This window comes from Lycorma delicatula, chromosome 3, assembly GCF_047948215.1.
Source record: "Lycorma delicatula isolate Av1 chromosome 3, ASM4794821v1, whole genome shotgun sequence".
NCBI classification, from domain to species: Eukaryota; Metazoa; Arthropoda; class Insecta; order Hemiptera; family Fulgoridae; genus Lycorma; species Lycorma delicatula.
In genome coordinates, this window is record NC_134457.1 from 215,653,836 (window position 1) to 216,166,549 (window position 512,714).

Sequence of the window (512,714 nt, forward strand, 5' to 3'; positions counted from 1 at the left end):
TTTCTATTACTTAATTCTTAAAAATATGCCTGGCTGTAACTTTTACTTAATAAATGGTCGTGACCAAACCGGCCTTTGGGGGTGGTCAATTTGAAAATATTAATTACTATGGGAGTTGATAAAACACATAATTATAAACAATTGTACGTTCCAAACGTATTTTCTTCAGTTTTTACGGATTAATTTCAATTAAATAAAAAAATTAAATAAACTGAATAAAATAAGAGCGAGCAACATTGATGTTTTTAGGGTACGTATTAAGCGAGTTATTGATCTTAAAACTTATCAGCAAAGATATAATACGATAAAAACATGTATAAGTTTAATTACCTTTTTGCTTTTTACCTTAAATACAATTATAAAATTTTTAAGTAAATAAATAAATAATTTTTTTTTGTCTTCAGTCATTTGACTGGTTTGATGCAGCTCTCCAAGATTCCCTATCTAGTGCTAGTCGTTTCATTTCAGTATACCCTCTACACCCTACATCCCTAACAATTTGTTTTACATACTCCAAACGTGGCCTGCCTACACAATTTTTCCCTTCTACCTGTCCTTCCAATATTAAAGCGACTATTCCAGGATGCCTTAGTATGTGGCCTATAAGTCTGTCTCTTCTTTTAACTATATTTTTCCAAATGCTTCTTTCTTCATCTATTTGCCGCAATACCTCCTCATTTGTCACTTTATCCACCCATCTGATTTTTAACATTCTCCTATAGCACCGCATTTCAAAAGCTTCTAACCTTTTCTTCTCAGATACTCCGATCGTCCAAGTTTCACTTCCATATAAAGCGACACTCCAAACATACACTTTCAAAAATCTTTTCCTGACATTTAAATTAATTTTTGATGTAAACAACTTATATTTCTTACTGAAGGCTCGTTTAGCTTGTGCTATTCGGCATTTTATATCGCTCCTGCTTCGTCCATCTTTAGTAATTCTACTTCCCAAATAACAAAATTCTTCTACCTCCATAATCTTTTCTCCTCCTATTTTCACATTCAGTGGTCCATCTTTGTTATTTCTACTACATTTCATTACTTTTGTTTTGTTCTTGTTTATTTTCATGCGATAGTTCTTGCGTAGGACATCATCTATGCCGTTCATTGTTTCTTCTAAATCCTTTTTATTCTCGGCTAGAATCACTATATCATCAGCAAATCGTAGCATGTTTATCTTTTCACCTTGTACTGTTTCTCCGAATCTAAATTGTTCTTTAACATCATTAACTGCTAGTTCCATGTAAAGATTAAAAAGTAACGGAGATAGAGAACATCCTTGTCGGACTCCCTTTCTTATTATGGCTTCTTTCTTATGTTCTTCAATTGCTACTGTTGCTGTTTGGTTCCTGTACATGTTAGCAATTGTTCTTCTATCTCTGTATTTGAACCCTAATTTTTTTTAAATGCTGAACATTTTATTCCAGTCTACGTTATCGAATGCCTTTTCTAGGTCTATAAACGCCAAGTATGTTGGTTTGTTTTTCTTTAATCTTCCTTCTACTATTAATCTGAGGCCTAAAATTGCTTCCCTTGTCCCTATACTTTTCCTGAAACCAAATTGGTCTTCTCCTAACACTTCCTCCACTCTCCTCTCAATTCTTCTGTATAGAATTCTAGTTAAGATTTTTGATGCATGACTAGTTAAACTAATTGTTCTGTATTCTTCACATTTATCTACCCGTGCTTTCTTTGGTATCATAACTATAACACTTTTTTTGAAGTCTGATGGAAATTCCCCTTTTTCATAAATATTACACACCAGTTTGTATAATCTATCAATCGCCTCCTCCCCTGCACTGCGCAGTAATTCTACAGGTATTCCGTCTATTCCAGGAGCCTTTCTGCCATTTAAATCTTTTAATGCTCTCTTAAATTCAGATCTCAGTATTGTTTCTCCCATTTCATCCTCCTCAACTTCCTCTTCTTCCTCTATAAAACCATTTTCTAATTCATTTCCTCCGTATAACTCTTCAATATATTCCACCCATCTATCGACTTTACCTTTCGTATTATGTATAGGTGTACCATCTTTGTTTAACACATTATTACATTTTAATTTATGTACCCCAAAATTTTCCTTAACTTTCCTGTATGCTCCGTCTATTTTACCAATGTTCATTTCTCTTTCCACTTCTGAACACTTTTCTTTAATCCACTCTTCTTTCGCCAGTTTGCACTTCCTGTTTATAGCATTTCTTAATTGCCGGTAGTAAATAAATAATATATATGTTATATTACTTTTGCCATAAGTTACCAGTTGGGTTGGTTTGTGTTTTATTTTTTTGTTTTTCTACCTTTTAATAGCTCATTGTTTAAGAAAATATCGGTCAGTATAAGAATATTTTAAAATAGAGGCCTTGAAAAAACAAAGACGATAGTTAAGAATTCATAATTTAAGCACATCCCGTTGATTAAAATTACGAATAATATTTAATAAACATTAAAAATAAATAATTAAATACATCACCATCAATAAAGTGATCCACTCAGCATTACAATTTATCGCTTAATATAAATTATTTATTAATAATGTCTACCGAAAACAAAATATAATGAAAAGTCTGAATTCACTTGCAGATAAATTATATAGCTAATAATGATCGTAATGCTTTACAGTGTTAGTACAGTCAGGTGAAATAAAAATCCAGGAAGCATTTTAAAACGCATCCGGCACTATAAGCATACTAAATAAAAAAACTTTTGCATGTAAAAAATATGTTTAAAGAAGTTTATTCTACGTGCGTACATTAACAAATCAACGATATTAATAAAACTTTCTAAAACAACAGTTAATACAAAGGAAGATAATACAATACTTTATAGCTTTCTTTTAATAATTCATATTTAGCAAGAGACGAGCTGGCCGACTATGACGCCCCCCCCCGCGCAATAAAATTAAATATAAATTTAAATCTTTTTTAATGTGTTAGCGATAAGATTTAAGATAATTACTTACAATTAGGGAATCAATTCCGACATTGAAATGAATTTGAAATATAACTTTTGAAATTTTTTGTCGGAAACGCCTAACACCCGAGTTACATCCTTCGTAAGTTATACCGTATCCTCGCCAAAAATTTCGATTCAATACCGCACAAGTGTAAAATACATTAATTTCAGCTAAATAATTAGGTTATGTTTCTTAACCACGTTAACAATTAAATTAAGATTCACTTAAGATTAAACTAAGTTAGGTTAAGTTAAATGCAGCGTGCATTATCTACAGAGTTAATAACTTGGTGTAAGTAGAATTAATACGGAATCGTTCGGTAACTAACAATTTCGTGTTCAGTACAATATCAAGGTAATCTCTCTTTTTCTGTTTAGCCTCCGGAACTGTCGTAAGGTATTACTTCATAAAATGAACGTAAATGAAGTGTACTCTTGTACAGTCTCACGTCGATCGTTCTTGAAATGTGGGGTTAATTGAAACCCAACCACCAAAGTACACCGGTATCCACGATTCAGTATTCAAATCCGCGTAAAAGCAACTGCCTTTACTAGGATTTGAACGCTGGAACTCTCGACTTCGAAATCAGCTGATTTGCGAAGACGCTTTCACCTCTAGACCAACCCGGTAGATTTATCAACATATTTTTTTTCCCTTTGGCCTCCGGGAATTACCGTCAGATATTGCTTTAGAAGATGATGATATGTATGAGTGTAAGCGAAGTGTAGTCTTGCACAGTCTCAGACCGACAATTTCTTAGACGTATGGTTAACTGAAACCCAACCACCATTCTTTCTTTTTCCTGTTTAGCCTCCGGTAACTACCGTTTAGATAATTCTTCAGAGGATGAATGAGGATGATATAATGAGTGCAAATGAAGTGTAGTCTTGTACAGTCTCAGTTCGACCATTCCTGAAATGTGTGGTTAATTGAAACCCAACCACCAAAGAACACCGGTATCCACGATGTAGTGTTCAAATTCGTGTAAAAATAATTAACTTTACTAGGACTTGAACGCTGGAACTCTCGACTTCCAAATCAGCTGATTTGGGAAGAGAAATCCAACCTCCAAGCCAAATATAACCGAACGCTCGATTTCCTCGTTAACCTCGACTAATTAACCTTAAATACTAATCTGGCTGAGACTGTTAATTGATTGTTAGTCTAAATCCATAACTATATACCATTACTAATTATTTAGTTATGAAGAATTATCTAAACGGTAGTTACCGGAGGCTAAACAGGAAAAAGAAAGAAGGACAAGTTTAGAAAACCACCGGGTTGGTCTAGTGGTGAACGCGTCTTCCCAAATCAGCTGATTTGGAAGTCGAGAGTTCCAACGTTCAAGTCCTAGTAAAGCCAGATATTTTTACACGGATTTGAATACTAGATCGTGGATACCGGTTTTCTTTCGTGGTTGGGTTTCAATTAACCACACATCTCAGGAATGGTCGAACTGTGACTGTACAAGACTACACTTCAATTAGACTCATACATATCATGTTCTGAAGTATTATCTGAAAGGTAATTACCGGAGGCTAAACAGAAAAAGAAAAAGTAAGTATACGAAAAGATTTTAAACAAATTAAAATTTAAGTATTATTCTCAAAGGTTATCTCGAGTACATCGAGAGATGAATTTTTTTTCATCGAGGAGCAGATCTTCTGTCTAGCTCAGCAGCGAGGAAAGTGGCTTCAGATCGAATAGCCTACTAAATCGTCATAATTCTGTTTATGGTCAATGAAAATAATTGCGTAATTATGAACGACTTATGTATCTAGAGTTGATGTTTGGTGTGGAATAACAAAAAAAAAGAAGAAATATTGCGATTTGTCTTTGCAAGGAAGTATAATAAGCACTTTATATCTTGAAATGCTATCCTAGATATAGTAAGAACCCCCGTATTTGTCACCAGTCTGCATGTTCGGCTGCAAGGTACAGATGCCCACTATCGGGTGGGCATCTGTTACTACTCATTCTATTTTCAAATTACAGACTACCTCAATAAAACGTTTTCTGATTGCAAAGGACCAAGGAACAACTGAATAGCCACAATTCAATTCATTAATTAAGTTTACGATTGATGTCCTGCGATTTTTCGTTTTATGGAATCGTCAAAGATATGGTATTTTCTTCAGATGAATGACCTGAATTGCTTCAAGCTCGATTGAAAGGTCAGTTGATTTTGTAAATCGGGTATAACTTTACCGGAAAAACTTCGTTACTCAGTAGTTAAATGCTGCCTCGAATGCAAAAGGAGTAAGGGAAATGCTTCAAATCCTTTGTTTGAATAGAATTAGATATTTAATAACATTTTTTATGTTTTCTTAATGGTGATTGTGGACAGTGGCTTTCAGTCAGCGCGCACGCGCGCGCACAGAGAGAGAGAGAGAGAGAGTAAAATGTATATATATAACAATAATATTCTTATTTATAACTCATAAAACGATATTTCAAACCACTGCTGAAAGCTTACATTTTATTTCCTAAAGCTTAATTTTTATTTCCTAAAATGCAATAAATGATTTTAATCTATTTTTTGTTGCTGAAAACGAATATGAACTCAAAATCTTTTTATAAACCATCATTTATGAAAAATTTTTAAATTGTAATTAAAAGATTTTTCATTTTTCAACGTATACTTAGCATTTGAAGCTCCTATATTGTATTTTGTTACCTCATTTTTTATTGTTTAACTTTAACATAATTTGTAGGCAATAAATAAAAAATACTAGACAGGGAATTAAATCATATCACAATCACATATTATGACATGATATCTAATACTGCATCAAAAATCTTAACTAGAATTCTATACAGAAGAATTGAGAGGAGAATGGAAGAAGTGTTAGGAGAAGACCAATTTGGTTTCAGGAAAAGTATAGGGACGAGGGAAGCAATTTTAGGCATCAGATTAATAGTAGAAGGAAGATTAAAGAAAAAACAAACCAACATACTTGGCGTTTATAGACCTAGAAAAGGCATTCGATAACGTAGACTGCAATAAAATGTTCAACATTTTAAAAAAATTAGGGTTCAAATACAGAGATAGAAGAACAATTGCTAACATGTACAGGAACCAAACAGCTACAGTAATAATTGAAGAACATAAGAAAGAAGCCGTAACAAGAAAGGGAGTCCGACAAGGATGTTTCCTATCCCTATTACTTTTCAAACTTTACTAACTAGCAGTTATTGATGTCAAAGAACAATTTAGATCCGGAGGATCCGCTGAATGTGAAAATAGGAGGAGAAAAGATTATGGAGGTAGAAGAATTTTGTTATTTGGGAAGTACAATTACTAAAGATGGACTAAGCAGGAGCGATATAAAATGCCGAATAGCACAAGCGAAACGAGCCTTCAGTAAGAAATATAATTTGTTTACATAAAAAATTAATTTAAATGTCAGGAAAAGATTTTTGAAAGTGTATGTTTGGAGTGTCGCTTTATATGGAAGTGAATCTTGGACGATCGGAGTATCTGAGAAGAAAAGATTAGAAGCTTTTGAAATGTGGTGCTATAGGAGAATGTTAAAAATCAGATGAGTGGATAAAGTAACAAATGAAGAGGTATTGCGGCAAATAGATGAAGAAAGAAGCATTTGGAAAAATATAGTTTAAAGAAGAGACAGACTTATAGGCCAGATACTAAGGCATCCTGGAATAGTCGCTTTAATATTGGAAGGACTGGTAGAAGGAAAAAATTGTGTAGGCAGGCCACGTTTGGAATATGTAAAACAAATTGTTAGGGATGTAGGATGTAGAGGGTATACTGAAATGAAACGACTAGCACTAGATAGGGAATCTTGGAGAGCTGCATCAAACCAGTCAAATGACTGAAGACAAAAAAAAAAAATCTAATACTGAAGGGTGAGCCTTCATGGACAAGATTAATCATGTCTTTACAGGTGAAAACATGTAGCGGAAAACACAGCTGTATTGTTTGTATTAAGCACTGGATTTAGGAAAAAATTAATTCTGTTCAGTCTTACTGCTGTCTTAAATTTGTTAACAGTGCAGTGTCATAATGCCACGAAATTTTGTAAATGATGTGGATGCTTTTTGTTATGTATGTGGTGAGTTTACCCTAAAATCAAATAGAAAAAAGCATTACAGCTTTAATTAAAAAATCATATAATTTGTACTTTCAGTGTAAAATTGGTGATCAGGATAAGACGTGGGCTCCTCATATACTATGAACTAATTGTTCTGTATAGTTAAGAGGATGGCTGAAAAGTACACGGAAGGCTTTGCCACGTGCTGTACCTATGGTTTGGCGTGAACCTAAGGATCATGTAACGGATTGTTAATTTTTTTGTTTAACAAGTGTGTCTGGAATTTCTAAAAAATGTAAATATCCTACATTGTAATTTGCAATCAGGCAGATCACTGTACCTCACAGTGAAATTATTCCAGTTCCTGAGCCACCTGTGAATGTATGTTTCGAAAGCAGCGATGAAGAATAAGGCAGTACTAAAGAAGACAACAATGATTTTGATCTTGAATTATCTTCCAATAAGCCACATCTTATATCACAAGGTAAATTGGGATTTAAATTTATCAAAAAATCAAGCTGAACTGTTAGGATCGAGAATGCAAGGTTAGAATTTACTTCTAAAAAATACAAAAATTTCGGGCTTTCGAAGCCGGCAAAAAAAATTTCTCAGTAATTTATTAATGAAAATAATTTGGTTTATTGCACAAATAGTGATGAGCTTATGGTGCACTTACAAGTTCACAAACATGAGGACTGGCGCCTTTTCATAGATTCGTCGAAGTTTAGTTTAAAAGTGATTCTACTACACAACGGTAAAAAATATCCTTCTATACCAATCGGTTATGGTATTAATTTGAAAGAGACAAGATATGAAGAAAGACGTTTTTGAAAAAATAAATTATAATAAACATAGCTGGAACATATGTGGTGATTTTAAAGTTATAGGTATTTTGTTAGGCATGCAGTTAGGCTATACTAAGTACATATGTTTTCTTAGCGAATGGGACAGCCGAGCTGGGGATAAACATTATGTTAGCGAAGAGTGGAAGAAATGATACAACTTAACTCCAAACAGAAAAAATACAATTCATAAGCCCTTAGTTGAACCCAAAAAAATATTTTTACCCTCTCACCATACCAAGCTAGGACTACTGAAAAATTTTGTAAAAGCAATGAAGAAGGAACGTCCCGGATTTCTGTACATCAGGCAGAAATTTCCGAATGTAAGCGAAGGAAAAATTAAAGAAGGAATATTTGTTGGTACTCAAATAAGAGAGTTGGTCAAAGATGATGTATTTAACTCGATGTTAAATAATATAGAAAATGTAGCTTGAGCTTCAACTTAAGTGTAACTTGAGCTTTTTGGCGTAACGTTTAAGTGTAACTTTAGCTTTTTGGCGTAACGTTTAAGTGTAACTTTAGCTTTTTGGCGTAACGTTTAAGTGTAACTTTAGTTTTTGGCGTTTTTCATTTTTTTAAATGAATATATAAAATTTTATTTCATTAAAAACTTCTGATATTTTTTTATATTCTTTGTTTTTTTTTATTATAGAATTATAATCATGGTAAAAATTTTTTTACAATGAATTATTAATAAATCGATATAGTTAAATTAAAAAAAAAAAATTAAACAAAAGGAGATGAAGTCTGATTCGAATCGATGTGCCTTCCCCTTGTAAGATCCAAATATTTCATTAATTAAAATTTTATTTGCCTATAATTCTGAAACCAATGAAAATAAGTACCACTTACGATATCATTGAAAAGCTCTCAATGAGGGCTTATTACTGCAGTTAAGAAAAAGTCCAAAATCCATATCTTTTTGGATTTGAGCTTTTTGGACACTTTTGGTTCAGTCAATTGCAATTAAAATGGGAGGTGGAGAACTAGATGTTACAACAGTCCTAAATCTAAAATTTAAACATCCTACGGCTAATCGTCATACGTACATAATACGTACGTACAGACATCACGCCGAAACTAGTAAAAATAGATTCAGGGATGGTCAAAATGGATATTTCCGTTGTAATCTGGAGACCAAAATTATTCGCGATCACAATACTTCTTCCTTTACTTTGTATAAGGAAGTAAAAATACGTAAGTTTTTAAATGTTTTATTTCAATTATTAAAAAAAAAATCAATAATAAAAATTTTAACGCGACATCTGCATGTTTTTAAAGAATCTTTGCTTTATTATTTGCCAGCTAAGAAATAAATGTAGCATTAAACTGAAGTAACAGTATCTGGCAATTAATTCAACCTTGGCGATTACAAAATAATATCAGGTAACCTGCCTAAAATACATGTTGACTACAAAACATTTATCGCTAGAATTAAGAAAAACAGTGTTACACGAGCCCTGTTTCCTTATCACAGGAAAAAAAATCGAAACTAATATTACAGAAATTTTTATTCTGTAAATAAATTAATAAACTATTGCGTCGATCTTGTGATTTTTTTAAGCAAGTAGTTTTAGCATGTTTCTGGAAAATTATCTGGAGTTACTGAGCAAGTCTATTTAACATATCTCAAAGCATTATCGGATCGTAACAGACAAATAAGTAATTTGAAATTCTTACGCAACATATGCTTTAATTGTAAATTATCATACACGAATTCAAAGTTGTAAAGCTGAAACCTTTACATCTAAACATTTTCACAAGAGATTTAACATCTTCTTGGAAGATCAAGTTGTAACTTTTTTCGTTAGGATGTATTTGGTGAAATGAAAGAAATTTTTATTAAATTTAAAACATATTTATAATAAGAAAAGTATTATTTAAAAAGAAGAAGCGCTGGTTTCGATTATAATTACGAGGAAGTAATTGATTTCTTGAAGTAGATTCTGCTGTTAGAGTATTCTACTGTGAGTAGTCTATCTATAAGTAGCGCTTCATGTGGCAAAAATAAAAACACGTCCTACGAAAGAAAAACAACATAGTGGCCCGTAAGCTAGACACGATATTGGTCCTCGAGTTACGACTGAAGGTATCCATCGACTTTGGAATTCCCAATTCCCATCGCTGTCTGGAAAACGTTTCTAGCGATCTACTACTATATGATTAGATTTATGCCGACTGAACTATCTATTATTAGCGCCCACAATGCCGGGTAATTCTACGGTTTTCTAAAATGTGGCTGTCTATTTGGCATATAGACGAACTTTTTAAACGTATTTTCATTAACTTTAAAAAGAATAAATGGTGTTAACTCGACGAATATGAAGGAGGGCTCAAAGTTTATATTCTTCTAGGCCGGTTAATTGCGGCAATCGTAACAAACAGGGACGAACTGAGCTCACATGAGCCATTCAAGGACTGACACCGGATAATACCGTACAATACATGTTAAAGGGACATCGTGAATAAAACGCCGTAGCAACCTTAGTCACGAATATTATAAAGACTAAGGAACCAGTCGCTGTTGAGTGAAACGGAGCATCCTGGAGGTAGGGTCTTACAGGGACAGCTCTGCTCACGAGAGGGTGGTTCGCTGAGGTGGACTACTCTTAATAACTGACCGGGGACCCCCTGAGTTCGTTGGTAATAAAAAAAAGACCGAGACCCGGTTGGATCCCTCCCTAGGGAGGGGGTATGGTTAGAGGCAGGCATATAAAAGAGCGTGTGGGGTCCGTTAGGTGTGGATTAATGAAAAGACCGAGACCCGGCCGGCGGTGTTGGTTCCCGGATACGCTTCGGCTTCTGCGCCGTCGGTTTGAGGCTGGCAAAAGGAAAGACCGAGACTCGGTCCCCGGCGAGGGGGCTGGGAACGGAATAGCCGGGCCTGGTTTCTTCCGTCGCAGATTAGAGGCAGGCTATTAAAAGATCCGGAAAGGATACGTCCCCGAGTCGAGAATACTTAATTGGATGTCCGGCTCGGGGATGAAGAGGAAAGAAAATATAAAATACCCAGTCCGTGCCTGCTGGGCGAACGACTCCCGCGGGGAACGGCATAGCAAGGTCCCGCGGGGTCTCAGTAGGCAAAGGCAACCTCTGAGGGTGTGCAATGCATTAGCTGGTCCACCTTCCTAGTTATGGAAAAAAAAAATCGTAACAACATACCGACGACTTATCCGTCAATCAAGAGAAGATATCGTTAATTTCATTACCGTGAAGTTCAATCACAAACAGGGAGTTAACAATCTTTTTTAACACAATTATCAGCAAAATATACTCGTAAATTATAATAAAAATATACAAAATCAACAGTTTTAACGACATTTATTAAATTTAACAAAAAAAATCAAATGGTAATAATATACGTGCCATAGTTTTTTTAAATAGATAATAATAAAAACAATTTAAATAAAAGAATGAAACACTCAGAAAAAACAGAAACGAATGGAATAATCACGTTATAGGTGAATAGTAATAGGTCAATAACATCATTACTCTACTAAATTTGTATAAGTAACAAAAAAGATAAACGACTAAAAAAAAGGTAAAGGAAAACTAAAATTAACATCCATCTAAACATATTTATTTACGTATTTAAACATTACTTTTTTTTTAATTACGCAATACCAACATAAACTATGTTGGTATTGAAAATAGCATATATTTAACAACAAACATCACAATAAATAAACTAAATAGTAAATACTTATTTAATGTTAAAAAGATAAATAACAAAGGTAAAAAAAAAAAAAAATGGAAAACAAAACAAGGTAAATGACGTATTCTACTGCTTATTATTAGTCATGTGAAAGAGAAAATTAAAAATACGAGTGTATTATGTAGAATAATGTAGTACGGTTTATGAGGAAATTTACGCTAGTAATATAACGGAACCAATGAAATAAATTAGTTAATATGTTAGTTTATTTACTAAAATAAATAACGAATTTTAATTACTACTCTAACTCGATGCAAGAGCTACATTTTTTTTAAATGTACTTATTTGTACGATCTTCACACTTAACACGTAACACTTTCACTACTCAACAGCGGTCGTATAATAATTATTTCTCTAAAATTGTTTATTTTAAATTTTCCTTAAATTTTATGTTAAATATGAGAAACCCATTGACACCACTATGAAGTAATCGAAACCCAATATTTTCTAAAGGAGTGATCCCGGAATTGTTTCTACGTACATTTACAATATCATTTTTCAAAAAAAAACCTAATTAACTTAACGTCAATTCACAAGTTTTCGTTACGTAAAATTTCACGTAAAGAAATGATAAAACAACATTTTCCGCCAGCTGGCCTCCGTGGCGCGAGTGGTAGCGTCTCAGCCATTCATCCGGAAGTCCCGGGTTTCAATCCCGGTCAGGCATGGCATTTTTCATTCATGCTACAAATCATTCATTTCTCATCCTCTGAAGCAATACTTAACGATGGTCCCGGAGGTTAAAAAAAAAACAAAAAAAAATTTCCGTCCAATTAATCGCAAGATACTGCAAAGAAAAAAAATTTGAGATCATAAAAACGTGTAAATCGATAATATCGGAGTATCTGAGAAGAAAAGATTAGAAGCTTTTGAAATGCGGTGCTATAGGAGAATGTTAAAAATCAGATGGGTGGATAAAGTGACAAATGAAGAGGTGTTGCGGCAAATAGATGAAGAAAGAAGCATTTGTAAAAATATAGTTAAAAGAAGAGACAGACTTATAGGCCACATACTAACGCATCCTGGAATAGTCGCTTTAATATTGGAAGGACAGGTATTGTGTAGGCAGGCCACGTTTGGAATATGTAAAAAAAAATGTTAGGGATGTAGGATGTAGAGGGTATACCGAAATGAAACGACTACCACTAGATAGGGAATCTTGGAGAGCTGCATCAAACCAGTCAATGACTGAAGACAAAAAAAAATTATAGTATCGTAATTATATAAATTATTTATGCGTCGAATCCAAGACTAAAGAGTACTTCACCATTATAACTTTCAATAAAAATTAATTATTTGACTTTCGTTTAAATTATTCTTATTTTAAAGGTACTTTTTTAAATCGTATCGTACATAAGTTAAGGATAAATATTATCTTTAGAACCCTTTAAGATGAACCCATTTATGATTCTATAACTTAAGAATCACACACAACCGATATAAAATGAAATGACACTCAGTATTTCAAAAATACACCCATCTTATAGGTAAAAATTTTTACCACCAGTTTTCCTTTGAATTAGATTATATCAAAATATTAATTGAAAACAACCAACAATGCATATAATTTTAAAATATTTTTCTCTATGTGAAAATTAATTTTCTACAATATTCTGGTTTATTTTTGATTTTAATATAAAGATATCTCAGAGAAAAAAGTAAAGCTTATACGTTTTTCGATTCGTTTCGTCTAATTTTAAAAATAAATGACGTATTTTAAAATGTTCTAAATAAAAAAGCTATTTTTATTTATTCTTGTTTATTTTGTGCTAAATGAAAATCTTGAATAAAATTAATTCCCAAATAATTTACAAAAAAAGTGAAAATAAATTAAAGTATCTCGTGCCAAACGAAAGAATTTTCTACCGTGATATATTCTGTAATATATAAAGGGTGTAGCAGAGGAAATGCATGTTTTTTAAACCGCTAATACCCAACTGCGAGTGGGGATATTGACCTTCGGTGACCTCTGGCGGACAGCTCAGACTACACAGTTTCAGTCGTTGTGAAGCGTTGGAGAGTAGAATACTTTTTGTTTGCTGCCTAGCAGTTTTATTTAGAAACGACTCTGTGGTCACTTTGTTTAAATGTCTTTTCCGTCGAAATTGTAATGTCTAACGTCGAGGTGCAATTCCAGATCGAAACACCACACTCCGACCGGTTGAAGTGTTTCGAAGTACTGGATCTATGATAAAAAAAAACCATCTGGCCTTCCCTGTTAAGTCCGACTCCGGAAAACGTAGACAGAGTGAGAAAGGGCAGTTCTTACTAGTCCGAAACGATCTACTAGGCGACAGGCTATAGCGTTGGATATGTCACTTCGTTCGCTTCATCGCACCTTACGGTGATCTCAAATTTCACCCGTACAAAATAATGATCGTCCGGCAGCTAACTGAAAGGGATTTGTGGAACACAAAGAATTTAATGACATAATGAACGCCGATCTTACGGAAGATGCAATCGCCCTGGATTGCTATGCTAATGTTCAGAACTGGGCGTCGGAGAACCCATGTGAACTACACCAAAAACCTCTCCACAACTCAAAAGTAACATTGTGGTGCCGGTTTTTCCAAGATAGGGATCGTTGATCCTTACGTTTTTGAAGAGGGAGAAACCGCAGTTACAGTGACATCACCGCGCTACATCGACATGTTAAAACAACTTCCTGCATCCAGAACTGGATAGGCGTCCGGTGAACATGAAGAAATGTGCTTCCAATAGGATGGTGCCACAGCTTACTCGGCGAGAGCATCGATTGAACTGTTCTACAAATGTTGCCTGGACATGTCATTTCACGATTCGGCGATGTGTCTTGGCCTCCACGCCCTTTCGATCTATCGATTTGTGAGTTCTTTTTATGGGGCTATCTGAAATCAAGTGTGTACGTGAACAAGCCACACGCAATCGAAGACCAGAAAATTTCCATTCGTTAAGAAACTGAAGCTGTGTCGCATGAAATGTAGGAGAAAGCCGTGCAAAGCTTTCAGAAGTGGCTCTGAAGTTTCGTCCGACAAGAAGAACGTTCGTTATCTTACTGAAAATATTTTCCGAACCTAATTAGGTCTGCTGATTTCAAAATTGCATTAAAAAATATTATTATTTTATGTAAATATACTTTTTATATAATTAAAACAACCGAGTTATTTAGTAGTGAAAAACATGAAATTCCTCTGCTCTACCCTTTATATACGAGGTGTGTGAGAAAAGTAATGAGACTGACTTTTTACTTATCAAAGTTTTTTTTTCAAACAAAAATAATAATATCCCCTTCAAAGTAGTTCCCTTGGGCAGCTATACACCGGCGGAGTCGTTCTTCCCACTCCTGGTAGCAGCGTTGGAAGGATTTCAACTGGTAGGGCTTTTAACTGGTCGGTCACAGTCTTTTGAATGTTCTCCAAAGTACCAAAATGACGTCCTTTTACGTGTTTTAATTTCGGGAAAAGGAAAAAGTCACAAGGATTCAAATCAGGTGATTAGGGGGTTGAGGAACCGTAGGAATGCGTTTTGAGGTCAAAAATTCCCTGATGGAAATGGTCGTGTGACACGGGGCATTGTCATGATGAAGCATCCACTTCTCTGCAATGTCTGGTCTCACGCGAATCACTCTTCCTGAGCCTTTCAAGGACACCTTTGTAAAACACTTGGTTGACAGTTTGTTCTGGAGGAACAAATCCTTTATGCACGATAAAAGAATTAAATCGGCACGGTTTTGATCTTTGATTTGCACATTCGATATTTTTTCGGTCGAGGAGAAGACCGAGTGTGCCGCTCTTTGCTTTGTCGCTTTGTTTCAGGATCGTACTCAGATATCCAGGATTCATCCATCACCTGTGATCACACGATTGAAGAATTCTTGGTCATTTTCAATCCTCTCAAGAAGATCAACGCACACGTATCTTCGATTGTCCTTGTGTTCCGTTGTGAGGTTTTTCAGCACCAATTTCGCACAAACCTTTCGAATGTTCAAATCGTCTGTCAAAATTTTATGTGCGGAAAAGAGTTTAAATTTAACTGTTCACTCATCATCCTTATTGTTAAACGAAGGTCCGATCTCATAAGAATCCTCACACGCTCAACGCTTTCGTCAGACATTGAAGGTGAAGGTCTCCCTGAGCGAGGTTGATCTTCTATGTGTTCTCGGTCTTACAAAAATGATTTGTGCCGGCGGAAAACTTGTGTTCTTGGTAAGCAATGTTCCCCGTTGTCCTGTTTCAACTTTTCAAAGGTCACACTCGCGGATTCCCCAAGTTTAACACAAAACTTGATTGCACTATGTCGCTCTAAATTCCGATGCTCCATTTTCGTAACACAACTTCACTGACAGCGCTGTCAAAAATAATGTGTTGGCTGAACGGATTTGAAACTCGTACTGAGCATATGGAAGGGATGAACAAACCGGTCTAGCACAGACCGGTAGACACAGCGTTGCCAGATCGCTCACAGTGTTACCAATCTCATTACTTTTCTCACACACCTCGTATAAACTGTATATGTTGTGTACATTTATACAATTAGAATTACACCCGAAGCACAACATCTATTCGATGAGTTTTAAGCTTAATATTTCGTTTTATAATAACACGTCATGAGACTATAAAGAAACACAACTTTGCCGGATTCTTGACGGGTGACTATTATATTTACAAAGAATTTATTTATAGATGAAACACCGTTTGAGTAATTTGATCTCTACACCGTTAAGTAACAATTTTACTTTCCCGTCTAGCGCTACATTTAGAAGGGAAAGTATTGTAATCAGTCCAATTTGGGCATATGTAGGTTTCAATGGATCTTGACGTTTTGACAACTAAGGAACCCAGAAAACCGGATGAAAATTTTCCGGATGTTTGTATGTATGTACGAGTGTGCGTTCGGTCTTGCACTCCTTATATCACCAGAACTACTGGACCGATTTTGACCAAACTTCGTCAGATTACTTCTACATATGGGGGCATTGACGCCATTAAATTTTCAACTTAAAAGTCACGGAGGTGAGACTGTACAGCAAGGCCACCCTTAATACTCGAAATTTCTCCTAATTTAGATTTTATTTTTCTTAGGCGCATTTTCCAACAATTAAAAAACAATATTTGCAAAAAAAAGAATTTGCGCAAAATCGCACCTCATCCCAAAAAATGATCTAAATAAACTAGCGACTAAGTGCGTATACTGCCTTAATAGTACCCTCTCTAACCACAAGGAGGGCTAGTGTAGCACTGACGTACAGCTGCTGTAGTCGTCTTTCTTTCTTTTTTTTTGTTTAGCTTCCGGAACCACCGTAAGGTATTACTTCAGAGGATGATATTATGTATGAATGTAAATGAAGTGTAGTCTTGTACAGTCTCAGTTTCAGGTCGACCATTCCTAAAATGTAGTCATCTGCTATGTTGTGACGTCACAGTGAGCGGTAGAATTAAATAAATTAATAGCATTTAAAGTGTAAAAAAGTAGTTAAAGGGGCCGCTAGTACCGCCACTCCCGCGCGAATGAAATACGGTATGCGCGCGCGCTTTAGAATCATTGAAGTACAAAAAAAATTATATTTAAATAAAATGATAAATATTTTAAATTAAGTTGTGTGTGTAAGCCGTGCATCAGAGAAAAGCCGCGTGACGGGGAAGTCCTACACATGAGTTGTTAGCTTTATTTTAAATTATAAATAATATGCTCATAACTTCTCTTATGTACATTAAAATTTATTAACACAAAAATATGCAATCAAGTCAACGCAGTGCGTCTCCATATTTCTACGAGTAATAGTTCTAAAGATATCACATCTTTTTTATAAAAAGGTGGAAATGAATTATATTTACTGATTTCGCAGATCCGATCAAGGCGGTATTATAACAAATAATATTCTAAAATTTGAAAAAAAAAATTCTGGCCTTAAATTTCGCGAGTTATATAATTAAGGCATTCAGAATCACATTTAAAAATAGGATTTTTTTCGGATTCACCTGAAAGAACAATTTAAAAGAAACATCTTTTAAATAAAACCTTTAAAAATGTCGGAAGACAATCGAAAAAACATAAAAGCCGAAAGCGCTGAACTTTTATGTACATTTCATGAAAATCAGACCAACCATTTCAGAGATATTTATCTTCAAACCTGACCGCACAGAATATTTAATCCACCAACTGACACCCCCGTTTATTATTGTTCTAAAAAAAATAATTAATACAATACATGTAACAGTAATAATAATAATAGTTTAACCTATTTCTAGTGCATTGTAGTAAAATATATACTACAATTAATTACAGTAGCGGGATATTTTTTCCATTAACCCGTTTTAATTATGGGATGTAAAATAAATTAATGATAAAAATCAATTCTACATTTTCAACATGTTATTTTATTACAAGTGCATTATTATTATTACTGCTATCTTATTTGATAATCTAATATTTTCAACCGGATTTAATTTATGAAAGAATTGTTTTAAAAATTAGTTAGTATCCTATATAAATTGAACTGTAAAATAATAAAAACAAAACAATAAGATATTTAAACGTGAATTAACAGAGCATAAAATTAATTTTTTTAAATCCTTTATTTATATTGTTGTAATAATTTGTGTTATAGCCAGAATATTTTCTTTCTTTTTACAGATTTATAAAAATGTATAGGTAATAATCTTTAATAAAAACACGTGTTATGAAAAACAGTTTTTTTTTAAGTGAAAAGATGTTGCACGCGCGCCTATGTATTAATTAATTAGTTAATATTGATTCGTGGTTCTGTATCGTGTCATAAAATACTGTAACAAAACATAATTCTATCGTGTCATAAAATAAGTATTAGAAATAAAAAGTTTAAAATGTATTTCCAACGATTAAAATTATTTTAACTGTTTATTTATTAAAGATCGTAATCGTTCGGCTGACATGGAATTCTTTTACTTACACAATTTTGTTAACCCTTTTCCTATTCTTCATTCTAATTTAATTAATAAACGGTCTTATGGGGATATTGGAAAATTTATTTTACTACGACTGCAATCGTATACCTGACGTGAAATGTATATTATTCCCCAAAAAATTATATTATTTTTTGGGAATGAATGTTTACTTATCCCAGGTCGTCTGATACTACAGCACAGTAAAAGATACGAAACAAAATAAAATATCAACTGATGTAAATGTCACTCAAAGAAGAACATGAAAAAGGAAATCGATAAAAAGGATGTACGAATAAATCAACACGCACATGTAATTTAAATTTAAATAGAATTTCCACTATAAAATGACGCGCCGATTATAGTGCATAATTTAAAAACTACACGCGACAAAATAATGTAAGATAATTTTAACAGATTTAAAAAAAAAAAATGAAATATTGCATGTTTTCATTTATTATTAGTTTTTTTTTTATTTTTATTTTTGTACAACAATAAATGAATAATTAAAGTTTACATGTTAAAAGCATCCGGTTTGTTATGTTCTCTTCCGGAAATCCTGTATTTGCTTTTTCCTCATTAAAATCTATTTGTTTAAGTTAACGTGTACAGATGATAACAGCGAAGAACAGAATGCATTCTACCACTACGTTAACAGAATAGTATTTTTATTTATTTATTTTTTCATTATAACTTTCACAACAACTATTAATTTCGTTCCGAATTGTTTTTTCCCGATTTAAGCTTTCACCTTCTTTTATCTAAGCTCATAATCGTAACAGTTCATTCACTGATGCAACGTTATATATATATATATATATATATCTGAATATGTCTGGAAGTGGTAGAAATAAATTTATAATTTTATTTAAGTCTAATTAAAGGCTAATTTTACTAATAGCATAATTACAGCTATTTATGAAATATGCCAAGGCTAACCGGATTCAAATCCGGAATCTTCAGGATGAAAGAAAAAGACTCAATGGATCCGCCACGGAGTTCAGCATAATAAGATAATTCCTGGTAACAAATACTAATACAGCCCGACTACTTTAATCAGAGACTGTTTAAACCGAATCTTTCAATAATAATAAGATATTTTAAACGTTTCTCGGTTTACGGTTTGGCTAATGATAGAATGAAAATTACAAGTTAATGCTGAAAAATTTTGAAGAAAGACCGTTTTAAATAATCATATTATAAACCGAATTGCAGTTTGTTCTTTTCTACAATTTTTAAGATTCAATTAAACAACATAGTATATACACTAATTAAAATACGGATTTTATCTTCACATTCATCGAATTTCCTACCGTTTAGTTGGCGAAAGTAGGCGTTTAAAAAATATATTACCCCTATCTCCAACTATCGTATCGAAAAGTTTCTTTTTTACAGTAATAAAGTTTTACAACACTAATTTCTAAACGTAATCGTCGTAATGTTAGAAACATATAAAATAAGAAAATGGTTCAACAGTATTGCTTCAAATGGAATGTTAATAAACAATAGAAGATTTAGAAAAAAACAGAATTTAAAAAAAACATTGGGTCCGATTACACTGGTAGACTAAAAAACTTTTTTTAACGTTTTTTAAGTGTGATACCATTCTTGCTTTTTTGCGTACATTACAGATCTTTAAACACAATATTTCTACCATCCGTGGTTTTAAATAAACACTTTTAAAAAAAATTAAGGGAAAATACAGTTAAAATCTGTAAAATTTATAATTTTGCTTGGCCATACATGTGTTAGACTGATTTCACTGATACTTTTCTTTTATAAATAGCCTTAAGTACATGCCGAATTAATGTCCAACAGTAATCGGCTATCATATTAGTATTCCATTTCCCTTTACACAGACTTCTCATCACGGAAAAGTCTTGGTGAAAACGTTCACCGTGTTCGTCAATTACGTCTCCGAGATTGTCTGGGAAAAAATCCTGATGTGAGTGGAGGAAATGTATTTTCAAAGACGTATTACATCCCATAGCTCTGTATGAAGTAAGAAGTCGATTAACAATATCGTGGTAATAGTCGGATTTTTGTTTGCCGAGAGAATTTTTGCAAACGTTTTTAAATGAAGCGCCAGTCTTCAGGTTTATGAACTTGTCCAAGTGCAACATACGGTAACTCACCAGGTTGGTCTAGTGGTGAACGCGTCTTCCCAAATCAGCTGATCCCGAAGTCGAGAGTTTCAGCGTTTAAGTCCTAGTAAAGTCAGTTATTTTTACATGGATTTTAATACTAGATCGTGGATGCCGGTGTTCTTTTCTGGTTGGGTTTCAATTAACCACACATCTCAGGAATGGTCGAACTGAGATTGTACAAGACTACACTTCATTTACACTCATACATATCATTCTCTGAAGTACTATCTGAACGGTAATTACCGGAGGCTAAACAGCAAAAAAGGCGTTAACAAGTGCAACATAAGCTCATCAATATTTGTGCAATAAACCAAATTATTTTCATCAATAAAGTACTAAGAAATTTCTTTTTGTCGGCTTCGAAAGACCGAAAGTTTTGTATTTTTTTGAAATAAATAACAGTTCAGCTTGATTTTTTGATAAATTTAAATACCTAACCAAGTCATTTAATTCCCTTGTGATGTAAGATGTGCTTATTGGAATATAATTCAAAATCACAATCAGTATTTTCTTCTTCAGTACTGCCTGATTCTTCATCGCTGCTTTCGAAACATACATTCACAGTTGACTCAGGAACTGCAATAATTTCACTGTGAGGTACAGATATGATTCCAGATTGCAATGAAGGATATTTTACACTATGTTTAGATTTTTTAGAAATTCCACAACCACTTGTTAAACAAAAGTAACAATCTGTTTCATGATCCTTTGGTTCACCCCAAACCATAAGTACACCAAATGTCAAAACCTTCCGTTTACCTTTCAACCACCCTCTTAAATTCACAGAACAATTAGTGCATACTATATGAGGAGCCCGCGTCTTATCCTGATCACTAATTTTACACTGAAAATACAAACGATATGCTTTTTTTAATTAAAGGTGTAATTTTTTTTTCTATTTGATTTTACGGTAAACACACCACATACATAACAAAAGGCATCACATCATTTACACAATTTCAAGGTATTATGACACTGCACTGTTAACAAAATTAAGACGGCAATAAAACAAAATTAATTCATTCCTAAATCCAGTGCTTAATATACAAAACACAACTGTGTTTTCAGCTACATGTTTTGACCTGCACAGACAAGATTAATTTTGTCAATGAAGGTTCACTCAGTATTAGATATGATGTTATAATAAGAGTTACTTTTTACGCCACATTCAGAGAACGGATGAAGGAAGATTAACTAAAATAAAACATAGATTTTTTTTCTAAACAGGAAAAGTGATCGAGATAAAGATAGGGGAGAACAAACTAGCGAAGGACTAAAAGAAATAGTGATGAAACAAGAGATAGTATTTGACAGAAACAACTTCAGAACGAAAATTTCGAATTTAAAGATTTCCAGGAAGAAAAAACCAAAAATATGTAAAGGAATAAATCGTCAGAGAAAAAGGAAAACGCTTTCTCCGAACGAGTGAAAGAACACGAGAAAAATTAAAATTAACAAAAAGAGAAATAAATAATTGTGTTTTCGTGGCCAATAGTTGGACGGCGACGAAAAAAAAATAAAATGAAAAACTCATTTTAAAACTTGAATTGGAATAGTTTTCAGTTTTTTATACCATTAGTATAAGAGAAATATAATTTTACCGACCGATTAGTATGATAATCTGAAAGTTTCCAGAAATTTACTATAGCTTTGTCGTTGATCAGCGCATGAAGTGTAGGTTATCTCTCCTTATTCCTGAAAGTATGTACCTGTTCACTTGTTCCAAACGTTGATCACCAGATCATTTAAAATGTAATAACACAGTGGTAGCCGGGACACAATATCGATAGAATCACCCGTTCTGTCTATCTATTATCGATAGTCAAAGTTCAAACCGTCTAAAGTTGGCACGGGTAGTCAAGCGTTAATCCTCTGCTCTATCGGATCCACTCCACCAGCTTTCTACCTTAACAGAAGGCCGAAAGATGTTTATTTACATTTATAAAAGATAAAAATCACATATATATTTATCAGAATTTCCTTTCTCAACACAGTGAAATTACAGTATAAACCGACAAAAGAAATAAAATAGAATAAAAAACTCCATACATGGAAAATAATAATGTTAAACGTGCCATTACAACGTAATTAAAAATATCTGAAAAACAAAAAACCCAATAATGCAATTACAGATAAAATATTACAGATAAAACAGTTACAAATAACGGTTTAGATAAAAAAAAAAAAAAAAAAATATCTAACAGGAAAAACCGCTGAACCATCTGCAAGAAAAAGACCTTCAAATTTTTTAATTTAATCATTGAAAATAACAAAATCGTTATTATTTTTATAATAATAATAAAACTTAAAAATTTTTTTTGATAGTAAAAATTAGTGTCACACAATTTAAAGGAAAAAATCTGCTCATCTTTCTGTTATTCTAGGAACATGAAAACATTTCGGAATTTTAGTATCGGTTGAGATACGATTCCCGAAGTTTATTTTGGATCCATTCACGCCTACTTACTGAATTATTATAAAAAAATTCCATACAACTGTAACATACTGTAAGTCAGTCCCAACAATTGATTTATGTAAAACACCGATACCTATCAAATACGAAATAACAAGCACGTACGTAGAACAAATCCAACTGACTAGTTAGTTATATTTAGTACACGGTCGACAAGAGATATAAATGTCATATTTGTATAAAATACAGTCAGATCTTTAAAAGGATTTTCTCGAGCGATAAAACAATCAATTCAATAACTGTATGATATGGGATTTCTTTAACAAATGTTTGGTACTAAATTACATTCCGTTATATTAAGAATTATATTGCTGGAATTATTACTGAAAATACTGGCTCATGAACGACACTCACGACACAAGGACACTCTAGAACGTTCACATACATCCTTTATACTGATTTCGCGAGAAATGTTTCAACATCATAACAAAAACTTCAAAACATTTTCAATAAATTCCTTAATTTAAACCGTTTGACAAACGAGATGTTTCGGGAACAACTATATTATATTTTAGATTAAATTTAATCTCATCGTGATCCCCGACGGGGAAGATTACTACCGTTTGGCGATCGCGGTCCCCACAACACCCTCTCCTTTTTTAGCCCAGATGAGCGTTACCCAACCTTTCAGTATTTGTGACCCGATTTTCAATGATAATTTTCATCGCCCCTCCCTCTCATACAATAATAATGCATTTTGACTTGGCAACACCGATCGCTGCCAAATCAGAATCGATACCTCTCTATTGCTCACTCACTCTCTCTCACTCTTACTTTCACCAAATCGGACATTCTTCTGCATTTTGGAACGTCTGTGCAAACGTGTATAAAAAATGCTGCACCTCGTTTAATTCCAGCTAGTCTCAGTCGAGTCGATCCTTCTATCACTATCGAATATATCGTGAATAAGTATGTTGTAATTTGCGAGTTAATTGCAGTTTACGGTATTAAATATTCACGGCAGTAGATTTATACAGAATCGTAGATAAATTTTTATATGGTCGTAAGCGAACATTAGACGATAAAGAAGCATCAACAAGTGCACAGGCGGTCGTGGTTCCGAAAATAATGTTAAGAAAATAATCTCAAGGATACTTAAATTTTGGGTTTACCAGTACTGAAGTAAACGAAGAAGAAAGGGCTCTGTGTGTCATTTGCTCAAACGTCTGGGCAGCAGACCGCATGAAACGATTTTAATTTAAACGACATTTGGAAACGCTTAATAATGAGTACGTAAAAAAACCCCGCGACTTCTTCGAATTAAAATCAAAATCAAATGACAAGCAAACATCATTTTCTAAAAAAACGTTTTCTGTGCTTGAAAAAGCTTTACTTGCCTCTTACAATGTTTCATATAAAATAGCCAGATGTAAAGAGCCTCAAACCACTGCTGAAGAGCTTATTTTGCCAGCTGCAATGGAGATTGTAGAAACTATGTTTGGAGATAATTTTGCCAAACAATTGCAGTCCTTACCTCTATAAAATGATTCTGTAGCCCGTCAAATCTATGATATACCTGAAGATGTACAGCATCAGCTTTTCGGGAAGTTGCGTGTCAAATTTTTTTCAATTCAATTTGATGAGGCAACAAATAACAATAAAGATGCTCGTTTCATTGCCTATGTTCGATTTTGTGATGGTATGTCAGCACTAGAACTACTTTTCTGCAAACCAATAGAAATCGAACCAACAGCACTCGCATTATTTGTTATCTTAAATGATTTTATACACGAGGCAAACATAGAGTGGAAAAATTGCGTCGGAACATGCACCGATGGTGCTCGTTTAATGTGTGGAAGATTCCAAAGTATACACGATTTGTGAAACAAAAATCTCGACAGTGTGTCTAGACACATTGCATGATCCACAGAGAAGCTCTGGCTTTCAAAGAAATGAATTCTGGTCTGAATGTTGCGCTAACTACGGTTGTAACCGTAGTAACCTATATAAAAAGAGACCCTTAAAATCAAGAATCTTTTCTGCACTTTGTAAAGATTTGTGCAGTACATTCTGTGTTACTATTTTATTGCGAAGCATGATGGTTATCACGTGGTAAATTTTTGCAACATGTTTATGAATTAAAAGATGAAATTTCCATTTTTATAGAAGAGGAAAACCAACCGGAAGCCGAGAAGTTTCGAGATGGTTTATATGTGATGTTCCAACCACGACCACCTACCATAAATTACAATGGATTTCGAGCAACTTGAAATTGATTAAAAACTAAAACTCAAGCATTTAGCTGCAGTCATTAACAGAAAGGATAAAAAAGTATTCTGGACCAAAACTTGACCTCGTGTTACTCAAAGATGCTGCGGTGATTCTGTGTTTTTATACTACTTTTTGAAAGAATCAAAGCCTTTAAAAAAGTTTTTAAAAGAGGTCGCATCACAGAGCAGAATCAGATAGTAAAAGAAAATATGTATAAAGTGGATTTACAAGAATATAAATCGCGGTGCGACTCAAGGAATAAAGTAGTCAAACACCATGCGAAACTGTAACATATAGTTTAAAACGAACAATCTTATCGGTTAATGAATTTAATATCGATATACGATTATAGATGATAACTAAACATCTGACACCCGACTTAATACACATGTTATTCTGGTAAATTTTCATCAAACTGAGAAAAAGAAAATATGAACGTACAAAGTGAATTTTTATTCAATTTTTTGTCTATCAAGAGCTTAATCAAGAACTTCAAAAAAAACAATCTTTAACTACTAAGATATTGTCTTGTGAGGTTATTAAATCTACAATTCATAACTTAGGACGTAAACTACCGAAGAATTTGTCGGAATTTTTTCAATCTTTACTGGAAAAATCTAGAAAAAATATCTAGTATTTTTAATTTTATAAGAGAATTAGCAACTATGAAAATAAAAATTATTTTTCTATCGTACTTCTATGCAATCATAACTTCCACCCTAACCTTTGAAAGATGCAACACCGTCACCCAGAGTTTTAATAAATATTATACGCGATTTTAACCTGATGAAGTAATTAAGCATAACAATAAGTAATCTATATAAATATTATCTACATACAAAGAAGCCTCCTCCTTTTTTTAATTTATCTATCATACAAATAATTTATGTCTATTTCTTATCGAAGTAGACGTTTCAGAACACGTTTATACATGTAAAACAATTATTGACTTATCAAAGCATCTTTAATGAGGTTATGTATATTTTGTGTAATTTTTATCATTAATATTAAAAGACAGCTGATAATTGGTTACAGCTGCTTTTGAATACCGTATATTGTATACGTTTAATAAACAAATATATTATAGATAAATAAACATATTTACGTTCCGACTGTACATCGACCCAGTTATATTAACGTTCACTTCTTTTACCCGTATGCTTTCTTTTTTTTATATAATTAAACAAGCACACATTTACGAATATATTTTTTTATAATTTAAACGAGACAAACAAATAAACTATAAAAACGATCTTGTACGAGAAAAAAATATTCTAAACCATCTGGTAGAAGCAGCCGTTAAGATATAATAATACCACAATGAGTTGCCCGCCGGCCTCTGTGGCGCGAGTGGTAGCGTCTCGGCCTTTCACCCAGAGGTCCCGGGTTCGAATCCCGGTCAGGCATTGCATTTTCACACACGCTACAAATCATTCATCTCATCCTCTGAAGTAATGCTTAACTGTGGACTCGGAGGTTAAAAAAAAAAAAAATAATGAGTTGCCCGCCTCCGTGGTGCGAGTAGTAGTCTTGGTCATTCATCAGAAGGTTCCGGGTTCGAATCCCTGTTCAGGCACGGCATTTTTACACGCTACAAAACATTTCATCTCCCGGAGGCTAGAAATGTAAAAAATTACAACAATGAGTTAAGCTAGAAGTACTTGACTCGATCGTTACAATGAAACCCGTTAAAAAAAGTGCAACGCCGTTCACTGTAAAGTAAATACTTATATATAAATAACAACCAATTTTTAATCGGCGAAGGAAAACCTTTAAAAAAAAATGGTTCAGAATGGGTATAAATATAATTGGCATTAGTAGAAGTTACGAGAAACGATTTCGCTAGGATTAACCCGCTTACCTTTCTGATCTGTGATAAAAAAGAACATCTTACTCAAAACGGGTAGAATATTATTCACAAGCCAGTACATAGATATGTTGATCGATGTATTTACCTCCAAAAACGTTTTTCTTGATGATAAGCAGTATTATTCTTAACTGTTTCTATAAATTGAGAGTCTAAAATTTTAAGCGTGAACTCTCCATCCCCATTCAACCAAAAACTGGAAATGAAGATAACAATTGTATTTGTACGGGTAAATTTCACCCGTACAAAATAATACATATGAGAACAAATGTACGATTATTTACCGAGAATTATCCGCAATTGAGTAGCGCATATAATGCATTTTTTCTTCGCAGAAAAGTCAAACACGTTGATAAAATAATTGCCAGTTACTTTACTTACTCCGAAAATAATGATGTTTAGTCATCCGTGTGATGTAGATTTGTTCACTAAAGCGCAACAAATAGAGATTTTTTTAAATAGCAAAAAATAGAGATGTAGGAAAATAATCAAATTCAACATGTCTTAATAAATCAAGCGCTGAAGTGCTTAACGTTAATTGGGAGCACATACAGTATTATATTTGATGTTTATCGTAGAATTTGTTAAATCTATGATCTGGTGGAATACATAATAAATATGGAGCGCTGGCTGTAATTATAATCGTTGTAATTAATCATTTATTTTTTTTTTGTCTTGAGAGCTGCATCAAACCAGTCAAATGACTGGATGCAGCTCTCCAAGATTCCCTATCTAGTGTTTGTCGTTTCATTTCAATATACCCCCTACATCCTACATCCCTAACAATTTGTTTTACATATTCCAAACGTGGCCTGCCTACTCAATTTTTTCCCTTCTACCTGTCCTTCCAATATTAAAGCGACTATTCCAGGATGCCTTAGTATGTGGCATGTTTAACTATATTTTTCCAAATGCTTCTTTCTTCATGTATTTGCCGCAATACCTCTTCATTTGTCACTTTATCCACCCATCTGATTTTAAACGTTCTCCTATAGCACCGCATTTAAAAAGCTTCTAATCTTTTCTTCTCAGATACTCCGATTGTCCAAGCTTCACTTCCATATAAAGTGGCACACCAAACATAATTTTCAAAAAATTTTTCCCGCACGTTTAAATTAATTTTTGATGTAAACAAATTATATTTCTGACCGAAATCTCGTTTCACTTGTGCTATTCGGCATTTTATATCACTCCTGCTTCGTCCACTTTTAGTAATTCTATTTCCCAAATAACAAAATTCTACCTCCATAATCTTTTCTCCTCCTATTTTCACATTCAGTGGTCCATCTTTGTTATTTCTACTACATTTCATTACTTTTGTTTTGTTCTTGTTTATTTTCATGCGATAGTTCTTGCGTAGGACTTCATCTATGCCGTTCATTGTTTCTTCTAAATTCTTTTTACTCTCGGCTAGAATTATTATATCATCAGCAAATCGTAGCATCTTTATCTCTTTTCACCTTGTACTGTTACTCCGAATCTAAATTGTTCTTTAACATCATTAACTGCTAGTTCCATGTAAAGATTAAAAAGTAACGGGGACAGGGAACATCCTTGTCGGATTCCCTTTCTTATTACGGCTTCTTTCTTATGTTCTTCAATTATTACTGTTGCTGTTTGGTTCCTGTGCATGTTAGCAATTGTTCTTCTATCTCTGTATTAATTAATTATTAAACTACAATTAGCCTATGCGGCTTAAAATTAGAAAGGAAGACGAAGTTACAGAGAAGAAAGAAGTTTAGGTTTTTGGGAAACGGCTGGAGCCGTACCTGACAGTCAGATAAGTTATTACAGTAAGGATAGATAAAACAGTTATAGATGTTTTAGACAGATAGTTCTCATCCCGAAGGGCATGCGCAATGCATGCCTGGAGCTGGTAGGATAGGGGCGGAAAGGGTAGCTCCCGAAAGAGGGAGTCGACATTCTTTAATGAAGATAGGGGGATCCCGATGGGAGGACCTAGGGCTGAGGTTATAATGGTGGGCAGTCTGCTGCCATGACACTCCAAGCCGACGGAGTTTTGCTTAACGGCGAGGACCAGTTGCCTTGGATGTTTAAGAATGGTCGAAAAAAAGGTACTCCTCATCGGCCTAAAAAACAACCTAAGCGGTTACAGTTTGGATAAAAGGAAATAAATCAGAGATCGTTCATTCAAATAATTATTATTTATATAAATTGATTCAAGAAATAACTACTTTCAACTACAGTTAAATAGAAACCCGCTCCAGTGCGACTGGACCGCGCGGGGGCGGTCAATCGATCAGTTTTAATTCGACTGGATACTTACAGACGACACCTACATTTTGAACACGGATAAAGAATTTTTGTTTTGGGAAGCCTGAGCCTGCTTTTAGATGGCTCTTTCCTACCACGATTAAAATAAATTTGTTACAGCACATATTTAAGCCGATCGACCCAAAATCGTCGATCATTAATAGGTCGCTTATATCCTGGTTAAAATAACTCCGACCGCCCGATTAATTGTTGGCAAGACGTAAGCCACTTAACGGAAGGTGTCGTGACTCGTACGACGGAGGGTTTCTTTGTTTCGTTTCACAGCCCCTTACCGGCTGATCGACGTGTCTCACCGTTCGTCCGTTACCCTTGATCCCTTTTCTCCGTTATATTCTATCGGTTTTGAACAGACCGTTTACGCATGGTTTTTTTATGCGTAATTTTAAATTATATACTTATATTTCAAAGAGAAATAAAAAGAGATTTACTGTCGACTTAGACAAGAAAGTTGAAAATGAATTTGCGTTTCATTTGCCTTCTATTGTTAAAAGAATCTCGATAAGTTGTTCTGTTAGATTAAAAAAAAGAAAAAGAAATAATTAAAATCTAATTTCATTAAATTCACGTACTACTAATTTTATTCGATACTATGAATAAAGGCGAGTAATAAATTAAGGTAAGGTAATTAAGGTTAAATTAAGAGTTCAGAAAGAGTTTAATATGAATAATCCAGCAGAATTTATTAACAACTGTATCAAACTGTACCGATAAGATTATAGAAAGAGGTAGGTGAATTACCAAATTCTTAAATAAATATACAGTATATCCTACAAGTGCCGAATTTAACAGTATCGAAAGTATCACCTATATAGGTTCAACAATAAACGACAGAAAAAGTAACGATAAAAATTTCACACAACGTAAAAAAAATTATTTTTTAAACTTTCTTTAAATTTATATTTTTTTAAAGTCGGCAATAGTTTAAAATAATAAAATCAGCTTATCGATCGGGTTTAAAATTCAAATAATAACCGTTATTATTTAAATTTAAATTCGATTTTGTTATGAAGTTTATTTATTTTTAGTTTTGGTCAAAATCCGTTTTACGTCCACAACGCTTCCGTTAGATATTAGATAGGGGCTATACTGAAATAAGAAAATAAATAAATAAAATTATAAATGTAATCTAACCAAACTTAACCTACGCCGCTAACCTTTACTAGCGAGCGAAGCGAGCGTAGGTTAAGTTTGGCTGGATTATACATATAATTTTATTTATTTATTTTCTTATTTCCACATAACGTTTCAGTGGCGCGAGATTTAACGTAAGATTTAACTACAGAAGCGTTGGAGCATATAACGGATTTTTACCTCAATTTTATTTTGTTTCATATGTGGAGAAACATGCAGGAAAAAGCAGTTTCTCAAGAACATAAAGGCAAATTTGATAATAAGAAATGTAACGGAGAAAAACGACGTGGACTTCTACTGAATGCGATTTAAGAAAATAATCTGCAATGCGAGAATAAATATTACTTTCTTATTGTAAGTTTTCCAATAATTTTCTTGAATTTTCATCGGTAAATATCCTTAATTAATTTACGTTGCGCTACAAAAGTCCAATTAAAGCAACAAAAGCTATAATTAAAGATACCCTCAAATCACTAGGTAGTCGACGTAACATTTTCTTTTAAAAGTCTTCCTTTTAAATTATTAAAAAAAAGATTATTCGGAAAATACCTGAAAAAATTAACTTACATAAGTACTAACAGATCTGCAGGTATCCCGTATAAAACGCAACCCGTTTATATCAGTATGTATATTTAAATAAAAAAGACATTTGTAAGTTATTAAATAAAATATTTTATTTCCAGCCTTTTCAATATCTTAAATTTTAGAGTAAATGCTGGAAGTGGCCGCCATCTTCATGAATACACACTTCCGCCCTTTGCACTGTTTTTTTTGCAACTTTTTTCATTTTTTGTACATTGATATTTAAAACAGCCGGTTCGATATTGACCTTCAGTTGTTTAAGTTTCGTGGTTTATTTCTTTGAGGTAACCTCGAAATAAAAAATCTGGCGCAGTCAAATCTGGACATTCTGACGGGCCACGACCACTAACCACGACCACTAACGTGATTATCAAAGAATTCGTTAACGAAATCAAAAGTTGAATGCGTGTAGTGTGATGCTGCACCGTCATGTTTGAACCGGCATCGCGGCAGTATCGAACTCTTCAACGAGTGCAATAAATTGCAATAAAATATTCTGATGTACTTCTGCAGTAATAGTGTACTCGAAGAAAAGAGGACCGATCATTTTTTTTATTTTAATTTGGTATCGCACACCACACGCCCATCTGCAGGTGTAATTGTTTTTCAGGATACGCGTGGGGATTTTCAGCACACCAAATCCTACTATTACGGCTGTTTACGCAACCGTCTAGATGAAACCACGCCTCATCTGCGAAAAAAAGTCGAGTCCGTAACATGAATACCCTCACGGACGAATCAACAAAACCGATGACAATATTCTAGCCGTTTCTCTTTGTTTGGATAATAAAAAGTCGATGAACTGTATGAATTCGATACGGTCGTAAGTTTAATTTTTCCCCCTCGATGAACAGACGATTTTGGTAAATTAATTTCAGCTGACAAGCGTGTAATTGATTTTTTTTTTGGCGAGGTCTTTGATTTCAGCGATTGTATTTGGATTCAACACTGTCGGCGACCTTTTGTATTCCTTATTATTAACACTCTCTAAATTTAGCCACTAACCGCAAAACTGCTGCCTTGTTAGGTGCCGGTTTATCACGGTACTTGCGGCAAAAAGATCGTAGATTGAACCGCTGATCGCGTGCTAAAGAATGTAAAAACGTTCCTCTTGTGAAAAACCATCTTCTATCGAACAATGTACTGAGCGTTATGCCTTTTTTGAAGTCTATTAAAAAGAAATAAAGAAGAAGCCATTTCATAATACTCGCAACTATTTGGACACGTGTGACCCGTTATGAAGCAGAAATAAGATTTAAAGTTTAATTGAAGAAACTAGTTTTAAACCTTATTTAAATTTCTATTAGATGGAATATATAGAAAGGAAATAGATTTTTTTGGAAGATCGCAGCCACCACCAGTAGAAAACTTTATTATGGTTTAAAAAATATAACGTTTAAAAAGTAATTCTAATGAGGTAAGCAGTTAAAAAAATGTTAAGTGAACATCGGTGCATACTTTTAGTCGAACGTTCTGCCTTAAAATAAATAATATAGGTAATGATTTATAATAATACTGACTAAACTACATCAATATGGAAGCTGGAACTGAAAAAAATGAACGATTTGATCCAAAACAAAAAATAAACGGTTAAATATTTATTTCAACTACGTCAATCTTATTGCTTAACATTAGTAAAATAAGAAAGAAACACATTGCGTACCGTATCTCTACGACTTATAGAAACGGGATAATTATAACTTCATAAAAAGTATAATAAACAGAAAAGTACTAGTGTGTAACTTGAGATTTGGGTGATCCAATTCAATTTAAAATAATGCGTATAACTTAAACAACGTGGTTACAGATTTAACGAGTCATAGGTCAAGAAAGCAATTAATGTCTTTAGAAACAAAGCTCTAAATGCAAATGTTTTTTAGAACTTACCTTCTTTCTTTCTTTCTTTCCTGTTTAGTCTTCGGTAACTACCGTTCAGATAATACTTCATGGGATGAATGAGAATGATACGTATGAGTGTAAATGAAGTGTAGTCTTGTACATTCTCAGTTCGACTATTCCTGAGATGTGTGGTTAATAGAAACCCAACCACCAAAGAACACCGGTATCCACGATCTAGTATTCAAATCCGTGTAAAAAAGACTGGTTTACTAGGACTTGAACGCTGGAACTCTCGACTTCGGTGGGTTTTTTAGAACTTACCTGAAACAGATTTAAATAACCCATCTGCAGATTTTTAAAAGGAAAAGTTAAACGTTACAATGAACGAGTAAAATTGTAACACCTATGAAATTTCACAGTCCGTTTCCATGATATTTATCTTCAAATTCGATTTAATACAATATTTTATCCGGTAATCGAATATATAGACTAAAGACTAGTTCCTGCCGCATGAGAACATACCATTATTGCATTGTATTAGGACAAGTCTATAGACAGATACACCAGATCAGACTTCACGAATGTCAAACACAAAGTAACCCAGACAAGTCCTCGCATCCTTAAAATTGATCCAAGGGATGTGAAGCAAGAAATTACAGAAAAGGATAGCGAAGGAAGAAATATCAAGGATAAAGAAACGGGCGGGTGTTGATAAAGGGACGATCTATCCAAACAGAGTCCATGAATACAGAATATCCATCCGAAGGAGTAAATCAGGTCCCTTGCATGTAATTTGTAACCATTCTACTTTCAATCCTCCTCGACAAGTTGGGATATTTTGAACTGCTTTTCTTCTAGATACTAAATACGCATCGAAGATTAGGTTTTAGATTAGGATTAGGTTTTTTAAGTAAAATTCTTACCCGTCTCCAGAATTTTGTGGCGTAAGGATGTATCCAACTGAACTACACCCTTTATACACTATAGTTAACATACGAACATAAGTCCAATTACCAAATCACTAGGCTGCGTATAACGAATGAAGCGTGGATCTCCAAACTTAATGAAAATTCTTGTAGATTTCACCTTTAGTTTCAGTTTATTTGTCTACAAATTGTTCTTATCTTTTTAATAATGGGCAGTTACTTAATGAAAATTTTCTATTTACTTTTACATCCTATCAACAATTTTTTTACTGGCAAGGGTCAAGATATTTTTACCGAATTTTGGATACATTTCCTATCCAAAATAAAAGTCATTCGCTTAATAGTAACAAGAAATATATTTGTAAAAATAAATATATAAAAGTAGTGTTCAATATGGAAAAGACCCTTAAAAACCCATCAGAACAGCATTTTATATTGAAAACTGCAAGTATTAGATAGCTGAAAACGTACGCATTCGTCTACATAAATTATCGAGTACCTTTTCTTTTAATTAAACAATAATAAACTGTATAAATAACTTTTGGAGAAATTATAAATAACTTTACTGAAATTCACCGAGCCATAAAATAAATAACATTTTTATAAAGTTTTAATACATCATTCTAAAACGTAGGTTTCATTTATTATAGTATTCAGCATTGCACCTGATCTGCTGCTCTGTTTCTAAAAGTGAAAGTGGAAGAACTATTACAAGAAGCGAGAATAACAATTTTACTAAGTTGCAGATCTGCAGCGCTAGTTATTAAGTGTAGTAGAAACTACCTGATGCGGTCGATAACAAACTAGCGTCTAGCATTACCTGGTCCAGGATTCCATTACCGGAAAAAGGTCTGACATTTTTCACTCGCCCTTTCATCTATATCTCATGTTTCTTGTTCAAGTATTTCTGTAGCATGTCTGACACCGTAAAGAAATTGTCTAAACTTTATTATAAAACTAAAACAAGCTGTTTCTTAACTCTTTAGTGAATTCCTAAGGTGAAATAATTTAATGACAATCGCGCACTGTTAGATGCGGTTCTATTAACTGCACGTCAAAGGTACAATAGAAAAATATACGAGACGTCAGCAGTGACGATTTATCGGGTGTACATTTGCGATAAAACATTGTACGCGTATTTGTCAAATACTCAATACGACGTGAATAATGCGGTCGGAATCCTTATATATTAGAAATAAAGATTAAATGTAATGACTGCAATACATTCATATATCATTCCACGAGTAACTATAAATAATCGTCTTTGTTGGAACAATTTCAAGTTAAAATTAAAATTGTAAGATGAGCGGTCGATTGATTCGTACGATGTTCCGGAAATTTCCAGATAACTAATTCAACTTTTTTTGTTCGGGATCTTTATCAACGTCCCTTCTTTATGAAATGAAATTATTTGCAGCTTTTTATATTAATAGATGCCAGGTCAGGATGTGGTATTAATTAGATTTCAACAACAGATTTAGCGGTCGGGGGAAAAAAATACATATAACTGACCGTTAAAATATAATTGGTTCAAGCGAGCCTCGATGACCATTAATTAAATCAAGGGATATAAAAGTATTTTATGAAAAAAATTAATTTCTTTACCAACATTGATATTAAAATATGAATATTTGCGCACATTTTATGGGCGCAAATAGCATATGGTCCGTGCACCATCCGCTTTTTGATTGCCCAATCTTTGGAACCATCCGACAAAACTTAGACCTGGGGTTCGGATATGAAATTTCTATTAAACCAGAACCAGAAGGTGTAAAACGTCTGTTGCAGTTCCTCTCCTACAGTGGAATGAAGAATACCATTTAGTAATTTTTGTCAGATTTATGTATTTTATTTTGCATTTATTGTTGTTACTTTCTATGTTTATTCTTTATTGTTCTGTGTTTCTTTGTTGTTTTATATAACACTACATGATAGTGTTACTTTAGTCGCTAATAACTGTAATTGTTAATGCGACTGTAAATAATATTAAAAAAATAAATAAATGAATAAAAAAAACCAATAATTTTAAAATAAAATTATGAAAAAATTATTTTTTTTGTTCTAAACAAAAAAAGGAAAACTGTCATAAAATTGACTGATATGTTCACATTAAAAGAAAAGATTTAATTTTAGTAAATTACAATTCAACTCGAAATACCGAGTAAATTTTTCTACATTATTAGTTATCATGAATAACGTATATAATAGTAAAACAAGTTTAAAAGTAATACATAAAATAAAAAACAAAAAAAAAATAGTTGAATTAAAATTGCAACAGCAATCTATTTTATATTCGAACAAGTAGAAAAAAATGACAACAGAAGTTATTTACTATTGCAAAAGGAATAAAATATTTCATTTAAGGTAAAAATCGCAAGGCAAACAACAATGCATATTTAAGGATAACTATTAAAAGAAGATACAGCTTTCTTTTTGATACACAGGAAGTTAAACAAAAACAGAATAAAGGAAAATAATCATATATAAATATTTATCGTTACAGATTTCACTATTCTCTATTATAAGATACCTCTGTTATATATACCTTTTCTGGTAAAATATTTTACTTTTTTTAACACGTTTTGATAAGAATACTAATGTACCTAAGGAAAAGTTTTGTTTTATTTCTTATTTATGGAAAAATACGTAAATATGCATTTCATTCGATTTAAGTATGTCGCATATAATTCATTTCGATCGTACAACAATTTTATTTTTTCGAAATTCCCTTCACTTATTCTTCAACTTTATATTGAAACTTCAATAACATTAAAATAAGATTATTAAAAAACGGCATTAAAAATGAATAAATGATTTTACATTCTTCGCATCAAATTAAAAACAACTACCTACAATATTTATAATTGTTAATGTGTCGTCGGTTTCAAAACGTAGAAAAAAATTGAATAAATGAAAAATTACATTTTTTACTATATAATCTTTAAAAGATTTTTTCAAGTTTCAGTTTTGTATAACATTTGGACGGGCCAACTAAAACACTGCCCGTATAAAAAATCTAACTTCCAAGAAACGTAAAAGTTAGAAACGTAGAAGGCGATAAAGTTAGTATCTTAAAAAGGAATGTAGAAAAGCGACAAGAGTGAAATCGAACGATTTTTCATTTTATTAAAAACAGCTAAAAAATGACCCTACATAGAAGTACGTCATTGTAATTTTCCATTTTGAATTTACTTTTTTCAAATGAGTGATGTCCACCTCGGCTTTAAAATCGCATAACTCATCTCAGTAAAAATTCAAATCGTTTTTTATTAACGACTCGTTTTAAAAACACTAATTTTATTAAATAACGGGTAACAGTATAGAAGTATGTATCCACCTCTAATCTTTTAAAACTTAATGTAGCAGGCATTCTTTTCATACCGAGTAATACATTTAACCGATATTAAGCGCAACTTGCATCTTAGTAAAAATAAAAGTATTAAAATATAATATAATAAAATTGTTAAAAATTAACCTAAAATTTTACATTATTATTTATTTAGCATAAACCTAATTATATTACAGCATAATTAATATATTTTCTACTACATTACACGTCTATTAATTATACGTAGATTTTTAACCGCTGTAAGGTGACAACAATTCCATATTAATTAAATTATAATGTCGTGTCGCACTTAGTAAAAGATAAAACAAACAGGAGTTTAAATTTAAAGACATTAAAACTTTTTCTTATCTTTTGGGAAAAGGGTATGTTTACTCTTGGGCTCGGGCGAAAAAACTCCAGAAAAATATTTAAGTTCAAATAATATAATTTGAAAAAAAAACTTAATCAACGGATCACTGAGGTCAAGTTGAACTTATATTTTTCTTGGTTTTAAGCCGTGAAATAACAAGTTTAATTGTAAATCGGCTAAAACATTTAGTCAGCTTTTGTTGCTTGCTATTAATAAAATTAAAAAAAAAAATTACTATAGTATAAAAAAAAAAAATATTAATCAAGCGTGGATAATATTTTAAAGGGTTCATTAATTAGTTTGTGTGACATTTTCTCCTAAATATTTAAACGGTTCAACTAGTTCGACGTTGTGTCCGTTTACGATTACGCGGTTCAATACCAGGGGGGATTTACGAAGCGCCTTTACTGCACAATATTTTCAACGGTATAATTTCCGTAAATATTTTCAACAGTATCTTAATTTGTAGTACTTCAACATGATAATAATTTCTATCCGTTTATATTTTAAAAACATACATTATAATTTCTACGAATAAAACCTTCATATTGTTTTATCGATAAAGATACTAACCCGTCAACTTACGTATATTCGTAGAAATACTTACTTTGGCGGGCTAGTATACTTAGAAAAACCGGCAAAGTATTGTATTTGACGCCGGTTAAATCTCACAGTACTTTGTATTGCACATTTTTTTTCTGCATTTTAGGTCTGTAACATCTATAATTTAAAAACACTTGTACATTTCTTGATAACACTCTATGTATGAAATATAAACTTTCGAAAAAATTAAAAATATCTTTAAACCTACGGGAAATACAGCAAAAGAATAAAAAAACATATGTCAATTTTAAGAGGTGGGGGTTGATTTTAGAATTTTTTTAATATCTATATACGCACTGTAGGGAACAAATTTGCTTTAGTAAAGCTTTTTCTAAATTAACTCTGAAGAAAATCGAAATTAGTTTTCTCACGATTTCCTCCCTCTTAACGATTTTGGAAAAATATTACGATCAATGCACCATAATTAAAAAATATTTGACCCAAATTTAAAAGAAATCGGGTCAATTCTGATATATAAGGCCAAAAGAAGTTCGACATGCATACGTATGCACACACATACGTAGTATATTTTTTGGTTAGATGAACTGTTGGACCCTAAAACGTACAGATTTGCAAAAAACCTGAAACCCCATTTTTAACAAGATCACCACATTTCCCCCTTTAATACAGCTATTCTAGCGATATTCGTCGTACCCACCGGGTTGGTCTAGTGGGTAACGCGTCTTCCCAAATCAGCTGATTTGGAAGTCAAGAGTTCCAGCGTTCAAGTCCTAGTAAAGCCGTTGTTTTTACACGGATTTGGATACTAGATCGTGGATACTGGTGTTCTTTGGTGGTTGGGTTTCAAGAAACCACACATCTCAGGAACGGTCGAACTGAGAATGTACAAGACTACACTTCATTTACATTCATACATATCATCCTCATTCATCCTCTGAAGAATTATCTAAACGGTAGTTACCGGAGGCTAAACAGGAAAAAAGAGAGAGAGAGAGAGAGCTATATTCGTCGTGAAAGTATTATATACGTCTACGAGGTAAATTCTATATCATTGTTATATAATAGGTATACATTAAAGCAAAATAGTTAAAAAAATTAAGTGGAAAAAAACTTTCAGAAACGTTAAAGCGAGGCTTTTAGTCATTTAAATTACTCACTCAAACTCAAATACCACATTATCTCCTGTCACTTGTAATCAAAGTAACGATAAGTTATCTCGGATATTAGTCAGTAGTTAATAACAACGAAACAAAATGTCGTAATATAGATAAATATGGAACGACGTATATAAATGTTTGGTTAAAGCTATAAAACCGATCTCTTTTTCTTATGAAAGAGCGGGCATCAACAGCTATCGTCATTAGCCCGGTGGTTTCCGTATGAAAATACAAGTAAATTAAATGAAGAGAAGAAAAATAAATTAAATACTGTGGAAGTAAAATGCACCGGTCGCAAAACTAAATATTAACATAGTATATCGAACTACGGTTTATTGAACGAATTTCAACTAATCTAGGTAGCTTCTTAGGGGCTTCAAACAAACATGTATTTAATTAAATCCCCGCAAACAATTTTTCAGGTATGACAAGTATTACTTCTCAAATGTGGAATGTTGTTCGATTATACAGGGTGTCCCATATAAAACGCAACCCATCAATCACTCATCCATGAAATTTCAAAAGTCAAGCTTACTCCCCTACTCGTTACTGAAATGGACTCGTCCAACATCTGAACATCGCGGCGACGCAGTAGAATACTACCGATAGTAACAACAATGCAATCATAACGTTCAGTGTATTGCTAGAGACAAGATGGTGTTTTCGCTAGATGAACGTGTTTTCATTGTCGAGTCGTACTTCAGTACAAAATCAGTGGTTGCAGTGCAAGATTTAGTTGGGTTGTTTCGCCTAAGTACCCAGATACACCAGCCTAACAAAACATCAGTATTAAGATTAGTTGCAAAATTTAGAGAGACTGGTTCTGTTAATAACAAGGAACAAAAGATCTGCGCGTCCGTGTTGAATACAGATACTGTCGGTGAAATCTAAGATCGATTACTCGCCTCGCCAAATAAATCGATCAGACGTTTGTCTGCTGAAATTAATTTGTCTAAATCGACTGTTCATCGGGCGACCAAACGATTACAATTACGACCTTATCGCATTCAAACGATTCATCGACTTCTTGAGCCCGATAAAGAAAAACGGCTACAATATTGTCATCGGTTCCGTCGATTTCTGCGCGAGGGAATTAACCTTATAGATTCGTTATTTTTTACAGATGAAGCACGGTTTCATTTGGATGGCTACTTAAATTCATTTGGTTTCATTTGGATGGTAAGCAGCCAAAACAGTAGAATTTGGTGCGCTGAAAATCCCTACGTTTATCACGAAAAACAATTACGCCCGCAGAAGTCGGGCGTGTGGTGCGCGATATCGCGGAAGAAAATAATCGGTCCTATTTTTTTCGAGTACACCATTAATGCAGTACGATATCAGGATATTTTATTTCAGTTCATCGCACTCTTGGAAGAGGAAGACAGACACTGCTGGCTACAACATGACGGTGCGACATCGCACTACACAGGTTCAACTTCTGATTTCGTCGAGGAATTCTTTGTTAATCGTGTTATCGGTCGAGGCTTGTGGCCAGCAAGATCTCCAGATTTGACTGCGGCGGATTTTTTTCTATGGGATTACCTTAATGAAAAAGACTACAGCAACAAACCACGAACACTTGAACAATTTAAAGTCAATATTGAACAAGCTGTATTAAATATCCAGCCACAAACTTTGAAAAAAGTTGCAAGAAACGCTGTAAAAAGAATTGAAGCTTGTATTCAAAAAGATGGCGGCCACTTCCAACATTTACTCTAAATGTAAGGTAATGGATGGTAATATTAAAAATTCCATTTACATTTACACATGCCTTTTTATTATTTCAATACCTACCAATATAAGGTTGGGTTGCGTTTTATATGGGACCCCTTGTACTTCTTTTATTTTGTAGAAAACGTTTTTTGGTAGACTGATTTCGGTAGAACCAAGTTTCATTCAGATAAAGTTTAAAACGGAAGAACTAAAAATTATATGGTATACAAAGATAATTTAGAATATATGTCATACTTTTTGTCACGATCGTTGCTTAGGATTGAATTGTTAAATTACTGATGTTATTCTTCTTCAAAATATTTTCGTGCGAAAATTATAGAATATTTATAAATTTAAAAAAATAATACATATATCGCGAAAGCATTTCATACTCAAGGTAGAATCTTCGCATCGTTTAATCGAATTTTTTCTTTTATTATTGTTAAGACACGGCTTTTATTTATTTCATAAATATAGCCTTTTTATAGGATTTCTCGCTTTAAAAGAGTAAATAAAAATAAAACGTTTAAAAAATAATAAAATAAAACCAAAAAATTTAATTCTTTAAAATTTTAAGAATCGAATTTTAATTTTTAATCGGTAAAATTAAAATAATGTTAGAGAAAGTATTTTATATTTACATAATTCCTTTTTGCAAAGAGGTAAATAAATTCCACGATAAACAAAAACTTTTTAACAAATTTCATTTGAAGAATATTACAACATACTGTAGTTTTATTATCGAAAACGTTTTATACCAGTATTATTTGTAGTTAAGATATAGATAAAAATTATAAAAGAAAAGAAAAAATACTGATAATTAAGAAGAAAAAAGTAAAAATAGAACGGTGAAATTGCAGCCTATTAATGATAAAGGAAGTCTACCGCCTTGATTTAGTAAACAAAATATAAATAATAAAATCAGAGTAGTCACGCAGTATATATTTAGAGGTGACGAACAGTTGAATGAGCGAATGAATAAATATTGAAATTATAATCAGTACCCGTAACGTCAAGTTATACACACCGAATAATTCATTTCATAATTAATTGACACTGTAGGCGTTCATTATTAAAAAAAAAAACGTATTACCAGAAAATAATAAAAAAAGAAATACACGATTGATTACAAAGTAAACTAAGGAAGAGAATCAATTTTAATTAATATATATTATTATTAATTATTTAAATTAATTACGTTCTAACGCTCCTACGGTCATCAAATTTTACCTATTGTTAAATAATTCCCCCCAAAATTACTGAAGATAAAATTAATTTTAATCTACTTTAATTGAAAAAGCTTTGCTTATGAACATAACATGTCCTTCCACAAAAGTTCCTATTTAATTGAAATAGTACGCACTGTAATGTTCGGCTATACAGTTTCCATATTAAATTCTTACAGCTGGAACATATTATAAAGCACATGAAACGACATAAGAGGCGTCGAACAAGATTGCTTTCTCTAAGTGAACTGATGTTCATTATATAATCGGTCGTTTTAGTAAATAGAATAAAGACATCAATAATAATGATAATGACAAAATATTCTGCTCGGTAAATAAAGCCACGAAAAACCGATTTACTCTTTATTTTCTTTACCGAGATCGCCACGATTCTTGGGAATGATACGACCATTTCCGGTAGTGATTTCTCTTTTTCTAGTCGCCTACTACTATCGTGTTTATTGAACGTACAAAAACTATACTAGCTGTAGATAGATTTTATATTGCTCTATGGCCGCCAAAACTTTAATCTACAACGGTTAACGCATTCGTAAATACAGGTAATTCAGTGAAACGGGAAAATTTATATTAAATAAATTAACATTTAAATAAGAAAAAAAATACCGTTTATGAATACATACACAAATTTTATCTTTTTTAATATCTAATTTTGCAGGTGAATGGGGAGTCTCTGTGTAGACATTCCTGCAGTCTCGTAACGATTGAATTTCAGCAACTGTCGTTCGGATCTTTTTAGTTCTCTCGTCCTAGCAGTTCGACTACACTTTGCTCCCAAGGTGACCCCGCAACAACATTAATTGTAATGTAAATCCCACACCGATAAATCAGGCGACTTGACAGACCACGGAACCCCACCGTTTCTCGAAATTAGAAAGTTGCCAAACGATTGGCGTACATCAGCCATCGATACTCGTGATGCTGATCTATCTTGTTGAAACCAAGGGTTGTCAATAATTCGTACAAATGTTTGCGGCTTTTGCGGAACAAAGTTTTTTTAGCAAGGGGACATATCGATCTGATGTGACTAGTCGTGACCCTCGATTTCATAACCCCTCATAACCCTCGATTTCATAAAAATAAGGGCTATGTACCGTGACGCACCTTAGCGCACAATAAATGTGTAGCGGACACTAGTATAGCTGTGTAGGAATTTATTTTGCTCCAAAACAAACTTTTATTTAACAAATGTGTTATGTTGGAAATAAGCTTCGTCCGACCACCACAGTTTGTTAACGATCATTAATCCTCGATTATCTTTATAATCATTCGTTCCCAGAATTGATGGCGCATGTGATCCTTGAACAATGCGACACTAGCGCGGATGGTAAAATAAAAAACTATTTATAACACTTTGTAAAGATACTGCATAGGTCTATGACTACGAATTGAACGGTGTGGGCTTTTCACCACGACAGCTTCAAAAGTCTCAATATCATCTGGAGAACGAAGTCTGTACACCGGCTGGAGGTTTCTTCTTCATTACTGAACCTGTTTACTCGAAATTACAAGATTAAATTGTTGAAATGAAGTTCACGTGTTTACATGTACTAACGGTACACGATCGTGAATAAAAAAATTAGATCCCTACATTAAACTGGCGGAGAAATTTTCTACGCGCAGCTTTCTCAGTCATTATTTTTATAAAAAAAAAGTTGATGCCAGAAACACGTTGCGCACCACTCCAAGTATAATTAAACGGCAAGATGACGTGACCTGGCTTCTATAAGTTATTCAGTACTGAGACTCGCCAACACGAATTTTAAAATTTACCGTTTTCCTGAATCGTTCTGTATATGGATGTACCTTAATGATTATGTACGATATATACATTCGAGGGCCACGGAGAAGAAAGAGAATTCCCGGAAAGATTCGAAGGAGAGAGAGACGAGCCTCTCGGATATTGCACTAAGGATGCATCAATTTTACAGGCTCTCAGTAACGGATCTAATATTAATTTATTTTGGATCCGATCTAAGCACGGCTAATATTACCTAAACTACACCAAAAAAAAAAAAAATGTAATAGAAGCAAAATTACTAATAAATAATTTTGTATTAACCGTGATAAAATTCCTACAACGAAACTGATTTTCCTCAAAGTGCCACTAAAAACATCTACAAGGGAATAATCCTGCCCGTAAATAAATTTTTTTATGCGTGTGGATATATGTGAGTGAATTGTTATTCAGATCGGACGAACGTTTTCCGAGATTTCGGTGAACATCGGTGCCAACTATACCTAATTTTTTTTTTGTATAAAATAATTTCTACCAAATATAAACATTAATGGTTAATGTGAATAAGATTGTGATTTTTATGAAGTTCAGCATTTTAGGAACAAAAGAAATTCTTCTACAAATATTCACCGATAAATTTAAATATTCTTTAATTAAAAAATAAATAAATAATAATAAGACTCTAAAATAATAAAATAGATCACAAATTTCAAGGTAGCTAATAAAAAAATATATTTAGTCCTATTTGCAGCCGCAAATTCATGAGGTTATTTACTAAGCGTGACTTATGACACACGTTTAGATTGTAATGAGTCACTCGTATAACCTTGATAAAACCTTTCGTTTTCTTCAACATTATTTTGTTACTAAGCTATAATAAATTTTCATGAAGAAAGAAAATATATTTAATCTTTCCAAACAGCTTTCATTTATTTCTCATATATGGAATTAAGGGTGCATTTGGCTTGTACTTATGAATCTTATACTTGTAAATTTTACTACTTATTTTATAATGTTACTTCTATAAGAAAATTGATATAAACTACGGATAGTTACCCTAATCCCCTGCTGACTTGAAGATACATATAAAAGACTAAAGAAAGGGACACTTTAATCTGTTGGTTTACAGACTTTCTCATGGCTGTGACGCAAGTAAAATTCCTAAGGTACAACCGGCACGAATCAAAGTTTCTTTTTCTGAGAGTAATGATTTTCTCTATCTAACCAGGATAGGTATTACGTTTTACTGAATACAGTAAAGGTATTACTTCTAGGCTGAATATCACATATCACCTACATTACGGTGGACGTTTCATGTTGATATATAACATATATTTAGCAAGACTACTTTTGGAAAGTCTGGAAAAATATCTTCTTATTATTCTTAAGGATGAGTACGTCATTTTTGGATATACCTAATGACTAATGTCACCGAATGATATATGATTAGTGTCTTTCGGTTGGCATCCAAAAATAGCAGTCATTAAAAATAACAAGGACCCGGCGGCAGGCTTTATAGAGATTATGAGTTGGTCTTGTAAAAAAAAACAACATATTTTAGCAAGACCGGTATAACGGCCTGAGTAACGGATTCCTGCCAATTAAGAAAAAAGTAGTAGAAAATATAATAATGGGAGGAATCCAGAAAGGAGCTAAAAGAAACCCTTAGGTAACAGGTCCATTTAACAGTCGTATTTTGTAATATTTCACACTGACACACTAAACAGATATTGTTCCATGATAAGAGTTGTCGGACCAAGGTTTGGAATTTCATGGGAAAATGTGAGGGCGGTCGATAATTCTCACGTTTCGAGTTCGGTCCGGTCCGGTCCGGCAGGTAAAGAGGATAGGAGTCTAAATACTCCGGGGAAGACCAGTTAAAAATCGGTTCTGCGAATCAGTCTAAGCGAGACGTTATAATGTCAGTTTGCGAGATGAGAGTGCTACGATACAGGAAAGTTATGCGAATTTGACGCGTTTAAGGTGACGTCACAAGTAATTTCAGTGTGGACAGTACAGGAAAACAAGAAGTGATTCGGTGAGTTACTGTGAGGCTATAAGTGAAAGAGATAATGTACTAAATTTAATCCATAAATTATTAGAGTAGTTTTATTTGTGAACAGCAAAGGTATTTGCAGTTAAAGAACTTTATACTTGTCTTATCTATTGTACTTTTGTTGTTAATACAAGATTAGTGGTTAAAAATGTTAAGGCTACCGGTCATGGTCATACTGTCTTTCGTGAATGGGACTGAATCTGGATTTCATTATTTATTTACCTGTGAATATGTCCTATTTTAAATTCTATTTTTATGTAATTGCTATTTATAATAATAATAATAATCATTATTATTATTGATTTTTCTTGTTTTACGTATGTTCTTTAACTAATAAATTGTAATATGTAAACATTTCTGATTGTCAATTTCTCAATATCCTGACCGACACGCGACAATACCCTACTATGAACGTCCATCATGTTGACACGAATTGACTTTTAAAAATTTGTACATAAATAAAGTATACTTGGGGTTCCGATTACAAAATTATTTTACATTATATAATTTTCAGATAAATTCAAATTTTTTGATAATTTATTAAAAATAAAAACTGAAACTTTTAAAAATCTTCTTTTCTCATGTCTGATTTAATACAATATTTGTAAAAATAAACACATGCAAAATAAACTGTAACAGAAATAGTCGTGAGGAAAGGGGCACGACAATAAACAGTGTGCGTTACAGTGAGATGCTTACCCAGCCTGCAATTCGAAGCAACTGTTGTCGAAAGGTATTGTGTTGTTGCACGACAATTCCCGTCCACATACTGCTGCCCACACTGCTGAAACGCTCCAGAAACTCAACTTTGAAGTACCGGCTCTCCTCCGTATACTCCTGATCTTGTCCCTTCTAACTAACACTTGTTTGGTTCATTCAAAGATGCATTAAGGGGCCGTCGATTTACCTTGGACGAAACAGTGAATGAAGCGGTGCATTCCTTGCTCGCAGCTCAACCGAAAACCTTCTTTTATGAGGGCATCAGGAAGCTTGTGCAACGATGGACCAAGTGCGTTGAAATGCAAGGGGACTATGTTGCAAAATGATGTACATGTAAGTTTCCTATTTGTATTGCAATAAAATTTATAACTACATTACGGATAATAATTGACTTACCCTCGTATTTTTATAGTAAATTAAATTGTGTATTCTATTATGTCCATCAGTTGACGCTTGTGTTTATATGCGCAGGCGTGATCTTCTGAAGAAAAAACAGTACTTAAAACTCACATCACTTTTCGTTGCAAGAAATATCAGTGAAACGACATTACAAAGCTATTAAAAATAAATTTACTTTAAATTTCTAATATCAATATTTGTATTATATAGTTATACTTGTGATCCCAGTAAACTGCATGATATTTTCGGATTATCGCCCTGAATATGATAATCAGCCATCAAAAACGCTAAATGATAGTATTTTAAAAAACCTACTTCAATAATTATTTTTAAAAATTTCATATTTGTGTTTTTAAGACATCAAAAACAGATTTTATATAAAGCGCTGAATCTAATTAATGTTATCCGAATTTAAAATTTAAAGGTGAAACCTTATACATAAGTGTTACAAAATGGATAGTAGCAAGACAAAATAAATAATGGTAAAAGAAATATGATTGTAGGGGACAATAAAAACTGTAAAAGACTGGGCTAAATAATCCAGTTTTAGAACATATTCCAATTTTCAACATTGAAATGAAATATTAGTTGCTGATAAAAAACTATTTCCATCCAATAAGGTTAATAAATTCCTGTTTACAAGTGGAATCATTTCTAAAAAAGTAGATTGAAATGATATGATGGAATTTTTATATGAAAATATCAAAACAAATGTTTATATATTGGAATCTATAGTAAAAATTAAACAATGAAGAAGAAATATCATCAACGTGTTCGAACTGTGTATTAGGGTTTTAAGATCTATGATAGATCTCTAAAGATCACAGACCAATTACGTGGAGTTTCAATGAGGATCATCATAAAAAACGGAGGAGGTGTCTGGTTCATGACTCAATATATAATTTTAAAGCTGATATGCCAACCTAAATGAAATATAGAGTAAGTAAATTCACATACATTACAGCGAAGAGGGTTCACCAGGAAAGTACAAGCTTTTGTTAAGTAGGCAAATACATTATAATGACCCTCACTCAATTATTCAAAAATATTTGATTACAGATATAGAAACTTCCATCTACTAAAAAATATGAAATCCCCTTTCCTATCAACCAACTACAAAAAACTGAAGGTGAGAACAAGATTGCGTAAGCTTCTTACGGAATGCAGCCGGTTAAAGGAGATTCGAGGAATTATATCGAATTCAGGGCAGCCCAGGCTTGGAAGATAAGATTCAAGTTGTGGAGTTTAACTGGATAAACCTCCAGTTGTAGAGTTTGCAACATAAGATGGTGTTCAGCCCAGAGGATACAATGAAGGTGTTGCTCAAGGGCAGACTAACTTTTACACGACGACCTCGTGTTTCAACAGCAACTCATCGAATTAGGTAAGTCCCGCTGCAGAAGCATCTAGGTGTTATCCTTGATGAAAATCTTCGATTCAAGGAGCATTTTCAATACGCTGCCAAAAAGGTTTGTTCTGCTTTCTTCAATGTTCGGAGAGCAGTTCACCCCGATTGAGGGCTAATTTCAAAACTATGTGTGTTCTATAAAAGGGTCTATACGAAGCTGTAATGCTGTACGCTGCACCTCCTTGGGCTCATCGAGTGAGACACCAGTCACACACTGGTGCCTCTTTCGAGAGGACTGTCTCTCGAGTGACGGTCCTTGTTATTTCTGGTATTAAACCCGTTTATATCCTTATGACTGAGCGCCAATTACGCTATGATGTCAAGAAGGTAGGTCAACTTACTTCTGGGCGCATAAAAGAAATAGACGACCAGGATTTCCATTTATGGCAGGTCAGACGAACTGAATACGTCCGATGGTCGTAACACTGGTATTTTTCGAGATGTGAGAAGTGTGCAGGTAATCAGGTGGACTTCCCCCAATCGGCATATTAAACAGTTTCTTTCTGGACACGGTGCTTTTTGAGATAGGTCGGTCAGATTTACGAAAACCGAAAGGGAACGGAACATAACTGCTGGCTTCCTTACATTCTTAGCCCTGCGGGGGATAACCCAGGGATCTGATGCAGTTATAGATGTATAGACAGAATAGCAACCCGGGTGGCTAGAGGCTTACTTTGCCAAGATAGGCGTTTTGGCATCGAGTCCCGGTTAGCTGAGATATTCGCTGTTGCGGTGAGAATGGATGTGTGTGTGGGGGGGGGGGGAACTGTGTGATGTAGCGTACCAGAACAGAGAGAAATACGGCATATTTTCATTAGAGTCTTATTAAATTTGTGAATCTATATCTTGACTTTTAAGTAAATCAAGATGACATTGAGTACACTGAGTTGTAGACAAAATTGTCATTGAGGCGATGAATATTTGTTTTGTTGATCTGAGTGCATAGTGTAATTGAAGTTAGGAATAGGAAGATATTTTGTGTGAAATCCACAGAAAAAGGCGCGGGGATCGCACTTCCGCGAATCGGTTAATTTGATAGTTGAGAGTTGTAAATTATGGTAGGTGGTCGTGGTTGGATAAGGCCATAAGAAGGCGATTGCAATTATGTAAAAACACTTAAGGAAACTACACGCATCGGTAGCATCCTGACAGAGGCTAAACCGATGACTGTGCTGTGTTATGAAGTTTAGAGGATCCAAAAGACGAGGTTCCGGTAAAGCCCATCAGGACTTTGAACGGAAGGGGTAGTGTGGTGACCGGGATTGTCACAAGGCATGTCTTTTCCTAAGGTGGGGGGGGGAGGGTTCGGAATGTAAGCTTATTAATATTAGTATTGACGACTTCGGATTTTAATGTGTAATCTTTTACACTAAAAAATGAACCGCAACAAACAAATATGAAGCCCGTATTCGTTAACAGGGTTAAAGCCACAAGAGAAAAAAAATTATTTCGTTCAATTTAATAATTTACCTGATTTTTGTAGAAAATAAATTTTTTAATTATAGAAAATATTCAACAAATTTGCAGTTTTTCGTCCTAAAGAAAGAGAGTATTCAATAAGAATTAAAAATTCTTATTCGTGGAAAAGCAAAAGCCGGTGCAAAATTAAATATATATTTTTTTAATTAAAATTAAATATTTCAATTAATCATCTATTAAATAAGTCTATTTAATATTATTACGAACGATTTAAATGACAGGATTGCAATTACGTGCAGAGACGTAAGAAGGTTAGACTATGAAATTTAAACGTAAAATTTATTATGATTTATTAATAAATTTTACGTTAATTTACGATCCTTCGATAATTGCGCCTGAACGAGAGATTAGAAGGATTAAAAACAAGAATGTAATCGTAAAAAAATAAACATTTCAATACGACAAAAATAATATAAAACAAGGAGAAAAAAAATATTTTAATTTACAATAACTAAAACTAAACGGTTTAAATTAAACGAGCATAGCTATTTAATATCACCGTACAATAAAATTACAAATAAACATTTTCCATAAATGGTATTGCAAGCATTAAAGCAAAATTAATGAATGTACTAAATAAAAAAATTGATTATTATAATAAATATTCAGCTACCTTAAAGAGACATTCATTAATTAATACTTATTGCACTAAAAACAAAGTCATTAAAATCAATTATGTTTCTCATTAATTTTGTTTGCTCTTACAAAAACAGGTTACTTAAACAACAAACATTTATCTTATTTATATAATTTTAATACATCGTAATTTTTTTTTTTCTATTAAAATCAGAGGCATTAAGAAAAACAAGCAGAATATGTCTCACTTTTTTTTGAGGTTACTCCCTCCCGATTTCTTTCTCCTCCTGTTGTCAATATCAATCTATAGTCAGCAGCTTCTTTTACTGCGACATTCCGGAAAAAATATGCACACTAAGATAGAATACTATATTATAAATTATTTCGATAATATATTTGACGACTGACAATTGTAACCGAACGTAGCGGGGAAGAAATTACGCTAACAACTGTAGGTAAGTAACTCGAGTACAGTCAGTACAGTAAAGAGTGTATCGACGTAGAAGAAAAGGAAAGTCCTGTAGTTTCTTTCACTAATTCCTTTTTAATTTCATCTGGACTTTAAATTAATCTTCATTAAGGTGAAATGCACGCCCGAGTGAGATTTTAAAACGGGCACTTATTTGAGAATATCTTTTCCTTAATATATTTGCATATCCATTTATAAAAACCTGGCATTGCTGAGCTTTCCCAGCATTTATGTAGAGGTTAAAAGTTAATCTTTATTCTACGATCGATTTAAAATTATTATTAGTCTTTGAGACATACCTATTTATTGAATAATAATCGTAACTAATAATTCTAGAATGAATTAACATACGTAAATGGTAATAAAAAATATAAAAAATTATTTCCCTCTTCGGATCAAAGATGGACGTTGTAACTCTTCCATCATCTACACCACATTTTATATGCATTTATAATTAAAAAATTATAACCCTGAATATTTACTTTATCTATTTCATTGATCGGGGAAGTTATGCGGGAAGTTTGTTGAAGTTGTTCCCATCCCTATTATAGTAATCTTAAAAAGTTTCCTCAGCGCAGTTTTCAGCAAAATATACGTGTATATCGGCAACAGTGATGGGTTGAAGGGAAATTACTTCATTTACTGGCCGAAATTTCATAACGGTATGTTCACGTTTACCGTACGCGTTAAATATACGCCAATAACGCACATAAATGTCATCGATACAGACAGAATCTTTCCGTAGTTATTTTTGCTTTTTTGGACTTGAAATCCCAAAACGTCGAAAATTGCAAAAGAGAAAACTGGGAGATGATAACTGTTTGGCCTTACAGCACTGTAATACGAGGTGTGTGAGAAAAGTAATGACACTGACTTTTAATTTATCAAAGTTTTTATTTCTTCAAACAACAATATTATCCCCTTCAAAGTAGTTCCCTTGGGCATCTATACACCGGCGGAGTCGTTGTTCTTATTCCTGGTAGCAGCGCTGGAAGGTTTCAACTGGTAGGGCTTTTAACTGGTCGGTCGCAGTCTTCTGAATGTTCTCCAGAGTTCCAAAATGACGTCCTTTTAAGACATGTTTCAATTTCAGGAAAATGAAAAAGTCACGAGGAGTCAAATCAGGGGAATAGGGGGGTTGAGGAACCGTAGGAATGCGTTTTGAGGTCAAAAATTCCCTATGGTAATGATCGCGTGACTCGGGGCATTGTCATGATGAAGCATCAACTTGTCTGCAATGTCTGGTCTCACGTGAAACACTCTTTTCCTGAGACTTTCAAGGACACCTTTGTTTTACAAAGGTTGACAGTTGGTTGACAGTTTGCCCTGGAGGAACAAATTCTTTATGCACGATACCCCTACTGTCAAAAAAGCAAATCAGCACGGTTTTCGTCTTTGATTTGAACATTCGACATTTTTTCGGTCGAGGAGATGACGGAGTGTGCCACTCTTCGCTTTGCCGCTTTGTTTCAGTATCGCACTCAAATACCATTCTTATATTATTGATCATTGTCAATTGTCTCAAGAAGATCAACGCATACGTTTCTTCGATTGTCCTCATGTTCCGTTGTGAGGTTTTTCAGCACCAATTTCGCATGTCCAAATCGTCTGTCATAATTTTATGTACGGTGAAAGTGCTTAAATTTAACTGTTCACTCGTCATCCTTATTGTTAAACGACGGTCTGGTTTCACAAGAACCCTCGCACGTTCAACGTTTTCGTCAGATTTTGAAGTTGAGTGTCTCCCTGAGCGAGGTTGATCTTTAACGTGTTCTCGGCCTTCCAAAAATGATTTGTGCCGGCGGAAAACTTGTGCTTTTGATAAGCAATGTTCCCCGTTGTCCTGTTTCAACTTTTCAAAGGTCACACTCGCGGATTCCCCAAGTTTAACACAAAACTTACACTATGTCGCTGTAAATTCCGATGCTCCATTTTCGTAACACACAACAAAAACACAACTTCACTGATGGCGCTGTAAAAAATAATGTGTTGGCTAAACGGAGTTGAAACTCGTACTGAGCATGTATGTGAAAGGAATGAACAAACCGGTCTAGCACAGACCGGAAGACACAGCGTTGCCAGATCGCTCGCAGTGTTACGAATCTCATTACGTTTTTCACACACCTCGTATTCTACATTATAGTAATCGGGTCCATCAATGTTAAAACACAAGCGACTGGAAAAAACTTCACGACTTATACTGTATAGTGATATACAGCAAAAATAGACCATACAACACATGTACTTGCTTCGGCAGTACATATACTAAAATTGGAACGATATAGAAATCATATAACACAAAATCTGCATTATTCGTTGTTCTTTTGAGTTCAGATATTACTATCTCAATCAAAATTCAAAAGAAAAATTTCATTATGAAAACAACGTCAATTTTTATTTGCTTAAATTCTTCTATTCTGAAATCTTTTATTAAGATTCCTAACAATATTTATCACAAAAAACTATTCCCGCAGATGAGATGAGGAAACAACCGTCGTTACCGCTGAAAGAAAACCATCCATTCTATAAATTTCAATAGTAGAAACCGTATTAGTTGTAACATACAAAACGTGATTTATAGTCGGCAACTTAAACAACAACTGCATAAAATTAACGCTCCAAATTTAAGCTTACTAGTGATTCAATGGAATTAGTTTGATATACTGAAGCCAAAAATCATCCTAAAAATTCAACAAAAAAAATTGTAAAAAAATCGTACAGTACGTCCCAGCGATTCTCGTTTAAAATGGGAAACCTTAGAATCAAGATATCACTTTTTTAGAAGTTAGGAATCTTATAAAACACAAAGAAGTCACAAAAATTTGAGACTTTTGTAACGGTTGTAACAAAAATTTGGTAGGGAATCATTTTTTGACAGATTGAAATATGTAATGTATACTTTTGTTTTCATACTGTCCTCGATAATAGAAATACATTAAAACACCAGTAATCCAAATTAAATCAGTAGTAAAATCTAGAAATCAGTAATCTGATTTATAGTTATAACTATTTTAAGTAATGAATTTGTTTTTATGTTTTAATTTTCAACTTAGCTAAATTATATAGGCAAATATAACTTGACGGTACGGTAATTTTAACATAAGTAACTTTTGAAATTCATTATACTGTAAATGATATTTCCTAGACCACCAAATCTTGAAAAAATGTAAAACGATAATTTAAAATCGTATAAGTTACGGCCGTAATTTTTATAAATTGATTCACACGAAAAGTCTGATTAACGTACGACTGATATAACTTGCTAAAAACTGTCGGAATAAGAGATTTGGTTGTAAACAAATAACGATATAACTGAATTCACGGCGACAATAATAACCATTATATCGAAAATTATATCGACAGAAAAATTTGGCTTTCTACTGTTAAGTGAACTACATTAAGATCATTATTTACACCAAAAACAGGAAATATAACGGTTTAAAACGATACTAGTGATTTCTTGTACGAAAGGACAGCAGTAATTAAGGACATCCGCTTTTCAGTCGAAGAATGACTGTTCTTTAAAACGTCATACGTAAACGGATTTTCTTTAACGTCAGATACGTAGTACGATCAATAATTAAAAGGTTTATTAATATATTTAATCTTTTACAAGTTATGTATTATGCAATTTTAATTTAACACGATCAGATAATAAAGAAATACAGAAACGTGTAAAATTTTGATATTGAGATAAATATTAATGTATTAAAACTGAAAACGCGTCGATGCAATATTTCATTACAGTTACGTTAATAATTTGTTAACGATCAATAGACGCAACGTACTTATATTGGAACAGAAAATCCGTAGCTGATTACATAACAGCTCTCGACATAAACGAATAGCTAATGCCTCGACTAGAATAATATTTTGAAAACTCTCGGATAAAATGGAGCTTCATCTCACCAGAACACAGAAATTCGAAATTATCTCAACGACCACCTTCCAGAAGATCGGATTGGCCGTGCAACTGACGAAAACATGGCGTTGACATATCCACCAATAATTTCAGGCTTAACGCCTCGACTAATTTTTGTAAAAGATGAGGATTTTATAAAAGCAAACGTTTTTGCCCCTCCTTTACGTACTGACGTAGATGATTAAAACAAGGTATCGCAAACCCTGTTGCTAATGATGAGCGAGATTTCTTTCACGTGTCTTAGTTGAACCGGACTACCGCGTTGAATACGACTCGCGTTGCACACACTGAACAGATGCAAACTAAGAAATTCCCATAAAACTATGTAAATAATAATCTCCATTTTTGAAAAATAAACTTTTTGCAAACCATCATAAGTGTTTATTTCATTTGTAATCGTCCTGTATTAATAAGTCTATTTAATAAGAAATAGCGACCGCTAACTAATCTGTAAGAATGCCAACGTGAAACGTTTCGTTAACTGTATACGAATATATTTACTTTTCAAAACTAACATGATTATTTAATTTTTAAAGCTTATAAGAAATATTGAATATTTCTTTCTACCGTGAGAACCGATAGACCTTGTTTGTTTAGGTTTTTCGTTCACAGAAATAAATCGAGAATATTTTCAGGTTCTATTTTGTAAAAATTGTTTACGTATATAGAATCTACGTTAAGACTTTCCGAAATTAATTTATAACTTTGTGTTACGCATGTGCGTGCGCGTGAGTATGCAAACGTTTGAATGTGTTTAGATATTAATGAAAATCAAAATAAACTAAACATTAATGACAAAAAAATAATAGTAATAAGGTTTTACGTTTTACGGGTTTTTAATAAGTTTCAAAATAAATATTTTAGGAGATAAATAATTTATTTTAACAATGTATATTAATTAAAAAAGCGTACGCAATATTAGTTCAAATTAATGTGTAATTATATCCAAATCGGAATGACCTTGTGTCTTCGTTTAAGTCTCCATACAAAGATGTTTGTTGAACATTCAAAAACCGCTTCACCGATCTGTCCGATTCTATTACAAAGATTTAAATTGAAATTTCTTAATTTGCGCAGCTGTTACAATATCAAGAATTCCGTAATAATTAACGTGTAGAAAATTTCAAAATTAACAGGAGATGCTATTTTAGTCATTTGTTCGGTAGGAATTTTTTGAGACGCTAAATCCATTGAGCTCCGTCAGCGACAACTAATTGTTGTTAAGGCTTTAGCGTGAAAAATTAATAGTTAGATATTTGATAAATTGAAATCCGTTGTCCTTATTTCAATCAAGTTACAGAATAAAACTCACTTTCATTTAATATAACCGGGTTTTTCATGTTCATTAGGATTTAGGGACTTCGAATTACCGAAGTTTATTCTAAATCATAAGTGACAATATAATTTTGGTTGGGTATTATACTCGTAAATATTAAGAATATTATCATTAGAGACCGGATTATATGCATTTGCATATAAGCCCATTCTCACCGGTTATTGAATATTTTCCTTAAAATCTAGTGATGATGCTTATTTTCGCTACATTACAATATTTATCGGTAGGGTACCTTGTTAATAAATTAAATCTTACGTTGTAGCCGGCCAAACTCATTACCTGCACGGCTCTTAGAGCGCCGCGGAACAGTACCTCTGATTGTTTATGTTTACAAAAGTAACAAAATGTTAAATAATTGTTAATTATCGAATTTATCGATACGTTATTCAACTACTTACTAATTGTATGCTGATTTTGAAATAAAAAACTAAAAATTACTATTTTTTTATTATTTAAAGTTGCATATTTTGACACTTTTCAATCATATTTTAATCATTTTTCATGCATATTTGCATGAATATTTCATGTTTTTAATGTTGCATGTAATCCGGTCTCTAATTATCATTATTAAATAGGCTAAAAGATTATTTTTTTACTAATTAATTAACCTTTATAAAGGTACAATATTTTAAAACATTCTATTATTAACAACACTAACACATTAGTGAGATAAATATAAAATACATATAGCCTACTACGTAAAACTTTCCGTCTAATTAACTCTATTCAGTAAACAACAACTTAAGAAAAAGAATAATAAATAAATTCGTGGACAACAATAAACTAATTTAAACCTGGCAACAATGATTAGAACGTATAGGTGACCGAATGAATATAGCTTGCGCGTATAATAAACATCATGTCAGTTTTCATTGTGTGTCCGTTCGCACGAGTAAATGTAAGCGTGGAATACTGTTGCAATACTCTTCCTTCTGTTCTATGATGTAACAAATAATATAAAAATAGAATAGCTCTGTGTATATTGATATATATATATATATATATATATAAATAATATAAAACTAAAATGTGAGAGAATACAGATGTGTAATAAGTGCACGTGGAGCCTATATTATAATCACTGTTAATATTTCGACATTATCAAAAAAAAAAAAAAAATGGTCATAAGATAGATTTATCAAAAAATAACAATTTAAGTAGGGCAAACTAAATATACATTATTATAAAAACATAATAAAAGCTTTAAAAAATACATACAAAGGCTACCATTATAATATACGTATATAAACAATAATTAATAGCATGCCATTTACCGAAAGCTTAATTAATGTTATTCAAACTGCACCATTTTAATTAGGTGTTATTTTTATGATAATGTACTGCACGATAATAATAATAATAATTTTTACTTCAAAAATAATTCGATAATAAAAGATTAAAGATTAAACTTTAGAGTTGAATATTAATTGTTGATTGTTAAAGCCATCAGGTAATCTAAAATTTAACCCAACCTACATAGTAAATATACTCAGCCCATTTAGCGAAAACGTTAGTTCGTTCCTTTAACTAACATTTTATGATGACATTAACACGGCTTAATTCTAAGATAACTTCAAAGCGTTCTAATTTATTTTTGTTTATGTTAAAAAGGTCACATTATATCGCTTGACAAAGCGACACTAGTCACATAATATCGTCGTCCATGAATGTGAAACTTAATATCTAGAAACAAAAAATATAGTCTTATTTTTCCCCCGATCGCTTTTTTTATGTCAAACTATAAAATTAAATTTTATTACTAAATTTTTCCTTTAAAAGAGCAGACAAAATACTCGTCTTTATTAATGCGTGACTTTTGACTATGAGAACCAAACGCTTTTTAAATAAGTCCTGTTAAATAATGAAAAAAATAACTAACGTTTTCTCATTATACTAGTCAAATTTCACTTTTCCTGAATAACGGTTTATCAATTATTGACCGGTTAAAAAAACAACTATATTTAAAAAATATAAATAATTTAGTATATTAATTTGATGAGCTGAATGAAAAAATAATTACACTAACATAAAATTAATTGTTATGGTGATGATATGGTTATTCAAAAAACAGAAGAATTAAAAAAATAACTGCTGCGGACAGGAAAACGTTCTGTTACTATAACGTAATACTAAAATTCACGATAGCCTAAGTGAGGAGCTGATTACTGTCAGCCGGAGGATGAAGTACGGGAAGAGTCCTGAGCCTGGTCTTCCGGTTGAAGTGGTCAAGATTGTGGTTGACGCGCCTCCATATAAGGTGTTGGAAGCGTTAAATCACATCCTCATCAACGAGCTGATACCAGAGCACTGGAAGGAGTTTAGGCTGGTGTTGATCAGGAAGGAAGGACATCCTATTGATGACCCTTCAGCCTTTAGGATTCTATAATCGATCAACAACTTTATGAAGTTGTGAAAAGATACTTTATGAATTGCTTGAATACATCGGAAAGATGCGGTGGTTAAGCTCAAACTAATTCGAGTTTCGAGCAGGCTTCTCGACGGTCACTGCGTCCCGAGCAATGTCCGCGATCCTCGTCTAAACGGCTTATTTATTCGAGCGTCAACAATTCGATAATGCTGTATGGGGTTCTTGCTTGGAAAAGGGTCCTGAACAATGAACTAGCTAGGTTGACCTTGGAAGCGGGTTCAGAGAAAGATGTATCTACAGGAATGTATCGTCTGAGATGGCGTTCGTTATTTTCAGTACGCCATCGACGGACCTGTTGGCCACATTCAGAGACGATTGCTACAGCGGGATGAATAAGACTTGTCCTATGACATTCTTCTATGCCGGTTGCAGATCAGGTGAAAGACAACAGAGAAGGATAAATGGAAGTTTAAATTAATTAATCGTGACGCGTCGTTGGTCGGTAGGGGTTATGGGGAAGTCGATTATTTCTTAATTCAGTTCTTCTCGGGGCATGGTTGTTTCAGGTCGTACCTGTTTCAGCGTAGGCGCAGTGAAGATAATTTGTGCCGTACTGCGGCGCCCTTGATGATGTCGAGTACGTTATCTTTGTGTGAGACAGATAGACAGATTCACCCACCGGGTTGGTCTAGTGGTGAACGCGTCTTCTCAAATCAGCTGATTTGGAAGTCGAGTGTTTCAGCGTTCAAGTCCTAGTAAAGCGAGTTATTTTTACACGAATTTGAATACTAGATCGTGGATACCGGTGTTCTTTGGTGGTTGGGTTTCAATTAACCACACATCTCAGAAATAGTCGAACTGAGAATGTACAAGACTACACTTCATTTACACTCATACATATCATCCTCATTTATCCTCTGAAGTATTATCTAATCGGTAGTTACCGGAGGGTAAACAGGAAAAAGAAAGGTAGAGAAAGAAAGATAGACAGATTCAAGGGTACGTTGTTTGGGGGTGACTCCTCCTCTTGACTCCATCAATATTGTTAGTGTCATGCTAGATTGCGCCGAAACGTGGAACAATGTCTATACGACGGTGAAGAATATCATCGCGAGAAATGAGACGTAAGAGTAGGATAGGGGGAAAGCCTGTGGGAGTAGGAGGCGCCCGTCCGTTGATGCCCGTAGGACTCCACTACCTTCCTGCTGCCCGTTTCAGTCCGGCGATCGTGCTTCTCCCGTCATGACGATGAGCACTGTCGCGAGGAGGAGAGAAGAGTGGGATGGATGAACAGGCTATGATGGGTGGGTGCGTCGGCCGCGACCGGTCGTGGATGGATGGGCATAGTTACGTCGATCCCCGTGGGAAATTGCTGTCTCCTGTTGATCCTGCAATTCGCATCGGAGATTGAATTTTGCTTTTTGGCGTGTCTGGTCTTCACGTGTTGCCGAGGAGGAGGGGTTTTAGTCGGTGAAAGCTGACGCTGCCATTCTGAGCGGGCAGTCGACGTTTGGCAGAGTTTTCTCCTCCGACGACGACAAAAAAAGACTTGGTTTGAGATGTAAACCTTTAAAATTTATATAACTACTCTCAAGGTAAAAAATATTCTACATGAGGCTTAAATGAGGAGCGGTGCTGTTTTCAGTTTTTTTCCTTCGAGAGTGCCTCTATAAGCAGTAACTGCTACTTGGAACAAGTAAAGTGTATAAGTTTTAAATCACAATGGCAAGTGAAGCCAGTTCTTTTTACACGGAATGAATACTAGATCGTGAGTACCGGTGTTCTTTGATGGTCGGGTTTCAATTAACCACACATCTCCGGAATGGTCGACCTGAGACTGTACAAAACTACACTTCATTTACATTCATACATATCCTCATTCATGCTATGAAATAATATCTTACGGTAGTTCCGGAAGCTAAAAAGAAAAACACAATTACAAATATAAAACACGACCAGCATAAATAAAAAATAAATCAACAATAAAAAATAATAAATAAAAATTTATATATATATATATATATATTTTCCCTGCCCCCCCATAACCTAGGTCGGCGCAAGCGTGCCCCTAACTACAGGACCGCAGGGCTCGCTTCGTTCGCCATTCCCGTTTAGCCAGGAACCCCCGCAGTTTTTTTACCCTCATGGTTGTGAGAATAACACTGATAAAAAATAATAGGCTGCATAGATACCAGAAAAAAAATTAAATTATAAAAACAACGTACGGTAGTTAAAATACACAGACCTTTGACAATGGAAACTTCGGAAGTTATTTCTGTTGCCACGATCACAGAAATCAATCTAATTTTTAATTAATCGTTTTCTTCTTTAATGAATATCTTTAATCGACAACTCTTCCCCCAAGTAGGGCTAGGGCCTCGGTCTGTGGTTTAAAATGTTCCCTAGGATAACACGAATGTATTCTGCAAATCTGAAAGCAATCGGTCGGTTAATTTTCGCGCGATGCGAGAACATACGAACAGACAGACAGACAAACAAACAAATTTTCGGTTATATATACAAGTTTTTTTTTATAAGAATATACTTTCAGAACAATGGAAACAGAACCAGTGTAACACTCCCTAGATTAAACGATTGGCTTTCTCATGTAATAACTTAAAAAAACCCTAAAGTAATCACTTTTTCCTTTATTACGAGTATTTCAAAAAAGTTACGTTGCGTTATTTTTTTTGTAACCTGTTCTAAGTTAATAATGATAACTTAAAATAGTTTTTTTCACTTAATTTTTTTTCTTTATTCAGCATAATTTTTTTAATTAAATGAAGAAAATATCAGGCATCACGTAATACACATAAATAAATATGTGTATCTTGTTATGATTAACCTATTTTATCTGACGAGAGTATAAATATGAAGTTACTCTAAATTTAATTTAACCATTCTCACCTGAAAAAACATTATATTTAAACTACAAACTAGTGGTGCAGAGGTAGCAAAAAATATCACAATAAATTTTCTTATTAAGCCTAGTTTTTATAATGAACCTGTTAGTGAGTAAAAAAAAAATCATTAAATCGTTAATATTAAAGCGCATCTAAATTAAACTAAGCAAAGACAATGAGCGTCGGCTCTTTATTATCTGTGACACTAAATATTTAATTAAATGCCTTTCTGATAATGTAAAGAGAACCATCTTAACAAAATAATTACGATTATACATGTTCAGGAACCGGCATAATTTTGTTTTAATTATTGTTCGTATGGATTTTTGTATACCTTCGCTTGTATCAAATACGGATTTAAGTACAGCAAGCGATTTTTTTAAATAATTTGTGTGACGTGTATGTGTAGCAATTTACGCTTGAGCAACACTGACAATACGAGAACTAGAAAGGGGAAAGAGTAGAAGGCTTTTAAAATGTACTAATACAGGAGAATTATTGAAAATTATTGGCACTGATAAAATATAAAACGAGCAAGTCTTAAGAACGGGGGAGAGACGTTTGTGGCAGAATCATGTAAAGAGAAGAAAAAGATTAATAGGGTACAAATTAAGGCTGCTAGATTTAGTTAATTTGTTAATAAAGAGAGATTTAATGAAAGTAAATACTGTATATGTAAACAAACACTGGAGTAGGTAAAATAAATAACTGAGGACGTACGATGTAGTATTTATATTTAGAGATTTAAAGATTAGCACAAAATAGGAAAATGTAAATAAAGCACAAAACCAGTCAAATGATCGATAACAAAAATTGTCTTTTTTGTAACGTGTTGAATTACATATTTATTAGCAATGAATAATTACTTTACAGCGGTTATACATAGGATACGGAATAAAGATGGTTTACGTACAAAATTAGTACTTAACAAAACTAGATTAGAGTGGTAGTACTAAATTTTTAAACAGTTTTATACGCTCAAAGAGGGTTTACAAAACTTTTACTGGAACGTAAACTGAATTGGCCATTTAGACTATTAATCAATTATCCTCAGTAGACACTTCGGAAAAAGTACTTAAAAAAAATAAGTAGATGGATACATGAAAAAAGGATTTTTTTGGCAAGTATTTTCAGCAGGATTTTTTTTAATTACCATTAGTACTTATACCATAGTACTTTTTATTTTATTTGTGAATTAATAGTTTTTTTTTTTTATCTAATTATTTATCTATCTTTGTACATTCGTTTTGTACTGATGATGATATTTTAACTATAAAAATAACCATTTAAAAAAAAAGAAATTGTAGTTATTTTAATAAATTTTAGTGTAGCTCTTTACTGGAATGTGATAATTACAAATATATTAAAGACTGTAAAAAGTCTCGTCGAATGTTTTTCCTCTAGGTAAATTTATGCTCTTGGTTTAAACACGGAACAGTTTGTCAAACTTATGCACGACAAAGATTCATTTCCTTAAGTAAAACTTGGTTAAACGATTAAAATATACGGAATTAAGGATTTAAGTTGGAAATAAGTTACAAGGTTAAGTAAGAATTAACCCAGAATAAAAAGAAATGAAAAAATCCACCTAAATAACTAGAAATATAAAGTCAGGTGTATAGAAATCAAAGTCATTTTCTTAAACAAAGCTGAATTGAATTTAATGATTTTCTTCTGTTAGTAGGTTTGCTGAACCTAGATACCGAAAATATATTGTCCGCCAACCAAACTGTTCTTTTGGTAAGAATTTAACAATTTAACACGTATAAAGTAATGTACACGATAAATTAAGAAAAATAATATCATTAAAATTTAATAGAAAAAAAAATTATTTTCTTTACAAAATTGCAAACAGGGTTTTTTTTATTAAGGGTTTCGTTATTCGAATTAAAACTACATATGGAATGACATTTTTATGAAAATCATGTTGGTTCCTGGAAACAATGAATTAAATAATTTTTTTTATAAATTAAATTACGTCAATAGAGAAAAGGTTTGGAATAATTTTCTTTACAATATTCAACTACAATCTCATTTCAGAAAAACAAGGACGCGGACCGCAAAAATAACGATTATATATTTCTTTATACATTTTAAATAAAAGCGTATTGATTTTTTACATTTATTTTTAAACCTTTTAGTCATCGTTTCTATAAATGAATAAAGTATTTCTTTTTTATTAATTATAAAATATCGGGCATCATCAGGTATGATCATTAGCCCGGGAAAAATTGGTAGCGTATGAAAAGTCCCATGTCCGACCGGATAATAAAGTTATTCAATTAAAAAAATTTTCCAAGAAAACGATAAGAAAAAATTAATAATGGAAGTTTAGATGAAAAACAAGCGAAACTAAAAAAAAAAACAGAGTTAAAAGAACACACGGACACGTGAATGGAGTAACCGACACAGGAGTAGATCGAAACAAAGACGATATTCATCAGAAACATTAGTTCAAATTCAAAGCATCAACTTAACTACGCATTAGAACGTTATCGTTTACATCACTAAACAAGACTTGCCGAAATATCAGGAGGACAGAGTAGATTGGAATATGACCGTTTGTATCATTCAGAAGTAAGATTAGCAGAAATATCAGAAAAACAAGAAGCTAGATTGAAAAGCGATCGTTTACATAATTTGCAAGTTAGAGTGAATATTCTATTCCATTAATATGTTAAATGAATAGTCTATTCAATTAAGGAATAGAGAAATCAATTTAAAGCTGTCTGCAGAAGAACCTCTCAACAAAAGAAACAACTTATCGACCTCAGATTGTAGATATACAAATATACGACTTAAACGGGTTATGTACAGCATAACACCTCTAAACATCTTTGGTACCAACAAGAATAACCGTGGAACTTTTTCGTTGACAGAGACTTGAATGCTCACCGTCGAGGAATCAATCAAATCAACAGATCCGCAGTAACACTGAAGCATGTTAGCAGGCAATAAAACTTTCTCGCTTTTTCTTTTCCTCTTTCCGCCTACTTCGAGTATGTAAGTTTGAAATGGTATATCTATGAAACAACTATATTCCTGACAAAATTTGAACCGCAGTGTTTTATCATCCACAATAAATGTGTATGCCAATTTCGAGTTTGCTAGCTTATCGGGAAGTAGGTTAAAAATTTATCGAGGTCAAGTTTTTATCCCGCCACCGAAAAAACGACAGATACGAAGAGCGAGTTAAATAAAAACATATAATACAAATAAAATTTGCGCAGTTCTGCGCAATTAGACAGACTTTTTTCGTTAATTTAATTTGGTTTTAATATTTCTTTAAATTCGGTTTACCATCGCTAACAATAGATACCGCAGATAAAGAAACGTCAAAGTTTCAACTTGCAGCATCATAACGAACCGCGCTTTCAACCTGCTCCGCTCAAATTTTTTCGACCTAAAATTGATCGTAACTCAACATCTACTCGACCATCTTCATCAAATTTACACGCGTACAAAACTCACAAACACTTCTACAGAATCTCAGTGAAATCGATCTAGTAGTTTTTGAGAATTTCGAGCGACAAAATTTTATATATAGGCCTTTACATATATATAAGGAAAACTCAATTTAAGTGAATGGTATTTTCGTACTTCTTATATTATTTCCCCACTCACACATTGCGACCGAAAGTAATAAGTAGTTTTCTTTGAAAAGTTGGTAAAAATCTGATTTTTCAGTTTAAAGGTTGGTTCGGTCCCTTTTAAACATAAATTAGTTAGTGCTTTCTTTATGATATAGTATTCCTACTTTTTTCTTCTGGAGATTTAAAAAAATTATTGAATATGTAAAAACAACGTTTTTTATTTAAAAACAAAATTGTAATTTTTACAATGGAATTATTAAAATTGAAGGGTTAGTATAATCTTATTTGGAATACCAAGTGATTCTATAGCTAAAAGGACAAATTTTAATATAAAATTAACAAGTTTTCTAAAATTTCAATCGTTATAGTATTTTTCATGAAAAATTGTCGTTTAATTGTTATCTATTTGGAACAATTGGTTGGGAAGATTAAGTTTTATATCGTATTAAACCTTTTTTTTATAATCGTTATTATTTAGTCTAAATTTATTTTAAGAAAACCCCTCTTTGAATTACAACAAATTACACGTAAAATTTAAACGGATTACGAATAAAAGGCAAACGATAAAACACGATTCGTTTTTTATTAATTTGTCGTGTTTTCTTGAAATACTTTGAAATTTTGCATGCGCATGAGTGTACAAGAAAATTGCTGAGCTTTTTCGATAAATTTGAACAAACTCTTTCGTAACCGAAAAAAAAACTTTACAGACCTATAAGTATTTTTTTGTTAAAATTTATCAGTAAATACGTTTATAAATTATTTCAATTTCTTGTGATAGTCTCTGTATACATTTTGTAGGAAAATGGGGATTAGGCTTTCGTAAGTTATATTCAACGCTACGACTCGATGAATGTAATGGTCTTAAACAATTTTCTTGTAGTTTATTTTCTCTTGGTTTATTAATTCTGTGTAGGTTTTTATTGATTTTTTTTATTAAACGGCAAATTATAAAGAAAATTAATATATTTTTAATACAAAAATAAAGAAAAGACAATTTTTCTTCTTTTTGTCTTCAGTCATTTACTGGTTTGATGCAGCTCTCCAAGATTCCCTATCTAGTGCTAGTTGTTTCATTTCAGTATGCCCCCTTACATCCTACATCCTTAACAATTTGTTTTACATATTCCAAACGTTGCCTTCCTACACAATTTTTTCCTTCTACCTGTCCCTCCAATATTAAAGCGACTATTCCAGGATGCCTTAATATCTGGTCAATAAGTTGGTCTCTTCTTTTAATTATATTTTTCCAAATGCTTCTTTCTTCATCGATTCGCCGCAATACCTCTTTCATTTGTCACTTTATCCACCCATCTGATTTTTAACATTCTCCTATAGCACCGCATTTCAAAAGCTTCTAACCTTTTCTTCTCAGATACTCCGATCGTCCAAGCTTCACTTCCATATAAAGCGACATTCCAAACATATACTTTCAAAAATTTTTCCTGACATTTAAATTAATTTTTGATCTAAACAAATTATATTTCTGACTGAAGGCTCGTTTCGCCTGTGCTATTCGGAATTTTATATCGCTCCTGCTTCGCCCATGTTTAGTAATTCTACTTCCCAAATAACAAAATTCTTCTACCTCCATAATCTTTTCTCTTCCAATTTTTACATTCAGTGGTCCATCTTCGTTATTTCTACTGCATTTTATTACTTTCGTTTTCTTCTTGTTTATTTTCATGCGGTAGTTCTTGCGTAGGACTCCATCGATGCCGTTCATTGTTTCTTCTAAATCTTTTTTACTCTCGGCTATAATTACTATTTCATCAGCAAATCGTAGCATCTTTATCTTTTTACCTTATACTGTTACTCCGGATCTACATTGTTCTTTAACATCATTAACTGCTAGTTCTACGTAAAGATTGAAAAGTAACAGGGATAGGGAACATCCTTGGCAGACTCCCTTTCTTATTACGGCTTATTTCTTACGTTCTTCAATTATTACTGTTGCTGTTTTGTTCCTGTAAATGTTAACAATTGTTCTTCTATCTCTGTATTTGAACCCTAATTTTTTTAAAAATGCTGGACACTTTATTCGTCTATCGAACGCCTTTTCCAAGTCTATAAATGCCAAGTATGTTGGTTTGTTTTTCTTAAATCTTCCTTCTACTATTAATCTGAGCGCTAAAATTGCTTCCCTTATCCCTGTACCTTTCCTGAAACCAAACTGGTCTTCTAAGACTTCTTCCACTCTCTTCTCAATTTTTCTGTACAGAATTCTAGATATTTTTGATGTACGATTAGTTAAGCTAATCTTCACATTTCTCTGCTCCTGCTTTCTTTGCTCATGAATATAACGAAAAGCTGATAAAAAACTTAAAATATTAAAATGTAAGTTATACACTTTAACGTACGTAATATCATTTCGAATTGTCGAATCTGCGTTATGATACTATAATGTATTATCTCTAATGCGTTTTTTTCTAAAGAAAAAAGACAAAGTAATTAAAGTATTATATTGCTTTACAACGCGCGCGGCGCGCACAAACACACACACGCACTCGCATACAGATGGTATCTACATTTATAATTCTACAATATATAATTTATTTTATACGCCTACGGCAGACCGCGCCCGAATGAAATAAAGAAAACACACAGTTCCCATTTATTGAATACTAGGAGACCGGGAAATGCTTCGCTAATACTATATTTGTATGTATATATCTGATAAACTAAATGAACATAATTGAAATTTTTATAAAACATTAAAAAACTGAACATTATGGAATTTCACAAAATTTAACCTTTCACTTTATAAAAGTCAGAATGTAAATAAATCCAACTGTCAAAACAACACTACCTATCGGATTTAATTCAAACTACTTTTTAAACACAGTAGTAGGTTCAAAATACCCCTAATTTTCTTTCTACTGGTCAGATCGAGGATTTCAATAGCTTTGAACCTTCTCCGGACAACGCGGACCATTTTGCAAAAACCCGCGCTTAAATCGGTCCAACAGTTTTTTAGTCTATAGCGGACATACATACAAAAATTGCCTTTTATATATATAAAAGAAGAAAGTCTGTTTGTATATTTGTTTGTTTGTTTCGTAAACATCTCAACCCAGTGCCAGATAGCGGGTCCATTTTTTGCAAAAATATTTCATTTCACGTAACTAACATGTATTCTGAATATGAGCCAAATCGGACCATAAATAAAATTTTTCGAAATATCCAAACTAATTCAGAAATCTTCGCGGGCGTGCACACAACAACTCACCAATGTTTCATCGCAATCGGATGAATGTTGTAGGAGCGCATACCGACAAACATTCATTATACAAGTATATAAGATTTTAAATCCATGGCGTAGGCAGACATTTAAATTATATTCTAATCCTAAGCTGAAAATAACATATATTACAATGGTACTTACAAATATTAGATTATAACTTTTTAATGTACAATAAAAAAGTTAAAATATAAACACCGACATAAGATTTTTTAAACAAAATTAAAAAAAAAAAGGTTACATAAAATAATTTTAATTTTCACATCCATTAAAATTAAATATGTAGGCTTAATGTAAAACCGTGCAAGCGCAACTAGTATAAAAAGAAAAATAGTTTTTTTTAAATTGTATTATAAGTGTATGTATAAAAAATACAGAATTTAATCATCGTCTTACATGTTTATTAAGTGGAAATTACTGTAAAATTATCGCATTGCTTTTAATGTTATGCAATAGTAATAATAATACAATCTGGTTAAACGAATTTTTAGGCTAAGCTTTACGAACTTACAGGAGGTAAAAAACTGTATAAAGTAAACGAAAATTGATATAGCTTGCATAAAGAAGTGAGATATAGTTAGTAAATAGGCTAGGATGAAAAGATTAGCATTGAAGAGAAAGGAAAAGAAAAGCATCAAATCAGTCGCACAATTGATGATTAAAAAAAGATTTTTCGGTTTGAAGTTTTTAATAAAATTAAAAAAAAGATAATTTTGGAAAAGATAGAGAGCGAAGTAAATAAATTTCAGTTATTTACTTTTAATAAAAGTTGTTAGCAATAAAAGTAGCAGTATGTAGTAGCCACCGTTAAAAATTCAAACATTCTCTACAACCGAAAAATGAGGGTTCGAAACAAATTCTTTATAAGATATATCTATCATGTCTGAAATTTGTTTAAATTTGAAATAACTGTATATACTTTCTTTAAATATGTAACGCCCTAATCAGGTGACAGAAGTGGCGTCAATGTAGCCTTTAATCCGTAAGTTTTGGGTTGAAATCCCCGCTATTTTTTCAAAAATAGGTACAAAAATTCTTTTACGATCAAGAAAATGTAATTGGGAGGCATTAGTCAGTAGTCTCTGAAGAAAAATTCAGAAATATTAAAAATATTAAGGAAAAAAATGGAGCGAATATAAATAAGAGTACAATTTAAAAATTATTTAATTTTTTTTTAATAAAATTAGTGAAAATTCTCAAATTTCTTTAATCCAGACCAACTTCCAACTTTTATTTCAAATACCGTTAATAATTCAGTGTACAAAGGCGCAATATCTTTTATTAATTTTAAGTCACGATACATATAAATAGCAATGAAAACACGACAAACAAGCGTTACGTCAAGAGAAGGTAATTAAAAGTAAATGAATAGAACTACAATTAATAAAATAAATTAAATAAATTTAACAAATAATTTGTAAACAAATTTCTGAATCAAGGTTTTACATGCGCATTAATATACTAAAATAGAAATTATAAAAGAAATATAGCAATAAACATAATGTAAGCAAAAATAAGTAAAATACAATTGGAAACCCAGAAAGAATTAAAAATGACGCGGAAAGAATATCTGTTCTATTTTCTTTCCTTTTCTCTTTTCGTTTACTTTCCCTTTCTTCATTTATTTATCGGAAACCTACATATAAAAAATTGTCATATAATAATATCGTTAAATTATTTAATATTTAAAAAATAAAATAATAATAAAAAGAAAAAAATCAAAAATAATTTACTAGAGTAATAAATTAGTACAAATTAATCGGAAAACGTAATCATCAGATATAATTAAAAAAAGGGACAATACAATAAAGGATAATTAATCTAATATCGCTTCTTGTTTTATTGTTAGAGGAGGATTACAGGCGTTAATAAGAAGAATTAAATGAAATTTTCACAACATGTCCTGAATTCATCCTGAAGGTCGAAACACTTATCACAGTTTATAAGTCATATCTACACAACTGACTATTTGTATAGCGATTTTACGTTCCACTTGACAGATTACAAAAGAGAAAATTACACAAAGACGTATACCGATGTAAAATGTATTTAACTTTTTTTTTTTAAAAAAAACTTCAATGTTAATTTTATAGCCATTATTATTTGTTTAATAATTTAAAAAATCAATCATAATTATAAATATAATCGTGTAATAACACAATTATATAAAAAGATTTATTCTTCCGTTTATTTTTTTCTAGGCACACGTTTTATTTAAGGAAAATATTTATTAAAAAACAAGGTATGACATTAAGGAATTGATGCGGAATATTAACATAACCTTCATATTTACAGTATATACTGTAAAAACCAGTCTAACCAGTGGTTCCCAAACTTTTCCGTGTCGCGGCGCACTTTTTCAATTAAAATTTTTCCATGACGCCCTACCCTAAGTAAAAGTATGACTACAAGTAAGTAAGAGATAAAAATAAATAAAACTCGTGTATCTTCATTATTATTTTTTTACTTAATTATCATTAAATTAATAATTATAAATGTCTTGGTTCAATTAATTATGAAGCTTTTACAATATTTCCGGCGCCCCTGTGAAGAGGCCGCGTCTCCCCGGGTCGCCGCGGCGCGCAGTTTAGGAATCGCTGATAAACTTTTTTACACTCTCCAGTCGGCAACTGTTTGAAAAAAAAATCAAAACATCAAAACGTTATTGTAATTATAAAAATAATTTGCTCACGTTTTACATTTAATTAAGTAATAGGTAACACCGGTGACAAACCTTGTTTTATTGCAGGCTTGATTACAAAACAAGCAATTAAAAAAAAGATTCAATTAATGTAATTATAATCGCGTATAATCGTTTAATTTTACGATCAATGTTTTCTCAAATTATATAATTTTATTTCATTACAGCAATATATTTTCAAATTTATAAATACCAAAAAAAATAAGCATATCATCAGACAACGGATGAAAAGTAACAGTAAAGTTACGACTATAAAGACTCCATTGTAGGAAAATATGTTTCCCGAACTTAAGAAAGCTAAATACGAAATTAAGTTAATACTTACGATGCAACAACAGAAATATATGTAAAAGAGTTACTAATTGTGAAAAATTACCATTCAAAAAGTTAACAAATGTTTTCAAAGATAACAATATTATCAAAATACCGATTCATAAAACCGAACATAACGCAGAAATTTACTCATTCATATCAGATAACTTATTAACATCTCACGATTTAGAATTTTTAATTTAATACAAACGTATCTCTTTGTGGAAGTTTTATCGTATAAGAACTTTGAAGGTTACATACTCATTTAAATTATGTAAACGGGGAGGATATGTTTTTGAAAGATCGAATGTACATCTACTTCTAACTTAATTGAAATTAAGTTTTATCTTAACCAACCTTAGGTAAGGGGGGTTCAATATGTCGTGTTGGGCAATCTCTAAGGTAACGCGTTGATTTAGATGTATTAACGGAACTGTTCGTTTTCGATCGCGAATGCTTAAAACCACAACAATTATTTGTATTTTCAGCTATTCTACAAACACTGTTAGAGGTATTCCTTTTGTAGCGTTTATTCTAATTGCTTTATGTTAATTTATTTACTTCTATCCAACTAAGTGTGTGTGTGCGCGCGCGCGCGTGTGTGTGTGTGTGTGTGTGTGTGTGTGTGTAAGTTATATGTTAATCCATTTATGTATTGTTTTCTTTCAATAATGAAGGCAAAATTTCATTACTTTTCTATTTAAAAATTACTTTTTAGCTAGCTACCTTGTACCCATATAAAGATAAACAAATTCGGTATCATTGTATTTTAAATATAATATTTATAACTATTATACGTTAAAAATATCAATTCTTCCAGTTTAAAAGTAAAATGATTGTTCTCTTCTATTTGCTGTTTACCTTAATTTTATAATCTGCAAACTTCAGTATTTATATAACTAATGCATGCATTTATATAATTAATAAAATATTCAACTCTTTCGTGTTTTACCCAGTTTTTGTTAAAATATAAGCGAAATAGACGTTTGGGATTATCAAACGGTTAATAGTAGATTACCTTTAGCGAAATAGTCGATTACCTTTATTCGACTGGATCAAACACCATAAGGAAGCACAAAATTTACCCCTCGATTTGTACCCCAAGAATTTTAGTACGGTTTAATTTCACAGAGGGAGCAGAAAGCAGGGCTAAATGTTTCGAGAGCTGAAACTCGCTAACCGTTTTCTGACCTACATTTGTATAAACGTTTTGCTTACTTTTGGGTATAGAATAATCTCTCGAGATATTGCCGTGTAATTTGGAATCACCTGTATATTGATACTCCTAAAAACACTACCGATACGAAAAAACCGTTTGTAAGACGCAAAATAAGAATAAATGTGCGTTTTGATAAAAATAAGAAAAGGAATTCATAGAATACGGACCATTCCGAAGTCGAGTGTGAGTTAAGGATCTCTCTGGTAAATGCGAGAATATGTTTTATTTTAATCTTGTTTGAAAACTAATTTTTCTTAATTTTCAAATGAAAATACTAAAAAACATCAAAAAAATTTAAAAATCCAACAATAGGCAATGTTGAAGACCAAAAAAAAATAGTAAAAACATCTACAAAATCTGTAAATAGATATGATTTTTCCTTACACAAAAATCCTTCATTTGTGTTTGAAACGTTGTGATTTGGGGTTTTTTTTTTTCAAAAGGTAAGTTAAATTTTTACAAGATCATCAGAGGAAATTCTTCTATAAAATAAGAAATAAATCGTTGAAATCTTTCCGTTTAGCGAAAACTAAAAGTTTGATAATGCTACGGTAAAAATTTATAAGGATCGAAATGACAGCCTTCTCTCTTTTTTTAAAATTGGTAAAAAACGGTAATGAAAATCCGATTTATTGTTTGTTAGCATTACTTGGCATGACTTGTTTTTTCTTGAGAATGGCCGGGTCATTTTTGATTCATATTAACTGTCCACAACCGTTTTGTATACGTGGTATAAAACAAATTTCAAACAATTTTTATGTACCTATTGAAGAAAAAAAACGGGTTTCATCGAAATAACTCTTTTTTCTTTTTCCTGTTCAGCCTCCGGTAATTACCTATCAGATAATACTTCAGAGGATGAATGAGGATGATATGTATGAGTGTAGATGAAGAGTAGTGTTGTACGGTCTCAGTTCGACAATTCCTGAGACGTGTGATTAATTGAAACCCAACCACCAAAGAACACCGGTATCCACCATCTAGTATTTAAATCCGTGTAAAAATAACTGATTTAACTAGGACTTGAACGCTGGAACACTCTACTTCCAATCCAGCTGATTTCGGAAGGCGCGTTTACCACTATACCAACCCAGCGGGTTCATCGCAATAACTAGTTTTAAATAATTCAACCGCTTCTTATTGATGAAATGTCTATGGAAAACAACATAAATCTACAGAAAAAGCAATATAAATTTCTTGAACGACCACCATTTATGTATTAAAGTTATAAAAACATTTCCTAAAGTTCAACAAATATAACGGCAAAGGAAACATTCTGATTAGACCGGCGTTTTCAGTAATTTAGAACACCGGTACACACACAAAGATGACCCTTCTACCTAATATTAATCGTACAGATAATTCTTAGTGATAATACTGACATAATTACAGCATCACGGAAGCTTGAAAATTGGAGAATTCACTAAATCTTACCTATAACAAAAAAAAATTATTATTTCACCCTTCAGTTTTATTAATATATTAATAAAAAAGTAATTAAACAATATACAATAATAATAATAATAATAAAATAGGTATAAAAATGTGACCCAACATGTATTGACGGTAAAAATTATCTCAGATAATTTCCATACAAAATAAAGAATAAAGATTAGCATTAATAATATGCATTACCAATAAATGAAGTGAGAAAAATAAAGTATTCAAACTACGCTCAAGCGAGGATCTTATCCTAACAGTTAATACATTTCATCTGGATACTTCCACACCCCTCACGATTCTGGAAATGAGCGAAGGCTTTCCTTAAGAAAGGTTGAGTCTTCCTTAAGGGCACCTAGTCTACCTTGTTTCTCGGTAATATTATTTTTTCTAACTTTAAGACCCATTATCTCAGGAAACAATAGGAATGCATCAGGGAAATTTTGCACAGTTGTTTTAAGGTCTGTTTTTTAGCTACTGAGTTTTTTTTGTACTTTTACTACAAAGTTTTTCACTTACGATTTTCCTATTCTTTGAAGCTAATTTTTTGCACAAAAAAGTTATGTATCTTAGAAAATACAAATCATCAACTCTTAAATAAACCTCAGTAGCTGTGTCTTGCGCACGCAAATACGCTGTAAAAAATTAATTTTCCTACTTTAAGCGGTTCAGAAGATAACGGATCTTTTATTTAAAAAACATGCAATTTTAGAAAAACGATTAAAAACATTATTTATTGCAGATTAATGCAACCCAGTACCATATTCTGCATCGTCTGGGTTTTCTTCCTCACCATCGTTATATTCTGGTCGAGTACTTTTTCTGTTTTTCTTAGTTTCATGTTAATAAACCGGTTTTGTTTCCTTATCAGCACTTTTTATTGAATTACAGTCCATCATGTTCCACGGACAAAATCCATGTGAAGGGTTTTCATCCGTCGAGATTTTATGAAAATAAATAGCCCGTATTGGACGCTTCATGTCTTTTATACTATGCGTATTTTTCTTATAGCAACACCATAGTAGGCCTGAATTTTATTGATAATTTTATCTGTCAGTTGAACCTTTCCTGAAATTTTTTTACTATTTTCTAACGGAACATTTTTCAAGTCTTCGAGGAGATTTTGCAATCGTGAGCCCATCCGCTTCTGATTATGACCAAAATTTCAAATTTAACCAAAATTGACAAAATTTCCCTATACAAACGTTAAATTTCCTTATCAAAATAACTAAACAGGAAAAAACAATAATCTTTACAAAAGATTTCAAACTTCGGATTTTTCAGTGAGTAGTGCTTAACAGAAAAATGAATTTGAAATAACATTTGAAATAAGCAAAAATTTAAAAAAAACATCTAATTTTTAAAACAAATACAAGGCAATTTTCTGGATTCGGGGATCGTAGACAGCTACGACCCTTGTTCGTGAAGTGTGAGCGAGGTGTAGTCCTGTACAGATTCAGGTCGATCATATCCGAGACGTGTGGTTATTTAAAACCCAAACTCATTCATCCTCTGAAGTAATAACTGAACCGTAATTCCTGGAGGCTAAACAGGAAAAGAAAGAACCACCAAAGAACACCAGAATCCACTACAAAGTATTCAAATCCAAATAAAAGCAACTACCTTTATTAGGATTCGAACTCGAAGTTTTACCACTAGACCGACCCGGCGAGTTGCATAATTTATTGCCACGTATATTTAAGCCGGTCTATGTAACATTTGTTTTTTTTTTTGGGGAGGGGGGAGCAGTAAACGCTTTCGCATTATCATCGCCCGGGACAAAGCTGTAACAAAACATTGCCCCTTCTCAGATATCAAAAATGTTAATAAAATAAGATTGAAAGTAAGATGGAAACTATGATGTTAACAAGATTAAAAAACTAAAATAATAAAAGAAATGTAACCATTAGGATAAAATATAGAACACGAATAACAAAATGAAATTAAAATTTACGGTTGATTAACATTAAATTTTATGAAGTATACCGATACTTATTAGTAACAATACCCGGTTCTAGTACATTCTTATCATCACTTAGGATGCGGAGAATGTCCCTCGGTAATTAAAATTTACCACATAACATATGTCATTCCCAAGGATGTGACGCACAGTCAAGCGGCAGTCTCATAGTATGCACAGTAATGCTTCTGCCGACATCAGGTATCCGCGAGTATTTCTGGTACGTCCTAATCGCAATCGGCAGAGGACCATTTCTTCTCGGCGAATTTTTCTGCATGAAGAGTCCCATACTAAGACCGTATCTTTGGTGTGTCGGAATTTATTATCCACTGCAGCAATCTAGTCACCTTGTCACGTTCTTCGAAGAGTATATTTAATAGAATTAATAAAATCGGTAGCAGTAGCACGAGCGGTGAAAGACGGTTGGCTACATGCATGTTTAGCAGCGGGATCCGCACGTTCGTTACCCAGGATTCCCACACGGCTAGAGATCCATCAGAAACTCACTTGTGTGTCGCGACGATTCAACTCTGCGATTACATTATGAATTTCGGTGACGATAGGATGTCTAGACTTAATGATATTCAAAGCCACATTGATGGCGTACAGTTCAGCTTCCTAGACACCTGTAATACCAGGTAGATCAAACACATAGGTTCTTTCATTTATAACAAAAGGGCATCCAACGTTATCATTCTGCTTTGCTTATGGGATCGTCCACGGAGGATATGAACAGCGATAGGTCGGGATAAAAGAAGTATCAAAATTTAAAAGCTACATTGACCTCCGGGTACGAACACCCATTGGTGATGATTTACGCGGATGGTTTTCATATCGTTGTAAATGAAAGGTTGAGAGAACTGCTTTAAGAACCGAGTGATTTGGTTATCCTTTATGACAGAGAGAGTAAGATGCTAGCAGCTGGTCCCGTCTATCCCAAAGTGATGGCTCATCGCAATCAAGTATGTTTGCGTCAGGGCTTCATCTAAACGCAGCTGGTGTACAGCATCCAGCATCTTAAGCACGGTATGACGATCCAAATACATTTGTATCGTCCTTTTAAGAATCTCCTTTTTTCATCTAAGGTAAATCGAAGAAAAAATTGTCTGACAGTATTCTATTTTTATTGTTCGTTACAAATGAACTGTTTAATAATATAAAAATTTCAAGCAAGACTGAGATAGATTCGAATATAGGACTTTTGTAGATTTTTTCCGTGGAAATAATTTCGCTAATGGTAGATTTAGGCATTTTTAGATTTACCAAAGCGTTAAATTAAAAAAAAATCTAGTGATTAGAGAACGAAAATTCCGATTTAATGCTACTTTCAGCCAGCCCACTCTATTGAATCTAACGAAAATTAATATTCATTTTAAAAAAAGCCGTGTTTTTAAAACCAAAATTATTTCTTAGTTTTTAAACTTTTCAAATTTACTTATTATCATACAAAAAAATGAAGAGAAAAAAATAATCAAGGATGAAAAAACGCAATTTTTAAAAAGATAAAAATATAAACAAGTATACCATACCAGGTAAACTAGGGAAAGTTTGTGATGAAGTAGTATTCCGCTGCCATCTTCACTGTTCCAAATTAAACAAATTTTGTAAAAGATTAATAAAATTAAATTATGCCCACCGAAAATGCACGCACAACATTCAGCCGCATAGTGCCAAACAGGATGGGTACAATACATATTTATATATATATATATATATATATTCATATATATATATAAAACAGCAAGTAAAAAAAAAAAAAAAAATTTTCTTTACATAAATATATGTAAAATCAAGGGACAGGATACGCTAATCTAAAAAGAAAACTTTTCTTAAAGATAAAATTAATAAATTTATGTAGATGCGAGTTGGGAAAATACAGTACAGTTATTTTCTATTTCTTCGACGTTTTCGATTATTTTATGAAAGAGGATGTCAGCGTAACATTACCGCGAATATAAACATGGTTACAATATTACACAAAGGTATACATGATACGAAAAAAGCCTATATAATGGAGCAGTGGAAGTAACGTGTAGCGACTATAAATTTACATTTTTTTTGGTTTTTATTTATACCCGAGTGGGGAAGTATGCCAGGCATTACGTTACACCAAAATAAGGGAGATCGATACAGTCTATAATGTTACAAAGAGGAATGAGCCCTAATTTTTTTTTTAATGAGTTGTTAAAAGTGAAAGAATCTACAAAACTTCATATAATTACATTTTACATAATTTATATATATATATAAATATACTTATATTCATACATTGTCAACAAACATAAAAAAAATATAATTTACATCGGTTTTGATACGCAATATTATAAACTTATATTTTAAATAATAATAATAAAACAATAAAACCATAAAAACCCAAAATCATAGCAATACATAAAATCTGAAACAAATATCGATACTGTCTTCTGATTAAAAGTGAGATAAGGCATTTTGATGAACGAATAAAAATTACAGATAATTCCACCTGAATTCAAATAATTTTTATTTTACCGGGAAGACGAATAAACAAAATTACAGGTACTGATTTCAAACAAATTTCCACCACTGGTTTTCTTAAAACAAGATCCAAAACTTTCCAAATTTGATTGTTCACGTAACTTGAACGTATCTTGTCGAATCAACAATACACGACAAAAATTATCTCCGAACGTTGTGGGTGTAAACTTTGATGATTCGGAAACGGTGTCGAATGATTTATGAAAAGGTCAACATGAACGAGAAGAAAAACAGAAAGTAATGGAATAGAAGCCGTTGAAAGACGGTAATAAGATACTAAAACTTAGGTACGTCGATAAAAAAAATCATTAAAAGATTGGAATATACGAAAGAGAAAAATGAGATTAGAGGATGTTATGTTGATACATTAAAATTAAAAAGTTAGAGTAGAACAGAAAAGGATGCGAACTAATACATCAAATCAGTCAAACGGCTGATGATTAAAAATGCTAAAACCATTAGTTTTAGAATATACTTTATCGATCGATAAAGTGATAAGTTTCGAATTTATAAATAATAAATTTTAGGTTTCTTTTAAATATCTTTAAAAAAAAAAGGTGAAGTCATATGCAAACATAAGTTTAAAAATAATACAACTGTAATATCAGAACAAAGAATTAAACGTAAATCATTATAACAAAACAACTGGATGTGTTTTCAATAACAAAAATTATATTTCTTGATTATAATACAGTAGTAACAATTACCCGGAAATGACATTTAAAAACTTGTAATGTAAAATGCGAATTGCTGTACAAACAAAATAAATATTTTCAGTAGCTGCATATTAAAATATATTTCCACAGTGAAAAGAAATATATTTATATAATAACTAACTACTTATTATATATATATATATATATATATATATATATATATATATATATATATATATATATAATATTATATTCATAAACAACACTTGACAATATTAAAATAAATATTATTTCAAACATCAAGGTTATACTTACACTGAAAGCAAATGTAACGTAAAAGAAAACAGGGAAAAAAGGTGTCGAGTGTTTGCATAATTTTATTGAAAAATCCGGTCGATCAAAAATAATTCAATATAATTTAAAAGAGACATATGGTATAAAAGGAAAAGATAAAAAACAGGAAGAAGAATGTTGTAATGGTAAATCAGTCAGTTAAATGTTTATAAGCTTGTCCTTGGCGTAATGCCATAAAAAAGACGACTTCTATTTTTTTAATATAGTATTTTTATTTGTTACGTTCTATAACTATTATATCGGTTACTATGTCTTTTTATTAACTCATTTAGAACAAAAGCAAAAGTTTTAATAAGAAAATGTTTTTTTTTTTTTTTTTTAAAACCGCGAAGTTATAAAAGCGTTTATATAAATAGAAGATAAAATTCTGCACGTCATTTCTGTTCCTCTCGTAAGTACTGTACACAGTAAAATAAAAACCGTGCGACAGCGCATATGAAAAAATAGCTGTGTAAATATTTCCTCGTAGTAAAATTCATTCCCAATAGAATAATAAGGTTATTGTCGGAACGGAACGCAAGGATAAAGGGGGATAACATCCCCTATTCATAGCTGAGCTCGGACATCTGTCTCTTGCGCCCGGTCATTCTTATTATCGGGCGGGTAACGATGGTGGCTAGAATAGTGGAATAACATAATATGCTTGCTTATTACACATTACATTACGCGGCAAAGGCAACTGACAAACCGGCCGTTAAGTGAACTAAACTTGTTTATATAAATCTGACGTCATATATACAATATAGTCTTGGGATAAATAGACCGGTATAAAATGTTATTTTTACCCAGGCGTTTCTAATTTAATTTTATATTACACAATATTTACAATTTCAAAAACAACACGTATTAATTATATATAATGATTGCTTATGTTCTTGATATAATATTTATTATTCGATATATTTGATCGAAACTTAACATTAAATCCTTTTAAAATCACTCTATTATATAAAAGTACCCTACTTTTACTTCCTTGTGCGATGTAAAGGAAGTATTGTGATCGCGAAAAATTTGGGTTTTCAAGTTTCAACGGAATATTCATTTTGACCATCCCTGAATCTATTTTGACTAATTTCTTCGTGACGTCTTATGTACGAATCTTGCTTAAGTCATAAACGATTAGCCGTAGTGTGTTGAAATTTTGGATTTAGGACTCTTGTAACATCTAGTGCACCTCCCCTCTTTTGATTACAATCGACTGGACCAAAAATATCCAAAAAAGCCCAAAATTCAAACAATTTGGATTTTGGACTTTTTCTTAGCTGCAGTAATAATCCGTCATTGAGAGATTTTTAACGATATATCGTAAGTGGTACTTATTTTCATTGGTTCCACAGTTATAGCCGAATGAAATTTTAATTGATGAAATATTTGGATCTTATAATGGGAAGGCATCGAACATCGGTTCGAAACAGACTTCATCTCCTTTCTTTGTTTTTAATGTTTTTTTTGTTTTTTTAATTTATATATATATATTGATTTATTAATAATTATTAACCTCTGACTGTAAAAAAATCTTTTTACGATAAATAATAATCCAATATTTTGAGAAAAAAAAAAACATGAAAAAATATCAGAAGTTATTAATGAAATAAAATTTTATGTATTTTTAAAAAAGTGTATATGTAATTTAATAGCCGTACAAGGAAAGTCATGTGGTATCCATATCAGATTTTTATACAGAGTGTTTCTAATATGCGTTACGTATTATAGAGTAATACGTAATAAAAAATAAGTAATTATATACAATAATTAATTATTTTTTATATTAAAACGTATTATATATACGTATCTAACTAAAACTTATTATATTGTATAAACTAATTTATTGTACATCATTTTTATTTTTAACGTTAATTATCCGAGGTTAACGAGCGAAGCGAGGGTACGAAAGTACGAAGGGCTCCCTTCGTACCCTCATACGAAGGGAGCGAAGCGAGGGTTTGATTAGAATATGTTGATTCCGTGTAACGGCGAATCATACGTACATCATCAACTTAATCTAACCGAACGTAAACTACGTTCGCTTCGCTCGCTAACCTCGTCTAATTAACATTAAATATATCAATTATATACTACTTATTAATAACAAAAAGGGTCTTATTACTAACAAAAGAAAATAATAACTTATAAAATAAGTTATAATGCGGGTGAGAAACGAAAAATCCCAAAAATTCTAAATAAACGTAAACGGTGCACGAGCTTCTGATTTGTCTTTATAAACGGATATAATAATCTACTGCCCGTTCTTGTTCGCCGAGCAAGGTGTATACTACTCTATAACACATCAAAGCAATACGTACAAAAATATTTAACAACGATTTTTCCAGGGCCTTCAAAACATCGAGAAACACAAATGTCGGGTGTTCTCATTATTTGTCAAGTCGGGTTCCCATTCACTTTCTGTTATATAATTTAAACAGGCGAGAGAGTCAATATTAAAAAAAAATATAGCCGTCCTTTTAGTAAATAACTAATGAAAGGAGACACAAGAGTTTGAACTGTAAAATTATGTAAACAAGAGTTACAAAAAAACAACATAATATTTGCCAAATTAAAGCCTTTTCTAATTCACGTTATATTATTAACGACTCGTTTACACAGGAAGAATGGCACCTTTCATATCAGTTAAAAAAAAAAAACAAACAAAAAACACGGTTTTCAGTTTTGGAATATGCAAATTACGAGTTATTCAATTTCGACGGAACAAGTCTGTAAAGTATGCAGTAAACATTCATTATAATATAAGGGAGATATAATCTTTACCTTCATACTAATTCGGTTCGTTTCAGTGATTTCGGCTATATTGGGCCTTTAAAAAAACCATTCCAGTCATTAAATCGAAATGATTTTTTTTTTTTTAAACAGAATAGTTTTATAAAGTAATTTTTTTTTTTATAAATGTTAACCTAACGTTTTATAAGTGATAAGTGTTAACATAACGGTTTTAACGCAGTAATAATAATCGTTTGGCGCAATAAATAATTTGCCTTTAGAAACGTTAAAAATCTATCTATAAAAATATTATGCGACCTTACTACTGAGTTCTAAGATTGTTTTATTAAAAAACGAACGGGTTAGCTCGTAAGTAACCCAAAAATAATCGATTATTTTTGCCATATTTATAACCATTACCATTTCATTATTATTACTGCTATGAAGATCTTCAATAGGGTTATATTTTATAATAGATTTACATAAGCACTTGATCCGATCCAAGCAGTAATGAATACTAATTACTGTTCTAATAACGCCTATTTTTATTTATTTTTAATATTACGAGTCATCAAAAAACAAACAAAACTATTAAAAAAACCGCTAACGCTATTATTCAATGATGTATTTATAACGTTATTTTTTACGAGAAATTAATAAAGAGGGCTTCTGGATTGGGAATAAACTGTCATCATATAATTTTCAAAAAATACGTCAAGCTTCCACGACGATGTAATTTGAAATAAATATTGCGTATAAGTAAAATTTGTAATGTTTTGTGTGTGTGTCGCCTACACGAGATGTATAATTCATATATGAAACAATATGTCCTGACAGACTCATAATCAACGCCCGGCAAAGACTGAAGATAAATTGATGAAAATTAGTATACATGTTCTTTTTACGCTGTAAGTGAACACTAAAAAAGAAGTTTTTGAAATTTTAAATTTTATTATTTTTTTAATTTCTCCATAAAAAGTGAAGATACCGACTTTTTTTGTTGTGTCTAATATTCATAGCAATATCTAAAAATCAATTTTTAGATATTTTGAAATTCTGAATTTAAAGGAGTGAAGAATGACAAAATAAATATCGAACAATAATTGTTAATTTTCACCACTTCCGGTTATATTAAACCAGACATTCACTCGAGTTGGGCTTGCAAATATTCTTCAAATAAATATCTGAAAAACCATTTTTGGATGTTTGTAATTTTAATATTTTAAGGGGCAAAAAAAACATAAATTGTTTTTTACATTTTTGCCGTTTAAGCTACCGGTATTGAATCGATCTGATATATAGTAATACTGTGATAGTAATTTATAGAAATGCTATAAATTTTGTTTTATTTTGTATCTCAAACAGATGCTGAATAATTAGAAAAAATAAAAATTATTCAAACATTCCGGCAAACAGCTTTATATGATAAAAGCTAGGAATTTGATAAAAGTTTATGTGAGAAATGCTAGGGCAGTTTTACGGGCAATTTTATGTACCATCACCCTCTCTTTTTCTGTTTAGCTTCTGGAACCACCGTAAGGTATTACTTCAGAAGATGATATGTATGAATGTGAATGAAGTGTAATCTTGTACAGTCTCAGGTCGACCAATCCTGAGTTGTGTGATTAATTGAAACCCAGCTACCAAAGAACACCGATATCCACGATCTAGTATTAAAATCCGTATAAAAGTAACCGCTTTTACAAGGATTTGAACCTTAAAAACTCTCGACTTCGTAATCAACTGATTTGCGATGACGTATACACCACTCGACAACTCGGTGGGTTACTTTTATGTAGCTTTTTTTTTTCTCTCAGCTCCCCTGGGCCGGACCGACTTGTTGGTATTACGCCGCCCAGGGAAGTGTCTTTAAACTCAACCGGCTATATACCGGCATGGCAGGTCGGCCTACCGGTTAGCTCTTTTTGAGAGTTCTTTATTAATATTGCCCTTTTGGACACCACGCCAGACCCAGTTCGCCGCAACGCGGCGCCGGGTCCCTTCAGTATTCAGTGTGCTGTTACCTGACTGTTACCCGTGGAGTCCTTGGTGGCTCATCAGTGCCAACACCCCGCAGCATGCTGGACCTCACCAGCAAGGCTGTCCACCCAGTCTTATTCTAGCCAACACCTTGTCTTCTCTCATCGGAGTATTTCTGTACAACGACTTGTCTAACAAAACTAGCAAACTTATTCCAGTTTGACTCGCTTCTTAGCATGTAGTCTATTGTTGTCTCTGGAGTTATACCTGTGAGTGCCTTACTATGTCTAAGTGTGTCCCACCTATTGCACTCAAAAAAGCTGTACTCAGCATCATCTATCTCGTTGCAGTAGTTGCAAATTGGCTCTTCTCTCTTGCCTATTTTGTGCACGTAGTTATTGAAGGAACCATGTCCTGTAAAAAACTGCGATAGGTGATGATCAACCTCACCAAATCTTCTCGACAACCATGGCTTGATGTTAGGGATGAGGGTTCTCGTCCATCGACCCACAGCTTCCTGCGACCATCTTTCCTGCCAGATATTATAAACGGCATCCCTGACCTTTTGTTCTGGCTTGCCTTGTGCCCTCTCCACCCTCTTTTTTGCGATTAGGTCAATAGGAGGTGTACCCGATAACATGCACAGGGCGGCATAGGACACTGTCCTGTATGCGGACACAACACCTAGGAGCACACACCTGTGCGTCCTCACCAGTCTCTCTTTGTTGCGCCTGATGGCGATAGAGCGCCACCAGGTCGGAACGGCATACATAAGCGAAGACACGACGGTGGTCGCCAGTAAACGGCGCTTTGAGGCCCGAGGGGCATTCTGCGATGACATAATGATGTTTAGACTTTTTATCATATTTTCTGCCTTGTTGCATACATTGACTATGTGGTCGGTGTATCTACCGTTTTTCTGGAGGATAACTCCTAAGTACTTGATGTTATTCGCTTCTTCTATAGCATGACCGTTGATGGAAATATTGAACGGTTCTAGCACTCTTCTACCCGAAAAGGCAATACACCGGCATTTTTCCGTAGACAGTTGCAGACCCCTGGACCTCAACCACTCCTGTATAGTGTCGATGGCCGCATACACCCTCTCCCGCATCTCCAAGACCGTCCTTCCCTCTACGAGGACTGCAAGGTCATCTGCATAAGCCAGGAACTGGACGCCGACAGGAAACTCCTTCTCAAGGAGTTCATCTATAATCACCAGCCACAACAACGGCCCCAGAACAAAGTCCTGCGGAACTCCACCGTGCATTTGAAAATGTACTGTTTCTTCCTGTGCTTCTACCAGACATCCTCTGTTGGACAAGTAACATTCAATTTGCCTACGCAGGTACGGGCTGAGGCCCCTAGCCGCAATTGCGTCATTAATGTGACCCCAACCAATAGCCCCGAACGCGTTTTTTATGTCTAGGGACAGCATCAGTGCAATTCTCCTGTTTCGCCAAGTGCCTCTCTTCACCTCGTCGGCCCATCCCGAAATTCGGCAGATAGCCTGCACGGTGGATCGCCCCCGCATAAACCCGAACTGGTTAGGACTGATCCCGGCTCCCTCTTCTAGTTCTTTGATGATGCGGCCAGCCAGCATCTTTTCTACTAGCTTCCCCATCATGTGAAGGAGGCTCAGGGGTCTATAGGTTATATCTTCCTCCGAAGAGGTGCCTTTAGGTAGGAATACCACTCTGGCCTCCTTCCAGCAGTCGGGGAAGTCTCCGTTCTCCATGCCGTGGCTGGCAATCTCGAGCATCTCCCAGGGAGCCTTCTGAACCAGCCCCTTGATCACTGCCGCGGGAATCTTGTCCGGGCCAGGGCTCTTTTTGGTTGCCAAACCCCTTGCCGCAAGTTGTAGCTCTTCCATGGTGAATCTTCTATTGTCGCAAGGTGTGGATCTCACGATATCAGGCACTGTATGCGGGAACAACCTGGCTACCTCCCTTGCAACACTGGTCTTATTGAGGATAGGCATACGTCTCCCGAACTTTTTGGTCACAATACGATATGCCTGGCTCCAGGGATTGCTGTCAAGCTCTTCGCAGAGCCTGATCCAGCAATCCTTTTTACGTCTCTTAATAGCCTTATTGAGCGTTCTTCTTGCCTCGAGGTATCTATTGGCTATTTCCTGGTACCCTTCTCTGTTATTTCTAAGAATACTTTGTTTACTTCTCCTAAGGGACTGGAGCTCCTGTCTCATTGCTTCAATTTCAGCAGTCCACCAATATACGGAGCGCCTCCTTGTATTGTTAGCTGCCATTCTGTCCATTTCCTGCTTTATTATATTAGATAAAGCCTCAGGTGATTGTTGATGTCTATCAGACAGTCTACTTGCAGTCCTGTTGACGATTTGCTCTATTTGTACTGATGAGAATCTCGGTGGGGGGGGGGGGGAGTGCACTTCACGCCTGAAATCTACGTCTTTCAGATCCAAGATAGAGGCGCGGTGATCGCTCGATATATCTTCTGAGAGAACCATCCACTGGTACTGATTCCTCCTCCACCTACGTACGTGGGCGTGTCGTCATTAATGCAGATGTAGCCGGCAGTTTCCAGGAGATCGGCAAGGATCTGTCCCCTCCTGCTGGTGTGTCGACTGCCAGCCGCCACCATTTTGCTGTTAAAATAACCCAACATTACGATCCTCTTGGTTGAATTGGTAATCACACCTTGTAAAGTGTCGATGAAGTTAGTAAAGTCCGCGATCGCAATGTTGGGCGAAATGTACACACCCACGAATAGAGTTGTTTCGGTCTCAACAGACACCACGCCACTACCTCTAAACTTGAAATTCCATTGTATACTATGACTTACGTCCATAATGGCAACATCTCCCGACATATCAACAGTCCATCCAAGTTTGGCAGCTTCATATTTACTGGGTTCGGTGACCACAAGGAGGTCTACGTTCTTGTCTGCAACAACACGACTAATTAAGTCGTGAGCGAGAATACTCCTATTGGCATTCGCTAACATAGTCCTAATCATGCAATTTTTTCTTACATTGCCATGCTCCAGTCCTGTGTTCACCGCTCTTACAATCGAGGCATTGCTTAGGTTCAAGACAATCCCCTATCTTGTGACCTCTGCTACCGCAGTTAAAGCACAAATCGAGCCTATCTGGGCCCTTACATTCGTGCCTTCTGTGGCCCGTGCCCCAACAACGGTAGCACCTGTCTTCATCTTCCCGGATGTATGCCCGGCAACTACTCCATCCGATTCTTATTCTTCCCTCGACCAGTTTGCATGCCGCTCTCTAAGAGGTCATGGCCGTAATATTTTGTGTCTCGCCAAAACCTTTCCTCATGGATGTTATCTTGACTTCCTCGCTAGAACCCACGCGATTTATAATGGCGGCCATAACCTCTTGCTCTGTTGTGTCATGCTCGACATCTCGGATGTGCACAACAGTTCTCCTTCCAGCTCTGTGGTTTTTATATCAACGTGAAGGTCGGCAGCCTTGTCCCTCAGGATAGATGTAAATTGTTCCGCTTTCTCTGCACCCTGTATCCTAACGTGGAGCTCCTCGTTACGGCCCTTTCGCAATGAGATGACGTTATTTGCCTCCTCGCTGGTGACAGCATCCTTCATGGACCGGAGGAGCTCCGCGTACGTTTTTCCTTCTGCCTTAACAATCACTGTTCGGCTTTGCTCCGCCGGTGGAGTAGCCTTCTTTATCGGGATTTGATTATTACCGCTGTGCCTGGTCCCACCATCCCCTTGGAGAGTTAACACATATACAGGTGTTTCCCTTGCTCTGAACATATAGGATATGATCTTCTTGGCAAAATTTCCCATACTGCCCGAAGGCAGTATGTACGCTGAATTTGGTGACTGTATAGCTATCTTTTTGAACGCCTTCAAAAAGATAGCTATACAGTCACCAAATTCAGCGTACTTTTATGTAGCCTGCTGTAAGGTAAGCTCACCTAACAGCCTATCGTTTTGGCTCCAGAAGGAAAAAACTACTAATGTAGTTTATAGGAAGTACTAAATTAAGATAGTAAAACCTTCTACTCGAAACGCAAACACTCGTACAATGATAACGCTTATTCATTTGCATACAATTATTTAAAATCAAAAGATTACGATTAAAAAATAACGCACGAAATTAAAATTAGCAGAATTACTAAAATACATGCACCAATAACATAAAAAATATTTTAAATACAACAAAAACACGGAACAAGGTTTTCCAATAAAACGACCTTACACAATGAAATGATCTTAATACATAACTTTTTTTTATATCATAATAAACAAAATACTTAAGTCTTATTTATTTAAAAACGCAATTTAAAATTATTCCAGTTAAAGTAATGACAAAAATCAATCGGTAAATTGCATAAGTTTTCAATTGATGTTATTTTTTTAGATAAAATAATTAGTAGTTATAAACAAAATAAAATAATTTAAATACTTCATATATATAATCAGCTTAATATATTTGTTTTTAAAAACCAAATATTTTATAAATTGCTCGACGAACGAAATGTTTAAATGAAACAAATTTCCTAAAATAATTTTATCATAAAAAAATTGTTTATTATATAACGAATTATTTACATTTCCACGATAAACGCATAAAATTAAAACTAAAAAATTCATGGAATAATCCTAAGAAAAATTATCTGTTATACAGCTGTTTCAAAAATGTTGGGCTGGCTAAACTTTTTTGGATTCTACTTTCTAAACTAAAAAAAAAATATATCCTTATTATGAAAAATGGCAATTTCTCCTTCGTTCTCCCCCATCTCCTATTTTGTTATTTTTATACAAAAATTTACATCTCACGTAAGAATAAAGGATTCATATTAATATTTGGTAAGCGTCCTGGTAATAAAATTTTAAAATTAGAAAAAAGTCAGGATTTAAATATCTTCGCAAATGAAATGGCAGCCATGTTTATTTGTCACTGTTATATTTTCATAAATATTAAATTTATCAAAATGTATATGTTACCGGCTAAAATATCAAACCATTTATTTTGAAAAAAAATGACAGTCTATTTTTTTAAATCGGTAAACAAATAGCCGAGTTATGGCAGAAAATTGATGTAATTTCTGATGGTTACATCATATACATAATTTAAAAAAACAAGCTATTAGATAAATATAAGACTTATATTTATTTAAAGAGTAATAAAGGTGTTCTTACTCTATTCTAATATTTCAGATAAGACTGTTGAATTAATAATTGTATAAATATCTGATGTTAATAAAAACTAATATTTCAGTAATTAACTGTCTACTTTATTAAAGAATTGGAGGATCGTATCTCACTTTCAAATGAAATTAGTTTAAATGAAGTGCAGCAAAAATGTGTATACGTAATTTAATAAGCGTACTAGGAAGTAATGTGGTGTACACATCAAATTGTTTAATTTTATCTTCGTATAAAATACTGTTATATCCTCATAAAATTCTTCGCGTGTAAATTAATAGATATTCATCCAGAAAAAGTCGGAAAGTGTACAAACTTTTAGACTTAGTTTGGATAAAAATATGAAAAATAACGCATACAACGACTTATAGATACTATTACCGAGAAGTTCTTTGGAGTGGTGAGGAGTACATACAATCCAATCTTACGTTTTACAATTAGATTTATTAAACTCAAGTTAAAATATTTTAAACATCAGAAAGACATCAATCTATATATAATAATACTAAAAAAAAAAAAAAAAAATATATATATAAAACAGATACACTAATAATAATTCTTTCCAGTAATGATGGCAGAAAATGAAAAAAAAAAAAAAAAAAAAAAAAACATTTCAAATCTACGTAGTAAATATAGTTTTCGTTAAAAAAAATCTTCCTAAACTTATAACGGGACTTCAACAAAAAATATAATCAAAATTTGGAAATGCGGTGAAGAATAAGGCTCGAATGTACAAAAATAAATACATAATAATAATAATAATAAAAGTCCGTTCTGGTACAGGCCCGACTCAAAATCGCATCCCAAATGCCTCGGCCTCCCTGCCTCTTCGCAATTTCCACATGGCCTCCCGAACTTTAACCACTAAATCGATTGGGAGAGCCTTTCCCAACACGGTGGTAGCCTCTTAGGAGGTTGTTTTAAAAATATCAGTGCATACAATTAAGGCTCTGCACTGGGCATTCCTTACATTTTAAATAAATGCTCGATTTCTTCCCAAACTATACGTCTAAATGGACGACGCGTAAGAGGTCATACTTTCCAAGACACCTCTGTACACCATGTACAAATGACGGCCCGACAGCCCGTAATCCTTCCGAGCAATCCTCCTTAGCTTGTACATCACAGAGACGGCGTCCGCCGCTACTTGCCTAATGTGGTTGCTAAACATCAACTTCTCATCAAACCTAGGTACTGAACTCTAACTCGGCTGATTACATAGCCTTTATACTTAATACGAGGGTTTCGACTGTATGATAATTTGTCTGTACCCTTTAGAAGCATAAACTTCGTCTTGGGTACAGAAATTTTAAATTTTGAATGTCCATCCAGCCCTCTGCGGTTGAAAATGCCGCCTGCACTCGATCTTCTGGCTGCGGTCGTGCGCTACCACGAACTAACAGGAGACAGTAATCGGCGAAAGCCTGGCCTGTGACCCCTTCCCGGAATGTCAGTTCCAAAAATCCGTCGATTACAGGTTCCACAGCAAGAGACCGAGAACGGAGCCCTGCGGGCTTCCCTTGGTGACGGACTTTTCCACAAATAGATGCGCATCCTTAAACAGAGCCGTGCGATCAGACAAGTAGTCACGTACTACGGCCTGCAGGGCTACGGGAACATTACGGCGTTCAACTCATAGAGGACAGAACTCAAACACAAGAAAGAAAATGCTGCAGTGCGAACGATATACGATAAGTATATGTCGGTTTTTTTATTTTATTAAAAAGACAATGATAATTCGGTGTCTTAGTCTTATAAGCAACAATCCAGAGAATCAGTTTTGGAGGTATGTTCAAACGTGTACGTTACAATACTCTATACGCTATTCCACGGCTGTCCGATAACCTGAAAAACCTATGGTGTACATATGTAAAAATTTGCGGTATAAGAAAAAAATTAGTTATTAGGGAGAATTAACTGTTGGGAGTATTAATATTAAATAAAATATTTAGATGAATACACACACAATATCTGTAAATAAAGTTATTATCAATTTCATAGGTGGACTGTACCACCTTCGAAATAGTTCCCTTGGGAAGCCGTGCAACCCTTTAAACGGTTTTCAACTCTTCATTGCAGTGCTGGAATTTAGAAACCGGAATATCCTTCAGACGGTCGGTTAAATTTTTTATGTTTTCTACTGTGCCAACATGGTGTTTTTTTTAAAGTCGGGAACAGGAAAAGGTCACAAGAACACAAATCAGGTGAATAACGTGGTTAAAAAAACTACAGGAAAGTTTTTCTTTCCCAAAAACTCATTAATTGAGAGTGCAGTGTGACAAGGTGCCTTTTTATGATGCAGCACCCAGTTGTCTTTGATGGCTGGTCTCACACGGGCAATTCTATTTCGCAGTTTTTCAAGAATTTCTCGGTAAAGATATTGATTTACAGTCTGTCCTGTAGGCAAAAACTCCTTATGGATAATGCCATTACTATCGAAGAAAAGAATTATCATGGTTTTGATTATTGATTTGCTCATTTCTGATTTTTTGGGACGTGGTAAATTTGAAGTGTGCCACTCCTTGCTCTGGCGTTTTGTTTCCCAGTCGTACTCAAATATCCAAGATTCATCAACAGTAATAACATTTTTTAGAAAATCAGGATTAGTTTCAATTCGCTCTAGAAGATCGCGGCACACTTCCACCCAATTGTTTTTCTGTTCAACAGTGGGTTTTTTGGGGGCATATTTTGTACAAAGTTTTTTCTCCGGTCGTACCGTATCAAGTCTCTGATTAGCTCAAACTTGTCTTCACTTTTTGACGTCAATTAGAGAGTGGATCGTCCGCAACTGATTCCCGGCCATCTTAAAATGCTTTAAACCACCTAAAAACTTGGGCTCGTGACAGAGCGTCATCTCCGTACGGCCTTTTCAATTTTGAAAAGGTTTCAGTAGAATTCTCACCGAGTTTAACGCAAAACTTGATTGCACAAAGTTGCTCGTAATTAGCATCACTCATTTTTGTAACGCACAACAAAAACTCGTTTCACGAAAAGTCTGTTTACCTCTCACGTGCAACAATTGACTAAAAATATTAATACCTAATATAAATTAGCCGTTCATATAACCATATGTTTACTAGTAACTTTACAGTGTTGCCACCTTGGCTGCCAAAAAAGCTAGTCTCATTACTTTATTTACAGATCTCGAAATTGTTTATTTTACAAGAAAGTCATACAAAATGTCTCTTTTCTTTGGTACCAGTAATATAACGACACTGCATACGTTAACAGAAAAGAGATTGGATATGAATTAAATAAGTACACCCAAGGTATTTTTTCATAATTATGAAGCGAATCATTAACATTAAAACTGGTCAAAAAGATATACAACACTACTATTCAAATTTTATTTTAAAAAATTTAAGGTCAAAGCAATTAATTATTTAATAATGATTATGCTATTTTGAATTTAGAACCTTATAGTAGTAAATCAGTATACTCCATTTAAAAATTCAATATATATATATATACAAAAGGTTAAAAATGTAAGATTAATAATACATTTATTATATGTTTATAATAGATTATAATTATAAAAATACACATACATATACTTTATTAAATAAAAATACATAATTAACTGGCCATGAATAAATCGTATTTATAAATAGAAAAAGGTATCATATCATAATGAATGGTTATCTGAACGATAAGATGGAGAGAAACCAGTTTGGCGAAGATATATATAGATGTATATGTACGTACACATAAACACACACTACTAAATAAGTAACAGTCAATGTGAGGTTACAGTTCAATATAATTTACGGCAGATGACCTAGTTATTTTATTTAAACTCAGCAATGACCCTGTCACATTTTATAACGTACCCTACTTTTTATATTATCCTAGCAAATATAATAATCTCCAACATAAGAGTGTATATGCGGTGTACGTGAATATATATATATATGTAAATATTTCAGACTAGCAATAATAGTAAGATGACATTTTTTAATAAGAAGTTTGTTTTGCTTTAAACATAGTGTATATTAAATCAAGAAGGGCGTATTCTCAGTTGAAAGTAGAAAACTAAAGAATTCAACAAGTTACGATAGAATTTAAAATCAGGATTAACCGAAAAATAAAAATTTTCAAACGTGAAAAAAATTTGCAAACACTTCTACTTAAAATTGACTGTGTAATAACCGTATTTTAAAATTTCAATAGAGTGCATATTAAATAGAGAACATATATTTTTAAATACTACTAAGTACAGCAATTTTTATAAATTAAACTTCAAATTTAAATATAGTGATGAACTTTACATATGATGATATCATCGAGCAAAAACAAAAAAAAAAGAAAAGTTTTCTTGTTTTCATTCCCGACACGCTACACGATTGAAAAATTATTCGACATGAAGGGACTAAAAAAGTTACATGTGTAGATAAAAGTAGATTTAAAATTGGGCATACCGATAGAGGTTTGAATCCAGAAATTCTCAAAAAATTAAACTAAAAATATGTCATAATTCAAATCTCAATCGAATGAAAAATATCTCGCTTTGTAGATGTAATTTCAAACCCGACCAAAACAATGATTCGTTCAGCAGCATTGTTTAATCGCTGAACTAAAGAACAACGTTCGAATTAATCCTGTAAGAAATTCAATTTTTGAGCAGGTCTTATTAAAAGAGTTGGATTTATTCGAGAAACATCTTAGTATATCTAAAACCGCTAGTCCTATAAGGAGTAGAACCGTTACGCCAAATATCTCACAACAGTAAAGCTAATGTAAGGAGGGTTTATATGGGGTTTAACATTTTATTTCATATTAAGTAAATATTTACGTCGTATGTGAGATCCAAGCGGTAATAAAATTTGACATATAACATTACAAACTCGCACACGACAGCACACAGGGGGTGGCCCTAACGATATGAGTAGCATATATTTTCTACGGGTGTAAGCTTACACAAGCTTATTTTTTTTTAGTGAACGGTAAATAAAAACGAAACTTTACAGCGCTATACCCGAGATACGTAATATGAAATATTATTTCCCTAAAATAGACTTGATCAAGCCCCCAAATTTTCAAATGAATTTAAAAATTCTAAATATTAAAATATTAAAGAAACTCCACTCCATTTTATTTGTAATCAGATCGTTAAAACTAACCTTTCTAAGCGGGAGACTAACAGTTCGAGGCCGAGCCAGACCAGTCATATTTTATACTTAGTTTTTCAAAAAGAAATTTACGGAAGCATACAGGAAAGCTTGATATTTTTCACCCATGATTTAAATAATTACAACAAATAAAAGAGAAATTAGGAAAAGTACAGATCATGTATGTATATATATATATTTTTTTTTGTTTAACGTATATATAGTTTAATAGTTATATATTTTGTTTAATTTTGTATGTATATATATATTTATATATTATATTATATATAAAATTAAACAAAATTATAAGGAATTTTGTTAATCAAGAACACTATAAACATTAGCGTAACTCTTGATGAGAATTTATCAATTTAGTGCTCTTATAGAAAAAATAATGATTAAATGAAAAACGTTGAATAAACAGTTATAGAATGGTAGGACATTACTGTCGCGGCTAAACGGTGGGTTGTTTCTGAAGCACAGATTACACACACAATTTAAAATATCCTACAACTGGTGGCTGTTTCTAATGCACAGCTTTCACAAGCAGCTTAAGTTAAAATATTTATCATTTTACTTAAATATAATTTTTTTTCAATTATTTAATTCAATGATTCTAACTAAAGCACACGCACACACTGTATTTAATTTGCGTGGGTGTGGCGGTACTAACGGCGACGGTAGACACGAACTAAACTAATGAAATTTCACTTCTTACATAGAACAAATTTACTTACACGATCGGCAGACTGGTGTACCCGCAAGGCTTAACTCACCAGGTACCGAGTCAACCGGGCGATCGAGACCCAACCAGACGGAGTTACTATTTCACACTTTAGATATTATTTATTTAATCCAATCGCTCACCTGTGACGTCACAATATAGCAAACGCCTACAACAGCTGTACATCATTGCTGTCAACCTTTAAAATATTAACTAAATTTAATAAAATAAATAATTAATATTTAAAGTGTAAAAAATAATTCGGTCGGCAACCCTGTGGAATTTTTAATTTCCCGGTCCAAGAGGACTAGGAAAAAGGGAATTTCCCACATGGGAAAAGGGAAATTCCAAGATGGCGGACTGCGACACTAGCAATCTTTGTCACAGGGGGTACTGTTGACGCAGTATGCTCACTTATCGACTAGTTTAGAGCATTTTTTTGGGGTGGGGTGCGAGTTTGCAAATATTGTTATTCTTTAATTGTTAAAAAATGTGCCTAAGAAAAATATGACCTTAACTACGCGAAATCTCGAGATACTGAGGGTGATTTTGCTCTACTCACCGACTAAACTTTAGTCAAAATCGGTCCAACAGTTCTGAAGATATAAAGGCATTTAGAGGCCAACATCGAACACACACGCGCGCGCATACGAATATTAACATCCGAAAAATTTCAATCCGGTTTTTGGGTTTTTTAGGTGTCAAAACGACAAATCCGGTTAAAACCGCATAAGCACAAATTGGACCGATTACAATACTTTCCCTTCTAGAGCTATAGCGCTATCTAGACGGAAAAGTAGAAGTACCTAAGATTTTTTTTTGGCGGGTGGGGGTAATTTATGAAGAAGTTTTATTACAAAATTATCATTATATGTTTAATAAACTTACAAAAGTGTAATAAATTAAAAAAATTCGGTATTTTTTAATTTTATTGTTGCCTCGCCACCAAAATCACCTTCTAAGATTTTTTTAATTTTATACGTTTATGTAAAACGGAAGAAACTAAAAAAAAATTCTACCGAAAAATGTACACTCAATAAGGCTACCTAAGGCTCCTTTTATGTAGTGGTGAGGGGGTGAATTATGAAGAAATTTTATTATGTTATTATTAAAAATATATTATTTAAACTTTAATAATGTTAATAGTTTTTTAAATAAACCAAAAAAATTAAAAAAAATCGATATTTTTAAACTTTGATCGACTCCCCCACCCGCAATATTGTCATAAAAGTATTTTTTGGGGGTCATTTTTAGGAAGACAAAAAAAGATATCATTTTTGAATTATTGGTTAAGGAAGGGAATTTTGGGGTAATTTTTTTTTTTTTTAAACCGGTAAGATATGCATACACGCATGTTCTGAGCTTAATAAAGTGGGGTTGTGTTTGTAAAAGTTTTAGAAAATTGACCCCAAAGAAACTATTTACCCCCCCCCCCCCCCAACGCCACGCCCATGGAAATATTCAAACCAAACTTTTACCAACAAATTACCGCATCTACATGAGACTGTAAAAGTTTTATGAAAATTGGTTTACCCAGTCAAAAGTTATTAAGCTTATAAAAACCAATATACGTACGAACATATGCTTCTCTATTTTTTTATTTTTTTGGGGATACTTGAAATCATGAAACGTCGGGAACAATTAATTGCAGCCTAGCTCTGGAGCTATCGTGTCCGGACGGTAAAAGTAATTGTTAATGAATAAATTTAGGCTACTTAGTAAACATTTAAGTTTTTATAAATGTAATTATTTTTCTTTTATTTATTTTCATATTATCAGTGAACTATTCGGTACTTCTCAGTACACTACAAAAAATATTAATCTCTTCGATATTTTCAAGATATTAATCAATTTTTTTTAAATTTATGACTATACGTAAAAAACTACTCTGCTGTAAAAAGAATTATTAGTTAAAAAAAAGTGTTACGGCTAAGAAGTGTTAATAAGATGTTACGCATAATGAAAGACATTGATTTTTCATATTTTTGTAAATCCGAAGGTGTGATATTGATGAACAGTAACAGTAATACGTAGCGAAAGTTGCCAAATGCGAGGGGTTCGAAGGCCCCCCGAGCATCTAGTTTATAATTAATTGTTTATAATAAATAATAACTACTTTTTTCTTTACGTAAGTAACCATCAGTACTGGAAGAGATGATAAACGACTTTTTATAATAATTACAGTTATTACGTGGTATTTGATGAAATAATTAAATAAAATAATTTCCTAAGTAACAGTAGGAAGAGATTTTAACGCTGACAGCTCTATAATATTCTCAGCCAACGTAATATACTTGATTTCTAATTAATAACCTATTCAAAGATGGTCCAGGAATTCAGCAAACTTTGGTACATTCATTAAAGGAATAAGTTCCGCAACCGCTCGTGGACTCTCGATTCGACAGAATTATAAAAGGTATTCTGACTTCTGGAATATCATACGAAGTCAAGTCGAAAAAAATTATTTTAATCAGATTATAATGTAAAACGAATGATATTTTAGAACAGTATTTAGATTTTGTCCTAGAATCAATCATACCGGGTCTAGATCAGTGTTGTTGACAAAGCACATTTTTTTTACATCGATACTAATAGTAAAGAGTAACTGGGACCACCCTGACAAACGAATGATTTTCAGTGCCTAGAACATCTTAAGAAGTAGCTGTATGGAAATTTAGTGTATCTTTAATAAGTTAAAATGCCAACAATATAAGCCGTATTTAATATACTTTTATCGTAGATCCCCGAAATGTGGACACCACATGACTTCCTTGTACGCCTATTAAATTACATATACACATTTTTTGCTGCACTTCATTTAAACTTATTTCATTTGAAAGTGAGGTATTATCCTCTAATTCTTTAATAAAGTGGACGGTTACACAACTGCTGAAATATTACTTTTTATTAACATCAAATAGTTATACAATTATTAATTCAACAATCTTACATGAAATATTAGAATAGATTCATAATCTTCGTGAGTTGGTGATTAATAAAAGTTTCATATTTTTGGTGTGTCGAATATATTAAAGTTAATAATTAAATTATTCCGCTTAGTGAACTCCTGTATACCGGTTACAAATGTTAATTTCGAACTTACCGTGTAAGATATTCACTTTTTATTATCGGATTATTTGATGACTAATCAAAAATGAAAAAGAAAGAATCACACAGTAAAGAAAGGTAACACCGGAAAGAGAAAGATAACGTGAAGAAATATATCTCAAAAAAACAACAAGATGATGAATATGGAGATGAAGAAAATGTAAAGAACAAGGGAAGAATAAAAAAATTAAGAGAAGATGATAAATATAGAAGAAGAAAATGTTAAAAGCAAAGAATGAATAAAAAGATTAAGAGAAGATGATAAATATAAAGAGGAAGAAAATTTTAAAACCGAAGAACGCGTACACAGATTAAGACAGATAGAAGAACTATATCACACAAAAGAGCGATTAAATGATTGGCAACAAAAAACGAGATGATAATCAACTTAGGGAGAATATTTTCCGACAACATCAGAGGAGTAATGAACTAAAAGATAAGAATTTTTTGTAATTTATTAAAGATCGGGTATGTATGCATCAATGTGTTTGTTGTTCTTGAGAGGTCTATTTTTCAGTCGCTCTATAGTTAACTTTAATGTAGATAAAATTAAACAGAAATTCTAAAATAATTACATAAAATTAAGCGCAAATTAAACTAGAAAATCCAAAAATAATGCGATTCTAAATTATAATTTTTAATTAATATTAAATAATGAGATGTTTCACCAAATCTATTATTTACACTCATATGTAAAAATGCCTATTAAATTACATATACACATTTTTAAAAGTAAAATTTTATTTCTCTAATAAGTTCTGATTCTTTTTCATGGGTTTTTTATTGTTATTATTAATATTATTTATTAATATTAATAAATCAATATTTTTAAATTAAAAAAAAAAGTAAAAAAAGGGAGATTAAGTCCGATGCACATCCATGTGCCATCCCCTAAGATCCAAATATTTCATTAATTAAAATTTTATTTGGCTATAACTCTGGAACAAAAGTAACACTTATGATATATCGTTAAAAAGATCTTAATGAGGGCTTATGATAGCAATTAAGAAAAAGTCCAAAGCCAAATTTTTTGGGATGTTTTGCTTTTTTGGATACTTTTGCTTCAGTCGATTGCAATCAAAAGGGAAGGTACACAACTAGATGTCCTCAATCCAAATCACAGTCCTCAATCCAAAATTTCAACATCCTACGGCTAATAGATTTTTGAGTTATCAGAGATACGTATATAATACGTACGTACAGATGTCACGCCGAAACTAGTCAAAATAGATTTAGGAATGGTCAGAATGAATATTTCCGTTGAATTCTGAAGACCAAAATTTTCGCGATCATAATACTTCCTTTACATCGTACAAGGAAATAAAAAAAAAGTAGGGTGCTAACACAACAATCAAATTCATTAAAAAAAAAAAAAACTGACACATCGTAACAAACATAAACCGACTATTTTTCCGGTATAATCAAATAAACATCACAGTAATAATAAATTTAAAAAGTAGATGCTAAATTACGATTTATTTTTTCTTAAATTAAGTATTTTATATAAAGAAGACTTTCATAGGATAAATTTACGTAATAAGAGAGTGGCAAGTATTGCTAAATTAAAATACAATGTAGATAAGTTGTCACTTAAGTCTGTAATGTGTTGTGTTATATTGATGTATGATAACAATAGATAGCAAATAGTTATTCATATTTGATATGAATTATAAATACGAAAAACATGTTTTCAACGTCAGGTCATTCATCGAATCAATACTTCTTGAATAGTTACATCAAAAATTCACGGCTCGTAGTCGATACAATTTTATACGTATAATATCTATGTATTTATTATTATTATTACTTTTTATTTCATTGGATGCTAACATTTTTTGACCGGTCCGCCCCACCGAACACGTCACTCCACACCCACTATAAGTAGGTACAATACAATACAATATCTCTACTTTTTAATAAGATCCTCATCATATCACTACACTTCTTTTAAATTGACAGATTTAAAGAGCACGATTTTGACCTATGGATTGCTGTTACGATAGGTCAACGTTTGATATTCCAGCGCTCAAGTTTATTTTTTGCAGTACAAATAATTTACAGATAAGTAAACTAAACTGTATTTAATTCGAGTGATGATTAATTAAAAAAATTAATTTATGAAAAAAATAGGATCACCGAATTTTCTAATTTTTCGTCCTGTATATATTCCTACGTGTTCATTAGGTTCTATTTAGTTTTAGTATCAGAAAAACAGTTAAATTTTTGAAGTATCATATGAATAAGGTGGAATAATTCGGTTCAATTCTCAAAAAATTCATATAAGAAGATCTACCGTTTTTATATTAAAAAAAATTGTAGAAAGACTACTTAGTTCCTACTTCAATACACACACACACACACACACACACACACACACACACACACACACATACACACACACACACACACACACACACTCACTCCACTCACTCCACTCACTCCACTTACTCCACTCACTCACTCACTCAAAATTTATATAAGAGAAAAAAACAAAATATAGCCTAAAGCCAAATATAATATTAAAACTTACATAATAATAGTAAAATAATAAGTAAAACATGCAAATTAAAAATAATAAACGATGTAAAGTAAAATAATAACATAAATTAAATAAAATTCTAAATAAAAATTACAGAATAAATAGACTACAGTATAGAAATTCGATCAGAAAATCAATAAAAAAATAACTCGGAAGTCGATGATATTTAACAATATCTAAAAAGATCTACGTAAATAAATTTTGCAATATAAATGCATTCATATTTTTTTTTTTTTTTAAATAACAAATAATTTAAAAAAATATTAACTAGAAAACTAATGAGAGCGGTAAAGGAGTATAAGGAAAAAAGTAAACTAAAAATAAATAAAACAAATATTAAACACATAATAAATAGAAATAAAATAAAATTAAAGAAAAGTAAACATATTTAAAGGAAGTCCTCAAAGTAAAAAGGATAAATAATCCAGAAGAAAATTTTACATATAAAATTTAAAGTAATTGCAAGATCTACTTCATCGATTTCATTTAATCAGTAATACTAACATTATGATTACCAATTCGATTCTGACTCGGCTCTCGAGAAGTACATGCACTCTTAGGTGTGGCAGCGAATAGCTGTCTAGACGAAATAAATTTTATTATGGATGTCATATATATTTTTGGTAGTTGACGGGGTGCGCCTACTCATTTTAGCTGAGCGGTTGCGACACGTAAGCCGATGGTGTATGGCACCACGCTTCGTCCGCTCACGCTGTTAGGAAAGCTCTAGAAGCTACGTTAGGATACTGGTCGCTAAACTGTTCGAGGCTCAACCCACCGGGTTGGTCTAGTGGTGAACGCGTCTTCCCAAATCAGCTGATTTGGAAGTCGAGAGTTCCAGCGTTCAAGTCCTAGTAAAGCCAGCTATTTTTACACGGATTTGAATAGCAGATCGTGGATACCAGTGTTCTTTGGTGGTTGGGTTTCAATTAACCACACATCTCAGGTATGGTCGAACTGAGAATGTACAAGACTACACTTCATTCACACTCATACATATCATCCTCATTCATCCTCTGAATTATTATCTAAACTCTGAAGTATTACCGGAGGCTAAACAGGAAAAATAAAAAACTGTTCGAGGCTCAGCTGCCGTTTGCGGCACAGACATTCGGTCTTATGCTTTAGGGCGACCGAATGGGGTTGTGGCGGGTGAAAATCCAAGCAAACCAAACCATGCACTCTATATCCGTACGAATGTTTGTTCCGTACAACAGATAATAATTTACCGGATAAAGTCGGCTTTTCTGAAAAAGAGATATACCAAAGGGATATTACAAGTTGATGAGAAAACGCACTTTTTTTTTTATTAAAAACAAATTTTTGATTTGCTAATTGATTTTAGTACAACTATATTGGTTCCTTACAGTGTAGAATAGAACAGCACTCTCTTAGAATAGAATAGTACTCTCTTGTTGACGGTGAAGAAGCTTTATATTGCGACGCCACCGTATTAAAAGCACGACGTTGCGAGCCCAATTTCTCATCTCATTACGGAATATATTAAATGAGGAACGGAATCTGAATGTATAGCAAATAATGTTTACCTATTGCATCGACCCACCGACAACCTCAAGCTTTAAGCGATGTGATAACCACCAACATAATTCTCCATGCTCGGCTGGATAACCAACATGCCGGCCGGTCCCAAATGGAGCCTTGACCTTACACCCTATGATTTTTACTGCACGGAGGGTAAAACAATAGATTTGTCGGACCAAACTTTACGCTTTCGATCGACTGGAGGATCATACATATCATGCTTTGACTAATTCACGACCGCACTATGCTGAAATCAGTCCGAGATATTCTCAAATATTTATAAAGGTTTGTGGAGAGTACTAGTGCCGATATTGACTTATAGTAAAGCAGGTTATTCTCACATAGTAAACAGATTTCACTAAAATACATTATAAATAAAAAATGTTTCGTCATTTCAAATAAAAAGTTATAACCTGTCTAAATAACTTCCAGGAAGTTAGAATTCATTAATATATCACGCGGAGGTTGTTTTCCTGTTGGTTTATCAAATGACAATATCGATGTTATAGGAAATAAAATTAAAAAAAACAACCTCCTCAAAGTAAAAATTAGAGTTTCATATTTTTTTAACAATTTTTCTCTAAGTGATATTTTACAAGAATTGAAATGATTTTTGCGTATTTATCAGAGGCACATTTATATTATATATATATATAATATATATATATATATATATATATATATATATATATATATATATATATATATGAGGGTATGTCAATTATTATCCGCAATGTAGTTATAAATTTTATTGGAATACAAATAGGAAACTTACATGTACATCATTTTTCAACATAGTCCCCTTGCATCTCAACGCACTTGGTCCATCGTTGCACAAGCTTTCTGAGGCCCTCATAAAAGAAAGTTTTCGGTGAGCTGCGAGCCAGGTATGCACCTCTCTTTCAGTGTTTTGTCCGAGGTAAATCGACGGCCCCGTAATGCCTCTTTGAGTGGACCAAACAAGTGGTAGTCAGAAGGGGCAAGATCAGGACTATACGGAGGATGAGCCGGTACTTCAAAGTTGGGATTCTGGAGCGTTTCAGCAGTGCGGACAGCAATATGTGGACGGGCATTTTTGTGCAACAACACAACACCTTTCGACAGCAGTCCTCGGAGTTTGCTTCGAATTGCAGGCTTCAGCTATCTCACTGTAACGCGCACTGTTTATTGTCGTGCCTCATTCCTCATAATGTTCCAGTACTGGGCCTTGTGAAACCCCAAAAACCGTAAGCATCAGTTTTCCTGCGGATGGTTGGGTCTTCAGCATTTTTTTGCAGGGCGAATTTGGATGTTTCCATTCCGTACTCTGCCGTTTACTCTCAGGTTCGTAATGATGGATCCGTGTTTCGTCACCAGTGTTGATTCTGTCTAAGAAGATGTCCCGTTCGTTACCATAGCGATCGAAATGTTTTTAGCAGATGTCCAAGCGCGTTTGTTTATGTAACTGTGTGAGTTGTTTTGGGATCCATCTTGCACAGACTTTATGAAACCCAAGTCTGTTGGGGATGATTTCCTAGGCAGAACCGTGACTAATTTGCAGACGATGTACCGCTTTATCGATAGTTACTCGTCCGTCTCAAGAAAACCATGTCACGTGCACGCTCAATGTTTTCCTTATTTGTGGTGCTAAACGGTCGTCCGGCTCCTTCGTCGTGCGTAACATTTGTGCGACCGTTTTTGAATTTTTCAATCCGTTTGTAGACACTCCGTTGCGCCCAAAACTGTTCCCGTACTGTACCGAAAGTCATCGATGAATTTCGGCCCCTGATACACCTTCCGACCGCAAAAAACGGATCGCTGAACGTTTTTCTTCTTTGGTGCAAACAGAAAGCAGAGCAGGCATGGTTAACGGCAGGGCAGCAATAATGGAACTAACCTAGCAGCATCAAACAAACCTTCACAGACATAACAGCAATTAAACCACGCGTGCGTCATCTACGCAACATGACTACCAACATAAAAAAAATATAACTAAATTGCGGATAATAATTGACTTATCCTAGTATATATATATATATATATATATATATATATATATATATATATATATATATATATATATATATATATATATATAATTATTATATATATATATATTAATAAAATAAATTAATATATTAAATTATATTAATAAATTATATATTAATAATATAAATTATTATTATATATATTAATTATTAATTAATTACATTATCAAAAACTTAAAATAGGTATTGTAATTTAAGTAATTTTTAACTACGAGTTACGATACTTAGAATTACAATTAAATAATATTGTAAATTTTTTATAGTTGCGTATTAGGAAAAAAACGTACAAGAAATAAATACATTTAATCGGGGTAAAAGAATAAATAACAATTCAACTTTTTCGCTAAGTAAAGGGGTTAATTTTAATCCTTTTTGAGAATTCCGTGGAAGTTCAGCATCATGGTTGACGGCCAGATTATTTTTATTACAGTTTTTAATTTTGTTTCCCGTTTTTCCATAGCAAATTACGTAATTTTATTACTTTTTTATTCATAAATTTTTAACAGTAAGCTGTATAGGTGAGTCCTTACGTATACACACCCGTCGTGCAGTAACATGCACAACGATGCAAGTAATGAACAACGCTATAAGTAATCCCTGGTAGGAATCTGTTCAAAACCTGTACTCACTATGACGCTGAACGATTGTGGCATTGATTAATTATTATACAACGAGAACATATTTTTTAATTAATTTTAATTAATTATCGCGTAAACTTGTCAGTCACGTATCCTTTTTAATAACTATTTTTAAGAAATGATATGAGAGAGTGCTGGAATTTAAATCTAGACGTGAATGATGGGAAAGAATTCAATCAATTGCGCAAGATGGCGTTAGAGAATGTACTTATTAGCTATGTTGAATGTAAAAAAAACGTAGAACCTTACGGAAATCGCTTCGCAGTAGTTAAGGGAATAAAGACTTAAATATACACTTACAAGAACAAAATTATAAGCGTAGAAAATCTCACAAGTTACAGGAGCGTATCCGAATAATGAGAAATTACATTACGTATTTCGAATAAAATAATTAGTAACCAAGTTAAATAATAATAATAATAATAATCACAAATATTTTTCTTAGTAATTTACAAAATTTTAATGGAAGAAACACCGAACAGATTGTAATCGCTAAGCAAACTAAAGAGGCGTATCGAAGCAGATCAAAATTAAATAAAAAAAGGGAAGAAAAAAGTTTCAACACAGAAAGCCTAAAAACATAAAATATACCTTCACGTAATTTTGCTAAACCTTAAGGGTGAAAAACGAAAACAAATATTTTACAATTCGCACTGGAATTATTTCTTTACTAGCACAGAAAAAAACTAATTTAGAAAGCACACAATATGCAAACAAACCGTAGCGTTGAAATATTTAAACAAGATGATTATATAAAGAAACAAGATATTTACAGTGATACGATGAAATAATCTCCGCTTTTTATGTGTGCGGTTACGGATTTGAATCTTGGTCAGGCGTGAAACAAGCCTGACAATGACGACAATGCTTCACACTGAAAAAAAAACTCCACATCACATTATTAAGCAGAAGTAGTATCAAATTTACGTAATCATAAGAAAAATAAATAATATTAAATTCCTGACATTCTCGTTAAAACAAATATAAGTTCGTATCGGTAAAACGACAAGTTTTCTAAAATTGCGAATAATGTAAAATAAATTTTATATACTATAGGGATATTCTACACTACTATAGGATGATTATAAGATTATATTCTACCTCTTAAATTTAGTAAATGAACAAATCTGATTGAAAAAAATTAAATTTCAAATTCAGTAAAATGTAGTCAAATTATTACTGCGTAAAACTAATATAAAATCCGTGTGGTATTATAGAAATTAGTAATGGATCCCCTCTAATTTACCAGAATGAGAGTTTATCAGCAAGATTGCATATCCTACGCATTACAGACAAAATACGATATTTCGGTGTCCCCGACCTGTCAAGATAAACTAAACGTCCAAATCCCTTAGTTCTAAATTTGTTAACATCAATGATACATCATATGTATGAAGACTAAACGCCATAAAATTTTAGACGAGTGTTTGTAAAGAAAATTTAATACTAAAACTTTCCATTTCGTAAAAATGTTTTAATATTTAAATTTTTCTTTAAATATTAATTTATGTATGTACGATATCGTACGGGTAAGTTATAATATGATCTTCGAAAATGTTAATGTATTTCCTGTAAACGTGTTTGTTTACTTGAAAATTCAGTTTCTTGTAAAAATTGCCATATAAATATAAAACGTAGCTTTTCATCTAAAGAGAGAAAGCTTTGTTACTAACCCATCTTACGTCATACGTAACATAATTTTTGTTTATAGTTATTTAATTATATTAACGGACAAATAAAAATGTAGTAAAATAAAATTACAATAAAAAGAAAAAAAACAATCACACCCGCGCTCGCGTACATGTACAGCTATTTAATTTGATAACTTTTTTAAATTCTTCTCTTGTTTTGAAAAAATATGATAAATCCACGAATGACAATTTTTAGTTTTTTATTGTAATTATATACTTTTAATTAATTTTTTAAAATAAATAAACCAATTAATAGGCTGTTACACGAATCTAATTTATTAAGTCATTCAAATTAATAAAAAAAAGAAAAAGTAAATCTATTAAAACAGAAAGATTTTTTTTTTTAAAGTGGATACATATTTATTGTTATATATTTAATTTTTTACCAACTTTTTGTTTGTACAAAGAAAAGTACGTATTACTTTCGGTCGCACGGTGGAATTGTGGGAGGGGGATGAAAATGAATTTTCTTTACGTTCAGAGGTAAGAGAACGAAAATGCCATTCGCTTAAAATGTAGTTTCCTTATACGCATAAACGTTTGCGGGTCGAAATTCTCCAAAACTAGGGACTTAAATTTAGACATGCTGTAGTAGTTATCTTAAGTCGTGCATGAGAAAATTTGATGAAGATCGGTCGACTTATTCTTCATTTACGCTCCATTAATTTCGACAACAGACAATATAACCTCAATTTGAAATCACGTTAACTTTGATCTCCGGGACGACTGTTAGGTATTACCTCAGAAGATGAGATGAACGACAACTTTTACAGCGGGTGAAAATGCTATGCCTGACCGGAATTCGAACCTGGGACCTCCGGATGAAAGGCCGACACGCTACCACTCGCGCCACGGAGGATGGTGAAGTCATGTTAACTGTGCAGCGGTGTACTTTTCAAACGCACTTAAGCAGCGAGTCAAAGCGGTTGATGTTTGCCTGTAGGGTCTACTCGTTAATCGAATTCTGAAGATCTTTGCGATTTTGACTCCGAAACGGTGAACTCGTCGATGTTCTTGCGCTGAAGTGCGCAAAAGGTTTTTTTAAAATATAACATAAAAAGAAAGTTAAGCTCAAAAATGTATAAAACTGAATTAAACATAAATAATTAAAATAAAATAAAAATCCATTCTAAAACCCACACCGAAAAGAAAACATAAATTTATGCGTGTAACAGGACGGTTGAATAAAATATGTTATTCTTTCAACATAAGATTATGAAGTACACAGAACTGAGACCGGTATATTATCATATAAATAAGTCGCTTCAAATTTTATCATTTAAATATTACAAAACTCTGAACACAAATATAAAAATTATAGCTCAAACTTTTAAACACGTGTACTAAACAAATACCATAATATTTTTTATTCGATCGCGATCGATTAAGTAATTATATCTAATCAAGAAAACTTGTTTGTAATAGTTTAAAAATAAATTAAAAAATCCTTTATTCATAATAATAAACATGTTTTATTACATAACTGGCTTTTTTATTTTTCCTGTTTTTCATGCAAATACGTTTACGGATAGTAGTGTTTTTAGCACAGGTTAAAAATATAACACAAATTTTCGTATAAGTCGTTAATACTAAAAACAAAATTATGAAAATAAATATTCAAGCAATAAAAAAGCTATAGCTTAAAAAAACTGGAATACATTAGTTACCTTGTTTCACGAAAAATCTACAATGTTACATTTTGTTTTATATTCATTAATAACAAATAAAAGAAAAATCATGTTTATTGATCGCTGTAAATATCTCTTAAAACATTTAAAATATGCCTGTATTAATACTTAAAGAAAAAATTAATAAATAAAATGAAAAACGATCAAAAATATTTATATAATACATATTTCATCAAAATTGTATGCATAATTTTTAATATTTTTGAAGTTGTGAATTATTAAGTCGTAAAACAAATAACTTTTAACCTTTTATAATATAAAAATAAAATAAAAAATTATATAATAAATCTTTCTAAAATAAACATAAATAAATCATTCTTTTTTCATAAATACCATTTCGTTAATTTATAAACTTACATTTCAATGTAAATTTAAAACCAAAACTGACTATACGTTATATCTACATCAATCCAGTTGTTATAGCTTTCCGATGAAATTGAAGGTTTGAAACTCCGCTTTATTATAAAATTAAGCGTTCTAGGATAAATCTATAGCAGTACTTTAGTAATAGCAAATAATTTTTTCAGATGCTTCATATCTGATTCCTCGCCGCTGTAATAAAGGTCATTTTTAATAATTTAATTGTATAAGGTTTCTTGCTCGACTGATAAAACAGAATACGCCGCTTTTATAATTAGTAAAAATAATCTTCCGATGAAACAGCAATTATTTGAAGAAAAACTCTGATGTAGACATCACATGACTACCTTGTACGCCTATTAAATTACATATACTCATATTTTGCTGGATTTCACTTATACTTATTTCATTTGAAAGTGAGATACGATCCTCCAGTTCTTTAATAAAGCGGACAGTTACACAATTGCATTGTAGTGGTCACCAAATCGCATCACATTTTTTTTGTGGTGTCCGTATCAGCAGTTTATATTAGTTTATATATTAATTTTGTTTCACGTTGCTCAAGTAGTTACGTGGTGTAAATCATGGATAAATTGGTTCGAATCCGACTTCACATACATATACTTTTTTTAACTTTTTTTTAAAATTTAAATATATTGATTTACTAATAATTATTAACCTCTGTAAAAATTTTTGAATTAAAATGAAAATTACATAAAATTTCATTTCACTAACTTCTGATTTTTTCATATTTTTTTCTTTGTATTATTATTGAATTATTATTTATCGTAAATTTTATTACAATTTAAAAAAAAATCAATAAATAAATCAATATATTTAAATTTAAAAAAAAGTTAAAAAAAAAATATACATATATGAAGTTGGATTCGAACCGATGTGCCTTCCCGTTGTAAGATCCAAATATTTCATTAATTAAAATTAATTTGGTTATAACTCTGGAACCGATGAACAAGTACCACTTAAGTATATCGGTGAAAAGGTCTCAATTAGGGCTTATTAATGCGGTTAAGAAGAATACCAAAATCCAAATGTTTTGGATTTTGGGCTTTTTGGGACACTATTGGTCCAGTCGACTGCAATCAAAATGGGAGGTGCAGAACTAGATGTTACAAAAGTCCTAAATACAAAATTTCAACATTCTACAGTTAATCGTTTTTGAGTTATGCGAGATACATACGTACGGACTTTATGTACGTACAAACGTCATACCGAACCTCGTAAAAATGGATTCAAGGAAGGTCAAAATGGATATTTCCGTTGAAATCTGAAAACCGTAATTTTTTGCCATCACTATACTTCCTTTATTACTTCGTATAAGGAAGTAGAATATAATAATTGAGAAATTATCGGTTCAAAAATGGACAAATGTGGCAAGAACGATTAGAAAAGATTAGCGCTATTTCCATCTTTAATAAGATTAGATTTTTAGAATTTTGTTTACCTGTTTTACACGAAAGAAAAATTGTATTATTTTAAATACCGATCAAAAAAAGTGTTGTTGTAAATGAAAATTCGGTAAGAAATGAAATTAGATAGTTTAAAAATAAAAACGATCGGATAATAAAAGAAGAACATCCGTTAGTTAACCCGTTAGTTAATTATGAAACCTCAAGCTAATCGATAAAAATACAAACCCGCAACTATAGTGCATTATACTCAATTAATCGTAATGCGTTTGCTAAAATGCGCTTAAAATTAAGAAAATCGGAAATTTTAATTTTAAGCGAACTAATTCTGCAAAAATGAAACAACAAATAGAATAATAACAATTTAAAGTTTTGCCCTGAGGTAGATAATCCCCACGTCCGGAACACAACATCTATGTTCCACGTCCAGGGCGGCAACAGCTGTACCTTTGTACATCACATATAGCTGGCTAACGGGGTTCCGAGTAAATTCCTCGGTTATGCCTTGTTAAGTTTGACCTGGTTCCAACTTCAGGTCACTAAACGGACTGGATTTTTTGGCTACCTGCAGGAAATGGAATAACAAACGATTTTGGAAATGGATTCATACCACTCTTAGAGCTGGCGATGTGGCGGCCAGGGTCAATGTTATGGCAGGTGTAACGGAGACCCTTCCGTTGTCCACATGCCCCCTGCGATGGCAAGCATGTAGCAATGGTGCCCATGTATGTCGTTGCATGGGAGCTCTGAAAGCTTCGGTGAGTAGGAGCCTGGAGTCAGTGCAGAGACTGCGCATCCGCTCTCTGCCAGGACATATGCCGGTTCCACCGGAGTACCGGATCGGACCTCCAAGGTTAGTAGCCCTGGAGTGGGGGTGTACCCCGGCGGCTAGCCTTGCTACAGAAGGGATCCACTGTTCATGAATATTGAACAATCAAACGTGACAGAGGGTGCACGTAAACACCCTCGTTTAGAAACCTCCGATTCGCCGCAAGCGAAGAGGAAAAAAAGTAAAGAATCTGATAGGATAAAGAAAGATGCTGATAGAATCAGTAAAGAATTAAAGAAAAGTCTATTTGGCTATAGCGCACCAAAGCCAAGATTTTTAATTATTACAAGGGAGAATGGAAACTTTCAAAAAGTTAGTCCATTCCTTATCGCAAGAGAAGTTACAAATTGAGCTGGTGGTCCTGTCAAGGAAATTCGTAAAACTTTTAATGGATTGCATGTCGAAACCATCAACGACATGCAAAGCCAGAAAGTTTTGGCGTTGAAGAAGATCGGTGAATTTGCGGTTTCTGTCCAACCGCATAGCACACTGAACTCATCCAGAGGAGTTGTTGTTTGTCGCGATCTTCTTAATTGTACAGAAGAAGAAATTGTACAAGAAATGTCGAGTCAGGGAGTAACTCAATGTCGCAGACTTACTATGAGAAGAAATGGTGAGATTCTTCCTTCGGCCTCGCATGTTTTGACATTTAATAGGCTGAATCTTCCTGAAAAGGTACGAGCTGGCATCCATCGGCTTGATGTACGAGCTTTCATCCCGCAGCCGATGAGATGTTTTAAGTGTCAACGATTCGGACACACAGCAGCAAGATGTGAAGCGCAGGAAATATGTATATGTGGAGAGAAAACACATGAGGGTTACCCATGTAAAGACCCTCCAACCTGCGTTAACTGTAAAGGGCATCACAATTGTCGTTCAAGAAACTGCCCTACATATAAATTAGAAACAGCAATTCAGGAAGTTAAAACGCTTCAGAAGGTAAGCTATCCTGAAGCAAAGAAGATTGTTAATAAGCGTACACCACGACCATCAACTTCTTATACAGAAGCAGCGGCTGCCCCTTCCACATCTAAAATTAATGTGGAGCAGTTGCTTAACACGATGGCACCAAGTCTTGAGACGATGATTGAAAGAATCATCGATTCAAAGATTGAGTCGACTCATCAGAGAAAACAAAGTAAAGATGAGAAGGCTCATCCCCGGACTGACGCCGTTGACATGAGAGACACACCAGCGCCGTTTAAAAAACCAGCTAAATATGCGATTGTAAAGTCACCAACTTGTGTAAGAATTAAAAATCTTGATTTATCTGACAAAGAGAAACAGATCGCTCCGTCGTGTAGTCACAAATCTAAAGAAATTGTGACAAGAAAACCTGAATCTGCGGAAACGGAGGTGCAAGTTATTATAGAAAAAGCACCAGGCGCAGATGAAATAAAACCTGTACCAATAGAGCCTCCCAAAGCGCAAAGACCAGCTTCGGTGAGAGCATCTATTTCAGCCGGACCCAGTACTGCAGTAGAGATAGAGTCCGGCTCATCCGCCGCGGAGACATCATCGCACATTAATTTAGATTCTTTAGCAAAGATGCTAACAGCGCCGGCGAAAGTTTCATCAACTGACGTCAGCCGAAGAACGTCACTGGCATCCGAAATAGAGGAAGACGATGCCATGTCTGAGGCCTCAGATACGCTGTCATCAGAGGTTGAGGCCGTCAGAAGAATGGAGAAACGTAAAAAAGGATGGCCGAAAGGAAAGCCTAGAAAGTAATTTTATTGGATCAGAAGTTATAAGAAAAGTAAAATTTTGATCATTTCTTGACACATGAAAATGTGAAATTTTGAACCCTTTTTTCTATTTTTTTTTTGAAGTGGGATGGGGCTAATGACCAAAGTAGTCGATGCCCCTAAAAACCTCAAAAAAAACAAAAAACAATTTAAACATACAGGTGATTCCGAGAAACGGGACATTTTAAAATTTGTATCAGTAACCCTGAAGGAGCGTCAGTACCTTGCATCTTAATGAAGCCATCTCGCACTGTATTTCCATTTAGTTATCGTGGATAATTAGGTTTTTTCGTATTCCTGCCGGGCCGGAAGGTTTTAGAACCGAAAGGACTTCAGAGGATGGATCGAAGAGAAATCTCGCCGGTAGAACGAAGCACACGCGCGGCTTGTCTCCCGAGGTCAGCTCCAGTGAATACTCAACCGCTCTAAAGGATCGAAACGCAATAATTATTGCGTTTAGTGTTAATTATGCCGTGCATAAATAACACTACATAATTACCCGCCCGATAAAAGAAAGACATACCGGCAAGGGGCTTTTGTCCAAGTTCTGCAATTAGTAGCGAGATACTTAAACCCACCGGGTTGGTCTAGTGGTTAACGCGTCTTCCCAAATCAGCTGATTTGGAAGTCGAGAGTTACAGCGTTCAAGTCCTAGTAAAGCCAGTTATTTTTACACGGATTTGAATACTAGATCGTGGATACCGGTGTTCTTTGGTGGTTGGGTTTCAATTAACCACACATCTCAGGAACGGTCGAACTGAAAATGTACAAGACTACACTTCATTTACACTCATACATATCATCCTCATTCATCCTCTGAATAATTATCTAAAGGGTAGTTACCGGAGGCTAAACAGGAAAAAGAAACAAAAAAAGTAGCGAGATACTTAAATCTCCCGCTATCCTTGCGTTCCGTTCCGTTCGGATAATTAGAGTCGTGTACAACTTGCTTCTGCCATCAAAGAATTTGATAAAAATAATGAGAGTGCGGATGCTGCGCGTACAGAATTTCACAGTCAGTTTAATTTAAGACGCCACGATCGTGTACAATTAATCAGCGCGTACAATTAATGCATAGATATGCAATTTTGAAGAAACAGGTTTACCTATGAAAATGAAACCTTCCTGGCGGTGTACACCAGACAATATCGAGACTATTTGAGTTGCTGTCGTAACAGTTCGATTCGTCGTCATGCGCTGTTTTTCGGTTGCATTGTTCAAGTATCTGAAGAATACTACTGCAGGACTTATTTTACCATTTGTACAAGTTGTAAATCGTTCGGAAATATAATACGCTAACAATTCAATGAACGAACGGTAGTAAAGATAAACGAAGACAATGACTTTGTTAACAAACTGCGGATGTCGGACGAAGCCCGCTTCCATCAAAACTGATTTTTTAATCAGTTAAAACGAAATCAGTAAAAACGAAATTTTCGTTTTTGGACTAAACAGAATATAGCTACACCAGCACTATATGATAACACGGTTACCATGTTGCGTGCTGTATCATCGAATGGCATAACAGGCCCTTATTTTTTGAAATCGAGGATGGCCTCACGATTACAGTCACATCAGATTGACTCGTCGCTATGGTGAAACCCTTTTGCGCAGAAACTATAAACTTTTCCATAAATGACTGACAACGCTTGTTTCAACTACATAGATCATTATCATGCACAGAAAAAATATCGATGGCTGATGAACACCGATCGTTTGACAACCGTATAATTTTGAGAAATATTTACATTCCAAGGCCTCTTAGATCTCTGGTTTGTCGTTGTGGGATTTCTTCTTGTGAAGTCATCTTAAAAGTAATGTGTATAGTAGTCGACCGGCGAAGTTTTTCTTCAGAATATTTAATTATAAAAATTTCCCATTTCCCTTAATTATTCTGTATAAATGGCTAAGATTTTTATAAAAAACATGCTTATTTATAGAATTCTGCTAGGATAATTTTTGTGTTTAGAAGTTTTTATTGAGCATATTTTATCAGAAAGTATAAAAATTACGTTTTTTTTTCGGAAAAATAAATCAGAAAACCATTCTATTTCTTAAAACACATTGAATTGTGGCTTTTTAAATTTTGTCGTAGATTTTTTTAAAAACTGGTTTTTGAATTGCTAATGGCTGTAGCCTTTCTGTTGCTAGTTACACAAATTAAACGACCTTCGTAAGACATATGCATCTACAACTCATATGAATCAATCCTCATCAGTTTGGCCAAGGTTCACTTTTTATTCAAACTTGTTCTACTCGTTAATCAAATAAGTTATTTTTTGATTTATTATCGCTACAAAAATATTAATTTCGTTACATAAGAGATCAGATCTTTATTTTATTTCCTTTTAACGGTATTATCTTCTGAACATATAAAAACAGTTCACTTCGCGAAAAATTATACTTTCTTTTAATCAAGGCTTCTTCTTTTCATTACTTATATTTTAAATATTTTCCTTTAACCGCATTTTTTCCACGGAAAACTTAATACTGTATTTTGATAATGAAAAATCTCAAATTGTTCGTGGACTAGAAGAAGCGAATCACCCTGCGTAACCGCTTTAAAAATAAGAAAAGTTTTCGATTGAGAAAAAATATTTTCAAAAATACTGTAAAAATTTAATCCTCCAAATGTATGACTGACTTTTCCAAACTTATTTTACTGAATTGTATAACATAAATGACACAAGGTAAGAGACATAAAACCTAAAAATAATTAAAAATTAAACAAAACAAAATTGAAAACCACAATAAACATGAATGTAGATATAGAAAAAAAGGATCCGTGTCCCTTTATCCTTCAGATTATCATCCTACAAACGCTTTTTCATTATGCATCTTAATGAAATAAATTACAACAGTTTTCTTGAGCCCGGTGTAATTTTTCTTGTGAAGTATCTTTTTTATTGCTAGTTAATTTAACGATGCTATAAAATGTATAAATCGCTGACAAATATAGTCTTCAAAAAAAAAAAAGAGAAAATTGTAAGATTTTAATTACAAATGTTCTTAAATAAACTTATTTGCTAAACTAATTTTTCAATTTTACTTTCCCGTCTAGCGCTATAGCATTAGAAGAGAAAGTATTGTAATCGGTCCAATTTGGGCATATGCGGTTTTCAACGGATCTTTACATTTTGAAACCTAAGGAAACCCAAAAACCTAAAAACCGGATGGAAATTTTCCGGATGTTCGTATGTATGTCCGGTGTCACCTGTAAATCTCCTTATATCTTCAGTATTACTCGTCCGATTTTGACCAGACTTGGTCAGATTACTTCTATGTATATGGGAAATTGATAACATTAAATTTTCAACTTAAACGGTCAAGGGAGTGAGGCTGTAGAGCAAGGTAACACTCAGTATATCAAGATTTCGCTTAATTAAGGTCTTATTTTTCTTAGGCATATCTGTTAAAAATTAAAAAATAATATTTACAAAAAAACATTTTTACCAAATCGTAACTCCAACACAAAAAATTCTCTAAATAGTCTAATGGCTAAGCGGCTTAGCTGTACATCAATAGCACCCCATCTCAACACAGGTAGCGCTAGTGTAGCACTGACTTATAGCTGTTGTAGTCAGCTATATTGTGACGTCACAGGTTAGAGGTAGAATTAAATAAATGAATAGCATTTAAATCGTAAAAAAAGTATTTAAAGTGGCCGCTAGTACCGCCACATCCGCGCGAATGAAATAAACAAAAAATATTATATTTAAATAAAATGATAAATATTTTAAACTAAGTTGGGTGTGTATGCGTGAATGTGTAAGCCCAGCATCATAAAAAAAAATCAGCGTGATGAGAAAGTCCTACAGCTGTGTTGTTCTTGTCAAAAATTTATTTAATTAAAGTAGTAGCTTTAACAAAATCTTCCGACTTTATTTTCACCTTGAAAACGTAATTTTGTTAAAAGAATTTAATTTCGTTATTATTTTATCTTGTAATATATTACTTTAGATTTCTAAAAGTTTATTTAAAAATGTAAATAACTATATAAACATTTTGTTGAACAATTATTTTATAATATTCTAGAGGTTCACATCGATCATGATACAACAAAATTGTTACACGTCATTTGAAAAGATCATTTATCTTATTTGCTTTAATAAAAGCACACAACATAAATTATTACGATACTACAACTACTGTACTCCGAATAAAAAATTTGACCCAAATATTACAATACGATACGGTAAAATGAGTTTGTATTCATACGAATCGGTACTAATATAAAAAATATAGCTGTCAGTCTAATCATTTTTGACAGGTTCTGTGTTCAAAATTAAAACAATTTATATCGTGGTATTTAATTTAAAAAACTGCTGTTACAGTCGAGCTGTACCTTTACCGATGAATTTAATAACTCGCTTTGTAATAACGGTACAACATCACAGGTGTGTTTTTTTATTCCTCCATAATTTGTATGTTAACTTATTCGATTTTTATTTTATACGATAACCTATCTTCAAAAACCGAAGTAAAACGAGAAAAAATATCCTTTCTTGACCGCTTTTCACTTATTATGACTTTACCCCCGAGTTAAATGTGCAAAATAAATTACGTAAATGTAATCCGTCAAATTTAAAAATGCGATAACACACTGATGCAAAGCAGTTTTACCTGGGGTGTCTGATGTACTGTTGGTACTGTTATTAGTACAATACAAGGGATAGTGTACCGCAAAAGAATACTGTAGATAGCAAGAAACCAGTCTGTCACCGTCTGGAAATTCGTCCTCACCCTGCGCGTCATCTAAGCTTTCTGAACTTTAACGATTTTCCCTAAAGTAACTTACTGTCTGTACTAACAAAAGACGGATTACGCGCCATCCTCCGACTGTACGGAGTGGAAATTGAACAACTGCAATAATTCAAATATTTGGGCTCACCGGTCCAGGAGAAGAAAGTAGAAACTACGGCGGAAATCCACAGTCGAATCGGTGAAGCGACCGCAGCATTTGCTTCCCTGAAGTGGTGCTACTGGAAACAAAGCGACACCTCGCTGAAGACCAAAGTTCGTCTTTTCCGAACCCCGATCCTGCCGATTTTATCGCACGGAGCAGAAACGCGGACACTACTTAAGACAGACTTGAGTAAACTTGAAGTGTTTGAAATGCGATGCCTATGTCAGATCATCGGAGTCTCACTACGCGATCGCATCCGAAATTAGGATACCCGCCGTCGCTACGAACAAGAGCCAAAAATCGAGTTATAGATTCAAAAACGAAGACTGCAATGGTTTGGCCACGTCTGCAGAACGAGTGGAAACCGGCCAGAGCAGTTGGTAAGGTACCAACTGCTCTGGCACGAACGACGTTGTAAAGTCCAACAAACAGCTTCAACGAAAACGTGGATCAAGCAGATCGATGATGATATAAAAAACCGTAGGACCTTAATGAAACCAGGACAACGGCCCTGGATTGCCATGCATGGAGGCGTCTTTTAGTGAAATCAGACAACCGTTGGCACCCGCATCAACGTACAGACTTAGGAGTCGATCCAATTTAAACGCCAGCTAGGGATCAAAAGAAAAAAGAATAAGAACTGTCTGACGATTAATCTTTTCTCATTTTCCTCACTTAATTTAAGCGAGTTTTGACTAATTTTTTTTTGTTGCAATTATCAGCCAATTTAAAATATTACCTATTTCAATCGCATTAATTTGACAATTAAAAAAATAAAAAAAACAAATTTGTGTTTGGTTTTGATACACTTAATAAAAAAATTAACATAACGAATAAAAAACAATAAATTTGTGTGAAACAACAAAATTGGTGTGAAAAAAAGTTTTTCTTCGTTAATTAATTGTTAAAAATCGATATTGTTATTATTGTTGAAATCTATATATTTTTGCACGTTTCATAAAAAAATTACGTAATTTAAAAAAGTACTTTACTTTCTTTTTCTTTAGTTTTTTGAGGAAAGATTTAAGCAGAGAATTTTCTGTAAGTTAAAAAAGGATAACCAATTAAAAAAAGACCACCTTTGATTATTTATTATTAGTTATTACTTTGATTAGTTATTAGAAAAAGACATTAATATTGAAGTTGAGCTAATGACAGAAGGCTCCGAAAGTTTGAATTATAATTTTTGCACCGGTAAATCGGTATAAAAAAAAATACGAAATGTATTCCAAATTAAAGCCTTTTCCGTCTCCCATTATTACATTAAGAACTGGTTTAAAGCCGGTAGAAAGTATCTTTTTCACATTTTGAAAACCGCAGTAAAACACAGCTTTTTCGTTTTTGTATAAGGACTTTTTGAAAAAAATCCAAAAAGTAAAGTACGTTGTTAATATAAGTTGGCCTTTTATTTTTATGATAATGAAATTTCAGGTCTTTTTAGTAATTGTTTTGGCGATAACTGATAATTAAAACAATGATACCCTGACATCAGGCGTCATTGCATCGAAATATCTTTATTAACAGTTCACAGAAATAAAAAAAACCCCAACTAATTTAACATGATGACATCTTTTGAATTTATATCATAAAAAGGTTAAAAATGACTGAAAACGGAAATTCAATTCTTTTGTTTACATACTACTCAAATAACCATTATCACAATCATAAATTTCATTACGGTAAACGTAAACGTTTTTCACAAATATTAATGACTTATTTTACAGCCTTAGGTAAGAGTTCGATTAAAAAAAAAAAAAAAGTTTTTTTCAAAATTAAGCCGCGTGTTTCTAAAGAGTTCAAACAACTGAAACCACTTTATAATAGCATAAGATGAAACAGATCAGCCATTTATTCGGTGCGTATTTTTATTATCTTTTTTAATACCTTCCATTAAAAGGTTATAAAAGTTCAAATCGTGGTGGTTTCTTTCATTAGCCTGACAACAGTATGACGTAACGAGGTCGAACCAGGATGATTATTTGTCGATTTTGTAGTTTAAATTGGAAAATAAATTTACACGGTATATAAATAAAAATATATGCTTGTGTGCATGGGTGTACGTGTGATATAAACACACATATGAGGTTTTTTCACGTAAAATATAAATCAGATTTAACGAAACATGAGGAAATATAAAAATTGAATTATCTGCTACTGAATCTCGCACAAAAAAAAACTTAGTGAAAAACCTGACTGTATAAACCTAATTTAAGCAAATCTTAATAAAAAGTTAAAAAAAAAGTCTGGCTCTTTTTATTAACAATTCAAGGTCAACAATCCAAATTCATCCCGATTTCTGACGTCTGTAAACTCAGCTGTTAACCAACCGATGAGGAATATACTCGTAAATAGCTTTTATCTATTAAAAATATCAATGGGGCATAATAAAATTTTAGTTAAACTCTTCAGCGTAAATATTCTATTAAACGCTTCATTTAATTTTTTTTTTTAATCGTAAACCTTATGTACCCTTTACCTAGCTTCTCATTTACCGTTTAGGATGTGTCAAAATGGACAACACAAGGCCGAATTTTGATAATGTAAATTTGAATATTTTTCACAGCTCAAAATACAATAATATTCAGACGGAACGTTTCTTTAATTTCACAATAAATGTTGAAAGTGATTTGCTTAAACCTTCTTATAAGATTTTATCCGATTCATGACATTTGCAACTACTTAACATAACTAATTGTTCGCTAATGCTTTAAATCTCGCTTTCAATGTTCAGTTTCAGTTTATCATAAATAAATGTAAAAGGGCTGTCCTAAAACAAATACGTTTTTAAATATTCACAAACCGAAAATTCTGCGGCGTGAAACCTGAATATCTTGGTGGTTAAAATCTTTTGAGATCAATAAATAATTATTGCGTATTGCGTCGTGGCTATCGTTCGATTAACGGAGCGATAAATAATGCCATTTCGATTTTCCTTTAACAGTGCAATAAACTGTTGGTTAAATCCACAATAAATTTCACCGTTTACAAGTTTATTAAAGAATAAAGACTTCATTAAATACAGGAATTACACTGATACGGTTTGCATAAAATTTTTACTTTTCGGTCACCCTCAAAGAAGTAGCTCCAGTAACATAAAGGGATGAATTTCAAAGAGATTTTCTGATGGACGAGTTTATCAGAAAAAAATTACTAATTTTATACCATATGTGATGTTGACTTATTTGGAACTGCAACCGGAAAAAATCTCATTTGAAATTCGTCAAAACGGATATTGAAACTGGTACATGCTTTAATTTTTAAAGGGTCATCTTCAATGACTCGGGTTACATTAGAATAACGAAACATTTACCCTCGCATAAGTTATAAACCCTCAATCTAAGCACCGCGTCCTTTTTGAAAAGCATTTTTATTCGTCGTTTCATTCAACTCAGCAGTTTCTGTTGTTTCAGCAAAACGATTCTTTCTCAACCGAATTACACGTTTTGAACAATAATTATCAAAATTTTTATTATAACAAATCCAGAAAAACTCGTTGATTACAGCTACGTAAATACTCAGGTAGACGCAAAATTCTGCGTCAACCGTTAATTGAAAAACACCAATTTCAAAAAATGTATTACCTCTGTAAAATATTAAAATACTGAAGAAAGTTTACACAGGTCGACAACCGTATTGATAAGAGGTAGTAAACCTAGCTGTCTCACTTTTTTGACTTCTTTTGGGAACAGTTTTTTTCACAGGATAACGATTTTTGTATATATATATAATTTTTTTTTAAACTATAAATTAGATTTAAACAAAAGACAGACAAACTACAAAATACAACGAAAAGGGTGTTTACGGATGAAGAAAAGAAAGCAAGATCTGAACGGATGAAGAAATACTGGGCAGCTCGAAAGAGTAAAATAACACGCTTTTCTCAGAAAAGATCCAACTAAAATTGACTTAAGTGGTCCCATGTTGGCCGTAAAAGCATAATAATAATAATAATAATAATAATAATAATAATATAAATTTTTTATATGGTAAAATTTTTTAAATTTTTTATGGTAAAAAAACACTAAAAAATAGAAAAAACATTTTTCAAGAAAATCAGAATTCAAAAATAACTGTACTTACAAGTAAAAATTTTCATAATTTTTCTTTAGTGAATTTCAATGATTAAAAACATTTCGGTAGCTGTTTTTAATTGTGCGCCGGAATCTAAAAAACGTAATTAAAAGTTCGATTAAAAAAATAATCTTCTTTTAGATTACAATCAGGTTATTTTTCAGTTCGGTTAAATTTACTGCAAATAATGTTTATTTAACAATTAGAAATAGAAACCAAAATTTAAAAATACAATAAACTTAGAGATAAAATCAATATTTAAAAACGCAATAATGAGCAAAATAATATTTTACATTTCCTTAATTTTTTATTTCTTTGTACGAAGTAAAGGAAGTATTGTGATCGCGAAAATTTTGGTTTTCAGATTTCAACGAAAATATCCATTTTGACTAGTTTCGGCGTGACGTCTGTACCTATGTCGCATAACTGAAAAGCGATTAGCTGTAGCATGTTGAAATTTTGGATGACTGTTGTAACATCTAGTTGTGCACCTCCCCTTTTGATTGCAAATCGAATAAACCAAAAGTGTCCAAAAAAAGTGCAAAAATCCAAAACATTTGGATTTTGGACTTTTTCTTAATTGCAGTAATAAGCCCTCATCGAGAGCTTTTCAACGATATATCCTAAAGGGTACTTATTTTCATTGGTTTCAACGTTATAACCAAATGAAATTTTAATTAATGAAATATTTATATCTTACAAGGGGAAGACACATCGGTTCGAATCAGTTTTCATCTTTTTTTAACGATTAATTTTTTAATTTAAATATATTGATTTATTACCTCTGATTGTAAAAAAAATTACGGAAAAAACCATCCAATTCTTTTTTAGATTTCGATTTTCTTGAAGCGAGAATGATATTAATAGTGAAGAGCTACCAATAACTTACTAACTCGTACCTAGGCGCCCATTACATAAAAAAAATCTGATGTGACTACATAAAAACTACATAAAATTTTATTTCATTAATAACTTTTAAAATTTTCCATATTTTTTTATAACGTTATTATTGAATTATTATTTATTATGTAGTTTTCATTTTAAAAAAAATGTGTATGTGTAAATTAATAGGAGTACAAGGAATATGCGGGGTCCACATCATTTTTTTATGTAATAGGTGCCTGTACGAGCTAGTATGTTAGTTGCTGGTAGCTGTTTACCTTAATATCATTTTCGCTTCAAGAAAATCGAAATCTAAAAATGAATTGGATGGTTTTTTCCTTCATAATGGTTTTTTAAACGGTTCTTTGTTTGTTTGTAAATGTTTATTTTACTGGTTTTTTCATGATTTTAAGTTTACTGTTTATAGTTGTGTCTACACATAAATTAACAAAAGGTAAATTATATTTAGTTATGATGAAAATGAAGCATTACCAAATAAGAGAAGTCTAAAATCGTCTCTTTTTATGTTTGGATTCAATATCCTACTAATTAGGAAATATGAACCCTTTTAATGATTTAAAAAAAAACCTTTTATTAGTTACTGAATAATTGGTAATGACTGTTCGGTTTCAGTCTATCAGCTTGATAGGTAAAGATTAATTAAAATACGATCTTTTATTTTTGTAGTCCAGCCTTTTACATTTAGATGTAATGAAAAAGTCTTCGTTTAATTTTTTGAAAGGACGAAAGAAAACTTAGACGAATAAAGAATAATTTAAAAATAAAGTATTAAAGTTTAATTATTATTTTAAGAATGACCGGCAAACAACTGAGAGAAGGTAATAAATACTTCGAAAAATTGCTTAATTTAATTTTTCGCGGTTAGCTAAATATGAAAATACGAGCTTTTTAAAAGTTTTTTTGAATTTGATCATTAATTTCCAATAATAACCATCATTTGTAACAAAATTAAAAGATTGCATTGAGAATAACAATATCGTGTAAAGAATGGAAAAATGAATTTTTAGAAAATTACTTCTTTCCTTCCCCGGTCCTTTAGGAAGGATGTGGTGCCCGCTCACTCACTCTCTCTCTCTCTCTCTCTCTCTATATATATATATATATATATATATCTCTGTGTGTGTGTGTGTGTGTGTGTGTGTGTGAGAGAGAGAGATCCAAAAGTCGCGCACATCAAAGTAAGACATTAAGTAGTAATATTTAAAGATTTATTTATTTGCATAACATAAGCTCAAGATGGCTCGCCAAAAAATTTGCGTAAGAAATGCACGGTTTCATTAGATGCGTGACATATGGCACTGTCCTGCTGGAACCGACAGTCACGTTATTATCTTCAAGAAGCGCAGTAAACTGTGTAATGATGTCTCTGTACACAACACTATTCACTGTAATTTGAAAGAAACTGGGATTCGCTATTGTAATACCAATATATACACACACACACACACACACACACATATATATATATATATATGCGATAGGCACACCACAATCTCTTTTTCTGAGAGTATAAGGGGATTTCATGTAACGCATGTGGATTTTCAGCCGACCAAATTCTAGCGTGTTTTTGACTGTTCAGGTAGCCACTAAGGTGAAATCACGCCTCATCAGCGAAGAAAATACGGTCAAGCTCTACAATTCCACGGTTGACAAAAAATGACCAAACCCATTTACAGCACACTAACTATACTACACGCTTTTATTTTTCCGGCTTCTTCAATTTCTGAACACTGCGATCGAAATTCGTCTACAACACGTGCATACGAACTGTAAAAATAATGTTCAACAATGAAAACTCGTTGCCTTGGGAAAACGACATGTTTACCGAGCGATAAACAAAGCACTACTGCAAGCATTGTGTGATCAATACATATCACAATGGTGGCTAGGTTCGTTGTTGTTAATACCCATAGTGCGATACGGTAGCCGATAGAACCTTTTCAACTATACTAATATTTAAGATATTTTAGTTTTGATATGCGCAACTTTTGGATCTCTGTGTATATATATTTCTGTGAGTGAGCATTTCTACACAAAAAAAATGTAGTTTTAAAATCTGAAAAATTTTAGTACCCTACACATGTATTATTTTTTTCTTTTTTTTTGGTGATGTTAGAAGAAAGGAGAGAGAAATCTTTACATCTTTTTCTATACATTCAGTAGTCTTCAAAAAGTCGCCCGACAAACTTCACCTAATTGTACGCTTCTATTAATTAATGATGTTCGAAATTTCCGGGAAAAGTTTTAACCAAAATGCACCTTTCTTGAAAAAGAGGGTCACGAGTTAAGGTGAAAGTGCCCTGCCCGAAACTACACAGTAATAACATCAATAACTAAATCTAATAACATCAATGTCCAATATATACGTATGATCCCATTCTAGAAATATTACGAATAAAAGACCTAACCCAACACACATATATATATATATATATATATATATATATAATTATTATACGTATATATCCACCCCGCGCGTGTATATTAGTATATACTAATATACACTGTATATTAGTAAATATTATATACCCACCCCGCGCGCACGGGCACACACACACATAGTCCTACTTTTTTTTAAACTCAAGACGACCTCAAGTTATCAAAATTAAAAAAATATTTTCTCTTTCTATAGTACAGATGAATAGCAATGTTTCGGCAGAAAAACAGGCGGTGAGTGAAATTCGCTGTTATAATTTTAGATTTCTTGCTGTAACATTTAATTTCGATAGCAGAAATAATAAAATGAAAAAAATTTATGAAAAATTAAACGAAGGTTTTAATATTTTTATCAATACCATAAAAGAAATTGTTTTACTATTTTATTTATACTTAAAAATTCTTAGTTTCATAAAATAATATAAAAGAACGACATATAAAATGTCACGGTTAAAAAAAATAATAAAAGACTACAATATACAGTGACAATTTGTAAAATGGATTTACGACCAAGTACTATTAAATTTAACATTTGACCTCGTTATAAAAAAAAAAAACTGCTTATAACATTATTACTTCGTACAATTACTTTAATAGTCGTTACTTACTGACAATGAAACGTTACACACAAGAGTACATTTACCTCACTTTCTATTATTTAGTTTTACTACATGATTATAATAGAAAAGATAAATATATAATTCTAGATAATAATAACTAAAAAAACTGCAGTGTCAACTCGTGGGCGATCAGAAACTAAGTCTATTATTTTATTTTTTTTAATTCAATTCTACATTTTACTATCGATATACAATATAATTTTATTACTAGATTTAAATATTTTATAGTTTTAGCTAATATGTAAAATAAATGTGATTTTTTCCTGTGGTTCGGGTGGTAAATATCGAAATACCGTTAAAAAAAGTATATCCATAACAAGAACATTAAATTTAAAAAGAAGGTTAAACATTGTAACATATACTTGTTGGTATAAAGGAATAACGTTTTTTTTATTACTAAATATAATCTCGTTTTATCCAATAAACGCCCACATAAAATATATAAAAATACTATATATCAAGTTTACTTGACCTGTTTAGAAGTGAGAGTAACAGTAGTAATACTACAGCAGTAATGGTAGAAATAGTTAATAATAATAATAATAATAATATTAGAATGTTTAACATAAAGTGGGATTTTATATCATTACGGAATATAACATAAAACATAAACAATCTACAAGCAAAACAAACATTTACCATTATTTAATGAAGAACAACAAAATAAGTGCTTTTTTCAAACAAGTTTCTTTAAACTACCATAAAGTATCATTATTATATATTTAATTAACACGCATAAAAAAATTACCTATTTGCATACAGATTCTACAACTTAAAAGTGGACTGATATTTCAATAGTGTGTAAATTTGAGCTTTTGTTTAAAACAGTTCGATTGGTAATACTGTATCTGTAGCGGGGGAGAAACCGCATCGCACCCCTTCTTTCATAATAACAATCGGTCGTTGGATAAAATCGTACCAATCGATATAATTTTGGATAATACGATTAATCACATAAAATATGATGTTATTTATCGTAGAAAATAAAAACAAGACAAACCCTTACATTTATTATCAATGAAACGTTCAAGAAAATTCTAGCTAAAATTCTAGGCATAGCGAATGCAGTTTCTAAGATTTTTTACTGTAGCTTCCACTGTTGATGACAATATGAACACACACACACACACACACACACACACACACACACACACACACAGTCTCAGTTTGTCTGGGTATTAGACTTGTAAGCCGATTGGATTTTAATGAAGCTTAGGCAGGTCGGTTTGGTCTTGGCACCGATTTAAAATCTTATGCTATATTAAGACTTATAAAATTATTCTTGGGTTTGCCTTCATCAAATTTCACTTGAAATTTTTCTGTAATATTTTTAGATACGTTTGACGTTTTTCTGTTATTGACATTCTATAGTATTATATGGAACCAATAACGGCTAAAATCGTAATTATGCCTTCATATCTATCGAAAACATGATTAAAATATCTATTATAGAAAGAAACCAGGTAGAAAATCAACATCGATTTTTGATGGGATGATTCTCTAGAATGATTATATCTCCAAGGATTTATTATTTTAATCTTTTTTAAATTTAAGAAAAGCGTTCGACATCGTACGAGCTTTATTAAAATTAAAAAAGGTGCTACGATTTGCACAACTTCTGACTTTGTGGGGAAATCTCCCCCAACAAAACATATTTTTAAATTAAACGTTTATTAATAACAACGGTTCATTTGGAGGTGTCACGGTACCAATATTTTTTTTTTTTTTTTAAGGTGGTACCAGTAAGCATTAATATCAGTCCGCTTTCTACTTCTTTTAAAGTATTCATCAAATAAAACTTTCAGAGTCCGTAAATAATTTTTTACACCAGTAACCGACAAAAAAAATGCAAGCAGTAATACTAGTTCGTATATCAGAAATCTGTATCGTATGTCTGAAATGTACAAGGAGCTGGACTTTTTTTAAATAAATGAAAAAAATAGGATCAAAAAGAAAAAACAAATTTATTATTCGTACATTTCTATCTAGATCGACGCCTTCTACCACCGCATCACTCCATCCCCCTAGACGGATTAAAAAAAAAAAATAAATAAAATCAATCCCTCATACATTTGAGGTGTGTGAGAAAAGTAATGAGATTGGTAACACTGCGAGCGATCTGGCAACGCTGTGTCTACCGGTCTGTGCTAGACCGGTTTGTTTATCCCTTCCACATGCTCAGTACGAGTTTAAAATCAGTTCAGCCATTGCATTACTTTTGACAGCGCCATCAGTGAAGTTGTGTTTTGTTGTGTGTTACGAAAATGGAGCATCGGAATTTAGAGCGACGTTGTGCAATCAAGTTTTGCGTTAAACTGTTAAACTTGGGGAATCCGCGAGTGTGACCTTTGAAAACTTGTTGAAACAGGCCTACGGGGAACATTTCTTATCAAGAGCACAAGTTTTCCGCCGGTACAAATCATTTTTGGAAGGCCGAGAACACGTTGAAGATCAACCTCGCTTAGGGAGACCTTCAACTTCAAAATCTGACGGAAACGATGAGCGCGTGAGGGTTGTTGTGAGTTCAGACCGCCGTTTAACAATAAGGATGATAAGTGAACAGTTAAATTTAAATAATTTCACCGTACATCAAATTTTGACAGACGATTTGGACAGGCGAAAGGTTTGTGCGAAATTGGTGCCGAAAAACCTCACAACGGAACAGGACAATCGAAGAAACGTGTGCGTTGATCTTCTTGAGAGGATTGACAATGACCAAGAATTCTTCAATTGTGTGATCATAGGTGATGAATCCTGGAATATTTGAGTACGATCCTGAAACAAAGCGAAGAGTGGTACTCTCCGTCATCTCCTCGACCGAAAAAATGTCGAATGAGCAAATCAAAGATCAAAACCGTCCTGATTTGTTTTTTGACAGTAGGGGTATCGTGCATAAAGAATTTGTTCTTCCAGGACAAACTGTCAACCAAGTGTTTTACAAAGGTTTCGTTGAAAGGCTCAGGAAAAGAGTGATTCGCGTGAGACCAGACATTGCAGACAAGTGGATGCTTCATCATGACAATGCCCCGTTTCACACGGCCGGAAAATACATACACCTTGGCGGGTCATTTTTAAATAATAGCAGTATTTTTCCTTTGTTAGATTTTATACTGCTTAAGAAAAAAGTCCTTTATATTGCACCTTCAGGACTGTAAGGAAGAAGAAAAGAGAACCGGTACAATATTACTTCTTTTGACCGAATTACCGTTCTCTTTTGATATTATTTATCACTCCAACGGTTCGACCGCAATTGGTTTTTTACCAAATTATATTTGAAAAGAATAAAGTGTCAATGTGTTTACAGTAATTACATTGAAATTTAGATGAGCTGTAGTAAATTATCTGAAGTCGTGCGGTTGAAAATTTTATGAACATTGGTCAAGTCGTTCTGGAGTTACCCCCATTTGCTTCAACAAGTTTGAAACTTTTGTGGCCGGAAAATCTCCAAAACTACCGGGCCAATTTTATTGAAACTTCGATATTCTGTAGAAGTGTATGTAAAGTTATGCGTGTGAAAATGGTTGAATCGTTCTTAACTTATGCTCAATTTAAGGTCGTCAATAGACAACGTAACCTCAATTTGAGTTTACGTTGACTTTGTTGTATTTATATATAATTTATGCACTTGTGCAACGAGTTACAGGGGTGATCGAGTTTAAACTTGATGCTTGCGGGTTGGGTGTACTCGTATGTTTAATTATTTCATCAAATTACGGTCATAATAATTAGATTTTTTATAAATAGAAAATATATTTTATTATTAAATAAAAAATTTAAACCTCTTAAAAAATTTATTTTATAAAAAAATTATACCTCTTTTAGTTTTCTAATTTAATTTATGTTTTGTAAATTTCTTGCGCAAAAAATTATATAAAATAATATAATATAAAAAACAAAACTAAAGTCAGTCTTCTTGCGCGGAATCGAGCAAGAATTTTTTTAATTATGTAAACTACTTAAAAGGCTTTTTGAATATAATTCAGGTATACATGTATAATGCGTTGTTTCATAAGGAAGCGAAACAGTGTGTTGCGTGTTAATTTTTTATTTGAATTTATTTTTTATTTTAGATGTCACAGTTTACTAAGGACGTGTTGAATATAAAAACACCTAAAATAGTGCAGGCTGTATTTATAATTGATTTATTCCAGAAAAATTATTTTAATTATTCACCAGTCCCTGAGTTTATCAAAGTAAAGACATTTCAGTCGGAGATCTGAGTATCACCTGCATTATTGTAGGTGTATCGTGCCGATAAGCAATAGCAAGCACGGCTCACAGAAGGCAATGGGAGCCTAGTCTAGCGTGGAATTCTTGTAATTCTAAAAATTGTTATACAATTACGGGAGCGATTATATACTGTATACAGTCGTACCATTACAACTTTACCAGTTATGGTACCTCAAAAATTGATATTTACAATTCAGAAATTCCATGTCGATTTCGATATATAAAATTTGAAGAATGTGTTGCAATTTAAATAACTCTTAATAAATGGTAGGCTTCACAGATTATTACGTATAAAATGCGCGCGGGGGAATAAAAAATAAAATTGTTCATTATTACGTTTATTAATTTATTCTCTATATAAATTAATAACCAAAATATGATTTAATAAAACAACTGACTGGAATAATAGTAATATTGACAAAAGTTTTCCCTACTATAAAATTTAATAGCAGGTTCGAAAGATAAAAAACAATAAAAATGAGAAGAAAGAATAACACAAAATTTCTAGGAGTATTAACAATATTTACAACTACTTTTTCACTATATTTGAACAAATGTATTTAATTATTTAATGTAAATTATCAAGATTAATAGATGCATAGGTAAACAAAAAAAAATAAATAAATATAAAAACACGCACAGAATAAGGTCATTCGAAAGATAGGCTGCAGTAGAAAAAAAAATTGAAGTACTGCTTCTTCTCTTAACCGTCTACGGTCACGCACTAGTCACGCCTCCATCAGATGACAAATAATTGTAAAACATATACACACAAAAGTACGTATAGTCATACATAAATACAACAGATAATTTCGAGGTCGACACCGATTCAACACCTTTACTCGGTTCGACCTACTTCAAGATGCCAGCCTGCTTGAACGATGTTCTTCTGGCAATAAAATAAACAGACTCTAGGCCAAAGTGTGAAATCTTAATTTTAAAGGAGGCGCCGCCTTCAGATTAGGTGTTCCAAATAATAATTGGGTATACGCTAACGTAGTAATACGTTAAATAAAACCCCAGAATAACAAAGTAATGTACTTCGAATGTAAAATATTTCAAAATATATTTATTTTTAATTTTTATATAAAATATATAAACACATTTAAGTACTGACAATCTCTATGGCGGAGTCGTAGCCGAAACGCCTCCGATATTCATCTATAAAGTTCTGGGTGCGTCTCGAAGTGGCGCTAACGTACGATTCAGGATGTTAATAGTTGGAGACCGGCTCGAGCCGGTATATTTAAACGCTACCAGCTCCTGGATACTCTTACCCGGACACGATTCTTTCGTCGAATTCTTATTAAAATTGCGTCGTAGCGTGGCGATCCTTGTATGTAACAAGCTAAAGGTGTACTCGTTACACGAAAGAAGGGACACCGACTGCCGACGCGATCCAAATCGAGAAATCGATAGGAGATCTCGGGAATAGCTTACTAATCAAATTTCTGGGTTCAAATTCCGGTAAGGACTGACATTTGTTTCACACGCCACCAAAATTCATCCATCATCATGGCTACCTCCAAACGGGTTTCAGAAACCTTAACTAAACCTATAAATGAAAAACCTTTAATAATCTTAACTAAACGATTAATTACGTAGTTACGATTTTCCACGACAGTTTAAATAATTTACGTTACGCGCTTAAACAGTAAAGGAATAACCGTGGAAACTTTAAGAAATTACAAAAAAAAAAATTGGGTACCCATTTTTAAACACATTCCAACATATGTAAGGAATAATATTTTATTCCTTTATTTCACTCTTCAACTGCTTCTTTTAAATACTTCTTGTTTAAATCATTTAATTAAATGAATTCTAATATTTTTTACTTGCTTTTTTTCAATTCATAATGTTTTTTTTTTCATGTCTGTCCTCAAATCTTGCTTCCCTAATTTAACATACATTCTGGATATTGCCGATTGATGAAATTTTGCACAGTAACTAGGTCGGGTGACAACACAATATTCCACCATTACCTTTGCAAACCTCTCCCATACGGGGGTAAATTAAGGGTGCGGGTGCAAAAAATTGTAAAACGGTATTATATATTATTCATATATATATATATATGAATAATATATGATTTTTGGCGGGCAGTATGTTGATACACAGCTCCTGAAAATTCAAACGGTTGCAAATTAACAGGAAGAAAACCTTGCACTAATGATGCATTATCAGAGATGGATGGAATGAGATATCTTTTATAAAAACTCATAAAAACGTCTGTCGAAAATTGTGATGATTAAGTAAATGAAATAAAACTTCACTATTTCGTTACTTTGTAAAGCAAATGTTTGATTGAAAATTTGTTTGATATTTTATAAATATATTAGAAATCTCAATATATAATGTTATCTTTTGAAATCCAAATTAACCTACTAATTAAACTCGTGCAATGTATGATAATCTGATTAAAGTACGAGCAAATTTTTAAAAATTTTGTAATATTATTTACTTCTTCTTCTTCCATCACGGTATAGGCGATTCAACTGTTCCGGTTTCAAAGGGTTATCAGCGCTTTCTTGGTCGTCCTACACTTCTTTTGCCCTTCTGTAGATAGTGTATTATTTCCTTGGGGAACCTTCCGTCTACCATCCTAATTAACATGATCCTTCCACCTCTCCCTGTTCTCTACTATTGTAATATTACAATAGTAATAATATTTTTAAATTAATTTTATATCGGGAAATTTCCGAATTTATTTGTAGTAAACTAATACAACCCAGGAAGTAAAGGTAATAATTTATATATTTATTTATTTTTTTGTCTTCAGTCATTTGATTGGTTTGATGCAGCTCTCCATTACCTATCTAGTGCACGTCATTTCATTTCGGTATACCCCCTATATCCGACATCCCTAACAATTTGTTTCACATACTCCAAACGTTGCCTGCCTGCACAATTTTTTCCTACCCGTCCCTCCAATACCAAAACGACTATTCCAGGATGCCTTAATATGTGGCCTATAAGTCTGTCTCATCTTTTAACTATATTTTTCCAAATGCTTCTTTCTTCATCGATTTGCCGCAACACTTCTTCATTTGTCACTTTATCCATACATCTGATTTTTAACGTTCTCCAATAGCACCGCATTTCAAAAGCTTCTAATCTTTTCTACTCAGGTACTCCGATCGTCCAAGTTTCACTTCCATATAAAGCTACGGTCAAAACATATACTTTTAAAAATATTTTCCTTAATTTTTGATGTAAACAAATTATATTTCTGACTGAAGGCTCGTTTCGCCTGTGCTATTCGGAATTTTATATCGCTCCTGTTTCGTCCATCTTTAATAATTCTACTTCCCAAATAACAAAATTCTTCTACCTCCGTAATCTTTTCCTATTTTTACATTCAGTGGTCCATCTTCGTTATTTCTACTACATTTATTTCATTAAGAAACATTTTATTTCTGAAATATAATTGAATGCGACTTAATATTCTAGGTATAATTTTCAAATCTAGAACTTTAAATTACTCAGTAAAACCGCTGGACGATACGTTAAGATGTTTGCTACAAAGAAGCGGAAGGTTCAGCGAATTTACTTCGCTGAACATGTAAATATAAGAAAAAGATCTTTACGTGAAACATCTAATTCACGGATGAACAATTTAGATTCGGTTAAGAATTAATATGTAAAACATGTAAAGCTTTATCGTTACGTTTATATCTAGCAGAAGTTAGATGACGCTGAGCGCAGGCGGAAATAAGTGGTGTTACAACCGATGAGTTAAGAAGCAATCGTTGTTCCTACTTGAACCATTTCATCAGGATAACCTATCCAAAAATTTTAGTAGGTCGGGAAGTTAGATGCAGTTCAGAGATTAGCGTAACAAGATTTTTAATTTGTGAAAATAAATGTGTAATTTATTATATAAACGGCTAAGAGTTTTAGAAAAATATTCTTATTTTTAGAATTCCACCGGACCGATTTTAATGATTTTTATGTTGTTCGAAATCTTTTCTAAAGTATACTATATAAATTCTTAAAGTACCGTTTTTCTCAGAAAATCGGAAAAACCAAATTAAAATACCGATAAAAATATCAAATCGAGATCTTTTTAATCGATTCCCCAATCCAGAAAATTGAGACTACAGTGTCAAAACTTAAAAAAGGTTTTGAGTAGATAATGACCGAAGTTTATCTGTTCCAACTTATAAAATTAAATTTTCCATTTACTTTGTTCCGTAACAGTCGATCTTTGTAACCTTAACTTTCTAACAAAGTCTGCGGTAATAAAATACAAATTATCAGTCGTTTTTCCTTTACTTGTGTTACAGAAATACGTTTCGCTACAGACAAACTGCTTAAGAAATCAGTTCTTTTCGGTCCTTTAATTTACGTTTAATCGCATTTCCGCATATTATACTTTATTTACATTATTTTCTAAACTTAAAAAGTTTTTTTTTTAGAATTATCATACTAAAAACATAGTTCCTTTTTAGTCAAGGCTTTTTTTCCGAACTTCTTTTTAAGATGAAGTTTAAGACTTTTTTATAACTTTTTATAATGCTAAGAAAAATTAAAAAACCAAAAAATGACCTTAAGATATCTTTATATAAAAATCATTAAAAAAACAAGTACTCCTCTTCCTGAGAAGATAGACAAATCCGTTGTATTTTTTCGTTAACAGGCTTTAGTACAAAATTTAATAATCCATTACAGTACAATTAACAAAAAAAAAAAGAAAGAAAAACCTATCATATTCACCTGATTTGAACAAATTTACTTATGGTAATTAAAGAAAAACCCAAAACCTGTTTCTGGATTCACTTTCCCCGTAACACTAAACTTTTAGTTCTTGATGTGATGTTAGAGAAGTTCCTTAGCAATTTGTAAAATGATAATTAAATTTTGAGATGACAACGTAATGGAATATTCAATCACGATTTGAGAAATACAGGTTTTCATTTTAGAGAAAAATATTTAATCGGCTTTGTAACAACGACTGACAAATAGATAATTTAGTATGATAAAATTTGATTATGAAATATACAATTCCCCGTACAAGGAATTAATCATTTTTCATACGGTATAATAGGTTATTTTTGAGTTTTATTTAGTTACATATTTATTAAATAAATAAATAACAAGATAGAGAATTTCAGTCAAACAATTATAGAAAATCTTCATAAATAAATGAAAAATTGATAGAAAGAAATAATTTTAAAGATTTGAAGGCCGGATCAGATGAACAATAGTTTTGAAATCGTCAGTATAATTGTATACTGCAGCCTCGATAGAATGCCCGGTCAGATCCAGCGCATAAGACATGTTACAGACATTTCTTATATCTTAACGAGCGGTTTGATTCATATATTGTCCCGTTCAACAGACACACCTGGGGCTGAGATCACAATAGGCCTTCATAGATCGTATCTCTGACATCGAGGGCAATGAACCTTTTTGTCGGTTCTTCAATTTTGAATTTCTTTCTTTTTTAAGAAGTTGGAAGAATTTCATTTCAAATTAATAATTTACGTATTGTTGGAGTCCGATTCGATGAAAATAAAAATTAATACTGTAACTGTACACTTCAATTGTTATTAGGTTAAATATTACTAGTATTTAATCAAACGTAAGAATTATTATTACATCGCTGATAATATTTGTAAGTAAAAATGAAAATATTTCACGCTAGTTCAGGCGATGCACAGATTTATTATGAGCGGCATTCCAGAACAGTAGGTTATATTCAACGCGATGGATAGCCTACCTTTACTTCTCTCTTTTTTTTGTCGTGTCTTGTTTTCCCGTCCCCCCAGAGCCAGATCCGCGACTAAGCATAAACTCACTTCCAAAAAAGGAACTCCCTACCGGGACTCCGGTCTTGATATCTTGCCTCTAGTGGGGAACACCTAGAGGGATCCCCCATCGGGGACTACGGTCTTATTTTTCCCCCGATGACATCTCAAGGGAGTCCCCACCCGATCATCGTAGGTGGAAGCCCGAATTCTTCCATCCCTCCCCAGTGTGGCCGTCCCTCAAAGATACCGTGGCGTTCCTATGAAGACACAATTCCAGATGCAGAAGAAGCCGTCTTACATCCCCGACCTCCAGCGCGATTGACCATGTGATTTGCAGTACGAGCATCTAGGTTCCTGCTTGCAATCCCTACGTAAATGGCCGGCTTTACCGCACGTAAAACAGCGGCCACTCCTATCTACTCCGGAAAAAACTTGGCTCTGTGGTCCGAATCCCAACACCGGAAGCAAAGTTCATCGGAGACACGCCGCATCACTCGACAGGCCACCCACCCAATGCGGACGCGCCTATCAGATAATAGTTTGTCCGCCAGGATGGCAGCACTGCCAACGTGACCACTTGTGAGGAGCCGTAAGCCGGCCGCATTGACAAGACGTCAGTAGTGACCGACTCACCTGTTGTTTTACAAAGCTCTCGAATAAACTCGTCCTGAGACGAGTGTCCACGTCCTTTACCAGGACGTGGACCCCTACCGCGTCTACCAGCTAGGGCCGTAGTAGCATCCTCCACCTCTTCAGCATTTCTTTCTCGATTGATCGGCCGCACTACTATCCGCCCGAACCCGGAGATGAAGATCCTCCCCGTGGCCGTGCCGGACAGAGAGAACCCCAGTTTTCACCGGTGAAACCGCTTCCTTCACCGAACCGAGAAGATCTGCGAAGGTCCGCCCCTACGCCTTAACCACTACTGTAGTAGTCGGCGGATCCGCGGGTCGCTTCTTGCCTGCAGGCATCAGTGGTGGCGACTCCCGTATCAGATGTTCGAGAAATTGCTTCCCCGTCCTCTTGCCCGCATACTCCAAAGACCGTCGCAAAATCTGCTCGATCCGCCCTCACGGATCACAAAAGCACGCTTGTCGATCCTGTACATCCTCCAACACCCACGGGATGGACCGACAGACAGCAGAGGTAACCCCACGGTCCTACGGTGATGGGTCAACGACCAGAGCGTAATCGGTCCGACCGAGCGCAACTATGCTGCTGCTATCCTTCTCGGAAAGATCCCGAGTAGTTGACTGCAAAAGGAGAATCTTTTTTTTTTCCCCTACTTCCCCGGGCCGGGTATCCGTTCAAGTATGCGCAGCCCGGGAAAGTGTCCTTTAAACTCAAAGGCGGTCTCCCCACCCGCCGGCTGTACGTCCGGCACGGCAGGTCAGCCCCCCGGTTGGATCTTTTGTTTTAATGTGCCTGCCTCAAGCCCCCCCCGACAGAGAACCAAACCCGACAAAGCCGTCCCTAGCCTCCGCCGAGGGAACCGGGTCTCGGTCTTTTAATTACCCAGTTGATATGATCCCCAAACGAAGGAATGATCTTCTCCTCAAAGCCGCTTGCCTTAACGAAAATATTAAACTACTAAGTTACCACGGGGCCTCAATGGCCTCTTAAAAGGGCTACATCATCTTTAGCCTTTAGCACTATCTTGGCAAACTCCTCCATTTTGTTCCAATTGTCAGCGGATCGCAGGAGAAAAAGAAGCAGATTCTCCGGATTTAATTCTTGCAGCCCTGCACGTCGTCTATGTATAGTCCATCTATTACAGTGGAACAGAGTATGTTCGGCAGTATCCGAATCCTGGCAGAACATGCAAATAGGTGCTGGTCTTCTACCGAATCGATGTAAATAATATTCGAAGCTACCGTGCCCGGAAAGTATTTGAGTAAGATAATAACCAACCTCCCAAGCCACATGTCTAAGTCAAGCCACATGTCATGTCGTCTATCAAGCCACATGCCCAAGTCGGGTATCAATCTCCTGGTTCAGGTAGCTTTAGTGGAAAGATTCCATCTGTCCTGCCATATGCGCCTGATGTTGGCTTGGGCTTCTTGTTTTGGCATGCCACGATATCTAAGTGATCGCTCTTTAACTAAGAGGTCGATAGGGGGAACCGATGATAATACACAAGCCGCATCGTAAGAGATGGTGCGGTATGCAGAAGTGATGTTTATAAGAGCTTGCCTATGCAGAGTTCTAAGTCTTACGACATTTCCTGCAACACAAAGTGCTTTTTCCCATATAGATGCAGCATACAATAATACAGAGGTTAAAGTTGAGGCAGTGACCCGCCGCCTAGATGCACGTGGAGCTTCATGTCCAGCCAACAATCTTGTTAAAGCCTTTGCGGTATTCTCGACCTCTTTACATATCTGTGCGAGCAAAAGGAGAATCTGGCCAGGTTTCACTTCACCAGTCCATAATCCCGATGTACCGTCGTATGTTGAGAATGCTCAATCCCAGCCGCCATGTCAACACCCCAGGCGGATCCAACTCCCGCGTCCAATCCGTCAGTCTCCTCCACAAGAGTGGAGGACTGGAAGATGTCTTCATTTCTGTCATTATTTATCATGTCATGTTTTATTTCTGTCTTTAATAAAAGCATTATTATCCAAGTATTTTTTATTATACAATCATTGTGTAATTTCCATTTTTTTTAAATGCAATTTTAAGAGTAAATTTTGTTTTTAAAAATTTTTCGCATCTCCAAAAAAATTTGGTTTTTGTTTACAAATTACTTTTCTGACAAAGGTTCTGTACTATTTTTACTTTTTTTATTCAACTTTATTAACTTTTACTTTTTTTATTCAACCTATCTTAAACCTTTTATTCAGAATTAAATTTTCTACAAGTTTTGTTTAATATTTTTTGTGTTTATTACCGATTTAACAATGTTACTGTACGAAAAACATAAAAAAACAGGGGTTTTTACCCTAATTTGCTGTTTTTTCCATTATTTTCACGAATGGAATAAGTTATGAAAGTCACGGGAAAACTTCATGGTACATTCTGTATGTTTGAAAAATAATGACACAAGAAAATAAATCAAAAACATTTTTATGAAATTTAAAAGAATCGTTATTTTTAAACTTTGATCGGTCCTTTTTTTAAGCTAAAAAAAACATCCGTAAAAGTTTCTACAAACGTAATAACCACAAAATTGCCCCTTCTTTAATTAGAAACAAGCATTTAACCGTAAAACATACACTTACTTATCGATTTGATCAGATTTTAATAATGTTTCTTATCTACATTACTAATTGGTATGATATTTCGAATGTTTTCAGATTATATCTGAAAATTTACAGTTTATATTAGCTTTTCAGTAATATTAGGTGTCCAGTCGATCTCTTGCCTGTCGATCTCTTCTTGATCGTTTAGTAAGTGTGTTATGATATCAATTGCCAAACTAGAATGTTTTATTAATTAGAATCCAACAACATAATGGTGACTGGGACAGTATTTTTTTTGCGGCCAAGTAAAAGGAACGTTGATAGGCTGTTGTCTATTCAGCGGCGATTTGCCATAAAAATCACTGCGACATACAGGACTTTTTCCCGTAATACTGCTGAAGTGATTTCAGGCATCCCTCCTCTTCTGCTGAGGGCTAAAGTGCTGTACAGAGTGTATAACGACATGCATAAAGTTGAGGGTAGACAAATCCTTTTGAGAGATTGGCAGGAAGTCTGGAATGCTTTTCCTACGGGAGAATGGACAAGACGCATTATACATACGAGGTGTGTGAGAAAAGTAATGAGATTGGTAACACTGCGAGCTATCTGACAACGCTGAGTCTACCGGTCTGTGCTAGACCGGTTTGTTCATCCCTTCCACATGCTCAGTACGAGTTTCAACTCCGTTCAGCCAACGCATTATTTTTGACAGCGCCATCAGTGAAGTCGTGTTTTGTTGTATGTTACGAAAATGGAGCATCGGAATTTAGAGCAACGTTGTGCAATCAAGTTTTGTGTTAAACTCGGGGAATCCGCGAGTGCGACCTTTGAAAAGTTGAAACAGGCCAATAAGGAACATTGCTTATGGAGAGCACAAGTTTTCCGCTGGCACAAATCAACCTCGTTCTGGGAGACCTTCAACTTCAAAAGCTGACGAAAACGTTGAGCGTGTGATGGTTCGTGTGAGATTAGACCGTTGTTTAACAATAAGGATGATGAGTGAACAGTTAAATTTAAACGCTTTCATCGTACATCAAATTTTGACACACGATTTGGACATTCGAAAGGTTTGTGCGAAATTGATGCCGAAAAACCTCACAACTGAACAGAAGGACGATCGAAGAAACGTTGAAAGTTCTGCGTTGAAGTTCTTGAGAGGATTGACAATGACCAAGAATTCTTCAATCGTGTGATCACATGAATTCTGGATATTTGAGTAACAAAGGAAACAAAGCGGCAAAGCGAAGAGTGTCATACTCCGTGATCTCCTCGACCGAAAAAAATGTTGAATGAGGAAATCAAAGATCAAAACCACGCTGATTTGTTTTTTTGACAGTAGGGGTATCGTGCGTAAAGAATTTGTTCCTCCAGGACAAACTGTCAACCAAGTGTTTTAAAAAGGTGTCCTTGAAAGGCTCAGGAAATGAGTGATTCGCGTGAGACCAGACATTGCAGACAAGTGGATGCTTCATCATGATAATGCCCCGAGTCAAACCCCCATTTCCATCACGGAATTTTTGACCTCATACGCATTCCTACGGTTTTTTCAACCCCCCCTATTCTCCTAATTTGAGTCCTTGTGACTTTTTCCTTTTCCCGAAATTGAAACATGTCTTAATCACCGTGTCTTCCATCACCGTGTTCAGGAATAACGACATCATCCGGCTGCCCTCCTCCAGCACCACCTTCCCGCGCACCGTGGCACTCCGCCACCATTCGCGCTGTGGTGTCGACTGTATCTTCTCGATCGGATACAGGTCGAATTTTAGGAGGTGCGATCTACTGATCGTCTCCGAAGACCAAGAGTAGGACTGTCCGGCCTTCTGCATATAAATATTCGACGATACGGATCCAGTTCGTCTTTTGGAGCTGGCAGCAGCGAACAACGTGTCGATGTCTAACTGCCGCTCCGTAGTGCTTCCGTATGCTACACCTGCAGGAGGATCTTTGGAAGCCGCACGTATGGAGGATGTGGAGGTGCTCCCACTCTGGGTTGTCGGTGGCATGCCGACAGACGAGCACGAAGGAGTCGTCCCTGGGCCTGAATTTCCTGATGCGGGACAGCTGGTCTCGTATTCCCGAAAGAATTCGTTCACAAGCAGCATCTCCTTGTACGGGTATGATTTCGGACACGAGAAATGGTCGAGGTACTCCGCCGGTAAGTCGCTCAATAACATTGTCCCAGGGGGTACAGGTCAGAGCGACTGACAGGCTATTAGAATCTGATGAATTATCCTGCCTATCTCGTAGGGAATGCCCTTCATCCGGGCAACGTACACGTTGCGGATTACGGGCAGCTGGCTCACTAATATGCTGGGGAGCAGGGAGATGATGATAGTCATCAACGTCAGACAGTCTGAGTCGTTTTGAGACGCCGTCGCCATCGCTGTCTTCTTCTGACGTTTGGTAGTCCGAGCCGGACCACCGGTCGTCGGACGGTCGTCTTCCGTAGTTCTCTTCAAAGGCTGCGTCGAGTTCGGCGTCTCGCCAGAGATTCGTACACGTTTCTTGTTGCGGCGCGTCGTCATCGCTGTCTCGTCCTCGCCCTGCGCCGTCCGTTCGGCGGTGATAGTCAGCGATTCCTCCGTCTGTTGTACTATACGTTTTAGCATCTCCATCGGCGGCTTGAGCGGCACCAACGACGCCACTTCCACCTCGCTGTTGCAGTTGTAGCCGCCCTCATCTAGCACGGTGCATCCTAGCTCGTTGTCGGGCAGCTGAGTTTCACGGGTCTCGTCCTCCTTCGAGCTCGACAGAATATGGGTCCGCTCGGCGGCGGTAGTGATACAGTCGTCTTCGTCGCGGAACGTGGTACCTTGGTCGCCTATCTGCGGTTGTCGCGCCTTTCTGTTCTTATTCCTGGCGCGCAACAGGTCGTCTACAGAGTGCATATTTTGCAAATGAGTTTCAGTTAAAACGAGTCGTCTGTCAGATAGCCTCACGCCTAAATGTAACTGCTTCATGTATGGTCTGTAACGCGGCAGACACGTATATATACACTGATCGAGAGAGAGAAGAGCAATACGGGAGAGCGTAAAGAGGGAAGGGGCCGTGTAGGCAACCGTGTATTAGAAACTGCAACGGTGGTATAGAAACGATGGCCATGTGTGTGGTATAGCGAGCGTATCACGGCCGCAATACTCCGTATACTATACCGCACAGCTCACCCCCCCCCCCCACCCCTGTGTGCAAAGCCGCGAACTGGTCACTTGTTCGGATCTGGATTCCGTTCCGGAACCAGATCCAGCCTCACACCGAACGCCGAACAGCAGGTCTGAATGTATCGGAGGCTCCGGAGCAAACGGGCAACTTGAGATTTTGCCGAGGAGACTGACGGGTTAACAGTCGGGCGTAGAAACATTCGGAGCCGCGCACGCCACGCTGCTAGAAGTTTTTAAACGTTTAAGTTGTTTTTATAAATTCGTAATTTATTAAGTTATGCGTTATTAAACCGTCAGCTCCGTAACTGTAGATACGTTTAAGTTGTTTTTATGAATTCGTAATTTATTAAGTTATGCGTTATTAAACCGTCAGCTCCGTAACTGTAGATACGATTATTGAAATGCAATGGAAATAATCCATTGCATTGACAGTGAGGCTGTGAAGTGTGAGGCTGGATCTGGTTCCGGAACGGAATCCAGATCCGAACAAGTGACCAGTTCGCGGCTTTGCAGCCGGGGTGGGGGAGGGGGGCTGAGCTGTGCGGTAAATAAGGCGGCGTTTCCCGAACGCAAATCTGTTGTCTGTATGAATTTCCCCGGACATAATTACTTAGGACCTGGCAACCCAATCGATAACGAGCCTCCGGTGGACATCGATGATCAGATCGCGCTCGAGCACGACCGCAGATACGAATCGGCCACAGAACATCATCATATACGTGCAGCTGATAGATCTGCGATCGGGGATTTTGCTGGCGATTTCGCTAGGACTGGGAATTGGCATAGCTCTCAAGCGAACTACTTTGAAGAAGATAATATTGCTGTTTGAAATAAATATAATCTCATTACTTTTCTTACACACCTTGTAACATTGATCTGTGGGCACAGCGTGGCTGTGGGTATGTGGGATTCTACCTCTCCCAGCTGTTAACCGAGCATTGGGATTTTGAAGGGGTATCTATGCCGGTTTGGTAAACGCGCTATCTCTGCTTGTAGATACTGCTAATCACAGGACACACCGGAAAACACTATATACCGCTGTTGTAGGTGTGACGGTGTTCGACAGGAGCTGGGTTTGACCTGGCTTACTCCAGAGAGGACTATGGGTTATATGCTTTCCAGTAGGCAGGCCTGGGGAAATGTGAAGAAGCTAACTGCTAGAATGTTGAAGAAAAAATCCCGTGACGGTTGTGACCTCGATCGTGTGTAACCGTGCGTGTGTTTAGTTAGGGAGGGCAGCTTCGATCTTGAGAGGACGATTCGCCGAGGTGGGCCGTTCTTGTTGAGGGATTGGAGACCCCTTGTGGTAGTTTTTGTATAATGACAACTGAAACTGGATGGCCTCATATAGGAACACTGCTAAAAAACTGCACAGGAAGTGGAGTACTCTAATGGGTTGCGAATAGTAATGGCTTATTAATATAACATAAAATAAAGATCCGACCTGCCATGCCGGACATACTGCCGTTAGGTGGGAAGGGTAGGTAGAAAGGACACTCCTACATTGTTCTATGCTTAATTGCGGGTCCAGCGTAAGGGAGTAAGGGAAAAACATAATAACCACAAAAACGCCCCTTTTTTAATTAGAAACATGCTTTTAACCGTAAAACATACACTTGCCTATCGATTTGATCAGATTTTAATAACGTTCCTTATCTACATTACTAACTGGTATGATATTCCGAAAGTTTTCAGATTAATATCTGAAAATTTTCAGCTTATATTAGCTTTTCAGCAACATTAGTTTTTTTGTTTCCGAGGTTTGTCGGCAGCAGCATCTCTTCTTGATCGTTTAATATGTGTTCTGACATCAACTGACAACTAGAAGTAGTTTTATTAATTAGAATCCAAGAACAGAATGGTAACTGGAGACAGTATTTGAGTAGCTGTTAGTACCTTCCCTGATCGGACTTCGTTAAATTGTTAAACTTCGGTACGGAAAACATAACGTTAACCGTATTCGCTATTCCGTAAAATATTGGAAGAAATTACTGTTACAAAATGTAAAACCTGTTTTTTCCCAAAGCAAATAGTTTTGATTAATCGGATAAAGCTGGTCACGAATACAAAATTAATACGAAACAATTTAGTAATGCAAGAGTATTTCTGGAATGTATTACGAAAATATAAGGCACTAGAGTATTATAAATTCAATTCTAATGACTTTAAGAAAGCTATTCTTGTACCGAATAAAAAATTTCAAATAAACCGTTTTAAAATTTAAAAAAACGAAGTAAACATCCGTGTTCAGTTTGAATTTTAAAATGTAGGATTCCATATCTACATAAATAAAAATAATTTTTACATTTTCCGTTAATTAAAAAATTATTTTAATTATGAGAACTATTTAAAAACATTCAGCTGGTTCAGAGTTTATTAAAATAGTAAAAAAGTAATCGTTTGCTTGCAATTTTTTTTAGGCTAATTTAGAAAATACATACACAGGAAAAAAACAAAATAAAAAGCTGAAATAAACAAACAGCAGAAGGTCAAGTAAATCAGAGCGATAATTTTAATTTCTGTCAATGTTCGGGTTGAAGGTCAATCTTTTTTTTTTGTTAAAAAAACTTCATAAATTTAGAATAACCTTGTTTTAAGAAAAAGATGTATGTGTATTCCAGAACAACAAATTATTTTTAGCAAACTTACATTTGTTTATACTCATCTGTCAAAAGAAGTTGCGAATTTTATAAGCCCCTGACAGTGGAATTTGCATTAAAAATAAACTTTTATTTTTCGGTGTTTTCTAAAACGTCCGTTTCGCATCGCAAATAAATATTTATTTCGTATAATAAATGACAACTTATTTGTTTATCGTAAAATAATTAGAAACCAAGATAAAGTAAAATTTAAAAAATATTTTAATTAATTTTTGATGAGATTCTACACGATTTATCTCTCATGAACAAAAATTATTTTTTTTATTGTAAAACACCGTTATTAAAAAAAGAAAATTATACATATATTTTTTATATTTACTTATGGAGGTTCTTCTCGACAGAAAGTTTAAAACAAAACTTATTTATTTTTAACTATTGGCTTTCATTCTGTTGGCTTTACCGCATAACCAGCACCTGAAGAACAAGAAATACCGATCAGAGTAGCTTTCTCTGAGAGTAATAGTATTTCCATATAGGCGGTCCCTGAAGTGAAGTGTGAATGTTTCGCATACAGAACTGAATATCAGCTGAATTTATGTGGGTTTAGTATACCGAAATGGAACTGTAAATGTCCTAAGTAACTTTTCCATTTCTCGCTTTCCTTAATAACCTTGGTAAAGGATGCTTATTATTAAAAAAAAAGAAGTTATTTCACGATATAATGCGACCATATCATATATTGAAAACAGGTCTATGTTGATCTACTGGCAAAAATAAAAGTTTTAGCCATAAAATTTGTGTAAAATGATACTCCACGGTAACAACTCGACCGAAAATTAAGATTTAAAAAAATATCTGTTCATAATTTAGACGATGCATAAGGTATTAAGATGTATTAGAAAACCAGCGACATTTTTTAAATTAAAAAAAAAAAAATCTGTACGAGTTATTAATAAATTAGCATATTTAAATTTAAAAAAAAAGTTTAAAAGAACGAAAGTCTGATACGAACTATGTGCTTTTTCCCTTGTAACAACCAAATATTTCATTAATTAAACTTTTATATGGCTATAACCCTAGAACCAACGAAAATAAGTATCACGTATGATATATCGTTGAAAAGCCCTCGATAAGGGCTTATTACTGTACTTAAGAAAAAGTCCAAAATCCAAACTTTTTGTATTTCGGAATTTTTTGGACACTTTTGGTTCAGTCGATTGCGATCAAAAGAAGAAGAGTACAAGTAGATGTTACAACAGTCCTAAATCAACAATTACAACATCCTAGGCTAATCGTTTTTGAGTTATGCGAGATACATACGTACGTACAGACGTCACGCCGAAATTAGTCAAAATTGGTTCAGGGATGGTCAAAATGGACATTTCCGTTGAAATCTGAAAACCGAAATTTTTCCCGGTCACAATATTTCCTTTACTTCGTACAACGAAGTAAAAAATAATTAATTTTTTCGTGGACAAAAATGTGCCTGGTTGCTGTGTCAGCGGGGTAAATACAATACGTTTTTCTCTTTTCTTGTCCAACGTTTTTTTATTAATCGTTCTATAATTAGTAACCGAAAAAACTGGCCTTTAACCCATCCCTTACAATAAAATAACTGTAATATAGTTTTTGTTTAAAATCTGTATGACATGACGGTTTACAGTAAGTCTTTTCTGCCACGTAAACTGACAGAAAAGCCGAGGTCGTAAGCAAAGCTAGGTTAAAATCACACATATCAGAAAACGTATTTGTTGACTAAAAATATACTAAGATTTCGGAAGAAATTAAATTCCATCTCGCTACTAAAAAAGTATACACATTGATATTACAAGAATTATTTTTGAAACAATCTTGCTTTAAATAACATTCTATTTATAAACACGGTAGTAATTATTATTATTTTTTTTTTTTCAAGGAAAGCGCTAAAATTTTGACAAGATTATCTAGGCAGTGATACCATGTATAAACCGATAGAGGTTTACATGCTCGTACCATTTATATTATTGGAATCGGGACGAGTGAAATGAACTAGGACGTTTTATGAAGAGCACGAAAAGAAGAAGAGTAGGGATGAGACTGAAGGAGGGGGAAAAAATCTCGTGATGCCCTCATCTGAAAAATCTGGCAGAGGATTGTAAACAAACCTATTTATTCCCTTCTTGTTCCGGCAACCGATGTTAGCTGTCCTGAACCACTACTTTAGAATTAACTTAAAACAGCTTGCATTATAATTTAGGCTATATTTAACATCTTTTGCAAATAAAATGTTATAAAACATTTGTTACAGCTTATGTCATTACTACGTTACACACTCGCTAACCCGAAATAAAACGTAAGGTTATATTTGTGCGGAATGCGAATGTCAAATTCTACAACAGGAATAAAAGTCAATTGTACGTCTACATAAACAAAATATGACTTTTAATTTAAATACTTAAAAAAAAAGGAATATTAAAAAAATACAAAACCTAGCAGTATATTATAAATAAAACACTATCATTGCATGGTGCGTATTAATAATAAACTTTCATAAATACTTTTAAACTTCTCATTAAAAATATAAACTTGACAATCTATAACTTTTATATTTTTCATTCCCGTCAGAAAAATGGCCTTTTAAAACAGAACGAAATATGGTATCACTAAGATTAACTCGAAGATAAAATTTCACCCGCTAGATTAAAGAAACTAGCAGATACAGAAAAGGCGCCTCCTTTTATAACTGACGTCGTCACAAAATAAGGGAGAAGATTCTCAGTTTGATTTTTAAAAAGCTTTTTAAGTAACACCTACCTCTCTTTTTTTTCCGGATCAAACTCTGCAATTTTTTCACACCTTTTATTATTCAGTCTCAAGATCGTTCCTGACGATAGCATGATAATCAAACGTAGTTAGAAAAGTCATAATCGGTCAAGAATGACGCTACAGGATATTTACATACGACTTATGATCCATTTGATGTTTATCAAATGTAACTGCCGGTAATTCATGTAAACTAAACAAGTAAAAAATACAGACACACTGTATTTATTGCTTAAATTCTGTTTTAAACGTTTTAACATTAATATTTTAATTTTTTTCACAACAATGAAAAATTCTTCTAAGCCGTGAAAATAATGTTGGTGTTATGTCCCTGAAAATAAAACCAGGGTTACAAATAATGAGGCAAATTTTAAAATTTATTATAGAACCGTTAAAGCCGTTTGAGACTACGCTTGCTCTCTCACTTTTTACTATTTTATAAGACCATCATTATGTGATGGCTGAAAAAGTTTAATTTTATTATTAATTGTTTTTTTTTTTTTTTTTTTTTTTTTTTTACTGCATTTCAAATAAAAAGGTCTTTACACGTTTTTTTGTTAAAAAAAAAAAAATTAATGTACGTACAACCAGGTTTCGAATTTTGGCAAGTTAGGTGGAATGAATCTTCTACTAATCGTTACACGCATGGTATATTCCGGTACGCGACAGGTTTGCGAGCGATTAGGTGGGTTTCCCCCAACCGGTATATTACACAATTTCTGTCGGGACATGGAGCCTTTAAAGAAAGACCGGCAAGGTTTGGTTTGGTTGATTCGCCTTTGCCCGGATTGTAGGGTCGATGATACTGTGGACCATGTCCTCTATGTTTGTCCCCGGCACCAGGCTGAACGTACCAGAGTTGGTAGGGAACTTGAGAGAGTTAACTCCTTTTTGGATCTGATTCGATCGGAAGACCGCAGAGAGTGGTCTATTGCGGCTGACTTCCTCCGTTTCCTCGTACTGCGTAGGTCATCCGAGCGGGTTTAAGTAGAGTAGTATCCCGGGTGGCTAGGGTTCCGCCTGCACAGTTGATTGGCTGGAGACAGACGTATTGGCAGCGAGCCTCGGTTAGTTGAGTTGGAAATCACGTTTAATCGAGTAAAGTAACAGTATTGTTGTCGGCGGGGTGGTATCTTGCCTAGGGTGGTGTGATTGAATGTGATATCACACGGGACTGTGCGATGGAGCTGAGTGGGAGCAAGAGGTCTGTCCTCGACTCCCTGGTAAACCAGACCGGATTCCGTAAATTGCAATTAAGTTTTACAGGTTTTCAGTCGATCGTTTGTGATCGATTAAGGGAACTAGGTCTAAATTGTCACTTCTAGCTTGATTTAAAGTCGCTTCTAGCTTGTTTAAGTATTGGACTATGCGTGGGGTTCGTGCTTCCGCGAACTCGGTTAGCTAGTTCAGAGGGCAACGATGTACAACAGAGATGTCCGAAAGAAGCCTACAGCGAAGGCAAAGGTTGAGTTAAAATTCAATGATGTAAATGTCTACCGAGGCATTTACATCGGTGGCATATCGACTGAGACCTGGCTGATGACTGTGAGATGTAATCGGTTAGATCCCGTTAAAGCCCATCAGAGCTATACTTGGGGGGGGGGGGGAGGGTGGCGACCGGAATCATCACAAGGTGGGTGCCTTCCCCTACGGGGGTTGGGATGTACGTTTAACCCTTACTCTTCACCAAATTAACCGATTTCTATGATTAATTTTTTTTTCTCGCGGTGATCCGGTCGGAAGATTTTTCTAGCTAAATTAAACGTAAAGTATTTTAAACGCAAAGATATAGCTTGTATAGATGATTACAATATAATATTTTGTTTACTGAGCATTTTCTGCTAAGTATTTTATCGTTATACTAATCCGTTATGATATTCAAATTATTTTCGCGAAAAATTTATTAAAATTAATTTGAAAAATTAAAAGGAAAATAATTCTTAACAACGAACTTTCATCAAAATTTCACGTCTTTAATCTTTTGCCTTCCTTTTGCGGCTTTTTTATATGAACAGCGTTTTTTGTAGGCCTATTTATAAGTTAAAAGAAAATTAAACCAATAAAAATAAAATAATCAGTTAACACGATTAATTTTAAAAAAGTGAAAATAAATTAAAATAGATCTTAATTATTTTAGTATTTTTATTTTAGAAATCGAAACAACTTACTAATCTTTAACTGGATGCCAATTTCAATTACTGAAAAAATTATTTTTTTAGGATTTTTCAAGTCGCATTTAAATTTTTTTAAATATTCTTTCACCGAATACATTTCTTTAATATTAATGAGTTTTGGTTTTTCGTTAACTTTTTTATTAGATTATCTAATAACGATAATCTAATAACGACACGCAGTGCAACGAACAATGATTGCAGAAATATTTGTGGGAAAAAAATCAGCTAAATGACCTGTTTTCATTTTTTAGAAACGAGAAAAATTATAATTTATTAATCTATATGATAAAATATAGATGTTTTTCATTAAAAAAAAAAAATAAAGAAATAAAAAGTCATCCGGCTTAATTATTTCATACGTCATAAAATAATATAAGCTTAGGCTACCGTTTTCTTTATTCAAACCAATTAATAAAAAGATCACGTTGGCATTATGATAACTTTGAAAATACACGTGAGAACTTTACATACATATTCTGTTTATATAACGATTAATTGTTAAAAACGTTTATTTTAAATGGAAAACATGATATTTTCCATATCTTTTTGGCAGTTAAAGACACGTGTACATCAAGGCTACATAAACATCGAGTTTTCACGGACAAAATTCCTTTCTTGATAATGAATATTAAAAATTACGCTATACTATTATTAACTAAAAGATGTAAACCTTTTGTCTAAATAGTTTTTTGTTTTTTTGTAATTTTGCAGGACCACGTAGTTACTGCTAACAAACGTGATTTATTTAGCGATTACAAAAATGACAATAAAATATGAAACGCTATCTCTGTTTTAACCGTTTTCTATCGTTCATTCAATAATTAAATTATTTAGGTAAATTTACGCTTCAGACCGTTATGCAATTTTAATAAAAACATTGGCAAAAAAGAATCATTCGTATCGGCTGAGGTTAAGAGATTTTAGGCAAACATCAGTTAATAAACACGGACGTTCAGATTTTTGTACAAAGTTACGGTAAACAAGCAACATTAAATAACACAAAATTTCTCTTACTATATAAATTAACTACAATAATACATTCCAACAGTATTTCAAAACCATCAAATTTTTTAATAATAAAATAAATAACTGTACATTATATGTTTTTACTGTACGTCAATAAAAATGAAAATGGGATTTAATGAGTTTATTATCTATGTTCATAATTAAATTATACGAAAGAAGATTGTGTACAAATTAAATGGTATTATTAACTCAAAATCAATTAAATACGTACGTAATGTAGGTTGACACACGGAAACATAAACAGGCAAATATCATGCAATTATCACTACGTCACACGCAATAAAAAATAAACTTATTCTTCAGTTATTTAACTTTTTATTTCACTTTTTTTGTTATTATTATGAAATTTATTTAATATCACTTTTTTAATAGTTTGATACAATTCCCTACGAAAAGCAAATTTTAAAAGTTTTAAATTATTCTTATCGACCTATGTTTTCCAAAATAAACCTACATAAGGGAAGATAACAAAATCAAAATCAAACACAACAATATAAAGTCAAAAACCAAAATCATGCGCGAGATAAGTTGCCAATACCCAACAGCGAAAAAAGCAAGCTTAATATTGCTTATAGCATATTAACATTATTACCGATATACTAGAAGAACAATAACGCATTTGACTGATGTCTTTGTGTCCTTGTAACTTCATCATTTTTCATAAAATAACACAGCATCAAGCGATTTAACTCGCATCAGTAACACCGTGTGTACGACAAAAACAAAATGACGGTGACGAATTTTTCTTTCATTCAAAAAACAATAATTTCTAAAAATTATCGAGTGGAATATTGAATATAAAACTTCTTAGATGAAAATGAAAAAAAAATTATATACACAGTATATATAAATATCGTACATGCAATTGAAAAGTAATTGCACGTTTATGCGTCGGCTGTAGCTTTAAGTAATTTAAATGTTTAAATCATAAAGGACAAAACGGTGTACTACGTTCGGTAAGTTAAAACAAAATTGATAGATCGATCAATCACTAATCTCCAAAAAAAAGAAGTAATAATAATTTTTAACATTCATAAAGTGTAAGTACAATAGTTTGTATATTGACGCGACTATATAGCAACGCTACGTTTACTCGAGAAGCTCATTACTGCAGAGGTTCTATATCTTTAAAATTAAATAAATAAAACCCGTTAAATTAATATTATATTTTCTTCATAATTAACTAATCCAAAAAAAAATTTCAAAAAACGTTGTACAAGTATATCGAATAAATATTTGTTATAAGTTACGTATATTGAAATACACATCCTTTCATCCGGAGATTCCGGGTTCGAATCCCGGTCAGGCATGGCGTTTTCCATATTCTAAAAAATTCCATATCACATTCCACACACAAACTTCAAGCTATTGTAGCGATATCACCAATGTCATCAAGCCAAAAAAAAACTACATTTTTCATTAATATATTAAAAGCCACTGAATATGTAAACATTCAGTTGCTTAGCGACGTTGTAACAATTTTTTTCCGCACGCAAGATCGCTGATAAGATAATTTTTATAAATAATATATTTTTTATACACTTCTTTTTCTCACTACAGTTATTTTTTATTAAAACTATCAATCGTCGAGTAAAATTATCCGTCAATCTATTATCTATTTAACTTTTCTGGGGCCGAGTTCATTTCTTTAACGTTCACAATTTATAGTTTTCGGAATCATCCACAGATTAATCCCCAAAAGGTTCCTAGTAGAAAAATTTAAAAAAAGTGATCAATACCAAAATCTTGTGACTTTTATCCGAATTTTATGTGTTCTTCAAAAAGTGAAAACGGACATCTATTCTTTATGAACGAAAAAATGAATAGTCAACCGTTTAAAAAAGTTACTAATTATTCATAAACGATAATAATCATAAAAGATTCTTCTAGATGAATGTTTAAAAGACAAGAAAATCGAAAACCGCTGGATCAGAGAACACCGAAAAGATACAAATGAAACTTTGAAGATTGAAATCAAATATCAAAATTATTAATAGTCGCTAAGCGGTTCAAGAGAAAAAAATAATTGTCCAAACTAACAACCGATTGGTATAAGAGAGAATGCAGGAAATTAGCTAGGAAAAAATACTAGACCTACAGAAACGAAAAAGTTAATAATCATCGCCTTACATAATAATTACGAGAATAATTATAGAACTTTTACGGGAAAAAAAATCGGTTGGTATGATCCGCAGGAAAAACCGACGACAGTATCAAAATATGAAAGTTTCATCAGCATATTCGGAAAGTGGCAGCGTTGAGTTAAAATATTTTGGGTTGGTTAATCGTACCGGTGTTCTTTGGTGGTTGGGTTTCAATTAACCACACATCTCAGGAACGGTCGAACTGAGAATGTACAAGACTATACTTCATTTACACTCATACATATCATCCTCATTCATCCTCTGAAGAATTATCTAAACGATAGTTACCGGAGGCTAATCAGGAAAAGAAAGAAAGGGTTGGTTAATCGTAGAAAATTATTTTATTTTTATATCTCAAAAACTATAAATATTTTATAAAAAAAAAAAAAATAATAATAATTATTATTATTATTTCTATATAGAAATATTAATATTTGTATATTATTCATTCGTTTCCTTGCTACTACTGTAGTTCAAATCTCAATTCCATACGTAATAATAATAATATTATTATTTTTAAAAACAACAATAATTAAAAATTATAATATTTTCGATCAATTTCTTTCGAAAATCTTTACGTTACATATATTTTTGTTATCTGATTTACCACCATTTTGTCCAAATCCGCAAACCATACTGCCCCGCAACAAAGAAACGGAAATTTTTTTATCGAAAATGTATTAGTATGAAGAATACCGTAAGATACTTAATTCCACCAACCGATCTGAACAACCGTAGGGATTTCTGTCAAATTTAACTCTTATTTCGTTTTCTGGTCACTGTTATTGTTTACTTTTTATAGATTTTTGCTCTTATCTGTATTTATTTTAATATTATTTTTTTAATTTTAAAATGTATATATACTGTATAACAAATAAATTAATATTTAATGGAATTATACTGAGATATTATAAACTGCACGATTCATACAAATTTAAATAATAATTAATAAATAAATTAAAATGTATTTTATATAATAAATAAGAAATTATGAGATAAGCAGGAATCGTAGGAAACGGATAAGTAAACTACTTACGATACGAATGAGAAAGGGGACTTACTTTAATATTTTCCTGGAAGGATCCTCGAGAATTATGAGAAAGGCTTGATCAGAGCAGTACAAAAATATTAATTTAAAAAAAGAAATGGTTTTAATGGATATTACAAAATGTAATTTAACAATAATAAATAAACTGATACAAAATAAAACAATCTTTTTGCTTGCTTTTGTATTCAGAATAATATATAAAGAAAAATATTATCATGTATCAAAATTTCGGTAATCTCATTTTTTTTTTTCATTTGTTCGGCGTTTTCTAATGTCCTGAATTCAAAACGGAACTAGGACGCAATCAAAATTTGCCTACATCCTCTTATATGTATGGATTTATATCCATACATATCATATTTATATATATATAAAACAAATGGATAAGAGTTTCTAAATTGTTAATATCTTTTGAACGGGTAAATATATAATCATGAATTTTATATGATAACTCATGTATATGGGACATTAATGCTACTATGCTTATTAAAAACATCGGCTAGAGTATAACCCCTTTAACTTAAGGTGAGTTAAATACAACAAAAAACGTTTCGACATCATTTTAGTAACGTAATTTTTCAAACTATTAATTAAAAATGTTATATAAATATATATATATTAACTGTTATCGGTATAATTATATATCATTTAATATTCGTTAAACGAGTATGCAAAAAAATTAAATATATCTAATTAGTAACAACATTTAATGTAAATATTTAAATGTGGAAATAAAACTGTAATAAGCCTTCTTGTTGGCCGAAGAATTTTGCCGTGTTTAACGAAAATAATTCTGTCTTGTTTAATTTAAATAATATTTTAATTGTATACAAATAAAAGGTTTTTTCTTTTTTTTAAATTAATGATATATATATATGTAGGTTCATATGATTTATATTTATTAACGCAAAACCATAATTTTAAATTCTGAAGATTTATTCAGAATTTTTTGAAAAAATGCCAAAAAACAATAAATACGATATTTTGACCGAATTATACAAAGGCAATAATAAATATTTAATATCGGTGACAACCTTAACGCTATATTAAATCGTTTCAAAGTAAAACAGTAAAGTTTGATGTAGTTTTAAAACAAAACAATTTGATCGTTATAAAAGAATTTATTGTTTAATAACACGGCCAAAATTTATCGTTGTTTAAACAACAGAATTACACTAATCACTAGATCAGCATCGGCAAGTTTAATCGAAAAGCTCATCGCAAAGATTTTTATCCATTTTTGAGATTAAATAAATACAACCATTACGATCTATTTTTCTTTCAGAATAACTATTCTCTATTAAATAAAAAGAATCAGAAACTTACAGAAATACAACTCGCTGACGAATAAATAATAAATAAAAATTATTATACGTGCATTGAAAAGTAGATAAAAACTCAGAAAATTATAAATTAATTTACTTGTTATTAATAAAAATGACTAGAATGTTCATTTCCAAGAATATGAATTCTTTTGATAGCCGAAAATACAATGTTATGATTAAATAACAAATACGAATAAAAATTAAAATAAAAAAAAACAATGATACGATAGGTCACTAAGAAAGATAATGAAAAAAATGCAAATAAAATTTAATGCAAAACAATTCACTGTAAGTATAACAAAAAAAATGTATGATAATTATGTCATTTATTTAATTAAAAATATATTACGCATACAATGTATACGTAACAGCAAAAGATAAGGAATAAATAAATAAAGAAGTACTAAATGAAGCAGGAGTAAAATATATATATATATATATATATATATATATATATATATATATAATGCAAACATAGTACATCTGGAACAACATAAGGGTCAATGACCGTTCTACATCTAGTTATGTAAGAGATTATACGTGCTCCGTGCTTTGGCCACAAAACGTGAAACGTGTTTAGTTACTCTTTGTGAATTGTGAACGTCCAAAACTTAACGTTAGTGTATAGCCCAGTATACTGTACTACGAAATGTAAACTTACTATAAAAACTCGAAGACCTACATTTCAACGTTATTTTATTACTGTTATTATATTCTAATATATTACAGATTTAAGTAATACAGTATATTTAACGCTATAGTGTATTTTAAAAAAGGAAATCGACTTATTCTTCATTTATTTTTAAAAAAATATTTCATTCTAGATTGTAGTTTAGTAATAAAGACTAGTTCGTTACCGATAGAAAAAGAAACCACACAGTAGCATGTTAAAATTAATGTAATAACCTGATTACTAAAAATCTTCACATTACAGCCTCTACACTAATTTACTAGCAGACATGAATAAACTTTTGTTAATTGTATAATGTATGGTTATTCACCTTTGACTTCTTTCATACATATATGATAAACATTATTTTCATACTAAAAAAATCTGATGAGGACACCACATAACTTCCTTGTGCGCCTACAAAATTACATACTCACATTTTTTTTTAAATGAAAGGTACATAAAATATTTCATTAATAACTTCTGATATTTTTCTTTTTTTTTACTGTTATTATTGAATTATTTATCGTAAATTTTCTATTACAGAGGTTAATAAGTATTGATAAATACTATATATACTATACTATATTTAAATTTTAAAAAAAGTTAAAAAAAAAGAGATGAAGTCGAATTCTAATATGCCTTCCCCGTGTAAATCCAAATATTTCATTAATTAAAATTTCATTTGGCTATAACTCTGGAACCGATGAAAATAAGTGCCACTTATGATAGATATATCGTTGAAAAGCTCTTAATGAGGGCTTATTAGTGCAGTTAAGGAAAAGTGCAAAATAAAATTTTGTTTTTTTGGATTATGAGCTTTTTTGGACATTTTTGGACCAGTCGATTGCAATCAAAAGAGAAGGTGCACAACTACATGTTACAACAGTCCTAAATCCAAAATTTCAACATTCTACGGCTAATAATTTTGTCTTAGACGTCACGTCGAAACTACTCAAAATGGACTCATGGATGGTCAAAATTGATATTTCCGTTGAAATATGTAAACCGAAATTTTTCGCATTTACAATACTTCCTTTACTTCGTACAACGAAGTAATAATACATTTCAACAGCTCACATTTTTTAACATTAAAATACAACAAAATTCGCATAAATTAAGATACGGTAACTAACATCAACTAGTATTTCTATTACAGATTTCATTATTTTTCAGTAAACTGCACAATTATTCACAAATTTAAGCGGTTGTCAATGCCATAAAAGAATTGAGACTTAACTAAAAAATATTTAACGTTCTTCAAGTTATAATGATGTGCTATATTCTAAAAATTTCAATGGCAGAAAGGCTCCTGCGATAGACTGAATACCTGAAGAATTACTGTGCAGTACAGGAGAGGAAGCGATTGATAGATTGCACAAACTGGTGTGTAATATTTACGAAAAGGGGAAAGTTCCGTTAGATTTCAAAAAGTGTGTTATAGTCATTATACCAAAAAAAGCAGGAAGAGATAAATGTGAAGAATACAGAATAATTAGCTTAACTAGTCACGTATCAAAAACCTTAACTAGAATTTGGATTCAGGACCAATTTGGATTCAGGAAAAGTATAGGAACAAGGGAAGCAATTTTAGAGCTCGGATTAATAGTAGAAAGAAGAAGCCAACATTCTTGGTATTTATAGACCTGGAAAAGGCGTTTGGTAACGTAGACTGGAATAAAATTTCAGCATTTTAAAAAAATTAAGGTTCAAATATAGAGATAGAAGAACAATTGCTAACATTTATAGGAATGAAACAGCAACAGTAATAATCGAAGAACATAAGAAAGAAGCCGTAATAAAAAAGGGAGTCCGACAAGGATGTTCCCTATCCCCGTTTCTTTTTAATCTTTACATAGTATTAGCAGTAAATGATGTTTAAGAACAATTTAGATCCGGAGTAATAGTACAAGGTGAAAAGATAAAGATGCTACGATTTGCTGATGATATAGTAATTGTAGCCGAGAGTAAAAAAGATTTAGAGGAAACAATAAACGGCATGGATGAAGTCGTACGCAAGAACTATCGCATGAAAATAAACAAGATCAAAACGAAAGTAATGTAATGTAGTAGAAATAACGAAGATGGGCCACTGAATGTAAAAATAGGAACAGAAAAGATTATGGAGATAGAAGAATTTTGATATTTGGGAAGTAGAATTACTTGAGATGGACGAAGCAGGAGCGATATAAAATGCCGAATAGCACAAGCGAAACGAGCCTTCAGTAAGAAATATAATTTGTTTACATCAAAAATTAATTTAAATGTCAGGAAAACATTTTTGAAAGTATATGTTTGGAGCGTAGCTTTATATGGAAGTGAAACTTGGACGATCGGAGTACCTGAGAAGAAAAGATTAGAAGCTTTTGAAATGCGGTGCTACAGAAGTACAAGTAATTAATAGTAATAATAACAAAAATTCGAATATCGAGTATAGTACAAGACTTCAAAATTCTATGAAAAAGATTTACAAAAATACTTCTAAAAGCTCTAAAACGTAACAAATTATACTCTTACAACTCCTTTTTAAAGTCGACCTTTTGAAATTTTCTTCAAATTTATGTTAATCTTAAATTTGGTTCCTACAAGAAAAAAAATCAAAACTGATGAATTTTAGTAAACGAATTAAAAGTCAAAATTGATCATTTGAATAGATTATTATTATTTACGAGTAATTTACAGAAATTTTTTGAAGTCAGTTTTATTTATTTTTCTCAGTTTTCTTATTTAAAATTACGAACTACTTTTTCAATCTAAATATGAACAGGCCTACAAAAAAGCAATTCACAAGAAATGCAAAAGAAGATACGACCTTAGGTTCGAAAAAGTACAAGAAAATGAGAGCTGAGAAACGACGTTAAGTAGCTACTACTGACCGTAAGCTTAAAGTTCTCTGGGTTTGAAAATATGAATTATTTTTTTTTAATCTAAAGTTCCAACCGATTTTCTTGAACTTGCACGTTCGAATATTTTGAATATCAAATAAAATCAGCGATAACAAATTACAGTTGTAACAATAATTAGTAGCAACAATGACGGAAAATGTTTTTGTCAAATCATAGGAGATTTATAATTAAAATGTAAATATTATAATTTATGCTTTCGTACACAAAATCGTCAGTTAAAGATATCTGGAATACCTGTAATGAAACGACTTCATCTACAAAATAAAAAAATACTCATGAGAATCGGTCTGTTTCGTCGTTGCAGTGAATAAATAAATAACATATTTTATCCGATTCAGTTTATCGGTTCGTAAGTGGTAAATATTACATTGATAACGTTAGGAAAAGCTATTTAGATACAAATATCAAAGCATTTTAAATATAAATAGCATACGTTAGTATGCTATTTTAAAGATAAGGAAAAGGGTTTTCTCCTCAATTTGTTTGGACGAATCGTGAAGAAACGTAGTAAAACGTCATGAAACGAGCGTCACAAAATGTTGCTACTTAAATCACAAATCGCGTCATTTAACTTAAAAAATAGATAACTAGATTTTAATATAGTTCATATTAATACTTGAAAATAATAAGTATATGACGTAATAGTAAAATAAATACGTAAAGCCGCAAAAAATAATATATATGCACATTGTTATTTGAACACGTTACACGAAATTAAAAAAAAATCCACATAAAATATATATATTTAACTAATCCAGGATAATATTGTTTCTATAATAGAAAATGACTAAATTTCAATTTAAACAGATTGGAGGAAAGATTGTTTAAAGGAAAGCTAATGTGTCAAAAAATTTCAATCGATCGATATGATTACTTCTTTAAAAATAATAATTTAAGTTTTAACCGGTTTATTTATTTGTTTTTATTATGCAAAGGTTGCAGATTCGTAACAATCTTGAATGTACGGGTCGATTTGAGAACCTACTCTTTTATTTTTACATTTCTCAAAAATTAAAAGTCAATAATGTGTTTATAATCCTTCTTTCTTAAATATAACGTAGATCATATACCTTTATAAAAATGTGCATGTATGTTTACACATAATGAAAATGAAATATCTTAGTTTTAAATTTTAATGGAAACTTAATTTTCAATAAAATTTTATTTATCGGTTAATTTATAAAAAATAAATTAAAGCTTAGTGATAACAATATTCGCTGCGTTTTACTTATCTACTATCTCAGCTGATAAAAGACTGCAGAACACGGAAACGGGAAAAAATGATAAAAAATAACAACGAAAAGATATCTCAAAATAAAAATTAGGAATAACGGGGTTCATTAAGTTTACGTATATCAAATCAAAAAATCAATTAAATACCGCTTAGCTAATTTATATCTAGCATTCTTAAGTTGTTTTTATATGCGATAAAAAAGGTATTATATTTTAACAATTCTTTGTTAGTTACTTAGCATCGATATTTATCCTTCAGTACTTCAAATACGGTATCTTTTGGGAAGATATTTCTTACCAAGATTACAACGATGAATTTATTACAAAACTGATAATTTAACAGACTTAAAAATTTAGTAGGCAAAATTTAATAGAAAAAAACTGGGAGGTTCTCGATTTGACTTCAACGGTTTTTTTCTTTTAAGCACGTTCGATACCTCTTATTCTTACAAGTCTACTCTTCACCAAACGGATAGATTTCGTAGACGATCTAGAAATAATATTTTGTTAAACAGCCTAGTCAATCGATACAAATAATAAAAATAATAATAATTACATTTTACTTCTTACTAAGAGAGAACATCATAAAAATAAACTCTCGACAGCTTTCGGCTATTGTTTAAAATATTATGAAAAAAAACGGACACCATTTACTTTGGTATAACACTTTTGACTAATTTTAAACATTCTATACTAACGATGCTAATGTAAATAAGAGAAAACTGTCCACAGTTTGGTTATTTATTATAGTTTATTGCTAAGAAGCGGGTTTTAATTACTGTTATTAGATTTGTTTATTCGAAGATATTTTTCATTATTTTATTGTCAGCACCTCTTCATATAGGATTATGACATCGCAGCGATATATACCCTCATATTTTTCTTATAATCAAAACATTTCTGTGCAGAATTAAAAAGAAAATATATATTTGAATAAATATACTTAAAGGATATATGCAAAAAAGAAAATATACATTTCCTCAAACTCCAAAGAACCTTACTCGCATTCAGTAACAGTTACTCATTGTTTCTCTGCATTCATTTTTTACTTTTTTCAAGACGCAGATATTAACCTATTGTATTTCTTTCCAAGGTATTTTTTCGTACAAGAAGCGTTTTATAGTTTATCGTAACTATTATTACTTTATTTAAAATTAAAACTGAAAAATATATAAAAAATTAATTTTAGAGGTAAAATAATAAAATCAATTAAATTATTAAATTTTAGTAAAGTAAAACAAAGAGAACTTTTAATTATTCTTTTAATTTGAGTTTCTAAAGTCAATACCAAATTAAGGGATAATCGTTGTCAGCAGTTGTTTTTTATTTAGCGCCAGGTTTTAAAAGTAGAAATTGTGATTTATTTCTTTAATTTTTTTTGCATCATAACTTTACTAGAGCTATGAAAGTCAAATAATGAGGTATAGGTTTTTTGCATTTCTCGACATTTCGTGGCTCAGGGGTTCCTAAAAACAAAAAAAAAAATGTGGGGTAATGGTCGTACGTACGTATATATGTTGGCGTATAAACTCATAAGGCTCTGTTTAGTCGGTTAGTTGGTTTGAAATTTAATAACTTTTGACTGGAAAACCGGATTTTGATGAAATTTGATACAAAGACTCGTGGGTACAGGGTCAATTTGGTGGTAAATATTTGCGGTCAATATCTTCACGGGATAGGAGTAGATAGATAGTTTCTTTGGGGGTCGATTTTCTAAAAACTTTGCAAACGAAACCCTACTTTACATTAAGGTCAGTACAATACGTGAGCTGAAAGTTTGCCCCTCGCTAACTACTGTGCCTAGTTTATTAGTCATTGTATTATACTAGTCTGTTGTGTTTGCATTTTACGTATAAATGTGTCACATTATTAGTACATCTGGTTAGATAGAACAACAAACCCCGCTCGCCCGACTCGCCAAAGCCAGCCGACATGCGACAGTTCGGTTGACAATGACAGGAGTAAAACCATCAGCTCACTTAGTGTACATGCGTACATGTTTGTCTTACCATTTAAAAAAAAATTCACCCAAATTCTCCCCTTTCCCAAAATCGAAAAAGCTATCTTTTTATTTATTGCATATTCGTTAACCGATTTTTTTCTTTTTTTTCTAGGCGTAGTAAGTAGTAGCACAAACGACAAAAAAAAGTAATGGAACTAGGGGAGCCGATCATGTTTAAAAATATCGAATTTTGATTTTATTTTTATTTTTTTGGTTTATTTATACTTTTAATAACAGTATTACTATAAAATTTCACCATAATTCACAAAAAAGAAATCGTAGGTAACATTTTATCGATTGAACATTTTTCAGTGGAATTTTTTTAATTTCTCCCATTTAGAATAGTATACGTAGACAAATCAAAAAGATTTCTTCAAAAGTGATTTTGGGGGTGGGTGAGGAGAAAAAAGTAAAAAAATATATATATTTTAAATACATTTTTTTAATTTTTTCACGCGTCATTATGTTTTTCATTACATAATAATAAAGAACCGATGCCAGGAATATATAACGGCTTTACTACCAGCTTTTTTCTGGTCAAGATTTTTTAAACGGTTTTACACTTTTTACCTAATAATTTACGATTACATTTATTAAGTATTATAATTTTGTTTCAATTATTATATAAGAGTTATACATTTTTTGTACACCTTAATAGTTTTAAAATTAACTTTCTGTCTGTATATAAATAAAGAAATTTAGTACATACAACTCTAATTTTCCGGCTTTATACCGACAGATTTTACATTTCAGATGTATATAGAAGCCCGAACCTTGCTTTAGATGGTTCTTTAATTTACGCAACAAAAGCAATTTTTTACACCGCATAACTTGTTACAAAATCGTTAATCAGTCGATGTCGCTTCCGTTCTTTACGCGCTCCAATTCTACGTAAAATTACTTTAATCTCTCAACGGACTACGGGTGAGATGAGGGTCTACTACTAGAAGAGTCCTTGGACTTTCCGGTAAACGGGGTTTACTTGTCTCGTACTGCGGTTCCTCTAAAAATATAGATCCTTTTTTACCATCATCACTTTCCATTACTCTAGAACATACGGTTCGCGGCCCGATCTACGCTTATAAGTTTCTGGAACCTTTATTACTAACCGGTCCATTTTTGGCGTAATCTAATCGGGCGGGCGTTCCATCAGTTCCAGATGTTCAATCCTCTACGGTTGTTCTATTTCCTAACCTGTAGATGCGTAATAAACCTAACATCTGAAATGTCCATTCCGAAAAATAAAAACACGTACATATATACTTACAAATATATATAATATATCCCGATAAATAGTCCAAGAGATTATTTCAATTACAAAATTTGAAAGTAGAAAGCGCTTACCGCCTGAAAAAAATAAGATAATAAAAGGGAAACGTTCGGTTTCCTATAATCATTCTGAGTTTAATTATAATAATTCAAAAAAGAAGTAACGGTAAACGTTAACATTATAATGAGAGAGCAGATAATCCAAGATTTATGAATTCAGAGAGAAAAAGGAGAAATTCATTACAAGGAAATTAGATATGGAAAATCCATCGAGAATCAGTAACAAATAATATACAAGAAGATTTCTAAAACGCTACTTCTTTACATAACCGACGTCTAAAATACTGGTTTACAGCAGAAACATTCTACGAAATCAGACGTATAAATTTTAATATTATTTAATAGTCCTGCAAATAGACACCTACTAATAAAACTAGTTTATATCTATTATTTACAGCATCCATTTACATAAAACAACCAAACGACTACACACGCATTAGTGCCGAATGAATATCATTAGTTCTACATCATACGCTATATAGACGCATACATTGTTCAAGTGCAGAAAAAAGTCCATTTCGTCTCGTAGCCTAAGTCAATATTTCACGCAATCGTAAAATACACATAACGCTACAAATAACTAACCTTATTCCTAAAATAATTCGCGCAATATAAAAGCTACAGTAGTCGCGTTTTACCATCGTCGATGGGTTTGAAGTTTAATAACTCGCTATACTCTTATTTCATTCCCCAATCACTTTTACGTTTACTTGTGCAAGCTTATTTCACTACGTAAATAATATGTCATAAAAAAATTAAGAAAACAAAATAAAAATATACTGTTTTTATTACTTATTAACCGTTGATTTATAGTGTTGTGAAATACATAAAAACAATTTTTTTTAAAATACGCCCTTTAACTAACTGAAAACTAATTTTTTTCATTGTCCTAATTAAACTTGAGTATTTTTAAACCAATCATTTTAAATTATCGGTTGTTATTTTGCAATTAATAACAAGTTCATTCGATAACGATATCATTTTTTTTTTTAATTGTACGTTCGTTTTCATTAACTAAATACGGTTTTTGCATATAAAATCGCGATAAAAGATTTTAAAAAGTTGAAAATTATTTTTAAATAATTACTGCGGAGAGGAAAACAAACATACCGCTTCAATTTCATTTTTATAATATACTACTGTCGTCTGAAATAGCAACCGTTTGACAAACTCGTATAATCTAACGGTCGATAACTATTTTTCAGAAAATATCCAAACCGTAAGAGGCCGGTGACAAAAAAGTTATGTATTAAACACACATATATTTATAACTGTTTGTTCGCGTTTAGGATGAATGTAAATAGACGTAGATGTAATAGATGTAAAAAAAGAAAGAATATAATAAATGTAACGAACGTCAAAAAGGGGTTAAATAAAGAGTACGTAACTTGTACTTTTCTTAAGTTTTTCTTCATTAAAACCAATTTTAGTAATGAAATGAAATTCTCCATATTTATATAACAAATAATAAATTTGAAATATAAATAACTGACAAAATTTAAAAAATTTTCTACTAGCCGTATGTTACTAAAACTGGGCTCAACGTAAACGGAAGAAGTGCAGGATAGCTTTAAATTTCATCCGGTGAAAGTTTTTTTTACATAATTTACGTTAACAATAGTAATAAACATCAAGGGATTACTTGATGTTGACTACCTTCTCCGAGGAGAAAAAAATAAATATTTTTTTCTCCTCGGTTAAAAATATTTAACCGTCCTCCTGAAGGTAGAATTATAACAAAAACTAAAATTTTACCGAATTTTCATAATTTTTAAAAACTAATTCTTCGACCCAAACAATATTATTTTACCTTACAATATTTTATTAAAAAATAAGCAAATATTCAAACCGATTGTTAAAGCGATCAAAATAATACAAATTTAACTTTGTGTAAGGTTCTGCGATCTAGAAAAACTTTTAATAAGATGTAAATAAAAGACCTGAATCGCAAGACTCTCACTATATAAAAGAAAAAAAAAGTTATTAAAAAAATTTAATTCATCACTTACAAATTTTCAAACTGATTATGTCGGTAAACCATTTATATAGGTTCTGATTATGTAGGTATTCTTATTACATAGGTTAGCATATTAGCAAATATAAGCACTGAGAGAGAGAGAGAGAGAGAGAGAAATTGTGTTTTGATTTTATTTATCTTGGTGTCAGAACTTTAGTCCTTCAGGCAGCCACAAAATATTTAAATAAAAGATACAAATCTTAAGATTATTCAGTATGAACCAAAAATAATTAATAAAATAAAGAATAACAATAAAAAACTGAACAGATTTAAAAAAAATTACAATTTTTTAATAGAGACGATTAAAAGAAAATTTCAAAGGAATCTTAATGTGATCAAATCAGTTGGCAAACTACTCCAAAGAATTAAACAAATAGTTAGCATGCCAGGAACGCGGTCTTGATTCTAGACAGGAGATAAAGAAATTAGCAAAGTTTTTCTAATACCTTAAAAAATACATTTTTAAGAAAAATCTTAAAAAGTTTTTTCTAAAAACTCGCTATGAGGAATGTAAGAGTATAACATCTCAAAATTCATAAAACTACAAATTTTATTTTCAAAAATTATTTTTGTTCGTTGGTATTTTTACACACAAAAGAAGTTGATTTAAGTAATATTTACAACAATCTCAAAACTCCACGTTTATTAATAAATCACTCCTTAATTTCATTTTTTTAATTTTAATCCGATAGATTCAATCCGAAAAACACATAAGCAAGCACATCGAACAATTTTAAGTAAAACCGATCGTGGAATATAACGAAAAAAGCAAGATATAAAATGTACATGTTTATACATAGATAATTTTACGAACTATATTTTGGTATTATAAAATGTACTGGAATAAAATGTTCAGCATTTTAGAAAAATTAGGGTTCAAATACAGAGATAGAAGAACAATTCCTAACATTTACAGGAAGCAAACAGCAACAGTAATAATTGAAGAACATAAGAAAGAAGCCGTAAGAAGAAAAGGAGTCCGACAAGGATGTTCCCTATACCATTACTTTTTAATATTTACATAGAAATAGCAGTTAATGATGTTAAAGAACAATTTAAATCCGAAGTAACAGTACAAAGTGAAAAGATAAAGATGCTACGATTTGGTGATGATATAGTAATTCTAGCCGAGAGTAAAAAGGATTTAGAAGAAACAGTGAACGGCTTCGATGGAGTCCTACGCAAGAATTACCGCATAAAAATAAACAAGAACAAAACGAAAGTAACAAAATGTAATAGAAATAACGAAGATGGACCACTGAATGTGAAAATAGGAACAGTGAAATGATTATGGAGGTAAAAGAATTTTGTATTTTGGGAGGTAGAATTACTAAACATGAACGAAGCAGGAGCGATATAAAATGCCGAATAGCACAGGCGAAACGAGCTTTCAGTCAGAAATATAATTTATTTACATCAAAAATTAATTTAAATGTCAGGAAAGGATTTTTGAATGTATATGTTTCGAGTGTCGCTTTATATGGAAGTGAAACTTGGACGATCGGAGTACCTGAGAAGAAAAGATCAGAAGCTTTTGAAATGCGGTGCTACAGGAGAATGTTAAAAATCAAATGGGTGGATAAAGTGACAAGTGAAGAGGTGTTGCGGCAAATAGATGAAGAAAGAAGCATTTGGAAAAATGTAGCTAAAAGATGAGACAGACTTATAGGCCACATATTAAGGCATCCTGGAATAGTCGCTTTAATATTGGAGGGACAGGTAGAAGGAAAAAATTGTGCAGGCAGACAACGTTTGGAATATGTAAAACAAATTGTTAGGGATGTAGGATGTAGGGGGTATACCGAAATGAAACGACTAGCATTAGATAGGGAATCTTGGAGAGCATCAAACCGGTCAAATGACTGAAGACAAAAAAAAAAATGTTGGTATTTCTCTTTGGAGAACTGGAAAAATGTTAGGAGTACCGATTGGATGGTTTTTTTATAATGTTAACCCTTAAAATTTGATATGAACCTCAAGAGCTCCATTCAAATTAGGCTCGTGATACAATCTTCTGATGTTTTAATAAAAAAGATTCAAAGGTGTATAAATGAATTTTTTGTACGTTAATGTTATTCCATCACGTAATAGTTTTACGGCTTAATGATTTTCAATTCAATCGGATATTTTCCCCGAACAACTCCGGAGATTAGATACGATTAGAGCCTGAGCCTTTTCTTATAGCTCTTAAATAAAGGTGAAGAAGTTTGTTTCAACATATATTTGAGACTAAGCGATCGGGTATGAATGCTTATTTCGCTTCGTATTCACCCTGCGAGAAGAACAATACTTTCTCACTATCAACTCCATCCTCGTTTTCTTAATCCTTCATTCCCTGACCGTTTAAGTTTTGACTAGACGCTCGATGGATCACGGTTAATGATGTAAAGATGTGTGTAATTTCTTTGTCCTACGGTTCGAGTTATTTTCTATTAATCTACCGCATTCAAATCGAAAGAAAATATATCGGTATTTGAATCTGTATTCTTCAATACTACAAAACAGCTAATCAACAATCCTGGTAGCGCTACATTTCAACCTAATTTTCTTATATGCATATATATTTATACAAGGAAAAAGAAGACTTATATACAATTTATACAGGAATCGTGTTGCAGTGATGAATATATATGAGGTTAAACGGATATTCAGAAGTGAATGAAACAAGGATATAGTGAGATACCGATCCTTTACCCATTTATATGCTGAAAAAGTAATAAAAAATTGAAGGATAAATTTGATAGCGGAATAACTATCGAAAGAGCAAGAATAATAAAAAGGATAAAGAACTGTTGTAGTCCATCGAACTTACTTAAAAAAAAAAAAAAATACTAAAATATCTCTTTCTATTATACGAAAGTTTCTGCTCTTGAATTCGGGTTAAGGTTGGAATTTTTCGAACGATAACACGTCAGGCATCCTGTGGGTGATTAAGTCATAAAAAAAAAAATTAGCGGTAAATTTACACAGGAGAATTTATTTCATAAGTAATAAATGTTTCCCCTAATCAGTTAAAAATATGAGATTTATTATTTTATAATCTGTAACTTTACACTATGTCTATAGCTATAAACTCATAAACACCCGCGGAAAAAGTAGTAAAAATTACAGTTCTTTTATGTGACAGTACTGCCTACATTACTCAGACGCTTCTTGTTGCGACATAATGAAGGTATCACAGGCTGAGTATCATTAGTATCTCACTAACGATGCTTGGTAATGGTGATGTGTAACAGAACGTTTGGCAAAACGAAGAAGGCATCGAAATCACTTAGCGCCAAACTTTTCTACTAAGCCTAGCGTAGAATGTTCGTTATTCTTGAAAATAGCTATCTAGTTTTTGAATGTCTCATGATTCATGTCAAGTAATTTATAAACACTGAAACAATGACAAATAACAAGCTGTAACAGCGCTTCATAATAGTTGAAAACATAGTCAAGCAAACAAAAAAGACATTTTTTAAGAAGAGTTACACAGGACATCATATATATATATATATATATATATATATATATATATATATATCTGTATGTATGTGTGTATACTTATAGAATAAAAACACCTGCTTGATAAACTTTTCAAATTTAAATATATAAATAGCCATTTAAATTAGATTACCGTAAATTAATTTTAATAATTAGAATTCAAAGGTAGAAAAATAGTGTATAAATTCTTTAATTATGTATACGTTTAAAGGAAACCGGGTCCAATTGGTTCCTTCCCGTCCTGCATCGCTGTCGAGTACAAGAACCACGACGCAAAAGCAAACTTGTCTGATAGTTGTTCGACGTAGGTATTATTTACAGTAAAAAAATAAATTTGTGTCTAAAAATAGTACACACAAAAAACAAATATTTTATCCGAAAGTAAAAGATACAAGAATAGAATGCAAATAATATAAACAGGAATCCTGTGTGCCCTGTGTCAAAGGCAGTGTCAGATGACAAAACTATCCACCGAAAGGAGCGTTCAAGGGCTGGTCTGCTTACAACTTATGTTTTCCCGTTTTAAATTACAATAACATGTTTGACCTCTAATAAGAGAAAAAAATTTGTTTATTAACTGGTTTTATAAGATCCGGAACAATATTTTCAGGCGCCTGGTATCACTTCCGTTATGAGCGTTTCTCTCAAAACCGATATATAATTATACGAGTAAATAATGTTGTATCTTGTATTTTTAAAAACATATTTGACAGGATGCATAAAAAAAACTAAACTAAAAATCTAAAACGATCACGACTTAACATGTCGTTAACTACTGAGGACTTCGTAGAAAAAGAAATAAATTAATAAATTAAAAAAAAATTAAATATATATATATATATATATATATATATTCACGTCGGTTACGAATTATTTATTTTTCTGATTAATTTTATTACTTCCTTCTGCGAAACGGAAATATCCATTTTGACCATCCCTGAATCCATTCCTAAATCCATTTTTTAGTTTCGGCGTGACGTCTGTACGTACGTACGTATATATCTCGCGTAACTCAAAAATGATTAGCCGTAGGATGTTGACATTTTGTATTTAGGACAGTTATAACACCTAGTCGTGCACCTCCCCTTTTGATTGCAATCGACTGGTCGAAAGGTGCAAAAAATTGAAAAATCCAAAAAGTTAGATTTTGGACTTTTTCTTAACTGCAGTAATAAGCCCTCATCGAGAGCTTTTCAATGATAAATCATAAGCGGTACGTATTTTTATTGGTTCCAGAGTTGTAATCAAATAAAAGTTTAATTAATGAAATATTTGTTATCTTATACAAGGAAAGGCCTCATCTCCTTTTTTTTAGGTTTTTTTTTTTAATTTAAATTATTGATTTATTAAAAACTATTAACCTCTAATGGTAAAAAAATCTTTTGAATAAATCATATTTCAATAATAACAATAAAAATAAAATATGAAAAAATATTAATGAAATAAAATTTTATGTACTTTTCATTAAAAAAAAAAAAAGCTGTGTATATGTAATTTAATAGGCGTACAAGGAAGTCATGTGGTGTCCACATTAGATTTTTTTTTTTTAATAAAACAAATCATTCAGAAACGGCGTGAGAGAGTACAGTAATCGAATATTCATGTAATCGATTAAACATGCATGTTAAATGCCAAAAATTACGAGTGAATCTTTATTTAATGTTTAAAAATCATTCAAAAAAATAGTATAACAATTTCCAAGATAAACAGAGTAGCATTCTACACTATACTTACAAGAAAAATTGAGGAGTGAAGTGCTTTCGTGTAACTTTTATTGAACCGATTATATTGTTTCATATCAGCACGTTAAACATAATTAAAGTGATACTAAGCCTAAGCAACAAAAGCGTTAGCTCAATTTTCTCCGCCGTTTAATGTGTAACGAACAACCTTTCTATCGCTAAAAGGCAACTTACGCTACTTGCATCTATTAGAAATAACTTGTTAGTCACCGTAAAACAGTAAATTAATATACTCTTTCAGTGTGAAAAAATATATTATAAAAACATTTTGTAGTCAATAGAGATTAACTGAAGAGAACGAATACACAGTAAAATACGAATAATAATTATTATAAATAAATATATACATGAAAATTAAATAATTGATGGTTTATCGTTACTTAAACACTAATCAAAGGCTTATCTAAAAGATACACAGAAACTGGAATATGTTTTGATGACAGCGCACGAGACGTACGAAAATCTAATATCGGTTCATACACGCTGCTATGGCAACCTAATATAATACATCTGTCATCAGTCAATTCGTATAATCAGTACCGTAAATTCTTTACCAAGTAGGTAGAACATACATAGTTTAGACATAAAGGATGTCAAATCGAAACATACAAGAAATTGTTAATTAAATTAACAATAAGCCGTACCGTATTTTATTCTGTTTGAAGTTGTATTATACAGGAAATAAACAAGAGAATCTTTTTTTTAAAAAAAAGAAAAGAAATTATAAATATAGAATAAATTAATATAAACTGGTCGAAAAAACAAAGTAAACCCAAATGTTTTGTACGTCAACAAAAATTATCCCAACGAACTACGAGGGTTATTTTTTTTCAAGGTCCGATCGGTCGCGAAATAAAAACCCGCACAAAAATCGATCCGATTTGACCCGAGACACGGGTCCATTTTGAAACTGAAGAAACAAAAGAACAATCCAGACAGTGGATGCATTCTCATTTTCCCAGTAAACCAAAGAAGTTCAAGCGAACCTTCTCCAACAGAAAGCGTATGGCTACTGTGTTCTGGGACCGGAATGGAGTTCTCTTGCTGGAATTCATGGAACGTGGCACGACCATCACTGCAGCCACATACTGCGTGACTCTTCAACGTCTACGAAGGGCGATTCAGAATAAGCGGAGAGCAATGTTGTCATCAGGCATTGTCTTTCTCCATGACAATGCTCGGCCGCACACTGCAGCTGTAACAAAAACCTCCTGCAGCGTTTTCGTTTGATCACCCACCATACAACTGATTTTCACCTCTTTGCTCACATAAAACGCTGGCTAGGAGGACAACATTTTGACACAGAATCGAGCTGCAGACCGGCGTAGAAACACGGCTGAAAACACAGGCGGCTCCGTTCTATGACGAGGGTCTTGGAAAGTTGGTACCACGCTACGACAAATTTCTAAATCGGAGTGGCGACTATGCAGAGAAATAGCGTAACTATGTAAGTACTTGTTACAAATAATTTTGTTTTTATTTTCACTGTGGTTTTAATTTCGTGACCGATCGGACCTTGAAAAAAATAAACCTCCTATATGTAACTAGAGTCGTTTAATTAAACGATATATATACATACGAGTATACCCTTGTAAACTGAATACAAACTATGTCGTTTAATATGAATTTATTCTGTTAAAAAAAAAAAAAAAATAGAGTAATATTTTTCCGAGGCATAAGTTTACCTTAAACGAGAGATTAAACATATTATTATTTCTTTGTTTACTTTACCTTTTTTTTGGAGTCGAGCAGAGGGAGAACTCCGTAAAATAAAATAAACTAACTGAAAAAATTTAAGAAAATCTGCACAACAGTACATTTTTTTAACTAGTAACATTCTGACGATAGAATAAAAAAAAAGATAACATTTCAACTCTAATCCCAAAACAAATGTATGAAAATAGTTTTAAAAAAAGGCGTAGAAAACATTATGAGAAGTAGCATTATGAAAGGCCGAGACGCTATCACTCGGCCTTTCATCCGGAGGTCCCGGGTTCGAATCCAGGTCAGGCATGACATTTTCACACGCTACTTGTCATTTACCTCATCCTCTGAAGCAATACCTAACTGTAGGTCCCGAAGGTAAAAAAAAGGGTTTCTAAGACATAAAAAGAAAAACACTTGGTCAAACGAAAGAAAGAAAGAATGCTGGAGAAAGAAAAGAAAAAGAAACAAAAAGATATTTCTTTAAATCCAAAGGCGGTCTAAATCGACGATAACTTAAAAATATCTGATGTGGTCAACACATAACTTCGTTGTACGCCTATTAAATTACATTTAAATATCTTTTTAAAATGAAAAGTACATAAAATTTTACTTCATTAAAAATTTCTGATATTTTTTCATATTTTTTTTCTTTATTATTGAATTATTATTTAACGTAAAACGTTTTTACAGAGGTTAATAATTATTAATAAATCAATATATTTAAATTTAAAAAAAAAAGAGATGAAGTTTTATTCGAACCGATATGCCTTCCTCTAAGACCCAAATATTTCATTAAGTAATACCCGCTGTAAGCGAGTAAACTCTGGAACCGCTGAAAATAAGTACCACTTAATATAACATTATTTTGAATTACTTTGTATAAACGGTAATGCCAATTATGTGGCGATGGCTTGACTATGATTACGGAACTTTCACTTCATTGCCCCCAAATATCACAAAGTTTACTGCATGAAATTGTATCAGGAAAGCCTGGTTATCACAAGTTTTGAGCCAAAAATCTAAGGCGGCAGATTTCTACAGAGAAGGAATTGAAAAGCTTGCGCATCGTTATAAGTGCCTCAGTTTAAATGGCGACTATGTAGAAAAATAGTTTTAAGATTGTCCCTTTCAAATGTATACAATAAAATTTCTGTTTTATTTGGTCGGTTTTTATTTCAAAACGTAAGTTACTTTCTGGACAGCTCTCGTATTGAGAATGAACATAAATTAACGGATACCAGATTTACCCATTACTTTCTCAAGTAATCCCGGTTTGGGATATTCTTTATTGCAGAAAACGGTATAACCGTTTTTCCAAATACAGATCTAGTAACAATTTTTATTAATTATCTGTCTATATATTATTATTTTTATAATAATATAATAAATAATATTTATAATTTATTATATTAAGTCTACTACGTGTAATATTATCACAAAAAGATACCAGAGGAAATAAAATCATGAAGTTATGAAATCACTACGCGATGTAATTACTAAATGAGTTAAGTCATTCGAAAAGAAATAGGCGTAAATGGATTATTTAGATCGTTTCAGCAGTTATAGAGATTAAAATAACACATTATCTTTAACGTATAATACTGAATGTAAATATAAATATACTGTACGTATAAATAAGTATAACGTTTTTAATACTTCAACAAATCTTGCAATGTTTTAGAATTTTTAAACGAGTAAAAAAATGAATAGAATCGTACACATTTTGTAAGGTATACATAACGTATTAAAATAATTTAGTATATAGTTACCTAACTATTAAGTATTCATTTGGTTCCTGTAGATAGCGGAAGACTCCGAACGCTATTAAATATTAAAAACTTACTTTGAATATTAATTAAATTAAAACAGTTACACCGTACGACTGCATATTCTACACTAACGAAACGCCGAGTATCATCAGTAACGCGAACGGTTTGTACGTGTCTGTACAGGTCCGTGAGAAAGATGGAGCAACTAGAGGGCGTTGCTCACGCACATCGGTACTAACGCGACAGACATCAGCGATGAACTACACATAATAAAAACGGCTAAATAATTATTATTTAAACGCGTCCTAGATGCTAGATGCAGGCTCTTAACCGCTAATTCAAATTAGACAGCCTAAATATCTCGCAGTATTTTTTAATAAGCGCTCAGTCGATTTAATCAAAGCATTAAGCTGCATACAGAAAATAAATTCATAAAATTTACATTCTTATTATTAAGAAACAGCTTGAATAAACTATTTCAATTTAAGTGTATATATATATATATATATATATGTATATATATATATATATATATATATATATATATATATCAACCGCATTTCTTTAAGTGCTATTTATAACGAGCATTAACAATTAGGTGACGTTACCGTTCAAAGAAGGCCATGCCGACCTTCGTGGCGCGAGTGGTAGCGTCTCGGCCTTTCATCCGAAGGTCCCGGCTTCGAATCCCGGTCGGTAACGACATTTTTCATACGCTACATTTCTATATCCCACGCACAAGTTTTACGCTTATCTGGCGATATCATCAAGAAAAAAAGACAATTTTTCCAAAATTTATCCTAATGAATAATCAGATTTTTTGTATTCTCAAAAAGTATGTTAATACTTAAAAATTCTTGGCCGATACAATAATTCCTGAATCATTATCATGAGATAACATACAACTTTAATCGCAATAATTCTTAATCGAGTTTGAAAGACGTACTGAATCTAACTACTGTTTAACTTGTATAAATAAAAAATATTTTCTCTCTGCAGTTAATGTCAAACATTTTTACTTTTGTGGCTACTGTAAAGTGTTATTAAGCGAAAATATTGTAATGTCTCATTAAATAGATACCCGGTTTTTTCATCTGTACGCGTTTTGAAATCAACTCGGCTAAAAAATCTAAAAAAATATTACGGAGAATTTGTTTGTGTGTGTATGCGTTGGTGTCAATTATATCAGTATTTCAGCAATTAGTATTTCAGCACGTTTTATTTCGGTACAATACCGTATTTATTCGAGTACCCCCCGCACTTTTTTTTCTTGGAATTGGAAAGAAAAAATAAGGGTGCGGGACTTACATAGCCTTTAGCCAGGATAATTTATGTAAAGTAAACGGTTTTTTACAAGTACCTAAATTCAATCACATAAATATAGTTACATTAGGCTTTCGTTTATCAATACCGGATGCCGCTTATACAGAATACATCCTTAATTATTAACACCCTGTTCATATTATCGATTGGAGCGAAGTTACGGTATTTTTATAAAACTGATTCATTCAGTATAGGCTCCATCCGGTTCTAATGACACTACAGTTACAATATCAGTTACCCATCGTCGTCTTGTCTATTCGCCATAGTAATGACTATGGCGAATATACAAACAGTACAATGGTACTGTTTGTATATGTGGACGGTTATGTGCATTTTATCTGTTTAGTTTATCTTGTAAAGTTTAATACGGTGATTTATTTTAATTACGGCATTAAAACGAGTACAAAAGAACGGCGTCGACGTTCTTTTACAGTAAATGAAAAACTGCGCGAATAGAAGAAGCTGAAAAAATTTGAAATCGGACGGCAGGAAGAAAATTTGACGTAGATGAAAGCTGCATTCTAGACTGGCGTAAGAAGAAACAACTTCTGGTGAAAGGCACTGGTAATAAAAGGGGTTTTCGTGGGTTAAAACCAAAATACACAGACATAGAAAAAAAATTGTACGACTTTGTTATGGAAAAAAGGAAATGCGGTTATGCTGTCACGACAGAAATGTGTCGATCATATGCTCGTGAAATCGCTAAATTGTTGAATAAAGTTGATTTTAAGACAAGCCGTGGATGGATAACACGATTTTTTGCACGAAATGATTTGTCAATAAGACGAAAGACGACCGTTTCTCAACGACTTCCAGACGCTTATGAACAAAAAATATTACATTTTCACAAATACACAATAAATTTTAGAAAAGATAAAGCCTATTTTCCTTCTCAAATAGGAAACGCTGATCAAACCCCCGTTTGAAATGCCATTTGACAAAACCGTAAACAAAAAAGGTGAAAAAAGTGTTACGATTCGCACTGGTGGTAATGAAAAACAAAGGTGTAGTGTTATGCTTTGCATTACTTCTGATAGATCAAAAATACCTCCGTACATTGTTTTTAAAAGAAAAACTCTTCCTACCTTTGAGGTAAATGTAGTTATTATCAGAGCACAGGAATCAGGTTGGATGGACGAAACCTTAATTTTAGATCGGATCAGGTGTGTATGGCAAAAGCGATGAGGAGATTTACTTAATAAAAATAATACCGGTATGCTAGTAATGGATAGTTATCGGGAGCATACGACTGATAAAGTGAAAGACATTTTAAAAAAGGGCATGATAGACCAACTAATAATTCCAGGCGGATTGACATCTTTATTGCAACCGCTAGATGTCTGCATTAATAAACCGTTCAAAAATCTGCATTAAAACAACTGTACAGTAAATGGATGGCCGATGAAAATTTCTTTCTCACGCCTACAGGAAGAATTAAACGCCCAGATTTTAACCGGATTTGTGTTTGGATAAAAGATGTTTGGGAAGGTATTTCTACGGAATTAGTAAGGAAAAGTTTAAAAAAATGACATTGATTAATTAAAAATAAAATCCAATATTAAAAAGCGTATTGAAATGATCCTTTTCAATATGATACTTTCTTTTCGTTTTACTGGCCTACTGATTCTGAACTAAACTAGTACCTACGGTGATTAATTATTAATGTATTATTAATATTGTAATTTAAATGAACGAATTAAATGCTTTACTCTGAATATTTACGTATTTTTTTATCATATCTGTTGAACTTTAAAATACCGGTTTATACTGGATTTTTTTTTAGATTTTCGGTTCGGAAAATCGAGGTGCGGAGCTTATTCGGGGGCGGGGGGTACTCGAATAAATACGGTAACCTGTATATATAGAATTTAATGGTATTAGATTTTTACAAAAATCTGACAGGAAGCGATGTTTTCAATCCGTGTAGGAATTCAATGCAGCTTTTAAATGAATTTATAATGTCCAATATTAGTTATAGTATAACACCGTGTTTATTTGGTACATAAACAATTGTTCTCAGAAACTGCCAAAGGTCTTTTTTCTTTCTCTAAAATATTGTTTATTTACTTTCCATAAAAAGGTTTATAATTACAGATATTATTAACATGTTATACGGTCCAAACCCTTACTTATATTTTTATTCATTGCGATGGAAATACTAACTAACGTATATAATCTGTGGTATTCTAGGTAAAATTGCGGAAATATACAAACATTTTTATTTCTGTTTACGCACATTCTCTTCTGAAATATAATACTATGCCTCTACGAAAATTTAGTCTTTACTATAAGTAACTAAATTTAAATCTTTTGTAATTTAGTAAATTGAAAATTTCACATTATCAATGATAAAGGAACCGTATATTAGTTCCGAAAGATCTTCACAACCTACACGAATGCACTTCTTTTCAATTCTACTTATTTTACATGTTTTTTTCACGCTTTGTTATGCTGCACAATGAATTTCCTGTATATTTATTCAGGGACCTGAAGAACTTACAAAGGGAATTTATAATTCTTATACCGGTTGTTTTATCAAAATATTTTCAGATAAAGACGATAATCCGAACTACTATCGACTTGACTTTCGGTTAACTTGAAATACTCCAAACCGGTAAAGAAATTTCTAATAATTTTGAAGATAGAATAATAAAATAAAAGCATAAATCAGTCTTTTTGGAATTTAAACGTTTTAATTTAATTATTAAAATCCATTATTTCGGTGATTCAATTCAACTGTCCCAGGTCACCGATCCGTTGTTGGATTCTAATTAAAAACACATCCAGATTGGGAAATATATACAGTTCTAGGCGTCTTCATAATATGGACAAGGCACACAGCTCCATACAAGCCCCGAATAAAGACTAGATATCAGGTAACTTACGGAATATAAAACCGAATCAAAAGAGAACGTAATCCGTTTCCACAAATATTACTCCTATTTATTTTACCGTAATCACTCCTCTCTCGTACGTGAAATGAAAATAAAATTAAAATAAGCAAGGTATACGTTTTCTATAAATAATCCAGTGAATATACGAAACGACTAACAATTCAAATACTGTAACTACAAAAAAAAACTGGAGCGATCAAATTAACTTCTGCACTAGCGTGATCCAGTCAAGAAGGCTACCCCGATTACCAGGTTACTACTACATAAATTCAAAAACCTTTAAAAGCTATATCTACGTATTTAAAGTGCAATAAGCGTTACGGTTTTACCTTACACAAAGTCAATCATTAATTATTTCCCGAAAACGATGCATCCGTTTCTCAAGAACAACACGTCAAAATTACCAAGGAATATAAGGAGTGAAGTAGTTTCTTGTTTTCTTTTCCATTCAGCCGAATATACTGTTTCATATCGGTATAACCAACCCCTCGAGACGCAAATAACATTCAGCCAAGAAATGAAACTTTACTATATTCTTCGTAGGGGTTTTCTGTGTAATTTAACATCATTCTCCTAGACAGAGAAATTCTGATTAATTTTTTTAATGTACACATGAAAGTCCGGGATAGTAGAGTGAAGCCACAAATTGACGTATCCTTTTCTGCTCAGTAGAAATGAATTTTATATGTTGAGTGTGTGTGTGTGTGTATGTGTGTGTGTACACGCGCGCGCGTATGTATTATAAATTAAGAAAAAACATAATTAAAAACAGAAGGAGAATTAATCACACGGTTTTAATCCATCTAAATATTTTTCAGTTACTAATTTCTTAATAGAAAATATAATATTCTAGTGCCTCGGGATTTTTTTAGGTAAATTCAATACATGAAAGCTCTGTCGAATGATATCTTGTCCAAACTATTCGTGTTACTCGTACATTTTAAACAATACAAAAAAAAACACACAAAGAATAATATAATAAAGTAGTAATTCGATGTAAATAGTAGGCCAAGCAACTCGTAAGCCAAGTCATTGTTCTTTTAACTAGTAAAAAACAAGCTTAACCACATAACCACAATAATAGTAATAATAATAAAAATAATAACATTCTAACCGACAATTCATTTTAGAAGATAGAACTCGGTTCTATACAGCTACAGTAACAACCTATCTACCTACTGTACAATTAAAAATCATCCGTCAAACCTAACGGACTTAGTTCGTGAACAGTTCCACGATATAATCGATTGTCTTAAAGGTGCCCAGTCATTAAAAAGTAATATTATTAGTATTATTAAAATATAATCACGCCACACCCTAGATCGAGAAAGATGAACATAAACTAACAACAATAACAACAAAGGCAACAATAATAATACAAAATGTGTTTCTCCTTTATAAGAAAACTATTTGAAAGATAATAAATTAATTTTAGCATCGATATTGCAGAAATTTCGCGGCATTTTTACAGAGACTGAAATTTATTTCTCCCCCTAGTGAAAAATTTGAAAATTATTTTTAAGCACTGCACCTTTCTTATCGATTCGTTTAATAATTTCTCGACTGATGAAAAGCAATCTTTAAAAACATTACAAGATGGTTAAGATGTAAATAGTTTAATTTCTTTTTTAGATCTCACAAAACCTCTTCGTATCCTGAAGAGAACGTGTGCTCCCTTGGGTTTCTACATCACTTATTGTATCGACATAAATATTTTTAAAAAATTTTAAAACTTGATCGTTCGGATTATTTTTATTTGGGAGAAGGAGAAGGAATATTTGATTCTGTTTCTGGAGGAGAAGTTAGGGGAAGGATTGAAGACAAGTTATTCCATTTACTTACTTTTTTACACTATGACTAATAATAATCTTAGAATTTATTCAAGTTCAACGAAATTGTTCGCAGGTCGAGGTAATAGTTATGTACCTCAAAAGAGTCATCTAACAGTCCGATTTTTTTTAAACCTTACTTATAATTCTCAAATTTTGTTATTTTTCATGTATCTCTAGATAGTGGAAACGGATTAACCGGTTAAACAAAAAACTACTATATCTAGCTGTTCTATTTTTATAGAAATTTAATAACATCGATGCTATATATAGAAAAATATCACCGTACCAATCATTTTATGATTATAAATTCACCAGTTTCAGAGATATCAAACAAAAGAGACGCCAACATAAACATTATGAATGAAAAAAGAACTGAATGTCATAGAGGATAAACTTTGTTCGTTTTTTTTTGTTTATTCTTCTGATATGAGTTTAAAAACCATCTAATCGACTCACATTTCGAACAATAATACTTCAATCATTGTCGGATGGTTTTTTTATTTGCATTTTACGACCGATTAAACGGCTGATTTTAATAATTTTAGAAGTATCAGCAGAAGATACATTCTCGGATAGACATATAAGCAGACTGCCACCACAGAAATAATCGGTTAAAAAGAAATTCAAATTGAAAATCAGTGAAAAAGGGATTAAGAATAAAGAAAAAAGTAGAGGTAAAAAAAGACGAAAAGACTACGAGAAAAATATCAAGATTCGACTAAAATTACTCAGAGGATAACTTGAAGGTCATGTTCAAATACCCACCCTGGCCAGAATACCTTCAGAAATAGCGGCATTTTTACTCGTGACAGAATAACTCAAAAACTGATCGGGTATTTTGCGTTTCAATATTTAAATAAACAATATTCTGCTACAAAATTCATTTTACTAAATAACTGAGGTCACCTAAGAATAAGCTCAGGCTTGCTTAAAAAGAAACCGTCGTCCAATTTCAAAATTATGTGATTTAACAAAGTATTCAACTGACCTATAATTCGTTGAGGCAGATCTCCATCGTAGTGTATTCGAGCACTAACGTTTATCTTATATCAAAATCCATTTGCCATATCCGGGTCGATTGTCTTATTTCATAACGATCTCATATTTTTTTTGCTTGTTCCATTTCATCGCAAAACAGGCTTAATTAGATGCTGCAGTACTTACTGCTCAAACCCGTTGACAATATTCCTCCTGAATTCGTTTCAGTGAACGCATTAGAAGTACTTAACATTCGCGATGCTAAATTTACTACTAAACTTATAAGTCCTAAGTACTTGTGAATAGGTGTTACGTATTTAAGGTATATATTGAGTATCGTACCTAATAAGCGATCTGACAGAAGCTTACTCAAGAAAATGTCTTAAGAATTCTCGACAGTAACGAGCATCCCGCTTCAAGCTAATTAACGAAAGTAAGGAGTGAAGTGGTGGTCTCTTTACTTTGTAACCGAGCCGAATATACTATTACGTATCACCAGGCTAACAACTCCGAATTACTAGTGAACGAAACTTACTGGCGACGCTTTTCTCGGTTCATCATAGGAATTGGGCACCTAGCGAGCATAATTTCTCTACAACAAAGTAATGGTGGTTAATTTGCTTGTGCTTAAGATGCTCTAAATCTGCCAAAGCGATAAGAACGGGAGATAAACCGTAAAAAAAATGCATTCTTTTCCACGGGAAATAATGCTAAATTTACAATTTCCATGCCGTGGAGAATACCATAGAAGTTTATTTTTATTTAAATATCTACCAGAAAAAAGGAAAATAGTTACGACCGGGTGCTCAATCTTTTTATTAAGAAAAACTTTTTTCTTATTTTATAATTTAAATATTTTACTTAGTTTTAATAAAAACCGAATAGAAAAAGATATGCAAGTCAATTCTGTCAACAAACAGAAAAAATCTTATTCAAGGTTTCTACCTCTCTTTTAGAAATAATTTGCGGTACTTTATCGCAATTTATCTCATCTAAACTTAGGATAAATAGTCCTGATTCACGGCTATAAACCAAATCTCAACCTTTCAACAAAAAGTAATACAAATAAGGTGGACAAATTCAAATATGAATAACAAAAACTCTATATTTTAGATTAGAACTCGAATCTTTTGTTTAAACATCATAACATTGAACAGCGGCGATACAAAAAAAAAACGGAATTTTTATTTCTTTAATTATATAATGTTTGGCACACGTAATTAAAATTGTTTAAAAATAAATTTGTAATAAAATTTTCCCTTCATATAATTTTCGTAAGTAAGATATTATTTTATTTAAAATTAGTTAAAATGAAATAATTGCATCGTTGATATTTATTTTAAATAGTACTATTACCTTCATTAAAAGACGTAAAAACATATCCGAAATACAAGAAGATTAAACCACAGGCATCTGTCTTAATGACGTCTCTTGTCTGTTAAGTTAAAATTTAATGTCAAGGTTTCTAATTAATACATAACAAAAAATAAAAAATAAAAAAAAGGAAAATAAATAAAGTTATTTATAAATTTTATACCTCAACAGTCCATTAATCATCTTTACATAAGATATAACCAATATAGGAAATTAAAAATATTAGGGATTTAAATAGGAATTTACAAGTGTCTAACAAAAAAAAAAAACAACTAAATAAAAATAACGTAATAAGTCCATTTCTTAAAAAAAATAACTAAGTATTTTACAGCTATAAAAAATGTATTTTTTTCAAATCATGAGTATTTATATACACACACTACAGTATTTTATCACAGTATTTTATCACACACAATCAATATTGATTAATTGGAATAAAAACAAAATCTGTAGCCAATTTTAGGCTACAGTCCGACAAATACGAATTTGCCTTTGAGATTCCCAAGTAAAAGTGCACGATAGGAATAATCAAGAAAGTTACGGTAAACTTATGAGAAATCACACTGAGCTTTATTAAACCACCCGTACGTTTTGATATTCCGTACTCTTAGTAATAAAATCTCGTTGTTGTCGAGTTATATTTCAAACATGTGATTTATAGTCCAGAAAGGATGAAATTACACTCGGGCAGCAGATGACGTAATAGGGAAAATAATAATGGGATAACGCTTCGATTATTTATGATCATCAGTGGGGAATCCGTTCAAAGAAAAGTTTCAGTAAACTAGCCCCGAATCTTTCACTGTGTAGATCCTGACCACCTTCCTTCACATCCTTTTAATTTCCTTCTTTATTTAAATCTCTTAATATTCTATAACGTTTTCTCTTTTGTTTTTTGTTCCCGCTATCTTTCCTTCTACTAATACTTATCTTTTTTTTGTGATTTTGAAACGACTGAAATATTATTCAACGGGTAATCCAACTGTGAATATATTTTACCATCCTAATAAAATATTCCTAACGCTCAGAACAATCCACGATTTCCTATTCCCTAAAATATAGTAACATCCACACGATCTTAAATCTGGTTGATTCCTACAGATTTTTTAACGCTACGCTATTCTGTCGATTCATGCTATTTAAGAGATAATTTTCCATCAAGATAATGTCTATATCTTCAACCGCACATTCAACAGGAGGCCGTCCGTTCTTAGTACATTAAATTTTTTTTCAAACAACTTGACTCAGCGAACTGAATTCCACAAGTGTACAAAATCTTGACGAAGAATAGATAGATAGACTGCCACTAAAACCGATCGGTATCTCCTCAAATCACTTTTTTTTCTATTCCCTAATCCCTCCACCAGAATGCACACACGAAACTGCAGCGATAGGATACGATATCCTTTCATCTTCAACGTTTGTATTCAGAATCGCTCGTGCAAATGAGACGAGTATCGTTTGATTTTTTTTAATGAAAATAAATACAGTCAAAGCAGGAAAGACCAAAAATAACGACAAAACAAATTAATTTTCTTCTTCCTGGAAGAGTAATAAAATATAAAAATCAGCTGAAAAAAAATTGATATCTGCCCGATTTATATTTATTTAGAGTATAAATATTATAAACATATACTTTCAAAAACTAAGCTGCATAAAATAAATGTTAGAATACATTAAAATAAACATAACAGACATTCGTTTAAAATTCTACACACTGCAAACATGTTAACATCATTTTTTTTTTTTCAAGAAAAATAAAAAAACATGTAAGCACAATCTAAATTCTATGAGCAAAGAATGAATAAAAAAATGCAAATGACCAATAAATAAGAATTACTTGCAATTTAAATACAGTAAAAAAGGTAAAATCAATTCCATATTTATTATTTATGAAAGTAAGCCAGACTATTGTCACAAACAAAAGATAATTAATTTTTAGCGAACAAAGTTCGCTAAAAAAATAAAAATAAAAAATAATATAAATATGTTTTCTTAATACGCAGGTAAATCAAATACAGCCTTCAAAACGAAATAAAAAAATAAGAAAAATAAACAAAATTTACAAATATAGGTGTAAATTAACATAAACAAAAAAATTGACGTATTATGTATTTATTTTGTAATGTATTACATACGTATAACCTTGAAAAAACAAAAACAGCTCTTTTAATCTTCTCTTTATTTAATTTTCTTATCTGGGACTATTCTAATAGTAAAACAACCAGCAAATTTGTTGGCTTCACTTAATATATTTTAACATACTAAAAGACTAATTGCGTTGGCCTGAAGGCCGATGCAAGAAAAAGGTATACATAAAATGTTAAAACAATTTAAAAATAAATATACTAATAAAATTTAGTAAAAGTTTTTACTCTCAAAAATTTAATTAATTAATACATTTCGTTAACAAAAAGATAAATAACAAAAAAAATAATAATCATAATGAAAAGTACAATAAATTCAACCCTATTTTACAAACCAATTTCTTAACTTTTTACTTCCTTGTACGAAGTAAAGGAAGTAATGTATTGTTATCGCGAAAAATTCGCTTTCCAGATCTCAACGGAAATATCCATTTTGACCATCCCTAAATCCATTTTGACTAGTTTCGGCGTGACGTCTGTACGTACGTATGTACGTTATCTCACATAACTCTAAAACGATTAGCCGTAGGATGTTGGATTTAGTTGTGTTGTAACATCTAGTTGTGCACCTCCCCTTTTGATTGCAATCGACTGGACCAAAAGTGTCCAAAAAAGCCCAAAATCCAAACAAATTTGGATTTTGTACTTTTTCTTAACTGCAATAATAAGCCCTCATTGGCAGGTTTTCAACAATACATCATAATTGGTACTTACTTTCATTGGTTCCAGAGTTATTGCCAAATAAAATGTTAATTAATGAAATATTTGGATCGTACAAGGGAAAGGCACATCGGTTCGAATCCAACTTCATTTCCTTTTTTTAATTTAAATATTGATTTATTAATAATTATTAACCTCTGATTGTAAAATGTTTTTTTTACGATAAATAATAATAAAAAAAATGAAAAAATTCAGAAGTTATTAGGGAAATAAAATTTAATGTACTTTTAAAAACGTGTACATGTAATTTATTATACATTATTATATATGTGTATACGAGTACGTAACAAATTTGGTGAAACGTCTGATTATTTAATACTAATTGAAAATTATAATTTAGAATCGTATCATTTTTGGATTTTCTAGTTTAATTTTATTTAATTATTCTGGAATTTCTGTTTAATATTACCTACGTTAAAGTTAACTACACAGTGACTTAAAATAGACCTTCACGAGAACAACATATCAACAACAAGATCTTTAATAAATTGCCAAAAAAATTCTCTTCTTTTGTTCATTACTCCTCTGATATCGTCGAACAATATTCTCCCTAAGTCGGAGTTGATCATCATTTCGTTTATTTGTTTTTTGTTGCCGATCATTTAATCGCTTTTTGTTTTGATATAATTTTTCAGATCTTAATTTGTGTGCACGTTCTCTAGTTTTCAAATTTTCCCTCTGTTTATATTTATCCTCTCTTAATCTTTTTATTCTTTATTTGGTTTTTAACATTTTCTTCCTCTTATTTATCATCCTTTAATTTTTTATTCTTCCCTTGTTCTTAACAGTTACTTCCTCTTCATATTCATCTCTTGTCGTTTTTTTGAGATGTATTTCTTTCTTTTTCCTGTATGATTGTTTATTTTTCATTTTTTATTATTCACAAAATAATCCAATAATAAAGATTGAATATCTTACAGTGTAAGGTCGAAATTAACATTTGTAACCGGTATACAGGAGTTCACTAAACAGAATAGTTTATTATTAACCTTTACTTATAAGACGCACCAAAAACCTGCAAATTTTGTTAATCTGCAACTCACGAAGATACGAATAATACTGATGTAATAATACGAGTAATAAAGAGACTTTCACTCTATCCCAATATTTCATGTAAGATTGTTGGAATAATAATCGTATCAATATTTGATATTAATAAAAACTAATATTTCAGCAATTGTGTAACTGCCCCCTTCATCAAAGAATTGGAGGATCGTATCCCACATTCAAATGAAATAAGTTTAAATGAAGTGCAGCAAAAAATTGTATATGTAATTTAATAGGCGTACAAGGAAGTCATGTAGTATCAACATCAGATTTTTTTTAAATTTATTAATATATCTTATTTAATGTATTTACTCAAATTCATAATGAATAGTAAACTTTAGGGCAAATGAGCGGTAAAAAAATCATATGTCATCGCCCAAATAAATTGAATAAGGCCGAACGCAAATAATGCGGACATGTCTTGCTAATACTCCGAAACGATCAGAGAGTCGTCCTTAACGATCAGAGAGTAGACCGAGATATTACTCGTCAATATTAATAAAAATCTAATCGCATAGATGCAACCCACCGGGTTGGTCTAGTGGTGAACGCGTCTTCCCAAATCAGCTGATTTGGAAGTCGAGAGTTCCTGCGTTCAAGTTCTAGTAAAGCCAGCTATTTTTACACGGACTTGAATACTAGATCGTGGATACCGGTGTTCTTTGGTTGGGTTTTCAATTAACCACACATCTCAGGTATGGTCGAACTGAGAATGTACAAGACTACACTTCATTCACACTCATACATATCATCCTCATTCATCCTCTGAAGTATTATCTAAACGGTAGTTACCGGAGGCTAAACAGGGAAAAAAATCGCATAGAGGCGCAGTAATTCTACCTAGGATGTCTGAGTAATGCTAACGTAATAGTAGAGTAGATGGCAGGCATAATGTACCACGCCAGGAAATTGTAAGTAGCAAAAATCCAGTTGTCGGCCCAACAATCCATCCACACCCTGCAACGATTGAATTTTCTAATCTACGTTGCGTAATAATTAAACGAGTAACTTGATTTTCCAATCGTTCTATAAAAATTTAATATTCCCTTTAATAAAATCAGAACAATACATTTAAAAGTTCACGTTTTGTAAAATGTTAATCAAGATCTTCAAATTAAATTACTATACCTGACCGTATTATTAGCAGCCGGCTTACATCTAATTAGTTTGTTCCTCGGTTCGATTACCAGTAAACGTGTCCGGCATTTTTTATAATTTGTCGTCACACAAAAATATTTGTTGTACGTATCATAATCGTGTAACGGTTAAATTAATTACTAGAGAAACTACAAAAATTCTTTTATTCCGAAAATCAAAAATTAAATACGACGCTAAACGCTTGTCAAATCACTTAAACAAGTAACATGACGTATGCCGGTAAATAAATGCATTTTCTAAATCAAAAATGTCCGGTAACCAATAGCATGAAACTTTTACCGCTTTATACAAAACGTGAGCTGAAATTCTATCCTCTCGCCGACTGCTGTGTCTAGTGTACTATATTCATTACCGTTTAAATCGGCAGTTTTCCTCAACGGCTGGCGGTAGCGATCTACTTGCCTTGTCAACCGCACTATGACCCGACTCCTACTCCGCGCGACCGTATACAAGTTACTACGAAAACAGTGCCGTGCTTTCGCTGTGCAGTGTACGTGTACGCTACGAACTCAACAGTAATTACACAGTACGCAAAACATCGCTTACAGTTCTAACACCCCCGTCCGAGAGAATATATATATATATATATATATATATATGTATGAACTAAGATCTATGGCGGAGACTGTATGCTGCGCGCGCAACCCGCCTACATTAACGGTAATGAGTATAGTCATTGCATTATACTAGTCTATTGTGTTTGAGTTTTTATATACAAATATATCATGTTATTAAGTAATCGGACGATGTCATCCGGTTAGATAGTATAACAAACCCCACTCGCCATTCCTGACACAGCCAGTAGACAGTTCGATTGACAAAGATAGGGGCAAACCATCAGCTCAGTGTAACCGTATAAAAATGTCATGCTATCTAATATCATTATTAAGTTTTATTTTCCGGTTATTAATAACATTATCAGAGAGAAAATGTCACTGTTAACCGTAAAATTATTTCGTCAATTCTGTTAGTCCTCTGCTTTTTTAGTGAGGTCTTCGGAGCCAAAGGTACAAAAAATGTTAGCTTAATTTTTTTTTTTTTTTTTTAAGAATAATTTAACTTAAATTTATAAAACTGGGTGTGGTAAATTATGTAACTGGGGATTAGTTATTAATTAAAAAAAAAAGGAAATCAGTTGACTGTTTAATTAATTCAGTACAAAAGATGAAGCAGGATTAGTTGTTTCTAAAAGTTTAATTTAAATGCGCAATTTTTTGTTTTTAAATACAAAATATAGACAAATTTATTAATTAAAAAAAAAAATCTGATTTGGACAACATATAACTTCCTTGTACGCCTATTAAATTACATATACACATTTGTTTACAAACAGAGGTTAATAAATATATTAATTTATTTATTAAATAAATCAATATATTTAAATTTAAAAAAAAAATTAATTTGTTTGCTATCAGACATCAATAATTATTAATAAATCAATATACTCAAATTAAAAAAGAAAAGTTAATGTAGTTTGATTCGAACCGATGTGCCTTTCCTTGTACGATCGAAATATTTCATCGATTAAGATTTCATTTGGCTATAACTTTGCAACCAATGAAAATAAGTACCACTTACGCTGTATCGTTGAAAACCTCTCAATGAGGGCTTATTACTGCAGTTAAGAAAAAGTACAAAATCTAAATTTTATTTTGATTTTGGGCTTTTTTGGACACTTTTGGTTCAGTCGATTGCCGTCAAAAGAGGAGATGCACAGTTAGATGTTACTACAGCCCCAAATCTAAAATTTCAATATTCTATGGCTAATCTTTTTTGAGTTATGCGAGATCCATACGTACGTACATATCTAAAATGAAACTAGTCAAATTGAATTCAGGGATGGTGAAAATGGATATTTCCGTTGAAATCTGAAAACCGAAATTTTTCCCCATCACAACACTTCCTTTACTTCTTACAAGGAAGTAAAAATAAAAATAAAATAAAAAATTGATCGTTAATATAAACGAGTCATCCGCATCGATTTTTATAATAATCTATTTTAATTTTTTCTATGTCTTTTCTCCGAAAAATAATTGTACATTTTTGAAATTATAACAATTTACTTTATAACTGAATAATAAACTAAACAAATAATGTGGCAAAAAATCTACACGTGAATAAATAAATTAATAAGACAGTTCTTCGTGGAAGAAGTAGTACAATAAATCCCATGAGATCTGCCTGTTTTAAGAGGCAACTGAAAGGACAAGAGCAGTATATGGAAGGTGGTTTATAGATGTGGAATTTCTGTTTATAGATGTGTAATTACTACTTTGGTGATCGACGGCGATTAGGTACTTCTATCACGCATTCATTAATATATTATAAATTGATATAATATAATAATGATAAATTATGAAGAAAATGACTTTTTTCCTCATGGTTTCTTATATATTTATACATATATATATATATTTTAATTTTGTTATTTTTTGTGTTTAGTCTACGGGAATGACTATCACGTATTACTTCAGAGGATGATATGTATGAGTGTAAGTGAAGTGTAAAAAAGTTTTGTTAAAAAATTAAACTTAAAATCAAAAAATTGCAAAAAAAATAAGTCTTGTACAGTCTCAAGTCGACCATTTCTGACATATGTGGTTAATTGAAATCCAACCACCAAACAACACCGGTATCCCCGATCTAGTATTCAAATCCGTATAAAGGTAACTTTATCTAGTAAATCCCTTTACTAGGATTTGAACGTTAGAACTCTCGACTTCGAAATCAGCTGATTTGTGAAGACGCGTTCATCACTAGACCATGAGTTGTTTCTAATATATTATTTATTAATTTTTTCACCCATACAGAATGTATAAAACACACACACATACTTATATACAAGTACTTACAATACATAAATACATATAAATACGCCTACTTATGTATTATGTATACATATATATATACGTATAAAAAATTAAAGAGATTAATTTGTTGTTTTAAAAAATATCTCTCTTTAATGATATTTAAGATTTAATAATCTTTTTAGACAACAATGCTAATAATAATAGTAACAAAAAATAATATACTAAATTCATCTACATCTGTAATACTCATATTAGAAATCACCGATTACATTGTTTCACCTTAGAAATATAAAAAATTTATGTATATAATACTCATTTATCTTTTAATCCCTTATGACTTGAAACAAAGACCAGTCATTCATTATCACTGACCTATATATATATATATATATATATATATACACACACACTCGTTTTCAATAGTACATCAAGAAAGAACGAGTTATATACGAGTATTAATACTAAAACATAGCCCGAATGAATCTTTTCTTTAACTTTTTCTTTATTCGTAATAACAATTTAACTTTCCCGGTAGTATAGTTATACTGTTTGCTATATGTTTAACCATATATATATTAAGGAAAACTATGTTTATCAGGTTAACTTTGCTAAATTTGCAAATTTTTTAGTAGATCTTGACTTTCATGATCTTCTCTAACCAAAAGCATAATTTTAGCATTGAAATAAGCTAAAATGCACGCGTGTAAATCGGCCTACTTTTTACTTAATATATCTACACCAAATGAAATTCAGCACGATGATTTCTATACGCGGAACATTACAGTCATTTAATTTTAGTTATACTTGACTGTGGGGATGGAGGAGATACGATCACCAAGGGTCCCGTATCTCGAAGTTCTACTCGAAGTAGAATAATTTTTTTACGTAATCCTACACCTGTTAAGAGGTTTCATATACTTTTATTAACAGTACAAAAATACAATATGTACTAATCCTCTCAATTTGTAACAAATAAGCAGTATAATAATAAATAATAAATAAGCAGTATAATAATATACCGGTAGATAGTAGCTGATAAAATTAACAAAGTTAAAAGGCTTATTAATAATTTTCCTCCTAAATAGGAACCGTTAGGATTGTTTGCCCTACTTAGGACTGGAACTCATTTCCGCTTTTTTTGAGAATTTGTTTTCCGTGCCCCGATATACTGTCGTATTTACACGAACGCAAGTTAAACACAATTCTAATAAAATTGTAACTTCAATAAAATTCAATAATTTTAACTTTTTACCTATCCTACAACTACTAAGCTTCTTTAAATCGAGTAAATCCCCAAGGCCCAATAACACAGTTAGGATCCAACCTATGAACACCATTTCCTTATGAATAGGACATTAACCGCGACAGAGAAAACGGAAAGGCGACTATGGCGCTCTCCAGGCTTACAAAAAATATAGAAGTCGCTGGCCACAGTCGCGGTTCTATTGCTCGTTATGCGAGTCTGTTCTGGGAAAATACGCTAGACTTCGAGAGATACAAGAAAGCGCTCAATGGGGTCAAGCGGAGTATGGCGCTGTGGATTGCCTCCGCTTTTGAGGGAGGCGGTTTTCGTGATTGCCGGGACTTCGGCTTTGGACCTCCAAACAAGAGAGTCTGTGGAGAGGTGGTAGGGCAAAAGAAAGGAGCAGACCAACTTCTTCTTGGGCAGAGGCAAGAGAGGTGGGATAATGCCGCTACTGGTCGTTGGACACATCTCACCGAGTGTGAGAAGATTGATCTGTCGTAGGCGTGGGGAGATCAACATCGGCTCACCCAGCTCCTGATGGGCCTCGGAGCCTTCAACGCTTACCTAGCGAAGAAAAGAAGAGAAAATTCAGGGTACAACTACTATGATTTGGACGATTCGGTAAGTCACACCTTCTTTGAGCGCGCCAGGTGAGTTGATGAGAGACAACGATGTATTAACATCACACCGGTGGGCTTTGCGCTGCCAACTTGACGGGCAAACTATTAGAGAGTAAAACCTACTGTAATGCGGTAACAGCCACGAGCAGAGAAATTATGGCAGAAGAAGAGCGTCTGCAATAATAGCTGCCATGATGGTCGGGGATGAGACTGCCTAGGCGGGGAGGTAGTTGGGGTTCCCAGGGACCGTCGCTACTGTTAATACGGCGAGGACTATCTGAACCGGCCATTGGAGTCCCTGATTTATGCCGAAAGGCGGGTATCGGGGCATATCGTACTAGGGGAAAGGGTTTTAGTCGACGAGAGCCCGCAACACTCCCATTCTGTGCGGGCAGGCGGCAGCTGGAAGAGCTTTCCCCTCCGACGACGAAGAAAAAGAACATTAATCATAAAGTAATAAACATACCACGTTATTGTATTTTAAATTACACAAAATGCGTTTTTATAAAAAAAATATTCTCCTTTAATTCTGCAGTAATGAAATAATCGGGTTCCCAAAATTTTTCCCAATTACAGCAGCTTCACTTATTTTATGCCATAATAGCAGAGAAAGAAATAAAGTATTGTAATAAAATTAAAATTAGTTTACAAAATCCGAAATGGTTAATAACAAATTATATTCAATTGAAGCATAAAAATGATAAAAAGAATTACACTTGTTTCAGAAAAGATAACACATTCAGAAAAAAATTAAGAGAAATTGAGAAAGAAAGAAAGTAGTAACTGTAATTAGAAAAAAATAAAAAATAAAAATAATAATATACAAATAAAAGTCGTAAAATTCAAATTAAAGTAAAATAAAATAGTAACATAATAAACAACGAATAAGTAAACATGTTCTGGGTAAGAGTGAGGACATAAACATAGGCAAAGTCTTCGTTTGCTTATTATCGGGGTGGAAGATAGGAATGATGGGCTGTATGTCAAGGAATTGGACTCGAAAACTATTTTCATAATAGATATTTGTTTCAGCTTGTAAATAATAGTAACAATATATTATATTTTTAACTATTTCAATTTATCAACTAATTTAGAAAAAAAATTAATTAGCGTTATCAAACTGTAAGGTATTTCAGTTCCTCTCACAGCAGTAGCACCACCACCGCCCCTAAATAAAGGAGTTCAATAAAATTTTGTAATTTTTTTTGTGTATTTAGAAAGTTGTTATGAAAAACTTTTTGTCGAAAATGAAAAGGTTCAGAACGTAATAATTTTCAAGTATTATCACATAGACAAGAGATAAATTCAATCGTTTTTTGAAGCGATTAAATTTTTGTTCAAATACATCAAAATAACGTTTATGATATCGTGCGATATTTTGTTTTAATTAAAGGTGTAAAGACATAAATAAATGCGTTAACGTTATACTAAATAAATCTGGCGATTAAAAAAGAAATTGCGATGCGAATAATAATTTAAAAAGTACAAAAATATTTTTAAAAATCCCTTTCGGCACGCCGAAAGACCGAGGTAGATTTCACCGGTGCTACGTAGAGGATAAAAAAGATTTCTACCTTAAAATTAAGAAAAACTTCAAATTTACTCAATTCGACAATGGTTACAGGTGAAAAAATGTTTCACAAGTACAATCTTCTTACAATTCCAGTAACATTTTGGTTATCCCTTGCCGTAAGAGTTGGTCATACCAAAGATTGTTTCAGACAAGTTTTAGGTAATGTTTAAAGAGTTCTTTAAACATTTAAGTGGTCGTTAGTTAACGACCACTTTAAACCGATTCAATATTGTGCCTATTAAGAGAGGTATGATTTTTTTGTCTTCGAAACCGAATTTTTTCCACCTTCTGGGCCAACGGTTGGTGATATCAAAAAACTTTACTTAGATAAGTTTTAGTCCCTTATATGAAGAATAATAGGAACTTTAAACGAATTCGATATTTTACTTAATAAGAAAATTATAGCAAATTGCCATATTCCAAATTGCCCCAATTTCTATCCCCGATGGTCCGATTTTGCCCATTAACGAACTCGACCGAGATTTTGGGTCGTTATATTTCATGTATCAATTTGAAAGTAAAATATATATACATAAAGTTTTGAACTGCCAGTGGTTTTGGAGTCTGGGAAGGGGGTGTGAAACGCGAAGATGTCGAAATTTTCCGGAAGTCGAATAATGGTACCCATTACAATAGGTTTATGAAATCTACTTATAACACCTACGGGTATACGGTATAACAACGTTTAGATTTGTAGCATTTAACTCCAGCTGTCTTATACTCCAGTCACTCTTTACAAGCACAACAAAGAGTAACAAATAAATAAAAATAAACTACAGATGCTTTTTTTCTACAAATATAACTAAAAACTCACCAAGATTCTCTAATTTTCTTCTAAAACCAAGATATACCACTCAAACATTCATATAATTATACAGCGATTAAATAACTATATAAAAGAGAAATGGCTTCACAAGCTACAAAAGCTCAGGTTAATAAAATAAGTAATCGGTTTATATAATATTTATATAAACAACGAAACGGCTTCATCCAACAGTTTTTTGGAATTATGCAGAATGTATCGTGAAATAACAGAAATTTTTTAGAAACATCTACTGATGAACTTATGAAACACAGTCCTTAATAAACACTAGGCCGAAAACGCTTTGTTCTCAAATAACGGTAACCGAAAGATAATCGGTAAAATAATAAGCTAATAACCTTACGTTTGTTACTGAATTTTAATGTAAAGGTACAAATCATGATTTAAATTTTTCAATCGCGTGTTAATTTTATGGCAAAACGTTACTTTAGCATTTATTTACAAACGATTTATCTCTATCATCTTCAGAATTTGCTGAACACCCGGTTCTAGTGCTGACGGCGAATAAAATTTAGCTCGTTTAACTTAGCCATCGGCTTAGAAACTGGTTTTTCTAATAGTAAAATACGGCTACGATAGCTAGAAATAAATCTGAACTTCTATATCTGCAGAAGATACATCTAGAAACTCTTCATTATACTTTGCCGATAAATTTCTGCCGACGGATTCAAAGAAACCATCATAATTGAAGCTGAATTCGATTTATCGACTGCAACATCTGTGTAAAAATTGGAGTAAATAGTTGGACTTATTTCAATCGCTATAAATAAATAAATTTGATATAAATTTAATTTTCTTTATCGTTTAGTAGGGGTATTTTTATTTACTTTTTGGGAACTTTTACTCAACGTTAAATATTAACACGATGAGTTGCGGTGTTCTACAAGGCTCACTGTAGGCCCAACATTGTGGAACATCGCTTATGAAGAAGTCTTGTCCGTCGTGTTTCCTGAAAGGGTAATCGTCACTGGATTTGCTGAAGAGTTGGTTCTGTTCGAGATGACCAAGTCGGAGCAGGACCGAACAAGTCATGAACATTGGGAACGAAGCGTTAAATAGAATCGTCTTGCGCTTGCAGGATATCGGACGGCAGCTTTCCCGACTACAGATGGAAGCTAATCCCGATCGCGTTTAGAGCTGGTGCACGATCGTCCACCCATTTCTTGCAGTGAAATACCTAGACGTATGTATAGACAAAGACCCCACATTCCTACGCTACGGGTACGAGGTGTCTCCGAAGGCCGAAAAAACAGAAGCTGTCATCGGTCGGATAATGACCGACATCGGGGTCCCCGCACGTCAAAGCGAAGGTTTTTGTCACAGGAGGTGCTTCCGGACATTTTTTTTGCGGAGCAACAGCCTGATTTTGTGGCGCTGGAAAAGGGGAGAGGCCGGGTAATTCTAAACCGGGTGCACAAGACCGTATCCCTTCGAGCAAGCTGTGGCTACAGGGCCATCTCGGGCGATGCCGCCGGTGTAGTGGCGGGACTTACACCCCAGGGATTCACGCATTAATAATCCCCAACGTGGCGGCGCTCCACTTTGTTGGAATGCGATTTCGGGTTGTAACTCTTCAAACAGAGGATAAACAAACCCCTTCTAACAAGTTCAGATAAAAATTTCCGTTAACTACCGTTTCCGCAAAGAAAAAAAGGACCGACCACACGATTGTGAAGCAGTACGCACGAAACATTAATTTTATTAATGTTATCTCTAATACTTTATGTTAATGGCTATCTCTAATACTTTAAAGTGTAACATGTGGTTCTCTGATCCCCATATTCGAACGTTCTGAGCGTTCACTTTTCAAGACAGGTGACAACAAGTCACCTTGTTGACAACAAATCCGTTTTCAACTCTTTCAATCATTTCCACAGAAAATTCTTTTCCGGCAAAGAGATCTTGTGGTGATGTAATGTGCTGCAATATTTGACGTATTTTAAGAACGCAATTTTATTTGTTTCTTCAAAACATTGTGATCACGGAAGATTTAACTCGCGCGCTACACTCCCAGTCAACTTCCCAGGGTTGCCAGCTAAACACTGACAAACGATCAACAATTTTCATCTGATGTTCTAGATCTGCCTCATTCTCTCTCTATTTCTATTTAGCCTCCAGAACCACCGTAAGGTATTACTTCAGAGGATGAAATGTATAGAGGTACCGTAAAGTCGTGCAACCCAAATTTTTTTGCTTTATAGGGATGACAGATAAATTTGTAAAAGATATTTTAATTGTGGTAATTTTTTGTATGACAAAGTAATGTAAGATAGCACTGCTATATCACGCCTCCGGCCAACAGTGGGCGTGGCACCAAGCAGTTTGTTTAGATCGAGCAGCAATGTCTTTTACGCAAGAACAACACGTCTTTGTTGTTATGAGTTATTGGAAATCGAAATCGTACGCGAAGTCTTAAGAAGATTTTTTAAATGGTTTTCCAGATGCGAATGAGCCAAACAAATACACTATAGGTCATTTATTTATTTAATTGTTTTCGGTATACAAGTAATGTGCATGACCGTAAGCGTACCGGCCGTCCAAGCGTTTTAATTGACGACAGTCTGCAGAATAAATCACTTCTTCGTTCTCCAAAAAAACTCTCTTCGAAAACGTTTTAACCAGATTGGGCTATCTTACGGAAGTTTTCATAAGGCTACTAAAGTTCTAAAATTACATCCGTACCGGATTAACCTTAGTCATCAGCTCAAAGAACCAGAAAAGGAGAAACGAATGGAGTATCGTCGTGATTTAGAAGTTTCATTCGAAATGACATATCTGTTCTAGATAAGGGTTTTTTTTAAGCGATGATGCTTGGTTTCATTTTGGCGGATATGTTAACAGTCAAAATTACAGAATATAGTCTTCAGAGAACCGTGTTCCATGAACAGCCATTACATTAGCGAAAATTGGTGTGTGGTGTGGTGTATCTCGTTGGAGAATTGTCGGGCCTATCTTTTTTTCGGTGACCATCACAGGTAAACGGTATCAAGAAATAATCATGCAGTTCATTGCTTTGATACGTGCTGATGTACATGATTGCCGGCTACAACAAGACGGAGCAACTGCACACACGGCGAACAGTAGTATGCAATTTCTTCGTGATTTTTTCGATAACCGGATATTTCACGTGGTCTACGGCCTCCTCGTTCACCGGACCTGTCCCCCCGGATTTTTATTTGTGGGCCTTTTTGAAAGATAATGTATACTCAAAGAACTCGCATGCACTGGATGTACTTAAACAAAATATTGAGGATTGTATATCAAATATCATTGTCGCTACACTGAAAAAAATCGCATAAAATGTAAGAAAACGCGTTGATGCATGCACTGGAAAATCATGGTGGACATTTCCAGCACTTATTATAAACCTTATTATAAAGTAACACTTTAGTAAATGTTAATATTATTTTGTAAATTAATACAAAGGCTTTCTAAAAAAAACAATTTGTTGTCATTTGGGTTGCGCGACTTTACGATCACCATTATGAATGTAAATGAAATGTAATCTTGTACAGTCTCAGGTCGACCAATTCTGAGACGTGGGGATAACTGAAACCCAACCACCAAAGAACACCGGTATCCACGATCTGGTATTCAAAACCGTATAAGTAACTACCTGCACCCTTCTTATAATCATCAGTGCCCGTTTCTTTAAATTTATCTACGCACCGTGCTTTCAGCCGTAGATTCATCGCGACTGATTATGCGGTTACGTATGCAATCACAGCGCTATCTAGTATTTGCTGAAGGAAACTTTACGAGTTACCTATTAAAGAGAGCCCGACCGTTCATTAATAAGATTATTACTTTTTTTCTAATAAGACATAAAAGTTGTTCAGATAATTCTCGGATAACCGGTATTTCAACTACCTAACGTGCGCTAAGTCTTGTGAAAATATTTACCCACCTTTTGAGACATGAGACCCGTAAGGTACTACCTTTCCGCCTCCTTGACCAATTGTATCCAAAATTAGACGGCTTCAATGTTCCATATACAGAAATCAATAAATTTCATCAAAATCAGCCCCTGCAGTCAGGAGATATCAAGAAAAAAAACCGGCCGAAGTACATACATTCAAATGTACGTACATCCTTCCGGAATTTTCCTATACTAAAAAAGTGTTTTTTGGTTAGATAAGATTATGAAAAGTCAAGATCTGCAAAAGCTCCGATAAACAAAATTTGACCTGATTAGCATAATTTCCCTCAATGTACGTAGTTATATCGTACAGCCATACAGTATTACTATGTATCCGGGAAAGTAAAAATGTTGTTGATGCCAAGATATACAGCAATTATTAAACTAGTCTTCTGACATTTTTTACTTTTTTCTACTTTATTTAAGAAGACAGATACCCCGAATAAACAATGTAATTCGTACTTAATTCTTTATGAACAGCTTTCAAGATAATCGACAGCAGAAGACTGAACTGTTGGTCAATTAATAACGCAAACGTGCAAGGGAAAAGCACATTCACGTAATATTTTAATTCAATCATCTAAGGTCAATATTACGATTACATCACGATTTGTGTCGGTGTTAAAAGGCAAACATGGTCGAGGCATACAAGTTGGTTATCGCGGCGGAAACACACAAGTGTATTGTTTCAACGTGATATTTATTTCATTAAAATCGTGTTCGAAACTTACGAATGATTTATTAGCGTAAATCGCTATTTATTTTATTATTTAAATTTTCTAATTTAATAAGAAAAAATCTTTTATTATATTTATATAAAAAGTTACTTAACAGGATGCAAAACATGCGACTCGATTCGAACAGTGTTCTGTAAAGTCAGCTGATTATTATTAATATCAGTTAGCTGATTATATTATATTAATATATTATTAATATTAATATTCCCAAAGAAGTTTGGGAAGTGATGTATATTTTTAAACCGGATACCACGAGGAAGGTTCATTAGTTTTAACCGCCGAATTAAGTGTAGGCTATCGTAAAAGTTTTATCCGAGCGACTAAACATTTTACTTATTTCTCTAAATTAAATATAATATTTTCAATAGAATTATTTTATTAATATAATTAAATTTTGTTACGTTATAGGTTACTTACTTTCTCCTGTTTAGTCTCCGAGAATCACCGTTCTGGTATTACTTCAGAGGATAAATGAGAATGATATGTGTGAGTGTAAATTAAGTGTAGTCTTGTACAGTCTCAGTTCGACCATTCCTGAGATGTATGGATAATTGAAACCCAACCACCAAAAAACACCGGTATCCACGATCTAGAATTGAAATCCGTATAAAAATAACTGACTCTACTAGGACTTGAACGCTGGAACTCTCGACTTCCAAATCAGCTGATTTGGGAAGATACGTTTACCACTAGACCAATCCGGAGGGTTATTATGTTATAGCTTTTTTCTTTTTCCTGTTTAGCCTCCGGGAATTACCGTGCAGATATTACTTCAGAGGATAAATTAGGATGATATGTATGAGTGTGAATGAAGTGTAGTCTTGTACAGTCTCAGGTCGACCATTCCTGAGATGTGTGTGGTTAATTGAAACCCAACTACCAAAGAACACCGGTTCCACGACCTAAAATTCAAATCTGTATAAAAATAACTGACTCTACTAGGACTTGAACGCCGGAACTCTCGACTTCCAACTCAGCTGATTTTGAAAGATGCGTTCACCAGTAGACCAAACCGGTGGGTTATTATGGTATAGCTAACTTACGTAAACTATACAACTGAACCTTGATGCATAGATGCCTTAAGAACACCTTGCGCTTTTTACAATAATCTTATGAATTGTCGTAACACGTACTATTGCGATTTCCTCTAGCAACAATTGAATTCTTCAACACCATAAACACTGTCCACTATCTCAATCGAATGTGTAGAGTACGGGAAGACGGGATAAGACAGACCGATTAAGTAATATAAGATGGATTTCTTGCTAAATAATCCAACTGATATCGATGAAAAAATGAGAATATTCATCAGTGAAAGCATCGACTTTTTTGGTACATTTAGTATCAGGTTGATGTCAGCTTTCAATTATTAATATATATAGCGATAACATAGGCAATATTATTGAATTTAGCCTATATAATATTAAAAAGCACAAATAATAAAACATAACAAGGTAACATTTTTTAATATAACAAATTACTTATACTTATTTAAATGAAGTTACCTGTTCATCGCTTGATCCCACGCTAGGTAACTGAAACAGAAAAAAAAGGTTATAAATTTTATTTAAAAAATAATAAATCTAATCGTAAAACATACATCAGATTACAAAGGAAAAGGTTAAATTCGGATTAATTATTATTTTAAATTTTACATCAACGAAATTATTTGTTAAGTGTTGTTGAATTGCTCCGATCCGATTTTTCAACATCTCATTAAACGGTTTAAGTCCTTAACGAATGTCTAACTTCTTTCTTACTTATCTGACTGCAAATCACGCTAAGAATTTTACACACGTTATGTCAAAAACTACAATAGTATAGTAAAACATGTTTCTCGCATAAATATATAAATGGTGTTTCACATTTATGTAAATTATAACGGTTAGAACACAGCACGTATATCTTAAAAAAAAAAAAACTAAACTAAGAAGGATTAAAATTCACTGTATCAATTAAATTAAAGAGTGCATTGTAATCGGTATAATGACCTGTACGGGCTCAATAAATATTAAGCTCTAAAATTAGTAATAAAACAAAGAAATTAAATAAAACTATTGTTTACACATCTAACAAAGATACTAAAAATACAGTATAAAATAAACGAAAAGTAAAAGTAAACAAAATAATAAAAAACCGTCTCGCAAGAGTTTGGCAAGATTTTTAAACCTGTAATACAAGGTCTGTAAATAAAGTAATGAGACTAGTTTTTTTTGGCAGCCAAAGTGGCAACACTGTAAAGTTACTAATAGTTATATGAACAGCTGATTTATATTAGGTATTAATATTTTTAGTCTACTGTTACCACGTGAGACGTAAACAAACTTTTCATGTAACGAGTTTTTGTTCTGCGTTACAAAAATGAGTGATATTAATTATGAGCAACGTTTTGCAATCAAGTCGTGTGTTAAAACTCGGTGAGAATGCTACTGAAACTTTTTCAAAATTGAAAAGGGCGTAGTATAGAGATGATGCTTTGTCACGAGCCCAAGTTTTTATGCGGTTTAAAGTATTTTCAGACGGTCGGGAATCAGTTGCGGACGATCCATGTTCTGAAAGACCGTTAACATCAAAACGTGACGATAATGCTGAGCGATCAAAGACTTGATACGGTACGACTGGCGATTAACTATCATCAGAATTATTGCAGAACTAAATTTGAACCGGACCACAGTCCATGAAATTTTGACAAACAAATTGGACTTGAAAAAAGTTTGTGCAAAATTGGTTCCTAAAAACCTCATTGTTGAACAAAAAAACAACAGGGTGGAAGTGTGCCGCGATCTTCTAGGGCGAATTGAAACCGATCCTGATTTTCTAAAATATGTTTTTACAGGTGATGAATCTTGGATATTTGAGTACGATCTAGAAACAAAATGCCAGAGAAAGGAGCACTTCAAACTCACCACGTCCTAAAAAAGCAAAAATGAGCAAATCAAAACCACGCTAATTTGTTTCTTCGATAGTAATGGCACTGTCCATAAGAAATTTTTGCCTGCAGGACAGACAGTAAATCAATATGTTTACCGAGAAATTCTTGAAAGACTGTGAATAAGAATTGCCCGCATGAGACCAGCCATCAAAGACAACTGGATGCTGCATCATGACAATGCACCTTGTCATGCTGCACTCTCAATTAATGAGTTTTTGGCAAAGAAAAACATTTCTGTAGTTCCTCAACCACCTTATTCACCAGACTTGTGTCCCTACGACTTTTTCCTGTCCCCGACTTTAAAAACATCCCAAACGACACCATTTTAGAACAGTAGAAAACATTTTTTAAAAATGTAACCGACTATCTGAAGGATATTCTGGTTTCTGAGTTCCAACACTGCTATGAAGCGTGCGAAAACCGTTTGAAGCGTGCGTGGCTTTCCAAGAGAACTGTTTCGAAAATGATAGAGTCCATGTATAGCATCGTAAATAAATGTGCTTTTTTGAACCTGTCTCATTACTTTATTTACTGACCTCGTAGTTCAATAAACATGAACAATACATATATAAATAATAATTAAACATAAATTATGCCATAAAAAGGAGCATTACGAATTCCTTATTCTTATAATCATAAATTTTCAAAGATCAGTAATTTTTCCTTTCGACTTTCATCAGATTACTCTTACGTAACAAAAAAATCTGTTATATAAAAGACATTATTTTAAATAAAAACCGCACTGCACCGATCAGTAAATATATTTTGCAAAAATTATAGAAACTATAAGTTACGTCATTGCTACTGATGGCGCTCCGGCTATGAGAGGGCGTCACAAAGACTTCATGGCGTACTTAAAAAAATAAAGTTCCAGACGTGTTTGCTGTACACTGCGCCATTTACCGCCAACATTTAGTTGCGAGAAACCTGAGTGAACGGCTGCATACATCACCGCAATATGTTATCAGAGCATTTAATAAAATCAGAAGCAACTCGCTAAATAACAGATTATTTAGTCAGCTTTGCGTTGCAATGATGAAGATTTCAACGTTGTTTCACACAGAAGTGTCTGACTCGATTTTACAATCTGTTTGACTCTGTAATAAAGTTCCTGGAAAACAAAGAGAATTGTGAGACAACTCATTACATAAAAGAATTATATTCCGTATTTGTCAGACCTACATAAATTTTTTAACGGTGTTAATCTCAATCTTCAAGGCGACGACTTGAATTTGATTAAAACAAAAAATGTCGTTGCCGCTTTGGTAGCCAAACTGCTATTACACAAGATAAATATTGGTAGACGTCAATTTAATAACTTCCCTAATTTATCAGCGGTATCATTCAACAACGACGACTTGCTTGTTTACTGCCAACACTTGGAGAACTTCCACGGTAATTTCAAAGAATAATTCCAGGACATTTTAAATACGGACATACCAGACTGGATGTCTGATCCTTTTCAAACGTCAACACAGCAGGATCATCCCGGTTAAAAGAACGACTTACAGAAATGGCAACAAACGAAGAAATAAGAGTAAAAATAAAATTTAAGAACGGTTAGTAAGAATTTTTGCTGCAAAAGCCAATCGCGCAACTGAACCTTAGATTACGGTCGATTGTTTAACGATTTCTGATAGCATTTCCATCGTCGAATTGTCTGAACGTGGATTTAGCGGTGTAGCAACGTTGCTATCCAAAAAATCGGTTGCATGTTACCGAACGCGGCGATTTACTGCTGTTTTTAAATAAATTCGAGCCTGATATTAACAAACTCGTTAAAGCACATAGATTCATCCTTCACATTAACCTAATGTAATTTTTCAACTGAAAGCTTTGTTTCAATTATTGGATTGTTTTACTGACTACGCTATCACTATTGTTCTTATATAACTATACAGATACAATTGTAATTTTTGTTGAAAGCAATTTTAATAAAAAGAACTGCCAAATATGATTAAATACGGGTTTTAATTGCTCTCATTTAAAATGTAAGTTTCAACTTAGAAATAGGATATGCCGCGTTTAAAAACAATAATTGCAATTGTTTTTATGAGGGCATCTTAAAAACAACAATTGCAGTTTAAAACTTTTGGGGGGCTAGAAAATGTTTGATTTTCAATGTGGGCGGTGGACGAAAAAGTTTGAGAATCAATGAATTAAACCGATGACCTTATAAACCGTACGATAAAGACAACTAGGAAAAAAATCACACGCATAAAACAGGCCTAAATAATCTTGAATTATTTTAACATTGAATGAGTCGCATATAAAACATATTTTTTGTTATAAGAAAATAAATGACTTTTTTTATGCGCGACACTTTAAACAAATATACATTATTTAAATATGCGCAATATTATTTATGAAAATATAATGTAAAGTAGATTCAACAGATTTCTGTACGGTTAAATGCTGAGGCTCCGGTTAGAGAGGTTTCAGTAACAGAATTTCAGATTATTGCAGACGCTTTTCTGCATTTCAGTTACACTTAAATAACACTGATATCAAGTAGAAGCAGAAATAATGAAATTAATTCTTGTATGCAAATAAATATTGTTTTCACTTATTTTATAACTAAAAAAAAAAAAAAACACACACACGGTTTTTTAAAACAGTTATGCTAAAAAAACCACCAATCTATATACAGGGTGTCCAATATAAAACGCAACCCATCAAATCCATGAAATTTCAAAAGTCAAGCTTACTCCCTTACACGTTTCTGAAATGGACTCGTCCAATATCTGAACATCGCGGCGACGCAGTAGAACACTACCGATAGTAACAACAATGCAATCATAACGTTCAGTGTATTGCTAGAGACAAAATGGTGTTTTCGCTAGATGAACGTGTTTTCATTGTCGAGTCGTACTTCAGTACGAAATCAGTGGTCGCAGTGCAAGATTTGTTTCGCCATAAGTACCCAGATAAACCAACTCCTAACAAAACATCAGTATTAAGGTTAGTCGCAAAATTTAGAGAGACCGGTTCTGTTAATAACAAGGAACACAAACGATCTGGGTCAGTGTTGAATACAGATACAGTCTCTGAAATCAAAGACCGATTACTCGACTCGCCAAATAAATCGATCAGACGTTTGTCTGCTGAAATTAATTTGTCTAAATCAACTGTTCATCGGGCGACCAAACGATTACAATTACGACCTTATCGCATTCAACGGTTCATCGACTTCTTAAGCCCGACAAAGAAAAACGGCTACAATATTGTCAACGGTTCCGTCGATTTCTGCGTGAGGGAATTAATGTTATGGATTCGTTATTTTTCACAGATGAAACACGGTTTCATTTGGATGGCTACGTAAACAGCCAAAACAGTAGAATTTGGAACGCTGAAAATCCCCACGTTTATCACGAAAAACAATTACACCCGCAGAAGTCGGGCGTGTGGTGCGCGATATCGGGGAAGAAAATAATCGGTCCTATTTTTTTCGAGTACACCGTTAATGCAGAGCGATATCAGGATATTTTATTTCAGTTCATCGCACTCTTGGAAGAGGAAGAAAGACACTGCTGGCTACAACATGACGGTGCGACATCGCAATACGCGGGTTCAACTTCTGATTTCGTCGAGGAATTCTTTGGTAATCGTGTTATCGGTCGAGGCTTGTGGCCACCAAGATCTCCAGATTTGACTACGGCGGATTTTTTTCTACGGGGTTACCTCAAAGAAAAAGCCTACAGCAACAAACCACGAACACTTGAACGATTGAAAGTCAACAAGCTGTATTAAATATCCAGCCACAAACTTTGAAAAAAGTTGCAAAAAACGCTGTAAAAAGAATTGAAGCTTGTATTCAAGAAGATGGCGGCCACTTCCAACATTTACTCTAAATGTAAGGTAATGGATGGTAATAATAAAAGTTACATTTACATTTACACATGCCTTTTTATTATTTCAATACCTACCAATATAAGGTTGGGTTGCGTTTTATATGGGACACCTGTATATAAAAATGAATGTTTGTCTGTCTATATGTATCTTACGCCTTCCTAAACCGTTCATCCGATTGCGATGAAACTTTGGTAAGTAGTTGTGGGCGCGCCTGCGAAGGTTTCTGAATTAGTTTGGACCCGCTAGATGGCGCTGGGGTTGAAATATTTGGAAAAATTGTATTTTGATCCGATTTGGTTCATGTTCAGAATATACATTAGTTATGTGAAAAGACAATTTTTTTGCAAAAAACTATAACCGCTAGATGACGCCGGTGTCGAAATATTTACGAAACAAACACATATACAAACAGACTTTCTTCTTCTATATATATAAAAGGTAATGCTCGTATGTATGTCTGCTATAAACTAAAAACTGCTGGACCGATTTACATACCGGAAAAAGGGAAACATCAGAAAAGGGAAAAGTGAAGTAGGGAAAAAGGGAAATAGGTAAAGGGGAAGAGGGAAATAGAGGAAAAGTTAAGAAGGAAAAAGGGAAATAGGGGCAAAGGGGAAAAAGAGATAAAGTGAAAGGTAAAATTTAGTGATGTTCCGTAATGTTCATTTTTCAATGTTTTATCAAATTTTCAGTTGTGTTCAATTAATCTATACATATATATACATACAAATCTAGTATTAACGAAGCATTGCCGAGTCTGCTAGTACTAAAAAAAAATTTAATTGTTATAATCAGTTAAATATTATTTACAGATTCAACAATAAATTACGAAGAAATAAAACGATAAGTTATAACAATTTAATTAGGTAAGTCAGCCTCCGTGGCGCGAGCGGTAGCGCGTCTCGCCCTATCATCCAGAGGTTCCGGGTTCGAATCCCGGTCAGGCATAGCATTTTCACACACGCCACAAATCATTCATCTCATCCTCTGAAGCCATACCTAACAGTGATCCCGGAAATTAAAAAAATAAAAAAAATTACGTAACGCTTACCGGTAAAATTTTAATAAGCATATAAATGTTATATACATACTGCTTTATTAATATGCCAACCTAACAGTTACAAAGGTGGCTATTAGTGACATCTGTGTATTATCTTTCAAACTAAAAGAACTATCATATAGTGACTGCAGTATGCGCTAAACGCAGTACAAGCTACATCAAAAAGTTTTTGATGTAGCTGAAATAACAAACTGAAATGTTTGTCATGATTTTTCTGAATTTTTTTTACTTTTAAACCTCTTGAAACCAAATTAAATAAACTACGGTAAAAATTTCAAATTTTATTTTTTAATAAACAACAATGAAATAACTACACAATTATTATTAATAAATTTTACCATACTAATTATCAACCCCGTTATTTTATTAAATACAAAATATTCATTTTAAATAAAATAAAATTTAACAGTTACTTTTTTTTTATTTATAAAGATACTTTAATCTAATTAGTTCTTATATGCACAAAAGTAAGGCTTTTTGTTACTAGTCACAGATTGTTTTCGATAAAAGATTTACACTTTATGTTAACTCAATTATTTTGTGTGAAAAATAAAAATGTTATCGGTAGTTAAAAGATTTTAGATAGATTTTTAAATATTATTAAATACATACTTCAGAAAATTTGGCTAATAAATAAGAATAATTTTGAAAATTTTATTAATGAAAGTGTAACTTATTTTTTATAATAAAACTTTCATCTAAGAGAGCTTGGTTTATCAAAACATGACATTGCAATTTCTTTCAGAGCTGTTATCATGTCATGATAGCTCTGTGTTACAATTCGGGTCATGTTTTCACATTTCAGCTCTGTGTAACAGGAGAAAAAAGCATACTTGTGTCATAAAGAAAGTTTCTGCCATAGTTTTGAGACGTGAGGTATTTTTCAACCTTCTGTCACATCTCCTATCATCACAAATCTAGCATCTTAAATCTGACATCACCATTAATATGATGTACTTTAGGTCAGCCGATCGGATTTTGATTTTATTTAAAAATCAAATGTTATGTTTCATTTGCACACACTGAAAACATGACATATAATATTTCTAAGTCAGATGTTTCTTGTAATATAGAAAGATCCTTTTCTCAAAACTGGGCTTTATTCTAAACAACAAACAGAGATTTTTAAAAAAATTAGCTAATGGTGGTTCTGTTCAACAGGATGTCAAATTATCTACGAATGATAACATGTGATTAGTACGTGTGCAACATTCATTTACACAAAAAACGGACAGCTACTTGTGAGGTACTTGGAAAAATCTTTTAATGTTTTAGCAAATATTTCTTTATTTTTTTCAACTATAAAAACAAAATAAACATTTTTCTATTTTTGTAGCTCCTTTAAAGAACCATTACATTAAAATTATTAAAACATTAAAAAATAATTTTTTATGTTTTATGTTTTGATAACACCATCAAGTGCATTTTCAACAAAATTAAAACTAAACAATAATATATTTAAAAAATAGTTATAAAATGATAAATTTTTTTAATTAACTTTTTACTACATCATTTAATCGGAGAATTTTTAAACATTTTATTTTGATAGATTATTCAAGGTAACTATTAAAGATGACTGTGCCTGTAATACAGTTTATTTTAGAATAAATAAGTTATATTGATATGTATAAATGCGTAACAATAATGGTTGTAAGCAACCTGGCAAGAATGAAAAATCACTCCCAAAAATGGTATAGACATTCCAAGGATAACAATCAACCAATGTCAGGTTTTCAAGCCAAACATAAGAGAAATGGTTTTCCATTGTCTTCTTCACTGAGCCAAATATGTTATTTCAAATATGGTATTGCATATTGGTTTGTCAAGTCCATCTGTATACAGTCATACAAGTTATACCCTCAATCTTTTTAACATAGGGAATGGCTCTTAATGAAGAATTATTTACACAGAAAAATATAAGAATATTATGTATGCATGATCTCTTGTACCTCAATTCTTTTTTATGCATCACAGCCATAAGAAAAACTAGGACAGAAAAAATTAGAAATTAATAATCCTTGTACTGTGAACAATGGATTTTATTTACACTGCTTCAACTCATTAGAAAAATCTCTCTCACAAAATTTATGTTGTAGTCTTAAACATTTACAAAAGAAAATGAGCAAGTTAACTCCCTATTGTTGCTCTACCATATTATCATGGTTTTCTGCTCGATTTCTAGAAGATTTTCTGGTTTTGTTTATTTTTTATCAGGAAAAGGGATTTTCATCAGGTAACAGCTTAAGAGGAGAGTGGAAGAAGTGTTAGGAGAAGACCAATTTGGTTTCAGGAAAGGTATAGGGACAAGGTAAGCAATTTTAGGCTTCAGATTAATAGTAGAAGGAAGATTAAATAAAAACAAACCAACATACTTGGCATTTATAGACCTAGAAAAGGCATTCGATAACGTAGACTGGAATAAAATGTTCAGCATTTAAAAAAAATTAGGGTTCAAATACAGAGATAGAAGAACAATTGCTAACATTTACAGGAACCAAACAGCAACAGTAATAATTGAAGAACATAAGAAAGAAGCTGCAATAAGAAAGGGAGTCCGAAAAGGTTGTTCCCTATCCCCATTACTTTTTAATCTTTACATGGAACTAGCAGTTAATGATATTAAAGAACAATTTAGATTCGGAGTAACAGTACAAGGTGGGAATGATAAAGATGCTACGATTTTCTGATGATATAGTAAGTTTAGCCGAGAATAAAAAAGATTTAGAAGAAACAATGAATGGCATGGATGAACTCCTATGCAAGAACTACCGCATGAAAATAAACAAGAACAAAACGAAAGTAATGAAATGTAATAGAAATAACAAAGATAGACCACTGAATGTGAAAATAGGAGGAGAAAAGATTATGGAGGTAGAAGAATTTTGTTATTTGGGAAGTAGAATTACTAAAGATGGACGAAGCAGGAGCGATATAAAATACCGAATAGCACAGCCAAAACGAGCCTTCAGTCAGAAATACAATTTTTTTACATCAAAAATTAATTTAAATGTCAAGAAAAGATTTTTGAAAGTATATGTTTGGAGTGTCGCTTTATATGGAAGTGAAACTTGAACGATCAGAATATCTGAGAAGAAAAGATTAGAAGCTTTTGAAATGTGGTGCTATAGGAAAATGTTAAAAATCAGATGGGTGGATAAAGTGACAATTGAAGAGGTGTTGGGGCAAATTGATGAAGAAAGAAGCATTAAGAAAAATATAGTTAAAAGAAGAGACAGACTTATAGGCCACATATTAAGGCATCCTCAAATAGTCGCTTTAATACTGAAGGGACAGGTAGAAGGGAAAAATTGTGTAAGCAGGCAATGCTTGCAATATGTAAAACAAATTGTTAGGGATGTAGGATGTATAGGGTATACCGAAATGAAACGACTACCACTAGATAGGGAATCTTGGAGAGCTGCATCAAACCAGTCAAATGACTGAAGACAAAAAAAAACAGCTTCATCCACTCATTATTTAAATATACACATTTTTTGATAAAGTAATATATATTGTTTTTTACTTAACAATTAAAAACTGAAAAATTATTTTTATATGCAAGCAACACACAGATATCAAAGAGGCAAATAACATTAAAAAAGAATTATGACATTATTTTTACAGGAATGCAATTCGAGCTTTTTTCTTCATTTATTTAAAGCATATTCATTGCACTGATAAACAAAAAAAAGTTTTTTAATGTTTCTCTCAGTTTGATTCCATTTCTTGAATCGCTTTTTTGCACAGACTACATATCTGTAAATGCAGTATTTCTATCACCCTTAGTTTTAAATAAATTACACTTCAAAAAAAATTAAGGGAAAATATAGGTAAAATTTGTAAAATTTATAATTTTGCAAGGCCATACCTGTGTTAGAATGATTTCGCTGATTCTTTTCTTTCCTCAGGCACATCCTGAATTAATGTCCAACAATAATCGGCTAGCATGTTAGTATTCCATTTCCTTTTACAGCGGCTTTCCATCACCGAAATGTAGTGGTGGAAACATTCATTGTGTTCGTCACTTACGTCTCCGAGGTTGTCCGGGAAAAACTCCAGATATGAGTGGAGGTAATGTATTTTTAAAGATATATTACATCCCATAGCTCTGTATGAAGTAAGAAGTTAACAATATCGTGGTAATTGTCAGATTTCTGTTTGCCGAGAAAACTTTTTCAAACGTCTTTAAATGAAGCCCAAGCTGCACTTTCTACATTAACTACATTAGTTAATACATCATCTTTGACCAACTCTCTTATTTGAGGATCAACAAATATTCCTTATTTAATTTTTCCTTCGCTTACATTTGTCTTTACAAATGTCTTTCAACCCAGTCTTGATCCAGATCAGCTTGTTTTTTGATAAATTTAAATTCCTACCAAATCATTTAATTTACCTTGTGATATAAGATGTGGCTTACTGGAAGATAATTCAAAATCAAAATCATTGTTGTCTTCTTCAGTAATGCCTGATTCTTCATCGCTGGTTTCAAAACATATATTCACAGGTAGCTCAGAAACTGGAATAATTTCACTATGAGATACACGCCTGATTGCAGATTGCAATGAAGGATATTTTACAGTATGTTTAGATTTTTTAGAAATTCCACACACACTTATTTAAACAAAAGCAACAATTGGTTGCATGATCCTTTGGTTCACACCAAACCATAGGAACACCAAATGGCAAAGCCTTCTGTGTACTTTTCAGTCATCCTCTTAAATACACAGAACAATTAGTGCATACAATATGAGGAGCCCAATTACCCTGATCACCAATTTTACATTGAAAGTACAAGTGATATGCTTTTTTTAATTAAAGGTGTAATGTTTATCTATTTGATTTTATGGTAAACTCAACACATACATAACAAAATGCATCCACATCATTTACACAATTTTGAGGCATTATGACACTGCAATGCTAACAAACTTAAGACAAGAGTAAGACTGTACAAAATTAATTCATTTCTAAATCCAGTGCTTAATACAAACAACACAGCTGTGTTTTTAGCTACATGTTTTGAACTGCACAGACATGATTAATCTTGTCCATGAAGGCTCACTGTTCAGAATTAGATATGGACTATGATATGATTTAGGCCTTTATCTAGAATTTTTTATCAATAGCTTACAAATTATGTTAACAAAGTTAAACAATAAAAAATGAGCTAACAAAATACAATATACTCATAATTTTTATAAAGATTATTACTTAAAATCATAACTATGCATTGAAAAATGAAAAAATCCTTTAATTAAAATTATTTCAAATGGTGGGTGATAGAAATATTCTGAGTTCATATTTGTTTTCAGCATCAAAACCAGATTAAAAGTATGTATTGCATGTTAGGAAACAAAAATTACGTTGATCAGTGTTATTAATATAAAAATTATTTTTATTACCGAGAAAAGAAGTTCAGTATATGACACAACAATAGTTTATTTCAAAAATTTTACTTTTTATTATTTTTATTACCGAGAAAAGAAGTTCAGTATATGACACAACAATAGTTTATTTCAAAAATTTTACTTTTTAAAACAAATTCAAGTATTTGATCATTTAGTTTAAAACATTTGAATGTTTGATGCAAAACTTGATTTCCTAAAAAATATAGCTTTTAATTTTTTTCTGATATCATATAAGTATAAAGTTAAAGCAGATGTCTACAAAAATATTAATCAAACCAATAAAAAATGTATATGTATTTTTTATTTACTGTCATTTAAACTCTTATTTTTAAGATAAAAATAATACTGTCTTACATGATTACAAAAAAATTTATTCAAGGCACTTAACTCCACGGTTTTCACGTGCAGAATTTTATTATTTAACTTTTTATATATTTATAGATTATATGCAGAATTACTGTTTGGCAAAGTTCCTAACCATTCAAAAAAATTAAAATCTGAATCAGGTTTTTCTTTTAAGCCTTCGAAACCACTGTTAGGTATTGCTTCAGAGGATGAGATGGAATGGCAATTTTGTAGCAAGTAAAAATGCCATGCCTGACTGGGATTCAAGCCCAGGACCTGTGTATGAAAGGCTGAGATGCTACCACTCGTACCACGGAGGCCGGTAAATTAATTAGTCTGAAAAATAATTATTTAAGAATATTACTTCAAAAAATAAATAACCCGAAAATCGCCTGCAACTTAGTGAACAAATATAATGTGTCAAAAAATAATACACAATACACATTTTATCAAGAGAACATTTTAAAGTGATATATAATTTTGTTAAACCACTCCAACATAAGGTAACAAAAGGGGTATAAAGAATAATTTGGGGTTGAAGAGTACATGAGAAAGAGTAAAAAAATGAGTTTGCGATGGTATCGACACATAAAGAGGCTGAAAGGAGACAGACTACCGATCAGAATAGATGAACTGAGAATAAATGGAAAAGGCCCAGAAGATGATTCAGATTAAGATGGAGGAATAAAATTAAGGGCAATGTGAAAAAGAGAGGATGTAATTAGCAGTAGGTGGAAGAGGAAGATAGACAAAGACGGTGAGGTTTAGTGAACACCCAGACCTGACAGGTAGCTGGAACAGAATTAGGTTATGTATTATGTTTTTGTATATGTATTATGTACTTCCACCTATATGCTGACATACTTACAATAATAATTTTTTTTTTATAATGAGAATGGGAAATACATTTATACAGGCTATGTAACATTTTCCTTTTCTGAATAGAGATGATCTCATAATGCACGCATTAGAGTTATAACATCACACAGTTTGTAGCAATCTTTCTAACAACTATGATAGATATAAACCATATGTGAGGTATGTATGACACTAGACAGTGTTACTTTCTCTTAGACTAATGATGTTCATATTATTTACAGTTACTGTGTGATCACAATGAAGGTAAACACAAAAAGGCAATAAAAAAACAGCTGCTCCTCATTTCTTTAGTAAGTCTGATATGAACTGGGTATTATTGAGAATAGCTGAGCAATTTTCAAAGTAAACTCGTGTCTCAGGAGGATACCTAAAATGATTATTGATATACATTATGACACTTAACAAATATTTACCTGGTAAACAGCACGATCAAAAATTACTATGTTTGAACATCTCCAAAGAATATTTAAAGCAAATAATCAACACTTTCTTCAGTGGAGTTTCTGGTTCCGATGTTGTAAATGATAATTATCTTAAAAAGGTTAGGGACTCCTCTTAAGGTGTATAATTGAATAATGTAATTAAATTAAATTGAATAATATAATCTATGTTGTGTTTGTTCATTTAATATACTGTTTTTTTTTTAAGTGATTATAAAGTTTATGTTGGTCTATTTTTGAAAGTTGACATGCTGAAGTTAGTATTTAGATTTGTGTGTATCATTTCTATAAGGTAGTTTCCAAAAAGTAATTTTTCCAAAAGTAGCAGAATTTATTTTTTCTAACCACCTCATAGAAATGGAACACATGTACAAACAAGTTTCACACGTAGCATAAAAAATTCAACATCTCAACAGATTTAAAAAACAAAATTTAAAAATATATAAAAGTTAATAAATACAGCATATTAAATTAAAAAACAGAAAAAGACTGGATATATTTTTGACTTCTTACTAAAGATGTTTCCTAACCTTTCTAGGACAGATGCAAGTATCAACAGAAGCTCCTTGGAAGAAACTATGACTAATTAATTATTACCCAAACCAACTTTGGAAGAACAAGTTACATTATTCTGAAAGTGAGTATTTTAAAACCTTTAATAATCTGAAAGTTTATACATCATTGAATTATGCTGCTTTTTTAAAATTAAAACCTAAGAAAAAATTAACTGAACCCAAACACAGTTTTTCCTTCTAGTATGCAAGTTCATTTAAAAGTAACATTTTTTTTCACCTCTTTGAGATATGAATTTTCAAATATTTGTATTGAATTCCTGAACACAGTTGAAATTACAGATAAAAATTATTCTTTTCACAATTTTTTTTTTCATGGAAAATTCTACTTTAAATAAGGCATTTTATCCATTCACAGATTTAAAGTGTAATAAACAATCTAATTAAATTTTATTTTTAAAGAATTTTGTCATTATGTCATTTTTTTATAGTAAGAACCATATAAATCATACAATACTCTAACATTAGCGTATAAATAAAATGCTGACTTTAAGAAACCTTATAACCCTTTTAAATATTCTATAATGATGTAAAAAGTCTTGAACTAAATGCTGTATCTAGTAAATAAAATTAAGGTCCACCAATAAAGAGCAAAAATACCAAAAAACTTTTGTGCATTCCTATATACAATATTTTTCCTATAAAAAGTTAAATTTTTAATTTATACACAAAATATTAACATAAATATATATTAATAATAATAATTAATTATATATATATATATATATATATATATAACTATTATGCAGCATATGGTTAAAAAAAATAGTAATTTATTTTAAAAATAACAATATTCAATTGTATGAAGCCAGACAACAGAATTATTTTCATATTACACAGGATAATACTTCAATTTAAATGAAAGAATTTTATTATGGTATCTGTTTTTAATAAAATGAGTATTTAAAAAAGGAACAAACAATTTATTTAAAATATATTAAAAGAATTCGTTTTACATTATTCTACTGATTAGTTTTTAAATAATAGCAACTAATTAGAAGAAACTGAATTTTTTTTCATTCTTCATTTAACACACATTCAAATATTTTGTATTTCAATTATGAAATAGAAAATTATGACAGATTGTAACTAACAAAAAAAGTTATTTATAAAAAATAAGCAAGATTTTTTTTATTACTGATACCCGCATCGCAATTTTCTAATGTTAATATTGACAGTATATTAAAATTCTACGGAAAAAATAAAACTATGTATTTACATCACACAGAAAAAGAAATGATTAATTCAATGAAAAAATTTTCCACTGGTAAAAAATAAAAATGTAAATTCAAATATAAAGATGCTATACTTGCATACAAATATTGCTTTCAGCACTGTCTAGTTCAATTTAATTGAACTAGAATCATTGTCTGATTTTTACACTATATAAAGTACATCTTACATTGAAATGTGAATAAGAAATCGTGTTTTGTAAATCCTACACAGGGAACATGCAAAAGAATTAAATAATATTAAAATAAAAAAATAAAAAATGAATTATCAACATATTTGGAAGGTTTAAAAAAATAGAAAATGGAGAAACTACTCATTTTCCAGCTTAAAATTACTTGTTTCAGTAAAACATTCAGAATTTGTAATAAGAACTTTATGCTAATTCAAAAACTAATTTATAATTTTCCTGTAACAGTATTAATTGAATTCTTTTAATTGACAATGTAATAAAAATACTTCATAAATTGGAGAATATATGTTTTTTAACCCACCTAGTCTAGTGGTAAACTTGTTATGCAAATCAGTTGTTTAACACCTGATATTCAATGTCGAGGATTTTCAGATTCAAATCCTAGTAAAGGTTTGTTGCTTTTACATGAATTTGAATATAAGACAATGGATACCCCAGTGTATTTTGATGGTTGGGTTTAATTGACCACACATCTCAGGAATAATCATCTAAGTCTGCACAAGGCTACACTTGATTTACATGTCACACATCATCCTTATCTCATTGAGCTGGGAGGGGGTATTGTTCACTAGTTTAACGGATTACAATATCCATATTAGGAAATAAATAAGAACTTACATTAACTAAAATGCTGAGAAACTGCAAGGAAATATATCAAACAAAAGCAAATGTATCCAAAAACTGTAATGAACTTGTTACCATACTGTTTCCTAATCCTGTCTGATTACACAGACAAATTCTATAGAGCAAATCAAAAGTTTAATTTAAATTTAAAACTATCTAAATTACGAGAGAGAGAGAGATGAAGTTGAATTCTTAAAGGAATAAACAATTTTTCAATTAAAAACAACTTTAACCTTTCTCTAAAAACCTTTATATTGTCACCAGTAATAATATGTCATTTTCTTCAGGTGGTTTGGCCTTTTATAAGATGGTTTATATTCAATCAAACAATGTAGTTCTCTATTTTTACAAAAAACCTGATTTTTTTTCAATTTCTTGTCATTATTATGATTATCTAAATTTTTCTTAAAATCTTTCTACCTACAACTAATATTGCTTCATAAATAATTAGAAGATTGATGTTAATTATAGGATTTTAAAAAAGTTTTAAAAGATAAACACTGTTTGGTACACCAAGAACAGTATTGAGTATTCTATAAATATGACATACTATCAATCTATGGTACTAACTACTGTCATTAATTTATCATCACCAAACCTTGAAATTAATCTCAGAGCAAAGATATTTGAGCTTATTGTTTAGTAAATTCATTCTACATGGTCATTTCATGAGAGGTTATAATCAATCATTATGCTTAAGAAATTCACTAGTGATAAATGCTGTATATTGTTATAAACTCCAATATTAGGATTATTTTCTTGTTTATTACATATACTACTTATAAAATACTAACTAACTTATTTATTTACAATACTAAATTACAAAGTAATATTTTATATATGTATTGTTCATATTCATGTGTTTTCTTCGTGTTATTGATAATTGTAAACATCCTGTCATTTCCTTATTTCTTATTTTTTAGTAATGAACCAGCTAAGTTAAATTATTAATGATTTAACTTGCCTTTAAAATGAGTACTGAGCAACATTTCTAGCTAAACAGTATGTTTAACATATATTTTGTATTAACTAAAGTATGAAACTATTGTGATTTTAAATAATGATTAATTAAGACAATGTAAATTTAAAGATAAATAAAGGAAGTGTAAATTATCCATAATTTATTTATCTGGCATTTTCTTAGTGTATAATATTACCACAACCTACATATTACATTGCGGCTGGAATTGCATATACATATATTTACTTATTTTATCAAACATTTTTTCTACCGTATTGAATTATTTTATTTAAAAAAAAAAAAAATTATAAGATCAAAACCACCTGCTATAGTACATTAAAAAGTGAGACATTTACCAACTGAAGCGTTTTGAAGTAAATACATCACCAAATAAATCATCAGCAATTAGGATTATAAATTACACATAATAAATGGTCTGAGATAGAGGTTTTAATATGAATGAGGAAGCAACATTTGCGGATATTTTTTACGTGTAATTTATAATTTTAATTGCTAATGATGAAGTATTGACTTTAAAAGCACTACAGTTTGTAAGAGTCTCTCACTTTTTAATGTACTGTATTTGGTAATTTTGATTTTACAATTTTATTATTGCTTAAATTTTGTAAATATATTTGTATCCCTGTTATAGCTTCACTCACTTTTTTATTTTATTTTATGTTTTTTAGTCAAGTAACTGGGGGCAGGTGCAACCAGTCGAATTGCACATACACTAATAGTGGCTGTGTCTGTTGAGCCAACAGATCATAGACTGTCACATCCCTTAAAAAATCAAAATAAAAAAAAAACTGAAAATGGTTTTTAGATATTTAACTGAAGAGTATTTGCAAGTCCAATTCTAATGAATATCTTGTTCAGTACAGTAGAAATGGGGAAAATTTTCAATCATTTTCTTTTACCTTTCTTTGACCCTTTCAAGGTTGAATTTTGAACAATCAAGAATTTGATTTTAGATGTTTATGAAGATTACACACACCAAAACACCAGAAATCAATGTGATATGTTCATTTCTTCTGAGAAATTGAAAAAAAATAGTAAATCTAATTGTTACTCCATTTAACCAGTTATGAATTTCAAAAAAACCTTTCTTACTGCTCACTTACACCGTAAGAAGAACATGTATACACATTTTCATCAATTTAGCTTCAATAGTTTTTGCTGGGTTTTCTTCATAAATTTTGTTTTATAGATACGGATATAGATATAGAGGTATATTATTACTAAACAGGTCATAGAATTGAGTCAGCAGTACTCCAACTAGTACTTACTAATACTATGACAAATTTGAATCAATAAATTCTTAAAAAAATAAATTCTTGCCTTATTACTCGTATTATTTCTGAATTACAAGATACGATCTACTTCAATTATTATGTTATCAATTACCTATTTTTAATATCTTTTGTTAAAGTTCAAAATTGTCATTATCAAAACCTTTACTAAAATATTAAAATAACTGGAATTGCTTTTTCTCTTGAACCAGTTACATTTATCTCCTTTTCTACATAAGTTAGTATAACTTATTTAGAAACAAATGGTGAGTGAAGGTTACAAATTTCTACCGCATGTAACAATCCCCCTCAACAGATTTTAATGCAATGAATTGTAATATGTATTTTCAATATTAATTCTGTAACTGAAAAAAAAACTGATCAGAATTCGAATTGAAATCTAATTTTTGTTATTTCAATTAATATAAGGTTAGAGTTCCTATTTCAAAATTAATAAAACCATAATTAAAATAAAAATTTATATATTCCTTCTTAAACAAAGAACATTTTCAAATAAAATAATAAATCAGTTTTTTTACTAATGTATTTATAATTAGTTTTTAATGAAATTAGCAGGATTTTGTACAAGTAGAAGAGACAAATTCTATGAATTACAAAATTATGTAAATCATTATACTCATATAAGAATTTAACTGGTGTGTATCTATAAATAAAAAAATTACTTTATACTATAAAAGTTCCATTAAATAGATATTTTTAAAAGGTTTTCCTTTTAAAAATACAGAAATTTCCATGTCAAAGTGTTACAATAATGAATAATATAATATAGATCATACGATATAATGAATAAGTAATAAATCATATAAAACATATATTTTACATATAATGCATAAATTTTTTTAAAACATAACCATAACTATTAAAAAACATACCATATCTTTTAAAAATCCTCATTTTATTTTTAAGAAATATTAAGTACATGACTTAAAAACATGGGATTTGAATCGGTTCTCTCATTTAACGATAATGATAAATATTTAACTTACATAAAGTAAAAAATTAATTAATAAAATTCATAGAACTGATCTATTTATAATCAACAGTAAACAACATGGTAAGAAGAACAAATCATTTAGTAGGGCAAGTGACAAGTAAGTGTCCATGAATTTCATCCATTAACCGATTTCAAAAGTAGTGCATTGGACTTTTCAGAGATTATTGTGGATGACTATAAACTCATCATTAGTGAATCACAAACACTGTGGGTTAGGTGAAATGTAAAGAAGAAGAGGAAACATTTAAAAAAAGAGGTAAAGGATGAAGTGGATAGCAAATGAAATTTCAGGTCCAACACCAAAAAGTATTGAACTAATAGGTACCTACCCTTCAAAAACAATTTGTAAACTTTTTAAGCTTACAATAATCAACGTCATCGATTTTATCTACCTTGAGGCAGATTTCTTACTCTCATATCCATATCCATTCTCTTATATTTCTGGTTAAACTTGTAAGTTCTTGACAGTACCCATTTTTTTTTTCACCACCTATAATCTATACTCTTTTCCGGTTTCTCTTTTTTTTTATTCTTCTAGAGATCCTTCCAGCAGCAATTTAATCAATTCTTTTTCTTAGATATAAATCCATTTTTGTATGCATTCTCTCATGTTATAAATCCTAACCTAATCTGAAAAACCTTCTGTTCTTGTTCACTCTTCTCATTTCCTCGTTTTTCATACTGTCTGTTCATCTACTTTCTTCAACCTCCTACACACTCAGATTTCAAACATCATCTTTTTCCATTTCTCTCTCTCTTCTTAGTTATCCACACAAAAGTAAACTCTAAATTAACACTTCACAAGATACTTCCTCAACTTTAACTCTATCTTACTACAATATTAATTGTTATTAAACAAATCCTTCTTACTCTCTTTCAAAAATAATAACAAACATTTTCTTGTTCGTGAACCTATACTTTTTCTAATTTATGTACAGATGTACAATATTCATGTCAGCAATTAATATTATCAATAAGAAATTGGAATGCATCATAAATTTGTGGCACATCCTAGAACCCAGAATGAACTTTCCTTTGATATCATTCAGGATAACTCTTTAAACATTAAAAATACTGATTTAGAATAATAACTGAAAATAATCAAGCAATTTTTACAGCATTACAGAATATTAACAATATGTCATGGACTTTAATGACAAAGTATGTGAGACGCTAGTTCATTTATCATGATTTGTGAGTCTGCTGATGCTAATAATCATACTTTGAGGTTTAATTAAATATTAATAAAAAAGATGTCTGAATGCATTATAAGGTAGGTAAATGCACACTGCAATAAAATTTAGCATTTTTTTTTTGTCTTCAGTCAGTTGACTGGTTTGATGCAGCTATGATTCCCTATCAAGTGCTAGTCATTTCATTTCAGTATACCCTCTACATCCTACATCCCTAACAATTTGTGTTACATATTTCAAATGTTGCCTGCCTACACAATTTTTTCCTTCTACCTGTCCCTCCAATATTAAAGCGACTATTCCAGGATGCCTTAATATGTGGCCTATAAGTGTGTCTCTTCTTTTAGCTATATTTTTCCAAATGCTTCTTTCTTTATCTATTTGCCACAACACCTCTTCATTAGTCACTTTATCCACCCATCTGATTTTTAACATTCTCCTATAGCACCGCATTTCAAAAGCTTCTAATCTTTTCTTCTCAGATACTCCGATCGTACAAGTTTCACTTCCATATAAAGCAACCCTCCAAACATATACTTTCAAAAATCTTTTCCTGACATTTAAACTAATTTTTTATGTAAACAAATTATATTTCTGACTGAAGGCTCGTTTCGCCTGTGCTATTCGGCATTTTATATCGCTCCTGCTTCATCCATCTTTAGTAATTCTACTTCCCAAATAACAAAATTCTTCTACCTCCATAATCTTTCTCCTCCTATTTTCACATTCAGTGGTCCATCTTTGGTATTTCTACTACATTTCATTACTTTGGTTTTGTTCTTGTTTATTTTCATGCGATAGTTCTTGCGTAGGACTTCATCCATGCCGTTCATTGTTACTTCTAAATCCTTTTTACTCTCACCTAGAATTACTATATCATCAGCAAATCGTAGCATCTTTATCTTTTCACCTTATACTGTTACTCCGAATCTAAATTGTTCTTTAACATCATTAACTGCTAGTTCCATGTAAAGATTAAAAAGTAACGAGGACAGGGAACATCCTTGTCGAACTCCCTTTCTTATTACAGCTTCTTTCTTATGTTCTTAAATTATTATTGTTGCTGTTTGGTTCCTGTAAATGTTAGCAATTGTTCTTCTATCTCTGTATTTGAACCCTAATTTTTTTTAAATGCTGAACATTTTATTCCAGTCTACGTTATCGAATGCCTTTTGTAGGTCTATAAATGCCAAGTATGTTGGTTTTTCTTTAATCTTCCTTCTACTATTAATGTGGGGCCTAAAATTGCTTCCCTTGTTCCTATACTTTTCCTGAAACCAAATTGGTCTTCTCCTAACACTTCTTCCACTCTCCTCTGAATTCTTCTGTATAAAATTTATCATAGTGGGGTGAAATTAATCTTAAATCCATTGTAACTGGTCTTTTTTTCTGGGTAGTCAAAAAAATTATTTTTAGAAAAAATACAACTGACATGAACCTGTATTTAATTAAAAACAGAAGTGAAGAAATACGTCATAAAATTATTAAAAAAATTTTTGGAAGAAGCAGTAAACACAAAATATAATTGAAAATGTAGTAAAATATCTACAAACTTAAATTGAATAAACCCAAAATAAGAGTAAAATTAAATCATTCCATTCAAAAAATAAAAAATTAATCTTAAAACAAATGTAAGAGTAAGGGCAAACTTAATACTGATATGGTACAACTAATCTGGCCTGACCTCAAATTGTCAACCTTTCAGACAGAAAATGTTGCTATAATTCTATGCACCTCTCCAACATACATGGTGATGATGAAAATGACATTTATAGTAGCTGTTTTAAGAAAACTTCAAAAACAAATTAAATGATTGGCTGGTGACTTAACATAATATTTTTTAAGCTCAGTAAGTAAAAAATATTAACTATATTACATGAGCAGGTACATAATCTAGAATTCCCAGGGACATGTAAATAACATCCATATTGACGACGATTAGATCTAATCATTAAAAATATGAAAATTAAAGTAAATAATAAGATAAGATCTATTCAGTTTTACTGGTTCGGCATAAAATAATTTTTTTTTTTATATTATTTTTTATGAGAATACACCATTAGAGTAATATAGATTAATTTCTATAAAAGCAGTTGTACAATTTTCATAGAAGGTGAAAAAATACAGTTATAAATCCTTGAACAACATAAAATAAAAACCATTAAAAAGATATATTTCAACTATGTATGGTCATTCTAGGATCGATCATAATACATTTGTAAAAATAATAAAAAGTATTTAGAAGTGATAAATGTTACATTTTTATATATAAAATAAAATTTTAAATATTTACTTCATGCAGTTGTATTGTTTGAAAGAAAAAAAAACATCAAAATATAATGGAAACATGTAAATCAAACATCTTTTAATCAATAAAATTTTAAATAAACAAAAAATATAATAGCGTTGAGATAATTATGCTTAGTAAATATATAAATGAAATCTTAAAAGTACTTTAAAAAATTTCCGCTACTGACTTGATGCAGTGTGTAAAATGTATTGTTTTCTTAAAAAAGCGTTACATTAATCTGTTACTTTATACTACCCAATACAATACTTAATATAGTTGTGGTGTATATAAAGTATCCAAAGTAAGAATGGCACTACTTTCTCTGAAAGTAGTGATTTTAATTATATAGTCAATACCTATTATGAATAAAGTAAAAGTGTCACTTCCAAGTATGAATATCAACTGCATTCATGTTCAACTTCACATTCTGATAAATGCAATAGTTTGTTTGGCTCACTGATAAAAGCAGCCAGAAAATAATCTGTAATATTAGTTCCCTAATTAGTTTGGCATGTTGTTAATCATTGGAACAGTCATTTTCATGAAGAAGTTTAATGTCAGGTCATCCAACGAGAAGTAATTGTAGGTTTTAATAAAAGCATAACTTTTACCATTACAAAAAAAATCCAGGACACCAAATAGAAGTATACAAAATGAGGTTAATGAATAGTTAAATACATAGGTAATTAAGCAAGTAGGATACATCTTCAAAAATTTGTAGTGTTTTGTTATTCAGATAGTAAAACTACAAAGGATAGATGCAATAAGAAAAATATCAAGGACCTGCACATGTCAAATGATTTTTTATGCAGAAAAAATATAAATCATTTGGTTATCAAATACAGGTAGGAGTTAAAAATAAACTCTTAGATAAATTAGTAAGGTTTAAGCACATTATCAGATTAATGGTATGATTATTCACATTAATGTAGTAAGCAATTAACATTTTTGTTTTTGTAGCCCTGAAAACATTAATAATAGTAATAGCTGTGGTAATGCGATATGAGAATAATTTTATAATAGATTTTTTGGGTAATCAAATTAAACACTATTTTATATCCTAGACAACTGCTGTGATTAATAATAAGTCTGCTGAGCACTTTTGATTCAGTAAATCCATCTCATAAAAGTGACAAATAAAATATAATGTTGATTTATTGATTATTGCTGACCGGCCAAATTTCAAATGAACTATATGTTTCATACATTTGAAAAATTTATGTACAAAATAAGCGTCAGGAATAAATTTTTGCTAAACACAGGAAAATGACAATGCTGATACCGCTTAACAGATCGATAATGAAATGATATCAGTACGTGACAAAGTTAATTTAACCGCTACATGCATCAATGCAGTGTTGCCAGCCGACAAATAGAGTAGAATATGTACGTTATATAAGGGATGAGTCCTTTTAAAATTCTGATTATTTGTTAACATATCCACTAGCTGTTTATAAATTCCAATCGAGCTGATTACATCTATATCATGTGGTATCTGCCAGTTCCTTTTTCCATAAATGGTCGTATGTAACTAGAATGAAATGAGTGACAGCTTATTGGCATTCCATTTTATTATGTGACATAGTTTTTTATATAAATTATTACATAATTAAAATGCTGGGTTAAATTATTATACTTCGACTTTATTTTCAATTTCTACTGATTCCTATCCGCATTAATTGTATTACAACTTTGTCACAATAATTATTCAATTACTTTTCTTTTATAAAAGTAAAATCTTTAATTTTTTATTCAAGTAACCTAAGCAAGCGCAACTAGTTTTCCTTATTTCTTAACTTTACAGCTCCCCTTATTTTTTAACAGCTTCTCTATTATACAAATTTCAGAATTTCTAATGAAAAAAAATATTCAGGCATAACAATGATTTTAAAAATTTTGTATAATTTTTGTTTTAATCGTTGCAAACCATAAATTTAATATAAAATTACTTTTATTTATTTTATCAAATATATAAATTTAAATTCAGTCTGATCTTATAAAGCCAGGGCTTAAATATATAATTCATAAAACCCTATCTAATATATGCATTACAATAAAGATAACAATGTCATGTGATAACAAGCAAATAAATGTATTATTTTTCAAGGTATAAAAATTATTTTTGCTGCAAAAAGATATCATTGTCTATTTTAAACCTGTTGGTGATTAAAAATCATTTAAATGACAGATTGAAAAGTTATTATTTAGGTTTTTCATCAACATATTTTACTTATACTTTTTTGTTTTTAACATATTTTTATGGATTTTATTTATTTGGAGTCATCAGTCGGTCGATTAGTTTGCAATTCTCCATTCCTAGGTTTTTCTGCAAACTTTTAATTTGAAGATCCTTCATCCTCAATCAACTGTTTTATATATTAGAATATTTTTTTTCCTTTTTGGTTTCTATCTTTTACGCATCCCTCGATCAGCAAAAGAGCAAAACCTGAATATCTTTTAACGTTTGGCCAACCGAACTAGTTCAAATCTTTATAAGATTATGCAGAAAATTTCTCTCTTTTTTTAAAACCATTTTTGAAACATTTCAGTAAATTATTGCAACAATCAACATTTAGGAAAAAGAATAATTTTAAAATGTACAAGTATTAATGATGAACTGCAAAACAAATTTAGAAAGTGCAATATAAAAAGAGTTTAATTAGAGTACAATTACAGTTAGAAAATAAGGATAAAAATATAAATAAGAAAAATACAAAGAAAGATGAGAGGAATATACCTAATGTCAAAATTAAAAAAAAAAAGTAGATGAAGCAGGGAATCAAAACAATGTTGAGTGGTGAACTAAAAGAATAACTGCAAGTAGATTTTACAAAGGATACAAAGGATGTATCCTTTTTTTTGTAATGAATTTTCAGCATTTATATTGTTCTGAATTGTGCAAAAAGTGTAAAAAATTGGATATGAGAGGCAGAGATAAAGATGTTGATGAGTCATTTGAAGAAAAGGAAATATATTGTAACAAGACTGGTATAGCGGGACTGAGTAAGGTATTCCTGCCAATTATTATGAAAGTAATAATTAGTATAATAACTGCAGGAATCCAGAAAGGGACAAAAAAGAGAACCCTTTTTGTAAAGTATAGGTCCGTTAACAGTCATCCTTTGTTATACTGCTCGCTAACACACAATGAACACCTCTTGTGCAGTGAGAAGAGATCAGGTTTGGAATTTATGGGGACAAAAGCCTCGGTCAACTGTTCTCACGCTTCGACTTGGGTCCAGTCCAGTAGGTAAAGAGGCTAGAAGTATAAATAACCCAGTAAGACCAGCAAGGAGAGTTCTATTAGAACCAGAACCAGTCTGCAAGGTGTTACGACATCAGTCCCACAAGGGCAGTTCTGCCGGGAGTTCAGCAAGGAGAGGCTGCAAGTTGTATGGAATTGTGTGGGTTCGGCAGAGTTCTGCAAACCAGTCTAGTGAGACGTATGATGACGGTTCAGTGAGGAGAATCACAGGTGTGAATCTGCAAGACAATAGTGCAAGATGTCAGTTCAGTAAAGAGAGTCTTGAATCCAGGTTCAATACGAGTAAGATGGTGCCACAAGTAATTCCAGTAAACCAGAAATACTATCGGTGAGTTACAGTAAACTATAAGTGTATAAATGAAAGAAATAATGCAATAGACTTCATTCATAAACTGTTAGGGTGGATAGCAAAGGTATTTGCAAGCGAACACGATATGGTAATTTCCTAATATAAGACTAGTGGTTGAAAAGGGTTAAGACTAGCGGTTTCTTTAGTTAATGGGTCTGAATAGTAGTCTTCTGTTTATCCTGGAATAAATTCCGAACAATTATTTATTTTGAACTCCGTCTTATGTGTAATCTGTATTATTATTTACTATTGACATTACTATCACTATTTGAAATGTAATATTTTAATTTTGATTTTTTGTTGATTATGTTATGTTTTTCTCTGTTTTTGTCATGCTTACTGTTTTGATGATGTTATGTTTTATGTCATGTAATTATCATTTAGTACTATTATTGTGGTTGTAATTACTATATTAATATTTGTGTTCATTAATTGTTTTATTATTATCACTTATTATTACTATTATCACTATTGTATTTATCACCATTGATATTATTATTAATTTGCCTGGTTGTTATTTGAACATTTAAACCAATTAACTGTAATTATATAAACATTCTAAGTTGTCAACAACCTCTCATTATCCTGATCGAGCCGTGAACACGTGACAATATTATTGATAAAAGAAGAGATAATTGAAGAACGACAAAGTCAAAATATAACCAGATGGTTAAAAACATTTGAAATATTACAAGGTGTCAAACGTAAAAAATTAAACTATAAAGGAATGATAAATGCCATTTAGTCAAAGAAAAGTTTAATAACCAATATCACCTACTAAAAACTAGGATATGAGGTCAGGAGCAGCTTCCACTTTTACTGTTAATTGTAAACTAAATTATTAAGATCTTAGCAACTGACCCATTAAAGAAAAAATGTAAATAATTAAATGCAGAATCAGTTTACAAAACGGAAGGATACTATGGCACAACAAAGTTATTTTAAAAATGAGTAAAACATAATTTTAAGAATTAGAGTATAGTATTATACTGTACGTTCAATCAGACATAGCTTGTAATTAAACATACCTTGAATATTGAAAAAATTAGGAGTACAATTGAAAAAGTTAGCTTCAACTGTTGAGACACCTTGACAATAGAACGTAAGAGATTGTACAGGTTGTGTTGAAGATGTTCCTAGATCTCAAACATGAAGGAACAGTAGAATAAATATTTATGAATTTTCTACAGTCTGTCGTGCACTTCATCTTTTTTTATTTTTCCTGCTAGTTAATGTACAAGTGTTTACACGGACTCTACCGATCAAAGGATAAATCTTTTGAAATGAAACAACCTAAATCTAAAACAACCACTTAAAATTCAGGCAGATCTATTCAGTACCGGACCTATAAATCAGGTTTACATGAACATCTCTTAGGCTGGTGCTGCATATTCAACTACCGCAAAGCTTACTTCAAGTCTGTTGATCAAAGCAGTTCTGACTGCGCTCACCATATTGGTCCAGTTAGTATACAAACGATGTTATCACTCTTTATAATTTTTTTCTTTTAGTTCTAAGCGATACGACCTATCGGGTTGGTCTAGTGGTGAACGCGTCTTCCCAAATCAGCTGATTTGGAAGTCGAGAGTTCCAGCGTTCAAGTCCGACTAAAGTCAGTTATTTTTATACGGATTTGAATACTAGATCATATATACCGGTGTTCTTCGGTGGCTGGGTTTCAATTAACTATATACCTCAGGAATGGTCGAACTGAGACTGTACAAAACTATACACTTCATTTACATTCATACATATTATCCTCTGAAGTAATACCTTACGGTGCTTCCGGAGGCTGAACAGGAAAAAAAAAAGAAAAAATTCTAAGCGATACACCTTGAAAGATAGAGTATAGTTCAGGAAACTCCCTGTTATTTTGGAGGGTGTAATAATCAAAGCGCACTCTATTTAACATGTTAAATTGCATATTTAACAGATATCAAATAAAACAAGTTATAACAAGAATTATAACCGTTAACAAATGGGTGATTTGTAATACTACCTCATAGAGAAAGGAAAGGCATATCTTCAAGAACGATTATTTAAAAAGATCAATTTTTAATGAAATTATTTTCATAAAAATAATTTGAATCAGACGCTTCAATTTTAAGCTCCACGCAAGTTCTAGAAATAAAGTGTAACATTTCAAGCTGTTTTGTAAACACAGTATTTATTATTATATAAATACGTAATAACCTCTTAACCGGAATTCTTCAATTCACAAGAGCAAATCAAACATAAAAAATACAATACTGTATATCCATATCTGGAATTCAGTAAAACCTAAAATAACTTAAGGTCAATCATTTAATATTATTTATAAATACACAATAAATATTGTTATTGTTTATTGTTAGTGTACGAAGCTTAGGAGATAACACGCAAACTGTAAACAGTTAAAAAAAAATCTAATTTACAATTATATTAATAAAAAGATAAGGCTTTGATAAAGAAAAAAAACTTTATAAATTAATTTTCCACATATTATTTTCCGTTTTGTTTCGTTATATAAACATGAAAACCTCGATATATCTTTATATATATATTTCTTGTGTGCGTGTGTATGTCACTGAATTCCTCCTAAACGGCTGGACTGATTTTGATGAAATTATTTGTGTGTTCAAGGGGATTCGAGAATGGTTTAGATTCACAATTTGGTCCACTGGAAAATTTTTTTTTTTAATTAATTTTTTACTTATAAGTAGTTGTTGATTTTGGAATGTTTAACATTGGATCCGGCAGACTGCGCTACCATCGCAGTATCGAATATTCAATAATATTCTATTTTAATTTTAGTTTGTCCCGACAGTTGGTGCTGCGATCAAATTGAGAAAAATATTTCGTAATTTTGTGTTATTATTGTGTTACAAAAAATCGCGAGAAAACAGTTTTTTTAATAAATCAGATGGAAATGTAAACAAAGGAAAACCAATCAGATCAATGCAAGATGGCCGCTGTCAAACACAAAACATAAAACCTTAAAAAGAGTCTTTTTAAGGTTTTATGAAACGTTCAATTGTTGTCATTTAATCTGTATGTATCCTCAGATCTAGCAATAGCGAAGCATTGCCGAGTCTGCTAGAATTGCGCGCTTATTGAGAATATTATATTATATTATTATTTATTGAAATAACGTTTTAAAGTTTAATTTAAAAATGTACATTGTGCAAATTTGTAAGGTGCAGTATTGAAGTAAGTATTTTACATGAATTTTAGTGATGTATACACGTGCATTCAATAACAATCAACTTAACCTACAAATTTAAATTGTCAGTTCTCATTTGATTCTATGCAACTTATGAAGTATTGAACGGCTCTTTGAAAATAAAAATTTAAGTTTGTAAAATAAATTATAACATTTATAAAATTAAAATATAAGTTGCTTATAATATAGTTTAAAGTATATTTAAAAAATTGAATTTATAATGTTTTAGCTGATTAATTTTATAAAAACTTTTCTAAAATTATTTTTAATTTACAATTATCTAAAATTTGGTAAAATAGATGTTAAAATAAAGAATGAGAAAAATGATAAAAATTTCTACTGAAATTTTAACTACGTTGCTTTTTTACAGCGCTTTAATTTTTTTATTGATTAATTATTTAAGCTGTTACATGGTTGTGAAACATCACAATTATTAAAATAAAAAAAAAAATATGTTAGAATATTTTTTAGAATGATGTTAAGTGAAAATTAGTAGTAATGGGATGAAAATTTATTAATTACACTAATTACTAATTTTACGACGTTTCAATTTTTTAATTCAATTTTCATCGGACATCTCAATATTTAGTGAAAATAAATATTAACCATACTACACATAATTATTCAATAAACCCATTACAATAATACAACAATCACAAACTGATAATATCATACTAATAGTCAATTTAATGAAATTTAGAACACATTCTCTTAACTTAATTAAGTTACTTATATTTATGTGTGTGCATTTATTACAGAATAATGCCGCGTCAGGACAACGTCTGTCGGGTCCGCTAGTATACGTATAATTATGAAGAAAAGTTAAATAGAATGTATAAATAAATATATATCTGAAACTTCTTTTTAATTCAGAACTATTTCCTAATAATTATTCATATGTAGTAAAATCAGTTATAAACAAAACGACTTAAAAAAATAAGAAAATTGATTAAAAAATAACACTTTTTAATTCTTCTTCCAGTTTGGTATAATAAATTTACACTAATACGATCAATTAACTACAACTTATATCCAAAAATTAGCGCGGCCTTCAAAAAATTAATGTTTAAATAATAATAATAATACAATTTTAATTTGTAACTATTTATTTCGTTTTTAAGTAGTCTTTTAAATAATAAATAGATGGCTTCCAAAAAAAACTGTTATCCGATTGTAAAAAAAAAAGACGTTCACAAGAAACGCAGTCGAAAAAAAAGCAAATTTCATACATGCAGAGAAGCAACACAAAGAGCCTGACTGAATGTGAGCTAAGCAATGTTAGAACCAAGGAAAACCGAGTGAAATACGGAAATGTATATTACTTTTTTCCAAATAACTTTTTTTTTTAATTTTAATGCGAAACTAATTCGAATATCATAATGACATTTTTGTATACGCTATAACGCTAAAAAAATGTAATAAGTAATCACGACGACAATAACAAATTAAAGTATTAAATTGATTATATAAATATTTTTATTACATTTAGGCTAACTGGAAAAACGGACTTGACCACTAAAAGAACTTGCCTAAAAACAAAAAAAAAAGAATCATTGAAATGGTTCTTTTGTAATATATAGTTTTGTTTCTTAAAAAAAAGATTCAAACATTTCAAATTGAAAATCTGCTATTTGTAAAATCGTGCTGTCAAACGTCAGCTATTTATGTTAACCAATGAATTATGAAAAAATAAATATCCGGTAGTAATAGTTTCTGTAATTATATTAAAAATATTGTTAGTAACAAATGTTCAGCAAAGTATATAATTTCAGTGAAGGTTAAAAAAATATACATATATTTTTTTAAATTACGTAAAATTTAAGTTTCACGTCAAACAAGCTACCGCTTTCAAAGACATACTTAGTAAGTAAAAACCGGTTTAATTAGATAAAAACTTGTAAGTGTAACCGTACTAGACAGGTATATATAGTCACGAGCAATTACAGATTGGCATAAAAAAAATAAGACCGAAAAAGTTTCACGGAATACTTTTAATATAAAAAGTACAATATTTCACAGTATAATGACCACAATTTAATGTAAATTATTAGTTAACACCAATTTAAGTGAGTAATTTTTAATTTATATTTAAATTTATGTAGACTTAAATCAAATATTAATGTATAAATATCTAACGAATAGATGTGTAATGTTAAAAAAATATATTAATTCGTAATTTATATAAAAAAGTAATTCCTGAAATCCATTTAACGGCTTTTATAAATTAATCACTACTTTTAATAGCCATCTTATTTATTTTTACCATTTAATTTAATTTATTTTATTATTTTTACCATTTAATGAATAATATAATTAAAAATGATTTCCTCATTTTTTTTTTTTTACCGGAGTTGACATTCACGGTTCATTATAACCTAAGGGAAACGTTAAAAAGAAATTATTACACCATAACGTGCCTCAACATTTGAATATTGAACAAACCACAGATAATCGGGTGAAAAAAAAGTAAAAGTAACATTAAAATAAATAATAAATACTGTTTGTGAGGTGAAAGTAAAACCCTGATAGAGCAGAAAACAATTGTTCAAACCAGTGTTTCCCAAACTTTTCCGAGTCGCGGCGTCCTTTTTCAATTGCGCAAACAGACAAAGAATTTTATTTAGATGCAGTATATTCACGCGTTCTAGCAAATTTATTACCACATACTTCTTTTAATATCGCCTGATCCAAAACTGATGTTTTCTTTCGACCGAATGCTGGAGAATGCCAAGATCGTTTTACAGCGTTAACGACTGAATTTTTACAGTACAGACTTCGAATATTATAATTATTTAGTTTCCAAACCTATTTAGTGAATCTTTTTTCAGCGTTTATTTTGTTATTTCCGTCATCTTGGTTTTTCGTTGCGTAAGGTTATTTTACGTTACTTTATATTCGTCGCATGAATTTCTTTGTTCAAATATTATCGATGTAATTTACTTTTAAAAAAATTAATAGATAATTTATTAGGATCATAACATTATTGTACATTATACATATCGCGTCAGGAACGATAGGAATGTTGATGGATAGAACAAAACAACTGCAACAAATTTTGCCTCGCAGTTCAAACAGTGGAAAAACCTTGATCGAAGCGGTAAACAGAAAGATGAAAAACGAAAAATAGTTATAGTTTATTTGAATAAATAAATCAATTATTTTTAGTTGACTTTTTAGGTAACTATGCGAAGACGATAAACAAAATCAGTATACAATAAAACAAGGAATTTTAAGATTTTATAATGGTCTCAGTACTACAGTTTCCTATAGTCGTTTCCAAGAAAATTGTTAAAACTGAAGTCGAAATATACATTGTAGTTTAGAAGTCGGACAAATTACTAGAACTCCAAGGTCGATTGACCTTTCTTTCTTTTTCCTGTTTAACCTCCGGTAATAATACTTCCAGATAATACTTTCAGAGGATGATATGTATGAGTGTAAATGAAGTGTAGTCTTGTACAGTCTCAGTTCGACCACTCCTGAGATGTGTGGTTAATTGAAACCCAACCGCCAAAGAACACCGGTATCCACGATCTAGTAGGATAAGGTCGTTTCACCTAATTTCACTGAATGTTTTAGCGGTGGGGTAATATGAAAACATTAATATACGAACTAAGTTTGATAATAATAAAATCGTGAAGGCAACTTACAATGTCGCTGAAGTAAACCGTTATATAAGAGGCAAACAAAGAATTTTAAATCGAGCGCAGCGTTTTTACTTCCTTGTACGAAGTATATATAAATCGCGAAAAATTTCGGTTTTCAGATTTCAATGGTAATATCCATTTTGATCATTCCTGTATCCATTTCGACTAGTTTCAGCGTGACGTCTGTACGTACGTTTGTATCTCGCATAAACTCAGAAACGATTAGCCGTAGAATGTTGAAATTTTGGATTTAGGACTGTTGTAACAACTAGTTGTGCACCTTCCCTTTTGATTGCAATCGACTTGACCAAAAAAGCCCAAAATCCAAAAAAAAATTGAATTTTGCACTGTATCTTAACTGCAGTAATAAGCCCTCATTGAGAGCTTTTCAACGATATATCATAAGTAAGTGGTACTTATTTTCATTGGTTCCAGAGTTATAGGCACGTAAAACTTGCCTATTAGGCAAGTGAAATATTTGTATCTTACAAGGGGAAGGCACATGGTTCGAATCCGACTTCATTTTCTTTTTTTTTTAATTTTTTTCCATTTAAATATATTGATTTATTAATAATAAATTTAAATATTTATTAAAAACTATTAAAAAAAAATTAACAATATGAAAAAAATCAGAAATTATTAGTGTAATATCTTTTTATGTACTTTTCATTAAAAAAAAAATTGTGTATATGTAATTTAACAAGCGTACAAGGAAGTCACATGGTTTCCACATCAGATTTTAATCAGTGACAGACGGCACTTAACAATTTATACATACCAATCTTATGTTGGTAATATATATATTTTTTTAATTTTCTTTTAAACGAATAGTCTTTCTTTGCTGGCTAATGAGCTTAATAACCGTATGTAGCTAAAGAGCTACAGCTAAACTGTATAATATATAATAAGGTAAAATATCGTACAACCTTGACGTTTGAATGTTTGTATAGATCTTGATGTTTCATGAGACCATCTAAACAAAAAAAAAATACCATTTTTTCGTCCATAAATTCCTGAAGGATGTATGTATATATGTATGTACGCGTATCTGTATATATGTTGGTCCGTTTTTCGCTCGATATGTCTAGATTAGAAGTACCGATTTAGATGTAATTTGAAGCGATATTTTTTTTTATGAACGGGGCATTGATGTTATTTAATTTGAGTTATAAAAGAGGTAGTTGATACTTTATGTGTTCCGTATCTCAGAATTTTATTCAAAGAGCGAGTAAATTTTTAAAAGTAATATAATGTTGCTCAGATAAAAAAATTTTTGTTCGTATTTGGTCTTACGCAAATCACCATAAAACGATGGGGGTAAACAATCCTTTTTTTTTTTTTGTTGTTTCTGGACTCAAACTTAAATTGAATTAACTAATATAACGGAATAAAAACTAAATACTAAAAAGAAAATTAACTTAAACGTGACGTATAACTTAAATGCTAGCACGACACTTTCTAGTGCTAAAAAATAAAATTTCAGTTATATAAACGATATAGAAAAAATTAAAGATCGAAAATAAAAATTCATCATTAAGATCAAAAACTCTAACTAAAATTTACACACATTTTAAATTCAGCTAAATTAAAAGGCATCGATTACAAAAATAAATAAATAAATGTGAAACACCAATTGCTCGTACATTAGTTTTTGATTTTACTTTAATAAATCACTTTGTTTATGAATTAGGGCATTTCGTTCAGGGGTGGAGAATAGTAACCAAATTTGTGTTTTTCCTCGTCAATTATCGCCTCGCTTAATGATATCTTCAGAATGAACCAACTTATATTTATTAAAGTATTTTTACGATGACTTCTGAATATGAATCATTGACGCTATTTAATTTTGATTACGTCTGTTCGAGAGGGTGGGGAAATCCAGTCACCGGAATAATTATTTTTACATAATTCTTTACTTACATACTTTAAATATATTTGGTTTGGTTTAAAATTATAACGTTTCTCTGCACGTTTTGGTCAATTTTCTTGTTTTAAATTAATTAAATTTATGAAACTTTTATTTATTTATTTTAATTTGATTTTATTTACTAACAATTAAATTCTTTACAAATGATATAAAATTTCATTTGTTTTTTTTGGCAATTTTTTTTTCAGCTTTACCAATTTTTTCCGAAAATTACTTTAGGGTACAGTTGTTTTTTTTAGGGACTAATTTTAAAAAACCTTTCCAAATTAAAAACATTAACTGTCCCGTAATTAATGCCCGTAGATTCTCAATAGAATTTCATTTTATCGTCGGAACAGAAATTAGGTCGAAACTTTTCAACAGCCGAAACTTAAAAGAAAAGCGTTTCCACATCTACGTTTTCAGGAATTTTTTTAAAATTTTTTTCAGACGAACATACCCGTAAATTATTTCCTTTTCGCAATGCGATGATCGTAGCGTATTTGATCTCTGTGAGAATAAAACAAAAGCACTGTACTCTACCTGTTAGAGGATTAGGTAATATTTTTTTACAGCCGCTTGATGTAACTGAACAAGCAGATTCGCCGGCACATATGTTGGCGCAGGGACTGAAAACCTATATACCGGCATTTTTCATACACTGGCCTCTGTTAGAAGCAAACTAAAAACATTATGATTTTCTGTCTTTTGTGGTATGAAAACTTCCTGTTGGCTTTTGTAATTGAGTATCATTCTAAATTATATATCGGTGTTGTGATCAAGGCCTATTTCCTGTTGTGTATAGCAACCAATAACATTAGAATCATTCATGAATCATACATCACTAATGCGCTATTTATGAACTGTTAACACAACACTCAATTCTAAGAATTTCATTTACTTATTTTTTATCTAGTCTAATCATTGCGCTGTGAAGAATCATATATCATACATCGCTTGTAATTGTAATTATGTTCTAGAAGTATTATAAAAATATTTATTGCGGTGTTTATTTTACATAATGAAGTGATAAATTCAGTCATATAAATTTTTTCATAAATTCAGTCATATAAATGTTTAATATTTCAATACAGTTATTTTCTTTTAAAATGCCCAAATTAGGAGGAAAAAATACATTAGTTCACAGTCAGGCGAGGAAAATTGTATTCAATGTTTACAATTTCTTTTTACAAAACAATACCGGAACCGGAATAGTGAGGATAACTGAAGTGCTGAATACGGTTGTTCAAGCGACAAAAGTATCAAAACGAACGGTTAATTCCAAAGAATTATAACAAAATCAAATGAAACTGAGAAGCCATACGTGTTCGTTTCACTAACAAAACTATGTAATAAATAAATAGATTTTAATAATAAATAGATTAATAAATAGATTTTATGTAACCGAAAAATGCGTTCCTACTGTAAAGAGAATTATGCAAAAAGCCCGCCGAAGTGAAATTAATTTCAAAGGGAGAGAAAGATCTTTAAGGAGAATATTATGAAAGTACAATAAGATTTAGATGGAAAAAACAGAAGACAACCGGAAAACACTGATAGAACGGCATGACATTAAAACGCAAAGAATGAAATTTCTACGAGAAATTTCCGTGTTCACGAAGAAGGAAGACCGATTATATACACAAATGAAACCTACATTCACAATAGTCATGCGACACCAAAATCGTGGATAGACACAACAAACTTTCATGAGAGACTGAAAACACCAGTATCCAAGGGCTCGCTACTAATAATTGTTCGTGCCGACTGTAATAAAGGATTCATTAAGAACGCTTTACTTATGTATCAGTCAAATAAGAAAAGAGATTACCACAAAAAGGATTCCGAGAAGTACACGAAATGGTTACGAAAGGACCGAGGTGACTTGCCACCTCGGTCGGTCATTGTACTAGATAACGCATCGTATCACAATGTTCTGCTACAAAAGCAGCCAAATTCTAATTCTTTAAGAAGCGATATGATAAAATGTTTAACCGTACAACGAATTAACTGTTCTCCTGCTATGACGAAGACTGAATTATATGATATAATAAAATATACAAAGAAAATCAAAAGAAATTTCTAATAGACGACATTTTCAAAAATTACGGTCACACAGTTCTACAGTTGCCACCTTATCACCCTGACTTAAATGCCACTGAAATGATTTGGAGTTAAGTGAAAGCGCAAGTAGCTAAAATAAATACGACTTTTTAACATGAGGACGTTCTTAAGTTAGTTGAAAAGAAATTTCAAATTATGTGTCTGAAGCTGAGCGGAGCAATGTCTGCGAGCATGTTGTCAGCGTTGAAAAAAAATCTGTAGATGAACATTTACATGATGTGCACACCGACAATTTTGTGATAAATGTGAATTCAGAATCGGACACCAGCTCTTTAAAATCTACCGATGACAGCGACTTCGGAATTTGTGAGCTACAGCAATAAAGCGAGTAGAAAAAATAATTATTTAAAGTACTTTACAATAATAATATTAATCGGGACACTAAACTAGTCTTAATTAAATAGCATCGTATGTAGTTTTGGTTATAAATATCATCTACTCGTATATTAAACTGACAATGTTTTTTTTCAGTCGGCCTAGTACCGTGCCAAACGTTTTCAAAATGGCTAGTAGTTTTTTGTGCCAATTTACGTGCCGATAGTTATACGATATTATTTGGTAAAGTATAATAATTACTTTTCTTTACCTTCGTTTCTACCATGAGACATTCGGGGAGGAAAACAGCTTTTTTTCAGTAACTTTCTATACGACACACAGTGTTGTTTTTTTATATATTACAAACCGATACATAATTGATTTGATAGGTATTATTGCTCGTTATTTCTGATCGTCTAGATAACTGAACAGCGACTGGTACAATTCATTTCCAACAGCTGGACGCTTTCACTTTTTTTTTTTTTTTTTTTTTTTTTTTTTTTTTTTTTTTTTTTTTTTATATATATGAATAACATGACTTATACACATTATGGAATATTTTTCCAGTCAAATAATTTTTCCGCTGTTTTAAACGCTTATAATGAAAATCTCAGAAAAATTATTCAATGTAGACGACTGCACATAACGGTGAACTGTATTAATACATGAATTTTCTTCTACTTTAGTACAAACATTTATGTAAAACAAAGCGAGCAGAGCATAAAAGAGACTGACACGTCTTATTTTTAACGAAACGGATAGTTTAAATCTGAATAAAAATTTCATTTAGGTACATAAAAATTCCCGATACAGTGAAACCTCTACAAAACGGAACCTCCAAAAAATGGAAATCTCCTCAAAACGTACGGTTTCTCAAGTCCCGATATATTTTTATAGAAATTAATCTCTTCAAGACGGAAACCTCCGTAATACGGAAACTGAAAGGAAACATAGATTTTACTTTTAATTTTACATATTAATCTTGTCCCATAAAACGGAAAGGAAATTAAATAAAAAAGACTATTCCCACGATTTGCAAATTATAAATTCAGTAGATTATTATTATAATACAGTACTGTAACTGTTGTTTATCTAATTATACGTCGTCAAATTCTTGGCTCAAACTCCAAACAAGGAGAGGGCACAGAAAACAAAATTAACAGTTTCGGAAAAGCAATGGGTACAGTCGCACAGCTCGAAGAATTTGTGCTTCGTATAAACAGCGATGATTTGCTGTTACCGCAAAATATGAATATGTTAACCGCAAGAAATGTTACTGGAAAACGAAAGTTCCAAGAGTAAATTATTGAAACAGAACACTGTACTTGACTATTTTAGAAAATTATTTTATTTTAGAATTAGGGTTAGATCATGTTATATGTCTTCTAGTTAAATGTAACTTTTAAATGAATAATTACTAAGTTGTAAAATAAAAATCACTTGTAGTATAACTGAACAATTTTTGAAAATTGGTGGTTAACGTTCTCTGTAAGCAGTATAATTTCCGGATTATTCCAAACGTTTATCCTTGTCTAACTTCATTTTACATTTGTAAAATTCATAGGACAGCACCTCACGATAAATTAGCTCGATTTTTAAAAACTCTGCAAGACGGAAACCTCTTCACAACGGATCCTTACTCGGTCCCGTCAGATTCCGTTTTAGAGAGGTTTTACTGTATATATATATATATATATATATATATAAGCAATCTGGCAACGCTGTGTCTACCGGTCTGTGCTAGACCGGTTTGTTCATCCCTTCCACATGCTCAGTACGAGTTTCAACTCCGTTCAGCCAACACATTATTTTTGACAGCGCCATCAGTGAATTTGTGTTTTTGTTATGCGTTACGAAAATGGAGCATCGGAATTTAGAGCGACGTTGTGCAATCAAGTTTTGCGTTAATCTGAGGGAATCCGCGAGTGTGACCTTTGAAAAGTTGAAACAGGCCTTTAGGGTACATTACTTATCAAGAGCACAATTTTTCCGCTTGCTCAAATCATTTTTGGAAGGCCGAGAACACGTTGAAGATCAACCTCGCTCAGGCAGACCTTCAACTTCAAAATCTGACGAAAACGTTGAGCGTGTGAGGTTTCTTGTGAGATCAGACCGTCGTTTAACAATAAGGATGATGAGTGAATAATTAAATTTAAACGCTTTCACCGTACATCAAATTTTGACATGCGAAAGGTTTGAGCGAAATTGGTGCCGGAAAACTTCACAACGGAACAGAAGGACAATCGAAGAAACGTGTGCCTTGATCTTCTTCAGAGGATTGACAATGACCAAGAATTCTTCGATGGTGTAATCGCAGGTGATGAATCCTGGATAGTTGAGTACGATCCTGAAACAAAGCGAAGAGTGGTACACTCCGTCATCTTCTCGACCGAAAAAATATCGAATGAGCAAATCAAAGATCAAAACCATGCTGATTTGCTATTCTGAAAGTAGGGTTATCGGTGCATTAAGAATTTGTTCCTGCAGGACAAACTGTCAACAAGTGTTTAACAAAGGTGTCCCTGAAAGGCTCAGGAAAAGAGTGATTCGCGTGAGACCAGATATTGCAGACAAGTGGATGCTTCATCATGACAATGCCCCGTGTCACCCGGCCATTTCCATCACAGAATTTTTGACCTCAAAACGCATCCCTACGATTCCCCCTCTTCTATTCACCTGATTTGAGTCCTTGTGACTTTTTCCTTTTCCCGAAATTGAAACATTCCTTAAAATGACGTCATTTTGGAACTCTCGAGAACATTCAAAAGACTGTGACCCACCAGTTAAGGCCTTTTAGCGATGCTACCAGGAGTCGGAACAAAGACTTCGCCGGTGTATAGCTGCCCAAGCGAACTACTTTGAAGGGGATGATATTGCTGTTTGAAAAAATAAAAACTTTGGTAAGTAAAAAGTCAGTCTCATTACTTTTCTCACACACTCGTGTGTGTGTATATATATATATATATATATATATATATATATATATATATATATATATATATATATATATATACACGAAATAAAACATACACGAAATACAATTATATATATATAATTTTATTTTAAGATTTATTTTCTTCATGGGACCGACTGATTCATATTATCGCTTCAGAAGTCTCTGGTATAATATGCGATTTCATTGAAACAAGGCCTGTTTCAATTCGTCCCTTCTTTGCAAAATTAGCGTACATATAGATTAGTCGCATCCCAAGATCGCCGGGCCAGAATGTATCGTTAAATAAAATGACATCCGAGAGTCAATATCAAGAAACCTATACGAGTAAAAGTATAACTAGTCCAGCTTGGGTTCGAACCGGCTCTAGCCCGGAAAGGTACACGCTAACATCTGCATCCGCCTGAATTCTTCAATTAAATATCTAAAATAAAAGGATTTTATCTATTCAAATACAATGATTATTTACTATTTTATTCGATAAATATTATTAAAAAAACTAATTACCTTTTACTTTTTCGGTTCGTGTATTTAAATTTTTCATTATTACAAATAATTACGAGATATTTTATCAACCTCGTAACAATATTTTCTCCGTTTATAAACAATAGTAAAAAAAAAACGCAATATAAATTGTTATATTGACAGTAGAAGCAATGAACTATTCAACCGTTTCTGCTACAGTGAAAATAATGCGAAAACAAATAACAAATGGTGACAAGCTTTACGCGCAATCATATAAATTACGAAATTTCATAATGTTGAGTTGACAAAAATAACCTAGAAGAATTTTATTTCCAAATGAAGTCAAACCAAATACACGCAGGAAATAAATTAAAAAAAATAGGTAGGTATCATGAATTATTACAATATTTACTCGATAGTACGTCCTTCTGAAAATATGTAATATAAATCTTAGAAAATTAGTTGTTCATCTCAAGTATTCTATTAAACTTAAAACTCAGTCTGGGTACAGGTAATCGCAATACGATTAACATTAGAACAATATAAACGTTTTTCTTATTAAATAGAATACAGTTAACCTTTATTATTGAAACTTATAATCGATTCAAAAAAATTGAAATTTTATTCACTTAAAAAAGATACAAAAAGGTTATAAAAAGGTCAAGCCATTTCGGGAACCGATTAGACTTCTAAATGTAACAAAAAGTATTCGATAAAAGAGATGTTTCATTTATTTATATTGGCTGTCTGTACGTTATTTTTTTTTTTTTTTTGTAAAAAGAAAAGAAGATTTCACATTTAGATAGAATACTGAATTCGAAATTGATATTCATATATTTTATATGACCTTTAAACATAAACAAACAATTTAAAATGAAATACTTTTTTAACCACATAACGGTGGTCTTTTAAAATCTTTGATATTAAAAAGTTCTCAAAGTTAGTTATTCTGCAAAACTTAAAGAGAGAAACCGATAATATTTAATAGTTAAATAAATTATATTTTTCTTATTACAACTGGTTAAATAATTAAAAATAAGTTCTGAAAATGGATTCTGAATGGCGTTAACTTACTGCTAGGAAAAAATCGGTTAGAAAATAAATAATACTAAGACAAAGATAGTGAACTGCGGGAAAGGAATAACATGATAAATACTAAGAAAGATGAACATAATGCACCAGAAGTTACAACATTTTTCTACTTAGGCAGTAAAATTACAAAGGATGGCCTAATTAAGATAGAAATCAAAACAAGTCACCGCAACCAAGAAGAAGAAGAAGAAGAGGTTTCACGCAAAAAAGAAGTCTATTAATAATCTAATTCAGATCTAAAGATTAGAAAGATTTAAGAATTAAAGGGAAAACACATTTTCGACAATTCTTTGCAACGACAAAAGTATCGTTGTCTTTTCACAATTTTTCAGTTAGGGTGAGTTAGAATAGTCTAGAAAAAGCATCATATTGTAAATCTGAAAACGAATAAAAGAGTTATGGAGATACGTACAACTACAAGAATACTACTTTACAAAAGTTTTAAATTTCTGCCGCAAACTTGAATTCGAGTTTAGTTTTTTAAATTGCGATAATGATAATATGATAAATGTTTTTACAGTAAAATTTGACGTGAAATCGAAAGCGGTTTTTTGTTCTCTCGTAACAGTTTCTATTTTTTTAAATATTAGGTATCGAAATGTTGAATGTTTTTAACTGACGGAATAAATGAAACGAGGAAAAGCACAGTATACGAATTTTTTAATTATATTTCGCCTTCAAAGTAATAACATACAATAGCTAATTAAACGAGACAAACAATACTTCAAAAAAAAATCAACAATTTTTTCAATACCTTAGCAATAATGTGCACTATGTGATAGATATTTTACAATATTATTATAAAACTATTGTTGCGTTCCCGGTAAAGCCGCGAAAGTTACACGACTATGGTTGTCGAGGGCTTCGCTTTTGACAGGTTAAAGATTAGGAGGAAAAAAATACAAAAAAAAAAAAAAATTACAAAAATATATTTGATTACTAATAAAAAATTATTAAAAAAAAAAAAGCTTTTATTTAACTAATATTAATAAAAAAAGGAAACCCTCTAAAAAGTAAAAAATAAGAATTAAATCAAATTGAGAATTTTAAACAAAAAAATAAATTATATAAATATCTAATAAATAACCAATAAATAAATGTAATAATTATTAAATTTTAAAATTAAAATTAATGAAGATATTTAGTTAAATAAAAGCGTAACGCAGTTTTTATAACAATGTTTTCGACTAAGTATTTATAGACATTGCTGTATTTTAAAATATATTTTTTTGTTTAATGAAGTTGTTTAGTATATGAATATTCTTTACTTATCTGTAATAAAATAACTCAAGTTTTAATTCTTTGATGGTTCAAATTTGCACCGAGATGATCTTTAAGGGTTAATAAGATTTTAAAATAAAAATAAAATTTAGAAATCTTGCATTTTGACGGCAATCTGAAAAATTATTAATTATTATCATTATTATAATTGTAATCATCTAATCGGTAAAAGAATGTGACTTGTTCAAAAACACGCAAAAAAAGGGTTTTTTATGTCTACAAAATCAAACATCATCAATAAGTATCAACTACCTAAGCGTCATTAAATGATGTGAAAATCTATCTACATTTTGAGAAAAAAATTTGAGAAACAAGACCCATAAAATCCATATATTCCTGCCCCCTTGATCAATCGTTCCCAAAATTAAAGTCTTTAATGTGTAATGTACAGAAATCATGCAAAATTTAACCACATCTGTCCATCCGGTCTGAAGATGTCAAGTAAAAGCAAACAGAAAACATCAATGAATGCATCCTTTAAGAATCTTCAAATGGTAAAATTGTTTTTTTTTTTTTTTTGGTTAGAGATGGTAATTAATGAAAATTCAAGCACTGTAAATTTTCAAACGTCAAGATTTTAGCATACTTTCCCTTATACAGTGTTACTATATAGCTAAATACAGTATAATTATGTAGCCAAGAAAATAGAAATAAATCAGGTGTTAAGTATTAAATAGTTGCTTTTCAGTCTCGTAAATTTGTTTATTTTACACTTACCTTCGCTCCACGGTTATTGAGTCATGAAAAATAAATTTCATAAATTAATTATATGTTTTGAGGAAATGTATAGCAACAAGTCAAATTTCTGGTCGGTGCTTAAATTAAAAAAACAGCTTATTTTTAATTTAATCAGTACTTTATTTACAAATAGTACCTGCTTTAAGCGAAACTAAAAAAATTGCTTCGTTAATAACGCACGGTATGGTGATCGAATAGTACGGTCATTACAAGAGATATGCGATTTATTTAACGATAATTTCCCAACCGAAAACGAATATCACACTTTATAAAGGACGTTCAAGAACGTAAAACGGTTTGAAGAAACCCGTAGAGTGACTATTGTACCTGATTTGGGAGACCAAGATCTGCCACCGAAGAGGAAATCATTATTATAATTGTAATCGTAATTATGAATTCATTAAATAAAAATTCATAATTAATTAAAATGATATTTTTACCAGAAAGACTGCGTTCAATTTGGCTTAGATTACACGCAGAATTCGAAGATCAACTTCAACTATGTGAGAACACGTACAAAGAAAGCGAATGGCTGCATTTTCCCAGATTATTACTTGTAGCTAATGGCTGCATTTTCCCAGATTATTACTTGTAGCTAGACATTCTCAACTGGAGTGGTTCCAGCAGACCTTTCCGACTCCTCGCGTCGTTATTGAAAAATAAAATGAAGATTGATTGTTGTAAAAATAAATGTTATGTTGTTTTAAATAAATTATAAAAACTGCGACACGCTTTTATTTAACTAAATATTTTCATTACTTTAATTTTAAAATTTAATAATTATTTCATTTATTTATTTTTTATTCATTAGATATTTATATAATTTATGTTTAATTTTTCAGTGCATTTTTATATCTGTTAATATATTATATATTTTTTTTAAATTCTCAATTTGATTTCATTCTTATTTTTTACTTTTTAGAGGGTTTTTCTAATTTTTTTTCTTTTTTTATTAATGTTAATATTAATATTAATTAAATAAAAGCTTTTTTAAAAAAATAATTTTTTTATATATAATCAAATATATTTTTGTAATTTTTTTTAAGACTAAAAAAAAAGTAAAAATGTTTATTTTTACACATCGAAGTTACATACGTGTACCAAATTTCAATCATTTTCATACGATAGTTCATGAGAAATGAAAATTTTCAAGTAAATCCATGAATTTAGCGTAGGAGTAGCGCGCGGTGGTGGGTCATATCAAATTCCGACTCCGTAGTACTGTATTGTCATCGAAGTTACATACGTGTATCAAATTTCATTGATTTTAATACGATAGATCAAAAGATATAGCAGTCGCAGAATTTTATTATTCCTAAAGCGAGTTAAATAAAAGCTTTAAAAAAATAAATAAAAAAATTATTTTTAATCAATGTAAAATTACAGTAATTACCATTATTGTATGTTAAAATATCAATTTTTTTATTAATAAGTTGTGTATTTAACGTAAATTAGACGAGGTTAGCGAGCTTAGGTTACGTTGATAAACATTCGATTCGTCAGTACATGTATCAACATAATTTTTTTTCGTCGCAGAAAGGGAAAGCTCTACCAGCCTCTACGGTAGTGACGTTAAAAATAAAAATTATATACAATAAGTTTTACATTAAATTTTGGCTGTGAAATTCCGAAAACGTACCAAAATCTGTAACTAGATGCGCATTTCAGTTAAACAATTTATCATTAAAGAATATTAGTAAAATTAAACGTATATTGTGAAACAAGACAGAGCTCAAAATCAATTTAAAAAAACTAAAATCAGACGTCCAAACCAATTTTAATCATTGACCCTTTTAAATGCTCGTCTAAAAGTAGTCATTACATTTTCATTTTGATTTTTATTCCGTAAACGCCGAAAGAAATACTAGTTTTGTACTACTTCCTAATCATTTGTTAATAGTAATTATTTCTTCATCATAATTTTTTAATTTAAATATTTGTGATAATGATAGTTTACAACCGAATTCATATTTAGGTTAGATCTTGTTTTTCTTTTGTAATTTTAAGCGATTCCTTGAGTCACAATTTATATTTACTCTTACAAATAAATTATTTGTAAGAGTAAATAATTACTTACTCTTATTATCGAAGTTTATTTATCGATATAAATTTATAAAAGGTTATTGACCGTAATTAAAATTTTCTTTCAGTAACTCAATACCACAGACATTTCTATGTGCAATATCTTGATTATATTAACAAATTAAGTGTAGCATAAAATTAAATAACAATTTAATAAACCAGATCAAGGCTACACGTTTCATGATTTCTAAACAGAAAAATTAAAAAAATATCTACCACTTCGAATTTAGGGAAGAAAAAAAAAGACAATATTTTTAGGTTAAAACATAATTTTATTAAATTTAAAATACACGGTAGGGACAAAAACACACAAAATAACGCAACAAAATAACTTTCAACCTCAACAATAAAATATATTTATTTCTTTTATTTACACAATTTACACAATAAGATACAATAAATAATGTTATTTATACTGTATATAAATAAAAAATAAACATTAAACAATTAATTTGTAGTTGTTTTCATTCAGTCGATCAAAAAATATCTCTATAAAGAAGAGTTAATTGACATAACGCCTACAAATTAGAAATTCGAATACTATTATATGCTCGTACTGTATATAACTCTGAGAAGTATAGTCATATGGGCATACATAAAATACACACGCGCGCTCGCGCACGCGCACACACGTACACACACACACACACACAAAGAGGCACACTGTTCTTTAACTAAGTTAATATAGAATTTTAATTATAAATATTATCTGTATCGAGTTTCACTATAAGTCTTCTTTTGGTTTCATAAGGTTGTGTATTACAGAATTTTTCTTCCTTTTAAGTAGCCACTTATTAAATAAGCGATAAATATGTAAAATTAAATATCATTAAATCCCTAAAATTTGACACGTTTTTTTTTTTACTACGACCTGTAATTATACACAAAAGGATTCAATTTTTTTTTAAATATTTTGATCGTTAAACGTTTACGCCGTTATAAGTACATAAATTTACACAAGTTCTAATCGATCAATAATTATCGTTAAGTATTCAATTAGGAAACTATGAACAATATTTTATTTATAAATACCGAATACGATTTTAAGAATTAAATTATTCTTATCATTTATAATGTATCAAAGCAAGCATAATTACGATGAAAACAGCTACAAAAGTAAGTAAGAAAAAACAGATTTCGATTATTATTTTTTAAACAAACAGTCCCGCGCTCGATTCCCGGTTCAGGTATGTATTTCATGTATTTACGGTAGACGTAAAAGAATTAAACATAAAATTGGAAATATTATATTGATTAATTTTCACCTTCGGTGAAGTCGCACTCGATAAATAAATAAATAATAAATCAGAACTCGCTAATAAATAAACAAATTAACAGGATGGCTACTACATACTTATAATTAGATACATCATAACGATCTATCCTACATTTGATAAAATCTTTGTCTAAAATTGTAAATCCCAATCGAAATGCGGGTGACAAGCAGAGATTTTACGGCACACAAAATGTATACGCTTTATTTTTAAAACTGTGTATACATATATATATGAGCAAGTAGTACGGTATCTAGATATTCCAAATAATACCTAATAAAATAAAAACTTTGGAATAACCACAACTACAAATACAGCAGTTTTTTCAACTTTTTCAAATCATTTAATAAATTGTTACTCGCTCAGAAGAAGCTTTATATTATATGAGAATCACACGATCTATTAAGGGTAAAACCTTCTCCCTATAGATCGCTCAATAATTAGCCATCATGCATATTAATTTTTGTAAATAAATGGGTAAAGATCTACTACTTTCCAGCAACCACAATCTCAGTTTGATTCAGAGGTTCTTCAACACTCTTTTTTACTCGTAGGGAAGATCAGAATTTCTGTGACGACAACGATGAATTGAATGACTAGGTAACGATATTTAGATTTATGTTTGTTTAACATTACCTGTTATATATACATAAAATATTTTAGGACACGCACCGAAGAAAAATAAACGAGTAATTAATTACTTACCAAAAAAAAAAGATAACAAAACTACTACTAGGTTAACAACATTCGGGTTTTATTTCATGAGTTTTTATTTTATTTTCTGTAGGACAGCAGTCTTTGGTCGCTATAACAGTATTTTTATTATTTTTTTATTTCAAAATATATAACAAGTGGTGAAACGTTTACGGTCGATTTTTTTATTTGTTTCTGGTTATCATAATTTATTGACCACTCAACAGATGTCGAAGGAAGGCACTCGGTTCTTGTGTTTTTCTAGCGCTGCCGATTTGATGGAGGCAACTTTGGCAACAACTTACTTTTCAAATAACAGAAACTAGCGCGCTCTTTTATCCTTCGTCACATACAATAAAAGATTTTAATTAAATTCTTACTTTACATCAAAGATACTGAAACATTCAAACGTAATAACGTTAGCTAAGTTCAAATAACCCCAGTCCCTCCGACAACTATGTCGCACATTCCTAAAAAAAATAACTCTGGATCGCTAAATCGGATCGATAAATTTAATATTATACTCTAATTTATTAAGTACTAACAAAACGACTGGAAATTGTATGCGGCAGATCATGCAGCGTTGGATTTCTTCCGAGAATACATCGGTTTGAAGAATCTTTAGGACACTCTTCCGTGAAATTAATCTGTACAATATCAAGGAAATATCCAGTCCGTGAATTTATTTTTAAACTATACAAAATAAAGGCGACAAGCGACGATAACGCCTTTTTTTCTTCATTAATTGTGGTCATTTAAATATTAGTTGCGACAGAAGATTTATGTACGTATAGAAACGAACCGATTTAGATATACAAACACTTTTTTCTTCATATTTCTAATTGTAAGTCTAAGCTACGTACGATTATTTCAAGTTTACGATAAAATCTTTGGATTTGAAAACCACCACTGATATGTAAGGACGGCGAAAATAATCGCGATACAAAATCCACCGACAAGCGACGAAGGAGGTGGAACGTCATCTTTACTTTTAAGACGCCAACTACCACGACCCCAACCGTAATCGTCATCATCTTCCGACGTCGAATAATCTTCAGCCGTTTCTTCTTCGCTTTTAAAAAATTCTAATATTTCAACGTCGCAACGAAATTTAACACGATTAACAACTGTACCGTTCTCTGACGGAATACCGGCGGAATCTCTTCTCCAAAATAATTTTCCGGAATCTCGTCTATCGAGGATCCAATTCGGTGCTTTTTTTTCCATAACTTGTACTTTTTTTATCGTTTAACAATTCTCGATATAAATATATAGTAGTTTCTTTTATTCATCCCTGAAAAAAAAACAAAAAAAGAAACATTAATACTGAAATATTGCAATAAAAAAAATTACATTAAAGTATTTCTACGGGCAATTAAATATACAAAATCACTCATTTCTAATAAAACACTACATCAAATTAATTTTTAACGCTTTTTCCCTCTTATATCTTTAGGTTTCAATCATTCTTTCCACCTTTCTTAGGGAAAGAAAATTTTCAGAAAATGTAAATTATAAGACTAAGTTTCGTAAAAAAATATGTAAATTCGTTGATCATTGATCGGTGCTCCAACCCTGGGTAACGATTTCTAATTTCCTGGGGGAGTATGGTAGAAAGAGGTACCTGCTATCCGAAAGAGCTTTGCTCTGTTTTTTAGTCGGGTTGTTTGTATCGTACTCCAGTTCCTCAAATATCGTTCATTATAAACATCGACTTTTAATCTTTCATTACTTCTTTTTAATTGAGATTCTACAGGTGAAGACGTGACTCTGTCAGGTCCTGCTGAACCAGACCTGAAGAGTCGAACCCACCGGGTTGGTCTAGTGGTTAACGCGTCTTCCCAAATCAGCTGATTTGGAAGTCGAGAGTTACAGCGTTCAAGTCCTAGTAAAGCCAGATATTTTTACATGGATTTGAATACTAGATCGTGGATACCGGTGTTCTTTGGTGGTTGGGTTTCAATTAACCACACATCTCAGGAACGGTCGAACTGAGAATGTACAAGACTAACACTTCATTTACACTCATACATATCATCCTCATTCATCCTCTGAAGAATTATCTAAACGGTAGTTACCGGAGGCTAAAAAGGAAAAAGAAAGAAAGAAAAGACCTGAAGAGTCGATGGATCTTTATATTTGGACCGACTCAGAGGCTCTTCATGTCCGGTGGTCACGTAATAAACTTAAATAGCCGATTGAGAACATAATAAAAAATGTCGGTCGAGTTAAGTAACAGTCTGCAACATATTTAGGGTACATTACCGCGTATGTTTTGCAGCAATCGATGTTTACAATATTATTAAACTTCTCAATATTAATTATAAATGGTAATTTTCAAACAATAACGTTCTCAAAAACGTTTTACCACGTTGATAACATGTTAAACATGTTTATTGTATGAAATACCTAGGGGAAAAAAGATGAAATATCAGGCAAAAAAAAAAAATGACGGAAAAAAATTTCTCCATTTTAAATTACTTTAATTTTCAAAAAAAAAAAGTTAAGATCTACATTGCTATATTTAAAAAAAAGCAATGGACCGAATATTTAAAGGCGGTTGTTTACACAGAAAACTAAACTATGCCTTGCAACGAACGCCATACTGCTATTTTTTATTTGGATTGCCGGCCAGATAGATTATTGTTACATTTTCTATCATCACTCCATTTTACGCAGAAAATGCGTATAACGAAGCTTAAGCTACGCGTTGGACAGACATTCTTCATCCCATCTTGGATTTTATGGATTTAGATTATCGATTCCTGGCAAGTCTGCTAAGTATCTTAGGACGTACATACTAAGTACAATATGGATGTAATCAGTTCAAAAGCGCTGCACTAGAATCATAAAAGTGTGTAAGTTAAACCGTTCACATTTTAATAAATAACCACTTAAAAAAAAATCAGCGGCTAAAAAGTCCGGGTTTTCGAAATACTTTCGGTATCATCACCGATCTAAAAAAATAATCCTTTTGTTTCAATTTGCTTCAACTATGTTTATGTAACACTACGTTTGGTTTTTATATTTCTTTAAGTGTTTTCATATAGCAGCAGAAAAACCGTTAACTCAACTATTGATGGCATGAAGAGAACTTATTAAAAATATAGAAAATATGAAAACGACAAGAAATATAAAAAGAACATGATTACACCAATTTTTCAACGAATAAAAGATAGTATTTAATTGTTCACCATAAAAAGAGTTGAGGTAACGCCTACAATATTCTTTGTAATCTTTTACAATGATTTAATGAAATTATAAGAATTAATTTTTTTTCTCGTTACCATAGAAATTGAATATAACAGTTTAATACCGTATAATTGTGTAGTAAATAGCATGAAAAAGCAAATATATTAGTTATATTATAAAACTGTGATTAATTTATTTTTATTGTTTAATGAACACTAAAAATGTTAAACGGTAGAAAAGTAGCAAACGATAAATCCATCGTCACGGTATGAAAGACAATGTTTGACGTCATTTTTATTGAAGCCACCGCAGGTCATTCCACAGCGTAGTACTAAACAGCAGTATCTTGTTTCTTCAAAGCTAATTGAATATGTATAACCTTGAATGTTAGTATGAAAACAGAAGATAGTTAATTATAATATTCGCATTATATTTTTGCCGATGATTTTGAAACTTAATAACTAGTTTTCTTTAAAAATCGAGAGTGACTAATAAAATAAAGACCCCCCTCTCGGATTTTATATAGAAATTATATGTTTCTCTATACTCAATCACTTTTTTCCATAACGCCTGCGATTTCATTTTATTATTAAAATCTATTTTCGATAAAATGAAGAAAATAATCATTTTTTTCCGTTTTTGACCTATTCGAATTTACCCCTGAATCATATAACCAATTTAATTTAAATATACGGTTAATTAACTGCGAAATAAGTAATTTTTCTCATTATCCTCAATTACTTTTGGAATGACGAATACAGGTTTCGATCATTTTTCAATTATTATTAATAAAAAATATAATTTTTACACGCGTCTTTAACTAAGTTTACGATAACAAAACAATAATAACCAAATTTACATAACGAAAGCAATTTGAAAAATAAAATAGTTTTTAAATAATTGAAAACATAGAAAAACGCTGGCAAAGTATTGAATTTCATGCAATACATTTTTCCAGCTACGCCGGTCAAGTTATGGTTACCAAAATAATATTTAAGCATCAAAATTCCCACATTTTGAATAACAAAATTTTGATTTTAGGTGTTTCCTAACTCTGGGGAAAATTTAGAAAAAATTTATTTTAGGAGTGATCCCTAAAAAAAAAACTAATTTAAAAGAGAACAGTTTAAAATATTGAAAAAATAAAGTTTAGCTTTTATGAAACTAATGACAAAAATTCTTCTCATTTTGGGTCCGGAATATAACGTAGGTGCTAAAGCTTGGCCGTTTAAGTGACATATTTTTTTAAAGGTCGGGAATAAATTTTAAGAAAAATTTGTCTAAAAGTATTCATATAAGGTTAAGCGTAACAAGTTTGCTTAAGTAAAGTTTACTCTAAGTCTAACACACCCTTCATCTTTCAAAAAAGAAAAATCTCAAAAAACTTTGTTGCATTTTAGGTCCGGAGTCTGCAATTTAAAAAAAAAAATTGTAGACATTTTAGTTAGCCCAATACATGAGGTATAAACTTCTGAAAAAGTTTTGAAAAAATATTTAAACTAAATGGAGATAAAGCAAAAGATCAAAAACATGTTTAATTTTAAGAGGTGGGACTAATTTTCTGAAAGAAAAATTTAATTATTCGTAAATGTATAGTAGGTTACAAATTGTCTTTAATTCATTTTTTTGCTAAAATGTCCCTGAAGAAAATCGAAACTGGCTTTTCCGCGATATCCCCCAACCCTTAACGAATCTTCAAAAAATATGATTAATGGCTTCATATAAAGAAACATTTGGGTCAAATTTGAAGAAAATCGATTCGGTCATTCCTGAGATACAAAGTCAAAAGCAATTCGACAAACATACGCACGGTCATACATAAATATACTCAAACATACATGCATATGTCTGTTTTGTTTAGATGAAATAGTTGGACCCTAAAACGTACAGTTTGCAAAAAATCCGATAACCCATCTTTGATATGATCACCGAACTCTCCCCCTTCAATATAGCTATTATAGCTCTATTCGCCGAGTAAAAATATAACCTCAAAAATAAGAATTTGAGAAAACCAACAAACCCGTACCTCAAAATTAAAAACGTTTTTGCATCTTTTCAATGTTTAATTACTTACTGGATATTATTAAGGCAAGAAAGATTTTAATCGCAGAGGAATAAATTGTTATTATTACTTTATTAGTTTTAATAAATTAAAAAATTATCGTTTCAGAGGATAAGATTTATATTGTTTTATTGACTGTAAAAAATTCTGGAGTTATTCTTGGAAAAAAAATTAAAAAGTAACTTCGTAAAAGCGAAACGAGTACTGTATTAAATTTAACACAAGGTCTAAGAGAAACTAGTTAAATTTAAGCGGACTGAGAAAATTCGATAATTTCGAAAGTGAACTCTTAAACCTTTAAAAAACATAGAATTCATCAATTTGAATTTTTTTATAAATTTCTCTTTCGTAGGTACCTTTTTAAAAAATATATTACGTAGTTTTCATACCTACAAAAATTAATATACAGTGTTCCCGGATAAATAACAATTGTTTGTTATAGCCTACTTTTAATACATTAAATAACAGCTATTAAAAAGTGCTTTTTTTCTTTAAATTTCTATCTTAATAAGAAAAAAAATTTAGTTAAAAAAGTAGAAAAAACAATTTTACTTCAACGATTTCCTTTTTTACTATTTATTCTTTATACGAAGATCATATATTCAATAATCATAAAAACGTTGTCTCAGACTTTTTATAGAAAAAAACCTGGTTTTTTTTAACTACTTTTTGTATGTGAAACTAAATTGAAATTTTTGTTAGAAATTTATATTTTTAAGAAAGAAAAATGGATAAAAACCTTAAAATAATAATGTTAAATAGACCTACTTTTCAAAAAATAAAATGTGAATAAAAAAAACCGATTAGGTCAAATGTTTATTTCTTTCTCGTAGAATACGATCCGTTAAACAAAAATATAGATGACGATTAAAAAAATAAAAACTGGCTTGACCTCCAATGACCTTGAAAACGACCAAGACTTAACCGCTCCTCATTATCCTTCACAAAAAAAAAATTAAATTAAAAAACCTACGTCTTGTGATGATTATTTTTCGTTATTAATTTGAAATTTAAATAATAATAAATATTTTTTTTTTAAATATCCGGTATATATTAAAATGAAAATCAATCTGCTTTCCAAACGCTTCGAAAATTTATACTTTGTAATTCATTTTAATATGTATGCAATAATGTATATGATGGAAAAATTTCTTGACTTCGCTTTAACAAAAAATATCAAACATTTTCACCTTCAATATGCAAAAAAATTTTTATGCTGAGTAATTTTGTTTATCAAACTATTATTATAAAAAAATACGCGGGAAAATTACACAAAAATAATTATTTCGTTAAAAACTGAGAGTCTACTCCACGATAAACAACACAACACAATACTACCTTGAATTTGTATTTAATTACTGTTTAAAATAATAAACATAATTTTAAAATGCATTTGTGTAGTAAGTAGGATAGAATAACAATGTGAACATAGTTTTTGTTTCCTGACATGCGATACATGATTTTAATCTGTTTTTTGATGTTGAAAATGAATATGAACTCAGAATTTTTCTATCACCCACCATTATAATTACCATTTTAATTAAAAGATTTTTTCATTTTTCAACATACAGTTACGATTTTAAAGTCTATATTGCATTTTGTTAGTTCATTTTTGATTGTCTACCTTTGTTAACATAATTTGTAAGCTATAAATAAACAATACTAGACAAAGAATTAAACCATATCATAGTCACATAATATGAAATATGTATATATATATATATATATATATGGTTTGGCGTGAACCAAAGGATCATTTAACCGATTGTTACTTTTGTTTAACAAATGTGTCTGGAATTTCTAAAAATTCTAAACCTATGCAAAATATCCTTCACTGCAACATGCAATCAGGCATGTACCTCACAGTGAAATTATTTCAGTTCCTGAGCCACCTGTGAATGTATGTTTCGAAAGCAGCGATGAAGAATAAGGCAGTACTGAAGAAGACAACAATGATTTTGATTTTGAATTATCTTCCGATAAGCCACATCTTATATCACGATGTGAATTAAATAACTCGGTTAGGGATTTAAATTTATCAAAAAATGAAGCTGAACTGTTAGGATCAAGACTGCAAGGTTGAAATTTACTTTAAAAAATACAAAACTTTCGGGCTTTCGAAGCCAAGAAAAAGAACTTTCTCGGTACTTTAGTGATGAAAATAATTTGGTTTATTGCCCAAATATTGATGAACTTATGTTGCACTTAGGACAAGTTCATAAACCTCAGGACTGGCGCCTTTTCATAGATTCGTCCAAGTGTAGTTTAAAAGTGGTTCTACTACACAACGGTAACAAATATCGTTCGATACCGATCGCTTATGGTATTAATGTAAAGAGACATACGACTTGATGAAAGACGTTCTTGAAAAAATAAATTATAAAAAACAAACATATGTGGTGATTTGAAAGTTATAGCTATTTTGTTAACCACGCAGTTAGGTTATACTAAGTACATGTGTTTTCTTTGCGAATGGGACAGTCGAGCTACGGATAAACATTAAGTTATCAAAGATTGGAAGAAACGAAACAACTCAAAATGGGAAAAATATTATTCATAAGCCCATAGTTGAACTAAAAAAAAATTTTTGCCCCCTCTCCATATCAAGCTAGGACTAATGAAAAATTTTGTAAAAGAAATGAAAAAAGATAGTCCCGGATTTTTGTACATCAGGCAGTAATTTACGAATGTAAATGAAGGAAAAATTAAAAAAAAGGAATATTTGTTGGTCCTCAAATAAGAGAATTGGTCAAAGATGATGTATTTAACTCGATGTTAAATAATGTAGAAAGTGTAGCTTCATTTAAAGACTTTTGCAAAGGTTTTCTCAGCAAACAAAAATTCGACAATTACCACGATATTGTTAATCAACTTCTTACTTCATACAGAGCTATGGAATGTAATATGTCTTTAAAAATACATTTCCTCCACTCACATCTGGAGTTTTTCCCGGACAACCTCGGAGACGTAAGTGTCGAACACGGTGAACGTTTCCACCAAGTCATTTCGGTGATGGAAAGCCACTATAAAGGGAAATGGAATACTAACATGCTAGCCGATTATTGTTGGACATTAATTCAGGATGTGCGTGAGGAAAGAAAAGCATCAACGAAATCATTCTATCACAGGTATCGCCATGCAAAATTATAAATTTTACAGATTTTAACTATATTTTCACTTAATTGTTTTTGAAGTGTAATTCATTCATTAATACTAAGGGTGATAGAAAAACTGTATTTACAGATCTGTAATGTACGTAAAAAAGCATTTCAAGAAATGGTTATCACACTTAGAGAAACATTAACAATTTTTTTTTTGTCTATCAGTGTAATTAGTTGAAAGAGAAGTAAGTAATCGTAAAAACATTACTTAAAGAGAAACACGATTTGCATGAAATAACATCTAATGGATTTTGACTGAAGATATAACCTTCAATATAATTTTAAAATTCCGCTCGTGAATCTATAAACAGTGAAGATGAAAAGAATAATAACTCGTTGAACTGCTACAGTATAATTGAATGAACACAATGATACCCAGCAGTAACTTAAAATAAAGAAAAGACAGACAAAAAATACTACTAGTATAATGAAATATGTAAAAAAAAATATAATGTTTATATATATATAAATTGGAAAGAAAAAGAAAATTACATAAACTGATATTCAGACAGGTCAAGCCAATAAATTAACAAATCGTTTTAACAATACTGGTGGTTAAATAGGTCACATGCCGTACGCCCGTATGTTATCTGCGGTCATTATTTGATCACTACCGAGCAATACTTTTTATTTTTAACTACCGCCAAACTTTATTAATGTGATATTTTGTTTGACATCCAATAATTTGGTTAAATTGGTAATAAACCATGTAAAAATTATAAACAAAACTTGTAGAGAATTTAATTCTGAACAAAATGGTATAAGATAAGTTGAATAAAAGAAAGAAAAGTTACAAAAATTCGAATTTTATTATAAACATTACATTAGACCGAAGTATTTATACGTACCGGTTTATAATAAACTTTGAAAAATGATCCCGCCATTTTTCCACACCTTTCTTGGCACGCTTTTGTATTACTTTTGCCGCTGTTATTAGTTGTTCTTCAGGGCTGTCCTTAACTTGTTAAACCACATCCATAATACCGACAAATAATTCCTCACGAGAAGTATTTTTTTTTTATACTTTTCATCCGTCCCCAGACGTAAAAATCTAAAACTGTTAGATCGGCCGATCTTGGTGGCCAGGAATGGAGACCTACACTGGAATGTTTGGACCGATCAATTTGTCAGGAAAATGATGATTAAGCGAGTGAAAACGGCAAAAGAGAAGTAGAGAGGGGCGCAATCATTCTGGAGGTATACATTATGTCTCAACGATAGAGGAACATCTATAAGCAGCTGTGGTAATTTTTCTTGAAGTTAGTGCAAGTAGACCTCAGCATTTAAGCGGCCAGCTCGAACACCCCCCCCCCCCCCGGGGGGGGAGAAGATCCCGCCAACGTAGCGTGTCCGGTCGCTACACCACCCCCTCCGTTCCTTGCCAGTAGTGGCTTTAACGGAGATTTAAGCGGTCAGGTAAAATAAACGGTCCAAACAGCTGATTGTGAGGAAGGCTGCACCGTACATTGACGCTAAATCGGTGTTGAAAATTGCCTTCCGCCGTTTCATGAGGATTTATTTCCGCCCATGTATGCTCATCGATAAATAAAACATACTTGTAGAGTTGTCGATTTGTCTTCCACCGGTTGCAGAACTCCAAGCGAAGCGGACCGTCTCGTGACTATTGATAACTGGTCGTTTACGATAAGGATAAGACTTGTTTTAAGTATCCTCCAAACTATCAAACGCGAAACTCCGACTAAAATTCACAGAAAAACTTGCTAACGACAGCACCGTTCACAGTACCCGATATATTTAATGTACCTTACAGACTGATTTAAACAATAATTCAGTATTGTGCATTCTTACTCACCTGTTGTTTTACTGCCAACTTTGAAATAATAATCGTTCAAATAATTTATTTTATTTCTGTCACTAATAAAAAAATGATTATCTAAGTAATTTTATTTTACAATTGTGTAATATCCACTTTTTAAAATTTTTTAACAGTAAATTTTTTTACACGTTTTTCAGATCAACGAAAAGAATTTTTTTTACATTAAATAAGTAGTTTTATGACAAACTTGGTAACGTACTGTTTCTAAAAAAAATTCGAATTTAATTTTTCTTTGTTTTATTCGACATATCTTACACCATTTTGTGTAGAATAAAATTCTCTATAAGTTTTGTTTAAAAGTTTTATGTTTATTAACCATTTAACCAAGTTATTGTACGTCAAAACAAAATACAGGCTTAATGATTAGCAGTAGTGAAATTAGCAGTATTTTTTGTAAATGACTTATTTGAAATATCTAAGTGTAACCTTTATACAATTTATTTTAGCTAAAAGGAAGTAAAAAAAATGATCTTTTGAATCGGTAAATGTAATCATCATTTCTCTACGTTATTTTTAGATTTTCAATTAACATTATTTATCGTCATTATTATTAGTAACAATTGTGTTTGAACTTAAATAACCTACTCGTATTTATCATCAAGTAATGAAATACTTATCAGTGAACTTCTCTTTAGTCATAGTAATTAAAAAATACTAACGTCTACTTACCGTAAAAATTTAATTACGACAGAATTTACGTATATCTTTTTTTAAATTTTAACTTCACACCTATCAGATTACAATAGATTAAAGTATATTATTATACGCTTACATGCTTCTGTTTTATCGTTATAATCATTTACATAATATTACATGAATAATATATTTTTGTACAACATTTATATGATATATATAATAATTATGATGTATGCACCACATGATTTCCTTGTACGCCTATTAAATTACATTTACACATTTTTTTAAATGAGTACATAAAATTTTATTTCATTTTTTCATATTTTTTTATTATTGTTATTATTGAATTATTATTATCATACAAAATTATTTACAATCAGTGGTTAATAATTATTAATAAATAAATAGATTTAAATTAAAAGAGAAAAGGAAATGAAGTTGGATTCGAACCGATGTGCCTTTCCCTTGTACGATTCAAATATGTCATTAATAAAAATTTCATTAGGCTATAACTCTGGAACCAATGAAAGTAAATACCACTTATGATATATCGTTGAAAAGCTCTCGATGAGGGCTTATTACTGCAGTTAAGAAAAATTACAAAATTCAGATTTTTTTTTTTTGATTTTAGGCTTTTTTTGGACACTTTTGGTTCAGTCGATTGCAATAAAAAGGGGTGGTGCACAACTAGATGTTACAACAATCCTAAATCCAAAATTTCAACATCCTACGACTAATCGTTTTTGAGTTAAGCGAGATACGTATATACAGACGTCACGCCAAAAGTAGTCAAATTGGATTCACGGATGGTCAAAATGGATATTTCGATAAATATATCGTTTAAAAGTAAAAATCTGTATTTGTTTTTGACAACAATTACCTGAAATACAGTATTTTACAATATTATTTATTTGTTAACTTATAACGTTAACAATTTTATATTTATTTGTACTATTTGTAGAGTATTTATAATATAGACTGCTGTGAGATAGAACATATTCAAATACTTAAAAATATTTTCTCTGTTAAATAATTTATTACTTACAGAAAGACGTACTAAAAAATATGAAACCTTACTTATCCGCTTCCGATTTCATTATTGTAGATATACGCCTTGATAATTTTATTTAACAAGTCTGATTGCGAGAAAAGCATTGGTATAAAAGTATATGACGATCAGTAAATCCTCAAAATAATCTACATGCACCTAAACGCCCCCGTTAAATTTTGGGAAATTAAAATTACGCCGTATTCAACAAAATTTATTTTTTTAAAAAAGGGTTTTATTTAAAAATCAAACTAAAAAATTGAGTCTGGAAGACATTGCGAGATAGAATAATTTTACTAAAAAATTAATTTACTTGTGTAAACTTATTGTACAATCTATTTTATTTATTTAAATACGTATTTAAATAATTCACGTCAGTTACCTTGGCTTAACGCGGATCATGACTTACAACTTAAGTACAGTGAAACAATAAGCTAAATTAAATGACAGAATGACAGTGACGGATCGGAACAATTTTGTAGACATTCTATTTAAGCAACAGCAATCATTCAGTTAACAGAAAAGAAGCACAATGTACTAACCGCTCATCAGCTTGTGTGGTGCTCATGACTCGATCGACTAGAATACTAATTATAGCAGATGAATCCTACGAAGGTTAAATCAATCGTTATTTATTATTTAATTCATTTAACTGTCTATCGGTAGATAAGCTACAATTATAAAATAAAAATGTCCAAATGAAATCAAATTTATTAAATGACAAGTTATTATTTATTTCTGTCTAATAATAAATTAGCATCCCCCGTCACGGCTTCGCCCTCGCTATATGCGTCTGGACTTTTAATATTAACAGTTACCGCTATTTATAACTTATATATATTTATCGAGGGTTGAAGAACTCGAATTCGATCCGAGCGTATACGTTGCTCATCAAGTCTTAGAGAACGTTCGGCATCAATTCAGGATGTTCACGATAATAAATTTTAGGTACCCTACAAGTTCTTCCTATCTGTGACCTCGACGACCTAGGCGTTATGAAAATATTAATACCAGATCGAAAGTCCAATTTAAGCTAGTTACGTGTACGGCTCAGGATATAAAAATCTACAGAGAGTGCTACTTTAGTCGCGTGAGGATGAGTTCTCGCGGTCGCCACCAAATTAAACAACGACATTAAATTTAGTAAAACGTATATCTTTCTGAAGAAATCGAAATTCTATATTCCTCAAACCGTTATTTTTTTTTTTAGATATTTAAGTAATCGGAATTCCCTTTATTTTTATCGTCTAATTTTACGTATATTACAATAATTCAAATTGACCTTTTATAGACGATGACATTAAATTCAATAAATCGCATAATAAGTGTCTGAGGAAGTCGATATTGACGTAGACGATATCTATTGATATAAATAATGACTAAATTAAGTGAAAGAAGTCTCAAAATAGCAGTGAGATAACAGAATTTGAAATATACGACTATACATTTTTAATGCTGGCCGCAAGTTTTGGGCGATTATCATCTACCTCTGGTTGTCGGCTCTCTACGAGTAAAAAAACCTTTCTTGTACTACCATAATTTTAAAAATAATGGGCGTAATGGATTTCCAGTTTTTATGAGAAGGCCTCAAAACGTTCTCTTTGGAAATATTTTCATAATCGGACTGTTAATGTTCTTTCTTACTAAAAACCCCTTAATCTCTACCGATCCAAACGGGTGTTTTGTGCGTTTTAGATAAACTTTCAGTAGATCTACGGAAAGATGTAATGACTTTCATTAAATATCCTATAGAATGGAAGTGTGTGTTGCTAATAGGCTTGATTATCACCAGCAAAAAGTAGGGCATAGCGTGCTAGTATGAAACAGCGTGTTTGGGAACAATGAAAGCGGGAACGGGAAATCACTTTATTCTTCTCTCCGAGTAAGCTTACCACAGGTTGTTTATTATTCTTCAAAATGGCTACATAATTTTTTTTTTAGCGATTCAAATCGCTCAAAATGGTTTAAGTCAGATAGCCCTAAACCATTAAACTAAAACATTAAACATTAATTAAATATAAAAAACTACTCTACAAAAAAGTGTGAAATATTAAGTTTCATTAATAACGATATAAATTTAAAGGTTTAGACAGATTCAGGTTTAAATTCCTAGTCTACACTGAACTTGTCGCTTCCTATTATAAATGAAGGTAATTAGATGCATCCTGATTCTTTCTTGATTGCACTAGGACTCTGGCTTATAGACAGTCAATACTTCCTGAACGCCAACCTTGTATGAATTAGAAGGTAGATGTACAAAGCGTTTAAAAAAGTAAACAAAAAGTAAAAGTAAAATATAAAGAGAAGAAATTTATTTAATAAATAATGACCGTTCTACTAATGAACTATAATAATCTACAATAAAATAATATAATCAAGGTTATTTATTAATATACTACGTACAGATTAACAGCCGATGAGAATCAACACTTCAATCAAGGACAAGGATTTTAAATTACGTCAAGTTTTTTGTTTAAAAGATCGACTACAGAGATTCTAATATTTGTTAATGAATTATTATAGACGTACAACAAGGCTTACTCACGGATTTAGAAACGTGCAACTCATCCGATAAAAAAAATAATACCGAAATTTAAAGTATTGAAAACTTTTCAACGCAACATTTTGTATTTTAATATGATTTTTATCAAATGAGTTTTATTTTCCATTAAAAACCTTAATTTAATTTTAACAATTTATTTACAAACGGATGGTAAAAGGTAATTGAAATAAAAATAAAAAAAAAACTGTCAAAAATTGTTTACAAAAAATTTACTTTACTACTATCTAAAACGAGGTGGTATTTTGATTGTTATACAATCAACAAAATAATAAATGAAAAGTTGGTAACAAAAACAATTATTAACTAATAAACTACAAAACGAGTATTTCTAACAGCATACGGAATGAAAGAGGCGATTCACAAATGTAACCAACTTTCAAGACTTTCTTCTTTAGTTTTAAGTTTATAATAAACACAGTTTCGAATACGATTCGTTAGCGAGTATCGGCGGACGAAAGATTTCGCCCTGATTTTTGCACATTTGGTAAAATTAAGCAATGACTGCAATTATTGAGACCCAAATTAATGATTAATAAATTTGCTGGATTTACGTGAAAAAAAGATGAGAAAAACTGAAGAAAAAAATAGGCTCAAGAACTATATTTTTAAGAGTTTTCAAGATTTGTACCCCCAAAAATAACTTTCTTAAATCGATAATAAACAAATAAAAGTAAATAAAAAAATAGTAGAAAATATGATTCTGAGTAACGCGGTATAAAGTCTACGGAAACTAAATAAAAATTTACCCAGGTGATACTCAGAATCAGATTTCCAAAATGTGTCCGCAGGCAGATAAAGCTCCCAAGCTCCAAAACTCAGTAATGTATTAATCGTGATAACATTTACTGTGACGAATCAAATCCTCATGAAATAATACAAAATAACAGAAAATTATCATCCTGGTTTAAATAGCCGAGCAAATATTTGGAAAATAGTGAACACTATGGGTCCGTACTTTCTAACAACACTGCGCAACAACATGATGCGGTTTCGTGTCATACGGCTTCTCGTCACGTATTTTTCATTGTGAAAATCACAAAACCCCAAAAAGTTGGAAGATTAATATCAATAATTGAATTAAAATTTCAAACGATTAAAAAATTTCGTAATCGAAGAGAATGACAAACGCTGTGGAAACTTTACGAATTTTAAACATAACTGAATTTGGAATAACTAAACGTAAAACAAAAATGTATCAGAATGAAAAATTACAAATTATTATTGATATTTTAAAACCTACTATCGCCAAAAATAATCAGTGAAATAACCTGAAATCGGTTGAGCATAAAAAAACATCGTATTATTTAACAACACATTTTATCCAACTGTTAAAGTATAAAAAAACGATATAAAGACGTATTTTTTCTGAAAATACAGAGTAATTCACGAAGTATGTAAAACTTTCACGACGTGTTCTATTGTTAAAAATAAAGAAGAAAGTTCATCCAAACATAAATTCGAAAAGGCTACTTTATCGAGCGTCGACTGGCGAAAGATAAAAATAAGCCAAATTCTTACGTTTGAATTAACGAATACTTTTTTAAAGTATTTTAATTTTTCAAAGTCTATTTATTGTACGAAAAAAAGCTGTTATAACACTTCTGTTTTGTTTTGTTTTTACCGATATAAGTTACCGACCTCCGTGGCTGAGCAGATAGCGTCTCGGCATTTCGTGCGGAGGTCCCGGGACCGAATCCCGGTCAGACACGGCATCTTTTCATACGCTACCGATATCTACCGGGCTAATGACCGTAGCTACTGATGCCCGCTCTTTTTGGGTTTGCCGAATTTTTGATTTGCGGATATTTTAAAGTGTATAAAGGATATCCGAAAAGAGTCGGATTCCAGAAAGTGAAAAAATTGTTAAAATCTGTGAATATGTAGCGTGCTACATAATCCTAGACGTGGAGGATTTTCTTTAATAAATCTTGCAGTTTACATTTTAACCGGTATCAGTATTGTATTGCTTCCATACTTAGTAGATATACCACGATTTTTAGAAAAAAAGTGAGCTGGGCGGGTACCCCTACTGCAGGGTCTAAAGATGTAGATTATTCTTTTCTACTTTTATCTCCTTTAACTTATCCTTAATCCTTTCTTTCCTAATATGTTTTGAAGGCTCTTGTAATTAAACGCCGATTACCTCCGCGCTAAGAATGTGGAGAAATGTAGAGCCAATGTATATCCCTGGAATTTTTACGAGTATTTCTTATATAAGCCCAAACAGAGGTACATACCAGTAATCTAATTATTCCTAATATTTACGTACATACGAATATTTGGTGAGTCGGAGCATCGGATTAACAGAAATTTTAGATTACAGCCTAGATTACGCTTCGAATGGATCGGTAAATAATAAAATATAGAACTGGTTCACCGAATATAAAATTATCAGAGAATACAATTCGTTACGATTTAACAACCGAAATACAACAAAACTATTATTTTAAAACTATATTTTAAAACTTACCTTCTTATAAAGACACTTGCTGTTCCTACGTACATAACTAATACTAATAACCATTAAAACAAGAGTAGTAAAGATAACATTTCTTTTATAAACAGTAAAGGTTGATAACATTAAATAAAACAACTTCAAAGTATCTATTGAATTACAAATTTGTACAGTACAATGTATTGTTATTTTAATGAAATAATGCATAACTCAGCTCTATGAGTGAATATTACGATAACTGTTACAATACTGCGGTACGGTTCCCGTTTTAACAAGGGAGGATGACTCGTGACCCATGAACTTTTGATCTTTGTTTTTTGTGCATAACTTATTGAATATAGATAAATATATATATATATACGTAACACACAAAGTATAAACAACGTCATAATGTTAGCTTCCGTAAACAATAATCGGGGTATATTATACAGTTAACAAAGAAATTAACAACAATGGAGCGTTCTATTATCACTTAGGTGCAGGTGCATTTAAACTAATAGCCGCAGTTTTAATAATGAAAATTAAAAGAAAAAATTTCTTAATAAAATAATATTTTAAAAATTACGCATTAAAATAAGAGTAAAATTAATTTTTACAGGTTTTAATATGTGAAATTTTGTTCGATAAGTAAAACAAATTAAATACAATGAGCTAAATTAATTTAAGGATACCGACCTTGAATTCAGATAATCAGATGTTTATGCGATTAAGATACTGAGAGAAAATGTTTATATAGTAATTGGAAGTTATATAATCAATAAAACTTTAATTTCGTATACACGGGGATCCTCAGTTATTTTTTTTAAATATATTTTGATTTAAATTTTGAAGATTCATTTTTAGAAACAATTTCAGAGGAGGAAGATGTGTTAAAAAGTTGATGGTGTTAAAAAGTTGATTTTTCAACTTTCTCTAGATACTATGAAGATTGTTGCTAAGTTATTTTTTTGTCTTCAGTCATCTGACTGGTTTTATGCAGCTCATCAAGATTCCCTGTCAAGTTGCAATATTTTTAAATAAAGTTTTTTCGATATTTAGTTACCCATAATCAGCTTTTCCTTCCAACGATTCAATATCTAGATCCGACACCGCATTGCTTATTTTTTAAACTATATACACTAAGATGAAGCCATGTGGAACTAGTTTTGTAATCAATAGTACCAGAGATAAAGCAACGAATTAGAGTATAAAGTTATAATTTTTTAGATATGGGTTTTCCATTTAGTCAATTTATGGATCGCATTAAAAACAACTTTACTTTGTATTTTGTTTCCTTTTCTTCCAGTACTCTTTCATTCTTTGATTTAACTTCATCTCCCTCTTTTTTGAAAAATTTTCTTTTTTTTCTTTGTTTTTAATTACAAAATTCTAGAACATTTTTATATTATTTCTGAATATATTTAAGTCTAAAATTTCTTATTCTTTAATTTAGATATTTTTCGATTTCTTAAGATAGTTAAAGATTCTTTTTTTAATCTGTTGTGTTACATATTTTTTAAGTGCCGTTAATCCTCTTTTTCTTATAGTATTTATTTTTACAATAAATTTTTAAATTTCTGATAAATGGAATTAAGATATTTTGATTATTTTTACATTTAGGTCCTATAAAAGTTTTCTTAAAATTCTCCTTTCATTTTTAATTATTTTCCCAACCTTGTACTTTCATCAATTTTTTTTTTTTTTTATAAGCATATAATCAATCTGGTTAAACGGTTGTAGTGTAGTGCTTGAGTTTTACGTTAAAATAATTTTTTGTTACATATATTTTTTTGTTATTCGATAATAGATTAGTTTCATTTCATGTTTAGACCTTTCAGGGTGTTATATTGTATTTTTTATCCGAGATATTTATGAAAATCTATCCGTTTATATAAATATATACTTTTTTTACAAAGAAAGTTTACCAAACATGTTTCGCGATTATATCGATAAAAAATATTTTTAAGGTGACAAAAATATTTTTTTTTATCAGTAAGGATTTCTCTATCGCTGTTTTATTATGTAGGTCAAATATTACTTTTTTCGGTACAATTAAATATTTTTAAAGTGCAATGACAATTGTTATTTTAATAAATAATAAATAAAAATCTGGCAAAAGAAACAAACAGAAATAAATACGCTTAAATTCATATCTATATTAGTAATTCTTTTAACAGAGATTTTTATATTTAAGATGTAATTTAATTAATTAACGTTGAAACAATTGCTTTTGAGATAATCTAATATTCTACTATTAACACATTAAAATAATAAATTTAAATTTTAGGGAAACAACCGCATTGAAAGTCAAACAAAACGCGTCAAATAGCAGTAAACTTCTACATTAACCTCAGTTAAGTAATGAATTTAAAATTAATATTATTCACTAATACAAATTTTTCATTAATTTTGTTGCAGATATATTAACTTCAAACCCTTATTTCAAACAAGTGAACGAGAAAATACATTTGTCGAGCCCGTACGCAACGTAATTCATTATCACTAAAAATATCAGTTTCAAATAACTAGCATGGAATTCAATCATATATTCATTCACAACGATCCAACGATCGGATATTATATTATCGGTTTACAAACGATCGCAATTCTTAATTTCATCATAATGAACATTATATATTTTACGCGAAAAAAACTTTCTTTAGAATAAATTTTTGACGGTGTTAAGAGGATTACATTATAATTCCATTCAAATAATGCAGCGTTTGATGTAATAGGATAATTCATAATGATGGTGGTTAGATAAATATTTAAAAAAATAATTTCTAATTGAATAGACAATGAATTAACGGCTACAAGTAGAACAAAATTGATATTTTATCACACATAAACGTTTGTATAACCGTAATGGACCTATATAAGATAGAGGTTTCGAAATTCTATTCCCAAAAGAATTATAAACATGTCCAATTCGGTAATAAACATGTTCATTCGCTTAGCCGATAATAAAATTTAAATCCGCTAAGCGTTAAATTTAGATATAATAAATTTAAAAAAAGCAGATTATCTACAAACAACATTTGGTATTGTGCAATCACTGCGAAAATGCAATTAACCGATTACTTTTTCCACATATTTTAATATAAGATCAAGGAGAAAAAACGCCGGCTTATTATACAGACATTTAAAAGTAAATATTCTTATATTATAAAAAATAATTAAACGAAAAATTGCTCAAAAAATATAAATTAATTTAAATATCTTTTGTCTTTCGGCACACGAGTGTGACGTTGGCAAGAGAGAAGAGTATTTCGACGAGAGGCAAGGTCATAATGTTAAATCATTTCATACAGTTTACATGTGATAACCATCATTCTATTAATAATTAATAGGTTACATTATAAAGTGATTTTATTCAATAAACTAATAAAAGTTTAAAATTACATAAATTAACAAAATTTAGATACTGAAAAAAAGTATTTTTAGTCTTCAAGCCTTTAAAAATTAATTAATCCTCTTTTTGGTAGCGACACTGATTCACCAAAACCAATAATTCAATCATTTTTCCGCCATTTATATTTTCTGAGGTGCCATTTTTAGTATAATTCAGAGTTATACTAATCGTTACATAAAAATAATGATTTTTTTACAAAGCGATATACCGTATTACCCCTAGATTATTTCTTCATTATTTTTGTCGGCTGAAATTTTTATTAATAGCAAGAAACAAACGATCACGGTCTGCAATCTAAGGAAAGGATGAGTGATAACGCATATCTATTACAGTTGCGTTCTGTTCCCGTTGCTCATATAAAACATAATCTGAAATTTCGTTTTGTTTTTCAACTTTCTGCGATGAAACGGTTTTAGAAATAAACAGAGTAGAAAAAGTATTCACGGAAACAAAATTAGACATTTATTTTTTGTTTTTGTAAAACAGAATTACTGCAAAATTTTAAATTACAAACGTCATACTAGATTTCATTTTATATATTTATCGATATTACGATACCAATTTTTATAACGTTATAAAAACGAATAATTACGTTACAAATGTGAAGTAACGAAAGTAAAATTAAGAAGTGGGAGCACATTACAATCAAAAATTGTTTGACGGTCGACTGATTTACGTGAAATTAAATTGTGAACTCGCATGTTTTTATATTCAAGTGAAGGTTGAATCGGAATGAACATAATTAAAATTTGCACGCTAAATTTTACACTTTTAAACTATTTGTTACAAAATAAGAAAATAAATAATTTCTACCCAAAAAACCTAACCAAAGCTTCGGTTGTTAAAGGGTTTCAAAATAAAAAAATTCTAACTTATACTATGTGAACACATTAAATCTCTTACCGCTGCTTATTACCCGTACACTCTCAATGAAAGGAGATGAAGGGGTAAAATGACCCGTTCTAGTTGTTAAGGGACGGAACGAAATATAAATTCGTTCCACTACATGACCTAATAATAAAATTTCAGTCTAATATAATAATAATAATACATAAATTATCTGACAACGGTAAAAATCTAGACTGTATCGTCATTGTTATGTACAGTAACTGTCATTAAAAAAATTACTGAAAAACAGGACTGAAATTCATGCAACAAACGCACACAAATGCGTATATTTTGCCTCCAAATCATCAGATACATTAAAATTGTTTAGTTTATCTTACAACAATAAACAATTTTGCATTTTGGTCTAGTTTTAGGAAATGTTTCGTATTTAAATCGCTTGATAAACGATCGTCTTGAAATTAAGAAACGTAGATCGACGTACTTGGCATATCTGATTTCTAGGTCCACCAAACTTTTACTTTTTCTGAAACTCAAAGATTATAAATAAATCTTTCTCTCTCAAAACTAATCTGGGTATAAGGTTATTAAATTCGTCGTTGTTCAAAACCATTTGTCGTATATAAAATGGAATATTTTTCAACTGAAATCGTAGTACGCGACGCAACAATTATTACAATTATTATTATTGTTTCTCGTAATTTTAATACATTTTATTCTCATTTACTCAGCCTATCAAAATGAACATTCTGCCATTTTTAATTTTTTTAAATACTAATTCTACTGAAATAACTAGTACAAGGAGAATTAATGATTAGAATACTTTTGATCGAAAAGCGGCCGAATTATGTGAATACAATGAGAAAAGATTACATTAGGTAGTGAACAAACACATTTAAAAAAAAATTATGTAGATATATTACATTGAATAAAGCCGAGTTACGTCTAAAAGTAAACGAGTCATTTTCTTATGCAATTGAAGAAAAAAATCAGTAATGAAATTAAACTGAATAGTTAAATTTAAAAAAATAATAATAATAAAGACTAGAGTAAAATTACAGCATCCGAAAATCTTTCGAATTATTAAACTTCAAACTCTTCGTCGAAGATATAATATGTAACTGGTACAAATTAATTAAATATATTAATATAATTAAAGGTCATTACATATATAGATATGTAATCACATTTCATAATACACGGATTTTCAAACATTTATTTACTATTTATTATTATATACTAGCAGACCCGGCAATGCTTCGCTATTGCTCTCTCTCTCTCTCTCTCTCTCTCTCTCTCTATATATATATATATATATATATATATATATAAATATATGGAGAGAGAATGGAAGAGAGAGAGAGAGAGTTTAAATGAACACAATTGAAAATTTGATAAAAAGATTAAAAAACTGAACTTCACAAATTTTATCTTTTACTTATTCTCCTTATCCTTTTCCCTTTCCAACTTCTCCCTTTCACCCTTCTCCCTCGCCCCTCTCGCAGTTTCCTTTTTACCCTTTCCCGTTTTCCCCTTTTCTCTTTCCACCTTTTCCCCGTTTTCCATTTTCCCCTTTTTCCCTTTTGCCCGCGCGTAAATTGGTCCATTAGTTTTTCGGTCTTTAGCGGACACACATACGAACATGCCTTATATATATATATATATATATATAGAGAGAGAGAGAGAGAGAGAGAGAATAAAAAAGTCTGTTTGTATATTTGTTTGTTTGTTTCGTAAATATCTCGACACCGGCCCCACCTAGCGGGTATGGGTTTTGCAAAAATATTTCTTTTTACGTAACTAATATTCATATTCTGAATATGAGGCAAATCGGGCCATAAATACAATTTTTCGAAATAGCTCGATGCCAGCGCCACCTAGCGGGTTCAAACTAATTCAGAAACCTTCCCTGGATGTGTCCAATCATTCCCCAAAGTTTCATCACTATCGGATGAACGGTTTAAGAAGACATAATAGACATACAGACAGACATGTAGATTTACATCTTTTCACCGAAAAACCATAGGAGAAAGGCTACGGACGATACGGTTCGTCTTCTTTTTCACATGCCGCCTTTGCGACAAAGAGTAACCTCTTCATTCGATGTACATTCAAATTCTTGCACCTCTCCATCCTTTAATCTTTCCCTAAATTACAAAAATAATAAGGCATACTTTGTTTCTCATTCAAAATGAGTTAGATGAGATAGTTCTCTCCTTTTATATGTCTCAAAACTTCGATTTTCATAACATGCTCTATGTTATTCTTAAAATAACTTCTTAAAATAATTACTATTTTAAAAATAAAACAAATATTTATTTTTACTATGAAGAATGCTACTGATCATAAATAAATTTAATCGCACTAAGATTATAACTCGAAAAAAGTCACAGATTAAAGATTAAATCGAAATCGGTGCAGAAGTTACAAAATTTTGAATCTGTTAACCAAATTATTGTGTAAAAAAAATATTAAAAAACAAACTGTTAACCTATAATTACAGCAATAAGAGTTTGGGTATTTGCTAATACAAAATAAACTGCGATTCGTACGTAATTTCAATTGCTAAACGTCAAAGCGATTTCGTTAATTTTATTTTTGGAAACATTTACTCGTATGAACTCATAGATACACGAACTACTGAATAAATTAATTATCAGTTGGAATAACAAGGTCAAGGTCAAGAACAAAACAATCGAGGAAAATAATTTTTAATTTGCAATATAGGAGGAATAGAGCTAGTAATTTGATGAACAACATTTATCAAATAATATGAGTATGTTATACGCAAAAAAAATGTATTAAGAGAGTGCATTGTCCTCTATTTTAAAGCTTCCAAGCGGTAGCCGCTGCGTGATGAGACATAATTATCTGTCAAAAAAAGTACGACACAAAAATACATTAAAATATTCGAATGAGAATATGAATATACTGGACTATGCAAAGGAAGAACGAAATAAAAGCGAAATGAATAAAAGAAAAAAGAGATGATTGAAGATGAAGATAAAAAAAAACGTTTGCTTGAACTCGATAAAATATTATAAAACCTACATCTAGTCGAATTTATATTGTTCACTTACGAAAAATCAACAGTGTTCTCTCGTAATTTGATATTATTAATACAGTGCAGGTAAAAAAGATTGTGATTTACAGGGGATTTAAAAGAACCGTTTTAAACAGGTTTTCATTTTTTTTTTTTATTAAAAAATTCCGAGATTTAATATTACGTAACACGTTTACTTTAAAAAAATAAAAAAAGTCAAACGACATAATTTTGAAGAATATTTTTATTTAAAACTCCCATTTAAATGAATAGAATCATACACTTATACATATTCTATACATATAAGCGCAGCTGCAATCTGACAGTTGGGTATTTTTCAGTCAAAATAAAAACAAAAACATGAAAAATTGCCATTAATTAAATCCTCACTGCCAAACGACACCGACACATTCGATTCTTAAAAGTAATATTTTAGTCGAATTTAGAATTGTGTTCCTATGACATTATATAACAGCTACAAATGCACGGCCTATATTAAGCGTTCAAGGGGCTGAAGGATAAAATTTCAAAGCTTAATTTTAAATAATATGTATTTAGATAACAATTTATATTTTACGTTAGTATTTTTCTTGGAAAAAATAGATCGAAGTGTATTTATAAAACAAATGTACAAAGATTATTATTTTAAAATAAAATAGTGAAGTGAATAAGACAGAAATATACGAGGGTAAATCAATTATTAATCGCAATTTAGTTATATTTTTGTTTATGTTGGTAGTACTGTTGTGTTGCGTAGATGACGCACGCGTGGTTAATTGTTGTTATGTCTGTGTAGGTTTGATGCTGATAGGTTAGTTCCATTAATGCACCGGGTTGGTCTAGTGGTGAACGCGTCTTCCGCAATTCCGGATTTGGAAGCCGAGAGTTCCAGCGTTCAAGTCCTAGTAAAGCCAGTTATTTTTACATGGATTTGAATGATAGATCGTGGATAGCGGTGTTCCTTGGTGGTTGGGTTTCAATTAACCACACATCTCAGGATTGGTCGAACTGAGAATGTACAAGACTACACTTCATTTACACTCATTCATATCATCCTCTGAAGTATTATCTAAACAGTAGTTACCGGAGGCTAAACAGGAAAAAAAAAAGTTAGTTCCATTACCGCTGCCCTGCCGTTAACCACGGCTGCTCCGCTTTCTGTTTGCACCAAAGAAGAGCAACGTTCAGTGATCTTTTTATTGTGGTCGGAAGGTGCATCAGAGGCCGAAATTCATCGAAGACTTTCGGTACAGTACGGGAACAGTGTGTTGCCGCAACGGAGTGTCTACGAACGGATTGAAAAATTAAAAAACGATCGCACAAGTGTTAAGCACGACGAAGGAGCCGGACGACCGTTTACCGCCACAAATGAGGAAAAAATTGAGTGTGCAAGTGACATGGTATTCTTAGACAGATGAGTAACTAACGATGATGTGGTAGATCGTCTGCAAATCAGTCACGGTTCAGCCTACAAAATCATTCACAAAAGTCTTGAGTTTCATAAAGTCTGTGCAAGATGGGTTCCAAAACACGTCACACAGTCTCATAAACGAACGCGCTTGGACATCTGCCATAAACATTTGGATCGCTATGGTAACGAACAGGACATCTTCTTAGACAGAATCGTCACCGGGGACGAAACACGGACCTATCATTACGTGCCGGAGAGTAAACGACAGAGTATGGAATGGAAACATCCAAATTCGCCCTGCAAAAAAAGTTCTGAAACTGATGCAAAAAAAAACTGATGCTTACGGTTTTTTGGGACTCACAAGTCCCGGTACTGGAACATTATGAGGAAAGGGGTACGACAATAAACAGTGCGCTTTACAGTGAGATGCTTACTGCCACGCTGTAGCCTGCAATTCGAAGCAAACGCCGAGGACTGCTGTCAAAAGGTGTTGTGTTGTTGCACGACAATGCCCGTCCGCATACTGCTGCCCACACTGCTGAAACGCTCCAGAAACTCAACTTTGAAGAACCGGCTTATCCACCATATAGTCCTGATCTTGCCCCTTCTGAATACCGCTTGTTTGGTCCACTCAAAGGACGGCATTAAGGGGCCGTCGATTTACCTTGGGCGAAACAGTGAAAGAAGCGGTGCATTCCTTGCTCGCAGCTCAACCGAAAACCTTCTTTTATGAGGGTATCAGGAAGCTAGTGCAACGATGGATCAAGTGCGTTGAAATGCAAGGGGACTATGTTGAAAAATGATGTACATGTGAGTATCCTATTTGTATTGCAATAAAATGTATAACTACATTGCGAATATTAATTGACTTACCCTCGTATTTAGGTAAATATTCTGCAAGAGTAAACGGTTAAACGTAAAATATTTGAAAGATAATCGATCTTAATAGGTGGATAGCTTAACCTAAAGGAGGAAAGAAAGTAAGGAAAATTAAAGAGATTAGAATACTGCGGAATATCACGAAAATTTTGTAGTCAGAAGAATATCAAAGACGAAACTTTAATGTAAAGATCAGGTACAAAAATGTATAAATAACAGCGGCTTGAAAGCTTAGAAGCGTCAACTAAAAATCACGAAAGTAGTCTAGGATCTTCGCATATCCTTCCTTTCGCAGGTTCTATTATCAATTCGGAAAGCTCTACTATTATCAACTCATGAGTGGTTACGATACCTCATTTGTGTCTTGCTTACATAAACATTTCTATTATTAGTTTCCCATGTAAATAATTCAATATGCTCGATTCAATTAATCAAAAGCGCAGCTTACATTAAAGACACATAAACAAAGCAACATAATTTCTGTCTTTTTCTTTTTCCTGTTTAGCCTCCGGTAATTACCATTCAGAATATTACTTTAGAGGATGATATGTACGAGTGTAAATGAGAAGTAGTCTTGTACAGTCTCAGGTCGACCATTCCTGAGATGTGTGGTTAATTGAAACCCAACTACCAAAGAACACCGGTATCCACGATCTACTATTCAAATCCGTATAAAAGTAATTACCGTAACAAGGATTTGAATGTTAGAACTGAAGTTGTTTTTGGTTCTGTACTGAACAAACTGTTGCTCTGAAGAAATTACAAAACACCCATAATTATTATAAATTGAACAGGCTTTAATTTTTATTTATCATTATTATTCTCACAAGCGAATTTAATAAATACAGCGGGGTCCAAGGAGCCCTCTGCTAGACGTGAAGGGCGAGTGAAGCACGCCACGACCGGCTAAATATCCCCTGACCAGGACGGGTAACGCAAATAATCATATAGCGCGGGCGAAGCCGCCATGGGAATGCTATTATATATATATATATATATATATATATATATATATATATGTTACAAAAATATAAAGGTTCTTTTGTGAAACGTTTTACATGTTAAGGGTACAAATCAATAAAAAATGTGTAATTGATAAAACTAAAACTGAAATGATTTTTTCTTTGGAATTTTATTTTTCGTTTTGTGGGATGGTGAATGGCTGGCTGTTTTAGACTACGATCAACGTACCTTTTCTTATTTAAGGGTGAATTTAGCAAATTATGAAAATTAAAGACAATAAATAACATTTTAAATAACCTTAATTACATTTTTTTTAAGGAATCTTTAGCCACGAGAATTTTTTTGTGATTGCTGGGTACGTATCACGATTTTATAACACAAAAAATAAGTGAAATAAAAATTTGAAAAAATTTTCATAGGAAACGTTTTTTATCATTTTGTTTAAGTTCAAAACAGTACTCTTCTGAACAGTAGGTACGAGTATGCACCATGCCTTGTAATTTAACTTCTGTTTTAAGTTTTGAAAAAAAATAATTTAGTAATTACATATTTCTTTGATTAAGACTGTAATAATAATAATAATATAATTTTGTATTATTGTTTCGCTGTTAGAGTTTGTTCAACCTCATATCATGTCTATTTAACTCATGTCGTTGGTAAATGAGGTGTAGTCTTTTACAGTCTCAGTTCGACCATTCCAGAGATGTGTGGTTAAGTGAAACCCAACCACCAAAGAACACCGGTATCCACGATCTACTATTCAAATCCGTGTAAAAATAACTAACTTTACTAAGAATTGAACGCTGGAACTCTCGACTTTCAAAACAGCGGATTTGGGAAGACGTGTTCACCACTAGACCAACCCGGTGGGTATAATTTCTGTCTAAACTGACACAATCTACGGCCGAGTACAATTTTACGGTATATTGATTTAACGACCTTTTGTTGTGACATAATCTATTCATTTTTTTTTTTTAATTCAATTAATTTTTATTTTTAGTTGAAACGTTTAAATTCTTACAATAGAATCTGTTAACGAACAAATAAAGTTAATTAAAATTTTTTCCCGTTAAACATATTACATCGGTTATAACATATTAGACCTGATATCACGTAGCATATTAATATTGGTATAGAATGTTTAATGCTACAACAACAATAATAATGAATGAGATTTTACTACAGAATATTTATTATACAGAATCCGGCAGAAATAACTCGCCGACTTCCCACAGCTGCTGGTGAAGTGCTAATAGTGCAGGACGTGGTGTTCCATTTTGTACCAGATGTGTTGCCATTTCAGTTACAACTATGAAGTGGAGTGGTGAGTATCGCGCTTACGTTATTGGAATGCATCTTAAAAATGGTTATTCTGTTATCAACACGCAGCAATTATTTCGTTCACACATTCGGCTAGGTCGATACACCGCAGTACACGATAAAAATATTAATTGAGTTATGAGCATCCAATTTTAGAACTACCAGATCAGCTTCGAAAGAGAAACCACCAGGTTGGCCACAAAGCATTCTAACACCTGAAAAATACTGAAGCGGTGAAACAAGCGGTTAAACGATCTCCAAGTCGCTCAGGTCTTCAGCACGCTAATGCGTTAAAAATCTCTGATCGGACTGTACAGAGAATTTTACCCACCGACTTACAGTTTCATCCTTACAAAATGACGGTCGTGCAGCAGCTAAACGAACGTAACTGGATTAGCCGTATCGCTTCTTGCCGAACTATTCTGGAAAATATTCCGGTGAGCTCGATTGTGCTGTCAAGTGACGAAGTCCGCTTTCATTTATCGGGTTGTGCTAACAAATAAAACTTTCGATACCGGACAGCAACTTCATGAGCGCCTCTGAATTTTAAGCGTGTTACAGTACAGTGCGCGGTTGCTAAATGTGGAATAATAGGGTCGTACATTTTTGAGGAATATAGGCGATCGGTTACAGGAACTTCCGAACGTTATGTAAAAATGTTACGCGATTTCTTGCTACCAAAACTTAATGAACTCGGAAATTTACGGGTTCAAAAGAATGGGGCCACTGTTCGTACAGCGAGACGATCGATTAAATTTCTCACAGAAAAATCTTCCGGACGTCTTAGTCGGGAGACATCCCATGGCCTGCACGGTCATCCGATCTTGCAGCAGGGGATTTCTTTTCTCTGGAGACATTTAAAGGCTGAAATCTTTAAACATAAGCCAAGAACCCTCGATCATTTAAAAGCTATTATCTATTAACAAATCACTGCAATACCGTTGGAGAAATGACAAGAAAAATAACGCGGAATTTCTGGGAGAGATTAAAGAACTGTATAGATAGTAAAGGTCGGCATATGAACGACATAATTTCAAAAATGGATAAAAAGTATGTGAAAATAAATTGCAAACACTGTTCCTGCAGAATATATTTAATTCTGTTATAATTTTGTTGTAATGTTCATTTTATTTACATTTCAAATCGGGGAGTTATTTCTGCCGGACCCTGTACTAATTATTTTTGTTTATGTTTAAATTAGTAATTACGATTAGCGATTTGATTTTAAAGCCTAATTTCATTATTAAATTTAAATACATATTAAATGCAGCTTTCAGCCAGCTACGGCTTATATCGCATAAACGCAGTTCAGTTACCCGGCCAAAGTCACGGGTACTCTCTCGTTTCTTATCTATAGGAATGTAAATAAATAATATAAGATAAAGAAGAAAATAGAGTGCATATTAATGTTATTGCATGAAAGTGAATTCGAATATCTTAGCGAAAAAATATCAATGAAGATACTAACATATGCTAAAATATCACTAACAGGAAAAGTAATTTTGCTTCACCAACCCGATAAGGACTACAGGACAAAGAAAAATCTAATCGAACAACAATCGATACGGAAAAATCCGCACACAATGAATAAACAAAAAATTGTAGTAATTAATGATTTTCTAACATGTTTCATTGTCGTAATAAAAACACTTTAAGAAAGGATGAAATAGAATAAAAAATGGCATAAGAATGAAGTAAATTCATTAAGAAATTAGCTGTATTTTTATTATTACGTATTTTATAATAAAGTTGACCTTTAGTAATCAAAGAATAATTTTGCCTATTCTTACAAAGAAAAAATACTTAAAATACAAAATTTTATAATCTGATAAAACCGATCATAACTACAAAAAACGTCAATTAAAAAAAAAATATAGATATATAAATGATAAAAATAATTTAATATCCATAAAAATGACATCTATATAATATAAAACGACAATTTATACAATAATATTAAACCGTTTAATAAAATTTGATGACGTATTAATTTATTTATTTTTAGATGATAAAGTTTTTTATCGACCAACATTATTTCTAAAACTTTTAGTTACATAAATATTTTTATTACTATACAGGTAATTAAATAAACAAAATAATTCTAATTAATATACACAAAACGAGAATACACCTCCTTTCTTTTTATAATTTATGCGTGGTGGGAAATTCTAAGAATCAGATTGTTAAAGGATGAGCGAGTGTACCAATAATGCAGTTTATTAGTCGATAAGTTAAACATAACTTGATGACTAACTCTAAAAAAGAATTGCTTCGGATAGTTTTGCCATGGCGAAAGACAAGCGAGAGGAATCATAGAGGATAACGCTGTTGTGACTTCAGTATTAAACAGTTTGTTAATAGGACTGTAATACAGAGTCATTCGCGGGAACCGGATGTTTTTGAGGCGGGTTGTACTCGGGCGTTCGTGGTGGGAGGGGCACGTGGCTGGTGTCTGACGTTTCCTTCGTTCATAGCATTTACATTTTAGTCGTTGAGATGGAGCCGTGGACGCTAGACTAATGCCTGTACGCGTATGACAGTTTTGTGTGAAATGACGAATCCGTAACTGCTGTTCAGCGAGATTTCCGCCGTCAGTTTAATATCCATCGTAATGTAAGCGTCCCTTCTCGTAACACAATATTGCGACGGGTAAACAACCTTCGAGCAAGCGGTTCAATATTGAAGAAACCGGGTCCCCGACGAACTGCTAGCACTTTGGAGAACATCGAACGAGTAAGGGAAGCCATTGCCAGAAGCCCACGCCGCTCTATTCAGAGACATTCAGCAGCGCTTCAAATGAGCACAAGTACGGTAAGACGAATTCTGCATACAGACCTGCATTTCCATCCTTACAAGATAGCCGTCGTGCACTGTTAAACGAGCAAGATTTCACGCAGCGATTACAACTTTGTCGACAAATGTTTACCGTTTTTGAAGAAAATGAAAATTTGTTATCGTTAATGAGTGAGGAAGCCCGTTTTCATCTGAATGGCTTCGTCAACAAACAGAATTGCCGGTATCGGGCAGAAAGAAACCCACATCGGGTTCACGAGAGACCACTTCATAGCCCAAAGGTCGGTGTTATTGGACCGTATTTTTTTGAAGAAAATGACGCTGCCGTAACTGTAACAGCTGATCGTTACATTGCGATGTTGAATACGTTTTTCATCCCCGAGTTACGAAACCGGGGAATCGATTTTCAAAATGTGTTATTCCAGCAGGATGGAGTACAGCGCACATAGCGAGGGCAACGATGGCTTTTCTCCGTAACTTCTTACCGAGACGGATCGTTTCCAGACTCGGCGACATTCCTTGGCCCCCTCGTTCCCCCGACTTGAGTAGTTGTGATTTTTTTCTGTGGGGGTTTCTGAAATCGCGTGTATACGGCGATAAACCGCGTACATTGGAGGACCTAAAGATCGCAATTCGTCATCACGTCACCCAGATTGATGTAGACATGCTGCAAAGAATTGAGGCCAGTTACCGTGAAAGGCTACAACAATGTATTGCCCAAAATGGACATCACTTGCCGGACATAATTTTTCGTTCACGAGTAAATAACTAATGCTTTGATTTAACAAGTGTTTCAGTACCGATAAATCATTTTTAAAGTAAATATTCAATTTTTTATGATTATTTTAAAAACATCCGGTTTCCGTGAATGACCCTTTATAAACTATTAAGGCTGTATATGCATAGTATATAGATAGATATATAATGTAAGGCTATAAAATACATTTATATATACATATATACTGATGTATTTCGATGTAATCTAGTAAGAAGATGAAAGATGAATCACTGTTTTATTACTATTTTTTTTTATCTTGGTGTAAGTTTTTATCGCTATTCTCATAATTACTATTTTTCTATAAACTATAAGTTTGTTTATTATTGACATTTCTCGTTAATTTTTCATATTTTTTTTTTTTAACACCTTGTTTCTTACAATTTTGGTTAACTCTACCAAAAAAAGCTACCGATACGGAAAAAAGTTTCGTACGAAATTTAAAGGAGAAAACGCGCGTTTCAATAATACAATCAAAACGATGCAAAGAAAACATTAAGAAATGCAAACTAAAAATTTACACGAAACAATCGGAGTGGCTTCTTCAACAAAATAAAGAAATAAATAATTATCAAAATCCGTTTTATGAAATAAACTTTTGAAGAAATAAACAAAATTATCCGTGAGGGTCAAATTAAGAAGAACGTTCTCCTTTTTTTTTTGTAGCCTGTTAAGAAAAAAATCTGTTAAGCTGTGCTGATCAGCAAAAAATTTAATAGCGTAATTATCTGTACTTAGAAGCTTATACCTTCTTATACAGTCTTACACTCTAATTTAAACAGTCTTTTAAAATTCAGTCGCGGAAACCAGAAATTTTCGCAAGAGGAATTAGTTTTTAGTTTAAGTTCCTGGCACTAGGGTGCGAAATAAATAATCGAGTATAAAAAGTCGGTAAGGTTACGTTAGTAAAAACGGTAGGTTAAAAGTGATTATGCGCGTTCTAGTAAACTTTGAAAAACTAAACTAATCTATCAAAGACTACATTAACATACACCGTTGCTAACGGTTCAAACGGGTAGCACAGCAATGTGAAAATATTAGTTGTCAGTTTTAAAACATGCGGTTAAAATAACGTTCTTAGAACATCAATGTTGTTCAGATATTAAATAAAAAAACTAAACGAATCGATTACGGCAACCGGTTAACGTTTATTAAAAATGCGAATACGACATTATATAACGTTTATCAGGAAGCGTGAATCATTTTCAACTGACATACGCACTAACCGAATTTGGTGGTAAGCGTTCAAAAAACACCTTTATGAAAAAAATTGGTATTTGGCGAAACAATTTACGGAAAAAGAGTATCGGGCCATTTTTTAAAACAATATTTAAATAAAAATGTTTATTTAGACAACATAATTAAATTTGTTGCTCTTTAAGGACCTGAAGAGTGTTATTGTCATCGAAAAATGAATAAGCCGAAAACATCCATTATTATTAACGTAATATTTTACCATCGTGTAATTTGACGGTTGGGTTTCAATAAACCGCACATCTCAGGAACGGTCTAACTGAGATTTTACAAGACTATACTTCATTTACAATCATACATACCATCCTCAGAAGTATTATGTAATTTTTTAACATCTGTAACATGTAAAGAATTATCATCTTTAGATATTTGGTATTCTGATCTAAACCCAACGGGTTGGTCTAGTGGTGAACGCGTCTTCCCAAATCAGCTGATTTGCAAGTCGAGAATTCCAGCGCTCAAGTATTAGTAACGTCAGTTATTTTTATACGGATTTGAATACTAGATCGTGGATCATGGTGTTCTATGGTGGTTGCGTTTCAATTAACCGCACATCTCAGGAATGGTCAAACTGAAACTGTACAAGACTACACTTCATTTACACTCTTACATACCATCCTCAGAAGGATTATTTGAACGGTAATTACCGGAGGCTAAAAAGGAAAAATTCTGATCTCACATCAATTTAATTAGTAACAATCATCGAACCGTTGAAATTAAAAGAAACTCAAACATAATTACTAGCGTATAAGATTTTTTACAGGCAGATGGTGAAATTTTACGTTATTAATTCTGCTTAAAATATTTGTTTAAAAATTAAATTATATCTGTTAAATTAAACAAACGTTTTATTGTTTTGTGCTGATTTATTTAATATGTTTCGGGCTGCGTGTCTTTCTGAACAACGTATTAGATAAATGAAAAATTATGCTTTTAACAAACATCATTTAAAAAACAAATATACAAATGAACGTTTTATTATTTACAAATCACGAGAATTGTGAAAACGTTAAAATAAATACGCACAGTCCTTGAAAGTTTAACCGATATACGTTAGATAAACAATACGAATTCCGAAGGAATGTTGAATCGTTTAACTTTGAAACGTACATAAGAAAACCCGACAACCTCTTAATATTTCATACAAATATTGTAACAATGTGCACACAAATAATCATTAAAACTAAAAGTTGTAAAATTAAACGCATCTTTCGTGACGAGATAAACGAAGTTTGTTTATAAAATGGTCTGGTCGTTGAGAATACTACGATAAATAATAAGTTTCTAAACAAAACACGCGCTTTCACGTACTTAAATAAAGGATCGACTTAAGTTTTCCGAAGCGCTCATTCAAGAGCGAATGGGTTGCCGTATATCCATCTAAGCCTCCATACTATTTAAGAGGAACGAACGGTTTAATATGTTGTATTTACTAAATAAATCACGTAAATTTAATTTTCAAAACTTTAGATATATATGAAATAGAAAAAAGAATAGGAAATGTAGAAAAAAGAAAAAAAAATATTTATCACCGAAATAAAAATGGGACCAACGTTACAAAAAGCAAAAAAAATTGAAACTGAAAAAATACATTTTATAATCGAGTTTATTTTCAGATACACATCTTTAAACTATAAAGATTGCTGAATTTTTCCAGAAGTTATGCGGAAGTTAAAAGTTTAGTCGTGAGCCATAAGTACTGTCCTGAAGTATCATAAAATGCACAAAAAATTTCCAACAGCTGGCTACTTGAAAAAAAAAATACAAAAAAAATTAAGCCCTGCTTTTCTTTGCACTGTACTGGAAAATAAATTTTTAACCTAATCGGTGCAAAATTGTTAATCAAAAATGCAGTGATTCGGTTAAAAATATCGCGATCTATCCGAGAAGGACGGTAGCCTAATCATGAATTTTAAACTTAACCTTAAAACCTTCCAGAGGGTACGACTGTTGTTTCTTGTTGCGGACTGTACGCGGATGGGTGATACTTTTTCAACATCTTTCACCGGTTTCTTTACTTTTTCTTCCGTCACGTCTGCTTCTGGATAAGAGGTCCGAGACCTGATAAGTCCGTGCTAACAATGCCCATACCTGTATAACCATCACGTCCTTCGTGTAGTCTAATGGGAGGAACTGTGGCTCTCTAACGACCGATCGGGGGACTTTATTTCTGTCCGGCGACTGCAAAGTAATCACAAAAGCTAACTACCTATCTGGTAAAGCCGGATTTCTGAACCCCTTAGTATATAAAATAAACACAACTTAATTAAAGAGTATGCTATAACATCTTTAAAAAAATTCAAATTTTTCACTTGCGCCGACAGGAATATTCAACAATTCCAATTTATGAAAGTAATTTTTTAGGGTTACACTAAAGGGGAATTACAATGTTGAAAATTACCCGTGTAATACTTCAGGGTAGTATTTTGTTAGTTTGATGGCATCGTGGCGTCTATGTAAAAAAAAAGCGTAGTCCGAGTCTAATAGTTCGCGAAATAATTTTAATATTATGATGTTTACGCAAACGTAGGGCAGAGCGTAATCCACCGTAAAAGTTAATTCACGATTTTACATGATTAAGAAAGATATGAAGAAAAGAGAAAATCTCCTGGAAAGCAACGCAATAATAAAAGTAACACGTGTACTCCATAGATTTGCCGTAGTAGTCCGAAGATATCACTAACCCTTTATACTTTGAAGCTTGGAGATTCATTGTACACGATGATATAGAAGAGAATACAATGATCGTGCGACAAAATTATAAAGTAAGAAATCAATCCGAATGGTCACTCCAACCGTGTGTCGAATTTTCAAATGATATTCAAAGCAAGAAAGACATTTTTTAAAACGTTCTCACAATAAGCCAATTTTTCTGGTCAATAGTAATGAATCCGCATAAATTCCAAATGTCAGAGTAATAATTAAAGCCCGAATAAATTATTCACCAAGTAAGCTCGAGGTTTATGTTTGTGGATAGCATGAAGCATCTTTGTGTAAGAAAAATGCCAAGCCCGATCGAGCTGAAACCCAGAACCTTCCGGATCGAAGATACTGTCACTCTCTTATATTTACATCATATAAGATTACAATCTAAATGCGCCTTAGTTATCTGCTTTCCCCTAAATGAGTACGGTGAATTTGTGTTCAACAAGGATGGAACAAAGGTGCTTTTATACGAATTTGGATACTAGATCGTGGATATCGGTGTTCTTTGGCGGTCGGGTTTCAATTAACCACACATCTCAGGAATGATCGACCTGAGACTATATAAGGCTACACACTTCATTTACATTCATACACATCATCCTCATTCATCCTCTGAAATAACACCTTATGTGGTTCCGGAGACTAAACAGAAAAACAAGAGAAGGATACAACAACACCATACGTTAATTCAGGCGTTAGAAGTACGCTCAATGAACAGTTTCTTATTCGACACATCGGTGGCCTATTTCCTGGACACCAAGATTCCAGGTCTCTTTTCGGGATTTTGTCTACGATACAAAAAACATAATCTGTTGAAATTTCGTGGTTAGACTGCTCGGTAAAGAATATCGGAAGCTTTTCTTGCGATCACGCCGGTTACATGAATAGGATACAGTTTTGATGTTATACTGAAAAAAGTGCAGACACCTGATAACATAAGTAAAAAATACACTTTTTCTGGAGAATTTTTATAAAAAAATAAAATTTCATCGAATAAAGAGCACCAAATACTGTGATTTTTTAGTCGAAAACTTTATATTTTTAATTATTTAAACAACAGTAAATGCGAATACATATTTTTTTTACTGTGAAAGTGTACACTAAGAAAAGATATTTTGAAATTCCGAGTTTAAAAGGTTAAAATTGATTTTTCAATTTTTTTTGAAACCCGGCTAAATATCGACTTAAGGTAAAAAATTGTACACAACGATTACAAATTTTCTCCGTTCCCGATTATACCGAACGAAATACTCACAAAATTGGGGCTACCAAATACTCTTCAGTTAATATCTAAAGACCATTTTCGGGTTTTTTGAATTTCCATTTTTTAAGGGGTGCGACGGTGTACGGCGCGGCGATCAACCAACACTGCCACTGTTCCTGTTACTGCATGTGCGACGCGACTGGCTGCACCTGCCTCCGGTTACTTGAAATTATATATAAAATAAAGGTAATTAAAAAAATGTTTAAAAAGATATTTGGTAATGCTAAGAACCGGACAAAATACATTTTTATCCGTATGAAGTACAATTAATCACTTACAATATTTCTAAGATGGAGGTAGACCGTTTTAAAATCCACACTCTTAGATCGTTCAAAGTTTCGGGTCCTGTACTGACAAATTGTTTCTCTGAAGAATTTACACTATCTTTTATAAATCGATTAAATTTTTGTCTGTCATTATTTTTCTCACAAGCGTGACTTTAATTAACACAGCGGGGTCCAAGGGGCAGAGCCATCTGGCTAGACGGGAAGGGCGAGCGAAGCGAGCCATGACCAGCTAAATATCCAAGTGACAGGAAATGCAAGTAACCATATAGCGTGGGCGACACCGTGACAAGGTTGCTAGTATTTTATATTATATATATATATATATATATATATATATATTTAATTTTTTTTGTTTTTAATATTCTCATATAGTACCTTTTTTTCCCTGTTTAGCCTCCGGAACCACCGCCAGGATTACTTCAGAGGATGAATGAGCATGACACGTACAGTGTTAATGAAGTGTAGTCTTGTACAGTCTCAGTTCAATCATTCCTGAGATGTGTGGTTGATTGAAACCCAACCACCAAGAACACCGGATACGATTTAGTATTCAAATCCGTATGAAAGTAACTGTCTTTATTAGGATGTGATCGTTAGAATTCTCGACTTCGAAATCAGCTGATTTGCGAAGACGCGTTCACCAGCAGACCAGCGGTGATCCGGTGGATCTCATAAAGCACCTAATAGTAGTTGAACACACTCACACTAGTCTTTCAGATTTTCGTTTTAGCAAATGTAATGTATGTAGCATGAAAAATGAAAAAAGGAACACCGAATACAAAATAACGGTAAATAAAAATTATTAAAACCAGTAATTATCACGACTATGCATCCGTAACGATAAAACGTGAGATCATGCAAATACGAGTGTATTATGCAAGGCCAATATATTGCGCACAACCATGACTAACAAATTACTAATACGCAAGCTGAAGTCAAAACAAACATAACGAATCTATCAGTTTCTTATATCTTTATTCAGATTTTTATTCCTTTATTAACAAAAACCGTCGGCCAAAAATCGTCCAAATTTGTCAAGGACGATAAGAAAGGATTAGTTTTATTCTGCAGTTAAGGAGACGTATTCTTAGAATTTATTTTATTGGATTTTTGCGTAAAATCTATTTAAGAGTTAAAAAAGTAGTCCAAAAAGGTTAATTTTTCTTAAGATTTCTTCGTTTTTATAAAGAAAAATTTTAATCGGGAAATAATATTCCAAAGGTAAACAGACAACTTAACTGAGGAAATTAAAATAAGATAAGCCATCCATTTTTATCGTTGTGAAGTAAATTTCAAAATCATCGAGCAGAGGTATAATTCCAGTATTATGAATGAGTGAATAAACCGCCGATGAATCTCTCCTACTAACAAATTCCGACCCTTAATTAAATTTATTACAGTAATTTAATTTTTAAAACGAATGAAATAAAGGCGGATTAATAAAGGATATTTTAACTGTAAAATCTTAAGTACAGCGGAGTTGTTCTAGCAAGGCGCTTTTCTTCTACTTACAGCTGTATCCCCTCCGCAAGCGCTTTTCTAAAACCGCTCGGCTATAATAATTAATACGAGTTTATTGAAAATCATAGAAAGTTCCGGATAAAAACCAAAAAATATCTCTAAATTTTAATTTTTGACGTATTGAATAGAAATAAATTTCAAATGGAAATTATTATTGAAGCTGCTTCCTAACAGCTGTATCAAAACAGAATATGCCCTGCATTTTGGTGGGCTACACGTGCTGATATGCAACGTATATTCAACTCTGATAAGGAAACGGCAGATTACTTCGATCCGTATATCCTGAATTAAGCCTGGCACCGGGTGCTTTTATTCTTAAAAACCGCTCGATAATTTCTGAAACGATTTGTATTCATGTCAAATCGCCTACGGCGGTAGTCCACCTCTGCAGTGAAGCGCCTCGGGAAGCGAATTGATGAAAACGCCAGGTTTGCGATCAAGGGCGAAAAAACGGCTGCCGCCGTCAATCAGATAACGATCGACATCGAAGCGGAAGGTCTTGTCCTAGGTGGTGCTTTCACAACTTTTGTACGGAACAGTCCGTCACGCTAGAAAGAGAGAGGAGGCCCTATCGCTCTTTCCCCCTGGAAAGGGGGGAAGGTGCATACGACTGTCTCCTTTCGGCTACGCAGCGGATACAGGACGGTTTCGGGCCGGAGTAGTAGCCGATCTCGCACACCTGGATCTTCTGGTTCGGAAAAGGGAGGAGATGTACAGGAAAGCGATTAAGGCTCCTCTACAGGTGGTAGGAGAGTCAGCAAGGATCGGTCGACAAGAGCAGATAGACCCGCAGACTGATCCAGAACCTCCAGAAACGGGGTACCGAGGTACCGGTTACGATTGTTTTAAAGCGTACGTTGAGACCCTTTGCGGAATGCGACGGGTGGGACATGGCAAAACACACGGTATTCAGATTACGATCGGTTCCTGCAACACAGAGAAGCATGTTGGAGGGAATTCGGCGCGTTTTCTCTCGATAACGCGGGAACTATGCTGCGGACCAAACAGGCATAGCACACGGAATAGGCGATCGGCTGAGATAATTTTTACGAAAACGGCGAATGAAGTGCAGATTCCCTCCTGATCCTGAAGTGCAGGGATCCCTCCTGATCCTGAAGTGAAGTCCTTCCTGATTCTTCCTTCCTTGAGGCTGGGTTGTTTATATTAAAACAGGTACAGCTCCAAGGTGGAGGTAACAAAAAAAGTCTACAACCAGAAGATAGTTATGGTATATATCATTAAAAAGTAGTCTTTATTTTACCATTTTCACAGCCGACCATCATTATAAATAGAAAAAACTGAATAGTCATCTTATTTCTGCGGTAATGATTTAAATACAGTCACCGTTTACAAAATAAATAATAAAATAAAGTCTATAGGTTGAGATGTAATACCTTAAAAATACCTACTCGATCTCTCATTAGATTCCCGTAATGTACTGGCTTAAGTTCCTGTATAAAATTTAATGATTTTAGATAGAACCATTTTTGAGATTCACGCTCAATGTTTTACCTAAATACACAAAAATGAAATATACTACTGTACCGACGTCGATATTATTTTATTTAAAACGAGATTCAAATTTACCAAGATATTTTTAGTTTTTAGTCACTTCTGCTATAAATACATTAACCTGATACCTGATAACCTAATTTTTCTTTTACAAGTGCGAATACCCGGACGGGTTATTGCATATCGGTGAAAAATCGTGCGGGTTAAAACTGTATATGTAACTTATGACCAAAAAAAAAATAGATTAACCGCAGATAAGTTAATTTTTACATACAGAAAAGATGTAACAAAATTGACGTTAAAAGACATAAATAATATTTTTTTAGATACGAGGAGATAGCCAACAGAAATCGAAATAATAGGTTAAAAAAAAAAAGATTTAAAACAAACAAGTCGAACCAAGATGACAGAAAACCCCATTAATTACGACTCATATTTAAAACGAAAACGGTAATTGTACCAAGTAACATCTGGTACCCTCCCCCTATCAGTAGTGCCATATAAACGAAGAACAAAGATGTAAAACAACACGTAGCCTAAGTAAAGATTAAATCAGGAACGCGTACCGACTGGTAATACTACATTAATCTACTAGTATCTAGGCATCAAGCCAAGAAATAGCCTTCGTCTACCGGATACTCCTTACGTCCGATGGGGATAACTTATAATAGGCTAAACGTAGCGGTATTTTACAATAATGCGTTAGTACAATTAAGATATTTCAACATTTAAGCTCAGTCACCCAAATTAAAAATTAATTTTCAAAAGGTAAATAAAGACCGCCTGTAGTAACTTCACTGGAGCGTATTGCAAAATATAGCTGTAATGATATTAATAAAACATTTTGAATTTTTTATTAATTTCAGACATATCTGACTGATATTTCTCATACGTCTAAGGACTCTTACACGTAAAAGTTTAGTTTAATTAATCTTTCTAACGTTTTACTGTTTCTATCTACCGATTTCAAACATTTAAAATTATTTTTTGCTTAAATAAGATGTTATCAGAAACAAAATAGTTTTAAGGAGTAATCATAGTCGTAAGGAATACCGACTTAAGAATCATTTTTATATTCAAACTATTTTCAAAAAGCTGAGAAATTTCAAAAATAATACGCATTACTGCATTTCAGATCGCCTTAGCTCATATGAGTGTCAGTTATTTAACCTTATTTCTCTACGTTTCTTGTTGTCCTTTGTTTCCATGTGGAGCTTTACACAGCGTTTCTCCCAAAAATAAGTAAACATTTTTTAAAAACCACTCATATTAAATAAACTAAACAATAGAAAATATGTAAAAAAAATGTAAAACAACACTATTAAATTAAACGCACTAAAAGTATTTCAGAATGGATTTGACACAAACTTTGATTGTGATATGTAAGATTATGTGAAAATCATAGCTTCAAATTTTTAATTTAAAGCTATGGCAGCTTTAAAAGTTCATATATCTTAAAATATTACTGTATATACCTGACTGAGCAAGATGGAGAAATTGTGTTTTTTGAATTTGATTCTTGCCGATAATCTAGATATGCACGTAGCGATTTGTTTTGGATTCGGTATATCCTGCTCGCACACGGGCTACGTCTGATGAATCATCATACATAAATATTGAATGTAACGGTTATATGAAATTTGAATTTTTGCCTCACCCGTAGAAAAATTAGTTCGTTCAATTTAATCAACTGAAATGACAATATCACAAACACGAATAATTATTTCACTAAGAAAATATGCATGTAAACGAGGTTGCATAAGTTCAAGGAGCATTTTTATCACTTAGCAACTTTCTTTCTTTTTCCTGTTTAGCCTCCGGTAATTACCTTTCAGATAATACTTCAAAGGATGAATATATATGAGTGTAAATAAAGTCTAGTCTTGTACAGTCTCAGTTCGACCGTTGCTGAGATATGTGGTTAATTGAAACACAACCACCAAAGAACACCGGTATCCACGATCTAATATTCAAATCCGTGTAAAAATAACTGACTTTACTAGGACTTGAACGCTGGAACTCTCGACTTCCAAATCAGCTGATTTGGGAAGAGGCGTTCACCTCTAGATTAACCCCGTGAGTTTATCACTTAGCAACTAAGAAGCTTCTTACGACTTGAAAATATTGCTAAAATGTGTTATCAGGAGCAAACCTGTATGAAAAAAAAACAAAAAAAGAAAAACAATCTCGTAAAAAAATGAGGGATTAAAGAAATTAATTAAAACTAAACCAAAAATTAAATAATTAGCCCAAAATATTTTCACTCCGGGAATTTTAAAGACATTTTATAAAATACTTGAAGCAAGGTTGAAGTGCTAATTTTTATGAATTTTAATTTTATACATTTTAACTACTTTATCATATTTAATAGTTTTAGATGTCTTCACCTTACAATAAATGACCGTTTCATCGACGATTTTTTTTTTTTTGTATTTTGATGAGATGTTCGTCTGGTAATTCCGTTGTACCTTTTCCAACATAGCTAAACAGAAAAGTGCATAATCGACTAAAAAAACTTTAAAACTATTTTTTTTCTCTTCTCGGATCAATAGAGAATAATAGATAATTTGACATCATTCAGTATTTACTTTTCTTCCTTTCTTTCTTTAGTTTTATTTATAAACGATAGATTTTTTTATAATGCACAATACCACTTAGACGTAGCTTATTTGACATAAAATTACTATTAACCCGGTTTAATTAAAGAGTTAATTATTCTAAAATCGATTCATCGAAAATCCAGCTTTCAACCGCAGTTCAATTACCCGACCAAGGTCAGGGTTACTTTCGCGTCTAACCCGCAGGAATGTAAGTGAAATTATAGTGCGTATAAGAGGTAATGAAATATGTGAAATTGAATTCGAATAACTTAGCGATTACCAATAAGTGGCAAATATTAAAACGGTAACATGTTACTAGACGTGGAATTAAACTACTCTACAATTATGAAAAAATACCTGATTCAATTATCGTCTTAGATTCACTAACAGAAAATTTAGTTTTTCCTCACGAATCCAAATTCAAAGCAGAATCTAACGGAACCGATTAACAATCGATACGGAAAAATCTATATATACTCGTAATGAAAAGTACCAAACAAAAGATCGTGGCAATCAATGATTTCCGTACGCGTTTCATAGATATAATAAAAAAACCGTTTAAGAAAGGACGTAATAAGAATAAAAAATGTCATAACAGTGGAAAAAGGTACATTAAGAAATTAAGTTACCATTTTAACAAAATGTATTTTATAAAATAAGACTTTTTCATTTTGCTTAGTCTAACAACGAAGAAATACATAAATAAAAACGTGTATTACTTGTTAAAACCGATAATGATTTCAAGAAAACGAATTAAAATAAAATAACAAAGATAAATGGTAAAAATAAATTAATATTTATAGAAACGAAATTAATGAGTATAATAATGTCAAACTATTTAATAGTTTGATAAACATTTGGGATTAACTGCGTGAATTATTTATTTTTTAACGGTACATTTTTTATCAAAATGTTTAAAAAATCGACCGGCATTATTTATAAAGTTTTTAGTAATATAATAAACATTAAAAAGGTTAAATAAATGATTAAAATATTTTTTTCTAATTAACATACGCAAAACAAGACTACACATAATTTTTTTTATAATTACTAGGAAAAAAACGGGACATTTTCACCCGCCGCGAAAATGTTGTTATTACGTGGTTTATATTTCATTACGCACGATTTTGTTAAATTTTTTTGCCAATTTAACCAAATAACGTTCCTGAATTTAGAGTACTAACAAAAAAATTTTTACCACGAAAGCTTCAAAAGCCTGAAATTTTTTTTTTAGCTCTTTCTTTTGAATTGTGATTTTTTAATACAACGCTAAATTTTAAATTAGATTCCGAGTAAACGTTTTCTACATCGGTTTGATGAATATCAAAATATGGTCAGTTGTTATACATAAGAATTAAATGTAATTTCAAGAAACGCCGAAACTGCATTTAGCTAATATTATCCGGACTATTACCGGCCTCATATTAACTGCACAAAATTATTCACAACACTTTTGTACTGAAACGTGTATTTATTTAAATTAGAAAATCAACGGAATTAAAAAACTATCTAAGTTTTTTTTTTTGTAGTCAGAGTATACCTCAATGGATATTTTATTCTTCTTTTCTAATCTTCTTAGGTCAAACAATTAAAAAAAAAAGAAAAAAGAAAAGTAGACCGTAACATTCAAAACGTAAGCTTCTAAAAAATTATAATTATAAATGCGTAGAAATGTAATACAACAAACCGGCTTTACGAGTGAAGCCGAGTAGCTGATGGTGATCCAACATCATTATGTTTCGAATTATTTATTACAATATTTTAGTTCGTTCAGGAAAAATACGCTTAAACGTACAATAATGAAATATTTAAGTAAATAAATATAATTAAAAAACAAAAACAAACGATAAAAACAAATTAATTATATATATATATATACACACAATGGATAATTAAGTAAAATGTTTAAACACTATTTATTAATATTTTTTCGTTGTGAAGTAGTTTTTGTAACCAGGCTATTTTATTAATTGGCAATTATTGCCGATTATAAAAAAACACTAGCACCTAAATAAGAATAATTATTTTAACATATATATTATTCTAAGCAGAACCTTCCTTACGAAGTTCAACGTGACTTAACTGTTTAAGGAGAACGATATCTTTAGTAATATCAAAAAAATACCGTATTTAAATTTAAGAAAGCTTTTTTATGCTACAAATTAAATAATAAAAACTTTCCGTATAACATTTCGTGTATAGAATTAAAAAAACCGATTATGTCGATATAAACAGTTAATTTTAATTTAAAATGTATTCAAATTAGTTTAAATAAGTTTTCCAGAATAAAAAAAATTTTGTATAACAATAGTAGGACAGATTTCAGTAGAACAACTACTTATACAAGGTTTCTTTACAAAGAAAGCGAACTTAAAATTAGTACCCGAATGAGATGATAGCGTGGTGCTATCCGATTTTTCGTGTGTGTAGCGAAGTTCTTTTTATTTATTTTATATCTTCATAAGTGATTTTAAAATACTTAGTCCACGTTTTATGGTGGTTTTAATGAAGTTGTATTCGGAGTTTACAACGATTTTCCTGTGAAAAAATTAAGGATTAATTTAATAATATAAACTTTTAAAAGAGTTTGCAAACGTTTCTCTTTGCTATTTTTAATCTCGATTACTGAATTTTTCTGAATTAGGCAGACGCGTATTTAGAATGCGAAGTGTTTCGCGTTTCATAAAATCAACAGATACGATTAAAATCTCGCATAATTTTCGACCGCATTCTACTTGTGCATCATTTAGACGCTTCTGCGTCATTTAGAAAAACCGCCGGCAGTAAGATCAGTTGATACCGGCATAATTCAGTGAATATGGCGTAACAAAGACGTTGTAAAAAGGTCATATTATTGGATTTCGCTTGGTTTACCTTTGAAAATGATTAAGTTTTAAAACTAATCATCGTCAACCGCCAAACATTGTGGAGAAATATCAGAGGTGAATAGAGTTATAATTTTTCCTAAAACTTCAGAAGCGTATTTCGTGTAACTGGAAATTACATCAAAAAATTAACAAATAAGTATTAATTGCGATAAAATTTATCCCACAATCCCTGGCCAAAAACAAAAAAATCGTGATTAGTGGGAAGCATTTGGATTAATTAAATGTAACAGAAACCCTTTGAAAGATAACACATGGTTCTGCGGTTAGGAAAGACAAAGTAAATCGTGAGAACCGTTAAAAAATCAGTGACAAAAAATAGTCGATTAATTAATCCCTCCAAAATGAATACGGTATTTTTTTTTTAACTAGAAAAGAGTTCATCAGCGGTTCGTTATGCGAGGTCAAACATTTAAAAAAATTAACCATTCATTCTATGTGCCTTATATGAAGGTTATTACGGTTTGTTAGAACCGATGAAAAAGAAAAAAAACCTAGGCGTGAGTCAACGATTTACGGATGAACCACGACAACACATCATTGGCACGAGATATACGATTATTATTTTCGGTTTGCTAACTCTCGAGATTTTGTTTCCCAGAACGTTTTCTTGTTTAAAGAATAAGAAAACAGGGTAAAGAAAAATTTACTACGGGACGTACGCAATATTCCAAAAAACCTTCCAGGAATTCCACTAAAAATTTGCTGAAATTGGTGGTCCATTCGCAATGCCTTCTATCTACTTCGGAGCGGAGCGGTAACGTCTCAAAATTTCATCCGGAAGGTCATCCTTTTGAATCCCGGTCAAGCACGGCTTTACAAAATTTTCATTCCGTATTTGCATGTATAAGATTACAACTTATATGGTGAATTATCAATCGAAAAGAAAAGAAAAGAATGAAAATTGCTTTAAAGGACATAGGTCCCAAAACGTGAATATAAAAATCAGACGATGATTGCAGGAAGCGGTATAATTTTAATTTAACAAATCTTTGGAGAGAAACTGTTACATTTTCACTACATTTATCCATGACACCGATACACTGTCTATCATGCGGATGCAGAATTAATGAAAGATTAGTTAGTTACTGATAATGAGAAAAAATAAATTTCTAAATATTTTTATAAAATTAATCATTATAACTATAATGGGAAACATTTATTAAAATTTTGAAACTATTACGTGTAATTGAAAAAAAATCCTTAACAAATTTTTGTCGATAGTAATCGACCGTAAAAATAACTTTATAAATATAAATGACTTCAAAATAGAAGAAATGAAAATTTAATTAAAAAAAAAAAATAGTTCCATTTTAAAATCTCATTCCTATATTTACTGTTAATACTGTATTACTGTAAATAACCAGAAATACTGTTATAATGGGTCGTATAAAGCTTTGCAACATCGGCTAATTGTACAATTAACAGACGTATATTTTTTTTATTTAAATGTTTCACTAATGTACATTAATTAATTAACTTCCTTTTTACGTAACAGTCAAGAGTTTAAAACGCGAGCTTTTAGCCGTATTAATACCATAATAAACATATCACAATCAAAATTCCTCTTTTACGTCTATGTATTTTATTATTATTATTATATCTTTATTACGATTCTATTATATTAATTTCTAAAATATTCAGGGCAACGAAATCTATACAAGTAGACCTAAATCCTTACCTATAAGCTTGAAGCTTAAAAATTACTATTCATAATAACAGCCTAAATTGTCTTATATATTCCCTAATTTACAAAAGAAATAACGATATTCTCCTAATGATATTTCTGAAGAAAAAACAAAAGAAAAGTTATATTTTTTTTATTACTTTTATCTTTTTTAAGCGGCAGTTTTTGTTTTGACAAGCTGAATAGGGAAAAAAGTTATGAAGAGGTTGGTATGGTATTTAAAAACATAAAATTTGTTTGAAGTATCTATTACCTGTTGTTATAGAGGGGACAAATCACTGAATCTTCATTCCGTACAGAATACCAAGCGTATTAACGTCGAAATTTAGAAGGCGTTAACACATAAATGCGCAGTAGTTCTATCTGGAATGTTGGCACTGCTAATAGCACAGAGGAGGGGATAATGTACCGCGAAAGGACGTCGTAGGTAGCAAGAAGCCAGTCGCGGTCCAACGCAACCCGTCGTTACCCTGAACTTGATATAAATATTATTTGAGAAGGAATACGAGTACTTCTCAACGAATTTTTGGCCGGAACCGACTTAAGTCTGTAAACAAATAATACGAATGAAAGTTTAATAATAATCTTCAACCGGTCTCCACTTTTTCAAACCTTTTCTCAGAGTCGGAATGGACGTCTAGCGATTAAAGCGATGATACTACTCGTAGTTTACTTATTAAATTACAGTACATATACTCTCAACCAAAGATTAATTTTGCTGGAAAACAGCAAAATCAACCGGTTTAGAAAGGCTTAATATCAAGATTAATTCTAAAATTAAATAAAATATTATACGTTGAATAGACGGTCAGTAGTTTCAAGCCCATACGATTAGAGGGCCTAATAAAAACAAAACTTCTTTTTGATCAAACAGCGACCGACTATATCTTAACCTAACACGTATGACAGTGAAAGAAAGAAATTTATTATGTTTATAGGTTGTAAAAATTAACGCTAAAAAAATTATGAAATTTTTTACAATTAAAACGATTCGTAGTATCGTAAAAGAATGAAATAAAAATATTTGTTGTTTTCGAATTCTAAAAATTAACAGCTAAAAATAATAATAAAAATTTATTTTGATTAACCATTAAAAAAACAATTTACATGAAAATGGGACTATATTTAAAAAAATTAAATATTTTAATTATTTGTTTTTTATTATCAGATTATCGTTAACAACGATTTTTATCAATGAATAATACAAACAATAAAGATAAGAAAAACTATTATTATAATAATTATATTAGATAATATGTACGGGTAATTAAAATAAATAATATAAATTAGATTTAAAAAAGAACACTACATTTCTTATCGATGAAATGTTCACAAACAAATATTTTTTTTTAATTTCTATTTTTACAAAAGCAGTTATTTTGTTTTAACTTCTTTGTCCGGCTGTAATTTTAACTGGAAAAGTTTTTCAAACTATTTAAAAATATTTGCATTTTTTGTCGTTAGTATTGCTTACGACAATATACTCGTATATTAATAATAATAATTTACGGTTATTAATATTATTATAAGCATTCTCCTCCTACAATTTTTTTAAAGAAAATTAATTTGAAAACTTAAGGGAACTTAAAAAATAAAAATTTTAAAGAACATATAAAAAATAACTACTTTTACATTCTTTACATATTTACTTTTATAACATTTTATCAAGTTCTAGTCGATTAAGTTTGTTCACTTTTATCTCAATTAGTAAATCATAATAAAAAAATAATAAACATAATTCAAACAGAAATACTGAATCCCTATTAAAATTTTCACTACGGAGACAATCTCTTTGGATAAACTTCGAACTTTTAAAATAAAAAAACATTATTTATATAGCAAAAAATAACTAATTTTAATTATTTGTTACTGAAATAACCATTACAATTCTATTGTTTATAATCTCTTAATTTAAGGAAAAAAATTAATTAAAAATCAAAAGAAAAAGTATAAAAAAAGTAATAAAAAGGTTAATTAAAAAAAGAGAGAAAAAATAAAGAAAAGATAATGAAATGTTTAAAAGAATACGTGTAAACTGACAGACAAGATTAATTACGAGCAATAATAATGTAAAAAGTGTACATTATATGAAAACTATTCATTTACATTTAGTATTTAATTGACTGTTTATTAATTTTTTTCTAAATTTTTTAATAAATAACTGCAGATAATGAACATCAAACAATATAATTAACCTACCAATAAGTTACATGAATGAATTATTATAATAAATTAAAGCTGAATTATAATATGGCAATTAAAAGGAGAAAATAATTACGTTGAACACACACATACACGCAGAAGAATCTATTCATCAAATAACTTCATTATCATTAATTAAATAAATGAGTCGAATATGATATGCATAGTCACTATTCCAATAGAAAAAATATTAAATTTTAGTACATATTTTTAAAAATATCACAAATTACAGCAATTTAAAAAAAAATCCTTTCAAAATAGAAATAATCAAATCGATAAAAATCATAACCCTTTAATAAATACTTATTAATAATAATCAAAAAATTCGTTCCTTTTTATTTCTATTTTTTCCCTTGGCACACAACGAGATGTCGTTATCATCAGCCAGACACACAATTACTGTTATTAAATAATTAACTAAAATTTAACTTAAAACGGATCTAAAACGCCTATGAGGTATATGCTAAATACGAAATAAAAGGAAGATAACGAATATTGACAATATCAAAACGCGCATAAATGGCATAAAAACCGGATTCGTGTCCTTTTTGTATATCGATAAAGCCTAAAGCAGTAATTTACCAGAGAAGGCCGCCAAGGTGGGTAATATAACATTAACAGTAAGAATTGGAGATAGGCAATTGTACGTTTAGAAATAAGAAAAGGAGATCAGCTCTGATGTCTACCGGAGCAGTAGACCCCTTACGTTCCTGATGTCGATTAAGAGAAGTGGATTGGAGAACATAAAAGCACGTAATTTATTTTCGTCTATTCCAAAGAGAGGGATCAACGACGTAAATCACTATAAGCTATAGGATAAAGTTCAATATCGTACATGTTTGGTGCACGGTTAATAGATAGATATTCATCCGTACTGAGCGGTAACATAATTTTGAAACGTGCTGTATTATAAGGAAACGAATTGGAAAAATTTCAGATCACATTGAAACATTGTACTCTATTTCAGTAATATACTTCCTTTCAGGTTATCTCTAAAGTAAAAGACCGTTTCATAGTAAAAAACTTTATTCTGAAAACTTTATAAATATTTTTTATTTCTCTTAAACTACCGTACCTTATGCTACTTCTCTATATAATCACCACATAAAGACATTTATCGTAGCGATACACCAGATTCAAATACTCTCGTCGTATTCCTCTGCCGCCGGTCCATCTAGCCACTGATTAACAACATTTTTAAGTTCATCGTCACCCCCCGAATCGCTTACCGCTCAAAAATTCTTTCAATTTCCCAAACAAATGGTAAACAGAAGGAGCTAAGTCCGGACTTTATGGTGGGCAACCCAACGTGTAGAAACCTTTCTGAAGCCTAAATGGTCATGAACAACACGACCGACAACAGCTCTTGAAACATCAGGAAAAAGAAGGGCCAGGTCGGAAATTTTTGAGCGACGATCTTTTCTGATTTCATCATCGACGCGTTTCAGTAAGTCCTCGGTGATTATCGAGGGCTTTCCCGAACGTTCTTCATCGTGCACATTAATTCTGTTATTTCTAAACCTTTCACACCATTTTCGGATGTTTGTTGCATTCATTATATTATCAACGTACACAAAACCGCCTATGAATTTCAGCCGGCTTAAAATTTTGATGGTTTAAAAAACGTATTACTCCATGTATTTTACTGTCGGCGGCAATATCGATTTTCGTATTCATTTTATACCGTAATCAAAGATACCACAACGGGACAACTTACAGACAACAATGCAGTATATACATTACTAGCGTGGCATGGCCGTGAACTATGCCAACCTTAAGGAGAGAAATTTCCCAGCGGTCTTTACTTTACATATCCCTTGTATAAAACCACTAATACGTAAAAAAAACTCCATGTCAATTGGAAAGATAATAAAATTATTAACCTAATAATCATATATTAAAACAACTTTGAATCTATTATCAACGTCAATCAATTGACTTTAATTAAGATAATTTATCTATTATTTTGCGTTCAATGCTTCATTCATTCAAGCTAAAGTAAATTCATATTCTAGTTAGCCAATGAAATATGAGTCTGCCGAGAATCAACAACTGAGAGGTAAAATCGTTAGTCTGTAGCTGAGCTGACCAAAGATGTAACAATGTATTACAGTACAACACTTATAAAAGGAGGAGGATTTGTGTGTATATAATCAAAATTATGTTACTTCTCAAGTAGTATAAATGAAATCAGGTCATCAAATATGATAAATCCTAGTCTCAAACTGTTCGCCATCATGTTCAACACATACAAACCAACGATTAACAGTAGCACAAACAGCAAAGGCATAATGCAGTGGTGAACCATTTTGTTGGAAATACCCTCCACATCGGATTTGTAGAGTAATTCATCAATGGGGTACTGCTGCAATATCGTTAAGTAAACGTTTGAAATCAGTGTTGGGGTACCAAAAAGGTAGGACACAATTTCGGCAACGGTGATCGCAGCGCACCAATCATTCACATTTAGGGAGTCAGGTTCATGCTCCCGGAATCACTCGAGGATTTTCAGTGACCCAAAAAACTGTTCCATCGGTTTCAAGTCCGCTCGTGCGAAAAGTGATTTCATCGGTGATTGCCGTTATACATTCCAAATGTCTTCCTGGATACTCTTAACATGTTTTTGCGCCTTTGTTAAAGCTTAGATGACTTGCATGTGGTACAGTCGCATCTCAAGGTCGTGTTTCAAGATACGCCACCCTTTTCTGGGGAATCCCCGTTTCAAAACTGCACAGTCAGAATGACTTCGAAGGACTCTGCACTAGGACTTGTTACAAAACAGCACCAGTTTTCACAAAGTTGGTGATTAACTGATGATAAAAGTTCGATAACCATTAACAACCACACACAACAGAAGCTAATTTATGACAAAAGTTCGATATCGTATAAGTTTGGTGTACGCTTCATAAATAAATATCTCATTTGAGAAGTAACATAATTTTGACTCATCTTTATATTTTGTTTGTTTTTCCGGGGAAATTTGGTAAATGTAGCAAAATGGATAAACCTTTTTTTTTTAAAATAGAGGAGGTCCCTACAGTGGCTCTGAATAATCACCAAAATAATCTAAAAAAAAAATTATATTAATAAACTCCGATCTAGGGAGTAGATCGAAATATTTCTATACTGAATACGTGCCTTAGATTGCTCGATATTTGACGCATTCTCTCAACGGCTCTTTCGTTTCGCAATTTTTCATATTGACGCTCTTAAACAGTCACTCATTACTGGATGTGAATCTTTTTTTTTTCAGTAATTTCATTGCAAATACATTCATTAATGAATCGATGAAAAAAGGTGTGATATTGTTCTTGAGGTTTATGTTTAACACCTTTTTTATTGTAATGAATAATACATTGATAAATATAAATCAAATATTCAACGAATTAATTCTTAATCATAAATATGAATCGGTGACATCAAAATCAAGACGATGCCTTAATTTAATCCGTAAAGTGGCAATGTCACCTTGTATAGGATTATAATTACGAATAAACGTTCCAATCTTCGTTATTGAGGGGCTTATTAAACTTGTTTGTTTAATTAATGGCTTCATTAATGTAAATTAAATAATTAAATGATATTATAAAAATTATGATAACGTTAATAAAAAGCTAAGTATGAAATTGTAAAATAAATATGCAAATAATAAACTTAATCATGAGAGAGTGGTGATAAACAGTTTATGCTCAGGTCTTAGACCTCTGCCCGCCATGACGAATCATAATTGGATGAGATTGAAAGAATTTGTTTGCGGTAGTGATCATTAGTGATAGTACAGTATAGTTGCGGTAGTACATCATCAGAACCGATGTAGCTCTGATCTTTGGAATGTTTTGATTGTGGCCTTAATTCTTGATAAGGATTACGTTTATTGTTACTATCAGTATTATTATTGTTTGTACCTTTAATGCTATTTTGATAATCAGGATTCTGTTTTTCTTGCGAGTAAGGTAATGCATTTAAATTTATATTAATGGTAAGATTTGTTGGCATCCGTAGGTTTTTTTGTAAAGTAAAATCGTTGTTTTTTAGGGGTTATAAAAGAGTCTTCCCTTTTCAGATAATGTATATGTTTAGGCTTCGATTGAGGAAATTCTCATGGGATAACTTACGTCATCTATTTTGATAAATAGTGTTACCTCGCTGCGACAGATGATTATCATTGATATTTGAATGATCTTGTTTATTCTTAGAATATTGTTTATTATTTAAAATAGTTTGATCGATACTCAAGGTAGTGAACAAAATGTCTTTCGAAGTTCGACCTTTGTTGTTTAATCTCGATTTATTGATGCCCAGAATAGCATGAAACATGTTCTTTTAACTTTCCTTCGATTGTTTTTCTTCATTATATTGCCGACACGTGATACGATTCAATGAAATTCCTCTGCGACTCATTTTTAGATAAACAATAAGAATTAATTACAGAATTATTACTTTAGAATCAATAAATCTGTTTATATGGATGAGTGTATTTTGTTTCTGAGCGCAAATCTTATATCGATTTTTTGAATAACATTGATTAGTAGAATGGCCTTTACGCAGACAATTTGAGCAAGAAATTAAATTATTTTCCAAAAAGGCTTTACGACCATCAATGGACAAATTTAAAACCTCCTTACACTGGTATAAATAATGATTTGAGTTACAGAACGAACATTCATTTAAAAGGCGCTTGAGGATCAAATATCATGTTAACGTTCCCTTTCAGACTGCATATTTCTTTTGACAACTTAGTTCATGAACTGCAGCAATTAAATAATCTTTGTTCAAGTTCATGTATGATATCAGACTCCTGATAGAGACTCTTGACGCCGAATCCTACCCATCCTTTCTCTTTAATCTTTAAATAATTTTGAACGTTTTGTTTAAAAAAAAAAAAACGCTTTTTTCTTACGAGCAGTCTCTTTTGTAGGTTGCCCATATTTCCGCTTCGATGAAGTTTTTTGAACAAAAATAGATGACTAAAAAAAATTTGCCTTGAAAATCCCTGAAAAAATTTGCGATTGTGAGGGTTTTAATGGAAAAAATAAAACCCTCAATAAAATTCTTGAAACTTATTTTTTTAAGTCGGCTACATAGTTTTAGAATTAGCTAAAACCCTTCAAATAAATTTCGTAATCCGTATCTCGAGCAAATGGATATACACATTAACCTAAAAAAATGCAAGAGTTTATCACAGACTACATTTTAATGAAATTTTCTGTTGGTTTTTACTGATTTTCTGTAAATTAATTTAATTTTAAAACAGAAAGTATTACAAAATTAAAAGAAATAAAATTAAAAATTAAAATGAATTCAGCGGCATTATATTTTTTTATTAATAAATTTTAAACGGTATCGATTCCTACGGCCGTTAGCCGATGATAAATTCGTTTATTACATATGTTTCATTAATTGAAACTTTTATCCTTGCCTTCAGATCTAGGTTTAGAGAATTATCAGGTTGTAAAAGGTGCAATTTACCGTTATACCTAATTTCATTAACAATATTGTTTAAAAGAACAGGAACGTAAAACGAAAAAATTATACTTCATTGTTATTAATTGTTTACTTGGTTAACAATTATTTATTACTTCATTGATTATTCCTTACAAAACAGCTTAAAAAGCAAATACATCGACGTGACTGACAATTTACTATGAAAAAATTTTACGTTAGCCGACTTGGAAATTAAAAATAGTGGCGGTTCCGTACATTACTGATATTTGAAATTTTTAACAAAATTGAATTTTCTTTAACGAAAACCTATAGAATCTCACTAATTAGTTCTTGTAACTCATAGTATAACGCTTAAATGTAAGTCAAAAACGTTGCGAGATGCAATAAAAAACAACCCAACTTTGAAAATGTCAGTTTGTAGATAAATCGACCTAAAAAAATATAAAATAATAATATCCGATAATCCAGAGAAAAAAATTAAACTAGAAATAAATAAATAAAAGGAAAGATCTAATTTTTTTTACTTTTTTTTTTTTTTGATGAGATCTTTCCTTTTATTTATTTATTTCTAGTTTAATTTTTTCTCAGGATTATACCGGGTATTATTATTTTATATTTTTTTCCTATTCTTTAGCTGCCAGGATTTTAAACTGTCCAGGCGGTAAAATAAACAAAATCAAATCTCTCTCTATTATCTCTTTTTGTACGACACAAACCACAACCGATAACAAAAACAAAATATTATAGGCTACTGTTTATTCCCTACAACCGATCAGATCAGGAAGCTGCTGCTGTCTTTCCGGTTTGATAAAAAAAGCAAGCGATATCCATTACACGGGACGGACATTCACTGCGTCCCTATTCGACCGCATCGTATTTTCCGGTGGAAACTTAAACATTGTTATTTTTTTCCGTTAGGACAGTACCTCTCCTATATAAAGAAAACTATTATTCATCGGATGATAATAATAAATCGAATACAAAAAATATTAGTAATAATATTGTATCGTAGTGTTTAATTTATTTTTTTAAAAATCGACACCGATAAAATTATTTTTAAAATACATTTTAAATCCTTGTTAAATAATGAACGAATGATTTCCCTTTTAAAATATTTATTTAGAACCACTTTAATAGCTCTTCAACAGATTCAAACAAAAATCAAATAATAAGGCCCCAAAAACCCAAGTTACATCAAGTTTAATTACTTTAAGTAAAGCATTCCTTTGTAAAATAGATACATAAACGCCGACACGAATATATAAATAAAAACCTCTATAACCTAGTATTTTAGCATTTTTGAGATGAATATTTTCGTTTTAAGATGAGAACAAACGAAACTTTATAGTAAAAATTTAACGAAATAGACAAAACATTTTTTCTTTTTCTTCTCCCCCGAGCCGGATCCTGCAGCGACATATTACACAGCCAAGAGGAGTGTACTTTACTCTAACGGGCCACCACGTCTCGGCCCGCCGGTCTGACCTCACTTTGCGCCCGCCTCAAACCTCCAGAGTAGGCTCCAATAGGCCCGGCTATGCCGCCTCTGGGTCCCCGCTTCGGGAGCCTGGACTCGGTCTTTATGCCGATGCCTCTAACGGGAACACCCCCCAGTGGGGCATCCCCGCCGAGACTCGATGTTTTCCGCTCGGGGGTGCGACAGTCCCCGAGCCTCATCGCTACCGCCCACTCGTGCAAGCACGTGCGAACGGCAGCTCCGCAGAGGGCTGCGGAGATAAAATTTTTTAAGCACGATTTACAACAAACGGAAAACTGAGATACCATTAAATATTGAAATACAAAAATCCGGAAGAGGGTATAAATTTTTTAACCGACAGTAATTCTTCCTTAGTTACAAAACAATCGGCAAGATAAATAAAAAAGAAGACGTAAAATACTACGAGACGCTATAAAAATATTTTTCCTGAACCTAAGGCAAATCAATATCCGGTCATGAATTCATATAAACGTGATTAGGTATATTAAAAATTATGAAGATTCATAACCCAGTAGACTGGATAATTAATTAACTGGGTATAATGACCTATTTAACTAGCGAGTAAAAAATATTATCGTTTAGCATTAACCTGAATGTTTGAAGAAATAATTAATCCAGGTAAAATTATTACCACCGGGTTGATCGAATGGTGAACGCATCTTTCCAAATCAGCTGATTTGGAAGTCGAGAGTTCCACCGTTCAAGTCCTAGTAAGAGCAGTTATTTTATACGGATTTGAATACTAGATCGTGGATACCGGTGTTGTTCGGTGATTGGGTTTCACTTAACCACCCATCTCAGGAATGGTCGAACTGATACTGTACAAGACTACGCTTCATTTACACTCATACATATCATCCTCTGAAGTATTATCTGAACGGTAATTACAGGAGGCTAAACAGGAAAAAAAGGTAAAATTATTAAGTGTAACCAATAAGAATATTTAATCCTTACTGTACGTTAAAAAAATATTGAACTAAATTTTACTTTGAAAACACTACGTTACACTAAACACATAATTACTTTCATAAATCTTGTTAAAACCGTACCGATAAATATGTAAAAAAATTGTTATGAATACTATAAACTGTTAAAAGAATTTATAATGAAAAATATTATTCAGGAGTTTACGGCTTCTATAGTTAACCGTAACATATCTGTACTACACTATTAAAATATCAATCAAAGTTAAGAAATCAATAAATAAAAAAGTAAATTTATCAGTTTTTTTTCACGAAATCTGGTGAATATTGATTACATAAAAAAATTGCATGTATGAACATGCAGTCAGCCCACCGGGCTGATCTAGCGGTTAACTCGTCGCTAATCGGTTATTTAACGGGTGACTTTCGAAGTCGTAAGTACAAATCCTAGTAAAGGTTAGTAAAGGCTTATCTGTTTTCTTAAGTATTTCAAATATTTTATAAGTAGCTTTACCTAAAATAAATAACGAAGAGATTGAGTAATAAACAATATTTATTTGCGCCCAGCAGGCTTCTGTAAAGCTGTTAGACTAGGTCAATAAGCTTCGGTCATTAACACAAGGTTAACAACATATAATGATTTATTGAAGGTAGAGTAAACCTGGAATATATTAAGTTAATCTGATGCAAAGATAGATAGTTTGAATGTTTGATTAATAAATAACGATAATAAACTTAAATGATTATCGATAAATAAACAAGAATATAATTATTTAAAATGTCATGTGTCAATAAGTTCTTCATACACAAGTAGAAGTGTTAACAAGATTAAAATATTTAAAAAAATGAGATGGGAGAAAGATAAGAAAAGTATTACAATACTTTATTTAAAGTTTCACCTTTTGCAAAAACAAAATTTTCCACTTTTAAAAAATTATCTTTTACTGACTCATACAACTCACTCGAAATTGAAATGCGATTATTTCCAATATAACAAGGCAAAACAGTACATTTAATTCCCGGAAATTATTTTTTGATTAGATTTTTTTTTTTAATCAGGAATAAAATAACTGCAAACTATCTGTAATGTCCTGATTTTTTTTTGTTCTATAATAAATGTAAATTTTTCACGGACTACATCGTTCAATCCATTCCGATTCGTTTGGTTTTGCAAGCGATAATTTTTATAAATTTTGCTCAAAATTAGATAAAAAATGAACGAAGAGAACAAAATTTCAAGTAGAATACACCGGAGTATTTGAAGAGGAACAAATTAATTTCTTATACTAAAGAAGATCGGGCCAACTCAGAGGCTAAAGCTGTGCATGAGACTAAATTCGGTGATTATTCGATTGTACATCTGTAAATGAAATCTGACCGACGGTTCTGATTTCACAGACGGCTGTTAGTTGCTAATGCGTAGATGGATCAACCGACTGAGGTTTTGATTCGCAGGCGTAGTGTCCTTATCGTTTTTGTAAAACATGAAGGTTGTACGTATGAACCCCGTTCGAGTTCTAATCTACCCGGTTCGCCTCGTATCTGTTTACACCTAAATTATAAAGGTTCTTTCTTTCTTTTTCCTGTTTAGCCTCCGGTAATTACCGTTCGGATAATACTTCAGAGGATGAAAGAGGATGATACGTATGATTGTAAATGAAGTGTACTCTTGTACAGCTTCAGTTCGACCGCTCCTGAGATGTGTAGTTAACTGAAACCCAACCACCAAAGAACACCGGTATCCACGATCTATTTAAATTCGTGTAAAAATAACAGACTTTAAAAATGACAGGTTGATATTTTTTATTATTCCACACACAACAGGTACGGACGTAGACAGATATACTAGGTTTAACCGCTTGCCTGTATCGTTTAAATACGTAGAATAAGGTTTTACCTTAAAAATATTATGTAAATAAAAGCTATAGAAAAAACCGCAAATAAAAACTAAAATATAAATCCTATAAATTCACCACGGGGCTACCTGAGTAATGCTAGTTAAGTCTATAACAATTAGGATGTGTGGAATTGTCGAAGTGAGGGACTCAGATATATCGTGCTTTAACTACAACATAATAGTGGACGATATCCTCTGTCTTGGGCCCCTCATACGCTTCACCTGCAACAGGTGAAACTATTAACGCGTTTCCATAAATTGTACAATTTAATTTTTTTTTTTTTTTAAATGTTTTTAAAAAAATCAAAATTTTTATGCCCTGGACAATGTTTTTTTTTAATATTATTGTAAAAGAAATAACCAGTAACAAACAGGGTAAGAAATAAGAAAATAATCATTTTACTTTGTAAAAAAAAATCTATAAATCGTACAATCCTTCTTTTTAAAAGTGTTAAAGAAAGGATAATACGATCCTTCTTTCCTTCTACTTGGTTTTATAACCAAATAGTTTTAGCCGACCTAACAGGAGACAAAAGTCACTTCTGTAAATGGCATTGCCTTTTGCAAGAATAACAAGCCCTTCAGGCCAAATTTACTAAAAAGGAAAACGAGGAAATAAGTGATTTCCTACCCACCGGTTTCTTCCTTGAAATGAATATATAGGCCACGAGTTTTGTATACGTTAAGTTAAACTGCTCCCCTACATAATATTTTTAATCATGACCCACCTTTCAGCAAAAAAATAAAATTCGCAATTAAAAAACTTTGATTTTTTATGAAATGTATACGTTCAAAAATAATCGGGAAAAACACCAGAAGATAGGGTAAATTATAAAATTATAAATAAACTTCAAAACAAAACTTTTTGGATAAGCACCTACAATTCATACATAGAATTCACACTAATTAAAGGAAAAGTAATTAAATCGGAAATTATTTTTAAAAAATTAATATATATATATATAAAACAATCTGAGAAAGAGTTAACTAATACTGGAAACACAACATAACGTGCAATGTGTAATTGTTTACAATGACGTAATTATTAGACCAGATCAAACATTCATACAAGTGTATATGTAATGTAATATGCAAGTGCATAATACCTTTTTTTATATTCAATAACGAAATATAATAAAAAAATATTACGTTGTAAACTAATTGCAAAAAGGTAAACAAGTTATCTCAGCCTTTTTTTCACATTTTCATAAAATATACTGAACTTCACGATTATCATAACAGGATGTTACGAACTTTAAATGTTTCTTTTTTTAATTTAAATGATAATGAACTCAGAAGGAAAAAAGAATTAAAAATTTCAATTAATTATAACTACATGCCCAATTTAATAAAAAAAGATTTCTTTTTTACTGTAAATCATATTATTAAAACAATAAATTACATTTTTCGTTATCAAATTAAGAAAAAATAATACTCCGAAGAAAACAGGTAAAATCTTAAGGTAAAACCTTCCTTAAATCTGTCAATAATAAACGGAATAAGCAGAACGACCCATCTAAAATCGACTATTCTTTTTCTTTCAAATAGATCGTTTTAAAATTAGATTTACACTAGAGATTCTATAACGTTTATAGAAACAATGTTTTTTTATTATTTAGTAAACTTAATTAAAAATATTTCAAAAATTAGAAAATACTTTTTCAGCCCTTTAAATTTCAACGAACTAAGCATCAAATTAGCAAAAAAACCGCAACTCTTACTACCTTACTAATCCTTAGTTTGGCACAAATTTCAAAATTAATTTAAATAAGAACCGATAGATTTTCATTTAAAATGCGAAGAGCTACAAAAATTCAGCGAAAACAAGCTGCTCAAAAGAAACTCTAAAAAAAATGATCAACCTCTTTATAAAAATTAAAAAATGAACAGCACAGAAACGGCATAATTTTTTTTTTTTAAAACTGGTATTAACATTTTTTTTTAATTTTAGGACCGTCAAATTATTTTGAATATCAGAATGCCATCAGGTTATATATAATTACACTATAACAATACAATATTAAGAAATAATGAAGAAAAAAGCAGACTACTTTGTATTTAAAAATTTTCCATTCGTTTGAAAAACTTACTACGTGATCGTAAGAGAAAGTTCCTCACAAAAAATACTAAATCAATTTATTGAAAAGTAAAGCTTAAATAAATGAAAAGAATATATATTGTCGATTTGAAAACATCATCTTTTATGAAGTTGTTAAAAAAAAATCACCCACAGGAAGCAAGAGCCTCAAATTTTTAAATCAAAATTGTTGTTTTTTCTGTCAAAGATCGTTCGAAAAATAGTTTATACATTCTAGAAGTTCAATTACATTTGTAAAACTTGTTTTTGTTCTTTTAGATTAAAAACAAATTATATAAATTATGTGAATACTGCTGGAAAAAAAAATTAATAATTAACAAAACATTTTTTTTTTTCATGTTAATCATAAATATAAATCATATAACTATGAATTAAAACAACTTTTTTTTATTTATACACGAAAATTAAAGCAACTACAGTTAAAATGGTAAAAAAATAAAATTAAATACACCCTTTCACAATAAAGGGCGGAAATACCTAACGATTAGATTGATACCCGTGATAAAATATGAATCCCGTAACTAGATTATATAGGACAAAATTTTAATAATAATAAAAAAAAAATACATATGCAAACGCGAATAAAAAATATTATTAAATAATATTTACCAAAAACTGAATGTAAGAATGTTGAGCTGCCACAAAAGGTCACTCGTAAAATGATGTGTACAATTAAACATCTAATTAACAAACATTGTTCACTTAAAAAAGATACTATTTTATTATATTGTGAATCGGACGAACGATCTTAATATTTCGTAAAACGGTGTTAAAATCAAAACTAAAAGGCACTTTTATTTAGAATAACAATAAAAACATGAATAGTGTAAAATTACATTAACACGCTGACTAAAAAGTACACCGCATAACTATAACTAGAAAGCAAGTCTGACAGACTCAGACTGACAGTATACCAGAAGTCTCAAACAACATTCCAACTCGGTATCAAGTATTTACTCCCTACGCCGTTCCCCTCTCCAATAAATTCTCTCGCTCGCTCGCTCACACCCGTATACGTCCGGTTCATCCGTCTTTTTTTAACAAACCCGTATTAATATGCTCCTTCTTAACCCCTCCACTTGTTAAATAATATCCCCTCTCCGACGATTTAAACTACATGCAAATTGTGCCGCAATTATTCTATTATCAAAGACTGCTATTATATTACGATAACAAAAATGAAATATCAACTAATTAATTTCTGCAGTATTCAATATTATCATTTTAACGAATACAATTTGTAAAGCAAATGCGGTATGAAAGGAAAAAACTATCGACCGGCTGCAGTTCATCAAATCATTTAAACAAAAATCTTATATAAAGTACTCGAATATAAAAAAATTCTAAGTCTAAGACAAGAAAAGATGTTTCAGGAATCTGATTTTAAAAAACCGTTTAGCTAATAGAAACATTTTTCGTGTTTATATTTGTCAATATTTTTTTTTTTATTTTACTTGTATGAAGTAAGAAAAATATCAAAAGTAAAAGATTGTAACTAAATAAGGTTTGCCTTTACATATAAAAATAAACCTGCTCAACCATAGATTTTGAATTAGAATGAAATTTTTTTTAAATATTTCTTTTTAGTGTAGTGTTTTACGGCAGAAAAAACCGATCAAGCAAAAAAAGTGTATTTTAAAATGTCGGCTATTCTTCTTAGATATGGGATGCGATATGAGGCGATGGAGAGGAAGCTATTAAACGCCAAGCCAGCAATACGCCACCTCACGCGCTACTACTGACACGTCACTCATATTCAATCTGTCTGTCAGCGGCAAAGCGTTAGATACTTCAGTTTTAATATTTTACTCTTTATGCTTAATAATTACATAAAAAAGAGCTTCAAATGTTACATCTTATTAGTAAGTTCATAATACTACGTAAATACTAGCTCTGTTATGCGTTATTTCATATAATGTAGTTTAAAAAATAGAAATACAAAAAGCATCACGAGGTATGATGGAAGTACTTCTTAAACAGTTATCGATTAGTGGTCTTCGGTGTTCCCGGAAATAGTGCTGTAGATATTTTTCTTATAATGAAATTGTTTTCTGCGCCGGTTAAACCTTCTACAATTAATCAAGTTCGAAAAATTCCGGTAAATCTAGTTTAATCAAGGTTATTTTTAATTTTATTTCAGAAGCGAGGTCCACTGTTCACGAAACTACTAGCAAGACAAATAAACAGAGAATAAACTGTTAAAGAAAGATATTTCATTATTTTTTGGGTTTTAACGGGCGAAAAGAAGGGGAAATTATTACAGCATTAAAATTAAAAAGCACAGAATACATTATAAGTTTATTAAAATAACTATCGAATTTTGCAAAGAATTTCAAATTAGGTACAAATAAAAATTATCTAAGAATTTAATTAAAGATGAGACACATAGCAAAAGAAAGAAGTTCGTGGCGGTAAAAATAAGAAACGCTTCTTTAAATTATGCCGTAAGATCCAAACCGGAAAGGCAAAGCACCTCAACCAAGCTCTGGTTGAGAGAGTTCATTTCAATATCACACGTAACTTTATTCTGGTGACTGGCAAGGGTTGTTCTTAAGCAAATCTGCTCTGTTTACTGAGTAGCTTTGTATTGTCTGGAAGAAAAGCAATACAATTTAAATATATATTATATTTGAGCCGGTCGTGGAAAAATTAGTAACGTGCTACCAAAACAAAATTAGGGCAATTAATTAGAAATTACGGTACGTACAATAATAAGTGAAGAAGTACAGTATACAATGCATTATTTTTAAAAGAAAAATAATTTGTTGATTTGCACAACCTTCCTTATTTTCTTACGGCTATCATAAAAGTTAAGTATTTCAGGTGCAAAATCAACCATACATAACTGAATCTGAAAGTAATGATGTTCATTATATAACTTCTAGACGGCAGAGAGGTTTCACTTTTATGGCAGAAATATATTCAAATTCGTGGCAACTTCACTTTTCACTTTCTCTAGTAAACTCCGCACGAACTACTTATTATTTTAGGAGTGATTGACGTCCTCATATTTTTTTTATTAAAAAAAGTAGTAAAATTGAATAAATATTGTATTTCTAACAACCGTATTGAAATTCACAATCAAATAACGAGTGTCACCAATCACCAACATATTTCATATCGGTGGCCGATCATGTCAGAATTATTTGAATTAATAGTACGATTCATTCTACGTATAGATATTAATTTCCCTATTCAGTGCTTCGTATTATTATTACGTTTATATATGCAACTTTGGTGTTTAAAGCACTTGAATTTTCGTACAATAAAAAAAGACTGTCTCGTTAAAACTTAAAAAAAAAAAATTCTTTCTAAGTTACAAGTGTACAGTGTTCTGTACTGAATTACAGATAAACAACAAACACTCCACTGCAGCATTATGAATTGAGGCTAAAATAATAAAAAAAAAGATTGTTGCTTATCCGATATACACTTTTTAACATAAAAAAACTTTTGATAAAAATAATGAAAAAAACGAAAAAGTTTTTCTAAAGAACTGGCAAAATATAATTTTCTTCGAATCATATTATATGTATATATATCGGATTAACCGGGTAAAAAATTTAAGTTCTTAAATTTGGTTAAAATTGAATTCATCACTAATAGTTTCATCGTACTTCGTCTGTAGAGCTAAATTTATTCAGATAACTCCATTACTTGGCAAGCAAAAAAGCTTAGACGTAGAACCTACCGTATAATAAAGTCAATATATCGATGGATATCAACTTACGCGTATATAAACAAACTAAATCAAATTCTATAGTACAGAATTTTGTTTTCCACGGATGAAAATTAAAATATAGACATTTCATTTATAGATAACCGGTTTTAAAAGTACAAATTTAACAGAAAATTTTACCGTGCTATAATTTTTTAGCCTAGCGAGTCATAATTTTTTGCAGCAAGCGTTATTTATCTACGGAATATAATTACTAAATTAATACCTGTTCATTGCAAAGAACAGAAGCGTTTTATTTTCATGTTATCAGGTAAAAACTTTCATACACAGGTTTCAACAAAATTGAAGGATTTTTCACATTATCTCGATATGGAATGCACTACCACACAAAATAAAAACTAAAGTGAAAAAATTAATCGCCCATGATTTAGTGAACATTTAAATACTTATAATAATAATTTTTACTACTTATTAGGTAACTACTAAATTTATTTGATACACATGCTCAGGACAGGTTCAGCAAAAAATATTTTTGGATGAAAATAAAATTTCGAACAAATTTTCTTCGAAGTTCTTTTCATTTTGAATCGTTAATAATATCTAAGGTATATATTTAAAAATCTCCATTTTCATATTAATGGGCGAACAACCAAATAATGAAGATTTAAAAAAAATCTTTAACCTCTTTTCTTTTTATAATTTCAAACAAGGGTTCTGTTTACGTTCGGCGGGGATTTCTTCGGGAATTTTTCTTCTCTACACTTTTACTAGAATATATGAGTATATATTCTCCAAAAAATAAAATGTGAAACTTTTTTCATATAAAATATATATATATATATATATATATAAAATTTGATAATATAAAATTTATTTTAATTTGAAAAATTTTCCTTTCCAATACTTAATATTAACTGATACCTGGAAGAACATCGGATAATTCAGGTTAAGACCCGAACAGAAAAAATTTCTATTGTCGTTTTTAAATGTAATCCTAGCTTCTTACGAATTATTTAACTAAGGCGTTCCTCCTAATCGGGGCCAAGAAATTGGAGTACGGTACGTTATTCACAATAGAACTCAAGAGTTTTTGAAAAGATTCATATCTATTCATTAAGTGGAAAAGAATAAATTAAAACTGCTTATCTTATAAATTTAAATTTACGCTTAAATTAAAAATCCCAGGTGAGTTTGAGGGTTAAATTGTTACATCTAAAAAAAACAATCGAAAGGAATATTAAATTATTATAATATTGTCTTTGTTGGTTTAGAAATTCGATTTCTACGTAGTTAAATTTTAAGAGGGCTGACCGGTTGTCCACGAAAATCTACACTCTACATTTCTTCAATTTACGTTTTGTGTAAAATATCGACTTCCCTGGTGGATCGATAGCGTTTCGTCTATCGTTCAAAAGTTTTGCGTTCGAGTCCCGGCCAGACAATGTATTTTTAACGCGCTAATATTTTCCATTCAAAATTAACTGCGGTGAGTTTATTTGACGTCAGAAAGGTCATAAAAATCTAGCTAAATTCCCCCTGCCTAAACCGAGAATAAATAAAAATCCAAAAATTTTAAACTCGTTTGAAGCGAGAAAGAAATGCGGGTGTTGGAAATCAGTTTTACAAACATACCGATACATGACACCCAAAATTGTGCAGACGAGAACATAAATAATCTGCTGTTACAAGTGATACGTAGACTGTAAAAGTTTACAAAAACACTTTAAGGAAAGGTCGCCTATTCAAATGAGATTTTTTTTGTAAAATGTAAAAATTTTATTTTAAATACAATAAATAATCTAAATACCGAAAATAATTGTTCCCTTAATCAATATAATATTCCTGAAATTTAACAAAAAAAAAAATGTACAGAGAAAATATTTAGTACGTATATATAATAAGTTATACATGTTCATAAATACGGAGAGATTTTCTGTATTTCAATTGTAGAAGGAAAAAAAACTTGCATAACTTAAACCGTAATAAAAATAAGTACGATATAATTATTATATTAAAATTTCAATTTGCATTTTTTGATAACAAAAAAGGTTTTCCTACGTCAATAAGAAATTACAGAAAAACATCTACACCGGTATAGGTAATATAGATACCAAATCGGTCAAATTTGAATAAAAGAGAAAAACATTATTAAATAAATTAACATACTAATCATTAAAATACTTTACCTTGTCGGATGGGTTTTATTAGAAACAGGTATAACATGATTTTGACGTAATTAAAGTATCGAGTAAAACAAAGTTTTGCATAATTTATACGTTAATGGGATGATTTCAGTTTAATTTCAATATGATTTTGTTCTCTTTATTTTATTTTTCGATGTATGTAAGAATGTTCTGAAATTAGTAGTAAAAACGTTAGAGTTTTTGAAAATTCGTCAAAACGAGTAGAATTACTAATAAGCCAAACAAAAATCAAATGGAAAGCTTTGGGGGGGGGGGAGCAATAGGTATAGAAAGTTAGCGTTAAGATATTAGTAATACATAGAACTTACATTTACGAAATTCTTAAGCTACTAATCTTGGTTCCCTGAATCACCTGTAAATAATCAGTAAAGAACAAAAAACACATATAGAACATAAAGAAGGTAGGAAAAAATGAATAAAAGTCGTTTAAATTCATCAAAATATATGAGCTCCTGGTCTTGTAAGTGGTAAATTGTAACGTTCCGATGTAGTATTCTGTACCGTTGCTTTCAAAAACCGACTGTATATTTTAAACAAAATACTACAGTAAGACTTGTTTATATACGAATTACGCAATGCTTATAGTAAACTGAAAAAATTATATTCGCGTAAGCAAAGACTTTTTTATTCCTACGGGAAAAGTCACATATTTTGAAAGAAAACCATCAAACATATTTTCTACGGTTTATTCCCGGTAAAAACCGCTCAAAGTTATGAATGTATAGCGATTCTTTAAAGAACTACGTAAAACTTATTTTCAATCTTACTTTTATTATTGGATTTTGAAATAGTTGCTCAAAATAATATATTTTATCAATCTACAAATCCGCTCCCAATTTCATCCTCATTAGTCGTGGTATCGTCAAGTAGGCGACTTACGGATTCCATATAAACATAAAATTCCATATTGGAAAATTAGTTTGAGTTTTAAATTATTTTTTTGGGTAGAAACTATTCCCAGCCGATCCTGGCAGCCTTTTTTTTTGTAAATTAATTAATATATACTCTTAATAGCCGACACCTTATCTCAACTTGTACAGTAGAATTAGTAGACGCAGATTGCAGTTTTCCTTCTAATCGTCTCAAAATAACATTACCTTAGAGAATTTTATTTCAAATTCCTGCCCAAGAATTACGGATGAATGAATTCCATCCGTAATTAGCCATAAATTTTCTTTAAATAAAAAAAAAATCGAACAAAACAATAATTCTTTTTTTTTTATTCGGAAAGACCAAAAATGAATGTACAAATAAAGGAAAATATCTAAATCAACATTTGCACGACCAATTCCAGAAATATAATTAAAATTCCTAGTTTGTACAACTGAACTACGTTAAAAAATTATTTAAAGGAATACTAAATACAACGACCAAACATTTTAATTATATCTTTAGTCTTAATTATATGAGGAATTTAAACTTTTAAAAAATTAGAAAAAAAACATTCACCAGAAATGATGCGATTATTTAAGTTATTTCTGAAAAAAATAAAAATAATTAACTAACTTATTATTAGTTCTATTAACCACAAATTCTAAAAAACTCTATTATTCAAAATAAATAATTATTTACGTATGCTACATTACATCGTCTTAATAGAATTACTGCAGCTCTACTTCTTTTATATTTTTCTTCAATTCCTTTTTTTAATTCGGCAAAACTATTAATTAATACATCTCCTGCGTCTTCGAATTCACCATCTCGTTGATTATCAAATTTGTTTGCCCACACCCCACATTGACAATCAACAATTTTTTAGCGCCCCCAAAATTGTTAAACTTACAATCTGTTAAAAACAATAATTGTAATTGTAATTATTAGAAGAAAAGTTAATGGTACATATCTCCCGATCTAAGCGAAGTATTGCTATACGAATAAATATGGAAATTAAACGGCTTTGATCTAGCTTTAATGACAAATTGTGAGGTCTTTAATGTAGCGTTGCAGTTTTTGGGATTCGTTCATTTTGTGCCGAGGTACTGAAATCTTTAATGATTGAGACTGTAACATTATCTCGGGTTAAGGTGAGAACGGGTGATACATGTTGCAGTCTCGATCTTTAAAGATTTCAATACTTCGGCACAAAATGAAAAAAAGCCAAAAACTGTAACGCTACATTAAAGACCTCACAATTTGTCATTAAAACCAGATCAAAATCATTAATTTCCATATTTATTTGTATCAATACGTCGCTTAGATTTAGAGATATGTAGCATTAAAGACAAAAGAAGCCTTTTCTCGTTAAAGTGGAATATTTCGGTTCAGAAAAACCGTAGAGTCATACAAAAAAAGGAATGATTTTAATGCAGTTTACTGAAAAGATTTCGTTTCCCCCATGCGCTCGATCGAATAAGAAAAACTTTCAAATTTTTAAAACTTTGCTTCTCACTGATTTTTTTCTAATTTGATGATTTTTGAAATCTGAAGTATACTGTATAAGATGTAGAATATTCAAACTTTAATTTCTTTTTTATCCGTCTCTCTAAGCCTCTTGGTTGTCAAGTTAAAGTAGTTGGAACACAATAATTTTTTTACCATAAAATATATGTGTCCCTTTAATCGTTTGTACTAGTGTAGTAGGTATTCAATTTTAGTTTGAAATATCAAGAAAACATAATTTTTGCCATTTTTTAATCAGCCATTGCCTTCCTACACCGCCTGAACGTCCCCGACTTTCTGTGGGCCTCCAGCGCCCACAAAGGGGCGTTATCGCCCACTTTAAGAACGAATGCATCATCTTATACGTTAATTTTTATCTTTTTCACATCAAACACTCAGCGGCTAATTTACGACTCGACTTCAAACCAAGTGTACGACTCGCCGACTGATGCTTAGAAAAATCTGATAAAAAAGTATTCTGATCGTTTTGTGATCAGAATACTTGTACTGAAACTACGAAAAAGTAAAATATTATTTTTAAAAGTCTGTACAATTGAATTGAACAAACAGCCTATATTTATTAGCGATGGCATACCGAGTAGGAGTTAGCTCTCACAATTACTTAAAAAAATACTTTTTTTTATTACAATATGCGTAATATTATATTTTACATCAAAATAATTACTCAAGATTTGTCCCTCTGCCTAAACGCATTCGTGGTAGCGTTTAACCACTGTATTCCCTACTTTTTTCATATTTATCATTTAAATTTGAAGAAAGTACCATGTCTCTGATCGTTTTCCGGAACGAAAAATCAAAAGACGTCAAACCGCTACAACGTGGTGGCCATTCAGTTTTATCTCGGCATCTAACCGTTCACGAAAAACTTGATTTTGTCGATCTCAAACTTAAAGAGCATAGCGAGGAGGTAATTACATCTATCACACAGAGAGTTATCTTGTTATCTTGTTATCACACAGAGAGACGGCCGATGTCAATCGTAGAGTTCTTTAATAGTTCAGGAATAACATCTCCTAACATTCCAATATACGAACCGCTTGTTATACTTCTGTCGAAGAAAAACTATCTTCCTTTTTTGTGGTTTTCACTACACATGAACTCGAAGAACATTAAGTTATCGCTTCATTATTTCGCGAGATTTTTCATCAAACAAAAAAAGGAGTACAACTAAGACGCTATACTAGGCTATTCAGTACGAAGCATTATTCAACAATCACCTTGAAAAATGAGGATCTACCTCAACGTGAATAATACATTGCTCGCAAAATTCCTCTGTTCTGTCAAAATCATCTTTAAGAAAATCCACGCATCTAACTCAACCGATAATACTTAAACTTCAACAACTCCTTTACAATCTTTTGTAAACTTGTTCTGGTATTTGCAGCCTAACGCAAGCTTTTTCGTTGACCTTTGTAGGCTCTTTACTAATATTTCTCCCACTCGTTTGTTTTTTAAAAAGCGTTAAGCTTTTAAGAGGGAATACGGACTGAACATTTTTTAACGTACAGAAAATGTTATACGCTTAATCGGGATCTTCCGAATAAAAGGCTGAAACGCTACCACTCCGCCACGGATCGACTTTTAACAAAAAAAAAAAAGCAAAGACTTTTGAATAAAAATTTGAGTAAGTGATTTTCGAATAATCGATTAGGTAGCTCGGTGAACTACAAGTATTTACAAATGTTAGCTTTATTTATGCACAGCTTGTCTATCCGTCTAACCCACCGGGTTGGTCTAGTGGTGAACGCGTCTTCCAAAATCAGCTGATTTGGATGTGGAGAGTTCCAGCGTTCAACTCCTAGTAAATTCAGTTACTTTTATACGGATTTGAATACTAGATCGTGGATACCTGTGTTCTTTGGTGGTTGGGTTTCAAGTAACCACACATCTCAGGATTGGTCGAAATCCAATCAGGTAATACTTCCTCTAGTATTACCTGAAAGGTAATTACCCGAGGCTAAACAGTAAAAAGAAAAGAAAAGCCTGTCGTCTACCCGTATATTATTACGGTTTGAGTTTCTTCTAACACAAAAGTATCGCATTCCCCTTGATTGTGAATATAAGACGGCATTCCTCTGCAGATTCAAACTACTGCATCCAAAGTGTTTTGAAAATTTGATCAAAATGTTATCTAAATTTTAGTACGTCTGCTATTGGTTTTCATTTTTGGTGGAAGTGCTTTATATTTCCTCCTCAATTAATAGCATTTTATACATATTTTTTACTACTTTAATAGTTAATTTTTCTTAGTAACGGATATTGTTTATTAAGTTTTTACTTCAAAATTAGATAATAACATTTTTAAATACGGCATTATTTCATTATTGTTTTGTTGGGCGATACAGTTTTAATACTGCTCAATACACGAATCATTTCAAAGTTCCTGCTCATAAATTAAGCTAATTAAAAAAATTCCGCTGCATACGGGTCTGTATCTAAATAACAATTTCCACTAAAGTTTTATAACGTGCCCCAAATTCCCACCCCCGATCAAAATATTCAAACTCGAGAAACTCTACTTACAACGTTGATAAGTGTCTGTTTATTACAAAAAAAAAATGTTAAAAAAAGCTTATCTCTTCAACAGTAATTGAAGAGATTATTATTGCTACTTTTTTTCAAATAAAAGTCATCTTATTATTTATTAATTTCATTGTTTTGTCTTTCTTTTATCTAATAAAATTCACACCAGCAATTGTTTACTGCAGCTTAATTATGTACATTTTATAAATACGACGTATGTTTTATCGTATATAGAATGAAGTATTCTTCTATGCATATATATTTTCTTCGATTGTTTTGATTCCATTAATATCTATTATTATCTGATGTGGAAAATCGCCTGTTTATCCAGCCTTGTGCTAAAGTTATAAATATTTATGCGATGATAAATAAAGAAATAAAATAAACTTCCGTAACTCATTAATAATAATAAAACCTTGTCGATGGGATAGACGCGTATAAAGCAGCTCAACCAAATTTTCTATTTTTTTTTTTTATTTAGCATGTTATTTCATGTTATTATCCTTTATTGGCTATTAATTAATTGATTAAAAAAATGATGTACCTCACGATGATATTTTGCGTTCTAAAATCATTTACACTTTAATAACATTAAGTATTACACACACACGCGCACCCCCCCCCCCCCCCCACACACACACACATATAATAATGATAATATCTTGTTTAGTTTTGTGTGTCAATGTTCCCTTCAAACTTATTTTATATAATATTTACTGAATGTTGAAGATTATTTACGACCAAATTTATCCAGAATTATGTCATGACTGGAAAACCATTCGCGCTTTCACCGAGAGCATGTATTATTTTATAGAACTATAAATTATCATCTTTATTTATATACAGAGTATCTTTACAGTCTCACGAATATAATAAAATGTTTATTTTGGTAACTCAGCAAGTAGAATTTGGTGAACAAGCGAGATGTCAGCAATTTAATAAAAACGTTTATTTCTTTATATTACAATATTAACGGGCAGGCGAACGTAATGAAATAATTTTTCGTAGCGAGTGCAATCTATGAACTTTAAATATAAAATTAAAGTTAAATTTTTAAAATCGGTTTTACGTCCATCTTCGCATTTTATATAAAAAAATAACCCATTATTTTGATTGTGCCCTTAACCGCATCAGTTCTTTATGTCAATTTGTATGTAATTTAATTAATACGGTTTTTAATTAACGTATTTTATTCATTTAATTGAAATCTTAGTCGCCTGTTATAATTTTACTAAAAATATTTACTATTATTATTATTATTACTTCTGTTATAATATTATATTATTATTTTACTAAAAATGTTTAATATTTTGTTAACATTTAATCGCTCAGGATTATACCCGGACTTTTTTTGGCATTTATTTTTTTAATAAAAACGAAATATAAAATTTTCTCTTTAATTTCGTAAGTTGTGTTATCCTATTTCTGATCAAACTGTTGACCAGTTTGGGCATTTCAAGCGATAAAAATTTAAGTAAATTCTAAAATACTTTCGTGGAATTTCTTTTGAAATTTCATAAAGATTCCTCCCCTTATTTGCAACAAGTTTTTTTATGAAATAATTTTCACATCAAATATTTTTCTTCAAATTTAAATTAACGATTCTCTCCGGGTAACTGATAAAATCTCGTGGAAAAATAATCGAATAATTCCGACTGTAATAATTAAATTATTTTTAAAAACTCTTTTGACCAAGGAGATTTTTTTCTACGAACTAATGTCTACCTAAAAGACATTCCTTATGCGTAGAAGTTAATATATTTACCGAGGGAATAAATAAAATTACAAGAGCAATAAACGATTTTAAATGTTAAGAATTTAATACGTATCAAACTGAATTTAAAAAAAGATTCACACACCAACGTTCGATTGCTTCCGACATGCAATCTGCGCAACGGGACTACACGTACTTTAAATTACACGTACATTATAAGAGCTTATAATGATTTTCGTACATCGAATATTTTTACCTTGAAAACAAACCGTTTAAAATACATTATTTAGATATGGAGTTTTTAAAAGTAAATCGGTGTAATTTCCTTTTAAATATTTATTCAGCATATATTTGATATTAAGAGATACACACTTCCGTAACAGAAAGGTCAGATGAAGATCAATGAACCGAGATGTAATTAAATTTTAATTTGGTCTAATAAATTATTTTAACATCTACTACTGAACACGTAACCGAAGACTGCATTACTTAGAAAATAAATAAATTGTTAAACGATAAATCGCATTCAGCATGACAAATTAAACGATTCGCTTAAATATCGGTTTATCCTATCGTGTGAATAATTTTTGATAGTTTCGATATCGCTTAAGCCACCGAGTTAGTCTAGAGGTGAAAGCGTCTTCCCAAATAACCTGATTTGGAAGTCGAGAGTTCCAGCGTTCAAGTCCTAGTAAACTCAGTTATTTTTACACAGATTTGAATACTAGATCGTGGATACGGGTGTTCTTTGGTGGTGGTTGGGTTTTAATTAACCGCACATCTCAGGAATGGTCGAACTGACACTGTACAAGACTACACTTCATTTACATTCATACATAGCCTCATTCATACTCTGAAGTATTATCTGAACGGTAATTACCGGAGGCTAAACTGGAAAAGAAAGAAAGAAAAAGTTTCGATATGACTTGTATTCCATTTGGAAAATAACTTTCAAGACCGGAAAGAACTAAATGAAACCTTTATTAAAGGTCCAACGGAAAAAATAATTCACCGTTTGGGTTGTTTCTCTTTTGATTATTAACAAAAATATTTAATAGTTTTTAGTTTAGCGAATATTAAAATAAGTACAAATTAAGCGGAAAACTGTCAGCGATAACTTTATCCTATTTATTATTTCGTAGGGTAATTATATTTATCCTTTTTTGAAGGTAATATAAAATATAAAAAAATTATCAAAGCGAGAAACGAAAATTCGATAACTCGAGTTAGGTCTATATAGCATTACGACAAAAAAGGAAAAACTCAATTTTTTTTTAAACGAGAAGAAAATTCTTACTAAAACAGTCATCTCATTGTAGATTCCTACCACAGCAAGCTCCTTCGCTTCGGTGACGAACACTGAAAGCTTTATTTCAATATCTTCTTTGTTAATTTTAACACAAAGGTATTCGATATAAACGTTTTTTAATTATCTCGACCGATAATTTTCTTCCACGGCGCGTATTATCTCGGAAGTCCATACCGACAAAGTTCAGTTTGTTTAATTGAATGCTAAACACTAATTCATAATTCAACTGATGCTAAAAAAACTAATTCATAATACATAACTTGACACAGTATAAGTAACCTATGATAATACTGAAAATGTAGCGGTCGATCTTTTTCTTGATTAATTTGATTACAAGATTAGCAGGTTGAAAAATGTTTTGGCCGATCGCAACAATTTCCCTATAATATTTAGAGCTAATCGATAGAAGACGTAGGAGGTTTGAGATCTAAACCTGTTATCCCTATTTTTCGGATTATTCGATGGTGACTTAGTTTCACAAACACCGGCTGTTCAGCATTTACGCGCAGGACTTAAAATGCGAAATTCAAAGGCACATCGCAACGGTATCGATGAGGAAACATGGACTGTTGATTCGATAATGTAGAATGTTGAGCGAGGAATATAAGCTGCCCAAGGCAACAAAGTTAGTCATAAGCTGCTCCCCTTAAACAAACAAAAATAAATAAACACACATAAAAAAAACAACTGACATTTGAAAATGGTTGCCAACAACAAATTCATATCTACGAAATCATTTATTTAAAATTAAACGTAACAGCATTTTTCTAAATACTAAGAAAATTATTTTAATTTTTTTTAATTTCAATCCATCAGTTTTTATGTAAAAATAGGTTTTACATAGAAATAATTATGTATTTATTACATAAATACTCCTTTAATTGTTATATCGTGTTGACCAATTACTGTTACAGAGAGTTTCAGAAGTCGTGCGCATCAAAATAACAGTATAGTTGAAAACGTTCCACCGGCTACCGCAAGACAGTACCTTGGGTATTTTTTCTTATTCTGTTTAGCCTCCAGAAAAGTACCGTAAGGTATTACTTCAGATTGCCATGGATATTAATAACAACAAACCAAGACGCCGTTGTGATGTGAATTGATCATAAGACGCATTCAGTAGTGCTTTGTTTATCGATCGGTAAACGTGTAATTTTCCCAAGAACAACGAGTTTTCATTACTGAATATTATTTTTCCAGTCGTTCTTATGCACGTGTCGTAGATGAATTTCGTGGGAAATATCCAGATGTAGCAGCGCCTAACAATTCGACCGTAACCGGAATAATCGCCCGTTTCAAAGAATGCCGATCAGTTGCAGACGAGAGAACCGGGAGACCGGCGTTTTGGCTGATGCTAAACCTGCTGAAATTAAGAACGTGATGCAACATTCACCTTCAAAAAGCTTGAGGAGACTGTCAGCGGATCCTCAGATTTTATTTGGAGCGCTCAGAGATCGATGAAGCGGTTACATTTTCGTGCATATCGTGTTCGAAGTATTCAGGAATTTAAAAAGCCGGAGAACGAAAAGCGCGTAGTGTGCTGTACATAACTTCGGTCATTTGATCGACTGAAAATCCACATGTGTTACTCTCCCCCCCTTATACTCTCAAAAAATGGGTGCGTGGTGTGCCATATTGCGTCGTCGAATAGCGGGCCACTTTTCTTTGAAACTACAGCGAACAGTTTTGCGTACAGAGACGTCGTTACACAGTTTATTGCGCTTCTTGAAGATGATTAACGAGATTGTCGGTTCCAGCAGGTCAGTGCCACATATCAAACATCTAATGAAACGGTGCATTTCTTGCGCGAATTTTTTGGCGAGCGTATCATCTCTAAAGCCGCGTGCATTACTGAACGGGACAGACATTTTGAGTATAGTTGTAAAAATAAATAAATCTTTAAATGTATTACTTAATGTCTGTTCCGTTCCACGTCGAGCCGTCCGGTGCTGCGATCTAGTGGGTACTACCGCTCACCGGAGAGTTAAGTAGTACTAGCATTCTACGTTAGAATCCCGCGCAGTGCAGTCGCATTTTTCATTTCGTCCGGATGGACAATCAGTGTTACTCAGTTACTGGCATTAGGCGCTCGAATCTGATCCAAGGCGGTCACGTCATACTGTTAGTCCGGATGGACTCCATTCTTTGTTCGGATGAGCGTTAGCTTTAATGTTGTATTTAATTTTATATTTTTTATATGTCAAGTTATACGTTACGTTACAATTCATTTAATTAATTGTAAAGACGACAATTCATTAAACCGTTATTCAACAAGCAACAAGGCGTCTTCTTCATACATCACCTATGAACATACAGTCCAACCTCATTCTAAAATCTACCAATGTCTTTTTTTTACTACTTTGATGTGCGTGACTTTTGGATTTTTCGATAGGATTGATGAACTGGAAAAATAGCTTCTTTGAACTCTACTTCAGGTTCGCTGATCATCCTACTTAAGAGGTAATGTTGGGTTATGATAAAAAGGACACGCTAAAAAGCTGACGATGTAATTTTCGTAAGGTAACAAACAATACATTAGAATTTAATCCAAATAAGCCTAATTATAGCAACATTTATACAAATCAACTATATTATCAGATTCTAAGACAACAAATTCGTCCTCCTATATGGCAGTTTAAAATTCGTCAGATATTTTGTTTACGGCGGAACGAATTTTGCAACAAACGGACAATCGGAAAAATGTCATCGAAGCGTGAAAGTGAAGTTAAAATATCTTCAAATACGATGATCTGATTTATCGAGTAACGATTTCACTTTTAATTAAATTCTCTTTAACATAACTAACCGATTTACCATTGCTGCTTGCTTAATTACTTTATACGATTTTACTTTATATTTTATACTTTTTTCACTTAATTTAATAAACTTCGGTTAAGAATAACTGAAGTTTAAAAGATACGAATCATATCATACTTGAAATATTTTTACTTTAAAAATAATACATACCGCATTCCCAGTCACAAACTTGAGTTAAAAAAAAAGTAACTGTGTTAAAAATTAATTCACTTACACATTCAACGGTTGATTTTGTAATCAAATAAAATAATTATTTAATTTTATTATAATTAAGAAATGATTAATGTCATTTCCAATAATTTAACAGTTCTCCACGTCAGTGAACCCTATTAATTTGTTGTATAATTTATGAAACGATACTAGGTCACGTTTGTTTAGGACACCGTTGAAAAAAAAAAAAACAAAATGACACGGTTGATTTTTCATGACCTTGAAAATATATATTACTTATATTTACTATTATCTTTTTTATTATTAATTAAACGGTTTAATCGTAATAATAAAATTCACATAAGGTTCTGATAATAATACAGTTATAAAATAATAAAATTCAAGAAGACCGACTTTTCAAACAGTACATACCGCAATAAACAATATACAGAAGATAAAGAAACAACATACTAAACCACGCTTCTAACTTGCCTCCCTTAAATTGAACGTAACTCAAGAATGATTCGACCAATCTTCATCAAATTTTCACATGCACAACTTCAGTTATATTACAGCATATTTAAATTTCAATGAAATTAACCTAGTAAGTTCTCGATATTTTCGAGGTACAAAATTGTATTCTCAGGCTTATATATAAAAATATACACGAGGTGAGTGAGAACAGTAATGAGATTGGTAACACTGAGAGCGATCTGGCAACACTGTGTCTACCGGTATATGTTAGACCGGTTTGTTCATCCCTTCCACATGTTCAGTACGAGTTTCAACTCCGTTCAGCCAACACATTATTTTTGATAGCGCCATCAGTGAAGTTGTGTGTACGAAAATGGAGCATCGGAATTTAGAGCGAAGTTATGCAATCAAGTTTTGTGTTAAACTTAGGGAATCCGCGAGTGTGACCTTTGAAAAGTTGAAAAAGGCCTATGGGGAACATCGCTTATCAAGAGCACAACTTTTCCGCTGGCACAAATCAGTTTTGAAAAGCCAAGAACACGTTGAACATCAACCTCGCTCAGGCAGACCTTTAACTTCAAAATCTGACGAAAACGTTGAACGTGTGAGAGTTCTTGTGAGATCAGATCGTCGTTTAACAATAAGGATGATGAGTGAACGGTTAAATTTAAACACTTTCAACGTACATTAAATTTTTACAAACGATTTGAACATGCGAAATTGGTGCCGAAAAATCTCACAACGGAACAGAAGAACGATCGAAGAAACGTGTGCGTTGATCTTCTTGAGAGGATTGACAACGACCAAGAATTCTTCAATCGTGTGATCACAGTTGATGAATCCTGGATATTCGAGTGCGATCCTGAAACAAAGCGGCAAAGCGAAGAGTGACACACTCCGTCATCTCCTCGATCGAAAAAATGACGAATGAACAAATCAAAGGTCAAAACCGTGCTGATTTGCTTTTTTGACAGTACGGGTATCGTACATAAGAATTTGTTCCTCCAGGGCAAACTTTCAACCAAATGTTTTACAAAGATGTCCTTGAAAGGCTCAGGAAAAGAGCGATTCGCGTGAGACCAGACATTGCAGACAAGTGGATGCTTCATCATGACATTGCCCCGCGTCACATGGCCATTTCCATCAGAGAATTTTTGACCTCAAAACGCAATCCTAGGGTTCCTCAACCCTCCTATTCACCTGAATTGAATCCTTGTGACTTTTTCCTTTACCCGAAATTGAAACGTGTCTTCAAAGGACGTCATTTTGGAACTCTGGAGAACATTCAAAAGACTGTGACCGACCAGTTAAAAGCCCTACCAGTTGAAGCCTTCCAGCGCTGCTAACAGGAGTGGGAACAACGATTCCGCCGGTGTGTAGCTGCTCAAGGGAACTACTTTGGAGGGGATAATACTGTTGTTTGAAAAAAATAAAAACTTTGGTAAGTAAAAAGTTAGTCTCATCACTTTCCTCACACACCTCGTATATATTAAAACATCATTTTAAGTGAATGGTATATTCCTACACCCCATACCTCAAAATGTAAGTAAAATTCTTTTTCACCCTCCATTTCCACCGTGCGACCAAAAGTAATACAGTATTTTGTTTCGAAAAGTCGTGAAAATATTTATACATACGATATAGCACTTTTATCACATTTTGATAAAAAAGAAGCAAATACTTTGATCTACTCAATGATTTGAAATTTTAGTAAAAATCAGAGATTCATAATTTAAAGTATACTACAAAAAAAGTAGGAGGGTCGTTCAATATTTAGAAACAAATGATTGTGGAAAAATTATTATTCGTTCAATGACAATGCCGAATTAACGCTACTTTTCAATGAAATCTCGGTTACATTTACGCATTTAATTCTTTGAGCTATCTTATTCCAGTTTTCAAGAATTGTTCGCTTTGATATCTGGACCGTGCTTGTACCACATTCTTGACCGGGTCATTTTTTCCGAACTTGAGGCTACATAAATCTTTAAGAGGACCAAACAAAAATTTGTTAGTGCGAGATAGAGCTGTAAAATGAAGTTTTGACTAGCTTTCTATGTCGTTTGAACGATAGGATGGTGGTTGTTATCAGGTAAAGAATTACGCTATTTGAGAGAGAACAACGCCGTTTCCTTTTTATAGCGAATAGTTTCACGTCATTTTCTAGCTTGTCACAATGTGCGTTGTTCTTCCAAACAATCGCTATAAATTTGGCCTTTATAGTCCCATAACACCGTTAGCATCACTTTACCGGCTGATGCGTAATTTTTTAAAATTTTTTCTGGCGGGCTATCTCGGATGTTTCCATTCCATACTCTGATGTTTGGATTCAAGTTATTATGTGAACTAAAAACTATTATTTTCCGCTAAAAACCATTAAGTTCCGTACAAATGTAAATTCGGATGTCTCGGTGATTTTGAGCACTGTCTCGGTTCCAACTTGATTTGCGGTAAATCAATTTATCATAGATAATGGATCGGACAGCGCCAATAATTTTTCTACAAATTTCAGCAATTTCTTAAATTTGTATGCTTATGTCCTTATGAATAAGACTATTAGTGTGATTTTTCAAACCGTTAGTCGAAACTTCCACCGGTCCTCCGCTACGATAAAAATCGGTAACATTTGTTCTGCCCGATTCAAACTGTTAATCCGTTTAATAAAACTTTGTTCCCGTATTGCATTAATTTCAAAAAGCGAATTCCGGCCGGTTTTACACCTTTAAAAAATAAAAATCTCGTCACAGCATCCTGTTCTTCCACGGTACACGTTTCAAGCGGAAGACATTTTGAAATAAGCAGAGATTATAATAATGAAAATTCTTTTCCGGACAGCTGATACTTAATTGGAAACTGATACAGCTGAACTTAAAGTTCACACATATATGTGAGTAACTTCGCATCAAATTTTTCAAATACTACGTCTTTGGAATGGAGCTGTATTTATGATCGGAAATTTCTCAGCATTTATAAAATTAATAAAAGTTTTATGTAACACAGTTTTTCTTTCAGATATTTAAAATACACTACACGATTTATTAAAATATGTTCACAATTTATAATAGACATGACGTAGTTCTAACAAAAAGGTTATACCAAAAAATAAAGTAACAAAGAAAAGTTATCGAATGAAAAAAGTTTGTTACAAAAAATACTTTACATGTTACATAGAACTAATGAATAAATAAATATAATCAGCCGACTTATTTTAAAGTTTATAAAAATGTAATTCAAATATCTGTCATTTTCTTCAATACACTTCTGACAACGCAAGAGTAGAATTACACGCACAACTCTCTATCACCGTTTAGCGTTTATATTCAAATGCAATGACCGTTTTTAAATGTTCCATACTTCTGGATTTCTGTGAAAAAACTTTATTTTTAAAACCCCATAATTAATAATCACAAAGTGAACGGTCAAATGACCTTGTAAACCAACCTGTCCTAACCCGTCTTCCGATCTATTCTTTAAAGTTGCCGTTGTGGAATTCCCGTACACAGAAGAGTACAACCTTATAGCCAAATTATATCCGTATTCTCAAACAATGATTACTTTGCAATAAAAAATATAATTTATAATTATGTTTCAATGATTTCTAATAATAAAGTTAAATATTAAACGCTTTTATTATTCTAAAAAATAGGCTTTTTTAATTTGTTAATTATATTACGAAATGGAGAATTTAAAAATACATCAAATGATTCTTTTCTAAAAAAATCTGATGTGGATACCACATGACTTCCTCGTACGCCTATTAAATTACGTATACTCATTTTTTTAAATGAAAAGTACATAAAATTTTATTTCATTAATAAACTTCTGATATATTTTCCCATTTTTTTTTTACTGTAATTAGTGAATTATTATTTACTGTACATTTTTTTTTTACAATGAGAGGTTGATAATTATTAATAAATCAAAATATTTGATCTATCCAAAATCCAAAAAATTTGGATTTTGGGGTTTTTTGGATACTTTTGATTCAATCGATTGTAACCAAAAGGGGAGGTGCACAACTAGATGTTAACAGTCCTATATCAAAAATTTCAACATCCTACGGCAAATCGTTTTTGAGTTATGCGAGATATATACGTACGTACAGATGTCACGCCGAAACTAGTCAAAATGGATTCGGGGATGGTCAAAATGGATATTTCCATTTTGACCAACGTTAAACCGAAACTTGGGATTACATTGAAGTGAACGCAATGGTGACAAAATCAGAACTGTAGCTGCCGCTGTCTGAATCATTTTTGTATGCCTCCGACTAGGTGGCAGCAGCCGTAACAAGATTTCTGTTCATGTCTGTAACGTTAGAAGCGGTGCACTCTATAAAGTAGGCAACGATAAACATCTTGAGCGTACGTGACTATAAAAATGAAAGAATAGAGGTGTATTTTTGTGTACGATTTAAATCTAAATTCTCTTGTCTTATTTTGTTAAATTAAATTTATTTTTATAAACGACTGAAAAGTTTTCGTGCTAGAATTAACATTTGCGACCAACTTTAGTCTTATAGAAAAAAGAAGCGACGAATCAGCGGTCTCCTTCAATGAATATTTGATGATATCGGAAGGGTTAGGTAGTCGTCTTAGAGAACAACAATAACATTCTCAGTACTGCAAATTATTTACATTCCGAGAAATACTGGTCTTTTACTGAGGGGGTCACCGTAAGAGATTTCACCGTATATGATACATGTTTGAAAATTGTGTTTCCTTTAAACTAGCACTTCAACTATTAGAAAACATATTTTTCTCAATACTTACCGCAGAACTTTAATTCTAATTTATATAAATTTTATTAACAAATCATAAACACAATAATATCAGCGTAATTATGAAAATACCATACTACACTTTTATCAAATCCCTGTAGTAGACAAATTTAAATTGTATTGTTTTATTATTGAAAGAAATGCATTATTTACTGCTCTACAGTATTCATTTTGCAACTGAGATATAGCAGGAGGCGTATTGCTGTACACATAAGCTGACGGATGGCTTACCGCGCTATTACCTATCTTGAAGAACTCTGACAATGTGCCGCATACAATGTAATATAAGTATAAGCGATATACGAGATGTTTTCGTAAACGAATGACTAATTGTTCCACCCGTCCTATCGATCTATCTCTCGAGCACCCAATGTGCACACCTATATGCCGCCAGATATACATGTACCTTACATAATGGTTGCTTTCTCTGAGAGTAACGATGTCCATTATATAAAGCGCATTACGGTATACAAAGCGAAGGTAACATTTTAGAGCTAATCTCTTGCATTTCAGTGGCTTAAAATTTAATAGGAAACCACTTCATTCCCGACTTTCCTCAATAAGCCTGGCACGGAATACATGTTATTCTTATGAACGGTTATCTCATTTTCGTAATTAACTTCTAATTTATTTTACGTTATGTACACCCGTTAAGGATGCAGCATTAAACTTTTATATTACTTTCGAAAAGATATATGCAAATATATTTTGTGTTTCACGCACCGATGATAATTTTGAATCTAAACAGCACGAGGCGTTTTTATCTAATTCGTACAGAGATAAAATGGGGGTTTAATAACTGATGAAAATGCATAAAATTTACTAAGAACACCATAAAACGTAAATATAACGGCACGATACACAAACGAAGATTTACGTAGAAGTATTAAGCGAAAGTAATTAATGATATCTCATCAAAAAACATAATTCAGGTAAGTAACCCTAACAGATTAATTCGATAAAAATAGCGCGCTCATTTAACACTTAAACACCCTAATAAAATTTTATGGCAGTGCTCAATACTAAATCGTCCAAAATGAGCTAATATAAAAAAGGCATTGCAAATCATAAAAATATACATCTCAACAGAAAGATTAAAGTTTGATATTGTCTTATTAAATCTTATAAAATTACGTAACTGTAGTATATAAAAAGGCTTAACAACAAAATGCAGAAAATCCTAACAGATTGCAAAACATGTAATGTACAATAAATAAATGCACAACTTACAACTGCACATGTAAACTTTCATAAAAATATTTTTACAACGTATTGTTCGTGAAACAATCGAATATAACCTTAAAAAACAAGCTTAGTTTATAGAGTGAGATTATTTATAAATAGGTTTATATGAAGTAAATTTAAAAAAAATACTATTGTTTAATATTTCTCTAAATTATTCTTTGAGGTCGGCCCAAAATTAAAAATTACCAATCACATACGATATAGAAAATCTCTTGCGCCGAATTAAAAAAAAAATAAATTTAAAGAACCCTTAGATCTAGAAGCTTTTTTTTTTACTTTTTATTATTTTTTTAAGTTACTTTTGATTAATTTCTTAATATTATTTATTTAACATATAGGTAGGCTAATAAATCAAGTTTTGATTGTTAAACGAATCAAATTATAAACAAATAAACATAATAAAAAAACAAATTTTTTTAAATAATAAAAACAAAACCTAAAACGAAGAACAAGATAAAAATTATTCGATTTATAAGATATTCTACGAGTATTTAAAAAAAAAGTATACGTTTTCATTTTTATTTTCTATGATAAACCCATTTTGATGAAATTTTGAATATGAGGCAATTAGTTGGTAAGATTTAGGAGTCAATATCTTCAAGGAGAGGGTTGTTTTTCTTTGAGGATGGGTTAAATTTCTCGAAATTTAGCAAAAATAACTCCACTTTATATTAAACTAAGTACATTAAAATAGGAAAAGATATCTCAGTAAATTGCCTAGGCTTTGCGGACGATTTAGCCCTACTAGCCCAAAATATAGAAGAGGCCAGATACCAACTGTCAACACTGGAAGAGATTGCAGGAAAAATAGGTCTAAAAATTTCATACGAAAAAACCAAAATTATGGTGAGAGACCCGCTATGCATAAGCAAAGTAAAAATAAACAATAACGACATAGAACTAGTAGAAAACTTTAAATATTTGGGGGAAAACAACACACACAACCTCCAAGAAAATCCAAACTAGAATGAAAGAATAAATAAACTCATCAAAACCACAATAAAAACACAAAACATCTATAAAAAAAAACATGCATGTCCATAAACACAAAAATAAGACATTATAACTCAAGTTATTCGACCAGAAATACTTTAAGGATGCGAAACCATATTTGGACCGTACCAGACAAGGTTTACCGACAAACTGGAAAAGATTGAAAGACAGATTCTACGACGATGCATCGGGAAAAACATTAAAAAAGACAGGATTTGGAGAATTATTCCAAACGAAGAGATTTACAAAACGATCATCCCGATAACTAATAAATTTAGAAAGAAGAGAATTTCCTTTCTAGGACATATCAGACGGATAATTGAACTTTTCTGGAACAAGAAAAGCAGACCGAACTGGTTATACGAAGTATAGAAGGACATGGAGGAATTAGACATAACCCGTGAAAACCTAAAAACGAAAACCGGAAACTATGAGAAATTAAAAAATAAAGAAACAAGATTCCTATCAAAACCCAAGAATAAGCCGGGTGTACTCTGAACAAGAAGATCTGAAACCCTTAGAAATTACTGGAAAAAAAGAAAAGCTGAACAACAACAAATCAGAAAGAAAAGAAAGAACTTGCCAAAAAAATGAACTAAAGTGATCCATTACGGTCTTAAAAGAAAAAAAAAAAAAAACTAGGTACATGCGCGGATTCTTATCTTACCATTTTTAAAAAACTTTCCCCAAAATTCTCCCTTCACCAAAAATCGAAAACGCTATCTTTTTATTTAATGCATATTTTTTAACAGATTTTTTAAAATGTCTTCTAGGCGTAATAGTACAGCGAGCATCCTTAAAAAATACTTTATAAACAATAGGGTGATTGAGGGAGCCGACAAAGGTACAAAAATATAAATTCTTTGAATTTTTCATAACTTTTTTGGGTTTATTTAAACTTTTAGTAATAATATTACATAAAAGTTTCATCGTAATTCACCCCACACCACCAAAAAGGAAATCTTAGGTAACTTTTTATCGGTTGTAAATTTTTTAGTGAAATTTTTTTTAGTTTCGTCCATTTAACACAGTAAACGTATAAAAAGAAAAAAATAAAAATAAAAAATCGTGGAAGGTGATTTTGGAGGAGGGGAGTAGAAAGTTTATTTTTTGAATTTTTAAAACATCTTTTGGTTTATTTGAACACAAAATGGTAATTTTACAATAAAACGTCATCATAAATTTACCCATCTACCCGAAAAAAGAAATAAATCTTAGGTAAATTTTTTCACGTATAACTATTTTTCCTCTACATAAGAATACATAACCGATGCCAGGTAAGTGTTTTAGAACTTTATTGCAAGCTTCATTTAAATACAAGTAATTTTTTACATCGCTGCAAAACCGATTTTTTTTTTACTTGTAATTTGATTAATGTTTTTATTTTGAATTTGATTATTTTATAATGGTAGTGCGCATCCGTTTGAAGATGTTCAGAGTTTCTTATAGTTTATTTTGTTTCAGAAACATTTAACATAGCTTGGAAAAAGAGTAAGTAATAGAATTAAACATTTTTATCGACTTTATTTTAATTTAAAAATAAAACTTTACCTAATTAGGCCGATCTGTTTTTTGTTTTTTTTTTTTTAATTAAAAAAGGGACGTGAAACAATTTTTTACGGAAATATTTTTCGTAACCTTCATGTACGACATTTTTTAATAAACAGATAAGAAATATATCGTGAAAAAGGACGCATAATTCCGATTATTATTCGTAATAGAGGAACACTGAAAAGCAAAAAACGGAACGTATATTTCATTTTAAACAAATTAAAAGTTGTGCAAATTTATTTTATAAAAACAAAAATTAAGAAATCGTGTAGACTTCCACGAAAGAATTTGTTTTAGCATCTCTCTTTTATTCAGAAGAATCTGAGTTCGAGTCCCGGTGATGCTAGGTATCATTACAAAGCTTAAAATTCCACGTATTATATTCTCACGTACAAGTTTAGGGAAATAATCCATTTAACTATTTTCTTATTAGCATTATTCATTACACACGTTTTAGGTAGATTTCATAAGAAAACACCTACCTATTGTAACGGGTACCACGATTCGACTTCCAGAAAAATTTCGACATATCTTCGCGTTTCACATCTACCAGACCCCAAAACCACCGTCAGCTCAAACGTTTATATATACATATATTTCAGTTTCTTGTGGACATGATAACTGCCGTAATTTTGCGCCAATCACTTTTAAATTGTTCCTTAAAAATAACTCGTCCCGCAATCTCGGTCGAGTTCGTTGACGACCAAAATCGGACCATGGGGGTAAAAATAGGGAGCTTTTCCGAAAACACAAAATATCGCTATAACTTTCACATTAAGTAAAATATCGAATTCGTTTAAAATTCCTACTATTCTTTGTATAACGGGCTAAAACATATGCGAGTAAACTTTTTTAATATCACCAACAAACGGTCCAGGGGGTTGAAAAAATGATGTTTCGAAGACAAAAAAAGTCATACCTCTTTTAATAGATACAGTATCGAATCGGTTTAAAGTGGTCGTTAGTCCTCTAAATATGACCTAAAACGTTTGGATGAAACAATTTTTGATATGACCATCCCTTACGGCAAGGGATGACCAAAATGTTACTGGAATTATAAGAAGATGGGGTTTGCCGTATCTATTTTTCGTATATACATGTGAAACAACTTTTTTCACACGCAACCGTTGTCGTATTAAGTAAATTTTAAGTTTTTCCTAACTTTACGGTGGAAATCTTTTTTATTCCCTACTTAGCACCGGTGAAATCTACGTCCACCGTCCGGCGTGTCGAAAGGCATTTTTATACCTTAGCTTGCTCACGTAATGCACGGTCTCAATGGAGTTTTTATTATTATCATTATTACTATCACCATCGTTATTTTTGATGATATGTAGTGTAGTAGGTACCCATTAGGGTTAGAATACCGGATATCCGTCCTGAATTATTATAGGTGAAATAAATAAATAAATAAAAATAAAAATAAATATAAACAACCGGTTTAATTTACTGAATAAGTATTCCATTAAAACAAACCTGAAAAAATCGAAGCAAAAATGAATTAATGAAAGCTTAGTGTAAAAAGTATAATGACGCATGAAATGTACTAAAAAAAAAATAACACAGTGGTTTAACCAAGTATAACTGAATAACAAGAAATACCTGTAGCGGATTGATTTAAAGTATTGCGTTAAAGACAATTAAAATGTTTCTTCTTCGTTATCTACATAATTGTTAAACGATAGCTAAAAACCAAATGTAATTGTTTAAATGTATAATTAATTCTTTCCAGTAGTAATTTAGAATTATGTTATACAAATACGGTACAAGGTTGATGTGTTTTTTTATTTAATACCGAAAGAAAATGCGAGTAGTCTACGTGAATATATAGATCAAGAGGACTAAATTCCCAGTTCTGTAATAATCATCTATCTAGAAACTTTTCGTCTAATCATTTTTACACGAAAAAGATCTTCACAGTTTACAAGTTATGAATTCACGAGTAGTCGAAACCAGGAACCGTTTAGAATGTAACGGAAATTTAGAGATAAAAAAAATTATATATAAACCGGCAATAATACGAAAATTAGTAATAATACAACTAAATATCGTTGTTTTCTGAACATTTTTTTATAACTTATTATAACTGAAGTTTTATTTGTGTACGACGTTTGGAGTGTGCTTTTACATATGGAAAACTGGCTAAAATTATATTCTTAGCGTTGTTTTGTAACTTGATATAAAATAAATATCCCCTCTTCTTTATTAAAATGTATTTTCTTAAAAAAAAAAACAAAATATGGGAAAATATTAAATGCCGCGTATGAAGGCAATCTTTTTGGAAATTTTAAACAGAAAGCCCGTCATTCTCTTTTACGGAAAAAGTCTCCTAACAAAGTGAGTATTTGGTAATTAACTTTACGGGAAAAATATCGATAAGAAATATGTTAAAAACCGTTTATTAAAAAAATGATTTTCCAGTCGTCTAATTTACTTCTTTTTTTTTGTTTGTTTAACCTCCGAGTCTACCGTTACGCATTGCTTCAGAGGATAACATGAATGATTTGTAGCGTGTGTGAAAATGCCACGCCTGACCGGGATTCGAACCCGGAACTTCCGGATGAATGGACGAGACGCTACCACTCGTGCCATGGAGGCCGGCCAATCGTCTAATTAACTTTACCTTTACCTAACGTTAATGTTTTCACATCGCTGTCGACGAGACTTTTTTTTTATGTACAAGATAAAATAAACTTTTAATTTACTTCAAAAAAAAGGAGATGATTTCATTAACAAGGGCCATTCCTCCTAAAATGTATTTTACGATTACTTCCGTAAATTATACGCGATAGTGAATTCGTTCTTAAATATTTATTCATATCTAACGAAGTATTTCTAACGAAGCGTCCATGACACTCGGCCAACATTAGAACTCAATGATTGAACGGGGACACCTGAGGTCTTTACGTGGGCAAAAGAAAAGACAGAGACCCGGTCTGGGGTACTCCTGGATTAGAGGTATGCGCTAAAAAAGACCGAATCACGGTCTCTGGGTGGTGCTGTCGGGAACGGCAAAGCCGGGCCTTGCATGGTCGCCCAGGGGATTAGAGGCAACTGGCACCCTCAAAGCCGCGTTATACGGGAATGTGAGACCGGCCTTGAGGGGAAGGGAGTAAAAAAAAAATTAGAACTCCGCTAAATATGAACGTATTCATACGGCGCCTCATCGTAGTTCATTCTAATCAGTCTGCCGCTACTTTGCAATTCGCACAGACTTTGAATTTTTTACGTTTACCGCTCTCCAAATAGTTATACTTGTGATTAATCTTAAAGCGTTGAAAATCAGCCGCCTAAGTATCGGAGAGCAATCCGCTCCTTAATGATTAGAAATAAGCATCGAATCCCTCTTTAAGATCGGTTTTGATGGTATCTGTTATTTCGCCGAAGGATGTTTCTAGAATAATTTCGAGGGTCATTTTTGTAAATCTATAAATCCCACCGAATATTAGAACACATATGGTGTTATTCTTCAGCTTCGTAAGCCATCTTTATTATGATCATTTCTGTCGTCCACAACGTTTGCCATGGTATTCGGGAGTTGTCGTTAACATAAACTGCCAAATACAAAAAATAATTAATCGATATTTTTCCTGGCTCCAGCAGTAAATTAAACGGATTTAATTTTTAAACTAATTTCTTATTTGCAAGCTTACTTTTTTACGGCAATATTGCACGTTTTTAGCAAAACCACCGTTAATGCCTCAAATATTTTAAGTACCTATTGTTTTATATAACTATGTTCAAGCCTAATGCGCGACCAAATGTACCGATTTCGGGGATTAATTTTTTTATTTTATAGAAAAAATTCCAGTAGTTATCCAGCAATAAATTTCATCTAAATTATATCAGTCCAAGACTTTTTGAAGGAAAAATTACACGGTTTGGCAACACAATTGGAAGAAATTATTATTGTCATTATCATCACTTTGTTTAGGATATTTTGGATAGTTACAGAATAACCAAACACCGTACGGCATGAAGTAATTCTAACATTTAAAGTATTTTTACATTATTGAAGAAGATTAATAAAAGTTATTATTAAAAAATAAAAAAAATAATATAGGTTTATTTCCCGAACTATTTCCTCTACACTTCTTTCCATATTTTTATTAACACGCTAATTCATTGCCTTTTACAACTGTTGCGAATATTTTTTTTCTCAATTCAGTTGGCATTTTTCTAAGGATAATTATAGTTTAAATAAAAATTAAATTTTTTAATTTTACTGTGCAATTGTTTTAATTCAGATCTTTTTGAGTCATCAAATAAATTTAAGGGTTAGTAATAATCGGTAGTAATTTATTTTTAATTCCGACTTCAGAATGTCGGAAAATAAAAAATGTAGCGTATTTCATTCAGAAGATCCAGCCAGGATTTGAATACCTGTCGGATTCGGCAAACTACGAAAGAAATGAAACAAAACGGTTTTCCAGAAATATTTCTCAAAATATAGAACAGTAGTTTTAACTTACTCCCCTGACTTCTTGCCGAAACAGATTCACGATTTATTAGCCGAGAATGGTTTTTTCGGGAAAAGAGGTTTAAAGTATTAATATTAAAGCAAACTGAATTGTAAAGAACCTTTATAAACGCAACTTTTTTTAAATTTTAAACAGAAGTTTGGTACTTCTCTGGAAAATAGATATTAATTTGTCAAAAATAAGATACGAAATTTAATACGCTATTTATTACTATCGATGTTTTATCTCGCAAAAAAATACGTTACAAAATTAAGCTTTTCTTGGTATTCACGTTCAATAATAAATCGCAGTTTCAATATTTATTTCTACGGGAGAAATCCGATTTGGCGTTAAAAGTAAATAAAACAAAGATATGAAATATGACAGGGAGCAAAACAATGTTGCAAAATTTTGTTACTCAACAAAGTTAAGAAGACTTCAAAAACAGAAAAACACAAATCAGAAGGGCTTTAATATGAAAAAATAACACGAATCTGAAAACAAAAAGAATCATCATAATCATTCATTAAAGGCTACGCCTTGTCAATTTAGCCACGTCTCCCTCATCTCCGCTTCTCTGTTAAAGTCATTATACGAACCACGGCCAATCTGTTCTTTAACATTATTGATGATGGTTGCTCTCGGTATACCTCAAGGCTTTTACCCAAACTCTTGCCTTCAAATATATTGGTCAAGAACTAGTACAACTAGTATATACGTCATGTCGTAGTAGATGACCAATTAATTTCGCTCTTCTTCTTCGTATAACATTTAGCAAGGACCTCCTCTCACTCACTTCTGCTAACACTTGATCATTTATATTCCTATCCACCCAGCTTATTCTTCTCCAAATTCAATAATTCATTGCTTCCAATCTTCTTCTTTCCGCTTTCCTAAGCGTCCATGTTTCACATCCAGAAGTTAGAACCCTCCAGACATAAGTTTTAGCGAACCGTTTCCTTATTTGCATATTCATATGATTATTAGTAAGTATATTCTTTTTATCCAGGAAAGCTCGTTTTTCCAGCGCTATTCTTCTTTTTACTTCTGTGGCACCTTTATTATCGCTAGTGACGGCGCTTCCCAAATAACAAAAACCGTCTAATTTACTATCAACCTTTGTACCTTCCTTTGTTTTTCCTAGAGTCATAATCTTTTTCTTCTCCTTATTAATTTTCAGTTTAAGTTTTTTGTTAGTACTTTAGATGGTGTTTCTAACAATGTCCATTCTCCTTGTTGATTCCACCAGTAACACAATATCATCTGCAAAGCGGATACAATGTATGGATTTTCCATTAATTCTGATTCCTTTTGTTTTATCTTTCGTTTCTAGAATAGCTTTTTCAATAAACAAATTAAACAGAAACGGTGGCAGTGGACAACCTTGGTTGACTCCCCTTCTTATTTTGGCCTCTTTCTTTAAGCCGTTGATTTCAATCTCCGTTTTCTGCATTTTATACAGATTCAAAATCAATCTTCTATTTCTCCAGTCGAGCTTTATTTCCGTCATTGTTTGAAATGACAATTCCCAATCCACCTTGTCAAAGATTTTTTTCTAATTCTACAAAAGTCAAAAAGGTCTTCCTATTAACCTCAATTCTTCTCTCTAATAATACTCTCAGCGCTAGTATCGCCTCTCTAGTTCCCTTCATAGATCTGAAACCGAAATCGTCTTCTCCCAAATTTGCCTCAATTTTCCCTTTTATTCGGTTTCTAACAATGTTTAACACGTTTAGCAAAAATAATAAAAGAATTTAAAAAGTACTGTTAACAGGAAAATACAAAATTTCAAGTGGTTAGAAGTTCAAAATGAGAAAATTTTGAGATAAAGAAGAAAGAATTAATATAAAGGATTAAGAAATCGGAAAAGACAGTAGAATCTCGGAAATAAAAAATACATATTTATGTCTTAGACGATTTGGTAGAACAGATGAACAGAATAATCTACACTGCAGATAAAAAGAAGTTCAATGCAGCAAGTATATACGTTTTATTATTTCGGATAAAAAACTAGCACGATTATAAAGGAATGGAGAAATCAAAAGACGCTAGTCAAATGACAAAAAAAAATTCTACCAAGCCGAACACGTATGCAAATGCATTTACTTTTTCACGATACACAAGTACATTAAAACCCATATATAAAATAATTGTGGGCAAGGTTACAGTACAAAAAAGATAATCCTCAACTGGAATACTCGTTCTTAATAGAACAACAATCATCCTATCCAAGCTTAGTACGAAAAGAAGTGGGAAACTAAATAGCTTAATTCCCGTTGTCTTATTCTCCGAGTCAAATATATTGTTATAAATTGGAGTATATACCATCAAAATGCACGTATTGGCTCTACAAATTCACCATGCAGACTTCCTGAATCGTGGAACATCATTAATTTCAGAAAAAAAATCAACTACATCTGATGCTTATTATTGACCGCGGTATTTTGCATGCGTGTGAAGAAAGACTAGTACAAATAATATAAAAAAGAAATTAATGAATCCCTTCCGTCAAGAAATAATTCATTATTACGTAACTTCTCTTAATTAGTAAGGAAAAATCTCATAGTTGCAACAATCAATTTTAAACTTTTCAAAATTCTTCAAACGATTTAAGGAATTAATTAATACATATGTCGTAAAAACAATCGTTTAAAAACATTTATTAGGTCAGGAAGATCGAAAAACGGTAGATACAAATTCATAAATACACACACACACACACACTCTCCATCAATTCTCGAAATAGGTTCCCAATCATTCCAAAATTTTATTTTAAATAAACAAACGGAAGTATAATTTAAAATTATACGAAGCAAATAGAAATAGATAAACAAACCAAATTTAGAATTAACATTTTTTAAATATACCAATTTTAAATTAATAAATTTACATAATTACTATATTGTTTTTTTTTTTAATGGTCAGATTAAATCTGTTGGAAGAGTTACATTATCTATTTCCTGTCCGAATAAAAATAAGTATAAAACAATAATAATTTATTCGTTTCACACTGTGAAAAAAAGTCATAAAAATAAATAGTTAAATTATTAAGAAAAACTGCATAAATGAATTTGTAATTCGACATGAGATAAAGTAAGCGCGTGAATACTAATAGTTCGTGTTAATATAAACAAACCTTTATTGATCATCCTTACTCGAAACTAGAGTTAAAACTATTTCATTCTTTAAATATAAAATCCACAAGGTCGAGTTAAAAATTACACAAAAAATAAATTAATAAAAAAAAATCATTATAATTAATATTTCTTCTAAATGAGAGCGAGTGAGGGTGACAACGGCATATAAAGTATCTTTTTAAATCGTTTTATTAGCGCTTTACTAACTAATACGGCAAAGCTTTTATTTAAATTTACTCTTTATCGTATTAAATAGCATAATAATTTAAGTAACACTTAATTAAATTACACGTTTTATAAAATAAGTTGACAGCGTCAGAGAATCTGTTAATTTATTAATTAAAAGATAAAGTTTTAAATGCGGTAAAGTTATAAATAACTAGATAAAAGTCTTATCTTTGATACAGTACTACACCTCGGGATTCTACGACGATCTTACTACATAAAATTATTAAAACAAAAGGACATCGTACTCGACGCCGGTTAAAATAAATGTTTTTCGCATTGACCGACATTAAGTTTGTTTGTAATCTTAGGTATCCCAATTTTTGCTTTTTGCACCTAAATGGTTGTTAATAAAAAAAAAATTCCTTAAATTACATTAAGTAATTAAGAAAAATGTAAACTTTTGAAATATTTAGGAAACGACAGAATTAACTAAATAGGTCTTGAATGACGGCTTCCATTTATGTAAAATTAAGATTAAGTACCACACAAGTAAATAAATTACTATTTAAATGTAACAGCACTTACGGTAGTATAAATAATGTAAATACGAACCTCTTTATTCAGTTTCACCCTCCTACGGACGTTTACGGGAAATTCCCGAAACATATTTATAGGATTTAGTCATTAATGTGTGTACCAAATTTTGAATCTCTATTTGACAAGTTAGAAATCTTCACGGGAACCAGGGAATCCAAGCTTATCGTATTTTACTCATTTTCGTTGAAGGTTAAAAGGGAAATCTCGGTTTTTTTCCTAGATATAGTCGGAATGCTTTCGAAGTTAAATTTTATTTCAATTACGTCGCAAAATACAGTATAAGGGATCTATGTAATCCACTTTCACCCTTTTTCATGTAGTTTAAATTGAAAACTAAAGTAAAAAGACAATAAAACCACTAAGTTGAAACACAAAAATCCTACATGCGTTTTCATAGAATATTAGAATTAACATGTTTGTTAAATTTACGACTGGTTTTTGACGGGAAAAATATCGGGTTTTTCTGATTACCTATTCCCTCATGAGATGTCATGAAAAATACATTACTAGTGCTTATTTACTATCTAAGGGGAATACCCTTATTAAGTTTTAAGTTTCCAGCGATTCAATATCGAAGTCATTAAGGATTGTTAATCGATAATTCTGCTTACATTCCCGCCGGAATAAAAGCGCGAAATTTTACCTTCAACTCATTCGAGAAACGGCAGACTTTACGGTGAGCGAGTTAACGAGAGTTTTCTCGATTACATAAGTACATTAGTTTACACCCCTTTTTTTCTTAGGACTTTAAAAAATCCCTTCATAGCGGTAGCTAACACGCTAAGTAGAACCTATCTACCAAGTTATAAGTTTCCAGCAGTTCCGGCATTTCAATTTAACCCCTATTTAATGTAACCTCGGTAGAAATTAGTTATTCCCTAAATTCAAACCCAAAAATTTCCTAAACTAAGATTTGAAAACGTATGGGTTTTCATCAACGTAATTTGTGCTCGGTTTTCCTAAAAACTTCCCTTGGAAATTTTTTTTTTGTCTTCAGTCATTTGACTGGTTTGATGCAGCTCTCCAAGATTCCCTATCTAGTCGTTTCATTTCAGTATACCCTCTACATCCTACATCCCTAACAATTTGTTTTACATATTCCAAACGTGGCCTGCCTACACAATTTTTCCCTTCTACCTGTCCTTCCAATATTAAAGCGACTATTCCAGGATGCCTTAGTATGTGGCCTATAAGTCTGTCTCTTCTTTTAACTATATTTTTCCAAATGCTTCTTTCTTCATCTATTTGCCGCAATACCTCTTCATTTGTCACTTTATCCACCCACCTGATTTTTAAAATTCTCCTATAGCACCGCATTTCAAAAGCTTCTAATCTTTTCTTCTCAGATACTCCGATCGTCCAAGTTTCACTTCCATATAAAGCGACACTCCAAACATACACTTTCAAAAATCTTTTCCTGACGTTTAAATTAATTTTTGATGTAAACAAATTATATTTCTTACTGAAGGCTCGTTTAGCTTGTGCTATTTGGCATTTTATATCGCTCCTGCTTCGTCCATCTTTAGTAATTCTACTTCCCAAATAACAAAATTCTTCTACCTCCATAATCTATTCTCCTCCTATTTTCACATTCAGTGGTCCATCTTTGTTATTTCTACTACATTACATTACTTTTGTTTTGTTCTTGTTTTTTTCACGCGGTAGTTCTTGCGTAGGACTTCATCTATGCCGTTCATTGTTGCTTCTAAATCCTTTTTACTCTCGGCTAGAATTACTATATTATCAGCAAATTGTAGCATCTTATCTTTTCACCTTGTACTGTTACTCCGAATCTAAATTGTTCTTCAACATCATTAACTGCTAGTTTCATGTAAAGATTTAAAAGTAACGGAGATAGGGAACATCCTTGTCGGACTCCCTTTCTTATTACGGCTTCTTTCTTATGTTCTTCGATTGTTACTGTTGCTGTTTGGGTCCTGTACATGTTAGCAATTGTTCTTCTATCTCTGTATTTGAACCCTAATTTTTTTAAAATGCTGAACATTTTATTCCAGTCTACGTTTATCGAATGCCTTTTCTAGGTCTATAAACGCCAAGTATGTCGGATTGTTTTTCTTTAATCTTCCTTCTACTATTAATCTGAGGCCTAAAATTGCTTCCCTTGTCCCTATACTTTTCCTTAAACCAAACTGGTCTTCTCTTAACACTTCTATTCTCCTCTCAGTTCTTCTGTACAGAATTCTAGTTAAGAGTTTTGATGCGCGAGTAGTTAAGGTAATTTTTCTGAATTATTTACATTTATCTGCCCCTGCTTTCTTTGGTATCATGACTATAACACTTTTTTTGAAGTCTGACGGAAATTCCCCTTTTTCATAAATATTACACACCAGTTTGTATAATCTATCAATCGCTTCCTCACCTGCACTGTGCAGTAATTCTACAGGTATTCCGTCTATTCCAGGAGCCTTTCTGCCATTTAAATCTTTTAATGCTCTCTTAAATTCAGATCTCAGTATTGTTTCTCCCACTTCATCCTCCTCAACTTCCTCTATAACACCATTTTCTAATTCATTTCCTCCGTATAACTCTTCAATATATTCCACCCATCTATCGACTTTACCTTTCGTATTATATATTGGTGTACCATCTTTGTTTAACACGTTATTAGATTTTAATTTATGTACCCCAAAATTTTCCTTAACTTTCCTGTATGCTCCGTCTATTCTACCAATGTTCATTTCTCTTTCCACTTCTGAACACTTCCCTTTAATCCACTCTTCTTTCGCCAGTTTGCACTTCCTGTTTATAGCATTTCTTAATTGCCGATAGTTCCTTTTAGTTTCTTCATCAATAGCATTCTTATATTTTCTACGTTCATCCATCAGCTGCAATATATCGTCTGAAACCCAAGGTTTTCTACCGGTTCTCTTTATTCCGCCTAAGTTTGCTTCTGCTGATTTAAGAATTTCCTTTTTAACATTCTCCCATTCTTCTTCTACATTTTCTACCTTATCTTTTTTACTCAGACCTCTTGCGATGTCCTCCTCAAAAATCTTCTTTACCTCTTCTTCCTCAAGCTTCTCTAAATTCCACCGATTCATCTGACACCTTTTCTTCAGGTTTTTAAACCCCAATCTACATTTCATTATCACCAAATTATGGTCGCTATCAATGTCTGCTCCAGGGTAAGTTTTGCAGTCAACGAGTTGATTTCTAAATCTTTGCTTAACCATGATATAATCTATCTGATACCTTGCAGTATCGCCTGGCTTTTTCCAAGTGTATCTTCTTCTATTATGATTTTTAAATTGGGTGTTGGCAATTACTAAATTATACCTCGTGCAAAACTTTATAAGTCAGTCCCCTCTTTCATTCCATTTGCCCAGCCCGTATTCACCCACTATATTTCCTTCCTTGGAAATAACCGAGGTAATTCCAGTTGCTTAAATAAGTTGTACTATTATAATTTAATCTGGAGATTATTTTCTAAAAAAATGTGAACCCGATTATGGACAGTGAGTGGGGAAATTTCAAGTGTTTACATGGATTTAAATAGACACACAAATGAAGGTTGGTTAATGATTATACGAGGTGTGACAATAAAGTAATGAGACTGATTTTTCTTTGCAAGATGTGGCAACCCTGCAGCTTGCGTAGGCACACCATCTTTGACCTTGGTCTATAAGCTACTTCTAGTCCAAGCGGCACATTGATGCAACCGCTCAGTCGTGATTTGTGCTGTAGAAAGTGAACACGTGTTTGTGTCTCTCGTCACAGAAATGAAACCGCGAAATATTGCGCAACGGTATGCCATTTATTTTTGCGTTAAATCGGGTGAAAACGCTACGACAACTTACGGTAAGCTTCAGACGGCTTTTGGAGAGGAGGTTATGTCAAGAGCTCAAGTTTTCGGTGGCATAACATTTTTAGCGAAGGCAGAACGAATGTTGAAGATGAAGACCGCAGTGGACGACCATCAACCTCACGGACAGATGTCAACTTGACCAGGATGCGTGAAATCGTACGATCTGATCAAAGATTATCCGTGAAAATGATCGCAGAAGAACTCAAAATCGATCGATAAACGGTTCGTCTAATATTAACTGAAGATCTTGGTATGAGAAAGATTTGTGCAAAAATGGTCCCCAAAAATCTCACACAACAGCGAGAAACACGGAAAAATGTGGCAGCGGGTCTGTTAGAGCAAACGGAAATCAATCCAGATTTGTTGAGCCGTGTTATCACTGGCGATGAAGGTTGGTTTTTTCAATACGATCCAGAGAAAAAACGCCAAAGTTCGCAATGGTGCTCAAAGGGATCACCCAGACCAAACAAAGCTCGCATGTCAAAGTCAAAAGTGAAATGCACGCTCGTGTGCTTCTTCGATTCCAAGGGAATTGTTCATAAAGAGCGGGTGCCTCCTGGACAAACAGTTAACCGATATTTCTACAAAAAAATTTTAGAAAGACTTCGTAAACGAGTTCTTCGTGTCCGTGCCGACATTGCTGATAATTGGATTCTGCATCACGATAATAAGCCATCCCATACTGCTCTGACAGTACAGCAATTTTTAATCTCAAAACAAATTTCAGTAGTACCACAGCCACCTTATTCACCAGATATCGCTCCGTGCGACTTTTTTCTATTTCCAAGAGTCAAAATGGTGTCCCTTGACCGCCATTTTGACTCTTGGAAATAGAAAAAACAACACAAGATTTCCAAAAAGCTGTGACGAGGGTCTTGGAGGATATTACAAAAGATGAGTTCCAGAAATGTTACCATCAACGGCAAAAGCGCGGAATAAGTGTGTGCAATCAGAAGGGAACTACTTTGAAGGAGACAACATTAAACATGACTAAAACGGTAAGCAACATTTTTTTCACATCAGTCTCATTACTTTATTATCGCACCTCGTGTGTATATATATATATATACTCGCCGGTCGGGGCTCGCTTCGCTTATCTGTCCGTTTAGCCAGGGAACTCAGACCCCCTAAACCCCCCGAACCCAGGCGAACCCCTCAGCCGACCAAGGGACTATCCGGGGCATAGCCCAGGGCCGCAGAACTCGCTTCGCTTGCTATTCCCGTCTGCTCCATATGTCCATTGCTGAGGTCCAGAACCTCCGCAGTGTTTGTTACCCCCGTGATTGTGAGAATACTGATAAATAACGATTGAAGTATTCAGGCTTTATAAAAATCTGAAAGAGAAACTAACTTATAAAAGACAGAATAGTAATAACTATGGTGACTTTTCTTGTCAAAAGTGTTGCACTTATGACGAGACAAATTCATAAAGTATTTCTGTTGCCACGGCTACAGAAATATAATAATGAAGTAAGATAAATCTTTTTTTCTTTAATGTATATCTTTAAATCACGCCTTCACCGCGAAGGGGGGTCAGGGTCTCGATCTATGACTTAAATTCTCTCCTGGGATAACACGAATGTAACTTGCTAATTTGAAAGCAAATTCGATCGGTTTTTGCGTGATTCGAGAACAAACGTACAAAAAGTTCAGCTTTATATACAAGCTAAAAATAAATTACGAAATAAAAAGCAATATAAATTAATATAACTGTAAGGATTTATACGAATTGTTACTCAGGTTAACAATTACGTAGAATCTTTGTAAAGCGTTGGAAAATGTAAAGATCGGAAGAAAAGAGAAAACTGTTTATAAATTAATTACTTAAATAATTAATTATACTTTAAACTAAAAACTTTTGAAATGATAAACAAAACCAAATTTTATAAATGTAACTTTTTAATAATTTATTTTAAAACGTTTCAGTTGACCTTGCGATAATTCTCAATGACTTTTGCATCTGTTCTCATACGACGGTTTTTCTTTTACTTACGCAGACATGTAATTAAAATTAATTAAAAGGTGAGGTGGATTTTAGTTCTGTTTTCGTTTAATATAGCACTGTCGTGTATTTTTATGTATTTATATAATTTATAACATTCAAAGTGGTTTTTTTTAATTTTTATTATATATATATGAATGCAATATCAAAATTGCTTTATCAATATTACTAGATTTGCGTTTACAACATTGACAAATGTAGCTAGAGAGGGTTTTCAAGTATTTTTCGCATTATTGTGTATAACTGCATCGCATTCGACCAACGTAGAACCCTGTACAATCGTAACAGTTGAGTTTACTTTATTTCTTTTTTTTTTTTTGTCTTCAGTCATTTGACTGGTTTGATGCAGCTCTCCAAGATTCCCTATCTAGTGCTAGTCGTTTCATTTCAGTATACCCTCTACATCCTACATCCCTAACAATTTGTTTTACATATTCCAAACGTGGCCTGCCTACACAATTTTTCCCTTCTACCTGTCCTTCCAAAATTAAAGCGACTATTCCAGGATGCCTTAGTATGTGGCCTATAAGTCTGTCTCTTCTTTTAACTATATTTTTCCAAATGCTTCTTTCTTCATCTATTTGCCGCAATACCTCCTCATTTGTCACTTTATCCACCCATCTGATTTTTAACATTCTCCTATAGCACCACATTTCAAAAGCTTCTAACCTTTTCTTCTCAGATACTCCGATTGTCCAAGTTTCACTTCCATATAAAGCGACACTCCAAACATACACTTTCAAAAATCTTTTCCTGACATTTAAATTAATTTTTGATGTAAACAACTTATATTTCTTACTGAAGGCTCGTTTAGCTTGTGCTATTCGGCATTTTATATCGCTCCTGCTTCGTCCATCTTTAGTAATTCTACTTCCCAAATAACAAAATTCTTCTACCTCCATAATCTTTTCTCCTCCTATTTTCACATTCAGTGGTCCATCTTTGTTATTTCTACTACATTTCATTACTTTTGTTTTGTTCTTGTTTATTTTCATGCGATAGTTCTTGCGTAGGACTTCATCTATGCCGTTCATTGTTTCTTCTAAATCCTTTTTATTCTCGGCTAGAATTACTATATCATCAGCAAATCGTAGCATCTTTATCTTTTCACCTTGTACTGTTACTCCGAATCTAAATTGTTCTTTAACATCATTAACTGCTAGTTCCATGTAAAGATTAAAAAGTAACGGAGATAGAGAACATCCTTGTCGGACTCCCTTTCTTATTATGGCTTCTTTCTTATGTTCTTCAATTGCTACTGTTGCTGTTTGGTTCCTGTACATGTTAGCAATTGTTCTTCTATCTCTGTATTTGAACCCTAATTTTTTTAAAATGCTGAACATTTTATTCCAGTCTACGTTATCGAATGCCTTTTCTAGGTCTATAAACGCCAAGTATGTTGGTTTGTTTACTTTATTTCAAAGAAAGTTATTACCAGCGTGTTTGGTTGAAGATTTTGTTAGCGCGTAATGATATTTTTCTTGTGAAGATCACAAATATATTCTGATTTTTTTTTTTTTTTAAATGTGTTAATTATCTCTTACTTTTTGCTCGTTTAAAAGTTTATAATTTCAATAATTATACTGCCGATCGTCACGGACTAAAACGTATTATATATACTATTTAAAATATATTATTTACTCTAACGCTAATTATGAATACGTTATTTCAGACCGTTACAGTATTCTATTCTTTTTTTCCAGGCAATAAGAACGACCACAAACTTTACGAGAAGTTTCCGCGTTTGAATCGTTGTTTATTTATTTTGTAACTAATTACAGTACGCATTTTAAACAAATGTACTATTTAATAGTAACCTTTAATAATGCAGAAATTCAGTCGGCATTGTTTTATTCACTTTTTGCATTGTTTCTACGGTCGTAAAGCGTAAACAAAATTTATAACTTGTTGACTAAGAAATCGTCATGACAAAATGGTGTTTTTTTTATCTGATAAAATGTAAACACCATTAATATCACAAAATATAATAAAATGGTTATTTATTGTCGTCAATAATGTCACAAAATAAATAAGGTGTATTGATAAAATGTTTTAAAATAAAAACTGCGTAAATAACAAATTATTACCGGTACGTCGGTACGTAAATAATTTACGTACTGTAAATTATTTTTTTGTCCAGTACGTAAATAATTTACTAAACGTCATTCCCAAATCGTTCTCCTATATTTTTCCAAGACTTAATTATAATGAGACTTAATAAATTAAATGTTTTAAGCGCTTGAAAGTCCTTCCTAGAAACGTTTGTCCTTATTGTCATAGATGCAAATCACAAATCTAGTAACGTGGATAAACAATATAATTTATTATTTCGTTATTTTTCAAAATAACGAAATAACTTAAATTCAACTTTCGTATAACGCTGAAACTTAGCTAACGTATTAAAAACATACATCGGAATATCTATTCAGAAGGAAAATCTTTTTCGTCAGAAACGACTAAGTTTATGTAAAAAATTTTAAATAATAAAATCTGCGTATTTTGTTTAATTAACAGCTGAAAAAAGTACCGATTATTATATTATGGATATTGCACATAATTAATTAAGAAATAATAAATTTTAAATTAGACATGACTCCAAATTTTACGACTCCCACCGATTTGATAAGTAATTTCAAACACAGGCTTCATATTTCATTTTTTGCATTGACAAGGTTTATTTCATAAAAAACTACGGAATTTGTTTCACCAATAAATTATATCTTTTCATAGGCATATTATTGCAAAAGCATAAAAACAATCAAAACACAAACAAAGGTTAAAAAAAATAATTAGTATACACTAAACGTTTAATTTTAACCAAAACGGTATTATAGGTAGCCAAATTGAATAACATCCATAAAATAAAAGACAAATTTGTTAAAAATTAACATGTACTAATAATACAAAGCAGAAATTAAAATTAAAGTACAGTTAAAAAAAAATTCCGGTACCGGGAATCGAACCCGAGCCTCCTGGGTGAGAGCCAGGTATCCTAGCCACTAGACCATACCGGAGCTCGATAGAATGGAGCAAAATTATTTTATTTACATACTCATCCTCCACAAGACAATAAAACTTAACTGTCGTTCAAAGTTGAATACGCAAATCAAATTATTCTAAAAAACCTTATTAATTTTATTCTGTTAAAATTAAATTGTATTGTATTTAGTGACACGCATGTATATACGTACGATAAAATATATAAGAACTTTTTTTAGACAGCAGTGCACTCTATGAAGGATTGAAAGAACTCTCATTAGTTAGAAGTATTAACAGTCCCATTTATATTGTTCTGTACTCAATTCAACCAGATAAACGAAAGCTTCTATGATAATGGCCGTAGTTGACACAAAAATAAATGAAAAAACAGCAGTGATTATTAATTCAAAATAAAATATATATATATACAACGGCAAACTGCATAAAATTATAGCAACAGGATAAAGTTATTAACAAAATTAATTTTTCCCAATTACCGCCTAGTTTTTATTCACATTAAGTACTTTCATTAAAACCTCCGTTCCACATAATTCTGTTTTGCTTTTATAAAATTCAATTCAAAACATTAATATTACAGAGAAATATAATTCCTATCTCAGTCAACAATATAAAATTACTGTATTGATATTACAATCTGTTTTTGGATAATGAAAATATTGTTTTTGTTACCATAACGTGGAAAACAAATTTATTACATTAAAAGATATAAAAAAATAAATTTTATATTCTGTTAATTATAACACATAAATATTTGAAATACTTAGCACAGATTTAAATTACTTTTAAAACAGACATTAACAAATAAGATAAAATAATTAATAAAAAGTTTAATATTTATAATACAGTAGAAGTTTATGAAATATGGAGTGCGAAAAGCAAATTGTGAAATATTTTGCATCAGAATGACAAACAGAATTTTTATATAACGCTTACTGTACATTTAGAGGCATATAGAAATAAACAAAATAAACTTATCATGTTAGAGAAAATCAATAAATATTTTTAATTAAAGAAAATATTTCAATATTATAAATCAGTAACAAGAAAACTAAATCCTATACTCTTAAAAAAGGCAAAATAAAAATAATTAATGAAAAAGTTAAATTTGAAAATGGTATTTGGATTAGGAAAACATTTTATTTAAATATGATACAAAAAAACAAGTTTGCTTATCTACTAAAACAAATTTTAATTATAGTAGAATAGTTAATTTTACATCAGATACTCTTAAATAGTAAAAATACAAGTACACCTCTGCAGTTTTAATATTTTAAAGTAAGTTTAATTAAATTTATATTAAAAATAAAAAACTTCTGATGAAGCAGAGTTATCTTTGCTGAAAGTAATTAAATAGGATAAAAACAAAATTATTAAATGAAAAAAATTAATATTATAAATAACACTGGGGAACAAAAATGATATTTTTTTGTCTCGGTAAGAAAAATATGTGATTCTGATAATATTTTTTCTCCTGAATTCAAATATGATATCGGTTTTACCAATCATGCAAGGTTTCCAAGAGACAGGCATTTATAATTTCAAAAATTTTAATACTTCTGCATTCTACACAATAATCAAACATTTGACTCGCCTAGAAAGTAAGAAATGACAATTTTCTGCTATATTGTTTTGCCTGTGGAACATCTCTCTTGATGGTCCAACAATATTCGGCCAGTATATTAAGGTTCCAATTATCTTGATATCTCCTTTCCGTAGCTGAAATCTCCTGAAGAAAACATTCCCCATGCTCATCGCTTACTGCGTCACGATTTTCTGGCAAGAAGTCTAGGTGCGAGTGCAGTAAGTGTACATTTAAGGACATATTACAACCCAAATTTTTATAAGATGTTATAAAATCGTTGACAATGATTTTCCACAGTAATTTTCCGCCTTTCAATTTCCCAAAAAACACTAAGTAACATTTTTGAATCCTTGCCAAGCTCCTTTCTCGAGCGGATTCAATAGTTTCTCAAATTTTCATCATGCATCACTAATAGTGATCACTAATCGCTAATAGCAAAATCACTATTAGTGATTTTACATCACTAATTTTAGGAAACTTCTGTTTTAAGTACATGAAATCAGGAGTATTGTCCTTAGCCTTCATGAAATAGTTCATTAATCCTAGTTTGATATGTAACATTTTTAGGTTTACACAGTGGGTCATGTTTCACATTTTTCTGTTCTTCAGGAATGAGTGATTCACATTTACGCTGTTCTTTTCTAATGAAATGATGTTTTTCTGTCCCTATTGCCTTATACACGCAAAAAACAACACCACTTTGTGTAACCAAGCTGCAGACCAAGAATAAGAGCAATTACCTTCAAATTCATACTGAAGCTTTTCCAATATAAAGTTTTCATATGTTTCTTTCATACTAGCAGAGTGAGCCACAAGTACTGATGGAATTTTTTTGCCATCGTGCAGAAGAACAGCTTTTAAACTAACTTTAGAGGAATCAATGAAGAGGCGCCATTCTGTTAAGTTATGTTCATAACACAACAAATGTCATTAAACACACTAAGCCATTTTCTTCAGAAAAATAAATAGTCTTTAAATTCAGAATGACGATTGTGATAAAATATCTCTGTATTCCTTTGAAGAAGATTTCATCCTTTTAGCCTGTTTTAGACTGTTTTTTGGATAACTTTAAATCTCATATGAGATTGTTAAGATTTTCTTGTATCAGTAAATGAGGCTCAGATGAACTGCTTTGTTCAAAAGTTCTATCACCAGAATCTGTTTCTTTTCTTCCTTACTTCTATCAGACTCTGAGTTGTCTTCATCTATTGTTCTGGAGGCTTTGGTATGGGCAATTCTTTGCAGTGTTGAACTGGTCTCATTGCAGATTACAAGTTAGGGTACATTACTATATGTTTTGATTTTGACGTAATCCCTTTGTTAAGAAGAAATAACAGTCACAAAAGTGATCTTTGGGTTCCCTCCAAATCATAGGGATAGCAAATGGCATATGGCATGTGCCATTTTTCCATGCAGTGAGAAGCCTAGAACACGACAAACAAGAGATATGTGGGGCTCAGGCCCTTGTTTGGTCTCCAACTTTACAACCAAAATAAAGTTCATAACACTTTTTTCTAGTGGATTAAGGTTTTGCTTTTTAAAACTTGGGCGTCACTTCACCACGTACATAACAAAAATTGTTAGGATGATTTAAACAAACTCTAGGCATTTTGTAACTAATGACTAATTAAAAGAAATAAAGTTTTAAATATTCAATACACAATAATTCAGACACACAAAGCACTCACAATGACATGTTTACTGGTTCACTATCCACAGCTGGCATCGTTCTGATGAATGTGTGCTACACTAGATCATGTTTGTACATGTCTATATTCTTTTTTGTCACTTCTAGACTTGTAGTCATATTCTTATACTGTACTTAATAGATGATTTCTTACATTAGTATATATATTTTTGGTTATGTATTTAGGCAATTTCATTAAGGGGGGTTAATAAGCCTAATTTTTTTGTGTCAGTTATTTCGCATGAAATCTTCAGAGCAGGTAAACAGAGTTTTATGAAATTTTATACGATGACTTCTGAATATGGGTCATTTATGTAATTTAATTTTGGTTAAGATTGTTCAATGAGGTGGAGAGATACAATCTCAATGAGTCCCACATCTCAAAATTTCACTCAAAGAGTAGAATAATATTTTTTATATAATTTACTTGCATATTTTATACTTTAATGTTCCAGTAATTTTCTTTCTAGTAGTATTCTGTCAAAGATGAAGCTCTCAGTAGCCAGAGGAACTCTTTACCAATTTTTTTTAATAACATTGAAGCAATCATGTATGATTTCAGTAAACTTCTAGTACTGGTCTGCTTAAACAGACCAAGTATGTAATATGGTTACGTACTTTCAATTTATTAGTTATAGAATGTATTTAAGCTTTAATAGAAAATTGTTTATCAATAATTGTTCCCATCCTGAGAAATGATATTCCTATCTCAAGCTAGATGCAAGTGAAAGTATTACATTAGTATAATGGTATATATATATATATATATATATATATATATATACATTATACTTATAATGTATAACCATTATAATAATGGTATCATATATATCCATTATTATATCGGCTAGATTACATTACTGGTATTCGGTTGCACATGATCCGACATGACAACTTCAGAAAATTATGTCGCCAAAGTTTTCCCAAGAATAATAAGCAACTCCTACCAAGCTTGCTAGACAGAGCAAGTAGGAAAGTGTTTCCTTATCTGACATTACATATTAGCATATCAAGCATATCAATGTATTACAAATAACAAAGATGGACCAATGAATGTGAAAATAGGAGGAGAAAAGATTATGGAGGTAGAAGAATTTTGTTTGGGAAGTAGAATTACTAAAGATGGACGAAGCAGGAGCGATATAAAATGACGAATAGCACAAGCGAAACGAGCCTTCAGTAAGAAATATAATTTCTTTACATCAAAAATTAATTTAAATGTCAGGAAAAAATTTTTGAAAGTATATGTTTGGAGTGTCGCTTTATATGGAAGTAAAGCTTGGACGATCGGAGTATCTGAAAAGAAAAGATTAGAAGCTTTTGAAATGAGGTGTTATAGGAGAATGTTAAAAATCAGATGGGTGGATAAAGTGACAAATGAAGCGGTATTGAAGCAAATAGAAGAAGAAAGAAGCATTTGGAAAAATATAGTTAAAAGAAGAGACAGACTTATAGGCCACATAATAAGGCATCCTGGAATAGTTCCAAAAAAAAAAAAAAAAACATATCAAGCCTACCAAATTGCAGGTGGTATTCAGCTATACAAGAAATATCTTAATTTCATTCACCACAAAGACTGGCTACATAAAAGTTTTACTCTAAAAAAAAATCAACCCGGGTGTCTGGGTCCTGGAATCAATCCCTTAAAGTTTGACAAACACCTCCCCAGACCCTCTGTATACAACGCTTCAATTCAACAGGGCATTTTTTTTGTTTTTTTGTTTTCAGTCATTTGACTGGTTTGATGCAGCTCTCCAAGATTCCCTATCTAGTGCTAGTAGTTTCATTTCTGTATACCCCCTACATCCTACATCCCTAACAATTTGTTTTATGTATTCCAAACATTGCCTGCCTACACAATTTTTTTCTTCTATCTGTCCCTCCAATATTAAAGCGACTATTCCAACGGGCCATATTGAAGTAATAATGACTATCTTTTGGACTACATGTTATCTGTATTTAAATAATTTCCGAAATACCAGAAGTTTGATAATTAAAAAGCCAGCTACTGATCTATCAGTATGGTTCAGAATTTTTGTTTTTTCCCAATATTTTGTAATATAATAAATCTCTTAATGAATGTAATGGAAAGTTTCGCATCATATGTTGTATATAATGGGATATTGAATATAAAAGCGTTATAAACAGGTCTGCCATTTTATAAATTAATAATTTAATTTAACAATTTCTAATTTTAAATTAATACACTCAAAAAAATAATTACAATGGTTTTTAGAATTATTAAATATGTATTATTATATATGTATGTTAATTAACATATATATATATATAATTTGATAGGAGTAGAATGCAATGACGTAATGATGTTACAAAGCAGCATGCACTGTTTATTTTTTTTATTATAACTAGTAAATAAATTCAGTATTGTACTAAGGGCATTAATGACTACAGTTGAGAATCAAAAGTTGGACACCTTTAGTGTATCAGATGGGCAAGCTACCTTCTATATTACCTAGGTGGTCACTAAAGTAAGATGGTTCAAAAACCGGGATGATAATTACTACTCAAATTGATAATTCAGATTAACCAATTTATAATTTATTGTTACTTAATATGCAGTATTGAACAACTTTAAACGAAATGGTGTTCTATTTGCCAACCGTCAGAATTGTATATCAGATTAAGTGGTTTGATTGTTTTTTTTCGCATTTATACATGTTTCATTTAAGAAGTAAAATGAAACTCCAGTACTATTAAATTAAACGGATAAAAGTATTCTACTGTATTTTACATGAGTTTTACAAATCCAAAGGGAAATATCTATGAAAGTGCACTAGAAAACAACTGTTATCAAATATTTTTTAAGTTTATCCTTTAAGCTTATTCTTTTAAATGTGTAATAGCATTTAAAAAAATCCTTTTTGACTTTTTGAACCTTTATATTTCTTTTATTTTATGCTAATTTCCTAAAATCATATTTACTATAACTGATATCCTACATGATATGTATTACACACCTTCCATTTTTACTCTGATATCGCTTACAACTTTTACTTTGAACACATCAATTACAAATTAACCAACCTCTCAAATCGAAAAAATCATTTTATTATCGATAAATATGTTTAATAGTATGTAAATTCTTATACTGCAATAAAAAAAAAAAAACATGGGGAGAAAAAGAGTGAACTGGTCTAAACAGGTATTGAAATAAAATAACAGATTGAACGTTAACTCAAAAGAACAAGGCCCAAAAAAATATGTAAAAAGCAAAAATACATATGCAATTTGATCGTTGAACAATTATTATTACTATTATTGTTATTAGTAGATATAAAAATATGTGATACATTTACTAATATAAAACTGGTACAAAAAGGTATATAAACTGACTTTAGTTGGTATACAACACACTTGTATGCCTACTTATACTTTACAACTGAATTGGAATCGTAAAAGGAAAATGATATAAACTAAAATGTAATTACTTTTCTATCCATTTGACTTTATAAACAGAATCATTGGTTTTTGATAGACTTCAATAAAAGGAAGAGGTTTTCTATTCGATACATATTATTTTTTGTGTAATGCATGTTCAATGGTAACAAGCAGCCGATTTAAATTATTTTTTTATTTTTTATAGAGCGTTTCCTAATGTTCATATAAAAATACCACATCATGACACCACCTTATGACAGGTGATCCTATCATAAGCTTTTTCAAATAACTAAGTGAAAGATCTTCTAAAGAAAAAAGAACTGGATTTCCTACATGGATGATTTAAAAATATATTTCTCACGATTCTGCTGTGAATATTTCCTAGTACCGGATATTTGTAGCATAATGATACACATTTCATTTCATTTTATATTCATCTTCATTTCATTTTATATTCAAAGTATTTTAACGTGAAAATTAATTGGAAAACGTATGGTAAAAATAATACGTACTTTTGCATTCCAGAGAACTTTACCTTTTTTTTCTTATTTTTTATATAACATTTTTAAATTCACAAGGGGCGACTGGCATTCGCCTAATAGACGTTATCTCAGTCACACCCGTGAGCTGTGGTGGCGAATAAGCCCACCCTAGCTTACTGGCCCCCCCATCAGGATCCCTCCTGGGTCATCAGAACTCCCTGATCTTTCGCTTCTGGAAGGCCAGGGTGTCCCTCCCCAAGAGGACTGCCCTTCCTGTACCTACACCCACTCAGGGTCTGGGTAATGCTCCCCACATATACCCCCGTCCAGCGCGCCTGCTCTGCATACCTTGGGGTCCTCATTGCGTCATCAGCACGCCCCAACCCAAGCCACCCTTCCTTGTGGTTTGGACCCTGGCGCCCTCAGCAATGAGGCTGCCCCCTGACCCAACATGGTTCCTTGTTTCAAACTCAGGTTCCCATATATTTTTCACCCTTTTTTTCCCCCCTAGTATATATGTATCAGCATTTTCGCTATAGCTAAAACACCATCCTGGCAGGAGGTAGTGTCTGATCGACTGCTATACACACAAAGAAAGATGGCACCTTTGCCAAAAAAACACAAACATATACAATCCAGATCAAAAAACACAATATTAAAATACTAGTACACTATCAACAACAAATTACAACTTGTAGCAATCACTTCTTATCGACACAACAATTCGGTGGGAAGTGTTATGTCACCAAGGTATACACCATGCAGGCTCAGCCCGACACATGTGCATCAAGACCGGTTTGAAAGATTACAACCAGCGGCACAAACAAATATGGATTACAGTTTAATATTAAACATACAATAAACATACAAATACACCTATCACAAGAATAAATTACACATTCCAAGTCACCTATCAACGATGCAATAACCCAAAGGAGGGTGTCATTTACCCAATACATACGCAAGTGCAAGTTCCTCAGCGTGAATAGAGAACCTTACCTAACGATCAGCAGTAGTCTCGATCTCATTTTTCCCCCATTCATTGTTCTATTTTATCCATTTACCGACCATCGAATTTTCTTACAAGCGACTTTTTTTTTTAGAAGATAAAGTATTTTTTAAGCTTACTAAGATTTTAAATAAGAAAAGTAATTAATTGCAAAATAAATTAAAATAAGTTAAAACCGCACAAATTGTAATTTTTCAATTAGTCTCCGAATTTTGAATATTTCAAATCGATCCGAAATTAAAGGTTACAAATTGTTAGTAGATTTTACTTTCCCAGCTATTCTGTTTGTTATATTAAGTATGTTAATAAGACTCAAATTTCTCAGGTCAGGGTTTTTTTTCATATCTTGACGTTTCATACTTGCATATCTTGTACGGATGTCAAGAAATGTATGTCGGACCGATTTGGATGAAATTTGGCACGATGATTTCCGTAAATGCGGCAAAGATGCCGTCGTTTTATTTTGATCACGATCGGTCAAAGGGAAAAAGATAAGGACTTCATGGATCCGCATCTCAAAAGTTTACAACAGTAAAATAATTTTATTTACATAAATTATTCGGGTACTTACAAAATTTAACGTTCCAGTAAATTTTCCTCGTAAGTAGTCTGTCGAGGACGAAACCCTCGGTAGTCAAATCTTCGCCGGCATTTTTAATTTCGCGGAGAATTTAAAACTTATTTAAAGCAGTATTGAAAAAGTATTAGGTTTAATTTCGGTTAGTTTTTTACGGTTATGTTTGTTTTTTTATTACATATTATCTAATTTTAATATAAATAGCAAATATATAATATGTTCAAACAATACGTATGTATTTACATACAATTTAACTGTATGTATAATAATAAAAATAATAATATACGAGTATAAATACAATTACATATGAATATATATATAAAAATAATTCTAATTAACACCGATTCCTGAATAAGGATAAACACAAATCTGCATCGTACTAGAGTAAATTACCATACATCAGTCAACATATCAATTGAAAGAATAAGAAAAAACTACTATAAAAAACACACGGTTTCTGATGTCGGGATTCCTGTTCGGGGCTTTAAAAACAATAAACAACATTTCCGACATTCTTTAACGTGTAATATTACTCGGGTGCTATTCTATTAAAAAGCGTCGTCAAAAAGCAACACACAATTTTTAAAAAAATTCTAGCGCAAGGAAGACACTCTTACACACTCTAAATTCAAATTCGGCTGGAAAATTGTTGAATACCTCAAGAGGCTGAACGAGAATGAAGAAGGGGCTCAAAAGCAAACGCAAATAACTGCCGCCGGATAATTTTATTAATCTAGTACGATATCTCCTCATCAAATAATCCTACCTAGCGAAACAAAAACGAAAATATAATTTAACTTTTTTCTAAATTTCAATTCATCACATATGTACCTTACCTGTGAAGGAACGTCATTTGGCTCTGCGTACGAATTTCACCTCCAGAATAATATCGACTTAAGTAAAATTAAAATGTAAATAAACGATGTACCAAAATTTCAAATTAATTAAAATCGAGTAAAAGAAATATGTCATATATATATATATATATATATATATATATATATATATATATATATATATATAACACTCTGTATGTAGTGAGTGTTTCTAAAATGGTGGTCTGGCTATACTTTTTCGATTTCTACTTGTAAAATTAAACAAAAAGTATCCTTAGGAAAAACGGCAATTTCTCCTTCGTTCTCCCACTGTCCGCCATTTTGTTATTTTTATACAAAAATTTATATCTCAAGTTCGGATAGACAAATCACATTATTATTTGGTATGCGTCTTAGTAATAAAGTTTTAAAATTAGCAAAATATCAGGAATTAAATACTTTCGCAAATAAGAAAATAGCGGCCATGTTTATTTTTCAATCCATTATATCTCTGTAAATATTAGTTTTATCAAAATTAATATTACTTGCTTAAATATTAAGTCTTTTATTTTGAACAACACGACATTTTATTTTTTTAAATCGGTTAACAAATAGCCGAATTATGGCAAAAAATTGATGTAATTTTGTGTTTGTTTTCATGTCCTCCTCTTTACATTCAATTCGATTAAATATTGATTGTTTTTATTTATTGTTAATTCCAGTATTGTAAATTAGTATCAAATTAAGAAATAATTTTCTCACGACAATAGACCTAATAATTAAAACAATAAAAAACTACCTGTGATAATTTTACGTTAATTATTGTAGAACATTAGGTGTATCGTTAAAACTTAACGTTAAACTTATCAAGAGATGTTCAGTGTCCACCATTAGAAATTACACAAGTCTCCAGTCTTTTTTTGAGATATTGTCTTAACCGTTCCATTCCGGGAGTATTCCTAATTTCTTGAAATTCATTTTGGATTTTTTGTTGAAGATTCTCAATGTTGAGTTGAATAAAATTGTTAATTGATAGTCATTAAAATTGTCTGTCCATACGTTCAGAGAAAATCTTTGTTGACGGCTACTTTGGAAGATACCATGAAGATTTTTGTCCCTCCAGACACGCTGGTTGTGATAGTTTTCAACACCATTCTTGTTGAAAGAAGTTTCATTTTTACACTGTTAACGTGATCAACAGAAATAGTCGCTGTATAAAATTATTCAAAAGTGAAAAATTAATATCGATTGTTTTATTATTATTATTATTTAATATTAAATCTTATTGTGAGTCAATTATTACTTAATCTGATACTAATTTACAATACTAGAATAAAAACAATTAATATTTAATCGAATTGAACATAAAGTGGAGGACATGAAAACTGAAACAAAATTACATCAATTTTCTGCCATAACTCGGCTATTTGTTAACCGATGTTAAAACATAAAATGTCACTTTGTTCAGAATAAACGGCTTAATATTTTAGCAAAAACATACATTTTGACCGTGTGCAACACGATCACAATTTTCGATAATTTAAGCGATCGGTCACAATTTCATAGACACTTCTTGAAACTTGAGGGCTCTTCAGATAGCGAAGAAATCGTAAAACGTCTGCTCTCTCTCGCTTTTTCGTTAACTTTTGTGTACCAATTCTTCAGTAACGACAGAAGGTCGTCCATTCCGTTCCTCAGCATGAACATTCTGGCGGCTATCTTTAAAAGCTCGTACACCATTCCATCGCTCATAATGTTTTCTCTACACACTTCAGCGATCTGAAGATGAATTTCAGCCGCTTTCACGCCTTTAGCAATAAGAAAGCGAATTACACAACGTATTTCACAATCGGCGGGATTATCGATCAGGAGAGGCAATTTAAATACCCATAAACAAATGTAAACAGAGTCGAATATTTCCGTAATGGCGTCTGTGGCTTGCCAACAGATGCGGATACACAGTGGGCATGTGTGTAATGCCGACCGCAGCGTAGCAGCGGCGGAATTTCAAAACGGTACTTTTAAAATACGCCTCGTATATACTAATTACATGAAAAGAAATATTATTGCAAAAACTATACCCGCAAGGTGGCGCCAGTGTCGAGATATTTTCGAAGCAAACAAACAAATATACATACAGACCTTCTTCTTCTATATATATATATATATATATATATATATATATATATATATAAAAAAGGCAATGTTCATATGTGTGTCCGCTGTAGACTGAAAAACTACTGGATCGATTTACGCGCGGGAAAATGGGAAAAAGGGCAAGGAGGAAAAGGGATTAAGGGGTAGGGGAAAATGAAAAAAGGGAAATGGAAAGGGGGTATTGGAAAAGAAATAGGGAACAGGGAAAAAGGGAAAGAAATAGGGAACAGGGAAAAAGGGAAATAGGATAAAAGTGAACGGGACTTTGTTAAGTCCCGTAATGTTCAGTTTTTAATGTTTTATCAAACTTTCAACTGTATTAATTTAATCTATTATATATATATATATATATATATATATATATATATATAATAGATTAAAATACGTATGTAACATATATATATATATATATGTATACTCAAATTTAGTAATAGCGAAGCATTGCCGGGTCAGGTAGTTTAAAATAAAATAAGGTTTGTTCAATTTCGATTAATATATTACCGGTTATAAACGCGTTCAATACTTAGCGTTACGAGTAGTGCAAACGAATGAAATGCAAAAGTTAGTTCTTATTCGTAATTTATCGACTACTTTCAGCCGTAAATCTTTAATTCAAGAATATTTTATAAGAATTTAATTTTAAACAAAAGATACTGTTACAAAATTATAATGCCGCCGAAACTGCAATAGATCCTGCGTTCATTTTGACTAGTTTTGGCAGACGCCGAAAATAGGCAAAATGGATTCAGGGATGGTCGAAATGGATATTTCCTTTGAAATTAGAAAACCGAAATTTTTCGCGAACCCAATACTTCCTTTAGTTCGTACAAGGGAGTAAAAATGAATATATTCAAAAATTTCAAAACGCCATAAAAAAATCTTTTAATCCGTAAATATAAGTCATCGAATAATGTTTTACTAAACAAAATGTTAAGCCTTTCGTATTGTAAACAAAATGACATCTCATTTGTTCAAATCGATCGACAAACTTAATGTAGTCTGACAATTTTGTGCTTTTTCCTTTCCCTTCGCTAATGGAATTAAAGGTAACAAATAATAATTTATATTATTAGTAAACTGTAAAAAGCAGACGGTTCGCATGAATAACGGTTAACTTCACTGCTTGCGACCGCTCACATCTAGCAACAAAATTGGTAGTTAAAACTTGTAAGATTTAAATTTTTCATTAAGTCCAGCCGCAGCAGAGAAATTACTCCTGAATCCCATTTATTCGGTATCATTGCCCAAATACATAGAAGTAACCGTGATAATTTTAAAGATTATGATCTAGCTAATCCCAAAATATTAACTCAAATAAAATGCCACGCCTCTTTCCGACCCACCTTCCTTCTTTTCACTCCCATGGTTCCTTTATCACGCACACACACACACACATACATACACACAATCATGGAAAAACAAAATTTACCTCTCTTTTTTCCATTTTTTAATGTTCGGCCATTCAAAAAAAAATATATACATAAAGATATTCGGCAGAATTACCACACATTCTTTATGTAATATTCTCAAAACGGTAAATAAAAATATGTACAATACATATACAGAGTCATTCACGGGAAACGGATGTTTTTGAAGTGGGTTGCACTCGGGCGTTCGTGGTGGGAGGGGCACGTGGCTGGTGTCTGATGTTTCCTTTGTTCATAGCATTTACGTTTTAGTCGTCGAGATGGAGCCGTGGACGCTAGACCAACGCCTGTACGCGTATGACAGTTTTGTGCGAAATGAACTTGCTGTTCAGCGAGATTTCCGCCGTCAGTTTAATATCCATCGTAATGCAAGTGTCCCTTCTCGTAACACAATATTGCGACGGGTAAACAACCTTCGAACAAGCGATTCAATATTGAAGAAAAAACCCCGTCGAACCGCTAGCACTCCGGAGAACATTGAACGAGTAAGGGAAGCCATTGTCAGAAGTCCACACCGCTCTATTCAGAGGCATTCAGCAGCGCTTTAAATCAGCACAAGTACGGTAAGACGCAGCGATTACAATTTTGTCGACAAATACTTATGTTATCGTTAATGAGTGACGAAGCCCATTTTCATCTAAATGGCTTCGTCAACAAACAGAATTGCCGGTATCGGGCAGAAAGAAACCCACATCGGCTTCAGGAGAGTCCACTTCATAGCCCAAAGGTGACTGTCTAGTGCGCAATAGGAAAGGTCGGTGTTATTGGACCTTATCTTTTTGAAGAAAATGACGCTGCCGTAACTGTAAAAGCTGATCGTTACATTGCGATGTTGAATACGTTTTTCATCCCCGAGTTACGAAACCGGGGAATCGATTTTCAAAATGTGTTATTCCAGCAGGATGGAGTACAGCGCACACAGCGAGGGCAACGATGGCTGTTCTCCGTAACTTGTTTCCGGGACGGATCGTTTCCAGATTCGGCGACATTCCTTGGCCCCCTCGGTCCCCCGACTTGAGTAGTTGTGATTTTTTTCTGTGGGCGTTTCTGAAATCGCGTGTGTACGGCAATAAACCGCGTACATTGGAGGACCTAAAGATCGCAATTCGTCATCACGTCACCCAGATTGATGTAGACATGCTGCAAAGAATTGAGGCCAGTTACCGTGAAAGGCTACAACAATGTATTGTCCAAAATGGACATCACTTGCCGGACATAATTTTTCGTCCACGAGTAAGCAACAAATGCCTTGATTTAACAAGTGTTTCAGTACCAATAAAACTTTTTTAAAGTAAATATTTAATTTTTTATGATTATTTTAAAAACATCCGGTTCCCGTGAATGACCCTGTATTACATATAGTATAGTATGTTGTGGTACATTCTGCGAATATTGCAGGGAAATGTAAATTTTTTTAGAAAGATTTCGTTAAAAATGAACAAAAAAGAAAAAAAACAAATTTTTAGGCCCTCAAAATAGAGTTGGTTTAATAGAACTAAAAATAAAAAGCACGAAGTCTTGCTCACGGTTACAAATGCTACGACAACAAAGATTATCACAAAAGAAAGAAGGCGCTAAGAACTCCTTAAAAAATTATCAAAATATTCTATCTCTTTTCAACGAAGAGCGTCCCACGCTTTTGTTTTCGGTACGTAAGATCGACACTGTTTTAACGGCTTTAAAAGAATTTTACTTTTCAGTTAATTTTAAATAACTTTTTTCCTTCCTTTACTGTCGTTGATTAAATTGTACAGAATTTTCAACGAAAAAATTTTAAATACATTTTACGTAATGTTATTAATTATATTAATAGTAAAAATTATATATAATCATTTTTTTATTTATTGCAGTACTACATTTTTTACATTTTCGTTTTGAAGCGCGTCTATTTAATATTTAATCGTTTCTAGTTTATGAAAGATTCGTGTCTGTATTTTATACGGTTATTGTCCCTTCCAAATAGTTTACGTACCGGTAATCACAAGCACGATAGGAATGAACTACGCGATACCTATTTTATTAGAATTTTGTTGAAGCTACAGTAAAACAAACGTAAATAAGTAAACTACATTAAAGCAAGCTATCTTATGCCGTTCATTAAAAATGAAATGAACATAAAATCATTGTATTACGTTATTAATAAACTCAAAATAAGGCAATGATAGTCGAAAAAAACGCACTTATTAATTTCACAATACAAATGTAAATTAATACAAATAAAGATAACAGGGGCAAAATATATATAACTTATAAGGAAGTTATTCTAAATAAAAGCGAAACAGACGACAGTTAATGATCGTTGTCCTGACTAAAAAGACCTTCAACCGATGTTTCGCACGAATTTCTCCATCGAATTAATTTTAGATAATACACAATACAAGGAATAAGGAAGAAAACAGGAACTGTACACCACGGATCACTCGCCTCTAATGGGTCATTGACGGACGATACTACTAGCAATAATGATCACGTGCGATGGAAAATAGGTTAGGTAACGAAAAAGAAAAGAAAATTTTAATAATAAAAAATAAAGAATCGAATAATTTTTTGTACAATACTATTATTTTAGTACATATTTAATACCTAATATTTAGTACCTAATATTTAGTTTAATAATTAATCGCCTATTTTTAATTGAATGATATATTTTTTTTTAATAATTAAAAAACCGACTTCGTAAAAAAAAAACCTTTTTGATTTCTTTCAATTTAAACATTTTAGAAGATGGCGCCACATTAAAAACTTTAAATTTATTTATCCGTAATTTGGCGCTTATTTTAAAAAGTTTTAATTTAAACGGCCATTGAAATGAATTATTTTGTAATTATTAGTGGATTTTTTTTTTAGTCTTATTTTTATTTATTTTTTACCTTTTTATATTCTTATAAATATATTTTTTTTAATATGGCTACGACTGCTAAAACATCGCTTTTATGCAAAAAAGAAATCTATCATAAGAAATGCAAAAGATGAAAGATGAGAAAAACCCTGTATTTTGTTGGTAGAAACAAAAAGCAATATGGTGAAACGTAATAGGGCTAAGATACGCTGTGATAACAGAATATTATCTTTTATTTTACATCTTTTCTGTAAATTTTCTTGAGATTTGCGAAATAATATTTTACATATTAAGTAACATTTTCTAGCTACATATCATTACACTAAAGCAATCACATAGTAAGCAATGATGATAACAAATACTAAATGATCAACTTAAAAACCAAGGCGGCTCGAATTGCAGTTGCGTTAAGGTTCTCTAAAACGCTGCACTAGTCGTATTAATACCACAACGGTTGTGTATGTTACTACTCTCATTTATAGTTGTCAGCTGTTGTCCTTGGTTCAGTGCAGTACAGTTTCGATCTTTGCAATTGCATTTTTCTAAAATGACTTTTTAAATCTAGGGAAGGGTTGCAATAGCTTATCTGCGATCTTTGGATTCTTTCGAGAAACGCGTTAAGTATTCGGAAAATAATTTCTAATGTCAGTAATCCAGCAGCAGGATCACAAACGATTCTGTTAAAAAGTAGAGTACAACAGGGTCTCTTTCAAACGCAAATCGAAATAGGCGATCCTTCGTTAGGACTTCGGAGACCATAGCCGACATTCAAAGAAGAATTTCTGCCGATCCGAAAATATCTATACGTAAGATATCACGTTAAAGCGATGTAAAATACACATGTTGCCGTAAGATTCTTCACGACTTAGATTTGAACCGTATCGTATTGCACAACTTAAGAGAACAGTCAAACCGAAACGTCTTAATCGTTGGGATTGGTTTTTCGAAAAATATTTTCGACGAGCAGATAAACTCGACGCTGTGTTTCATGTCAGACGTAGCGTGGTTTCAATTTTCTGGACATGCTAATTCACCCACCGGGTTGGTCTAGTGGTGAACGCGTCTTCCCAAATCAGCCGATTTGGAAGTCGAGAATTCCAGCGTTCAAGTCCTAGTAAAGCCAGTTATTTTTACACGGACTTGAATACTAGATCGTGGATACCGGTGTTCTCTGGTGGTTGGGTTTAAATTAATCACACATCTCAGGTACGGTCGAACTGAGAATGTACAAGACTACACTTCATTCACACTCATACCTCATTCATACCATACCATACCATATCATCCTCAATCATCCTCTGAAGTATTATCTAAACGGTAGTTACCAAAGGCTAAACAGGAAAAAGAAAGGACATGCTAATTCGCATAACACCAAGTATTGGATGAGAAATATCTTTAACAGATGTTTGAGCGTCCACTTCAAGATGAGAAAATCGTCGATGTGCTGTTTCTGGAAGTTATATTTTTTGACCGAGCTGTCGATACAAAAGCGTACCGAACAATTTTTTTAAGAATTTTACGTTCAGTTAACATGCAGTGAAAAAGAGTAGGGCTCCTTCCGACAATACGGAGCAACGTGTCACGCATCAAACGATTCACTAGCATGTGATCGTGGAGGTTTTACAAAACAACAAACTCTCAACAAAGTGCGGTGACCGCGTTCCGCAGATTTATCTAGTAGTGATTTTTACCTTTGAGGCCATTTCAAGGATATATTTTACGAATGAATTAAATCTCCACACAACCACTGAAAACGAATAGTCAACAAGAAATCGACGGCACTGACAAATTTGCGTCAGGCTACTCAATACGGTAACTCTGGCATAAAAGTACACATCTGCGCACTACGATCGCATCGAACAATAACTTCGCTCGTGTGTAAATACATAAAATTTTGCAAATATAAATACAGGATTTAATTTAATTTACGTTTTCATTTAATTCATAAAGTGTTACATGTTGTAACAGTATTTAGTCTGTAGCGGTTCGGTTTTAAATTATTCACCCGTGTAAAATATCCTCACATCGTGTACGAAGATTATGTACTTGTTATTTGTCGGTTAAAGTTTTCCGCTTAAATTATGTAGTAAAAACCGTTCAACGGGGCGACCAGAGGAGCTTTCTCTACATAAAACTGATCAATCAGATAAAAATTAAGGTTTGTACACAAAAACATAACGTTAAATCGGAAAAAAGGTGTCAATACTTTTATAATTTTTTTCGTTTCCTTTTCCTGTTTAGCCTCCGGTAACTACCGTTTAGATAATTCTTCAGAGGATGAATGAGGATGATATGTATGAGTGTAAATGAAGTGTAAGTCTTGTACATTCTCAGTTCGACCGTTCCTGAGATGTGCGGTTAATTGAAACCCAACCACCAAAGAACACCGGTATCCACGATCTAGTATTCAAATCCGTGTAAAAATAACTGGCTTTACTAGGATTTGAACGGCGGAACTCTCGACTTCCAAATCAGCTGATTTGGGAAGACGCGTTAACTACTAGACCAACCCGGTGGGTTAGAATTTTTTTTTCTATTAATCTGCCTTTTTATTACGCTACAACTAAATAACCGTAAACCGATTTCAATAAATCCAATCCTTCGGAAAACCTAATTCATTAGAAGACTTGATAAGACTTTTTAAATTGAAGTCGGCACCTTTTTGATTAAAAAAGATTTTTCTTTCATCTTCTCATTTATTTAGTATTTTAACATAGCACGGATGGAACGAAACACACGTAAGTTGTTTAACGATTGATTTTCGGAAGTTGGAAGTTCAAATCCTAGTAAAACTTATTTGCGTTTATACGGATTTGAATACTAAACAGTGGATATCGGTGTACTTGTTGGTTGGGATATAATTAACCACACATCTCAGGAATGGTCGGCCTGAGTCTGTACACAAGACAACACCTCATTTACATGTCATACATATCATCCTCATCTCATTGGCGTAGAGAGGGGGAGAGTGGTGGTTGCTTATTGTTCACTATTACGACGAATATAAATTGTACTTATTTTCAACAATTTACTACACATAAATTTAATCAGATAATTTCACGATTGGATGAACAGTAAGAATCAAAACGAAGGCGTATTATATTTACACATAATGTTTCATAAATATATCATGCCCTGTAATAATAGCTATACATTACTTAAATGACGTTTATAAAAATCAAATAAACTGGTCTCCATATACCAGATTTTTAGTTTAATATTTTATTGTTTTATAAATTCCTTACGTAGGGGAAGACAATTTTCATAATGATATCAGCGTAATGTAAAATCAAACTATTTGAACCTTACTGCAATTATTATTAACGAGGATACACTTTTAAATATTAAATATGAAGAATTTTTTTTTCTTTTGTTACTTTGAGAGAAATTTAGACGTAAGATTTCTAAGAAAATGATTGAACGGTGAGTTCTAAATAAAGAGCACTGTGTAATAGCGAGTAAAATTTAGTAAACATTAGCGTCTTCTTTTTTTTTTTTTTAAATTCAAATTGAGCCATCCGTCTGATCTAATAGAAGATGTAACAAACGATTTTTTTTTTGTAGTACGTTTTGCGTAGGTATGCAAATGCAAACATTGATTGATGTAATTTTCGTAGCGTGCGCTAAGTACGAGTAAAAATAGTATGTACGATTAAATGTTTCATTTGTAAATTTCTAATAAAGCGCATTTTAAATTCACGATGTCATTGCACGTGATACAGAAGTGAACTAAATACCCATTATTTCAATTTGTGTTTACTATCAAGTTACTAGATTATGTCGATTTGTATATGTTTTTCTGTTCGTACGAGATAACAAAAATTTTAATAAAATCTGTGAACAGAATCAGAATAACGATTTACAAGTTTGAATTTTTATTTTAATATACTTGCCAGTGGAGGTTTCCTTTCTTAAATAAAATACATTATTCGCATTACTCAGGAATTGCGAAGCGGCAAAAAAAAAAAACTCAAAAAATTAAACCGGTTCCCTTTGTGTTTACATTAACCGTTTTTAATTATAGCAAAAATAACGGTCGAAAATAGAATTTGTAACTTAATTTCATTTAGTTCTTATCTTTATTTCTAATAAGAATAGTAGGATAATAACCCCGACTTCTCTTAATGGTTAAAAGTTAATAAAACCTCCTTTCCTTTCGGTAAAATTTAGTAACTTCAGATGCATTTTGGAGAGAAATTTCAAACGATGAAAATTAAAACAAAAGTTATGATCAACTTTTTTTGAAATGTCAAAAGAGTGTTTCCCATAGGCATCTTGTGAAAAATGTTTTACTAATTTAATATCCGGGAATATTTTAGTAAAAAATTTCAGGAAGATAAGAATTAAATTTGTAGTAAAATATGCAAATAAAATTTGTAGTAATTCATTCGTGAAACTTTTTAAAAATTTTAATCGACGATTCCCTTCTGAGTAATCGATAAGAACTGTCATTCAAAATTGGAACACCTAAGCTATTCATTCACCTTCACGAGAAAATTACAAATTGCTAAATGTATTTACGCATGTTACAATATATTTTTACCCCATAATAGATAGATATTACGGGATAAATTACATCATGTATAAATACATGATACAATGAACTTAACATCTTATTGTAAGTCCCTTAAGGTCGGATAAAATCAAAAGTTATCTCGTTAAATAACCTTTTAACGATCTTGCGGCAGAAAACTTCGAGGAATATTTTTAATAAATTAAAAATTAATGGCTATTAAATGTTATTACTCGACAATGAAATTTCTGCGTTATTGCTGAGAATAATTTTCCCATTGTTTAACCCGTTTCTTCACGAACATCATTTAAAACGTTCATTTCTTATAAGAAGTTTACAGGCAATGCTATCTGCTGCCGATTTCTTTGGCTTTTGTATTTATATCGATACTTTATTCTAATGTTAATCTTTCTTTTAGTTTGCCTTACTTACCTTTAATTGCAATAATTATCTTCGTAAATAAATTTACATATGACCGCTTTTTCAACAGCTACGGTCATGACTTTACAGTTTCCTCGGATATAAGTCAATTTCTTTGACGTAGCTACGGTAACGTAAAAAAAGAATTCTTCTGAAGACGATTATTTTTGTCCACGTTTTATTAGATTCTTTTCCTTATATTATATTCTGAAGCGAGGTTATTTTGCTGTATTTATCCGTATGTTTCTGTACGCAGTCTGCGGTTTGTCTACCGAAACCGCTGAACTCGAGTTTACTTTAACAGAACTCGATTATCTGCGACTAGCTTCCAGAACAAGCGACTTTACTCTGTAAACCATCTTATTAACAGCTATAATCTTATGTTAGGTAGAAGGAAAATAATCGGTGGTGATATATCTATACAAATACAGCCAACTAATTTATCGTCGATTAATATATTTATAAGCGTTTTTCGCCCACAAACAACCAAAAAAAAAAAAATATATATATATATTTATTTTTATATATGTCTTTTTAATATAAGAATTCTTCAGCTTCTATCAATGGCCTTTTTAATAATTGAAATGGCGTCTAGTTTTATATTATTTTACTAATAAACTGTTTACGAGCGATTTCTTTTAACAGTCCAATTTATATCGGATAATCGTAAATTAACTTTAAACAAACAGTATTGTAAATAAATTTAATACATTTATAATTACGCTTGAACGACAGTAACAGGAAAAAGTTGAAATAATTGTAAATAAGTAAGAATTTATAAAAAAATAAATATTTAACATTTTTCTAAATAAAAACAACCGTATTTAAAAGAAAATTATAAATTAGACGTTAATCAGGTCCGTTGACCTACCGATAGTTAAAATGAAAAAGGACACTGTCATGCACGACTGTTAAATCACGTATGACCGTATGACCGAACGATGCGGGCAAGGACATGAGTATAAACACGTCAATGTACTTCAAACTCTTCCCGTATTAAGCGGTATGATCCGCTAATAACATAACATGTTTTCCTTTGCATGCGATTTTGCGTGTATTTAGATAGACGGTATCCCGGTAGCGAGCAACAGAAACTGCTATAAATTATAACAAACAGTTACTTTCGACGGATGTATTTACGAGAGAATCAATAATCAGCATTGTTAACTTAACGAACCGTTCGTAAATGTTATCGAGTCGTTACAACGATGTAGATACAACGAAAGGAATAAAATTAAGCAAATTATAAAAGAGTAATTCTATTCAGTCGCATTAATCACGTTTAATTAATAATGAAATCGTTAAATTTATTTATTTCAAATTATTAAATTTACGAAACCGATTAAAAACATTTTGTAAAGATGTTAAAAGTTAATCGGTAAACCCGGTTATAAGATTAGAGTAAATTCAGTTATGTAAGGTATTTAGAAGATAAAAGAAATTTTATTCGCATACAAAATTACAGATTTTGAACTATTTAAAAAAAAAGTTCAAAAATTTTCCTTCTACTTCCTCTGTAGCATAGAAAACTACTCTTACTACTGCGTAACACATATCTTTTTTCATGTTGGTTCTAAATAAAATTATCGTATTCGAACAATAACTTATCTACTATATCTGTTTTGCCCTCGCACACCTTCATTTTACAAAAAAAAAAAAAATAAATAATGATAATAACATACCTGCACCTATAATGCAACTATACTCAATCTCAACGCCCAGCAAAATGTACTGAAACTTACTTTTTTTTTTAATTTCTCGGTAACAAATGAAAATATCAACTTGATTTTCGGTATGTGTAATCCTTACGTAAAATAAAGGTAAAATAAGTTTGAACAATGCTTGCAAATTTTTCTCATTTCCGACTACAGTAAAGGAGATATTCACTATACCGGGCTTGTAAATACACTTCAGATAAATATTTAAAAATCATTTTCGGGTTTCTTTGAATTTCGATTTTTTTAAGGCGTGCAACATGGTGCGGCGGCTTAACCTACACAGCTACTGAGGATGTACTATATGTGCGACGCGACTGGCTGCAATTGCTTCCGGTTACTTGACTAAAAAACATAAAAGTAATCCAAAAATTTAGAAAAATGAGAAACTCAATACGGTCACCTCCTAGTGGTGTTCGTCGAGTATCGCTAAAGCGAGCAAAATACAATTTTACCTGTACGAAGTACGGCTAACCAGTTATAACTAACATTTCTAAGATGGAGGCCGACTGTTTTGATACCAACATTCTTAGATCACTTAAAGTTCGGGTCAAGTACTGACTTCACAGTTGCTCTGAAGAAATTACACTGATATATTTTATTAATTGAACAGGCTTTAATTTTTATTTATTATTATTATTATTCTCACAAACATTAATTTAATCAACACAAGGGGAGTCCAGGCTAGACGGGAAGGGCGAGCGAAGTGAGTCATGACCTTCTAAATATTCCCTGAACGCGATGGGAAACTTGCGTAATCCTATAGCTCGGGCAAAGCCGCGACGGGGATTCTAGTGTGTGTGTGTGTGTGTGTGTGTGTGTGTATATATACATATATATACAGCAAGCAGTAGCACTGTTTTTGGCACTGACTATCTCTTTCACAATCAATTACGATCGATAATTATATATATATATATATGTGTGTGTGTGTGTGTGTGTAAACACACAATTATCGAATTATATATATTATTAATTAAATATGTCTCTTAGAGTGAAAATAATTAAATTCGATAAAATTATCGATAATTTTATCAAACTTAATTTTCACTCTGTTAATTACATTAAATTATGCTGAATATTAATTGAATTAAATTTAGCAGATTAATTTGTTAAAATAGAGAACTCAATTCGTTAAATTCAGTAAAAAAAAACTGTAGGTTGTTTCTGATGCACGGCTTAATTAAAAATATTTATCATTTTATTTCAATATAATATTTTTTGATTAATTTAATTCAATTATTCTAACTAAAGCGCGCGCGCATGCCCTATTTAATTGGCGCGGTTGTGGTGTCCACATCAAATTGTTTTCTTAATTAAAATTAAATAAAATATAATTAGGTATCATTTTATTATGTCGTGTTTGTTAGGTGTCATAACCGTTAACGATTGCAAGCGAGTTCGAGTCGACACGATTCACTCCCGAAAAACAGTATACAAAATTCTCAAAATGTAAGCTTCCTTTGCCAGACTGAGTAAGAGACCGAGGAGTGAAGTGGTTTTATGTTCTTTATTCGCTTAACCGTATAGATGATTGGATGCAAACCCCATTTAAATGTAAAATAGATGGCTATTCAGCCTTACAAGTGAATGTCACCTCCGTTCTGTTCATAAGAACCGTAACGAGCAATCTATCATTTTTTCTTACTTTAATGAGAAAGCTTCCTGTTTTAATATTTAACTCTATTACCTGAATGGATGACCTTTTTAACGAAAAAAGTTTTTTATACGGTCGATTTTTTTACATTTCATTTGTAGCTATTATTGCTTTGTATTTGTTTATTGCTGTATTTATTAAATCTTAATATTCGGAGTATTTTCGTTCGAAAATTAGCGTTATAATTTGTCTACATTTAGATAACTTAGTAAAAAATGAAATATTCTTCGGTGTTTCAGAAAGAGTCCTCAAGCTCGGTAGCTAAGTCCTTTCTTATTTCTTTTCTTATTTTTATCAAGATTAAGGTACGTTTTTTTAAGAAAAGCCATTTATTACATAAATGAAACTATTTGTAAAGTTTATATTTTAAATATAAAAAAAGGATTTAAAACCAACTTTTCAATCGACTCCTAAAAAAAAAAAAAATAAATTATACATTATACATTTTCAATTCTTTGAAATTTCCGACTTTTTGGAATATGTGACAGTAAACTATTCGTAGCTTTCAATTTGATCTCGACTTCAAAATGTTGAAATTTAAGAAGTGAAAATCGATAACTAAAATAAATAACTTATGCTACATGAAAAACAGATAAGAATAAGTCAATACGTCGTGCAGAAAAGAATTTCAAGGATGAAAAATTTCAGGATCAGATTTTCTGTCTTCCAGAACGAAATATTTTCTACAAAAATTGCAAAAAAAAAATTAAGAAAACTACAATGACGGACTTATTTAAAAGTCTTCCTAACATGAACGGATAAACGTTTAAAACACAATAAACGTTTAATTTAAAATAAGAATTATTAAAAATTTCCTGTTTTTTTAACAAATTCGGCAGAATTTAATAAACAAATTGCTAATTATTTTATAAAAGGTAGGCGAAAGCGACACAAGGATTTTAAAAGTCAAAATAACAAGTAAACTGATGACAAAATTACTCTTTTTTTGTTGGAATAAATAGTTACGATCGCATGCGTGTGCGGGTATGAATGTTTTCATCGATATTTATAAAATAGCAATTTCCAAATTGACGACGTTAAGGTTATAAAAGACAAAGTTAAAATAAAAACGAAATTTTCCAATTTGGATATAATAGTAATAAAAGTTTAACGGAAAACGGTGATGCGTGCACCGATGTAATTTATAACACGGTAAAATGTTTTTAGTATCTATATTTGATCCTTTGAAGACAAAAAAACGAAAAATAAAGTAAATTCAGTAACTAACAGTATTCTATACTGCATAAAAAAACTTCAAAAGTAGGAAATTTTACTTCAAGTTATCCACAACGTTAAAATTAGTACGTTTACGTATAATATTTATTATATTATTATCATAATCATCCTAAAAACACAAAACGAACGTTGTTAAAAATATAACCTTCAAATCTTAATGTTTTAAATACAATAGATTACGTACAATTAAAGAAAATGTACTAAATTATGTTACGAATAAAAAGGTAATAAAAAAAAAAATTATTGAAAATTGAATCATATACGTTTAAAAGAAATCCTTTTTTTTGAGAAAGGCAATCAGTATTTGGTTTGAACCGTTTACCCATTCTTACAAAGCATAAGACAACAAGCTTCCATTTCAAAAATAATCTTATTTTTCTATAGACGAGAGGTTATCTCGTTCAAAGACCGTTTCAATTAAAAAAATTTATTCTGAAAACTTTATAAATATTTTTTATTCCTCTTAAACTACATACCTTATACTACTTCTCTATATAATCGCCACATAAATTAAGACATTTATCGTTGCGATACACCAGCTTCAATATACCCTTGTCGTATTCTTCTCCCGCCGGTCCATTTAGCCACTGATTAACAGCATTTTTAAGTTCATAGTCACCCGCGAATCGCTTACCGCTCAAAGATTCTTACAATTTCCCAAGCAAATGGTAATCAGAAGGAGCTAAGTCCGAACTATATGCTGGGTGATCGTAAATTTCCATCCAAATGTTCTCAGTAAATCACGAGTCGGACCCGCAACATGCGGACGTGCATTACTGTGCAGCAAGATGACGCCGTCGACCAGCCGCCTACGTCGCCGATTTTAAATGACGCGCCGTAACTTACGTAGAGTTTCGCAGTAGGCTTCTGCATATATGGTCGTTCTACGCGGCGTGAAATCAATCAGTAGTACGCCAAACCGATCCGAAAAGACTGTGGCCATCAGTTTGCGTCCAAATAGGTGCGGCTTGACCTTTATCGGTCTGGTTGGTGATCGAGGATGAATCCATTCACTTGACTGCTGTTTTCTCTCTGGCGTGTAGTACGAAATCCACGTTTCATCGCCGGTAACAATCGACTTAAGGAACCTTAAGTCCTAAAAGCCCTTAAGTACCTCTGTGTAGCGCATCAAAAATTCCAAAGCATATCCCGTTCGAATTTTTTGCGACGTTCCGTTAAGACGTGCGGCATCCAACGTGCCCAAACCTTTCTGAAGCCTAAATGGTCATGAACCGGTCATATGCGACCGATAACAGTTCTTGAAACATCAGGAAAAAGAAGGGCCAGGTCGGAAATTGTCTGATTTCTGATCTTTTCTGATTTCACCGAGGACGCGTTTCAACAAGTCCTCGGTGATTATCGAGAGCCTCCCGATGAACGTTCTTCTCGTGCACATTATTTCTGTTATTTCCAAACCTTTCACACCATTTTTGGATGTTTCTTTCATTCATTACATTATCACCGTACACAGCAACCTACTGCCTATGAATTTTAACCGGTTTAACGTTTTGACGATTTAAGAAACGTATGACCACGTATTTCGCAGTCGGCGGCAACATCGATTTTCCCATTCATTTTATGACGTAGTAACTCACAGGTAATCAAAAATACTACAACGCGACAACTTACAGACAAAAATGCAGTGTGAACATTACTAGCATGGCCATGAACGAAACAGGTTCGGCAATCTTAAGGAGAGAAATTTCCCAGCGGTCTTTTACTTTAGAGATATCCCTCGTAAATTGTACAATTTTTTCATTCTGAAAAAACTGCTTTTGCAATTTTAATGTTAATATTAACAAAATAAATAACATTAAATTTATTCAGCTACTAAAAATATAACCAAGATTAGATCAAATAAATTTCTTTTTAACAGATTTTTCTATAAGCAGTCTTAGTTTAAAATAAAGAGTATCGAATTAAAGAAAATTAAATAGTAATGCTTACGGCACGGCATTAAACAACGGTGAAAAAAAGATTTTACCAGCCCTGTGATGATAACCAGCCAAGATATATTACTACATAAATATAAATCTATTATAAAAAGATAAAATTATTTGAAAAGCATCAATAATAAAAACCGTGGAAAACATGCAATAAAAGACAAGAAAAAAACTAAATCCATCAAGAAAAAACTACTATATCCAAAAATAATTGTTAAGTAAAATTACGTTAAGATAAATTCGGTAACCATTTTTACAATTTTTTACCATTTTTTATTATGTAGTAGTTTTTTCCGTACTGTTCATGTTTATTACTACTTTTTCCTCCTTGTTATGACAAAATATATTTATAATTAATCCAATTGTCATCAGTAAACTTTCATACAGTAATTATTCAGACTGAAATATGATTTTTTTGTAATATTTTGTTCCTTTTCCTTTTATTACTTCGAAACGAGGAATTGAAAATTTCATTAGTCCGATTGAGTTTTATAAAAAGAGCATAGCATAACGTAACTGAACGTTTTCGTTCATCGTGTCTGAACGGACATAATATGAAAATAATAATTTCGAACCGTAAATAATTCGTGAGTAATGCAGTAAGGACAATTCGTTACTTTGAGGTCGGTATACGTCAAAATACGCGATTAGAATCCCCAAATTTACCGTACCAATATACTTCTGTTTATACACTGACGGTCTTTCAGATTCTAAAAGCCTAAATTAGGAATAAATCACAATACCAGCGTCGATCGGAGTAATTATCTTAGGAAAAAGATTGCGCACTCTAACCTTTGAACATTGAAGGCGTAATTGGTGGTCCAAGAATGATGATGGAAGTTGAGGAACCGCTGTTCGCTCGTTGTAAATTCGATGCGGACGTATACCACAAGAACAAAAGGTTTTTCAGGGATCTGTCGTGAGACGAAGGAAATATTCTAAATAGAACGGCTGAAACTTAAACACCGATAATTATTGGATTATTCACCGGGTACCAAAATTATTTCAAATAAATTACGCGTATATCGGATCTGAAAAGCTAATACGGATTACATTTAAACGGTCAACCGTTCAGAAAATTGATCTATTCAACACGTCGAGGGCTGGACTATCGCGAAAAAGTTTTTTTTTTTAAAAACACCAGTCGGGTGTCTAGATATGTTAGATACATATTCGAATTCACGTGAAGGAAAGACAACGTACAGGAACAAACAGCACCGGCTTGTTTACCTTAATTCTTACTGACATTTCAGGGTTTTCATCGTCAAAACCGATAAAACGGATAGGTTAGCTTCATTATCGTATGTATTAATGCACATTATTCATATTAACATTATACATTAACGTTTTAAATAGACGGGTAAAACGGAATTTAATCTTAATCAGTAACTATTATTTAATTTTTTTTTTATTAACCTTACAAACTTGAAAACATATCCAGAGTCATTTCCTCCACAGTTCCCTTAAATCCATTCCCGATCGAAATATAAAAATAAGTAATAAATAAATTACTATTTCATCTCATCTTCCTCTTAATAAAACGTAAAAGCTGAACAGAACAAGCTGGCAACATGACTGCGAAAATTTCCATCGATATTCAACCCACCACGGGTTAAAGAGGAAATAACCCCGCCACCCCTTCACCAGTTTTTAAAAAAAATTAATTTAATTATTGTTAATAATTAATATCCCATATACAGAATTCACATCGATGATTAATTCAATTTCACAATCGGTCTCAGATATATTAAATAAACATACGTACACACAAAATTGCGCCTAATTTTTTTTTTCTTTGCATCTCTTGGGCTCAAGTGAACTCGATCGTCGAGAGGAAAAAACGGGTACATAAAATTTAAACCGTTGTAGTTTAGTATTCTGTACTGTAACAGTCGGGAAGAGGGAAGTAAAAATTTAACGAAATTAATTTTTTTTTTTTTACAGTAATTATTAACTTTAATAACATAACTTCAAAATGTAAAGACAGAATTTTAACGATAGAATGACATACCTTTAACTAATACGTATATAAAAAACACTCGTAAATTATAAACCTACATATATTTTCATATAATACATTAAAAAAAAGTTGGATGAATAGATGTAACAAGAATAGTATGGAGATATAAAGAGTAGCGTATAGACCACCCTTTTTCCGACCCTTTCAAAAAAATAAAATCGTTGGATGTATTTCAGCGAACAGTGTGAGTCTCACTATTTTGACGCCTAGTAAGAGTAAGAGAATAGCAGAAAAGAAAAGAGAGAGAGAAAAGGATATTGTTCTGTCAGAGAACCATCATCGCGATGAGTTCTGCTACATTTGCTTCAAACCCGACCTTGTACAGAACTCCGATGAGAAATGAAGTCGTAACCTGGGGATAAAGTAAATTGCGAAAGAGAGAGAGTATATTTCGGGTGCTGATACGTTAGCTACATTGGCTTCTGTCCAACGTATAGGTTAACTTAAAAATCAATCGTCCAACCGACAGAGTGGACGAGGATATAATATATATATATATATATATATATATATATATATATATATATATATATATTATATACGTCTGCCTTTTGTAGCATACGAATGCGCTTAGTTATTAGGCTTGTGTTAGTGCTGGATAAACGACAATTTTTACGTTCCCTTGATCTTCATCCATCACGATATTTTCACGCTTCAAATATCGTGAAAACAAAAACATCATTTCATCTTTTATAGTAAAAAGCCATAAAATAGTCGGGTAAATATAAAGAGATTTATTTATATATAAAAAGACTTAAAAACGTGATCGGCAAAGTCGATCTACGGTATTATATAATTTTCCTATCTTAACATATATAAATAAAATTGAAAATAAGTACAATCTGCAGAACCAAATCATTACCTTAACAAATCTATTAACGATGTTACTGATATTTTCTAAAATAGAAAAAAATCATATTCATATTAAAAAATTATATTAATTCATATTAATATTTATATTAAATTTCATATTATTTATTTAGAATACACAGTTACTAGTTCCTTTTAAAGAATAAACAGATAAACGAGACTTGAAAAATTCCTAAAAGTTTCGATTGTAAAATTCTGTTTCCAATTACTAACCTTTAATATGTAATTACTCCAAAAAATAAATCTACAAAATACCACTTTGGACATTTTACGATTTGTTTTTTAAAAGTCGAATTTACTTTGATTTTACAGCTCATTTTATTTACATTTTTTTTGTCTTCAGTCATTTGTCTGGTTTGATGTAGCTCTCCAAGATTCCCTATCTAGTGCCAGTCGTTTCATTTCGGTATATCCTCTACATCCTACATCTCTAACAATTTGTTTTACGTATTCTAAACGTTGCCTGCCTGCACAATTTTTTCCTTCTATCTGTCCTTCCAATATTAAAGCGACTATTCCAGGATGCCTTAGTATGTGGCCTATAAGTCTGTCTCTTCTTTTAACTATATTTTTCCAAACGCTTCTTTCTTCATATATTTGCCGCAATACCTCTTCATCTGTCACTTTATCCACTTATCTGATTTTTAATATTCTCCTATAGCACCGCATTTCAAAAGCTTCTAATCTTTTCTTCTCAGGTACTCTGATCGTCCAAGTTTCACTTCCATATAAAGCGACGTTCCAAACATATACTTTCAAAAATCTTTTCCGATATTTAAATTAATTTTTGATGTAAACAAATTATATGTCTGACTGAAGGCTCGTTTCGCCTGTACTATTCGGCATTTTATATCGCTCCTGCTTCGTCCATCTTTAGTAATTCTACTTCCCAAATAACAAAATTCATCTACGTCCATAATCTTTTCTCCTCCTATTTTCACATTCAGTGGTCCATCTTCATTATTTCTACTATATTTAGTTACTATATTATATAATTTTCCTACCTTAACATATATAAATAAAATTGAAAATAAGTACAATCTGCAGAACCAAATCATCACCTTAAAAAATCTATTAACGATGTTGCTGATATTTTCTAAAATAGAAAAAAGTCATATTAAAATTTATTAGTTTTTTTTTACTTAGAATACACAGTTACTAGTTCCTTTCAAGGAATAAACAGATAAAAGAGACTTGCAAAAAGTCCTAAGTTTCGATTGTAAAATTCGGTTTTAAATTACTAACCTTTAATATGTAACCACTCCAAAAAGTAAATAAAAATAAATCCACAAAGTACCACTTTGGACATTTTACGATTTGTTTTTTTAAAAGTCGATTTTACAGCTTATTTTATTAACATTTTTTATTTTATTTAAAATATGAAGATGCCCACAAAAACGTATTCCTTTCCGTCAATCGCAAAGTCAAGAAACCTACGAACTAATAAAAGTAAGTGTAATAATAAAAAGAGGTAGTCGCTACTGGTGTGAGTTAATATTCTGAAATGTGGAGAAATGCTTAACCTTTTCTCTTTAAGTTTTCCAATTATTTTTTTTAAATCTTTGCGTGAAAATATTATGAATATCGCTGTATCATTCGGCTGCAAAAATCAAATATTAAGTAACAACGACTGCAAGAGAATAAAATATCGTCTGTAATGACAAGATAATCTTTATTTTACAAAATTTTACACTCAAATTATCTGCAAAGAATTAAATATGAACGTACTCCATTCAGAGGAAAATACTCTACAAAACCTAAAAAACATTCGTCGACATCAGTCCATTTGAAGAAGATAAAAAACTTGAACATATGTAAAAAAAAAAATTATATAAGAATCAAACTGAAAACATCTTCATTCTTTTAAGACCGTTAAATAACATATGAAGATTCGGACGATTAAAAAAATTCTGTGCTAAGATATTTCAGTCAAATAAAACATTTGAAAAACAAATTATTTTTTATTTAAAAAAAAGCGTCATTTTCCTCCAGTTTTTCTGAAGAAAAATTGGGAAATACCGTTACTTTAATTAGTAAATATTTAAATTTAAAAAAAGTTATTCCCTTATCCTCGAATCCAAAAACAGTAGTTCCTCCTATGGACCTACATCACTCGCTTTTTAAATGCAATCTACTTTAAAATTTGGGGAAATTTTAAATCCTGAACATTTAAACATAACTTGTTTTCATTTAAGAGAAGAAAGAGAGGGAGAGAGGGAAGAAGATGTCTATAAAAGTGTTTGAAAGACTTTTCACCAAATTTCACCCAGATCGCGGGTCCGAAAGGAATCATCTTAATCAATGACGAATGCTTTGGATTGACCTTTTTTTCAGTCGGAATAGTCGAGACCTTGATAGTGTCACATTATAATAGCGGCAATGTTTAGGCTTTCAAATATTCTCCAGTCAATTTTTCACTAAAATGCATCTACTTAAAATAATAATCATGTGTTAAGAGAAACAATCGGCTCTCTCTATTCCGATTACCATAAAAATTTAACAATAATTGAATATTAATGCCTCGTTTATACAAATCACAATGTTAAACAACATAATTAACCGTTCCTTAGATACGACGGTAAGTCAATTATAATCCGCAATTTAGTTATATTTTTGTTTATGTTGGTAGTACTGTGTCGTGTTGCGTAGATGACGCATGCGTGGTTTAATTGTTGTTATGTCTGTGCAGGTTTGATGCTGCTAGGTTAGTTCCATTATCGCTGCCCTGCCGTTACCCGTGGCTGCTCCGCTTTCTGTTTGCTCCAAAGAAGAGCAACGTTCAGCGATCCGTTTTTTATGGTCGAAAGGTGTATCAGGGTCCGAAATTCATCGAAGACTTTCGGTACAGTACAGGAACAGTGTGTTGCCGCAACGGAGTGTCTACGAATAGATTGAAAAATTCAAAAACTGTCGCACAAGTGTTACGCACGACGAAGGAGCCAGACGGCCTTTTGAGCGTGCATGTGACACGGTTTTCTTAGACAGACGAGTAACTATCGATGAAGTGGCACATCGTCTGCAAATTAGTCACGGTTCTGCCTACAAAATCATCCACAACAGACCTGGATTTCATGAAGTCTGTGCAAGACGGGTCCCAAAACAACTCACATAGTCGCATAAACAAACGCGCTTGACATCTGCCAAAAACATTTGGATCGCAATGGTAACGAACGGGACATCTTCTCAGGCAGAATCATCACCGATGGCGAAACACGGATCCATCGTTACGAGCCGGAGAGTAAACGGCAGAGTATGGAATGGAAACATCCAAATTCGCCCTGCAAAAAAAAACTTTTTTTTGCAGGGCGAATTTGGACCCAACCGTCCGCAGGAAAACTGATGCTTACGGTTTTTGGGACTCACAAGGCCCAGTACTGGAGCATTATGAGGAAAGGGGCACGACAATAAACAGTGCGCGTTACAGTGAGATGCTTACTGTCAAGCTGAAGCCTGCAATTCGAAGCAAACGCCAAGGACCGCTGTCGAAAGGTGTTGTGTTGTTGCATGACAATGGCAGTCCACATACTGCCCCTCACACTGCTGAAACGCTCCAGAAACTCGACTTTGAAGTACCGGCTCATCCTCCTTATAGTCCTGATCTTGCCCCTTCTGACTATCACTTGTTCGGTCCACTCAAAGAGGCATTAAGGGGTTGTCGATTTACCTCGGACGAAACAGTGAAAGAAGGGGTGCATTCCTGGCTCGCAGCTCAACCGAAAACCTTCTTTTATGAGGGCATCAGGAAGCTTGTGCAACGATGGACCAAGTGCGTTGAAATGCAAGGGGACTATGTTGAAAAAGATGTACATGTAAGTTTCCTATTTATATTTCAATAAAATTTATAACTACATTGAGGATAATAATTGACTTACTCTCGTATTAAGGAAAATAGCCGTCGATACTCAACACAATTTAATTATTATAAAATATATGGAGAAAATTTTTTTTTTACATTTACGTCCTTTTTGAATTTTTTTATTCACAGGATCTCAGAACAATAAGAGAGGCAAAATCAGTGTTCCTAAAACTTCGGGGATCCCCGATCTCCATCCGATGTACGCACATTTATATATTAATATATATAATCAATCTCGTTTACAATGCCGATATCATATTGTTTAGAAATAGATGATTTATTTGAGATATTTCAGATAATTGAAATACTCTTGGATGAAATGTACAGCGTTGATTTAAGGCTAGAATCGTAGAGGAGAAAGAGTAGTTTTAGTTGCGCGTACGACCGTGGATTGATTCCCTAATTTTCCTCTTTACTAAGCCACTAACAAGGATGGCGATTCCTGAATAAAAAGCCTTTTGAGTTTTGCAGTAAGCTAAATATAAATCTGTAGTTATTTAAACGCGGGTTCTGTTGAAAGTTTAAGTGTGATCCTCCTAGTTGCAATAACATTTGTCGACGGTAAAGTCTCATGCGACCGGATATCTAAAGATATGTAAAAAGAAGAGCACGGGACGACAGTGAAGAAAACGTGGGAACTTTCCTGCGTAGTCCGAAAAAATCTGTTAGGAAGGCCAGAGGTGAAATAGCGATGACGGTGATGACAAAGTGGAATGTTTTAAGAAAACGCTTACGTATGCGTACATAACCCTTTACCGTTGTTTCAGGCTTTGAATCCTACCGACTACGCTGTGCGTTCTGAGTGAGCAATCGAAATTTTGCAGCACGAACATGACGACTTTTTTGATCGTATTGTGTTTGAGTCAACATTTCATAGGTGGAAAAGTTAACACTCATAATGTCCGCATCTGGGAGGATCAGAAACCCCCCCCCCCCCGTAAACTCTTACAAAGCGAAAGGGACTCCCCAAAATTAAATGTTTTCTGTGCAGTATCCCGACGGCAAGTTTACAAACTGTTCTTTTTCGATGAAGCAAGCGTGGAAGGAGTTGTTTATTTGATTTGCGGCGTTATACGGCTCTTTCCTCAACTGCAAGATAGACCAGAGAATTTTATTTGGCAACAAAACGGCCATCTCATCGTCACAAATCTGTACTCGATTGATTGAATGACCTTTTCCCCAACCGCTGGATCGGTCGGCCCGGACCCGATGACAGAACTTATTTGCGGTCTCGATCTAAAATCGTGTGATTTTTTCTTTCCGGTTTATAAAGGATCTTGTGCACGCGCCATCGTTATCTACTGATCTACCCGATTTGAGGTACGAACAGTTAACGCTTGTCTGTTACTCCAGACAAGCCGGTTAAAGTACGGCACGAACTCTCCTACGGTTTGGATGTGTGCCGCATGAAGAAAGGCGCTCGCATTGCAAACTTGCAGGTGACAACTGTAGAAGCTACTGTTTCATTTTATTTTGATTCATCCACTAAGTCAAAGTTAAGGGATATTAAATAACTTTAAAACCCTGATATTCTTTTTTGCAAGCTCTGTATATACAGAATTTTGTAAAAAAAAAAAAATTATTATTTTAGTTCCCACATTACCTAAAATGCCAAGGAATATAAAATTCCGTGGTGGGGGGAGTCATGTTTGACATACAATAATTACTTTTCCTTGTAAAATGTTTTATAATGGTAACAATGTTTTATATGGTTATCTAATATGCATTTTGAGAAAGAAACTAAATAAATAAGAAAGTTTTGTGGACTTAAAAACAATTTTTGTTTTTGTTAAAAAATTTTTAAACATTTCTGATTTTAAGAAAGGTAGAAGCAATAAAATAATAGCCAGTTGATAAACTAATATAGAAATTTTATTGCCAGAAAAATCTTGTCGATTTTACCAGGAAAAGAAAGTCAAGGCGACAGAAATATATTACAAACTGGAAGGAAAGATACTACAAAAATAAGCACAGGAAAAAGAAGGTACGGGATAGTAACCGATTTAAAGAAAGATGAAAGTAACAAGAACATGAAGGCAAAAGCTGAAAAATAGAGAGTTGGAATGGAAATAAGTCCGATTCAGACTTGTTTTTGGATGGATTCATCAATAACGATAATAATTTTTACAAACTAATTTTATCTTCTTCTGTAGTTTAAACTGATATACTTAGTAACAAAAATTTAGAAAATTATTTATTTTCCTCAAAACTTAATATTATAAGATTACTTTTGTAATTTCCCAAATTTACAAAATTTCTAATTATACATCACAATTTCATAGTAATACTTACATTTATATTAATTTTGTATTAATAACAGTAAATAAATTTATCAGTAGTAATAAAAAATAATAAATAAAGCATTGATAAACCTTAATTCAGATAACCAACACGGATACCAAAAATAGCATTAATTTATTTACTATTTTTTCCTATGTTTATTTTATATTTCTAATGAACAATAAGAAAAAGAAAATAAACAACATAATAATAAAAAATGTAAACAAAATATTAATAATTTCTTTAATGAATGATTTAAAACGATCGTGTTAAAGTTTGTAATAATTATGATTCATCCTAAACATAAACATAAATTGATACGTTATTAGCAAACAAGAATAAATTAAATAAAAACATATATCCAATAAACAGATAAATAAGAACAAAAGAATTCTCTGAGAAGTAAATAGATTTACTCTTCAGAGTAATCACCATGTACTAGTAAAAATAAAATAATATATTTTTTTTAAATGATTAATTCAAACCTAGGACAACCTGGATGAAAGTTGAGATGCCATTTCAACAAGTAATTAGCATATAAGATTGTAATAAAGCCATTAATTTTGTTCAAAGCGGTAAAGGAACCCAAAGATAATGAAAAGTGTTATTTTTATTTCAGATCTGATTACAAATGAAGTCTACAACCTAATTATGAAAAGAAGATATAAATTCAATAAAAACAACAAACATGATCGTCATTAAATGAATCAAAAATCTATTAATGCAGGATATGATATGGAGATTAAAGGCTTCAAAGAATATACAAAGATGTATCAGAAGAAATGAAACATAGATTAATAAACGTGTGAAATAAGATAGATAATAAAAGAAAGTAAAAGAAATAAGTTATAAAATTGTTAGTGTCAATTCTCTAAGTATAGGGTGCGGCTGAGAAGTGGATTTTACTTTAACACCAAATTTGCTACAACCAGCTCATAGGTGTAATAATCCTCTTTATAGGTACTAATGATAAAAAGAGAAACATTATCTGTTTGAAAATATTTAGAACCGTAAGACTCAGAAGGTGCAGATAATTGAAGTGAGACGCTAGCTTATGAAGAGAAATTCATTGAACTTCCTCGCATACTGAACCGTCAGATAATAATAGGGTCAAATTATTTATAAACTTCATAAAAAGATTCTAAAACATGTTTTTTAGGTTGCAGTGCCCAGTAATGGATCCCATAAATATTTGTCATCAATCAATAATTAATTACAATGGTCAACATAAAATTTGGAAATGGGAGTAGCTGTTCCATACAGTATTTTATATGCTGAATCTGAATATGTATTCCGAAACAACCCATGATTTAATGTTCTTAAGTTGCATCCCCTTAAATTTATTTGTTCCATCATTTGTGGAACAAACAACACAAATAAGTTAACACGTCTGTATGTTTGCTTATTTAAATATTAATATTGCGATGCATGCTGTAGACCTATGTTTAATACATAACAGTCGAATGATATCATTTCACGTCAAGCCAGACACGTATAGACATGTCAGCGAGTCAAGTAATGAGTAATTCAACGTGATGAAATTTTCTTCGGTATGAGTTCAGCTATTGGTGTGACTTGCTGTGTTCTTTTTTTATATCACACACATATCAAAATTGTTTCATAACTGATGCCATAAATTTAGTAAAAGTTTTTATGACAGAACAACTTTTGTTATTATTTTATTGAACATCAAGATTTATTAATTTGTGTCTGTGTCTGTGTGTATGTGTGTGTATTTCACGCTATGTTTTATTGTACTAAATGATGAAACAATTTTATTAAGTATTTTAAGTAATTAAGCATTTATTAAATTAAAACTTAAATATTATTATAATTAAGTAAGTATTTATGTAATATTTTAGTTTACTTTTATTCATTAAAACATTTTGAATTTTACAATGAATAAAAGTCAGGCTTGTAAAAATTCTCCAAATATTTTTTGTTACGTTTGCAGAGAATTCACCACAAAAAGTCAACGAAAACCAGTATCGAATTTGCTGAAAACCGCTTACAAACATTATTTTGACGGTCCCTTGGGAGACCAAGATAAATCCTGAGCTCAACATGTAGCACACATCAAGTGCTGTGTTTAACTAACCCAGTGGTTAAAAGGAAAAAAAGAGCATTTGCCTTTTGGCGTACCTATGATTTGGCAAAAGCCTACTAACCATTATGATGACTGCTATTTTTGCTTAACATATGTTGCTGGTTCAAACAGTAAAAGCTGTATCGCATACCCAAATGTTTGTTCAGCTATGGGAGCAGTATTTCATGGTGTTGATTTACCGATTCTGATTGGTCTAACTTCTGATTCCCCAGAAGGCTCTACCGATGAATCCTCAACTTCAATAGATATTAATTACATTCCAGATATTAATTAGATTCTACACATTAATTACTGTGACCTAATTCCTGACTTGTATTTGTCGAAACAACATGCAGAACTCCTAGGTTGACGTCTTAAAGAATGGAATTTAATAAACAAGGATACTAAAATTTCAGTATATAGAGATCGAAACTAAAATTTACTGAAATACATTAGAAAAAATTGTTTAATTTGTTCCAGCCATGATGTTAGAGGGCTAATTTCTGAACTGGACATTGAATATGTTATTTATGATTGGTGTTTATTTATAGACTCATGAAAAAGAAGCTTAAAGGCAGTGTTGTTGCATAACTCGAATAAATTTTCTTCTATATCCATAGGAATGAAAAAACAAATGAAAGTTTGTCAAAAATTTTGAAAGCTTTTTAGTATGATGAACACTCATAGTGAATCATTGCTGACATGAAAGCGGTAGGTCAGTTTACCACAGGAAAGGAAAATGTTGTCAAAGCTTGACAATAGCAGATAATATTATTTTACCACCTCTATACATAAAACTAGGTATGATGAAGAATTTTGTAAATGGGTTATATAAAGATTGAGACAGCTTTAAAAATTTAGCTGAGTTTTTCACAATTAACTGAAGCCAAATTAAAAGAGGAAATATTCATCAGGACACAAATAAGAAAATTAATTCGTGAAAATATATTTGACAGCAAGCTGAATCCTAAAGAACTAGCAGCACGGAAGTCATTCAAAGATGTTTTTACTGGTTTTCTTGGAAACAAAAAAACTCTTAGTGAACTACAAAAATTTAGGCTGCAGAATGTCATTGAAAATTCATTTTTTACATATTCATTTGGACTTTTTCCCTTTAAACTTGGGTGACTGATTTGGTTTATACTTGTATTTTATGTGCTGACATAGCTGATATTTTAATCAAGAAAATTACTATGTCTGGATAATAATTTTATTATGCAAGTTATGTAAATCAAACAAGGAGAAAGGTTTCACCAAGGTATATTGCAGATGGAACAACATTATCAAGGCAGACAGGATGAATCTATGATTAGTGACTACTGCTGGATAATAAAAAGAGAAGACTTCACTGAAAACAAAAGGAAAATAAGAAAAAACAAATTAAGATAAACGTAAATGTCTGCAAAATAAAGGTAGGAAATTTAATTGTAATTATTATTATTATTTTTGTATTCTATCATTTAAGAAGTTTCTCAATATTTTAAAGGGTCATAACTAAAAATTTGAGGGTTATGAAGAAAAATTGATTTCATTTTATGATTCAGCATAAAAAATACATTCTAATTCACCTACTTTTATCTCGGTTCCAAATTATTTTTATTTTTTTTTTGCCTGTGTTATCATAAAAGTGGTAATGAATATAGAGTGAAGTCATACATATTTTTTGGTAGGTTGCCATAACTTTGTAAGTACAAGAAAATGGGAGTACAAAGAAAAGAATGTGATGTGAAAATATTAATAAAAATAAAAAAAGGTTAGTTGAAATGAATTGGCTAGTATTATAATGTTCTTAAATTTTTAAGGGAAACTCTAAATATTAGAAGAATGACATTATCAAGCAGATCCTGACATGATCAATTACGAATAATCAAGTACCAATCAGAGTAAAATATTTACTTATTTCCTGTACTGAAAAAGGAAAGAATTAAATATTTTCAAATAATGTACAAATACAATGCATTATTTTGTACATGATATTTGGTAAAAGTTTATGACAGGATGGCCAGAGGCAAATTCTTAAATAAATAACCATTAAATTCATTGCACTAGATGTACAGCAGAAACATACATAAAAGTAACATATTGAGAACAATATTTGAAAATTAACATATTTGATAAAGTTGGTTATTAAAACTCATTTAGAAATACTGCAACAAGAAAATTGTTCAATCTGAAATATATTAAAAAGGAAATCCAAAGGAAGAGATCCTCTAGTATGACAAAATAAAAATAGGAAAAAATAAAGTGAAATAAGTAGACAATGGATAAACTAAGGCCACATCATTTCAGCTTACTCCTGTAAAGCAAACATCATCCAACTAAAATCACTTAAATAAATAAAAAAAACCTTTCTGATAATTACTGATAATTCTGAAGCGTTAGAAAAAGTCAGAGACAGTTAATATTAGCAATGAATTCACTAACCTGATTAGCAGGTTTACTCCTTGTTTGTAATTAGCTCCAGTCTCTAATTGTACATTTATATACTAAAGATATACTCCTTTTTACTTTTTAATCTGCCGTTCTACAAAATAATCATTAAGGAGATACTAGAATGACTCAATTTTTTACTGATATGTAATAAAATGCGTTTTGAATCGTTATTTACAGTAAACACAATTTATTACATACAATAACTAACATATAAAGCATTCTTGAAGTTTAATAAAAATTTTTTTTGCAAAGCTGAGTAATGAATTGAACTCGTTTTAATTCATACCTTTTACTTGCACAACTCGTTAATTTTTTTGGTATGTTCAAAATTTTTGCTCAAATTACGTATAAAAAGTACATAACAAAAAATCCTAATTTTATGTATACAATAAAAATTAATTTAAAAGAACAGCAATAAAGCTAAAAGAGATATATTGAATTAATGTAACTAAAAGAAAAAACTCTCTGACAAAATGAATATTATTTTTAGTCCCATTAATGAAGATATACAGTATATTAGACTATATCTGATTATTAATGGTAATAGAAAAGGTTACTGTTAGTTAATTAAGGGTCAATGTCATGTCATGTCATCGAATGGCACAATTAAGTAATATCACCTTGTTTTCTGCATAAACCAGATAATAACAATCAGTGACAATATTCATTTAACTTCTTTTAATAGATACAAGAAGACAATGATGAAATAAATAGATCGATAAAAATAATAATAACATAACAGTTAATATTACAGGGTGTGTAATAAATCATATTTCTATGGTATTGTAGAAGCTCAGATATCTAGGACAGTTCTCTTGATTCAGGTGCTCTTAACAACTATCCCCTTGTTTAATGAATGCACCTGTACCTCCTTAAATATATGAATCGATACACTGGGGGTGTGTAATTATTAGAAGCCAAGAGATTGGTGGCTAAGAACAGTATCAATAGTAATATGATATGTGGTGTTAATATGAAATGAGGTTTGAAGATGGAGAACTCACTGGTGAAATCTTGCAAAAAGAAAGGCCAGACAAAATAACACAAAATGGGTAATCATGAAATTAAAAAATAATCGATTACTGAATAAGATTTACAGAAAGAAACTGCATTAACCACACTATTATAAACTGAATACCCATACAATATGATACTAACACTGTGACAAAAAACATACTCACGGTATGAAGTAGACATGAAGTAAGGATTAACTGTCAACAGCTGCAGTAATATCAAACAAACTGGTTTTTGTTTATTCCCCTGCTGGGTGATCAATCAACTTATAAAACTATACTATGAACTATAATATATATATATATATATATATATATATATATATATATATAATACATTATGAAGAAATTGAAGAATGTGATTTTGACTACCAATGAAAAGATTAACAATGAAATTTTCTACTCAATTATTGATAAATCATGAATAGTCTGTACTTAACTCTGAGAATCAAAATAAAATTCAGTCTATTATGTAGATTTCATTTACAATTGTAAGTTATGAAATGTGATTTATAGTAAGATAAAACATTACTATATAAAAAATTATTCTGTAAGTATGACACACTCTCAGTGAGGCAGAACCTCACTGCCCACTTGGTAATGAAGTTATCTAGATGAATTAATGCCCAAAAACCATCTACAAAGTTCAATAAATAGGTTAGTAAAAGAAGTTTAAATCTAATATCAATAGAAATAAACACAAAACCACGGGCATTCTGATTAATACATAAAGTTAGGCAACATGCAAATCATCACATTAAAAAAAATAACATTACTATTTTTAATAATGCACATAAATTACTACATTTCAATAATTTTCTGATTGCTGTCCAAAAAATATGACTTAACATGCGATTACTTCTTTACAAATCTACCATAAGGTGTATAAATATATGTATTTAAATTCATTTATAATATATATATATATATATATATATATATATATATATACTTATATATATATATATATATATAAGTTTGTGAATATATATATATATATTCACAAACACTTCAATAACTGAAGATCACGCTGTCAACATGGTGCTAAACAATGGCAATTGGGGGCAATGTCAAATGAATTGCAGTGATGTAATAATGATATTTTTTTACACTACTGTGTTTAAAACTGTAACGCAACTATTTTTCTTAAATTTATAAATAGACAAAAAGTGCTATTTACTTTATTAAGCGATATGCCATTATTTTATTTTCTTGCTTTATCTTTTTAAAGACGATAAAATGTTTATAGTGTCTAACACATGGAAATTTATGGTTCTAAAATTATTATAGATAATCTATGCACTGAAGACCAGGTACTAGAAAAAAATTTAATTATTTTTCTTTCAAGAAAGTATAATAAAAGGAAGAAAAATTAAATAATTGTAATTAAATAAGCTAACCCTCTTTGTTCAAGTACGTTATACCTTAATGCCCAATTTTTAAACGAAAGGGCCAAAATCAATATCTAATAAAAATTTTTTTAATGATTTTTCAAAAAGATTTTAATTTTTAGATATGAGCTGAAGTAGTCATTATAATATTGAGACCACTAAAAATGGAATTGTTTTTTGAAAATAGTCAGTTAGTGAACTGACTATTTTCAAATTCAAATTTTTGTCAGTTAGTCAACAAGTGAACCCACCGGCTTGGTCTAGTGGTGCGTCTTCCCAAATCAGCTGATTTGGACGTCGAGAGTTCCAGCGTTCAAGTCCTAGTAAAGGCGGTTATTTTTACACGGATTTGAATACTAGATCGTGGATACCGGTGTTCTTTGGTGGTTGGGGTTTCAATTAACCACACATCTCAGGAATGGTCGTACTGAGAATGTACAAGACTACACTTCATTTACACTCATACATATCATCCTCATTCATCCTCTGAAGAATTATCTAAACGGTAGTTACCGGAGGCTAAACAGGAAAAAGAAAGAAAGAATTACGGAGGAATTGAATGGAAGGTTAGTTTCAATTAGAAGATTTTATTAAATCTTAGTCTTGTAGACGATTCATTAGCAAGAAGAAATAATCAAAGGAGACTAAAGTAGCCACCGATTCTTTAAATACATACCAGCTCTTAAATATTACATTGAATCCTAAGATCTTAAAGAAAGTGAAAGGAGTTACTTGAAGGCTGCAGAAAGATGAGGACTCTAAGAAAACAGGATGTACAAAGTATGATAGGATCCAAAACAGCACTACAAAATGTCATTGAAAAGTGAACCTATACTGTAAGAGAGAGAAAAATATGAAAGAGATGGATAATAATAAAGAACTTAAGTAAATTTTATTAAGCTGTTAATTCACATTCTTCAGAGTTGGTTATTTGATTAAAAATATTACAAAATAAAAATGTATAATCTTACTTTTCAGCAAGTTGTTTTAAGATAACTGACTGAAGAATAATATTTAAATTTTTAATGTATTTATTTTTAACTGAATAGAAAGCTCTGAAGATGAGTCTACTGAAATATATTAAGCCTAAATAAAAAAGGTACATTACCAACTTTAACTCAATATCTTTATTATTAACATTCATGAAACAGCAAAGTTGTAGGATCCATTTATTTGCTAACAGAAAGTTCAGTTAATAGACTTGGTCATGCCGGTAGAATTGGAAAGGATTAGTATTTAAGAAAGCCTTTTTTTGGAAGCAAACTGCAAAGGAAGAAAATTACAAAGAAGAAAGAAGCAAAGAAAAATTTAGTTTTTTAATAAATGCCCCTTGTAAAAGCAAAAACTATGGAGAAATACAAAGAAAGCTATGGTTATAAGTAAAACAGATAATTGAAGCTGTCTTAAGACATAAATATTGTGAGGTTAAAAAATACCATAGAGTAGAAAGGAAAACAAGAAAAACATTAAACAAAAGTAAACGATAACCTAAAAAAAAATATTCAAATAGCAAAACTCAGGTTGAATAGAAAATGAAATAAAAACTAACATACTCGTATATTCACTTCTATCAATAGCTAAAATTTTATATCTTAAAAATTATTGTTTGGCATTGCATTTTTCACGTGCTACAAAATTCATTTATCATTCATATAGTAACTACAAGAGGGTGTAAGCCTGTTGTTACTATGTAAATAAATAAAAAAAATTATGGAAAGATTAAATTAAAAAAAAAACACAAAAACCTAATAAAAAAAAAATGTTTCTTAAAAACTATTTAATTGGTAACTTAAAAACAGTCTGATATGTTTAAATTACTTATTTTGGATTTTTCAGTGCGATTAACATCTTTTTAATTTTGCTCCAGAACTAAAACTTGCAGAAGTTCAATCTAAAAAAAGGTTATAAATAAATATAATTGTGTTTCTTCTACCGTTCAAAGTAGACTACTACACAGAAAAGAGCAGAAAGATTCAACTGAAAAAAAAAGTAAAAAACCAAACAAAGAAATTCCACAACAGAAATTCTTAAATAAATTCCGTATGAGTAAGAGAAAGCTAACACCAAAAATCATCATGATGAAATCAAACTAAAGAAAAAGAAGTAAAACTTTGAATGTCTGACATAACTATAAAGACAAAATGATACCTAAATTAATTTAAATAAAAAACAAAGAAAAACAGAAATGGTAGCACATTAATTACTCCCCTTATGGGAGGGGATTGATTAAGTGTGGTGGGGTGGAGAGCCTCCACCCCAAAAATTATGTTTTTACTTATGGGTATTATTTATTTGTGTTTGATTTTATATTGGATTCTGAAACTGTATACATATATTTCATTATGTAAAATTATTTATATTATAAAAAAATTGGTTTTTTAAATAAAATTTTCAAAATTGCTGACTAATAATTTTATTACTTTTTATTACTAATTAATAGGGGCCATTTAAAAAAATAAATGAAAAGTAAATTCTTTTATTTAATTTTTATATTTAGAAATACATTTTATAATTAAAAAGCCTTTAAAATTAAGTTTATTAAATAGTATAATATTCTTTAAATAAACATTTTCTTGTAAGCACTGGTTAAGTTTGTTCCACAGTTCACCCATACTCTGTAGCATTTCAATAATAATTTAATTTACTTTAAGGTGGATTTAATAGTTCGCCTCCTGAAGATTGGAACGCAGTGACCTAAATATCTGAGTTTTCTTATAACTCCAGAAAAAGAAAATCGCATATTTAAAGGTCAGGTGATCTAGTACAACTACACTGTGTTTTTGCAACAGGAGATGACATCAGTTAGAGAATGATTCCACTTAACAGTTCTAGAACGTCAAACTTTGTGGCTCCATCTTGTTGAAAATGTTTCTTATTTAGTGGTTGATGACTAAATTCAAGAACTAAAGTATCTAACATGTAAATATAATTGCTCTAGTGACTTAGATTGTCACTAGATCATTTTAAAAAACATATTTATCATTTTAAAAAACGTAAGGTCGTGTAATTTCAAAGAAAGAGACCAATTAGGCTTATTGTGTGCAACCTCTATATATGAAAACTAACTTAGTTCAGAAGTATCACACTCTAATTAGGTACTAAGAAAGGACTAGCTCTTCAGATACTATTATCTAATGTTGCTGGGACAGACCTACACTCAGAACTGATAATTAGGAAGAAGAAAGAACTAAAGAAAAGGGTAGGTGTTTTTTGATAAATTACAAAAAAACACACATGTTCATAAGTCCATTCGTCTTATTAAAAAATATATAAACAAATACATCTCACACACACACACACACACACACACACACACACACACACACACACACACACACACACACACACACACACACACACACACACACACACACACACATACACATACACACACACACACACACACACACACACACACACACACACACACACACACACACACACACACATATATATATATATATATATATATACACACACACACACAAACAAAACTCTTCATTGTATCCATTCGTCTTAAATATATCACATCCCTAAACAAATTTAAAAAAATAATTTTGTAAATCCTCTTGGTATGCATTTTCATACCAAATTTCATGATTGTATATCATTTTAACTGTAATTAAGAGATATAATGAAATCACTTTATACCTACACTCAAATTATTAGTCGTTATAAATTATATAATCATAATTTGGCATTTTTGAACTCGTAGACCTCATAATATTGAAAAGTCCAAAAATTCAAGAGTTGGCTTTTGTAACTTTTCCCTCTTTTTTTATGCAGGTCTTCATAAAAGAATGGTGGGGTTTTGAACATGATTAAATGAAAATAAAAATACTTACAGTTGATGTTTATTTATCAAATTTGTCATCTCAAACAGTTTTTTTTTCATAACTAACAAATTTCAATAAGTGCACCATTAGTCACTTGGCAAATCATAAAAGAATGGTGGGGTTCCTGTAATTCAGATTAAGGCAGTAAGGAAATTTTTGGAATTTATGTTAGTAGCCCTGATAGCCTCCAACCCAAACGTTTGTGTAACAGTTCAAACCACCACACCAGTTTTTGTATTGTTGCTGAGGTGTGTATTTTGTTCATTACTGAACACTATTGAAGAAAAAGCAAAGTGTGTTTTGTGGCAAGCTGAATTAAAGTCCGTAATTTTAGTTCAACGTGCATTTCAAGTTAATATGGAAAGCAGCCATCACATGAAAATAATATATGATGTTGGTTCAACCAGTTCGAAGCTGGATTTGTTCTCAAGGAAATATCAGCCCACAAACCACGAGTATCAGACAAAACTGTTGAATGAATTACTGTCCTAATAAATCCATTTAAAGGAATAAATATTTAAGTACACACCTTAGCAGAAGAGGCACAAAATTTAGGTTTATATAATTAGCAGCCTTCTTAAAAATTAATAATATCTAATATACTAAACCTATCAGATCGCTGGAACAAGTTTTCAGACTTGTTAGTGGCATTTAAAAACTAAAGCATCTGACAAATTTACGACTTAAGATTTAATTAATCAATTCAGACTTTCAATAAGGTTATTTTACTTGATATTTCATCTTCAATAATGAAACACAACATAATACAAACGTTAAAAATTAATTTATGCATTTACTTACTTATATATTAAATACAGATAATATACGTATAGATATTTTAGATACTTAGAACAATTAATATTTTACATGCAAGAATAATTAATAAAAAAAAATAAAAAAAAAATTATCAATAACTTACCAAAATAAGTTTGTGTAGCTCTCTTCCAGAGATGTTTTCTATCACCTAGGACTTAAGAACTCCACCCGTCGAATTTGCAAATATAAAAATTAACAATAACAAATGTTTCACTTTTTAATAACCAAATGCCACATTATTACTCTTGATTGGAATTTAAACCACGTACTTACTACAAATATTTTATCGCTTATTACCTCAAAGTAGGTCAAAATATCAACATATACATTTGATCATTGGGCTTAATTAACAGCACCATTTCAATAATGGTTATCTAAATAAAAGTAACAAGATAAGACATCACCATTGTAATAGAAATAATCTAATAAAAATGTAGAATAACAATATCAAGGTTTTCATATATCAATGTAACAAACGCTGTACATTTTAGGCAAAGTTATGAATCATAAGTTGTTTGAATTAATCCGCACCAATTCTCAATGAAAATAATTTGCAATGTTAATACAAGGTTTCACACCTTGCAAAATAATCCACGAAAAGTTAATCAAATCGCATAGAAATTTTGAAAAGAAATTAACTATACGATTTTAAATATGTAAGATGGATCTAAATAACATAACATGTTTAGTTTTTAATAATAACTTCTACACACACTATTTATTCCAATAATAATACAATCTCTATATCAGAAAAAAACAAATAACTACATATTTTATTCAAATTATAACATAATTAAACAATAGATAAATATATTTCACAATGAATGGTAAGTGTGCCATACCATCGATAACAAAAAGGAATTGTTTTGACATTTTCCTGAAAGGATTAAGTGAAATGAGGAAAAACTTCAATAAGAATAGTATAAACAAAGTACAAAACTAATGAATAAAAATGAGAATTGGTTAAATACAATTTATGAGTAATTTAAAAAAAATACGTCAAACAAAACAGTAATGTAATATAATTACGTAAAGGTAAATTATTAATAAAGAAAATTTCTAAAAAAAAACAAACAATTTTTAAGACAATAATTGCTGAATACTTGAAAACTTATTTAAGTGTTATTATTTAAAAGTATTCAGACATCATCAGAGAGAGACTATGTAACTTGTTATAAATATAAACAGAGAGATAATAAGGTCCTTTCTAATATGTCATATTGTTATATTAGGCAATACAAATATAGTTCTGTTATCTTGTTTGATAATTATTATCTCATTAATGAATAACAAAATAATTTGCAAAGATTGGTAACAACACCTAACTCTTCATGTTCGTTTTATTTTTAGGGCAAACAAAAAGCTTAAAAATTCAAATAGTGTAATTAAATTAATAACAAGCTAAAGGATATAATAATAAACAGTGAAAAATTAATAATCAAAGTTTTCTTTAATTATTACAAGACTGAAATTTGTTTTACAGTGTTTTAACAACACTGTATAATTCAGCTATGTAGGAACTCTTTTTTAACTGTTTGTATGTCAGCGGTGGAGGGGGGAATATTTTAGAATAGAATGTTAGCAAGTCTGACTGTTTGAATATTTAACTGACAGACAGTAAAAAAGCACAATTATATTAACAAATGTGTCGTCTGGTGAATTCATGTGCTGCAGGGCAATTCAGTAGAGTAAGTAATTCTCCCCAACACAGCTGGATGACAAAGAGCTCAAACTGCAGTACTTTATTTATCTCACAGAAATATTTTTTTAGAAAAAAATACAGTTATTTCTATAACCGTAAAGGCTATCAAAAAAAAAGGAATGAAAAAACCAGGTAAAAATATCCAAAATGCTAAAAGCAAAGTTTTATTGTAATTAACTGCTTTCTTTGGTAATTTGCACATTTACATTTTATAATAAAAAATAAAAGCTAAATTAAAAATCTGAAAGTCTAAATAAAAAAAAAGCTAATATGAAAGAACAAATTATCACCAAATATCCACACAAAATAATATTTGTATAAAAAAATTTTAAGGCATGAGCTCCACCAAAAAAGCAGCACCAGGGTGCCAAGTTGCAAATCAGTCTAATCACATCAACTCCAAATAATATATATAAAATATATTACTACAAAACAATCCCAAAAATAATTATTACCTATCATTACAATTTGTCAGAGACAATCAACATTCACTGTTATTAACTTATCAAATTTTTACAAACTGGACCAAATTTAGCAAGTATAATGTTTTGAACAACCCATGTCATAATGCTTTTAGTAGCTTTTGAGGTCATCTTCAGTCACTGATGCAATTATTTCGTCTTGGCATCAGCTGATGCTGCTTCCACTTGGTTTTGCTTTTGATTTAGGAGACATATATTTGGAATCCTTGTGTGTTTAATCGACTTGTATTTTATGATGTAATGTTCCTTTTGTTCTGTATTTGTAGTATATTGAAGTAACAACAATAATTTTGGTGAATTTGTAACAGAAAAACAAAACAGGTAATTATAGCAACATCAACAACTGATGAGGACTGCAAAATAGCTGAACAAGTAATTATACGATTTTTTAAAAATATTTTCTTTTATAAATTTGTTTCATTTTGAGATTAAAAAGATTTGATAGCTTTACATAATTTTCTCACAATTTACCATCACGATAAAAAAAATAGCAAAAATTATTTTACTAATAACTATCCTTAAGATAATAAGTAAAAAAATTAAAGCAGGAATCACTGAAATTAACTTCTGAATTTAACAATCAATTCAATTTTCAATTTTCAACAAAGGTAACAAAAATTACTACGTTATTATAAGTTTATATCTTAAGTTTAAAATATCTAAAGATTATCAGATAAATAATGAAGTTGTAAGATTTCAATCAGATAAAACGTAATAATTTTTTTAATTTTTCACTAATGTGTGTGTTACTCCACAGAAAGAAAAAGTAAATGTTTATAATCCACATACAAATAAACATAAATACATAAAAGTACATTAATATTGTATAACTGATTGTTAGATTTAGGTTATTTTACTTACATCCTCGGCCGGTATGAAATGACTTGGTCCAATTTTTACTTTGTGAAACGGTACAGTTAATCCACAACGACCCTGTTGAAAAGAGAAAGTAAATTAAAATACCATCCTGGAAACTGAACGGAATGAGGAAAGGATAACATTAAAATCCCCATTTAATAAACCGATGAAGTTGGGGAATACTTTAAATATTATGTCTTTATGCATACTGTTGGTACTTATTAATAAGTAATGACCACAGTAACCCAACGCTACAATGAAAAATATATAAATTAATAAAGTGAACTGAAATGCGTTAACATAAATGGGTTTTTAAAATAAATAAGATCTGGGGGTTTGTGGGTTTAAACTCCTCTAAGTTTTGGATTTCACTATATTATTTTATTACATATAACTCTCATCTTCACTAAAAAAAAAATCTACTCGTAATTGAGAATTAGCCTGTAGCTGGTAAAGTACATAAATAAATGAAATAGTAGTAATATAAAGCTGTTGTAGAATAAATTGAAATTTTCATTACAGAACTGATTAGAAGATATAAGACTGATATTCCAAAGGTCCTAAATTGAATAACTGGCTCGGATTTTTTTTACTCTTTATTCTAGATCTTTTCATCACTTACACGCAATATCTCATTACAACACGGTAATGACAGCTGAAAACAACTGGTTATGAGCTAAAGCTGATAATATAAATCTGATGTCACTAATAGAGGAATATGTTAGTACTAAATACACACTGGGGAATTATTTGTAAATGATGTTTCATGAATTCTATTCATTCATTACTTACACTACATCCTTCTATTATATAAAACACATAAATATGTATTGTTATTAAAATAAAAGAAATATTTTGTTTTATTTTCAAAATTCAACTAAATAAAAAAAAAAATTAAAAAAGAATTCAGATCAACATATTAATTATATTTTAACAATGAACAATGAAGTTTTAGTTATAATAATAATTTTAGTAGTTTGCATTATATGATGTATGCATTTTTATGTTTAGAACATATGATTTAGATACAACCTAATTGTATGCATATAGTAAAAGGGAATGTACTATTATTTTTTAAAACTATCTTTCTTTTTTAAAACAAAATAAATACAGTCAGTGTTTATTCATTGCCTGGATAAATTCTAACTTTGTTATATTACACCTAAACATGAGAAATTCTTACTTAATTTTTCTAATTTTCTTTTTATCCAGAACAACAAGAAACAATTTATATGAAATAAATTAAATGAATAATATTTTTAATATTTAACCGATATCAGAATAGCTTACTTGTTATCAGGAGGAGCTAACAGGTCATATTAATATAATTAAATCTTGGAATTTTGCCAAACTTATAAATTTGTTAAAAGCTTTTATTTAACTCGCTTTAGGAATAATCAAATCTTGCAACTGCTATATCTTTTCATCTATCGTATGAAAATCAATGAAATTTGGTAGACGTATGTAACTTCGATGACAATACAGCACTCCGGTGTCGGAATTTGATATGACCCACCTCCACATGCATTTAGTTGAAAATTTTCATTTCTCATGAACTATCGTATGAAAATGATTGAAATTTGGTACACGTATGTAACGTCCAATATTTTTACTTTTTTTTTAGTCTTAAAAAAATACAAAAAACAAAAAAAATTATGAAAATATATTTGATTACATATAAAAAATTATTTTTTAAAAAGCTTTTAATATTAATATTAACATTAATAAAAAAAGGAAACAAATTAGAAAAACTCTCTAAAAAGTAAAAAATAAGAATTAAATGAAATTGAGAATTTTAAACAAAAAAATAAAATATATTAACAAATACAAAAATGCACTGAAAAGTAAAAAATAAATTATATAAATATCTAATAAATAACCAATAAATAAATGCAATAATTATTAAATTTTAAAATTAAAAGTAATGAAAATATTTGCGTTTTGGGTTAAGAGGTTGTGTGTGTATGTATGTTACCATTTTCCTCAAAAATACTGGGCCGATTTTGATGCATTACATGGTTTTTTTTTTGCATTAGATAGGTATCACTTCAGAGCAGGTTCTTAGACATGTTTTACTGTTATAGGCCACGAGGGGGTGTTGCAATAGATATGTTTCTCTAAAACGGCTGGACCTATTTTGATGCGGTTTTTTGCATTACACAGATATCACCTCATTACATTACTCAGGTATCATATCAGAGCAGATTCTTAGATTAGTTTTTAACGGTTATAAGCAGCTAGGGAGCGCTGCAGTAGATATGTTTCTTCAAAACGGCTTCGTAGGATTTAAAAAAAATTTAATTTTATCGCTTATCGTAAAAGACCGTCCCAGTTATGCATAAAATTAATTAGTTCCTCCTGAAAATCATTCATTTTAAATACAATAAAATTTTCATGGCAAACGTAATACTTGTTAACAAAAACAGGGGTAATACGATGAGTAAACAAAATATTAAAATTCGGTTTTCGTTGGGGTGCTACCTAATATTGCCGGTAGGTCGCAGCACATTAAAAATTTCGTAAAGTTGGGGTATTTCATGGACAAACCTCGTAGAGATACAAATAATTATACAAAAAAAAAAAAACAAACAAAATTCGTTACTAGCCTATTTACGATAGCAGCGGTATAAAAACCTTTCTGATTAGCAGTTGATTTCTCGCATACATTGAATCATTCAAATAACTACCTCTAAATTCAACCTTTACATTAATAGATGAAAAGAGTTACGTATTGTAATCGGTGAAAATCTGATGCATTCGGATTGATCGGAGTAATTTATTACAATGATCGGTTAAAAAATGAAGAATTGTCATCGCTTATAATTTAGTGCAATCTAATAGGTCAGTGAAACTTGGACAATCGGAGTATCTGAGAAGAAAAGATTAGAAGCTTTTGAAATGCGGTGCTATAGGAGAATGTTAAAAATCAGACGGGTGGATAAAGTGACAAATGAAGAGGTATTGCGGCAAATAGATGAAGAAAGAAGCATTTGGAAAAATATAGTTAAAAGAAGAGACAGACTTATAGGCCACATACTAAGGCATCCTGGAATACTCGCTTTAATATTGGAAGGACAGGTAGAAGGAAAAAATTGTGTAGGCAGGCCACGTTTGGAATATGTAAAGCAAATTGTTAGGGATGTAGGATGTAGAGGGTATACTGAAATGAAACGACTAGCACTAGATAGGGAATCTTGGAGAGCTGCATCAAACCAGTCAAATGACTGAAGACAAAAAAAAATCGGTCAATTTCTTTTAATGCTCCAATTAATGTAAATATACTATTTTCCCATCGGTCAAACGTATTCATTCTTGTGATCGATAAAGAAGATGCAATACAATGGTAGGAAATCACTGTTAACTGATTATTCTGTACGAATCAGTATCGAATTATTCGGAAAGTTTTCGTGATGGGGACGGCAGTCAAACTTACATGTAATCTATGATAGGGTAGAATGAATGTGTGTTGTCATCGGTTAATATAGATCGGTTTCGGTGTGTGAGGATTAGAAAAATGTATTGTGCTAAGATCCTGTATCAATCTTATTACGAATTAATTCGACGTTTCTCAAGGAACAAATCCGGCACCTTACATTTTTTTTGTGCACGGAGAATTAAATACTCAACTACACAAATTATGTTTTTTTTTTTTACATATATATCATTTACGTTTTCGATGTTCAGAAATATTTGCTTCCGAAAAATTAAGCAAAATGGAGTCAAAAATCATTTTTTCGAATATCTACTGAAGCTACGCAATTTATTCATTCATTTGTGATGTAACAATGGTTTATTTTACTTACTATATGCATTTTCTTCATTTACCTTATCAAAATGGACACATATCAATTTTTATTAATTGAAATTAAAAAAAAAAGATCAGCTGCTACTGGAAAATGGAAAGTACACAAAAAACAGTTAGTCGAAAAGTCATAACCCACCGGGTTGGTCTAGTGGTGAACACTTCTTCCCAAATAAGCTGATTTGAAAGTCGAGAGTTCCAGCGTTCAAATCCTTGTAAAGTCGGTTATTTTTACACGAATTTGAATACGAGATCGTGGATACCGGTTTCTTTGGTGGTTGGGTTTCAATTAACCACACATCTCAGGAATGGTCGAACTGAGACTGTACAAGATTACACTCATACATATATCATCCTCTGAAGTATTAAAAGGTAATTGCTGGAGGCTAAAGGAAAAAGAAAGAAAGTTAGTCGAAAAGTGATTAAATTCACTGAGAATAGGACGGTTTTTAATTTTGCGTGTCTCACAAAGGGGTAAAATCGTGCTTTGTTAATAAGTAATCAAAAGGGTATCTTTAAAAATTTTCTTCAGTTAAGATAAATTTCAATAATAAGAAATACTGGGGGAATGTAAAATATCAACTCGGTACTAATTATTAAGCTTGAAATTAATCAGCAAAGATAAAATAGATGCACTTATGTAAACCGAATGGAAGTATAGAAATAATTACAACCGATTCAATCATACGGTATAAAAAGAATATTGGTAATGATTCAGTGACAGTGTAAAAATACAAACAGCAGACTAAATTCACAAGATAAGATAAAAACACATCAAAACATCATCTAAATAAAACCTAATTAGGTTAGTAAAGTGGATTTTTTATTTGTTATATATTACTGTCATTAAAAGAACCTGAAACATTATTTATCACTAAATAGTTTAAAATTAACAATAAATTAAAATTCTCATTAATATCTAAATTTTAATCGGGTATCTAAATTTTTTGTTTCAGGAAAGGCAGTAAATTGCATCCTCATAACCTAATAGTTCCTCTCCACCTGCAACATTTCATAGTAGTATTTTTATCATCTGTCAATTTGATTCGATGCACGTCTCCACTACTCGTTATCCTGGGTTAATATCTTAACCTAAACTATTATATCCTACATTATCGATTATGTTTTATACATTTCAATCTTTTATCTTTATAGGTTTTACATTCACACTTTTGGAAGGCTTCGATGTCAGAAGAAAAAGTAAATTATGTTCGCGCCATGTTCTGACGTAATCCAGGTAAATCAACTAGATCAGCGAGTTTAGAATTACAAATTCCGGAACCGACGTATGGAAAATTTTGCAAAAACGACGCAATATTTTGAAAATAACGTCTCATAAATTACAATCAGTATATATTAAGTTTCACGTAAAAATTTCTATACGGACAAGAAGGAACGAGTTGACGAAGGAAACTGTTTCTTTCGTCGTCTAATTTTTGGTGACAGTGTACGTTTCATATTCATCATATCAACACCGATCTTTCATCTGGTGACCACATTCATATCCCGCTAAAAATTTCCCGCCATAGCTCAAGGTCCAATGCCGTTCGAATCAACGTTCCTGGCGTTTCTCCAGTCACCTCTTCAGTTTGGCCGTTAACAAGCACATTACACTTTCAACAAGTTATGTAAGACAACCTAGGCTTTATTGATAAATTTAACAGGATTTCTTTTTTACGACTAAAAGCAGAATACAAAAATACTGTTAAGAGTCTAATAAATAACAATCTGATTTACATGTTGAAGAGCCAAATATCTTCAATGCAATTTAATTTGACTGTATTTTTGTTTCGTATAAGTTGGCTTAACATGTGTTCAACATCCTTATCTTTCATTACAGCTCCAATTTTTTCCTCTTCATCAATAATTGGCGGCCAGCTGGTACAGCGGCTAGCATACTAGCTTTTTATTCAACCGGTCCTGGATTGGATAAAATACCAAATCTAGTAGGGTCTCATATATTATCATTATTTCATCCCCAACGGTATCATAAAACATGATATCTGAAACAGAGATGTGCTTGTAGTATGTAAATGAATAAAAATTATAACCACAAGAAATGGTGGTAATTTCATAAATCTGTTTGCAGTAGTTTAATTGCGGCTGTAATCAATGATATTTTCATAATATCCTTCATCTTATTTTATGTTTTGAATGAGGTATTCAAATGTTTTTCAATAATCAAAAACATAAATTGTTATTTATATAGTGTTAATTTTATTTAGGACTGTCGTTAACAAAGAATGAGAAAAATAAATTTTTTTACGTTACTACTGATATCCCAAAATAGACAAATACAAATATTAAGATTATTCTTAAAACTACCACAAACGAGGAAGAGAAGTAAATATAAAAAAATAAAAGGAAAACATATAAAATATGTAGACAATGTTATTTAAATAAGTTTTAATGCTAAAAATATTTATTTAATTTACTAGTCGCTCAGTATGAACTAGAATCTTTTGCAAGAAGTAAGAAACTATATAAGCCCCATGTCATCATTTTTATCATAAGAAAACAATCAATATCTGACTGATATAACTGTGAAGTTATTATTATTAAGTATTACAAAAAAGAATTAAATAAAATTTGGCCAAGATACATGCACAATTTTAGAATGAGACAATGAAATATGAAAGTATTTGTACAACACAAATCATAAAGGTGATTTATTTTTTAACCTTATACCTAATATCACCTTACATCTCTTATGACATATCATAAAACATTCACTGGACACATCTACATCAACCAAAAAAACATAACATCCAAAAAAATTCATTCAGTTTTCAACCAATTTAAATAGACTATGATAAGTTATGACACTGTGCGATTCATCATTAAAAATCAGAAAACATTCTGAAAGATCTCAGTGCTACGGGTTGTTGACATTTTTAATTCAAAATAATATCCCAAATGTGCTGAAATTTCTCAATGACTTTTAGTAGAGAAGTGGGGAGGGTAGTATTTATAACTGGCATTATCACCTGAAATGATCATGGATCTGTACCACTATACTACCAATACTAAACAATCAAAAACTTAACTGCTTAGTTTAGTAATATTTTTTTTAACACAGAGGGCAAAAGCAGGCTGACTGCAGGTAAGGAATTGCCAGTATTTTTTGGAATTACAGAAAAAAGTTGAGAATGTAATTCTCTCCAAAAACAAGAGACGAGTACGTTGTTCTTTCAAAATTTCTCTATGACACTAATGCTGCTTTTACACTGTGTTTTAAGGTGAAATTATTACTGGTAGTTTTTTGGATGAAGTTAAATTTTTTCTAAGCGAGTAAGAAAATTTATATAAGTTGTGGTTGAAACATGCATTAGATTTGAGTTATGCATGTTCATTTTGTATACTATTATGTGTTTGCGTACTTGAGTTAAATGTGGAAGATGATATAGTCTATAATTCTTGGTGATACTAGCTAACATCCACTGTGTCACAAGAACAATTGAAAATGGTTTTTTATAAGGAAAACTGGTCAATAAGTGTAAATTTTAGGTCTGCTTTTATCATTACAATTTAGTCATTTTAAATAATAAATTTATGTATCTTTTTTGTACTATATTCGTTCTAAATTTATAATTTAAACCTAAATATTGTCATTTATTAACATTTTTCATCATACATTATCAGAAAACAGTTGCAAATAAAAAAACAAATATTTATTCATAAATACCAACAGTCATATAATTTTCAGGTGTTTCACTATTGTTAATAGTGCTACCTGATGGTTTACTAGTTATAAAAATATTTTAACAAATGTTCAATGACTAATTTACTTGTATTATTGAAAGTATTAACGTATTTCATCATCTCTCAATCTGGATACAACTAATGTTTAAGATTTAACATTAAATCTTGGAGTGTGGATTTAGAAATTATGTTTTAACTGCCTTTATATAAATAAAATAGTTATAATTGATCTTACACAAATTGCCGATTTCCATGGCAGAGTGATAGCATCTCGGCCTTTCATCCAGGGGTCCTGAGTTTGAATCCCGGTCAGGAATGGCCGTAGCATTTCATGCGCTACAAAACTCCATTTCCATATTCCCAAGTAAAAGATTCAAAGCTTCTGCGGTGAATTAATTCATCAAGAATAAGCAAAAAAAAGTGTAGATGTTTCACGTGTAAAATCTACTCGCATAATTAATAAAAGAAATCGAGCAGGTTTCCAAAATTCTTTGAGCCAGGGCAACATTGAATTAATCAGAGAATATTAATAAATCCTAAAACTAGTATTTGCCTTCCACATACAGACAGATCAGATGGCAATTTTACAACAGTTTTGAAAATAGAAACATAGTAAAAAATAAAAATATTCACGTAACTGATAGTGAGAAAATTTAATTTCAAATAGATTTTGATTTCATTCCCACTTAAATTACATCTTCTACATTCAACAATTATGAGGTTACTATTTTTAATATCCTTTGTTATCCTGTTGGATTTTATAGCTCTTCAAACAGTATTTCTGAACAAGTAGGTGCCTTTCTATTCCACAATAAGAGGTGAGAACACATGTTTTTCTGCAAAAGTTGTTGCTGATCTTTATCGCTGCTCATGGAACCCATTTAGTTTATGGGTGGTTACAGATGCCAACTAAGATTTGTGCTATGAGACATGTCAGGATCACTTTCTTTCTTTCTTTTTTCTGTTTAGCCTCCGGTAACTACCGTTTAGATAATACTTCAGAGGATGAATGAGGATGATATGTATGAGTGTGAATGAAGTGTAGTCTTGTACATTCTCAGTTCGACCATACCTGAGATGTGTGGTTAATTGAAACCCAACCACCAAAGAACACCGGTATCCACGATCTAGTATTCAAGTCCGTGTAAAAATAGCTGGCTTTACTAGGACTTGAACGCTGGAACTCTCGACTTCCAAATCAGCTGATTTGGGAAGACACGTTCACCACTAGACCAACCCGGTGGGTAGGCTGGAGGATCACTGGCGAGACGAAAGTCAACGCTCTGAAGGACTCATCACTTTCTGGAATTATGAACTTTTTGGCTTCAATCTGCTCTGTGAAGAATAGGCTTGCTCAATTCACACAAGATGGGGAAGATATAAAAACAGATGAGCTAAATAAAGATTTGCAGAGGATCCCAGCTGTGTTTTTGGTCATCTATATCAAACCATGGACCACCTTGCAGAGGGATAAGAAAGTTTGGCAACTGCTTGCTGGAAATTCATAAGGTGACTGAATCAGTAGTAACATGGGCAAGCAATCTGGATATACTGCTATGAGTAGTTACTGTAATACTCAGTTATTTTATGACTATTTAAAAGAAAAGGAATAAAAGAATAGGTGCAATTACGTATTAAATGAAGTAATTAAGAAACCCATACAAAAGAAACAAAGTTCAATGGACTGTAATTATCTAACTTTAAATATGGATAAATCTAATAAATGTGCTTTTAAGTTAGATTTACATCAATAATCGTGTGGATCCTTACGTTAGTGACCATAATAACACAATAATTCAATGTTTATGAGTTTTAATACATTTAATAAACATAATTTTCTACATTCTCATTTAATTACAATGGCTACTTGGATATTTTTCAATTAGTTTCTTCAAATTGTTATTTTATTGTGTACTGGTTTCATTTCAAATATAAAGTCTTTAATGCAATAATAGTTAAAGAGAAACCACACCTGGTTTTATACAACTTCATCTTGATTTAAGGGAATCATTTCATTAAAATGGCTTTGTTATTGTATTTTATTTTCACTTTATACCTTCAATTTTCAGGATTCTATTCCTTGAAGTGCGCTAGATATTGTGAATCCATAAAGTAATAAGGAATGTAGTTTAACATATAAATCAGGACCGTTTATTTCATTATCTTTAATAATAGTATTTAATATAATTATTTCTTTTGTACAGTAATCTTAACCATAAATGCATTTTTTTGTTAATTTTATATTTTGCAATGTTACTCTGACAATGTTATACTTTAATATTTTGGTCAGAACTGATTGGACAAACTAGTATACTGTAGCACATAATATGGACAAAATTTAGTAAAAATTTATTTGTCCTTTAGCATCCTCCTTATAAAGTAAAAAAAAAACACATAAAAATACTGAAATAACCTACAACGCGTTTTTATTGTTTTATTGTTTGAAATGTATTAATTATTAAATACGATTAATGAAATTAAGATAAAAGAATAAAGATAAATAAATTTATCAATACAGCTAGAACATTCATAAAGGCACTAGTCATGAAGGCTTGTTAAAAACTAATAAAGTCTGCGTTAATTTTGCAGGTCATGTCATGCTAATGTCAATTAAACAAAAAAATAAAAATATTTTTAAGTTACAAAATAATAATAATAATTATTATTATTTTTAAATTTGATTATTATTTTTAATCATATTTTTTTAATTATAAAGGTTTATTTCTTAAGTTAATAGTTCCTAATTTACAGTCCACAACAATGACCAGTAAACTTAAATTAAGTCATTTTAATGATATCTACAAATTAGACACCAAACTCTATTTTAGCAGAGTAACAGCTTGTAATTGTTTTATGGCAAGGAATAGAAGAGTGTGTATGTATATATATATATATATATATATATATATATATATATAGAAAACCATGTATGTGTATTCTATTATATTGATGCTTAGTTTTCATATACTGTACTATTTTTATACACATGTAATCCTCTGTCAGTGTAATAAATATCTCAGTTTTTTATCTGGAATTTCTAGGTTTGAATCCTCCTGAGGCAGAGTATTTTTCAGACACTAAAAAATATCCCACACTAAATCTTCCCCCAGCAGGTTGACTCAGTTAGGAATCCAACTGTGAAAATCTCATTAACTGCTAACAGCCCATTTTATTTCCAGTAAACACATACTTGATACTTCTTCATCAAAACAAAATAAAATGCAAATTCAGTTATAAAAATAAAGGTTCCTCATTGCAAATTAATCTTTTTTTCAATAAAGCCAATCAGCAAAGATTTATTTTAAGATGCCCTACAACTTCCTTCGCGAATCAGACTTGTGTCATGCATCAAGTAGATGCTTCCTCTTTTACTTTATCCCAGGAGCTTCCTTTATTTCTTCTTTACCTTCCTCTCTTAATCCTTTTAAAATTCCAAACCTTCTTGTTCAATTTATTATTTTCCTTCCGCTTTGCTTTTCATGTTAATAATAGGAACTGTTGAGAACAATTACTATTTAGTGTTTGATTAACTAAGATATCTTCTTTAAGATCTTCTTCTTCATCATGTCAATTCTGTTCTTTAAACCTCATCCCTCATTCCATTTTTCTAATCTTATTTTCCATTCTTCTGCACAAAAATATTTAGAGATTTCAAAGTAACTGTAGAGATGATATTTTAAAATAGATTACTTATTTATTTTACAGAAAATTAATCAAACTCATTAAAAATAGTCACTTCATTAAAAAATATCATAACTTAATTAGATATAATATACATATATATATATATATATATAGGTGATAACTTAATATATTGAACTATATTTTATGCTTTCCACAGACTTTAGTTACTGTAATAATAGGCAGTCTAAAAAGTAATGATCCTTTCGCACACAAGATAACGTTAGCTTTCCAAATCTCAGGGTGTATGAAGTGCAGCAGGTCAGGCCCAACATCATTTGACAACTGGCAGCCAAAGCTAATAAATGTGCTAAAAGTGTTGGAATTCTTATACTCAAAACGTAAGGTATTGCGTCATGAAGATGAGTGAACTTTCCGCAAAACTGTGTTACATTTTAGTTTTATTTTGATAAATACGCAAATGCTGAGCAGGCCTGTAAAGAAATTTGTGCTGTTTACGGGCAAGGTACATTATCAAAAGCAACAACCAAAAAATGGTTCTGTCCCTTTTGTTCTGGAAATTTTGATGACCAAGATGCTCCTCACAATAAGCAACCAATCACAGAAAAAGTGAATGATATTCTGGTAAAAGTTGAGGAAGACCTACACATAAGCAGTCATGACATCGCCAATGTCCTAAACATCCATCTCCAAACAGAATGAAATCATTTGGAGAAACATGGCTACAAAAAAAACTTTACTAATTTGGGTGTCACATGATCAATCAGAAAAATTCACTTGGTTGATTTCTATCTGCAAATCTCTACTGAAACATAATGAAATCGAGCCACTTCTGAAGTGGTTCATCGAGTGATGAAAAATGGATAACCTACGACAACAATGATCGAAAAAGATTGCGGTCGAAGTGAGGAGAAGCTCCACAGTCTGTGGCAAAGCCCACACTTGTGCCCAGGAAGTTTGCTGTGTGTTTGGTAGGATTGGAAGGGCATCATGCAACACGAGCAGCTGTCACCAGGCAGAATGATTGACTCAGACCTGTACTGTCAACAATTAGTATGATTACACCTATCAATTCAAAAGAAATGGCCTTAACTGGTCAACAGAAAGGGTGTTGCACACCAAACTGACAATGCCAGACCATATACATAATTAACGACCAGTCAGAAATTGAAAGAACTTGACTGGGATGTTTTACTGCATCCACCCTATAGCCTGGACCTGACATCATCAGACTATCATTTGTTTTAATCTCTGTAGAACTCTTTGAATGGTGTTAAGTTAGTTTCAAAAGAGGCCTGTGAATACCACATGTCACAATCCTTTGGCCAGAAATGACAGAATTTCTACAGAACAGAATTACAATTTTGTAGAACAGGGTGGTGTTGCCAGAAAAATGGCTGGTCATAAAAAAAATGGTGCATGTGGTCTCATAATGTTATTTTCCAATAACAACAAATGTATTCTCAATTTTGGTCTCCAAAAACTCAATAATTTTTAAACAACCTGATATATTAACTATAATTTTAACTGATAACATTTTTTTTTTCCGTACTTAATTTTATTTAAAATATCACATTTATGTCAGTTATATCCATTAAGGTCACAAAAATTAATATTATTATATTACTGGATCATAAAGAAATTAGTTATAATGTATAATATGCTGATGAAAGACAATAAGAACAGAACTGTGAAGAGGAAGGACCCTTCCACAGAGAGCAGTGAGGAAGTTAAGCAAGAAGAAATTTAATTCAGAAAATTTAGACTACATATTTTAGCCTACAAGAACAGATATAAAAATAAGGAGTAAACATAAAGAGAACAACACAGATCATTATGCTGTCTTTCTTAATATCAGTAAATCTAAATTCAAAATACACAGGATAACAGTACATCTAGTAATGATTTTATAGACATAAGTGTGGTCTCCTAATGAAATAGATGAGAACTGATTAATTCAGTTAAAAGATAAATCCTGCATAAAAAATACTTTATTACATCTTTATTTGATTACATATCACATAAAATATGTCACTGTAAAGTGTTCGTAAAATATATGGACCAATAAGGAATGATAAACATTATTATACAAGATAAGGAAGAGGAAGGATTGAAATAACTACATTGAAAGAATAACATTAATATTAAGGTAAGGATGCAATGTTCCTACATCAGAATAGCATTTCTAGTTATGTAACACCCATTGTACCCAAACTAAATATATTTAGTTTTACTATGCAAAACTACTTTACTACGTAATTTCTATTGGTTACTATGAGACTCGGCTGATATATTTTGCACATATGTACGTAGAATGGGAATGAAAAGGAATATTGTAATGAAATAAAAAATGAATAAAAGTACAATACCTTAGTTACAAAATGCAGTATTTATTTCTCAATATAATCCCCACTTACACTGATACACTTTTCCCAACGTGTGACAGTTTTTGCATTCTGTCACTGAAAAATTCTGGAGGATCCAAGTGGCCAGAGCTTCCTTCATCCCGTCTTCAGTGGTGTAATGATTACCTTTAAAATCCCTCTTGAGATGAGGGAAGAAGTAGAAGTTGCACAGAGCCAAATCCAACGAGTATGGTGGATGTGGAATACGCTCAAACTTCAGCTTGCAGAGAGAGCCATCAGAGAGTTTGCGCGGTACCCATCGTGCACAGATTTTACAGTAATCCAACTGCTCGATAATATGGCCAATTGTTCTTTAAAAATGCCTAACTGAAGAGCGTTGCTGGATGATTTGCTGGTCACTGAAGCAAATCGTCCACCTCGTTTCAATGTTTCTTGTCAGTCACAGAAACTGGGCATCCGCTGCAAGGTGCGTCCTCAATTGTCGCTTATCAGCTTCACATTCACGAAATTTCAACGCCCACCTATTCACAGTACTCCTGTCAACAGTTTCAGTACCTTAAACTGCTTTTAAACGATGAAAAATATTCTTAGGATTCACATTTTCTGCTGTTCGATCACTATGTGCTGTTTTAAGCGTGTTGACATATTGGTCAAACTCAACTACATTTTAACTTACAAACAAACCATTTTGCATTTCAACACATTATCGTAGGTTTGTAGAGAGGGATTTTAGCTATCATGTGCTGCCATGCCGAACTCGATAGTACCTTTTGTTTCCCTGTAGCATGCTAGTGTGCAAAATTTATCAGCCGAGTCTCGTATTATTATTAATTACAGGAGTCAATAAGAATTATAAGTAAATAAGAGAATATTAGAGAACAAAAAATTGCTGGATTCTCATTGAAAGACCCGTATAAATTTTTATCTTTCAATTCTTAAACTTGCTTAGTCGTAGATTAAAATCAAACTATGAAATTAGTTTGATTTAAATCTGCCTTTCAATTTTTTTTATCTGATCATCGATTAAAGATCTTGGATAATTTCTTCTTTGATTACGTAGAAAGAAAATCTATAAAATTTAATTAGTTCCTAATAAGAAATACTATGTTCGAACCTATTTATAAAAACTGTTGATCTACTTGTAGTTTGAGATCCAAAATGTAGATTTTGACTCTGCGGTAAGCTCCAAGAACAAAGAAATATCATTTATAAAAAATCTTACGCAGAATATTTTAGACTTAGGTACCACAACACTTAGCAGCACATCTTGACACATACCTCTTAAACCATATAACTTTTCAAAATAGTTTACCAACTAATCAATCTCACTCCTATGTTGTTCTTAGGAAAAAATTCCCAAAATAGATTCATAGACAAAGCTGCCACACAATTAACAATCATTATTATTTATTACTCCTAAGCATGATTTCAACGACCCAAATCCAGATAAAAGCATTAAGAGAAAAGGATAAGGAAAAGGCGGTGCATAATGAGAAAGGAAAAATCTATCCATTGAGTCTACAAAATGCTATAATCATTCCACCTGAAGCAATGTTTCAAGATCTTTTACAGATCTTGCGCATCCATCAAGTCCGCAGTATCCCTTGAGAGACTGGGATATTTTTATCAGGGAGCAGACCGATCCAACAATTTTGCATCAAGCTCAAATGTAAATTACATCAAATTGCTTTCCTTCCAAGTACTAAAACAAACAATAAAAAATAAGCTTAGATTCCCTTATCGAAGCATTTCCACATCCATAGAAATCCTTACGCTAATAAAATCCAGAAAGGAAAAATTGATGGTATGGAGAGAATGTATAGTGGAAAAAAAATATACATATATACAAAGTGTAGTCTGTACTGGAGAAAGAAACGTGGAAAGGCCTAAATGCAGGTGAACTGATGATACAAAATAATTTTGATGATGGATAGAGGAGAAGTGTAATCAATCAGTTTTTTTCTGAAATTCTTTTCTAGAGGAAACTGACTCTAAAATAATATTAATTTTTAAAAAGAAGAAACTCACTAAATTTGAAAAAAATAAATTTCAAACAGTTTTGCATTTACTAACATATAGGCGCATTTAAAAACGTTGTTATCCACTTGATATCTCAGAAGAAATTTTAGTATTTTTTACATCGTATTATTACACAAAAATAATTTTCTTTTGTAATGAATTGCTGAATGATAGATATATACGTATGTTATAAACAACTTAAATAGAGCTATTATTAATCCGACCCGATTATAATTACAAATCGGTCCGCTGAATAATATATTATCGTGGTCTTTGATTCTGCTTCATAATGTCAATCAGTGGCGCCGTTTTGTCGATAATCAGTCACGAATGTAGGCGCTGTCATTTGTCCTGGATCAGATCTGTTTTCAACTACCGAGTCCATTCTATCGAGTGAGAAAGAGCGATCCAGAACTGAACAGAGTACTATAGTAGAGGTCAATTGACTAGGTCACTCCCAGTTTCTAAACCGCTACACTCACTTTAATATATCCATACAATAATACACCCTATACGCTATATTTGGTGCTTCAGTCCCTCCCCGCCTTATCGACACTCATCATCATATGGTGTCATGTTCTCGCTAAATTGCGTATAATTTGCACAATCATACCCACTGCTCGGTCCGAATAACATGTTGATCGTATGACTTTTTATCTTCTACCTTTATATGTAATATCTAACGACTTTGAGTATAAATAACAACTACAACGTAATACAAATAAGCTGTATACTACAGCTTAAACAAATAATATCAAGAGACTGTCTGTCTCTTGATAATATTAACATACACAAAACACAGTTGATTATATCGGCGCTGTAAAAACGGCAGTCGCATTAAACTGTTTTATAAAACATATATCCGTAAAATTCTACAACGAAGTTTTGTTTTACGCTCGTCAAAAAATTTAACTTTTTTTAATTTATATTTAAAAAAAAAAAAATAGAGATTCTTAATATAACCCAAACGCATTTTAAATGTATATTCAACTTTACTTTATCCCAAATTCACCGGTTTTAATAATTCATTTTTTATTTTGTAGAGGAAGTTATGGTGGTCTCAAAGTACGCTTTTTTCCGTATCACTTAAATTAACATTTTCTTTTTTTTTAATTTTACTATCAGAAGATACGTTTTATTTGTTTATCATGATTATTTAATATTTAAAGAAATTACATATGGCCTTAAATAATTTTGATTAATTATTTTTACGCGAATCTTCATGATTAGTAGGAAATTTAAATAGTTAATAAAAAAAAAATATCATTCCGTAATTCTGAAACAGCTTCTCAAGCTTGATGGTACTCTGTACTTCCTTCTTTTATTTTATCAAAATATACAGTACGCCGTAAAAATATACAGTACAATATACAATACTGTTTTGTACGCAAGACAAGGTTTCTTGTTTTTTGTTCGCAAGAGCGAAGACACTTTTTCGTATCAGATTTCTTTTTTTTGTGTATTTCACACAGACGTAAAATCTTGTTAAGTAAAACGTAATCAAAAAGGATACTACTTTAATTCTTAAAGAGAATTTTCAATAATAAATTGAAAACTGCGAGGATTAACGAATAAAATAAGATCACCTTTGTTTTATTTTTATACTCATCGTCTAGGATATAGTATTAAGTAAAAGCATCCCTTTCGGCACGCCGGAAGGTGGAGGTAGATTTCACCGGTGCTAAATAGGGGATAAAAAATATTTCCACCTTAAAGTTAAAAAAACTTCAAATTTACTCAATACGACAATGGCTGCATGTGAAAAAAGTTTCACGTGTTTCGCATACGACACGCCCCATCTTACAATTCTAGCGACATTTTTGTCATCCCTTACCGTAAGGGTTGGTCATATCAAAAATTGTTTCAGGCAAAAGTTTTAGGTGATGTTTAGAAGACTAACGACCACTTTAAACCTATTCGATAACTTGTCTATTACGGGAGGTATGATTTTTTTTGTCTTCGAAACACCATTTTTTCCACCCCCTGAGCCAATGGTTCGTGATATCAAAACCTTTACTTAGATAAGTTTTAGGCCCTTATCCAAAGAATAGTAGAAACTTTAAACGAATTCGATATCTTACTTAATAAGAAAGTTATACCGATATTTAGTTTTTTCGAAAAAGCCTCCCTCCATGGTCCGATTTTGGCATTAACGAACTCGACCGAGATTTTGGATTGTTATATTTTATGTATCAATTTGATAATGATTGGCACAAAATTACGGCAGTTATCGTGCCCACAAGAAAGTGATATATATATATATATAATCTTATGAACTGAGGATGGTTTTGGGGTCGGGGGATATGAAACGCGAAGATATGTTGAAAATTTCCGAAAGTCGAATCATTGTACCAATTACAATAGGTAGCTTTCTTATGAAATCTACTTAAAAGAAAGCCCAGGTTCATTCTGTAATACAGTGTTTTAATTATTTATGTCTTGGATCAACAATGAAATCGGACGACAAAGTAATTCGCTTAAATTTTTAAAAAAATATCCAGTAACATACTGTAATTTTTTATATTTATAATCTCTAACTACTTTAAGATGCAAAATCAACAAGATATAAGCATTAATAATATTATAAAAGAAAGTGTAGCATCATTCAACCAATTTCCTTATCCGTAAGTAGTCTATTGTTACTGTACATACAATGGGCTATTAAAAATAACTATAAAGTCATTAATTTTAACGGACAATTCCAATAAATTATTTTAGTAATTATTACCAAAGTTATTTGAAAAATATTCAAATTGTGGAATTAAACAAAATTTTCAAGAATGAATTTTATAAACGCGATAAGTAAATAGGAAAAGAATTGATGTAATGTGAAAAGAAGTAATGTGAAAAAGTAAACAAGAATAATTAAACGCAAAATTCGTCACTGAATTTCTAGTAATTTTTTTTTAATACTAAATAGCTGAAAATAAAATTTTACAATTAATCATTAAATAATACTGACTCTTCACAGTCAGCCATACATCAGTCAGTATTAAGATTATTCTAACCTTACTTAACGCCGACTTCAAAAAGTATGAAATAAAAGAATTTAAAACATTTTTCGAAGTCCGTTTATTATTTTATGAAAGTTAACTTATTATTTATTCTTAATCTGTATTTTTATCGATAACTAGTTCTACCCGCCACTCTTCGCTGTGGCACATTGTGGTTGTATGGATGAGAAATGAGAAACAAAACAAAGCATACGTTTCATAGAAGTTTAATTTTGCAATACTTGTGGATATACAATATTTTTTGTTTTCCACTGTCTGCGTAGACATAAAGGCTATCTGGTTTGCCGACTCGGGAACACGCAACATACAGTTGCCCATGTGAGAAGCAATCCGCATCTAAATCTAAACCACACAATTCTAAAGCTTGACCTTGAGCTTTATTGATTGTGACTGCAAATGCCAATCGAATTGGGAATTGGAATCTTTTAAATTAAAATGGTGTATCGGTCGGGATTATGGGTATTCGAGGAATGAGGACATCTTCACCTTTGAAAGGCTCCGTTAAAATCGTTGCTTCCACTATGTTATTCATCAATTTCTTAACTGCAAGTCGCGTGCCGTTGCAGAGTTTTGGCTGATTAATATTCCGCAACAAGATAATTGTCATTTTTTGATCGAACCGTTGCTAGAATCAATCTAATGAGGAATGTTTTCCCAGTTCCTCCTGGCGCATCCAAGAAGAAGGTCCCCCCAACTCCGTCATTTATCATTTGCATTATGCGATCGTAAATGCCTTTCTGTTCAAGCGTTAATTTGGGAATGTTTGATTGGACATATGACTGAAGATCACCAATGTTGTAATTCTGTTCACGGCGTAAATCCACATCAAATGAAGGAATCGCAGCTCGGGTGGGTGCTGGCATACCCGATTGACTAAGAACTTTATTTGCAATAGCTAAGCACTTGTCTTCAATATTTATCAATGCTTCGTTGTAAATGCCTTCAGTAAATTCCATGGTCATATTGGCATTTTCTAGGCGTACTCCAGGCAAAATATCCTCAGCCATAGGTGATCGATATCTTTTCCCATAACTCTTTGGGAGATGAAGGGAAGCAAGCGGTCAATATAATTGCGAATAATGCGCGAATTTGGTTTGGATATGCAGTGTTGCACGCTCATTAATACATATATCCCACTGTTGGTCGTTTTCTAATAAATTCAGAGCTTGGTGAAAGGCGCAGCTCAATCACGACACGATCACACAAAAGTACCTCGATTAAAGTGAATATTTAATTCAGATTGTATAATAATCTGAATCAGATTCAAGTGAATACGTATTTTTTTTTTCTTTTTTGTTAATAAACAATGCAATTGGGAACAGGTATTGTTTCACGTGTGACTGCGGTTGTCGTTAGCTAGTATGGCGAGTGTTCCCCTCGCTTCCGGCAGATGGCGCGGTCACTGGTACATAGCTGATCGTTAAAAAACTGTTTTCTCGCGGTCGCGGGTATGTGACTGATGCGAAAAATAGATAAAAACAATCTTTGATGCGGGTTATATATCGTGCTAAAATTTGAGCTCAATCGGTGCAGAACATTTTGAGTTTTTGAAGCGTACACAAACGAACTTAACATTTTTATATATAAAGATTTGTGGGCTGTGAAAAAAGCCCTTAAGTCGTGTGAAAGAACACTCCATTTTAAATGCTTACAAAAGCAGAGTAATGCTTACAAATTACAGAATTATCAAACGGCGTTGATTTCAGATATTAATAAACTGCTAACGTAAGTAGAGGTTGTGCTGCTTCAGTGTACAACGTGATTCTCGAGTATGAACCTACTAATGAATTACGGTCTCCAAAGAAAATAAAACCCCGCAGGTCAATTGAGAAAAAGGTGAGATTTTGATAAAACGCGATTCGTAAAAAAATTACAAGAATTTGAATTATTTAGAAATAGTTTAGCGGTGTATTACGTCCTTTGGTAGAGAATTCGGTTATTGTCTTCGACAACGCTTCTTATCATTAAACGAAAAGAATTCCAGCCGTGTTATAGAAAAACAATGATATCAAAATGCGGCTTAGTTCAAAAGGAATAATTTTTGAAGAGGTTTAAGTTAATGTTCAATCATAGCAAAGGGTTTCGCGTATTAAAAGTAATTATAATCCGTATAAAATTGGTTTGACACACAACGCCATATTGGTAAGTCGTGTTTTTATTCGGCTCCTAACGAATATGTTTGCCGGCCTCCGTGGCGCGAGTGGTAACGTCTCGGACTTTAATCCGGTGGTTCCGAGTTGGAATCCCGGTCAGGCATGGCATTTTCATACGCTATAAATCATTCATATCATCATCTGAAGCAATGCATAACGGTGGTTTCGGAGGTTAGAAAAAACAAAAAAAAACGAATACTTAGTTGTGTGGTTTCAGTGTTACTATTTGTGAATTTTGTTCTTTGCTTTTACATAGCAAAGAACGTTAAATGACCAAAAATCGATTGTTTGGTCATATATATGTAAAAAAATAACCTAACAAAGGATTTTTTGGTCATTATGTAAGGATATTTTTTCTGTGTATTTGGTTATTTCGACTTTTTTTGTTTGCATAGTCCTAAGTCTATCTGGGCTATAAGAAAGTTGGGTGTTTTAATTTATTTACTGTAAGTCATCCTTCTTGGTGGCTTTTCTTTTTGTTTTGTTTTTTTTTTTTTTTTTTTTTTTTTTTTTAATAAAATACATATGTTTTAGCTGTTAAATATAATTCAAAGAAATTTGTTACTTAATCAGTTGTGATTTTGTTTACATTGGCAACGGCCATACGGGCTCTTTGTGATTGGTCGTTGTGTTTGACAGCGGCCATCTTGCATTGATCTGATTGGTTTTCCTTTGTTCACATTTCCATCTGATTTATTAGCCTCTTATTTATTAAAACACGGTTCAAATTAAAAATAGATAGATAGATTTATTAAAAATAGATGAAAACAACCTTTGTTTACATTTCCAAATTAAAAATAGATAAATAGATTTATTAAAAATACATGAAAACAATCTTTGATGCGGGTTATATATCGTGATAAAATTTGAGCTCAATCGGTGCAGAACATTTCGAGTTTTTGAAGCGTACACAAACGAACTTAACGTTTATATATATATATATATAGATGTGGGTAAACTTTAAAAAGAAAACCTGCTCGAATGAAGAAGATCATTCTAGAAAAACCTTTATTCTGATAAAAACAAGAAAAAAGAAAATAAGAATACAAAAAAAAACACATACAACTACTTATGTTATACGTAACTTATGATTAGCATCAATACGGATTTAAAAAAAAGAAGATTTCTTTTGTGGTCTTCAAGCGATAACCTTTACTGAAATTGTAAAAAGGTATGATTATGATTATTATTATAGTAAGAAAAATTTTGGTTTGACTCGGTTTAATTTATAATATACTTTTGAGCGTGTGCTTCTTTAATCAAGAAATTTCTTTAACAAACAGAAATTTAGTTAAAATAAAATTTCGGTATGTTAACTTTCTGATAAATATTGTATAAAATAAGGGAAAACGGGTCAAAATTTTGGGTATTCGGTTTTTGTATTTCTAAAACAGTGTTCTGAGGAGCATCGATTCCAAAAATGCATAAAAAACAAGAGCAATTATGTATATGTCGGTCGATTCGTGCGTCTGTTTTGCTTAATACCTCATTAAAGATTGAACAAATATTCATGAAATTGGATACAACCAATGTACATAGGACATTGGTATCGTTCATTTTTTTTTTTTTTTAATGGGCAAGAAAGGTAAATGTTTCACGGTGACCTTTTAAAGACCGAAATATTTTTAAAAAAATCTTTTTATCCTTACTACCGAAAAAACAAAAAACGGATAAAACATTGGACTGATGCCTTTGAAACCCGACAATGCTATGTCGTGTGGTGAAATTTATTAGCGCAATTTGAGACGTAATATAAAATAATAATAAAAATATTAGGTTAGCAGTGGAAACAAATTTGAAAAGCTTCCTAAATTCCCTTTCTCCAAAATCCATACCCTCACCTCTTCGAAAACAAAAAAAAAAAAAAATATATATATATATATATATATATATATATAAGTAAATTAAAAAGATAATAACGGTCATGGCTTTAAATTTTCGACACTTTAAAGCAAAAATACATATAATGAATGGTAAAGAGGGCAAAAGAGGCACAGCCTCCCTCTTGGGACTAGTGTTGGAGAAGGTAATTTTTAAATTATCGTTTATTAAAACCAATACACTGTAAAATCTTTTACACTACTTTTCATTTGCTAAAAAAAATTCAATAAATAAATTTTAAAAATACGCAACGTTCAACTAAAAATAATAATTTTAAAATTTATTAATGGTAGGAGGGTTAAATTTTAATGTACCTATACGCAAATGCTCAAATGAAAATTCAACAATATCGCATGTAGCAATCTTTATTTCGAATTTACACATTTTACTAGTATGTGGTTTTTTTTTACCTGAGAATCCAGTTTAACTGAAGTTTCGCTTATATAAAATCGGTGCGACCTTATCGTTGTGTTCTTGGGAGGGGGAAACTAAGCGATTCAGTAAATAAGATTTCGTTTAATATTTTCTAAGTAATAATATTTACCAAAACAAATCTTATCTGTAATTCAGATCGGAATGATAATAAAACAAACACTCGATTATCGTACGAGAGACAAAAATGACAAGAGGTTATTAAATAATTATTTATTATTCTTTTATTGGCCTAATTCCAGTTCATAAATGCCGTATCGTTTCTATCGCTACTAAAATATTAGGTCGCTCTTTATTCAGCACGAAGGAAAACGGTCTTACAATATTTTAATACGGGATATACTTTACCGCTCCGACGGTATCTTTATCGAGTATATTTGTATAACAAAAAACACCTTTTTTTATTTTATTGGAATACATATAATATATTTCATCCGACAAAAATGTAAAATAAAATTAAAAAAAGGTTAAATATTTATTATAAAAAGAAACTAAGAAAACTACTTCAAACGAAAACAAAGGAATTCCCGGGGAAAAATTTTAATAAAACAGAATCTATAAGTAAACCCTCTATCTCTTTTACTTACTACTAATATTAAAAATATGAACTATTATTTTAATCGACTCTTATGTAATGTATACGTTTTTATTTCTTTAATATGAGTAAGAAACTATTCCAAAATAGATTACTTTCGATGATTTTATTATTTTATTTTATAGAGAAAGTTACTCAGATATAAAATGCCGAATAGCACAAGCTAAACGAGCCTTCAGTAAGAAATATAATTTGTTTACATCAAAAATTAATTTAAACGTCAGGAAAAGATTTTTGAAAGTGTATGTTTGGAGTGTCGCTTTATATGGAAGTGAAACTTGGACAATCGGAGTATCTGAGAAGAAAAGATTAGAAGCTTTTGAAATATGGTGCTATAGGAGAATGTTAAAAATCAGACGGGTGGATAAAGTGACAAATGAAGAGGTATTGCGGCAAATAGATGAAGAAAGAAGCATTTGGAAAAATATAGTTAAAAGAAGAGACAGACTTATAGGCCACATACTAAGGCATCCTGGAATAGTCGCTTTAATATTGGAAGGACAGGTAGAAGGGAAAAATTGTGTAGGCAGGCCACGTTTGGAGTATGTAAAACAAATTGTTGGGGATGTAGGATGTAGAGGGTATACTGAAATGAAACGACTAGCACTAGATAGGGAATCTTGGAGAGCTGCATCAAACCAGTCAAATGACTGAAGACAAAAAAAAAACTCAGATCCGTACCGATTTTTTTTCCGGGCAACTTAAGTGAAAGATACTTCAAAAAGATTTACACAGACGATTTAGATATTTTTATTTTTGTAATTTTCATTGTTTATTATTTGATTATTATAGCGTAATGATATAATTTATGGGCAATAAATTATCTGCGTGAAAAAATTAAAAATATTTAGTTGGAAAACTTGAGGTAATATATATATATATATCAGCATCCCATTACAACGCTAGTAATACACGATTTATTATTTATTTAGTACACGATTTATTTGCATTCCTTTTCTTATTTTTATAAAGACCAAAGTTCGTAGTACTGACGTTTTTATTAGAGGGTAGGTTATGCACTCGTGTTTATACTTTGTATAAAATAAAACGAAAAATGTAAAATAAAACATAAAATGTACTTAACAATAATACAAAAAAAAAAATTAATATTAAACAGTTTTCTTACGCAGTACTGCGCAAGAAAACAGAATTTTCGGTTTTAATATTTATTTAATTTGGTTTAATATTACTAACAATAAACCCGTCGGCTTAGTCAAGCGGTTAAACTTGGCATCGCAAAATCAGTTGATTTTCGAACTAGAGAGTTCTAAGGTTTCAATCAGTGTAAAGACAGTTCCTTTTATATGGATTTGAATGCTAGACTTTGGATACCGGTGATCTTTGGTGGTTGGGTTTCAATTAACCACACGTCTCAGGAGTACTCGACCTGAGTCTGTTCCAGACTACAAGCAAAGGCCCTACTTCTTGGGCCCCCAAGAGGAAAGTGGGGGTCATTGAAACTAACAGTGACGGGGATCTCACAGAAGGGACGGGTATGGACTACCTTATGGAGGCCGTTACCAGATCGGTAGAACTTTGTCGTCGGTGCACAAACACCAAAAAAGAAATTAAGGAGTGCGCGGTTCTGGTCGGTGAAAGAACGAGGGATGTGGAAATTGCGATGAAAGAGCTGTACGCATTATCGCGCCGCAGTCTCATCGCGGTACGCAGAAGTGGTGAACCGTTGAAAGATGCGGCTACACAAACTACGAGAACCGTCAACAGAGAGCTGTTGTCACACATAGAGGAGGGTGCGCCAGACGACGAAGTCCCGGACCTGGTTATCAGAAGGTGGTCAGAGGAGTGCTTTAAAAATTGTGAGGAGATAAAGGGGTTCACCTTTGAGGCCACATATGACTTAGCGGAGGATGTCAGGACAAGCCACGGTAGGAAAATATTGGACAGGGTCGTCACCATGCGTAGGCTGGTGAGGCAGTCCATTATTAACCGTTATGATATAATTTTATTAATAAAAACAGGAAAGTTTGCGACAAAATTTTACGGCTTTTACACGTTTCGAAACAAATGTCTCCAGTTTTTAGAATCGGGAAATCGGTATAATAAGAACCCACTTCAATACTTTCACGGTGCCCTGCAGGCCGTAGAACGTGACTGCTTGTCGGATCAGACGGCTCTGTTTAAGGATGCGCACCTAGTTGTGGAAAAATCCGTCAACAGAGGAAGCCCGCAGGGCTCCGTTCTCGGTCCCTTGCTGTGCAACTTGGTATTCGACGGGTTTTTGGGACTGACATTCCCGGAAGGGGTCACGGCCCAGTCTTTCGCCGATGACTTTCTCCTGTTAGTTCGTGGTAATTCACGACCGCAACTAGAAGACCGAGCGCGGGCGGCTTTGTCAACCGCAGAGGGTAGGATGGATATTCATGGATTTCTGTGACCAAGACGAAGTTTATGTTTCTTAAGGGTGCAGACAAATTATCATACAGTCGTAACCCCGTATTAAGTATAAAGGGTGTGTAATCAGTCGAGTTCGAGTTCGTAAATACCTAGGTGTTTTTTTTTTTTTTATGAGAAGTTGCTGTTTAGCAAACACATTAGGCAAGCAGCGGCGGATGCCGTCTCTGTGATGCACAAGCTTAGGAGGATTGCTCGGACTGGGATTACGGACTGTCGGGCCGTCATTTGTACATGGTGTACCGAGGTGTCTTCGAAAGTATGACCTCTTACGCGGCGTCCGTTTGGGCGCATAGGGTGGAAAGAAATCGAGCACTTATTCAAAATCAAAGGAGTGCCCAGCGCAGAGCCTTAATTGTACCGCACTAGTGTTTTTAAAACAACCTCCTACGAGGCTACTACTGTATTGGGAAAGGCTCTCCCTATCGATTTAGCGGTGAAAGTTCGGGCGGCCATGTGGAAATTGCGAAAAGGCAGGGAGGCCGAGGTATTTGGGATGTGGTTTCGAGCCGGCCTGTACCAGAGCGGAACGGTACAGGCTTTACATCGAGGAGGCTTTACAGCCTCGCGATGGAAGCATGGCAGGAAGAATGGCACGCCACGACTAAGTAAAGGTCCTTTTTTTAGATTTATACAGGATCTGGGGGGATGGTATGCCTCTCCTTCGTTTATAATGGCAACGGGAGCCCGAGTGGTCTCCAACCGTGTAAATTTAAACCGATATTTGTTTAGGTTCCACATGGCAGCTGTTGAGCTGTTCGTCGGCGGGTGGTCCAATCGAACGAACACATGATGTTCGATTTCGCAGCTCTTGGGAGGGCCAGGACTCAGGCTACCCTGGAACTTAGAGGTCAAGTGGAAAATTGGCCACTCACAAGCGGCGAGTCAATGTGGCGAGGGCCGCATTGTCGGACCGTGTGGGAGTTCCTTGATGCGGTTGCTTTGTTCAACCGACATCAGTAGTTTACCTGCGGGAAAAGACTCCTATCGCGATACTGTAGGAAACCTAGAGATATGGCTGGCTACCAGCCAGATTAAGGCTCCAAGCGCTTTAACGGTAGACAGGTACTTGTTAGCATTCAGCGCCCTAGGCGTGGCAGCGAATTGCTGTCTTTGACAAGATAAATTAATTATTGATAGTCATATATGTTTTATTAGTTGACGGAGTGGCCAACTCATTTTAGTGATATATGACAAGTGAACGGTTGGGACACGTAAGCCGGTGATGTATGGCACCAGCACGGTGCCATAAGCACACGGTGAGCGGAATAAGCAATATTCCGCTCACGCTGTTACGTAAGCTCTACGAGCTATATAGGACACTGGTCGCTAAACTGTTTCGAGGCTCAGTAGCCGTTTGTGGAACAGACATTCGGGCTTATGCTTTACGGCGACCGAATCGGGTGGTAGCTGGAGAAATGCCAAGGAAACCGATCATACTAAAAAATACTTAAGAAATTAATTAGATTTTACTTTCCCGGTTGCAGCGATATATGCTGCTATTATTCCAATACTTCCAGTCCAAAAAATCTATTTTTGTCAAACGGACGTTTGTGCGTATGTGTTTGCCTGTATTTGGTCTTATAACAATGGATCCCGTTAACTGATTTTCTTCAAAATTGGTAGTCACGTATTTCCTTCGTTGAAAAGAACGTATTAAATTTTTGAAAAAAATTGGAAAAAAGGGTGGGATTGTTTAGGACGAAATAAAATTTAAAATCTTTACTAAGGTACTTCAACGAAAGATTTTTCTTACAAAAGTTGAGGTTTTCTTTAACGAGATCTTAAACTACGAAAAATGTTTCTTTAATAATCACTGCCTCCCGAAAAAATAACTTTATATACTTTTATTTGTTTAGCTATATCTTGCTTCAGAAAAGGAGTTAATGGGAGTTTTTGCATCTACAATTTCTATAGCGATAGGCCTTCAAACCACTATAAAACGTTTTTTCCCCGCCCCACTCCAATTAAACAAAACATATTAGTTTAATTTTTTAAAAAAATTACTTTTAATCCGTTTGCATTTAAAATGTAAAAATATTAAAATTTTTTAATAAAATTAGAGTAAGATTTCTCTTACTCTAGTATTTAAAAAAAAGAAAAATTAGCCAAAAGTTTCACCCCCTCCTCGAAAATTACGACTTCCTTTATTTACAATAATGGCTGCACCTTTGTATTTCTTAAACGATTCTATTAAATTCTTTTTTTTTTAATTTATCACCACTTAGGGATTATTTGCTCAGAAATTAATTTACCCGAATGCTTCCCGTTGAGTACGCGAGCTCCCAAAATGAAATCTCTTTTTCATAATTTCAAACGTATCTCAAAACGTATCTTGTTAAACAATAAAATCACTACTATATAAATACGAGGTCTGTAAATAAAGTAGCGAGACTGCTTCAGAAAATTTTTTATATATAAACCAATTATACATGGACTACATCACCTTTGAAATAGTTCGCTTGGAAGCCACGCAACGGCTTCAAACGGTTTTCCCACTCTTCATAGCGCTGTTGGAACTCAAAACCGGAATATGCTTCAAACGGTCGGTTACATTTTCGTTTTGTTTTCTACTGTTCCAAAATGGTGTCGTACTTTGAGGTGTTTTTTTTTAAGTCGGAAACAGGAAAAAGTCGCAGGGACTCCAGTCAGGTAAATAAGGTGGTTGAGGACTATCGGAATGTTTTTCTTTGCCAAAAACTCATTAACTGAGAGTGCAATGTGATAAAGATGGATTGTCGTGATGCGGCATCCAGTTGTCTTTGATGGCTGGTCTCACGCGGGCAATTCTTTCCGCAGTCTTTCAAGAATTTCTCGGTAAACATATTGATTTAGTCTGTCCTGTAGGGAAACACTCCTTATGGACAATACCATTACTATCGAAGAAACAAATTAGCGTAGTTTTGATTTTTGATTTGCTCGTGTTTGCTTTTTTGGGACGAGGTGAGTTTGAAGCGTGCCACTCCTTGCTTTGGCGTTTAGTTTCTGGGTCGTACTGAATATCCAAGATTCATCACCAGCAATAACATTTTTTTTAGAAAATCAGGATCAGTTTCAATTCGTCCTAAAAGATCACAGCATACTTTCACCCTGTTGTTTTTCTGTTCAACAGTGAGGTTTTTTGGGCCCGATTTTGCATAAAATTTTTTCACGTCCACTTCGTTTGCCCGTAAATTTTATAGACTGTCCACACTTTAGTCTGTGAAACTCCCAACCGGTTAGAAAAACCTTTTGTACTGACACCGGAACTACGTTGAACAGCAACAGTAATGTTTTTATCGACATTAACCGGAGAGGAGAGTCATAAGGAATACGATTACTGCTAGGAAGAGATCCTGTTTTCCGTAACAAACGAAATGTCGCATTAATAGTTCTTGGATTTCGAATCCTGCTATTAGAATAAGATTGTCGATATTCTTGAACAGCGGCCGTATCACTCACTCACTACCCACCCACACACACACACAAAATATCGGCATTTTCATTCGAAAATAAGTATGGCATCATTATTTCAATAACCAACCAGATTCAGAATGATTATGAAGTACAGCAGTCTACTTGTACTAACATCCCAACTCCGTACGACAAAACACCCGCCTTGTGACGCTTCCGGTCGCCTCCCCCCCCCCCCGACCATAGCCTTGATGGTGATTAGCGGGAGTCGTCTTTCGTCCTCTAACTTTGCATCTCATAGTAATAAGCCAGGCTTCGTTGGTATGCCACCGATGTAAATGCGCCGGTAGACATTTACAGCAGCGATTTATAAACTCAGCTTTTGTTTTCGCTGCAGGCCTCATCCTGACATCTTGAATGTCCCCTACATAGTTGCCCTTTAAACTAGCTAACAGAGTTCGCGGAAGCACGAGCCCCGCGCGTACTTCTACACTTTACAGAGCCCATTTTTGCGTAAATGTCTCATAATATTCGAGGTAATTGAATAAATAAAATACAACCAAAAGATGTTGTTCGCAACAACGAAACGTATTCCTAGTTTCCTTAGTGAACTCAAACTTTCAGTTCATATCCCTGACTACTTGTACTATCATCCCAACTCCGTTGGGGAAGACATCCGCCTTTTGACGCTTCCGGTCGCCAAACCCTCCCCCATTCGTAGCCCTGATGGGCTTTAAACGGGAGTACTTGTACTAACACGAAAATTGGACTAATGAACTGAAACTCGATTGTAAGCTTACGAAACAACACAATTACAGTAAAAAAAAACTTAATTGTTGGACAGCTATTATTATATTGCCAACTTATGAAATAAAATTTTTCCAAAAAACATTATTCCTCATTTTGATTTGATTTAAACAAAAATCATAGTTTTTTGAAAGAATTTAAATACACCGCTACGACGGTTGATACAGTACTATCATGACTGAAATAATTCATTTTGAAACTTCTTTTATTAATTCTGAATATCAGAAATTTCTGTTTTTTATCATTTTTCCCCTTTTCAAAAATAAATCGGTTATCCATAAAAATCATTTTCCACTTAAATTTAGGCTCTACATAAAAGTCCATATTATTTAACTGTTATTCGCTTTGTTTACTTTATTTACACTGTTCTGTTTAGAATTAAATTCACATTTACCTGACTGTTCTGAAACAGAAACAGTAATTCTATACTTTCAACAGCAGTATTTGTTTAATTATATAATAACTGACTGTAAATTGCTATATTATAAAAACAAATTCTTTAAATTACAACACAAGGGATTCCTTTACTTGTGTATATATATATATATATATATATATATATATATATATATGTATATATATATGTGTATATATTGTGTGTATATATATGTATATGTATATATATATATATATATATATATACACACAGCAGATATAGTAATACGATAATGCAATATGTAATGTTAATAAAAAAAATTACTCACATTAATAAGCTGTAGAATATGCTTGCATCTATCTCTTACATCAGAGAACGGGCAGGATACAGAAAGTCTTAGCAATACAGGTATATGAATCGTTAATAAAGATGTGTAATCCGTTTTTGAATTCGATCCATTAGTAATATTACCGTTTGATACTTGATTAACCGGACTTCCGTAACCTTCTATCCACTGACCGATAGAACGTTCCGTAGAATCTAAAGCTTGCGCCCTAATACTTAATTCTCTTGTGCAAATAGACGAACAAAACCTAGAAATTATATCTACATTTGATAAATCATCATTTTCAAACAATTTTTTATGAAAACACATATCTGAACCTATACCGTTTGATTTTTTTATTTCTGGTACTTGTTTTAGAAACATTTACAAAAATATCGGTTAAAATATTTTTAACGATAATAATATCTATTTAATAAATAAATATATAAACGATATTTCTTAATCGCTCAAAAATATCGAATAAATTTAAATATAAATAATTAATAAATAACTATCCCATTAATGATAAAATAAAATTTAAAGGTTATAACAATAAATATACATAAGTTATATTGTTTAATTCGATTCGAGCTGCAGTGCTAAGACATGTACAGCGTCGCTGAATTCTGAAAAAGAAAAAAAAATCATTAATTATATTTACAGTAAAAGATCTTAAAAATAAAACAAGTATTTTTGTGGGTTGCACTCGGTAAATTATCTTAATTTTATTACAAATCGACAAGGTGAAGTTTATATTCGTGGAGGACCGCAGCACTGCTCTTTGTTTGGCTGCAGAGATGGCAATATGGCACAACAGTACAGTCCAGGTTTAGTCCTACAGAACAAAGAGACGTGCTTGTCGATCCGTTCTAAACAAGAAATGGTGTCCGTTTAAAATACGTTACTGTATTTTTTGGAACCTATGATTTCTTTCTGATTATGGTAATAACACGATTAAAAATATTAATTTACATTATTATATTAGTAAATTACATACATTTAACCTGCAATTAATTACAATAATTTAATTATAAAAGTTTTTACTAAAACGGTGTCGTAGTTCTTAGCATTTTATTCAAAGCTGATAGTAATAATTTGGACATATATTCCTACGGAATGGCAATAAGTTGGTTATAGCTGCGGAATAAAAAATAAAATATTTTTTATATTAATTTACTAAATAATTAAACGATCAATACTACCTTAATACTGTCCTTAACTTGTTTCGTACGCGGTTTCCGTACAACTATCTTCTGTGATAGACCAACACCCGTCGACTTCCGAGTTTCACTTTCACCGGGATTAATTTCCAGTTCGTCTTCACTACCTGATGTCTCATCATCGTCCATCCCTATGTTTATAATTATGCTTTCAACGGGATCTTCCATCAACGCATCTGTTTTCCGGTAAGAATCCATTATCTCCTGAACTTTTGACGCTGATCTTTTCCGGTATTCTACATTAATCGAGAAAATTGCGTGTAATGTAACGGCTCTAAGTTCTGTTAATGACATGTGGAACAAATAAATTCAATCGGGTTAAAATCTTAGTGATAAGATGACAATCTAAGCGCTGCGATTCCTTTATTATTTAGTATTTCGTCTAAAATTCTTTTTTTATGAGATCTAGGTCGTACTTAATATTTTTTTTGGGGGCTCATTCTTGAATATATTTTCAATGAACTGGATGACGAAGGTTTATTTTTTTGTTTATTACGGTACGGTACGGTACGTTATCTATAACTAAAATACAATTTGTCGGTAGTCCTGAGATAACTTGCTTTTCGGTACTGTACATCAAAAATTTTTCACTGTTCATCTCTTTATTACAAATATTAAATAAGCACAATCTATGAATCCCGCGTCCCCAGCCGCATGAGGCACAATTAAACGGTCACTGACATATTAACAAAAAACACCTGGTACATCGTCACTTTTCCAGCACATTTTTACCGTTCAAGTATATGACCGACCGGTCTCTTTTGCACAGAAGTTACATTTTTTCTCCGATACCTAAGAAAAAGATCAGTCTATTGTTTTTACACTTCCTTAATCGAAAACCCATAATTTTATAATTTTCTTTAGCGTTTCCCTACTTGCGGTAAAATTCAGTTCGCGACAAAAATTGTGTAATAGGTATTTCCTTATAGAATTCGAAATATATAATAAATTCTCTTCTAATAATAACACAACAGTCGAAATCATCTATTTCATATTTATTACGAGAAGTATATTTCTTTTTTCCTTGGCGTTTGAATTTGAAAACCAGTAGTCTCTGCTTCGCATCCGATTTTCCTTATAATTACTGCAGACCAACTTAAGTTTAGGATTCTACAAGCACAGTTCCGCCTCTTTCACAAGAGGCACCGATAATCCAATTTTTTTCTTTATCTATGAACTTAATAATGTTACACGTAAATTAACTTAGTAAAGTACACGTATTTGTTTTCATCATAACAGTTGCAATTTCCAATGCATAAAACAGAGAATATTTGTTTACATTAATAATAACAACTACAAATTACGTAATGTTTACACGCCTATTTTAAACCTTTAACCCATAATTCTATGGCATACGGGTCTCTGTTCGTCATAATATCATTCGTTAAAAACAACTGATGTAATTAATTTATACTTTATTTACACTGGCATATACCTTTCTTAGTACGATATATTTTCATCATGCTTGTTTTTTGAAGTACATCGACTAAGAAAACGATTGCTCTTTTCACAAAATAACAGGGCAGAACTTAAAATTCATTATTTATACAAAAATATCCGTATCCGTAATTAATCAGAAGAAAAAAAAGATGTTTTTTATTAAACACTGAAATTAAAATGACATCAATTAATTCATTAATATAAATAAAACCTAATAAATAATACAATCACTATCATAATATGCATCTGCGTTCACACACACAGAGACAATAACGTTTAAACAATAATCTAATCTCGCAGAAGAAGTCGCAATTACTCGTACTTTACTAGTAACACTGGAACGTGACTGTACACAGCAGCAGTTCATAACTTTCAGAACATCCACCTCGCTTTGTCGACTAGTACAATAATTTTACATAATAAAGATTGCATCCATTTAAAAAATCACTTGCATTTATATTATTCACTTTATTAAAATAATTTTCCTTACATACCTTCAAATTCTAGAGTTAATTTATTTCCTGGTACAATTTTGTTTAGATCTTAATTCTGAATATAACACGTAAAAATATAATAGTAATCAAAATTAAAACCGTTCAGAAAAATTATAATATTTAGAATATTATCTTTGTTCTTTATATTATAAAATTGTTAAAATATTCTACGGTTGTATATCAATTATTTCTATATATCTTGATATTTGCAATGATTCATTCATGAAACTTCTTAATTTTCTCTCTCTCTTCAAAGATAACTATGTGAATCATACTCGTATGTTTTTTTTTCTTATGTAAGCTATTATTTATAATTTATGTTTAACTTGTTATTGGAAAACTATTTCAATGTACTTTTATTTATTATGTTATTAGTTTTTATTTAATAAAAATAAATGCATAAATAAATATTGTAAAAAAATAAACAAAACAAATACTTGTAATTGTTTCTATTAATATTCAAAAATATTATTACATATTCATATAATATTAAAAAATATTATTAAAACTTTTTTAAATAAAAATTATATTTTCTGTTGAACACCACACTTTTTTTTTACAAAATTAAAATATCAATAATGGAGTCAGGCAGCCTGCATGACAAGGAAGGTTTAATTCCGGGTTGATATCTAACGAATTCTAAGGTATTGAATATTTTAAGATGCTGCCTAAAGTCCTGGTGTCCTTGACATGATCGGATCAAGCCTGTACCTACAAACAAAAAATAGAATCGAGGAACGGGAAAGGAATGGGTGATGAGAAATGATGACCTCGCTTCGGAGGAATTCCGATACGACACAAATTACCCTATCCATAAAAAGCTTAAGGCCCTCTTCATACACAGGTATCTATCATCCCGCTCGCATCTGATCAACAGATCAGGATATTTTTAGCTAGTTGAGAAAATTATGTCATTGATTTTACGTCGTGATCAGTTTAAATATAAGCTCCAATAAAATTTTCATTACGTCAGAAATTAGAGCCACCTGCCCCAACTTTAAGTAGAGATTCCTAAAATAACAGCCTCACTCATCCCCAGAACTGTGTGGCTAGTCAAAGTATCCGACTTGAATGGTTTATAGTTAATAAACCGATCAGCCGATTCCACAGAAGCAGTGCTTTTGAATAAAATACAAGCAATGCAATTCTTTTGTTTTACTTAATTTCACGGTATCTGTGCAATCGCTTAACCATTAAACTAATGTAAGAGTATATACGATGCTCCTACTCGACAAAGGGTCCTACAGACGCGAAAATAAAATAAAAATACAGTCCACCTACAATATTTCAACCAAACTGTTGTAAATGATTTGATCTGAGACAACGAATCCACTCTCATACTAAAAAAAAGAACAACAAGCACGTCGTACCAGGCTTGCTACAGAAAGTGAAGATGTTTTAATGTCGCTTAACTAAGTTTAAAAGTGCTGATATTTATCCAACAAGTAATACTTCACTTGTTGTCATAAAGGATATCCAAAAGAATACCGAATGAGGTCACTCTTGTCATGCTGATATTGAACCGGAGCAGAAAGAATGTATTCTGAATAAAATTTACGTAATATTCAACCGTTTCTATTTAGTTCTACGACGTAATGTCTCATCACTTAATTGCCAGACTATGACATAAGCTCGGATTAATGAAGTCAAATGTGATTTAATTGCCAGACGTCCGCCTTATTGTTTAATTGTCAGAATCTATTGAGTAGAGCGAATAGGGGTAAAAATAGTAGTACTAAAAGGGTTAAATAAATAATACTCTTCCTGAGATGGAAATCCAAATCAGACGTCGACATACATGGACAGAAATTTTTTTAACTAATATTTTAGTATTTAATTAATATTTTATAATTTGATTATTTAGAATTCATAAAAAGAATGAAGCTGTGCATTTCAACAAAAAAAGGAAATTAAAATATTAGCAAGAAAATGAAAGTAATTAAAATGTACACATATTTTACCATTAAAAAAATAATGCTGTAAATTTCAATGTTTTAAAGATAGTAAATACTGCACGAAGTAATCTTTAGAATAGAAGTTAACAATGAAAAATGATGGAAATTCTACTTTCATCTTTTATGAAAACTTTTTTTTTTACTACAAGATCCTTTTTATCTAGTTTGATGGTATAACAGACACGCGTGCACGTGTACACCTTTGATTTCAATAACAAAGCAAACAACAATGCAAAAAATAGAGTGTTTAATGCAACTTTGTTTAAAATAATTTAGCGATCGACATAACTTCTGAGAAAACTAAAAGTTTTATGAAGTGGCTACGTATGACTGCAAGCACCGAGTCGTTCTTGAGTTACGCTCAATTTAAGGTAGAAAAAATTTGAGCGGAGCAAATTAGAAGCCTGATTGGTTATAATGCTACAAGTTGAAACGTTGATGTTTCTTTACCTGCGGTATCTATTATCGGCAATATTGTTCGGCGTATTCGGATACCGTTAGCGTTACTTACTTGAGGGTTATAATGACTGGGTGTGTGTTTAAACCGGTTAAAAGGAAACAAAATACGAAAATTCGGACTTCTTGTGCAGAACAACACAAGTTTTATACTTTTCTTTAAAAAAAAAACTCACGCGCAGTTCTGTGCAACACAGACTTGTCGTTAATATATATATATATATATAAAATCCAGCTTAACTGAATAGTATCTTTGTACTCCCCCCTCATACCACAAAACGTAAAGAAAATTCATTTTCACCCCAATTTACCATGGGCCCGAAAGTAATACCGTACTTTTTACCGAAAAGTCGGTAAAAAATAATTTTTTCTAGTTTAATTGCGTTGAGAGGTGACTTCATTTTCTAATATTAAACATATACGTAAAAAAGATTTCGATTTTTGTAACAAAAAAAATTATTCTACAGCTTGTAATATCCAAAGACATCTAGGTATAAACCAATAAGGAGTGAGCGCGCTGTGAGAAACCTTGCAACACACATCCGCGCATGTACATCACGCAGCACTTCACCGTCTAGTTTATTTTTCTCTTTTAGCCTCCGGAACTACCGTACGGTATTACTTCAGAGAATGAATGAGGATGATATGTACGAGTTTAAATCAAGTGTAGTCTTGTACACTCTCAGTTCGACCATTCTTTAGAAGTGTGGTTAATTGAAACCCAACCACTAAAGAACACCGGTATCCGCGATCTAGTATTCAAATCCGTATAAAAGAGGATTTGAACGTTGCAACTCTCCCAGTCCGGTGGGCTCACCGTCTAGTCCACCGGTATACAAGTTCATCAGTATTAATTTCTGAATAAATTCACAGAACAAACTTTTAAATTACTGATAATTCCTTTACTTAGTGCGCACTCTTTTTATCTTAATCTTTATTTATTTATTTTTTAGTAATTATTAAAACTTATCACAATGAATCATGAGTGACTAAATAAATAAATGTTTAATGTTTGAACATTTTTATAGTTAAATAGTATAAATCATAAACTGATAATTTATACTGCTCATTTTCTTCACGTTTTGCGAAAATTTGCTGGTAAAAATTCAGTTACAATCTACAAATATAAAAGAAAGAAATCTTATCTTTTAATAGAAAAGTAGACTTACCGTTTGCATAAAACGAATTAAAAAGAGAGCATTTAAATTTTTCTTAATTATTATTATTTTAATTTAGTAAAGAATTTATTCGTACATCGTAAATATCTTTTATCATAAAAGACTGCAACCAAACTAACAATATTAATAAAGTTTATATTTTGTATCAATACTCTAATCAAAAATAATTTTAAAATATTTAATATTTAATTTAAATAAATATTTTAAATGATAAGTGTAAAAATTTTGTCTGAGAAGACAGTAAATAAAGTAAAATGAACTAAAAATTATAAACTCAGACGATAACTAAAAATGTATTTCATTTATCGACCGTCAAACATTTGTTTTAATTTTAACTGATGACGATAATTATGGGGATAAAAAAAAAGCATATCCTTCATTTTATAATTTTGCTATGTTTTTTCCAAAAGTATAAGTTACAACACTACTAATGCGCCGAGAAGGGGAGGAAAAAATTTAAGAAAAATTGAATTGAAATGTTTAAAAAAGGAAAAAATTATGAAATTGTTAATAGTTTATTTTTCCGATTCACATTATTTATTTATGAATAGTCTTTTTTTAATATTGACGTATTTGTTGTTATTTTCAATTAATTACTGTAGACATTTATCTCATTAACAATAACAATAATTAAACATGTTAATTATTATGTACAATGATTGTACGATTAATCCTTAAAAAAACTACTATATTAGTGACAATAAACGATATAAAAATTAAATTAAATTATAAATAATACAAATAAATATTTTTACTTCCTTGCACGAAGTAAAGGAAGTATTGAGATCGCGAATAATTTCGGTTTTCAGATTTCAACGGAAATATCCATTTTGACCATCCCCGGATCCATTTTGACTACTTTCGGCGAGACGTCTGTATGTACGTATGTATCTTCGCATAACTCAAAAATGATTACCCGTAGGATGCTGAAATTTTAGGGTATAGGACCGTTGTAAAATCTAATTGTGCACCTCCTCTTTTGATTGCAATCCACTGAACCAAAAATACCCAAAAAAGCACAAAATCCAAAGAATTTGAATTTTCAACTTTTTCTTAACTGCAGCAATAAGCTCTCATCGAGAGCTTTTCAACGGTATATCATCAGCGGTACTTATACTCATCGGTTCCAGAGTTATAGCTAAATGAGATTTTAATTAATGAAATATTTATTTAGATCTTACAAATGGAAGGCAAATCGGTTTAAATCAGACTTCATCTCCTTTTTTTTTTAATTTAAATATATTGATTTATTTATAATTATTAACCTCCGATTGAAAAAAAAAAAATTACGATAAATAATTCAATAACAACAATAAAAGAAAAAATAACAGAAATTATTAATAAAATAAAATTTTATCGACTTTTCATTTTCAAAAAATGTGAATATGTAATTTAATAGGCCTACAAAGAAGTCACGTGGCGTCCACACCAGATTTTTTAAATGATGTTACGTTTATACCGTATATACCCATATATCACACCTAACCCATTTTGTTCGGAATGACAGTTACAAAAACAGCCTGCGCTTCGTACATGGATTTTAAGGTTTCACATTGATGATGATGCAATCGTTAAACTATGTATTAATCCAACGGTTCCCAAACCTTTCCGAGTCGCGGCGTCCTTTTTAATTAAAATTTTTCCACGGCACCCTACCCTAAGTAAAAGTATGACTACTCGTAAGTAAGAGATAAAAATAAATGAAACTCGTGTATCTTTATTATTTTTTTACTTTATTAACATTAAATTAATAATTATAAATGTCTTGGTTCGATTAATTATGAAGCTCTTACAATATTTCGCGGCGCCCCTGTGAAGAGGCCGCAACGCAGTTTGGGAATCACTGTATTAATCAATCCGAACAGAATTGTAATATATATTGATTTATTTTTACTCCCAACTAGTAAAAAAAAAATGATTTAGATAAAACAAAAAACTTGCCTATGAGTAATTACCGGTATTAGAAAGTTAAACTCTTATCTAGAACGCGGCGCCAGACTTATCGGAAGTTGTTTGCAGTTCTCACATACAGGCTGGCTATTCTCGTTTCATACGAAAACATTTTTATCGATTATTTTGTAGCCGTTTTATGGTGGTTTTCATGGTGACAGTAACCGTTCAGTAAGAATATGTTTTGTGTACATCAGAACGATATGAACATCAGAGTGAAAAAAGAGACTACCCCCCTTCTTGTTGCAGAAAAATTACCAGTAATTGCTTACGCAAAGAGCATCGAAACAGTGCTAAAGTTTTATATAGCGGAGTCCTGCATTCGTGAGTGGTGAAAGAAAGAAAACGAATTGCCCGTAACCGATAAAAATAAGACACCATTTCGCAGAAAAGTGGGAAATATCCGGAAATAAAAGAAAAAAACTTGCAGCGCATATATGGAATATACGTCAAATTGTATACGCGATTTATTGTAAACGCCGATGAATTAAATATCGGTAAGGATAAATTTAAAGCTACTTTTAAAGGGGTACGATTTCTTCGCCGACAGTTTTTTTTATTCGAAGAAGTACGACAATAGCACAGCAGTTACCAGAATCATAAGAAGATAAACCGACAAAGTTTCACAGATATGTCGTAAATTAACGAAAAAGGAACAATTATTACCTAGATCAAATTTAGAATGCGGACGAGTCAACGATGACTTCCGAACATGAAGATCGACTGAAAGCGTATATGTAAAGACTGTTCAGATACGAACTGCCGGTTACAAAAACAATGATAATAATCTGTGATGCTGATAATTCTTTGAACGGGAAAAATTACCTCCGTGTGTAATTTTTTAAAAGAACATCTAAAAAAGGTAACAAATTTCCACCCGATATTGTTGTACGAGCGCAAGAAAAGGGATGGATGAATAACAAATTAGTACTGGACAAAATGCGTGCGAAGCGTCGAACGGACCGTTTATTACGAAAACGTTCCTTAATTTTAATGAACAGTTTTTGGAGCCGTACGACCGTTGACGTAAAGCGAAGACCGATAGCTGGAAAGTGTTGCATCAGGTTATTATTATTCCTGATGGAACGACTAGTGATTACGAAGATAATTACAATTCTACGGATAACGGAAACTGTAGGACTGATGACATTAATTACAAATACCTACCGTAATTTCTATGCTTTGTAATTAAATATATAAATAATACACTGAATTAATGAAATTGTACAAATAACCAATTCGTTCAATCTTATGGTAATTTTGTCAATAAAACGCAACAATTTTTTTTTACTTTTTCCAATCGTGGTACACGGGTGAATACGGTATATATATTTTTAAATTATAAATATAAACTACAAAAATAATTTTCAATTCACAAATTTCCCGTACATATCATTCGCAAATAATAAAAAAAAGAAATGAAATTCACGTTAAAAGTGAGCTACGGACGATTTAATCAGCTACATAAGATTTAATCCGGTTACTCTGTACACCATCGGTCATACTATAATTACTAATGGATTAATAGAAAGTCGATAATTATTAGTTGTGCATCAAGAAATGTAAATAAGATTGAGAGAGAAGACGCTAAAACGTCACGTAACGTTCAAAGAACTAGGCGGTTCAATACTCTCACAATTGAATTGAAAACTAACCCCATCTCCATCGGCCATTAGGTATGACATCGAATATTAAGTTATAAGATGCTCAACACGTAATACATCACTGAAACGGGCAACTCAAATAATTTAATAAGAAAACAAGACGATCTATCAACATTCTTAATACATAGCACTCGCTTCCCCTTTCAAAAATAAGATCGTATAGATAAATTTCTTTGCAGTTCACCGGTGCGACTGTATCTGAGCACACAAATCAAAGATTATATAGCATTGTCCAAACCCGCATACATTACTGAATTATAATAAAACTATTACGTAGCGATTCTACTTTTTCGCAGGGAATTAAGAAAAATCACCTAATACTTCGGTTAATAAAACTACATAAATGATAGAGAAGTAAGCAACTGCTAAGCGTCCAATACGAGGGTAACCAAAGATATTATTCCAGCATTTAGCTGGAACAATTTCCATTCAATTTACTAAATAAATGAAAATTATAAATTTAATTATTTTATTTATTTATTCTATATCTAATCGTGAATTTTACGACGCTGTCTGATCAAAGTATTATCGCGCTTTCCTTTGGATTCGTCCGAGAAAACGCTGGGTGATTCCTTTTTTGTCCATGAATCTATGCAATGTATTATTATGTACCGATAAAGATAAAATATCCATTTACCAACACTGTATGACGCCCTTATTCACCTGAAACCAACCGAACTCATATTAGCTTTCACGTTTTAGAATTACGATTCATAGACAATTTAAAACAAAAATGTAACCTTAAGACTACATAGAATTCAACACCATAAAATACCCGGTAAGAACAAACGGATAAAAAGGTACCATTTTCTTTCTTTTTCCTGTTTAGTCTCCTGTAATTACCGTTCAGATAATACTTCAGACGATAAATGAGAATGGATAATATGTATGAATGTAAATGAAGTGTAGTCTTGTACAATCTCAGTTCGACCGTTCCTGAGATGTGTGGTTAATTGAAACCCAACCACCAAAGAACACCGGTATCCACGATCTAGTATTCAAATCTTTGTAAAAATAACAAGGACTTCAACGCTAGAAATCTCGAATTCCAAATCTACACAAAAATAACCCAAACAGAAAAAAGTAGATCACAACAAATTCTCCGAAAAAGTTTAGCTTTTCTTTTTCAGGTGAACGTTTATGGTTAGTTGCTATTTCCTTTCTTTTTTTTGCTAATGATCCAACTTCAACCTTTTACTACACTCTACATCCTCGGTTATCCGTTTTATGCATTCTAATCTTCCATTCTTACTCCAATCCGTTCTTGATCATCTATTTTACTTCACTCGTTCTTTATTATTTAATTCCCCAAGTCTGGTACGTTCTGTTCCATTTATTTAATTCTTCATTATCCTCTTTTCCGTACCGGTTTTAAACACCGAGCTATTTTTTAAATGTATAATGCAGCTTTAAACAAATATTCTACTTTGATACAATTTCAAACGGTAATACAATGAAAGTAAAAAAAGCATATCGTAACTTAATGAACACTACCGATCACCTCAAACAAAACTCAACGTTAACAACAATCTATATTCTACATAAAGACACACTCGAACATTATACGTAAAAACACACAGAAACGTTACAATAAATGATCAGATACAACGAAAATCTATAAAATAAAAAATCAGATCGTAAATAATTCTTCTGAACTAAAAAACATTCTCAGTGATAACACCTGACATCCAGCAGAATACTACGTCACAAATATTACTAAAGATCGCAGCAGAAGTGACTGGATGTGTTGTAAGTTAAAAATAAGATTTAATTTGGTTTGTAGATACAGATTAATTAATTAGTTTTGCATTAAATAATCTATTATTTTAATGCTAACAACAATTTTTGCAAAAATATAAAAATTCTATACACGAAATATTAAAAAAAAAAATTTCTCTTCAGAAATATTTTTTTTGTAATCTTTATTACAAAACAAGAAATCACCAAACAGCAAAAAAGGTGACACTTATGTACTCTTTTTCGATAAGCAGTTAACCGATTTCAGTACAACCTTTTGATAAAATAGTTCTGAACACTTTATCTACCGGTACTCTTAACACATTACTTCTATTAATATAAAGTAATCGCTACATTTTTAATATATTAAATCGTATTTTATTTTATTTACCGGTTACTAATTTTAAATCTTCATTTTTTAAAACAAATGTTACAGCTGTAAAACAAATTATACAGCTGTCCTAAAAACAGCTGTATATCTAATAAATGGACTGTTTTACATAACATTAAGATGAAAAATTCCAAAAATACCATGAATGAAACCCAGAACCAACCGATTTATAGATTAATCCGATACAATACACAATTTATTAATACGTATATGTAATGTAAACGAACTGGTTGTTATTAAAACAGAAATACAAAAGCACTTGTGATGAATAGATGTCAATGGCTTCAGGGGCTCTATTTTCCAGTAAAGGTGATAATTAACGAAAGGAATAGCAGCACGCAAAATAAAGAACAATCTTTCATAACCTCTAACTAGAGTTATATGCTACATGTCGAACGGATGAATTTTAAAAATAAAATTGTTAGCGATAAAATGGTTCTACATAAATAATTTTAGGCACTTTAATAAGGAAAAAATTATTTGACCACTGAAAAGTTAAATTAAGAAATATATATATATATATATATATATATATACACGAGGGTGTGTCAATTATTATCCGCAATTTAGTTCTATTTTTGTTTATGTTGGTAGTACTGTCGTGTTCCGTAGATGATGCATGCGTGGTTTAATTGTTGTTATGTCTGTGCAGGTTTGATGCTGCTAGGTTAGTTCCACTATCGCTGCCCTGATGTTAACCATGACTGCTCCGCTTTCTATTTGCACCAAAGAAGAGCAACGTTCAGCGATCCGTTTTTTCTGGTCGGAACGCGTATCAGGGACCGAAATCATCAAAGACTTTCGGAACAGTGTGTTACCGCAACGGAGTGTCTACGAATGGATTGAAAAATTCAAAAACGTTCGCACAAGTGTTACGCACGACGAGCCGGACGACCGTTTACCGCCAAAAATGAGGGAAACATTGAGCGTGACACGGTTTTCTTAGACAGACGAGTAACTATCGATGAAGTGGCACATCGTCTGCAAATTAGTCACGGTTCTGCCTACGAAATCATCCACAACAGACTTGGATTTCATGAAGTCTGCAAGATAGGTCCCAAAACAACTCCGCACAGTAGCATAAACAAACGCGCTTGGACATCTGCCAAAAACACTTGGATCGCTACGGTAACGAACGGGACATCTTCTTAGACAGAATCATCATCGGTGACGAAACACGGATCCATCGTTACGAGCCGGAGAGTAAACGGCAGAGTATGGAATGGAAACATCCAAATTCGCCCTGCAAAAAAACACCCCAACCGTCCGCAGGAAAACTGATTCTTACGCTTTTTTGGGACTCACAAGGCCTAGTACTGGAACATTATGAGGAAATGGGCACGACAATAAACAGTGCGCATTACAGTGAGATGCTTACTGCCAAGCTGAAGCCTGCAATTCGAAGCAAACGCCGAGGACTGCTGTCGAAAGCTGTTGGGTTGTTGCACGACAATGCCCGTCCACATACTGCTGTCCACACTGCTGAAACGCTCCAGAAACTCAACTTTGAAGTACCGGCTCATCCTCCGTATAGTCCTGATCTTGCCCCATCTGACTTCACGTGTTTGATCCACTCAAAGAGGCATTAAGTGGCCGTCAATTTACCTCGGACGAAACAGAGAAAGAAGCGGTGGATTCCTGGCTCGCAGCTCAACCGAAAACCTTCTTTTATGAGGGCATCAGGAAGCTTGTGCAACGGTGGAACAAGTGCGTTGAAATGCCTGGGGACTATGTTGAAAAATAATGTACATGTAAGTTTCCTACTTGTATTGCAATAAACTTTATAACTACATTGCGGATAATAATTGACTTACCCTCGTATAAAACAGAAATACATATAATTATAAACAAAAGTCAGAATTCAGAATTTTAACACGAAAATATATATATATATATAAACAGACAAAGATAAAACAAGAGTTTTAAACATGAAATTTATAAATAGGTAAATGTATATAAATTTTCTTTGGCTGTTCAATAACTAAATTTTGGAATCTATCGACAGACCATTCAGAACAATCATAGAAAGATTGTAACTTTTAAAACCGCTTTAAAGAAAGGCTATTTAATTAATTTACTTACTTACTTAATTTAAGCAACAGACATGTTGTAACATATATAGAAAGTATCATTTATGTACGTGTATGAAGGAAAATATACTACGTCGTATTTGAGGGGCCAACTTTAACCGAAACATTTCCACAATTTACGTCGAACGTATTTTACATTCAACAGATAGAAACCACGGGTCTCCAGATAAGCTTGTTGACCAAAAATCTGTAAAATATCTAGGTAAAAGAAGGGCTCAAAGATAAAAAAATGTGATCGGATAGTGAAAAAGGAACGGTCAACCCAAAAAGAAAGAACGTAACAAGTTGATTAACCCCAAAGAAAAGTACGGTTCAAGTACATAACTGGATTCCAACTTTCCAAGCAGCAGGCATTCAACTCTCCCAAAATCAGTCAGAACCACAATGAAAAATATTGATCAGTGATTTTTATCGAAAAGATAAACTCTACAAATAAAACTGGTTTTCCTATAGATATGAAAAAATGTGTCGAGGACAGGATTAGGCTTTCTTAAAGACTGCATTTATCTTTGCTCGTCAGCAAAACTAAAAAGTCAAATAAGTATTAATAATATCCTTTAATACAATATCGGTTAAAAGAAAAATTTAATTTTTTATTTTTATAAATTAAAACCAGAGATTTTATATTTTCAATTATTTTCCTGAAATAACTCGAAAAATTGTGATTACCCATCCGATTTCTTACCTTAAAAACACAAACATCAAAATGCCCAACTTAAATTATAAATAAATGATTATGTAATTCTGCACAAAAAAAAAAGAACTGAAAGCAAGTAAGACAAAATACGCCAATTCTGCGCATACAATCTGCACCATAATACCGTGTAACGCACATAACACAATATTACATGACAGTTATTAATGCATTCAAGGGAAACATTGGACATCGTCAGTCATTCGTTTTACCGAACTGTCCTCGAGAAAAATCTTATAAAGCACGCAATCAAAACGGATAATGTTCATCATGTTTGATTGACTACAAGCTTTCTTTTTTTATAAAGAAATATTTTATGTTATTTTTTATTTTAGGAGGTATAGCAAGCTCAATTTTGTTCGACTGACACTTCATGCATTATACAGAATGATTCAAAGAAACGGGAAATTTTGAAAGTTGTGTTGATAGCGTGGGCGATTGGTACCGCTTGTTAAGTGGCGCCAGCCTCTCTAACCTAACCTGCCATTTAGTTGTCATGTATCCTTGGAGTGCTGCGCAACGTGCATTTGCTATCAAAGCGTTTTACAAAAACAATGACAGCGTGGAGGGAGCGCGTAGAGAATTTCGCCGTCATTTTAATCTGGGACGGCACGATCGTGTTCCAGCAGCACATGCAATTAAAACATGGATATCTAATGTTGAGGAAACCGGTTCGGCAATGAAAAAGAAACCTCCAGGCCGTGAGCGAACCGTCCGTACACCACAGAATGTTCAAGCTTTACAAGATGCTGTCACACGAAGTCCGCATCGGTCAATCCGTCGTCTCTTAGCCTCTTTACAGTTGCATAGTTCAAGTGTTCGAACAATGTTAGTGAAGGACTTGCAATACCATCCATACAAGTTGCAGATCGTCCAGGAACTGAAACCGAACGACGCAGTTGTGCGAGCACAATTCTGTATTGTAATGTTTCAGAAGATAAACGATAACGAAGAGTTTGTTCACGAACTGTGGATGTCAGACGAAGCGCATTTCCACCTCAGTGGATTTGTTAACGAGCAAAATTTCAGATACCGGGCACAAGAAAATCCTACGCAGCTACACCAGCGTCCGTTGCACAGCCAGAAAGTGACCGCATGGTGTGCTATGTCATCTTACGGTGTTATATGCCCTTATTTTTTTGAGGATGACAACGGTCTTGCGATTACAGTGACGTCGGCTCGTTACGTATCCGTGCTTGAAACCTTTGTTGTGGAACAACAAAAGAGATTTCCACCGATTCTTAACAAAGCCTGGTTTCAACAAGACGGAGGAACGTCACATACTGCACGAATATCGATGGCAGCTGAACGCCGATTGTTTGGATAACGTGTCATTCACGAAACGGTGACATTAGATGGCCTCCCAGATCGCCTGATCTCTCAGCTGGCGATTACTTTTTGTGGGGTCACCTTAAAAGCAAGGCGTTCCACAGTAGACCTGCTACAACGGAAGAACTGAAGGCAAAGATCCGAGAAGCAATTGCGGAAATTTCAGTTGAGATGTTACGTCAAACCATGAACAATTTAACGAAGAGACTTCGTGAGCGTTTACGTAGAAGAGGAAGTCACCTGCAAGATGTCATCTTTAAAAATTAACTAAAATGTATGTATCCTAAAATGGCAACATTTGTACAATTACATGAAATAAAATTCATTTTCTAAAAAAAATTTTCATTAACGTTATTTAATTTTTAAAATTTCCCGTTTCTTTGAATCGCCCTGTATTTATTGTGCAACACCGAAATAAAAAGTCCCGGTGTCGTACTTCAATTAGTTCCCGGGTTAAGTAACAGCAAAGTTGCACTCTCAGTGGCTTCACTGAATCGCAGCGAAGGTTTTTTAATCGGTTCCATTATCTTTATCATCCTCAAAAATTACTACACGGCTCGAAATCCAACAGTTTACTGTACTGTGCGCTTGCTGGATTCAGCGAGCGATGAGGTTTCTTGTAAATATAGATAGGAACATCAGGAAATACAGAACGGGGGAAGAGATTCACAAGACATTATAAACTATTTCGATAAAATAATAATTTGTTTTACGATATAATACAATAAATATAATTTACAATAATTTCAAAGTAAACAATTAGAATGGGAAAACTAATTACCGATTATTATTTTATAAGATAAAATACCACAAATATAGGAAGTTTTTAAAGAAAGAACGGGGAAAAACAAATTAAATATTAAAAAAACTTAACAGAAACATAAAATGCTAATAACGATTACTTGCAGTAATCGTTGCTTTTAAATGTCAATAAAACGTCAATTAATATATCCAATAATAACATAATCAAACAAAATATTGATTTTACAATGTCATTACAAAAAAAAGAAGAAATTAATCAACAAAATGAAAATAAATACACTTTTAAATATATACACTCTATTATAAAAGATGACCTATAACGATAAAAGATTAAGATGAAATTTTATTAGAGTATGTCTTAAAAGAAATTCGATTCTGAGCTACACGGACTGAAGCTAAGCGAGATCATTTCTACCATCATTTTTATAAAATAAAACGATAAAAGCAAGGATAAAATACCGAAAGTTAAAAAGTAACATTTCTACACTATTTTTTTAAAGTGTCCGGAGACTTAAAAAGTCATTAAACAATCTCTTTTACATTAAGTAAAATGTATTAAGTCTAATACATTTAACGCAATTAAGTATTAATTTAATTACCGCTTTTATTAAAAATATACATTGAATTTACAATTTTATTTTACGTTAAAAAGCCGTTACACAGCTAAGATTTGTGATGAAATTATACATCCAAAACGTTGTAGTTATAAAACTAATAATTACACTTGCAAATTATCACTCAATTTTGGTGAAATTTTTTTTTCATATTCCCGTATAAAAGCTTACAGGTTTCTCTAACGGATTAAATCATCTAAAAAACGTATCGGGAAAAAAATCTGTCCAGAAGAATAATATCTTTTTTGAACCAAAATATTTAACAGTAAATATTTTACTCTGTTTGATTTCTACTGCGTAATTTTTGTTAGCTGAAATTTATTTAAAGAAAACTTGTAGAAATTACGGAAAATTACGGGTAAAAGGCCTTTAGTTTTTCCAGTAGAATCTCAACGTTACATAACTTCGTTAAAAGACTATAACAAAGGTCCAAGAATCATAAAATCCAAAATCTGAAAGTACTTTACAACAACAGGGTTACGTAGAGAAGTTACTGTTATGCCGTTGGAACACATATTTTTTACAATGACGTATCTTTTTAAGTAAGCGATCATCTTATCGGTTTTGAAAAGCGTTTGTCATGCAGAGATGTAAAATCAGTTTTCACTACGTGTTCTGTTTCACGTCGAGCCGTCCGGTGCTGCGATCTAGTGGGTGCTAGCGCTCGCCGGAGAGTTAAGTCGTACTAGCATTCTACGTTAGAATCCCTCGTAGTGCGGTCGCATTTTTCATTTCGTCTGGATGGACTATCAGTGTTACTCATAGTTACTGGCATTCGGCGCTCGAATCTGATCCAAGGCGGTCAACGTCATACCGTTAGTCCGGATGGACTCCCATTCTTTGTTCGGATGAACGTTAGCTTTAATGTTTTATTTAATTTTATATTTTTTATTTTTATATGTCAAGTTCTACAAGACAATAATTCATTAAACCATTATTCAACAACCTACAAGGCGTTGTCTTCATTCATCACCTATGAAAATACAGTCCAACCTCGCTCTAAAATCTACCACTACGACAAAAATTTTATTTTAAATGTCCGTGCGAACGAATTCTTAAATAAATCAAGAATTATTTTGAAATACGTTACCTGAAACTAACGCCGAATAAATCGTTTGCACAAAAGTTTTGATAAAAATGAAAAATAGGAGACAATGCGCATTTTGGTTGTCATTCAGTGCTACGGTCTAAGTGGTTGACGTTAAAACCCGACTGATGCAGTTTTTTTTAGAAACGTTTGCGTAAAACACCATCTCTGGTAATAATTTATTTAAGCGCTATATTAGCAACACGAGACTTAAAATTACGATCTCACAAAACCAAGAACTTAAAGATAAAAGCTTAAACAAATTATTTATTTCGAGGGGATTCAACCGTTTATTAAAAATACGCACTTTATAACGTTCAATAATGTATATTTCAGTACTAAACAGTGATTATTACTCCGCAGAAATGCAGTAATATGATTCTTATATTTTCAAGAATCACCTTTACATAGTGAAAAACAGATTTTTAAACAGTATAGTAAATGGTAACAGTAAATACGATACTGTTAAAAAAAAGGGCTATTCAAAAAGTAAGGAACGTTTTAGAATTTTAAAAAACCAAGTACAAGAAAAACTTTTTATTATATACATGTGAAAGAGGGACTAAAATACTACTTTTCAAAGTAATCACCATACAAATTCAGGCACTTATCATAGCGGTGGACAAGCTTTGAAATTCCTGTATCATAGAATTCTGCCGCCTGTGATCTCAACCACTCAGTGACGCATCCATCTTGCACAAAATTTGTGGTAGCCTTGCTTATGTAAAACAATTTCAAACAATAAAGTCCGTGAAACTTGTGGGAAACATAGAGAAAGCTCAGTTATTGTGAAACGGCGGTTTTCACGAATCTGTTTGTCAACTTTGGAGACCAGATCGTCAGTCACAATGCTCAGACGTCCACTCTTCTCTTTATCGTGAACGTTTGTTCGGCCATTTTTAAACTGAATGCACCACTTCCTGACAGAACTTTCACTCATTACGTTGTTCCCGTACACTTCACACAGTTCCCGATGAATTTCTATCGGTTTTAAGTTTTTTGCCAACAAAAAACGAATCACAGACCGCACCTCACAACCGGCGGGATTTTCGATTGCAGCACACATTTAAAATTTGTACATAAAAAAACGGGCAGTTTTTGCGGAGATGGTCCCGTTGTCACGGCTGGACGCTTACTGAGGTGCCGAGCACGAGCACACCAATATATACGCGATTGGCGTGCGCCTGGTGGCGTCAGGTGGATACGTTCCTTTTTTCTGAATAGCCCTCGTATATATATTTTCCAAGATATAATAGACTATTTTTAGAATCTGAAGACAGTAATTAGTAGCCAGAAAGAGACGGTGCTACAGGACACGAGTAGCCGAACCATACATTTTTTGAAAGAAATATTTTGTCAATCTAATTTCAAAATATTATTTTCCAGGGTCTCCTGATCTGTTCTCGTCGGATTTCTTTTCGCGGAGTTTTGAAAAATATTGTGTATATCCTTCACCCTCATGTCTTTAACAAATTGAAAACATAAAAATTAAATCGAATGGTTACAGAAGCTATATTACTAAAGGAATCCGCCATCAGTGCGATTAAAAAAAGAACATACGCTTATTTAACGAACGTTATCAAAAATTATAAAAATACAAAAAATCGGTTCTAAAATAAAATAAAGAATTCGTTATTTATCGATTTATTTAGTATATTTCAAGCAGCATAACTTCTGGACCACCTGTACAAAATAAATATAACGTTAAGCATATTTAACAACAGCTTTTATCTATATTGTCACTAATCTTCAACATTTTTCCGATAGTCATTTTAAAATGGAGGTTGTTTAAAAACAAAATATTTCGACTTTCAGTAAGGATACGAAATTTTATTTGCATTGAATTATGTTTTAACGGCGCTACAACAGTGCGATATAATATACAGAAATCATCGTAAAATAATTTCGTGAATATCGGTTAATCCGGTCTGAAGATATCAAGCAAAACTATAACTTAGGAAAGACTCCGTGAATGTAATTACAATAATACATAATCAAAACGACATATTAATGTAATGGAATCATCTGATTAGTACAAATATGCGACAGAATTCAGAAACGACAAAAAATAAAAGTGTTTTCTGCCACACTTCTTCGTGGAGCGTTTGAATAAGAACAAACCCGATTTATCTTAATAAATCGGAAAATATCTTAAATATCGGAAAAAATGCTAAAAATTTAAAAATCTTAAATGCGTGAAAAAATTTACTGAAACTTCGAGTCCACGGGACGTATAAGATCCACAATCCACCGTCACGGGTCTTATAGGTTCCTCGACCGAAATGAAATGCCATCAATCGTCTGTATATAGAAATCGTTGTGCCAAATTTCATCCCAATAGTACATTCGATCTAGAGATATAAAACAACAGGCCCACATAGGTACGTACATCCTTCGGAATTATCGATGCTAAAATTTTTTTTTTTATTAGAGGTCAAGAAACGTTAAGATCAGTAAAAACTCCGATACGCAAACTTGACTATAGAATCAAGTAAGGGAAATAACGGTGGTAGCGCCGTTATTTCCCTTATACAGCCGTACGATATACGCGTAACTATATAGCAGCAAAAATAGTACTTCAGATATTCTATTAAAAGCATTTATTTTTTTCCTTAAGAAATCTGTAACTTAAAATTACGCGGAAAGCTTTCAATGGGACCACCAGAGGAACTTTAGATACGAAATAAAAATCGATCCCTTAAACATATATAAAAAGTACATACGGGTCGAATTGAGAACCTCCTCTCTTTTTTTGAATAAGCGTTAATAAAAGCACGATAAAGAAGCCGATAAACTTACAAATTTTTCAACCGATCGCTAATGAAAATCAGTTAAATATATTTTTAATATCCTGTGAATTATTTAAAAATTAAACTTACACAGCAGGTCGTGGTTACTGACGGAATTCTTGTACCTCCGTTTCTTTTAGATCTGAAATGGATACAGAGAGCTAAACTATTGGGTCATTATCCGAAAAATAAGAATCTAAATTATTTAAATGAGTTTTCTTCCCGTCAAATTCAAAGGTATCCCAGAAAAAAACTGGATATATATTCAAAAACATTTACCACAACGTGCGAATTTCACACGCAGTTAGCGAAATAAATGGTAAAACAAAAAATCGTTAAGAGTTCAAAGGTCATGCAGACACTATTATTGAACAACGATAAGGAGCGACACCTAACAGAATTTTAAATTTATTAGTATTAAGGTTTAAGTTTTAAATTATAACAACATTAATTGTTCATACCCATCCTTAATTTTTTTCGTGGAAGGGGATAACTCTTTAATTGATTTAAAACACAACAAAGTAACTTGGTTGTGTTTTAAATGCTTATCTACCTCGAACATGCATTATTATAAAGACCGTGGTCAGTCATTGGTTTCAGTGGTCTATTCCTAAACGAGGTGCTTAACTCGTACTTACCAAAGCAAGTACGTGTGACCAAATTCACTTTTTACTTACCAAAGTTTTTATTTTTTTTCAAACAACAGTATTATCCCCTTCAAAGTAGTTCCCTTGGACAGCTATACACTGGCGGAGTCGTTGTTCCCATTCCTGGTAGCAGCGCCGGAAGGCTTTAATTGGTAGGGCTTTTAACTGGTCGGTCACAGTCTTTTGAATGTTCTACAGAATTCCAAAATGACGTCCTTTTAAGACATGTTTCAATTTCGGAAAAGGAAAAAGTCACAAGGACTTAAATCAGGTGAATAGGGGGGTTGAAGAACCGTAGGAATGCGTTTTGAGGTCAAAAATTCCCTGATGGAAATGGCGGTGTGACACGGGACATTGTCATGATGAAGCACCCACTTGTCTGCAACGTCTGGTATCACGCGAATCACTCTTTTCCTGAGCCTTTCAAAGACATCTTTGTAAAACATTTGGTTGAAAGTTTGCCCTGGAGGAACAAATTCTTATGTACGATACCCCTACTGTTAAAAAAGCAAATCAGCGTGGTTTTGATCTTTGATTTTCTCATTCGACATTTTTTCGATCGAGAAGTTGACGGAGTGTGCCACTCTTCGCTTTGCAGCTTTTTTTCACGATTGTACTCAAATATTCAGAATTCATCACCTGTGATCACACGATTGAAGAATTCTTGGTCATTGTCAATCCTCTCAAGAAGATCAACGCACACTTTTTTTCGATTGTCCTTCTGTTCCGTTGTGAGGTTTTTCGGCACCAATTTAGCACAAACCTTTCGCATGTCCAAATCGACTGTCAAAATTTGATGTACGGTGAAAGCGTTTAAATTTAACTGTTCACTCATCATCCTTATTGTTAAATGACTGTCTAATCTCACAAGAACCCTCACACGCTCAACGTTTTCGTCAGATTTTGAAGTTGAAGGCCTCCCTGAGCGAGGTTGATTTTCAACGTGTTCTCGGCCTTCCAAAAATGATTTGTGCCGGCGAAAAACTTGTGCTCTTGATAAGAAATTTTCCCCATAGGCTTGTTTCAACTTTTCAAAGGTCACACTCGCGGATTCCTCAAGTTTAACACAAAATTTGATTGCACAACGTCGCTCTAAATTCCGATGCTCCATTTTCGTAGCACATAACAGAAAAACACAACTTCACTGATGGCGCTGTCAAAAATAATGTGTTGACTGAACGGAGTTGAAACTCGTACTTAGCAAATCGAAGGGATGAAAAAACCGGTCTTGCACAGACCGGTAGACACAGCGTTGCCAGATCGCTCGCAGTGTTCAAATTTCATTACTTTTCTCACACACCTCGTATATTCACAATTTTAAGCTGAATTTACGCTCTCTGTCAATATTTTTAATTTGTTTATTAATTTATTTTCTTTTACGTACAACTTATTCAGTACTACTGATAATGACTGTTAAACAATTCAAAGTAGTCCTACATTTTAAGTAAAATTTTTAAAAACTGTTTCGATCGTTTTCTTTCTTTCTAAATAAAAAAATTATACGTTTTCGGATACGTTTACCCCAGTTCTATTAACACTGACCGACTTCAATAAATAATAAAAACATTCAAATTCAACCGGTGGGTATTTTTTTAAATGCATGTTTAAGTCTTACTTTTCCCCGACCGATTTCGGAAATTCTTTTTACATGCTCTTCTTTAGCTCACTTTCGTTCCACGGTTACCAGTTGCTCATGTGCAGAAGACGGAGAGTAATATACATGCGCAGTAGGGTTTTGGGATGAACATCGTTGCAGTCGATCACCTGACATAACGATTCGAACACCCTTTTACGAGATATCGAAAACTCCCGTAAATATTTAAACATCGTACTAATAAGAAGTACAAAATTTAAAAAAATTAAAACGCTCTTTTAAAAAACTGGATTACCCAGTAAACATAAATAGAGGATAATTTTGTCAACAAAATAATACGTATAAAGTTTTCTATTTTCCCAAGACCGCAATGAAAAGAATGGGGCGTGCATTCGTATTTAATATTTACATAAATATTTTGAATATGACAAAGGTTTCGATGCAAAATGGAAATGATAAGATTCAATATATAATATCTAGTAAATCTTTTCGGATAACTAAAGTTAAGGTGCAAAATAGAACCGAGATCGCGTCCCATGATTTTCATTGTGGTCTTGTAAAAATAGACAACTTTCGTTGAAAACGAAATTATCTTCAATTTATGTTTACTGGGTAATTCAGTTTTTAGATTATTTTAAAAGCATGTTTTTATATACAGAGAACCGCCCACGGTGATACGTTGTAAAATTTTCCGTACATAGAAGATTTGAAGAGAATGTTTCTTATATTCCTGACATTTCTAATTATTATGAAGTATTATAGCGCGTATTTTTTTGGAATTAAACATATGTGGTACTACTATGATACTTAAAGAATTTCCAGTTGAAAATCAAGCAAGATTTAAGTTAAAAAATAGTTTATGGTCCCCCAATTCAGAGTTTTACCTCATGTAAAGACAATATTTTCGAAAAGACCATTTATACCGGAGTCGACTGTTCTCGTAAAGGACACTTATTCAGCTTTACAGTAAAGAGATATCTTAACCGTTTGAATATAAGCACCGTTAATAAATAAAAAATATTACAAATGAAGTAACTGAATCGCAGATCCGGAAGTATATTTTTATAATTTTGAGATAACTAATTTAGTATTTATTGCAATTAATTTTGTAAAAACTTTAAACTTTCATGCTAATCTGCGGTAGATTATACTATTAAAAAAAAAAAAAACCACCGTAAATAAAATTATTCTGCTGATAAATGTTTCGATAATATTACTTTAAAAAAAAAAATAATTAAAAACCCAGAATTATCTGCAATTTGTACTTAAGAATATGCTGAAATAATTTTCAGCAACGCCTTCTGAATTGTGATTCTTTCACGTTAAGTACCTTGATATTATTACTTCATATGTTTATATTTTTAATAATTAATATAGACTTAAATCGTATCAATTTTTTATTTTAGAATTAATTGTATCTTTTGTGATGCCAGGGTTTTTGATTTACCACGATTTCCCCTGTTCTATCAAGGAAAATGATAGAACAGTTCTTTTTTATCCGTTCCTTACGTTATCGGTATAACGTATTATTATATACCATTAGAACAAAAGATTTATATATGTAATGGTAATAAAGTAAATAAAAACCCCGCTACAGAACGAAATAAAAGTTAATTTGAAGATGTCGATCGAAAAAATATTTCAATAATATTGAAATAAAATACAAAATATTCAGGTTCAGTTAATTATTATAAACTAATACTAATAAATACTGCGGCATAAAACTAATATTTTTAAAAAACCGGACCGGCTCAAAACGTAAAAAATTTATTCAGTTCTGCTAATATTTATTCAGATCTATTCTTTCTACTTTAAGTAAGCGGTAGTTTAATATTTTTATACAATATTCGAAATACGTCTAAACTCACAAATATACACAAAATATAATAGGCTAACAGAAGTTCAGCGAAATAAACGAAGATATTAGCTCAAGGCAGTCCCCCAAATGTTCCTCTATTTACGGTTAAACTCCTACCGCAATAGCATGCTTTCGAGCTTCCACTTCATTTAATATCAAGGGCAGCAATAACAAACTTGGCTCTATTTCTATCTTCTTCTATCTTCTCCCGCTATTTATCTCTGTAACACAAAGTCACACGCATACGCAAAAACACACTACGCATGAATAAATTCATATTACCGGAGAGTATAATCAACTAAATCGGGGTAAAAAAATTGTCTTTTATTCCTATTATCAGAATAAAAATACAGATATCTATACTGAATTACAAATGTTCTAGGAAAGAATGAATTATAATAAATTACACTTGTGTATTACATTTCTTTTGTAAACAAGTCATATCACTTTCATAAAATAAACAAATATATATATATATATATATATATAAACTTCATAATATACAAATACATAAAATACACACACGTGTTTAAGATTTTAACTATTCAAACTATTTATACGGTATATATAAAGATAAATAACATACCCTTAAAAAGTAGCAAATGTAGCGAGTAATTAGAAAATCTATTTTATTGGTATTAAGAAAAGATTTTGAAAAGATAAAAATATAGATGTAAATAATAGCAATATTTACAATCGGGTATATCAAAAATCGGTAATATATCAAACTTTTATATAAAAATAAAACTTCTTATAAAAATCATAACCGCTTCAAAAAAAAGAACTGCAAAAATAGTACTTTTCCTTCTTTAGATCTTGATTTTCGCAAGTAGGAGCCAAATTAAAAACAAAACAATCATTAACAACTTCCTAATGTCGAAGTTTAATGAAGAAAAACTATATTTCCCGATATAAAAATGCCAGTAAAAGCGAGAAACTTGCGTCTTAATAATAATAATAAAAAGAAATCCAGAAAAAAATCTTAAGAGATCGCTAAATAAGCTCGAGCCAAGGTTCTTTGGAATGTGGGGATATATATTATTTTTTAACGATAAATTATCAGACTAATTTTCTTGAATTTTTGCAAGAATTCAGTATAGGAATGGAATAGGATACCGCTATCTATCTTTACCAGATTAATCCCCTACACGATTACGAAAACATTTTTGGAACTTTAATAAATAAATCATTTTTTTCCTTAAGAAAACTTCGATTGAAGTCTTGCGGATAAACCTTATAATGGGACTACCGCAATAAAAAATTTACAAAGACATACAACAAAATTTACATTAACAAAAATTAAAAAATTAATTTTACATTAACAAAAGCATAAAAAATATTATTTATAATTAAAATAACGATACCCCGCAAGGAGATGCAATATATATAATTCATTGTTTCTAACGAGGTATAAAAAAAAGCACTACTCGGAGTTGCCCTCTCTGAAAATAACGATGCCCATTATATAACCAACCCTAGGTCAATATGACTTGTTTACCAGGACGTCTCCAGAATTTCAGTAAGCTTGACAACATGTCACAGAGCGTTTCTCAGACGACGACGACGACAAAACGGTTCTCACCTTCCGTAGTAAATCTAGAATGTGGTGCTTTTTGTCTAAAAAATGCTATCCGGGTTTCAAAAGCGACTTAAATCCACGTCTGGTCACCTACAATCATTTTATTTATAGCACCTTCTTCTGTTTCCTGTTTAGACTCCGGTAACTACCGTTTAGATAATACTTTAGAGGATGAATGAGGATGATATGTATGAGTGTGAATGAAGTGTAGTCTTGTACATTCTCAGTTCGACCGTACCTGAGACGTGTGGTTAATTGAAACCCAACCACCAAAGAACACCGGTATCCACGATCTAGTATTCAAATCTGTATAAAATTAACTGCCTTTAGTAGGACTTGAACGCTGGAACTCTCGACTTCCAAATCAGCTGATTTGGGAAGACGCGTTCACCACTAGACCAACCCGGTGGGTCTATTTATAGCACCTAACGTACATAAAATTATTATTCATTCATAATTTTATACTTTTGTAAATAAACTAAATAACAAATTCCGTAACGAAAAAAAATACGGCGAGAGTTTTTCAGTTATTTTAAGGAAAATTTCCCGATACTCAGATCGAATAACTTATTTACAACCTAAGAAAAGAATTTCAGTTTAAAGACGTAAACATTTTACCGATGAATGGGAGACCCCGAACTGCTTTATCTGACGAAAACTGTAGCTCGTTAATTGATCAAACAAAACCTGTATGAAGTTTGATTTTCATACAGTAATTAACATCGCATCCTAAATTCATTGAGCTGAATATATTTATTGCAATGTCTTATAAAAGACGACTTTGATATTTAGAATTTTTACGACGATTTGTAAATTTTTTACAACGGTTTGTTGTGAAACGGAACCGGATTTCCCCGGACAGATGACGCTATTTACAAACTAAGTATTGTATTAATAGCGGCGATAACATTTACTGTGGCGACTAAATTTCTTTTGAATTAATACAAAATGTCAGAAATTAAACGATCCCGGTTAAAAGTGATGAACAAATATTTGGACAGCAGTGGCATTACGGGTCTTTCTCAAAACACTTTGCAATAAGATGGTGCTTCCCCATCCATTGCGGTTCAATAATGTAATCGCACAACAGTAATTTTTATGAGATGTCGGTGCACAACAAATTACCTCAAAATCATGCGACTTCTCGTCGTGCAATTTTTTCATTTTGGAAATCACAAAAACCCAAAGATTTAATAGTAATCATCGAATTAAAATTTGAAACGATAAAAGACTTTTGTGCAGTATTAAATTCAGAGTACGGAATACTCGGTCAAAAGTATATCAAAGAGAATAACAAAACATTTCGAAAATCGTATGAATTTTAAAATAAATTTCAATTTGGGATACCTCGCCAAAATAATCAGTGAAACAACTTAAAAAAGGTTGAGCGTAAAAAACACCATATTATATTTAATTCCCCGTACACATTTTATCGAGCTGCATCGCTTAAGTTTTAGTATTAATTTCAAATATAAAAAAAAAAAAATGTGTAGAAGTGTTTTTCTTAAAACAGAGTGATTCACGAAGAATGTAACAAACTTTCAAGACACGTTCTTCTTCTGAACATAAGTTCGGAAACGCTTCGTTAGCGAGTATCGGCTGGCGAAATATTTCGCCCTGATTTCTACGCCATCGGTAAAATTAAGTCAGACTGTAATTCTTAGAACCCAAATTAAGGGGTAAATTCAGTGTTTTTTTAAGAAATCTGACCTGAAAAATTGAAAAAAAAAAATAGATCTCAGAAGAATATTTTTAAAACTTTTTGAGAAATCTAAGGTAAAAAAACTGGGGTCAAAAAACACAATATTTTTAGTTTGGCATAATAAAAGTTTGTTAAACGAGTAATAAACACAATAAAAGAATAAAACAAAACTTTTAGAAAATTTGATTCTCCAAAAGTCGACAGAAGTATTTGGCTTAATTTTACCAAACCTATGTTCATATTAACTTTATTTTCACCAATAGAATGTGTCTTGAAAGTTAGTTACATTCTTTGTGAATCATCCAGTGCAAACTATGCGTTTATATACATATAAACAGATTTATTGATAAAATAACTTAAACAACCAAAACATCTTTAATTTGAAATATATTACACATTTGTATAAAAAAAAATATCCAACTAAATAATGTTAATTTCTTTTTTTTATAATTAAAATATTCTTTTAAATTGTTAAACGCATTTTGACGGATGAGTCACAGTCAATTAAAATAAATATAAAAAATTCCTGTTATTTTCTTTTTTAATATGTATTAAATATTATAGAATAAGTGATTTAAAAAATTATTTTACTTATACTAACAAGTTTATAAAGAATTTTCTGATTAAAACTTAATAAAATTGTTACATTTTATCAAATTATTCAAATATTATGTTAGATAATCTACCAATATCAAATTGAATAATTTCAGTATTTAATTTTTTATTATTTTTATTTTTTATTAAGAAAACATTTTCCCAACCACTGATTTTTTTTCTTTACTTATAAATTTATTTTAACTGGCATAGTGAGAGCAATAACTATATATAATTTTTTTTTTTATTACTTTTATTATTATTAATTGTTTAGCAAAGTTAGCTAAATTTGGTTTACTAAGCTTTATAATGTTGTGATATCCTTTTTTTGTTGTTGAATTAAATGTAAAACATTTTATCTATGCATGTATATACAATATTTGTCACATTTTATTCTAAATTACTGAGTTATAAAAAGTACAAAACTTTTTTCAAAGGGTGTACCTTAATTTTTTTTTTTTAATTATTCTGAACTCAAAAATCTGATGTGGGCACACATGATTTCCTTGTACGCCTATTGAATATTTTTTATAACTTTTTTTTTGTTATTACTGAATTATTATTTATTGTAAAAGTTTTTTTTACAATCAGAGGTTAATATTATTAATAAGTTAAAAAAAAAGAAATGAAGTCGGATTCTCGCCCATGTGCCTTCCACTTGTACGAGTAAGATCAAAATATTTCAGTTAATATTTATTTGGCTATAGCACTGGAACCAATGCAAATAAGTACAATGATATATCGTTGAAAAGTTCTCGATGAAAGCTTATTACTGCAGTTAACAAAAGGTCCAAAATCCAAATGTTTTGGATTTTCGGCTTTTTTGAACACTTTTGCTTCGGTCTATTGCAATCAAAAGGGTGCACAACTAGACTTTACAAGAATCCTAAAGATTTAGGATGTATTTACGTATGTATCTCTCTTGGATAAGAGAGATACATACGTAAATGTACGTATCATACACACTATCTACTTTTCACAGCTACACCTTAAAGCAGAAATCAGCGAAATTTACCGTTAAATGTAACTAAAAACGAGAAGCGTTTTTGAATCTACAACAAATCTTTTGTCTTCATTTTGACCTCAGAATGTATTCCTCTTGTACGTTCTGATTTTTTTAACGGGTAAAGACAAAAGTTATAAGACAGCGGTTAGTTACTTTCCTCCTCAGCGATATCGCAATTAATTATAATGCTTACAGAGAAACTCTCATTCTGTAGAAAAAAGGTACATAACATGTTTTCTGCGGCGACAGAATAAAGAAGGTCGGTGCAGCCTAACTGAAATTACTGTGCTGTAATTTGCACCGCTTAAAAACTATTGAAAAAACTCAATATCAGCGAAAATCAATCTCTTGATCGAAAAAGAGCTAATATATTTTCTGAATCGATTTAATCTGCAGCAACATTTATCGATCGCTAGTGAACTGTCTGAAGACATAAAGCGACTTGCGGCTCGGCAGAAATTGAAAAGAATAAATCAAAACTACAAGACCGAATTCAGTAAAGGAATAATTATCACAGGAGAAGAAAGAAATCTCTGAAAGCAGCACATATAAACGATGTCAAATTCGAGTTCTTCCGTGGAAATTTTACAAAACAAAAAATTAGTCTTCAGACTTTTAGTACGAGTATATGCGTGAATGTGGAGTTTTAAAACACTTTCACGGTAACATTTAAGTTTCGATTAATTCGAAACTGAGAAGTTTCGTACAAGTCATGCCAAGTGATAAAATTTGGACGACCGGTACAGAGACCAAGAGGATAGAGATGAGTAAATTTCAAACTATGAACATCACCAATTAATTTCTACCAAATCAAATTGTAACAATTATCTATTTGATTCACAGCGAAATGAATCGTCACATAGGAAGATAAGTCACGAAATGAATATCAAAGTAACCGGTTTAATAAAGAAAAGTAATTTCGTTTTTATAAAATACAAATATTAACATCGATCCAAAGGAGGTTTGTTTTCTTCATAACAACCCCTTAAGTTTCAAACGTCATGGAGGAACTGATGCGGAAAATGGTACAAACTTCTTTTGAAAATCTGAACGCCCAGGGGATTCTCCAGATCCGAGTTTAACCGAGCACTTAAGGCTATAAACAAGGTTGGTTTTGAGTTTGAGGATAGCAGGATATCACAAAAAGGTGCCTGCCACCACATCTCAAAGGATATTTCACAGCCATTCTTTATAACATGCAGTTGGATAAGAAGCTTTTTTAAACATTACGTCCCGATCGTAAAAAAAATTTCGTGCTTTTTATAAAGCTAATGAGCGGATCCAACTCATACTAACATAAATATGTGTACAAAGGACGTACAACTGAATATAATAGCTTTATTCGGATACCATCTTTTGTTTTTATTAACCGTTTAAAAGGCTATGTACGGTACTATACACCGCTATGTTCTAACATCAAAATTCAGTGGATGATCTGATTGGATAGTTTATAGTTTAGCTGGACAATTCTGGGAACGGAGTCGATTTTACTCCATTTGTTCTCCAAACTTCAAAATTTACTCTCAAAGTTGAGCGACTCGGGTTTTAATCAGGCTGATTTGGCTCGTATAATTCCTGATGTTCACAATTATTAAAGACGATTGTATAAAACTGTTAATTGTAAAAAACGATTAGTTTCGCAAAATGTTAAAAATTGTAGCTGACATAGGCTGGCTAATTATTTCTGAAGCTTACTTAGAACAGAGTACATAGGTCTACTGTAAACAAAGTCTTGAGACGTAGAAAAAGATTTTCTGTTTTTTATTTTCAATTATACAATAATGACCTTGGGTAACATAATGAAGAAAATGCGGTTGTTTTTATTTCAAAAGTTCTGTGTAGTCCTTATAAAGGAACCTGTTTGATAATAAATTTTATTACGATAAAGTATACAAGGAAATTAAATGAAAACAGGGCCGAGGGGCAAAAAATTATTCCACTTCGATGACAAAAGACGCATAAATGCAGTAACCAGTTGTGTTAATGATTAAAGAAATATAACGATTACAAATAAAAGGTTAAAACACTTACAAAAAAAAATAACGATATTGAATTCTAATAAATTTCTAGATGCAAGGTAAAAATGGCTACAGAATACTCACTACATCATAAAACATCACAAAGAATTAATTGCAACCGTTACATACAAAAGTAACAATAATAGCAAGGATATATAAAAGAAATTCTGTGACTAATCTAACAGGCTGCAATTAGTGAGGTGTGTTATTACAGTAGCCCTCGGCTACTAAACACATCATTTTCTTCTACAACACTCAATGAACAATTCTTTTCGCCCGATATGTCACCGATTTTCAATAAATCACCATTTAAACGTAAATAATAGTAAAGCACACGATACACTTTACCAGTAAAATGAGAATAAATATTTTAAGCATCTGTATCTTAAATATTTTAAACCTGCATCCACAGCTTATAAAATTAACTGCTCCAACATGTTTTCGTAAGGATTAAGGAAAATTGTGGAACCACCTTCATAAGAGGAAATAAAAAATTAACGAATAAAAAATAAGCGAATTAGTTCACATTAAAAATCGTGAACACGTAAATATTGGTTCTGTAAGAAATGTTAGTTGTTTTTATCAAATATAGTGACAGTAGCATAATAATGACTTCATCTTAGACGAAAGAGCATTATACTGTATAAGAATAAAAAAGGTCACTTTGAAAATGGTTTGATAACAGTAACAATTTTTTTTTAACTAAGGAAAGTGCCCAGCGCAGAGCCTTAATCATATGCATTGGTGTGTTTAAAACAACCTCCTACCAGGCTACCACCGTATTGAGAAAAGCTCTACCAATCGATTTAGAGTTACCAGCAAAAGCCATTGCACGTGCAGTCCAGTGTTCGATGCGGGTTTGGTGGTCGTGACCATACTAACATCTGTGGCGACTTACCAGGCGTTCCTGGATACTCTGTTTCCAGATGCTCCGGAGGGTAAAACAGAAATCGGCGTTAGGGCGGATGAGACACCATTCCCTGGCGTACGGGCTATGGAACCCGTAGATATAGTCAGAGTGGTTTTTCGAATGGCACTTAGAAAGGCACCGGGGATTGACCAACTTCACCCGGATATCTTCTATGATCTGTTGCCTGTCACAAGAGAGCCGCTTGGCAGACTGTTCTCGGGGTGCCTAAACAGGGATTGCTTTACGACTTGTTAAAAGGTGGCTTTGATGAGGGAGCTCTTAAAATCAGGAAAGGATCCGAGTGAGGTCAGCAGTTATGGACCTATCAGCATCTTGCCGGTAATCGGCAAGTTGCTTGAAAGGCCGGTTGTGGAACGGCTTTGGGAAAGCATCGATATGAACTCGTTTCTAATTCGAGGCCAGTATGGCTTTATGAAACTGGTTGCATCTTAAATGCTCTTGCCAAGGTGGAAAGCGCCGACTGTAAATATGTTTTGGGAATTTTTATTGACGTATTTCCTTTCTTATGTTGTAGTTCTGTCCTCTATGAGTTGGAACGCGGCCATATTCCTGCAGCCCTGCAGGCCGCAGTGCGTGACTACTTGTCGGATCGCACGACTCTGTTTAAGGATCCGCACCTAGTTGTGGAAAAATTCGTCAACAGAGGAAGCCCGCAGGGCTCCTTGCTGCGAAACCTGCTATTCGACGGATTTTTGGGACGGGCATTCCCGGAATGGATCACGGCCTAGGCTTTCGCCGATGATTGTCTCCTTTTAATTCGTGGTAATTCAGGATCGCAACTAGAAGACCGAGCGCAAGCGGATTTGTCAACCGCAGCGGGCAGGATGGACATTCAAACTTTAAGGATTTCTGTGTCCAAGACGAAGTTTATGCTTTTCAAGAGTGCCGACAAGTTATCATACAGTCGTAACCGCCTTATTAATACAACGGCTGTGTAATCAGTCGAGTTCGAGTTCATAAGTACCTAGGTGTTTTGTTTGATGAGAAGTTGCTGTTTAACAACCGCATTAGGCAAGAACGGCGGACGCCGTCTCTGTGATGCACAAGCTTAGGAGGATTGCTCGAAAGGATTAAGGACAGTCGGGCCGTCATTTGTACATGGTGTACCGAGGTGTCTTCGAAAGTATGACCTCTTACGCGACGTCCGTTTGGGCGCTCCTAGGTTGGAAAGAATTCGAGCACTTATTCAAACTTTAAGCAGTGCCCAGCGCAGAGGTGTTCGTAGGTGTCGCGATCTGACACCTAGAAGAGGTGTCAAGCGGCAAGCGGGCGCAAGCAGCTTTGTCAACCTCAGAGGGCTGGATGGACAAGCAAAATTTAAATATTTCTGTGCCCAAGACGAAGTGTATGCTTCTCAAGGGTGCAGACAAATTATCGTAGTCGTAACCCCCATATTAAGTATAAAGGCTGAGTAATCAGCCGAGATAGAGTTCACAAGTACCTAGGTGTTTTGTTTGATGAGAAGTTGCCATATTAGGCAAGTAGCGGCGGACGCCGTATCTGTGATGCACAAGCTTAGGATGATTGCGGGCTGTCGGATTTGTACATGGTATACCGAGGTATCTTCGAAAGTATGAACTCTTATGCTGCGTCCGTTTGGGCCCATAGGTTGGAAAGAAATAGAGTACTTAATGTATCTGTGTACATACAGAATTCATTCATTTGAGCACGAAACAATGATTTGACATCCCAGTTTTGATAGGTAACTGCAACCTCACTATTAGCAATCTAAAGAAAGTGGAAAATTAGAGGATTTTATTATAATAATATTCATAAGCTATTACTAAGGTACAACTTTACCTATGTATACATTTTCTACATTGATATATATATATATATAATATATATATATATATATAATGTAATTATGAACATAATCAGCGTGGATCAGTAATATTACAAAATTCAACCTAAATGAAAGTAATGATGACTCAGTCAACCTGGTGAATTTTTTATCCATTTTCTATTATCTTTCTCAGTTAGTGGTTGGATATGCATTAATTACAAGTAAAATTAGTTATACCAAGTTCTTCCTGCGAGATTGTTTTGTTACTAATACTATGACATTTCATCATTATTAACCAGTTATTTTGCATATGTACATTACATAAGCAATACTTAAGATTTTTACAATCCTTTTTCTGATTCCCAGACTTATATTTCATATTAGAAGACTTTTTCATGCATGAGAGTTCTATCTTTTGTAATTTTATTACCTAAAAATAATGAAATTCAGAATTTTATGGTTCTCCTGAACCACGAGTTAATATGATATGTTAATATTAATTTAATTTCTCATTCTTTCTGTCATATTTCATTGCCTTCTTTTATTTTTATTTATTTTGAAATTAAATTATTCTAAACAGATGCTATTCAGTACTTCTTCCACCTAATTTTTGGTTTCGGTCTAACGAATGTCTTAACAAACTTTAACACCTTTATGTTTTCCACATATATAAAGACATCATTAAACTATACGTAACTACTGATTGGAAATTTCCATTATTGCACAATCATTGTACTTTCTTCCTTTAAAAGGAAAATTTTAAAATCGATTGGAAATAAATATATTCAAAAAATAAGCAAAAATTGTTTAAGTGTAATATGCTAACTAAACATAAATAAAACATTAAAAAACACCATTACAACCATAATCGTAATAAACAAAAGGAAAAAAGGCAATTTTCTGTAACTAAAAATACTAATGTATTTTATGAATCATAATCAATTATTTCTTTTGTAATTTTCATTACTAATAATACAACATATTGTTTTTATCCGGTAATTAACACAAAACTTAAATAAAAATCTATTATCTAATTTCTTGTAATATGATTATAATTGATACTTGTCTGATATAAAAATTAGATATTGAGTTGAATTATTTTATTTCATTCACCATGTCTATTTGATACCAAAACAACTTCAAACATAAATTTCAACTAAACTATTTCTTAATACTAAAGTTGTATTTTAAAGTAGCAGCACTTCATTATTACCAGATGCACATTATCGATTTAATATACACATTTTTCACTGCTTTATTGTCTTTTATTTATTTATTTGTTTTCAGACAAATAAAATATATATAAAATTATTTTTCTCATTTTATGTTTTGTTTTTTCTTCCACATTCAATACTTATATAGAGAGATATCTCATCAGACTGTTTTAAAATATAAAAGATTTTCTTTATTTATTTAATAAATGTAATTTATATAATAAATATTTTAAATGATTTATTCACCGGCATGAAATTTTGTAGGATACAAAATCACACTCGTCAGGATTCAAACCCGGCACAACACCATTCAGATAAAAGGTTGAAACACGGCCACAATACCTCAAGATTTAAAAAAAACTTACTATTCTGCTACAAATGTGTGTTTATGTCTATATGACATAAGTGTGTGTGTGTGTGTGTATGTGCACATGTGAGTGCGATGAAAACATTAATATTTTTTTAACAATATAGTAAATAACTAGCTGGCCAGTAAGCTTAAATTTACATTCGATAAGGACTGTTTGCAAAAATGTTAATACTACTTATAGTTTTACTTCCTTATTATTATTATTACTATATTTATACATAAAGCTACATATATTTTTGTAATAATTCACAAGTGCTGGGCTGTTGTTCATTAATTCTTTTTTTTTATATTTTAATATATTTTGTAAGTTAGTACAAACTACTCAACACAGCATACGAATTTACACGTGGCACAAAGCTAAGATAAACATGGCTATATGACGTCTGTAAATAAAGTAATGAGATGGTTCAGAAAAACTTTTTATTTACGATTCAGTTATACATAGACTATATCACCTTTGAAATAGTTCCCTTGGGAAGGTATGCAATACTTCAAATGGTTTTCCCACTCCTCATAGCAGTGTTGGAAATCCTTCAGATGGTTGGTTACATATTTTTTTGGTTTGTACCGTTCCAAAATGGTGTCCTTGAGAAGTCAGGAACAGGAATAAGTCGCACAGACTCAAATTAGATAAATAAGGTGGTTGAGGAACAACAGGGATGTTTTTCTTTGCCAAAACTCATTAATTGAAAGTGCAATGTGACAAGATATTGTCACATTGTCATGATATAGCATCCGGTTGTCTTTGAGGCTAGTCTCACGCTTGAAAGACTGTGGAAAAGAGTCAACTCTTTTCCACAGTCTTTCAAGAATTTCTTGGTAAACATATTGATTTAGTCTGTCCTGCAGGGAAAAACTCCTTATGAACAATGTCATTACTATCAAAGAAACAAATTAGCATTCTTTTGATTTCCCCATTTTTGCTTTTTTGGAACGTGATGTGTTTGAAGTGTGCCACTCCTTGCTCTGGCATTTTGTTTCTAGGTCGTACTCAGATATCCAAGATTCATCACCAGTAATAATTTTTTTTAGAAAATCATAGTCAGTTTCAATTCGCCCTAGAAGATTATGGCACACTTCCAGCCTATTGTTTTAACAGTAAGGTTTTTTGGGCCAAATGTTGCACAAACTTTTTCATGTCCAATTCGTTTGTCAAAATTTGATGGACTGTGGTACGGTTCAAATTCAATTGTTTGCAGTCATTCTGACAGTTAACTGCCAGTCGTACCATATCAATTCTCTGATTTGCTCAACACTGTCATCAATTTTTTACATTAATGGTCTTCCAGAGCATGGATTGTCCACAACTGATTCCCGGCCATCTGAAAATAATTTAAACCGCCTAAAAACTTGGGCTCGTGACAGAGTGTCATCTCCATTCACCCTTTTCAATTTTGAAAAATTTTCAGTAGCATTTTCACAGAGTTTAACACAAAACTTGATAGCACAACATTGCTCATAATTACTATCACTCATTTTGGTAACGCAGAACAAAAACTCGTTACACAAAAAGTTTGTTTAAGTCTCACGTGGCAACAGTAAACTAAAAATATTAATACCTAATATAAATCAGCTGTTCATATAACCATATGTTGTTTACAAGTAACTTCACAGTATTGCCACTTTCGCTGCTAAAAAAACTAGTGACCTTGTATATAGACACATCATACAGACATCGTATATGCCAAAGCTTTTTTAATTATTAAGAAGACAGACACACTTTGTATCACATTAAAATTTCAAGATATTTCATAAAAATAGACTGCAGTAAAAACTTATTTCACAAATACGCAAAAGGCCAATTAAAAGTAAATGATCTTAATGCACTAAAATTAAGGAAAGTGGTTTTTTCAAATTTAAAATCAACAGCCAAAAATCAAAAATTGAACATCGTATCATTATACAAATCATTCAAAACTATAAGCATCTTAAACTTGAGTAGTTTTAATATTAAACAGCATAAATATGCCCTTAAACCCTAAATGTAAATAATAGATGAAAAAAAAAATTGAACACCCCTAATACATACCACCATTTCAAACAAACCCCTGGGGATACACCACTTCAAACCAACTGCAAGGAGCTCAAAGATCAGGCATAAGTTACTAAGATTGATTAAAACCATTCCAAAGCCAAACTGCAAATACCAGGTGCATCCAACTTACACAACAAAATTGAATTATTATATATCAAATCAATCAAAAGACATCAAATGCTGTTCTGATTTACCTACGAAGGTATGTCAATTATTATCCGCAATTTAGTTATATTTTTGTTTATTTTGGTAGTACTGTTGTGTTGCGTAGATGATGCATGCATGGTTTAACTGTTGTTATGTCTGTGTAGGTTTGATGCTACTAGCTAGCTTAGTTCCACTATCGCTGCGCTGCCGTTAACCATGGCTGCTCTGCTTTCTGTTTGCACCAAAGAAGAGCAACGTTCAGTGATCTGTTTATTTTGTGGTCGGAAGGTGTATCAGGGGCCGAAATTTCAGTACAGTACAGGAACAGTGTGTTGCTGCAACGTAGTGTCTACGAATGGATTGAAAAATTCAAAACTGGTCGCACAAGAATTATGCATGACGAAGGAGCTGGGCGACTGTTTACCGCCAAAGATGAGGAAAACATTGGATGTGCACGTGACATGGTTTTCTTAGACAAACAAGTAACTATTGATGAAGTGGCACATCGTCTGCAAATTAGTCACGGTTCTGCCTATGAAATCATCCACAACAGACTTGGGTTTCATAAAGTCTGTGCAAGACGGGTCCCAAAACAACACACACAGTCGCATTTGTGTATGCGACTGTGTGTGACACACATGTGACACAAATGCGACTGTGCATTTGTGAACAAAACAACACACACAGTCGCATACACAAATGCGCTTGGACATCTGCCAAAAACATGTGGATCGCTATAGTAATGAATGGGACATCTTCTTAGACAGAATCATTACTGGTGACGAAACATGAATCATCATTACGAGCCAGAGAGTAAACGGCAGAGTATGGAATGGAAACATCCAAATTCACCCTGCAAAAAAAAGTTCAAGACCCAACCATCCGTAGGAAACTCACAAGGCCTAATGTACTGGAACAATATGAGGAAAGGGGCAAGACAATAAACAGTGCGCGTTACAGTGAGATGCTTACTGCCAAGCTGAAGCCTGCAATTCGAAGCAAACGCTGAGGACTGCTGTCGAAAGGTGTTGTATTGTTTACATGACAATGCCCATCCACATACTGCTGCCCACACTGCTGAAACGCTCCAGAAACTCAACTTTGAAGTACTGGCTCATCCTCCGTATAGTCCTGATCTTGCCCCTTCTGACTACCACTTGTTTGGTCCACTTAAAGAGGCATTAAGGGGTTGTCGATTTACCTCGGACAAAATAGTGAAAGAAGCGGTGCATTCGTGGCTTGCAGCTCAACCAAAAACCTTCTTTTCTGAGGGCATCAGGAAGCTGCAACGATGGACCAAGTGCATTGAAATGCAGGGGGACTATGTTGAAAAATTATGTACATGTAAGTTTCCTATTTGTATTACAATAAAATTTATAACTACATTGCGGATAATAATTGACTTAGCCTCGAACTTTTTGTTTGTACATCATTATGTTCTTTATTTATTTATTTATATTGATTTTTGCTAATTTCTTTTTACTACTAGCAATTATTTATTAATCAAAATACAAATCTAGTCGAACACATTTATTTTCTACTAACAGTCTTGAGAATTTCCTTTGTAATTTTTTATTACACTGTTTTCAAACATATAGTTAATAAAACAAAACAAATCATTATCAAGTTACCTAATAATTCGTAATTATTAGGTAATTATTATAAGTAAATTCATAAAATACAACCTTTTATTTACAGTAAGCAAAAATATAATTCAATACCTACACTATATTTTTTTACGTACAAAATATCAGTATTAGTTGAAACAAAGAGTGGAGTAAGATAGAGACGCATACTTTTACTCATGGTTTGTAAATAAGATAGTAGAGATGGCACACAGACCACTAAAATGCACGTTGTCGGAGGCAAACACGATGCTCCACATTAATAAAAGAAGTATACATTACACATGAGCAAACTTTGAATATTTATGATCCTAAATCTTCTTCAATTATTTGCTTCCTATAAATTTAATGCAAACTCTTGCTTTATTTTTAACCCTTGTGTTTTTAGTATATGTGCATGTATACAGATAAATAACTTTTTCCTGCATTAGTTTTTTACTGCATCTATTAACAGTATAATACTTCAGATTCTTAATATCTGTCAAACTGTAAGTCTATTAAGTGAATAAATGTATTTATTTACTTATACAATTTCTTCAATGCTAGACAATAATAATTAGTAAAGTATAAATATAATTTTTTTTACAAAAAAAAATACTTATAATAATTTAATTATTATAAGGTTTGTCATGGAACCTTTATGTTTTGTATTTTATCTAAATGAATACTATTGCTACAGTTCACTACTCCCATGCTTTATTAAAATTTCAACCTATAAAATAAATATCATATAATAATTATAAAATAAAAAGAGTTTAAAATTAACAAAATAATAATAATAATTAGATTACAAAAGCTAATTTATTACAGAAATGGTCAACATGAAACTAAACTATCAGTTATACTTAAAATAACAAAATTATATTTCATCTTCATTATAGTATAAAAAATAAATATTGAGAGAAAATTGCTGACCTAGTAGAATAAGTTGAAGAAGTCAGGCTTTATGTTTATGTAACTCACTTTAAATAAGTTTACTCTTCTGAAAATTTCTTCAAATTTAGTTCTTCCAATTTTATAAATGGACATGTCCTCCACATTATAAGAAATTAATTTACAGCCCAGATTTATTTGCAGCAGTAAATTTCGGCTTAATAGTACTGTAAGTCACTTCATAAAATTTAAACACTTCCTTCAACTATTCTATAATATTTCTTCTGAAATTAACTCTTCTTCAAATTAAGAAGAATTTCCAATCTTTAAGAAGATGAATTTACAAAAATCTTATTGTAATTAATGCCATTCAGTATCTTTCAAAATGTTATCATATTCATCTTATGATCTCAGCATATCATGTAGATCTTAGTTAAAATTGCTTGGCTTCTCAGCTAATTAATATTAATACCTAAAACTGGGCGAAGTAGCAAATTATCTAAGGCATTATTTCATATTACCTCCATAGGATAAGGATAATTTAGAATTTCTCTAATTCATGACACATCTTTTTTGCATTTGCACAAAATTATCACAAGCTTTAATAAATTACAAGACCGGACATTTGTACACATTCTTTTTAAGATATATTGGTGTTGGCATAAAAAAAACCACTTTATTTTTTTGCTTTAATTTTGTCTATCCAAATGAGAAGGTTCTACTAATTTATAAGAACGTAATTCTTTATAGAGGAAATTTCATTTTAAAATAGATTTAAACTGTATTTTTTTCAAAAGGAAACAGATGATCAGTTCTAATTCATTACTAGGGTCATAAAAAAAGTTTCTTACTTTTTATTTTCCTAATTTTCAATATGATTACTTCTTCATAAAAGTTCTATTGATAACAAAATAAACTGGTAATGAATAATATATGTAGGAAGCGCTACAATTTCAAAAAGTTTTTTTGGTACGGTTCTGTTATTAAATCTCAATCGCATTAGAGAAAATGTTCATAACATATTTTGCGTCTTTCAAAATTAAATTCCAACTGGAGACAAACTGAATGCACAGTTTGTAAAAGTTTTTTAAGAAATATTTGAAACAAAATTCCAAGTACTTTTACATGTTCGAGTGATTTGTGAATTAATATTTGCAGAATACCACATTTTAATACACATTTAGCAAATATGACTTGATTAAAGTATATTAATCACAATACACAAGACAATTTAATAAAACACTGTAAGAGTAATAGAATTGAGCCTCAGCAAGTAATGATTCGGTGCCTCTGCACATTTTGTTTGAGATTCATACTGTCAAGCTCTTAATACCATGGTTTCATCTGTTCGTTTCACCACATGAATGTATTACAAAAGACATTGAAAGAAAGAAAGAAAGAAAATTATAAAGTTGCATATAGTTTGTGGATAATTTGGCCATCAGGAGCAATATATATAAATAGGTGGAAGTCACTTTGAATAGTTATGTATAACGATTAAATTAAAGATTTAAGGATGGAATTTTAAAGAAAAAGCCAATGATAAAAAAGAGATAAATGAAAAACACAAAGATAAAATAATGTCATTAAAGAATTCACGAATTTGTGGTGTGGACTGTCTCCTCAGAGGATGGAAGACTAAAAAAGAAGGCAAGTGCAAAGCACAAAATGCCTTTTTCAGAGTACAAGGAATTTTAATTGCGATAAAGAAATTCGACAACACACACAATTAATGAATTAGTAAATATTTCAGATTGATACTTTTTATACAAAAGAAATATGAACAGAGAAAATGATTGACAGTAGGATGTATTTTGCGGAGATAAAGTTTAACATAGGTTCGAGGAAGAAAAAAAAGAGAGCAATAGGAATGACATAATGATAAAAGCCAAGTATGAAATGAAAAACGTAGCTGAAGGCCAAACCCAAGCAAACATGATACAGAAAACTTAATAATGCTGATGACATAGATTTTCTAAATCAGGTCAAATAATTTCATCCCCTACAACCTGAAACATTTCTTTATTTTGTTAAAAATAAAGAAATGAAACTGCCCTTACAAGGGTTCAAGTCCTTGTAAAGGCAGTAGCTTTTATATGAATTTGAATGCTAAACTATGGATACCGGTGTTCTTTGGTGATTAGGTTTCAATTAACCACATGACTTAGGACTGGTTGAGCCGAGTCTGTTCAAGGCTAAATGTTTACCACTACATCTACATTTGCATTGCACTACATCTGCGCAGTTACACCAAGCCTGGCAAGCTGGTAGCAGTGACTGCAGTCATTACTTCCACAAACAATTCTGCAGCTGTTAGATGCAAATATCCATAGGTAGTTTTTTAAGCAGCAAAAAAAGAAATCTAAATCCCCTTTGCAATAAGTTAAAACTAGAGACTGGTTTACAACCAAAGAATACAACGATCGTGACAAATATTTAATGGAAAATTAAAATTTCCACAGCATAGAAATAAGTGGCAGGAATACATTTAGGATCATACTACTCTCTTCACAGAAAGCTGTTTTGAAAAGGATTTAGATCTTACCTCATATTCAAGGTGGATATAGAAAAAACAAAAATCTATCACAAATAGATTTTCTAAAATAAAATACTTAAGTATCAAGAACAATAACATGTGAATGTAGACTGCTACTTCGAAACAGTATTAATGTTGTCAATGAAATTTTATTTTTAGTTATAACTTGAAGTCGATCCAAAGTTTTGGTCGGCTGAAGGAAATTGATAATATTATTCTCATTAGGAATTTATTTTTAATAAATTTCCTAGATATTAAACCACAAATTATTTCAGTACTGTTTTTGAAATGATATCATATGGAATATAAATAAAAATAGAAATTATAACTTTTTTGAAAATACAAATATGAGGTTTACTTGTGCTCTCCCACCAACTCTTCCTGTCATTTTATTCTCCACTTGTGTTATGTGCACCGCCATAACAGTGATAATGTACAGACAATCTTTTACACATTAATTTATAATTCATATTGTGCTTGTTCATCCCAACCGACTTCATTTTGTTTAAAATAAAGAATGGTTTTTTAGTATTAAAAATGTGAGCTTTGAAAAATCTTGATGCATTCAAAGAGTTAGACCTTCAAAACGACTTAAAAGTGTGGTGAGGTATTTTATAAGAAAATAAATTGAGTAATAAGAAAACTTTTTAAAATCATTTGCAAAAAGATTATTTAAAATCTAAAACCAGATGGCCATTTCGATGATAAATGATCACCTTTATCAGACAGTGATCAACTGAAACAAAAAAATTACAATGAGAAATAATAATTATAATTAAGAATAAATAAAAAACACTTACAAAACAAATTTTTCAGTATCAGTATTTACAGAACAAAATACAACTGTTGACCAAAAAATTGAAAATACTGTTCATGCTTTCAATTGAAATTGCTTTAACAATATTACTTACATTTTGGTCAAGAATCATTTTTTTTTTATTTGTGCATATTCAGAGACAGAAATGCTCATTTTTGGCATTTCATAAGTATTATTTGTTAATTATTATTTTTATTGTTCATTATCATTTTTTCATATTAATTCCTCTCAATATCCACTGACAATGATGACTGTTTAATAATAAATAAAATTACCATCTAGTTTTACATTTTAAGTAATTTTTTGGTAAACAATTTTGGAGGACTATTTTGTTGTTCAATTTATTTTAATAACCATACAGCTTGCTCTTAAAGACATGTAAGCTTAAAAAAGGTCTTTAATTTAAAATAAATGATATAGAAAATTTTTACAGGATTTGTACTGCAGCTTAGTAGAAGAAACTGACTCATATTCTTGTTGTGACAATCTTTTAGATATTTTAATCTGCACCAGGAGTACAGCTAAAATAATTTTATTATAACATTCAATATCATTAGGAATATATAATACAATATATGATTAGGAATAATAGTTCTTTTTTATCGCACTGGGTTGGTCAACTAGTTAAACTCACCATATAATCAGCTCATTTTTGAAGTCGAAAGTTCTTAGGTTCAAGTCCTTGTAAAGGCAGTAGCTTTTATATGAATTTGAATGCTAAACTATGGATACCGGTGTTCTTTGGTGATTAGGTTTCAATTAACCACATGACTTAGGACTGGTTGAGCCGAGTCTGTTCAAGGCTAAATGTTTACCACTACATCTACATTTGCATTGCACTACATCTGCGCAGTTACACCAAGCCTGGCAAGCTGGTAGCAGTGACTGCAGTTCTAATCTATATACCTGCCCCAGTGGTGCAATCGGTTGGCGCACGGTAATTTTAAGTTCTAATCTATCTATCTATATATATATACACACACACACCCAGGCTCAGCAGGAAAACTGGTTGAAGAAAAAACCATTGGTTTTTTATACCAATAAATGTCACTGGATGAGGTTTTTCTAGGTAATGAAATTTAATGAGGTGCTTAATTAAAAATATATTTTTGGTCATAAAACTGTAATTCTGCATGACAGAAATATGTTACTGTTTTAATATAAATTCATTTCGCTCAGTAATATTCATAATAATTATTGGCTGGTTTTTGGTTCAATCTTGACAGAGTCTAGCATTTTTTCTCCTATTAATTAATTTATTTAATTAATCTTCCTTGTTAAAATATGTGGAAAAAACAAATAAAAATAAAAAAGCAGTTTTAAATTTTATTTAATATATGTATTATGTAAAATATATAAAAGTTTTAAGACAAAATGATTAAAACCCAATAAGTCTCATACCTCTCACAAGATTGATGAACTGTCACAGATGGTTAAAATAATTTTTTTTTGAAGAAACTTATAAGGCTAAAATACCTAAAAAGATGTTAAAAAAGTCTTCTTATTCAGAAATTTTCTACTCAGCATTATATGAAACTCTTATTATTTATACTTATTATATTACCAGTAATAATATTTAAACACATGTTCTGATATTAGAACAGTTAGCATTAAATGAATAAGTATTTTGGACAACAAAGTGATTTCTGCACAGAAACAGATGAATTATTTTTAAATACACATATTCTACAAATAAAAATTTTCCAATAACAAGGTTTATAAAATGTAGAAAGTGTTGCAATCTAGTAATGCTCATCCTCAGTAATTCCTAATTACACAAGAAAATGTAAGTTTAATCAAAAGATCTGGTGGAGAACACTTTCTCAGATTAGTAAATTTAAAACCAAAATCATTTTTAAACTTATATTACAGAAAATTAAGTTTACTTTGAACTAAATTTGACATCCCCCAATCACACCAGCAAAAATACAGGTGATTTAAAAATTATGGATGTTTTCATTTAGTCATAAAATAAACAATTTACATTACTTTTTATGGATTAAAACCAAATGAAGCTGAATATCCATGCACAAAAAACCAGATTGATGTCTCATTAAAGCACTGACAAACCATTAAACAAAGCCTAAACTTACAGAGCTGTGTAAATGAAAAACTGTACATGCAGTTACATTTAGTTTTTTTTAAATTTAAAACAAAATAATGAATAAGGTACAGTAAAAGGCAAATATGAAGTTAGTATTCCTAAGAAAGAAGTAGAAAAATAATTACTCAATACCCTAAACGTACTTAACACTCTTTTAATTTTCTGTCTAGAACTGAAAGATGAGAAGCATAATTAATAAAATAACAAATAAATTCATACTTCATTTTGTTTAACCAAAGAAATATCCTTTATACGAAAAAAATAAATAAAATGGTTTACATTTAAAGATTTTTTAAAGAAGACAATTTCATATTCTAGTGAAATTTAAAATGTAATTTTCAGTTTTTTCACAAAAAAAGATAAAGACTTTAATTACCTTTCTTTAAATAAACAAAAACTGTACAACTTTAAAGAAGTAAAAATACAAGAGATAAATCAACGAGATCTAAATAAAATTATTTTATATATTACTGTAGTTACGCTTATTACTTAACGTTAGGCATCGGTTCTCAGTTAATTAAATTGCATATTTAATTTGTATACTGACAAAACATTTTACACAATATTTTATAAAGAAAATCTAAAATTATTTATTAAAAGAAATCGTAGAACGCAGAGGCAAAATAGTTATTGCATTATACCAGAATAGAACTAGTCATAAATAATGCACAGCAAATAAAAAATCTATCACACACTTATTTACGCTAAAAGAGTTAAATCAATATCACAAAAAATATAAAATGATAAACTATATTAAATAACTAATTAACCGGATCATAAAATGAATACTTCCATCAAATTATACTATTTAACGTACACTAATTGGTGACCTAAACAAAAGAAAATTATTATTTATGTCAATCGAGGGATTTAAAAGTATTACCTTATAAGTAATGTTGTTTATCCAGCACATATATCACTAATTCTAAGCAAAAATCAACCACAATCACCTAATACATAAAATCTTAACAATAATATACGAGAAAGAACCGGCAAGATACCGAACTGTCAAACGAACGAACACTCCGAATCAGCTGTATTAGGAAAACCGAAATATTTCTACAAACATCCGCTAGAGTGCAGAATAACAAACGATTTTTTTCTTAATTTCTTGCCAACATAATTTAAAATAAATTAGAAAAAACATGATTTCTAGCCCATTCACAATGATAAATTAAAATTAGTTTATAATTCACACATAAAATCGAAAAATATTCCAGGTAAAGAGTATCAAAAACTTGCGTTTTACTTTAAATCCGATGCTGGTGCAGAAAATTTCTCAGCGGATTGTTGAATGGCATTGTCGTGTGGTTGGTAATCAGGCCAGCTGAGTAAGATTTGTTAGTGTTATCAAATTTTGAATTTTTAATAATTTCCGAATATTTTATTTTTACATATATTGAACTGTTACAATTGTACTTTGGGGAAAAAATGAATTAATTATTTAATTCGAACCATATTTGGTATATTATTCTTCTCTTTTTAAAGATTTTTTTTTAAACGAAAACCGCCCTTCTATTCAAATACCGGTGATGTTGCGGCCCGTTTTTGTAATTATCAGTATTTTAAAAAAATGTCAACTGTTTAATGACAATACGTAGGTAACAAAATTAATAATGAAAAAAAAAAATAGTTTTTTTCTATTCAATTACTCAAGTGTAAATATCCTTTACTAAAATCATTGTCTTTTAGGAGTTAACAACACTGATAGTCTAAATAAAGTTTAAGCCTTGGTAGTCCATAGAGATGTCAAAATTGAGATATTTTGTTGATTAGTCTAACTTCTTTAATAGTTTATCTCATAAACATTAGATAATAAAGTATAATATTGTAACAGCCGCCATAAAATACTGTATAAACAAGAATTTTAAGATTGTAAAGTTTGATTTGTAATGTATTTGTCCAACAAATTATGATCTATCACTCATAAACAAAAATTATTAATTTGTAAATAAATCAAACCGAACTAATTAATATGTTTATTTGTTAATAAATTATAATGATATAATTTATTAATATAATTAAACTGAAATGTCACACTCTGATCTCTATGGCAGAGTGATACGGTCTCAGCCTTCAATCCAGAGTGGGGTCCCAGGTTCAAATCCCAGTCAGGCATAGCATTTTCAGATGTTAAAAAATCCCATTTTATATTCCCATGTACAAGCTTCAAAAGCTTGTACTGAATAAATTCATCAAGCAAAAAAAAAAAAGCCTTCCAACTGATTTGTAATCATCTTAATAGAGTGCCTAAGGTTGCCACCTTGGTAACCGTAGGAAGTGTACGACCATAATTTTGAAAATGTCGTCTATTAGAAATTTATTTTTATTATTAATCATGGCCCGTTGGTACTGATCACAGCAATTGAAAGCTTCATATTGTCATGACAGACAACGTATTTTCAGTTTTTTCCCATCTACATCCCATTTTACATAATACTCTCCTTAAAGATCTTTCATTTACTTTGAAATTAATTTCACTTTCATGGGCTTTTTGCATAATTCTCTTTACAGCAAGAATGCATTTTTCAGTTACATACTGTAAAATCGATTTATTAAAGCCTCAAAGCATCTGTGTCAAACGAATCTAAATTACACTCAGTACAGGGGCAACTTACACATTTTCTCGGTGAAACAAATGTGGACGGCTTCTTGGTTTAATTTGATTTCTTCCCTTCTGCTATAATTTTTTGGCCGTTTGTTTTGATACTTTCTCGATTGAACAACCATATTCAGCACTTCAGTTTTTCTCACCATTTCGGTTTTGGCATTGTTTTGTAAAAAAAAATTGTACAAATTTCCCTCTCCTGACTATGAACTGTACCTTTTCCTCCTAACTTGGACATTTAAAAAAAATAACTATATTGAAATATTAAAAATTTACATGACTGAATTTATGACTAAGCCTTAAATTAAAACTACACAAGTAGTAAAAAATATCACTAACAGCTATTCACTTCATTAAGTAAAATATACACCGCAATAATTTTTTTTATAATAACCACTTCTAGAACAAAGTTACAAGCGATGTGTGATATACGATTCTTCATAGTGCAATGATTACAGCAGATTAAAAATAAGTATGAAATTCTTAGAATTGCATCTTGTGTTTACAATTCATAAAGAGCACATTAGTCACATATGATTCTACTATTATTAGTTGCTATACAGCAGGAAGTAGGCCTATATCACTACATCAATATATAATTTAGAATAAAACACAACAATTACATATGTTACAGCAAGTTTATGAACCTGTTTTTTTATGTTTTTAATTTGCTTGTTACAGAGGCCAATGCATGCAAAATGATAGTACATAAGATTTCAGTCCCTGCACCGACATAAGTGTGCCGGTGAGTCTATGCAATTGAAAAGTGGGCTGTGAATTGTGCTATTAATTTACTGTGAAACTGTGAGATTATGTATTTCTTAATGTTCAAGCAGGTTGTGATATGGTCTTTTTTGTATTCATGTAAAAGATAAAGCAGTTAAAACACTGAATTTATTTTGCTATTTTAAATGTTCACCATATCTTTGTTTGATGTTGCATTACATGTATACAACAGATTTGACTATACATTTTACATTGTATAAAAAGGTTTTCAGAGATCTAATGCACTGATCATACATATAATGAGAAAAGGCAAATTGTTTAACCATTTGAGAGTGTGATAAAGTAGCTTTTGCTGTGTGCGTATATATATATATATATATACACACACACACACACACACACACACACACACACACATCAGCTATTTCTTATACATCACAAATTATCAAAATTAATGCTATAAATAATTTTTTTCTTTACATAAATATAACAAGGTTCTAATTATGCTATGCTGATATGCCGTTTTACATCAACAAACAAACAGTTCGTTATTGAATTCAATTTATGTGCGAGTGAAGAATTTTTGTGTTTAATTTTGATTTGGGATTCAGATTAACCATAGTTAGAGGATTACAAAAATAAATGAATGGCTGCCAAAATTAAAATTTTATAATAATCATTACACAATAATGGTATAATCTATCAAGGTGCATCAAATGCTCTTAACATAAGGTTTACTAAAATTCCTAAATATATAAATATTAATTTTATAAATCAATTGTAAGATGCCAAAATGGCAGAAAATATTAACTTTTAAATAATTGAAAAAAAAAGAAAAGAAATGCAATAGAACTGTAAAACATTGAGATAATATTTACATTAACTTAGCATAAACATATGTTGAACATAGCTTTGTTAGAAATGAATTAATAATTGAGAGAGCAGTAATAATAATAATAATAATAATGTCTAGTTTTGAATTTATTTTTAAACAAGTGAAACTTGCATGAAATTATTAAATATAAACAAAATGTTAATTTCACACAATGTGTTAGGTATGTTAAATGGTTGGCTGTAATGGTTAGGGATGACACAAGACTCCTTGATCATTTCTGAAAATAACTTAAGTCCTATGCCAGGTTTACTTTTATTTCTTTCTTTTCTTGGTTTGTCATTAAACAATTAATAGTGTTAAATGCCTAGCTGACTTGGCAACCCTAGTGTACCTTCCAAATTAAGGGATGAGATTAACATTCTGCTCAGAGGTTAGCATAAATATTAATTTATATAAATATATATATTTTTTCGTTATGGTCTCTTTGGACCATGTTGAACTTTTTGCACAACAGATGTCTACTGTCTGTTTTCCCAGTACAATTTCATTTCGTCTTGTTTAACTTGTTTTTGTTCATCAGTCCACTGTCTCCCAGTTCTAGTGTTATCTGTAAGTTTCCGGAAAATGTATTTATTAATTTTATCTCTAAACTCAGATCTGTTACACTCATCGCCTTCGTTCAGTTGTAGTTCGCTGAGGTCCTTCTTAACTTCGACTACCCAATCCGTAGTCGCTTTCATATTTGTTAAAAAACTAAAGATGCGCTTCATTAACCTATCATCCGACATCCTGAGTATATGACCGTAGAACTTGACCCTTCGTTTTCTCATCGTCGACGTCAGCGGTTCGTTGTTCCCTTTATAAAGTTCTTCGTTACTTCTTAGTTTGTAAGATCTGTCTTCTAGTTTTCTTGGTCCCAATATTTTCCTCAAGATTCTCCTTTCACGTATTTCCATTTCCTTCAGTTCATTCTTTTTCCTAAGTATCAAACATTCTGATGTGTAGAGTGCCTCTGGTTTGAGCACGGTAGTGTAGTGTCTTATTTTTGATCCGTATGATATACTTTTTTTGTTGTAGATATTCTTTGTTATCCCGTATGCTCTTTCGAATTTCCTAGTCCTTTCCGTGCTAGCTTCCTCATCGAGTCCATTAGCTTGAATAATTTCTCCAAGATATCTGAAACGATCGACTCTCAAGATATTCCCTCCTTTTGTTTTTATTTCTTTCTCCTCGTGATGTCGGTATTCCATGTCTTCTTGTAAGATATCTGTAGTCCTGTCCTTATGGCTATTTCCTCTAGTAACTCTATCAATTATCTTGCCTGTTCAACATTTTTTGCAATTATTGTTATATCATCTGCAAAGGCCAAACAATCCACTTTTATTTGGTTTTTACCAGCTCCTAGTCGTATTTCTTTTAATCCGTTTTCCTCTTTCTTCTTCTGCCATTCCCTTATTATTTTCTCGAGGATTAGATTAAACAATATTGGCGACAGCCCACCATCTCCCTGCCTCAATCCCGTTTTAACTTCAAAGAGCTCTGATATTTCTCCCATAAATTTTATTTATATAAAATACATTAAATTTATTAAATATATATATTTATTTGTATTAAATATATATATTTATTAAAAAAAATGAAAAAAAAAGGGTATCAGTCACCAATTTTGTCATTTTCTGTTTTATATGGATTTCAATACTTCATTTATACACCTATAATTTTGTATTAAAGATATATTGTTCAGTATATTCCTTGGTTTTAAAATGGAGCCAAAACTTCAGCTTATCTTTTAAAGATATCTCTTTTAAAATTAACTTTCTCTAATGTGCGATTCAGATTAACAGCTGTAGTGGTTTCTGTAATCAGTTGTTTTAACTTAACTTTTCTTGTTCGTTTTATGCAATCATTAGTTTTATGAACAGAGTTGTTGAAAACTACATGGAATATTATCTTACTGTGTGTTAGTACAACAGAGTTCTAGCAGTAATAGCGAGATAGAATTTTCAAGAAAAAAATTAAGATCCATCAAATTATAAATAAAATTAAAAAATGTTGCACGTGGATAAGAATAGAATAATCAAGGGGAATATAATTCCAGGTAAACCAGAATTTTCTTGTAGGTAAGGAAATATTTGTTTGTTAATGCTTGTTGTTATTTGAGTGGAAAACAATTACTTTTAATTTTTTTATTGTTAAGATTTCAATGATATATTTGTAAATTAACTACTACTCAGTAAGTTAACCTCTGATGTCTACACATTTCTTTCAACATCTCTCTTTATTGTGTGCATTTCGTGTTTGTAAGTGTAATTTTTAGTACTTTAATGAGTATAAAGTTTACTGATAGACTTCATTTTTCTTTCAGCTGCAAGAAACAGTGTCTGGTAAAACTGGGGGAAGAAAATTGTCTTTTCTAAACTATGCTACATCAAGGAGAAAAATGAGCAGGATATTTATTTACAAGGGCTCATTGATGTTCTAAATATCAAACAAAGACAACCTTTTAACAAAGAATCTGATACGAAAGCTCACAGAGTTAACTCTTTGTAAGTTTCAGGTATAATCTTTTAGTAGGTTCTACTCATCAAGAGGTATGTTCAAATGCATTTATAAAAAATTATGACATTTCAACTAAAAGGGTTAGAAGATTAAGAGTTAAAATTAGCTGGACAGGTCCCTGAAGGGAAGTGTGGAAAAAACCTTCGCATTGTCTTCCAGAAGAGGCTGATGATCTTGTACGAGAACATATTAGATCTTAACCATTAAAGCAATCACATTATACTGGTGAACCCACTAATTACTTGAGTGTAGACTTAAATATAAAACAAATGTGGAGGATGTTCATTGAAAAACAAAGACAACGTACATGCTAATGTTAGTTATTAACTTTTATTATGAAATTTTCTGTAAAAATTGTTATTACAATTTGATATCCTCAGGTTGATATTTGTGGTATTTGTGAGCAGTTGAACCTTAAGATTTAAGTCACCTCATCTAAATAAGGTAGCTAGACATAAAGCTGTGGCCAAATTAATAGTTCATAAAAAATCACAAGAAGTTCTGTCCATTGCAAGCGCAAGAACTATCTTATTTATGGTAGTTGATTTTTAATGTTTTTTATGCAATTTAAAAGAAAAAAAACCAGTGCACTGTTTGTATATCATGAGGGTAACAAGACAAAAGGTCCCAATGAAGTGTACACTTTTAAACATGATTACTAAGTTATACATTACAACATGATTACTAAGTTTTAAGAACTGGTGTAAAATCAACTGTTTCTATTGAAATTCAACAAAAACCATGTTCAGATAGAGTACCACTCTCTGTACAACATCTTCTATATCCTCCTTCTACCATTTGGTTTATTCTATCAGCCGCAAAGGTATTAAAAGTCCACTACAAAATTAATGGTATTAACTGCTACACTTTTCACTTTTGAAAGACTATAACTACCAGGAGATAACATTTCTAGTCTTAAAAGTATATGAGAGTGGAAAAATCCCAATAAAAGAAAACAAAGTAAAAAATGTTTCAAAAGTAAAGCATTATATTCCAAAGGAACAAACAGAATTTTACGATTTAATTTTTTCATGACGCACCACTAATGAAACAGATGAGGATGATTTAGATTCAAATTAAAAACATTTTTCAAATTTTTATATTAAAATGTTACTACGTATTTTTTTCAATCATAGCATATCATTGACTAGCTATTTTCCTAACAATCTATTACACTTTTGTATGGTTTTGATCAAGAGACTAGGATGCAGAGATTACTGAAAACATCATTTTTTTGGTTGCATTTATACTGTACTCATTTCCTTTGATTAAAAAAGTTCTTAAAAAAATAGCTTGCATTCATTTACACTGTATAAGAAAAATTCATAATAAAAAATTTCTTTTTCATTTTCCTGTAAACTCAAGTTCCATGGACTGATGTATTTCATGAGACTGATATACAGAATTGCCAAGCCTCAGGCCAGAACTAAAATTAAATCATGAAAGGTGTTTATAGTAGTGTCTTCGGCTTTGATCTTTCATAAATGAAGACTGAGGCACTACTGGATTGTATTTAATGGCAAGGTTTGGTTTCACCTGAACTGCTATATGATCAGTCCAGCAATTGATTCTTATATTTTTCATGTTTTAATAACCTATATGCAGCAACTGTTATGCATCCAACAGTTATTTCAGTAGAGGAAACAAAAAGAATGTCGGGTTCAGCAAGAAAGTGCTTCCAGTCATTCAGCTAATCAATGATACTCATGATAAGAAATATTTTTCTTGTATAAGGAAAATTTTTTTTCATGTATAAGGAAGGACCAATGAATGTTAATATCTGCTGGTTACAAAACTGCTTTATAGCCACCTAAGTTTTTGATTAGTACTTTACTTCAGTACTTTCCTAAGTGAAAAAATAACTAATAAATCAGTTCACAGTGACAAACATCAAGGTTTCAGTATACAGTTATTATTAACCTTAAAATGAAATAGTTTTATTTTTAAATTAATTTTAAGAATATTGTAACAAAATTAGTCCATCCATTCTTATACAATCAAGCGACAAACATGTGAGGTAAATTTAAAAACACTGGTAGCAAAAAACAATAGTAAATTCTTTCACATTTATGTTTTCTTCCCTATAGAGATAAAAAAAGAGATACATATAAAAAAAGAAACTATTTCACCAGTAAATCATGATAATTTTATTCCAATAACAATGTTTGAAATTACTGAAAATAAGTTGATACAAATAAATTACATAAACAAAATAATAAATATATAATTATGTGGCCAACAGCCATAAATAATTAAATCAAAAAATTAAAACAGAAATAAATATGCAAGTTGTTTTATCTACATTCCTTTACAGGTTACTCCAAGTAGACTGGTAACATAATAACAACCTTAAATACTCTAGGAACAAAATGAACTTATTATCTAAATAGTAAAGCTTATAGTTACATAATTAAGAAAGATCATTACTTAAACAATACATTAGATTATGTTTTTTCATAGAACTAAAATTATTATATTCATAAATATTATGTATTCCTGGAATAACTAAACAAAATTGAATAAATTATGCATTTTAAAATTAATACTTTAAACTTACAACTAAATTTAATAAATTTATCAATGAAACAATATAATTTATTACAATTATAGTCTCACGTAATCCTAACCCTTTTGTAATAGATATTCAGACGCTTAATCTTTAGAAAATTACATTTTTCAAACAGTATTTTGTTTTAACTAGTATAATTGAATGAATAACTTTAATATAGCATATTTTGTATATAGAAAATTTTGTATAATTTTGAATCATATCTTCCAACTATTCAGTCATAGAGCAATATTGCATATATATATATATATATATATATATACAATTTTATCCCTCTGATACACAATAGTTTTGAAATGGAAAAAGTTAAAGGACATGCAGTGTACCTAGATAATAATTACAATAGTGTTAATTTAAAATTAATTATTGGACCAAAATACACATCTCACTGAAACTAATAGAAAAAATATAGAATAAGAATAAATAAATATAGCAGGCTAATAGAAAAAATAAATCTTAGGGAAGTAATGGCTATCAAAATGAAAAGAGGAGAAAACAAATCAATGGGGCGAAATCATCACCCCAAAACAAATCACGTTATCATTGCTTGGCCAAAATAATAAAAAAAGGCTTCTTCTCGGACAATAAAATATTAGTAAAACAGAGTTCAAAAACTATGATGAAAACAAAGATAAGAATAAAATTGAAAAAGTAAAGAAATGTGACAGTATAATACATGAAACTGAATAATAAAATAATATCAACATTTTGATGGATTAGATCTTACGTATATTAAATTGCTGAGGGACATACAGTGATTGTTACTTTAAAAAAAATTAACAATACCTGGTCTAGTAAATTCTTGTCATTTCCCAGGATACACCCGTATGTCCTCGGCAATTTAAATTTGCGATGCAAGGCCACATAGCATACGCAGCCTACAAGAATGTGGTACACAGTCAAGCAGCAGTGCATCAGATGCACAGTGATATGCTCTCTGCTGACATCAGGTGTCTGTGAGTAGCTCTGGTATATTCTAATCACAATCGAACAGGACCACCACTTCCTCTGCGAATTTTTCTGCATGAAGAGTCCTGTGGTAACACTTGTCAGAATTTATTATCCAATGTAGCAGACCAGCCATCTTACCACCTTTGAGTTTTTTAATGGAGTGCATATAGCGAAATGGGGAGACAAATGTAATGTCAATTACATCACAACAAAATTTGAAAATACACTGGCCGTTTCAAAACGACAGGCCAGGAAACAGAAAAGCCTGCCACTGTTATAGGGTACATAGGGTACAACAAGTTCAGTGTAGATTGCCAAGATGATATTTATTACCCTTGCAGTAGGAAATCAATTCACTGGCACAAAAAATTATTTGTGCATGTACTGCACATGACTAATCAATTCATATTATTTGTATAGCAAATACACACAAGGTACTTGTTTATATGATTCCCAATTAGAATTAATCATAAATTTGTTGTCTTCGCAAAATAAATTTGTTGAGATGTTTATTTGAAATTTCCCCAATTTACTCCAGCACTCCGACTGGAGTGTTTGGTACCTAGTGAAAAACTTCACGAACAGTGCTGACCACTCTGATCGGGTTTTTTTAAAAATTAAACAATTAAGATTATCAATTTATAGCAATTAAAGATGTTTTAAAAGTAATTAACTAAAAAAAAAAATATGGAATTAGGGTGAAAACATTATTATTTAGTCGGCAGTCAAACTATTAACAAATATTTAAAAGCAGAATCTTCTGGATGAAACACACAGACACTATACTACTACGCCATGATCATCACATAAATTTAAATTGCAATAATAGTTTAAACTAGAAGTAGAAATACTACTACTTATGTTATAAATTTACTTCAGAAGCAAGAATGGAATAACGGACCTAAATAATAATATAGTCTACCAATTTTGTACAAAGTTCAGATCTTGTACAAAAAATAACTGATTCAGAGAAGATATATTCATAAAGATGTACGAAATAAAAGTAGAAAAGTTTAACAATTCATAATTTACTTCCATTTGTTTGAATTAGTTTAAGTGCACCCAAACCTCCCAAGTGTTACATGCGAGTGTGCTGTGCAAGGTGGTGGTATTGGGGGTATATGTTTGGGGTTATATGTTTGATGCGAGCACTACGCAGCACTTCCCTGCCGCTGTGTATACCCACTACTACCACCTCACTCAGCAGGCTTGCATGTAACATAACATTTGGGTTTGGGGACATTTTCATTTGGGAACTAATTCAATGGCATCTAAACAGAATGGAAGTAAATTAACAAATTGTTTAGCTTCTCCAGTTTCTAAATCAATGTTTAAATTTTCATTTAAGCATACAAAATGGAATGAATGCTGCAAGAAGAGGCATGAAAAATTTAGAATGTCTATTGTGCACAAAGACATCACCTATATTTTCCCAAAAGGCTGATGCTTCAAATGCAGAAAGAGTTGAAAATTGTTTAAAAACAGGTTTTAGGAGTTTAAAAATCAATCAATTAATAACCAAATGTATCAATCAAAACACATAAGGTCTCATTTTACAGGTTTTGCAATTTTTCTACAACTTTTATATTGAATGTATTATTATTGCGCCAATGATTTTCATTTTCCATTTTATAAGAAAAAAATGAATAAAAAGCTTTTTTCACAAAAACGTTGTTTAAACACTTGTTACACCTAGTTGCAACTTTTATACGTATTTGAAAATATCCCAGAATCGGTTTCCAGGTAACAATTTTTTCACAAACTCAATCCTTTTTAAGCTTTATTGACTGGTCTGCATCAGCTGTTAGCCTGGGCTACAAGTAACATTTATATTACATTGGGTTGGAGTTTAGTTGATCCTGATGGTAGTAACATGAATTACTTTTAACAGGATAGGTTATGATGACTAAAATTTATGTTGAGCTAAGTATTACATGTTGCTGTTTACATTTTGATTAATTATAACAAACAATACAAAATCTTTGACAGTTTTTTGTGTTGTAATAAATATTTTAAGTAAGATGAGTTTTCAGAAACTTCCCTTTGAAGTAGACGATATATATGTTGATAGCAGTGATTTTTCAGTAACTGATATTCTGATTTTAAACCTTAGTATACTGCTGGCCAACATTTTATAAGTGCTTCTTCAGGAGAATGATCCAGGTAATTCTAATAAATAAATCAGAGTAGAAGAAAATACGCCTTGTGGTAGTAATTCCTCGGTTGCTAATAATGAAATGCCAAGCAATAGGGAGGTAAGTATATGATCAGAAAATGTAACATGGTATGATGTACCTAGTAATCTAAATGAATTTCCACGTGTTGTGCAAGGTGGGTTTGTGGCAGAATTTTTTAATAATCTGAATGACAATAAGCCAGTCAATTATGATAATTTAAGTATAAATGATTAACAATGTACAACAGCAGTATTACAAACGAAACAATTTCAGACAATTTGTTTTTGGCTAATGGGCTAATAAAATAAGAACTTTTTTAGGAATTATATTGTGGATGGGACTGGATCACAAACCTATAGGGAATATTGGTCCTGAAATGTATTATATAAAAAAGAAGTATATAATTACAGTAAAATGTCTAAAAATAGATCAAAGTTTGTTATTCATCTCTCAAATAATGAAAAATGACATAAATATCCTTAATAAATAAGGAAAAGATGACAAAACACCCACGCATGTAAATGCATTTAATGTACTAAACAAAAGCGCAGTCTTGGCAGCAGAAAGGTTTGCCGAGATGAAAGCAAAATCCCATTTCAAAGTCTCCTTATAAAACAATTTATTCCTAAGAAGCAATACAAGTATGGGATTAAAATTTTTAAGTTTTGCATTCAGGTGGGTGTATACATACGCTTTAAAAGTATATGGGGGGATGAGAATTATATATAATAAGCCTACCTTAGTGTCCCAAAACACAGTACTAGAGATGACATAACCACTGTTAGATGAGGGAAGAGAACTGTACACAGTTAATTATTACACCTCAGTAAATCCTGCTGATGAATTACGTAAACATAAAATACACTTTACTGGGACACTAAGAAAAAAAAATCATCAGTACAACCCAAAACCTGTTGTCAATGTTAAACTAAAGAGAGACCAAATGAAATACCTTGGTGGTTGAATAATGATGTGATAAATGTGATGTACTATTTCTAACAAGAAAGTCTGTCCCTGACCTTGTTGAAATTACAAAATCAGATCAACAGGTTAAGAAACCATCCACAATTGCTGAATATAACACTGCAAATGGTTTTATTGACATTTCTGATCAGATTGCATCATAACTCTCCAGCATGTAAAGGGATTAAGTAGTTCAGAAAAGTAGGCATTGAAACTTTGACCAATACATCAATAGTAAATGCTCATTTAATGTTTAAATGCAGACACACAATATATAACAAAATTTAAAGAACAAATCGTTTCATTGCTAATTTCTGCAGGAAATTAGCAATCATGCATCCAGTAGGAACTGTCACTGTCATTGAGTACATTACTTGATAACACAGGTAAAAGAGTCCACTGCACTATTTGCTAAGAGAGGTTGCCAAAACAATATGGAAGAAATTATGGCACTAAGCATGCAAAGAAATTAAATACAACTTGTTTTGGAATGGGCTGTTTCAGCAAATTTGTCAGCAATGTTTTTTGAAGACACACCACAAAGAAATAATTTTCTTTGAATTGTTTGTTAGGTGTAATTTAGTGTGTAGTGAAATAATGGTAACAGTGAAAACTTTGACAAAATGTAAAAAATTATAATGACAAAAACAAATATAATTAATAAAATACTTGTAATTTTGTAAATTTAGGTAATGAAATAGTGAACTATTGTAAAATAAAGGACAAGATTAGTGAAATATAAATAAATAAATTATTGTTATGTTAATTAAAACTGGTTAATTATTATTGGCAAGTTAAAATCTATATTTTAGTTTTACATCATAATTTTACTGTATTAGTAAGGAATTTTATTAAATTTTTATCATACAGAAGAGTGCATTATTGGTGTCCCAATATGATGCAATGGGCTACAGTAACAATTCTTTTAAAAACAGACTTGACAGCCTGTGTGCATCAAAATTAGACTTTTATAAAAAATATTACAAATAGAACAAAATTCCAAAAAAAGTAATACAACATAACTGCTTAAAAAAAGAAGGTAATTTAATCTCCTATAATTTGTTAAAAAATTGTCTGATCTTAACATAAAAATAATAAAACTACAATACAACATTTTTTGTAGCATATTCATGAGTTAGGTAAACACGCACAAAATCGAATAGGGAATAGCAACAAATAAGGAATAAATGACAATTCCACTTAGCAACAATTCCACATTGGTTAGAGGTAGAAAGTAAATATAAAAGTTTTCAAATTGATCTATCATTTAAGTACCATGTAAATTTATTAAAAAGTGCTTAGAAATAATTTAAATTAAAAAACTCAATAACTGAATTAAAATATAAACCCTGTAAACATTCTGCAAAGGAATGCTGGCTAGATCTACTAGATGGTTACTTTATATGGAATTGTCATTGTAATGCAATTGCCATCATATAACAAATTATAACTAGACTCATATAACCTTAAATGTCTAAAACCTTTTGTTTGATAACAGCAAAAGTGTGGAAAACAGTACTCTTAAAAGATAAAACCTATTTCTAGCAGGAAGACATGATCATTCCTGATTCCTATACCAACATTTAAGTTGACTGTCAAAAAAAGAAGGAACTAAAAAATTAAGAACCTGATGTTCACTAATGTAACTTATCACAATCGAGGAACTTTAAAAACAAATCTTTTGAAATTACAAATGAATGTAAACAAATTTAAAAAATATCAAAATAATTTGTAATGGACTTTGTTACAGTTACCCATAATAATAAATTGATACATAACATGATAAATGATATAAAAACATTATAGAATGTTGACTTATAGGATAACAAAGCACAAATGTCATCATTAAATGAATAATTAATTTTAAGCATTTTATTTAGTGGGTATTAATTCATATGACAGTAAATTATAAGTAATTTGAAAAAAAAGTATAATACATACACTGTCAGGAATATATAAAGAAAGATAATTTCAAATAAAACAAAGATTTAATGATAGTCAAGTCATATGTCCCACTGACAAGCAACTCAACTGCCTTTAACGCTAGAAAGGTAGAATTATTTATTACCATATGCTAGTCATCAATTTTATGACTGGTCATATGTCTTGCTTATAAAGTGACATAGATAATTTAAATGATCTCTAATACTGTTTTTATTTTAGATATGTTAATCAAATTTATTCCAAAAATATTTTCATACAGATAAAAAGCTAATTATAAATAATACTTAAACCAATCAACAAATTAATTGATCAAAACAGTCAAATCTTGGCTGCAAAAAAAAAAAGGATAACATTTATATGTCCACAAAAAATTTCCAAAAAATGGTTGTTCTTGTTATCTTTAACAAGATTTGTTATCATCAAGTTTTTAAACAAAAATTCTCTAATTTCTGTAATCTGTTTATACCACCAAAATTAAGTTATAAATACTAAAGAAACAGGGAACTTTAAAGTTGCAAAATCATCGAGATATGTCCTCCTTTTCTAATGTTAATAAGCTTATCAAACAGTATGTAAAATTTTGTCTATTACTTTTATATTCGATCAAGAATTTCAAGACAATTCAGCATTTTGTAATATGAAATTCGCTAAAACGTAAAATTTGAGATTATTTTTGTCTTAATTTTTAGTTTCAGTAATATGAAATATTACTTTAAGCTATTTCAAAAGTTATAAAAAAAAAAAAGAAAACAATATTTGATGAATAGTCTGTTTTTAAAGCTATTAATAATTAATGAATCCATTGCATATTTCACTCAGTTATGTTCTGGGAAACAGTGATGACATGGCTAAAACAGTAAAATTATTTTTTGAATGGCAAAATCTAACACAATATGACTGACAATCTGCTTTGTACTGTTATTTTAATTTTCACTTCATTTATTTAATGCTGTTGCAGAGCTCAATCCATAAATTCGATAAAAAATCAGTGATTGTGAAGAAATGAGTGTACTATTCACAAATTTACTAATTACATTATTCTACTAAAATGCATTTTGTGTATGTAGTAAAAATTATTTATCATGCATTTTGTACGGAAGTTAAAACAGTATTGAGTTGCACTGCATGATGTTTACTGTAGTTATAAAAATCTATATTAAAAAAATATAACTATTCAAAGTTAAGAAAGCGTAAACATACAGATGTGCAGAAACTAGATTGGGAGTGACATGTGAAGTGGTGTGGGCAATGCTAGTACGGTAGGGGGGGATAGTGCGATGGATGGTCAAGGACTGAGTAGAAGCAAGAATTCATTTGCCTTCTTGCGTTTGTGTATTTGACCAGTACGTTGTTACCAGGTCAACTACACAAACAGTTTACTGGGTCAAAAGTTTACCAGGTTAAACAGTTTTTCAAAACTAATTTTGTTTCAATAATGGTATTTTTAAATACTTAATCTTCCTAATGCCTCATTCAAAATCCAATTGTAGATTGGGAAGAGAAATAACTCTAAAAAGCCAAAGCAAATGTATAATAATGAATGTCTACAGCAAAATAGTGCAGTAATTCAAGCTTGTGTTGCAGACCTTTGTTAAGTATCTGTTCATATTGTGCGTGAAGTGATAACAGAATCAAATAAACTGGGATTTGTAATAGAATGAAAATAAAAGTTAACATTGACAACTTCCAAAGATGCATATTACATAATATCATATACAACATAAGGCCCTGCTGGCACTGACAAATTTATTCGTTTTAAAAACCAAACACCCAGGTTTGTAGATGAATTACAGTCACAAAGCTAAGGAAAATTCTGAGGAGTATGGGTTTTAGATAGAAGAAAACCGAAAATAACAGGAAAATTTTAACGAGTAAATTATGTAACGAAAATGAGCATCTACAGACGGGAAGGAAGACCAATAATCTTTTCAGATGAATCTTATGTTCAGTCAACAAATGGGAAAAGTTATGGTTGGATCGATGGCTCAAATAAAGATTATAAAACACCTGTATCCAAAGGATCGATGCTGATATTGGTTCATACTGGCAGTGAAGCAGGAGAAATTCAAAATACTCTTAATTTTTGCATTGGGCCAAAAAAAAAAAAACCAAGAATACCAGAACATGTGAATGTGTTATTACATATTACAAAAAATGGCTGAGAACAATAATAATCCCAAATCTTCCATGTTGATCTGTTTTGGTAATCTATAATGCTCGGTACCACAACTTTAAGTTCACAAGGTACCAAATTCAAACAGTAAAAATTCAAACACTTTCTTACTTTGAACATTTATACTACAGAATTTCACATTTCTGTTATTAATTATAGTATAATTAACTTTTATAATATAACTTTATAGTATTATTACTTTTAACCATCTTTTTTAATATAACTCATTTACATTGAACAAATACTGGCATTTTATTTTGGTAGCCCTGTAGAACCCATACTCTTCAGATCAAATGGGTGATATTCATATGCGAGCAGTTTAAAAAAAAAATATAACTATTAATTAAATAATAGTACCACATTTAACCAGAATTAACAATAACAAAACCAAGGATAAATTAGAAATAATAATTGACTGGGGAATTATAACACCTCACTTTGAGGGCATTTTACAATTAGAGTAGTTTGATCAGTTTTGTTGCTTATTAATAAACAAAATTTTGCCAATTACTAATAAGGGAAAATTACAATATCAGAAGCTTGTGAGGGTAAGTTTCCAAAATGTTATTACCAGGGGCGTAGCTAGGCTGGTGCGATGAATGAGGGCCCCCAATAAAGGTGAGGTTCCCACTCAAAAAAATAAATGTTGAAGGTATACCCGTGCTAAAAAAACTTTGAAACAAATTACATAACAACCGAATATTTAATTAAGGTTATTCCTTATTGTTCCTACAATTGCATGTAAGAGAATTATTTTGAAAAATAAAACAAAGAATATACTGGTCGAACAGTGACCGAGTAAGGGATTCACAGCGTCCCCACTGTCCCTACAGTCTGTATGTTTACGTACTTGGTAGTCAGCTGACTATTTGGTTCAACCATGATGCATATGCATCGTGGCCGGCTCTAGCTTCCATACTTACTATCCCTCTCCTTCTGTTTAGCCTTCAGAACCACCGTAAGGTATTACTTCAGAGAATGAATGAGGATGATATGTATGAATGTAAATGAAGTGTAGTCTTGTACCGTCTCAGGTCGACCGTTGAGATGTGTGGTAGACCATTCCCTATCAGTAGTGTCGGTTAATGTTTGTTGAAGCTGATGCATATGAATAAACTATTGATTTTTCATTCGTAAATTGAATATTACTGATTGTAACTGCTTTTCAAATATATTTGTAATGTAGTAATAAAATGAACAGATCAAAGCGATTTTAAAAAAAAGTGCAAGAGAAGAAAAGAAAAGATGAACAAGCAGGTAAATATTCTGCTTCTCTTTCGACGTGGTTGACCCAACTTACTAATTGTGTTTACTAATGACACCTTAATTGGTAACAATTAACAAATATATTGTAAATATTAAATAACAATCTTGAAAGACCTTCTATTACTGTAAAATATGTAATATAGGTTTAAACCGAAGTAAATTGAATATGGTGAGTTTAATGACAAAAATAATTATTTCGTTGAATCATTACATAACATTTTGTAAATTCATTACATTTGGTGACTCTCTTATCATGCATAAATTGAAGCAGAGATTGACTTCAAACCCGCTATAAAGGATATAATACCACTGCCAAAAAAATACCATCCTCACATTCAATTAAGTCCCATCATAGATAGTTAATTAGTTTAAAAAAATAACCTTTTCCATCCTTTGGCCCAGCCCACAAAGTAGTAAGCATATCTTGGGGATTAACAAATCATGAAGTAGCATGTTTCTTTGTTTTGTTAATCTAAGTGAATGGAAATTTGCTAAGATTTATTATTTCAGATTATGACAAGGATCAGAATTTTGGCAAGAGTCAAAACCAAAACCTTCAACACCCAAATGCAAATATTATATATAAAGATTAGTGTCAACCTGAGATTCAACTGGAAAACGTTACTGTTTATTATATCGAAGATAGAATCCAAGCGAGTATGGACGGCAATATAAAAAATATTAATAATCCTTAAAATTACTTCCGTATTTCTATTTTTACTTTAATAACATTTTTATTAACTAATAGCTAACCGTATTAAAATAATAAACCACAAATAATAGAATGAAACAAAGCAGTACAAATTAGTAGTTGCATAATTTACATACATAACTTTATCGAATTTCCCAATGGTGGAGAGGGCATTACAGCTAAGGGGAGTAAACCGTGAATGATAATCCTGCAAGTCTGGAAGCAGAAAGGTGGCAGCCCTACCACCAGTCTTATTCTACGCAGTGCCTGTAACGTGGCTAGAGGAATCTTTACAGTACTGGCAAGCATCCATTAGCCTCGGATCAAGATCAGAATAATTGACAAAGTAAACCAGAAATTAAAAAAGGTTAAATGGATTATGGATACATTAAAGGTGGCAACTTGGAATGCTAGAGGTTTGTCTTATGAAGATACAGAATTATCAAAGCTCTTTCATGATGCTAATATAAAAATTGCGGTAGTAAAAATTCAGGTACTAAATATGTGGGTAATTACATTATGCTGAACAGTGGGGTTCAGCAGCCCAGGGAGCTAGCAAGGAGGTAGCCATAGCCATATATGTTGATAGGAACTGGGCTTTAAGAATTAAAGATTATAAATTTGTGAGTGATAGAATTAAGTTACTTCTCATTATGTATGCTCCAGAGATAAGAAACAAGAAGAAATGGATAATTTTTATGCGCAGTTGCAGGATGTAATTGATGTTAATGTGAATTGATGATCTTTTGCTGACGGGAGACTTGAATGGCAGAATTGGTAACTGTCTCATACCTGTGTTGGAATGTTTGGAGGCACTATAATTAATCGGAATGGAACCAAACTAAGATATTTTGTCACTTTTAATTCGCTGAAAGTTATCAATTTCTTCCTCAGAAAGCAAGATATCCATAAGTTTAAATGGTCAGCTAGAGGAAATAGATTGATCGTAGATTATATCACTGCCAATCAGAGATTGACAAAACAGTTTTGTGATGTAAGGATTTTTTGAAGTTTTGATGTGAATTCAGATCATTTTTTAGTATTAGGAAAGATTGATTTTTATGCTTGATGGTATCATCCATTGAGTTCTGCTGCACAGAAAAAGAGCAGTAGTGAAGAAGCTTTCTTCGCTACTGCTCTTTCAAAGTATCTTTATTGCGTGATGGAGGTGTGGAATGTTTGTTTCAAGATTAACATCCATATTGAGAAGTGTCCCTACCGAAGAAGATGTAGATAGAGAATGGGAAAATGGACTACCTATGAAGCTCTTGGAAGTTAGTGACGAAACAAAAAGAAAAGTTTACAAGTGTGGAATGATGAAATTCAAGATGCTACTTCTAGGAAACAAAAGGCTATAAAAACTATAAAAGAGTAAGGACATCTGTTAAACTCGCTGGTATGCACGCTCATCAAAGCTCTTGAGAAAGATTAATTGCTAATGTTGAGGATGATCTGTATGGCAGGCAGGAGCTGCTTATAGATTTTTAAGGTCGATGGGGCAAACACAAAGAGAATATGTGCGAGTAGATTGAGTCCAAGAGGAGAAGTGAATAAAGCATTATATGGGTCTATGGCATGATCAAGTTTCCCCTGATTCTGAATTTGTTGACTACTCCAACTGTCATGTTGATGATATCGTCATGGATGAGCTTCAGAAAGCCATTAAGAATCGGAAAATAACAGGTTTAAATGGTGCAAATGGTAAATTATAAAATACGATTGCTTGTTCTTTTTCATTTGAGGTAATTACAGCTTTACAACATGTGTTGTAAGAAACACTGAATGCCACAAGCCTGGGCTTCTTCAAAAGTAATATTTATTTTTAAGATAGGACTAAAATCACATACAGGAAATTACTGAGGAATCGGTCTACTTAATGCTGCTTAATTTGATTGGAGAAGAGCAAATGGGTTTTTGTCAAGGTCAGTTGTGTATAGCATTTTTTGTTTATCCCAAATTATGGAAAAGCATCACGAATATAACTATGAAATGCACATGGCTTTCACAGACTGGGAAAAAGCTTTTGATAACATTCAGCGGCCCATGGTATGGGATATAATACTTAGAAATGGATATCCAAGACATCTGGTAGCAGCTATGCTAGAATATATGTTGAAACAACCATAGTGATTTCTTATTATTATAACAAAATAATGGGAAAATTAAAGATCAATAAGGAAGTGCGACAAGGTTGTCCACCAATGTCTCCGACACTTTAGCATTGTGGACAAAATACTAGGACTTAGAAACATCAGGTTCACTCAGGCATTAGGGTTTGTGATGGTACTTACTTAAATTCTTTATTGTATGCAGACGACACCATAATTATTTTTGATAGCAAGGATAAGTTACAACTTGCAATTTATATCCTAAATCAAACAAGTAAGCAATTGGGTATGAAAATCTCACCTGCGAAATCAAAGATTATGGATTTTAAATCTATGGCCATTATGTTTGAAAATAATCTTGGAAGTGCAGATCTTGGGGCAAGTATGAGTTTTTAATTATCTTGGTTGAGATCTATCATACAATAGAAAATACAGATGTCGATAAGAAGCTGAAATAATTTGGGGGAGTCTGTGTTTAATATGCAGGGCGTTAGGAAAGCAGGTCCAACAGGAGACTCAGTTTGGATGAGTTACATAAATGGAGTTTGGATGAGTCACATATTCAGGCTGCTGAGATGAGGTTTTTGAGAGCGATTAAAGGATGTACTCGAGTAGACCGAATAACGAATATCGTGAAAGATGGAGTGACCATATGATGTGTATGCCACTTTGTAGACTACTTCTCAACTATGGAAATACAAACCAAGGGGAAGAAGAGATACAGGATGCCCAAACAAGTAATGGATGTCAGAACAGGCCAATGAGCTTAATCCATGACGGATGATGATGATGATGATGAACTTGATCAACATTATTATGCTGTAGAAAATTGTTCCTACAGAGAAAAATCTGAGTTTCCTAACTCAGTTACAGAGACAAAAAGCATATAACTGCTCCTGGGCAGATAAACAGGATAGAAGGTTCTTTTCCAATAATTACTGTACTTTTGTAATGACATCTGGTTTAAAACTCAACAGATCTTGATTGTGTTACTCTTCCACGTTAACTGGCATCTAACAGAATGGATTAAGACATAAGAAAATTCATAAAAGCATACTAACAATTATGTGGTAGATGAGTAACAGAGAAATCATGGTGCTGTAGATGAGGTTTTAATTAAAAAACTGAAAGAGAAATTCAATGAATAGAACTTTTTGAGAAATGCTTTAAAAAGGGTTATTGATGTCTCATTTATGTTAGCCATTTGCAACCTTTCATTCTTGGAAAAACTGCAAACATGGATGGCTCAAATAAAGGGAATTTTCTTTCAATTACTAAACTTCCTGAATATGATCCTGTTTCAAAAGATTCAGAAAAGCCTCGGCGCTCTGTAAATTACTTGAGCCCTACTATTCAAAATGAAACAATATCTTTATTAACTGTTGAACCTCTTATCAGAAATAAGAAATGTGCCATTTTTTTTGTTTGTTTAATTATAGACACAACACAAGATATAAGTAAAACTGAGCAGTTGAGCAAAATTTTTGGTTATATTAAAGGTGATAGCAACGAAACTGGAAAATCTTATGAAATAAATATACGTGAATTGTTTTATTTCTTTTACAGCAGCAAAAGATCAGACAGCTTCTGGACTTACAGAACAGATCATCAAACCTATTACAGAAAAAGGTCTACCTAACGAAATTGCGAGATCACAGATTTGATGGAGCTGCTGTAATGAGTGATGCGTAAAGCGAGTTCAACCTGAATTTAGTCCTTAGAGGTGCAGTAGAAGTCAACCAGGAAATAGGTTAATTCTTTGAAAACAGTTCAAAATGTCTATAGCTTATTTGAACTTACTGCTGTGTGGTGGGATAATCTGAGAGCTTGTTCGGAATCAACATCAAATGTTACTTTGGCAACACTTAATCCTACTCACTGGGCATAAGGTACAATGCTCTTAAAGAAAGATTCACTGATGATTTGAATGCTTTATCTCTTATAATGTTAACAGCAAAAATTTTAAGGAAAGAAACAAACTATTGGCCCGAAGAGAGTTGTCAAATCCTTCAGATTTGCTTTACTGTTTGTTGGTAATTCAGTGTAAAATTTTAGAAAACAATAAATATTACCTTATAATCACTACAAGCAGAGTCTAAATGTAATTGCCGCCTATGAACTTTTGAGTAATGCTCTTTTAAAGATAAATGACTTCCAAGTCATTTCAATTTATTAGTTGAAGAGGCAGCCAAAATATGCTCAAGATGGAGAATATCAACTCAGTTTTCAAACAAGAGTCACTAAGGTGCAAAGTCACTTTGATGATCCAAAATTTTACAGATCCAAGATCAAGTTTTAAGGTGAAAATATATTATTATTCCATAATAATACAACCGGTTTAAGGGCATGTCAACAGTAGATAGATGCACATAGGATAATTCAACCTTTCTTTTTGATTAACTGTAGTGATAATCAACTGGGAAAGAAGCTGAAAAATTTGCAGAAACCTTTTTTTGACGACAAATACCTTTAGATTACAAATATTATCAGTTTGAAGTTCCTTCAGATCTAAGATTAAAAACATGACCGTTAAACAACTTGCTAATCTACTGTTGACTGAACATAGTTCTTTGACTTCAAGCTATCCTGTTGTATGAACTGCTTGGTGTATGTACTCAACAGTTTCTGTTACAATGGCCAAAGCTGAAAGATCATTTTCTAAATTAAAACTGATGAAAAACTACCTTAGATGTTGTATGACTCAAGAACACCTAAGTAATTTGGATCTATTATTAATAGAAGATGGAAGAAAATGACAGATTAACATTGATATCTTTGCCGATATGAAATCAAGAAAGTCTTCAATGTTAATTTTAATGTTTTTACTGTTGAATAAATACTTTAAGTTTGTTTTCCTGATATCAAGAAAATTTGGACTTTAAGCTTTGTTAAATTTTAGTCAGTTTTTATTACTTTAAATTGTTCTTTTAAAATTGTACTACATAATGCTTACTAGTAATGTAGTTAAATAATATTTAACTATTTTATCCATGCAAGATGAAGTTATTTTTATTTTGAAAAGCCTATTATTATTTTAGTTTGGCAAGACCTTAAGTCCTAAATAACATCTGTTCTGATCCTGTTTGTAAGGATGAGTGCCTAAATTTTTAGACAAATAAAAAGCTAAATCAAACAATTAGCATCTCATTATTTGATACCATTATTCCTCAAATTTGTAAAACCAAGTATTACGTATGCATAATTGCATATAGTTAAATCTAATTTATAATATAATGTGTATATTAATAAGATTTAAAACTCCTGAATTCAAATTTGGGAATCGTGGTCACATTTGTGATGGACCTTCTGCACTGGATCCTTCAAGTACCTAGCAACGCCACTGCTACCATCCCACTACTAATTTGTATTACTGTCAACCAGGCCAATAGGATTTCTCTTTAATTCCCACTTTCTGATAAGCCACTGCTAGCAGTATGAAAAAATGGAGACAGAAAATAGTTGAGGTTTGGACCCCCAGCTTTCACATAAATAAAAAATGCATATAGAAGTTATAAAAACACATAACATATCCTGTTTATATAATGAATAATAGAGCATAATTAAATAACTGAACATAGAATTTACTTACAGCAAATTTATTTTCGTATTAGATTCCCTAATTTTTTTTGAGCATATTTTGTTGTGGTGGACTGTTCGCCAGAAGAGTTTCAAGAGAACGAGTGAAAACAGTCATCCATAATAAATTTTCTCAATTATTAAATATGGATTAAAATGCTTTCTGAATTAGGAAGTCATACAGAGTAGTACCCATTTACACATCAGTACTATGCAGGCCAACGATACTAGCCAATTTAAGGCTTGCTACTCTTACTCTGTGCGAGTTGATTATTTCAGAAGATTTAAGTTATTTTGGTACATTTTTAAAGTAAAAATAAAATTCCGAATCCTACAACTTATTTGTGAGATCATTAATTTGTTCTTTAAAGCAAAAAATGGAAAATAATCAAACATCATCAACAAATTAAGGAAGTATATTGTGATGTTATGAATAAATAAATAATGTGATAGTAGGCAGTTTTAAAAATTCAATGCAGGAAGGTAAAATATCAATATGATGAAGTTTAGGGGTCCAGTCTTCACTGCTGCCTAACCTAACTCCTTTAAAATTTTAATTTGCAAGCTTTTGATCATCCGCTCTACAGCCTGAACCTAGAACCTACCAATTTCTTCTTTTCACTCAACTGAAAAATTTTGTTAGGAGAGGTATGTTTTGCAAGATGTAATGCTGAAATAAGCAATCAATTTATGAATCAATGTGACTATGTAGGAAAATGATTTAAGGTATGTAGAAGTAAATAAAGTTAAGAATTTTTATTGTTAAATACTGCTTGTAGAAATAGGAACCACTTTCTTCTGTATGACCCTTGTAAAAAACAGTTATTCATCCATCAATTACATCATACTGAATTTCATTATTTTTTAGCTGCATTCCTCTTTTATTTATTAGATAAGTCACTTTTGAACTTTACTTTCATAAAAATAATTCAGAAACTCGTAATAATAATTTTTTTTACTATTTTTTTAATCTATTCATAAATATCAAAAGGATTATAACTAATTTTTTGTCTGACAAAATTTTCATCTGAACACATATTTTATACATCTCACACAAATATAATTAAGAATACATTTACATCAATAATGTAAAAAATGATCACCACTAAAAAAAGGCAAAAAATAAAGATAAAAATACAATAAGTAGGCCTAAGTATAAAAAAGGTAATACCATTTTAAAGACTTGATAAAGCTAATCAATTGGTGACAAAAGTAACTGTTTTAGGCATAAGAGTCATTAACATAACATTAAAATAACGCTCATCAGTTTTAACTGATGACCATATGTTTTAACTTGGGAAATTTTTACAATTGTTAACACACTTTTGATATTCTTAAACTTCATATAATATGATTATCTCACTTTGATTACTTATTTATTTAATATACATCATTTTCCCCTTTTTACTAATATCATTAGACAGTTTTTTTTTTAATAACTAAAAATGTTTCTTTTCAAGAAATTTCAAAACATCATCATTAATTTCTTCTGTTGATTAAAGCTACAATCATCAATATATTAACACAGAATGTTAATTTTTTTAATGAGAACTAGAATTACTTAATATTAAAAAAAAAAAAAAATCTCAACGAAGTATTACTTTCATATTTATATAAATTTTAATCGCATAAAAATAGAGGAACTTAAAACTGAGTTCACGAAAGAAGAAAAAGATAAAAAATAAAATACTTGAGGTTTTAGGCCTGTTAAAATTCAATATATCTGTTATTTTTATTATGCGCATTAGACTATACTTACATAACATATTTCTTAGAATCTAATCACCAGATCAAAAACCTATTTCATCAAATAAACCTAAAATCTATCAGTTTTTAACATTTTAAATGTTGACACCTGTTAAAATATGCTATTTTATCAATATAAGGTGCGCACTCAAGTTTAGGAACAATAAAAAAATTACCTATAATTATCAAGCTATGAGAAAAATAACTACAGTCAGTCTCCTATTTATATGTATTATTTTCTAGAATAAGGGTTATTTTTCTTAAATACATTAAATTTTATAGTAATGTGACATAATTTAAAGAAAGTTCTTTTTAATTATTAAAAAGCTATTCTCAATCATAAAAAAATGAAAAAAAGTTAAAAAAATTGATCATAAACAATATAAAAGCTACTTAGATTTATTTTATTTAAATGTTAATACATTTTTAAAATTAAAAATTCCAACATTAAAATGTTAAATTTAGAATTAAATTAGCCGTCACAACCTGTTTTACCAACTTTATTTAAGTAGGTCAATTTTTTTTAAAATTGGAGACCAAATGTAGTTAAAGGTTCAAGAGCAGTGTGCTTGAAGCTAAATTATAAATTTGTACACTTCCAATACCTCATCAATTCCATTTATCTTCAGCCTTAGTTCTGTTATAATAAATAATAACAATGCCTGTGATAACAAGGTATATCTCAATTTGTAACAGGATTAATGTACAATAGTGCCCCTTATATTAAAAAAGGTAAATTTCGTAAGTATAAAGGTACTTCATTCTAAAATAACTTTTAGTTATTAAACCTAAATATATAAATTAAAAGTATACTGAACGCAATTTCAGTATTATCATATGCATGAGCTATCTTAAAAAAAGGAATAACACTAATACAAAAAAAAAAGAAAAGTGAACAAGGACAATGGCAAATAATGGCCACTCTTCCTTGATCAGTACACTTTACTAAACAACCTTCTTGTCTTAGGTGCATGTTACATTCTAATCTCTAAGTAATCAAAATGAACCTATAAATTACATAAAAACAAGAAGAAAGTCAAATTATTAATAAATATTTAAGTTCAACAATTAAATCAATTTGAAAATAAACTTTAATATTATGCTTAACTAATATTTAATTAAAATACAACACAACCCCCGTTTATCTAGACAAATTTGGTGTCAGAACTTTTTAAGACAGAAACACACATTAGTTATTCTTTGTGAAATTTGAGAACCTCAATTTTCTTGCAATTACAGTGTAATTTTTTTTTAACTCAAGATTGAACAGTATTATAAAATAGAATAGAATTTTTTTTGTAAATCAGTTTTTTTTTGTAAATCAGAAAATTCAGATTTTTTATGTTTACACAAAAGTAAATTAAATACAGTAAACACTGTAGATTATAAATTCACGTTAGGTGCATGTTTCTATGTATGAGGTGTGTTCAAAAAGTAACGAGATTTTTTATAATAAAAATCTCGTGGGATGTATTAGTCAGATTCTCAGGATTTTTTCGTTGTTGTATTGGTAAACATATCTATTGGATGTTTAGTCTGTTGTCAGCTGTCAAAAGGATAACATGTGTTTTGGAATGATCGGTGATTTTTTATTTGTATAAATAATGTATCAGAGAATTTGTACTAAGTTTTGCCATAAGAATGGAATAACGTGTAGCAATGTTATAAAAATGTTAAATATTGCTTTTGGTGAGTCTGCTATGAGTAACAGCAACCAATGAAAACCTGAAAAAAGTGAAAGAAATGATTTTGAATGATCGCTGAATCATAATTAGAGAAGTCGCTGATGATGGGATATCAATTGGCTCATACCATGAAATTTTTTTGGATTTTTGGGAATGAAATGTGTGACACAATAATGCACCTGCTCACACTTCATTGCTTGTTCGTCAGTTTTTAGCCAAAAACAACATTGTAATGATATCCCCAGTCACCACATTCGCTAGACATGGCCCCGTGTCTTTTTTCTATTCCCAAAAATAAAGGGAACCTTACAGGGCCATTGTTTTACAAGCATAGACGAGACTAAAAGCGAGTAGCTGAAAGAGCTAAACACTATTCCAAAGATCGAGAAGTCTTTTGGAGATTGGAAAAAGCGCTGGCATAAGTATATAATATCTAATGGGGACTATTTTGAAGGGAATAAAATTAATGTAGACGAATAAATAAAATTCTTTCCAAAAAAAACAAAAATTATTGTTACTTTTTGAACACACCTCATACAAACATATGCTACTGTAGTCA

At 31.8% G+C, this 512,714-nt stretch overlaps 2 protein-coding genes and 1 non-coding gene across 4 annotated transcripts; all 3 read right to left on the reverse strand.

The window, feature by feature from the left end:
* Positions 1 to 200,901: 200,901 nt before the first annotated feature.
* On the reverse strand, positions 200,902 to 484,596 carry LOC142321308 (uncharacterized). Its single transcript, XM_075359303.1, has 4 exons — positions 484,462 to 484,596; positions 436,296 to 436,918; positions 405,377 to 405,448; positions 200,902 to 200,949 (listed from the first exon to the last, which is right to left on the reverse strand). Exons 2-4 carry the CDS (start codon positions 436,674 to 436,676, stop codon positions 200,902 to 200,904), a joined length of 501 nt encoding a protein of 166 aa, XP_075215418.1. The 5' UTR covers positions 436,677 to 436,918; positions 484,462 to 484,596.
* On the reverse strand, positions 247,463 to 312,232 carry LOC142322425 (uncharacterized). Of its 2 annotated transcripts, none has more exons than XM_075361494.1 (2): positions 311,853 to 312,232; positions 247,463 to 250,383 (listed from the first exon to the last, which is right to left on the reverse strand). In XM_075361494.1, exon 2 carries the CDS (start codon positions 250,314 to 250,316, stop codon positions 249,966 to 249,968), a length of 351 nt encoding a protein of 116 aa, XP_075217609.1. In that variant the 5' UTR covers positions 250,317 to 250,383; positions 311,853 to 312,232; the 3' UTR covers positions 247,463 to 249,965. The 2 variants fall into 2 exon arrangements, with proteins under 2 accessions (XP_075217609.1, XP_075217610.1); XM_075361495.1 differs by lacking the exon at positions 311,853 to 312,232 and adding an exon at positions 266,059 to 266,214.
* Positions 354,215 to 354,286, reverse strand: TRNAE-CUC (transfer RNA glutamic acid (anticodon CUC)). Its single transcript has one exon. It is a non-coding gene; the product is annotated as a tRNA-Glu (tRNA).
* Positions 484,597 to 512,714: the final 28,118 nt, after the last annotated feature.

Excerpts from the sequence above, each read along its gene's own strand:
- LOC142321308 (XM_075359303.1), bottom strand. The coding sequence starts at position 436,676 with ATGTTTCTAAAACAAGTACCAGAAATAAAAAAATCAAACGGTATAGGT. Across the intron at positions 405,449-436,295 it reads ATATTCTACAGCTTATTAAT|GGTCGTTGTGGATTAACTGT; the intron begins GTGAGTAATTTT and ends TCTTTTCAACAG. Across the intron at positions 200,950-405,376 it reads ATTTCATACCGGCCGAGGAT|TTACCTAGCGTGGGATCAAG; the intron begins GTAAGTAAAATA and ends TTTCTGTTTCAG.
- LOC142322425 (XM_075361494.1), bottom strand. The coding sequence starts at position 250,316 with ATGGAAAAAAAAGCACCGAATTGGATCCTCGATAGACGAGATTCCGGA.